General features: G+C 35.3%; 15 protein-coding genes and 2 long non-coding RNA genes across 30 annotated transcripts in view; 10 read left to right on the plus strand and 7 right to left on the minus strand.

Moving 5' to 3' along the window:
- The first annotated feature begins 3,443 nt into the window (after positions 1 to 3,443).
- On the plus strand, positions 3,444 to 158,572 carry LOC101887234 (titin homolog). The gene is made up of 7 exons (XM_059126708.1): positions 3,444 to 3,983; positions 71,515 to 71,628; positions 129,476 to 129,514; positions 144,081 to 144,278; positions 144,427 to 144,681; positions 144,776 to 155,381; positions 156,603 to 158,572. Exons 2-7 carry the CDS (start codon positions 71,538 to 71,540, stop codon positions 156,703 to 156,705), a joined length of 11,292 nt encoding a protein of 3,763 aa, XP_058982691.1. The 5' UTR covers positions 3,444 to 3,983; positions 71,515 to 71,537; the 3' UTR covers positions 156,706 to 158,572.
- Positions 158,573 to 179,878: 21,306 nt separating this feature from the next.
- LOC101901029 (beta-1,4-galactosyltransferase 7) lies at positions 179,879 to 181,203 on the plus strand. Its single transcript, XM_005185643.4, has 3 exons — positions 179,879 to 180,195; positions 180,256 to 180,835; positions 180,898 to 181,203. Exons 1-3 carry the CDS (start codon positions 180,099 to 180,101, stop codon positions 181,151 to 181,153), a joined length of 933 nt encoding a protein of 310 aa, XP_005185700.1. The 5' UTR covers positions 179,879 to 180,098; the 3' UTR covers positions 181,154 to 181,203.
- Positions 181,189 to 181,771, minus strand: LOC101901201 (ER membrane protein complex subunit 6). Its single transcript, XM_005185644.4, has 2 exons — positions 181,546 to 181,771; positions 181,189 to 181,482 (listed from the first exon to the last, which is right to left on the minus strand). Exons 1-2 carry the CDS (start codon positions 181,676 to 181,678, stop codon positions 181,274 to 181,276), a joined length of 342 nt encoding a protein of 113 aa, XP_005185701.1. The 5' UTR covers positions 181,679 to 181,771; the 3' UTR covers positions 181,189 to 181,273.
- Positions 181,772 to 183,917: 2,146 nt separating this feature from the next.
- HR96 (nuclear hormone receptor HR96-like) lies at positions 183,918 to 192,135 on the plus strand. Its single transcript, NM_001286877.1, is given in 5 exon segments — positions 183,918 to 184,634; positions 185,881 to 187,055; positions 191,345 to 191,554; positions 191,616 to 191,828; positions 191,888 to 192,135. Coding segments are annotated over 5 exon segments (2,511 nt in total). The 5' UTR covers positions 183,918 to 183,922; the 3' UTR covers positions 192,089 to 192,135.
- A 2,831-nt stretch (positions 192,136 to 194,966) lies between these two features.
- LOC101900856 (telomerase-binding protein EST1A) lies at positions 194,967 to 199,539 on the minus strand. Its single transcript, XM_005185642.4, has 12 exons — positions 198,682 to 199,539; positions 198,118 to 198,624; positions 197,744 to 198,061; positions 197,607 to 197,668; positions 197,399 to 197,544; positions 197,215 to 197,332; positions 197,063 to 197,158; positions 196,392 to 196,998; positions 196,185 to 196,335; positions 195,969 to 196,119; positions 195,726 to 195,862; positions 194,967 to 195,667 (listed from the first exon to the last, which is right to left on the minus strand). The coding sequence occupies exons 1-12, from the start codon at positions 199,399 to 199,401 to the stop codon at positions 195,534 to 195,536; spliced, it is 3,147 nt and encodes a 1,048-aa protein (XP_005185699.1). The 5' UTR covers positions 199,402 to 199,539; the 3' UTR covers positions 194,967 to 195,533.
- Positions 199,540 to 202,923: 3,384 nt separating this feature from the next.
- LOC101901700 (putative nuclease HARBI1) lies at positions 202,924 to 204,478 on the plus strand. Of its 2 annotated transcripts, none has more exons than XM_059126873.1 (5): positions 202,924 to 203,238; positions 203,300 to 203,619; positions 203,697 to 203,785; positions 203,850 to 203,997; positions 204,055 to 204,478. In XM_059126873.1, exons 2-5 carry the CDS (start codon positions 203,373 to 203,375, stop codon positions 204,438 to 204,440), a joined length of 870 nt encoding a protein of 289 aa, XP_058982856.1. In that variant the 5' UTR covers positions 202,924 to 203,238; positions 203,300 to 203,372; the 3' UTR covers positions 204,441 to 204,478. The 2 variants fall into 2 exon arrangements, with proteins under 2 accessions (XP_058982856.1, XP_058982855.1); XM_059126872.1 differs by having other exon boundaries at positions 202,928 to 203,238; positions 203,682 to 203,785.
- Positions 204,479 to 204,482: 4 nt separating this feature from the next.
- LOC105261950 (uncharacterized) lies at positions 204,483 to 205,654 on the minus strand. The gene is made up of 2 exons (XM_059126871.1): positions 205,488 to 205,654; positions 204,483 to 205,424 (listed from the first exon to the last, which is right to left on the minus strand). Exons 1-2 carry the CDS (start codon positions 205,565 to 205,567, stop codon positions 204,611 to 204,613), a joined length of 894 nt encoding a protein of 297 aa, XP_058982854.1. The 5' UTR covers positions 205,568 to 205,654; the 3' UTR covers positions 204,483 to 204,610.
- A 176-nt stretch (positions 205,655 to 205,830) lies between these two features.
- LOC101900678 (WD repeat-containing protein 91) lies at positions 205,831 to 208,782 on the plus strand. Its single transcript, XM_005185641.4, has 3 exons — positions 205,831 to 206,212; positions 206,276 to 206,416; positions 208,017 to 208,782. The coding sequence occupies exons 1-3, from the start codon at positions 205,969 to 205,971 to the stop codon at positions 208,598 to 208,600; spliced, it is 969 nt and encodes a 322-aa protein (XP_005185698.1). The 5' UTR covers positions 205,831 to 205,968; the 3' UTR covers positions 208,601 to 208,782.
- A 3,367-nt stretch (positions 208,783 to 212,149) lies between these two features.
- On the minus strand, positions 212,150 to 450,689 carry LOC101901532 (serine-rich adhesin for platelets). Its single transcript, XM_059126713.1, has 6 exons — positions 448,467 to 450,689; positions 277,362 to 277,756; positions 259,126 to 259,436; positions 248,796 to 249,023; positions 228,832 to 232,112; positions 212,150 to 213,507 (listed from the first exon to the last, which is right to left on the minus strand). Exons 1-6 carry the CDS (start codon positions 449,476 to 449,478, stop codon positions 212,222 to 212,224), a joined length of 6,513 nt encoding a protein of 2,170 aa, XP_058982696.1. The 5' UTR covers positions 449,479 to 450,689; the 3' UTR covers positions 212,150 to 212,221.
- Positions 450,690 to 454,515: 3,826 nt separating this feature from the next.
- LOC101896520 (U1 small nuclear ribonucleoprotein C) lies at positions 454,516 to 455,274 on the plus strand. The gene has a single exon (XM_005182472.4). The coding sequence runs from the start codon at positions 454,647 to 454,649 to the stop codon at positions 455,106 to 455,108; it is 462 nt and encodes a 153-aa protein (XP_005182529.1). The 5' UTR covers positions 454,516 to 454,646; the 3' UTR covers positions 455,109 to 455,274.
- A 4,912-nt stretch (positions 455,275 to 460,186) lies between these two features.
- On the minus strand, positions 460,187 to 479,335 carry LOC101896877 (deoxynucleoside kinase). Of its 2 annotated transcripts, none has more exons than XM_005182473.4 (6): positions 479,204 to 479,335; positions 464,539 to 464,759; positions 464,334 to 464,467; positions 462,884 to 463,002; positions 462,667 to 462,815; positions 460,187 to 462,599 (listed from the first exon to the last, which is right to left on the minus strand). In XM_005182473.4, the coding sequence occupies exons 1-6, from the start codon at positions 479,220 to 479,222 to the stop codon at positions 462,456 to 462,458; spliced, it is 786 nt and encodes a 261-aa protein (XP_005182530.2). In that variant the 5' UTR covers positions 479,223 to 479,335; the 3' UTR covers positions 460,187 to 462,455. The 2 variants fall into 2 exon arrangements, with proteins under 2 accessions (XP_005182530.2, XP_005182531.2); XM_005182474.4 differs by lacking the exon at positions 479,204 to 479,335 and adding an exon at positions 464,860 to 465,015.
- LOC101899947 (uncharacterized) lies at positions 465,093 to 469,211 on the plus strand. Of its 8 annotated transcripts, XR_009342959.1 has the most exons (7): positions 465,093 to 465,109; positions 465,201 to 465,286; positions 465,337 to 465,424; positions 465,474 to 465,548; positions 465,606 to 465,754; positions 468,815 to 468,940; positions 468,996 to 469,211. It is a non-coding gene; the product is annotated as an uncharacterized LOC101899947 (long non-coding RNA). The 8 variants fall into 8 exon arrangements; XR_009342953.1 differs by having other exon boundaries at positions 465,095 to 465,109; positions 465,201 to 465,424; XR_009342955.1 differs by having other exon boundaries at positions 465,104 to 465,118; positions 465,201 to 465,424.
- An 8,423-nt stretch (positions 479,336 to 487,758) lies between the features above and the next one.
- Positions 487,759 to 499,871, plus strand: LOC101897166 (CUE domain-containing protein 2-A). 4 transcript variants are annotated; one of them, XM_020036415.2, is made up of 5 exons: positions 487,759 to 488,226; positions 489,446 to 489,795; positions 489,884 to 490,076; positions 494,634 to 494,797; positions 494,872 to 499,871. In XM_020036415.2, exons 2-5 carry the CDS (start codon positions 489,482 to 489,484, stop codon positions 495,056 to 495,058), a joined length of 858 nt encoding a protein of 285 aa, XP_019891974.1. In that variant the 5' UTR covers positions 487,759 to 488,226; positions 489,446 to 489,481; the 3' UTR covers positions 495,059 to 499,871. The 4 variants fall into 4 exon arrangements, with proteins under 4 accessions (XP_019891974.1, XP_058982699.1, XP_005182533.1 ...); XM_059126716.1 differs by having other exon boundaries at positions 487,759 to 488,125; XM_005182476.4 differs by having other exon boundaries at positions 487,762 to 488,215.
- An 8,987-nt stretch (positions 499,872 to 508,858) lies between these two features.
- On the plus strand, positions 508,859 to 537,916 carry LOC101897461 (V-type proton ATPase 116 kDa subunit a 1). The gene is made up of 6 exons (XM_005182477.4): positions 508,859 to 509,017; positions 527,813 to 527,955; positions 531,116 to 532,996; positions 533,069 to 533,297; positions 533,368 to 533,539; positions 537,539 to 537,916. Exons 2-6 carry the CDS (start codon positions 527,839 to 527,841, stop codon positions 537,630 to 537,632), a joined length of 2,493 nt encoding a protein of 830 aa, XP_005182534.2. The 5' UTR covers positions 508,859 to 509,017; positions 527,813 to 527,838; the 3' UTR covers positions 537,633 to 537,916.
- LOC131804209 (uncharacterized) lies at positions 512,906 to 513,681 on the minus strand. The gene is made up of 2 exons (XR_009342960.1): positions 513,600 to 513,681; positions 512,906 to 513,533 (listed from the first exon to the last, which is right to left on the minus strand). It is a non-coding gene; the product is annotated as an uncharacterized LOC131804209 (long non-coding RNA).
- Positions 537,917 to 547,264: 9,348 nt separating the features above from the next.
- On the plus strand, positions 547,265 to 550,352 carry LOC101900321 (V-type proton ATPase 116 kDa subunit a1). The gene is made up of 6 exons (XM_005182494.4): positions 547,265 to 547,409; positions 547,485 to 547,621; positions 547,691 to 549,571; positions 549,654 to 549,894; positions 549,966 to 550,137; positions 550,211 to 550,352. The coding sequence occupies exons 2-6, from the start codon at positions 547,505 to 547,507 to the stop codon at positions 550,302 to 550,304; spliced, it is 2,505 nt and encodes an 834-aa protein (XP_005182551.1). The 5' UTR covers positions 547,265 to 547,409; positions 547,485 to 547,504; the 3' UTR covers positions 550,305 to 550,352.
- Positions 550,353 to 562,881: 12,529 nt separating this feature from the next.
- Positions 562,882 to 576,716, minus strand: part of LOC101897630 (activin receptor type-2B) — a 19,024-nt gene continuing 5,189 nt past the window's right edge. For both annotated transcript variants that reach the window (XM_059126714.1, XM_005182478.4), the window contains 7 exons: positions 575,118 to 575,312; positions 574,857 to 575,033; positions 572,956 to 573,287; positions 572,549 to 572,888; positions 572,282 to 572,484; positions 565,823 to 565,915; positions 562,882 to 565,751 (listed from right to left, as the gene is read on the minus strand). In XM_059126714.1, the coding sequence (XP_058982697.1) occupies positions 565,554 to 565,751; positions 565,823 to 565,915; positions 572,282 to 572,484; positions 572,549 to 572,888; positions 572,956 to 573,287; positions 574,857 to 575,033; positions 575,118 to 575,312 (1,538 nt within the window). In that variant the 3' untranslated portion in view covers positions 562,882 to 565,553. The remainder of the gene's footprint in view (positions 565,752 to 565,822; positions 565,916 to 572,281; positions 572,485 to 572,548; positions 572,889 to 572,955; positions 573,288 to 574,856; positions 575,034 to 575,117; positions 575,313 to 576,716) is intronic.

A 576,716-nucleotide genomic window follows, 5' to 3' on the forward strand; every position in this document is an offset into this window, starting at 1 on the left:
GGTTCAGTCTTGATGGGTAGGCGCGTGATAAGGCTGGGTTTTGGGAAATTCGTACTAAAATGAATACTTTGAATGTGCTAGAATTATAGTATGAGAATCTAGAATATATTATGAGAATCTAGGTAGGTGGAAAGTAAGTTTGATATATGAAGGTGGTTCTGAAAATGTGTAGATAGTGTGCGAACTGTACCAGATGGTACTGAATTTGGAACAGTTTGGTTTAGGCTGAACGGATGAAACTGAAATATTGAAAATTTTGAATTGGTGATATATTTGTGATAAAAATGTGGTTTTGGAAATGTGTACCACAAGTGCACAAAAGTACTAAATAGTACCTCATTTGATACAATTTATTTAATAGAGATAAAACTCTGTAATTGTATATACATGCCACTGTTGGTGTCTGTCGTTAAGATATGTAAATGGATAGTGTGTAAATTATACAAATTGTACCTAATAGTCCTATAGTTGATATTGAGTGAAGGAATGGAGCTGAAATCTTTAAATTTAATATGGATGTCACCATTGGTGTATGTGATTAAGATTTGGGGGTGGTTTTGGAAATCTGTACTATAATTGTACGTAAGGTATTAAATGGTACTAAATTTCGCATTGGGTAAAGGGATAGGGCTGAAATCCTGAAATTTGAAATTGGGATTACTGTTGGTGTCTGAGGTTGAAATTTGGCGGTGGTTTGAAAATGTGTCCTTTGAAAATGTGTCCTATATTTTATTGTGCAACGGTTTAACTCCTCGGTAAACTTCAAAATAGAGGATTTTATAGGTATTTTAGTGTAAAAGGTAAACATTTTCCTAATATTCTTTCCTAGAAAATTGAATTACGAGCGTTATGGTTATTCAAATTGTTGACCCTTTCTGAGGAGGTACCAGAAGGAGTAGAGCGATTTATTCCATATTCACAGCAAGTCATGTGTCTCTAGAAATATTGGAATGTGTGTGAGAAAGAATGAGATACTTATACTTATACTGTGAGGGAGGTACCAGAAAGGGTGGGTCGATGTATTCCATCTTTATACAATATCTAATATTAATAGAAACATTGCGATGTGCCGAATTTGAAAGCAATCCGATGCTTATTTCGCTTTTTATGAGCTTCGTGGTTATTCAAAATTTTGACCCATTTGTGGAGGAGATACCAGAAGGAGTGGTCCTATATATTCCATCTTCACACCTGATATTCCTTAAGTAAAAACAAGTAACAAAGCTCTAAGTTCAGCCTGGCCGATCTTTAAATACCCTCCACCATTTGGAACGATTTTGACAATTTTCAAAATAATTAAATAAAAATCGGTTAAAATTCTGTTAAAATCTTAAAAATACTGAATGTAGCCGTTATATTAGGGTCTATACGACGACGTGGACCTGTATAAGTAACTATTGTTGTAAGCCATTACAATACTCAAATGCGAAACTTGAATGAAAAAATTCGGTAAATAATGCCGCTAAAATCATTAAAATACCGAATATCGAGAGGTACCGTTATATGTTACGTTACGTTATATCAATACCAAAAGTTCTGCAGACATAACATATATTTGAGTAAAATTTTATCAATCTACTTCAATTCGTTCGGAAGCTAGAGTGATTTCCACAGTAACAACACATACGGACATCGCTAAACTGCTGATCAAGAATATATATACTTTGTGGGGTCTAAAATGTGTATTTCGAGGGGTTACAAACGGAATGACAAACTTAATATATGGAGGGTATATTAAGTTGAGGATTTTATAATGGGATGTGTAAAATTTCAAGAGAATTGAACTCTAAATTCGCATTTTATGATCATATAGTTATTCAAAATGTTGACCCCTTGTGGGGAGGTACCAAAAGCGGTGGTTCGATTATCACATATATCGATATCAATATTGTATTAGTAGAAATATTGGAGTGTGCCAACTTTTAAAGGAGTCGGTTGCTTAATTCGCGTTTTATGAACTTCATACTTATTTCAAATGCTTGCCCGTTGTGTGGGAAGGTTTTGCGGTGATATATCCCATCTTCACATTATATGTGAAATTTGAAGAGAATCGGAAGCTTATTTCGTAATCGTATGATCAATTGGCGTTTTATGAGCTTCATGTGTATCCAAAATTTTGGAGGTACCAGGTGGCCTGTTATATCCGTTCTTCATAACTGTTCCTGTAGTGGCCTGTTCTATCCGTTCTTCATACCAGTTCAAAGAGACCTAGGGTCTAAAACCGTTAATTCGATGAGGCACATTTTGGCCTTATCAAATGAGATATACCCTCTGTACGCTTATGACTGAGGGTATAATATATAGGTACTTCAATAGATATACAATTATTTCTGAATGCGATCATGTAAAGGAATAAAGTGTTTAGAACTCAAAATATAAGTAACACATCGCTCATGTTTATTGTTCTCCAAGATTTTCGAATGTTGTCTTGAACGATTTTAATAGGATTCAAATACGATCTCTTTACATTATACTTTACAAGGTCCCTCCAATTTCACTCCCTTTTATTTTTCACTTACTTTTAAATTAAATAATTTGTATTTTTACATTAAATTATTTCTTTTAATGTTAAAAACGATACCACAGTACCAAACCACACAAACAACATAATAATGATGTTGTATCCAATGAGTTTGAATCGAACATGTATCAAGTGTTTGAATAATGTTTGTGTGGCAATTGCGTTGGCTCCAAGCGAACATATCGACGACGAAACGTAGCAACCAACTGAGAGTAGCAATTGCAGCATTTCATCTGCAAGAGAGCCAACAAACATCATTTGTTAGAGGAATACAACTTAATAACGAACTTGCGAACGAACATACGGATGGGTGGATGATGCTATGCTTATAATGACGTTATGTGGTGGTGTAAATGATGATAATAATGATGGTCATTATTGGCAAAAAAAGATATTTTGTGTGACGATACACTCTCTGAAAAGGTTGTTGGTTGGTTGTGTGTTGCGGAGCAAGCCCGTGTAACATTTGTTTGGTTTGGTTTGTTTTGTTGTATGTTTGTCCCTCACAGCATTGATGTTGAAACAGCCAGCAGTGGTTGGCTGATTCCTTCTATGTATAGTTCTTGTACTGGCTGACTGGCTGTTTGAACAACAACCATAGCAGCCCATGCAAACGCTTGGCCATTGGCTCTCTGTTAACGCCTCAGCTACGTCTACGTTAACTTTATTTTTTGTTTGGGAATTTCTTCTTTTTCTTTGACGAGGCAAGTCGCAAGTGTCGTCGTCGCCGCTGCCGTCGTCGTGGTGGCTTAACTATCCATCCATCCGGCCGGCAGCATTCTGTTAACACCATTCATCCATACAACTGCTGGATAGCTGGCTGGCTGGCTTCTCGTTGGGAATTACTTTGATACGGCTGCTGTTGCTGCTGCTGCTGTTAAAAAGCACTGCTGCTGCGGCTACTGCCTTTTCTCTAAACGAGAAAAAAATCGCCGCTTAACGTAGGCTATATAAATAAGCGTTGAGAAGTTATGACTCCGAGTCTCTTTGAATTTAATGAAGCGGTTGTATCTCCTCTGGTGCCACACACCAAATCGAGATCTATAGTTTTTTTTTTATATAAAAAAAATATTTTTTACCAATAATCAAACAAAAAAAAAAATCAAGCAAAAAATATTGAGAAAAATTTTCAAATTTTTTGATTTGTGAACAACTAACAATATTTAATTAAAAAAACCCAAATACGAAAAATTTTAAAAAATAACTGAAAATTTGAATTTGAAAAAAAAAACGAAAAGAATAATTCTTACAAAATAAGTACTACTAACAAAACGACAACGAAAGGTTAAAAAGAATTAAGTGCGAAATTCTAATAAGAATTTGTTGACCAGCCAACAAAGAAACAACCGAAAGAGGATAACAAAAGGATTACTGTGCCAAAATATAAATTGTGCGAAATTTAATTAAATATTGTGTGCCGAACGAAATTGGATTTTTTCAAAAATTTGTTCCAGTGTAAAAGGTGAGTGCGTGTGCAAAATCAAAAAAGGATATAAAAAATATATGTTGCGGAACAATCATGAAAATATGAAAAAATATCCAAGAATCGAAAAAAAAAATATTCACAGTGAGCATCGAATTGTGCAAACTTCTTTTGAAAGCTTGGGAGAGATCACAAAAACAAATTCAAATGTGAACAATTTCAAATCTGGATTTTTAAAACCAAACATTATTGTAAACTTTCTGAAGTGTTAAAAAGTGAAAAATTATTAAGTTAAAATTACATTAAAAGGATATTTGAAATAAATTGAAATAAATGTGGATAAAAAAAATTATTGGGACAAAAATTAAAAAAAAAAAAATTATAAAAAAATGTCTTCAATTTGTTCTCGTTGAACAGTGGCCAACAAAAAATTAGAATTTTTATGAAATAAAAAGTAAAGAGAATGGACATTTTTTAACGGATTTTCTAAAAGATATAAACTTATAAAGAAAGTAAGAATTATATATGAATCTCAATTGATTTTTCGGAAATCTAAAAAATTGAAATACAAGGACCTAATTTTCGAACAAATTTCATATTTTTTTTTATAAAAAAATGAAAATTAGTGATTGGCTTTCTGATTTATAGTTACTGGAACTGTTGTATTTGCAGACCGAAGGGAAAAGTTATACCATTTCTGGATAAACCCAGTCTCATAACTTCATGTAATGAGGCAAGATTTTGGAGTAATATATTTTCCAAAATTTTGGTCGTAAATTTCGCCGTAGTTTTTTGTTTTGCAAAATTGTCAGGCTTAATCCCATTAGTGTTGTTTTTCTAAAATAACTTTTTTTTTTGAAATTGATATGTTCCTCACTATTTATCTCCGAGTTTAGTGCAAGAAATTCTGAAAAAAAATATGACAAAATTTCAAAATATTTGCTTTTTTTAATTTAAATAAAAAAAAATTTTGAAATGTTCGGTTTAAATCCTTAGAATTTCGCTTGAGAGTCTTTAAAAAACACAAAAGGAAATCATATTCCTGAGGATTTTTTTAAATATATTACATCCTTTAAAAACAATGGTACAAATATTCACCTGACAGCCCTTCAAGTAAGGCTTTCGAAAATTGTCTATGCTGCTAAGGACTATTAGTCCTTCAGAAAATTTTAAATAATATTCCGAATTAAAGATGAAAGTCCTGTGAGTCCCTTTGAATTCTGATAGTCAAAAAGTTTTTTTCATTTCCAAAAATCGAATTTAACTCGAAAAGTCCTTGAAAATAAGTGTTTCTAGAAGATTAGTCTTCACAAATTCAAGATCACACTGAGATTTTCCGAAAATCTTACGAGAAAGTCCACTCTAAAAATCCTTGAAGATCCTTCAAATTATTCCTCACATTATGTACGATTTTCGATTTAATAAAGCTATACAGAATTATTCCAAAACCCTGCTATAATATCTTGACAAATTTTAAATGTAAGATTGAAGATTTGAATGTCCTTGGAAGGAATTCGAAATTAAGAAAAAAATTTAAAAAATCCTTCGAAAACATTCAACTAAAAGTCTTAGATTTTCAAAAAGGTGGCGCTTCAAAAAATGATCCAATAATTTCTATAAAGAGGGAAAATTCTATAAAAATCGAAATTTTATATTATAGTCCTTAAAAAGGATCCTTCCAGAATATTCTTTAATATTCGATTTTCTAGAGCATTCCCTGAGAGTAATTGTATGAAAATCCAAAGTTATAAACCACCATAAAGAATTTTATAGTCCACTAAAAAGTTCACTCGAATTTCCCGCAAAAAAAATTAAAAAACAAACTGGAGGTCCTTTCAAAAATTAATTCCTAATTCCCAACAAATTTCTATTTAATAGAGCTTGAATAATTATTTAAAAAAATCTACTGTTATGCTTTTGGAAAAAAATACTATAAAAATTAGACTACTGGAATTATCCTAATTTTTTGTAGGAAAAATCCATATTCCCGCAAAAAAAATAATAAACAAACTAAAGATTCTTTCAAAAAATAATTCCTAATAAACCAACAAATTTCTATTTAATAGAGCTTAAAAATTATTTTAAAAAATCTACTGTTATGCTTCTGGAAAAAATACTATAAAAATTAGACTACTGGAATTATTCTTATTTTTTGTAGGAAAAATCCAGATTTTAGCTCCTTCAAAAACTTCCTAAAAATCCAAGATTATTTTATTTTTCATTCATATGAACATTTTTTAATTGGATTTTTAGGAAGTTTTTGAATGATTTAAAATTTTTTCCTTAAAAAAACGAGTGGCTTAGAAATGACATCAGTCTGAAGTTGGTTGCAGTTTTTTCATCTCACCCTCTAAATATAACCAATATAATTTTATAATTTTGTATATTGTTCTGAAAATCCCCAACTAAGTCCTCGATAATCCTTCGAAAATTCCCACAACAAATTTTCACCCATTAAACATTTACTCCAGAATCGAGTTGCGTTTAATGCAACAACTCACTTTGGCTAAAGTTTCGAACAGTTTAATTCTGTTGCTGTTGCCTACCCCCTCTCCCTGCACTCCGGCCAGCAGCTCACATTGAAAATAACTCGACAACAATTCATTCATAAATAAAACACAGCACTTCAGTATAAAATGCCGGTAAAGAGACGATGAAACAAAAAATGAATAACCACAGCAGTCAGTCAGTGCGCTTAAACGTTTCACATAAACTTTATACCTCCCGCACACACATACAAACACAGACACACATTTATGCATGGGAAATCATGGCATCAGGATTTTTGCCTGCAACGGAAAACAAAAACACCAACAACTCCGTCTGAAAGTTATAGGAAAGTCGGTTTAAATCGTTATGCGTGTATGTGTGTGTGTGGGTCCAAGCTAGACCATGACAATGGCGGCAGCCAGTGTTGGCTGATTGTTTTTTGTAAATCAAATGCTAGGCAAAATAGTTGGATGCTGATGGATGGTTGGCTGCTGCTTAAATAGGGGTGTTGGGTGGGTGTTTGCTTGGCCCTTCCTAGCCATTCATAAAAAAATAGTTAACGTAAATTTTATTCTGGCAAAGAAAAAATTAAAACTTTTTTGTTGTTTATTTTTTTTTTTATTTAAATGTGAAATTTTAAGTCAAATTCATATGAAAATTAGCTTAGTTTCTGACAGGTGAGACTGGTGTATTTTTTCGAAAGAAATATATGTTTGCATGCAAATTAGTTTGATTAAAGGAAACTAAAGTTGGGAACAATGGCCAAGAACGTGAAGTTCTCTTGATGGTTGTTTTCAGGGTATGTTTGTACTCTTTGCGAAATGTTGTTCTCAGAACCAATTTTTAGCCTAAGCTCAATTCGTTGTTTTTCTAATACCGAATTTTCTTCCGCTTAGAGATCAACATGTGTAGATATATGTGTAGTATACAGATGTAGACTTGAGAGTGGCAAACTAGTAGCATATCCTTTCTCTAGAACCAAAAACCACAAAATAGGGGCATATATGTACTTCCTCTAGGACCAAAGAAATTTGTATTGTAAAAAAATGGTAGAGTTTAGGCAAAAAACAAACTTGGGACTCAGGACAAAATTTCGGCAAAAAGTAGAGACATTGTAAACTTGTAAACACCTCTCAAGGGAAGGATACCTTCTGGTCAGTTTTCTTCAATTATATTTTCATTGAATTTTGAAAATTCGATTTTATTTGAAATTCGAATTACTTAATTTGTAATTCCGAAAAGGCCATTTGTAATTCGTATTACTCCATTTAAAATTGAAAAATAAAAAATCCGATTTTACATTTCAAAATCGTTCGATACCTACTCAGGATCTACTCAGGTTGTCTTCAAAAAAAAAAAGGTAAAAACCGGCGGTTAAATCTTGGGTCGTTCTTTTAAAAAAGTATCGAAAAAATCCCTCTATTATGGCTTGGATTGTTCTTCACATATTTTTAAGGAAACCCCGAAAATGGAACTCAAGAAAAAAATTCCGGCAAAGAGTAGAAACATTGAAAACTTGGAAACTTGTAAACACCACCAGGGAAGGATACCTTCTAGTCCGTATTCTTCAACTATATTTTCCTGAAATTATTAAAATTCGATTTTATTTGAAATTCCAATTACTTCATTTGTAATTCCGATAAGGCCATTTGTAATTCGTATTACTCCATTTAAAATTGCAAAATAAAAAATCAATGATCCGATTATTACATTCCAAAATCGTGTGATGGCTTTATTATATACTAGGGTTGTCTTAAAAAAAGTCGTTCTTTAAAAAAGTATCGGGAAAAAACCTTTTATGGGTTGGATTGATCTTCACATATGTTTAAAGAATCCATGAAAATGGCTCTTACAGTCCTACAACCAAAGACCACAAAATAGAGGCATATCCTCGCCCAAGGACCACCAACTATATTTTCAAAAATTTTTGAAATTCGATTTTATTTGAAATTCGAATTACTTAATTTGTAATAATAATAATCCGAATATGCCATTTGTAATTCGTATTACTCTATTTAAAATAAGAAAAAAAAGCTATGACCCGACTTTTTAACTTCAAAATCGTGTGGTGGCTTCATTATCTGCTCTGATTGTCTTCAACAAAAAGGTAAAAAACGGCGATTTAATCTTAGGTCGTTCTTGAAAAAAGTATCGAAAAACCCACTATTATGGCTTGGATTGTCCTTCTCATATTTTTAAAGAATCCCTGAAAATGGCTCTTACAGTCTTACAAAAAATCTTTAGAAGTTCACGATTATTGCCCTTTTTGTGCCCGAATTCAACCTCCCAATTTTCTTGATGAGGATTTTTTTAAGAAGGTATCGTAACATTATTTCCTAAATAAGATAAATAATTTTAATTGTTAACTATTAACTGCTTCCTTGGCCTATCACACCAATCTTCTTCTAAAAATGTTGCTATAAAAACCCAGCCACCACCCTTCGCTCTCAGCCTCAAATGATTCATGAAATTGTATCGGTTGTTTGATTGAATTATTTCTTAATTATCCCAATCAATAATTGTGTTACACATTATCATGCCATCCATCAGCCAGGCAGGCAGGCAGTCAGTCAGTCAGTTATTCAATGAGTCAGTCAGGTGTCAGGCAAGTCGGCCAATGGTATTTGATATTTTATTGATTTTTTTTTTTTTTTTGGCTCTTTGCAAACAAAACCAATGTCAAAAGAGAAAAAACAACAACTAAACTGTAACCACCGTTACCATGAAAATTTGGTCAAGGTTTTGAATTTGAGCCAAACTCAATAAACTAAACTGATATAAATTTGAGGTGGAAAACATATCAAAATATTACAGCTAAAATTATAAAACTTGAAAATCTGGTCACTCAGATTTTAGAAACTATTCTCTAGTATCCAAACATTTTAATAATCAGTTCTAGATTTGTTTTTTTTTTTTTGCATTTTGAGCTCCTATCAAAAATAGTTTCCAACAGAGAAAATGGTCTATCTCACATTACACCTAGCTGGTTCCGGAACCAGAAATCTAAACCAGCTACCGGCCGCAAATAAATTAGAATTAACATCATCACCAGTGGAGACGACAACGACAAGCAAGCCAAAATCTCTAATGGCTATTTTTCATCTTTTGACCATAATCAGCAGTGCCTCACCACAAACCAATCACAAACACTCACACACACACACACACACTCTCCTCTGATGTTCTCAATTACATTTCTAATGTGAACGAAATGATGAGGAGTTTTGTTGTTGCCACTGAAAGCTGGAAATAAAAGAGAAACTTCCTAGGAAAAAGATGATGCTGTTGTGGCCACTAGAAAACTGGTGATGTTTGGAGGTTCTTCTGCTTCAACATCTTCTCCATCTTCTGTAGCAGAAAAAAGTGGTTTAGAAAATTTCCTCATTTGTAATAAATACTTGTAATTCATATAGCATCGCGACCACCACCACTACCACCACTTGCATGAATTTCCCCCCTTTTTCACTAGTTGGCAGGAAGAACAAAAAAAGAAAACCTTTTTGGAAAATTTCTATATGTTTTGGGGGGATACATTTTTTTGGTTTTTTGTGGAAATCATTTTTTTTCCAGCTTGACCACCACCAGACATTCACAGCAACTTTTACGAATGTGTCTGACGGTCATAAAGTTCAACCAAATGGAAATTAATTTTTTGTGCTGTTCAAAAGTGGAATTTCAATGATAAATGTTTTCATATTAAAATGTATTTATTTTATTTGCCATTAATATTTAATAAACACAATTCAGTGGTTAAAAATTATTGAGGTGGAAAATGTTGGATTTTTATTCGGAGAATATTTCGAAAAAAAAATAATGAGACGGGGACGAGAAAAAGTATTCCTTTCGTTGTATGCGCCAACATATGATAAATGGAATTTAAGAAATTTAATACATAAAATATCCTTTGAAAATTAGTTATTTGGATAGGTCTTTGATTTGGGCAACTTGTGGGTAGGTACCAGAAGGTGAAGACCGATATATCCCATCTTCCCACCAGATCTTGTGTTGATAAAAATTTTGGGATTGAACACAATCGAATTCTTATTTCATATTTTATACGAGTAATAATTATTAAAAATTTTAACCCTTTATGAGGGGGTTACTAGAAGGAATGAACCGATATACCCCTTCTCCACACCAGATCTTATGTTGGTAGAAATATTGGGATGTGCTGAATTTTAAAGGAATCGATTGCGCATTTTGCGAGTTTCATGATAATTCAAAATGTTCCCGTTGTGGGGAAGGTAACAGAAGTAGTGGTCTGTTCTATCCATTCTTCATAGCAGATCTTTTTTGGTAAAAAATATTGGAATTTGTGAAATTTGAAGACAATCGCACTTTATGAAAATGTTGACCCATAGTGGGGTAGGTTATTGACGGAGTCGGCCGATATTGTCCATTTTAACGCCTCCTAACACCGTGAAAAATATTATGATTTGCAAAGTTTGAAGCTTTCTTTTTCTATGAGGTAAACTATTTTCTATGGAAATTCTGATATTTTGTGGGGGAGCTACCAGAAGGAGTGGATCGATATTGCCCATCTCCGATCTCCATATAAGTTTTACAATAATATTACGATGTACCATATTTAAATCAAATCAGATACTCCCTTCGAGAGTTATCACGAACGGACGGACGGACACACCTTGATCGTCTCCAATTGTCCTGAAACGGATTTGGTCCAAAGATAGCTGGGTCTAAAATCGTTATTTCGATGAGACACGTTTGGCCGTATCACTCGATACTCCATTCGAGTGTTATCGTGCTCACCAGGCAGCCGGACGGAAGAAAGGACACCCTTAGATTGACTCCAAATGTCCTGAAACGAATTTGAACCAAAGAAATCTAGGGTCAAAAAAGTTATTTCGTTGAGACACATTTGGCCCTATCACTCGATACTGCCTTCGAGTGTTATCGTGCTCACCAGCCAGCCGGACGGACCTTCAGAAAATCTGCAAAATGTAGAAAATTATGACTGTGATAGTTCTTCAAAAATTAAAAGAACGCGATTAAATCTTGGGGAGTTCTCAAAAATTTCTTAAAAAACCAACGATCATGGCTTGGATTGTTTCTCAAATAGTTTTAAGGAATCCATGAAAATGACTCAAAAACCCCTTAGAAGTCCTTCACGATTATCGAATTTTTGGTTCTCCAAAATAATGATTAAAGATCCACGATCATAACTCCTATAGACCCTATTGAAATGGAGGCCATTTGGCAACTCAGAAATGGAGGCCATTTGACAAAAGGTTTAAGGAATCCATGAAAATGGCTCTTACAGCCCTTCAAAAAAATCTTTAGAAGTCCTCCACGATTTGACAAAAGGTTTAAGGAATCCATGAAAATGGCTCTTATAGTCCTTAAAAAAATCTTTAAAAGTCCTCCACGATTATCGATTTTTTTGATTCTCCAAAATATTCTTTAAAAATCCACAATTATAACTCTTAGGGACCCTTATGAAATGGAGGCCTACTGAAACTACTGTTAAAAGACCATAATATTTTCCACCGGAGTTTTCTGTTCTGTTTTTTTTTTTTTTTTTTTTTTTTTTTTTTTTTTTTTTGATTCTCTTGACATTCACCTAAACCTAAAATCCATTAACCGCTTAATATACCCAATGATTAATGTTCAACAAAAGGTTCTTATTTAAATAAGTCAACGGAATTCTAGATTTGGCGACGACCACTTGGAAGGGATGACATCACTTGTGGTCATCATCAAAAAAAATGTCGTTGTTTACAAAAAAACAACCTGAATTCAATTAAGAAAATTACCAATAATATTGACTGACTAACTAATTCACCAACAAAACAACACAGAGAATGGAACTTGCTCCAAAGGCCAGCGACGAAGAAGAAATATTACAAAATTTACATAACCCAATGGGAGAGAAATCGGGGATTTTGGGGAAAGAAATATATATATTTTTTTATTTTCATATAAATTGGCTACCCGAAAATTCTAAGTTCTACTGTGCCATTTCTTTTAGTTTTTACGAGCGTTATTTTCTTTCTCCCTCTCTCTCTCCCTTTTTTATTCTTGATGAAATTACAATATTTTATGCTAATGGAGTTTTTTTTTTTTTTGAAAGGGACAGAAGAAATGTAGACGAAAAACATATCTCTAGAATTTTAAATGTTTTTTCTTCGTTTTATGATTTGACTAATTATGAAAACAATAAATCTATTATGAATTTTGACTCATAATTGTGTCTAAAGTTAAAGAAACAGAAATAAGTCACAAATATGCTCTGGGGGGGTCAATGGTCGTCCAGAAGAAGAACTAGCAAGAGAACAGATGAAATGAAGATACAGCCACAACATTTGGCAGTTCCCAAGAAAACTTAGTTCAAATTATGACTTTATAACAGTTTGTCTGATTTGAAGAAAATTTAGTTTCAGTTGTGACTTTAAACTGGCAAGATTAAAAATTCTGCCTTACAATTTCAAATTGAAATCTTTCCTTAGAAGTTTCCTTTTTTCCTTGCCAAAAAAAAAAAAACTGCTTGGCAGTTTCCCTTTTTAACTTTTGCTTTTCTCCATCATCTCGTATTGTCCTGTTTGAATTTCTGTCTTGACTTTAAAAATTATTTTCTCTGGCCATCCAACAACAAATCCATGTTGCCTGTCGTTTACACATTATTCCTTTGCCAGACATTGACTAGACAACAATCCAACAACTTTCACAAAAGACGAAGATGAAATTTAACAACAAATCGTAGAACTACACCCAGCGAGACGAGAACTGACAGCCTCCCCTCTTTTTCTTTTTTTGGGTGGGACGGGGAGTATACGTCAGGAATTATACGTCGACATAACAAAAACAACCGACAACAGCCACATCCTTCAAATACTATCTGGAGTCTGACCTTCTGTATTTTATGTGTTTGGTTGTTGTAGTTGTTATTGTTGTTATCTTCTAGTGTATTCATCCATTGTGTAGTCAAGTTTTCGAGGATATTCGACGTCGCAGAATTTTACGCACTTGAAACGTGTAATTTATTGGCAAAAAGGAGAGAAAAACACACACTGCAAACCACTGATGGTGTAACACCCTATGGCGGTTTTTTCAAAGGCGAGATTCTTAGAAATCTTTTATAAAAAATTATTTTTTTTTGGTAAAAATTTGAATTTTTCTTCAACAAAAAATGGATTCAACTTTAAAGTTGGGAAATATTTTATTACTTTTTTAAATTTTCCTCTTAAATCGAATTTCATTAAACAATATTGTTTAATATTATGGCCAAGACCCCTACAGTAAATAAAATCATGGGGTATCTTAATATATACAGGGTGATATATAAATACTGCAACAAGGTTAAACGCCATAATTTTTACATTTTTTTTTTTAATTTTATTGAATGAAAGCGAAAAATGTCGGAAATAGCATCAAATTTTAGAATATGTTTAGATTTGTTCGAATCGGTCAACTTTGGCACGAATTATGGCCTTCAAACGGCCAATGAAGCCGTCACACGCTACCCGAATGTTGCTCTGCGGTATTTTGGCTCATTCCCCCGGCGAAGCGCTAGCTTGCTTTCCAAAATACTCCGGACACAATAGTCCAACGTATTGGTATCCGGAATTTTTGTGCGGCCATTGTGCGCTGAAAATAAAGCGAGGAACCTAATTTTGTAACCATTCTTTGGTGGCGCGTGCTGAGTGCGATGATGCTGAGTCCTGTTGGAATGTCCAAGGTCTGCGGCCAAAATGTTTGCGTGCCCAAGGCTTTAATACACCCTCCAGAACATTTTCGCGATAATATTCGGCATTTATTCTGATGCCACGGTCGATGAATACGAGTGGAGAGCGATCATCGGCTGTTATGGCGGCCCACACCATCACCATGGTCGGCGCTTGAGTACTGGTGGCCAACCGAGGGTGCACATTTTCAGCTGACCTCTTTGGCAAGTAAACACGATCATTTTGTTTGTTTACGAACTGCTGGACAACGAATGTTTTCTCATCGGAGAAAACCAAATTCGGCCAGTTCACCACTTTCGGCCAAGCGAAACAATTCTTTAGCTCTTTTGAGTCTATTTTCTTTCCGCAGCGGTGTAAGTTTTTGCACTTTTTGGAATTTCAATGGCTTTAGCTTGAGCTCATTTTTCAATATTTGCCGAATGGAATTTTGCGATATGTTCAGCTCACGAGCCATTTTTCGGCCACTGCGATGCGGGTTTCGATCAAGTCGCTTATTTACTTTTCGAACCATTTTTGCTGATGTTGCTGTTTTCTTTCGTCCCGTCGTCAAGAGGGCTACGCTACCTGTATCACGGTAACGAGCGATGGTACGAGTCACATAAGTTTTCTTCACATTTAAATGCTGGAGTGCTCTAACGATAGCCACTTGTGGTTTTCCAGCCAAATATAAAGAAATCGCACTATCACCCTTGAATTCCATCACGAATATTTTTTTTTTCTGGAAAATTCTCACCAAAATGCTTTTGTACCCCTGTAAAGAATATAATGAGCTGTAACTGGAGTAATTCTAACAACTATCGGACGAGTGCATTAGGAATGACAGCAGTCTCACCCTGTATATACCTAAAATCCACGGACTCCGAGGAATCTTAATCTGAAAATGTCCAAAAGAGTAGAAGAGGGGGAATAGAGGGGATTAAGATTACTTTGCAATGTAAGTTTTCAGGATGCCAATACACGTGTTTTCTTTTTTGACTTTAGTTCCTGAATCAGCTAGATTTTCCCCGTAATTATTTTTTCTGTTCCACAGTATTATGATTCCGGTAATCACTTAAAAATGCCTACATAAAACCATGTTAAAGACTATAAAAATCCACCAAAGTGTATTTTAAAATTCCCCTCATTGCTACTTTTTAAGACGTCAAAATATTCCCTCCCCCCATGGAATTTGAACATAGAACCCCCAATTTTTAAGTCTGCACTGTCGAATATCATAAATATCTTATCTCTTCACTAGTTTTCTATTCCCTGCTCAAAAATTCAGCGAAAGTAAACAGTTGAACAGTTGCCAAAAAGAATCCCATCAAATACAGCGGAAACAGACAAATGAATAAAAAAAGCAGCCAGCATACAAAAATTTTTTAAATAGTCTGCAATTTTATTGTTGTTTTCCACTGCCCCGTCTAAAGTGTTTTTTGCCAAAAAAAATCCGAATCCTTTTCATCCCTTAGACAAAAATTTAAAGTCATTGCCTGTATCCCCAATTTGTTTTTTTTTTTTTTTTTTTTTTTTGGTTTTTTGTTGCTGCTCAATTCCAAACAATAATGGTCAGCCACATCTGTTTGAATGTTGCCGCATTATTTTTTTGGTTTTTATTTCTCCACTTGAAACTTATATTTCAATATAAATGGCAACATATTTCATGTTTACATAAGGTATCCTGTTACCTTTTATTATTTAGATATTTTATTGTCCAAAATATAAAAAATATAAATTAAAAAAAAAACACACACACACACACAACCGCACATATTTTTTAGGAAAACTAGAGAAAATACGAATAATAAAATGGAAGTAGAAAATATCAATATGTGTACGTATATATAAATTTTTTTGTTTGTGGTCTAGTGAAAAATATGAATATATGAGTTGGAAACTAGAACGATACAGGGTGGCCTGAAAATGTAATAATATTTTAGGATTGTTACATTGTTGTTAAAGTTACACCGCCCAATCAAATTTCTGAATTTCAGCTCTATTCCTTCATCCATTACCAAATTTAGTACTTTTTCGTACAATTATGGAACGCATTCCCAACAAATGGCAAATCTTAAACACAGATACCATCAGTAATCTAAAAATTAAATTCCAGACTTGTATCTTTATCCCTTCACCCAATACCAAATTTATTACCATTCAGTACTTTTCGTACATGAAAATAGTACAAATTTCCAAAACTACCTTCATATCTTAACCACAGACACCAACAGTGATATCTATATTAAATTTCAGGATTCCAGCTCTATTCCTTCACCCAATACCAAATTTGGTACCATTTAGTACTTTTCGTACAAATATAGGACATATTTCTAAGACACCACAAAATTGCAACCACAAATACCATCAGTAATCTTAATAGCAAAATTCAGAATTCTGTCTCTAACCCTGCACTCAATAGCAACATTACTACCATTCAGTACTTTTCGTACATGAAAATAGTACAAATTTCCAAAACCACCACATATCTTAACCACAGACACCATATGAAATTTCAGGATTCTAGCTATACTCCTTCACCCAATACCAAATTTGGTACCATTTAGTACTTTTCGCATTTTCAAATCAACGCCAAATCTCAAACACAGACACCATCAGTAATGTAAATATCACATTTGAGATTTTTATTTCTGTGCCTTCACCCAATACCAAATTTGGTACCATTTAGTACTTTTTGTATAATTTTAGAAGATATTTCCAAAAGCACATCCACATCTTAAAAATAGACACAGTGACATCCATATGAAATTTCAGGATTCCAGTTCTATTCCTTCACCAAATACCAAATTTAGTACCATTTTGTAATTTTCGTACAAATATGGGACATATTTCTAAGCCACCACAAAATCGCAAACAGAAATACCATCAGTAATCTTAATAGCAAATTTCAGAATTCTGTCTCTAATCCTTCACCCAATACCAAATATAGTACCATTTAGTACTTTTTGTACAATTGTAGTATATATTACCGAAACCATATGTCCCAGGTTACACATGAACCGGTCGCTGAAATATACCAAATTTCAGATTTCAATCACTGTCAACCGATACCAAATTGTACCGAATATAGTACTTTTTCGTACTATTTTGTACTTTTCGTACACATTTCCAAAACCCAAACTTTATCAAAAACCTACCACCAGCAGGGATTCCAATAAAAATTTAAAATATTTTTTAATGTTTAATTAATAAAATTAAAAATTAAATCACCCAAAACAAAACTGTTCCAAATTTTAGTACCATTCAGTACAGTTCGCATACTTAGTACACATTTACCCAAACCACCTTTATATATCAAACACATCATTCCAACGTTGTTTCTCATGACAAATTTCTCTATCCGTTCGTATAATACCAAACGGTACTATTTTGGAAGTTTAGTACCGTTTTAGGACTTTGCGTAACATTACAGTTGGAATCTCCAAATACCCTATGGTAATCTATCCTGCATTCCATCAGTGACTCTCATTCCAATTTCATTCTGTTTGTCCAATACAAATTATAAAAATTTTTACTACATTTTGGTACTTTTCGTAACGATTTAGTACGAATTTCCAAAAAAAAAAGCAGCCTTATCACATGCCTATGCACCAAAACTGACCCTCGTGCAGCCATGAAATTCTCAGCTTACAGATGAATTGCTACGAATTATACCTAAAAAATTTCAAATCACATCGAAAAAAATCTATATTTGCCACACCCTGTAAGCAATGATTTTGGACATACAAATTACTGCAACAATGTTTCAATCATATTTTATGGAATTTTATTGGTTTTATTTTTTACTTTTTATTTCGTTTTTTTTTTTTTGCTGGATTATTGATATATAATAACAACTTTGTTGTTGTTGCTTCTGTTGTTATTGTCTTGTTACATGATACCAACATCAATAAATCTCGATTTGTCATCTGCTGCAACAGCAGTCAATATTATGACACAAAAGAGAAATGCAAAACTTTCATAGAATGAAAATCAAAACTGCGGCAACAGGAAGGATTATAAAAAAAGCACAAGGTTTCATTGAAAATCAAAAAAAAAAAAGTAAAAATAACTGCTGTGTGCATATAAATCAAAATTCTCACAACAACAAAAAGCAATATCCTTCTAACACAGACGATTTAGATGGACACAAAACTAGTGGTTTTTATAGTTGGTATTTTTTTTTTCATTTTAAACTACATCTCCACCGGGGACCATTGGAAAAAAGGGAACACCACATGGTCTGGCAAAGAAAAGTAAAATGGCATCAACCGCTGATACCGCACATAAATGTAAATAAAAGGCATGGAGTTAAGGTTTGGAATTTTCATCCCGTTTTTCTTTTTCGGAGCGAAATCCAAAAGTTTTTCCCAAACTGTCTGGCCAGAGGTTATTGTTGTTGTGGCAATGGAAAATTGTTTAGACACTAAGCTTTATGACGCCCCTTTTTTCTATGTTTTTTTTTTTTTCATTGAAAGGTCGTTGCCTAACAAGCACCACCTGCTTCCCCATGAGAATGCAGCATCAATGTTTTTTTGGTCGCTCTTTTTTTTCCAAAGTATTGGCATACCATTCGGCACTGTGATGTCCTCATGGCCATTTGACTTCTTTAAACCATGCTGGTCTGTGGACTGGCTTATGTGCAATATAAAGTGTTATTGATGATGATATTTTAGTGATTTTTGTTGGTCATGGAGGAGAGTGATTGAATTTGGGGTTTCGGGTATTTTTGTTTTTTCTTCTTCTGAACGAAGTTTTTTTAGAACTTTTTGCCTAAGGATGGATAATAAAAAATGCCTCAAAAATTTTCATAGAAATGTTAAAGAGAGAAATACCCGCATTTTGGCTATAGCCGAATAGAGGACCCCAAAAAAAGCTAGGGGTTTTAAATTTTGCATGAGGATCATTAATTAGTGAGATAAGGCAGAACTTTTGGGAAGTTTTTACTTTAATGTTACGAAATGTACAAAAAAGTACAACATTGTTAATGAGCAACCGTATAAAGTTTAAACCTTGAAATTTTTATGACGGTTGGTACGAAATATGAGTCTTTGGTAATAATAAAATTTCGGGCACGAAAAAGTACTAAAATGTACAAAACAGTGCAACAAAGTTATTTAGCGATTGGGGAAAGCTAGAATGTTAAATATTGTACGAGGCTCACTACTGTGGCGCAGATTTAATATAAGTTAGAAATTTCGGAAATTATCTTACGAACTTATATGAGAGAAGGCAGGATTTTCCTAAATTTCTACTTTAAAAGCTCGAAAAGCACCAACAGCTAAAAATTTGTACAAATGGCACCGTTTAGAGCTAAAATTTTAGAATTTTTCATGAGAAAAATTAAAGGTACGAAAATTACCCAAAATGTACCAAACGGTACAATGTTGTTATCTTAATATTGGGTAGAGCTAAACTTTTACAAACTAACTTTATGGTAATTTGTTTTGAAATTCGCGCTTTAAGGATACACAAAGTGCCCCACGTTGGACGCCACTTCTTGTCAAAGTATTACAGAAGTTACAAACGGTCTGATAAACTAATTATAACTCCTTTAGAAGTTATAATGAAAAACACTTCTAGAAAAATTCACACTAATTTGGGCGCCACTTTGGGCTCATTGCCATGAGGTTCATATTTGCAAGGTGTTTTCTACCCTCTAGGATCTCAAAATGCAAATTGGCCAGAGCACTCTCAAACTCGCAATTAATGATAATTAGGACAGCGACACCACGTTGGGCGCCACTTTTTGCTTTTAAGCAATCTGCTCAGTCAAAAGTATTACAGGAGTTACAGACCGATGGGTAATCTTAATATGAGTCTGGAAAAAATCCCCTTCTAAAAAAATTGGGCGCTATTTTGCGTACATTGCGATGAGGGTAGTAGTTGCAAAATATTTTCTACCCTCTAGGATCACAAAATACAAATTGGCCAGAGCACTTCCAAAACTCGCAATTAGAAATATTTAGGAAACCGTCACCACTTTTTGCTTTTAAGCAATCTGCTCAGTCAAAAGAATTAAAGGAGATACAAACGGACTGATAAACCTAAATGGCTCCCTCATGAGGTTGAAAAAATCCCCACTTTACGCACATTGCAATAAGGCGATTAGTTTCGCAGAAAGAAAAACATTATAATTTGCTAACTAGTAAAGTAAAGGAACCGACTCAACGTTGGGCGCCACTTTTTCTTAGAAAAAAACTACTGAGTCGACAGCATCGTGGGAGTTCCAAGTGGACTGACAAACTTAATATGGTCCCTTTATGAGTATAGAACAAAATTTCCCTTCTTTAAAATGACGCAACTTGGTGACATTGGGCGCCACTTTGTGAACATTTAAATAAAGGAAGTTATTTTGAAAAAATAAAATATATTATGAACTGTGAACCATTAAATAGAAAAACCTCTAAACATTAAACGCAATTTCCTGATGAAAATAATAACTTCTAGTGAAAATAGTTCAAACCTATTTAAAAATAATTTTTCGGTCATAAATCTTCAAATTTCAGATAAGTTTATGCTGAATTTTTGAAAAACAGTAAATAAGGGTACTAAACAATTTAAGCCAATATCAGCAGATATATGCAAATTTTTTAAACGAAATCTATTGAACATTTCAATATTTCTCAATAGTCCATTGAACTTTACAGAAATCTTGAAATTCCCATCTCTTTTTTGCATATAATTTATATCCGCCAAAAAATCTCAATACCCCAAAGTCTATAATTAAAAATTCGAAATGGAAATTTGAAGTTAGACAAATTATATAGAAAAATTAGCAACATTCTTCGGTTTCACTTTAGAAATTTAACTTTAGTTATTCATGATTTTTTTTTTGTCTCACAAAACAAAGAAATAATAACGGTTGTCATTGATGGGGAATTCTTCGATTCAGATGCAAAATAAAGTGATCAAATCTTTTGAGGCTGACTTTGGATGATTGATTGATTTAGAAATAACGACAACAAAAAAAAACTATGAAGCATACAAAAAAAAAACACCACAGAAGGTATAAATTATACAAAACAAAAATAAAATAGTTTGTTTAGTTACCAAAATCTATAAATAAAAATAACGTCTTTGCTTTTTCATTGTGTGAAGAGAAAATATGAAGAAGAACCAAAATGAAAACTAACGGATTCTTTTGCAAATAAAAACTTTGAATAGAGAATCCCTCTAAGGGCCATAAAATTATCTATACTGAAATAAAAATTAAAAATATTTTTTTTTTGTCACCAGAATAGGAGAAAGTGTTTTTATGACCATCCAAAACAATCAATAAAACTTGTCACTATTATTTTTTGATTTCCATCAAAACAAAAAAACATATCTCTGGGCGGAGCTAGTATTTTTGGGGATTTTTCCAATTTGACCCTGGAACAATTATTAACTAATTTTTTAACACATGGAATTTTCGTTAAATTAGTTTGATCCTTTGGGCGAATCAGTCATAATGGGAGAAAGTGATGGCAGATATGAAAATTCATATTTACAAATGCTATATTAAAAAAAACGAGTATTGGGATTTCAGAATAAATTTTTTGGGTTGATTTTCGAATATCTTATAAAACCACTTTGTATCTTAAATATGGTTTTGAAAGCCACAATTATATAATACAGGGTGGGATAAAAAAAAACTGTAAAAAATGTCGGAAATAGCATCACATTTTGGAATAAGTTTAGATTTGTTCGAACTGGTCACCTTTGGCACGAATTATGGCCTTCAAACGGCCAATGAAAACGTCACGCGCTGCCCAAATGTTGCTCTGCGGTATTTTGGCCCATTACCGGCGAAGCGCTTGCTTGAGGTGATCGACACTTTGGTAGTTTTTAGTGCCAACCTTGCTTTCCAAAATACTCCAGACACAATAGTCCAACGGATTGGTATCCGGAGATTTTCCATTGTGCACTGGAAATGAAGCGAGGAACCTCATTTTGTAACCATTCTTGGGTGGCGCGTGCTTAGTGCGATGGTGCTGAGTCCTGTTGGAATGTCCAAGGTCTGCGGCCAAAATGTTTGGGTGCCCAAGGCTTTAATATACCCTCCAGAAACCTTCGCTATAATATTCGGCATTTATTCTGATGCCACGGTCGATTTATGCGAGCGGAGAGCGACCATCGGCTGTTATGGCGGCCCACACCATCACCATGACCGGCGCTTAAGTTATGGTGGCCAACCGAAGGTGCACACTTTCAGCTGACCTTTTTGGCAAGTAAACACGATCATTTTGTTTGTTTACAAACTGCTGGACAACGAACGTTTTCTCATCGGAGAAAACAAAATTCGGCAGTTCACCACTTTCGACCAAGCGAAGCAACTCTTTAGCTCTTTTGAGTCTATTTTCTTTCTTTTGGTGCGGTGTAAGCTCTTGAACTTTTTGGAATTTCAATGGCTTTACCCCGATTTTTTATTTTTCAATATTTGCCGAATGGAATATTGCGATATGTTCAGCTCACGAGCCATTTTTCGGCCACTGCGACGAAAGTTTCGATCAAGTCGCTTCTTTACTTTTCGAACCATTTCTGCTGATGTTGCTGTTTTTTTCCGTCAGGCTACGTATCACGGTAACGAGCGATGGTACGAGACACAAATTATTTATTCACATTTCAATGGTGGTTTGCTCTAACGATAGCCACTTGTGGTTTTCCCGCCAAATATAAAGAAATCACACTATCACGCTTGAATTCCATCACGAATAACTTTTTTTCTGGAAAATTCTCACCAAAATGCTTTTGTACTCTTGTAAAGAATATAATGAGCTGTCACTGGAATATTTTAACAACTGTCGGACGAGTGACTTAAAAATGACGGCAGTCTGAATTTGGTTGCAGTTTTTTCATCTCACCTTGTATTATTATTATTTATTTATAAATTTATTTATTTTTATCTTGTTTTGACTGCACAGATGTTAGTTTATGTCGCATCATTATTTTAGCACTCTTTTGCAAAATTTAACAAATTATCTTCCCTCATCAGCCACCATTCTTTTTGATTTCCTTAAAAAAAAAGTTATAAAATAATACGAAATTATTGCTTATTATTTCATTAAATCGCCAAATTCTTGAATAAAACTTCTTTAAATAAAACATTTCGTCAATAAATGCTAGTAATTAATCTAAAACAGAAATAAAATTAATTTGCATTTGTGTAGAATTTGTTATTTTGATTATCGTGTCTTCAATCTTCATTAATGATTCATGAATAGTTATTGAAAGTTTCAATCAAAATTTGTGTTTTTTATTTTTATTTATTTTTAATTTTGATGATGGTATTTGTCAAAATATATCTTTTTGTTGATGTTTTTGCTATTCTTCACATCTTTAAGTGATAATTCTTTTTATGGTAATGTGACGTATGTGTTGGAGAACATGACAAGGCATAAAAGTTTCACATACGTGAAAACATGAAAAAAACATCAGATTATATCAGTTATATGTATAGTTTTGAAATGAAATGAATCATCTTTAAACCAAAAAAAAAAACATATCTTGAATAATTAAAACGTAATTAGAAATTTGTTTTGAATATTTTAACAAAAGATTAAAAAAAGATTTCTTTCATATTTCAGGATTAATTTGATATATATTTGTGTAATCCTCACATAAGTTATGTCCGATAATTTTCAAAGTGACAATTGAAAATGTCAATTTCATCTCTAATCAATAAAAATTATGAATAATCGCCTGGAAATACCTTTAAGCGAGCTTTGCCGCTATTTCCAAAAGTGTTTTATACCCTCTGGAATCACAAAATGACAAATGGCCAGAGCACTTCCAAATTCTCAATTATTGATATTTAGGAAACCGACTCCATGTTGGGCGCCACTTTTACCTTTCAACAAATCTACTTAGTCAAAAGTATTACAGGAGTTACAAACGAACTGATAAAATAATATGACTCCTTTATGAGTCTAAAAAAATCCTCTTCTAATAAAATTGACACCAATTTGGGCGCCACTTTGCACACATTGCAATAAGGCGAGTAGTTTCGCAGAAAGAAAAACATTATAATTCGCTAATTAGTAAATTGAACGAACCAACCCTACGTTTGTAATGGACATTTTCGTATTTTGTCTACAAAAGTTGGCAAACTATTTCGCAAATTGAATATTTTTGGATGGCCATCCAAAACTGCTTGGCTTTTGCAATGTCCGGTAACCCCCATTCAAATGTGCGTGAGGATCGGGCGATAATTACGACCTGCAGACAATTTTGCAGTTTTTTGGTCCATTCCAACCCCTAAATATATGGCGATCATCTCCAAAAAGAGTAGGCTTCTATTCTGACCCTCATCTCATACCCATGCAAAATTTCGTAAGGATCGGGCCATAAATGCGATCTGTATATGATATCCTGATATCCTAACTACTTAGTTTTGTTAGCTGTAGAAATATTACCAAATGTTTAATTCAAAATAAAAATATGCCAAAAATATGACAAAATTGAAAATATATGAGAAAATGTTACAAAATCAATATTTTCATCTTTAGAGAGATATTTTTTTGCGATTTTTTAGAAGTTTTTTCTTTCCTGTCAAGAGGCCATTCTGAATTAATGAGAGCTGTCGAAATCAGTTCAGCCGTTCTCGACATATAAGAGATTTTTCAAGCATATCTTCTTTGATAGATATATATATCGCACATATTTTGCTATATATCCGTTTTGTTGGATGTTAACATCAATGTAAAGATCAGAAGTAAACTTGTCATGGCTTTGTGATTTCGCCGGGATTTAAAATATTCGCTGTTTAATGAAAAATTTTGAATTTTTTCAACACAAAAGATATGGTATATTTTACCCGCTAAATATTATCCGATGACCACCCAAATTGGTAGGCTTCTTCCCCGCCCTAAACTCTAGATGCATGCGAAAATCCGTGTCGATTGGTCTATAATTGCGACCTGTATAGCTACTGCAAAATCCGACATTTTTTCAGTATTTGGTCCATTTCAACCCCTAAACAATTGGCGATCATCTCCAAAAGAAATAGGGTTCTATTCTGACCTTAACCCCACCTACATTGTAAATTTCGTGAAGATCGGGCCATAATTGCGACCTGTAGAGTGATTACAAATTAACATGGACAGACGGACAGACGGACAGACGGACGGACGGACATACATAGCTAGATCGACTCAGCTCGGCGAGCTAGGAAGATCCATATATACTTTCCTATATGGGAAACCAATATTTCGAGGTGTTACATAATTTTTGGCCCAATCAAACTTATAATACCCCCAACACATAGTGTTGTTGGGTATAATCAATGGCGCCCAACGTGGGGTTAACATATATTTTTTCATCATCATCTATATAAGGATAAATGGAAAGGCCCCAAACATTCCATTATTCCTGACAAAGATCATGGTAAAAAAATGACTATCCCCGCGTTGGGCGCCATTATTGTCTTTCGGTGTCACTTTATTCCTCATTTTTTAATTTTTTAGTTAGTTTCACTAAAACTAATTAAAGTAAAATTTTGATACTCTAAAATAACAAAATATGGCGCCCAGCGCGGTTTTGAATATTTCCAAACATGTGTTTTTCCACATTTTTCAGAACGACTTGGATTGGGTTGGATATAATTTACTAAATTATATAGCCTATAATTCAGTCTAAGATTTCCGAATTGCAGATGGTTTTTCCCTTGACATAGCATTTCGTTTTTATTTATTTATTTTCTTCTTCTATGCTCCTCAATACCATTTTGAGAACTCAGCCAATGATTCATGTCATTGATAATTATGTGGGTCATTTTTATGTTTCAAAAGCAATTGTTTAAATTGTAAACAAAACAAATAAAGAAACCAAACTTTCTTTCACTCTTTCTTTATAAAAGAACAAAAAAATTAAACATTTCATTTTTCATTATTCACGCTTTTATTTGGTCATTTATTCACTCAAAAAGAACTTCAATGAAAGAATGGCAAACAAATAAAGCAAATGTCTGCTGCTTTTGGCAAATGTAAAAAAAAAATGGAAATATAAAAGAGATTTCAAAGAATTCACATAGACTGAAGCTCAATTTCAAAACGAAAGAAAAAAGAACACTCACACAAAACCTTGGTGGCTGGGGGTGAGATGTGGAGGGGGTGGGTTTAAAGTTCTACAAAATTTAAATGAAATCAGTTCAATTAACTTTGGAACGTGAGTCAATTGAAGTGTTTATTGGAGGCGTTCTTGTTTTTGGGGCTAAAAACTTTTGTATAGTTGATGATGATGATGTTGATGACTGACAAAAACCGAAACCCCCCCCCCACGTTTGGCACCAACAACCAAAGTCAAAACCCAAAAAATTTATGCTTAAACAAATCTGCGTAAGCGTGTAAACACGTTTCATTTAATTCGTGTCCAGTGTAATAAAAAAACACACACTTTTTTAGGTAAACCCCCTTCTCCAACTCCAACTATGCCTCCTCCGTATCGCTGTTCACCCACAAACTGTGAGGCACTTCAAATGACCTAAATTTTGTGGGTTGTCGTCGATGTTTCCAACTCAAATGCGAGTTTAGTGCTATGGTGTATCAAAGGGGTCATTGTTAACAATTGTTTTAACACATTGTGTTACCATTTAATCCCCCAGTCCAACAACAACAACAACAAAAAACACCAAATGTCTTTATTGACTTTTAATTAACCAAATAATTTTATGGCCAATCTCAAAACAAAATCAATTATCCGTTGACAATTATTTTTTTTATCTCCGGTCTGAACTTAACATTGAAATGCCTCAGTTAACAATAGGCCAAGAATTGGTCAATTTAGTTATTTATTGTTAATTAAATATCTCATATCAGTTAATTAGACAATAAGTAATTGTTCATTGTTGTTGTCATTATGAAATTTAAGATTTTTAATAAATTGTTTTTTTTTTTTTACTTTGCTTCCAGGTAAATATCTCATTGACCGGTCTATGAATGCTGAGAATGATCTTGATTTATGATCGTGAGTTGGTGACAATAATGATATGAATGAATTACTTTTCGGGGGGTAAATAGTTTTAAAATAGACAGAAAATAGAAAAAAAAAAATAAAAAATAACGGAATTGCTTTGCAATGCCAAACTACTACAGAAGAACGAATGTCCATGAAGAGAACAAAAAAAAAATAAAAATTGAAAAATTAAAAAAAAATCTAAGCCCAAAGCCGTGGTATTGAAAATCAACACAATTAGTTCTTAATTTGAGTTATTTCCACTGAAAGGGTATTGAAAACTTAAATATGAATAAGTTTTTTTATTTATAAAGTCTTCAGTCCATACTATCTTCCGATCAAATTCAAGCAACTTCCCTGGCGAAAAAAAGTACAAAATACTGTGAGGAGAAAATTCAGCAGATTATGAAAGTGGAGCTAACAAAGAAAATTTTCAATTTTCAAATTAAGATTTTAATTTTTTTTCAAGAAACTTTCAGCCAAATTGAGTGAAAAGTATGACCAAGACCCTCGCAATAATCAGGAATATCATTATATAACAGCGAAAAAAGCTAAGACATAATTTTTAATATTAATACACAAATTTCGAATGTAATTTTCATAAAAAATTATTGTACTTAGACGTGTGGTTAGTTCTGAGATTTATAGTGAAATTATGTGTAAAAAATGTCCGCTATATGCCAGTAAAATCAATTATTACTTTAAGAATAAATAATGGCGCCCAACGTGATATGTTGTTTGCAGCATATCGTTACACTATTTTTCTATGATTTATGATTGATATGATTTTCTACATAAAAAATAGGCTCCTTCCAAATGGATGGAGTGGAATAAAATTGTATGTTATTTCAGGTGTCAACGCGGAAAAGGTACGAGAAAATTTTAGCAAAAAAAATAGGTAATTTTTCGGGATATTTTTTTTTCTTTTTATTTATTTATTTTTTTTTTTTTTTTTGGAAAATCGATGCCAATATTTGTTTTTCTATACAGGGTGAGATAAAAACTGCAACAAAGTCAAACGCCATAATTTTTATATTTTTTTAAATTTTATTGAATGAAAGCAAAAAATTTCGAAAATAGCATCAAATTTTAAAATAAGTTTAGATTTGTTCGAACTGGTCACCTTTGGCACGAATTATGACCTTTAAACGCCCAATGAAACCGTCATACGCTGCCCGAATGTTGCTCTGCGGTATTATGTCCCATTCCCGTCGGAGCGCTTGCTTGAGGTGATCGACACTTTGGTATTTTTTAGTGGCAACCTCTGAGGTATTTTGGCCCATTCCCGGTGAAGCGCTTGCTTGAGGTTATCGACACTAAGGTATTTTTTAGTGGCAACCTTACTTTCTAAAAGTACTCCAGACACAATAGTCCAACGGATTGGTATCCGGAAATTTTGGTGACCATTTTGCGCTGGAAATGAAGCGAGGAACCTCATTTTGTAACCATTCTTGAGTGGCGCGTGCTGACTGCGATGGTGCTGAGTCCGGCCAATATATTTGCCTGCCCAAGGCTTCAATACACCCTCCAGAATATTTTCGCGATAATATTCGGCATTTATTCTGTCGATGTGCCACTGTCGATTAATACGAGAGGAGAGCGACCATCGCCTGTTATGGCGGTCACACCATAACCATGGCCGGCGCTTGAGTTCTGGTGGCCAACCAAAGGTGCACATTTTCACCTGACCTCTTTGGCAAGTAAACACGATCATTTTGTTTGTTTACAAACTGCTTAACAACGAAAATTGCTCATTGGAGAACGTCAAAGTTCGGCAGTTCACCACTTTCGGCCAAGCGAAGCAACTCTTTAGCTCTTTTGAGTCTACAATGTTCTTTCTGTTGCGGGGTAAATTCTTGCACTTTTTGAAATTTCAGTGGCTTTACCCCGAGCTTATTTTTCAATATTTGCCGAATGGAATATTGCGATATGTTCAGCTCACGAGCCACTTTTTCGGCCACTGCGACGCGGGTTTCGATCAAGTCGCTTCTTTACCTTTTGAACCATTTCTGCTGTTGTTGCTGTTTTCTTCCGACCACTTCCTTGGTGTCGGGCTACGCTACCAGTATCACGGTAACGAGCGATGGTACGAGACACAAAAGATTTATTCACATTTAAATGCTGGAGTGCTCTAACGATAGCCACTTGTGGTTTTCCAGCCAAATAGAAAGAAATCATACTATCACGCTTGAATTCCACCACGATTTTTTTTCTGGACAATTCTCACCAAAATGCTTTTGCGCGCTTGTAAACAATATAATGAGCTATCACTGGAATAATTTTGACAGCTATCGGACGAGTGGCTTAGAAATGACAGCAGTCTGAAGTTGGTTGCAGTTTTTTCATCTCACCCTGTATATAGAGTCAAAAATATAAAGGCCTCAACTATGTCTATCCGAAGAATCCGAAATAGAGATTTCTGTTCTTTGATGACTTATAGAAAGAAGAATATTTAATTAAACAAAATTAAAAACCATTAAAGCCAATTTTTACTGAAGAAACAATAATGGCGCCCAACGTGATATGTTGCTTTAGGCAAGATTTAAACTTTAAACTTAATATTTTTTGACAAATAACTTTGTTGAAAGATCCTAGGGATTCCGAGGAATCCTAATCCAAAAATTTCCAAAAGTGTGGAAGACTGGGAGAACTTGCCCCTCAATTTTTTTTACTTTTCGATGTAAACTTTCAAAACGCCGATACACGTGCCTTCTTTTTGAAGCTCTTTTTTCCTAATCTGCAGTTTTTTCCATGTATTTATGCAAAAATAAAAAATTAAAAACAAATTCAAAGGCCTCAGGGAGGTATTCCCACATGAAGTAGATAACTTTTTATAGTTGGATCCAACGTATAAGGTTAATTAGGTGCTAATAATATTGGTTATTAGCTATCTGGATTATATGTTTTCACCTTACTCATATAACTTAGAAAGCCTGCAAAAAATCGCAGACCTCTGGGAGGCCTTTTTAAAAAAAATGCATGCCTCTGGAATGCGCTTTTTCGGTTTTTATATAGAAAAAATAGCAGGCCTCTGGGATGTCATTTTTCCTATAGAAAGAGTCTGCCTCTGAGAGGCCATTTTTTGTTTTTATATCGAAAAAATTGCAGGCCTCTGGGAGGTCTTTTTTCCAATAGAAAAAGTCTGCCACGAGTTTTTTCCATAATGAATAAACTTTTTTTACTCGACTTTAAATGGGATAACTTTATCCATTATCCCATTTGAAGCCGCTTCTTTTATTACCACTGGCATAATGTATTCACATTAATGCCATCAAAGTGGCAATCTAGCCAAACACAAAAATTAATCAACACCTTTTGAGAGCTCTGAGGCGTGCATCCGACCGATTGCATGAAATGACTATGGTTTTGCGCTTTATTTCACTTCAAAACAAATGTTTGTCAAACAAATGCAAAACTATGACAATTTCAAGTGTGAAAATTATCTCAAAGAGACCCACGGCGACGATGGTGGTGGTGATCACAAGAACAAAGAAGAAGAATAAAAGAAATTTCCAACTACAATGACATCAAAGAGGAAAAGAAGAACAAAAACAAAAGCCAAAACAAGTGCAATAAACATGAAATTGCTGGTGTGCATTGCAACAATCGTTGTTTGTCTAGCATGGCGGGGAGCGGAAGAGAGGGGGGAGGACGATGCAATAAGTCACTACACAAGACTGGGGAAATCTAATGCTTCTGTGGTTTTCCCCTTTTCCTTTTTTTGGCGAGGCTAGAATATGGCTGGCAATTTAGTGGATGTGTATGTGATTTGAGATTCTCTTTTTTGCATCCATCATCCTTTAGCCCCTCCACCACCCGAACTTTATAAGCATTAAATTTTTTTGTTTTGGTTTATTTTACACGTTTCCGTTGTCTGCCTTGTTGGCTGAGCCAAAACATAAACAAGGACAGTGTTTTTTTTTTTTTTTGGTTCTAAGAGTGTAAGAGCACCCGTTGTTGTTGCTGCTGCTGTTGACGTTTTAAGGACTCGGAAATTTCTTTATTTGCCAACCACAAGTATCCTTGTGGCTCTGGCTCGGGACTTCTTTGCTTAGCATTGTGTGGTGCTGTCTGTGTGTTGGGTCTTTCTTTCCTGTCATTGCCATTGCCGTCGCTTGTCATTATTTCTAGCACTTACTGCAAAAAGGTAGTAGCCGTGTCATTACTGCCTACATAGGAGTCCTTGTGTACGCACTCTCTCACTCTCTCAGCACCATAGGGACACAGACAATTGCCTTGTTAAGTGAATTAACTCTTGAGTTTATGATACCATAACCCATTCACATTTTTTTATGGCTTGTTTATTTTTCATTTTCCGCATCTAAAGGAATTTCATGGAAGATATCCTTAACATCCTTTTGGGAGACACAAGAACAACAAATAACAAAAAAGAGATTTCATTTTTCCATCACAGAAATGACAACAGCTAGAAGTCAGAAGACAACCTATACAGTAGAATCATAAATCTTAAAATTCCAAGATTTATTATGGCCCGGAATCAAACTTCTTTCTTTTCCCACACCCCCAATTTTAAAAGAGGTTTCACCCCACTCCCACCTTTCACATTTTCGATATTGAGAAGTCATTCCCTGACATTGAAATGCATTTAATAAAAAAATTAACATTCGATTGTCAACGGTTTTTTTTTGACAACCGTAATGGTTATTAATCATTTGTGTTATAAGTCAATTTGTTGGTTGGCAACAAAAATGTCACAAAATAATATTTATTTTTTTTTTTTTGTATTTTGTTTGTTTATTTTGGTTTTTCATCCGCCATGAACTTTTAAATGCTGTCTTTCAAATGACAACATTGGGTAATTAATCAAATAAAAGCGACACTTTTTTTTAAATGAGTGATCTTCGGGCAAGGTCAGATGAGCCCTTGGGAAGTAGCAGACAAAGGACTTTCGAGGACCAGGATGTCGGATCTAAATATATATTTCTTCTTTTCCTATAAAAAAGAATTCCACAGGAAGACATGCGAGTTTTTGTGCGAATTGTTTTCTATAGAAAAAAAGCCTCCTAGATGTATGCATGTATGTATGTTTTCTAAATAACAGGCATCCAGAAGGCATTTTTTTCTACAGAAAAGGCCTCTCAGAAGCAAAAAATACCTCCTGGAGGCCTGTGATTTAGAAAAACATACCTCAGGGAGGCATACGATTTTTTTCTATAGAAAAAATTACTTCACTGAGCCATGCGATTTTTTTTTCTATGGAAAACCCTACCTCATTGAGGCACGCGAATTTTTTTCTATTGAAAAAAAAAATGCCTCCTGGAGGCATACGAATTTTTTTCTATAGGAAAAAATGCCACCTGGAGGTATATGAATGTTTTTCTATAGAAAAAGATGCCTCCTGAAGGCTTACGAATTTTTTTCTATAGCAAAAAAATTTCTCCTGGAGGCATACGAATTTTTTTCTATAGAAAAAAATTCCTCCTGGAAGCATACGAATATTTTTCTAAAGAAAAAAATGCCTCCTGGTGACATACGATTTTTTCTATAGAAAAATATGCCTCCTGGAGGCATAGGAATAGTTTTCTATAGAAAAAAAATGCCACCTAAGGCATTCGAATTTTTTTCTATAGAAAAAAAATGCCTCCTGGAGGCATACGAATTTTTTTCTATAGAAAAAAAAAATGCCTCCTGGAGGCATACGAATTTTTTTCTATAGAAAAAAAATGCCTCCTGGAGGCATACGAATTTTTTTCTATAGAAAAAAAAAATGCCTCCTGGAGGCATACTAATTTTTTTCTATAGAAAAAAATGTCTCCTGGAGGCATACTAATTTTTTTCTATAGAAAAAAATGTCTCCTGGAGGCATACGAATTTTTTTCTATAGGAAAAAATACCTCCTGGAGGCATGCGAATTTTTTTTTTTTGTATAGAAGAAAATGCCTCCTGGAGGCATACGAATTTTTTTCTATAGAAAAAAAATGCCTCCTGGAGGCATACGAATTTTTTTCTATAGAAAAAAAATGCCTCCTGGAGGCATACGAATTTTTTTCTATAGAAAAAAATGCCTCCTGGAGGCATACGAATTTTTTTCTATAGAAAAAAAATGCCTCCTGGAGGCATACGAATTTTTTTCTATAGAAAAAAATGCCTCCTGGAGGCCTGTGATTTTTTTGCAAAGAAGAAATGCCTCGTGGAAGTCTGTGATTGTTTTCGTAATCTATAGAAAAAATGCCTCCTAGAAGCCTGCAGAATTTTTTTCCATAGAAAAATACCTCACAGAGGCTGGCAGATTTTTCTATGCCTCTCAAAAGCCTTCAGATTTTTTTTCCATAGAAAAAATACCTACCAGAGGCCTGCAATTTTTTCTATGGGAAAAAATCCCTCCTGTAAGAAAACTCCACAGGTCTTTTATGTTGTTTTATCCATTCTTTATGTGTTTCCCTATCACAACATGAATATGTTCTGTTGTATGCCTTCAACCTGATCGGTATTAGTTTTTTTTTTTTTTTTTGGCTAACATTTTTGGCTATCTAAGTGTTGTTTGTTTTCTATAATATTTGAATTACATCAATCCGGAAATGTTATGCTTTTGGCTTCCATAAACAATTTTAATAATTTTATTTGTTAATGTCGTTGTTGCTGTTGTTGTTGTTTTCAAACATAAGATATCCATTAAAAAAAATGTTAATAATTTTCGTTTTGCCTATCAAAAGAAGCCCCACTATCATAAATCATTAACGTCTTTTAGACGCTCAACAAAAAAAAAGGAATATAGCCGGATTACAAGCTGTGCAGCAGCAGCAGCGACAATAGCTACAAGCTTGGGTGTTCATCACAACTTATTGCCGCTAAAGTTCATGAAATCAATTTTTCTTATTGTGCTTTTTGTCTTAGGCTGTTATGCTTTCCAAGAACCCTGTGGCGTAAAGTTCATTGTGACTTTGTTTTTTTGGCGGCGAGTTTGTTTTTTATGTTGGTAGTTCTCCTTCTGCCAACAAATTGTTGTGCGGAACATGGCGTGGAAAATAATTCAATTTCTGGTTTCTAGACAAGTTATAAAAATTTAAATTGTTTTTGGGTAGTTATTTTTTTTTTTCTTGGTGGTCATGTACCTAGACCGACTGGCTGGTTGACTATTCGGATGGCCCTTTTTGTTAAAAGTGAAATTTTTTTTGTTACTCTGCTTGCAGGCAGCTCTGTCTTTTACTTTCGACCACTTTCAATTTTATTTCAACATTTCAGAACACTTTCATTACTTTTTCTCTTTTCCATTACCAGTTGGCTTAATGATGTTGCCGGAATCAAAGTTAGTTGTTAACAGGGGCTAGTTTTACTTGAGGTTTTCTTCTTCCTCCTCTCCATTCGGAAGAAATAATTAATTTCAAGAAATTGGACTGGTCTAGGAATGGCCCAACTCAGTCAAAGTGTTAATGGCTGTCAGATTTCTCACAACTAATGTGAAAAAGCTTAAATATTTGTTGAATGCAATACTGCGGTTTTGGTTGAAAGTGAAATTTAACAAATTGCCAACAAAAACAAAACTATTTTTATTATCATAAAGCAAAAGTTTCTTTTTTTTTTTCGTTTTGTTCAGCCCCCATTAAAATTTTATAAAATTTTCAGACATCAAGAGTCTGTCACTCTGTCAAAGGATAATGTAAAATAAGCAAGACCATGAACTCTTCGGCGGGTATTTGTCTTTTTTTGTTTTGTTGGCTCAGAAGAGAATCCACAAAAAACCACCAACAAAACACATCCAACCCAACCTAGCCTAGAAAAGAAATTTTCCATTTTCCGCTTTCATACCGAACAGGATGTACATCATTAAAATCACACATTGGCTGGCAGCATTAATGAAAACGCGAGCCACAAAAGTACACACACATACAACGGCATGCACTTGCTTGCGGATTCATGGGCTTGTGTGATGGTATTACGTGGGTTATATAAAAATAGGGGCTTAAAAAGGCACTGAATAAAAAAGGGCCTCGCAACCGATAGAGTATACATAAAGGACCTGTCAAAATCACTTCCACGTACACCATTTTTTAAGGATTTCTATGAAGGAAGAAGTATTTCAAAATCCTCCGGCAATAAAATACTTCTAAGAATATATCTACAAAAGACTTAATTTATGATTTAGTCCAACGGATTGGTATCCGGAGACTTTGGTGGCCATTGTGCGCTGGAAATGAAGCGAGGAACCTCATTTTGTAACCATTCTTGGGTGGTGCGTGCTGAGTGCGATGGTGCTGAGTCCTGTTTGAATGTCTAAGATCTGCGGCCAAAATGTTTGCGTGCCCATGGCACCCTAATACACCCTCCAGAATATTTTCGGGATAATATTCGGCATTTATTTAACGATTAATATGAGCGGAGAGCGACCATCGGCTGTTATGGCGGCCCACACCATCACCATGGCCGGCGCTTGAGTTCTGGTGGCCAACCGAAGGTGCACATTTTCACCCGACCTCTTTGGCAAGTAAACACGATCATTTTGTTTGATTACAAACTGCTGGACAACGAATGTTTTCTCATCGGAGAAAACCAAATTCGGCAGCTCACCACTTTCGGCCAAGCGAAGCTACTCTTTAGCTCTTTTGAGTCAAATTTCTTTCTGTTGCGGTGTAAGTTCTTGCACTTTTTTGAATTTCAATGGCCTTACCCCGAGCTTATTTTTTAAATATTTGCCGAATGGATTATTGCGATATGTTCAGTTCACGAGCCATGTTACGGGCACTGCGACGCGGGTTTTGATCAAGTCGCTTCTTTACTTTTCGAACCATTTCTACTGATGTTGCTGTTTTCTTCCGTCCACTTCCTTGACGTTGGGCTACGCTACCAGTATCGCGATAACGAGCGGTGGTACGAGACACAAAAGATTTATTCACATTTAAATGCTGGAGTGCTCTAACGATAGCCACTTGTGGTTTTCCAGCCAAATATAAGGAAATCACACTATCACGCCTAAATTCCATCACGAATAACTTTTTTTCTGGAAAATTCTCACCAAACTACTTTTGTACGCTTCTAAACAATATAATAAGCTATCACCGGAATAATTTTAACACCTGTCGGACGAGTGAGTTGGAAATGACAGCAGTCTGAAATTGGTTGCAGTTTTTTATTTTACAAGAACTTTATTTTCCACTCTTCTACTTCATGTGAGAGCATTATATGGGGTCGTATAGCCCCCGTACACCAATATAGCCTAACTTCGAACTTGACCTGCCTGCATACAAAATACTGATCTGTTTCAAATTTTAGCTTACTATCTTTATTCGTTTTGACGCTAGCGTGATTACAACGGATGGACATGCGGACGGCTGATCAATCTATAATTATTATCTCGATGAGTTACAATCGGAATGCCGAACTTAATGTACCGTCCATACTATATATGGTTGAGGGTATAAAAATCGAAAAATAAAATACACCCGATTTCTTGTTTTTACTCGCAGAAGTACTCCCGCTCGATTTTGAGCAGAGAGCGAAACTCATTTGGCGCCACTGCTCTAAAGGCCTTCTCTTCGGCAAACCTTCCCGAACAAATCCCTTTGTTTCCTTTTTTATTTCTCTCTTACAGAATCTCTGCAAATGTCACTGGTCGGTATAGTCGCGTTTCTTTTTGTTCGTTTCTCTTGTTTGTTAATGTCAATTGGAAAAGTGTATTAAACTCTTTAAATATTTTATTAGCTTCATGAGTCACAGGCAACAGAAGTCCTTGCAGCGTCCGGCAACATGACAACTTTTCGGTTGTGTTCAAAGGATTTTTAAGTGGTTTTTATCGTCATGTGTCCTTTTAAATGTCAATTATAATTAAAGTATGACCGAACAAATAGTGTAATTGAGAATGAGGCAGTGGTTAATTTTTAGACTTGGGCAATGGTAGGTGAGCTAGAAATGAACTTAAACTGAAGACAAGGCTAATATAAATATTTAAGCTATTGGTTATTTTTAGATCTCTGAAATATTCCTCCAAGCTTCTTTTTTTACTTTAACTGAGCCTATTTAAACATTAAACCTGCAGAATTTACGTTGTGAACAATTCAAAAATCATTTCCTTAAAGAAAAATATTTTCAAATTTTTTTTCTCTTCACTTCACCCTTTTGAATTTTGTATCCTCAATTAGAACATCAGTCTTTACCAAATTGCATTTAAATTTGATTAGCGATATTTTGAGACGGCATTTGTATGCCAGTCCACCATCCATCCCCACATACCAAAAGCTATTAATAAAATAAAAAAAAAAACAACTTTCAATTAATTACGGTAACAAAATCTCATCAACAAATTAAGAGTTCATTGGGCAACGAAGGTAAAAAAAGGGCATGGCAAACATGGTCATGGATACTTAAATTAAGTGGGGTAAGAAGTCGGCCTATGCAAAAACCTGATGATGGCTAATGAAACCCTCAAGAGAAGCAAGCAACACATCAACTCAATGAAATTGATAATATGTTTATATGTAAGTAAATAATGAAAATCTTCTCTTCTCAGCAATTTACATACATACATACATGTATATGACTGATAGACTTTTGACATACAATCTCATATTTGGTTTCTTGGTAATTCTATCATAACTCAAAGGGAAGGAGAAAATTATGGCCAAAACCAAAAAAAAAAATGAAACTTGTAAAAATGTAATTTATTGTAACACTGGCAACAACAACATCGTCATGAACATCTAGACTAGTATGGTTTACATTGCCATAACAACAACAACAACATCTCACAACCAATCTCCCCCCATCACAAATGCGACAAGAAGAAGGCTTTAGGCCTATGGCTGGGGAACGTTGTTACGTTGACTACCAATGTAATTAACTGTAAGAACGTGCCTAAAAACAAATTTTTTCAGAAAGGTATTTGCCAGCGATTCATTTTCCTAGTATCAATTTTTTCGCGTGTTTGCTTAGGCGGAAAAAAAGGGTGGGTGAGAAGTACAGTGTTGAATGCGAGGAAAAAAGAAAAAGTGATTTAATTGTAAATTTTTCTAAGATTGCCAACTGAGAAAGTGATTTCAGATGCATGGTAGCATGGAAAGATATTTTCAATTTTGAATATTTAAAATTCAAAATATCAGATTTCAGCCACATCAGCTGCAAAATTTGGCGAGGACCATCAGACCTACTTAGATCGGCCTGTACCATCAGTATATAGGGGCACCATATGTCGAAACTGCACTTCCATTGAATATTTATACACGGGGGGGGGTTGAGGTTTTATCCTTTGAGAAGCCAACCCGAAGTCTCAACTCTTGTTCCATGAAAATGTGAAATTTAAACTTTTTAAGGGAAGAATCCAGATCCAGCTAATTATTGGTTGGAAAATTGCACTTAAAATCCCTATGGGGCCTATGGCTCTGGCATTAGGAATGGTGACGATTTGAAGGTCGGATCGGAAACTTGTAGTTGGTTGCGAGATCTTGATTAATGCGGAAGATCGGGAATCACAATGTTGCGTTCGGGATTTGGACGATTTGAAGTTGATTGTGAAGTTATGGTCACATGTTGTCGACGGGTTGAATGGTGTCAGTAAAATCGGGGTTTTTTGCTCTTAGTGACGTCGGCGGTCGGGACGTTGACGATTTACAGATAATCGTGGCTTACGATGTAGGTGATTGGGATGTTGGTGTTCTGGTCTTGTGAGGCGTGTTGGAGACTTTTAGCATAATCGTTAGCATTTCACTGTAGAGATACATGGAGGCAGATGTTCAGGTCTTCGTAAACGGATTGAGATACATTCGGGTTAGCCAATACTCTGTTTACATGCTAGGAAACAGATTTCTAGGCCATCGCAGATGGATCGGGACTCGTTCAGGTTCGGCAGCTCGCTGAAGGTATGTTTGGCAGCCAACGTCTAGACAGATGGACCCGAACTCGTTCGGGTTCGGCAGCTCCCTGTGCTCGGCGCCCGATGTCTAGGCTTTCGCAGATGGGTAGGGACTCATTTGGTTTCGGCAGCTGGCTGAAGGTATGCCTGGCACCCGACGTCTAGGCTCTTGCAGGTGGACCGAAACTCGTTCGGGTGCGGTAGCTTACTGTGCATATGTTCAGGTCTATCTATTCGGGTCGCCTACAATGGCTAGGAAACTATTCTAGCTAGTTCTACGGTTCATAACTACCTCTACTGCTCTGATAATGATTGAACTATAATACGGAACAGCAAGCCGAAACACTAGCGGAAAAACGAGCCAAAACTCCAGCAGAACAGCGAGCCAAAGCTTATGCGGAACAGAGCGCCGAAGCTCCTGCGGATCTGGCAAGAAAATCTGTTCGATTTCGAGCTCATTTTACTCCCTCTCGAAATCGAGCAAAGCATACTCGCTCTTATGCGAGTAGCATTGAAAAAAAAGATTAAACTCTGTTTATTTTTCTTTTATTCGCAAAAGAACTTCCTCTCGAATTCGAGTGATTTTCACTCTCTACTGGAATGAGCGTTTCGGAACTCTGCTTTTAGTTCCGTTTTTATAGAATATTTAAATTTGTTCTATGCCTTGAAAACCTCTTAACGGATCTTTTATAGATATACAGCCTTTAGAAGAATTTTTGACAAGTACATTTGCGAACTTCCTCTCGAATTCGAGCGAATTTTACTCTCTGCTCGAATGAGCGTTTCGGAACTATGTTTTTAGTGCGGTTTTAGTAGAATATTAAAAAATTTTCTAAGCCCTGAAAACCTTTTAAAGGATCATTTATAGATGGAAGGCCTTTAGAAGAATTTCTGACTGGTACATTCGTGAACTTCCTCTCGAATTCGAGTGATTTTCACTCTCTACTAGAATGAGCGTTTCGGAACTACATTTTTAGTGTCGTTTTAGTAAAATATTGAAATTACTCTTAGCCCTGAAATCCTCTCAACGTATCTCTTTTTAGATAGAAGACCTTTAGAATAATTTTCCTCTCGAATTCGAGCGATTTACACTCTCTACTCGAATAAGCATTTAAAAAATTTCCAAATTATGCTAAGCCTAGAAAACTTCTTGACGGATATTTTACAGATAGACCTGTTGATTGGATTTTTGAACACAGAGATCTTTTTGTTGATTTTTAATAGTTAGAGGATCTCTGAACTGATCTTCAGTAGATTTTCTGATTTGGTTTTTGTAAAGAGAATATATTTTACAATTGCAAGAAGTCGGGTATTTCATATTTAGATTTAATGCACTTCTATAAGTAGGCAATATTGCAAAGGGGCTTAGAATTCATTATAGACCGTTATATAACCATCCGACCGGAAGAATATATCCAGGACGACTTAGATTTTTTTGAACCTTGATTTATGGAAATCCAGTCAAGATGAAAGGTATTAAAGGTAGTCCTTATGTATAGAAACCACGATAACTTTTCCGAATATAAGAATCTCCAGTAGTTTCAAAAATTCTTCCATGGGAGAGATATTTTGAATAAGAAACCATTCAATGAAATGTTTTATGAAATTGCAAAGTTTTCAAGTAACATTCTAAAGAATCCCTGTAACTGGCCTTTCATGAACAAACGACTAATAACCCTTTAAAGAACACCTTCTATACACAAAGGCTCCCAAATACCTTTTTTGTAAGCCTTAAATATTCTACAAACCATAGTTTTCAGTATAGTTTTATTGTGTATTTTAAAGGACATCAACAACATCCTTTGCAACTATTTTATGTAAATATTTATCCAGTTAATTCCGATTTTTTTCTCCACATTTTTTTTTTCTGCAGTAATTAATTTTCCGTTTTTTTTTTTTTTTTCAATTTTTTCATTACAGGTAAACTTTCTGTTCTCAATTTGAGTAAGTTTAATTAACATCCTGTTTGATGACTGGCTGACATCTATTTGCATAAGGACATTTGCACAACATATCCAAAATGATGGCACAAGAACAGAACAGGAAAATGGTGGCATCACCATGGTCGTATTTCGGAGGGAGCTTAGAGCTTTTGACAAAAAAAAAAACACATTTGAAATTTCCCATGAAAAATAAGCTCTTAGAGGACAGGAATCCTTCGGATCCTACCTCCTCACACTGTTAAATAACTACTCCAACAAAAACAAAAATAATTTCCAATTTGTTTTTAGTTTTGTGCCATGTTTGTATGTCAAACACAATTTGTAAAGTGGAACTTTGCACCAGTGGGAAGTTACCATCTCCCCCTCCCCCAATTATCCTCTCGCACCTTCTGTTAGGTGTAAAAAACAAATAAAAAAATCAAATATGTTGTCAAACAACTGAAAGAACCATATAAATAAAATCAAAAACAGTTACTTTTTGCAATCACAGGCAAATATTTAACATCGACAGTAACAAGTTTTCAAATATAAATCAAAGAGCAACAAAAAATGAAGGGGAAAATTCAATATTAGCTTATTTATATAAGGTGTTGCTTGAAAATTGCATTTTACATTTTTTCAATATTGCATAGAAACAGTTTCGATATTTTTCTATTTCCCGACTAAGATTCAAGAAACCCTGGCTAAAAAATGTTTCTTTCTCTCTCCAGCCATCCGAAACAACCAAGCAATTGAAAATAACAAATGTCTTTGTTGTCGTCCTGGCATTTATTATCCTTGTGATTTTCCATCAAAGATCTTTTTTTCAATTCCAAACCTAAAGGGTGGCCAATGTGGAGGAATGGAATTTACATCCAAGCTTTCACAGGAAGATTTACGCCCATAAAGAAATATCGATAGATTTTCTTTATTCAATGTTCCAAAGGGGAGTGATAAAGTTCTCTACCAAAGATTTGTGTGTTTACCATTAAGAAATCCTTTGGAGACCCCTTTTCTTCTTGCCTGGTCCCCCCCAAGGACTAGAATCTCTATTACCATCACACTCATATGTTGCCAGCAAACTACTGCCATAACAATCGACACCTTAGCACAAAAATATGTTAACGACAATTTCAACTATTCTGCTTCTTCGCATGCTTCTTCGTACTCTCATCTCCCTCTTCTGGTCCCCAGAACTCCTTCAGGCTCTTTATCTCTTTTGGTTTAGTTGTTCATGAACTGTTTCACTTTATTGCTCCACAATGTCTACTTCATGCGGATAAAAGAGGGGAGGGGAGAAATTTCTTCCTCCTAGTGGCGGCAAGTTGTATGTGTTGCTTTTGGCATTATTCGAGTACCAACAGACACACGTGATAAATAATAAGGGATTCATGGTACTTCTTGGCCCAAAAGTAGTGCTACTCAACGGATAGACGGAGACAAAAACAGACTGAAGGCAAAGCCAGTCTCGTTAGTTATATCCTTTAAGGAGTTGGCTAAACATTAATATGCCAAGCAGCGTCTTTGGTTCAGGCGAGGGAAGTCTGTGTGCCAGATGAAAGGGAAACTATAAAATGATAGATAGAAAGAAGAATAATTTATGTGAGAAATAAGAAGTAGTTTCAGAATGGGGGAAACTTGGGTTTTTCTAGAAATACTAAAAAATACTCCAAGTGGCTCTCTGGAAACAAAAATATTTTTTTCGAAAATATCTTGGTAGAGAAGATCCTGTCAAAGTTCTTTCTTTTCGTATAAGATTTCGATCTATAGAAAACCTATATAAAGCCTTTAAAACATCCCTCATTCATGGAAGACCTGCTGGCGACCTTCATTTACAGAGGACTTGTTAAAGAAATTATATTTATAAAGTAATTGTTAAATGGAGATCCTTTTATAGAAGACTACTTAAATGTTTGCTTTATAAAGAAGTCCTAATGAAGGTCTATTTTTTTGGAAGACCTATTAGGATTTTTATAGAAGACCTTTTTTTATAAAAAATAAACTGTTCAAATATTTCTTCATATAGAAGACTTATCAAATACCTTTTTTATAGAAGTCCTTAAACGGGTCTTCTTTTCTTAAGAGAATCTTTTTTTTACGATACCAGACATGACTACTTCTATATGTTATATATCGATCAGGAGATCTTCTATATTTAAAGTTCCAGCCAGAAGGACTCTTTGCTAGAGAAGAGCGGTCAAAAGATCTCCTCTTTAAGAAGATCCGTCTCTGAAGAGAAAATCGGTTTCTATTGAAGTCCTAATACATTTCTTCTCACAGAAGAACCGTATAAGATCAACCTTTATAGAGATATTCTCTCTATAGAAGACTCAAGAGATATTATCTTTGCAGAACAGCCCTCAAGTGGTATTCCCTATAGAAGATCGGTTTATAAAAACTCTATCAAAAGGAGAGGACGAGAGATATTCCATATCTCTCAAGAGAAGAGCAGTCAAGATGCCTTCTCTGTAAATAAACAAATCCTCCGTATGATTTTTCAAAAAGTCTTCCCGATAAAGGCGATAGACTAGAGATCTTCATTCCATAGAATACCGGTCAAGAAGCCTCATATCTATAGAAGACTCTTATCTTTATAGAAGAGGTATTTTATGGGCGAGAAGTATTCTATGTATTTTAGACTGCTCGAGAGATCTTCAATCACGTCAGGAGGCATTCTCTCATGAGAAGAGGAATCGAGAGATATTCCCTCCTTAATAACTCTCAAGAATTTGTATCTATAGAGGCCACGTAAAGACTTCTTTACATTGGTAGATTTCTGGTGGTCTTCATTCCATAGAAGACCGGTCATGAAGTTTTATATCTATAGAAAGCTCATCTCTATATGGGAGACCGGACAAGATGTATGTTATGTCTTAAAGACTGCCCAATGGATCTTATATCAGGTAAAGAGGAGAAGGAGAAGAGCAGTCAAGAAATATTCTCTCCCGAAGATCTCTTAAGAAGTGTTCTCTATAGAGGTCACATAAAGATCTCTTTTTGCAACAGAAGACCGGTCAAGGAGTTTTATATCTAAAGAAGACTCTTCTCTCGATACGAAACCGGACATGAGGCATTTTATGTCTTAAATACCGCTCAATAGATCTTCTTCTATCTAGGTTAAGAGGCATTCTCTCAAGAGGAGAGTAGTCAAGAGGCCTTCTATCTCTAAGATCTCTCAAGAAGTCTTCTCTATAGAGGACCCGTAAAGATATCTTTTTGCATGATTGATGGTCTTAATTCCATAGAATGTCGGTCAAGAAGTCTCCTATCTATAGATGACTTTTCTCTCGATAGGAGACCGAACAAGGGGTTTTTTTAACAAGAGACATTCTCTCCATAGTATCTCTCAAGAATTCGCATCTATAGATTCCCCGCAAAGATCTCTTTATGGTAGTAAGGATCTGGTGGTCTTCATTCAATAGAAGACGGGTCAAGAAGTCTTATATCTATAGAAGACTGTTCTCCCGATAGGAGACCGAACAAAAAGTATTTTATATCTTAAAGACCGCTCAAGAGATCCTCTATCATGGTTAAGAGGCATTCTCTCAAGAAGACTTAGCTCCGTAAGATCTCTTAAGAAGGCTTCTCTATAGAGACCCCCAAGGATCTCTCTCTGCTGGTCTTCATCCCATGGAAGACCGATAGAGGAGTCTTCTCTCCGTGCTCAATATTCGGTCAGAAGCTATTCTCTCATGAGAAGAACAGTTAAAATGCCTTCACTGTAAAGAAGACCGGACAAGATGTATCCTCCCCATACTTAAACATAACATAACATACTTAAAATTCAGTCGCATATAGAGGTCTAGTCAAAGGTCTTCTATCCACAATATGAACCTCTTGAAGATCTATTCAAATGAGAACTTTTGGAGGCCTTCTGTTTAAGAATGTATTTGTGTTCGATCTAACAAAAAGCCCTCTAAATTTAGAAGAACCTTACACTATCTATCCATTAAAGAAATTCCATCAGAAAATGTTCTATGAACCCTCCATGGCTTATTGTTAAACATTTAGCAAATCCTTTGGCGTCAGCGATTTATTGCCAGTGACAGGTTGCAGGCGTCGGCTCACATAGTTCGCATATTTTCACAATGAGTCAACACAAATTATTAGTTTGCGGTGGGATTTCATTTGGTCAATTGCAAAACGGCAAAGATGAAATCACTGAAGAACCTAAAACAAGGAATCCGTCTGTTGAGTGTTGAACCAGGAAATGCCAATCATTGGCAATGGAGGAGGTATGAAAAACTATTTAAAAATCGGCCGACAACAGGCTACACACAAAATGATGATCATTATCATCATCACCATGGACATGGACAGAGTCCAAACAGAGGTTCAGTGGTCATTCTTCGTTGCCAACTTCTATTGGAGTAAAGACCGGAGAGGGGAGTAACTGCTCATATTTTCTATAAAAATAGAAACCTAAGGATCCAACAAAAAAAAAATCAGACATAACTGCTAACAAGAAAAATCAATACAAACAATGTTGACAGTACACACATTAAACAAGAAGAAGAAGAATACTAAGGAGAAAAGAAAAAAGCGAAGAAGAAGAGAAGAAAAATGTATGAAAAGGTGCTGATGAAAATACAACTAATATTTGCTATGCCTGGAGTCAGGCAGCGGAAAGAGAAGTGTGGCAAAACTTTTACCCCTTACCAAAGATAAGATGTGCATGTTCGTACATTTGTAGCCAATCTCGTCATGAGCGCCTAGGTGCAAACTTATATATGTGTCCATACATCCGCACATGCCTTCATGAGCCGAGCCATCACCACAGCATTGTCATCATGATTTTCAACACCGCCATTACTTTGTCATTACACCCGTTTGCAATCTACTGCCACTACAAACGTCTTCCGTATATGGTCATGTAAGGTGGCTGTCACCTTACCAGCTGCACGTTTTTCCCCCAAGGGAGAGTGAGAGGGTGAGAGACAGAGAGCGGGCGATGGTCCTCGGTGTACCACAGTTAAACCATTTCATAGCACTTTGACTGGTGTTGGTGGACCCCTACAGCAGTGCATTTTTGTCCAATGTAGGTGTGTGGAAGAGTGACTTGTAGGTACTTGTGATATTTCATTGCTTTGTATTTGTTGTTGTTGCTGCTGTTGCTGTGGCTGACTGTCACCTTTACAAATATGGTTAAAGGAAGTCGACAGCAAATGCATGTTCGACCAATCCGTTGAGCATAGAAATGAAAAACGTAAACAAAGCCCGAACGACGTAACAAACGTCTTGGCCAGTATCAAATCGTGTCGATTGTCATCAACAACAGGAGGAAAAGGTATAGGCATAGTCATTGTCTGCTGTTGCCATGACCATGAACCTGGAGTTGTTTAAATACATATTCCAACGATTTGTCGTTTTCGAGGGGAATTTTAAGAAAACAGTAGAAGGTCCTTCAAATGGGTGAATTTTTGAGAGAAAATCCTCCCAGCGGTCTTTTATAGATAGAAGACTTTCCGAAGGGTATCCTAGAGACCGATGACAATATTGAAGGATATGCTAGAAACCCTTGAAATGATTTGATCTTATAATGAATTATTTAAAAGAGGTATTTTATCGACCTAAGACTCTTCGAGATGTCTTTTGTAAAAAAGCCTCTCCAAAGGTTATTTTTAATCTGAATATGTTTCATAAGTTCTCCCATAGTTAGAATACCTCTCAAGAGGTATTGAATAAATATAAGACCCTTTTAAAGAGATCTTCATTATATAAAGACCATTCAAGACGTCCTCTTTATCTAGAAACCCGTTGAGGGGCCTTCCATAAGAACGAAGAGAGTTCAAGGATTGAATGAAGAACTCTCAAGGATCTTTTATAAATGGAAAACACTTCAGGAAATGACTGATCTTTTACAAGAGAAATTTTAGATGGACTCAAGATATATTCAGTTCAAGGGTTGAGTGAAGAAGCTTCAAGGAACTTCGATCGATGGAAAACACTTAATAAGGCGATTTTTCATTTACAAGAGAAATTTTAGATGGATGACCTCAAGGTGTTTTGTGATTAAAAAATCGTTTCTAAGAGGAACACAAAACTTCCCTCGGGAACCCTTCCATTGATAGAAGACCTATTAATATAAATTATTATATATTACCTTCAAGATGTCTTCAATGAAATAGGCTTTTCAAGTGGATGTTTTTTAGACAGAAAATTCCTTCATTGATAGAAGAATCGTCAGTGGGGTATTCTAGGGAGAAAAGGCATATCGAGGATCTTCAATAGATATAGGAGAAGAACCATTATGAGTTATTCTATGGAGAAAAGGCCCACCAAGGATCTTCTATAGATGTATGAGTATTCAAGATCCTCGAGGTCATTTGAGGTCCTCTATATCTAGGATATATTTTGAAGGATTCTCTTTGAAAAAGAAAACCGTTCAAAGGGTTCTTGTATAGATAAAAGATCCCTCAAGAGATATTTTATAGAGAGAGGACTCTTGGGGAGGCCTTCCATGGATTGATGACCCCTTAAGAGGAGCTTCTAAAAGGACTTCTGTATGGGGGATATGTTTTAAGGGGTCTTTCATTGTTAGGATACTCTTTCTAGACCGGAGACAATATAAATAGATTCTACTTATGTTGTCCCCTCGAAGGATTTTCTATACATAGAAGATCCTTTATGAGTCCTTTACATTTTGAAGGTCATTCTAGAGGTCCTCTATAGATGGAGGGTTCATCACGAGATATTCTATGTATAAAAGGCTGATCAAGCCGTTTTTAGTTAGAAGGTACTTTAAAGAGTATGCTACATATAGAGAGCCTTCAAAGGATTTTGATAAAGACAAGACCCTCCAAAAGTTTTATATAGCTATAATATCCTTTAAGTATGTCAATAACTAAAAGTTCCTTTCACGAGAACTTATATAGGTTAAGTATCATTCTCGAAGATCTGTGGATAAAAGGTCTATTACAGACAGATAGCCGTTTCAAAGTTATTCTATAGAGAAGACCTTCAAAGAAGAATTTAAAAGGTCTACTTCAGATAGAAGATCTGTCAAGAGGTCTCCTATAATAAGGAGAATGGAAGAGCCTTTATGGGCTCCTCTTTGCTTGGGATCTCCCACACACAGTTGGTTTTATATTGAAGACTCTTTCGATGGGTTTTTTTAAATACAGAGGGTCGACCAAGGATCTTCAAGAACTCTCTCTCTGTTGGGAAGCCATGTGAGAAATAATAAAAGACCCCTTAATGAGGCCCCCTCTGATTGGGAGATCCTTCCACAGTTGGTTTTATATTGAAGACTCTTTGTATGAGTCTTTTATAGACAGAAGGTCGGCCAAGGGTCTTCTATATACAGAAGGCTATTTTAAGAATCCTCTATGGGATACAGGCCAACTACAAGGTCTTCTATAGCATTCAGAATAGGTACCATGCTTATTTAAATGTTGTTTATTCTCTAAGAAGGGTCTTTCTTGCAGAGTTATTTTATATACCAAGGCATATTCATAAAAGTTCTTGTAGTTCTTTTAAAATTTGAAAACTTCTCAAAATCTGCTGTGCTTCTACCTGACTTCCAACATATTCCCAGAACTATTCCAAAAACATGGAATACCTCAAATCTTACCAAATGTCTTCATATCCCACAAAAAAACATACCTACATATGTGCTAAAAAATGAGTAAACATTCCAACTTTTATTTGCCTTTTGCCAAGTTTTCCCCCTCTCCCTTTCCACCAACCAAATAAGAAATTTCTTCAAGGAACCAACCAAAGAAAACAATCTGCATAAACCAACACCATTATACCCCGGTTACAACTTCAAGCAGTCCTCTGGTTTGTTGTTAACCAAAAAACGGCAGAAAAAAACTCCATACGGACATGTGTAAGAAAAATGTTTGCTTCAGACAATTGTGTATGACTTCGTCGTGCCTGTATGTGATGGAGGATAATGATGAAAGATGACAACGATGCGGATGCTGGTCTTTGCTGCAGTCAGTGGTAGGTCAGTCAGTCAGCCTGCCAGCGAGCCAGCCAGTCAGGCATTCAGGCGTTTTTTTTTTACTCCAGCATATTGTTTGTTGTCTTAACGCATTTGGCAAGTGGGTATTAAATCATACCATGTTTTTTTTTTTTTTGCTTTTTTTGATTTTGTTCTTTGTTTTATTTCTTCAAAAACACAAATGCTTGACGACGATGATGACGAACTTTGTCGTTATGTGCCAAGTGTAGGTATATTCCATGCCATTCCTTTTGCCAGGGTTTAGTGTCAATGATGGCCATGCTAACATACATATCTATGGATGTGTGAGTGTGAGCGTGAGTGTGTGTTGGTGTGTATGACCATATCAAAAATGATGCCAAAGTCATGATTCATATACCGTTAGTTCTCTAGTTCTTACCCCGAATCCGATATTAAGCAACAACAACGACAGCAACAAAAAATGCTAAACGAACAATCCACCATTTCAATTCCTTTCTTTTCGTTAACTGCAAAAGCAAAACGCTGTCATCATCATCGCCAACAACAACCAAGCGATCATGTACCTTCGTCTGGATTTTTTTGTTGGTTTTACACCAACATAATTTAAATAAACTTGCCACATATGTCATCAGCCTCATTATTGTGCCAGGCTCTGGGACAGATGAAGACATTACGTACGCATGATAACGAGATTTGACCAAAGGGGGTTATGGTTGCTAGCCTTCTATAGACGAATTCCATGGAGAGAGTCAAAACAATGACTCAAAACAGTCAAAGCCATCCTCTCTGTAAAAGCGCTCTCAATGTTCTCTTCGAAGGATTTCCTTAATGGCTGTGATGTTCTGGAAACTTACATTTCTAGATGACTCCTTTTTTGGGATCTATTAAAATAATCTTCCCTACGATCGAACATCTCTTCATCCAAAACAAAAAAAAAAAAAACTATTAAAATAAATTCCTTTTATAGGAACCTCATGACAGACCTTTTATGGATCTCATATCAATATAGGCCTTTTTAATAGTTCGTACACTCATAATAGACCTAACAGATTCAGATTTACTCGCGAGTGAAACTTGCCCGCAGAGAACGAGTTTTATACGAAGTTCACTCTACACTTTCCTCTTCTAAGTGGGAGCTCTCGTGAGCTACTTCTATTTACAAAATTAGAGTGGAATCGAAATGCTCGAAATAGAGTAAGAGTTTGGACTAAGAGAGAAATGGAATAAAAAAAAAATTGATTTTGGCCTGCATTTTGTGTATATGTATGCCCTGTTACCACAGATTTGCGACAATGCTATTTAAACGTGTACTCTTCTAGAGTAGAATCTGCTCGATTTCGAGTGAATTTTACTTCCACTTGAAAACAAGCAAAACATACCCGCTCTTATTTTTGTGACCACGAAAAATATGACATGCTCGATTTGTAGCCTACTTCCAAGAGTGTTCCCACTCATATGTAAACGAGTTTTACTCTCTTCTCGAATTCGAGTGAGTATCTCAACGATATTCTTCAAACAAATTTTCCGGAAAAAAATAGTATTTTTCATAGATTGGGTGTCTTTAAAAAGAATGTTCGCAGTAATGGATTTCGACAACATTTCCATGCAAAAAATATAAAAATTTAAGAATTTCGAAGGGGACCCGAGCTCGAAGACTTTCGAGATACAACCTTTTAACAACATGAATCATGAATTTGCTTCAATCCTATTGAATGAAATGTATGTCCATGCTCATTTTGCTTTCGTTCCCAGGCGAAGGAATGGATTCTGTATGTTCATTGAAATCTTTCACGTTCCAGTCGGCCAAAATAATGTTCAAGAGTAGAATCTGCTCGATTTTAAGAGAATTTTACTCCCACTCGAAAACGAGCGGGAGCGCTTATTTGAGTGACCATGATAAAGAGAGTGTACTCGATTTTTTGTCCTATTCTCAGAAGCGATTTTTACTCTCTACCGAATTCGAATGAGTTTTTTTGGAGGAATGCTTAAAGCACCACCAGAGACGTAGGCAGAAATGAATTTCGAAACTATTTCGGTAGTGGGAAATTGGAAAAAACAGTTTTTTCCATGAAAAAATACAAAATATCTGATTAGAGACAATTTCACAGGGGACCCCAGCCCCAGTTCAAGAAGGCATCCGAGTTACAGTCTTTTAAAAACTATAATTTTTTTTTGTTCCAATTCCTTTGGACGAGAGCCAATGCCTATTCTCAGCCAAAGGAATAGTCAAATAAAAACAATAATTTTTTACTCCAGTTCAAATAGACGATAGCCAATGCCCATTCTCAGCCAACGAAATAGGCTAATCAAATCTCTTTAGGTGTCTATTGAAATCTTCCACGTGTCGTTCAGAAAAATGTGTTCAAAGGACCCGGAGAGTGTATAAACCGACAAAGTTGTATAAGTAAATGTTCTCACAAACCAGGAAATATAAACCATGATTAAATTTTATCAATGAATGTATGGATCCTAAATTGACTGGCCAAATTTGCATTTTCTACAACATCTCGATGTCTAAGATGGCTGATTCAAAACTGACAAAAATAGTTACGTTTCCGCGTAAAATTTCCAACAAGTGTCAGAAATGTAGTCCGGGCCCCAGAAATATGCATGCCTCCATGAAGGGCTATAATATTCGTCCTTGCGACCTTCCTCGGAGAGCAAACACCAAATTTCTGCAACTCAGTTTCTCATTATTTACTATCATGTAAGGACTGTTATCCTAAAACAACACTCAACAGTTCCTAGATCTACAGGTCGTATTCATTATTCATTTCTGGATGAAAACAGTTCAAAAGTATGTTCTCTGTGAGCTATTTCTGAAAAGAGAGAGAGGGGGAGAGAGAGAGAGTAGAGTATAAATATTCCATAATAAGGTCATCTTTAAATAGAATGCAATAATTATAAAAAATATTATAGAATCTAAATTTAGAAAATTTTGAATGATTTGTAACATTTCCATCCGGACGTAGTTGAATTTTAATTCATTCTCAAATCGCTACAATTTTTATATCCGCAAATGATTCATTTCAAATGTACTACTTCTTGATATTAAAATTCCCATCATATTTTTGTACATTTTTTTGCATAGGTTGTTTCTGATGTTGTTTTTGGAATCACTTGAAAAAATATTTAATAAACAAAAAACAAAAACTGAAGACAATTAAATATTCATGTACCTATAGCCTTCAATATATTGGTAATGTTCTAATATTTAACAATGATGAGCTCATCATCATCATCATCATTACCCAACATCTTCATTGATGAATTATCCATATAACACAAACACACACATACATATACATCACAGCTTTATGGGTTATCCACACATTCTTTAAATAGATTAACAATGACGAGACCTGGGGAATTTCCGTGTAAATTTAGATTTAATATTTCATTGCTTCCCCTCGGCACGGTAGCCAGGTATGAAGTAATTGTTTGATCTGGAATTCGCTTTCTTCTTCTTCTTCCTCTTCAGCCCACTGAAATAAACTATTAAAATAAAAAACCAAATCATGAGTAATCATATTAATGAACCAGAAAAAAAAATAGTTAACCGGCAAAACCTCAAAAATGTAACACATACACGGTGTGTGTGTGTGTGCGTGCCTGTGTGGCCAGGGAGGGGAAACCCTTTTTGGAACCTGTTCATTTTACAATTTTGCCTAGTGTTGCTATGTACATGTGATATTTGGTTCTATCTGTGTTGAACCAATTCTAATAGCTGCTAATCAGAATTCATATCACGTCATAGACATCACGTTAACATCAAATGTGTAACGGTCTTTTTTTGTTGGGCTATGATTTGGGAAAAGGTGGACAAAGTGTGAAATGGTATGAAATGGCTTTGAAAACATTTTAAGGTTAAAGAATATTTCAAGAGATGTTGCAACTAGACAGGTAAGGAGAGGTAAAAAATCGGGCGGGACCCGATTCCTGTAACAAAAAAGTTTATATTGGAAATTTATGTAAAGTAGATCATACCAACTTTGAACCAACTAACATTGCTATATAGGCATTGATACGACTTCGATAAGGATTATAAAAAATATTTATTGGAATTATAGATATACCGAACCAAGTATCACGAAATGGTAAAATTCGGTTAAATATGAAAAAATTTGCTGATTTTAGGCTGATATTCCATAGCAATAACCTTAAAATCGGATGAAGATGTATATCGAAGCTACATAAAATTTAAACCGATCTCGATAAAAATTTGGCAGAGGTATTTTCCAGCAATGTCTGATGCCCGGTATAAAATATCATTGTTGTGGAGTGCATATTACACATTTGAGGGTCTTTAACGGCAAATCGGATGCAACATACTTGGAAGATATAGCTATATCTGAACCGATTTTCACCAAAATTTAAAGAACTTGCTTCTAGACTGATTTCGGTGGGATGTACCAAAATTCAGGTCATTTACACTGATATTAGCCTTTTGGTACACAATTAACAAGAAATCGGTTGAAGATATATATAGGAGCTATATCTACATCTGAAGCGATCTTAACAAAATTTTAAAAACTTATTTCTGAGCTGTATATGATATCTGGTGCCGAAGATTATTGTTGTGGAGTGCATATTATGCATGTGAGGGACATAAACCCCCAAATCGGATGAAACATATATATCGGAGCTATAGCTATATCTGAACCGATTTTCACCAAATTTGATGTACATGTTTCTAGACTGAACTAGAACATAAACCCCCGAAATCGGATGAAACATATATATGGCTATAGCTATATATATATATATATATATAGATATATATATATATATATATATATATATATATATATATATATATATATATATATATATATATATATATATATATATATATATATATATATATATATATATATATATATATATATATATATATATATATATATATATATATATATAGCTTTAGCTATATCTGAACCGATTTTCACAAAATTTGATATACATGCTTCTAGACTGAACTAGCCTAGATGTGCCAAAATTCAGGTCAATACATGGACCGACGGACGGACTGACATGCATAAATCGACTCAGAAGATCGTCCGACTATGAAGATCCTCAAAAGTAAATATGGGTCTATCATGCTTCCATCTTCATATTACTAACAAAGGCCCCAAGACATAATACCCTTCCCACTATGTGGTGTAGGGTATAAAAACGATATTTAATGATAAGGTAGAGTCATCGGTAGAAGAATTTTTCCCGGGTATTCTATTGAAGAACTTGATATAAATTTTAAAGAACTTCTATAGGCCAAATGTTTTAAAAATTAAAAATTTAAATATTTTTTAGGAGTTCTTCCATTACACTATTCTAGCCTCCATAGCCATGTGTTGCTATTGTCTGACTCCAAAAACATGCCTTAAATTCTCTTTGTATGCCTCTAACCTGAATTCAATAAAAATTAAACGCATGTTGGCCATTAACGTTCTTATGCCATGTTCCTGCTAACGGCTAGCAGCAAAAGAATACCCCAGCTAATAATTCAATGACCGTTTAGAGGAAACACAGACAAAAATAGAAAACGTGTTAAACATTAGAAAATAGCTATTAAAAGCAATGCAAATGCCTTGCAAAGATATGACCAAACAAAAACATGAGCAAAAACAACCTTTTGCCAATCAATGGGTATTACCACAATGGCCAATAAAATGTTTCTTAACTCATCAAGCAACAAAATCCAAAAAATAAATAACAACAACACACACTCTCTCTGGGCGTATTAAAAGCTTATAGGTAGCATAGGGTACATAGTACTATAACGCACCAATATTATCTATCAAATTCATGGCACGTTCTGTCGCCAAAAAAAATATCGAAATACAAACGGTATGAAACCTTCCCAACTTGTGTTTTTTTTTTGGCGGATTTTGTAACACATGAGCAAAATTTATTTCTGTGTAGTGGGGCTATAATTTTTTTGCACGGCTTTTTTTTGGCTTGTCCATAAGGTCCACAGCCGAGGATTTGTGACCAAGAGGTTATGTTTGGTTTTTATGTGCTTGCTATGCTATGCCCTGAATTTAGAGCAGTCATTTTTTGGAGACCATTAAATTTCGAATTGTTGCATTGTCTCAACGAAATGTCTTCATTGCAAAGCAATGGGTTCAAGTTTAATTTGATGATGTTTTTAATGGTTAACAAGAAATGTGTTTTTCTCTTGTGCAATGAAATGTGCCAGAAAATAATAGATTTTAATTTGGTTAAAATTTGGCCAACAAAGTCTAGAATATTTTGATTAAAACTAGATTTAAATTTGCATTATTTCTTTTATATTGCTTAGACAATATAATCTATATATCCAGAAAACAAATCTAAATATAAATCCATATACAGTATCTGCTATCTGCTCATAATGAACTGTTTGGAGGCCCCTATTTTATATAAATAAATGAATATAGTCGAACGCCATCTGTACTTAAGTTCAAATCTTCTTTAGTAGAAAAACACTTAAAACAAGGTGGGGCTATTGTATTTTGTGCCCAGATCTTCATCAGAAATGGTGAACAATCGACAAAGTTATTCTTTTATGGTACTATGGACAACCGGAATCAATAAACCTAACAATGTACTTATAATCAGCTTTTGGCCACTCTTAAAGTTGAAATAAACTGCGAAATATAATCAAAAATGTAATTTTAATTTTCTCTTTAAAAGAATCTCTTTACATTATTTTGCTCAGCTCTGATTTTGACTTTGACCATAGACAAATTAAGGTATAGACTAAAAAGTTTTAAAATTTACCCCTTCCGGCAGATGTCACTATTGTTGATCTTGGGCCAGTCAAGTCACTCAGGGCTAGTGAAGTCACTCGACTTCGAAAACAATTTATTCATTTTTCTGCTATTTAAGTTCTATATTTTTATATTTCACGTCATATTTGGATAATGTAAAAATAAACAAAGTCACTGCTTCGTTTTTAATTGATAAATAATAAAGCATCATAAAAATATTCAATATTTTGTATTTTGAGAGAATTGAGTGAATAGACTTTTGCTCTCTCACAGCATGAACGACATCTATTGAAGCACTTTTTTCGAAGATAACAGATGAGACAACTTTTTAGTCTATACTTTAATTTGTCTATGCTTTGACTTATATTTTGTATTAAGGTTCTCCCGAGAAGTAGAATATGTCGCCACTAACAAATTGCCATAAATTTGCCTCAGGGTGGGTCATCTCAACTCAGCTTGTGTTCTTAAATATAATGTCTCTCCCCCTCTCAACAAAATTATATCTCTTAAAATATGCAATCTCACCAAACTACAAAACTCTTTTCCCATGAATCTAGTCTCCCATTCTCATTAATTACATCAACACCTTTTAAAGAGGTTACCAACAAACAAATGCACTTACTCTCAATTCATTAAAATCCCATGAGTATGAGAAAAGAAAATTGGCTCATAAATAAGCAACATTAGAGTGGAGGCTTTTTAAATTAGATTTAAATCGAAACGTTTAAAGAATTTCAAATATGAAAATTCTTAAAAAACCAAAGAAGCTTAGCATTCTTGAGCAAATGCAATTAAAGCCAAAACATTACACTTTATGGCCACTTAAATCCACAGAATGGTAACAAAGAGAAAGAGGCGGGAGGGGAGAGTAAGTAAAACAAAAAAGAAAAACATTTCAAATATTCTTACATAATTATCTTCCAGCTATGTTTTAATTAAGTCACTACCAGACTGGGCATTGAAGTGGAGAATACAGATGAGTGAATGCCACCCTAGGCTTGCCACACAAAATGAAAACACCTGTGGCCAAATGCAACATATTACCAGCTAAATGATCATTATCATGATGATGATGATCATCATCATCATTATACTTGTCTTGTCAAGAAGTTCGCCCATTTCCTAAGGTGTTCAATTTGTTTAATATGTTCATTTAATTTCATTCCAATTCCCATGTACATTCACTCCCCATTCTTCTTTTTCTTCTCTCTCTCGCTCACCTGCTGTTCTAATTGCTGGCTCTGTACTTGCCGTTCGAAGGCCTCCACCGATATTTAAATAACGGTAGTTTAGTTAAATAAAATCATGACCATGTTATGGTCATTTGCTCAGCCAGAGAGCAAGCAAATCATTGAGTCAAGTAGACATGCGCAGACAGCTCAACTTTTATATATCGAACAAATCGATTTTCATTTCGAAGAAGAGAAATTCTGGCTTCTTTCTCCACTTGAAAGTGGTGCGCAATGTTGATGTTGTTGTTGTTGATTTTTGTTTTTGTTATTCGACATGGTCTGCATGATGATGATGATGATGATGCATTCTTCTTGCTGTTGTTATTATTGCTGTTTGCAATGATTAGATTGAAAAGATAAACATCAACTAATGCTTCTCTGCAACAATGTTGCAAGCACCAGGCATGGCATAGCATGGCATCCAATCCAAAGACAGAATTTACAGCATTCTGCAATAGAATGAATTAAGTACGCTTGTTCGATTTGTTTAACCTATGATTATCAAGAAGTTACTAAAGAAAGAAAAAAAAGATTAAATTTCAATGACTATGAAGACGAACTGCACACATTCATCGAACTGAGGTTAGCCAGCACTCACTCAATAATCTTTTGACGAATATGAGTTGGACATTCAATGGAATTTTGAAAATTCTTGGGAATTATTTTAGCCAAATAACTGGATCCAATGCAATGCCAATACATTTAATGAATAAACATTTTACCACACCACCAAAACTTAGTTGAAATTTTAGGGATTCGAAGGTCGCATAATTCAAAAAAAAAACTCTACCCTACACCACATAGTGCTTAGGGTATTATATCTTTGGGCATTTGTTTGTAACATGGAGAAGGAAGCGAGATAGACCAATAGTTACTTTTGAAGATCTTTTGAGAATCGTGTTCTGAGTCGATTTATGCTTGCCAGGCCGTCCATGTATTTTTGTGAACAGAATGCAAGTCGTATTTTTTATCGATGAGATAAAATTTTCTTAACAATATTGGTTTGGCCCAAGGACGAACCCTCCTGAAATTGGTGAGAGCCGGTTCAAATTTAGATATAGCTCCCATATATATCTTGAACCAAACTCGGGTTAATTGTGCGCCAAATGGCCAAAATAAGTCCTAATGATCCGAATTTTGATAAATCCCAACGAATTCAGTCTAGAAGTAAGTACATCAAATTTGGAGAAAATCGGTTCAAGGACGAAAATCGGTGGCCCAAGGACGAACCCCCTTGAAATTGGTAAGAATCGGTTCAAATTTAGATATAGCTCCCATATATATCATGAACCAAACTCGGGTTAATTGTGCGCCAAATGGCCAAAATAAGTCCTAATGATGCGAATTTTGATAAATCCCAGCGAATTCAGTCTAGAAGCAAGTACATCAAATTTGGATAAAATCGATTCAGATACAGCTATAGCTCCCATATACATGTTTCACCCGATTTGGGGGTTTAAGTCCCTGACATGCGTAATATGCACTCCACAAGAATGATATTTGGTACCGGACATGAGACACTCTTCGAAAATACATCTATCAAATTTTATCAAGATCGGTTCAGATTTTTTATAGCTCTGATATACATCATTATCCGACTTTAAATTTATATTCCCAATATAAACCTTTTTTGCTACGGGACCTATTCTAAATACGCATAGTGGTATGGGGTATCATAGGTATCGCCCGACTTTTGACGTTTCCTTACTGGTTTTTTACTGAAACCTTTTGAGATTTTTCAAAGGGTTCATATATTAATTTTTTGATATTCAGAAAGTTGAATTCTAAATAAATTTAAAAATATTTAAAAAATATGAACAAAAATTGGCCCTCTTGTAGTCAATAAATCTCCGGATTTGAATATTTTCAAAACTTGAAAGTTCTTCTCCGTCTCAGTTGGCAGCTTTTTAAAATTAGCATTCCAAAAAAAAAAAAAAAGAAATGTGATCCCAACAACGATTCCTCAATCGAAATTTCAACATTATCAATTCAACATATTATCATTCAACATATCAACGAAAAAAATCGACACCAGAACAAAATAAACCAATATATATGTACGAGATGATTACCACATCTGAGTTTAACAACAGCATCTTCTAGCTAGCTGACCATTTTGCCAGTGGCCCTCGCTGGCAGTTGGTCTTCTGTCCAATAGTGTTAGTACCATATAGACGCTTTGCTTGGCAGACAGAGAGAGAAAGAAGCCACGACATATCCCAGAAGCTTTATGGTGTACCACGATGGCGATCCATCTAGCTATACATCCATCCATCCGTCCATATTTGCAATAGCATCTCAGCGAACTTGTTGTGGGACAAACCAATTATGCGATTGCACGCACGCACACCCAATATGTTCGTGGAAAAAAAGCAAACACAAAAAAACTCTATTTGCCACCACTATGTAGATGCGATTGAGAATAGGAGCGCGCTGAAAGAGTCATTGCCTCGAAAGCAACAGCAACAAACACATAACTAAGTTGGCTCATATTATTAGCTTAGATTAGAACAAGTGCCATTTATGTAAGATTCTTTGTTTTTTCATCATCTCCATCTTCCTTTTCCACTTTGCCTCAGTTCGTTTACACACCAGCATACGGCCAAAAATGGTAATGGCCAGGATAACCGGTGGTCGGTGGTTAGTGCCAGTTGGCATAAAGAACTCTGAACAAACACCACACTACCTTGGTCACGGAATAATGAAGCTAATGAGAATGGAGAGATGTTGAAATTGCATTAAGGCCTATTAATATTTTCAACAATGTTGCATTGGCTGCCAAGTTCTGCATCGAACGACGAATGCTAGCTAGCATGGTGGTTGGGGGGCATTTTTGCTGGAACTGTACAAAAGGGGATTGGCAGAGAGGAAGGGAAATTAGCCAATATTTTCGAGAGATAACTCTTGCTTGAAATTGTCAATATAGGCGAAGCTTTTATGGGATTTACTCTCATCTCTTCATTTATGCTGAGATTAGTGGGAATCGAGGCTTGGTTGAGAATATGTTCAGACTCGACACCCGATTGTGTTTTATCTTTGAAACAGACTCCTGCCCCCAATTTGTCAGCCAATTTCAAGTTTTAAAGTTTCTCTTGAAAATTAAATGTTGAGGTGAGGTCCAGACCTTATGTATGTTAATATCCTTAATATCTGATAATATGATTTCAGAAAATCCAGACCCAATTGCAGAGGGATATCTTTACATGTCAGGTCCTGCCTGGCTGTAGATCCTGTCTTCCATTCTATCCTCTAATTTTCGCCTGTCAATTTCTCTAAGTGTATAGTATTAGTTATCCCACTTTTAGTCCAATTGTTGTTTCTGCTGGTTTTTTTATGACCATGCCGTGAAAACTCAAGACATCTTCTGTTCCTTAGATTTATTTATTTTTTTCGTTATTAGCTTATTTGAATTATGGTAAAAGCTAAAAGTCGTCATGCTTATTTTCCTTTTGGCTTCTTATACGTCTTCTCCTCCTTTTGTTCTTTGGCCTGACAAATCTCTTCAACCAGAAGTTTGACACGCTTTTTTCCCTGAAGATCCTTTCCAAACCAACAACTGATGCTCCTTGAAATTGAGACTGCCATTTACCAGAGGCCACTTCTGGCGGGTTATTATTATTATATTGTCGTCTTCATGTCATCACGTCATCATCAGCATTAAGCGTGGCTGGCTGAATGGATGGATGTATGGACTAACGCCGCCCCTCCCCCTCGACCACGGCCAGCAATCAGCATTACCTTTAGTAATGGTAATTGTGTTAAGTTGTTTCTTTCGTTTCTTTATTTCTTGAGCCTGGATTCCCAGCTACCTTTTACGAAACGTTGCTGTAAAATTTCTCCAAATACTGTCCTTATCCGGCAGATGTTACCAACCAAGACCGGTTGTTTGATTTATTATTGTTGTTGCTAATACACGCCCGTTGCCTGTCCATTTTATTAGCAATTTTCCAACACATACTAATCATCTCCATCATCATGGCAATCATTCTCATCACAAATTCCATGGAAATCCATACCAATGTTAAATGATGGAGAACAATTTCTAAAAGTCTACTTAAGAAGCTAATCGCTCGGTATTAGTGACTAAAATCTAAACACTGGTTTTTACAGGCATAATTTAAATTTAGCTGTACTCGAAGTGGTGTTTGGCTGAGGTGTGAAGGGGAGGTGCGTGATGAGTTGAAATTGGCTAGAACAGTTCTAATCTTAATTGACTCAATTATAATGTTGTTGTTTGGAACGTTAATAGCGTATTGAATTGAAAATAAAAAAAAATGGAAATTTTGAAAAAAAAAAATCGAAATATTCTTTTTCAGGGCTTCAATAGATTGAAGACCCTTTTGAAAACCTTTTGAGAAATTTAAAAGATACTCTCTGGAAAGAAGATCTTCTGGAAGAAGATCTCTTCTAAGAAAAACTTTAAAAATATTTTTTAAATAAAATGCTTTTAGACTTCTACTTATAGAAGACCTCTGAAGGTATTCTACACATTGAAGAGCTTTTGCAAGCTTATCTAAATAGAAAAGCTTCTGAGATACTTTATGAACGGAAGAGCTATGAAGGAAAGCTTTTAGAATCTTCTATAAGTAGAAAAACTTTAGGACATCTAGCGATAGAAGACCTTTAGAGGAATTCCACAAATTAAATAGCCCTTGCAATATACTCTAAATAGAAAAGCTTCTGAAATATCCTATGAATGGAAGAGGTTTTGAATTCTTCTATAGATAGACAATTTTTAAGGATTTTCTAAGAAAAGCTTTTAAAATCTTCTAGAAACAGAAAAGCTTCAAAACTTCTATGGTTAGAATAAGGTATTCCACATATTGAAGAGCTTTTGCAATCTTTCTTAAATAGAAAAGCTTCTGAGATACTCTATGAATAGAAGAGCTTTTGAATTTTTCTATCGATAGAAAATATTTTGGGATATTCTAAGAAAAGCTTTTAAAATATTCTATAAATAGAAAAGCTTTAAGACTTCTATGGATAGAAGACCTTTAACGGTAGTCTATATATTAAAGAACTTTTATAGTCTTCTCTAAATATAAAAGCTTCTGAGATACTCTTAATCTTCCATAGATAGAAAAACTTTAAGACTTCTTCGGATAGAAGATTTTTTGAGGTATTCTACATATTATATATTTTCTATCAATAGAAAAATTTTTAAGCTATTCTAAGAAAAGCCTTTAAAAACTTTTACAAATTCTAAAAGCTTTAAGGGTTTTCTACACAATAAGAGTTTTCAAGGCCTTTTATAGATCGGGGAGCTTCAAAGGTCTTATATAGATATGCATAACTTTTCAGATCTTTTGTAGGTTGCAGAGCTATTAAGGTCTTCTTTAGATGAAATGTATTTTGCATGTTCTATATCTTTTGAGGCCTTCATATATAGACGAACTCTTGAGATCTACTAGAGACTGGCAAGTTTTTTTGTTGTTTCATATGTAGAAAGCTTTTGAGGTATTCTATAGACAATAGAACTTCTGAGCTCTTTCATAGATGGCATTTTTAGAGAAGCTTAAGTCTTTTACCCATAGCAACCCTTTGAGGTGGCCCTTTAAGAACAAAGGTAACCCTTTGAAATCCTCCCACCGATTAAAGAGCCTTTAAAGTCTTATATAGGTATATGCGCTTTTAGGATTTTCTATATAAAGATAAGATTTTGAAGTCTGCTATTGCCAGGAATACGCTCTTTCAGGGTCTTCTATATAGAGATAAGATTTTAAAGCCTTGTATTGCCAGAAAAACTTTTAAGGACCTTTTGTAGTCTTCTATTTAATTTAGAGCTTTTGACGCTTTCCATATATCAAAGGCCATCTATTCATAAACCCCCTTTTTATGTCTTCTATATGTATATTTCTTAAAAAATTAGCTTTAGGGTCTTCTATATACAAATAAGATTTCGAAGTCTTCTACTGCCCGAAAAGCTTTTAAGATATTTAATAGATAGAGGACATGTTTTAGTCTTCCATTTGAATAAGAACTTTTCAAGTTTTCCATACATCAAAGGCCATTTATTCATAAAATCCCTGTTTAGGTCTTCTATATTTAGAAAAAATAGATTTCCAATTTAAGGACAACTCAATGGTCTTCCATAGATAGATATTTCTTCGAATTCTTCCATAAATAGGAGATTCTCTAAAAACGCGCTTTTAGGGTCTTCTATATAAAGATAAGATTTCGAAGTCTTCTTTAAAAAAAAAAATTAAGGTATTTTATGGATAGGGGACCTCTTGCAATCTTTCATTTAAATAAGATCTTAGGAAGTTGTCCATCTATACATAGAAATACTTTTCAGGTCTTCTGTGTGGAGAAATTTTTTCAGGTTTCAATAAAATGACTCTTTCAAGGTCCTCCAAAGACTGATATTTTCTAGAAATCTTCTGTAGATAAGAGGTCCTTTAAAGATTTCTTTAAAAAAGATATATAGATAGATGGGTGGATAGATGTCCCTTCGAGATCTTTTGTATATGGAATACCCTGAGAAATGTTCTACGGATAGAAGATCTTTTAACAAACCACCATTTGAGAAAAAAACGTTTCATTCTCCGTTTTCAATTCGAAAAGAAATAAATAACCTCCAAACAATTTTAAAACAAAATCCATATTATGAACTTTGAAAAGCAATTTAGGCTGGCGGATTAAGGTGGTCCTTCACACACACGCACACACACAGAGCGCCATCAAAAACAACAGAACAGACAGACCCCTCACATATTTGACATAGAATTTAACATAATGGCAGTAGGACTTTTTTTCCATTGAAGCTACAATGTAGACAGAAAAAGGTAAAAGATTGGTGGGCCAAACATACCCCACACACACACACACACACATACCTACATCTACATATGTATTTCTGTATAATCTATAGAAATGTTGAAAAGAAAATTGAAACCATCATTGATGAAAACGCTTGCAAACCAAAAAAAAAATATGGCATGTATTCAGAACACGAAGAAGCCAACGAGAAAAAAAAGTAAAAATAGCTGCTTGAAATGATTATTCTTTTGAGCATTGTTATTTGTTTGTTTGTTTTTGTTGTTGCCATCTTTATTTGCTTTTTATGAGAAAGGAGTCAACCAACAGCATACAGGCATAAGCATATTTTCACATATGAATGCCAAAACCATAGACCAGACAATGCGACCTGCCAACTTCTTGTGAATTTAGACGCTGGCACGTTTGGTGTTTGGTGGGTTTTCCTTTTGTGTTAGCGTCTGTGTGTATGTGTGTTTGTGATTTTCCTTAAGCTTTTGGACTACCTTAAAAAGGCACAACACCAATTCAATTCAAACACGAATCAAAGAAAACAACAAACATTTGTCTCCATTCCGCCATTGACTTTCGTCTTCTTCTTATTCTTCTCAATTTGGGGACGATAGAAAAAAATTGGTTTCTTGGCCTCTGCCTCTTTTTTTGGTGATATTTTTTTTTAGAAACTAGAAGCTGTTGCATATCAAACAGTTGTGGCCACATGAAGTTGCGATACACACATCAATATATTTACATGCACATGAATACATGGTGTATGTGTGTGTGTGTGTGTGTGTGGTTTTAATGCATTTTTAATTCCTTTGTTTTGGGCAATTTATGGGAACCCAGAAAAAAGGAAAACTTTTGTTGAATTTTTCATAAGTTTTTTTTTGTTTTTGTTTTTTTTTTTGCATCGCACATGATTTGAGATGAGCCGATAGACAAATCTATCATCATCATCATCATCGTTGGGAGAAACTTTTCTCAACATCATCTCCTTTTGCGTGTTCTGAATATGTGAAGAAAGAAGCAACAAAAAATTTAGAGATTTCATCCAAAAAAGAAAAAAAACCGATTCCCCATTGGCATCTGCTGCCAGTTTGGCATTCTTTGCCAAAATTTAAGCATTGTTGGGAGTTTGTGATTATCTTGCAATGTTTGACATTTTTGGCTTCGACTTCTGTTGCTGCTGCTGCTGTTGTTGTTGTTGTTTGTTATTCTTGGTCTTCTTCTAAGCTGATTACATGCTTTCGAGTTTATAATGATTTTGCGTTTTCTTACTAAGCCTTCTTTTTTTTTTTGTTTATATTTCTGGGATTTTTTTTTTTTTTTTTTTTTTGGCAGGTATGGGAATATTTTTCTTTTAATTGGCATTTTTTAAGCTCATCAAGTGCTCTTCTTGGACAAGGTAAAAAATTGTGGAGTGGAATCAAAAGAAATACAATAATTGTCATGCATGTTGGGGAACACGTGCAAACTTCTGTCACATCGTTGTCCGCCATTTTCACTTCAGGGGAGAGTTCTAAACTTTCACTGATTTTTTTCAAAGTCATGACAAGGCGCATTTTTTTTTGGGTGCACAAAAAAAGGGGAAACTTTCCCAACCAATGTTCGATTATTTAAATATATTTTGACTTCTTATATGATTATTCAAATTTTTGATGTTCGATTATTTAAATATATTTTGACTTCTGATATGATGATGATTATTCAAATTTTTGACCCTCTATGGCGTGGGTTCAGAAGGAATGGACCAATATTGTCCATTTTGTATTTGACCTAAATATGTATGATATAAATATTGCGACGTGCCAGGTTAGGACTTCACTTTATATGAGATATGTGGTAATGGTTAGAAAATGTTAAAATGTGCGTGAGGTACTAGACCCTTTGTAGTCGAGGTACCTGAAGGGGTTCGCAGAAATGTTATATGGCAAAGTTATTTTTATGATCTCCAGCGCTTTTCTTCTTGCCCCGTACCCCGTGCCTAATGTTCTTTGTTGGTTGTGGTTGTAAATGGAAGTTGCAGGGATAAAACTTCAAATAACTTCCAATTTCAAAAAGGAGATGAGGGGTGCGTGAGGTACTAGACCCTTTGTGGTCGAGGTACCAGAAGTGGTTCGCAGATGTACAAGGAAGGATAAAATAATTTTCATATTTTTCTAATTTTCTATTTTTTTTTTAATTTTATTGAATTAAAGCAAAAATATCGGAAATAGCATCCAAATTTAAAATAAGTTTAGATTTGCTCGAATTGGTCACCTTTGGCACGAATTATGGCCTTCAAAACGGCAATGAAACCGTCACACGCTGCCCGAATGTTGCTCTGCGATATTTTGGCCCATTCCCGGCAAAGCACTTGCTTAAGGTGATCGACACTTTGGTATTTTTTAGTGCAAACCTTGCTTTTCAAAATCCGGAGATTTTGGTGGCCATTGTGCGCTGGAAATGAAGCGAGGAATCTCATTTTGTAACCATTCTTGGGTGGCGTGTGCTGAGTCCTGTTTGAATGACCAAGGTCTGCGGCCAAAATGTTTGCGTGCCCAAGGCCTCAATACACTCTCCAGAATATTTTTGCGATAATATTCGACTTTTGTTGTGATACCGCGGTCGATTAATACGAGCGAAGAGCGACCATCGGCTGTTATGAGGGCCCACACCATCAGCATGGCCGGCGCTCGAGTTCTGTTGGCCAACCGAAGGTGCACATTTTCAGCTGACCTCTTTGGCAAGTAAATACGATCATTTTGTTTGTTTACAAACTGCTGGACAACGAATGTTTTCTCATCGGAGAAAACCAAATTTGGCAGTTCACAACTTTCGGCCAAGCGAAGCAACTCTTTAGCTATTTTCAGTCTATTTTCTTTCAGTTGCGGTGTAAGTTCTTGCCCTTTTTTGAATTTCAATGGCTTTACCCCGAGCTAATTTTTCAATATTTGCCGAATGGAATATTGTGATATTTTCAACTCACAAGCCATTTTTCGGCCACTGCGACACGGATTTCGATCAAGTTGCTTCTTTACTTTTCGAACTGAAGTTGGTTGCAGTTTTTTTATATTTCACCCTGAATATTCACTTTCTCATCGACCTTTAGTGGGCAAAAATTACAAATATTTTTTTCCGACATTTCTTTGGGTTGGTAACCCGATTATTGAGTGTGAGTGAGTGTTTTTGCGGGTATTGTCACATTGTCGATGAGAAAATTCGTTGAGAGAAAATGAGTCTAATTTCCTAACCTCTCTCATCAGCAAAACTGCTCATTGCAATTATACGTAAATCACATGCTATGAATTATCAAAATTACTAAAAACGGCAGGGAAATATGATACGTTTTTTTTATTTTGGTTTTCTGAAAAATGTTATGGTATTTTGCTCTTAATTGTATTTTGATATCAAATCTCCTCTATAATGGACAACTCCCATATAACACTTTTTTTTCTTGTCTTACAATTTTTTTCTGCATTTCCTCATTGCTCCCCACATTGTGATGTTCTTGACCAATCTTTGGCACTGGTAACGGCGGGGAAATACAATATTAGGTCCACGTTTTTTATTTTCGTTTTCTGAAAATTATTAGGTTTTTTTGCTCTCAATTTGTGTTTTGATATAAAATCTCCTCTATTGTCTTACAATATTTCCTGCATTTCCTTATTACTCCCCACATTGTGATATTCTTGACCAATCTTTGTTTTTGGTTTTTTTCCGATTTCCGAGAAATAAATCAAACTTCAATAGATCTATAAGCGTTTATTACACTCATCCAACTCCTTTGAAAACCACATTATATTACACATAAATCTTCCAGAATTTCATAATATTCTGCCGCTCTCTGTCTCGTGGAAAATTGCATTACCATTTTGTTGTGGTCCATTGGCATGGAGAGAAAGAGAGGACCTTTTAACCCAAACACTATTAAACCACAAACCTAATTTCATTTCAATTGTTTTTAATCTGAATTTCGTTGTTGTTGTTGTTGTTGTTTATGTATTTTATCCTGCTATCAGTTTATATACCACATATTCTGAAAGATAGATGGATCGTCGATGTATGTGCCAATTTAATTGTATTTTTCTTGTTTCTTTGTGCAATTTCTTTCGCTACAACAACACTTCAGACCAACCACAATCATTGAATATTTGTTTTTTTTTATGGAATTTACCATGCGGAAAATCCATTGCCGACTCTAATACCATTCTAATGTTTATTTTTCATTGCGATCTTTTCATCTTTCATCTTCTTCACCAGCGTCCATTGACTGCATTCTGTCGATACATTTGTTTTAGAAATTGGAAATGCGTTAATTTGATTTTGCGGCTAAGAGGAGTCCAATGCTATATTCTGACAATTGAGCGATCAATAGTGTATCTATGGCTAGATTGATCGATCAGCCACTATGCAGAACTGCCGGCACCAAATTGTGTTGTCTGTCCGTCTCTCTGTCAGTCACTCAGTCAAGAGGTCTGTATGGTAGTGTCGGCATTGGCAATTTCCTAATGTGTGTGGATGCCAAACAAATGAGATTTATTTTTATGGCACGATTAACGGCTCCAGTGCTGAATAGAAGCAATATTCAAAACAAATAGAAAAACATTATGTACGTTCCCGCACAAAAAAAAATGTAAACATTTTCGAAATTTTAAATCATGAAATTTATTTTTGCCCGTCTTTTAACAGAAATTCGGTATTTCTTAATGAGAAAAAATGACGATTATTATTTCCTTGTTTTCATGGCAAAACCAGCGTATCCCCTTGCAAGAAACCCCCGCCAGTCCTCCTCCTTTTTCTGCTGTTGACATTACTTAATATATTACCCGAGGAAGTACATCTACCCACCCACTTCGCCAAGTGACACAACCAGGATAATCATAAAATATTTGCAACATATTTGTCTAGTTAAGAGCCAGCAAAATCAAAACCAACCACCACGGCAAATGTCAACAGAAATCAAATGAAATGAAATAAATACCCCCTCCCCCCATTCTCTTTGGTTGTGGCAAAAAAAAAAAAAAAACATGCCATGAAAATGGACCAGCAAGTATCCCCTATGCGGCATGCAATAAAACTTCATTTGATATGCTCACGTGTTGCATCCCCAGAGACTTGATTAAAAGCAAATATGAGCATCTAATTGAGCTCAACTAGCTGAAATGCCAGCCAGCAAGCCAGTCAGACACATTACTGGCAGACACTAAAAGCATAAAAGGTTCTTTGGTTTTTGCCTTTCTCACTTGGCAGGAAGAGGACACCTTCCTTGGCCGCGATAAGAAATGCTATATGGCAAAGTTATTTTTATGATCTCTTGCACTTTTCTTTTTATCCCCTCCCCCCCCCCTCCGCACATGATGGAAAAATGAAATGTCATCCAATGCGGAATTGGAGTACATATTTTCTTATCTCAACAAAGTGGTTGATGATTTATTATTTACAAAATGACCAGTGACAGTTTTTTGGCTTCTTAAGTTGTTATCGAAGTTTTATCAACGCTAATGTTCTTTCTTGATTGTAGTTGTAAATGGAAGTTGCAGGGATAAAACTTCAAATAACTTCCCATTTCAAAAAGGAGCTGAGGGATGATTGGTGGCTGGGAGTGAGGTGGGTAGTTATGTGATATGTTACCAATTGACGGAAGAAAAAGTTTTTTTTTTATTTTTGATATGTTCTAACAAATTGCAGTAAAATAAAACTAGAAGGAACCGAGACAGATTACATGTTGTAGTAAAAAAATGAAATTATAAGAAACAGGATACTTATATTTGGAAGAATTCCATGAAAAATGTGTCTAAAATCAGCAAAATACTGAATATCGGGAGGTTCCGTTATATAGGCGCTAAAGGAAAACGTATACCCATATTTACAATGTTCTGTCACCAGATGTAGAATCCGTTACCAATTCCTAATACCAAATTTGGAAGAATTCCGTGAAAAATTTTGGCAAAAATCATCAAAATACCGAATAACGGGAGGTATTGTCATATGCGGCTCATTGGACCTATACAAGCAATGTTCTGCCACCAGGGGTATAACCCATTACAAAATCTTAATACTAAATTTGGAACATTATGTGAATGTGATCGGCAGGTACTGTTATGTGTGGGTCATTGTAAAACGTGGACCTATGCGAGTAATGTTCTGCCACCAGGAGTATAATCCATTACAAACTCTTAATTATAAATTTGGAATAATTCTGTGAAAAAATCATCAAAATACCGAATATTGGGAGGTTCCGTTTAATGGGGGCTATAAGAAAACGTGGACCGATATGTTCCATTCGTAACAGCAACATAGCATCCTAGACACACTACAAACTATTGGGCCAAGTTTCTCCTCCCTTCCATTATGGAGAGTATAAAAAGAGTGTGGAAAGAAATAACAGATCAAAATTCTCTTATTTTTAGGGAACATAACCAGCCCCTTTCTAACTATATATTCCATAGCCATATGGAGATCCCACTTTGAGGTCTCATTGTTTCGGAGTTCATAATTAAATACACTTATAGATATTTTACACCTTAATAATATATATACATATATAATAATATATGTAAATAAACAATGGTCACACGTTGGGCGCCACTTCATTGCTTTTCACAAAAAAATCGTTAAATAACCAAAAATGACTCAATTTCAGAAAATATCTCACAAGAGCTTGTTTCTAATATTTTTATCAGAAATTGAAAACCCTTTTTCTTTCTTGGATAAATTTCCAATATTCCATGGGAAATTACAAAATTCATACCAACAAAAACATTGTATCCCATCATATGTTTATGAATTTTTAATAATATTTGTCACATTATAAACATATGAATGTCAACCATGGCCTTACGTTGGGCGCCATTTTGTTTTATTTTCACAAAAAAATAAACACAAGACTTTAAATTTACTATAAGAACCATGGTACAATTGGAAGATAGATCAGCTTCCTAAACCTACATAAATACAGCCCTGACCGCTATGACCGCTTCCTGTCAGAATTATTCAAAATTATATGCAACCGATTGATTTCATTAACTTGATATTTTTTCTTTTTTAAATGACTAAATATGAATGAAATGCCTCGATTTTCTTTCAAAAATGTGATCTTAACAGTTTAATGTTTCAATTGCATAGCAAAACTTGAAAAAATGTGTATGCAAACAATGATCCCACGTTGGGCGCCACTATGTTTAAACTCACAAAATAAATAAATTTAAAAGAATGAACTTTCAACCCTCTTTAAAATTGTCTGTTAGTAAATGTAAGAACATTCAAGTTTCTTAAATTCATTTATTTTTACAACACTATCTTATATATATTATCATATGAGATTTTTATATATAAAAAATATAATATTTCTTTAAAAAATCTAAACATATTTTTTTCTTAAAATGTCCTGTCATTTCCAGAATATGCTTCGGATAATAAGCAATAATCCGTATGTAGGAAAAAAATTACTCCACGTTGGGCGCCACTTTGTTTTTTTTTTTCACAAAAAGATAATTAAATTATCAAACTAAGACGTACCACAAAAGTTAACCCTCTTTGAAAATATATATTGGCATATTTTGGGATATTTCATTAAATTATATACACAATCTTGCTTTATAAGATCTTGCTTTATAAGATCTAAAATAACCTCATTTTCGGTCAATTTCTCATAAGAGTTGGCTTTACAGCCATTTATCTTATAGCAAAGTTGCAATCAGAAACCTAAAATCCCTTTTCCCTCAAAAATTGCCCCGTCATTTCCAGAATATCCTTTGGCTAATTTGCCATAATCCATGGGAAATCACAAATTTCTTAGCCCAAATTTTTTTCTCAGCCAAAAAAAAATCACAATTTATTTTATATCAAAACAACTGTATTAACCTTTAATACATTTTATATTTGCCTGTGGGAGAACGCATAAAAAATACAACCTGGCACGTGTCTTTCATTTGTTCGCATAAAGGAAACACGTGTCATTATTATTTTTCTAATAAACGGCGGTGTTCGTTCTTGTTGTTGTTATTTGTTTTTAATGCAAAAAAAAACGATGTAATTTCAATTTTATTCATATTTATTTATTTTTTCTCTCTCTTTTTTTTCATTTCTTTTTAGGGTTTAAGAACAACAGAAACAGAATGACAAGAAAACGTTCGAGTCCCATGGGACTCGACATATATTTGTCAGCCATGCTGGCAATTGTTATGTTGCCATTATTAATACAAGCTGGTAAGTAGCATATTTTCTTTTTTTGATGTAAAATTCATTTTTTGGCTCACATGTATAATATTTTATATAACAAAAATGTATAAGGATGTGTATTAGGCATTATTTGCTTTGTGAAATCCCAAAGTAATAAATGAGGTTTTGTTGGGATAATAAAGGATCTCATTCGCCCTTTTTCACATTAATGGCATCATAATCTCTTAACAAGGCTAATAAGAATTTGTTAATAGGATCCCTTATTATGTGTGATATGTAGGGATATACAGAAAATAATAATAACCTAAATATAAAGCAAAAAAAAAACATTATTTGAAAATGAATCCCATTTCATATGTCTTTGAGTTTGGAACCGTATTTGTCGTAAAAATTTACATAATAAATATATATTAAAAAAGAAGACAAGAAAATAAGCAGTAAGTTTGGTCGAGACGAACTTTGAATACCCTCCACATTAAAAAAAAAAACAATTGAAAAATATTGCTAAAATCAGTCCTGACTCCTGTTCGAATGTCCAAGGTCTGCGGCCAAAATGTTTGCGTGCCCAAGGCACCCCAATACACCCTCCAGAATATTTTCGCGATAACATTCGGCATTTATTCTGATGCCACGGTCCATTAATACCAGCGGAGAGCGACCATCGGCTGTTATAGCGGCCCACCCCATAACCATGGTTGGCGCTTTAGTTCTGGTGGCCAACCGAAGGTGCACCTTTTCATCTGACCTCTTTGGCAAGTAAACACGTTCATTTTGTTTGTTTACAAACTGCTGGACAACGAATATTTTCTTTTCGGAGAAAACCAATTTCAGCAGTTCACCACTTCGGCCAAGCGAAACAATTCTTTAGCTCTTTCGAGTCTATTTTCTTTCTGTTGCGGTGTAAGTTCTTACACTTTTTGGAATCTCAATGGCTTTACTCCGAGCTTATTTTTCAATATTTTTCGAATGTTGAGCTCATGAGCCATTTTTTGGCCACTGCGACTCGGGTTTCGATCAAGTCCCTTCTTTACTTTTCGAACCATTTCTGTTGATGTTGCTGTTTTTTTTCCGTCCACTTCCTTGACATCGGGCTACTCTACCAGTATCACGGTAACGAGCGAAGATACGAGACACAAAAGATTTATGTAAATTTAATTGCTGGAGTGCTCTAACGCTAGCCACTTGTGGTTTTCCAGCCAAATATAAAGAAATCATACTATCACGCTTGAATTCCATCACGAATAACTTTTTTTGTGGAAAATTCTCACCAAAATGCTTTTGCAGCCTTGTAAACAATATAATGAGCTGTCACTGGAAGAATTTTAACAGCTGTCGAACGAGTGGCTTAGAAATGACGGCAGTCTGAAGTTGATTGCAGTTTTCTTATCTTACCCTGTATATAAACGTTGGGCGCCACTGTGTTTATTTTCACAAAAAATAAATTAAATTAAAAAAAATCAACTTTGTAATTGTAAGAACATATAATATAAGCACGTTTAAGTTTCTTAATATCATATGTTCTTACAATGCAATCCTATGTATATTCTTATAAGTAGTGGTTAAAATAGTGTTCTTGCTGTACCGAAAATCAACTGGTCGCTTCAATATTCTGCTTCTAATGTTTTCACCTTTCGACTTTTGAATACGATCTCCACTATTATTTTTCAAAAAGCAGTTACTAGCGAGCTCTCTCTAATACAACAAATGAGTGAAGAGTAAAACTCTTAATAAAATCTTCGATATTGATTCCCTGTCCCATTCTCCTTGCAAGCTCCATTTTTGGCTGATATATCCTACATAAAATTAATCTTAATTTGTAATAATATTTAATTTTTAAATATTTAACTTTCCTCCTTTCAAGAAAAATAACTTTTTCCCTCCCGTCTCTTTTCTTGGAAAATTTGAAAATATTTATTTTTAATTACATTCACTACCCACAAATTTCATTTTATAAAGCATTTTGACATTATTTCTTTTTTTTCTTAACTTGTAAAACATAGCTTCCAACAGATTCCTTTTATGGTTTTCAGAATTTACTAACTGACACTTGAAAATCTTGTTCAATTTAAATTAAAATATGTGAGAGTGTGACTCAATAAAAATGTCATTGTTTAAATGAAATGTGGACATATATAAATATTTTTTTCATTTGGATTTTACAAGTAAAGACAGAAGGACCACAAAATTGTGTGTATGTGTGTGTGTGTAGGACAAGGTCTGTTGGGGGAGATGTCTGGGTCTGTAAAATCAACTGAACTAAATTTCTGTGCACACATCAAGGGGGAGTGGTGTTAATTGAGGCAGAGCATCCAGCATTCGACAACCTTCCCCCCAAAAAAAAAAATAATGAATGGCCAAATAAGTAACATAAAATATACACATATGTATGTATTTATGCATCCATGGACTCATGAAAAATATAAAACAACAACAGCACAAAAAAAAAAAATCACACAGATGCTTGGGTGTGTGTGTCACATTGTCGTCTGTCCATATGTTTGTCACTTCATTCACATTTACACTGACATTGGGATTTAGATATGTTTTAAAAGATACCCACAAAATATTTTGCAACATTCAAACGACAAGTGAATGATGAATGCATTTTTTGTATACAAACAAACAAACAAACAAGCGGACCAAAAATTTCTGCAGTGTCACTGACATTTTCCCCCATCCCCAGCCATCCATGCATCCATGGACACATAAAAGCCAGCGACCCCTGTGAGTAACACAGTGATAAAATATCAGCGTAAATGATTAAGCAGAAATAATGCAACAGATTTTTTGTGCGTTTGATTGGCACATGTCTCTATGTTGTAGCTCTATTGAAGGTGGGTGGAAATTGGCAATGGTCAAATTTTTGGCAAGGGTGGGTAATTTGCCAGCCATTCTGGATGCTTCATTGGCGTTACTCCGTAATTGTTATTACCCAGGATTTTCCACACTCTTTCTCTCTCTATCGCTTGCACTAAACAGATAAGGGTAATTTGTCATTTTGGGTTTCATCAATAGATGACTAAATTGAAATGGCTTAAAAGTGCCGCTAATAAAAATCATCATCATCATCATCAAGGGTCATCTGTTGGTAATTTAAGGGTATTAGTGCCATATAAAAATCTATTAGAATGGATGTTTGCAAAAATCAATACAAGAAAAATGCATTCGAAGCATTCGACACTCAAATAAGGGTGGCAAGCCATGCAATTTGTTTTTCCACCTCCCCCCCCCCCCCCCCTCTACCCTAACAAATATCTAAATCTGCCTTTCGGACAAATGGCAGCAGCAAGGTTTTGCATATTTAAGGATTTCTGGTTGGTGTGTTTTTGTTTATCTCCATCTCCAACTGCCTGTGTTTGTGTCGTCTGTGTTTGTTTTGAAACACATGTTTCTTAATTTCAACCAGTAATGCTAATAAACCTCCTGATTTTTTTGTTCAAACATCACCCTTGTACAGGACACAATTTACACCTAAAAAGGAAGTAAATTTCCGTTCATTTCCTTTCAACCACCCAGCATCACATACATTCCGAATGACCCTCATGCCACAACCCATGTCCCGTAAAATATCCAATGTAGGTATTTTCTTTTTCTGCCCACCACAAAATGAAAAAAATGTTTACCCAAAATTTACTCTCGATATTCTACACCGCCACCCTCATATTGTTGGTATTTGTTTTCTGTAATCCCCAAGATTTTCTAAAGGCTTAATCAAAATTTTTTTTACTAATAGCAACAATGACAACAAAAAAAACCGAACATAAAACCTTAAAAAGAAATCCCACAACAAAAGAAACAATTTATGGGTTAAATGAAATTTGAAATAATAAAGGGGAAGATGAAGGTAATTCAAAAGGAAAATCATAAAAGTTTACCTCGAAAATTATGAAAAAAAATATAATTTCCTTTCTCCTGAAATATTTGGGAAATAATTTTTACACCATGAGCATTAACCGTGAAATCGGATGAAGATGTGTATCGAAGCTATATAAAAATCTGCACCGATCTCGATAAAATTTGGCAGAGGTATTTTCGAGCAGTATCTGATGGCCGGTATAAAATATCATTGTTGTGGAGGGAATATTACGCATATGAGGGACTTAAAACCCAAGATCGGAAAAAAATATATATGGGAGCTATTGCTATATCTGAACCGATTTGCTTCAAATTTGATGTATTTGGCTCTAGACTGAATTCGGTCGGATGTGCCACAATTGATGTCATTTGGAGTGATATTAGCCATTTGGTGCACAAAAAACCCGTAACCGGCTAAAGATATATATGGAAGCTATATCCAAATCTGAACCGGTCTTTACAATATGTTAAACACTACTTTCTGTGATGATATCTGGTACCAAATATCATTCTTGTGGAGTGCATATAACGCATGTGAGGGACTTAAAACCCCAAATCGGATAAAACATATACAGGGTGAGATAAAAAAAACTGCAAAAAAATCAAACGCCGTAATTTTTATTTTTTATTAATTTTCTTGAATAAAAGCAAAAAAATGTCGGAAATAGCATCAAATTTTAGAATAAGTTTAGATTTGTTCGAATTGGTCAGCTTTGGCACGAATTATGGCCTTCAAACGGCCAATGAAACCGTCACACACTACCCGAACGTTGCTCTGCGGTATTTTGGCCCATTCCCGGCGAAGCGCTTGCTTGAGGTGATCGTCACTTTGGTATTTTTTAGCGCCAACCTTGCTTTCCAAAATACGCCAGACACAATAGTCCAACGGATTGCTATTCGGAGATTTTGCTGGCCATTGTGCGCTGGAAATGAAGCGAAGAACCTCATTTTTTAAACATTCTTAGGTGGCGCGTGCTGAGTCCTGTTGGAATGTCCAGAGACTGCGTCCAGTATGTTTGCCTGCCTAAGGTTTTAATACACCCTGCAGAATATTTTCGCGATAATATTCGACATTTATTCTGATGCCACGGTCGATTAATACGAGCGGAGAGTGACCATCGGCTGTTATGGCGGCACACACCATTATCATGGCCGGTGGTTTTCTCATCGGAGAAAACCAAATTCGGCAGTTCACCACTTCCGACCAAGCGAAGTAACTCTTTAGCTCTTTCGAGTCTATGGAAGTATGTGCCAAAATACAGGTCATTTGAAATGATACTGGCCATTTGGAGCACAATTAAACCAAAATCGGTTGAACAGAAATATGACAGCTATATCTAACTGTGAACCGATTCTCACCAATTTCAATAGGGTTCGTCCTTGGGCCAAACAAATTTTGTTTCGAAAATTTCACCCAATCGGATAATAAATGTACAAAGACATAATACCCCAACCACTATGTGGTGCAGGATATAAAAAACAGACGATCCAAGCTTTTGACCCCAATGGGGAAAAAAGTCAAACAAATTACTCTAAACAAACCGTGACATTTCCCCACTCATGTTGGATGCCTACTTTTGGGCATCAGTCGACCATAAGACTAACCATGTCCTATCTATTAGGTTATCCGCTAAGACCACTTGATTTCATTCGAATTGTCATTATTTCATTCGACTTTCACTGTATATTTGCATGTGTGTCATTTGCTCAAACCAAAATTGTCTGTGCAACTTCAGGTAAATATTTAGACAAGTAAATAAACTTCAATTGTGGTAATAGATTTCTTTTGACTTGGGATGTGGTTTCGTTTACTTCTGCTTAGACATGCAACATACTATTCTGTATATGTGTGTCTGTCTATTCTTTGCAACTAATGACCCATTTTATCAAGTAAAATTCCAAAATTTTCTACTCCTGGCTGCATGGTTGGCAAATTTTTTCTCATCGCTTTTTTTTTGCATTTGTTGTGTAAATATTTCTAAGAATTGTCATTGAGTTGTCAAAACCAAACCAGGCGACCGGCTGGCTACATAGAATTATGGAAAACTTTCAAACCATTCATACATAGTTAGGCGTTCGGCCTGGGCCAATGTTATTTCCATTCTATTCCTTCAATACCACGACGGCCGGCAGGCAGGCATTCATTCATAGATTCCCATTCATTTGCAGTTGATGGTTCTTCTGCGAAAAGTGGCGGCGTTAGCGTTGACGTCAGCGTAAAGCCGGTCATCCATCTAACCAGCCAGCCAGTCATATGTCTGTCGGTGTGTCCCGGCATTATTTTCGGTTTTGTATGAAGAGAGCGCTGGAAAAGGGACAATTTATGCCAGACATGTTGCACACATACACCACACCACATTTATGGGTAGTATGTTGCAGCATTGCATTGTTTTGGGTTGTGTGTCATGTCGTGTGTTGCATGCATGCATGTTTGTCTGTGCCCACCATCAAAACCATATTTTTGTTATTGTTGTTTGGTATGATGTACGACAACAATGAGTTAAACTGCCTGCCAGCCTGCCTGCTGCCGCCTATTGAAAGAATTGTGTGTTTGACAGTTGGCTTTTGTTTGATTTCTTTGTTGGCTTTTTGTATGAATGATGTTATTATTGTTGTCGTTGTTGGTGTCGGTGTTTGTTATTGTTTGTGACCCTTTTGTTATTGTCCAAGAATTGATGTTGTGGACTTAAATGCACTGCTTAACCATAAACTGTCAAATGTCCATCCATCCATCCGTCCATCCATCGTTGATGGCCAAAGGCAAATAATTGTTCTAGCGCGAGGGGTTGGGGAGAGATATAAGCGAAGAGAACGAGTCTTCCAAACATGTAACCTCATTCCCAGAGTTAGGTTACACATATGAATTCAAGATGAAAACAAAAAGAAAAATTGATCTTGAAATCAATGACATATTTGAAAAAGGAAAATTCGAAGGAAATTTGTGAAATAAAGGGGGGATTTAAGAGGTATGGTGTTAAGAGAGAGAGAGAGAGGGAGTACTTTAGCTTCGAAACTCTTGCAGTTTCAACATGATTCATGTGTGATGCATGCTTTTAGGGATAAATAGTAATTCGCATTATATTCAAATTTTTTTTACAAAAATATTTGACAATGCAACCCGTTCCACTAAATTTTCAAAACCAAACGAAATATCAAAATTTGAAAATTATTTCTTTTGTAACACTTTATTATCAGGATTAATCCGGATAAAGATTTTTATGTAATAGCGCGTTTGCATATAAATTATTTATTCGAATTAATCGTGACAATTTATCAATCAAAAGATTTTACCGTATTTCTTTCCATTGTCAAATTTATTATGGTTTATTAGTCGTCTGGATTAATCCGAATAAAGGAATGTAAACGTACTTTCACTGCTCTATGATTTGAACAGATGAGACATATGAACCAGTGAACCTGATGGGGCAAAGGAACTAGTTCCTTTTTTTTAAAAAATATTTCAGATAAATTTCCCGGTCTGTTTGAGAAATAGCTATGAAAAGAAACTTTTTTATTACGAAACGAAAGATTGAATCATGCCACAATTTACTAGTTCTCCATTTATTACAGACAATAATCTAGATGAGTTCTCAAACCACTTATTGCAATTGAAGTCACAGCACGAAATATAAATAAACAGCCGACAATAAAACTTAGGCATACTTTGAAATTTTAACGATTTTGAACATCTGTTGTAAAACCCTATCATGGCGCGAAGTACTGAACTAATAAGATATATGAACAAGTGAACTGGATGGAGCAAAGGAACTAGTTCCTTTTGGAAAATAAATTTCCACTAACTGTTTTTGAAATGATTCCTTAATGCATTATTAGACGGAATGGATAAATTATATATATCTTCTAGTCCTTTTATTATCCATATGCATTTCCGTGTGTTTGCCAAAATTGTCATTTTACATATGACTCATAATTTTTGCTATCACACACTTGCATATGGAGTCACAGAAAGAAATATAAACTAACAGCTGGCAACAAAACGTACACAAATTTTGACATTTTGACGGGTTTTGAATATATGTTGTAACACCCTATAATTGCGCCAAGCATTGAACTAATAAGATATCTGAACAAGTGAACTGGATGGAGCAAATAAACTAGTTCCTTGTGGGAAAATTTTCAGATAAACTTCCACTGGGAAAAATTTCCACTGTGGGAAATTTCTCTGATAAACTTCCACTGTTTTGAAAAAGGCGCTTATGATCCCTTAAAGCATTATCAGAGGGAATGGATAAATAAACTAAATGTTCTAGTTCTTTTATTATCCATATCTATATATGTCAAAATTGTCATTTTACACATGACTCATAAATTTTGCTATCACACACTTACATATGTATTTTATTTTATTTTATTATTTTTTTTTTGATTTTTTTGATTTTCTAAAAAATTACAATACTTTATGATTGAATTTTTACCGCAAATTTTTTTCTATATATATTTTTAAACTGAATATATATTTTTAAACAGAATTTTTACCGCAATGATTAAATTATAAAAATAGGGCTCGCTATGATCGAAAAAGTACGTATGTACCATGGTAGAAGAATATAGGTAGATGCATCAACGCTTGGGAACATTGATATGTCAAAATTTCTAAAATGTTTTGTGAAAAATAAGTGGATTTTTTAATTTATTTTTATGCGACGCAAATCAGAGGTTGTTATAATATGAATTTTTAAACAATTTTTACAAATTTTAATAATTTTTCATTCAAAATGTTCAATTCAAAAATCGGTTTTACAGTTCATTGTCCCAGCAGCTGTGTTGATGCGACTACCTGTATTCTTCTACCATGGTCTGTACCATGCAGGTAGTCGCATCGCAACAGCTGCTGAGACAATGAACAGCCAAACCAATTTGGGAATTTACATTTTTGAATGAAATATTATTCAAATTTGTAAAAATTTTTAAAAAAATGCATATCTATCTCCGGTTGGAATCGTATAAGAAAACATATATAAATGTACTTATATTTTGAAAAAAAAAGAAATTAAAAATTTTCATTTATCTGTATTCTTCTAACGTGGTATGTACTTTACTCATATATTTCACAACTGAAATATCGTCCATGTATCACACAATGTGTGAAACTTCTACATATGTAAAGAAATATATCGTCCTATAGAGGTATAAGTAAGCGTCCCTGAAAATCGATTGATTGTCCATTGATCTCCAAATGGATGTGATCATGTTGCCACCATCAAAAGTTCATGTTTACTGTTCATCATCCTTCTCTACCTTCACTCTAAACACTTAAGTAGCGTGTGAAGATGCTATTGTTAATGATATGGCTTCTAACGCCCATATGGAGGCCGGAGGCAATTTCATGGATATCAAGATAAGTTATTTATGGTTGATTAAAAAAAAAAACAGAAACTATTGATTTTTGTCTTTAAGACGATAACCCCCAAAAAGTTTGATGATCTCTGATATAGGGAAATTTGGTTGGTTTTTTTTTATTAAAAAACACACACACACACCCAAAACAACAACAACATTTGCATATAACAATTGAATTGTTATTAAACTCATTTACAGATGACTTAACAAAAATTATTTTTATAAACTTCAAGGTCATTGTGGTATTGTGAATACACCATACAAATAGTGTCTGGACAACAAAGACGAAAAAAAGGCCATCTTCGCTATGTTGGCCTTGATTTTAAACTTGAAAATAAACAGATTCTTATTATATGGGAAATTTTGGCATTAATACGATTCTGGATTACAAAAGCCATGGCTAGTATTGAAAATCCGTTGAGGGGAAAATAATCCAGTAACAAAGGTGTTGCTCTACCGAATCTTTTTACAATAGTTTTTATTATTATATATTACTTCTTTTTTTGTATTCACTCAACAATGTACTCATTGTGACTTTAACTTATTTCTTCGCCTTCTGCTTCCATTATCCATGATCGTCATCATCAACAAGTTTATTGTTTGTTATGACTCAGTTATTTGATTATGATCAACACCCTGGTCTACTGAAATCACATAACACTTAAAACGTGACAATCATCTGGTCGTCTTTTTTTGCCACAATCCCAAAGAGAAAAATACGATGAAGCTTGAAAACGAACACATCTTGTTAAATGAGGCTTTTGTACTTTTGATACAGCCATCAATCATAACGAGGAATATGAATTTTATTAGAAAATTTAATAGGAGCCAAAAAAAAGAAAAAACTTTAAGACTCCCAGCCAAAAAAGCAAAGGTATTAAAGAAACAGGTGTTGCTAAAATCAATTTGTAAAATGTTTGTTTTCCAATTTATCTTCCAAATGCTTGGTAGTTTTGTTTTTTTTTTTTTTTTTTTTTTTCTTTCTTCTTCAGGAAACCTAAATCATTTTGTACTTTTTGCCAATAAAAAATGAACGAACAAACAACACCCCTTTTTCATTCTCTTCAATATTTTTTTGAGTTATTGTTTTTTTTGGGGGTCTTCAAATCGTATCTTTAAGGCTAATGAACTCTGGCCAATCATTAATTTATAGACAGGCCTTTTTTCGTAATATTTTTTTTTTTTTTTTTTTTTTAACAAAAGTCAAGGAACTTTAATGCTAATAAATGTATGTTTTCTTAGTTTAAAAAAAAAACATCAATAATAATAATTATTATTAGGGACTTATGAAAAAGAGAGAGGGAATGAAATGAAATGAAACATCTTTGAGAACTAATACGCATTTGTTGTTATTGCGTATTCAGAATAATCAGTTAAGTCGAAGGACCAAATAAATAAACCCATTTGATACTGACAGCTTCTTCTTCGCAGAACGCCATCTATTTTTGAAATGTTTAAAAAGCAAACTTATTTGTTCAACTGGTCCCTTCGTTCCATTTTCCCATGGTAGAAGAATATAGGTACAGGGTGAGATAAATTGCAACAAAGTCAAGCACCATATTTTTTACATTTTTTTAAATTTTATTGAATGAAAGCAAACAAACCTCTTTGTGTTTTATGAATGATATAGGACTTTGTCTTATTGGGCTTTTAGGTCTGGATTTTATTTAATGAAAATAAAAACTATTTTTTTCATTTTTCATCCGACGTTTCATATGGATTTTCCAACTTCTTCAGTGATATTTTTATTAAATAAATAATTTTTTCGTCAAGTTTTTACATTTAGATTTCAATAAGCGAAGGGTTTTTCACAAACACAACAATTAAACTAATAAATTAATGTAAAAATATTTAAAATTATTATAAATACTGCAGGTGTTGCTTATGTGCTAAGAATCACAGACAATGTCGGAAATAGCATCAAATTTTAGCATAAGTTGAGACTTATTCGAATTGGTCAACTTTGCACAATTTATGGTCTTCAAACGGCCAATGAAACCGTCACACACTGCCCGAATGTTGCTCTGCGGTATTTTGGCCCATTCCCGGCAAAGCGCTTGCTTGAGGTGATCGATACTTTGGTATTTTTCAGTGTCAACCTTGCTTTCCAATATACTCCAGACACAATAGTCCAACGAATTGGTATCCGAAGATTTTGGTGTCCATTGTGCGCTGGAAATGAAGCGAGGAACCTCATTTTGTAACCATTATTGTGTGGCGCGTGCTGAGTGCGATGGTGCTGAGTCCTGTTGGAATGTCCAAGGTCTGCGGCCAAAATGTCTGCGTGCTCAAGGCTTTGATACACCCTCCAGAATATTTTCGCGATAATATTCGGCATTTATTCTGATGCCACGGAGTGCGACCATCGGCTGTTATGGCGGTCCACGCCATTACCATGGCCGGCGCTTTAGTTCTGATGGCCAGCTGAAGCTGCGCATTTTCAGTTGACCTCTTTGGCAAGTAAACACGATCATTTTGTTTGTTTACAAACTGCTGGACAACGAATGTTTTCTCATCGGAGAAAACCAAATTCGGCAGTTCACCACTTTCGGCAAAGCGAATTAACTCTTGAGCTCTTTTGAGTCTATTTTCTTTCTGCTGAGGTGTAAGTTCTTGCACTTTTTGGATTTTCAATGGCTTTACCCTGAGCTCATTTTTCAATATTTCAATATTGCGATATGTTCAGCTCACGAGCCATTTTTCGGCCACTGCGATGCGAGTTTCGATCTAGTGGCTTCTTTATTTTTCGAACCATTTCTGCTGATGTTGTTGTTTTCTTGACGTTGGACTATGCTACCAGTATCACGGTAACGAGCGATGGTACAAGACACAAAAGATTTATTCACATATAAATGCTGGAGTGCTCTAACGATAGCCACTTGTGGTTTTCCAGCCAAATATAAAGAAATCACACTATCACGCTTGAATTCCATCACGAATAACTTTTTTCCTTGAAAATTCTCACCAAAATTCTTTTGTATGCTTGTAAACAATATAATGAGCTTTCAATGGAATAGTTTTAACAGCTGTCGGATAAGTGGCTTAGAAATGACAGCAGTCTGAAGTTGGTTGCAGTTTTTTCATCTCACCCTGTACTTGTAACTTCTACAATTTTAGAAGAATACAGGTAGTCACATCGACACAGCTGCTGGGACAATGAACTGTCAAACCGATTTTGAAATTGAAAAGGTTGAATGAAAAATTTTTGAAATTTGTAAAAATTGTTGAAAAATTCGTATTATAACAAGCACCGATTTGTGTCGGATAAGAACATATTTAAGAAAATAGTTATTTTTGTTAAAACATTTTAAAATTTTTGACATATCAATGCTCCCAAACGTTGATGCATCTACCTATATTCTTCTGCCACGCTTTTACATATGAAAAATTTTACATAACATATGCTAAAAACATTTCGGTTGAAAGAGCCTTAAATATTGTGCCATGGACAAAGGAACTAGTTCCAATGAATCCATTGGCGAAATATCTCTCCAATTACCACATTATGTTTTTGGAACCCTAGCTGAATAGTAGATATGTATATCATTCTTATGATATTCCATAATTCTTACCGACTTTCACCTACTATTGATAGGTTAAAAATCGGAAAAGTCAAATTGTACTTTAGTGTTCATTTGCTCATTCACCGAATGGAATCCAGATCGTTTGCAAATCTGAAAAGTCCAAACAAAACAAATAGTAGTTTGTAGTAATATTTCCTCTCAATCATTTCCGATACATCTCCGCTTACTGATATTCAAATCTGTATTATTGTAATTTTTATTCTTCTAAGGGCACACAGGTTTCCTCAACTTCAATATTCATCATTAACTCATTAATATTGTTATTTACTTATAAAAATCATAATATTTTAATGAATATATTTTTTTTGTTTCTTTGATTGTTTTTTAATTATTAATGGCCTTTTGCTTAAAAAAAAACTAACTGCGTACATTCAAACAAACAACTTCCAACTACACACAATGACGAAATATTATTCAAAACTCAAATAATTAAAGAAGAACAAATAATTTGTTTCTTCTTTATTTCGGTATTATTTGTTTATAGTCAATCGGAAGAAGTTTTGCTTCTCATCGTATTCATCTTTATCATGGGTCAATTTTCTCAAAAATGTTTTCATAATTATATCCACAAGCAATGGACACGCAAAATATTGAAGAAGAACACAATTAAATGGTAATGTTCGAGGCCCATGGACAAAATAGATGAATTGATTTATAATTGTTGCACAAAAAAGGCCATAGCATGTGAGTTCATAAGAAAGAATAGCTAAGTTTGTTTGTTTGTTTGAACTTTCAAAGTCAAGGTTAACAAGAGTCATGGTACGGAATATAGCCAATTAACAAGAAACATGACATGTAATTCCCATATTCTACAAAGGCTTATATGTATCTGTCTTTGAAGGTTTAATTTCCATTGATGTAAGGGTTTTGAGGTATTAATAATCTAATGCCATGTTTACGTTAGAACTTTTTGTAGGGTTAACCTACTTCAAGTAGAATTATTTGAGGTATAAGTAAAGGATATAACAATTTTAATCCAAATCCAGTGGGTTAACCCATTTATATGTAAACGTACTGTAACATGATTTATAAAAATGTAATAGAATTCCCTTTTCCCTAAAAATCTTCAATTCTGATTTGCTCTCTCTTTTTCTCCAATATTATATTCTTCTGGTTGTCAAAAATTAATAGAACTCTCCCGTCCAAAATGTAATTTGTTTATTCTTCAATGTTTACATATTTTTGTCTCTTAATACTCTAATTCATTTAAAGCCATTTGATGACCAACCTTGCCTCTTTGATGTTATTTGTTATGAGAAATTGCAACCCTGACCTTCAGTGGTATCTACATTCGTTTTCCTGTTTTGAAACACTTTTCCGTTATGGAAAGACGCATTAAAGTTAGATCACCCTTCTACATAAAAGTAAAAAATCCAAACAAATATTTCACACAACTCATAAAAGCCCATATCTGATCGGTGACTATTATCAATTCAACCAAATATGGCATTGGCATCACTGATTTGATAATATTTGGCATCACTGAATCAAAACTGATACTACAACACTTTATTAACTCAACACTTTTTGTAAACAAACAATGTGAGTCATCAATGGCAAATACTCTTTTTTGATTAAAATGACAATAAAAATTGTAAACAAAAATTAAGAAACAATGGCATTTAACCTGTTTTTTATTATTGCACGATGGACTACGCATAGTAGCAGAATACAGGTAGATGCATCAACGCTTGGGAACATTGACATGTCAACAATTTTTGAATTTCTTTTCAAATATAAGTAGGTTTATTCGAAGGTTATTATAATACGTGTTTTTTAATCATTTTTACAAATTTAAATAATTTTTCATTTAACATTTTCAATTCCAAAATTGGTTTGACAATTTAGGGTCCTACCGGCTGTATCGATGCGTCTACCTATATTCTTCTACCATGGGTCTACGTTTAATTGAAAAGATGACAATTTATCTACTTATAGGCCGTTTACATATACCTTGAAATTTGGCCAATCTCGACAAATTTAAGCCTGCTTTACACTGGCACCTAAATTCGTGATTAACGAAAATTAATAATTTTTTTTGAACAATAAACAGGGGGATTGCCTATCAAAATAACGTGTTTTATAGAAATATGTTCGGTGTAAAAGCGGTGTAAATCCCGTCTTTTTCACTACTTATAGGCCGTTTACATATACCTTGAAATTTGGCAAATTTCCATAAATTTAAGTCTGCTTAACACTGACAACTAAATTTGTGCTCTACGAACATTCGGCATTTATTTGACGTATAAGCAACAGAATTGAGAATTTGAAATAGGTTGTTGAATGGAAACATGTTCGGATAAAAAGATATGAGATAAAAAAATGCAACGAAGTCAAATGACATAATTTTTACATTTTTGTTTTAAATTTTATTGAATGAAAGCAAAAAATGTCGGAAATAGCATCAAATTTTAGAATAAGTTTAGATTTGTATGAATTGGTCACCTTTGGCATGAATTTTGGTCTTTAAACGGCCAATGAAACCGTCACACGCTGCCCGAATGTTGCTCTGCGGTATTTTGGCCCATTTGGTATCTTTTAGTGCCAACCTTGCTTTCCAAAATACTCCAGACACAATAGTCCAACGGATTGGTATCCGGAGATTTTGGTGGACATTGTGCGCTGGAAATGAAGCGAGGAACCTCATTTTGTAACCATTCTTGGATGGCGCGTGCTGAGTCCGGTTGGAATGTCCAAGGTCTGCGGCCAAAATGTTTGCGTGCCCTAGGCTTTAATGCACCCTCCAGAATATTTTCACGATAATATTCGGCATTTATTCTGATGCCACGGAGAGCGATCATCGGCTGTTATGGCGGCCATCACCATCACCATGGCCGGCGCTGTAGTTCTGGTGGCCAACCGATGGTGCACATTTTCAGCTAACCTCTTTGGCATGTAAACACGATCATTTTGTTTGTTTACAAACTGCTGGACAACGAATGTTTCCTCATCGGAAAAAAACCAAATTCGGCAGTTCACCACTTTTGGCCAAGCGAAGCAACTCTTTAGCTATTTTGAATCTATTTTCTTTCCGCAGCGGTGTAAGTTCTTGCACTTTTTTGAATTTAAATGTCTTTACCCCGATCTCATTTTTCAATATTTGCCGAATGGAATATTGCGATATTTTCAGCTCACGAGCCATTTTTCGGCCACTGCGACGCGGGTTTCGATCAAGTCGCTTCTTTACTTTTCGAACCATTTCTGCTGATGTTGCTATTTTTTCCCGTCGACTTCCTTGATGTCGGGTTACGCTACCAGTATCACGGTAACGAGCGATGGAACGAGACACAAAAGATTTATTCACATTTAAATGCTGAAGTGCTCTGACGATAGCCACTTGTGGTTTTCCAGCCAAATATAAAGAAATCACGCTTGAATTCCATCACGAATAACTTTTTTTCTGGCAAATTCTCACCAAAACGCTTTTGTACGCTTGTAAACAATATAATGAGCTGTCACTGGAATAATTTTAACAGCTGTCGGACGAGTGGCTTAGAAATGACAGCAGTCTGAAGTTGGTTGCAGTTTTTTCATTTCCCCTTGTATATTGTCCAAGTGGGTTAAGGTGAGGGCACATAAGCAGCTTGGCTTCATGGCTAGGCATATTAATGCCAAATTATAAAGGGAAACGACGGCAGAATTCGAGTTCGGCTCTGATATCCCTTTATGATATGTCACAAAATCTGTCATGCGAAAGCTTCAAGTTGTTTCTGTATTCTCACCAGAACAGACAACAACGCATGGTAGAAGAATAGAGGTAGTCGCATCGACACAGCTGCTGGGACAATGAACTGTCAACCCATTTTTGGGATTGAAAATTTTAAATGAAAAATTATTCAAATTTGTAAAAATTGTTTAGAAATGCATATCTTAAAAACCTTTGATAGGCGTCGTATAAGAAAACAAATGTATCTCTACTTAATTTTGAAAAATCATTTCAAAATTGGTTACATATCAAGCGTTTATGCATCTGTCTGTATTCTACTACCATATAACAACGCAAGGATTCGGGTACGACTCTGACATCACTATACAATGTGTCAGATAATACGTCAGGCGACGTATATCACATCCGATATTCTAAAAATTTCGATCGAAATGATTTTGAATATGTAAATTTTATCTCAAATAAATTAAAAATATCGTTAAACATATTAACCTATTTATAAAACATCATTTGATTCATTCAAAATATCTATGATCTCAGAATCATAATATTCAACCCAGAAAGCCGATCAAATGAAATGTATCTCCATTTTGTGAATAATAAAATTAATTTGTTTATGACACCGTTAACCTAATACCAAGGAATTTTTTGAAAAAAAAAAAAAAAACAACCGTTATATATGGGTCATGATCACACTTAACAGAAAATATATAAAACTATTTCGGCACGAGTCCATTGACACGGTAGCACCAGTTATGCTAATTGGACCTGAAATTATAACCAAAAAAAATTCAGTCAAAAATATTATATCGGATACCTTAATTAACAAATAGGTGTAAATTTATATCATTCACACGCACACACGAACGTAGTAGTGGCAATAAAATTGATATTAAATAACTTCAAAGAAGAAATACACACACACACACACAAGAGTACTCTTGATATGCTCCAAAGAAAATTTGTTAAAGAACCACAACAACAAGAGTAGAGGTCAAAAACCTTTTAGCTGTGCGGTTTTTGCTATTAAGTGGGCAGCAACGCCTACCCCCTGAAACAAACCGAAAAACAACAACAAAGGTAAACAAAACCCCTCACGACCGGTCGGTTGGTCGGTCGATCGGACAGACAGACAAGCAACACGATCAACGGTAAATTAGGTTTTTGCCAAGTAGCCAAATAAAGCACGTGAACTTCAGTGTTTGTTGTTGTTGTTGTCGTTGTTTTATATTCACCATCATCTTACCACATGATGATGACCTGGGCCTCAAGTTTTGTACGGCACGGAAATGTGAACTGCTGTTGCCGCTGCTGGTTGGTGGCTGTTAGGTTAAGGTCTGCTAATTGAGGCACGATTTTTGCTCGAGTTTCGGTTTACTTTGTATGGGTATAGTTCTCTATGTTACTGCTGTTGTTGTTGGTTTTGTGGAATTTAATCATTGACTTAATAATATTTAATTTTTTTCAGCAATTTTTTTGGTTATGAGAATAACGTAGTATAACCCCCACCGTATTCCCCTGTTTCTTGATCCTATTAATAAAACTGTGAATAAATAAACACAGCGACAACTAAATGAGATCAATGCACTTTATCGTTACACAAATTTTTGGGGTTATGTTTTTGTTTTGGCAGGGAGGGAAATCGGGTTTGTTTACAAAAACACACATAGATTAAAGTGATGCCAGATTGGATATGAAATTTACAGGAAGGATTAAAACATGGTAGAAGAATTCAGCAAATATTGAAAAATGAGCTCGGGTTAAAGCCATTGAAATTCCAAAAAGTGCAAGAACTTACTTGCCAAAGAGGTCAGATGAAAATGTGCACCTTTTGTTTGCCACCAGAACTCAAGCGCCGGCTATGGTGATGGTGTGGGCCGTCATAACAGCCGATGGTCGCTCTCCGCTCATATTATTCGGGGCATCATAATAAATGCCGAATATTATCGCGAAAATATTATGGAGGGTGTATTAAAGCCTTGGTCACGCAAACATTTTGCCCGCAGACCTTGGACATTCCAACAGGACTCAGCACCATCGCAATGAGGTTCCTCGCTTCATTTTCAGCGCTTCGCCGGGAATGGGCCAAAATACCGCAGAGCAACATTCGAGTAGCGTGTGACGGCTTCATTGGCCGTTTGAAGGCCATAATTCGTGCCAAGGGTGACCAATTCGAAACAAATCTAAACTTATTCTAAGATTTGATTTCATTTCCATTTTTTCATTTTTTGCTTTCATTCAATAAAATTTAAAAAAAAAGTAAAACTAATGGCGTTAGACTTTGTTGCAGTTTTTTATCTTAAGTTCTGATGACCAACCGAAGGTGCACATTTTCAGCTGACCTCTTTTTTCTCTCGGTGAAAGCCAAATCCGGCAGTTCACCACTTTCGGTCAAGCGAAGCAACTCTTTAGCTCTTTTGAGTCTATTTTCTTTCTGTTGCGGTGTAAGTTCTTGCACTTTTTGGAATTTCAATGACTTTACCCCGAACTCATTTTTCAATATGTAATATTGGGATATGTTCAGCTCACGAGCCATATTTCGGCCACTGCGTATCACACCCTGGTAGAAGAATACAGGAAGCCGCATTAACACATCCGTTGGTACATGTCAGTTGGTACATGAACTGTCAAAATCTTTGATGAACTCAAAATTATGAATGGAAAATTATCAAAACTGTTGACAAACACATATCAAAATCCCCTCTGATTGACATTGAATAAGAAAGCATTCTGAAATCAATTTGTTTCTCTAGAAACTTTTAAATATATTTGACAAATCAATGTTCACAAGTGCTGATGTATCTACCTGAATTCTTCTGCCATATATCAAACTGTGTGTGCAACTTCTACATATGTAAAAAAATGTCGTCTAATAGAGACTTGAATTATATTTTTCCGCTGAAAATAGGGCTCACTGCGATCGGAAAAGTACGTATGTACCGTGGTAGAAGAATATAGGTAGACGCATCGACACAGCTGCTGGGACAATGAACTGTCAAACCAATTTTGGAATTGAAATTTTTAAATTAAAAATTATATAAATTTGTAAAAATTGTTGAAAAATGCGAATTATAATAACCACCTGTATTCTTCTACGATGGTATGTAACTTACTCAGGTATTTCTCAACTTAAATTCCCTCCATGTATTACACTATGTGTGCAACTTCTACGTATGGAAAATTTAATACAACACATGTAAGAACCCTTTCATCTGAAAGAGCCTTTATTGGGAAATCAGTTTTCTTTAAATCACAATTACTCAATTTTTTCAACTAGAACTCATTCAACTTGGCCTGAAGTAATAAAATCCAAAACGGATAATCTGGCAACCCTTTCAATAAGATAATCACAAAATATTGAAAGCAAGTAATTGAAACAACAAGAAAAACGGCTCAGCTCTTGAAAATAGCATTGGCATCATTTGAGCTTAGCCAAAAAAACAACAATGCCACCAAAACTACTAACACCACCACAGACTTCCATTACCAACAAAAAAAAAGAACAACAACAATCATGACTTCAAGAGATTAACAACCAAAAAATTTTCATTGTCAAGGTAAAAGTAATTTGTAATCGCATTGCTTGATTCAAAAGACCAAGCAAACGGAAACAATGATCAAAACAAAGAAAAAGAAATAAAATGAAAAAAAAAAACTTTAAACCGTTATGAGCAATTTTCGGAAGGTTTTGGATTAGACAAAAATAAAAGACAACAAAGGAAAATAATTACATAATTTCTTGGTAAGGAAAAAAAAAACAAACGTAATTGAAATTTCCGAGATGAGATGGTGGAGAAAGGAAGAAGACACTTTAGACAATTAAACCCAAAATTATGAAAGATGGGCTTCCATTGTTTAATAAAAAAATCGATTATTTTTTTGGGGCCACTTAAAAAGCCATAATTTCTTGTTTGGATAAAAATCTCGAAAGAAAAAATTATGAAACACTCTTTTTTTCTTGATGCTCCTTTTGAGCACCTAAATACAAGCTGAGAACTTACCAGCCAATACTTCTTGTCGCCTGCTTGAAGTCATACATGTGGTATTGAATGTGTTAATAAGACCCAACCAACTCATGCCCGAAGTGGCCTTAATTGTTTGATTTATTGTTGTGCCTTGATTTTTTTTTCAGTTCCTTTTCTTCTTGTATTTTTTTCTGGAATTCATTTATATTTATTGAAGTTTAATGTGGCAAAATTTTGGGATCTTTTTTTTTTTGAAACTGTTACGCATGTTTGCTTTGATTCTGTTCTTTTTGAATTTGGGGTAAACAAACTTTGGTAGTCTTAATGTGCTCTAATTGCAGAAGTAAAGGGAAAGAATTAAATCAAGGGGTAAAATAAAAGTATGTTTTAGGCATGAGTTAAATTCAGAAAGGCTGTGCCAACTCGAATGATGTCTCCCGAATGATGTCTCCCAGAAACTGTTGACGCTTAAGAGATCAAGCCACCTGACTACCAAATTAAATATAAAAATGCATTTTTGTGATTGAAATCGTATGTTTACCTTCCGTACTGTGATCCCATTCACAATAAGTATTTTGATAAATTGTCTAGATGCAAGACCCCTTTATGGAAATGACAAGCAGCCATTCAATGTTCTCCATTCAATATTAGAATAGATAAGAATAATTTTGTGGCTGCGATTAGGTTATGTTCGATTAGTTTTTGTAGCACTTAACAAAAATATTTTTGCAAAAAAATTAGAATTGATTCTACAGCCAAAGCATTCGGTGGTCTTTCTTTCCTCATTTACATTTGGTCCTTCGAGCCGGATAGAGAAGTAAATCAACATACAAACCATTCGGTGTCTTTCTCTTCTCATTTACATTTGATCCTTCGAGCTGGGTAGAGAATTGAATCAAATGCCAAGCCATTCGGTTGTCTTTCTCTCCTCATTTACATTTGGTCCTTCGAGGCGGATAGAGAATTAAATTGACAATCGAAAAGGGAGGTTGGATTCCGTTCTCATTATTAAAAATATTGGTTTTTGTAGCACTTAAGAAAATTATTTTTACCATAAAATCAGAATTGATTCTATAGCCAAACTATTTGGTTGTCTTTCTCTTCTCATTTAGATTTGGCCCTTCGAGCCGGATAGAGAATTAAATCAACATCCAAACCATTCGGTTATCTTTCTCTTCTCATTTACATTTGGTCTTTCGAGCAGGATAGAGAAGTAAATCAACATCCAAACCATTCGGTTGTCTTTCTCTTCTCATTTACATTTGGTCTTTCGAGCCGGATAGAGAAGTAAATCAACATCCAAACCATTTGGTTGTCTTTCTCTTCTCATTTACATTTGGTATTTCGAGCCGGACAGAGAATTAAATCAACTGCCAAATCATTCGGTTGTCTTTCTCTTCTCATTTACATTTGGTCCTTCGAGCTGGATAGAGAATTGAATCAAATGTCAAACCTTTCGGTTGTCTTTCTCTTCTCATTTATATTTGGTACTTCGAGCCAGATAGAGAATTAAACCAACTGTCAAATCATTCGGTTGTCTTTCTCTCCTCATTTACATTTGGTCCTTCGAGTCGGATAGAGAATTAAATCAACTGCCAAATCATTCGGTTGTCTTTTGGTCCTTGGAGCCGGATAGAGAATTCAGTCAACTGCCAAACCATTCGGTTGTCTTTCTCTACTCATTTACATTTGGTCCTTCGAGCTGGATAGAGAATTGAATCAAAAGTCAAACCTTTCTGTTGTCTTTCTCTTCTGACTTATATTTGGTCCTTAGAGCAGGATATAGAATTAAATTGACAATCGAAGAGGGAGATTGGATTCCGTTCCCATTATTAAAAATATTGGTCCATCGGGCCGGGTATGAACCAGCGACCTATAAAGCTGATGGGTCAATGAACTGTGAAACCATTTTTGGAATTGACATTTTTGAATGAAAAAATTGTTCAAATTGTAATCATTCTCTTCTCATTTACATTTTGTCTTTCGAGCCGGGTAGAGAAGTAAATCAACATTCAAACCATTCGGTTGTCTTTCTCTTCTCACTTATATTTGGTCCTTCGAGCTGGATAGAGAATTGAATCAAATGTCAATCCTTTCGTTTGTCTTTCTCTCCTCATTTACATTTGGTCCTTCGAGTCGGATAGAGAATTAAATCAACTGCCAAATCATTCGGTTGTCTTTTGGTCCTTGGAGCCGGATAGAGAATTCAGTCAACTGCCAAACCATTCGGTTGTCTTTCTCTACTCATTTACATTTGGTTCTTCGAGCTGGATAGAGAATTGAATCAAAAGTCAAACCTTTCTGTTGTCTTTCTCTTCTGACTTATATTTGGTCCTTAGAGCAGGATATAGAATTAAATTGACAATCGAAAAGGGAGATTGGATTCCGTTCCCATTATTAAAAATATTGGTCCATCGGGCCGGGTATGAACCAGCGACCTATAAAGCTGATGGGTCAATGAACTGTGAAACCATTTTTGGAATTGACATTTTTGAGTGAAAAATTGTTCAAATTTGTAAAATTTTTTGACGCATATTATAATACCTCCGATTGACGTCGCAAAAGAAAACATATAAAAATCTCCTTATATTTGAAAAAACATGTTCAAATTTTTGACATAGCGTTGATGCATCTACCTGTATTCTTCTACCATGATACCGTTTTAATGAGCAAAAAAACCACCTGTAATCAAATTTTTATTAAATTCAAACTTCCAATTTTGAATCTGTACTTCAAAGCTTTTATACATGTGTTTAACACTATATTGTCTTTAAAACTCAATTAAAGTTTGACAAACCATCTTCTTTTGAAACCAGAAACACCAAAAATTCTGTGTAGGTTGTTGTTTTACCTATTAAGAATGCTTAATGAATTGTTTTCGAAAACGTTTACCTTCCACTATTTTCTTGTCTCTTTGTTTTCAAAACTCTTTATTCTTCCAAGTTCTTTTCAAGTCATATACTTCTTTTTTTTGTTTAAATTATTATTAATGATGAGATTTTTTTTCTCTTCGTCGATTGTTTATTTTGTCATTTGTTTGTCATACAGACACACTGCTTTTGTTTTAACCCCAACGAAATAAAAATACAAATTCTTTGAGAATTCAAAGAGCGGTATTTTGACAAGGCGGTAAATATATCATTTTCAATGCAAAGAATTTTTGGTTTTTGAAAGATATTTAGCTTCTTTAGAAAGATAAAAGTACCGTTACAAAAAAGTAAAAATAAACATAAATATGTATTTAAAAAGAGATTTTTTTTTGTGTTCGGAAATGTGTGGGCCTTAGAATACAAATTATGAAATTAGGGAGGCTTTTAGTTTGTAATATCATATAACTTATTGTTTTATTATTACTTTTTTGGCATAAACACCCCAAATAAGACGATAAACAGTAGCTTTAAGTTATTATATTTACATTTATTTCTTTTCAATGGAAATTAATTCACATTTTTTCTCTCTTCTTCTCATTTTAGGTGAGTAACTTATGCAAGAACTCGATTCCAGACATTTTTAAATAAAGACTGTCCGACGGGACAACAGGTATTTATGTATATACACAGAGTTCATTTAACAAATGGCAACAAAAAAACTGCCACTGTATGTCAAATATTCTCATACGTTTTCATGCATTTAATGCGCTACAGCATTCAATTTGACAATTTGAAGAAAATCAGCTGGTCTTGTCGGGAGACCTTTTATAGCTCGTTTGTGTAAACGTACTATAACTTTGAAATCCACTTTGCTCGTTTGCTCAAGAACCGTGAACAACGTTTACAGTTCTTTATTTGGCTGGTCACGTGTTGATTTTATTAGTTAACCAAAGTGAGTTGGCATCGTGAGCTTCTAATCAATGTCAGCTGTGACATAAAAGATTCATTAGCGGCATTTAGTAAAAACAAATAACACGTTCGACCAAGTGGTTTGCTTCATCAGCTGTTCAAAGACAGTTGTGTAAACAAAGGTGAAGTAGTGCCTCTTTTTGTATGGCAATATGAGCACGAATGAAAACACCTAAGTTTTGAGATTTCGTATTTTTTATTGAATTCCATTGACAACAAATAAAAATCTAATCGATCAGCTGTTTTTTTACCACCTGTATCATGGTAGAAGAATATAGGTAGACGCGTCGACACAGCTGCTGGGACAATGAACTGTCAAACCAATTTTGAAATTGAAAATGTTGATTGAAAAATTATTTAAATTTGTAAAAATTGTTGAAACCGCGAATTATAATAGCCACCGAATGACGTAGTATAAGAAAACATATACAAATCTACTTATATTTGAAAAACCATTTAAATTTTTTTGACATATCAATGCTCCCAAGCGTTGATATTTTTCTGCCATGACCTGTATTAACAATAGACATTTTATATGGCTCCGAATTAAAACTGAATTTTAATAAAAACAAATGAAAATCTGATCGATCAGCTGTTTCATTGAAAATGAATAAAAACCTGATCGATCAGCTGTTTCATTGAAAATGAATAAAATCCTGATCTATCAGCTGTATTAACAACTGTCATTTTATATGGCTCCGAATTAAAACTGAGTTTTGAGCAAGCGCTGGAAGAAATGTTAAAATATTCCGTTTTATGTTCATAATTAGCAAAAAGTTTTTTGAGTCTTTCAGAGCCTCAAGCAACATTTAAAGATTTTAGAGAATCATGACAAAGAATAATCACAGACTGGAAAATATTTTACAAAAAAAAAAAAAAAAGTTTGATAGTGACATTTAAACTCAATAGACGAGCTTTTTACTTTAAAAATATCCCTGAAGATGATTTCCGGAGGAAATCGAAATATTGGATTAATAAAAAAGAAAAATTCAAAAATAAAAACATAGTTTTTTAATGACCTTAAGCCAAGCAATTAACCAAATAAGTAAAATAAATATAACAGGTCAACAATATACAACAACAACAAAAAAATTAAAATACTTTTAGCTTTAGCTAAAATGTGAGTGAGTGCAAGCTCAGCCATACCGGGGTAATCTCAAATGAGTTGAGAGTTCCGAGAAGGCGAAATATAAAATAACCAAAACCGTTAAACATTCTTTGACTAATTTTCTTATTCACCCAGTTTGAAATAGCTAGTTTCGAGTTCAATGTATTTAGAGCGTGGTCTTTTATTTACAATATTCCCCTATTTTCCCTCAAACACGCCCATTGTTGAGGTTCCTGGTTATTATAACACCGATAAGCCAACAATCGATACCTCAACAAATAGCTTTTGTCATCAAGGAAGAAGATCGCTAAGCAAAAAGCCATCAAATTTAGACATAAAGGAATTGTTTTAATAAATAAAACATAAAGTCAGACCGCCCGAGTCTTCTCATTAAAACAAGTGGTTTATTCAAACCTAAATCACCAGTACCGTATCAGTAAGTCTTCTCGTTAAAACAAGTGGTTTATTCAAACCTAAATCACCAGTACCGTATCAGTAAGTATCGTCTGTATACTTGTTGTGTTGTCTAATATTCATATTTATTGTTGATCGACCTTGTGCAACAGATATTTTGGCTCTAAAGCTACTCTGTAGATTTAGAACCCCTACAAGTCAATACGCCTGTATCGGAACTTGTATACCCGGAAATACTTCATTATTGGGATTTTACCATCCGAAAATTAAAAAAAAAATTGACAGAACAGTTCAATAATAGATTTAAACCCCACTATTGTGATTGAAATATCTTCATGCGTAGCTACCATGGTGGAAGAATGCAGATAAATGCATCAATACTTGGGAACATTGATATGTGAAAATCTCTAAAATTTTTCTAGAAAATATGTGGATCTTTACATGTTTTCTTATACGAAGTCATTCGGAGGTTATTTTTAAATGATTTTACAAAATTCAATAATTTTTCATTGTCATTTTTCAATTCCAAAATTGGTTTGACAGTTCATTGTCCCAGCAGCTGGGTAGATGCGAATACCTGTATTCTTCTACCATGATGCATAGTTACCTAAAGGTGTTATCATTGACATACGACGAACTAGTTCATTTGCTTGTTTCAGTGAATTACACAATTGATCGTGTTAGTGAATAATGCGCCCAAGGCACATTCTCCAGTGATAATCGGTATACATATAATTTTACATATAATTTTATCTCAAATTAGTCAGGTTTTAGTTGTTCCCAATAAGAAAATATAGAGTATAAATCACAATTGAACACAGTTCTAGATACCCATTATTATTAGCTTTTCTCCTGCCCAATAAATATCAGTCAGCATCCAACTACGTCATATATTTATTTAAAGAAACACTGGAGAAAAATGTTCAAAGTTCCAATATTTATTCAAAACATTCCAATCACTTTTCTCATAATTCACTTGTTGGCATTTCTTGGAATTCCAGCAAATAGAACTCTTTACAATTCCTTTGAAAAAAAAATCCTAAAGAAAATTCTACACATGTTTGTACATGAAGATTTAATTATATATGCAATACAACAACAACAAAGCTTTCTTCTCCAACTACAACAGAAAAAAAACGGACACAGTTCAAACGCAATACCGTTGCCATCTAAACAAACGAAGTTCGATGTTGGAGCCCAGGAATAAATTTTTGGATGGATGTCTGGATTGTTTGGAGGGGGGTTATGGCCAGCATTAGAAGAATCACAACACCACAACACCTGTAAAGACAAAAATTACGTTTATTGTTGGTGGTGTTGTTGTCATTGTTGTTTATCTACCTCCTATTGACAATTTGTCAATATTGTTTTATGGCAATGGACAACACCTCTTTTCTCCCTCTCTCTCTCTCTCTCAGTGCTACCATTGTACATTGTTGTTTGATGTTACTTTCCCGTTTCTATTGGCTAATATGAAATTATAAAATTTTGTGTTTTTTTGTTGCTTGTCTTTTTGGCCATCAAATGTCTTTTACATCTTCCTCCTCTTTCGTAATGTCTTAGCCTGCCACCAGCACAATTTTCATCTCCAGCAAAAGCAATATGGTATTTGACAAAACGACAAAATGAATTTGAAAAAACGATTTTAAAGAATCTCCTGTTTGTTGTTGTTGTTGTTTTTTTTTCTTTTAGTATGACATCCATGTTATAGCATTTACCGTTACATACAATTCTATTTGGGAGGAGAAGAATATCTATTTGTTAAATTACCATTTGACATTATGTTAGTGCATGCATTCATATGAACACACATTCATATGTTTGTTTTGTTTATGTGCGTCACATGACACAAAGTCAATTTGGCGTGACTAATGTCTTGTTGTTGGTCTTTGATGATTAATTTACAAAAGTGATTGCAAAATACCAGTAAATTGTTGTACCAAACTCACTTCAAACATCGTCAAATGACTTCAAACTTCTATTATAAACTTCATACAGTATTAATAGTTCGGTGTTGATTATTTTAAAGCAATTTGGTAGTTAATTCAAAAATCCTAACAGATTTTATATCATCTTGAATTGATTAAAACCTTTTCGGTACACTTCAAACTTATTGAGAATTAGTTCGTTTGAAATTGCCATGCAGCTTGGATCAAATTAGTTCCAACTCCACTAAATTCACTTCAAACTACGTGGTGTTGCATCAAACTATTATTTTTAATGGCAATCGAACATTATTTCGAGGCCTTCGAGCATCTAACTCGATCTTCAAACTTTTCTTCATATTTCCAGCCAATTATGAGGTTTTATCGAAAATCCTAGAAGGTCTAAAAATTCTTTTAATTTTTTTAAATTAATTTTTAAAAATTTCTCAGGACATTCAATGTTTCCTTTCAATGTTTATTATTTTTAATTATTACATTACTTATTTTTTCCGAACTTCCTATTTGAAGTTTGAAAAGTTGTTGCATCAAATTATTGTTTTGAATGACGACGACGACCAAGCATCTTCTCTTTATATTTCCAGCCAATTAAGAGGTTTCCCCGAACATCCTAGAGGGTCTAAAAATTCTTTTAATTTTTTTTTTCAATAAATGTTTAAGATCTCTTCAGGGAACACTGCATTTATTTTTAATTAATAATCGGAATATTTTTTTCCGAACTTCCCATTTGAAATTTGAACTTCAAAAAGTTGTGGCATCAAATTATTGTTTTGAATGGCGGCCTTCAAGCATCTAAATTCATCTTTAAACTTCTCTTTATATTTCCAGCCAATTATAAGGTTCGTGCTAACATCCTAGGGCTCTACAAATTCTTATATTTTTTTCAATAATTTTTTAAAACCTTTTTACGGAAAAATAAATATATTTTAATTATTTTTTCGATATTCATATTTGATGTTTTATCTCCAAAAAAATCCAAAACGATCCAAACGATTATTTTTAATGGCGATCAGACATTAGTTTGCAGCCTTCAAGTATATAAATCGATCTTCAAACTTCTCTTCATATTTCCAGGCAATTATAAGGTTCAATCGAACATCTAAGGGGATCTACGAATTATCCTAATTTCTTCAATAAATGTATTTTTTTCAATTATGTATTTTTATTAATGGTATTACTTATTTTTTCCGAAAATACTATTTGACGTCTGAAGTTAAAAAAAAAAATTGTTTTAAATTAAAAAAAATTTCTTACAAATTTTTTACATATCTTGCTTTTTCTAAACTCGTCTATTCAGCTACCACCCCAAGAATTAGTTTTAGACAAATTAAATTTCTGCTAAAGTTCTCATCAAATTCCATAAAACTTCTTTTTTTTACTTCTCTAGTTCGAAACACAAGTTCAAATCGGGCTCAAGCTGGTGTTTTTTATTCGCTTTTCAATGTTGGCGCCCAACGTATTGATTTTGTTTCAAACTTCTTTTATTTCAAATTTTCCATATCGAACTCATTTTTAAAGTTTTAATTGCCCTAACCTATTTAAAATATATTTTTCCTGCTCTATAAATCAAACAAATTATTACAAAAAATGACAAAGGATGTAAATTTGAACATCCCATTAAGTAAATTATCTGAGTTTTAAACTACTAAGAAGTGTTTGTATCTCTCCCAAATGAATACGAAACATTTGCACTTTAACACATCAACTCGATCTACCTCCATTCATTCAAATACTTCATTCAATACTTACACTGTTTGTTAACCCCCTTAGTTTACATCAAACATCCCTGATACTAGCTTTGAACATCCAACTTCAAATTACTTTTCAAACCTATTTTAAGTTGGTTTCAAACTTTCTTCGAAGACTTTACATATCCAAAATTACAGGTGATCCTTAAGCTACACGGTTTTAACTGTGACGAGCTCAAACTTTTCTTGAAGTTTGATTCAAACTACTTTATGTTACCTCAAACTCCTCGAGAGAACATTGAACACAATGCAATTTTCTACTTCAAATGTATACGTTTATACTTGAAAGAGCTCAAAATCTTCATGTTGAAAAAAATATATATCTTACGAACATCAAAACATTGCATATCCGAAAAAAAACATTCACCGAGACAACAAGAATTTGATAGATTTCTAACACTCTCAAGCCTTGGAATCGGCACCTTTGATATAACATACAAAACTTTATTTCTTGAGCGGCACTTGTAACTCTAACAAATCGTGATGGGACTCAGACACTTAAAGTTGCAACGGTCTCACAAGTCTCATACTCATACCTGTAATCGGTCATAACTTTACTATTTCTTTCCTCCTCCTCCAATAGAAAAAGAGAAAGAGAGATATTTGGATCCCAAAGGAATTTTAGCAAAACATGAATAATGTAAACCATAAAAAGCCTTTGGGTGTACAAAAAGCGCATCACACTCACAAACGTATGTGTTTCGATGATTTCGATGATTATTTTTTCTTCATTAAAATTTTTTAAAAATAAAATAATGAAAAACAACAGAAAAATGTTCCATTATATCAAGCAATGGCTGGAGATGACCTTTTACGGTTGATCTCTATATGAGTATGGCTAGTAATTTTTTTCGTGAACATTTTGTTCCTTCAAACTTATCGTTTTTGCCACACAACAAAACGCATTTAAGTGGTCAAATGGTCAAACAACGAAACAGCATATTTTTCCATTCGTTAAAACCAACAACAACATGGCATTATTTGAATTTACTTAGAGAGAGAAAACATGTAAAAATGTCATTTATCTTAACATTGTGTTCCTGGATCGCACTTACACACTCAGACACACACACATACACACAGACAGAGGGATGCATGTAAGGAATAGCTGCTCTTCTGTGTGGAGCAAACACTTATCTTCTTCTTGTTTTATTTTTTGTTTTTTTTTTTAGTTTTACACAAAAATCCATACACCATCCATCCACCATCAACTCCTTCTTTCCAAGGCAGCTGTAAACTGCAGAGATTCATTGTAAGCCAAACAAAGTGTGTTTGTTTTCAAAACGTTTGGAATTGTACCTCCTGAGTACCTGAACATGCAAACTATTTGATCATGATCACATAGCACTTCATCGCTCCATCGATACACTGGCTGGCTGGTTGGTTGGTTGGTTGGCCACTATTTTTTCCTCTTCTTCGGCTATCACCACTCATGATCATCATCATCAATGGCATCGACATTGCCATCTTAACGCTAACGCTTATGTGATTCCATTTACTGGTAAATAAACAGGCGTTTTGCATTTCACACATGGTTTGGTTTCCAAAGATACCATCGCCTTGATGCTTGTCCTCATCATGACCATCAAAATACAAAAAAAAATGGAAAATGGAAAAAAGAAAAACCAAACACACTCTCAAGCTGAATGGCAGGCAAGCAGGCTGACTGCTTGGCTCCTTTTTCAACACTTAACGGCTAGAAGTTTAAGGCTGCTGCATGCCGCCACCGATCATTTTGCTGATCATCGATCGTTTGTGAATTTTTGCGCAATTTTTTTCCGCTTCTTCTTCTTCATTCTATCGTTGTTTACCGATTTTTTCCGTTATTTTCTTGTCACACGCCAAAAACTAAGAATTTCACAATTCCCCCGCCTCCTCTCCCCCTCTCATACCAGGGTAGATGAGGACGATAGTTCACATGCAATATGGATGGTATATCTTTGACGTTGTCTTCTCCGTCTTCCCCATCCTGTGGTCCTCCAGATTTGAGATTGTCCGTCCATGATTATGTTGATGTTGGCCACGATCAAAGTGTGTGTGTATAGTGTCTAATGTTTCCACCATGCTGTGGTGTCAATAGCCACCACCTTGAAGGAAACTTAATAAGCGATTCCGTTCCTATTAGCATTGTGGCAGCTTGGGAAAGAATTTCAAATATTTAATATGATGATATATTTTTATTTCGGAGACAGAATCGATTACATAAGAATTTGTTAGACAGTGAAAAGTAATCCCCCCAAAAAGGTTATTTTGTCATCAGCGAAATTTCATACTGGAATGTGGGTTAAAAAACAAGAAATGTGTTACCTTCATTGGCTTCAAACCATGTAAAAAATTTCAGTTAAAAAATTTTATGCTGTAGCTGCTTCAAACTATAAAAGGATATTAAACAAATTTAGGAAGCCTCAAACCCCATCAAACATTATGAGTTTGACAAACAAGTCTTCAAACCACACCGAACATTTCAGTAAAATTTTATATTACCGTTGCTGCTTCAAACTACATAAGGGTCTTCAACAAATTTAGGAAGCATTAGAGTAGCATGACTTTTATTGTCTCAAACCCCATCAAACATTATGAGTTTGACAAACAAGTCTTCAAACTACGTCAAACATTTCAGTAAAAAAAAAAAATTATTGCGGTAGCTGCTTCAAACTATATGAGGATATTAATCAAAATTAAGAAAGCATTAGAGTAGCATGACTTTAATTGCCTCAAACCACATCAAACATTATGAGATTGACAAACAAGTCTTCAAACCCAATCAAACATTTCAGTAACAAGTTGTATTGCAACCCTTGATAAGGGTTTTTAATAAATTTAGGAAGTATTAGAATACAACGACTTTAACTGCTTCAAACCACATCAAACATTATGAGTTTGACAAACAAGTCTTCAAACCCCATCAAACGTTTAATTAAAAAGTTGTATTGCCGCAGCTTCAAACTAAAAAAATTAGGAATTACTAGAATAACACGACTTTAACTGCCTCAAACCCCATCAAACATTATGAGTTTGACAAACAAGTCTCATATAAACTTTGCAGCTATATTAAAGACTTTCAACCCGTATCGAGGCAGTCGTCTAGAACTCGGAACTACATATTTCATTGGGTTCCAAGTCTTTTTAATTAACTTGAATCTATTTTTTTAAATCATTGTTGATTCACGTCACTCAGGTTCTTAAATTCAACATTTCTCAAATTGACTTCATACTTCTATTGGTTTGATAACATCTGTAAGCATTTTTATTTTACGCTTTGCATTGGTTTGCTTTAAAAATAAATTTCTTTAGGAGAATTCATCCCATTATGATATATTTACTTAAAATATCTTTATACTAGTTATATGTTCGCTTTAACCTGCTTATATTAGCTTCTCACTTCCTAAGTTGCAAGAAGTTTGAAGTTCATTAAGTAGTTTAAATGGACTTCAGACATCAACTTTAGTTCACCTTAAACAACATTACTGGGCTTCAAACTACTTTAGATAGCTTCAAACCTCTTTAAAAGGCTTCAAACTACTTCCATAACTTCATACTACTTGGTATGATATCTAACAATTATGGAGAGACCTCAATCCGCTTGTTAAACGCTTGGATCTACTTCATTTATCAAGATTTCAAACAGCTTTAATTTGCCCTAAAACGTAATATAAAAACTTCAAACTGTTTAGAGATTACCTCAAACTGCATTCAATTGCTTCAAACTAAATAAGATAGCTTCGAACTTATATTTGCTGGATTCGAACTTCTTTGGGAGGCTTTACACAAATTTATCAGCTTTTATTCTTCTACAGCATTAGTGTGAGAAGATTTCAAACTGTCTGCAAACTACTTAATTAACTTCAAACTAATACAACGAACTTAACACTGCTTAAAATATTTCAAATTGCTTTGAACATTTTAATGCAAATTCAAGTTAGAGGGAGTTTAACAAGCTTAAGGAACTCCATTTACTTAAAGTGTCCTATCATGGACTAGCTAATAAATACGTGGAAATTGGTTCAAACTAATTCTTGAGGCTTTTCACACTACAATTTTAAAACATACGATTGCATCGAGCTACTCAGATTGCTTTCATAAAAATAGTTTCATACAAATTTAGATAAATTTCGCCTTTGCAAAATAGCTTCAAGCTTCTTAATAACACTTCGCCATAAATCGAACTCAAACTATTTAATGAACTTCAAATCATTTCAAACTGTTTTATATGTTGGCTTGGAACTACTTCAAACTACTTTTGCTCGTTTCAAACTGAAACTTTCGAATGTCTTAAATAACTTTACTATTTTGCTTAAAATGTAAGATTATTTTAGTTAGGCAAGGTATGGAACTAGCTTTAAATCTCTAGGCGGTTTAAACTCCTTGTAACTACTCGCATAAACAGAACAGTGTGGCTTGTTTGTTCGGGATACCGTAGTATTTTGTTGTTGCAAAATGGTCAGGCTTATCCCTTTATTGTTGTTTTTATAAAAACAACGTTTGTTTATTAAAACTTTAAAAATGTTATGGCGTTTGAAAACCACGCATTCACTTCAAACTGCATAGGTTCTCAAAAACACGACTAGATTTGCTTCAGATTGCCTCCGAAAACTTTCAATCTTCATAATTAATATTAATAAATTCACTTCAAACTGCATTAGTTGGCTTCAAACTACTTTAAGTTCGATTCACACAACTTCAAATGCGTTCAAACTCCATGAATACTTTTGATACCATTATTCACCTTTTTTCTTTCTTTCCTAAAGCTCTAGAAACCCGATCGAAGCACAAATTTAATTAATTGAATTTGAAAAAAAAGAAAGCCATTAAATACTCATTAGGTGGCTGGCTGGTAGACTAGCTAGCTGGCAGGTGTATTCACAACAAATATCAATTGTCTCAGCGCTAGTCTATAAAAATAATTATGTTCGTTTTGTTTGTTTTTCTTTAGTTGATTATTCTTGTTCGGTTTATGATTATTCTCCCTGTGTAAAGACAGGAAATCATAATCCTTTTTAATGATTCGTTGATTTGTCCATAGCTATGGGGTACCACAAGTACATGGATGGCTCTTGTGGCAAATTCCATGGAAAAAGATCATTTCATTTGAGTTTATGATTGCATACCATTAAACAGCACTATACAATGATGGATGATGATACCGGCATTGCCATTAAAATCCATTAAAATAAGAAAAAATACCTAGGTAATGCCTCTCTCCACCACCCTATCACCATGTAACTTCAGCTAGATCGTCTTTGCCACATTGCGTGAGCCTTAAGAATCAAGTCAAGACAATCAGTAAAGGAAAGACATAACCAAAAGAATTTTGAAAGCTTCCGCAAGAGAAGAAAAGCGAAACAGCAACAACAGCAACAACCACTACTAAAAATTACGTTAACTCATCATCATGATCTACAACACTTTAGAGCCCAACAAACAGCCAGTCTTAGACTATCTTCATCTAGTATTACCAAACTCTCACTCCTAAGTATCATAAAAAAGCACCTCCATACTAACATGGCTGGAGGTTCGTTTGTTCGTCGGATTGTCTCAAATGTAACCAAAACATGAAATTAAAATCCCATGCAAAACAACGATCATCACAGGGAGATAATTATTTCTTGACCTAAGTTACAATATTACAAAATGCCAAGCATGGAAAAGGGGGAGTTGGAAAAGGAAAGGAGGGAGATGGAATAGCCAGACCATGTTTTTTTTTTTTTTTTTGCCATGTAGTGTGGATACTTTAAATTAGAACCTTTTGCTACGTGATGCGTAAAGGTGCCAAACAGCAGACACAGAAGACAGAGAAAAAAAAACACAAAAGACTTTCCAAGTTGAGTGAACTTTTCCCGGTTGTTTATACTCCAAACACGAAATTTTCCATTTCGAAAAAGAGAAGAAAACAAAAGAAATATTTTCTTTCGAGTCTGGCCAAAACCAAGATTTAATAAACGGTGAAAAGTCATTGCACTTTTGCTAACTAAGCCAAAAAGACCACGAGCCGATAAAAATCTACAAACACTGAGAATAGAATTTACAATTCTGCAAATGGCAAATAAAAGTGGCAGAGGCTTGACATGAAGTAATTGTCTTTATTTTTAATTTATTGCCACTTAACATGAGCACAGTTGGCCATGAAAATTTTCAAAGGGCTTAAACGAACTAACAATAGGTGAACGAGCAACCAAGCCTTGATTGCGAGGGGAAAGTCTGTTTTTAATTTTCTTATCTTTTTTTGGCAAACGAGAAATTAAAAGCAACTCCTTTAATCATTTGAAGATCGCTGCACACTGCTCGCGGTTTGTTTCAAACCTTTTTTTGAGAAGAAGGTTCGCTTCAAACTACTTGTTTGCAACAAACTACTTGAGGTTTTGTTGTAAGCCTTCTTGGAGTTTGAAGTTATAACTTCATGTTTTCTCCCTTTGTTATCAGAGGAGGTTACACAGTTATTTGCAGTTTGTGTACAACTAGTTCGAGTTTGAAGTCTTTTGAAGTTTGAGGTAATACATCTTCAGTTCTTGTTTTATTCTGAAAGGAGAAGTTAAATATATTCACACTTCAAATTATTGGAAGTGCTTATAACACTTTCGAACAGTCTGGGATTTATTTCGAACACTTCTTGATTTCTTCCAAATAATTAAAATTTTATTCAAACATCAAGCGCCTCATATTATGCACTTTTCGATTAAAACTGGCAGTGGTTTGATGTTAACCAAAGAAGTTTGAAGCTCACAACAAGTTGTTTATAGTGGCATTTGTTGTCATACATAAGTAGGTGGCATATAAAGATGAAGTTGACTCTACGAAGTTTTAAATGTCCTACAAAGAGTTTGAAGTCCTCTTCAAAAAGTTTGAAGTACTGGATTAAAATTGCAGGCAGTTTGAACTCGAAAATTGCAGTAGTTTGATGTCGACCCTAGAAGTTTGACGATCACCCCAAGCTGTTTAAAGTCAAAGATGAAGTTTACTACAAGAAGTTTGAGGTGTCCTCCAAAAAGTTTGAAGTTCTCTTCAAGTGGTTTGAACTAGTTTGATGTCGACCCAGGGAGTTTAACGATCACCTCAAGTTACTGTTGTTATGAATTTCATGCATGTATTATTAGTAAGAATATGATGATCAATTTTGTACGTTACAGTAACAGTTTGAAGGCAATTGGTAATTGTTTGTGGTAGATTGTACGTAGTTTGAAGTCTCAAAGGCGACTACAAAAATTTTGAAGTTTCTCCCACAAGTTGTTTGAAGATCATTAATAATATTTTTAAGTTCTGGATTAAAATTACTGGCAATTTGAAAGCAAAAAACAGTTCGATGTTCACCAAAGACGTTCGAAGCTTACCGCAAGTCATTCAAACTCATACTTTGAAGACCAATACAGTTATTAACAAAAAACATTTAGTTTGAAGTTGGCTACAATAAATCTCATTTATCCTACCAGTAGTTTGAAGTCCTCTCCAATTGGTTTGAGAACCAAAAATGATATTTTCAAGTTGTTGCTTAAAATTACAGACAATTTCATTTCCAAAATTTGAGTAGTTCGATGTTTAACCAAGAAGTTTGAAGCTTGCCGCAAGAGATTCAAACTTGTATTTAGAAGTGAAATACAGGTTTGAAGCTGGTTTGAAGTAAAGATGACAAGTTGTCAAACATTTAATACCAAAACATTTGGTTTGAAATTGACTACAAAAAGTTTGATGTGTCCTACCAGTAGTTTGAAGTCCTCTCCAATTGGTTTGAGGATCAAAAATGATATTTTCAAGTTGTGGATTAAAATTACAGACAATTTCATTTCGAAAATTTGAGTAGTTCGATGTTGACCCAAGAAGTTTGACGCTTGCCGCAAGAGATTCAAACTTGTATTTAGAAGTGAAATACAGGTGTGAAGTTGCAAGTAAAGATGGCGAGTAGTCAAAAATTTAATACGAAAACATTTGGTTTGAAAGTGGCTACAAGAAGTTTGATGTGTCCTACCAGTAGTTTGAAGTCCTCTCCAATTGGTTTGAAGATCACAAATTGTATTTTCAAGTTCTAAATTAAAATTGCTGGCAATTTGATATCGGAAATTTTAGTAGTTCGATGTTGACCCAAGAAGTTTGAAGCTTACCGCAAATTATTCAAACCTGCATTTTGAAGATGGCAAACATTTAATATCAAAACACTTGGTTTAAAATTGGCCACTAGAAGTTTGATGTGCCCTAGCAGTAGTTTGAAGTCGTCTCCAATTTGGTTGAGGATCACAAATGGTATTTTGAAGTTTTGTATTCGAAAAAAAAAGGTTGTTTGAAGTCAACTTAGCTTGGTTCGAAGTCCATTGCGAGGAGTTGAGGTCGATTAAAATCAGTTTTACGTAGAATATCGTATTGGACTGTAGATGAAAGTGATAAATCAAATCAAAATTACTTTAAAATGGATTGAAATTCCCATGAGTCATGTGAAATTAAATGAAAAAAAGCCTATGTTTGATGGTGTTTGAAAAGAACCACAACTAATTGCAATTAAAATACGGTTACTTTGAAGCGCCCCAACAACCGTTGTTTGAACGAAACTTTTCGACGTCCAGTGGGAAATACCAATACCTCAAATTAACCGCTCGTGTTGTGACGTATATTGGGCGAAGTTCAAAGACATTTACCATACCATACGATATCTTCTATACAAGCGGCCTTTTGTTGAAGACCGTTCTAACCAAAAATAAACCGTAAAACTTATTTTTAAATGACTGTCTAGATTTGTATGTTTTTTAAAAATTGTCTAAATGTTCTAAATTTTGTATGATACCGTTTGCTGTTCTAGGCTAGACAGCTGAAACACCACGAATCAACCAAAAAAAAAAGTTCCACAACTAAATGATTGAACTAAAGAAAAAACTTTTGCAATTTTGGAAATCATTAACATACTTTGAGCCGTAGCATATGTTACAGGTTATATTAACGACATGTCGTAATGACCCCAAAGAGAAAAAATCAACTCCCAACTTACATATGTATGCATTCTTGTGCGTGTGTGTACATACCACCCAGGATGGGGTAAAGAAGAGGTATTTAAAAGCTCTCCGTTCAACTTCTTCCATAACTTGTCTTTTGGGTTTTGTTGTAATTTTGTTTTTGTTTCTGACTAAAATCCCAAAAGCAACAACTACAACAAAATCAATCATTAGCCAAGTGCCGCTATATGTTATTGATAACATCGTACAAATTACACAAATTAGACGAGCATGACTGGTAAACAGCCCGACGGCGACAGATTTTTGCAAAACCAAAACTACAAAAAAAAAAAAAAAAAACGTTGACATAAAACGCAATGTGATCCATAAAACATGGACAGACATCGACGAACAATTCTCACACACGGTTGTTAGATATACATGGATCCATTGCCTATTCAAGAGCAATGTCATGATCAATGAATGAATGAATGAACGAACGAAAGATGCAGCAGCAGGCATGCATGAATGAATAATGGGTCTCGGATTTTTCTCAATAAACTGTATCATTATACGCACAGTTTTATCCAGCCAGACCACAAACGCATTGCAATGCGTTGTAAGGCATGCGTCCACGTTCACAAGTTGATGCCACATCATGCATAATTCGTATGTATGTATGTGTGTATGTATGTTTCATAGGTGTCTAATACATGTTTTGATTCTGGGCGTTATTGTTGTTGTTGATTTTGATGGAAATCGCTGTAAGTTGATATGTACATGGAAAACCTAACAACAGCAATGCCAATATGAAAACGGTTAGGTTTGACGCCTCAACAATAACAACATGATTGATCATGAATTGAGATAAATATGTAATGGAGAAGTTTCAATATGGGGTTTTGTGACATCTTCTAAAACAATTATATTTTAATTCATTTCGACCCACCTTATGGTCCAACCATAGAATTTATTTAGTCTGTAATACCAGAATGCACTTTGCATCTCTAAAACTAATGTCACCACAAACTATGTACGTATGGATACATCAAACATTGTAACAATGTACATCATACACTTGTTGTTGTCATCATCATCATCGTGGTCGTCGTCGTCGTCGTCGTCGTCATCGTCTGATGTTGCATATGAATGACGTGAACATTTACAAATGGTTATCTGGTTCAGACAACATACCCATCCATAGATTTGTGCATGCACAAACCTACATATATGGCATATGAATGCGGTGGAGTCTACTGCAGCTGATGAAAATGATGATGAAGTCTAGTGATAATGCCGGCTTCTTATGATGTGTCACAATATGTCTGTCGTCTATATGTAGTTTTTGACCACTAACTTGGACATATGCAATAAGTTGTTCTTTTCCTTTCCTGTCTTTCTAATCTAGCTAGCTGGTGTGCGTGGGGGAAATGGGTCAGAACAGAAGTAGTATTTTTTTGGTCTTTCTACAAAAGCTTTTAAAGCGACTAGGTATGGTCATGTCATTTTTAATGAACTATAGCAAAGTGTTGATTTTTTTCAACAACTCACACACACATATAGAGAGGTGGATGTTCGAAACAGTATTTTTTTTAGTTTGATTTAAATTCAAACGAAACTATTTCCCCACTCCTGGCTAAAGTAGACGACAAGTTGTAGCTGGCTAAATCTAGAAAATATTTACCTAATATTGGTGTTTGGTAATCAAAAGGAAATTGATACGACAACTCGAAAATGTTCTCTCAAAGGAATTTTCAAATTTTTTCATCAAAAGTGGAAAAAAATCCTATAAAGCATTCGTATTTTTCTTTACTTTATTTGGATGAAATTATTTCTAAATTATATTAAATTGAACTCTAGAATATTTAAAATGAAACAAAAGTTAAGTGTCTTCACCTTGAAAACACCAAATGGTTCCGACTTCCTAGTGCTTTCGTCTGAAAAAAGTTGCAAGGAGGTTGGATCAAACCAGGGGTACTTTGACTGCGAGTAGTTGGAAGTATTGGGAGCATGTCCATATTCGATTATAAATTGATTTACTATAAGTGATTTGATGTATGTTTGATGTAGTTTCAAACAAAGAAAAAGCAGTTGGATCGTAGTTGGAAGTCATCTTCAAGTTGTTTGAAGATCATCAATAATATTTTGAAGTTCTGGATGAAAATTACTGGCAAATTTGAGTAGTTCGGTGTTGACCCAAGAGGCAAGTTATTCAAACTGGTAATTTGAAGTGAAATACAGGTAGTTTGAAGCTACAAGTACAGATGACAAATAGTAAAAATTTAATAGTTTGAGGATCACAAAGTTAGCGTCTTCACCTTCAAACCTCGTAATGTCTATTATATTCTGGCGCTTTTCTCTGAAAGAAGTTGCAAGAAGTTGGAATCAAACTAGGAGTAGTTTTCAAGCATTTTTGAATTAGATTTGATTGGCTTTAGAATATCAGAAAGAGTTTGGGTAGATAAAGGTTAATTTAAACAAACTGTAAATATAAGTATTACGCGTATGATGTTGATGTTCGGAATGTTCCCAGTTTGATGGTAGTTTGAAACCAACATCAAGTAGTTGAAAGTATGTAACAAAGAGTTTGAAGTGATATTAACTTAGTCTGAAGTACCTTAAGATTAGTCTAAAGTAAAAGCAGGCAAGTTTGAAACGACCTACGACAGGTTGAAGCAAACAAAAATAAGTTTTGAGTATAATAAGGCTAGTTTGAAGCAAACTCTTTCCATATTTAGACTAGATTCTTTAAAGGAAGCCGTTGTAGGCTATTCAGGCATTCCATGTTCCTTCGACATTATTTATAAATATACTGAAAAAGTTTGAGGGTAGTTATACGTGTTTTGAGGAAGTTTGATGTAAACTATAGCTAGTTTGATGAAAATAATATCAAACTGATTTACGTACATTTTGCACATTTTTCTCAATCTGAATCCCTTCCAGTCAATAATTTTCTGTAACACAACAATTTGCTTCCGAAATTAGGTTAAAAGGAAATTTCAGCAGTCAATTAGCACTAGCAACTCTTTAGCGATAAATATTTATAAAATTTATTAACTTGATCATGATTTAATCATATGCAAACTCACTCAATTTATTTGCCATAAAAATAAACAACACCTCCCCCCCCCCCTCGCTCGATTTACCTTCATAAGGCTATAATTACATGCATATTAGCACCGTTAAAAGGCGTCAAATCAAATTTATGTTTGTTATATCATAAACGTCGGAAATCTAAACGTTTAGCGCCACACTGACTCGTATAACAAGTTCGGTTTTAACACCCGCCGCTACCGGCGGCATCTGTGTTTATCTAAAACACCTTAAGCTCAACCAGCGTCTAGAGCAATATATTGATATCAGTTTTTAAGCTGTATGCCTAACACAAGTCGTGTCATGCTCGACTGATGGTCATTCATCTTCACCGTTATTGTACGGTTTGTTTGAGTGTGGCCAACATGGAAACGATACTCAGTATCGAACTGAAATATCAAACTTACGCTTGAATATTATGTTTAAAACATAAAAATAACCACATAATTAAAAGGTTTTAAGTCTATTATAGCTGTCATTAACATAAGTTTTTATTTTGTGCTATTCCATTGAAGATCGAATGCCCCAGCCATGCATGACATATCATTTGATTCATTTGAAAATTGTTGCAAATCTATCTGTTTGAATATTTTCCAAATTCACAATTGTGTGTTTGGAAATGAAACCTGAGTCCAATGCGGAGACATGTGTACGAAGATGTTAAGACATGTTTAGAACTGGTGTTGACATCTTTACAAGATGAGTCGAGACAGCTTTCATTGGCATCTAAATCTTGTTCTCTGAATTTGCTGGTGTTGTTGAAGATGATGAGGATACATTTGTCAAATCTTGGCTAACAAGTTTAGCCACACTTCAGTTGTCACAGTTAGCTGGCCTTCTAGGCGGAAATTACTTGAAATGGTAATGTGTCTGTGAATGTGTGTGTATGTGTGAAAATTGCGGGATTATGCGGGATTTGTTTGGATGAATATCAATGCTTACATACAGATGTACACGAGTCAGACTTCAAGGAATTTAAGATTGGTTTGAAGCAAACAACTGCTAGTTACAACAAAATGGTGAATAGTTGGAAGCAATAAAGAGAATTCCAAAGGGAAATAAGTTTGAAGGTATTACACCATAGCTGAGGTGGTTTGAACTGAAACATAGGTAGTTCGATGTTTGCAATGTTCTCACGAACATATCTTATCACAACTCAAACAGGGTTTTTACATGACAAAGGGCTTAAAGCTTTGCACAAGTTTTTGCCCACATTCTGAAGCCAAGATTACATGTTGCATGTAGTTTGAAACTTATTTTGAATGCAAATAGAAATTAGTTTGAAGCAAATCCTGAACGTTTTTCTTTATGTATGAAGCAATTTGAAATAAATTAAGACTAGTTTGAAGTGAAATGCAACATATTTTTTATCAGACTAAAATGGTTTGATGTAACTGGAGGGAGATTGATTGTGAAGTGCAACATTATTAAGGTTATTTCGATTGGTTTGAAGACAATTACTATTTGTTTGATACCAGTTGCAATACTCTGCAGAAGCCAAGCAATTTACATGGAGTTTGAGTCTTAATTCGATTGGTTTAAGCCAAGTACTTACAGTTATGAAGTTTTATGTAAAGTTCGTATGAAGTTGCAAGCAACCGACGATTTTCATGAAACTATATGTGACGGTTTGAATCAAACAAACTAAGTTTTGGAGACCACCAGTGACAGTTCGAAGCAATTTACCGTTGTTTTAACTTAAATTCATGGGTTTGACGTTAAATTCAAGAGTTTTCAATAAAAAAATGCACCTAGTTTGAAGCTGCTTGTGACAGTTTGTTGTAAATTCAAGATGTGCGGTAGTAACTTTGAGGAGTTAAATGTAGTTTTTAGAAATATAGGCATCGTCTTAAAAGAATAATTATATCTTTTACATAAATAAAGAGCAGTTCTACGTAAAATTCCGCCTATAGTATTTCAAGGCATCAGCAATATTAAAAAGGTCATAGACAAACTGTGAGTAGTTTGTTTCGAACTTAAAGTAATAATAAAATCTCACTGAGAATAATTTTGAATTAAGCTGAGAGTAGTTCGAATCGATCTGAAAATAGTTGGAATTAAACTGAAAATGGTTCAAATCGAACAGAAAGTAGTTTGAATCAAACTGAAAGTAATATGAATCAATCTGAAAGTAGTTTGATCAATCTAAGCTTTGTTTGAATCCAAAAAAAGATTAATTTTAGACAAACTTTTCGAATTGATTGGTTTTAATCAAATCAAACTATGAGTGGTGTGTTTCGAACTTAGAGTAATTTAAATCTCACTGAGAGTAATTTTGAATTAAGCTGAGAGTAGTTCGAATCGAACTGAAAATTGTCGGAATTAAACTGAAAGTGGTTCAAGCCGAACTGAAAGAAGTTTGAATCAAACTGAAAGTAGTTTCAATCAATCTGTAAGTAGTTTGATCAAACTAAGATTAGTTTGAATCCAAAAAAGATAATTTTAAACAAACAGATCGAATTGATTGGTATAAAGCAAACCAAACTATGAGTGGTTTGGTTCGAACTTAGAGTAATTTAAATCTCACTGAGAGTAATATAAAATAAGCTGAGAGTAGTTCGAATCGAACTGAAAACATTTGGAATTAAACTGAATGTGGTTCAAATCGAACTGAAAGAAGTTTGAATCAAACTGAAAGTAATATGAATCAATCTGAAAGTAGTTTGATCAAGTGGTGAGTGGTTTGGTTCGAACTTAGAGTTATTTAAATCTCAATGAGAGTAATTTGAATTAAGCAGATAGTAGTTCTATTCGAACTTTACTAATTGGTATCGACCTGAAAGTGGTTGCAATTGAACTGAAAGTAGTTGAAGTCGAACTGAAAGTAGTTTGATCAATCCAAGAGTAGTTTGAATCCAAAAAAGGTTAAATTTAGTCAAATTAAAAGAGGTCTGATGTAACTGGGATCAGTTTGATCAAGACTAGCATTGTTTAAATTTAACGAAGAGTAGTTTTAAGCTATTGGCATAATTGCACAAGAACAAAAAGATGTATGAAGCCATATACACATACGGTTAATGCAAAATAGATTCAGTTAAACGTGAAATAGAGTTTTTTTTCAAAATAAAGTAAGTCTAGTTCGAGACAATCTGCAAATATTGCTATCACAATACAACAAGTTTGAACACAATTTTAGATATTTGAATCCAGACGAGCTGTCTATGCAGTAAATTAAAAAGAAATACTTATCCAAAAAAGATTTTGTGGCAATTTTATGATTGTTTGAAGAAAGCATCTAAAAGTTGTATAGCATAATGTCGGAAATTCCACTCATTCATAGCATTTTGTTGATCAGGTTGGGCATACCACATAAATATCCGTCCAAAATTGTCACTCTCTGAGAAAATCATGCAATCTTTCGTGTTAAATTTTCCCTGCAAATGTTCCTCTTCTTCCTTGGTCTATGAGCTCATTTCTCTAATTAGTTTAATAACAGGCGATCTTTTCCCAGTATTCTTTCAACTTTATGATATAATAGATTTAATGAGAATATTATCAGAATCAACTTTGAATCTATTTGGTTACAAAAATCCACAAAATACAATTATGCAATTTAGAGAGAAGAAGAAGAATATGAAGCAGAACAACAATTTCGCTTAACTACAAAAGTAAGGAACACAACAGATTTTTCTTGCAGTTGCATGTTTTTGGCTTTTGTTCAGCAACGGTGGGGGGTAAAACTGTGGCAATTTCCATGGCCTTGATCGCATATCTTGATTTAAGTGGCTTTGCTGTTGCTGTTGGTGTTCTTGTAGCTTGTGGTGAAAAATGATGTACAAGCTTTTCTTTTAGTTAAGTTCTTGTCTTCGTTAAATACACAGGCATAAACTTGAAGATCATGACAATGGGTCTGATAATGTTGCTGTGCCGACTTCCAAGTGCTGCCGTTGCTGCTGCATGGTTGGATCGTGAGCTTGAGGTCTACAATTGCTGGAATAACAAAAGGGTGTTATCATGTTAAGCGTTAACATAATGTCTCAAATATCACACAGTTTATCCAGACACAGAAAACCTACAAAGCACAATATTCTAGGGACAGACAACCAAATATCCAGACTTGAGTCTAGGCCACAAACCAAAATATTGAATCCTTGTTTTTCACCTCCTCCTCCTTCTCCCCATGGGATTTCTATGGGTAGCCAATATCAGTTACATTAACATGACCAACGCTAGCATCAGTCATCACCATCTATCTATCTGTCTTCCCTGGCTAAACCCAAGATAGCTACTTAGGTCTTTGGGCAAGGTTTGGATTGTTGAAAGAGAACTGTCGGACGAGATGCAGCAAATGAATTTACCAGTAATTTAACATGATTATGTCGTAGCTGCTCTTATATTTTCACGGTTCTTTGTGCAGAGAAAAAAAAAAGAAACACTGTTTGAATGCCATTATGCAAAATAGATGCTTGAATTATAAACAGCAAGTAGCTTCTTTTGGTGTTGAAAGCAGCAACTCAAGTTTTTTTTTTTTTTTTGGGTTTTGGAAATCAAACCATCTCCTGATGCGCCAACGACTTCCAAATTTTCCCTATCAAAGACTGTAGTAATACAATATACTGTGGCCATAACGTGATGTTTGTTAGCAGTTTTTAGCTTTTGAGTTGCCGTAATGGTGGGAGACCATTGCCAGAGACCACCTCTAAGAAGATGAGCCTACTACGAATACCGATCCTGAGCTCTTGAACAATAATACATAATTATGCAGCCACAAGTCATAAATTGTTATTCAAATGTCTTCAGAACTTGTATGGCATGTTGCATAATTCACGTTTTCCTTATTACAAAACAATTATCCCAAGAAGAAATTCTTTGGATTTGGCATTCTTCGGACAAAGACAATATGGAAAAAGGTTTTCTTTTTGGACTTCGTTTTTGGGTCCTATTTAGTCTTAGAGAATATTTTTCAGGGTTTGAAGGACAAAATAAAATAATTCATTTTTGGGCTATATTCATTCTTATTGAATATTTTTCAGAGTTCAAAGATGTTTGATGAGTTTTGATGACATTGCAACTCACAGAACACAACTATACCATCAGCCATATGGCTAGAGAGGGTATATATCATTTGATTTGGCCAAAACGTGTCTCATCGAAATAACGGTTTTAGATCCTAGGTCTCCTTGGACCAAACCCGTTTCAGGATATATTTATTCTTATAGAATATTTTTCAAGGTTTGAAGGTGTTTGATGGTATTCGAACTCATAAAACTTAATTATACCCTCAGCCGTACGGCCAGAGAGGGTATATATCATTTGATATAGAAAAAGGTTTTCTTTTCGGACTTCGTTTTTGGAACCTATTTATTCTTAGAGAATATTTTTCCGGGTTTGAAGGACAATGTTTTCTTTTGGGCTTCATTTTTGGGTAATATTTTTTTGGGTTTGAAGGTGTTTGATGGTATTCGAACTCATAGAACTTAATTATACCCTCAGCCTCAGAGAGGGTATATACCATTTGATACGGCCAAAACGTGCCTCATCGAAATAACGGATTTAGACCCTATGTCTCCTTGGACCAAATCCGTTGCAGGACATTTGGAGTCTATCTAGCGATGTCCGCCCGTCCGTCTGTCTATCTGACTGGTTGGTGTGCACGATAATTATCGAAGGAAGCATTCGATATTGTCCAAACTTGGTACATCGTAATATTACTATCAAAATTAGATTGAGTTCGGAGATGGGAAATATCAGTCCACTTCTTCTTATGCATCCCCCACAAGAGGTCGAAATTTAAAAAAAGACATTTTACTGAACATAAAGTGGATAATCCGATTTTACTTTAACTATGCAAATGCTATTTGTATCAGTGCTAGCTAATGCCAGAAAATGGACAATATCGGCCCACTCCATCATGTACCTCCCCCACAAACTGTCAAAATTTTGAATAATTTTCAATCTTATAAAATGTGAAGTAAGAATCCGATCATCTCCAAATTACACAAATCACAATATTATTATTAGACCAAGGTTTGGTGTGAAGATGGGATATATCGGCCCATTCCTTTTGGTACCTCCCCCACAGAGGGTCAACATTTTTAATATCCACGAAGCTCAAAAAACACGAAATTAACATCCGATTTCATTCAGACTTGGTACATCTCAATATTTCCATCAACACAAGATCTGTTATAATAATGGTAGAGATCGGATCATTTCTTCTGGTACCTCCCCCACAAAGGGTGAAAGTTTTAAATAACTAAAACGATTATAAAATCCGAAATAAGCATCCGGTTCTCTTCATATTTCACACATTCCATTGTTTCCACTAATACAAGATCTGCTATGAAGATGGGATATATCCAACCCTTTTCAAATTTCAGACATACAAACGTTTTTGCTAATACCAGATCTGTTGTGAAGATGATATATGTCTGCGAACCCCTTCTGGTACCTCACCCACAAACGGGGCACAATTTTTAATGCTCTTATCTGTCATAACTTGCGAAATAAGTCAGCGATTCTTTACAACTTGCTATATCTAAATATACCTACGTAATTAAAAAAATGCGTTTTCCAATTTGGCTTGACCCAACCTAACTGAGTTTGAAAGGATAAAATTATCAGAAACTTATTTCTATCTCAAAAGTGTGTAAGAAACTTTTGAGATAGAAATACCCTTTAAGGAGGTTGGTTGGTTGCGACCGGTATCATATTTTTTATCTATCTTGAAAAATTAATTCAATTTACAAAGCTTTTGTTATTAATCGTTTACCACTTTTTTCCTTCTTCCTTTGTACGCATTACAATAACATTGAACAAATTCTACGCATGAGCTTCAATGTCATAACAATCATTGAACAAACTAAGCACACTCCCAGATCACAATGGACAATGGCTTTTTAAGGAAAACAAAACAACAACAACAACAACAAAAAACAGAACAACAAATAATAGAATTCCCCCATCAACAACAAAAGAAGAGTTTTGCAGACAATTGCAACTGTCTTTAGCAAGGCTGGAGCTACCAAGATAATATAAGTTTGGCCAAAGAGACCAACATTTGAACATCAGACTTGACCAGACTTTTCAACAAATATACGCCTTATTTTCAACAGCAACAGTAACAACAATAACACATAATAGCACCAAAATAGATGGCAGCAGCCAGCCAAATGGGAGATGAAGCAAAAAAAAACAAAGTTAAATGCATTAGGCACCAGTGGGTACTGACCACCGGCCGCCGTCATCTATAAAGGGGGTGTGACCGTAGTCAGTTAACTTGGTATTCTTGGGGTTTTATTTTTTGTATCTTCTCAGTCAGCAACACCAAACCAGCAGAGACTAGGTATCCCACCTATTTAGTGAATCTAGAAGAACAAACAAACATGCATACGTACATACATACATACATACGTACACATATTTGTGGTTTTAATGGCAAAAGACATCTTAGGAGTAGCATCCATTTCAGCAAGTTTCAAATGTGTGCGTATATGTGTTTAGATGTCTGTCTTAAGAAAAACACAAGGCATATCTTTGGGGAGATTCTTTAAAATGGGTTACAGAAATATGTCTACGGAAAACCGAGCATATGAGTTGGAGTGCTGTTGTTGTTGTTGTTGCCACTTGGAATCCTGTACATGAAATTAATAGGGAAATCGAATGGGGAAAAATTAAAATTTATATCTTATGTTAATTGTAAGGAAAGGAAATATTTGATTAAAGCATAGGCTTTAATTGGCAATCAGCTGATTTGAACGAAACATTGAAGCGCTTTTTATTTCGACTCGGTCTCAACAAGTCAAAACTAGGTCGTCTGTCTTTTTAAACTTCCTGTAAGAATTGGCCAGCATCTTCTTTCTCAATCCATGAAACAATTTTTTTATTTAAAAAAAAGAAGAAAAAAAGTAATAAAGTAGCTATCAAAAAAATAATAAAAAATGTGACCCTTAGTGGTGGAGGTACTAGAAGCAGTGATCCGAAATTTGCATTCCCTACAACAGATGTTGTGTTCGCAGAAATATTGGGATATGTAAAATTTGAGGAGAATTGGATGCTCAATTCGCCTTTCATCGATCGTTATGGTTATTCAAAAAGTTGACCCTTTGTGGGGGAGGTACCAGAAGGAGTGGTCCGAAATTTGCATTCCTTACAAAAGATCTTGTGTTAGTAGAAATGAAATATGAGATATGTAAAATTTGAGGAGAATTTGGTGCTCAATTCACCTCTCATCGATCGTTATGGTTATTCAAAAATTTGACCCTTTGTGGGGGGAGGTATCAGAAGGAGTGGTCCGAAATATACAATATTTACAACAGATCTTGTGTTCGTAGAAATATTGGGATATATAAAATTTTAGGAGAATTGGATGCTCAATTCGTCTTTCATCGATCGTTATGGTTATTCAAAATATTGACCCTTTGTGGGGGAGGTACCAGAAGGAGTGGTCCGATATCCACCATCTTGACACCAGATCTTGTGTTGATAGAAATACGTGGATGCGTGAAATTTGAAGACAATTTGACTCTCATTTCGCATTGTATAAGACTGATAATTATTGCCAATTTTGGCCCTTTGTAGGGGAGGTACCACAAGAAGTGGGTCCATATCTAACATTTTCACAACAGATCTTGTGTTAATAGAAATATGTAAATATTTTAAATTTGATGAGAATTGGATGCTCAACTCGCCTTTCATCGATCGTTATGGTTATTCATCAAATTCGACCCTTTGTGGGGGAAGTACCATAAGAAGTTGGCCGATATCTACAATTTTGCCACCAGATCTTGTGTTGCTAGAAACATCTGGATATGTGAAATTTGAAGACAATTGGACCCTTATTTCACATTTTTAAGTGTTATAATTTTCCAAAATGTTGACTCTTTGTGAGGGAGGTACGTGATGAAGTGGACAGATATTGTATATTTTCACATCTAACCCAGCACTGACAAAAAATATTGGAATCTGCAAAGTTTGCACAAAATCGAATAATTCTTTCTCTTTCAATAAATTATTTTCTTTGACAAATTTGACATTTTTGTGGGGTAGGTACCGGAAGGAGTGGACCAATGCTATGCATCTCCAAAGTTGATCAAAATTTGGCAATAATATTGCTATATACCAAGTTTGGACCCAGTCTCAAATTCTCTTCGAGAGTTATCGTGCGCACCAGTCGTAGGGACGGATGGACGGACATCCCTAGATCAACACCAAATGTCGTGAAACGGATTTGTTCCAAAGAGACCTAGGATCAAAAACAGTTATTTCAATGAAGCACGTTTTGTCCGTATCAAATGATATATATCCTCTATAGCTATACGAATGAGCCGAAAAAAAAATAATAATTTCCCATTTTAGGATTTTTTTTCTCCAAAAAGAAAGCAATTGAAATTTCGATTACAATCGAACTAGGCTCTGTTCCAAAACCTGCAATAATCTACCATTTTTTCAATGTTTTCTCTATATCATAAATGGAATATCGGTTATTGTAGTAGCATCACATTCTTGCAGTTCTGAAACAGACCATGCATAGAAATAGGAAAATAGAATCGGAATTACCCATCCTGCGGAAGTTAATCTGTTCGTTCATTCGCTTCATTCGGAAGCATAGTTTGGTAAGTAAGGTGACGTCAGAAAACATCTAAAGGCAGTTTTTTTTTTTAAAATCTCAAATTCCCATAGTCCTTTGAACATCACATGTCTGATAATAACCCTTTTAAACGGCGTTCAGATTAAATTCTGACTTCGAACTGTCCAGGTTACCAACAACATCTTTAGGCCTTAACGAACCACATGCTGCATTTTTGCCAAGTCAGAAGGCAACTTTTAGCAATATATTCCGGCATTTATTGTTACATATGTGGCTTACAACAGCAACAACTAACCAACCAACCAACAAACAAGCATTTGCAAATGTTTGGCATTTTCTTTCTAACATGGTGTTGCCATAAACTTTCGGCATTTTTCAAGCTTTTCTGTACACACTGTCATATTATATAGCCCGGGTCCTTGGTTAGCATTTGGTAAATACCTAGAACTTACGCACCAAAAGAAAAATGATACCATGTATTAACAATATGAGGGAGTTGGCAAGGAGAGCTATTAGAAGAACGCAGAAAAGTTATTCTGGTTGCAAGTTCCGTTTATTGGTTTGCAACATGGCATGGCATGGCATTGCAGCAACAGCACCACCAACAACATCTTTAATCGTGTGGTTAAACAATGTCTCTCTGGTCATTATTTATGACTCTTTCAATTTGCAATGATACTTTTTGGCGTAGTAGCATCCAAGGGGGTTTGGGTAGTTTGTCGGTATCTCATGGGTTTGCTGGCTCCCTCTAAAGTCAAAATAAAAGTTTCTGTTTTTTTTTGTATAAGAAAAAATTTAACGTTATTTTAGATAAGAGCTTGTAATTTATGAGGGCATGACCACATATTGTCAAATGGCCAATGGAATTCTTCGTTTTGCATGTTTGTTACGTATTCGCGTGTAATACAATATCACATGTGTCCTTTTGAGTCATTAGATGATACAATAAATGTCATAAACTTTGTAATATCTTTATAGGAAGTGCAATTTAAGGCACTCCGAGAGAGAGAAAGATTCTTTCTTTGTAAGAAGAGGCAATAAATTGTTCACAATGGAACGAAATTGAAATAGATTCTCATTTGGGATTTTCATTAAGAGAACCCCCAATTTAAGGTACTCTTAGAGCAAATTTACAGAAGAGACATTGAAGTGTCAATGAAGGGGAATTTCTAAACTCTTTAGGAAGTGCGGCACTCCGAGAGTGATTTAGAAGCGCCAAAAAAGTGTCAATGAAGGGGAATTTCTAAACTCTGTAGGCAGTGCAATTTTAGGCACTCCGAGAGAGTTTTAGAAGAGCCAATAAATTTTTAATAAAAGAACAAGTAAAGGCAGAGTATTGAAATAGATTCTCATTTGAGAAAGGGGGATTTTTGATTAAAAGAAAACCACAATTTACTCTCTACTACTCTTAGGGAAATTTGCTACTCTTAGGGCAATTTGTAGAGGAGACCATTAAGCATCAATGAAATACAGTTTCTAAACTCTTTAAATATTTTTTTTATATTTTATAAAGTAAAAATAAATTTTATAAATTAATCGTAGAGGTAGAATTTTAAAATTAAAATGCCAATTTGTTGAAAGTTCATAGACGGTTCTTGTGGCTTTGGAATACGACTTTATCCAAGTTTGCCATAATGTCGTTTTGCCCTACCAGCAACCATCCATGCATTATACCTCTGCCAACATTTGAATTTTCCTCATTCCCATGTTTACTATTATAATTCCAATAAATCCAGCTCTTGTAATACATACATATATCAGCCATGTCAATCACTCAAACAGATCATCCACAAAACCGCAGCGCCAATAAATTTTTCTCTTAACAAACCAGATCAAGAGCATGGATATGGTTAGGATAGGATAGATGCCTGCTTGCATGCATATGGTTTTGGTTCTATACAACAAATAATAAGGATGATAATGCACAATTTCGATTTTCCATGGATCTTCTTCTTCTTCGGCCATGGCTCACGTCTACCGGCAGATTTTCTAAGCAGTTTAGTTTTCTTAGGTTTTTTTTCGTAGTTTGTGGTTTACATTCTTGGCTTTTTTACGATTTTTTACATATTTTTGTAGACTTTTTTCTCCATGCGCAAAAAAAATCTCTAGAATGTGTTTGTTTGGTTGTTAAGTTGTTAAAATGCATAAAAATTACAGTTAGTTTTTGCTTTACAATCCATCCCAAAACCAACAAAACACCATTATTCCACTGCATGTCCCGCTTTACATAAAGGGGGCCATGTACTTAGCCTTGCTGTGGCAGAAGTAGATGTCGACAGACTTGTAATGCACTTGAAATTGCATTTTGTCCGTTTGTTCTTTTGGTTTTTTTGCTACTTTTTACGAGGTCGTTTTCCCATTATTATTGTTGTTATTATTTGAGCTGAAGATAACTTTGGTCTCAGTCTCTCATAGTGGCTGTTGGTACTTGTTGTAGGTTGCACATTTGGCTACGCAGTTGTGTGTTACATATGTTTTATGTCATCTGCTTGAGGTTGGTGGTTGTAACCGCAGGAACATTTTTATATGCATTTTGCCGTTATTCGCGAAAAACAAGCAAGCAAGTGCCTGACTTGTCTTTTGCGGTAATTAAAGTATTTGTAACATATTGCATATTATTTGGAGAGAGAGAGAGAGAGAGAGAGGCACGAAAGGTGTAAAACATGTTCGTGGGGTTCGATTTTTTAGGATTCCAGGAAGCAAATAAAATTGTTGGCATATTGCCCCTCATATTACATTGTTTTAGAATTTGCTGCATCTTAAGGAAAACAACTATATATTCTGAAAACAAATCCAAAAAGTTTTAATTAAATAATAATAAATAAACAGGCACCCTCCACCACCTTGTTTATCAAAGTTAATTGGAAATTGTGGCAGAAACCTCAAAAAAATACCAAAAATCGAGAGGTACCATTATATGAGGGCTATACCAATTACTGGACCTTTAGTGAATATTTTATCCAAAGAGATAACAGACCTATCGAGAACCTCAAATGTTAAGTTTCATCTAATTTCGTTGGAAATTGTGGCAGAAATCTTCAAAATCTCCCGAAAATCGGAAAGGTACCGTTATGTGGTGGCTATACCAATTAGTGGATCTGTAGCGAATATTTTTTGCGGTGACAGAACAGACCTACCGAAAACACCAAATTTCAATTTTCACCTAATTTGATTGGAAATTGTGGCAGAAATCTTCAAAATCTCCCGAAATCGGGAGGTAACGTTATATGGAGGCTATACCCATTTGTGGATTTGTAGCGAATATTTTTGCGAAGAGATAACAGACCTACCGAGAAACTCAAATGTCAAGTTTCACCTAATTTGGTTGGAAATTGTGGCAGAAATCTTTAAAATCTCCCGAAAATCATGTAGCGAATATTTTTTGCAAGGAGATAACAGACCTACCGAAAACACCAAATTTCAATTTTCACCTAATTTGGTTGGAAATTGTGGCAGAAATCTTCAAAATACCGAAAATCTGGAGGTACCGTAATATGGAGGCTGTACCCATTAATGGACCTGTAGCGAATATTTTTTGTAAAGAGATAACATACCTACCGAAAACACCAAATTTAAATTTTCACCTAATTTGATTGGAAATTGTGGCAGAAATCTTCAAAATACCGAAAATCTGGAGGTACCCTTATATGGGGGCTATAGCTAAACGTGGATCAATATAGCCCATTTTCAGTACCGATTAGCTTGCATATGATATAAATCTTTGCACCAAAACTCTAAATTAAATAATTTGGACTCTATCGTGATTTCAACAGACGGGCGGACAGTCAGATGAACATAGCCAGAACGCCTTATAATTGTATTCTGATCAGCAATATATGTCGTTTTAGGGTCTCCAATGAATATTTCGAGATGTTGCAAACGGAATGACATATTTAATATACCCTCCATTTTATTGTGGAGGGTATAAAACGTGGTTAAAAGTACATAGGCAAAGTTCTACTCTATTCCTCCCTCACCTTCCGATTGCAATTTTCCGACGCATGTCTTTGAAAATTTTTCAAATGGCATATTCTCAGAATGTCTATACAAAATGCACGACACAAACGCTAGTAGTCTACCAATTTTTTTTTTAAAATTCACGGCTTTGATTATTTTTCAAAAAATAATCTCAAAACTCACAATAGCTGGTCTAATTATCCTTTAAAAATGTTTGTTTTTTTTTTCAAAAATTAACGTCAGAAGTCCTTTGAAAATTTCCAAAAGTGTGACTTTATTACAAAACAAAAGACTTAAGACACATACCTGATTTAGCTGACCTTCCTCAATTTCGCATTGAAAACGAAATATTCAAACGTTCTTAAAAAAAACCAAGTTGAATGACCGTACACATGCTTCTGCTTTTCTCTGCCGAACTATTACAACATTTGCTTTCCTAAAACAAAATGTAAGCTATACCAGAAATCATGTTACACACGCTCCAAACACTCGCAATCCGCAAACTGCAAGCAACAAAAGTATTATTTTTTTCGTTCGCCTGGATTCTCATAGCAAGTCTTCGGTGAATGGCCAATTTTAAATACCTACAACATACATGCATGGCAATACAACATATTGGACAAGATTCTTCTTACTAGGCCCATGCACATGGTTCTTGCTCTAGCCAAGTTGTGTTGCTCATAGTTTCAGCTCTGCAAACCTAGATATTTACCTAGAATCAGTTGTTGTTGTTGTATGTCTTCTACATTTGTAAAGAATCTCTTTAAAGTGTTTGTGTAAATATGTGTGAAATATTCCATCTTCAAATAACACCAACACCATTGCATAGCACTAATGTGTATTTAAAAGTTAATTAAGGAGATAGAGGTAAGAAAAAAGCTACGGCAAATCAAGAGCATTTCCTCTTAATTAACACTTTAAAAGGAATAATGAAATAGCCAACGTGCCACAGGTTGGAAAAATAGATCAAGAAATAGAATAAAGATGATTTCCTTAACATTTGCTGGTAATCAATAAAGAAATGGGGTTCAAGAAACAATATTTTTGGCTGGATAACATACATATCTTCAAGCTTTAAATTCTACACAACCAAATCAGGTCACTGCAATCATCACCATTTTTAGCTAAACTTATTTACCCCCCACATAGTGTCTTCTGGTAACAAATAGCATGTCAAATTTATAATGAGAAGTAACAAGGAATAGTTACCATACGAACGGAAGTCTATGTCTATTTAAAATTCTTTGCAACTACACACCTGCTTTTAAGCCGAAGAAAAACAAAAAGAAAATGCAAATCCTAAAAATTCTAATAAGAAAACACTTGAAGTTTTTGTTTTTTTTTCGCTACGTTCTGTCCGGTATTAGAAATTTCTTTCTTGGCAAATTGTAGTCGGTTTGTCGCCTGCTTTCATATTCCCCTTCTTCCTGGTTGAATTTCGCTGGAAAACACCAAGTGAGTGAGATAATAAATGACTTCCCTAAGTAATTTTTCACCAGCGATTTACATAAATGTCTAAGAGAACATAACCTCACACAACAACAACACCTGTTGTTCTTGTCTAGGCGAAAGAATGATTGCGATAGCTTAGGGCATTGAAAATGCAGCACAAAAAAAGGTGAAATAGAATTGAGCGAAAAGAAAAATCACAAAACACATAATTTGTCAAATAATTTAAAGACATATAACACAATGATCTAGTAAATCTCAAGAGTAATAAAAAAAGGAAATGTATCTAGTGAGAATATGCAACGGTTTCGTTGAATGCAAAACTTTGAGATTCAGAAGTCATGGCCTAAGTTAGATTGTATTTAGACAAGAATAGTTTTATTTGAAAGAAAACTGAAATCTTTTACGAAACTTTCTGGGTATGAAATTAAAACTTCCGACAATTTTCCTAACACTATACTTCATTTATAATCTTAATTAGTTCTTGCCGAACGCTTTTAGAATACAATAAATTGTAATCCCCACACAATACAAAATTATTAGATTTCTTACTACGGAATGTAATCAAGGTTCCGGATAATCCTGTTTTCTGTAAGCATATATTTATATTAATTGTTTTTATGACCAAAATAGGAAACTCAAAATTTTGAGTTTGTAGATAGCATAGCTATCTACGGAATGCAATCAAACGATAACCGCGGATAATCAAGTTCCGGATAATCCTATGTTTGTTGTTAGCATATATTTATTTCAATTGTTTTTATGACCAAAATAGGAAACTCAAAATTTTGATTTTTTACAGAGCATTGCCTCCAAGTAAATGTTCGGTTCCATTAAAAATCTAGAAAGAGAAAAACTAGAAAAAATGCCATTATCGAAATATGTAAAAAATAGATTTCACCTGTCTTAATTTCCTTTGCCAATCCAAAGATAAACCCTGCTACTGCTCCTCCTCCTCCTCCTTTCGGCAACTTGCCTATTAAGATATTCAAGTTTCTCTTGATACCCCACAATATCATGATCTGGACGCAAGCTAAATTTAGATTCCAACTTCTAACAAATTGTCCATTAGTCAGACACTTCTTTTTATCCGAGAACCAGAACATACGTACATGCAAACACAGATTGCTATCCGGAGATTGTGTCAAGGCAAAGGAAACAGAAGAGCCAGTCATTGAAACGTTGTTATGGCATTTGCAAACACCATCTACCCGGTTTTTTTGCCAAGAGGAGAAAATTATATTTGTGTTTAAAGCCGGCTGCTGCTGCCGCTGTTGTTGACATGAAAAGTGATAATTTACATTTGTCTTGAGACAGTGACTGGTGGTGTGCCATCACAGAACGGAGAGGACAATAAATTATAGTAATTCTAAAGAAATTAAAATTTTTTCTTGCCTATTACAATAAAATAAAAAAATTAATTAAATTATTTCTCTTATTATCATCTTTTCAGCTCCCCTGCAAGATTATACGGAAATCCAACAATATACAGGTAAGAATCTTTTGGCTTCTAAATACATAAATGAATAATTGCTATTAACATGTACGGGCAAACAAGTTGGTCTACCAGTTTTGTCTTAAAGACTTTTTGAGTATAATTACGCCAGGTTCAATGTTCTTATGCGAGTATAACAAAATTTCAATTAGCCATTTAGCCGTTGAACATTCTCCATGGTATGTATGTGATTACCGGAAATTTATGATGAACACCTCCTGCCTGATGATCATCATCATAATCGTAATGACGATGATGATGATGATGATGGCGAAGAGAATGGTGCACAGTTTTCATTTTATAGCTCAAAAATATAACATGTGTTGTTGGGTTATGTTTAGAGGAGATTGGCCGGACGGCAAACTAAATAAAATTGTTGTAGGATTATTTTTTATTACCTATTTCTTTCTTTCTTTTTTTTTTTTTTTTTTTTTTGAAAACATTACATCACGCTTGTGCTTATGCAAATTACATAGATTTTAAACTATTGCAGATGACCGTTAGTTTTCTTGGATAATTATAGAGCGAGGCAAGCAAAAAACACCGACCATGATGGATTTATTAGAAAGTTTGCATGCCGACTATAAATGCTTAGTTTTAGTTTGAAAAATTAGACAGTATAGTACGGGAGATGCAATATTAGATTCAAGAAACAATCCTTGATCAATGTATAGGAGATGCAATATTTGATTCAAGAAAAAATCCTAGATCAACAAATAAGCTATGAGAGGAAATTTTTAAGACATTACCAAAATTGGTCTAAAATTTCATTTTATAACTTCCCAGTGTATAAATTTGGCGGACATATTACAGTTTATTATAGTACAAATTCAATTGCATTAACAAAATTCCTTAGCTGTTTTATTGCATTTACCATGATCTGATTAGGATGTGGTATGGAGTCGTTTCCTAAGAATTGGGATCTGATATTTGCAAACGCTGAGCATTGACAGAGAAAATCCTCCAACATTTCACCATCCTCTCAGCATGTCCTGCATATACTGTTATCTGAACATACTATTGTCCAAGTTTACTTTTGCTAATTCCCTGCCTGTTATGGCGAGATAGTTCTATCTCGTTATATCTAATAATCTTACGACTTCGTTCCCATATAATGCGTAATGAGCCGTGCTGAGAATAACTGTTGATTGTTGACATTAAGCCAGTTTAGACACTCTGCACTCGCACGGACCTCCGATCGTTTTATGATCGAACACACGAAAAAAGAATACGATATAAAGTTCTTCAAAAAAAATTCTGTCCCGCTCTGCCTGGCACTGAGCCGTCTGTGTAACAACAGTTTCCAGTGGGTATTTGTGATGGGAATCCATCGATCCACGAGTCTCTGGTAGGAATTAATGTGGCAGCTACAATTGTTTCAGGTATCAGGTCCGATACAAATTTTTCCATTGGTATCCTTAAAATGTTTTGATAATATGCCACGTGGTCTTTATTTATCCACTCATCAGTCGCCTTGAGGGTCCATATAATATTGTCTGTAAGGCCCTAGTTGATATTGCATTGCACAGCAAATTCTTAAACAGCACATTCGTTGGACTTTCTGTAATATTTTAGTATTACATTTTTTATCCATAGCTGTCCTCCGGACTACTGATGCATATGTTAGAATGGAGCTACCCACACTTTTGAATTGGATGAAAGCCCATTGTTAGCCTAGCTTTTTTAGCTCTTTCTTGGATGTGGTCCCTTCAATTAAGTTTCCTATCTAGAATCACACTCAGATTTTTAACCTTATTGAAAATGTTGATTGTCTTGTGTACACTTTTTTTAATCGGAAGTGCTCTCGATGTGGCGTACAACCTCATATAGTGCGGCTTCCCAAAAAGGGCCTTTATCGTATGCATATTGTTAATATTTAAGCATATCGTTTGAGATCTTGCTCATGGTGCCGATTGTACGTTAAATGGTTTTGAGTTAGATTTATCAGTCGATAACACTTAGGTGTTGCGTAACTTGCCTTACCGGGGTTGGGGATAAAAACTGCCTTCACCTAATGTCAGGCTTTTGGGGTATATGCACATTTTAGGCAAGCCTTGGAAATTTCGGCTAAGTTCGGCGAAATTTAGTTTACTTTCTTTTGGAGCAGAGCCGGAAAGACGATATCTGGTCCTTTACAATTGATTAATCAATTTTTGGTGGTTCATCATCTTATATATGCCCTCTCTAGCGATTCTTCTATTGTTTTCTCTTATTACCCAACATCATCCACCATTATTACGTTAAATTTATTGAGATCTGTCAATTATCGAGGTAGAGATTTTATCGGCCGATAAAACTTAGGTATTGCTTAACTTGCCTTCCCGGGTTTGGGGATTAAAACTACCTTCGCCTAATGCCAGGAGTATAGGCACATTTTAGGCAAGCATTGAAAATTCCGGCTAAGTTCGACGAAATTTAGTTTACTTCCTTTTGGAGCAGAGCCGGAAAGACCATATCTGGTCCCACTGGCTTAAACGGTTTGAAACTTTCAATGACATCCTTTACCATCTACTTATCAATTTTTGGTGGTTCATCAGTCACATTTCTTCTATATGCCCTCTCTAGGCTCTCTTCTATTGTTTCCATTTTATTACCCACCATCATCCATCATTATTGCGTTAAATTTATTGATATTTGTCAATTATCGAGGCAGAGATTTTGTATTTAAACACGCCATCGGATTTGTTTTAAGCCTACATACCTACAGTATGCAACACTGGTTTTTTGATCGAAACACTCCAGAGTCGCATGTGTTTTCGTAAACGCGTTGTTTACACTTTGCTAGCATGTATTTATGTAAGTTCTACACTTGGTAGAAGAATATAGGTAGACGCATCGACTGTCAAACCTATTTTAGAATTGAAAATGTTAAATGAAAAATTATTTAAATTTGTAAAAATTGTTGAAATATGTGTGTTATAATATCCTCCGAATGATGTCGTATAAGAAAACATATAAAAATCTATTTATATTTGAAAAGACATTTAAAATTTTTAGACATATCAATGTTCCCAAGCATTGAGGCTTCTACCTGTATTCTGTCTTGTTTGTATCCCATAATGTGTAATTTTCTAAAAATCCGACTCCAAATTAAAGTTTAGAATATCCAACAATGGAAAGTTTTCAGTTTTTGTGGAAACCCCATTTCTCCCACTTTATTGTTTCCATTATTTGGCAGAATTTTTTTACCTTCATGGAAAAATATTGTTATTTGACTGAAATATTTCTCGCAATATTAAATGTGCATTAAGTCAAACAGTTAAGCTCATTAGAATCAAATTAGACATGATAGATATGAAAGGCCAATATCAAAGTGTGGGAATTTTTCAATTCTCATTTGAGTATCATTTACAAACCAATAAAAAAATAACTATAAATAAATGAATTTTAAGTGCATCATAAAGAAACAAAAAAATCTACAGTTTCCGCCACAGCAAAACCCCAATATTATTAACCAACTATGAAAACATCCGTACAATTACCTTGAACTTAAACTTCAATATTTGTGCAAAAATTATGTAATTGATGGAAATCGAAAAAACAAACTCCAGCTTCTGGCATACAAAAACCAAACTGACTTCTTCCATCGCCCAAAAACAGAAATAAGGCAGACAAGTCTATAATGTGGTTTTCAATTCATCTCTCTCTCCCTCTCTTTTTACTCCTCAATTCATATAATCGGCAAAAACCACTTGAATGAAATAAACACTTTGGTAACATAATAAAAACAAACCCCCGCACCCTCCATATTGACCACAGAGCAAATAATATTGTCTGGACTGATTTGCTTTAATGTTCATCTTCCTTTTTATCAGACAGCCAACATGTCTGACTAGCCACCAGCCGGGTCAGCCAGCCAGAAAAATATTTCACATCACAAATAATGGGTAGGTGCTAAGCGAACAATTAAATGTTAAATACATTAAATAAAACACGTTTCCGCAATGATATGCCGGCTCACAATGTATCACAAGCCATGCCAAACAGTAGCACTGCATGTTTCCACTCAACAATCACCCAAAAAAATCCATTTGATGTCATAATACAATAAAATTGTTTAAAAAAAATATAAATAAAACAATAGACCGGCAAATGGGAGATTTATGAGGCCAGGTCCAATATTTAAAACTGTGAACGAAATTCCAAAAGCTGTGAATGGAAAAAATAGCGAGCATGTTATTATGGAATAATAAAATGGTACTACATTTAGCACAGCTTAGGTTTGATAGGTTTACAAATCACATACCGGGTGAGATAAAAAAAACTGCAACAAAGTCAAACGCCATATATTTTTTTTAAATTTTATTTAATGCTTTCATATCAAAAATATCGGGAATAGCATCAAATTTTATAATAAGTTTAGATTTGTTCGAATTGGTCACCTTTGGCACGAATTATGGCCTTCAAACGGCCAATGAGACCGTCCCACGCTGCCCGAATGTTGCTCTGCGGTATTTTGGCCCATTTCCGGCGAAGCGCTTGCTTGAGGTGATCAACACTTGGATATTTTTTAATGCCAACCTTGCTTTCCAAAATACTCCAGACACAATAGTCCAACGGATTGGTATCCGGAGATTTTGATGGTAATTGTGCGCTGGAAATGAAGCGAGGAACCTCATTTTGTAACCATTCTTGGGTGGCGCATACTGAATCCGATGATGCTGAGTCCTGTTGGAATGTCCAGGGTCTGTGGCCAAAATGTTTGCGAACCCAAGGCGTTAATACACCCTCCAGAATATTTTAGAATATTTTATTTTGATGCCACGGTCGATTAATACGAGCGGAGAGCGACCATCGGCTGTTATGGCGGCCCACACCATCACCATAGCCGGCGCTTGAATTCTAGTGGCCAACCGAAGGTGCACATTTTCAGCTGACCTCTTTGGCAAGTAAACATGATCTTTTTGTGTGAAAACGAATGTTTTCTCATCGGAGAACACCAAATTTGGCAGTTCACCACTTCCGGCCAAGCGAAACAACTCTTTAGCTCTTTCGAGTCTATTTTTTTCTGTTGCGGTGTAAGTTCTGGCACTTTTTGGAATTTCAATGGCTTTACCCCGAGCTCATTTTTTCAATATTTGCGATATGTTCAGCTCACGAACCATTTGTCAGCCACTGCGACGCGGGTTTCGATCAAGTCGCTTCTTTAATTTCCGAACCATTTCTGCTGATTTTGCTGTTTTCTTCCGTCCACTTGCTTGACGTCGGGCTACGCTACCAATAACACGGTAACGAGCGATGGTACGAGACACAAAACATTTATACACATTTAAATGCTGGAGTGCTCAAACGATAGCCACTTGTGGTTTTCCAGCCAAATATAAATAAATCAAACTATCAAGCTTCAATTCCATCACGGATAACTTTTTTTCTGGAAAATTCTCACCAAAATACTGTTGTACGCTTGTAAACAGTATAATGAGCTGTCACTGGAATAATTTTAACAGCTGCCGGACGAGTGGCTTCGAAATGACAGAAGTCTAAGCTAGGTTGCAGTTTTATCATCTCACCCTGTATGGTAAATAAAATTAACAGCACAAATGAAATCCCATTCTTACTAATATTGCGCCATGGATTTAATCGTGGTAGAGGAATACAGTAGATGCATCAAAGCTTAGGAACATTGATATGTCAAAAAAAAAAATTTTCCAAAAAAATAATTATATGTTTTCCAATACGACGCCAATCGGAGGTTGTTATGACATCCCTTTTTTAACAATTTTTACAAATTTGAATAATTTTTCATTTAAAATCTTCAATTCCAAAATTGGTTTGACAGTTCTTATCTATTGTGACGATGCGACTACCTGTATTCTTCTACCATGAATCATGATTTTCAGACTAAAACTACGTTTACATACAAATTGGTACTCCATTTGTCACAGCTGACTAACAGTAGGTTTACATACATTTATCTGGGTTAGCCCAGATATATTAAAGAAAATATCTATAGATGGAACCCCTTCTACATGTTTTACGACCTTCCATGGTAGAAGAATACAGGTAGATGCAACAACGCTTGGGACCATTGTTATGTCAATTTTTTTTAAATATTTCTTCAAAAATAAGTATATTTATATATGTTTTCCTACACGACCCCCCTTGGGTGTTGTCATAATACAATTTTTTTTATTAATTTTGACAATTTTGAGTAATTTTTCATTTAAAAATTTCGATTCCAAAATTGGTTTGACAGTTCATTGTCCCAACAGCTGTGTATAGGCGTCTACCTATATTCTTCAACCATGCGACCTTCTGTTGATAGATCTTCTAGCATTTTAAAAGAATATTAGCCCTCTTCGAATTTTCCACTTTCCCTTAATACTTTAATCCCCATACATATTTTCAATGCTATTTTTTTATCAAAACTGTTTATCTCTAATAAATGAATGAATGAATGAATGAAACAACCTGTGAAACATATATACGTCGTATATTTTTTCCCCCAAAAGCAAACACACACACAACAAAATTAACACAAATACTCATAAATTATATAGTTCAGTTCAATGCTTCCATATGACGCGTCACACTGTCTGTTGATATCTTATTTTACTGATTCTTTCTAATGAGGACAAAAACGTGATCAGTCACAACGAGTTTGATTAATTGATCGATAGCATTCGCAGCGTATTCATTCATTTTTACACTTACGTACGTTTGACACAATTTCGCGGCATGAATCGAATGAGAGGAAACAACATAAACAGAAATATGGTCAGAAGTAGATATGTTCTGTTGTGTGTGTGGTGCGTAACTATCCTATATAGCCAGCCCAGAGGCCATTTCCAGCTTACATTTGTACTTGCTGTTATTGTTCATACACGTTTCAGACATTAACAATAATTTTTATAGTTTTACGTTAAGTATTACAAGTATGCGTACGTAACGCGAGTCTTATTTCTTTTTTCCTCCATTATTTCTACGCGTGCCATTCTGTATTTTTAAGCCTATCATTAAGACTTGTTATGTTGCCTCTTCGCCATCCATCCTTCTATTTCCTGGCCATATTTCGAAAATATTCTGCCTGCAAGGCTTAAATGGTCTTTTATCCGTTTTGCAATGTGTTGTGTTTAGGGCCTTACGCATCGCAGAAAACCCATAGCTCTCCTTGTTATTTAAAAAATAGCGATATTTTGTCACTTCCATCCTATAGCCGTTAAGTGGCTGATTATATTTCACGTTGCCTGATTAAATACTAGACAAATTAATGTGGCATTAAATCACTTAAAGTGTCGTTGTGTGCGCCATTATGTGCGGTTAGTTGGATATTTTGTGTCCGCATGGTTCTGGCTAATTTACCGTGTGAGCTTTAGAGACCTAAAGCAGGTGGCAAAGTGGTTTGTATGACATCCCAAAACAAAAAAATAAATAAATCTGGAAACTATTATGAATAAAAATGTTTTAATTGAATTGTTTTGTTAGTGTGACTTTTTATCAATCGTCTGGGAATTATATAGTAATATTCGGATCTTCACGGATTTTTTAGTTGATAATATGATTATTATGAAATTTCCCGAGGTACAGTCGTATACAATTTCTTAGTGGCATTCTGAGTCTCATTGTGTAATTGTGTTCGCTATTCTAGAACCAGCTGGAAACAATAAAACAATGAAAACTGCAACCAACTTCGGACTGCTGTCATTTCTAAGCCACTCGTCCGATAACTGTTAAAAATATTCCAGCGACAGCTCCTTATATTGTTTACAAGCGTACAAAAGCATTTTGATGAGAATTTTCCAGAAAAAAAGTTATTCGTGATGGAATTCAAGCGTAATAGTGTGATTTCTTTATATTTGGCTGGAAAACCACAATTGGCCATCGTTAGAGCACTCCAGCATTAAAATGTGTCTCGTAGTACCAGTGTCGAGTGATAGGATACTGGTAGCGTAGCCCGACGTCAAGGAAGTGGACGGAAGAAAACACCAACATCAGCAGAAATGGTTCGAAAAGTAAAGAAGCGACCTGATTGGAAACCGCGTCGCAGTGGTCGAAAAATGACTCGTGAGCTGAACTTATCGCAATATTCCATTCGGCAAATATTGAAAAAATAAGCTCGGGGTAAAACCATTGAAATTCCAAAAATTGCAAGAACTTACACCGCAACAGCAAGAAAATACACACAAAAGAGCTCTATAGTTGCTTGACCGAAAGTGGTGAACTGCCGAATTTGGTTTTCTCCGATGATGAAACATTTGTTGTTGTTGTCAAACAAAATTATCATGTTTACTTGCCAAAGAGGTCAGCTGAAAATGTGCACCTTCGGTTGGCCTCCAGAACTCAAGCGCCGGCCATGGTGATGGTGTGGGCCACCATAACAGATGATGATAGGTCTCCGCTCATATTAATCGAACGTGACATCAGAATAAATGTCGAATATTATAGCGAAAATATTCTGGAGGGTGTATTAAAGCCTTGGGCACGCAAACATTTTGGCCTTAGGTATGGGACAGGACTCAGCACCATTGCACTCAGCACTCGCCACCCAAGAATGGTTACAAAATGAGGTTCCTCGTTTCATTTCCAGCGCACAATAGCCACCTAAATTTCGGGATACCAATCAGTTTGACTATTGTGTCTGGAGTATTTTTGAAAGCAAGGTTGGCACCAACAAAATACCGAAGTGTCTATCACCTCAACGCACCCTGTATAATACTTTACGGACGATTTTTATGTATTTTTACGCAACAAAGAAACAACACTTTTTATTAAATTATGTTTTTACAATGAAAATAGGGCTCGCTGTCATCGGAAAAGTACGAAGGTACTTTACTCATGTATTTCACAACTGATATTCCGTTCATGTATAACATTGTGTGCAACATGCATGGGAAATTTGACACTACATATGTAAAAACATGACGTCTGATAGAGCCTTAAATATTATTTTCCGACGAAAATAGGGCTCGCTGTGATCGAAAAAGTACGTTTGTATTTTACACATGCTTTTCACAACTGAAGTCTTGTCTATGTATCATACGATATGTGCAGCTTCTACATATGGAAAATTTGGCATTACATATGTAAAAACAATTTCGTCTGATACAGTCTTCAATGTTGATTCTTGCCATGTTTCTCCCTAATAACTACTGTCCACAAACATAGCCTCCAGTAGCACAATGGCTGCTGTATCCCCTCAGATTGTAATACGTAGATTTTAGATTAACTCACATATGTATTCTCTAGTTGTTCATAATTTTTTATTATTATCGTTATTATGGCAAACAAAAAAAAACAAACGAACGAATGAATGAAACAAAAGTAAGCAGAACAAAAACTCTGGACGAAATAGTACAACGTTTACAAAACATAATGTCTTTATGTATGACCGACCGACCGCAGTGTGTAAACATTTCAAGCCACCGCTGGGGTCTCTTGTGACACACACCATTAATACTGAGATACCAGTACGCTGACAACCATAAATGCCGCTTTTGCTGCTGCTGTATGCGCGTAGAAACACGTTCAACTAAAATTACCCATTATCTATAATTATTGGACAATTTGTCACATTTACACGAAAAAAAACACAATTCTGATAAATTTTTTTGCAAATTTTTGTTCAACGTTTCTTTTATGTTCTTTGGGAATAGAACATTTATATGAGATAAAAAAAACTACTAGGAAATAATTACTAAAACATAAATTGATAAGTGATAAGATTAAGCAATTAAGCTGGGGTTTCAAAAATTAATTAGTCAATGTATTGCGGAAAATAAATATAAAATTTAAAATTACTCACATGAATATGGTGTATTTTATGTGTTTAAAAGATAGGCCCGAACTTTTCAGTTTTTTTTTTTTTTCAAAAGCTTTGAACCAAGGCGGAATAATGAGGTGTTCTTGAAAATTTTCTAAAACCAGATATAATATCAAAATTGGTTTACACTTTGTTGTCTAATTGTTTATGTAATTTCAATCACAATAATGTATTTTGACATTAGATTTGGTAATCAGCTGGCTTGAAAAAGTTATGTATCTTTAATACTGTGAATCCATTCACAATAAGTGTTTTGACAACTAATCTATATGATCAGTTGTGGTGTCAGCCCATGCGTTGAAAAAGAAAAAGTTAAAGTCATTCAATCATATGTTTACAATTTTTTTAAAAATTATACATTTTACAACATCCCTCTGTCAAAATTTCTATTTTTAAATCCATTGTATACACACAAATCAGATATGGATACCTGCTTTCTTTGTCGTGTAATTTGACAGGCTGAGAATGAATAGCTTTAATCTCACCATGAAACCACACAAGAGAGCTACAAAACCAAAAATAGGGATCTTTAAATCGTTTTTGTTAGAAGAAGAATACAGGTAGTCAGTCGCATCGACTGAGAGAACTGTCAAACCAATTTTGAAATTGAAAATATTGAATGAAAAATTATTCAAATTCTTTAAAATTTTTGACAAATGCATATCATAACCATTATGATAGAAGAAGAATACAGAATACAGGTAGTGGCATCGCTTAGCTGCTGGGACAATGAACTGCCAAACCGATGTTAAAATTGAAATTTTTAAATGAAAAATTATTCAAATTTCTGAAAATTTTTGAAAACTGCATATCATAACAACCTCCGATTGGTGTCGTATAAGAAAACTTATAAAAATGTACTTGTTTTGAAAAAAAAAATAAAAAATTTGAACATATCAATGTTTTCAAGCGTTGATGCATCTACCTGTATTCTTCTACAATGCAGTAGAGCTGCATTCGCCACAAAGTTCTTCTGTCAAAGCGAAAATATTTATTTGCGCCTCAAGCATGAATTTTGACATTTCATCTGATAAAATAACAACTGTTTTTAGATTAATTCGCTGGAAGGAAAACCTTATAATTGAGCCATGATTTTAAACTTACTATGAAACCACACAAGAGAGTTACAAAAAGAAATAGGGATCTTTAAATCGTTTTTGGTAGAAGAAGAATACAGGTAGTCGCATCGACTGAGAAACATTGAACTGTCAAACCAATTTTGAAGTTGAAAATTTTGAATGAAAAATTATTCAAATTCGTTAAAATTGCTGACAAATGCATATCATAACTACCATGAAACCACACAAGAGGCTTGCAAAACATAGGAATCTTTAAATCGTTTTTGGTAGAAGAAGAATACAGGTAGTAGCATCGACTGAGAAACGATGAACTGTCAAACTAATTTTTAATGCAAAATTATTCAAATTCGTTAAAATTGTTGAAAAATGCACCGATTGGCTTCGTATAAGAAAACCTATAAAAATCTACTTATTTTTGAAAACATTTTAATTTTTTTTTGAAAAATTTTTAAAGCGTTGATGCATCTCCCTATATTCTCGAACCATGCTTTTTATTGTAGCCACTATATCACGGTAGAGTCTTCTATCATTAGATATGCCTTTTTTCTCTTCCAGCGAAATTTACTCAGTAAATTTTTCGCTTTAGTACGAAAATAAATAAATAAAAAAATCCTAAAAGACAACATTTGGTAAACACTATTTATTCGTCAAATGTCCTAACAAGGAGACATGACTTTCTGTTTTTCACTACGCATATATCTCTCCCTAAAACTTAGATCCCTACCTTAATGCCATGTCAAACTTGCTTAATGCCAACGGAGATGGCAATGCTTTTAAGGCTACATTACGCATATTACCTTCATTAGCCTTCCATATTTTGTAAGATTCTTATACATTCTTTTATAATTAACACGCGCTCTTATTTCAAGGTAATCGCAATAAAATACATATTCATACCTATCTAGGTACATAATTCTATGATGTCTGTGGTGTGTGCTCTTTAATAACAAATTAAGGTTAAATGTGTGAGAGTCGAATACACACAGACATAATACGAACAAGAATGTATGCTGGAAAAGTGGATCATTTTTATTATACAAACATCTCCCAAAGATAGAAAAAAGTCTAATGCCATTACACAGATACATTTATACTACCTTTACATTATGTAAGTAGGTTTACACCACTCACGCTTACACACCCAGCAATAATGTGTCTAAACTCAAACAATGTAGTCTACCACACTTATCATTCAAACTTAACCTTTGCATGATGGAACCATGAAGATGAGATGAAGCTTTAAACCTACTATTGTTAACAATTTTTTTTTCCTCCTCCAAACGAATTGCAAAATTTTCTCTTGTTTAATAATAAATAATAAATGTATAAATTTTGCTAGAGAATTTTAACAAAAAAAAAATGAAATAAATAAATCAGGCGACGAATAAATTAGAGTGTACAAAATTGTAAGATAGTTTATTAGGTAGCTGAGTATACATATTAGTTATTTCGGGCAACTATGTTTAAGCGTATTAAAGAAATACAGGATGATATAAAAAAAACTGCAACAAAGTCAAACGCCATAATTTTTACATTTTTTCTTCATTTTATTGAATGTGAGCAAATAATGTCGGAAATACATTAAAATTTTAGAATAAGTTTTGATTTGTTCGAAATGGTCACCTTTGGCACGAATTATGGCCTTTAAATGGCCAATGAAACCATCACACGCTGCCCGAATGTTGCTCTGCGGTATTTTGGCCCATTCCCAGCGAAGTGCTACACTTTGGTATTTTCTACACTTTGGTATTTTCCAAAATACTCCAGACACAATAGTCCAACGGTTTGGTATCCGGAGATTTTGGGGGTCATTGTGTCCTGGAAATGAAGCTAGGAACCTCATTTTGAAAACATTCTTGGGTGGTGAGTGCTGAGTGCGATGGTGCTGAGTCCTGTTGGAATGTCCAAGGTCTGCTGCCAAAATGTTTGCGTGCCCAAGGCTTTAATACATTCTCCAGAATACTTTCGCAATAATATTCGGCATTTATTTTGATGCCACGGCCGATTAATCGGCTGTTATGGCGGCCCACACCATCACCATGACCGGTGCTTGAGTTCTGGTGTCCAACCGAAGGTGCAATTTTTCAGCCGACCTTTTTGGCAAGTGAACACGATCATTTTGTTTGTTTCCAAACTGCTGGACAACGAATGTTTTCTCATCGGAGAAAACCAAATTCAGCAGTTCACAACTTTCGGCCAAGCGAAGCAAGTCTTTAGCTCTTTTGAGTCTATTTTCTTTCTGTTGCGGTGTAAGTTTTGGCACTTTTTGGAATTTCAATGGTTTTATCCCGAGCTCATTTTTTCAATATTTGCCGAATGGAATATTGCGATATGTTCAGCTCACGAGCCATTTTTCGGCAACTGCAACGCGGGCTTCGATCAAATCGCTTCTTTATTTTTGGAATCACTTCTGCTGATGTTGCTGTTTTCTTCCGTCCACTTCCTTGACGTCGGGCTATATTACCAGTATCGCGGTAACGAGCGAGGTGGTACGAGACACAAAAGATTTATTCACATTTAAATGCTGGAGGGCTCAAACGATAGCCACTTGTGGTTTTCCAGCCAACTATAAAGAAATCACACTTGAATTCCATAACGAATTACTTTTTTTCTGGAAAATTCTCAGCAAAATGTTTTTGTACGCTTGTAAACAATATAATGAGCTATCACTGAAATAATTTTACCAGCTGTCGGACGAGGGGTTTTGAAATGACAGCAGTCTGAAGTTGGTTGCAGTTTTTTCATCTCAAGATGTATACTTTATGGGATCTACGACGAATATTTAGGGATGATACAAACGCAATGACAAAGTTAATATATCCTCCTTTTCAAGGTGAAGGATATAAAAACAGAACTTTAAATGGATTCCACAGAGATAAATCAATTTGGTCTTACTTATGTACAAGCTCTCATCACTTCATTACTCTCGTGATTTCAGAGACCTTCAATGAATTCGCTTCGCCATTCAATCACATTTCCCGGATAAAGATTATATCAAAAGTTATTCCATAATTAAATCAATCTTCTTACATTAATTCGCTATTCGCTGGATACAGCAATAAAACCACCAGCTCGATCCAATCCAAACCTGTAATAAAAAATTAAGTTTATTTTCTTTTTATAAAATATTAAAAAACCGAAAACCATTAGTCGTATAAGAAAAACAAATATTTCAAACAAATATTTGTTGAATGATGGTTGCTGTTGATGGTGGCAAGAAGTAAATCTTTCGTCTTCGAGTGGAGTGGAAATTTATATTAGCATTATTATGTTGTTATAGCTGTTATTGGCAAAGATCTGTTGGCTATTGCACAACAATTCTTGACCACAGACCTAACCAGTCAGTCCAATTTGGTTAGACGCGAGACCATCAGTCAGTCAGTCAGTCAGTCAAGTCAGTAAGGCCACTTAGTTTCAACTTGGGGCAACAAAACAATTTACATAACCACAATCATGGTCATGTACGGACGGATACACTCACATACATTTCTTTAACGAAAAAAAAAAATGCTAACGAAGCATCCGCAGATCTAATAAGGTTGTTCGACTCCTTAGACAGCCAATTGAGCCTGGCAGCCGTTAGAGTCTTACTTGTCTGTCTATCTATCTCCAATTCTTCTTGTCTGGGTTTGTGCTTTCTTTCTTTTCCTCCGTACATCCATATATTTTTAAGCAATTTGTTACTAAATTCTAATTTTGTTATTCTGGTTTTTTTTCTTTGCAGAAGGCTGCTACTACAACTATAATCATTACAATGAAGGCGATAGAATCATGACAAATGAGCCCTGTTTGAATTGTACGTGCCACAATAAGATGCTCATGTGCTATTTGCGCGTATGTCCGTTCACGAAACCCATTGGACATGATTGCATAGTGGAGAAACGTGAGGATCAATGCTGTCCAATCATTACATGTCCCGAAGGTAAGTTCATTTATCTATGCAAAAGATCGATCCGTCCATTCGGCCATCCGTCGAAATTGCTTTATTTTCTCGTTGTCGAGAATTGTCAATGATTATGGTTACGATAATGATGATAATTTTCCTCCTCACAATTCTATCTTTCGTACAGTTCCCGTAGGCATTTCTCATGCTGCTCCCGAACCAGGCACCGAATTGAGCATACCCGAGAAATTCGGTTGCAGTATTGATGGCAAATTCTATTTGGAAGGTGCTCAGGTTCCCTCGAATCCCAATAAACCTTGTGAACTTTGCTATTGTATTAAGAATCGTACCTCATGTCTGATGCAAGAATGTACCCTGCACATTGATGGCTGTACTCCAATTTACAACAAGGGCTCTTGTTGTCCAGTGCGTTATAATTGCGGTAAGTGAAAAAAATCTCATTATGGTATTCTATGATCGATGATTGATAATGTTTGGCCTCGTTTTTATTTTTTTTCTTTTTTGTCTCTGGACAGACCATGAAAATGATGTTCTTGGCCTGGAAGATCTTTCCACAACAACTGAAACCACTACTACCACCACCACCACAACGACAAGCACCACCACAACTGAACGTCCCACAACTGGCTTTATCCTTGCCAGTACCATGTCACCCAGTGTATCGACAGACTGTATCCACAATGGTGAACTGTATGCCGATGGTGCTCGCATCGAAGGCAAGAATCCATGTGAAAACTGCTATTGTATGCGTGGTGACATTATCTGTGCTGTCCAAGAATGTAAGATGCCCATGTTGGCCGGCAATGGCAAGCAATGTCATGCCATGCCACCAGCCGAAGGTGAATGTTGTCCCAGTCAGTATGCCTGCGAAGATGATACTGCCACCACTCAGATTTATGAAGCCACCACTCTGCCGTACGGCAGTGGTTCAGATGATGAAGTTAAGATTACAACATCTGCTCCCGTTGAGGATCTACATGGTGCCATACCCGAGGAAGACTTGCAATTACAGACCCATATTGATGATGAGAAACAAGAAGGTGTTACTGAAACTCCATTGGAAGAAATTAAACCAACTGAAGCTGTGTCTGTCGCTGAAAAAGAAGAGGAAGCCACGACCACTCCAAATGTCGAGGAAGAACATGCCACGGAAGTTACCTCATCTGAGGAAGTTACCTCTGCTGCTGGCGTTACAGAAAAACAAGATGAAGACAAGGAATCTAAACCAGTTGCTGCTGATGAATATGTTACCGAAACCGCTACAACGTCTGCAGAAGAATCCGAAGAAGAAAAAGAAGGTGAAGAAATTGAAACAGGTACTAAGGCACCGATTGCTGTGGGTGAACAAGAAATCTCAACAGAACATGCAATTGAGGCTACTTCCACTGCCGAGGAAGAACTCACCTCAGCTACCGAATCTAGCACTGATGCTATGGCTGCTGGTAAACCTGTTGAAGGCGAACAACCCGAAATATCTGATGAAGAAACTGCCACTAAGGCTCCTGCCGTTGAAGAAGGTGTTGCATCTACAGAATCTACTGGTACCGCTGATGAAATTTCCACTCTAGACTCAACAAGTGAAGAAGCCGAATTATCTACCGAAACCGCAGATGAATTTGCCACTAAAGCTCCAGCTGGTGAGGAAGAAGAAATTGGCTCCGATGGATTGGCTACCGAGGTTCCTACTGAAGAACTATCAACTAAGATTCCCGTTGTCGATGGAGAAGCTAGTGAATCTGCCGAAACTACTGACGAACTCAGTACAACAGCTCCTGTGGCAGAAGAAGAGGAAGCCGAAACTACTGCTGAAGACACAACCAAAGCTCCTGTTGCTGAAGAAGGAGTTTCCACTGAAATTGCCGATGAGTTGGCCACCAAAGCTCCTGTTACTGAAGAAGGTGTACCCACTGATGAATTGGCCACCAAAGCTCCAGTTGCTGAAGAAGGCGTTTCCACTGAAATTGCAGATGAATTGGCCACCAAAGCACCAGTCTCTGAAGAAGGTCTACCCACTGATGAATTGGCCACCAAAGCTCCAGTTGCTGAAGAAGGGGTTTCCACTGAAATTGCAGATGAATTGGCCACCAAAGCACCAGTCTCTGAAGAAGGTCTACCAACTGATGAATTGGCCACCAAAGCTCCTGTTACTGAGGAAGGCGTTTCCACTGAAATTGCTGATGAACTGGCCACCAAAGTACCAGTCTCTGAAGAAGCTCTACCCACTGATGAATTGGCCACCAAAGCTCCAGTTGCTGAAGAAGGCGTTTCCACTGAAATTTCTGATGAATTGGCCACCAAAGCACCAGTCTCTGAAGAAGAGCTACCCACTGATGAATTGGCCACCAAAGCTCCAGTTTCTGAAGAAGGCGTTTCCACTGAAATTTCTGATGAATTGGCCACCAAGGCACCAGTTTCTGAAGAAGAGCTACCCACTGATGAATTGGCCACTAAAGCTCCAGTTGCTGAAGATGGCGTTTCCACTGAATTTGCTGATGAATTGGCCACCAAAGCTCCTGTTGCTGAAGAAGGCGTTTCCACTGAAATTTCTGATGAATTGGCCACCAAAGCACCAGTCTCTGAAGAAGGTCTACCCACTGATGAATTGGCCACTAAAGCTCCAGTTGCTGAAGAAGGCGTTTCCACTGAAATTGCCGATGAATTGGCCACCAAAGCACCAGTCTCTGAAGAAGATCTACCCACTGATGAATTGGCCACTAAAGCTCCAGTTGCTGAAGAAGGCGTTTCCACTGAATTTGCTGATGAATTGGCCACTAAAGCTCCACTCGCTGAAGAAGGTGTGTCTACTGAAATCATCGATGAATTGGCTACCAAGGCTCCAGTTGCTGACGAAGGTATGTCCACTGATGAATTGGCCACTAAAGCTCCCGTTGCTGAAGAAGCTGAGACCGCTGAGGAATTGGCCACCAAAGCTCCAGTCGCTGAAGAAGCTGAGACCGGTGATGAATTGGCCACCAAAGCTCCTGTTGCTGAAGAATCTGATACCTCTGATGAATTGGCTACCAAGGCTCCAGTTGCTGACGAAGGTATGTCCACTGATGAATTGGCCACTAAAGCTCCCGTTGCTGAAGAAGCTGAGACCGCTGAGGAATTGGCCACCAAAGCTCCAGTCGCTGAAGAAGCTGAGACCGGTGATGAATTGGCCACCAAAGCTCCTGTTGCTGAAGAATCTGATACCTCTGATGAATTGGCTACCAAGGCTCCAGTTGCTGACGAAGGTGTGTCCACTGATGAATTGGCCACCAAAGCTCCTGTTGCTGAAGAAGCTGAGACCGCTGATGAATTGGCCACCAAAGCTCCAGTCGCTGAGGAAGCTGAGACCGGTGATGAATTGGCCACCAAAGCTCCAGTCACTGAAGAAGAAATGTCTACCGAAATTGCCGATGAATTGGCCACCAAATCTCCAATCGCTGCCGAAGAAACTGATGTATCTACAGAAGCTGTGGATGAACTCTCCACTAAAGCTCCTGCTGCTGATGAGCATGTTGATGTATCTTCAGAAACTGCTGAGGATATCTCAACCAAAGCTCCAATCGCCGAAGATGCAGAGCATGTCGATATGTCTTCTGAAGCTGTTGACGAACTCGCTACCAAAGCTCCTGTGGCTGGTGAAGAAGAAACTGGTGTTGATGATTTGTCAACTGAGACTCCTGCTGCCGAAGAACAACCCGTTGCACCATCTAAAACTACCGAAGAATTGGCAACCAAAGCTCCGATTACCGAAGGGGAAGTTACCCAAATGCCTTCCGGCACTACTGCTGAAGAAATGGTCACTAAAACTCCCGTCGTTGGTGAAGAACCCTCTGAAGTTTCAACTGAGTCTGTGGAAGAACCTACTGTCAGTGATGTTACTGGTTCTGTTGACACAACCACCAAGGTACCTACAGTTGGAGAACAACCTGAAGTACCAAGTGAAAGTGAAGAAGGTGTTACTCATATACCTACAGCCATGGATACCGAATCTCATATAACCGAAATTGATGAATCCTCTGAGATTGCCAAGGATGAAGAAGAAGTTAAAGAAACTGAAGTTTCCACTAAAGCTCCATTGCCAGAAGAAGAACAAGAAATGGTTACAATTGTCCCAGTATCTGGTGAGGAAGTTTCCGAAGAGCCTAAACCAGAAAGTCCAGAAGAATCAAGCGAAGATCACACCAAATCGCCTGTCGCCGAAGTTGAAGAACCCCAGGCTGGAGATGAACATGATGTTAAACCATCCGAAGAGAAAGAAGATACCACTACCATTGCTCCTGTTAAAATTGATGAGACCTCAACTAAAATACCCGAAAAAGAAGCTGAGTTGTCAACAGAAATGTCGGCTGAAGAAGATAAAGAACAAGCAAGCACAGAATCATCAGAATCTCCCGACAAATTGGCCACAGAACTACCTGCGGAACAAGAGCCTGAAAAGGTCACAGATACCGAAGCCATTACAGAATCTGTTAGCACTGAAAAAGATGTTGAAGAAGCTTCTGGAGACAGCAAACCAAGTGTTCCCAGCACAATGGCTCCAACATATATACCTCCCGTACATGCCGATGAAGAAACATCCGAAGAATCAACATCTGTTCCTTCCAGTGAGTTGGGCAGTGGTGATTTTGCTACTACCGAATCTGCTGAAGAAGAAGTGAAACCAGCCGTTACCGAACGTATTCATGAGGAAGAAGAAGAGGAAATCAGCACTGACAAACCAGAAGGATTCCTTGAATCGGTCACAACACACAAGATTGATACCGATGCCGTGCAACCAGAAGAAGGCGAACAAAAAGAACCATCTTCTGCCGAAGAAAGTTCCGAAGAGCAAACTGAATCTGCTGAGGAAGTCACAACTATTAGATCCGAAGTTCCCGTTGAAACCGCCACCCAATCAAGCCTTGATCAAAAGACAGAATCTGCACCTGAAGAACAAGTTGACCTTACCACTGTTGGTTCTATTGCCGACAAGGAAGGAGAAGAAGCTCAAGCTGAAGTCACCACTCAAGCACCAGCTGTTGAAATCACACCCACAACTGCTGCTGTCGAGGCTGATAAGGATTCATCTGAAGAGGCTTCGAGTGAGGAAGATAAGACCAAACCTGAAACTAGTGAAGCTGAAGAACCAACATCGACAACCACTGTATTGCCAGCTGTCGAATCCCTTGAAGGTGAACAACAAGAAGTCATTCCCGAAACAGACGAGCACAAAGTTGAAGAGCTTCCAGAACATGAACAGGCTAAACCTACTGACAGTCCCATGGTCATTATCGAGGACTTCACTGGCCTGCCATCCGATGAGGAAACCAAAACTGAAGCTCAACAAGGAGTCTCCGAAACAACAGTTGCCTCAATCTCAGATGTTACAGATGAAGAGAAGGAACTTACCTCTACTACCCTTAAACCCTCTACAGAAGATGTATCCATTGAAGACATGCACGATATGCAAATTCCATCCATCATTCCCGGCGAAGGTGATTGCTTGGTTGGTCATAAGACCTATGCCAATAACTCCATCATTCCCACAGCTGATGAATGTGAAATCTCCTGCAAATGCGTTAGCAGTATTGTTTCCTGTGAACGTGTTGTCTGCGAAGTTCCCGAAGACATTGAGAAATGTGTCCTGGATGAAAATAGCAGTAACAAATGTTGTCCTACCTACATTTGCGGCATTGATAGCATTCCTACTAAGGCTGATGAAAGCTCTGAAGAAGAATTCGCCACAACTACCTCTGCTCCGCATAAAACACCCGAAAAGACTGATGAAGAAACAGCTACCATTGTTAGTATTCCTGAAATCGAAATGCCCATTGCTAGCACTGAAGAACCTATGTCACACATTAAGGAGACCGAGGAAGAAGAACAAGAAGGTGCAGAACACACAACCAAAGCTCCTACTGAAACTGTTGCCGATGACAAATCTGATGTTTTGGTTGATATCCAAGAGCCATCTACCCAATCAGCCATTGTTGAAGATGCGGTCAAACCAGAATCCATGGTTCCAGTGGAAGCTGGTGCTGATGTGAAACCAGAAATGCCTGCCGAAATTCAACCAGAGGAAGTAATGCCCACAGTTACTGACATGGAAATGGCACCAATTGTACCCTCAAGTGATGAATATCAAACCGTTAAACCCATTGAGTCGGAAGAGGATGAAGATCATAGCGAAGAAGCTTTCGACCACACCGTGCAACCCATGGTTGGTGAGGAATTCCCAAGCTCTACAGTTTCGAAGGAAGAAGAAACCCCTGAAGAAATCGATGTTCATGTTCCATCATCTACAGCAGCTACTGAGCAGCAAGAAGAAGAGCACAAAGATGTTTCTGATACTGAAGTTGAATCTGCTACAGTTCAACCAACAACTGAGGATAAGGAGATGGAAGCCCAAACTCATGTTCCTGCTACAATGGTTGACACAGAAAGTGAAGAAGGCTCCGGAGAACCAGCAACAACCGAGGAAGAAGAAGTTCATACCGTTGCTCCCCAAGCTGCCGATAAGGAAACTGATATGTCTACTGAACTACCAGCTGTCACTGAGAAAATATCGGAAGAACCAGCTGCCGCTACTCCCTCTACAGAAGAAGCCGAACTCTCAACAGTTAGCACAATTTCCAAGGACGAACAAGGAGAAGAAGAAGATAAACAAACCTTTGAAGAATCTGGCGAAGTTGATGTTACACGCACTACCGCTGCACCATCCTCTCTTGATGAAGTATCTTCTACCATGGCTCCAGTTACAGTTGAAACTGAAGGCCAAACTGCTGCCACGGACATTGAAAGTGAAAAACCTTTGGATGAAACTGAAGTCCATGAACAAATACCTGCTACCTCTACAGTTGCCCCTGCTGTCGAAGTTGATCAGACTTCATCAAGTGAAGAGTCGGCCGAAGAGACTACTTCAGCTGCCATTGAAAAGGACGTTGTTGAATCTGATGAACATACTGTTGCTCCACATCACGATGAAACACCTTCTGAAGCCGCCGAAGGCACAACAGCAGCTCCAGTTATCGAAGAGACCGCTACCGGTATTGCACATGCCGAAGATGATGTGACAAAGGAAACATCCACTACCACAAGTCCAGTTAGTGCTGCAGAACCACAAGAGCCCGTTACAATTCAAAGCATTGAATCTCAAGACGAAGAAGAAGAAGAAGCCCATACTGTTGGACCTATGGTATCATCAGATGAATACAGTCCAGAAGAAATTACTTCGGTACCAACGGGTGAAGAAGAAAAAGAAACTCAAACTGCTGCAGTACCCACCATTGAAGAAGATGAGGAACATGTTACTGCTACACCAATTGGAATTGATGAGAGTGCTACCCAAGAACCAACTGAATTTGGAATTAAAATTGATACCACATCAGAACAAGCCACTCAAGTTCCTACAATGGGTGAAGTACAAACCAGCAAACCAGAAGAAGAACAAGAAGATGTCGTGCCCTCAACTACTGACAAATCTTCCGAAGAACAAGGAGAAGCTGTCTCAGCATCCGCAGAAGAAACCGAAGAGGAACAATCCAGTTCCGTGGCCCCAACAACCGCTTCATCAGTTGAAGAAACCGGAGATGAAGAATCCAGCACTGCTGCTCCTACAACCGCGTCCGCTGTTGAAGAAGCAGAAAAAGAAGAATCTAGTAGTGTGGCTCCCACAACCGCTTCATCAATTGAAGAACATGCAGAGGATACCACTGCCGTTGAAGATGGTATTCACAAGCTGTCAACTGATGAAAGCGATGAAACCACAATGGCTGCTGTATCTGGCGATGTTGAGTCTGTCACTCAAGCCTCGGACAAAGAACAAGAAATTAGTGAAGTTGCTTCCGTTACCATTCCTTCGATTGAAGAAGATAAGCAAGAACTTGAACCATCTATGGCTCATACTGTGGCTCCTTCTTTGGAAGAAGAATCCGCCACCGCAATGCCAGGCGTTGAAGAATCTGCTGATAAGGTTGAAGCCACATCTACTACCACCATGGCTCCAACTGAAGGCGAAGAACAAGAAGAAGAAGTTCAACATATTACATCTGCAGCACCAACCCAACAACAACATCCAACATTGGATCTGTCTGAAGAAGCTTCCGGTGAATCTGTGGAATCTGAAGAAGAAGTTATGCCCACTCTACCACAACATATTGGCGCCTTCGTTACAGAACGTGTTGAAGAAATCACAGGCAAACCAGTTGAACAATCCACCATCACAAGTACCGACGAAGAAGAAGGAGAAGGCGAAAAGGATACTTCCTCCGAAGAACAAGAAGGAGAAATTGAATCTGAAGTTACAAGCAAACCTGATGTACCCAAAGTTGAAGATGATGAACATGTTGGAATTACCGAAGCCACTCCCGTTGAAGATGTCGAGACAGCCACTGCTAAACTTCCTGAAGATATTGATGTTGCAGGTGTCACATCTGCTCCTAAACTTCCAGAAGAAACTGAAGAAACGACCTCCGATGAAGCAATGGATGTCGAACGTGTTGAAAGTTCTACTCAAATTCCAGCTGTTGAAGATGTTGCTGGCTCCACTTCATTGCCGATTGATCATGATATTGCTACTGCTACTCAAGCTCCGGAATCTGTTGAGAGCACATCTGATAAACAACACGAGCCAGAAGAAGAAGATCATGCTGCTGCTACTGAATTACCAGTTGCTGGTGCTGAAGAAACTACAGAACAATCGGCCGCCACAGAATCATCTGATGTCGAGATTTCGTCCGATGTAACCAAAGCTCCTGACAGTGTTGAGCATGATGACATTTCTGGCCCCGCTGCATCAACTGAAGATGATGTTTCCAGTGTTACAATTGCTCCCGAAAGCCAAAGTGTTGAGGAATCTCAAGAAGATGTTGCCGCTGCCACCGAATCTGCCGTCGAACAAGCACAGGAAGGTGAAGAAATCAGTGTTACTAAGGCTCCCACAACAGAACAATCTGAAGAAACCTCCGCCGAAGTCTCCGAAGTCAGCACAGCACTACCCTCAGAAGATATTGCTGGTCCTACAACTTCCACCGTTGTTGAGCAGCCTGCTGAAGATATGGACACCGTTACTAAGATTCCAGAACATGAACAAGAACCTGAATCTGTTGAAGCCAGCACAGCTAAGACTCCCGAACTTGAAGAAGCAGCTGAAATGTCTACCGAATCTGCTGTTACCAAAGCTCCCGAATCTGCTGCCACAGAAGGCGCTACTTCTGAGGAATCTGAAGAGTATACCACATCTCCTGCATCTGTTTCAGAATCTGAAGAAATTGCTACCAAAGAACCTGAAACCTCTGTTGATGCTGAATTGGCCCATGAAAAAGAAGAAGATATGGCTGGTGTTACCGAAGCTCCTGCAACTGAAGAAGGCTCTACTTCTCAAGGTGTTGCTGATGTCAGTGCTACCACAATGGTTCCACATATTACTGAAGATGCTGAAGTCGCTGCTACACCACAACCCACAGAAGAAGCTGAGGTCGCTACTGTTCAAACTTCTGAAGAAGAAACTGCAGCTGTTACCAAGACTCCTGAATTGGCTGAAGATGTTTCTCCAGTATCAGAAGATGTCACCACTCATGCTACAGCTGTTGATCATGTTACCGATTCTGCTGCCGAAATCTCACAATCTGGTGAAGAATCTGAAGAACAAGTTTCCACTGCTCCTGAATCTGTTGAAGCTGTAGAATCCATTACTGCTCATCCAGAAGAAGGAATTGAAGTTGCTACAATCATTCCCGAAACTGTTGCTGAAGGAGATGTTTCCGCCGGCACAAAGGCTCCTGAATTTATTGGTGAAGAGGTTACAATTGCTCCTGTTTCGGCTGCTACTGCACAACCAGAAGGCGAAGAAGAATCAGCTGTTACCACAACTCCTGAAACTGCTGACTCCGTTAGCGAAGAAATTTCAACTGCTACCAAGGCACCAGTCGTCCACCAGGAGAAACCTGAGGGAGTACCTACTGTTGAATCACATGCCGATGATACTACCGTTGCTCCTGAGTCTGAAGCAGAACTTGAAAGCATTACACACAAGACTGATGAAGATGTATCCGTTGTTACCAAAGCCCCCGAAACCATTGAAACCTCCAGTGCACAAGATGTTGATATTGCAGCTGGCGTTACCCAAGCTCCTCACGCTGTTGAATCTGAAGAGGAGGAAGAGGTTGAGGCATCGACTGTCAAGACACCACTGCAACAAGCTGATGAATATGAAGAATCTGCCGTTACAGAAGTTGAGCACGATAAGACTGAAGAAAACATTACCGAGGAATCTTCCACCATGGCAGTGCCAGTTAAACACGACGAACAAATTACAGAACTGCCAGCTGTGGCCCATGACGCTTCAACAGTGGGACAGGCCATCGAATCTGAACCTGCTGCTCATGAAATTGAAGGAGATTCTTCAGAAGAATCTACCTCAGCTGAATCGGCTGAAAGCGATGAAGTACCACGCACCACAACTGTTCACCCACTGTTCGCACACCATGGCATCACAACACTTCCACCACCAGTCATTGATAGTCGCTATGATGAGGCTCAGAATGCCACTAGCAGCGAAGAAGCCACAATGGTTCCTGTCAAGGAAGTCGATGTCGAAGAATCTGCATATACCACAACAGCGGCAACAACAACCACCAGCACAACAACACCGGTGCCCGTTACCGTACCTACACATCCCGCTGCTCATTATCCACCACCAATTTATGGACAAGCGCCACAATATCCACCTCAATACGAAGACGAATATACCGATGAAGAAGATACGGAAATCTTTGGTCCTGGCACTTGCCGTTACGGTGGCAAACTTTACGTTTCCGCCCAACAAATACCACGCGACGATCCTTGCGATTTCTGTTTCTGCTTCCGCAGCGATATTATTTGCTTGCAACAATCTTGCCCACCACCAATTGCCGGCTGTCACGAGGAGCCCATTTCTGGATTCTGTTGTCCACGTTACGAATGCCCCGTCTCAATGGCAACTGTACTCAATATCACCACCAGCACAACGACGACAAGTACCACACTACCACCACATTTCCTACATCATTCGTATGGTAATAATGTTCAGCGTAATGGTTGTCTCATCAATGGACGTTCATACAGTGTGGGTGAAAGGATTGAGTCGACAAGTGGTCCATGCATTAATTGCACGTAAGTAGACATTTTGTATCGAATTTGAAGATATGGTGACTGAATCATCAAAAAAAAAAAAGGAAACGCTTAACAAAGTTTGCCTGGCATATTTCTATAGCGCTTAAAGAATGCAATGATGAAAGTATAAAATATAACCCCAAAGAGGGACAACGTTTGGGAGTTGTTACAAATTAAACGTAGGTTACGTTTTGCGCTCAATTTGATCTTGTCCCATAGAAGTTATCGAAATGAATGCACGTTAATTACATTAAATGTTTTATCGCAAAAAAAATCTTTAAACAACAAGCACAACTAATTGTAATATGCCTAGAAGTATGCTTTACATTTTAATTACAACATTGAGATGAATTTAGCTACGATCAAGTTTTATAATGTGCTACTATCACTTTGAGGGGATAAGGAAAAGCATTAAAATTCATTATTTTGAGAACCTTCTATTATTAGACAAGATAGAGATGATTAGTGGGGTAACACTGACATCCTTATGGGTCACAAGCTCATCTGTAGATAGATAGGTTGTGCAGATAACAGCATATACTGGGCATGCGGGGAAGATTTTGAAACTTTGGAGCATTTTCTCTGCCAATGCCCAGCTTTTGCAAATATCAGCACCCAAATTTTAAGGGAAAGACTCCAGTCCAGACCTATATCAGGTCATGGTAAATGAAATAAAACAGTTAAGGAATTTTGTTAATGCAACTGAATTTCAAATATAATGGACTGTAACTGTCTGTCTGATTTCAGAAACCTCTTAGTCTGGATCGCACAACAGGCCTATACTGGCTTAAGTGCCTCTCTTTTCAACCTAACCTATTTATTTTTGATATAAATTTATATTTTCTCATTAAATAAATGGAGTGATGTAAAGCGCACACGTGGAATAAATTAGGGATGTGAAGATCGACTTTTGTCTTAACCATAAATCAAGATAATCCTTTATTGTTGTTTTTATAAAAAAACATCGTTTGATTATTAGTGGAGAACGATGGTAATGTTTACTACTAAACAAACGTTGTTTTTTTAAAAAACAACAATAAATTGATTAAGCCTGACCATTTTGCAAACAACGATAATCAGAATAATTGATTTGAAGATTTTTTCCAAATATTGAGAATTTATTCATTGAATTTTATCCTATAATTGAAGAGATTGATCTAACCTGCATTTTCCCCGCTTTCTCTCTTTCCCGCTTTCTCCATTCCTTTATTTTCATTACAGATGCGGCGGTGATGGTAAAATGAAATGTGATCCTCAGGCCTGTGTTCCTGAACCAACTATGCAACAAGTGATGGCTGTTGTAGCGGCTGGTCGCAAAAGATGAACCCCTAGCCATGATAATTTAAACTAATTATTAAAATTATTTTTTTATATAAAACATTAAATTTAAGTAACAGTTACAAAACGAAAAAAAACAAAAAATACGGAAACCAACAAAAAAAAATGAAACAAGCAACTATATACTTTTCATTGCTCTTACTGTATAACTTCAAACACCTTTTACACTGAGCCTACTGTCCTACGACTTCCACTCTAATTTCACTTACGTATATGTTAGTCTAGCCACAAACCGGTTAAAAAATACAGATATAATTATGAATTGGTGCCAATATTAAATGATGGAAGCAAAAAAAAAACTCTAAGGAGAAAGACAGAATATTTTTAAAATAAAAAAAATATTATTTTGATTTTCTTTCGAAAAACATTCTCCTTTGCCAAAAAAGAAAAAAAAAAATAATTAAAAAAATTAAAAATACTTGAATTAGCTTGTGAAAAGCAACCAGTGATATTGTACTTTATACTTAGTATAGGTACAATTAATTAAGTGAAAAGTAAACAAATACGCACATACATATAAAATGCAAATAAATTGTCATCATGTGTATGGAAACTCTGATTTCATTGGCATTATCAGGTAATCGATAAATAAAATTAACCCAATAATGCCCATGATTATTAGATTTGCCATACACGGTGATGGCATTGATTCTGCATCATTATTTAACCGCTTTAATCAATTTCTAATATACATTTATTTGTAATTTAAGTTTAGAATCCAACTTTTGAACACTTGTAACATGGTTTTTTATCCTGGGTAGAACGACCAAAAAATGTATTTTAGTTAAAACCCTTCAATAGAGACTCATATACCGCTTAACTAAAATCCACTTTTTTAACTCGCTCAACCTTTGGTGTAAAGAATAGTATTACGACTGTTTTGAGGATTCTAATAAATTAACTTTTTTATACTTATGTAAACTGTATTTCCGGTTTTTTATAATCTTTTTGTACTTCCAACGCGATCTTCTTTATTCTGTTTTTTTATACTTTAGAATTAAGTTCTTTCATTTTTTTATATAAAATTTATAATATTTAAACAATATTTTTATATATGATTTTTTAATGCAAAACAAAACTGTTGCTTCTAGTCTTCTCTTTTTTATAAATTATAATAATAAAAGAGCAACAACAAACATAATAATAATAATAAAAATAGCAAACAATATAAACCCCAAAAAGATGGAAAGACAGGGATCATAATTTTTTCCAGGTTCTGTGTAATTATGCAGATATGAATCAATTACATCGATTTACATATTGTCTTTTCCCTTTTATTCCAAAAAAACATCTTCCCTGAAACCTCATAATTGTATCCAAAATCCTGATAAAGAAAATCCAATTTTAACTAGGAATTTACACATATTCAATGTAAACTCTCAATCGAAAAAAGGAAACCCATAGAAATAATAGTAGTGTTTTTTTATTAAACGGAAACTGAAAAATTTTTATAATGAAACCATTTTAAACTAGACGTATCAGTAGTTGGATAAGAAAGAGATTTGTGTAAGTGTTAGGTGTAAACGTAGTAGTTTTGATAAGCTAGTTAACTAAACCGAACTCCTAACTTCAAATGCAATCTCCCCAATTGTCCTCACTGCAAACAAACTCCCCGTTTTTTTGTACACATTAAATAAATAAATAAACAAACAAGAAAATAAGGAAACTTAGAAAACAAAGAAAATTCAATTTTTATACAAAACGAAAAATCTGAAAACTAATGCTCGACTGATTGAAAAAGCAAGTACTTTACATAGACAAGAACAAAAAAAAAAAAAAACAACAGAATAGTATTAAATAATAATTAAAAAAAAAAACCTAATAAATATAAGAGAATTTTATAAATGTAGAAAGACAACAAAAACAACAACTCCTTTAAATCGATTATGAACTGCAACTGGCTTCATTGCAAGAAAAGTGTAGTCGTTGTACATAATCTGTTAGAGCTTATTTTTGAAAAAAAAAACAACTTTACTCAATTATTATTTATTTAAACTTTTGTTTTCAATCACTTGAGCTTAAGTTGGCATCACTTTTTTTCTTTCTTTTCATTGATTTCCTTCATATTTTTTGTGTAAAGTTTTCTTTACTTGCAAACTAGCCTTTTCAACATATATACCTAATTTTAGCTTATTAAGTAAGGTCTTTCCTCTAAATTTTATAGGTTATTAGTATTTTTATATATCAATTTTTTATATACATATAAATATATTTATTATTTCCAATACGCCCAACCTAGCCCATTTTAAACAGCTCTTGTTTATTTTATACTCCCCCCCCCCCTCCCCTCCGAAATTCTATTAGTATTCTATTTAATTAAAACACCAACAACTTATGTCAATGAAAAACTGCTTTTATAAACAAAAAAAAAAGTATATAAAATTATTATTAATTATATTTTATATTGCCTGCAATTGTAGATATTAATTAATTATGTGCGAATATTACAAAAAAAAAACTAACAAAAAATAATTTGAACGAAACAGAAACAGAACGCCACCATAAAAATGTAGCGTTTTTTAATTAGTTATAACAAAAAGAACCACTAAAAATAATTTTAATAATAACAAAAACAATAAATTGTATTTTAATTTTTTTATATATAAACATTCTGTTTAAAACGAAAAAGCGATAATAAAAAATTATGAAAAAAAAATAAAGCGCATTTTTTATTAAGGTAATGGGAATTTAAAGCGGGTGAAGCCATCATATGGGACCATACCAAAACGGACAATTTTGTACTCCAAGGATTGTCGTCTATTAACCAGTCTTTAATACAAAATTTGAAACAATTTTGTGGGTAAATGAGGATTATTAAAATACCAAATATCGCTGGATACCATTATATTTGCGCTATAGAAAAAACGGGGACCATCGGAACTAGATCCCATTATGAACTACAAATACACATTTTTAGACAGATGTGGCAAAAATCGTTAAAATACCGAATATCGGGAGGTACCGCTATATGGGGCTATACAAAAACGTGGACATGGGTGAGATAAAAACAAGTAAAAAAGCTGTAATTTCACCATTTGAATCGAATTTAGCAATTCTCAAAAACAATAAAATCCGTTAAATATTCTGTTAAAATCTTAAAAATACCAAATGTAGCTGTTATATTAGGTTCTATACGACGACGTGGACCTGCATAGGTACCATTTGTAACAAGCCATTAGGATGTTTAGATGCGAAACTTAAAAAAAATCGGTAATAATGTAGATAAAATCATCAAAATACCGAATATCGGGAAGTACCGTTATATGGGGGCTACGCGAAGACGTGGACGTGCACAGACAATTTTCTGTCTTAGGCTGTAGTCTCTGTTACGAACTTCAAATACCAAATTTGAAACAATTCCGGTGAATAATGTCGCTAGAATCATCAAAATACCGAATATCGGGAGGTACCGTTATATGCGGGACATACGAAGACGTGGACCTACACAGACAATATTCTGTCTTAGGCTGTAGTTTACACTACGAAGTTCAATTACCAAATTTGAAACAATTCCGGTGAATAATATCCCTAAAATCATCAAAGTACCGAATATCGGGAGGTACCGTTATATGGGGGCTATACAGGGTCAGATAAAAATTGCAGCAAAGTCAAACGCCATTATTTTTACATTTTTTTTTAATTTTTGTGAATGAAAGCAAAAATGTTAGAAATGGCATCAAATTTTAGAATAGTTTAGATTAGATTTGTTCGAATTGGTCACCTTTGGCTCGAATTATGGCCTTCAAACGACCAATGAAACTTAAAAAAAATCGGTAATAATGTAGATAAAATCATCAAAATACCGAATAACGGGAGGTACCGTTATACGGGGGCTACGCGAAGACGTGGACGTGCACAGACAATTTTCTGTCTTAGGCTGTAGTCTCCGGTACGAATTTAAAACAATTCCGGTGAATAATGTCGCTAAAAAAAATACCGAATGTTTTAAATATGGTATGGGACGTGGATATTGGATTTTTATATTTGTTTCTAGATATGTATCATCCAAGATGTATACCAGGGTGCGTAAATTCGATACATGGCAGAAAAAATATTACTTTGCATGCTGTATGCATTTTTTACTGCATGCAAGGTTGTCCATTTTTCAGGAACTTTATAGAATGGCCATAAACAATGGATCCAAAATTTACAAAAAACATTCTGAAGCAAACAGGTACTGCTATCGACAGTAGTACTTTGCATGCATGTGCCAACTCCACTTGCCTTGAACACCGTAAATGTGGAGACGACAGATATGACAATTGATAAATGCAAGTAGATGTTTGAAAATTATATTTTATATTATTTCAAATCGGGTCGGGCTATATTTAAAATATATTTGTGATATCAATGCCATTGAATCAAAGTAGTAAGTCATATCATATTTCGAAAAGACTGAAATATATAATAAATAAAGAGATTAAAAATTACACTACTCCCCCATTTCCAACCACTTCAAATTATTCATTAATACTGTTTTTAGGCTTTTTAGTCCATATTTTTCGATCTTTGCATTTAAAGTTATAAACACTGGATCACTGGATGGAATAATTTCCACTACGCTTAAGTTATACAAGTTTTAAATTCATCTTCGATCGTAATTACATTTAAAGTAATAAAGTGAGTGGGTGTCGATACGTAGGCTCTTTATAAGAATGTCTGACCCCACTGAACATCAAGACCCAGGCGAAGCGGATGAAGCTAAAATATCGACATTTTGCATGTTAAAAAATGTGCATCTAGGTTTTTGGTAAAACATCGTGGACGTGTAAAGCAGAAAAGGAAACCAATAAACATGTTGGCATACTAAACTAAACTTTAGTTTAATGAATGCTAAATTAATAGAAGCTAAAAAAATAACTATTTTTTTCAATGTGCATTAGATATTCACTTTTTTATACACTCCACCATACTATGGAGGGTATATTAATTTTGTCATTCCGTTTGTAACTCCTCGAAATACTCATGTCAGACCCAACAAAGCATATATATTCTTGATCAGCGTAAAATTCTAAGACGATTTAGCCATGTCCGTCTGTGTGTCTGTCTGTCCGTCTGTCTGTTGTAATCACGCTATCTTTCAAACAAATTGAGATAGAAGGCTAAAATATTGCACACATGTATATTTTGCCAGTAGGCAGGTTAAGTTCGTAAATGGGCCATGTAGGTCTAAGTTATCATATAACCCCCATATAACGGTACCTCCCGATATTCGGTATTTTGATGATTTTAGCGACATTATTCACCGGAATTGTTTCTAACTTGGCATTTGAAGTTCGTAATGAACACTACAGCCTAACACAGAAAATAATCTATGTAGATCCACGTCTTCGTATAGCCTCTATATAACGGTACCCCCCGATATTCGGTATTTTGATGATTAGCTACATTATAAATAGATTTTTCTTCAAGTTTCGCATTTAAATATTGTAATAACTTATGACAAAAGTTGCCTATGCAGGTCCATGTCGTCGTATAGGCATTCCGAAATTTTAAGATTTTGACAGAATTTTTAACGGTTTTTATTTTATTTAATTTTAATGGTCAAATTTGTACCAAATGGTGGAGGGTATTAAAAGTTCGGCCCGGCTGAACTTACAGCTTTTTTACTTGTTATAATAATAGGAAGAAACGTAATACTTCAACACCAAAGCTGACTCTGCGGAAAGTTTTTTTCGTGGTAAAAGAAAAACAAACCGCATTGTGTAATATAGTCTATTATGTTTTCGAAAATGACAAAATGAAGTATGCCTAAAGGTTTTCTCCCCTAAGAAATGAAAACGGCTTTCTTCAAGACAAAGATCGTTCCCTCGAGCAAGAAAACGAAAGTCTTAAAAGCAAAGTGATTGTTTCTGAAGGAAAAATCTTCAAAAAAATTATATATTTTTCTTGGTGTTGGCATTTTCTCCAAAACAGATGCCAGTAATTCAAGCAAAGCATTTTCACGTATTATTTGCAATTGCTCGACATCTCCAAATACCGCTGAGGAAAATGGGATTTTATAACATAAGTATCTTTTTTAAAGAGCGAATATAAATAAATAAATGATAAATGTATGAAAATTTACCGTACTCAGCCCTGATTATGTTTTTAGTCTCAACCTAACCAATATTTTCAGTAGTAATGAGTCATTGCGCATTGCTATTTGACCAGCTTAAAGATACAGACACTGACAGCAATTAGTAGGCTTGAATAGTGATTGAGGGTTGCTTGAAGGATTCGTTCTTACAAAGGAATATTGTACAAAAATGAGATAGAACAGCTTCGTAAAACTACAGAATTACAGCCGTGAGGCTATGTCCGCGTCCTGTAAGAATTTTTCAAAATTATACGCAACAAGTTGTTTTCATCAATTTGATATTTTTCCTCATTTTTAAAATGAATTAAAAACGCGCGAAAGATGAATGAAATGTCTAAATTTTCTTTCAAAAATATGATCCAAACTATTTAATCTTTAAATTCCATGGCAAAAATGGTTATTACATTTAACCCGCACCCTGCAATGTACGTTTCTTCCAATCATTGGCCCAATTCACACGAGAGTAATTTTTAGCCCAAACAATATTTTTCCTTTCAAAACATACGAGACTAATGAAACTGTCTTAAATTGAATATGTATACACATCTTTGTGTGTTAGTATTGTCATTTATTTTGTTTTCATGAGTATGCATGTATTAGATTTGTCCTGCAAATGCCGGGTTGAAGCTGGATGCAATTTTAGTCCAACCAAAAACTACTCTCCTCACCGAAAATGCCTAAAAGCTGCTTTGTAAGACCAGAACAAATAATCTCGTTTGAATTGGGCCATTGATATTGAAAATATTTTGTTTTTGGTTTTCAAAAAAATAAATACACACACAAAGTTTTAAGAAGTCGGGCACAATTAGAAAAAACAATCTTACCTTTTTATTGTACCATGCAAAGGAATATATCGCGTTCTCTCAATGGCATTCCAGAAACTACAGCCATTGCAATTGAATGTATCCTCTGCATTTGCGACAGACATCCCGTTTAGTCAAAAAATTTTGAACAATATCGTGACTCGAACGTGGCCTTATCCTATCATCTATATTTGTTTATGTATGTGTTTTCTTTTCAATAACAAAAAAATTGTTCAGAAAACATTCAAAATCGGGCGTTTTCAAAATGTTTATTTCAAAGTATGCGTCGACAAAATCTAGAGTTTTTGTAGCAAAATAATCCTTTAGAGATATATAGTACATGATTTTGAAAAGAAGTGTCGACCTTTCATTCAGTTATCGCGGTTTTCAATTATTTATTCAAAATAAATGCAACAAGTTGTTCGATTTTTTATTGTTTTGATAATAATTCTGACATTACAAGCCAAACAGGTAGACCTCTATACTTGCAATTTTTTCAAAGTTGACCTACCTTCTCTTCATTGTACCATGATTACAATGTTAAATTCAGTCCACAATTGCGAAAAAACAACCTTTTTTCAATTATTTTGGACCGATTGGTCTTTTAAATCATAACCTTCTATAAACAATCGAAATTAATAAATATTCATTCTAGCAATCTGTTACGTTTTGCTTATTTATTTTTTTAATTTTCATTTGCCGAAATAATGATGTCTACTATACAACGCGAAATTCCATCAAAATGCATTATTGTGATTGAAATCACAGAGCAAAAGATAAACAAATACCAGTAATTTTGACATTAGCACATCAAAGGAAATGTCGTCCGAAGAGGAAAATTAAGAACTTTAAAGCTGCAAGTACATAAGAAGCTTGAAGTCATGGCTAGGCATATTTTGTAACATATCATAAAGGGAGTTCAGAACCGCGCTAAAATCCTGCCGTCGTTATCCAATATAACTTGACATTAATATGCCTAGCCTTGACTTCAAGCCTTTTATGTACTTGCACCCTAAGAGCGTTGAAAATTATCGTAAAATCATACAATTCAAGTTTTGTATGAAAACCTGCCAATGGATCAAGCTATTTGAAACATATAAAACATGTTATTACCATGGTACAATAAGGAGGTAGAAGAGCTTCGTAAAACTACAGACTCATTCACAATTCAGACTGTCAGACTCATTCACAATTATAAACAACAAGTTGTTTTCATTTTTTCATATTTTAACTCATTTTTATTTTTACTCATGAGTTAAATAGCGCGAAAAATGAATGAATGAAATTCCTGGACTTCCTCTCAAAAATATGATCCAAACTGTTCAATTTTTGTTTTGTTTTGTTGATAATACAGTTTTTTTTGGAATTTTTAAAATTCCGCGACATTTATTTATAACTTTTCTATATATTTTGTTTTAAATATGGTATGGATCGTGGATATTTGCATGGCATAATTACATAAGGTAGAACAAAGCAAAATGAAAGCACATTTTCGACGTAAATGGTTGACAAATTGTAAAGTTTTATGATAAAACTGTATTGTCCTAATATTTTAGATTCAATACTGTGGAATTCCCAAGTATTCTTGTTTCGCGTATTCTTGTTTTCCCAATAGAAGAAACTTGTTAACAAAAAAAAAAAATAAATAAATAAATAAAAATAAACAAAGCCAACTGTTGCATATTTAAAAGTCTATTTGACACTATAAGACTCCAGCACAGAGTTGCAGTTTTCTAGTTTCTTTCAAGTTGAGCAACCTGCAATTTGAAACCAATAAAACATGTCATAACCATGGTACAATAAGGAGGTAGAACAGATTCATAAAATTACAGAAATACTGCCCTAAGGCTATGCCTGCTTCCTGTCAGACTCATTCACAATTATAAACAGCAAGTCGTTTTCATTTTTTCATATTTTAACTCACTTTTACTCATGAGTTAAATAGCGTGAAAAATGAATGAATGAAATTCCTGGACTTCCTCTCAAAAATATGATTCAAACTGTTCAATCTTTCAATTTCATTGCTAAACTGGTTAATAATTTTAATACGCGAACCGCAATCTACATGTTTTCCAATCATTGGTTTTGAAAATACATACTACATACATAAAATTGCCAGAAGTCGGACACACTTAGAAAAAATTGTAATCAGCTGGTAGCTCTACCTTACCCTTTTATTGTACCTTGGTCATAACAAACTTCTGAATTCATCAGTCCCATAATTGGAACTCAAGGTGAGAGCATCTATAAGTTTTTTGTCTGGCTTCTTTGTATAGGGACAAAGGAGTTCTAGGTTGACTTAGTTCGATTTTGGCCCTAAAAAGCGTTTTATACATTCTCACCTTAATTTATGCATAGACAAATAAGGATGCATGGCGAGTATAACAACCTGCAACTGGCTTCATTGCAAGAAAAGTGTAGTCGTTGTACATAATCTGTTAAAGCTTATTTTTGAACAAAAAAAACAACTTTACTTAATTATTATTTATTTTAACTTTTGTTTTCAATCACATGAGCTTAAGTAGGCATCACTTTTCATTGATTTCCTACATTTTTGTGTATAGTTTTCTTTAATTTAAACTAGCTGACCGCTTAGAATCAAGGAGGTAAAGTCATGCAATCATATGTTTACATTTTTTTCAAAATTTGAATTCATAAATCCATTGCATATGTAAAATGACTTTACCTTCTTAATTTTACAATGTACATTTCCTTATCATTTGCACAAAATGCAATTGTGTTAAAATCAAAACCAACTTACGATGCTAGTACGCAAATTACATTCACAATCATGACGATTAGCGTTTTTGCGTTTTGTTTATATTACAGTTTTTTGGAATTTTTAAAATCTCCGAGATTTATTTATAACTTTTCTATATATTGTTTTAAATATCGTATGGAACGTGGATATTTGCATGGCATAATTACAGAAGGTAGAACAAAGCAAAATTAAAGCAAGTTTTCGGCGTAAATGGATGACAAATTGTAAAGTTTTGTGATAAAACTGTATTGTCCTTCAATTTTTCAATACTGTGGAATTCCTAAGAATTCTTGTTTCGCGGGTTTTCCCAATCCAAAAAAATAAACAAAGCCAACTGTTGCATATTTAAAAGTATATTTGATACAATAAGACTCCAGCACAGAGTTGAATTTTCTAGTTTATTTCAAGTTGAGCAACCTTTCCTTTTTAACCTTGGATATGTTTATTTTTGTTTCTAGGGATGCCGCGTCGAAGACGCAGGAAAAATATTACATTGCGTGATTTACAAAATGCATGGCCATAAACAATGGGTCCAAAATTTTGCCAACAGCATTTTGAGACAAACATGTATGCAAATATGACAAGATCCAAGCGACTGCAATCGAAGGCAACTCCACTTGCCTTCAACACCGTAAATGTGGAGACGATGTGACAATTGATGAATTAAAGTAGTCGTTTGAAAATTATGTTTTATATTCTTTGAAATCGGGTCGCTATATATTTGAAATATATTTGTGATATCTATGCCATTGAATCAAAGTAGTAAGTCATATCATATTACGAAAGGACTGAAATATATAACAAAAAAAGAGATTAAAAATTATCTTTATTACATTTAAAGTAATAAAGAGAGCAGCTATCGATACGTAAGCTCTTTAAAAGAATGACTGACCCGACTGATCAGTCATTGGCGATAACAACACACCTGCATATGCCAGTTAGTAGGCTTGAATAGTGATTGGAGGTTGCTTGTAGGATTCATTCTTACAAAAAAATATAACAAAAAAAGATATGGGTTAAGGAATTAAGCATGTGGGGGCTTAATTCCTTAACCCACAAATTTTTTAACATTCTTTACATATAAAAAGCATGCTGATTTTAAGTTACACATTTTTAATTTAGATTCCGAAGAAGATTGCATTTGCGAAAAACAACCTATTGTCCAGCTATTAAAAGTCGTATAACTTCGAGCACGATTCTGCAGCACTTTTTAATCAAAATGTGCTCCTCAACATAGTTGATTTTCCTGAAGATAAGCAATCGAGTCTAGAGGCGACAAAGAAATTTTTATCTGGGATGATTCCAATTGTGAGAGTTTGTTTTGAAAATGTTGAACAGTTTGAAGTAAAAGCAATAGTTAATAAAACCCTTGATTTTTTACAACATGTGGAATGCGGTAACATTTCACCTATGCTCCAAATTAGTTTCCTAACATTATCTTCTCTGTTACTCCATTAACAATGTAAAGGAAAAAAATGTATGAATGAATCCCTCGAACGTGATTTCGTAGAGATAAGAAAGCTTTGTGGTAGAAGACCTACTTTTCTGGAACTACCCAATGTTAGGCAAAATCTGATTATATTATTACACTAAGTGGATTTCTTGGTCGTACATTACTTTGAGCCGAGAAGTGTTTTAAATAATAACCTTTTAATAACAATCGAAATTATATTCATTCTAGCAATGTTTTATGTTTTACTTGTTTAATTTTTTAAATTTCATTTGTCGATTTAATGATGTCTACAACGCGAAATTCCTGCAGCCCCGATAGTATGCTTATTTTTTATGCTAGACATTGTTTTTTTTTTTTTTTCATTTTCAATATCTTTCTCTGTTTTGTTTATTGTTGAATTTTAATTGTTAAATTGTAATTATTGTAGTTAATTTATTTGTTTGAATTGTTTTCGAATTGTATTGTAGTTATTTTTTATTAAGTGAAATTGTTTGCGATTGCAGTTTTTTTTTTTCTTTTTGTATAAACATTTTTTTTAATTTTTCTCTATAAACTTTAAATACTTAAGTGATGCGATTACATAGCCTCTGCTTTCCAAGTGTCAACCTCGCGCACCAATGACCCCTGTTATTGCAGAAGAAGCACTGGCGAAAACAATATTAACAAGTAAGAAAGCCGTAAGTTCGAACAGGCCGAACTTTGAATACCCTCTACCATTTGGAACGAACTTGGCAATTCTCAAAAACAATAAAATCCGTTAAAAATTCTGTTAAAATCTTAAAAATACCGAATGTAGGTGTTATTTAAGGATCTATACGACGACATGGACCTGCATAGGTAACTTTTGTTATAAGCCATCACCTCCCGATATTCGATATTTTGATGACTTTTGCCACATTTCCCCACGAATATGTCTAAAATTGGTATTTTTGGTTCATAATGGGTTCCAATGTTTCCTTTACCCTAAAGTGGAGGGTATTAAAAGTTCGAACTTACAGCTTCCTTACTTGTTTATATTGTTTTCGCTTCTTCTGCGATAACAGGGGTCACCATTTTCACGTGTTACTTACAATTGCAATACATCTCCAAACACAACTGAGGAAAATAGAATTTTGCAACAGTACGTTTATATATATGAGGGTTAACCCACTGGGTTTGAAATTAAATTGTCATATCCATTACTTTTATTTCAAATAAATCCTCTCAAAGTAGGTTAACCCTACAAAAAGTTCTAACGTAAACATGGCACAACATATGTATTTTTTTAATAATAATAATATAAATACATGATAAATATAGCCTATCCTACCCAGCCCTAATTATGTTTTAAGTCGTCAACCAAACCAATATTTTCAGTAGTACCACGGAGGAGCAACGTCATTGCGCATTGCAATTTGACCAGCTTAACGTTGCAGACACTGGCAATAATTACAGTATGCCTTAGGGCTGCAGTTAGTAGGCTTGAATATTGATTGAAAGTTACTTGTTGGATTCGTTCTTACAAAGGAATATAACACACTATTATTGGAATCAATTCTCTCAAAAACTACAGCCATTGCAATTGAATGTTATCCTCTGCATTTGCGGCAGACATCCCGTTCAGACAAATTTTGTTGAACAAAATCGTGACTCGAATGTTGCAACTCTTCCTTATTCTCCAAACGCCAAATTCGGTACGAGCTCTATATACGACATTCATTTTGAACATTCTTCACATTTAAAAAGCATTCTGAGGAAAAAACTGGATGTTATATCTCCTGATTTTTGTTACACATTTTTAATTTAGATTCCGAATTAGATTACAATGATAAATTCAGTTCACAATTGAAAAAAACCACTTTTCGTTCCAGTTATTACAAGTCATAAACTTCGGCACTTCTTGACCAAAATGTTCTTCATGCCCTCAACATTGTTTATTTTCCTGAAGTTAAGCAATCGTGACTAGAGGCAACAACGAAATTTATATCTGGGATGATTCTAATTGTAAGACTTTGCTCTGAAAATATTGAACAGTTTGAAGTAATAGCAATTGTTAAAAAAGACCTTGACTTTTTACCGCTTTCCACAAATGCTCTAAATTTCTTTATTAACATTAATGGAGTATCCAAGTGTAAAATTAAAAAAATGTATGAATTGATTCCCTCGAATATGTTTCGTACAGATTAGAAAGCTTTGTGGTAGACGACAGACTATTCTGGAACAACTCAATGGTAAGGCAAGATCCGATTATATTATAACATTAACCGGATCTCTTGACCGTACATTATTTTGGGCCGAGAAGTGTTTTAAATCATAACGTTTTAATAACAATCAAAATTTATAGATATTCATTCTAACAATATGTTATGTTTAACTTATTTAATTTTTTAAATTTCATTTGCCGATTTAATGATGTCTACAATGAGGATACAACGCGGAATTCTTGCAGCTCCGATAGTCTGCTTTTTTTGATGCTGGACATTGTTTATTTATTTTTTTAATTTTCAGTATCTTTTTCTGTTTCGTTTTTTGTTGAATTATTTTCCATTATTAGTAATTAACCGATGAGTCACTATATATTTATATATGTCATTTTCTTTACTCATTTGTACAAAATGCAATTGTGTTAAAGTCAGAACCAACTTACGATATTGGTACGCAAATTACATTCACAATCATTACGATTAGCGTTTTTGTGTTCCGCTGATATTACAGGTTTTTTGTAATTTTTAAAATCCCGAGAGATTTATTTATAACTTTTCTATATATTGTATTAAATATGGTATGGAACGTGGATATTGGCATGGCATAATTACATAAGGTAGAACAAAGCAAAATGAAAGCAAATTTTCGAAGTAAATTGGTGATAAATTGTACGATATTGTGATAAAACTAATAGCCCCGAAATTCCATTCATGTTTTTTCTAACATTAGAATTTTGTTAACAAATAAACAAATCCAACTGTTGCATATTCAAAAGTTTGTTTGACACTATAAGACTCCAGCACAGAGTTGCATTTTCTAGTTTCTTTCAAGTTGAGCAACCTTTCTTATTGAGCTATGGATATTGGACTATGTTTATTTTTGTTTCTAGGGATGCCGCATCAAAGACGTTTCTGCATACCATGGTGCGAAAGTTCTATACATAGCAGGAAAAATATTACATTGCGTGGAATGACCATCAACAATGCATTTTGAGGCAAACATGTATGCAAGTATGACAACATCGGCGACCTGACTTAACGCCCAACGGACATAAAGCCAAAAATTGAATTTGGGCGTTATGTCCGCCCAAATCCCGGACATAAACCCCAAAATGAAATTGGGCATTATGTCCCCCAATGCTGCGGACATAATGCCCACTGGGCGTTATGTCCGTTTTTATTTAAAGTAACATTTTTGCAGTTCAATTGTAGAAATTAGAAGTTTATTCAAATCAAATATAAATTTCTTGTGTTTGACCCACAATTTGTCTACAGAATGGACATAATATTAAAGTACCTTGATTATTATGTCTATCTTGTATTCCTTCAAAACAAGGTTTACAAAGTTTTGCATGCCTGCATGGAAGCAGAAGCATACATTTTTTGTTTTTAAAACATATTTCACATAACAACCCATCCTGAAGGATAGGTTGACTTTCATCCTCAGTTTCGCTTTCATCAATAGGTGTTCGGTCCAAAACTACTGGGGCGAGATTATTTATTTTATTGGTCATCATCTGGAGGAACATTTTGGGAGTAATCTGTTTATTTGCCAGTTGCTCTGTGAGAATTTTCACTTGCTCATTGCGGTCTCTATTTCGTTTTGTTGGTTGTGAAATTTCCGAAACGCCATCTAAAATCTGTTTCAGATCAACATATTTCTGAAACTCTTGCTGTCTAATTATTTGTAAAAAGTCCCAGAATGAGCCATGCATTGAAATTTGTGCACACAAAAAGCTGTTATATGATTCCACAGCGCTCGCAGTTCGTACGCATTCACCATGGACAGAAAATTTGAGTGGACTTTCCTATGGAAATATATATACATATTTAAAATTTTCTGAATATATATGTATGTACTCACTAAATCTATCCATTGTCTTTGAAAATAGTCGAAGAATTTCTCAAATACATTCTCTGATTTGTAATAACAGTTCATGGATGCGTACACTTCTTGTTTGCACAAATTGAATGCGGTTGGTATATCGTCTGGAGGAAGCAGTGGTAAAACAAGCATCTTTTTAAAAATTCGCCTTGCCGCATCAGTGGTTTTGACAAATTCAGCCAATTCTGAAATGTTGGTTAATTTTCTTCTTAATGCTTGGCAGTAATGGAACCAGCATCCCTTTAGTTGCACCCCAGGATATACCTTTAATATTCCACTTCGTAGAGCCTTCTCAAAGTCTGTGGTAAAAGAGGCGGGTTTAAGGCGAAACACATTTGCGTCTATGAACCGCAGAACGTGTTCGTAGGATATCTGGGTTTTCTTCGACATAAGTATATATGCAAAAGGGAATACCTGCAAAACTCGGTTATGAATGTACCCATACGGAAAATGTATGCCTTATTTTAAATTAGAAATTGAGTAATGAATCAAGCCGAAAGATGTTGAAAGCTATTGATCAATCGCGCGATTTTCTTATATAAATCCACCGTCTATGACTACTGATCAATAGCTTTCAACATCTTTCGGCTTGATTCATTACTCAATTTCTAATTTAAATAAGGAATACATTTTATACACATAATAACATCTAACTCAACAACTTACGTGGCGCTCATACCCGGTGTATATAAGAAGTAATTGTTTGTAACCGCTTGATGGCACAACTGCAAATGTCGCATCGACAAGATATTACGAGAGTCATCATCCATTGTAGAAATTAATTTCGTCATTGGTAAGGAGCAGAATAGGGTGTAGCTAAAGTCTGTTTTCAGGATAGTTGTTTGATAAAATGGTTCGTCCGGGGCGCTCTCACACATGCCGTATTGCTTCATGTGTTCGCTGTTTGCAAATAGGTTTATAAATTCCTGAGGAGTTTGTGGAGATTTCGGCATAGCTTGGCTCTTTATCCGCCTCAAGTGACTCTGCATTTTGTTAAAGACAATTTGATCAGCACTATCCTTAGCATTTCTGCATTCAGCGTTAAAAACAACTCGAACTTTGTTTGCTACCAAGCTCGGTTTGGAAACACCTTCTTTTATTGCAGCTTTTAATTTAAATTGTTTCATTAGGCTTTCCTGGTCGCCATGGTCAAAGTGTCCATTATTTTCTTTTGGTGAAATTGCTACTTCTCTGTTAATAACTTGAAGAAATGCTTTGCAATTATTTTGATAACAAATGTATCGCCTTATGCACTCTCCTTTTTTATTGGTGTATTGAGTTTTAAATTTGTACAATTGTTTTTTCGTCAGCGTATACACTAACTCACAAATGCGGCGAGCGCCTACAACAAACTCAAATTCAACAATTTCACCCATTCTTATCACTAGTTTGGAAACAAGTGAATGATTATTGCTATTTTACGCATCAACATCTGATCTTTTACAACTCATTCTTAATAGCTAATATACCGTTATTTTGAAACCAGTTGCATCGACAGCAGTATCTTACACTCATGTGCCAAATCCATTTGCCTTCAATACCGTAAATGTGGAGACGAAAGATAGGACAATTGATGAATTTAAGTAGTCGTTTGAAAATTATGTTTTATATTATTTGAAATCGGGTTGCTATATATTTAAAATATATTTGTGATATCTATGCCATTGGATCAAAGTAGTTAGACATATCATATTTCGAAAGAACTGAAAGATATAATAAATAATAAGATTAAAAATTACACTATTCGCCCATTTTCAACAACTTCAAAATATTTACTAGTACTGTTTTTAGGCTTTAGTCCATGCTCTTCGATAGTTGCATTTAAAGTTGTAAACACTGGATCACTAATAAGCTGGATGGAATAATTTCCACTCCGCTACTTTGATTCAGGTTCTAAAACCCATCTTCACACGTAGGCTCTAAGAATGGCTGACCCGACTCATTAAGACACAAGCGATGCGGATGAAGCTGAAATATCAGCATTTTGCTCGTTGAAAATGTGCAAGATACATCTCGGTTTTTGAAAAAACATCGTGGACGTGTGAAGCAGAAAAGGATTTCAATAGACACTTTGGCACACTTAACTATACTTCAATTTAATTAATGCTAAAATAGTATAAGCTAAAAAACACATTTAGCAATACTGTAATAAATATTTTTTTCTATGTGCATTGGATACTCAAGTTTTTTTATAAAGTTTCACGTCTGCTTGATGTGGAAATTTTATCCTGATAATAGGAAGCAACGTTATACTTCAACGCCAAAATCAAGCACGCCTAGTGAATATGTATATTATATTTTGATATAAATATGAAATTTCAACTGTATATAGATATATGTATCTATATGTATATTTCAATATAAATCAATCAAGGGCTGATTCTAAATTGATCTTTTTTTCTCGGTGTTCCCCCAGGATTTAGATATGGAGTGGAAACTGCAGGTTTTGTAAATGATAGCTTAGATGTACATAATTTAGAATGTAATGTAGAATGTAGTTTTAAATACAAATCAGAAGAAGGAAATCAAATAGAATCCAAGCTATAACTTCTAAGGGATGAGATTACAAAGCTCAGAGCGTATGTTTTATCCCATAAAAATTAAAACGGTTCTTTTCGAGACAAATTTCGTTCCCTCTGGCAAGAAAACGAAAGTCTTAAATGCAAATAGGTTGTTTCTGAAGAAATAAATTAGATAGTCTTCAAAATAAATTAGGTAGTCTTCTTGGTATTGGCTCTTTCCTTAATGCAGATGTCAGTAATTCAAGCAAAGCATTGTCACATGTTATTTGCAATTACTCTACATCTTCAAACACCACTGAGGCAAATGGAATTTTTCAACATATGTATCTCTTATTAAAACTTACCGTATCCTGATTATGTGTTAAGTGGTCAAGTGGTAGGATTCGTTCTTACAAAGAAATATAACAACCCCACATGCTTAATTCCTTAAGTCATAACTTTTTAACCTTCTTTACATATAAAAAGCATGTTAAAGAAAAAACTGGATGTTGTATCTCCTGATTTTTGTTTTTGCTGATTTCCCTTGATCATAGCGGAAGGTTTCTTACGGCCTCCTTTGGCAACATACATAACAGTGTTTTTCTATATTTACACCAAGGTTTAGTTTAAAAGTTGATTTTGAAAAGAAGTTATGTTTTTATTTATGTATACTGGGCTATGTCATATTCTGTCTTGGATAAAATCGGTGATTTACTTAAATTAATTGCTTTTACTGGATGTAACCCTTTATTTGGACCATCTTTAGAGCGATCAAAGTGTTTTTGCAAGATAGTATCACCTTATCGTAATGCTCTTTTAAGGAAAGACTGTTGTCAGTATGCCAACCTGATTTCCCTTGATCATAACAGAAGGTTTCTTACGGCCTCCTTTGGCAACATACATAACAGTGTTTTTTCTATATTTACACCAAGGTTTAGTTTCATATGTAAATTAATGAAATATTAGCTTTTTTGTAATATCCTCTTTGCCAGATCAAAGTCGAAGTTGTGAACTAATAGGATGGAGTCATCAGCGTATTGAAAATTATAAAATTATGTTTCCAGCTGATATATAATATTGTTGCAAATTATTCATAGGCCATTGATAGTCTTAAAACTTTATCATTTCTTTCATTGTGAAAGTTAATTGTGTGAAGAATGTCATTGATGCATGTTGACGTAGTTACGTTTTTCCTACAGGCATATGATCTATGCGGAAGAAAATTATTTTCTTCAATATAGAGATTTAGGCGTTGCTTTACCATTAGATCTATTATTTTTGCAAAAACTGAAATTAAGGCAATCGGCCTGAAATTAGTGGGAATGTCCAAACATTTGTCTTTTTTTGTCATCCAGGCCAGCTGCAAATGAAAAATCATCAGATTTTTTTACATATTCGTCATTCAAAATATCTTGATTTTTATTTGGAACTTGGCCCTTTAAATGTTGTAGATAGACGACATTATTGCCGGAACACCACATAGACTGTGTCTAATTTTCAAAAAAAGATGTAGCGGAAAAGAGACTGAGTTTCAGATGGTGTTTAACTCATAGTTGTATTGGCTTACGATGACTACCATCAATTGTCGTGTTAGTAAAATTAAGAACTTGAACGTAGCAGAACCACCAAAAAAGCATCGGAATATTAAACCATCAAACAAAGTTTTCAAGGTCGAAACACGAACAGTGTTAAAGATATCTCCCTAATCTCTGCACCTTGCATTAAAGTCTCCAAGTCTCTGTTTGTTTTGCCTTCAAGCAGTGTAAAAAGATTCGATTTTTCTGTCTTAAGGTGGAAATACATAAAGGGATTTCGAGCATACTTCATTAAGTCGCATGTTCAGTCCGCTTCAAGTCAAAAGTTGAAACATATGAAAATACGTGTATCAACGTCCATTCAGCCGACTAGACATGCGGCGGCGACAAAAATGACTCAACTTTCGAAATTTTTGTCGGCTTTGTTTTTGACATTTCTTTGTGATTTATTGTCAAATTTGATAAAGAATATTTTTGTCTTCGACATCGTCCTTCCAAAATAATACTTTTTGCAGTAATTCCCCATTTGGGTTAATTTGCGATGCATTATTAAAAAATAAAATACAAGAAAAAAAACAATATATGTGTCTACTATTGTTAGCTCTACTTTATTTGTTTCTCTTGTTCAGTGTTATCAATAATATATTAAATAATGCCATTCAATATGTATAAAGTCTAACATTATATATATACTTTTTAGGTTCTCCAAATAAAATTTTTCAACTCATCTCTAAAATAAAATGCCCTTTTCGTGGCATTGTTTGAACTAATGTTTTTCAATTTTTGTCAAGATTAATTGTTATAAGCTGCAAAGTCTAGGGCGAATTATTTTTCATCCTTATCCTTGATAAAGTTATGCAGGATAACTGTTGCTTTCACAATATTTTCAGCGGTTGGGGGATGCATATTTAATGGAGATAATAGTACCCGTCAAAATACCAATTGTATTTTCTATGGTCCTCCTGGCTCTAGATAGCCTCATATTGAATTTTTCCCTATCTGCAGGAAGAAATGATCCTGGATAAGGACGCATGAGGTTCTCACGAAGTGGAAAGGCAGCGTCGCCTACAAAGAAGTAGGGCATATTGACTCCACCGTGTTGGCGCGTCTAAAGGGAGATCCAAATTATTAATAAACAGCCGTTTTCCAAATTGGGAATTTCCCGTCACTTTGGGATCCATACGCTCCGATATCAACCATACTCAGTCTGTAGTTGGCATCACAAACGGCCATCAATACGATTGAGAATGTACCTTTATAGGAAATTTGTGGGTTATGTCTGCAAATTATAAAAAATATTGTACATGCCTTTGTAATTGAAATATAGTGATCCCGAGTTCGGGGGACATCTAATGTGGATGTGTTTTCCGTCAATAGTGCCGACGCAATGACGAAAGTTCCACTGTTTTTCAAACTCTTGTGCATTCCTTAGCCAGTCTGCTGTGGTTGGGACCGTCATATATAGAGGTCCAAGATTTTTCCACAATTTTCCAGTTGTTTCTCTTATATTACTTCGGACTGTTGACGCTCCCATTTTAAACGTTAAAGACAAATACTTAAAACTATCACCGTGTGCCAGATATCTGAAAATATATCAATGAAGGCTATCATCTTTCAAAATGTATCACAGTGAAATATTAGGTTTGGTGCCATGCCCAATTCCAAATATTAATTTCATGTGAATTAATATACTTACATCAAAGATAAAAACAATCTACATTTTGCAGATATAACAGGTCTATTTGAATTTTTATACAAGTCCGCTTCCATAATCCCATAAAGGTCATCAAAAACGGCAGTACTCATTCGTGCCATTGCCTGGAACTCTTCCCGGTCACTGCTATACAGCTTTTCAAAAGTAAGGGCGAATAAACCAGCAATGTCCCTGTCCGGTACAGTGGCCTTACCCAAAATCGCCGGTTTCTTTTTTGCGGTAGATCTTCCAGAATATCAATTAAATCTTTGAGAACGTTCACATAAAACAACAATTGTTCGTAATCCATATTTGATTTTTTTTTTTTTTCAAATAAAAACAAATGCAAATGTCAGTAATATGCCGACCTACTAAGCATTTTATGTACGTTACAAAAAATGAGCGATTTTGCGAAGTCAGCCACTCAGCGGAGCCATGAAGACACACAGTTTATGTACCCTCACCTTTAAAATGATTAGATTTAACGGAATGAGGAAAATATACTGACACGAAGGTAAAATTGTGGCATAATTTTGTAGTTTCACAGACTAAAATTTTCAAAGTCGTATTTAAAAAAATTTTTTCATAAAAATATTGTTCTTATGTAAAAAGGCTATACCACGAGAATTGTCGCTTCGCTTTTCTTTGCAAATCAATTATAATTCCTTAGGAGATAGTTGTAATTGTTTTCGTTGTCACTAAAAATTTCACTGAGTAAAATATTTATGTATAATTCGAGAAAGTTTTTGTTTATACAAAGTCTGAATGCCGTACTGCAAAATTCTTATTTTTGTTTGGGAATATTCAGAGTTTCCTTCTGAAGCTATTTTCAGTGCACTTGCAAAACATCGTGGACCTATATAGGCAATTCTCAATTCCATTGAAAAATGTGGCTAAAATCATCAAAATACCGAATATCGGGGAGGTACAGCTATATGGGGGCTATACGATATCGTGGGATAATTCTCTTCCAAGGGACTCCTTGTGTGGATTTTCAGACCATTCCAATGAAAAATGTGGCTAAAATCATCAAAATACCGAATATCGGGGGGTACCGTTGTATGGGAGCTATACGATATCGTGGGCCGATAAAGCCCATCTTGAAAGATCTGTGCGTGATTACAACAGAGGGACGGATAGGGCTAAATCGTCTTAGAATTTTACGCTTATCAAGAATATATATACTTTGTTGGGTCTAAAATGATTACTTCGATGACTTACAAAAGGAATGACGAACTTAATATACCCTCCATACTATGTATGGTGGAGGGTATAAAAAATAACAAGTTAAAAAGCAGTAAGTTCGGACGGGCCGAACTTTTAATACCCTCCACCATTTGCAACGAATTTGGAAATTTTCAAAAAATAAAATCCTTAAAAAATTCTGTTAAAATTTTAAAAATACCGAATATAGCCGTTATTTTGGGGTCTATACGACGTGGACATACATAGGCATTGTTTGTCATAAGCCATTACCATATTCAAATTCGAAACTTGAAATAAACGGTGAATAATGTAGCTAAAATCATCAAAATACCGAATATAGGGAGGTACCGTTATATGGGGGCTATATGAAGACGTGGACCTGCACAGACAATTTTCTGTCTCAGGGTGTAGTATTCATTTTGAACTTCAAATACCAAATTTGAAACAATTCTGGCAAAGAATGTCGCTAAATTCATCAAAATACCGAATATCGGGAGGTACCGTTATATGGGGGCTATACGAAGACGTGGACCTGCACGGATAATTTTCCGTCTTAGGGTGTAGTATCCATTTTGAACTTCAAATACCAAAATTGAAACAATTCCCGTGAATAATGTCGCTAAAATCATCAAAATACCGAATATAGGGAGGTACCGTTATATGGGGGCTATATGATAACTTGGACCTACATGGCCCATTTACGAACTTAACCTGCCTACTGGAAAAATAAACATGTGTGCAAAATTTTAGCCACCTATCTCAATTCATTCGAAAGATAGCGTGATTACAACAGACAGACAGACGGACATCGCTAAATCGACTTAGAATTTTACGCTGATCAAGAATATATATACTTTGTTGGGTCTGATATGAGTATTTCGAGGAGTTACAAACGGAATGACAAAGTTAATATACCCTCCATAGTATGGTGGAGGGTATAAAAAGTAATATTTGACTTCAAAGTCTTGAATTTATCAGCCCATTATTTCATTGTATAACATCGTATTGAAAGTGTTGCCATTTATGGAAAAATTTCGTTGTACAGCATTTTCGATTTATAAATCCCTACTTATGTCAATCAAAATCTAAAAATACTCTTCTCCAAGGGAATAAAATCATACAATTCCAATTTTTGTATGAAATCCTGCCAAAGGAGAAATCTGAACACAATAAAACATGTCATAACAAACTCCAGAATCCATCAGTCCCATAGAAGTTGTATATCTAATTGTAGTACCATTAGTTCATTAAAGAATTTATATATAGACAAATAAGGAGGCATGGCGAGTATAACAACCATAAATTGGCTTTTTATATGTGGCCTATTTTTCTGTTTGGGCGGTGTTGCGGTGCTAAGTTTTATGTCCTTACCTTCAGGTGAGTTTGACGAATCGGTTTACTGTGGATAACATGCTTAACATTGTCTTGTAATTTTAGATTGCATTTGTCCCATAAGCAGACCAAAGCCTAAAGAATCTTCCGACTTGTTGAACAAACCACCGGATCAGTTACAAGTTGTACATAAGTTAGCCATTTTAGTGCCATTTCGAGATCGTTTTGAGGAGCTATTACAATTTGTGCCACACATGACAAAGTTCCTAAAGAAACAAAATGTCAATCACCATATTTTTGTTTTAAATCAGGTGGATCGTTACCGCTTTAACCGTGCCTCTCTGATAAATGTTGGCTTTCGTTTTGTTAGCGGTGTCTATGATTATGTTGCCATGCATGATGTCGATTTGTTGCCTTTGAATGATGATCTACATTATGAGTATCCAAGTGATGCTGGCCCATTACATATTGCCGCACCAGATTTACACCCGAAATATCACTATGAAAACTTTGTGGGAGGCATACTGTTGGTGAGAAATGATCATTTTGAAAAAATGAATGGAATGTCAAATAAGTACTGGGGATGGGGTTTAGAAGATGATGAATTTTTTGTACGAATCAGAGACGCCGGTTTAAAGGTGACAAGGCCGCAGGGTATCAAGACTGGAGTAAACAATACATTTAAGTAAGTTATAATCAATTATTCATTCATATGATTATCAAATAAATTTCTTGCTATTTTTAAAGCCATATACACAATCGTTACCATCGTAAACGTGATACACAAAAGTGTTTTAATCAAAAAGAAGTAACCCGTAGACGAGATCGCGAAACGGGTCTGAATACTCTACAGTACAAAATAACCAAGGTTCATGACATGTTTATCGACGGCACACAGATAACAGTGCTCAACATTGAACTGGAATGTGATTTGGATAAAACACCGTGGTGTGACTGCAGTGGTAATGCCCAGGCTGCCGCGGAAGAACAAATGAAACAGTGATAATAACAAATAAAATGTCATAAGTAATACAAAACTTTTTGTCCTATAAATTTGTTGTTTTTTTATTTATTTAAATTAAACCTAAGCCACACAAAAAGTCCACAAAGTACATGTATTTTTTTAGTATACATGAACCATACCGTACAGGAATGTCCAAAAGAGTACATAGGTACACAGAGCTCCCATGAAACTATTTGTCAACAAACTTTGACGATTGATAAAGAATTTCCGCCAGTGGGTACCAGATTTCATGAGGACCAAGAGCCACAGAACAAACACTGAAAGGAAGTAAAACAAGAATCCCAGGAGGCCATTCAAACCCAATATACCTAAAAAAGTTTAAAATATGGCAATTAAGTGTTTACTAGCAATATATATATATGTGTATATACCCGCAGCACAGCCGGAAATGGCTGCCATAGATGTGCGACAATACTCTACAGCAGATATATTATTTCGTATGGCTGCTTCACTGTAGGCGATAAGTTCCCCAGTTTTCGATGATGTTGGTTTTACACGCTGCATTTTGAAATGTTAATCAATAAATTAAAAGTTAAAAATCTGAAAAAAACACGACACAGTGAACTCCGAACTCATTCAATAGTGAAAATAATTAAATGCTGTCAAAAACATATGGTTATTGGATGTGTTTAGTTATCATAAAATAGGTATGCCTAGATCGATTTTTGTAAAGACTCCAGACAAATTTTCAATTGTGCCTACACAAAAAGATTTGCATGGTTAATGTCTTAGGGTGGAAATACATAAAGCGCATGTTTGGCTGGTTTAAGTCATCGGCTGGCTTCTTCATAGATGAACAAAGGAGTTTTAGGTTGACTTAGTTTGATTTTGGCCCTAGGCTCCTTTGTTCATTTCCGAAGAAGCAAGCCAAATATGCGCTTTATGTATTTCCACCCTTGATATCAAGGTAATGCCATGTTTACGTTAGAACTTTTTGTAGAGTTAACCTACTTTGAGAGGATTTATTTGAAGTAAAAATAATGGATATGACAATTTAAATCCAAACCCAGTGGGTTAACCCTCATATATATAAACGTACTATAAGGCTATGATACGATAGGATTTTAATTTTTTTATTTTCTTGGCTTAGTATGTCATATTTATTTGTTTATGTATGTGTTTTCTTTTCAATAACAAAAAAAATTGTTCAGAAAAGATTCAAATTCGGGTGTTTTCAAAATGTTTATTTCAACGTATGCAACGACAAAATCTAAAGTTTTTGTAGCGAAATAATCCTTTAGACATTACAAGCCAAACAGGTAGACCTCTATACTTGCAATTTTTTCAAAGTTGGGCTACCTTCTCCTCATTGTTACATGTTTCCACCCTTATGCATGGTTAAATTAAGAAGAATATTAATTTCAATTACAATTTCATTTTGCGTTTATTTTCGAAGGTACAAAACCATTGCTGTGCACATCAAAACAACACGAAATTCGATCAAATTCGAGATTTTAATAAATATTATAATATTATAAAATAGAATTGCAAAAATTTATAAAAAAAAAAATATAATAACTTTGAGCCAATTATAGACATGAAATTATTTCCGGTGTCATCTTTACTCTACGAAAAGTGAAATTGTTCAAAGAGGTTTTATATAAAGTTGTATTGGCCGAAGCATACAACTTGGCTGCCCTCCAAGTTGGACCAACAGGTATATAGTGTGGGGCTTACATTACATTTAAAATGCAGAGGTATAGTTTTTATTTCATAAATAAAATTTTTGTGAGAAAACTATCAAATAAACGAAACAAAAATACATAAAAGGCTTTTTGACTGGCTTAAGTCATTCATCGCAGAGGAACAAAAGTATTTTAGGTTAACTTAGTTTGATTTTGGTCCTACGTCCATTTGTTCTTTTCCGAAGAAGCCAGCCGAAGACTTAAAGGTGAGAATACATAAAATTCTTTTTTTGCCTGGCTTAAGTGATTAGCTGGACATGTATTTTTATAAATTTAATAAATAAAACAAATTTCAAAATTGAACAATTTTAACACTGAAAAATATACAATTTCTTTTTTTCTTAAGTTGAAAATAGAAATTAATGTGACTATTTGTAATTGGAAAATTTGATAATTTTTCAAAATTATCAATTTTTACAACATTATAAATTGGTACATTCTAGGATTTGTACCTGGCGTATTTGGGTAGTACGGACATGTGTACGCGACGTCGAATTTTAGGTAACGCTGTACTCTAAATTTAGGTAAATCTCATAAGGTGAACTTACGTGGTTGTGCCATAGTAGCATGCGGTTATATACACTAAGGTGCCAACCGCTGGTCGTAACTCACGATTCTTATATCGTAGAATCCCTCGTATTCGATCACCTTCGTTTTTTAATTCATACCTTTTAAGGAATAAATAACTAGTTCGATAGCCCTCTCAGTGAAACGTTCAACTAAATTTTAGCGATCGCGAACTAAAAAGCCCTGTTAACAGTTGTTTTTGACATTTTATCAAATAAATATAAATTCCAATTGGCTGTATTGTCCGTCGGAGAAGGAAAATTAAAAACTAATTAAGCGCGATGAGAATAATCGTAAAATCGTAATGATTTGCTATGCAATTGAAACTAGAGACAGAATGATATTCGTAATTAGAGTAAACTGAAAAAATTTGGAAAATTTAACTGGCCATTGAAAACGACAACAACAACAAAGACACACACATATATAATTAATAGAGTTCAAATAAAACTTAAAAGTAGGCAGAGGAATAGTGATTGTTGATGACCTATCAAAGATGTCACCAATTAATAAAGTCTGTGCCGTATGTGGAGATAAAGCGTTGGGTTACAATTTCAACGCAGTTACATGCGAAAGCTGCAAAGCATTCTTTCGCCGTAATGCCTTAGCTAAAAAACAATTCACCTGTCCATTCAGCCAGAACTGCGAAATTACGGTGGTTACTCGTAGATTTTGTCAAAAATGCCGTCTTAAGAAATGCTTAGACATCGGCATGAAGAGCGAGAATATAATGTCAGAAGAAGACAAAATGATAAAGCGTCGCAAAATAGAGACAAATCGCGCCAAACGTAAATTAACAGAACGTAGCCAAGCAGGTGGTGATGGTGATGAGGAAGGCAATGTAGAGGGTCCAGGTAACATTGCAGCGGCAGCAGCCGATAGCAGTGGATATGATGCAGGATTAGCAGCAGCAAATTATGACTCGCGTAGCTGTGGTTCATATGACAGTAGTACAGGTTCGGCTAAGGTATCTGCAAATGACCCATCAAGCTCCAATTTGACATTCGGAGATAATATGGCCAATATTAATCCAGAGCTCATGACTGGCGAGGAAATGGTGGAATTTATCGTAAGTGATCCGGACCGTGCCTCACAAGCTATCAGCAAACTAATGCGTACACCTGCTGAAGCAATGTCATCGTTAGAGAAAATAATCAACTCCCAAAAAGATGCTTTGCGCTTGATATCACATCTTATCAACTATCCAGGTAAATAAGGGTTATCAAGAATTGTAAGAATTGTAGTCTAAAAATAGCCTTAAACCAATTATACGCACGTATGTGCCAATACAAAAACTTATTTTAAATGTTTACGACAAGTTTCTAGTTATACCCTCCACCTTGGAAAGGAGGGTATATTAACCTCCCGATATTCGGTATTTTGATGATTTATGCCACATTTTTTTACGGATTTGTCTTAAAATTGGTATTTGTAGGTCATAGCGGGTCCTTGAGCGTGTGGCAAAACATTGCATGTATAGGTCCACGTTGTGGTATAGCCCCATATAAAGGTACCTCCCGATATTTAGTATTTTAGTTTTTTTTTACCACATTTTTTCACGGATTTGTCTAAAAATTGGTATTTGTGGGTCAAAATGGTTTCCAGCTCCGGTGGCAGAACATTGCATGTATGGGTCCATAATTTGGTATAGCCTCCATATAACGGTACCTCCAGATATTCGGTAATTTGATGATTTTTGCAAAATTTTTTCACGGATTTATCTGAAAATCGGTATTTGTTGGTCATAATGGGTTCCAGCTCCGGTGGCGAAACATTGTAATTATAGGTCCACGTTTTGGTATAGCCCCCATATAACGGTACCTCCCGATATTCGGTAATTTGATGATTTTTGCCTAATTTTTTCAGGGATTTGTTCGAAAATTGGTATTTGTTGGTCATAATTGGTTCCAGCTTCGGTGGCGAAACATTGCATGCATGGGTCCATGATTTGATATAGCCCCCATATAACGGTATCTCCCGATATTCGGTATTTTGATGGTTTTTGCCACATTTTTTCACTGATTTGTCTAAAAATTGATATGTGTGGGTCATAATGGGTTTCAGCTCCGGTGGCGAAACATTGTAATTATAGGTCCACGTTTTGGTATAGCCCCCATATAACGGTACCTCCCCATAATCGGCATTTTAATGATTTTTGCCACATTTTTTCTAATGTTTCTTTTACCCTAAGGTGGAGGGTATTAAAAGTTTGGCCCGGCCGAACTTAATGTTTTTTTAATTGTTTTTCTAAAACCTTTCGAATATACAACCGATCGATTATTTCAATTTTCATTTTTTACATCTTCTGACCGTTCCTTTCGCAACATATCATGTTCAGGGCTCCAACCATTTAAACTGTTTTCTCATTTTGGCTTATACGACAATTTATAAAATTAAACACATATCTAAATAAGTATTTATCCGTGTATTTTATTTTTCCAACTGTACTTTTAGGCGATGCTTTGAAGATAATTAGCAAATTTATGAATTCCCCATTTAATGCCTTAACAGTATTCACCAAATTCATGAGTTCACCCACCGATGCATTAGAGATTATATCGAAAGTCGTTAGTTCGCCCCAAGATGTTTTACAATTTATCAAAAACCTTATGGACTCGCCTGAAAATGCCATGGATATAATGAATAAATTTATTAACACTCCGGCAGAGGCGTTAAGGATGTTGAATCGAATTTTAAATAATGTGGGCGACGAATCACAACAGACTTTATCCAGTGGCGATTCAACAATAGAGCCAACCACACCGAATACTGCAGGAGAATGTAAGACCGATGAACAAATTACCATGACAAATACTTTAACAGCAACTGTAACAAGTTTAACAACTGCTGCATCACAAACCGCGACACCAGATAATACTTTAATACATTCTATGCTTAATTATCCAAGTCCAAATGATTTAAATTCAAATATTTTGCCACCGATTACATCGCCATCGCCCAGTACACCATATTCGTTGGATTGTAACAGTTATGTTACCCCACCACCTTCGGCGCCAGAACCTTTGTGTATGGTGGCATCACCTCTAGACTATCAAAATTCGTCACCCGCTATTACCAACAGTGGTCCTTCGTCGATTGTATCGTCTCATGCTGACGAACAACCTAGCACTTCAAATGTGGGTCTTCTATCTCCATCAGAAGTCGATGCTGCAGCTGCTGCCGAATTTGCCAGTGAACATTTTGATATCAAAACATTCATACAAAACTCATTTCCAGAAAATGCAACGGGCCACTATACGCCTGGTGATAGTTTAAATTCCTTAGAAACAGTGTTAACCGAAGTAATACGAATAGAATTTCAAGCATTCAATAACTTACCACCCGATCCACGAGTAAAGCAAGAACATTTCAATAATAATAATAACATGATGGGGCTTAATAGTGCATCATCATATGGCACTGGCTGTGCAAAAAATGTAACTTGCATGCCACAACAACAGCCTCTACAATGTCAACAACAAGTGTGCTCTCCTTCTAGCGTCAGTATGTCAAGAGATTTAAACGAAACTGAAATGATGAAGCTGCGTGAGTTAAAATTAGCCAGTGAAGCTCTTTATTTGCCCGTTGATGATGACTTGAGTGTTTTAATGAGCGACGATAGAATAAAGGTAAGTGGTTTTGTAGTTGAAGTTTTTACCATTCGTATTATAAAAATGTTTTTCCAAATACTTTAATCTCCATATCAATTGAATTGTACAAAAAGTATTTTAAATCTGTTATTGATCGAATATAAATGAAATGTTAATTAAAATCGTTTTTAAAAATCAAAAACTATGTGTCAACATATTAACGGGTTTCTTTTCATACCCTCCACCATACATAGTATGGAGGATATAAAGAGTTTGTCAATCCGTTTGTAACTCAACGAAGCAATAATTTTAGACCCAACTAAGTATATATACAGGGTGAGATGAAAAAACTGCAACCAACTTCAGACTGCTGTCAGTTCTAAGCCACTGGCTCGACTGCTGTTATAGCATGTTTCCATTAGAAACCGAACAACGTTGTTCGCTCTCAGAATTAGGTACACGAATTAACCCGTTCATACGGCACGATTCGTAATTCATAGTAAAATAATTCCTTTTTTCAAAAATTTTGTTTGTTGATTTTAATGGGAATTTATACGAAAATACATGAAATTCTCACTAATATGAATAGAAGAAATTATTGTTTTCCTCCCAAAAATTTATTATATCATTAATTTTACAATTTTCATTCACGATTTCAACTTTTTGTGTAAATGTTGACATTTTGAACACATTTTTGTGTTTTTCCATTTTTAAATTCTGCTGGAGAGACACTTGTCAAACATTTTTTCTGCCGATAGAAACATTTTGAAAATGTTGCCTCTTTTGTTTGCGTTTTCTGTGGAAATTTTAACTCGTGGACAAAATGCGTACCTCGAATGAGAGAGAAAACATAATTTACTTTCGTTTGAATGTACATACGCCATTCAACATTGTAGTTTTCATTCATAATTTTCAGTCTTCCCGAAAATTTTTAAAATTTCATCAAATTTTTCTATTTTTAATTTTTAAATGTCATAATTTATTTTTTCGATAAATGCTCTCATTTGTTAGGGATGGGACATATTTTATCGTTGTTCTGAGAGTGATTTGATTTGAACAACGTACAAATATGAGTGTTCGCTCAGGAAATTTTGTGTGAAGAATTAGGTAGTTTTTTCATAGTTAAGGGTCAAACAACGAATAGAGAGCGAATCAAGTGCAGTGGAAACGCCACATTAAAATTATTCCAGTGACAGCTCATTATATTAGGTGTGTCTGGTTACCCTAAATTTTTTAACAATTGTTACAAATTGTTACTGGAAGTCGTCTGTTAACCCGAATGTTCTGCAAAAGACAGCGGTTGGAGAGAGAAATTCTGACAGTTCTTTCAGTAAGAGTCTTCAAATTTTTGCTGGACAAATTTGTTCTTGTAATCACTTGCAACCCTTCTTCTCATTCAATCAGATGTTTTCTATAGTTTGTTTATATATATATATATATTTTTTTTTTTTTTTTTGGAATAAGCAAGACTAATTGTTTTTGTACAACAACTTTACAAAATGTGAAAAAAGTAAAAATTAATATGTAATAATTAAATAAAAGGCTGTTTCTAAAATTTTTAAACAAACGCCATTAGCAATATGTTTAAAGGGTTCCGGGGAACACATCAAATCTATTTTTCTTTTATTGCTAATTTCCTTTTTATTTATAAAACTTGTAAAATTAGTGTTGCTTCCTTTGTTTTTTATTTTTTTTTTTTTTAATGAGGGACAAATTGGTTTTTTTTTTGACAAACTTTTCGCATTTCCTTGCAAAAGAGAAAAAAAATAACTTACTCTCTCAGAAAGAAGTTGCTGGACAATTCCTGCTGGAAAAGTAACCAGACACACCTATTCTTGGGTGGCGTGTGCTGAGTGCGATGCTGTTGAGTCCTGTTGGAATGTCCAAAGTCTGCGGCCAAAATGTTTGCGTGCCCAAGGCTTTCATACTCCCTCCAGAATATTTTCGAGATGTTATGCTGTTATGGCGGCCCACACCATCACCATGGCCGGCACTTGAGTTCTGGTGGCCAACTGAAGGTGCACATTTTCAGCTGACCTCTCTGGCAAACACAATCATTTTGTTTGTTTACAAACTGCAGGACAACGAATGTTTTCGCATCGGAGAAAACCAAATTCGGCGGTTCACCACTTTCCGCCAAGCGAAGCAACTCTTAAGCTCTTTTGAGTTTTTTTCTTTCTGTTGCCGTGTAAATTCTTGCACTTTTTTGAATTTCAATGGCTTACCCGGAGCTCATTTTTCAATACTTGCGAATGGAATATTGCTATATGCTTAGCTCACGAGCTATTTTTCAGCCACTGCGACTCGGGTTGCGATTAAGTCGCTTCTTAAGTTTTCGACGTCGGGCTACACTACCAGCATCACGGTAACGAGCCAAATATAAAGAAATCACACCATCATGCTTGAATTCCATCACGAATAACTGTTTTTCTGGAAAATTCTCACCAAAATGCTTTTGTACGCTTGTAAACAATAAAATGAGCTGTCGCTGGAATAATTTTAACAGCCTTTGAAATGACAGCAGTCTGAAGTTGGTTGCAGTTTTTTTCATCTCACCCTGTATATTCATTATCAGCGTAAAATTATAATCCGATTTTATGCTTTCTAAGAAATTGAGATTGAGTGCTGAAATTTGGTACACGCCTGTGTATGGGTCTGAACTAAGATCAAGTTCGAAGATAGGCTATATTGGCCAACTGTTTCATATAGACCCGCTCATTTTAAGAATTTCGATTATTTTCTGCACATTTTTCAACGGAGTTGTCCTATATTTGGTATTCAAAGGTTTTTACGTGTCCCGGTTTCTAAATATGGTAATGAAGACGGAAAAAAAAACTCTTGAGCCCTTTTCCTTTGTGTGTTCATTACTTTTGGAATTTGTTTAACAAATTCGATATTTTGTCATTGTATTGAATTAAAGCTAGATTTCCTACAAATATTAAGAGTATCTGAGTATTTTGACAGTAAATTATTGTCAGTAAGTTCTTTCGATCTTACTAATCGGTTTCTAATGTGGATTGAATTAAAGTGGAATTTTTGGAATATTATTAGGGTTTTCTGAGTATTTTGTCAAGTATATATTTAAATTAAGTTCTTTGGAGAGAGAGAGAGACTAAAACAATTCATATTCATTGTGCATATTAAAAATATAACATCCAGTAAAAATCAATATTGATTTCACTTGTGTAGAGCTGCCTTTTTGAACTTACAAAAGTGTACTCAATTATTTTTTATTACTCACAATATAAAAACTACAGAAAACATGCGGACCCTCGCTTTATTTATCACTTCTTTTCTATTTTATTTTTCATCAAATACTTAACCTTTCCATTTATTAATCTAAATTTTAATTTATACAATTTTTGTAGAAATTTATTTGATTTCCCTGACATAGTTTTGGCACTCCTTGAAGTTATTTTCCCCAGTATATGTATAGTTGGCCTTAAATAATGTACTTTGCATTGGGTAAATAAAAATGTTTAAACTGAAATAAACATTAATATTCTTGGCATAACAAAAAACGGTAATGTGCCACTTGAAGAACAAAATATATTCAATTTCTATTAAACGAAAACAGTATTGATGATATTATCTTATCATTTTTCATTGATTTAGAAATTGAACACCTGTTGGTGGTACTAAAGCTTAAACCTATACCTTTATATGAGTCAGTTGAAATTTCTTTGAACAGATTCCCTCGTTTTTTCCATACAAGTAAATAATTCATATCAGTTAGTGTTAATATACAAAACGCCTATGAAAAACGGTTATCAAACTTCTCACAAAACATTTTCTATATAAACAACAATTCTTCTCTAGTTGATACAATTTTTTTTTTTTTTTCAATCGTTAAAACACCTGTGAACTGAAGAAATGCTTACTTTTATCAATGGGCCGTTATCAATGAAAATATCAGGCCAACAGAAATATCTGTTGGCGAGGTTTGATATGATACGAATGTTTGGTTTATTATATTGCATACGATATCATTTTAAACGTTTATCATTTCACAAATGTGTGTTCGCTTAATTAACACATCAAGGGATAACACTTGCCCATCATTCACAAATTGCATTAACAATGAAGTTAATTTGAATAGTTTGATAGTAATGATTCCATGTTGAACCAAATTGTAAATTATAGATTCAATGCACATAGTTGTTTACAATATATGTGCACGCATATACCCCAGGGGGATGTGGTGCGTTTGTTGTTAAGTTTTATTCAAATTGCGAAAACAAAAAATTAATTTTTCCCATCCAAAAAAAAAAGATTTTTTTAAATAATATATTTTTTTCAATAACTTGTTTTCGTTCATTCCATTGCAGCCAGGAGATAGTCATCAAGATCCAAAATTGCTACAAGTAATTAACTTAACAGCAGTTGCAATAAAACGTCTAATAAAAATGGCAAAGAAGATAGCTGCCTTTCGTGATATGTGCCAAGAGGATCAGGTTGCCTTACTAAAAGGCGGATGTACGGAAATGATGATTATGCGCTCCGTAATGACATATGACTATGACCGCAATACCTGGAAGGTAAATTGAACAATTCAAATGCATCTGTTACAAATAAAACTAATCTTTTTATTTACTTCAGATACCCCATACCAAAGAAGATATGTCAAATATCAGAGCAGAAGTTTTAAAATTGGCCAAGGGCAATGTCTATGAAGAACATATAAAGTTTATAAGTACATTCGATGAAAAATGGCGCATGGATGAAAATATTATTTTAATAATGTGTGCGATTGTGCTATTCTCTCCAACACGGCCACGTATTATTCATTCCGATGTTATACGTTTAGAGCAGGTGGGTAAATGCTTTTAGCTTTTCTAATTTTCTTTTAATGTAAACTTATCATTCTTTAGAATTCCTATTATTACCTTCTGCGAAGGTATTTGGAATCTGTCTATCCCGGCTGCGAGGCCAAATCGGCTTTTATAAAACTAATACAAAAAATATCAGACGTTGAACGTTTGAATCAATTTATAATTGGTGTCTATTTAAATGTAAATCCATCACAGGTTGAACCTTTACTAAGAGAAATATTTGATTTGAAAAATCATTAAAATTTTAATATTGTTGTTACCTCAAATGTCCTTAATTCCTACATCATTTAAAAATTACCTTTAGTTTAAATCTTGTTTTAAACCAATATGTTTCCTTTTTATCTTGTTAAATGTTTTTGTAAGCATAAAATGCTTTGTAACGTCTATATTTTAATTGTAACATACAACAACAACTATACAACAAAATAGTATTAAACATTAAGTGTTCTATTTTGTACTTGTGATAAATGTACAAAAAAGTAAATAAAATAAACCAAGTAACCTAAATCTACATTAAAAATAAGCATAAAAATGTCTATATTTACAACATTATATGTATGTCTACAAAATCTAAATATTATTTATCAACTTTATTGTGCAATAGAAAATATTTTACCAATATTTCAAAAGCTACGCTGATATACGATTTTGCTTCAACAAATAAATAAATTTAGTATTGAAACACAATGTGGCTGTCCCAGCAGAACCTACAAGAATCTACTAGTTTTTGATTTTTTTTCGATATCATGTAGGGATAATATTCAGTAAAAACTTTTACATTCTTGCAGTTCTGGAACAGACCAAATGTCTTTTTATTAAAAATATCTAGCCATCAAAGGTAAAACGTTATCCATTAATTTGCTTTAATGGATTTAAGGATAAGAACTTTGGCCTATGGTATTAGTTATCAGCAAAATAAATGGAATTTTTCCACCAACACGCTTGTGTCAATACGTCCCGGTCGTTTGTTTTTTTTTTTTTTTGGTTACTATATCTATGTGTTGACAATGACTAAGCAAAAATCATGGCACAAATAAAGCTTAATGTACAATAGTATAGCAGCTACCGGTTTAGTTAGTTATTATTTTTTTGATTGTGTCCGACCTTTGCAAACTTGTCTTTTTTTAAAGCATATCACAATTTCATACAGGGAGAGATAAAAATAACTTCAACAAAGTCAAACGCCATAATTTTTACATTTTTTTTTTTTAAATTTTATTGAATGAAAGCAAAAAATTATGGAAATAGCATCAAATTTTAGAATAAGTTTGTCCGAATTGTTTATCTTTGGCACGAATTATGGCCTTCAAACGGCCAATAAAACCCTCACACGCTGCCCGAATGTTGTTCTGCGGTATTTTGGCCCATTCCCGGCGAAACTTTGTTATTTTTTAGTGCCAACCTTGCTTTCCAAAATACTCCAGACACAATAGTCCAACGGATTGGTATCCGGAGATTTTGGTGGCCATTGTGCGCTGAAGATGAAGCGAGGAACCTCACTTTGCAACCATTTCTGGGTGGCGCGTGTTGAGTGCGATGGTGCTGAGTCCTGTTGGAATTTCCAAGGTCTGCGGCCAAAATGTTTGCGTGCCCAATACTTTAATACGCCCTCCACAATATTTTCGCCATAATATTCGGCATTTATTCTGATGCCACGGCCGATTAATACGAGCGGAGAGCGACCATCGGCACCATCACCATGGCGGCGCTTGAGTTCGGGTGCCAACCGAAGGTGCACATTTTCAGCTAACCTCTTTGGCAAGTAAACACAACATCTGTTTGTTTACAAATTGCTGGACAACGAATGTTTTCTCATCGAAGAAAACCAAATACGGCAGTTCACAACTTTCGGCCAAGCAAAGCAACTCTTTAGCCCTTTTTTGAGTCAATTTTCTTTCTGTTGCGGCGTAAGTTCTTGCACTTTTTTGAATTTCAATATCTTTACCCCAAGCTCATTTTTCAATACATGCCGAATGGAATATTGCGATATGTTCAGCTTACAGGCCATTTTTCGGCCACTGCGACGCGATCAAGTCGCTTCTTTACTTTTCGAACCATTTCTTCTGAAGTTGCTGTTTTCTTCCGTCCACTCCCTTGATGTCGGGCTAAGCTACCAGTATCACGGTAACGAAACACAAAAGATTTATTCACATTTAAATGCTGGAGTTGAAATTCTCTGGGAAATTCTCACCAAAATACTTTTGTACGCTTGTAAACAGTATAATGAACTGTCACTGGAATAATTTTAACAGCTGTCGGACGTGTGGCTTGGAAATGACAGCAGTCTGAAGTTGGTTGTAGTTTTTTCATCTCACCCTGTAGTTATTATTTTTTTGATTGTGTCCCACTTTTTGTATCGATTTATTACTTTTGCATATGGAATAATCATAATTCAGATATATTTTTTTAAGTTAATCTAAATATTATTTTAAAATGGCGATATATTCGACAGCGTAGGACAACTACAACAGGAGATTCTGATCTCAACCCTGCCAAACTATGACTAAGAAATTATCTTAACGGTTGCGAACTCCTGAAAAGTTTAGGGATCGTAGGTCTCGTTATTGCGAGATAAAAAAGTACCACAAGGAGAAGTCTTACCCTTTTTATTTTGTTCTTGCACGATTTCCTCAACCAACACCGGTTGGTTGGTTATCAGCATTCAACACAGATGATATAAGTCTCCACATAAAACACAATCTAAATAAGAGACAGTGTTGTCGCAAAAAAAAAATCCACATTAGAAAATCTATTTGCAAGGACCACTCACGATTCAAGTTATCATTGCACCATGGACCTACTCAAAAGCTTTAGAAAAATTACACAAAAATATATAATCCTTGGTTTTGAATGATAGAAGCGGAATTAACTGATCCAATATAATAGAGCTGAACATCGCAACTTAAACACACATTCCCCAAATATAAAGCACACACCACGAAAGACTTTTCAGCTGTACTTATAAAACGTAGCTGGGAATTCCTTGACGATCTACACAAATTGAAGTAGCAGAACAGCTACATACTTTTCAAGAAAATCCATGCAATAAAACTTACTAATATATTATCGGACATATACTTTTAGAAGGAACAACTGGACATTTGAATCAAACAACATATTTTTCTTTATAGTTATGCATTTTATTGTAAAAAAAACTGATAATTTTTCCAACACCATTATATTACGATTGCGTTAACAAACACTTCTGAACGAAGGGTACTCAAAGAGTTATGTAATTCTAAAGAGATAAAAGAAAAAGATTAACAAATGACACAAAACTAATATTCCAATAGTTTTTTTCTGAACACTTGGTGTAAAACACTTCATACAAAATTCGATTTCTCCTGCTTGGTTAATATTTACCAAAAATAATAATAATAATAATTCTTAAATAACGTGTACGACTTCTCTAAAATGGGTATGTAAAAATCTTCATGTATATGTAGAAGTTATTATTAGTATTCTTCCTTGGTATACAGCTATGGCTGTATAAATATAAAATACATATATCTACATTGAGGAGAAGGGTCTATTTTAAGTATAAAAAATTTGTGAAGAAAAAATATTTAGATGGGGTTGGATTGCATTAAAAAAGAAATGTTATCATCAATTTTGTTGAAGAAAAATCCATTTTGCAAGAAATCACATAGATTAGAGACACCTGTTGTAGCACACGCAGTATCCTTTAGTTACAGTCTTTCGCCCATTGTATAAATTCCGGCAATTCGCTTACAGTCAAATTACGTGATAATGCTTTTACACGTAAATTACGATCAGTTGTTATGAGAACCAATTCAGTTTGTATGAAACACTTGCCATCTGTAACAAAAACAGGGGACATTTTAGTAATATTCGACTATTTGTCGCTTGCATTTACCTTTGACAGTCTCAGTGCTCATAGTTTTTGATAAAGCAACAGCGGTAGCCAAAATTTTATCATCATTCGATACATGTTCTTCCTCTACTAAAGCAAACAGTGATGCATTTATTATAGAACCTTTAGTAGTGGCACATCTAAATAAAAAAAAATTAAGCCAAACTTGCATTAATATTCTGACCAAAATGTAATATCATTTGATAATTCAAATATGAAATTTATGAAGTGAAGAAAACAACGTACTTTACATGACTTTTGGCAGATTTTATAAAATCCAACGACTTTTTGGCTCTTGTTGATACATCGTCATAATGATGTATACGATGCTTTTGCATGGTTTCTAAGCTTGATTCCACTTTTACACCCTTCGAAAGACCATCGAGTTCCTTAACGACTGTTTAAATTAAAACTTAAAATATTTTCTGCTATCATGAATTTATTATGCAATCAAATACTCACCCGTTAGCGGAACTATTAGAGTATATCGTTTGAACTCATTTACAATACGCTCAAAATCCTCTAAACAGTCTATGAAGCAATTCGTATCAGGCAGCAAATATTTAGGTCTGACTTCAATATACAACTTTGTGTCCACAAATTTTAAAATTTCCTAAATAATAAAAAACATTAAGAATAGCTATATTTTATGACAAAACTGCAACGTACCTCCAATTTGTTCGAATACATTTTCTTTACATTTGATTTCGCTTCTAATTCACGTTTCAATTTAGACAATTGTGATAATTGGTCATTTTCCATTTTAGCATTGCTAAAACTTGCTTTTAATAATTTGTTTGATGTTCTCACATGCAATGCATCACCATTGACAACAATATTTTCCGCATTGTTCTCAACGTCTTCCGCAACTTTATCATCTATATCATTTGAATCGCAATTTTCATTGCTATCCCCAACTGTGACATTTGCATTAAAGGACTGGGAGCTTTGCAAATCATCCAATGCCTGCTTTATATCTGAATTCAAAACTTCGTTTATAAAATGTGATGTTTCAACATTTTCCAAACGTTGACAATGCTCTCTATAGAAGTTTTCGAAATCTCCAATTATTTTCAACCTTGCCTTGAGCTGTAAACCTTCATCGGATAGTTGGTCATCCTTTGGTTTGGGAATTATCGCGGCTGTGGGTGTAAAGCCGGCCAAAAATATATCTTCTTCGAATCTAACCTCATTTTCGGATGGAAGAACTAAATTTTCTTGTTTAATGAGTTCGAAATATTTTTCAATTTCATGCCACGAGTTAAAGTATATGTGCCTAGATTAATTCAAATTGTTAATTGTTATTAAAATATAAATTGTTGTTAATAAATATAACTTACTCCTCATTTTTAATGGGTTCCCAAATGTTTACATGATGTTGAAGCCACAAAACATAGATTCTAATATACTGTAGCATGGTAGTCAAATCCACAAACCTATATAGGCAGAATAACTCATTAAAAATTTCAAGAAAATTGCTTAAAGTAGTTACTTTTCATCGTCGAATTCCTCCGGATTGTCATTTAGATCGACCAATAATGAATTTGTTTTACGTAACAGTAATCCAAAGAATTGATTGCAAAAGTTAAACGCATGATAACGTCGAGTGTCTTAAATAGAATGAAATAAATATTGGTTAGCATCGGCATGGCAGTTTGGGATGCATAATATATAACCTTTATTTAAGTTATGCTCCATCACAAATATATTTAAGGCCAATATTTTCAAAAGTCTTGTTCTTGTAATTCCTAATTTGTTATGTTGCAATAATACGTCGAATTGCATTAGCAATTTTCTTTGATTATCTACTATGGTTTCCATGCTGACAATTACAATTATAAGATCGTTATATATCGTTCAAAAATAATTATATATAGAACTTACCCGACACCATTAAATAACTTGCCAATGATATACAGATACAGTGATACTATGCGACGCAGAAGCTTTAACAAAAGTTTAAAAAAAAAACGGTAAAAAACAGCATTTGTAAATTATGTTTGGAGATTAAGGAAAATTACCTCTTCTACAGGCATTTCTTTAAAACGTTTTTCTTCACTAACCGCCAATTTATAGTTACTATTGCCGTTTAAGTCAGTACGATGCAAACGACGCATACCATCTGGATAAATCCATACTTCTTTTCGCATTGATTTAGACTGTGAGTTATTGTTGCTGTGATGAATGTTAGCATGTATAGGAGACGATTTCAATTCAGTCTCCTCGTATTTCTTGCGTATTTCATCGAATAAAACTAACAGGGATTCTTTTGATGAGTATATGGCATTGGAAGACATAAGGCTACGCATATGGAAGTAAATGGCGTCGAATTTTTTACGCTATAAAAAATATTTAGTATTATTGTATTGTCATTGCAATGTTTCCGATTACATACATTAAGTATTGCTATGATGGCCAATTGATTATAGGGTACCCCATTTGACGGAACTAAAGCTTGAGCACTTTGATAATATTTTTCTGCTGCACTGTAATCTTGACCTTGAGAATCTTTGATTTTATAACGCCACAAATCTCCCAGACATATTAATATTTTTTGGGCCATAACTTTGGCTATAAACTCTAGTTTTTGTTGCGAACGTTGGGACGAAGATGATGAAGTGCCATGTGTCAAAACTTTCTTCTTGGAAAGATATTGTTGTTCCAATTCATGATAGAGATTCTCATAGAACTTAATACCATCATCAATTATTGCTCGTATGTATTTAATGACTTCAGCTTCACCTTGTTGCTGTTCTTTCAAATGTTCCCTCATGTTGTAAAAAAGAACTTTCCAAAAAAAAGAGTCAACCTTTTGCTCACAACAAAATTTAAGGTTTTTTAGTAGCAGTTGTTGGAATATATCTTGAAGTTCTTTGCGCAGTGTACACAAGTAATTCCACTTCTGTAAGAAAAATAAGCTATCGAAGCAAATGTTGAAATTAATTATAAAAAAATCTACCTCAATGACTTGATTTTGTTGCATTATCTGCTGAAGTTTTTCAAACAAAGGAGGCAATCGATTTGCCCAAGTTTCTTCCAAAAGCTCAAACCAATTTGGGTGATTTATTCTTTGGACATGTCTCGCCGGAGACATTGGCATAATATGTTTCGATGTTGATAAGACTTCCTGTCTTGTCTGATGTCTGTTGCGTCGCTCATGGTTGCGCAAACCATTCGAGGAGGACGATGCCGCCGACAATGGTGTTTCATTCATTTTCTTTGCATTTTCGGCATTGAGGCGTATCAAACCTGGTATAGATACTTCTTCATGGCGGTCAGCATTCTCAACCGCGGGTTTCTGTAGCAATTTCACCTGCACGACATTTGTTGTAGGTCCGCTGGATTCCAAAACGGACCGAACAACGTTCCCTCTGTGTTCCACGTCTGTTCCAGCTGGCAATCGCAAAAAGTAATCAATGGTTGTCACTTCATCGTCCATTGGTGTTGGCCTTTTATCGGCCGCCACAGCCACACCTGCATTTTGCTTTTCCAATATTCCATCGCTGCTAGTCCTTGTATTCTCATTGCTTTTGCTCCCGCCTTTTTTATTTGTGTCTACCACATTGCCACCACTGCTGCTATTCCCTTCACGTATAATGATTTTATCCTGTAGTCGTTTTGGTAAGTTCCCGATAATTATGGAAATATCATTTTGTTCTCGTGTTCCCTTTCGATTCATATTTTAAACACAACGCCATCAACCGCATTTATGGTTCTTTCTTTTTGGATGTTTTGTAATGTTAAAATTACACTCGCGTTTTTAGGAAACAAAATAAATGTATAGTCAAGGTAGATGTATCAGGTACTCGCATCGGCGAATTGCTACAACAAGCTACTTTAAATGTCAAAATAGGCACCCAATGCGAAAAATAAATTCGCCTTAAGGTCCAAAGATTGGGGCAAATTTGCTTCAACAAATCAAAACAAGATATTTGTTTACATGTTGATGCATGTTCATTTAATAAAATATTTCTATATTTTAATATATTTGTAATATTACCTAAAGAGAATTTGGAGTATGGAGACAAAAACATTAGTTGTGTTCCAGTTCTTTTTTAGTAGTAAAACTAGCAGAAGAGAGAACAGTACGAAATGCCACTCTCATTTAGGTGTGCTCAAAAAATAAGGGAACGGGAAATTAGCAGAAATGCGCTAAAATGTCAACATTCAAAATTCCAAAAGAAAACAGTCTAAATCGGACTGGTGAAACCTTATTTAAATGGACGCCAAAATTTAATAAATGAGTATTGAAAATAAGTTAAAATTAATAATTATTTTTGAATGTTTATTTAGAAAGTTTTGTTTTCAGAATGCGTTGAAGAGTATTTAGAGGTGGAGTTTTCTCAAATCCATTTGTTGTTACGCGCGAACATTGGAATTTATAAGTACATTTTTCAACCTTGTTAGCCCTGCCAATTAAATGTCAAATTTACAATTTGCACATTTCTGCTCGGCGAAATTCATGTAGCTAAAACAAGCAGAAATGTGCACCACTCAACGCCATTTTTTTTCGAGAGAGCTGCAAGTTTTGCTAGTTTTTGGAGTACGGGAACGCGTTGTAGTAGAATTAGCACTAATTAGTACTAACTTGTAGGTTCTGGAACACAACTATTTTTTGTTGCATTCGTTATAGCAAAGTAATACAGGTAGCCGCATCAACGGATCTCTTTTGGAACGATATTTTTTTATGAGAAGTAAAGAAAATATTATAATATTTGTAATATACATATCGTAACAACCTCTAAATGTCATTGTCCAAGAAAAAATTTAATAAGTAACGTATTTTTGCAGAAGTTTTTAATTATTTTTGATAATATAATATAAGTTAGTGCTGATACATCTACCTTTCTTCTTCTACCGTTTCATTCACTTGGGCGAATTCAACATCAGAACATATTTCAAGGTAGATTAGATCTACCTTGACATATTGTTTTGACATTTGATGGTGTCGTCAGCTGAGCAGGTCCGGGATCTGCCTTGGTAATAGTAGTTTTGATCAGACAATGAAGTGCAACGATTTTTCGGTGACGGCGCACTATTGAGAAGCACGTCGGCGCCAAACGCGCCATCCTTTTTGCCAACTCGCAGCATAACTTCCGTTGTTTTGTTCCAAACCCTACAATAATCTACAGTTGTTTTCGATACCTTAAAAGTTTTATTACATTTGCCATTTTGCACATTTTGGCAAAAAAAAAAAAATAATATAAATAAATAAACGTTTCTTCACTCCAAAAATTTGCAAAAAAAAAAGTTCATGGCGTTCTCTTCTTCTGTACCTATGTTCTGTTTAGAAACTATTCATCATTTACCATCTTGTTTAATTCAAATCCTCGTGGTACCCGTGATAGCATTTAACAACTATTTTTGACAATGTACGCCCCTATTACCCAAATACTCCTGGTCCGTATCTTAAAACTACCGACTAATAACGTTGTTAAAATTTATCATTTTTAATGTTCATCCATGGTACAATAAAAAGGTAATATAGAGCTACCAGCTGATTACATTTTTTTTCAAAGTGTGCCCGATTTCTGCCAATTTTATGTATGCAGTTTTTTGTTTTGAAAAATAAAAACAAAATAATTTCAAAATCATTTTTTGGAAGACGAGTGCATTGCGAGACACGCATTGAAGCTATGCAACAGTTTTGCTATGTAATTAAAAGATCGAACTATTTAGATCATATTTAAAAAAAAAAAATCAGGGTTTTCTTTCATTTTTCGAGCTGTTTGATTTTAAAAATGAGGAAAAATATTGAATAAATGAAAATAACTTGTTTGCATGCAAATTTGAGAGGAAGCGGACTTAGCCTCAGGGCTGTAATTCTGTAATTTTACGAAGCTGTTCTATTGCCTTATTGTACCATGCGTTTATCCAAATATTAAAAGCCAGCCGATGACTTAAACCAGCCAAATAAGCGCTTTATGTATTCCCAGCTTAAATTGGAAATAATTTCAAATTATTTTCTTTTTTATTCAAAACTATACACACAAATACAAACTGTTTATATGTAGACAGAATAGGGGGCAAGAATAAGATTGTATTTAAGAGATAGCTTTTTTATACCCTCCTCCATGTATATTAAATTCGTCATTCCGTTTGTAACTCATCGAAATAATCATTTTAGACCCAACAAAGTATATATATTCTTGATCAGCGTAAAATTCCAAGACGATTTAGCCCTGTCCGCCCATCTGTCCGTCTGTTGTAATCACGCTACAGTCTAAACGAGTTAAGATAGGAAGCTAAAATTTTGTACAGATCTCTCTTTTGTCTGCAGGCAGGTCAAGTTCGAAGATGGGCTATATCGGTCCACGATATCGTATATCTCCCATATAACGGTACCTCCCGATATTCGGTATTTTATGATTTGACCCACATTTTTCATCGGAATTGTCTGAAAATCCACACAAGAAATTCCTTGTGGGTACTTTATACCTCAGCAGAGAATTATCTATATAGATCCACGATATCGTAAAGACCTCATATAACGGTACCCCCGATATTCGGTATTTTGATGTTTTTAGCCATATTTTTCAACGGAATGGGTTTCTTTGTACACAAGGGGTCTTTGTGAGCACTTTAGCCCCCGACAGAGAATTCTCTATATAGGTTAACGATAACGTATAGCTCCCATATAACGGTACCCCGCGATATTCGGTATTTTGATGATTTTAGCCACATTTTCCAATCGTATTGTCTGAAAATCCACACACGGTGTTCTTTGTGAGCACTGTACCCCTGAAACGGAATTGTCTATATAGGTCCACAATATCGTATATCCCCCGTATAACGGTACTCCCCTATATTCGGTATTTTGATGATTTTAGCCACTTTTCCAATGGAATTATCTGAAAATTCATACAAGGAGTTCCTTGTGAGTACTTTACACGCAGACATAGATTAGTCTTTATAGGTCCACAATATCGTATATCCCCCCATATATCGGCACCTTCCTATATTAGATATTTTAAAGATTTTAAAAGAATTTTTATTGGATTTTATTTTTTTGAAATTTTTCTAATTCGTTCCAAATGGTGGAGGGTATTCAAAGTTTACTGCTTTTTTACTTGTTATCTTCTGTAATTGTGACATGTTACACCCCACATTTATTGCTGATTGCCGATTTTATTTGTACATTATCGATAAACAAAAAACCTGACTGTCTAACCACATAGCCTGGGGCCTAATGCTCGTACTCGATATAGAGTGAGATTTTGTTCGAAGTTAAATTACGATCCGTAGTTACTAATTGAATGATACGACTCGAATGGAATTATTCAAAAATTTATCGATTATTGTCAAAAAATAATCGAAATACCGACAATTGAAACATATGTTTTCATCCAAAAAGTAAACAAAACAATTGTTTGCCGCTTCATTAAAAGTTGAAAAAAATTATGGATACGTGTTTTTTTGTATTATCCTCTTCGGAAGATGAGGACGGTAATAATATAAATATAATAAGAAGACAAATTCGAGAACGTAGTGACCCCTTATCATTGTCAGAAAATGCGTAAGTATAATATGAAAATGCATGCAAGTGTGGTGTTTATAATATTTGCAATTCATTGCAGATTCCGTCAACGATTTAGACTGACAAAAGACGCTTTTCGATAAGTATTATCTAGACTAGATTTCTCCGGACATATGTCATCGTCCATTCCGGCAGTTCTACAATTGGCATCAACTTTGTCACTCTTGGCCAGTGGAAGTTTTCAGCACACTGTGGGTAATGATTTTCTTATAGGAATGAGCCAAAGCGCAACCTGCAGGGTTGTCCAGCGAGTCGCAAAAGAAATGGAACTAAAACTTTGTCCAGAACACATCAACTTTTCACCAGACCAGTCGGTTTTGTGTATGGAACATTTCTGTACAAAGTTTCGGATTCCTGGAGGTAAGAATATATTGACTTTTTCGATTCTAAAATAAAAAATGTATGCATTTTTACATTTTTAGTAATTGGATGTGTAGATGGAACACATTTCGGATTGCAGAAACCCACCGAAAACAAACACATGTTCTTCAACCGAAAGGGATACCATAGTCTAAATTCCATGATAGTAAGTTTTTATTAAATTTATTTTCATTACATATTAATATAGAAATCTTATTTAATTCACGCAGATCTGTGATCACCAACACATAATTACGGCGATACTTTCAAAATATGGAAGGGCAGCACACGATTCCTTCGTTTGGAAGCATTCCGACGAAAGGCGATTGTTGGAACAAATGTACACAAACAACAGCTTCAGAAACGGGTGGCTTTTAGGTATGTTTTCTGATTCATGCTTTAGTTAATGAAATACACGTACTTTTTGCTTTGCAGGAGACTCAGGGTATTCTCTGGAGCCGTGGTGTATTACACCGTATAGGAATCCTGCCGATGGGTCACCTGAATCAAAATTTAATGAGGTCCACTCATCAGCCAGATGTATAGTAGAGAGAACCATTGGTACACTGAAGGCCAGATGGAAAATTGTTTGCCATGACAAAAGAAGTAGATATTCCCCTGTAAAAATGGCATTATTCGGAAATGTATGTGCTGCCCTCCACAACATTTGTATCAAATTTAAAGTCCCTATGTATACCGAAAAGGATTTTAATATCGAATCTGTAACAATGGAAGTGGAAACATCTAACCATACACAACCCAATAAGATTGGTGAAAAAATACGAAACCAAATCAAAACATCATTGTACCAATCTATGTAAAAATAAATATTTTATTAAAAAAATCAACAAAAACAAAACTAATTCAATTAATACATTCTAGTGTAATTATAAATAAACAAAGCTATTCATTTCATTCTTTTATGATAAGGTACATGGGTTACTAGAAAAGTCCATAGTAATATATAGGTACAAATATACACATTTTTTTCTTACAAATCGGCCTTTTGTTTCAGCAAATTCAATTCCAACGTTTTAATCTCAAGCTCGACCTTATTTATAGCCATATTTGACTTATGCTCTTCTTCCTTTATTTTTAAAGATCTTTCTTTCAACTTATATGTTTCCTCCTTAATTTTGAGGGACTTTCTTTTACAATCTATTAGAGTATCCCAAAACAACTTCCTTTCGCGCATCCCTTCATCGTGTTTTTCTATATTCTCTTTCAAAAGATCCATCTTTGAGGCTGATTTGGTACGACGTTGAGTAGATGAAGGCACAGTGGAACCAATGCTGCAGTCCATATCATTTTCTACATCCATCAGTTCTTCCTCGTCGTTTTCCTTCCTATTCACTTCCATTCCTTTTTTTGCACCAAAACTTTGGACTGAAGAAAGCCCCTCTACAGCCGCTGATAATCCTGCTGCTTCCAGTATCAGCTCTTCTGATTGGGTGATGAGTTTTTCTTCATATGGACCTCCACCTGTCTGATTCTTTGATGCCTTGTTAAAAGATAATTTCTTCTTAACATGTTGTTTTTGGTCTGCATAAACATTGGAAAGGAAAACTGTGAAACATAATTTTTCATACCACTTTTCAATATATACCTTTCGCCACAAGGTGACATTCTTTACGGGTGGTCCTGCTCCATTTAATTTGGTTGTCAACTGCTCCCACAAACGATTGGATGACGCTCTACCTTCTGGACAATTCGAAATTTTTCCTTTGTCAAGTCCCGGGTGGTCAGACATAAAATCTGCCATAATTGCCTTTTGCTTAAAATTTATTTTGTTGCAATTCGTGCTCCTGTGAAATAAAAGGCTCAATTATATTCATTTTATTTATATAATTACATTTTTTAATACTTACATTTCGTTTTTCTTCTGTTTTGTTTTGGTCTCGACAGGTAGAATGTGGCGGGCAAAAACTCGAATAGTTTTATTCGACATATCGACAAATTTTATTCGATCACGGATACGGTAATCCAAAAATTCAAATTATCTATCGAAACAACTCGATATCGAGTACGAGCATTAGGCCCCTGATGAATGAGTGGATTGAGACACGACAAAACAATAATATTTGTAAGATACTAAAATCATGAAATATGTCACACTTAACTGACTGTGTGTACACTACTTTACATTTCATGCATGAATGAATGGAAGAGAACTAGTTTACGTAGTTCCTTGTGACAATGCATTACACTCATTCGTAAACAATAGAGGTATTCGGGGATTTTGCTTTCTCTATATTTTTATCAGGCATTCTTTTTTGTCTTTCTCATTTGATACGTTGGGGACGTCTAAACAAAAAATAAATAAATTTACCATACAATACATATAATACAATGGCTCAAGTACAATTCCTGGACAAGCTGCTCCATGAGTATTTGGTTTTTCGAGGATTTTCTAATACCATTAAAGCTCTGGATAATGAGTTACGTACTGAAAAAGACCAATCATTTCGTGCAGAAAAAGTTATGGAACAATTTAATCATTGCATTAATCATAACGACTTACAAGGATTATTATCGTTATGGAAGCATTTAGATGCAAATCTTTTTAGCAAATTGGAACACAGCTATTCCATGGGTAAGTTTTAGAAATTTGTATAGATATCTGAAAATGCTGTGACTTTCCTCTATATTTCTATAGCTGTAAAGAAATTGGAGAATAGCTTGTTAAAACTATATTTGGTCACTGCCTACAACCACAACAAGACTGAAAAGATAACAGAGTTTTTTAACAAGCTAGCTGCGGAACTTCAACAACAAAGTGAATGGAAAGATTGGTTTTGTAAGTAAAAAAGGGGGAAGATAGTGTAAAATATATTATATTTTCTACAAAAAAATTAGCAACAGCTTTTAAAAAATCTTTAAAACATTTGGAACATCTCTAGTTTAGTAAAAACTCTTCGATTTTTTCGAAAAATTTTCCAGAGGTAGGTATTTTTACCCTGATCCCGGGAAACTATTTTTTTTTCTTGAGGACGGATCCGGGACCCCAGATTTTGACCCGAAAGTCCGCGATTAAGACCCCGCCTGGACCCGGATCCACTTACCCGATATAGACAATATGGGTATCGATTGAAAGTTTATGGAAGTTTATACTGTACAAGTGGTCACATGAAGGGGCCTGGACCCGGATCCACTTACCCGATATAGACAATATAGGTATCGATTGAAAGTTTATGGAAGTTTATACTGTACAAGTGGTCATATGAAGGGGTATGTTGTCATGGTTCGGAAGTTATAGTCAAATTATCGATTTTTTGGACCCGGATTTTTTATGAAACCTCCAAAAAGTCAAAAAAGGGCCCATTATGGGGGTCAACAAAATTGTTTACAAATTATAGCTGACACTTTTACTTTTCCAAAATGCTACAATTTGCGCTAATACCTTTTTCGGGTCCAGAGATATGGGTCTTTCCATCTGCATAACTTGATTCTAACCAGTTCATTAAAATGATTTTTTTAATGAAAAGAGGGTTTATTTCGCGTAGCTGTCGTCGGAATAACAAAAGTTTTCTAAATTTGGCACTTTTTGTAAATAGCCGGCCCTCGCCGGGGCTTGAGGTTTTCTCCTCTGGGTATGTCCCACACCGGCTAACGCAAACCAAAGTTTTCTAAATTGGATACCTTTTGTAAGTAGCCGGCCTTCTGCCGGGGCTTGAGATTTTCTCCTATGGGTATGTCCCACACCGGCTAACGCGAACCAAAGATTTCTGAATTTGATGCTCACGCGAAATATACCTTTTTTTTATTGAAAACATAGTTTTAATGAACTGGTTAGAATCGGGTTATGCGGATGGAAAGACCCATACCTCTGGACTCAGTAAAGGTATTAGCACAAATTGTAGCATTTTGGAAAGGTAAGAGTGTCAGCTATAATTTGGCATCAATTTTGTTGTCCCCCATAATGGACCCTTTTTTGACTTTTTGGGGGTTTTATAAAAATCCGGGTCCAAAAAATCGATAATTTGACTATAACTTCCGAACCGTAACATCTTTCGGGTCAAAAATCTGGGATCGCGGATCCGTCCACCAAGAAAAAAATAGTTTCCCGGGATCAGGGTAAAATACGTACCACTGGAAAAAATTTGGAAAAAATTGAAGAGTTTTTACCAAAATAGAGTTAAGCCAAATATTTTTATAGAGTTTTAAGAAATAAGGGTTTTTAAAAACTAGTCTTCATTTATAACAGTTATTTTTAACGATTAAGAATTTAGGTAAAAGGGTATAAGTAGATATTATTACAAAAAGATAGCAGGACCTTTTAAGTTATTGTCTTCTTTTTTTACATAAATTAAAACGTTGAGAATTAACCGTTTTAATACAAAAAAAAGCATTGAACATAATTTATTAATACTGATATTATTTCTCATTTGCTATTTAAGATTTCCCATTTTGTCGTAATCCCGAAGAATCGCAACCTTTTTCATTGTACTTTAAAAAGGAATGGCAAGATACCTTTCAACTTTCACTGCGAAACTTTTTAGCAACCATATATCAATGTCTGCCACAACCAACGTTTGTTCGTGTAGAACAAGAGGCTGCCCTCATAAGACGTCTTCAAGAGGAGAATGCTCTTTTAAAGTCGCGACTACAACATCAGCAGCAACAATTAACTGCTTCACAAAGTTCTCAAAATCTTGCAACAGCAACAAGCTCATCTTCGGCCGGTGGAAATGTAGGAGCCGATGCACGTCGTCGTGCGTCTTGCCGTCCACAACAAAGTCTTAGTGATATTTTACCATTCGATATAAGCCCCCCGGGACATATTGTCGATGATTTTTGTATAATTGCCACTGAAGTCAATAGTGTATCTCAGGCGAGTGATGCCCAAGCTCGTGGTTTAAAAATGCTTATACGTAACATTGGTTCCGGAGGTTCTCCGGTAATGGGTCGCAAAGATAATGCCGGCCACGGAGAGAAATCTGCAAAACGTCGTTCGGGCAGTGTTGGTCGCAATTGGATATAAATCTATATGTATATAAGTAAAATATTATTGTAAATATAGTTTTATTATTTATATATATTTCATTCCAAAAATATGTAGTTGCAATATGTATGTATTCATTTTATATAAATATAGAGCTTGATCTCCAATATATTCCATAGTTAACGTTTCATATAAGAAATAAACATACTTACTATCATTATTATCATAAGAAAAATGTTATAATCTTTTTTAGCAGAAAAAAGACACCGAATTACATTGGGTTTTCATCAATGTATACAAGAGTCGAGAGGTGATCGACAGACTACAAGATCTTCATGTAAGAATGTTAGGAAATGGGAATTATTGCAGAGAGGCTAAACTGATAAGAAGTTATTAAATTAGACGGGTGTTTTAAAAACTCATTCTTTGGTAATTTTAGGGGAGGTCTGCTGATTTTGGGAATACCTCCTGTGGAATGAACTGCTTAGTGTATGAACTAAATATTTAGAACAAATTTGGCCCGGGAATGCAAAACTATGAAAGTTTTCAAAGTAACAACACATTAATGTGCATAGCAACATACAGGGTGATATGAAAAACCTACAACCATCTTCAGACTGCTGTTATTTCTAAGCCACTCGTCCGACAGCTTTTAAAATTATTCCAGTGACAGCATAATATATTTACATGTGAACAAAAGAATTTTGGTGAAAATTTTTCAGAAAAAAAGTTATTCGTGATGGAATTTACAGGGTTGCCCATATTCGACGGACCCATCTGGCAACGCCATAACTTTTGACAGAGATGTCACATCGCTTAATAACAAACCGCGTTTGAAGCGTCAGTCCAAGCAGATTCTTACCATGAGCCAATACACGCCACGCGAGCGCTCTGAAATAGTTGAAATTTACATTCAACAGAAAAAATCAATTGTGAAAACTCAACGTGCTTTTAAAACATTAAAAAATGTGAGAAGTGCGCCTTCTAAGAACACCATTAAGCGTTTATACGAAAAATTTTCGACTGGTAAGGCTCTTTCTAATCCGAAGAGGCCATATAAAAGTCGACCAAGGCGATCGGCCGAGAATATCGCTGCCGTACGAGCGATATGTTCTTGGGGACCTCTCAACAGGTCCCCAAGAACATCCCAAAAACGCCGTTCTCAGCAGTTGGGCATGGCTCGGTCCACTTTACAACGGATTATTCGCATTGATTTGCATTTGTTCCCGTACAAAATTCAATTGACGCAAAGAATGTTGCCTGCGGACAAGATTCGTCGATTGGAATGGGCCCAAAGAGTCATCGAAATGGCCGAAGATGACGAGCAATTTTGGAACAAAATTATCATGTCCGATGAAGCCTATTTCACATTGAACGGGACCGTAAATAAGCAAAATTGCCGTTTTTACGCCACTGAAAATCCTCAGAAGATTCAAGAAGTGCCTCTTCATGACGAAAAAGTCACAGTTTGGTGCGGCGTTAGTACGAAAACGGTCATTGGGCCGTTTTCGTACTATTCTAGTTTGGCGTTTGACTTTTTTGTAGTTTTTTTATCTCACCCTGTAGAATCAAAATCTTATAAAAGCGGATGGTTCAGATGTATGATCAAAAGAAGAACATTGCAATAGTTTTATGTAAAATAGGTTTCTATCTGTTAAGCCTATTGTTAAGCCTATCAAATATCTCAAATTGAATGATCAAATATCTCAACCCAAAACGTAAACCCAAGTAGAAAACCCAAAAAATGTTTGAAAATGTATGTAGCTTAAAAATACCAAAATTTTGTCTTTTTATGGGGCAATGCCAAAACATGAACCTATCTGAAAATTCGCTGAACCTACTACAAACCTCTGTAAGTCAAATAATTAGCCATTCTCATCCATAACTCGGCGATTGCAGTAGCTCGCTGATGTCAAACATCAGCTATGCCTCCACTAATTAACCTACCTTTTATTTATTCCACAAAAAATGAAAACAATTGCCATTTATTCTTTTATTTGTAACTTGTTTTAATTCGTTTATTTGCTTCTCGATTTGTTTGTTTGCTTGCTTGTTTTTAAGTTAATTATTATCAACTAAATTGCTTAATAAAACATTGATTTTTGCTTATGGAAATTTAACTGAAGGAAACTAAATCTTACACAAATACAGGCTGGTTTGTTTGCTTGCGTTGTAGCTTTAAAATAAATAAGATTATTAATAATTATTTGTTTATAATGTAAAATTAGAATTATTGCAAATTAGAGAAAGAGAAATATTAACTGAATAATAATTATAAATGAACTCTTAAATATAGTATGTATATATATTTTTTGTTTTATACGTAATAGCCAATGAAAAATAATTTAATTTATTCTTTTTAAAATTTATTTTAAATAATAATATTATGATAATACACAAGTATAAAATACCTACGATTTGTACAAAGGCATATATGTAAATGAAAGGCTTAGTTAAATTGTTTATAATATTGAAGACTTATTGCTAACAATATTTCAATAAATAGCTGCTTTCTTTCTATTTGAAAATTAATTCACAATTATAAATAAATCAAAAGTAGTGGTAGGTTTTAATACAAAACTATTTTCAAATAGGAAATTTACATAATTGTTATGAAAAAAAAAACAATAATGATAAGTAAAAGTGCAAGAACGCCAATGAAATCGATATCTGATATGAGCATGATCGATGATGGCAATACCATAAATAGGTAATCTGTCAAAATTAAAACAATTGTTATAAAAAATAATTATTTTTAAAAAATTATGTCGAACCGAGTTAGAAGTGGACGGGAGGGAATTTTTGAAGATTTTTTTTGCCACTCTCTGCAAAGGTACTCAAATTTTCTGAGACAAATCGACATCATTGGGTTGGCAGTTTAGAAAAAAAGGAGCATGCTAACATTTTTTTTTGAAAAGAACACGAAGGTGCCTTGCTAAACATTGCTAAGTTACTTTTTTTTTTGTTTGATTTGTTGTATAATTTAAATTTTTATTTCTTTTTTTTATATTGTATATATAACTTAGGAAAAAGCTCACTATCTAGTATATGAATAACTAAATTCCATATGATTTGATTGTTTTGCTTGATAATATGGTATGATATATTAAATTTTTTTCCAATATAATTAAATGCATAGGTTCTGGTATTCTTTCTATAATTGGCAGATGTATCTTTGTAATATTAAGGCAAAAGGAATAAAGTTCGTCTAGAATATACAGAATTTATAAAGAAGGTTAAAGATTGATGCCAATGAATAAAAATATGCAATACAATCCGAAATTTATTTAAAACGCTCAAAAATGTTTCCTTGTGTGACATTTACAATCAGCGTTTCCTTTCCAAGCATAAAGTATGGAGCATTGACATTTTGGGGATAATAAAAAAGAGAATGTGAAAATTGAACATTTTTTGTGAAAATTGAACATTTTTTGCTGTTGTTGAACATTTTCTAGTGTAGAACAAATATTTTACAAAGACCTTATGCGCTAGACCAAATTTGTCTAGGTTTTTTGTGGCAGTAAGAAAAAGGAAATTCGAACTCAATCCATTTTGCCCTCCTACATAATATTATTAATTGCTTTTAAAGTTTGTTTTTGCTTTTTTTCATATTATAGCTCTCATTTTCATTTCACTTTGTCTCCAAAACAGAAAATCCTCTTATAAAGCAGTCTCTAATGCTGGCATATTGGCTAAGGAAGCAGCTGTTGTTGACATTGCATTGGCAGTGTTGGTACTGGGCAACCGTACATTTTCCATCGATGGATTTGAAACATTTACATTGGCCATCATTGATGTTAGCGTAGATATGTTACCGCCACCGGCAGCCACATTACTGCTATCCGTCAATGGTTTCATAATGGGTTCCACCTTACTAACAATCGGTTGCTTTGCTGCATCAGATTTTGGGCGACCAAAACTTGATCTCAATTCACTGCGCATAAAATTATTCTCTTCGGCTTGTAAGAAAATATTACGTTTTATATTGAAACTTTCATCATCGATAATATTTTCTTCCTCGGAGTTCTTCGAATTATTTAGTGAACTATTTGCCGAATGATTATGGTGATCTTCTTCACTGTTGGCTTCAGGTATGGTCGTGGACATAATATCGGTGCGTTGTAGGGAATTGGAACGTGTAGTTTTCAATTTGGGGGCAAATGATTTGGAAGGTGAACCAAATTGACCCTGACGCAACATACGGCGATTGGCAAATGTTTTGGGAGAACCGCTTAAGTCTAAAAGTTTCATAGAAGAGTTCAGTTGAGAAAGAGTTGGGCCACCAGTAATACTAATGGGATTTGAGGCGGTAGTGGAGGATGACTTGAGGGGAGAAGACAATTGAGAATTTTGTTGATTGGTAAGGTTGTTTTTCTTCAGTAGTTCCACGGCGGACATTTTCTTGGGTAGAGTACTGCTTTTGGCCGATTTGGCCAAGAGTAGACGCTTAAAATCCATAAGACTGGTTTTACTTTGGCCAATGCGATCGGCACAGGTATTCAAACGTTCTGGCGAATTATCGTCCCAATTCCGGAGGCGTTGTTTGGCTGGTATATTATCAGCGGGCAGAGAGGAATCCGAATTACGTATGGGTGTTGAAGTGAGGAAATTGTTGTTGCGTTGACGCCCAGCACTTGGTGAGGCTGGAAGAGTTGCTGGATTTGTGGCCTCTGCAACTGCTGCTTGCTGGCGCAGCTGCTGCTGCTGTTGGGCCAGGGCCAATCTTTCGGAACGCTTTAGAGGCGTGGCATATAAATCATCACGACTCAGAGCATTGGCTGGAGCCTGCGGTTTTACCGGCCGGCGATTTTGCAAAGTCCAATAAAGCGGTGAATTGCGTTGGAATGTCGAGCCCGCTGCTGGATTTTGGCTTTGATTTAAAGTCTCATAATAGGGCTGTATCATGGCATCCACTTCATCGGGACGTTTATATAAATGTTGATAACCTAAGACAAAGAGAAAAATGACAAAAATTATTATTAATGAAATATGTAAAAGGCTACTGTTTTTAGTTTGAATAGGTACAAAAGCTGAGATTTATAAACCCTTGAAACCGCACACAAATATATAAATTCAACAAATATTGGGTTAAGAAAATTAGTAGTTTATTTAATATTAAGTTTGCCAAAACTAATCAAAGTGCCAGGTAGGGTAAATAAGAAACAATATTCAATAATATCAATATTAAACAAATTACTACAACAAACATTAGTACAGTACATATAATAACAATTTGATATGAGTTTGTTTTGCAAATCAGCTACCTATACAGATAATTTACATACATATTTTTCTATATTACATAAATTACAATTACAAAAGAGGGAAAAGAAAACCGAGGAGTTTTTTTTTCAACATCCTGCTACGAGTTTCAACATTTCCCCATTAATAATAGACCCCATAGATAAAGAAATTACCTACCAACTGTCTCATATGGGATGCATAGACATGGAAGTTATTACATACATACAGACACAAATGATTTGTAGTACACCACCTACACATATATAGTTCCGACTATATACACAAAGAGAACATCACACAATATAAATGTACTATTGAGGTCATTTGACGATGATACATACCTGTTGACATCCTTGTTACAAATTCATTTAACTTTTATCATCATTTATTCGGTGTACCTACAGGCTCTATTTTGCAATACGTTGTGTGGTGGCAGATTGTGATTCCACACAATGACATACCGAAGTACCCGATGATTTTGCAAGTACAAATTTTGTGCCCTATATTTTACATACATGTGCACGGGATATGGGGGGATGTGGGGAGGGATTTGCGCAACAAAACCCACAGTTGTAGGATGTTTATTGTCTAACTTATTCATAAAGAGATGTCACATATGAGAATTGTTATAATTTTAGCTATTATTTCGTGTACGTACGCTAGGCTGAATTGGTTTTCTATTTTCAAAGAAGAGTTTGAGTTTATTGCTGATCTATTTGAAAATAAGGGCCTAACTCTAGTTTGGTAAAAACCCTTCGATTTTTTCAAAATTTTCCCAGAGGTATGTATTTTTACCTTGATTCCGGGAAACAATTTTTTTCTTGGGGGATGGACCCGGTATCCCAGATTTTTGACCCAAAAGTCTTGGTTCAAGACCCCGTCTAGACCCGGATCCAGTTAACCGATATAGACAATATACAACAATATCGTTGGAAATCTTATGAAAATACCTATCACATGATTTTTTGAAACTGGATTTTTTATAAAACCTCGATACAAATATTGTCTATATCGGGTCCATTCCGGGTCTTGAAGCCGGACTTTCGGGTCAAAAATCTGGTGTTCCGGTTCCGTCCCCCAAGAAAAAAATAGTTTACCGGAATCAGGATAAAAATAACTACCTCTGGATTTTTTTTGGGAAAAATCGAAGAGTTTTTACTAAGCTAGAGTTGTTCCAAACTAAAACCCCCTTGACGTACACAATTTTTATCCGATTGACTATTCACAATAATATATGTTTTTTACAGCTTCATTTCTTGTGATTGGTCAATTATTAGGGTTAGCTTTGTAAGTTTAATTACGTTTACATACAGGGTAAGATGAAAAAAACCTGTAACAACATCAGACTGCTGTCATTTCTAATCCACTCGTCCGACAGCTGTTTAAATTATTCCAGTGACAGCACATTATATTGTTTACAAGCGTACAAAAGCATTTTGGTGAGAATTTTTTCAGAAAAAAAGTTATTCGTGATGGAATTCAAGCGTGACAGTGTGATTTCTTTATATTTGGCTGGAAAACCACAAGTGGTTATCGTTAGAGCACTCCAGAAAAAATGTGAATAAATCTTTTGTGTCTCATACCATCGCTCGTTACCGTGATACTGGTAGCGTAGCCACACGTCAAGGAAGTGGGTGGAAGAAAACAGCAACATCAGCAGAAATGGGTCGAAAAGTAAAGAAGCAACTTGATCGAAACCCAAGTCGCGGGGGCCGAAAAATGGATCGTGAGCTGAACATATCGCAATATTCCATTCGGCAAATATTGAAATATGAGCTCGGGGTAAAGCCATTGAAATTCCAAAAAGTGCAAGAACTTATACCGCAACAGAAAGAAAATAGACTCAAAAGAGCTAAAGAGTAGCTTCACTTGGCTTTAAGTGGTGAACTGCTGATTTTGGTTTTCTCCGATGAGAAAACATTCGTTGTCCAGCAGTTTGTAAATAAACAAAATGATCGTGTTTACTTGCCAAAGAGGTCAGCTGAAAATGTTTACCTTCGGTTGTCCCCCGAGATCTCAAGCGCCGGCCGATGGTCGCTGTCCGCTCGTATTAATCGACCGTGGCATAAGAATAAATGCCGAATATTAACGCGAAAATATTCTGGAGGGTGTATTAAAGCTTTGGACATTCCAACAGGAATCAGCACCATCGAACTCAGCACGCGCCACCCAAGAATAGTTACAAAATGAGGTTCCTCGCTTAATTTCCAGCGCATAATGGCCACCAAAATTTCCGGATACTAATCAGTTGGACTATTGTGTCTGGAATATTTTGCAAAGCAAGGTTGGCACTAAAAAATACCAAAGTGTCGATCACCTCAAGCAAGCGCTTCGCCGGGAATGGGCCAAACTACCGCACAGCAACATTCGGGCAGCGTTTGATGGTTTCATTGGCCGTTTGAAGGCTATAATTCGTGGCAAAGTTGATCAATTCGAACAAATTCTAAATTCGAACAATCATATTCTAAAATTGTATGCTATTTCCGACATTTTCTGCTTTCATTCAATAATATTTAAAAAAAAAAAAATAAATTATGGCATTTGACTTTGTTGCAGTTGTTTTTATCTCACCCGGTAAATAAGCTGTCGCATCATTAGAGATGACAGATTCATATTTTCGATAAACAATAGACGCCGTTACGAATTATCAAATTAAGGGTGGGAATACATAAATCGCATATTTGGCTGGCTTCTTCGTAGGGGGAACAAAGGAGTTTTGGCTTGACTTAGGGTGGAAATACATAACGCGCTTATCTGGCTGGCTTAAGTCATCGGCTGGCTTCTTCGGAAATGAACGAAGGAGCCTAGGGCCAAAATCGAACTATGTCAGCCGATGACTTAAGCCAGCCAAATATGCTCTTTATGTATTTCCAGCCTTAGTTCGGGTTTGGTCCTAGGCTCCTTTGTTCATTTACGGAGAAGCCGGCCGATGACTTAAGCCAGACAAATAAGCGCTTTATGTGTTTCCACCTTAACGTCGATGTCGACGTAATAAGTGATGCCATCCCGAAACGGCGGTGTCGGCGCCGCCAAATAGAATAAGGGTGATTGTGTGCTATAAATGAATTTAAATATCCATTCAATTTGTTGCTGAAATTACGTTAACATTGAGCTAGCGATTTTTTTTAAATTTAAATTAGGGTAACACATAGAAAAATTACGCTAGGTTTAAAAATCATATATCCGATTATTTTTTTCCAGTAAAAAAATGTGTAGCAAAACTCAAAGTTTTTGTTAACGAAATGACTTGTAGAACTGTGCTAAATACATTTAGAAGTCGTTCAAATGTCCTCTCATGTTGTATTTAATTGTTTAACCTCAAGTTCCCCTTTAAAAAGCCACAATAATTGCAGAAGGTTACCATTATAATTGTACCGCGCATAAACTTTTATATTGATACATCCTAATGTATGATTTTTTTTTTTTTTGGTTGAAAAAGAAATTAAAATACCCAATTCCATGTTTCAAATATGGTAAAATAATACAGGTAGAGGTGTCAACGCTTGGGAACATTGATATGTCAAAATTTTTAAAAGGTTTTGACAAAAATAAGTAAATTTTTATAAGTTTTCTTACAAGATACAAATCGGGGATTGTTATGATACGTATTTTGAAAATTTTTTACAAATTTCAATAATTTCTCATTCAATATTTTCAATTCCAAAATTGGTTTGACAGTTCATTGTCCCAGCAGCTGTGTCGATGCTACTATCAGTATTGGTCTACCATGATTTTAAAACAACGCATTTGTATATACATATGTACAGTAATACTATTAAGGTGTGCCGTGTTCTAATGATAACATGATGTGCATCACCCATTTACACTGACGTGATTTTCACTCAACCCAAAATATCCAACAAATACATGTATGAATGCCCAGTGGAGGAATGAATGCATAATGGTGTTGATATGATTAAAAATGCCCATTAATTTTAGTTTTTATTTAACAAATATCCATGTTTTTTGTTTTCTTTTAATGATGCAAAAGTTTCTTAATAAAACTCCACGACTTGTTTAATGATTAATAATAATGCAATAATTAATAACACGTAAGGATAAGTGTATACATAATTTGTGGCCTATGCAAATAAATTATAACAAATGACAAAATGGAATGTTATTGGACTTGAGACTGACAGATGAAAGGGTGGTGTGGTGTTGTGTTGCTGGAATGTTTATTTTTTATAAATACAACAAAGATGTAAACATTACATTTAAACAAGATGTCTTAAAACTATAGAGAATTGATTAAGATGTCATTTTCATGACAGCAGTAATAATAATTAAAAAATGCAAGATTTTATAAATAAACATATATTAAAACAAAAATGATTTGCCGGGTTAACAGGAACACACATAGTAAATAAACATTAAGATAAATGGCGATAGTGTGAACATAACAATAGTTTCATAACACAAAGAAAAATCAGGGGACGGATGTTATTTATTGTGCAGGGGAAAGAGTAACTGAGAGGGAAAGTCTGAGGAAAACAAAGTAGCAGGCACTCTTAAGCAACAAGCAACCATATAAAATTTCATAATTAGTTTTACAAAACAAAAGCATACAATTAGGCGCCCAAACAGCACCATAACCACAACTGAGAATGGTTACCAAAAAAAAACATTAGCTACTTCTACTACTACGTTCACACCATGAAATGAAGTAATAATAGGAGAAGCCTTTTGCACTTAAAATTTTTTTAAATTAATAAACACAAAATTACATTTATTTGTTAAATGAAATAACTCAAAAATATTGGTTAATATGTCTTGTTGTTAAAGTGCTTGCTTCTTTTTCTTAGATTTGCAAGAAGAAAATTAAAAAAAAAACTTAAAAATAAAAGCATTTAACTTATCAAATAAGAAATAAAAATTAAAAATAATTGGGTTTTGTGCAAAAAACTTTACAATCTTTTTTGTAATTTCCTATTCATCATTCATTTTATGTGTGTGTGTGTTTATTTTTGTTATAAAAATAATAAAAGGTAGTGTGGTTAATGATTTTTTGTTTTCATTTTTTTTTAACGTATACGTGTTATATTAATTTAAACTTAACATTAAATAGTAACACAAAAAATTATTTTTTGTTTGTTAATAACAAAATATAATGCAAAAAAAAAATATGTGATTAGTTACATAACAAAATTATTATGTACTTAAAATATAATTAAATCAGAAACACATAATATTTATATAATTGAGTGGCAAGATGGTAAACTTTCATTAGAAAAGAAGTCTTCTTCACAGGGTGGGAACATTTAAATGTTTTTAATTTTTGTTTTTCTTATATTTTTCAAAAAGGAAACATTTTCCTATTTAAATGGCAAAAACAATACTTTTTACTCAACGCGTAAACAAAGAAGAAAGATGTCAAGAATGTATTAAGACATGTGTCATTTTTGTGTGCTAGAAAAACAAGTTCCATTGTCATAGCATGGACTTTCTTTATTCCTTGTAAACGACAATTGCAGACTAATGTTGTGCTAATTTCTTGGTTTCTTTGTAGTCAAAGCTATTTAAAAGAAAAACACAAAGAATTGTGATGTGATATACAATAGTTTTCAGGGAATATAAACAAAAAAAAAATCCATTGCTAAAGTAATAATTTATATTAGACTTTTTAAGATGGTCTGCGGAACTGTAACGAAAGGCAGCATAATTGTGAGTATTCTGCTCAAAAAGTTGACACATAGGCCAAAAAAATCATGTTATGTTACATTTTTAATTTTAGTTGAGAATGCATACAGGGTGAGATGAAAAAACTGCAACCAACTTCAGACTGCTGTCATTTCTACGCCACTCGTCCGACAGCTGTTAAAACAATTTCAGTGACAGCTCATTATATTATTTACAAACGTAAAAAAGAAATTTTGGTGAGAATTTTCCAGAAACGAAGTTATTCGTATTGGAATTCAAGCGTGATAGTGTGATTTCTTTATATTTGGTTGGAAAACCACAAGTGGCTATCGTTAGAGCACTCCAGCATTTAAATGTGAATTAATCTTTTGTGTCTTGTACAATCGCTCGTTACCGTGATAGCCCGACGCCAAGGAAGTGGACGGAAGAAAGCAGCAACATCAGCAGAAATGGTTCGAAAAGTAAAGAAGCGACTTGATCGAAGCCCGAGTCGCAGTGGCCGAAACATGGCTCGTGAGCTGAACATATCGCAATATTCCATTCGGCAAATATTGAAAAATGAGCTCGGGGTAAAGCCATTGAAATTCCAAAAAGTGCAAGAACTTACACCGCAACTGAAAGAAAATAGACTCAAAAGAGCTAAAGAGTTCCTTCGTTTGCCCGAAAGTGGTAAACTGCCGAATTTTGGTTTCTTCGATGAGAAAACATTTGTTGTCCAGCAGTTTGTAAACAAACAAAATGATCGTGTTTACTTGCCAAAGAGGTCAGCTGAAAATGTGCACCTTCGGTTGGCCACTAGAACTCAAGCACCAGCCGCCATAACTGCCGATGGTCGCTTTCCGCTCGTATTATTCGACTGAGGCATCGCAATTAATGCCGAATATTATCGCGAAAATATTCTGGAAATATAGGGTGTATTAAAGCCTTGGGCACGCAAACATTTTGGCCGCAAAAATTGGAGATTCCAACAGGACTAAGCACCATCACACTCAGCACGCGCCACCTAAGAATGGTTACAAAATGGGGTTCCTCGCTTCATTTCCAGCGCACAATGGCCATCAAAATCTCCGGATACCAATCAATAGGACTATTGTGTCCGGAGTATTTTGGAAAGCAATGTTGGCACTAAAAAATACCAAAGAGTCGATCAACTCAAGCAAGCTTTCGCCGGCAATGTGCCAAAATACCGCAGAGCAAAATTCGGACAGTGTGTGACGGTTTCATCTAAACTTATTCTATTGATGATATTTCCGACATTTTTTGCTTTCATTCAATAAAATTTAAAAAAAAAATGTAAAAATTATGGCATTTGATTTTGTTGCAGTTTTTTTTATCTCACTCTGTATTCTCACTATAATTCCATTTCAATTGAAGACAAGTTTTGAATGCTGTGGGAGATGAAAATGGCTTAAAGTACGTTTACATACAAATCTTTATGCTGGTTAACACTTATAAATGACTAATCACAATAAATTTTACTATGTTGGACACATGGTACAATATGGAGGTAGGACAGCTTCGTAAAAGTACAGAAATACAGCCCTGAGGCGATGTCCGCTTCCTGTCAAATTTGCATGCAACAAGTTGTTATCATATATTCAATAATTTTCCTGATTTTTAAAATCAGTTAAACAGCGGGAAAATTAATGATATGCCTATATGGATTATCATTCAAAAATATGATCTAAACTGGTAAATAGCTTTAAAGCGCGTCTCGCAATGTACGCGTTTTCTAAACATTGATTTTGAAAAAATTCTATTTTTATTTTTTAAAACCATAAATACATACACAAAATTGTCAGAAGTCGGCACACCTAGAAAAAATCGTAATAAGCTGGTAGCTCCACCGTACCTTTTTATTGTACCATGGTAGAAAATCTGTTAAATTTATTGTGATTAGTCAAATATCAGGGTTAACACGGCAAAGAATTTGTATATAAACCATGGTAGAAGAATACAGGTAGATGCATTAACGCTTGGGAACATTGATATGTCAAAACTTTTAACATGTTTTTTTTTCAAATATAAGTAGATTTTTATATGTTTTCTTATACGGCGTCAATCGGAAGTTATTATAATCTGCCTTTTTATTTTTTTTACAAATTTAAATAATTTTTCATTCAAAAATTGGTTTGACAGTTCATTGTCCAAGTAGCTGCTTCGATGCGACTGCCTGTATTCTTCTACCATGATATAAACGCACTATCAACGAAATAATAATATTCACACTTTGTAATATTTTTTATAAATACAAGTACATCCCAAAAAATTCAAGGTATTTTCAATAGCCATATTTTCTTCTTCCCATTGAAAAGATTTCGTCAACTCTAATTTAATATATGAGAAGTTGAAAAAAAAAATGGCAAAAATTCTGAAATTTTCCAAGTGGGAATGAAGAGAAAACATAATGGCAGAATGACTCAACATAAAACCGATCTTAATTTTTTTTTAGAATTTTATACAATAAAAAATTTGTATTTTTCGTTATCATGTATTTAATGCATTAAGTAGCCATTGTTTTAGGTTAAAAAATGCCTTTCAGGAAATGTCCAAAACACTTGTTAAAACTACGGATGCCGGCCCATGTCAATAACCAGTCTATGGCAAACAAAAGTGTATACAAAAACAGACGGATGGATGCCAACATAATGTTGCTGATGAATTTTGTGGTTTTATAAACTTGACAGTTTGAAGGGTTATACAATTCAGAACAAATACACACTCATTTTACCATGAACATTTAGTGTATTTTGTTCCAACACAATGATGATCATCATCGTGACGATGTTGATAGTGATGAGTACTTTTTAAGTGGAGTACAATTCGGCCGCCAGCAAAATTGTCTATTGTCATTGTCATAGAAAAAAACAAGAAGAAGATTCATAATATCCTGATAGTTGTCATTGTCAGTAGCAGCATATGCTGGTCGATACAGTGATTTGCCTCTTCGTTATACACTTAAACCCAAATAACCATAGACTGTTGAAGTGACGTTGACATTCGATAACATTGTTGGAATATGTCTGTGGTTAGGGACATTAAAAGAGGGGCCTATACTCCCCCTACGCCAGCACATATATATATATGCACAAGAGACAACAAAGAAACAATAACCACATAATGGCTATGGAACAATGAAACTACCACTTTGAAAACTTTTATATAAAAGGAAGAAACCAAAATCAATTGTTAATGTACTTCAAACGGTATGGCAGTTTCGATGAACGAGGGTTTCATCAAATGTTATGGCAATAAATTAATAGAATTTATTCCAAGTATTAAATCGAAATAATAAAATGTTCCGTAATCCCAATTTGGTTTTATAAAAAAATACTTGTTGAAGGAAAGTTACTAAATAAATGATTTTACGCCTTAATTAATTTCTATCTTGTGAGCCCTTACTGTAATCTTCAACTACGTTTGCATACAAAATCTCAATACGGTTTAATCCAGATAAATGAGGTATGTTTTAATTAATTGTGATTGACCAATTATTATCTGGGTTAATCCGGGTAGAGATTTTGTATGTAAACGTACTTTTAGATTACAGTAAGGGTTCTCAAGATACGAGTTAACGAAAACGTAACATAATTTAATTATTAAGGTGATAATACATAAAACGTTTTTTTGACTGGCTTAAGTCATAGGCTGGCTTCATCGGAAAAGAACAAAGGAGCGTAATCTTTTTAATTTTTTCTTCAAAAAATATTTTTAATGTTTTCTTCAAAAAATATGAATTTTTATATGTTTTCTTATAAGATGCCAATCGGAGGTTGTTATAAAATGCATTTTTAAACAATTTTAACGAATTTGAATAATTTTGCATTCAAAAATTTGAATTTCATAATTGGTTTGACAGTTCATTGTCCCAGCAGCTGTGTCGGTGCGACTGCCTGTATTTTTCTAGCATGGGAGCGTGGGACCAAATTCGAACTAAGTCAACCTAAAACTCCTTTGTTCAAAGACTTAAAATGGTAAAAACTAGACAAAATACATTTTGAGCAAATGGTTTGTGTCTGCAATGCATAGAGTAACAGCTCATGACAGAGACATGTTAATATAAAAACCACAATTACAGAAACGAATGAGAGATAAAAGTTTGAAAAATGCAAAAATTTCGTTTCAAACTTCTATTCCATAGACCTTTTCAAAAATTTGAATATCGTCATAGCGGTTAAAATCTGTTAAAATTTGTAAATATGTTGCATGGCAGAAGAATACAGGAGAATACAGATTGCATCAACGCTTGGGAGCATTGATATGTTTTCTTATACTAGTCATTCGAAGGCTATTATAATTCGCGTTTTTTCAACAATTTTTACAAATTTAAATAATTTTTCATTCAACATTTTCTATTCCAAAATTGGTTTGACAGTTCATTGTCCCAGCAGCTGTGTCGGCGCGTCTACCTATATTCTTCTACCATGCTATGTTGTTATGATATCATAACAGAGGTATTTTTACAGGGTTGCCATATTTTGATTCTGTCTTGTCCTATCTTTATACTTCTATGTCTGTGCTTTGTCCCTTTACGAAGAAGCCTGCCAATGACTTAAGCCAGTCAGAAAAGCGTTTTATGTATTCTCATCTTTATTTTTTAGACTTCCTGTACATTAAGATACGTTTACACATGGCGCAATGATTTTCGTTTCTTTCCTTCTATTTTTCTCAAAAATCTTTAGAGATATATAAAACACAAAAAAAGAAAGAAAATTTGTCCTTCCATTAATTTTACGCGTTTGTTTTTTATTTATTGAATATCTATGCAACAAGTTGTTTTGTTTACCTTACCCTACCTTCTCTTAATTGTACCATGCGTTCACACACAATTTATACTATTAACCCAGATAAATATGTTGTATGTAAACGAGCTATTATAGCCTTTTGTTATTATATGTAATCTTGACTATATATTCAACTTTTATTAGAAATTGAGAATAGATTTGGATTATTTTAGGGATTGTTAAGTCTTGCAAAAGGCATTTCGCTATCCGGATGAAAAAACATAATTGAGGTTTATTTCGACACATTGTCAGGTCCTGTTTACATTTACATCGTAATCATGGTGAAGTGCTTTATCTTAACAAATTTAACGACAAATATATGGAAACATGTGAAATTGATGAAAATAACTTTCCTAATGATTCGTTTACACCAAACCAGTTTAAATACAAAATTGTAATGAACTTGCTAAACTTATGACCGCAAAAATACGAGGTTTATTAAAACGAAATTTAATTCAGATAATTATATCAAGTACTAAGATTTGAAAATTCTGCCAAACCAATCTCAATATAAAGTTTAAGCATTTAACCAAAATTTTCATATCAATCCCCATACATGTCGTTCTATGAATTTTCGATTTTGGATAAAAGGTCAAGTTTAAAATATCAAAAATTAAAATATGTGTGTTTAAGTGTATGCATAAAAAAAATTTACATACTCAACAATTAATGACAAAATCATAACGGCTTTAGGGGATGACATATTGCCACTTAGGAAATGTACTTCAAACACTTTTTTTGTTAATGATAGAGAAAAAAAATGTGTTGAAGTGTCAATTATGCAAAGTGATTGTACTTCCAGTGATTTTTTTCAATTAAGAAAAAAAGTGGATTTTTTGTTGTCGTTGAAATGTTCGGTTTTTGCTGTGGGTTGCTATAAAAGGGGAAAGTTTGGAGTATTGTTTTAATGGGGAGTAATGTTATCATATTCAATGTGGGGGGTGTTTCAATATCTTTGATAAATTATATTTTACATGGAATGTATATAAGTTTGCTGACGAAATTTTTACTCATAGGATATTGAAGGAGGAACATGAGATACCAGAGATTGTTGAGAGTATTCGTATTAAGGTGAGAATACATAAAACGTTTATTTGACTGGCTTAAGTCATCAGCTGGCTTCTTCGTAGAGGAACAAAAGAGTTTTAGGTTGACTTAGTTCGATTTTGACCCTACACTCCTTTGTTCTTTTCCAAAGAAGCCAGCCGATGACTAAAGCCAGTCAAATAAGTGTTTTATGTTTTCTCACTTTTAACTATAGGCTTGATGTAAACATTGATTGGCTCCAATATTGGGCTTGTGTAAATAGAGTTAACAAAAGCTAATTCAATAAATATCAATAGTGTTTCCGACTACCTAGATTTATCCAAAAATGTACATAAATTAATTTAAAGTATTGTAAAAATTTGAAAGCGTAACATTATATCTAAAGTCTAATTGAAATACAGTAACATTTTAAGCGAAATATTGACATAAAAGTAAGTTTACATACAGAATCTCTAACCCTGATAATAGTTCAATCACAATATATTTGACAATGTAAAACATACATTGAATTTATTGTGAATAATCATTTATTGTGATTTATTAACCCGGTTAGCCCGCGTAGAGATTTAGTATGTAAATGTACTTTGAAATGAATTAAATTATTAAAATCTTTGTGAAAAATATTTGAGAGTACAAAATAGTGTGAAAAATAAAATAGAATAGTTATCGATAGCTCTAGATATAAATTCCAAGCTCACATGGTACATGATTTCCTCTCTATTCGTTGTTCGACCTTAAATTAAGAAATACCTGTTTTTATTCCCGATACAAAGTTTCCTAGGAGCACGTTTAGACGCCTATATCCATTCGATTTCAAATGTCAATTCCTTAGAGTAAACGACACGTAAATCGTATTCATAAATCTAGTGGATATTATTTTACCTATGCGCTATGGAGTTGCAATTCTGAGACGAAATTAAACACGTGATATAATGTGTGGAATTAATAACGTCATATCTTTTGAAGCATTTCCCTTTAAATTTGAATGAACGTGTGTACATAGTTTTAATAATAAACAATGTAGTTCAAATGCCAATGCGAACATGGTATAAGACTCAGAAATTTTCTTGTTATTGTTTCAAATATCCGCGTAACCCAGAAAGAGAGTCGTAATAACGGGATTTTCTCACAAAGCTAATCGATTTTTTTTTAATAAATTGTACTATGAAATGTGAATTTTATATTTATTGGGCAATTTAGGCATAGGGTCTAAATTTCAGAATAATTTTTGGTAAGAATAAATGTGGGATTTACCTATCGATAACTGTATTTAACTGTTAGAATATAACTGTTATGTATTTAAAGAAGAATAATAGAGAGTAAAGAAGAGAGTACAAAAAAGGGCTTTTTGACTGACTTAAGTCATCGGCTGGCTTCTTTGTAGAGGAACAAAGGATTTTTAGATCGACTTAGTTCGATTTTGGTCCTACGCTTCTTTGTTCTTTTCCGAACAAGCCAGCCGATGACTTAAAGTTGAGATTACATAAAGCGCATATGTCGCTGGCTTAAGTCACCGCCAGGTTTCTTCGGAAATGAACAAAAGAGCATAGGGCCAAATTCGAACTAAGTCAACCTTAAACTCCTTTGTTCATATGCGAAGAAGACAGCCGATGACTTAAGCCAACCAAATACGTACTTTATGTATTTCCACCTTTAATGTTGAGAATACATAAAGCGCATATGTCGCCGGCTTAAGTCACCGGCTAGCTTCTTCGGAAATGAACAAACGAGCATAGGGCCAAATTCGAACTAAGTCAACCTTAAACTCCTTCGATCATCTACGATGAAGCCAGCCGATGACTTAAGCCAGCCAAATATGCCCTTTACGTATTTCCACCCTAAAACGCTTTTTCAACTGGCTTCTTCGTAGCGGAACGAAGGAGTTTTAGGTTGACTTAGTTCCATTTCGGTCCTACGCTCTTTTGTTCCGAAGAAGCCAGCCAGAAAAGGGGTTTATGTATTCTCACTTTTAAGTCAGTCAAAAAAGCCATTAATGTATTCTCACCTTAAGTAAAACGAATATAAACTCTCAGTCCTACCAAATTTCCGTCACTTCGAATTTCTGTAAAATTCTCTGACGACGATTATCATCATGAGGTAATATAATCTTTAAAGGCTTCATAAGTACCGCATCGATAAACGATTTATGATATTTTACCTGCGGTACAGCCGGTGAAATTAAGCTATCCAAATCAGAGTCCGAATCATCATCATCGTTGTCATTGCAAGGTAAGTTGTTATTTTTTTCGCTAGTCGTTTTCAGACTACAATCCGATAATATCGATGGTGAATCATCGAAATTTTCCAGAGATTTATTACGCAAATACGAAGAATCCACAGAAATTGTGGATAAAGAAAACTCATCGATGAGACGTTCAAAAGATTTGGCAATTTTCCGGGGATTTGAACCATTCTCGGGAGTCGACGATGAATTTGGTGGATATGGAGATTTGTGACTGTCGTCTAAAACATTTTGTAGAATATTTTTAATATTCTTTGTGTTGCGTGGTAGCGATTTGAAATGATGTGGACTGGGGGTTCTCAGGGAGGAAGTATTTAGCAAGGCAGAAGACATTGTTGGTGTCGCCATTTGCGATGGCTGCTGCTGCTGCAGCTCTTGATTTTCTTTGTTCATTTCCAATTTCATGTTATCGTTTGCCAATCTATAGCTGTTATTACGTTTTAACGGCATATGTTTGCCGGGGGGTTGTTGGGGCTCTTCATCACTGGGGGATGATGAAGATGACGGATCTAACTGCGTACTTGCATTCGTCATTTGTTGCGAGTTTGCAATACTCGTAGTCGTCATCGACATCGTCATTGTTGCTGTCGCTGTCGTCGTCGTCTTTGTAGTCTCTGTCGTGTCTTGAATTTTCGTTTTTGGGTCATCGTTATGTGAAATCGATTTTTCTTTGTTATGGTTGTCGTCAGCGTCATTATTATTATTGTAGTTGTTGTTGTTGGTAAAAAGGTATGGAGAATTACGTTTGGCAAGTTCCTCCTTTGTTTGGCAAGAAGGAAATGCATTTTGTGTAGCATTCATTTGGGGTTTATTTGAATTTGAACGTATGGGCAGAGCTGGTGGTGGCGGTGGGGCTTGGGATGCTAACATTGGGGTTGATTTTATTATGGGCAAGTTATTGTTTTCCCCATTCCCCATCGCCACCTGGGGCGATGCAAGTGAATCACCACCATCACCACCTTCTCTGCCACGACAACTTTCAATTTCTTTGTGTTTTGACTTTTGCTTAGCTTTAAATGTTCCCATAAGGGGCATATGGGGAGCAGCAGCATGACAAGGTTCTTGAAAGTTACCCAGACTAGTTGGAGCCGGAGGAATCTCCGGCCCATTGGATATTATGTGTTTCCGTTTAATTATTATTTGTGTGTTATTTACATGGTTTGTGGGGTTTGGTTTGCTAATACTTATTTGTTGTTGTTGTTGTGAAAGTGTTGATGGTGTTGGAGGATGAGAAATAGGAAGTGGTGTTGTTGGTGTTGTTGTTGTTTTTAATTCATTTGTTATAGCTGTAGTTGTAGAAGAACAAAGCTTACCTTCGTCATCTTTGGATGATAGAGTGCCACTACCACCACCTCCACTGTTCGTGGTAGCGGTGGTGGCGACAGATGCTGCGGATATGGAGGAGCCTGTCGATGATGATATGGTGGAGCCAGTACTTGAGGCTGTTGATTTTGTGGATGGTGAATGCATCATGGACGACTGTGGATGATGGAAATAGGGATTTGTTTGATTGGCAGTCAACTGTTTGCTGCTGTTGTTGGTGGCATCGCTATAAATGGCCGCATATGCCGAGGACGAAGCGTACATTTCCGTGGCAGTGTTGTTTGCTTGCTGTTCGTACGGTGTTAGGGGCAATGGACGCATCGAGGGCGAACCCAATGCCAATTTTGACGAATTCTGATGAACTATGGGCCGGACATTGGCAATTTTTCGCGGATTTGCATTGCTCTTGTTGAGCAGCAATAGCTTGGCCACCGGATTAAGAACACTTTCACTTTTCACTGGCGTCGATGTGGAACTATGCAAACTGGACGTACTCGTATTGCGTATTGTGGTATCGACACTTTCGTTTTCTTCTTCGCCGCCGCGTTTAATATCACTATACTCGTTGGAATCGTCGTAGTCTGGTTGCCGTTTGACATACGGACCCGGTGCGAATGTTGTGTGCGCGCCTTTGCGTCGTTTCAAACTATCGGAATCGTAAATTGGTTTGCCTTGTGCATTCAAACGTACTCTGGCTCCCTTATGGGGTGAGACATGCGGCGATGAGGAAGCAGATGATGGTGGTGTGTTTTGCAAATAACTGAGAGTTGTAGCATTTGCAGATGTCGATGTAGCAGTGGCTGCGGCTGTGGCAGCAGCAGCAGATGCTGCAATTTCTGAACGTAATTCATTTATTTCGGCATACATGGCCATTGCGCCGCCAGGCGAAGACATTGAATTGTTTGGTTGTTGTGTAGCTTTGTCCGAGTCGGCGCACAAGGCACTTCTTTGTTTGTTTTCACTCTCTGCCATCGAACTACCCTCCGCCCTTGTTTTCGAAGAGCTGCTGGCAGCAAGGACAGAAGGGGATTCCTTAGCATAGGCTTTTTGTATTGTCTTGGGCAATTCATTCAAGGAAACGTATTCAGTGGCTGGCTGTGGCATTCTCAAGACATTGTTGGAATAATAAATACCCAGTGAACTGGCAGCCGAAGCTTTTGGCATCATTGGTTGGCCAGGAGCTTTTTTGTTATTGTTATTGCTAACATCGGCTGAAATGTAAACGTATTCACCGGCCATATCGTAAAGCTCATCGTCATTGATGACCGAAAGTTCGGGTGTGGGGAAAGCTTTCTTGGGTGATTTCTTAACCGAGGGTGGCAATATAACTTTGAGCTTTTCAAACAGGGATAGATTTTCATTGACGTGATTTAAATTGTTGTCTACCTCCTGTAGTTTCACCTTTTCCTTGTCATCATCCAGCAAATCCTTAAAGCTTTCCTCCGTTAGGGTTTTATTCAAGACATCATCCTCATCTTCGTTTGTCTCATCTTCCACATCTTGGTGGCGTTCACTTTGGAACTCATCCAGATGATGATTCTCATCATCACTGGTAGATGGCGTAATGATACACATGGATGGTATGCGCCTGGCAGTCATGGCAGTTTTCTGTTTTATCCTTTCAATACGTTCCACACCCTCCAGATCGGAGCATTCCGATACCTCAACCTCACTGCTGTGTGGCAGTGACAGGGCTCCTCTTTTCTTGATTTGTTCATTGAAATTAAATTCATCATCTTGGGATTCTGGAGTTGCAGTATTGGATTCCAATGAGGGAACTTCACTGCAGGACAATTTCAATGAGGCATTAACATTACGTTTTATGGTACCAGTACGCTCCAAGGTACTTCCTATGGTACTACTGGAAATACTTCTTTCCAGGGTACTGGTGGAGGCACTGCTCAAGCGTAAAGAGCTAACACGTTCGGGCACTTCGGGACCACAGCTGGCCAGGCTATTATTCAAGCTAGACTGTTCGGCACCGGAGTTATGGGCCATCAATGTGGTGCACACGGTACCCGCTGAACTGGTTGTGGTCGATGTTGAACCTCTACCAAACAGTTCATATTCATTTTCAGCCATTAATGTCTGCGGTGAGCTGTTGAAACTAGATGGTCCAGATTGTCCAAAAATGGAGCCATTCAAGGGATGACCACCAATTTGGAAATTACTCATGTTTATCTCCTCCTCCTTCAATGTTCTCAGACCACTATCCATGTGGAAGGAGGTGTAGTAACCTTCGGTATCACATGAATATGCCGAACTGGTTTCATCATCCAAATGATTGGGATATGTACCCTCATTGGCCATTTGCAAATCGGGCGTGGCTGTTCCCTCACTTGTCACACTGCTCGATGCTGATGTATTAAAGAAACGTCTACGACTCAGCATTGAAGACGGTGGATTACTGCTGCCATTCTGGAAACTCGATACATTCAACGAAGTATTGGAAGCACTTGACTTGGGTTGCAATGTTATTTCACTGCCAATCGAGGCACGACCCGATTCGGAACTGGCACTCCAATTGCCACTACTCGAATGCGGCTGGTCATCCTTGTTGTTGCCACCACCCAGGCCGTTGATACGTCGCTGGCGATTCAATGAAGAAGTATCTCTCAGCTTCACATTCGCACATGCCGAATTTAAGTGAAGTTTACCTCTCAAATGACCCGAACTACTGACACTCATCGATTTCTCTGACGACGAATACGAGGGTTTTCGTTCATGCGAAAACCGACTTTCGTGTGCACGCTGTGTAACATATTCATGGACCCGGCAATCTTCATCCACATCGGTAACCGATGATTTCTCACCCATCTTGGTGGTTGAAGATGTCTTGTGCGATGAAACGCTAGCACTACCCGAAGCCGAACATATTTCGGCCTTTTCGCTTGATGTGTTGTGGCTATCTGCCGATGTGGAACCGGATGTATTTAAATCATTACTGCCACTGCAGCCACTGCTGTTAATGGTCGATAACATGGATGCATTATGCTGATCGCCGGAGGCGGAACGTTGCATAAACTTGAAACGATTGCGACCCCATTGTTTGAGGGAATTTAAACGGGTCAAGGTGCTCTTTCCCTTATCGTAGGGTAAGGCAACAGATTCTTTTTTTAATAGATCACTCGACTTGCTGCGACCGAATTTCGATTTGGATGCCTTTAGATCGGCAGCACGATTGCGTTGTTGCTGTTCCATCACATCCCCATTTCCATCTTCAGTCGAAGCTAAAGCATTTTTAAGTTCGCCGCTAGTAGCCGTCGTATCGCTAAAGTTAGTTGAATGTTTTTTTTTTTTTTGAGGGGTATGATGAAAGATTATGATTCGATTTTTGGTGAGTTTTCGATTTTTTTTTTGTACAAATGTAGATTTTTGGTTTTAGAATTTCGCATATTCAAAACATAAAATAGGAGGCGGGATTTTGGGTAACATAAAAAGAGAATAAACGAGAAGAAAAAAACATGTATTTAAGGTTAGTTTATGTTGTTGTTGTTTTTGTAGGCTGGTTAAATTAAAATAAAATGATTATGTTTTTTTTTTAATTAAAAAATATTAATAAATAAATAAAATACTTATTTACAAAATATTTATAAAAATAATGTGTGATGATATTGCTTTTTTGTAAGCAAAAACAAGCCAGAGAGGGTGAGAGAGAAAGAGAAATGATAATGAAAGAGAAAGCAGAATTTAGGAGATATTTATAGAGAAGAGGCTTAATGTGTGAATTTATTTGGAAATGATAAATATAGAGCGTGTGAATGTCAAAAATTATCATAAAGCTCTGAAATGTAATTCAAATGAATGCAAGAGTGCAGTGGTGAATTAAATTCAGGTTCTTTTTAAAGTTATCAGTCTAATGCATTTGACAGGTGCCAATATAAAAGTCTTTAGCCTTTAGTATGTAAAAACGTTTGGATTGACGAAATCCAATGCCAATTTCAAATGTCAATTCCAAAGCGTAAACGCAACGTAAATCGTATATGCCACGGAATGAAGTGGCATTTGAAATCGAGTAAACTTCGTAAAATAAGAAAAACTGTCGTATGTAAGTTGTGTTATAGTTGGCAACACTACGATTTTAAATGCATTAGCTTTACAATTTAAGCACTCTGGTCACACATCAATTTGTCTGGTTAAACTTTAATGTAAATAATTTTGAAAAATTAAAACTATAGACTAAATTTGAATGCGATAGATAAAAAAAGTATATGAGGAAATAGTGAAAATTTGATATGACAATCTTATGAAAAATCATTTTTTTAATAATATGATGAGTATGTTTTTGAAATTATTGTGTGAATTTGAAGGCATTTGTTGTTGATAGCGAGAGCGGCTGAATATTAATAAATCGATATGTTTCATAATCAGCTCAAATATCCAGATAAAATTTTATTCCCACGGATAGTATTTTCCTGGAGAGACAATTCCTGCAATCATGAATAATTGAGGAAAAACGAGTAAAAAGCGTTAGGTTCGGCTAGGCCGAAATTTTATTACCCTCCACAATTTTGAAGAAAATTGAAAATTGAAAAAAAAAAAAATCCGTAGAAAAATATTTCTCAATTGATAACCTTTATATGGGGGCTATACGGAGATGTGGAGGCTGTAGTACTCATTACGAACTTCGCATACAAAATTTGAAACAATTCCGGTAAAAATGTCGCTAAAATCATCAAAATACCGAATATTGGGAGATACAGTTATATAGGGGGGCTATATGAAGACCTGTGAACCTGTACATACACTTTTTTGTCACATGTTGTAGTACCCATTATGAACTTCAACTACGAAATTTGAAACAATTCGGGTCAATAATGTGACTGAAATCATCAAAATACCGAATATCGGGAGGTATCGTTATTTAGGGGCTATACGAAGATGTGGACCTGCTTACGCGAATTTTTGTCATCGGCACTAGTATCTATTACGAACTTCAAATACGAAATTTGAAATAATTCCGGTAAAAAATATGGCTATAATCATCAAAATACCCAATATTGGGAGGTACAGTTATATGGTGGCTATATGAAAACTTGGACCCACATGGCCCATTTACCACCCATAACCTGCCTACTAACAAAATAAATATGTGTGCAAACTTTTAGTCTTCTATCACAATTCGTTCGAAAGATAAGAGTAATTACAACAGACAGAAAGATGGACATCGCCACAAAGACATAAAATTTTACGTTGATCAAGAATATACAGGGTGAGATAAAAAACTGCAACAAAGTCAAGCGCCAAAAAATTTTACATTTTGTTGAATGAAAGCAAAAAATTTCGGTAATAGCATCAAATTTAAGAATAATGTTCGAATGGGTCACTTTTGGCTCGAATTATGGCCTTCAAACGGCCAATGAAACCGTGACACGCTGCCCGAATGTTGCTCTGCGGCATTTTGACCCATTCCCGGCGAAGCGCTTGCTTGAGGTGATCGATACTTTGCTATTTTTAGTGCCAATTTTGCTTTCCAAAATACTCCAGACACAATAGTCCAACGAATTGGTATCCGGAGATTTTGTGGACATTCCCGCTCATTTGGTAACCGTTCTTGGGTGGCGCGTGCTGAATCCTGTTGGAATGTCCAAGGTCTGTGGCCAAATGTTTGCGTGCCCAAGGCTTTAATACGCCCTCCAGAATATTTTCGCTACAATATTTGACATTTATTCTGATGCCACGGTCGATTAATACGAGCGGAGAGCGACCATCGGCTGTTATGGCGGCCCACACCATCACCATGGCCGGCGCTTGAGTTCTGGTGGCCAACCGAAGGTACACAGTTTAAGCTGACCTCTTTGGCAAGTAAACACGATCATTTTGTTTGTTTACAAACTGCTGGACAACGAATGTTTTCTCATCGGAGAAAACCAAATTCGGCAGTTCACCACTTTCGGCCAAGCGAAGCAACTCTTTAGCTCTTTTGATTCTATTTTCTTTCTGTTGCGGTGTAAGTTCTTTCAATTTTTGGGAATTTCAATGGCTTTACCCCGAGCTCATTTTTCCATATTTGCCGAATGGAATATTGCGATATATTCATCTCAGATGGAAAATTCTCACCAAAAGGCTAATGTACGCTTGTAAACAATATAATGAGCTGCCACTGGAATGATTTTAACAGCTGTCGGACGAGTGGCTTAGAAATGACAGCAGTCTGAAGATGGTTGCAGATTTTTTATCTCACCCTGTATACACTTTGGCTTGGTCTGACATGAGTATTTCGAGTAGATACATAGTATGGTGGAGGGTATAACAATTTAGTGAAAATGGCAACGCGAATGGGTGTTTTTCGTGCCTTGTGTACCCTACTTGTATAAATATTGAGAGCTTTCGTGATACCTACTTTTTCTACCTCGGAACTATTTTCTGACAAATACTTTTGTTTATGATAGCAATAATCCACCATAGTATGGTGGAAGGTATAAAAATTTAGTGAAAACGTAAACGCGAATGGGTCTTTTTAGTACCTTGTGTACCCTACCTGTATACATTTTGAGAGCTTTCGTGATACCTACTTTTTCTCCCTCGCAAATATTTTCTGACAAATACTTTAGTTTATGATAGCAATAAAAGGAAGGAGAAAAAAACTGCACCGCAATGTTTGGTGTGTTAGTTTTTTGCTCCATTGAATGAGAAAAAGTTGAGACAGTGGTTTGATTGTTGTTAAGACGAGATAGAACTTAAAATTTTTTTTAAAGATCCCTGTGAGTAAAACATATATTGTTTCTTTATAACATTAAACAAGGACTATCAGAGGTTAACTTGTGGATATTTGGTTATGTATTTCTTGGACTTGTTGTCAAGATATCCTTTTCGATGTTCGTTAGTGGGAATATAAACTGTGGCGTTGTAGGCGTTTGTAAATTGTTGCCTCATAAAGGCTGTTGAACAAAATCAATCCTGTTAAACCCGACAGATTTGCTGAAATTAGTGGTAACTAGTTACTAGCTATGGTTTTATATTTTTTTTTTAATTATGAATTGCCAAATAAATATGTTCTTTGGCAAAATCGATGAAATGTTTTCATTGAACTTGTTTTCCAATTCTTCCAAATTTTTCTATTTGTCTGTGTGATAGATTCGTTTATTTAGCTGATACTCTTCTGCTTTTTGCAGATGTACACACTTACATATGTCAGACATTTTTGAGTTTCGCTGCCTCCGTTGACGTTTTCAAATCATTATTTTATTTCGTTTTTTTTCAAGGGCCAAGAGATTTAATTAAACAACTGTTGTTGGATTTTTTTTGTTGAGATTTGTTAAAATCAACACCCCACAATAGAGTATCACGATGCCATGGAAGCTGTCAGGCATAATTCAATATTAAGATTTCAACTTTTGATTTGGGTGAAAAAAAAATCAAGTCATGCATTTTGGAGTATTCTAGATAGCAACTGCATTGGAAGAGCCATCATTCATGCCACACAAAAAATAGTGGGGATCATAGAAGATTGTCTGTTATGCTTTGTTGTGATTCATCAGACAATGTTTTTGTTTTATTTTTGGGATGATAGATACAGTTGTTTATTTTGGTTGCTGTTGCCCAGTGTTATTATGACAGTGAAGTGGTAATTTAGAAAATTTCAAATGTGTCTTCTCGCTCCGCCCTTTTTTTTTCATTTTTGAATGCAAGTGTTTGCTTCCGCGTTTTGATAGTATTTTGTTTAGGAATCTCTGTTGTTAATTACCCTTCCCAATTTTGATTTCATTGTTTTTTTGGGAGGTTTTAATTGTGGGGGATATACAGCGGATGTTTGAATTGTTTTGAAAATAAACAATTTTTTTTTTGAATGGGGTTTTGGGTGGTTTCTGAAATAGTTTTGATTACAATATGTTAACATACTTATGACCAGACACAAAAAAGTCTAAACAATTCAACACGTAAATGACATTTGGGTCAAATAAAATTGTGGGAATATTGGCATGAATACAGACAAAAGTTATGAGTATTTTGGATTTTTTTGAGTATTACAAGATGATGTAAAATGCGGGAGCAATATGTCGTTATGGTACTTCATTTAACAATTTATTGGCTCATTGCTTATTAACTTATACTGAGAGAATTTTTTCTCTCACGTACAATGAGAGAACAATAGATATACCGGAGCGGGTTTTACCAATTGGTAAAATTCGTTGGAATATAAAAGAAATCTATTCAATTTGGGCTGATACTACATAGAAAATGGTGAGTGATAACCGTAAAATCAGATCGAAGCTATATGAAATCTGAACCGATCTCAATAAAATTTGGCAGAGTTTTTTTCCGAGCAGTATCTGATGTCCGGTATCAAATATCATTGTTGTGGAGTGCATATTACGCATGTGGAGGACTTAAACACCAAATCGGATGAATCATATACGTATGGGGTGTAGCTATATCAATTTCCACCAAAGTTTGAAGCACTTGCTTTTTGTCAAAAACCTGAAAACAGATAAAAATATACAGGGTGGGATGAAAAAACAGCAAGCAACTTCAGACTGTTGTCATTTCTAAGCCACTCATCCGACGGCTGTTAAAATTATTCCAGTGACAGCTCATTATATTGTTTACAAGCGTACAAAAGCAAAATAATTTTCTAAACTCGCATTACAGTGGCCGAAAATGGCTCGAAACATATCGCAATATTCCATTCGGCAAATATTGAAAAATGAGCTCGGGGTAAATTCATTGCAATTCCAAAAAGTGCAAGAACTTACACTGCAACAGAAAGCAAATAAACTCAAAAGTGCTAAAGAGTTGCTTCGCTTTGCGAAAGTGGTGAACTGCCGAATTTGGTTTTCTCCGATCTCCGATGAGAAAACATTCGTTGTCCAGCAGTTTGTAAACAAACAAAATGATCGTGTTTACTTGCCAAAGAGGTCAGCTGAAAATGTGCAACTTCGGCTGGCCACCATAACTCAAGCGCCGGCCATGGTGATGGTGTGGCCCGCCATAACAGCCGATGGTCGCTCTCCGCTCGTGTTAATCGACCGTGGCCTTAGAATAAATGCCGAATATTATCGAAACAATATTATTACGAGGGTGTACGCAAAACACTTTGGCCATAGATCTTGGGCATTCCAACAGGACTCAACACCATCGCACTCAGCACGCGCCTCCGAAGAATGGTTACAAAATGAGATTTCTCGCTTCATTTCCAGCGCACAATATCCACCAAAGTCTCCGAATACCAATCCGTTGACAGACACGTTGTGTCTGGAGTATTTTGGAAAGCACTGGAACTAAGAAATACCAAAGTGTCGATCACCTCAAGCAAGAGCTTTGCCGGGAATGGGCCAAAATACCTCAAAGCATCATTTGGACAGCGTGTGACGGTTTCATTGGCCGTTTGAAGGTCATAATTCGTGCCAAAGGTGACCAATTCGAACAAATCTAAACTTATTCTAAAATTTGATGATATTTCCGACATTTTTGCTTTCATTCAATAAAATTAAAAAAAAAGTAAAAAAAGCTGTAAGTCCGGCCGGGCCGATCTTTGAATACCCTCCACCCTTCGGAACGAATTTGGCAATTCTCAAGAACAATAAAATCAGTTAAAAATATCTATTAAAATCTTAAAAATAGATTATATGGAGGCTATACGAAGACGTGAACCTGCACAGACAATTTTCTGTCATAGGCTGTAGTATCCATTACGAACTTCAAATACAAAATGTGAAATAATTCTGGTAAATAATGTCGCTAAAATCATCAAAATACCGAATATAGGGGGGTTCTTTTATATGTGGACTATACGAAGACGTGGACCCGCACAGACAATTTTCTCTCATAGGCCGTAGTAATTATTTTAAACTTCGAATACCAAATTTGAAACAATTCCGATGAATATTATCGCAAAAATCATCAAAATACCGAATATCGGGGGGTACCGTTATGTGAGGGCTATACCAAAACGTGGACCTACATGGCCCATTTTCAATTTCAAAAGTCCTGCAGACATAATATACATTTGAGTAAAATTTTATCAATCTACTACAATTCGTTCCGAAGTGGTTGTCACAGATGGACAGACGGACAGGCGGACAAACTTTTATATATACTTTGTGGGGTCTAAAATGTATATTTCGAGGTGTTACAAACGGAATGACAAACTTAATATACCTTGCATACTATGGTGGAGGGTATAAAAATGTAAAAATTATGGAGTTTGACTTTGTTGCAGTTTTTTTTTATCTCACCCTGTATATGGGGGCTATAGTTATATTTAATATACTTGCATCTAGAATAAATTTGGTCTAGAATTCAGGTCATTTGGACTAATACTAGCCATTTGGTGCAGAAAAACAAATATTGTTTGGAAAAGTTCATCTTAATCGAGTAATAAATTCATCCTGCATTTTTTTTCACAAAAATACATTGACGGACGGAGTGATTCTATGAGGGTTCTTAAAAGTAACAATAGATCTATCTCGCTTCCATATGTGGTATAGGGAATAAATAAACAAAAAGTAATCAAAGTACATCCCATTCATGAGCAAGGATGGTATCATCCTTACTTGAAACTTAAATTCTTTTAACCTTGAAGACCTTCTATTTATGTCATAAAGCCATACCGCCTTACATTTAAATATCTGTGTTTTAATCTAAATTAGTTTTGCTAAAACACTTGCCAGCTAAACATTTCTTTTAGATTAACTGCTCCTTGGAGAATTTTAAAACATAGTAGCAATTTTAGTACTCAACTTGCATGTTTCCGTATTTTACAACCGAAATGCTTTGAAGGACAACGTGAAGTGGACATTGTAACTCTATTACAAAACGAAATGTCCTTCATATGTTGTCGAATAATAGACATTTAACATTGTTGCCATTGAAAACCGCAGCAACAACAACTCGTCCACCACGTATATTGTCGCCTTGCCGGTGAACAAATTTTTAAAGAGCGACTGGCATGAAGTGCCTAGTATGGCAAGAAGTTTGCCGCCATCTAACGTGAATGTAATCATAAATCATGTTAAGCGTTTCTGGGTAAAAATTCGGAACAAACTTTTTGTATGGTAGGTACATGGACACGTTAGCATACATGGAAGTTAATTTTTGCAGCGCCGGTAATCAACGCAGCAGATTCGGTTATATGTAGCTCTTTGGCTGCACTCTATTGCCTTTAACATAAATTATTCTGTCATAACTTTAGGGTAATGGGTGTGTCATACAAGGAACTCTCTGTCTCCGACTCTCTCTCTCTCTCTCTCACCTCTCAATAGAACTCCTCGTTGATTTTTTTGCTTGTCTAGCTTGTAAATTGTTGCCGCTATGTCGTCTAAAAGTTACTGCAGTAATTTCATTTATGATCATTGAATTTATGTTCACCCTTCCTTCTCCCTCTCCCAATTGTATCATTTTTTTTGGTAAAATTGCCATTGCAGTTAGAAAGTTCTATGCAACAAGCTCCTCATCATCATCTTCATCATCGAGATTGCATATGACTTTGTATGTATTATATAAAGTGATTGAGTATTGTTGTCGCCAATGGCACTTTTGGAACAGTTTGTTTTTGCAACGGCAACATGTTGCAAAAGTTTTCGTCTTGAAATGTCTGGAATCACTGAGGCACAAATTCCTTTCAATCAAATTAGGAAGAAATGGAGACGTGTTTTCCACATTTCGAAACAAAACATAGATAAGTCTGCATAATTATGAGCAAATTTGGATAATTATGCAAATGAATTTGCCCGAAAATTGTGCATATTCATGCATGTAAAGAAACTTGGAAAACAAGTCGCCTAGAAGTATGCAATGTAGATGTATACCATACTTCCGAAGAGAGCAGGATTATGTATTATTTAGTTGTGGTTTAGTTTTTATACCCTACACCACAAGGTGGTCAGGGTATTATGTCTTTGCGCATTTGTTTGTAACAGGCAAAAGGAAACGAGATAGACCCATAGTTCCTTTTGATGATCTGCATAGAATCACATTCTGAGTCGATTTATGCATGTCCGTCCGTCTGTCCATGTATTTTTGTAAACAAAGTACAGTTCGCATTTATTGCCCTATCCAGATGAAATTTTGCACAAATAATTTGTTTGGCCCAGGGACGAACCCTATTGAAATTGGGGATAATCGGTCAAAATTTAGATATAGCTCCCATATATATCTTCGTCCGATTTTCGTTTTATTGTGCACCAAACGTGTAATATTAGTCCGAATAGTATGGAATTTTGCACGTACGATCAGATTGGACCTGAAAATAAGTATGCCGAATTTGATCGAAATCGGTTCAGATATAGCTATAGCTCCCATATATATTGTTCATCCCATTTGTTATATTTGTCCTTCGCAGCCGTAATATGCACTCTGTAACAACAATATTTAAGGAAATATATCAAATACAGCTCAGAAATACATTTGCTAAATTTTATCAAAATCGGTTCAGATTTGGATATAGCTCCCATATATAACATCGTCCGATTTACCTTTTATTGTGCACCAAACGTCTAATATTTGTCCAAATGGGATGGAATTTGGCACTTACGACCGAATTGAGTCTAGAAGCTAGTATGTCAAATTTGGTGAAGATCGGTTTAGATATAGCTATAGCTTCCATATATATTGTTCATCCGATTTGTTATATTTGTTACCCACAACTGTAATATGCACTCCGTAACAACGATATTCAGGGAAATATATCAAATACAGCTCAGAAATATCTTTGCCAAATTTTATCGAGATCGGTTCAGATTTGGATATATCTCCCATATATATTTTTATCCGATTTCAAATTAATTGTGCACCAAATGGGCAATACAAGTCCGAATTTAAGAGATACAAATGCTTCGGCATATTTAGTCCTTTGAACTTTAAATTATAATTATAATCATAGCGTGCATGATTGAATTCTCCCATAAAAACTTTTAATTGTTATGCCTAGCTCTACTAAGTTAGCAAAGTGGTGTAGGGTATCATAAAGTCGGCCCCGCCCGACTTTAAGACTTTCTTTACTGGCTTTGAGCTTCCTTTGATGGCATCTACTTCTGGGGGATTCATAATGTTATTTTTAACATGACTTTGCATAGAGCTTTTTTAGGGCATACAGGGTGATATGAAAAAACTGCAACCAACTTCAGACTGCTGTCATTTCCAAGCCACTCGTCCGACAGCTGTTAAAATTTTTCCAGTGACAGCTCATTATATTGTTTCCAGCGCACAATGGCCACCAAAATCTCCGGATAACAATCCGTTGGACTATTGTGTCAAAGTCACCTCAAGCAAGTGCTTCGCCGGGAATGGTCCAAAATACTGCAGAGCAACAGCGTGTGACTGCTTCATTGGCCGTTTGAAGGCCATAATTCGTGCCAAAGGTGACCAATTTGAACAAATCTAAACTTATTCTAAAATTTGATGCTATTTTCGACATTTTTTGATTTCATTCAATAAAATTTAAAAAAAAAATTAAAAATGATGGCGTTTGACTTTGTTGCAGTTTGTTATCTCACCCGTAGATCAAAGCTTAAATTGTAACTTCGGCGTGAAAATACAACACTGCTGTTACCTTTAGTTGACACCAGTGTTGTATTTTCAGCCAACATAGAACAATGTTGAATATTCACGCCGAAGCATAGTAGAAGAACACAGGTAGTCGTATCGTAAAATGTCACAAAATGTTCCTAGCCATGACATCAAGCTTCTTATGTACTTAGCCCTTTAGTCTTAAAAGTGAAGGCTCGTCAAGGTAAGGCTGGAAATACATAAAGAGCATATTTGGATGGCTTAAGTCATCGGCTGGCTTCTTCGTAGATGAACAAAGGAGGTTTAGGTTGACTTAGTTTGATTTTGGCCCTAGGCTCCTTTGTTCATTACCGAAGAAGCCAGCCGATGACTTAAGCCAGCCAGATAAGCGCTTTATGTATTTCCAGCTTAAGACTGTGTTTAGCCCTGTCCGTCCGTCTATTCGTCTGTGGAAATCACTCTAGCTTCCGAACGAAATGAAATAGGTTGATAAAATTTTACTCAAATATGTACTATGTATGCAGGACTTTTGGTAGTGAAAATGGATGATGTAGGTCCTCGTTTTGGTGTAGCCCCATATAACGGTATCTCCCGATATTCGGTATTTTGAGGATTTTTGCGACATTATTGACCGGAATTGTTTCAAATTTGGCATTTGAAGTTCGTAATGGATACTACAGCCTCTGACAAAAAGTGGTTTGTGCAAGTCCCCGTTTTGGTATAGCCCCCATATAACGGTACCCCCAAATATTCGGTATTTTGATGATTTTAACGACATTATTCACCGGAATTGTTGAAAATTTGGTTTTTGAAGTTCCAAATGGATACCTCACCTTAAGATAGAAAATTGTCTGTGCAAGTCCATGTCTTCGTATAGCCCCCATATAACGGTACCTCCCGATATTCGGTATTTTGATGATTTTAGCGACTTTGTTCCCGGCAATAATTTAAAATTTAGTATTTAAAGTTCAAAATGGATACTACACCCTAAGACAGAAAATTGTCTGTGCAGGTCCACGTCTTCGTATAGCCCCCATATAACAGTACCTCCCGATATTCGGTATTTTGATGATTTTAAGGACACTATTCACGGGAATTGTTTCAAATTTAGTACTTGAAGTTCAAAATGGATACTACACCCTAAGGCAGAAAATTGTCTGTGCAGGTCCACATCTTCGTATAGCCCCCGTATAACGGTACCTCCCTATATTCAGTATTTTGATGATTCTAGCGACATTATCCACCGGAATTGTTTCAAAATTGGTATTTGAAGTTCGTTATGGGAACTATAGTCTGTGACAGAAAACTGTCTGTGCGGGTCCAGGTCTTCGTATAAGAGCCAAATATCAGTACCTCCCTATATTCGGTATTTTGACGATTTTAGGTACAATACCCACCGAAATTGTTTTAGATGTGGTATTTGAAGTTTGTAATGGATGCTACAGCCTGTGACAGGAAATTGTCTATGCTGGTCCAGGTCTTCGCACAGCTCCAATTTAACGGCACCTCCTTATATACGATATTTTGATGATTTTAGCTACATTATACACCGTTTATTTCAAGTTTCGAATTTGAATGACAAACAATGCCTATGTATGTCCACGTCGTATAGACCCTAAAATAACGGCTATATTCGGTATTTTTAAAATTTTAACAGAATTTTTTAAGGATTTTATTTTTTGAAAATTTTCAAATTCGTTGCATATGGTGGAGGGTATTAAAAGTTCGGCCCGGCCGAACTTACTGCTTTTTAACTTGTTTATATTTAAATATTTATAAAAAATACACTTTATTAAAAATAATAACAACCTTTTTTTATAAGTTTGAAAGACGAATTGAACTTTCTAATGGTATTTGGATTTTATCATCATCTTTTTAATTTTTTATGAAAATCTCTCAGAATTTGTATTGTGCGTTTTTTTAAATTTATGAGATTGAAAAATATTTTATAATGATCCAAATGAAGGCATGACTGCTAAAAAATTAATTTTGTATGTATGTACAAGAAAACAATAACAAATATGAAATGAAAAAAGTGTCTATGAAATGAATGAATGTGTGACATGATGAATGACATGACAAGAAAATTGTTGTGGGAATTAGAATATTGGATTAGTTATGTGGCGCAATGTATATCTTTTTTTTTTGGCGCAGCAGCAGAAAGGCGGCAAATATTGTTAAGCTGCTGATTTTTTTTGCTAAAATTGAATTTGCTAAATAAAATTCCACATTGATTTTAAATTGCAAAAATCAGGATATTTTTATGAAAACATCATATATACATACATAACACAAAGAGCGACAGCGAACACACAAAGGATAACAGATAACATAACAAAGGTATTTACAAAGAAAACTATGATTTTCTTTTAGCTAAACATGCTGTTTAATAACTGAGGTCTCAATTGGTGCCGGTTATTTATTTTTTGGAGCATTCTTGGAGCTAACATATCTCATTCTTTGGTTGCTATTTTTATTTTTCAAGTGCAACATAAAACAACAACACTCAGGCCGAGCAAATAAAATGCATAACGTATTTGTTTTCGTTTTCAATTGTGAGTTGAAAACAAAATATTAAAGGAAAAAGAAATCAATTACTTTTTTGCATACCAAATAAAAATTTGGGTATTCCAAAGACAGCATAACAAATGCTTTAACATAACATGTTGAGGGGGATTTTAAAAAAGAAAGAAAATAAGTTTGAAATTAAAACAAATGGTATGGCAAAAAAAAAACGAGAAAAAAAGAAACAACAAATAAACACTTTCAAAATCACAATAATTTCAAATTACTTGGGTTTTGGTTATAAATAAATAAATAAGTTATTTAATAAAAATATAATACAAAAATTGATTTTATTTATTTTTTAATGCAAATGTGGATGTGTGTAGTAGTAAGAAGTTCTATTTTAAAGAAACATTCCAGTTCTAAATTACTCTGGGGATAGCTTCTTTTTCTATGAAAAGTTCGTTTTTGTTATTTGAAATCTATTTCTTTGATAAAAATAAATTTTTATTTACAATTTTTTGACTGGCTACATACAAAGGAGTTTTAGGTTGACTTAGTTCGATTTTGACCCTACGCTCCTTTGATCTTTTCCGAAGAAACCAGCTGATGACTTAAGCCATTCAAAAAAGCATTTTATGTAATCTTACCTTAAAACAACAAGTTAATCAAAAGTCACATAGATTCCATGGATGGATGTGGGATTTTGGAAAGAGAAAATGTTTCGGAAATATTTCAAAAAATACAAAATATAAGATAGTTCATCGAAAAGAATCTACAATGAATTCAAGGAATAGTTCGTCTGTTTAACTTTAATAGAGAATAAAAAGCCTTAAAACGTTTTTTTGACAGGCTTCTTTGTAAAAGAACACAGAAGCGTAAAGCAAGCATAAATTATGGTCCGCAATTGAACTAGAGTTGTTCCCAAGGCTTTAGTTGGAACCAAATTAACGCCAATAAGTTTGTCTGATTATCCTGAAATTTATAACAATTGCTGCGGATTGTTATTAATGTTAACACAGAAGTTCTGCAAGAGACAGGATTTCAGAGAGAAATTTTACCACCTTTTTTACTGAGAATTTGCAAATTCTTTCTTTTTTCTTGCAACCCTTCTTCTTCCTGTTAGAGTATCCGATGATTGATTTTAGTGTAAAAAATTGAAATCAAATTTATAAAAGCCCATTTTTATATCCTCAGCAATATGGCAAGAAATATCATTTGATACGGTCAAAACGTGCCTTATCGAAATAACAGTTTTGTCCCTCTCTTCTCTCTTTGGACCAAATCCGTTTTAGAACATTTGGAGTCGATCTCGCGATCCGTTCGTATGGCTGGCTGGTGCGCACGATAGCTCTCGAAGATAGTATCCGATTTGGTCCAAACTTGGTACATCGTAATATTATTATCAAACTTAGATCGAGTTCGGAGATGGGCAATATCGGTCCACTACTTCTGTTTACTCCACCACAAAAGGTCGACATTTTCAAAAAAATTATTTTATTACACAGAAGGAGAAAGGATAATCCGATTTTGCTCCAACTTTGCGAATCCTAATATTTGCATTAGTGCTAGATCAGGTGAGAAAATGGAAAATGGTATCGGTCCACTCCATCCTATACCCCCACCAAAAAAGGGTCGAAATTTTAAGTAATTCTAAAATGTGATGTAAGATTCAGATTGTATTCAAATTACATACAGCACAATATTTTTATTAACCCATGATCTGGTATGAAGATGGAATATATCGGCCCACTCCTTCTGGTACCTCCTCCAATAAGGGTCAACATTTTGAATATCCATGGAGCTCATAAAAGGCGAAATTAACATCCGACTCCATTCACACTTGGTACATCTCAATATTTCCATCAACACAAGATCTGTTAAAACGATGGTAAAGATCAGACCATTCCTTCTGATACCTCCGCCACAAAGGATCAAGGTTTTGAATAAACAAAACGATTATAAAATCCGAAATAAGCATCCGGTTATCTTAATAATTCACACATCCCATTATTTTTACTAACAAAAATCTGCTGTAAACATGGGATATAGCGGTCCACTCCTTCTGGTACCTCCCCCACAAAGAGTCAAAATTTTGGATATCTATAAAGCTCATAAAACGCAAAATTAATATCCGATACCATTCAGACTTGGTACATCTCAATGTTTCCATCAACAAAAGATCTGTTATAACGATGGTAAGGATGGAACCATTTCTTCTGATACCTCCCCCATATAGGGTTCACGATTTTGAAAAACACTCAAACATAGCGAAATAAGTAAGATAATATATATTTGCGAACCTCTTCTGGTACCTCACCCAAAAAGGGTAACAATGTCTGTCATAACTTGCGAAACAAGTCAGCGATTCTATACAACCAGAAACCTGAGACGAATATGAATTTTATGATTTCGCATAAGATTGGATATAATATTCGATTTTCTTGCAATTTGGCTCATATCAATATTTTTGTCTGTATTAGATGAAGTATGAAAATGGAACACTTCGATCGACTATATCTGGTAACTCACGTACAGTTTATCATTTTCTAAATTTTTTTATATATCTCATATAAAGTAAAGGAAGTAACCAATGTAGTCCAAACCTGGTACGTCGCAATATTTATATCATATTTATTTAGGTTCAATACGTAATGGACAATGTTGGACCATTCCTTCGGAACCTGCTCCTTAGAGGCTCAACCATTTTTATTAAAATATTTCTTTTTATGCCGGACTAATTGTTTTGTTTTGACAAATCAGCTGTTTGCTGGCAGTTTTTTTGCAAAAGAGAATGAAAACGCCTTCCTCTTTTAAAATTTACCAGAGAGACTTAATGTTATAACTCTCTCCGTTAAATTTGAGTAGTTTGATTGTTAACTACACAAAACTGCTATTTCAAACATTTGTTGGCAAATTTGCAAAAATTGCGTGAATATGGCTCTCCTTTCAATTGTGATATTTTTTGTGTAAGGGAACACGTTTTCGAGCAATGAGTTGAAGATTCTTGCAAGTAAAGGAGCAGAGCTTAAAATGTTCCATCAATGAGACTAATAGTAAAAATTGTTTTACTATTTGTTAACATTTTGTGTAGCAAATTTCAATCAAAATTAGGTATTAAAACATTTAGTCTGATTATCTGCTGTGATTGCGATTACTCTGGTGGTTGTCAAAGCATGGTAGAAGAATATAGGTAGATGCATCAACGCTTGGGAACATTGATATGTCAAAAATTTTAAAATGTTTTATGAAAAAATATGTCGATTTTTAAATGTTTTTTATACGACGAAAATCCGAGGTTATTATACAATACATTTTTCATCAATTTTTAATAATTTTTCAATCACGATTTTCAATATCAAAATCGGTTTGACAGTTCATTGTCCCAGCAGCTGTGTCGATGCGACTACCTGTATTCTTTTACCATGTTGTCAAACTAAAACTCATATCACATTTTCTCCCCAAATTACTTCGTAAAGTATGTTTACATGCAAATCTTCAATTTTAATAAACTTGACAGTGGATAAATTAGACTATGGAAAACATACGTTAAATCTATTAAGATTATCAAGTTAATCCGAGTAGAGATTTTGCATGTAAACGCTCCATTTCAACGACTACATCACATTTGCATTAAAAAATAAAATAAGGTACATAAAGAGATAAAAAACTAAGATATAAATAAATATCAATAAATATAACTTAGTCAAGGTATAAATGTCAATAATGAATATGTTAAGAATATTTACAATAAATTTTGAAAAAAAAAAAAAAGAAAACAACAACATAACTGCGCTTCACTTCCAATCTGAACATATTCATTATTTAACATAAAATAAATAGCCTATTTAAAGTAAACTTAAAAAAGAAACATAACTCCTCTGATGGTATATGGAGCACATGAATAGCACTAATAATATGTTTTATATTATACTTTAAATTATTAATAAGAATAATAATAATAATAGTGGTAGTAGTTGTAGTTGTTGGAAAAACATACCCATTGGCTGCGCTTTGTATTTCTTTTTGATCAATGCCGGCTATTGTGTTGCGCCGTTTGCCGCGTGCCTTACGTGATCTCGAACGTCTGGCTACAGTTTGTACATCATCGTTCAGATTGTTCGTATCGGGCATTGTGGTGAAAACACCCGTTGTCGATTTACGTGCCATACACATGCGTTGAAAACGTTTACCAGATGTATCAACAGATATAACTTCGGCAGGATATCTGAAAAAAAGAAATAAATATATAAAAAATAATAATATTTAATTTAAGAGTAAAACATTTGCAATTTTGAAACTAGTTCTGGGATAACATCAACCTGTTAGGAAAATGTAAAAAGAAAAGAAAATTTTAGTTACGAGTAAAATTTTGTTTCAACTTCTTTTATCATAATCTCAACCTGCTAGAAAAAATCCAAGTTTAACCAATACAGGGGGAGATGAAAAACTTCAGAATTCTGTCATTTCTAAGCCACTCGTCCGACAGCGTTTAAAATTAGTGACAGCTAATTACATTGTTTACAAGCGAACAAAAGCATTTTGGTGAGAATTTTCCACAAAAAAAGTTATTCGTGATGGAATTCAAGCGCGATAGTGTGATTTCTTTATATTTGGCTGGAAAACCATAAGTGGCTATCTTTAGAGCACTCCAGCATTTAAATGTGAGTTCATCTTTTGTGTCTCGTACCATCGCTCGTTACCGTGATACTGGTAGCGTAGCCCGACGTCAAGGAAGTGAACGAAAGAAAACAGCAGAATCAGCAGAAATGGTTCGAAAAGTAAAGAAGCGACTTGATCGAAGCCCTCGTCGCAGTGGCAGAAAATAGCTCGTGAGCTGAACATATCGCAATATTCCATTCGGCAAATATTGAAAAATGAGCTCGGGGTAAAGCCATTGAAATTCCAAAAAGTGCAAGTACTTACATCGCAGCACAAAGAAAATAATCTCAAAAGAGCTAGAGTTGCCTTGCTCGGCCGAAAGTGGTGAACTGCCGAATTTGAGTTTCTCCTATGAGAAAACATTCGTCCAGCACAGTCCAGCAGTTTGTAAAAGAACAAAATGAGCGTGTTTACTTGCCAAAGAGTTCAGCTGAAAATGTGCACCTTCGGTTGGCCACCACAACTCAAGCGCCGGACATGGTAATGGTGTGGGCCTCTATAACAGCCGATGATCGTTCTCCGCTCGTAATAATCGACAGTGGCATCAGAATAAATGCTAAATATTATCGCGAAAATATTCTGGGTGGTGTACTAAAGCCTTGGGCACGCAAACATTTTGACCGCACACCTTGGACATTCCAACAGAACTCAGCATGCGCCACCCAAGAATGGTTACAAAATGAGGTTCCTCGCTTCATTTCCAGCGAACAATGGCCACCAAAAGTCCCCGGATACCAATCCGTTGGCGCAAGGTTGACGCTAAAAAATACCAAAGTGTCGATCACCTCAAGCAAGCGCTTCGCCGGGAATGGGCCAAAAAACCGCAGAGCAACATTCGGGCAGCGTGTGACGTATTCATTGGCCGTTTGAAGGCCATAATTCGTGCTAAAGGTGACCAGTTCGAACAAATCTAAACTTATTCTAAAATTTGATGCTATCTCCGACATTTTTTGCCTTCATTCAATATAATTTAAAAAAATGGACAAATTATGGCGTTTGACTTTGTTGCAGTTTTTTTCATCTCACCCTGTATATAAGGATTTATTAATTATTTTATTTATTTCCATGTTTTATTTAATATTTTGAATCTGAGAATCCTTCTCCACGTAGCAGCGACAATCAAGTTTCATCAAAGAAAAATGACAGTGACATTGGCTGGCAGCAAGGAGTGGGGTCTTAATACCAATTACAGTAGTTCATTTAACTAACATTTTCCCAGTAATGACTTGACACGACAACTTCGTGACTGAGCAACGAAAAAAAAAATATATATACAAACAAAAAAGGATGGATGGATGAAATCATTGGCAGCCTAGCCTGGCTATGCGCTTAGATGGGAGGCAAATGAAACGCCTAAGAATGCAATTAACCTTAAAGGTTAACAAAAAACTAACAACAGCAAGACATTTAACAAAAACAACAACAAACAACACAAAGTTATCAAAATAAGACAAGAAGAGTGAAATAGTCAAACGAGACAAGAACGTGAAAACCCAACATCAAATTCCTCCAAGGCATTTTGAAATTGCTTAGAAGAATGAAAAACAAGTAATGGCAATGATGATGGTGTAACACCTATTGGGAAAGACCACATCCTAGGCTGGGGGACTGAAAGAAGCACTGAATGTCGTAATCCTTTTTTTTTGTGATAGTGGTCAATTTTGATTTTATTATCGAACAACAATAAACATAACGAAGGAATGCACTGGCACTGAATCTAATAGCATGTCTCCATTGAAAACCGAACAACGTTGTTCGCTCTCAGAATTAGGTACACGAATTAACCCGTTCATACGGCACGATTCGTAATTCATAGTAAAATGATTCATTTTTTCAAAAATTTTGTTTGTTGATTTGAATGGGAATTTATACAAAAATACATGAAATTCTCACTAATATGAATAGAAGGAAATATTGTTTTTCTTCCAAAGAATAATTATTAAAATTTAAAATTTTTAAAATTTCATTAAAGTTTTTTAGTTTAATTTTTAAATGTCATAATTTATTTTTTCGATAAATGCTCTCATTTTTTAGGGATGGGACATACTTTTTCGTTGTTCTGAGAGTGATTTGATTTGAACTATGTACAAATATGAGTGTTCGCTCAGGAAATTTTGTGTGAAGAATTAAGTAGTTTTTTCATAGTTAAGGGTCAAACAACGAATAGAGAGCGAATCAAGTGCAGTGGAAACGCCACATAAGCCGCATTCTCTGCTGTTTTTTTCTTCAAACAACCACAAAAACAATCAAAACAACACTATAAGTTGCAGGTTGCTATATTGGAAGAAATCGCATAGAAAAATACCATCAAAACAAAAGAAGAAACAAAGAAGCCAATAATGTAATGACCAAATTGCTTTTATTGCTATCGCCCGGTTAAAATGGCTTTCTTCGTGTACTGTCTTAAGGCAAGGTAAGCAGTTGCCTTTAATCTCCAACTCAAATTGGCCGCCACATTTTCTTTGATTCTCAATGCCAGGCAGCGCTACCACAGCTATTTTTACGACTTTTGGTCATTCTCATGAGAAAGGAAATAAAATAAAAATTTTACGATTACCTAAAACCACATAAACTTGGTGCATATTGGAAAAGAAACGCATTTTCATGGGGAAAATTATTTCAGAATAATTTGTACTGAGATTAAAATAATGAAAATCGGTATAACTAGTAAATTGAAAGTCAAAGTAATTAGAGTATTTTTATTTCAATAATGTCTATGGAATTTTAAATTGAAAAGAAATCGGATATTTCACATCATATACATGATCCAAGTAGAAGGTCCCCCTTCCAGTTTAGCTGGTAATCAGCTGTAATCAGCTGGTAATCTGTCAATTAAATCATCAAACGAGAAAATACGATTTTTACTGTTATCGAAAATATTTCTTTGGCCATTTCATGGTAGAAGAATATAGGTAGACGCGTCGACACAGCTGCTGGGACAATGAACTGTCAAACCAATTTTGGAATTGAAAATGTTGAATGAAAAATTATTCAAATTTGTAAAAATTGTTGAAAAATGCGAATTATAATAGCCTCTGAATGACTTAGCATAAGAAAACATATACAAATCTACTTAAATTTGAAAAAAACATTTAAATTTTTTTGACATATCAATGCTCCCAAGCGTTGATGCATCTACCTGTATTCTTCTGCCATGGGCCATTTCAAATTTGTTGTAAAGAGAACGGGAAAAACATACATATAAAAATTGCGATCAAAACTATAAAAACAAAAAACTTGTTTCTACTTTAAGGAATCTACACTGAGAAAGACTTGCAAAAAGAAACTAAGGTGCCAGGGAGGAGTTCATTTTTGTCGTTCCCAAGGATAAAAAAATGAGGGAAAATGGAGTACACATCACAGGTGAAGTTAACACCCACATCGCAGGTGTGTTCGAACCACTTCAACATGGAGCCTGTAGTAAAACGCGGAAAAAATTAGATAATTGCCTATAGCTGTCCCAGAATACCGACCACCACTGAAGGACATAAGTAATACTTCGAATTTGAGATGAGGAATTATATCACTATGTTATGCCATTTCATAAACGCAGTATTGGGTTATTTTTATTTATATTGTGAAAATAGAGTACAGATTTTAACAATTATGGAAACGATTTTCGATATGAAAACGTCGTCACCACAGGACTGCACCCAGAGTGTATGAGCAATGTTAGTGGCACATGAACCACAAATACCCTCACCACATCAGCGAGGTCGGCAGAAAATCAATGTGGGATTCAGTTTATTCTTGATTTTGATCAAGGCATCCATCAACATGGGATATATTTTCATTTAGGGTATCTCGCCAGGCTTATCAGGATTTCAGCGGTAGCTTCAGCTTGGTGACCTTGTACTTGGGCCATGGTCATATGTTTCAAACATTTGTATTTGTTTACTCAATATTTAGTAAAATGTGAATATGGTATTTTATCTCTCTCTCTCTCTCTCTCTCTCGTATCTCTCCAACTATAGAACCCTGAATTCAGTGTTGCCACCAAGAAAACTGCGTATTACATATGGAGTCACACATTTGGGGGAAAATTACACATGTATCAATTTTTTTTGATTTTTTTAAGAAAAAATCCAAATATTAGAAATGAGCTCGGAGTAAAGCCATTGAAATTCCAAAAAGTGCAAGAACTTACACCGACTCAAAAGAGCTAAAGAATTGCTTCGCTTGGCCGAATTTGGTTTTCTCCGATGAGAAAACATTCGTTGTCCAGCAGTTGTAAACAAACGTGTTTACTTGCCAAAGAGGTCAGGTGATATGCACCTTCGGTTGGCTATGGTGATTGTGTGGGTCGCTATAACAACCGATGGTCGCTCTTCGCATGTATTTATCGACCGTGGCCTCAGAATAAATGACGAATATTATCGCGAAAATATTCTGGAGGCTGTGTTAAAGACTCAGGACCATCGCACGCGCCACCCAAGTATGGTTACAAAATGAGATTCCTCGCTTCATTTCCAGCGCACAATGGCCACCAAAATCTCCGGATACCAATCCGTTGGACTATTGTGTCTGTAGTATTTTGGAAAGCAAGGTTGGCACTAAAAAAATACTAAAGTATCTATCACCTCAAGCAAGCGCTTCGCTGGAAATGGGCCAAAATACCGCAGAGCAACATTCGGGCAGCGTGTGACGGTTTCATTGGCCGTTTGAAGGCCAAAATTCATGCCAAATGTGACCAATTCGAACAAATCTAAACATATTCAAAAGTTTGAAGCTATGTCCGAAATTTTTTGCTTTCATGCAATAAAATTAAAAAAAATGTAAAAATTATGGCGTTTGACTTTGTTGCAGTTTAAACTCTTAAAGTGTCAAACACACTCACTTCTTGCCTTTCCCAAAAATCATCAGTTAAATATTCTTTCCCCAGAATTATTCGAGATGGGAAGGATTAAAAAAAAGAATGATCAATAGTTAAATAACAAATTACACATGAATTACACATTCCACTAATTGCACATGGGCCACACATTAATTAACACACGAAACATTAAAACTCGTGTGACGCGTTCATTCTGCCTTGACAATTAGGCGCTTTTCATTGGAGTCCTTTACCATGATAATTATCTACCTATTAAGTGGTTTTAATGAGATCGGTGTCAATTCCATTGTTTACGAACGATATAGTTCAATTGAACGTTTCACTGAGAAGAGTAGCAGAACTAGTTTCGTCAATACTCATACTGTAATTCCATGGTAGAAAAATATATGTAGCCGCATCGACACGGCTGCTGGGAAAAATGAAATGTCAAAACTATTTTGCAATTGAAATTTTTTAATGAAAAATTATTCAAATTTGTAAAATCTATTATAATAACCTCCGCTTAACATCGTATGTATAAAAATTCACTTATATTTCAAAAAAAAAAACATTTTAAAATTTTTGACAAATTTTTCTACCAAGTGTGATTCCAATGACAAAAGAGTCGATCATGTCATAATCGTTCCTTCCTACCACGGCTCAATAAATGGGCACTCCATTTGCCGCAGCTGACTATGGTATTAGTTCTATTATGTTGAAAACTTAGTCATCGTTATAAAAGTAGATGCATCAACTCTTGGGAGCATTGAAATGTCAAAAAAATGTAAATGTTTTTTTCAAATATAAGTAGATTTTTATATGTTTTCTTATACTACGTCATTCGGAGGCTACTATATTTCGCGTTTTTCAAAAATTTTTACAAATTTAAATAATTTTTCATTCAACATTTTCAATTCCAAAATTGGTTTGACAGTTCATTGCCCCAGCAGCTGTGTCGACGCGTCTACCTATATTCTTCTACCATGAACCTAAGTTTGTTTTTTTTATAGATTTTGTAGTCAACCGAATTTTAACCGATTTTAATGGCTTCGAAAAAAAAAACCTAATTCAAATCAATAATGGACGCGGACAGATAAAACTATATTTAACTACCTTTAACCCATATTCAATAAAATATTCCTTCAATTTCCTATAATTTAACTGACCCTCACAATAATGTCATGCCATTTAAACTCCCATCCCTAAATAAATCATATGATGCTTGAAATGATCATCGTTAACAAGAGAAAAAACGGCAATAACATAACATTTTATAAATTGACATATTTCAATTTCGACTATTCCCCATCCATTTTCATCACATCTCTATGTCGCCTTGCCATCACAGCTGGCACAGGTATGACAATGACATTTTTAGTTTGTTGTTATGATATGATGGCAGCAATCACTACCAAACTAATTTGCATACAAGCCCTTCAATTTATTTATTTTATAAACTGGAAAAAAAATCCAGAAACAATTGCCCAGAGTCTGTTGGGGAGAAACAACAAAACAACAAAAAAATGCTAGGAAAGCAATACGGATGAGTGGCTGGCCAAGCAACAACAACAACAACAACACTATGCTTGACTTTTATGCTAATTTAATTTGAATTTAAAATTGTTATTTATTTACCAGGTACTCGACCATGTTAATTTGTGTGCTACGGTTCTGCAGTTATGGCATGCATGCATGTTGAGGTAGCACCTTAACCTTAAACGGCATGGGAGTTGCGGTGGTCGGTTTTTGTGTGTGTAAACGCTGTGTGTGCTGACAGAGATGGTTGATGATTTATATGTTGAAATTTTGAAAAACGTTTAACTTGACAATGAATGAATGCCTCACTTCAACAATAAACCCACCAGTCAATGACAACATAAATTGCACAATGACAAAATGGTTTCCATGAAAACGGTAGAGTTTTATAATTGCTGCTGTTTTGTTAATGAAAGTGGAGTAGTGAATGATTTTAGTTTATTAAAAAACTTTTGTTTGGTGATAATATGAAGTAAAGCAAGGAGAAAATCACATTATGTCAGATGTTTTCTAAAGTTTGAGAGTCTTTTAGCGCCTTAAGGTATGCACCAACATTTTTCCAGATGAGGTATTCAAATGTTAATTTTTCTTAAATAAATTTTTGCCACGTTTAAAAATGGGGACATGGTAGGTACATATTAAGATTAATATTAACTGACCCTGAAAGTATGCTATATTAACATGATATTAAGTAAATCTCTAGATTTTGAAATATGAAAAAGTATTGACTCCGTTAATTTGGAATTCTAGATTCTTAAAAGAGTTAATTCAATAATTCTAGGACCGCTTTGCTTTCCAAGAACGTACTTGACTTCAAAAGTCCAAATGATAATATTAGGACATATCGAATCGAAACTTTTCTGTGACCAAAACGTATAAAAAACGAGGAACATGTGAACAATAAATATTCGGATCAGATTCTTTCTGAGAAAATTATTACAAAATTAGTCTCATGAATATGATTTTTAAAATATTTAATAAAATTACACAACAATCCTTAAAGTAAACTTGTAAAAAAGACCTAAATGTATGCTCCATGCATAAAAAACATGCAGAGCTGTGATTATGGATTTTTAAAAAGAAGCAGGGTTTTCAAGGAATAACTTTGGAAGCACTAGGAGAGCTTCGGCCATGGGTTCTAACTTTTGTAGGTGTACCAGATCTTTTTTATTGGTAACATTTTGTTAGATCTCAGATCTACAGGGTGAGATGAAAACACTGCAACCAACTTCAGATTGCTGTCATTTTTAAGCCACTTGTCCGACAGATATTAAAATTATTCCAGTGACAGCCCATCATATTGTTTACAAGCGTACAAAAACATTTTGGTGAGAATTTTCCAGAAAAAAAGTTATTCGCGATGGAATTCAAGCGTGATAGTGTGATTTCTTTATATTTGCCTGGAAAACCACAAGTGGTTATCGTTGGAGCACTGCAGCATTTAAAAGTTAATAAATCTTTTGTGTTTTGTACCATCGCCCGTTATCGTGATACTGATGGTGTAGCCCGACGTCAAGGAAGTGGACGGAAGAAAACAGCAACATCAGCAGAAATGGTTCGAAAAGTAAAGAAGCGACTTGATCGAAACCTGTGGTGCAGTGACCGAAAAATGGCTCGTGAGCTGAACATATCGCAATATTCCATTCGGCAAATATTGAAAAATGAGCTCGGGGTAAAGCCATTGAAATTCCAAACAGTGCAAGAACTTACTCCGCAACAAAAAGAAAATAGACTCAAAAGAGCTATAGAGTTGCTTCGCTTGGCCGAAAGTGTTGAACTGTCGAATTTGTTTTTCTCCGATGAGAAAACATTCGTTGTCCAGCAGTTTGTAAACAAAAAAAGATCGTGTTTACTTGCCAAAGAGGTCAGCTGAAAATGTCACCTTCGGTTGGCTACCAGAACTCAAGCGCCGGCCATGGTGTGGGCCGCCATAACAGCCGATGGTCGCTCTCCGTGGCATCAGAATAAATGCCGAATATTATCGCGAAAATATTCTAGAGGGTGTATTATAGCATTGGGCACGCAAACATTTTGGCCGCAGACATTGGACATTCCAACAGGACACAGCACCATCGCGCTCAGCACGCTGCACCCAAGAATGGTTACAAAATGAGGTTCCTCGCTTCATTTCCAGCGCACAATGGCCACCAAAATCTCCGGATACCAATATCAAAGTGTCGGTCACCTCAAGCAAGCGCTTCGCCGGGAATGGGCCAAAATACCGCAGAGCAATATTCTGGCAGTTTGAAGGCCATAATTCATGCCAAAGGTGAACCAATTCGAACAAATCAAAACTTATTCTAAAATTTGATGCTATTTCCGAAATTTTTTGTTTTCATTCAATACAATTTGAAAAAAAAAATGCTAAAATTATAGCGTTTGACCTTGTTGCAGTCTTTACCTGTACACACTTGCACGCTAAAAAAATTATATTAAAAAATTTCAATTTTTTAGGAAAATGTTATAGATTTTCGTAAAAAATGTTGTTAGAAGATCCCTTAATTTTTTTAATAAATTTTAAAATAGAATTTTTTGGGATTTTCGGGCATATTTTCTGAAGAACTTTTAGGATTTTTTAATATGTTGCGATACATATTAAATTATAATAATATAATAAAATTACAATAATAACTGAAATTCTTTTTGTTGTAACAGACGAAACTAACTTAAATGGTTATGCTACTTCGTTCATGTAAAACGAAAGCATAACAAGTGGAGAAAGATGAAAATGTTTGTAAGTGCGGTTGTAAGATTTAGAAGATTTTTCAAAAGAATTTTAGTTTTATGCAATTCTTTGGTTCGTCTTCTATTGAGCTTACGATCTCGTCGCTTGGCTAAAACAAGTTTTTTGTCACATAAGTTATTTTTAAAATAACTTCTAGAGAGAATATCCCAGACAAAAAACAAGGGAACTGATGAAAATTGGGGGCTCTTTCCGAAACCTAGGTATTCACTGCCTTAGCCCCTGGTAAACATTACCATCGTTCCGCACTAATAAACAAACTTTGTTTTTATAAAAACAACAATAAAGGGATTAAGCCTGACAATTTTGCAACAACAAAATACTACGGTATCCCGAACAAACAAGCCAACACTGTTCTATAATTTAAAATTTTATTTTAAGTTTAAAAAAGGTTTTCTTTCGATTTTTTGAAAATTTCTTTTGAAATATATTTGGAGATTTCCAAAAAAATCATTTAACGGATCTTTCAATAATATCAGATTTATAATCACGTAAATTTAAAAAAACTCCAGTTTTCGTTATTTATATCCTAAAAGTATACTACATAAATTTGTGTTTATTTCGAAATTCACTCACCTTAATGCTATAATTTTACATTGTTCCTCGGGCGAGGGCAGTCGATGATTTAAAGGCACATCGTTATTGATATCATTAGGAATATGACTGTTATCGATTAATGTATTATTGTGATCAATGGAATATAATGCGTCTACAGCATCAGCTGATAGCACGGACGGAGATAGGGCCGGTGTTAGGACACCATTGTCACCAATGACAACAGATGTTGAAATCGATGTATCCACATGGTGCATACAATCCGGTGTAACGGTAACATCACCCAATGCCTCGCTGGAGGTCCATTTGCGTAGATCTTCAATGGCGGCAGGCTGTAACAAAAAGAAGAAAAATATTACAAACAAATCAAAAAAAAAAAAAAAAACGTTATGTCATAGTGTTTTCAAAATAAATGTCCTAGCACGAGTTACAACACAATGTTGGTATTTTTAGGCATGCTATTTTTAATTTCAATTTTCTTTTTTCTTCAAAGGCCAAAGACATAAAACTTCAAAATGGCTTTACTCACGCAAAATTGTTCGCTTTGGAAAAGCAAAGTATTAAAACGTGTGATTTGTTAGTTTGTTGGTGCAAGGTAAAGAGAGAGAGAGATAGAGAGAGAGAAATGTAAGAAAAATCGATTTTATATAAAATCATGGTCATTTATTGTAGCTGTTGGCCACGGGCCAAAATGTCGCCCAGACTTGTGCCAGAAAGTAGCCGAGACGCATTGGTAGCTTTGTGTGCAAAGAGCATTGACATTAAAATAATATTGGAAGCATACTTTTAGGGAATTTGAAAAAAAATTTTGCATATTTATTATTATGCTATAAGAGTTGAAAGCTTATTGCATATATTCAGGCGAAAATACATATACACATTAAAACGATTTGGATTTTAATTAACGTTTCTTAGTTATCCTGCCAGTACAGATGTAATAACTAATAAATTGTGAGTTTTGGCGCAAAGGAGTCATCTTTAATATCAAAAAAAAGATTTCGAGGGATATTTTTTATTAAAATATAAATATTACTTTTTATCCTGTGAGATGGAATGACGATGAAATTCTTCAGATATCAGGATTTAATTTTGGGCACACCTTTTTTACTCATTTTTTTTTGAAAGCAACATTGTAATAACTCTGACAATTATTATTGTTTGTCTAGTTTAATATGATTGCAGATGGAAATTCATAGCATACCTTTAGGCAAAACAAGTTTTATAAAATATGATAAAAGTTAGACGACAACACAAAAATATTTTCAAATTGATAAGGAGCTTTTGTGTGTGATTTAAGCCTTAACATATGTGGCCATGATGTATGGAAATACATACACATATATGTGTGTGTGTAGATGTTTCTAAATTTAGTTTGTCATACGAACATTGTCACACCCAACTAATTTGGCAAATATGTTTGTTGTTATCAATCAATAAAATTAAATGTCTACATTTGGGATGCAAATTAAAATTTATAAAATCTTAAAGCATACATTTTGGATTACGGTAAATGAAAATTCAATATTTATTTTGAATAATAAAACGAAGAGAAATAAAAAAAAATAAGGGGCTATAAAAGCCGTTATTGTAACTTCTGTGAAAATGAATTTATGTGACTGAGAATACATTTAAGTGATGGATTTCAAGAAATAAAATTAAATGTATAAATTTATAAAACATTAAAGCATACATTTAGGATTAAATTTAATTTAAATTAAATATTTATTTTGAAGGATAAGAAATAAAGAAGAATATTTTTTTTTTAAATCTATTAAATACATAACCTTGGGCTTAGAAGAATATTATTTGAAGAATTTTAATAACTTTAATTGTGGGTTTTTAAGAATATTGTTAAAGAACTATAAGATAAATAGCCGTTGATACGAATAGTTCTTAAGGACTATCAAGGCCATTATTTTGGATTTTCGAGAATATTTTTTTAAGGACTATAAGACATATGATTGTGGATTTTTAAGGGTATTTTATGAAGAACATTAAGATCCATTATCCTGAATTTTTTAAAAATAAAAAAAAAAAAATTGAAGAACCATAATCGTCGATATTTCAAAAATTATGATTTTTAAAAAAATATTTTTAAAGGTCTATAAGACCCATATTCGCGGTTTTTTAAGAATATTTTGTGAAGAACTTTAGGATCCATAATCCCGGATTAAAAAAAGATTGAGGACCTATAATTGTGGAATTTTTAAGAATAATTTTTGGAAAATTGTGAAGCCAATAATTATAGATTTTTTAAGAATATTTTTTTAAAGGACTATGAGACCCATATTCGTAGATTTTTAAGAATATGTACTTTATTAAGAACTTTAGGATCCATAATCCCGGATTAAAAAAATTAAAGGTTCATAATCGTGGATTGCTTAAGAATATTGTTTGTAGAGCTATAGGACCAATAATTTTGTATTTTTTTTTTTAAATGCCTTTAAAGGACAATAGGACCCATGCTCGCGAATTTTTCAGAATATTTTTTGAAAAGATTAAGATTTTTAGATTGTGGAGTTTTTTATGAATATGAGTTGATGAACTATCAAGGTCATAGATACAGATTTTTCAAGGAATATAGTATGAAGGACAATTAAGACCTCAAACATGGATTTTAAGAACATTTTTTAAAGTTTATAAAGATTTGTGTGAGAATATTTTTATAGGACTTTCAATGCTATAAAAGTGGATTTTTGATGAGTTATAATTTGAGATTTTTTAGAAGGACTATTAGATCCATGAAAGTGTATTTAAGAATATTTTCTGCGGAACTTTCAGACCGACAGTCGCAGATCTTTTAACAATATTTTTTGAAGGACTATAAGACCCATAATCGTGGATTTTTCCGAATATTTTTTGAAAATGCTGATTTTATTTAAAAAATTGAACGATTGAGAATTTAAGAAAATACTTTTTAAAAGATTATGAAAGCGGATTCGAAAAATCGGCAACCAACTTCAGACTGCTGTCATTTCTAAGCCACTCGTCCGATAGCTGTTAAAATTATTCCAGTGACAGCTCATTATTTTGTTTACAAGCGCCCAAAAGCATTTTGGTGAGAATTTTCCAGAAAATAAGATATTCGTGATGGAATTCAAGCGTGATAGTTTGATTTCTTTATATTTAGCTGAAAAACCACAAGTGGCTATTGTTAGAGCACTCCAGCACGTCAAGGAAGTGGACGGAAGAAAACAGCAACATCAGCAGAAATGGTTCGAAAAGAAAAGAAGCGACTTGATCGAAACCTGCGTCGCAGTGGCCGAAAAAAGGCTCGTGAGCTGAACATATCGCAGTATTCCATTTGGCAAATATTGAAAAATTAACAAAGAAAAGAAATATTTATTTCAATTATATATCAAAAAAATATTTGCAGCAATATTCCAAAAAAATCCTTATTTTTTTATAAATTTTTCCTTGGAATTTTATCGAGTTAACGCCAGAAAGTAACATAAAAATTCGTGTTAGGCGAAAGATGTTAAAAGAAGAAATATTTTACACAAAATTTCACTATAAATCTCGGAATAAACCAAACATCATTTTAGAATTGTTTTTATGAAAATTACATTCAAAATTTATGAACTAAAAGAAAAATTATACCTTCGCTTTTTGTACTTTTAATTTAACACGTATCCAATCCGAGTATCCAATACTTAATTTTCGTCATCTACTGATCTTTCCCCGTAATTATTCAAAAAATTGAATTTTGTTGCACAGTGTTACTTACGAATATTTTTAAAGGCTATAACGTGGAATTTTGAGAATATTGTTTGCAGGATACAAAAGTGTATTTTTTAGATTATTTTTGAAGGCTATAAATGAGAGATTTTGGAGAATGTTGCAAATGTAGATTTTTAATATTGTTACCTTTTCATCGTCCACATATCACACATATCTTTCAATAACTTTATTAATACCCCTCGATAAAAATTAGTATGGAAAATATTTCAATTAATAGAACGCCATTAAACCTCATTAGTTTTATCTTCCGCTTTTTCCCCCTTTATAATTTTTATTTACGTGGAAGTAAGCGAATGATGTTTATTGTCATTGCGTTCATATTCAATAATTTTAAGTGTCTTATATAACACATCTGGAGACAGGCTCGCTTGGAAATAAGCATAATGATCAGAAAACTTCCCTTGCCATGCAAGCCAACTGGCATCCATGCCATGTAACCATGTGTTTGGTCTGTCTGCTCATTTAAAGTTTATCAAACCCAATAAAGTTTGGGTTTTAATGAGAAGTTTTGTGTCGGTGACTGGGTTGTGGAAGCACAATGCTTCTGCTCCCCACTTGTATGGCATTAACGTATTGCACGTTTACATTTGGGAAATAAAACTCCTGTTTTTTCTGACACAATAGTCCGGCTGATAAATATACAGATAAATTCTTTATAAAAAAACAAAACAGGTATGAATATACCTGTGTGGGTGAGATTGTGTGTATATAAAAGTAAAATCTCAACTGAATACAATCACTATTTATCTTTATAGCCACTCTTTTAGGCTGCATTATGCACAGAGCATACTTTGGGGCTGTTAAATGCAATGTTTTTTTTTTTGGTTTGTTATAAAATGTAAATTATATAATTTGTTCAATGTGAAATACGATGCAATAACAAGGATACAACATTACATGTGCATATGTAGCAAACAAATTTAAGTGTTTTTCCTCTTGGGCAAGAATACTATTGACAATAGAGGCGGGATATATGGGCATTTATGGTGAGTACAAATTCATTTTTAATGTACAAATATTATGCCAGCGAATGAATTTTGGCTCAGAAAAAACATGAAAAGAGATTATGCAGGGAAATGGTAAACATATTTTTTTATTGGCAATGTCATATGCAATGGCTCCAAAGGATGTTTGGAAAATAAAATCAAGTTTGGGCGCCATAAATTGAAATGAAGTGGAAAAAATAAATGTCTGATGCATACTTTTAGGCCATTTATAAAATAAAATACCCTTCATTAATTTTATGAAAATTTCATTAGAAAATAGATTTTTATTTTTTGTTCCGGGTGTTATATTTGTTATCAAAATATTATTGGACGGATTAGGCCATAGATCTGACATATTTTTTTTTAATTTTTGTGGAAATGTCGAAGATATTTTGAAAAAAATTTAAAATGATTTATTTAAAATGTTCATTATAAATTAAATGTCCAAGTTAAGTCCAGATCACACATGACGTTAGAATCATATGTAAATTGATTTTTTTCTTATTTATTTTTAGCATTTTTAAAGCATACTTTTAGACGCTCTCCAAAATTTGTTCAAATAAAACCAGTAAAGAAAGCCTAAAAGTCGGAGGGAGCCGACTTTATTATACTCTACACCCTATTGCATGTGAAGTAGAGCTTTATATAACAAATTAAAAAATAATAAATTTAACAAATCGGATGAATATATATATATATGGGAGCTATAGCTATATATGAACCGATTTTCACAAAATTTAACATATTGTTGTTAGGCTCAATTTGGTCGTAAGTGCCAAATTCCATCCCAAAAATCTGAAACAATCTCGATAAAATTTGGGAAAGGTATTTCTGGGCTTTATTTGATATATTACCCCAAATCTCGTTGTTACGGCTGCAGAATGCAAATTACAACTGCGGACTAAAAGGCAAATTGGACGAAGATATACAGGTTGAGATGAAAACACTGCAAACAATTTCAGACTGCTGTCATTTCTAAGCCACTCGTCCGACAGCTGTTAAAATTATTCCAGTGACAGCTCATTATATTGTTTAAGCATTTTGGTGAGAATTTTCCAAAAAAAAAGTTATTCGTGATGGAATTCAAGCGTGATAGTGTGATTTCTTTATATTTGGCTGGAAAACCACAAGTGGCTATCGTTAGAGCACTCCAATTAAATGTGAATAAATCTTTTGTGTCTCGTACCATAGCTCGTTACCCTGATACTGGTAGCGTATCCCGACGTCAAGGAAGTGGACGAAAAAAAAACAGCAACATCAGCAGAAATGGTTCGAAACGTAAACAAGCGACTTGATCGAAACCCGCGTTGCAGTGGCCGAAAAATGGCTAGTGAAATGAATATATCGCAATATACTCAAGCGCCAGCCATGGTGATGATATGGGCCGCCATAACAGCCGATGGTCGCTCTCCGCTCGTATTCATCGATCGAGGCATCAGAATAAGTGCCGAATATTATCGGGAAAATATTCTGGAGGCCTTGAGCACGAAAACATTTTGGCCGCAGACCCTGGACATTCCAACAGGATTTAGCACGCGCCACCCAAGTATGGTTACAAAATGAGGTTCCTCATTAATTTCCAGCCCACAATGACCCACAATTTTCCGGATACCTATCCGTTAGACTATTGTGTCTGGAGTATTTTGGAAAGCAAGGTTGACACTAAAAAATACCAAAGTTTTGATCACCTCAAGCGCATCGCCGGGAATGGGCCAAAATACCGCAGAGCAACATTCGGGCAGCGTGTGACGGTTTCATAGGCCATTTGAAGGCCATAATTCATGCCAAATGTGGCCAATTCGAACAAATCTAAACTTATTCTAAAATTTGATATTTCCGACACTTGTTTTCCTTTCATTTAATAAAATTAAAAAAAAAATGTAAAATTTATGGCGTTTGACTTTGTTGCAGTTTTTTTATCTCACCCTGTATACTTTATATGACATAACGTTACTTTTAAATTTAAAGAAAATCTTGTGAGTGCCTAGGAGAACATTCATGCTACGACGTTCTAATTCTGCGAAAAAAATTACTTATTGAGACCAACGATCTAGCCCGTTCGCTAAAAATTCCTAGAGGAGGTTACCAGGGATGTTTTTTAGAAATGCAAACAGAGAGGTTTTATCCCTGCCGAGGGGCGAACAAAAATTAGAAAAACTGGAATTAGGAAAATATTTTCTCATTTCAAATTTTAAAAATGTATAGCCTACTTTTAGGTACTTCCATCTTCTGAAATATAAAAGCCTGCTGTTGGGGTCCTTTAAACTCGAAACTTCACAAAATAGTGCTTCAAAATTTTCTTTCCCGTATTCTCCATTTCAATTCAAATCCACTCTCTACACTGAAAACACTTCAAAGCCAACACCGTTTATATCTCAGTTTGTTGTTCGTATTCTCAAGAATGGCAAAGAAAATATTGCACCAGTCACACATAAGATATGTTATGGTTCTCCAAATATAGCAAACACCAGCTACGAAGCAGTTTCTAAAAAAAAACTCTTTAAAAGGAGCCAAGCCAAAAAAAAATGGACAACAAGCAAACAACATTCCTAAACTGCAAGGAAAAAAAATCGATTTACGGATATCACTATTAAAGCAAATGGGAAAATATGTAGCATCTTGCCATTCGTTGTTGGGCCATACAAAACAGGATCCGTACAACTGGTGTGTTAAAAAGATGTTGCAAGGTTTTTTTTCTCATTTTTTACTATTTCACATAGCTCCACACACACAATTTGCTTTTTTGTGGAGCAAAGGGGGGGGGGGGGGGGGGGAGAGAAGAGATGACAATGAAGATACCCACCACCCGACAATGGCGACAATAGACGACAATTTCTTGTTAAAGTCAATAACTGTTAACTGTATGGCAAGAATTTTATTGAATGTCAATGCTGTGTTGTTGGTTGGTTTCTGGGTAAACCGGCGAAAGACTCTGGCAAAGCAGCTTTTATTTTTGTGGCAGACAAACTTGTCTGGCACACATCAGCTCCATTTGGAGGCGCTGTTAAGAAGCTTTACTTCATTATTGACATTATAGTGTATAAATTCTATGTTTTAATTATGGCATTTAGTTTTAATGACGACTATCCTTTGTTATCGAAAAATGTATGTGTATAAATAAAATAAAATTAAATGATGTTTACTTTATTTTAACAAAAGCAAATGGAGCAAATGAAGCAATTTAAAGGCAGGAGACTGGGTGTGGAAAGGAGTTGAGATTGAAAATTGAGATGTTTATTTTAAATTTTACTTGGATGGGATGTGGCTCTATTGAGAATTAACATAAATATAAGATAGGAAAACAAATATTTTGATTTTTATTATTGGACTCCTGAAAGTATGCAGCATGTCTTATAAAAAAATGCATTATTTGTTTAGAGGGAGAAATCTATTTTTTTTTTAAATTTAAGAAATTAAGTTTTGCAATATTATTTAAATTTTTAAATTTCTCTTGTAATATAAAAAATATGCCTCCTAAGAGTATGTATTATTCTTTGTATAACACAAGCAACGCTTGAGTTATGTTTAGTCTGCATGGAAAAAATATAAAAGTATTTCATTTCTTTTCTTCAATTTGACATATATTTATCAAAGTGGTCCATCGTTTTCTTTGTTATCCTTTACATAGATTTCTATGGAAGACATTTTAAAAGTGCAAGAAAGTGTTGCATACTTATAGGCTGGCACTTGATGAGAAAGTGTGTAACGCACTCTAAACTCCATTATTTCAAAATCGTATAAATGTTGCATAAACATTTCCTTTGAAATGAAACCCAGACAGAAATCAAAAGTTCCGCAAAAGGGAAGAAAATGTAGGTAAAGTATCATAAATCAAACATTGGCTCCCTTGGCCAGCTAAAAGTAAAACGTTGGCGATTTATAGATTTATATAGTACCGACATCTCAAATTCCAAAATAATAATAATTTTAGTATTAATTTTGGAAAAAAAAGTTTTGAAATAAAAAATATAAATTATAACATGAATCAAATAACAATTTAACTAACTTAATTCTTAGTAAATTATGAGAAGTGCTGTGGTCGGGCATTTTTTATTTAATATATACGCCTCATCGAAATAGCATGTTTAGATCCTAGGTCTTTTTGGATCAAATTCGTTTCAGGACATCCGTCTGTCTGGCAGGCTGATGCGCACGATAACTCTCCAAGGGAGTATCCGAGTCCAAACTCCAAACTTTAGACCGAGTTCGGAGATGAGTAATATCGGTCCACTACTGCTGTTACCTCCACCACAAAAGGTCGACATTGTCAAAAAAATATTTTATTGTTCAGAAGGAGAAACGATAATCCGATTTTGCTTATACTTGCATCAGTGCTAGGTCAGGTGCGGTCCACTCCATGAAGTACCTCCCCACAAAGGGTCAAAATTTTAAATAATTATAAAATGTGATATAAGATAGTTTATATGAGAAAATGGGCAATATCGGCACACTCCATGAAGTACCTGCCCCACAAAGGTTCAAAATGTTGAATAATTTTAACTCTTATAAGGTCGGAAATGATGGGCCGTTTGTTTTCATGTTTCCCACATCCTAATCTATTTACCAACATTATATCTGGTATGGAGGTAAAATATATAGGTTCACTTCCTAAGGTACCTCCCATGCAACGGGACAAAATTTTTATTAATTCTATATCTCATGAAATGGGAAATAATTAGCTAATGCTCCTCCAATTTCACATCTCCAAATATTTTTATTAACACAAGATCTGGTGTAAAGATGAAATATATCGGACCACACCTTCTAGTACCTAACACACAACGGGTCAAAATTTTGAATTATTATATCTCCCATAAGATGCAAAGTACAGGTTGAGATAAAAAAAACTACAACGAAGTCCAACGCCATAATTTTGACATTTTTTTAAGTTTTATTGAATGAAAGCAACAAATGTCGGAAATACCATCAAATTTTAGAATAAGTTTAGATTTGTTCGAATTGGTCACCTTTGGCACGAATTATGGCCTTCAAACGGCCAATGAAACTGTCATACGCTGCCCAAATGTTATTCTGCGGTATCTCGGCCCATTCCCGGCGAAGTGTTTGCTTGAGGTGATCGACACTTTGGTATTTTTTAGTGCCAACCTTGCTTTCCAAAATTATCCAGACACAATAGTCCAATGGATTGATATCCCTTAGATTTTGCTGGACATTGTGCGCTGGAAATGAAGCGAGGAACCTCAGTTTGTAACCATTCTTGGGTGGCGTGTGCTGAGTGCGATGGTGTTGAGTCCTGTTGGAATGCCAAGAATATTATCGCGAAAATATTCGGCATTTATTCTGATGCCGCGGTCGATTAATACTACCAGAGAGCGACCATCGGCTGTTATGGCGGCCCATACCATCACCATGGCCGGCAGTTGGGTTCTGGTGGCCAACCGAAGGTGCACATTTTCAGCTGACCTCTTTGGCAAGTAAACACGATCATTTTGTTTGTTTACAAACTGCTGGACAACGAATGTTTTCTCATGGGAGAAAACGAAATTCGGCAGTTCGCCGCTTTCGGCCAAGCGATGCAACTCTTTAGCTCTTCCGGGTCTATTTTCTTTCTGTTGCTGTATAAGATCTTGCACTTTTTGGAGTTTCAATGGCTTTACTCGGAGCTCATATTTGCCGAATGGAATATTGCGAAATGTTCAGCTCACGAGCCATTTTTTCGGCCACTGCGACGCGGATTTCGATCAAGTCGCTTCTTTATTTTTCGAATCATATGTGATGATGTTGCTGTTTTCTTCCGTCCACTTCCTTGACGTCGGGCTACGCTACCAGTATCACGGTAACGAGCGATGGTACGAGACACAAAAGATTTATTCACATTTAAATGCTGGAGTGCTCTAACGATAGCCACTTGTGGTTTTTGCAGCCAATTATAAAGAAATCACACTATCACGCTTGAATTCCGAATAACTTTTTTTCTGGAATATTCTCACCAAAATGTTTTTTTTTCGCTTGTAAACAATATAATGAGCTGTCACTGGAATAATTTTAACAGCTGTCGGACGGGTGGCTTAGAAATGACAACAGTCTGAAATTGGTTGCAGTTTTTTTTATCTCACCCTGCACATTATTTAATATCATATGAATTACTACTACCCCCCCTAAAAGTATACCTTATTTGATCACATTATTCTATTTCAACTTATGATTTGTAATAATATAAACGATTTTTTTGTTATTTAATTATTTAATTACCCATTATTACGCAGAAATTAAATGAGACATTTAATCTCAAAAATATTATTTTTTAGTAAATCCGGGTCAGAACAGTCAAGATTCATAGTTCCTTAGCATAAATCGGATGTTAAATTTTAATTTAACCTGAATTCCTGCTTCCCTAACCCCCTAAAACTATACCCTACTTTATAAAATTATATCACCCTTCAACATATGCTTTATGTTGCAATAGTTTCCCCAACTTAACGTCTCTTAAATGTTTAATAATTAACATTTTAATATGCATAACTACTTGAATTTAAATTTTCAAGATGAGAAATTATGTTGTTACAAACGCAGAGGCATCTTGAGTTACGCTTAATTGGAGCGGCACACAAGACCTTCTTGCCTAACAACAATGTCAGCAAAGCAATACAAAATAATAAATAAATACGGAATACTTGTTCAGGCCGATTTTAATTTATGCCATTAGTTTGTCCCACCCAAAGGTAGTGTAGGCAAACGGTCAAGTATCCACACAGAGATGTGTACGTGGCGCGTAGTTGCTCCCTGGCCATTGCTGTGGCGATATGATAGTCGGGAATAGAGCAAACAGCATAGTAGTTCTTACAAAGTAAAGAAAATACGGAAAAAATGAGAAGGCAGTTGTGAACAAATTATGGATATGGAGTATGTGTATATGTGTTTGGGATGATGTTACTCTTGATGATGATGCTGCTGCTGCTGCAGCTATTTTTGCTTTTGGCTATCTACGATGATGCCACGATGGCATAACATAAACGAGCCACATTTGCTTTACTAATCTTGAGAATCATAAATATGAAAACTTACAACAAGTACATGTGTATACAGGAATACATTTTTAGGAATCCTATTGGGTTCCGCGGCAAAGGTTTCCGAGTAAACCAAACATTCAATGGAATGTAGTAAATTTGGTACATATTTCATAACCCTATGTTTTTTTCTGTTTACTCACAATTACATGGAGTTTTTAGACCTGCCTTAACTTTCATAGAATTACTGTGTGGTCCTCAATGTATGCTTGGCATATGCAGCAACTACGCCATGCCGAACTCCATCCAATGCAGCATTGCCAGACAACGCATTGTATAGCCTCAATGAACTAAACCTAGGCCAAAACGCAAATGTATCTAGTCATAATTTGTTGTCGTTGTTGGCATTTTGGCTGCAAGCATAGTTTCGCATACAACCAAGTTGTTGCAACTTAACCTGCATATGGATGGTTTGCCTGAATTCTGCCATGATCAGGCGACATCTAGTTTTTGCTACCATTGCGTTTTTTGCTTTGTTTTACACCAACGCCCATCTATCATATATTTCATTAGAAACTGGAATGGCGCACAACCTTGGCTAGGTTGCAGTTGGACAATGCTTTGGGAAAAAGTTTTTTTGGTTATGAATTAAATTGCTTCAAATATTTAGCTGCCAAAAGCAGCTGTTTTTTTGTAAAATAATGACAGCCTAAAACTATGCAGTGGTTTTTTGGTAGTTGAAAGAGTAACTTTAAACTATTTTGTAGTAGGCAGAAGATCTCGGTGCTCGACCACATGGTCTTAGTCTGAGACAAAAGGGCTATCGGTCCACTCCTTCTGGTACCTCCCTCATACCTCAACGGCTCAACATTTCGAATTATAATATCTCTCAAAAATGCGAAATAAGATCTGATTCAATCAAAACTTCAAATATTCCATTATTCCTAATAACACAAGATCTGCTCTAAAGGTGGTACATATCGGCCCACTTCCCCCACAAAGGCCAAAAGCGCAATAAGAATCCGATTCTCTTTAAATTTCACTCATCCTGTTCTAAAAAAAGAAGCACTGGTTAGAGGATTTGGAGTTTTGTGTAGTGAGTTTTTTTGTAACTGTAGAAGCTTTATTTTTTTAAATAAATGTCCTTCAAGGCGTGAACAAGACTTCTTCTATAAGTCTTCTATACGCTGAATATATTATAGAGGTCATCCTAGAGTTTTTCTTCAGAATGAAACCTACCTTGATGATGTTAAAGCCTTCTAGGAGTCTTCTAGAAAATATATCATAAAGGTCTTCCATAGAACGAAGACGCTGGCAAGGTTTTCTGTAGAACGTGCCCTGGTGGTTCTCTATAGTCAAAAGGATGGTTGTCTTCTACAGACTGAAGGCCGTCTATAGTTCTTTGATAGGCAAAGATCTTAGTAGGTATTTCCTATAATGGAAAGCCTCATAGCGGTTTTCTGTAGAAGGAAGAGTTTTTAAAAATCTTCTTTAATCGGAATTTTTTACAAACCTCCAGAGTTAGAGTTTCTGTACACAAAAGCATTCCAATAGGTCTACCATTGACAGAAGATTTCTTAAATGTTTTTTTTATAGAAAGAAGACCTCTATTAAGAAGAACCTCTTGAAAATGTTTCTTCTCCAAGCCACTTCTGTAAACGCTTTTTAAAGACACAAGACCTGCCAAACGTCTTACAGAAACAAACTATCACTTAGAATTTTTCTGTAGAGGACCACTTTGACGACTTCCATAGATAAGGAGCCCTATTTTGTAAAAGGAAATCCTTCAATAGGTCATCAACTCCTCCAAAATGTCTTACAAAAACTGAAGACTGATATTTTATAAAGAAGGCCCGTTGGACCCTCTAGAGATCCTTTGTAGATGTTTTATGGATAAAAAAATCTCTGACCGATGTCAAAAACAGAAGACCTACTCGAAGTCTTCCCTACTCAAAAGTCTTCATAAAAGCTTTCTAGGAGCAGAGGACCGCCAGAATGTCATATATTTGCGGAATATCTGTAGGTGTCTTCTAATAATGGTTTTCTATAAGTCCTCTTAAAGTTGTTTTTTTTTTTTTTAAGAAAAACTAAAACAAATATTCTAAAGAGAGAGGATCTAAAATCAGTCTCTATAGAAGAGGTATTAATATTTTGAAAACATGCAGATTTTATTTATATAAAAGTCATTCACGGAATACGGAAAAGGCCTACCATGGATAGAACACAGAATGCGAGCGGGAGTACTCCTGCGAGTAACAAAAATAGAAATGGAGTAAACTCTTTTTTCCTACGCTGCTCGAATAAGTGCGAGTATGTTTTGCTCGTATTTGAGTGGGAGTATAATTCGCTGGAAATCGAACTGATTCTACACCTGCCGAGTTTTCTTGTGGGTTTCTTCGTACTCATTTTGCCAGTCCGTACATATAAAACAATGAATGGAGAGTTAATTTCTTTTAAAACTCGTTCGAGCATTCCTGCTCGGGAGACTAGCGAGTAAATTCGAATAAATTTGGGTATCTTGTATATAGAATTCACCCTTTAGGAAGTCCTTTACGAAACTCTATAACCTCTATATAGAAACGAACTCTTCCAAGTCTTCTATTGATAAGTTATCTCCCCTGGGTCCATATATGTAAAAAATCTCTTTTTATTTCTTCTGATTCTCTACTCATTTGGATCTTCCATAAATGCCAAATTACACCATTACAGCAAATATTTGCCTCAAAATGAAAATTTATTTTCATTTACAAACATATAATTACCACACAATTTTTTGTGGAACAGCTTGGAAATGAAATGATAAGAAACTTATAAAACACTTTCAAAAACTTAAAGCATACTTTTGGGGGATGTAACATTTAAAGTATACGCTTAAGTGGAAGTTATTACTCTGTTGTAATCTTAGGTAAGAGTATTACTTTTTTACACACACACACACACACACACACACCTACATTGTGTCCCCTCCTCTCCGCCTTTCTTGCCACCTTTCAGTTTCTCTGATGGTATTTGTGAGTGTTTTTGTAAAAGTGTGTATCATTGGGTTCCATTAAAAACAAAAACTGTTGCATACCTAATGGCTGACACTTGAGGTGGTAAATGGGATTTTTAGTTCGTTCTCTAACGTTCTTCCTGGCTAGAAAGTTGTTGTTTTTTTTTGTTTTTTTGTTCTTAGAAAACAAAAAAAGACCAAGTGATGGAGCTAAAAGACTATGGAAAGTGTATACAATCATCATCGGAGTACTTATGGTGGAGAAAGAGAGTGAAACAGTTGAAATGCACTTTGTTGGATAGAGTGAGAGTTCATTTTTTGTGTAGACTATGTATGTAATTGTGTTTCGATTTAAAGGACTTGCCTCGGGTTAATAGGTGAGGTAAATATTTAAGAAACTATGACTGTTTGAAACTGTTTTCAGAATTCTGTTTTTATGGTTACAACGTTACAGAGTCGAAAAAATAAAATAAACCAACATTTAATTGGACAGAAAAATTAATTTCATTCTTAATTGGCAATAATATTTCTCATTAAATTTTTTGTAGGTACAAATTTGCTGCGGAGCTTATGTGGAGTCCTTATTCACACCATGTCCTTTTTAATCTGTTTTGCAGCCAGCGGAACTCCGCCATGCGAGAATCACTTGATGTGGATAAGTTTTGGTGTATTTGCCGGTCAAATCAAATAAATACCCCCTGCCTGGCCACTGGCATGACGTTTGAAGTTCCGCCAACAGACAAACAAAATCAACCAAAATAACGAAAAATAATTTCCTTTGGCAATTAAAGTCCAGCCCCCCCTCAAAAAAGTAATTTTGCTTGCTTATGGTCGAGATACCTGTTTTTCAATCGAGACGGTTAAAAAAGCGTGCATTTACACTGACACACTTGTGTATAAATGACCGCAGAGAGATAGAGACACTGAAGTGCCACAAAGTTTGCATGATTACAACACCCAGCCGAGGAGACAGGCAAAACATGCCGAATTGGCACCCTCTTAGATATATGTATGAATACAGAGAGACATTGGCCAAAAGAGGTGTAGAGGTCTTTTTGGTGGGACCAATACACTGAGAGAAAATATGTAATACTTCTTTTAAATTGAGTCATAAGTAAGAGAGAATGCTAAATATGTTGCGAAAACGAATTGACAAGGAGACATACTTTCAGAATGTTGTTTAAATTTCGGGCCATTACACTGAGAAATAATATTTTGATCAGAGAAACATAATTTGTGAGAGACTTGGCCTTCGACTTGGCATTAAAAGAAATGAAAACCAGTAACGGTTCTAAAGGTCGAAAGTCGGGTGGCGCCGATCTCGATAAAATCTGGTAGGGCATTTTCGAGCAGTATATGATGTCCGGTATCAAATATCATGGTTGTGGAGTACATATTACGCATTTGAGGTACTTTAACACCAAATCGGATGAAACATATATATGGGAGCTATAGCTATATCTGAAGCGATTTTCACCAAATTTGAAGTACTTGTTTTTAGGATGAATTCAGTCGGAATTGCCAAAATTCAGTCCATTTGGGCTGATATTAGCCATTTAGGGCACAACAAGTTAAAAAGTATAAATATGGGCCAATATTGTCCAATCATGGATATTCAAAATATTGATGTACCAGAAGGAGTGGACCGATATATCCCATCTTCATAGTAGATCTTGTGTTGGTAGAAATAATGAGAAGTGTGTAATATTAAGAGAACCGGATGCTTATTTCGGATTTTATAATCGTTTTGTTTATTCAAAACTTTGAACCTTTGTGGGGGAGGTACCAGAAGATATAGTCCGATCTCTACCATCTTTATAACAGATCTTGTACTGATAGGAATATTGAGAAGTCCCAAGCCTGAAAGGAATTGGATGTGAATTTCGCGTTTTATGAGCTTCATGGCTATTCAAAATGTTGACCCTTTGTGGGGGCGGCACCAGAAGGAGTGGACCGATATATCCCATGTTCACAACAGATCTTGTGTTAGTATAAATAATGGGATGTGTGAAATGTGAAGAGAAGCGGATGCTTATTTCGGATTTTATAATTGTTTGGTTTATTCAAAACTTTGACCCTTTCTGGGGGAAGTACCAGAAGGAATTTGTTCGATCTCTACCATCTTTATAACAGATTTTATACTGATAAAAATATTGTGATGTGCCAAACCTAAATGGAATCGGATGTTAATTACGCGTTTTATGAACTTCATGGCTATTCAAAATTTTGACCCTTTGTGGGGGAGGTACGAGAAGGAATGAACCGATATATCCCATTTTCATAGCAGATCTTTTGTCAGTAGAAATAATAAGATGTGTGAAATGTGAAGAGAACCGGATGCTTATTTCGAATTTTATAATTGTTTTGTTTATTCAAAACTTTGACCCTTTGTGGGGGAGGTACCAGAAGGAATGGTTCGATCTCTTCCATATTTACAACAAATCTTGTGCTGATTGAAATATTGAGATGTGCCGAAACTGAATGAAATCGGATGTTAATTTCGCGTTTTGTGAGCTTCATGGTTATTTAAAACCTTGACCCTTTGTGGGGAAGGTACCGGAAGGAGTGGACCGATATATTCCATCTTCACACCAGACCTTGGTTTAATAAAAATATTGTGATGTGTGTAATTTGAAGACAATAGGTCTCTTACTTCACATTTTATAAGAGCTATAATTATCCCAAATTTTGACCTATAGTGTGGGCGGTACTTGATGGAGTGTCCCGATATTGTTCATTTTCCCACCTAATCCAGCACTGATGCAAATCATAGGATTTGCAAAGTTTGCACAAATTCTTATTATCCTTTCTCTTTCTACGAGGTAAATTAATTTCTTTGAAAATTTCCAACTTTTGTGGGGGAGGTACAAGAAGGAGTGGATCTATATTTCCCATCTCCGAACACGATCTTAGTTTGATAATAATATTACGATGTATAAAGTTAGGACCAAATCGGATACAATATTTCGACCTTTTGTGGGGGAGGTACAAGAAGGAGTGGACCGCTATTGCCCATCTCCGAACACGATCTTAGTTTGATGATAATAATATTACGATCTACTAACTTCGGACAAAATTGGATAATATCGTGCGCTCCAGCCAGACAGACGGACGGACGGGCATCGCGAGATCGACTTCAAATGTTCTGAACGGATTTGTTCCAAAGAGACCTATATTTTAAAATCTTTATTTCGATGAGGCACGTTTTGGCCTCTCTAGCCATATAACCGAGGGTATAAACATATTTTAAAGTAATTAAATTATTATTCTTTCTCAGTGATATTTTTATAGGTGTAGTTGTTAACCAAAGTCGAAAAAAGACTTGTTAACATAAAAATCATTTTCCGTCTGGTGGCAAACAGGCCATTGAAACCATTCATGCATAGACCGTTAACCACCAGTTTTTCTTTTTCCTGGCACCAAAAAGGAGTCTATATCATTGTACACATCGCACACATAAACTCGAAAAAATTCCGTTATCCTAACGCCACCAACACGTTTTATGCTTTGGACATTATTTCAAAAATGTTTCCCATAAATGTTTTTAATTTTTATTTTTTTCCAACTTACCAATCTTATTTCAATTTCAGCATCAATACGTTTACGCATCTTACGATTGGAATTACCAAACGGACACAACAAATCATCATCACTGCCAGCAGTCATGAGATTTGCACCACCAACACCATTCGTCGCCAATGCTCCTCCGTCGGCCAGCAGTAGTGTCGCCTCATTGCCATCGGCAGTTAAAATATCAAATGCCGCCGTTGTGGGTGAACCAACGGCCGTCGATGCTGCCGACAGGCCGGTGGCCGGTGTGGGAGGTGGTGTGATTTTGCCGGCCTCATCATACAGGACACGTACACTGTGCGGTCGAGTGTCGCTGGTAAAGAGTTCCTTGCGATATGACTTGTCACTTTCGTAGTGTTGTTTACGTTGTGCGAATGTTAAAAGGTCGCTTTCCGCTGTTCATACCATGCCATTCCATTGATAAAAACACACACCAAGCCATGGTTGGGAAATTGGAGGAAGAAAAAAAGAGAGAAGAGAAAAAATACAAAAAAATTAAATTTTATGTTCATACTAAGTAAAAAAAGCAGATAAATAAATAAATGAATGAATCAATGTTTTTAATGAAGGTAAAGCCAAGAGAGAGAGAGGCCTCAGCCAGAGAGGGTTATCTTGGGTGGGGGTTATACATTTTTGCTCCACAGTCAATTAAGTATATTTTTTTTTGTTTTTAATAAATTGAAACAAGTTGTCGTTTATATCTGTTTTTGCTTACGACGAGCTTTGCAGCCATAAGTGAGTCACGTTTTTTTTGCATGGAAATTACAAAATTGATAGTCTGTCTTGCCGGTATTAATTATGACTGTTTGATTTACTAGTAATGCCAGTACTTTGGCAGTGAGGTTTACAAAGGAGAATTGAAAATAAAAAATGAGAGTTGTTCTAGAAATTATATTTTTTTATTGAATTGAAAAGATTGAAAAGTTTTATCTATAATAAATTAGGAAATATTTTTTTGTGTGTTTTTATCGATAAATTTGATAAAGATATTTTGCTTTTATATAATATCAATATAGATTTTGTATCTTTTTCGACTTATGCTAGGAACACAATTGGAGCGAACGACGAATTTTTTCGCGGCGTATGTTCGTCGTCAAAAATAAAAACCATATGTGTATATGGAAGTGCACACAATCACGGCGCCGGCGAAAATTTCGTCGGTCGCCGCGAACTCAATTAGCTTTATTTCTATTTCATACGCCGGCGAACGGCGACAAAACAGTACAAGGTGGCCATACTTGTACGAATTTTATGTGTTTTAGTAAATAAAGTTACTTTATACTTAAAAATTTGTTATGGTCACTCTACTATCTGTTATTCGTATAAAAAAACATAAATAATTTGTTTATTTATTTGTGCACTTGCGCCTGAGTGAAGATGGATATCAGTGAATTTATAATAGAGAAGATGGACATAACTGAAATTATAAAGAATTATGAGTTCTTGTATAATTTTCATTGTAGTCAACAAATGAGCAAAAAGTAAACAACTTCATCAGCTGTTTTATAATTTCGTCAGTATTGTGTTCCATACGACGAATTTTCGCGGCTCATTTTGTCGCCGCGTAGGGCGAAATTCATCGTTCGCTCCAATTGTGTTCCTAGCATTATATTGTAATTTTATGTAGAATATTTTTGTCTTTGGTGTCACTCCCCTAAAATGATGTTTTATGGAAGGATTTTTCATAAACTCAGATGGAGTGCGATTCTAACCCTAAAACATGTATTTTTTTTTTGTTTTTAACGATCTGAAAAACTCGCTCGAATTCATAGAATGAGTGAGGCCAACTCGAATTCGAGAGAGGTCTTTCCTGGGAGCAGATAAATAATTTTTGAGTGGGAGCAAAAATCGTTTAAATTCGATCAGTTTATACTTCTGCAGATCAATCTTTTAGTTTTTGCCATAAAGTTCTTTTATTTCTATTTCTATATATGTATGTGTATTTTTTTCTGTACACAATCAATCCCCCTCTCTCCCCCACGCTCTCCAACAGCATATATTTTATATTACACACAGAAATCAGAAAACAAATTATTTTTCACTCATTTACACTCTTAGGACAAACTCTTGCTCTATTTTGGGCGCTTCTGCTCCCACTCTAATTTTTCAAACTGAAGAGACTCGGGAGTTCTCCCGCACATAACAAAAGAGAGAAGAGTAGACTCCGTAAAATACGCCCACTCTTTGAGCAATTCTACTCGCGCGCAAGTGTTGCTCCCCAGTGAAAGTGAACAAATCTGTGATATGGTGTTAAGTAAGTTTTGAAACCTGAGTGTTTATTTGATTTAAAGAAATCACCGGATTTTTACTAGGAATGTAGCCGAAGACACTATATATTTATAATCGATGGAGTCCAAGGAATATTAACATAAATATTTTTAAACACAGAAAAAGGGGGAAAATTGCTAGTCCTGTTTCAGCCACCTTCCAATTTAAACTTTTAAGAAGCCGGTACTCCATATTCTGATATTTTTAGGTCTACTTTTCTAATTTACTGGAGTTTTCCTATAATTATTGTTTGTGTCGCACGATATAATTAATAGACTCATCCATAGAAGAAATTCAAGACCATTCGTCCTTAAAAGTTCTCTTGAGTGTCTTGCATATAAAACACCTAAAAATCTTCTACCCAGAAAAAAACCCTGTCATATATACATATTATCCACAAAAGACCTCTTAAAGATATTCTATCATAAAAAAACAGAAAGTCTGAGCCTATAGATGAGCTTTTGAAGGTCTTCTGTACACATTACAGCTATTGAAGGCCTTCTAATAATGGACAGCCACCGGGGGATCTTTTATCCACAGATCACTTCTTGAAAGGTATTCTAGACATTAAATATATCGTGGGAAGGTCATTTAACATTCGAAGACTTATTGGAGGTATTTTATTCATAGAATAGTTCCAAAAGGATTTTTTTGCCGAATTCTTTTTTAGAAACCCCTTTGAAGATTTTCTCTCCATAGACGAATTTTTGAAGGAGACTTCTTAAAGATCTTCTACGCATATTACACACATTAAGAGCTTCTTGAGGGTTTTCTACCCATAGAAGGTTCTCATATCATAGAAGATCTCCACAAAAAAAAAACTATTTTAATTTTCAAAAAGGTCTCTTGGCACTAAAAAATACCAAAGTGTCGATGACCTCAAGCAAGCGCTTCGCCGGAAATGGGCCAAAATACCGCAGAGCAACATTCGGGCAGCATGTGACGGTTTCATTGGTCGTTTGAAGGCCATAATTCGTGCCAAAGGTGACCAATAAACATATTCTAAATTCTAAATTCTAAACATATTCTAAAATTTGATGCTATTTTCGACATTTGTTTTGCTTTCATTCAAAAAAATTAAAAAAAAAATGTAAAAATTATGGCGTTTGACTTTGTTGCAGTTTCTTTATCTCACCCTGTATTAAAGGCCTCTGAGGGGTTTTTACCCATAGAAGGTCTTGTATCCATAGAAAACCTTTAAAGGTCTTCTTATTATAGAAGATCTTCCAAAAACCAATTTAAATTTTTAAGGGGCTCTGGCTGTACACAAAACATTCAAGGAAGTCTTTTGGAAGCCTATTAAAGGGGTTTTTGCCATAGAAGAAGTATTTTAACGAGAAAAGACCTCTTAAAAATCTAGAAAATCAATTAAAGAACTATTGAAAGTCTAGAAAATTACTTAATGGCGTTGTAGCAGAGTTTCTATCTATTGAAGGCCTCTTGGTGTCTTTCTGCTACGGAAGACCTATTAAAGATCATCCTTCTACAGAAAACAGCTCCAAGGGCTTCTGTTCATGTTCTCTTGATTGACTTCAATCCATAGATAGCTTCATGAAGTTCCTCTATTCATGAATAGCCTTTGAGTCGTCGAATAATACTAGACCTCTTGAGGGTCTTTCATGGAGGAGACCCCACTTCAATCTATAAAAGACGAAAGCCTTCGATTTAAAGGTCTCTTAAAAACTTCCGTAAGAAAAATATTTCTTTACCTTCAAAGTTATTTTAAACATAGAATTGAATATACTCTTTCCACAAATTTTCAGAACATCCCTCGCTTTGAAAAAAATTGCTATTATTTATTTATTGAGACTTCATTCATTTCATTAAAGACAAGGTATTAACAATAAATATCAGGGACACTTAAAACTATCATGTATTATTCTAATATCATTATATAAAATGGGTATGCTACATGCTTAAACATTCTTTAGATATGTAATTGTATTTAACAAATAATCAATAAATAAGATAAATAGTGTTTGCTCCCGACACTTGCTGTAGCGAATAGAGTTTTATCTATATTTGGATGTGTACTTACAACTAGGACTTACAACTACAGAAAAAAAAAAAAAAAAAAAAACGAAACAAAGCAATTAAACTAAAATTATGAATACTTAAACTATATAAAAAAAAAAAAAAAAAAAAACTACCCCCTATGTGTTCCAGGTGTAGAGTAAGAATAAAAGTTTTGGCCAGATGAATTTGACCCTCCTTGAATTATTCCTAAGGCGGAAAGATAATTCGTATTCGTCCAATTAAATTCACGTTCGCTGTTTAAAATTTCCTGAAAAATAGACCCATTGAAATCTACAAGTCTTTCTACGAATCGCTTCATCAAATCAAGTGCATATGTTGAAAGTCGTGTAATTTTGCTCTCATAATAAATGAATTCATTTGAATATCGCTTAGTATGTGACTGAAAATTTCGACCTAAGCATTTCCGAATAATGTTCCGCTCAAAAACTTCTAATTTTTTCATCGTGGTTGGAGAAATGTTGAACCAAATAGTAAAGGCATACAGAAGGACAGGACGTATGCTAACTTTGTAGAGGAATAATTTAGTTTTAACTGATAAAAATTTGTTGTTAAATAAATTTGAAAATGCACCTTTAATGCGATTCGCTCTTTCTAAATTGTAATCAGCATGTCTGTTGAATTTTAGAAGGTGGTTGAAATTAACTCCTAAGTATTTAAGGTTATCAGTGAACTCAATTTCATCACCATCCAAATGCAGCTCTAACTGTTTACTTTCCGGCACTACAGTATATTTGCATTTTCCGGAAGCATTTCTAATGCAAATTGCTTTACTCTTTGTGGCATTAATTTTAATGCCCCATTGCGAATAAAAAAATTTCACTCGGTTAAGATGCGACGAGACATGTTGAAGAGCAACTGACGGGGACTCATCGTGAGCGTAGAGAAGAGAGTCATCGGCATAAAGTAAACCCTTGGATCCATCAAATACATGGGGAAAGTCGTATATGGATATATTATATAAATGAGGTGCTAATATGGATCCTTGCGGCACGCCGCAGGTTACATCACAAAAGGATGACAGGACGTTATCAATTTGAGCAAAGAATTTTCTTTCGTCGAAAAAGCTTTTAAAAAGTTTCACTGTTGTTGGTTGAAAACCAATCTCAATCATTTTGAATAAAATACCATTGTGATAGACTTTGTCAAAGGCTTTTTCGACGTCAAGTGACACCACCACAGTGCATCGTTTTTCCCTAAGATTCTGGATAATGTCGTTGTGGAATTTCAGAAGAGCATGAACTGTTGAATTTCCCTTCTTAAAACCAAATTGATATTGAGAAATATAAGGACCACTCAACTCAGCATCCATTTTTTCCTTAATAATTTTTTCGAACAATTTTCCAAGATTTGAAAGAAGTGAAATCGGTCTTAAGTTATTAATATCACTGTCTCCAGTTTTTTTTCTTATAGGAACAAGTTTTGCTATCTTCCAAGCTTTTGGAAAATAACCGTTGTTTATACAGTTATTAAATAATATTGTCATATACTCCAAGGCCTTCGTCGGAAATTTTTTGATGATGTAATTTGACACGTTATCCACGCCGAACGATTGAAAAAAATTGCTTTTCTATTCAAATATATATTTTGTAATGGAATTTATGAGCATGCCGATTACTTTACATATTTTATTTGTTTTCAATTTGAAAATTGCTTTAGATTACAACTTGTAGATTATAGAATACAAATTACTGTTGGTAATTTGTACAATTGCATGTAGATTGTTTTCTTATTTCCGAACATGATTCATGTATTTTTCGAAAATGAGACTAATAACCTGAGGGCATAACATGAACGAGATACATTTTAAAATCCATAAATAATTTTCGAACAAAAAAAAATCGATTCTCATGATAAAAAGAACCCCTCCCTCACTCCCACAAAGACAAAAATTAATTTTTCCCCTGTTTAAAAAAAAAATTAGTCAAAATACAATTCATAGAGGCCCGCATTATTACAATTTGTTTAAAACAAATATCGTAATTAGAAACATTATTGTCATTATTTTAATTAAAAGCTACGTTTTTTGTTGACTTTATGTTGGGAAGCAAACCAACCACGTATTCCCGAGCCAAAATCGGAAAAATTCTTAATTTGTTTAAAAAACAAATGCTAGGTCAAATTTACACTTCCACCTCCTTTGTGGAACCCATAATTTCCACCATAATTACATGTGTAAACATTACGGAACAAAAAATAAAAAGAGGAAAACTCGCAAGAAAACAAACCAACCAATTATAATTCATGATCTATAAGGGAAAACCCAGCATTGCAATTTAACAGAGATGGCTTTGTTTATAAGAAGAAGAAGAACAACAACAAAATGAATGTGAAAATGTTTGTAATTAAAATGTAATGTTCTTCCCTCTTTCACGAAGCAAACAAGCAAAAAAGAAAAGTAAGCAAAACCGAGAATAATTGAATTAATGGCAATCAAAGACATTACTTCACCAGCGACAGCAATGGCCAGCAATCATCCTCTCCAATGATAAATGTGTGACATGAGAAAGTCCAGTCTAAATCTATAAAAAGCAGCCAACGAAGCAGCACAAAATCTCAGCAGTAATGCCTTGGTCTTTGGCCAAATAAACGGCAGACACACTTAAAGATCGCAAAAGTAAAGCGGACAGCCAGTCATCTAGCCTTAAGGCTAGGGGGACAAATGAATATGAAGTGAATGATACGAAAAAAAGAACTAGAATAGTTTAAGTGAATAATGAATCAAATAGCGAAAGGGTGAACTCAAGTGGTATGATGGAAAATAAGCATATTGATTGCAATAGTGCAAGGTAGATGTACTAGGTAATCGCATCAGCGCAGCTGACGGCACCATTAAATGTCAAAACAAATTGTTGTAATGAAGAATTCGCCCTAAATGAATTCAACAACAAATTTGTTTATGTTGTTTTCCCTAAAAGTACCTTTTTATAATATTTCAAATAATTTAAGAGCAAGTTAAGAGTGAAACCAGTAAAGAAAATGAAGGAAGGAGGTTAAAATGGAGTGCAACTCTAAGAATTAAGTTAACCTCAACATCTAAGATTCCCAAAGCACATCACGGGAAGTAGTGCAAGAATTCCACTCTTGTCATTTGCAGTTCCGGAAAACTTTCGGCTTAAACCAGTAAAATATAGTCATTATAAGTTTCTTGGTTTAAAAAATATCGCAATACTACAATTAATACCTATTTTACTCTTATTTGTTTTACAATAAAAACGACGTTCGTTTACGACGAGAGGCACACAAAATAAAATGTAAACAAACACCTCGTTTCTGATTGGTTGAAACAAATTTGCCGCAACCTTTAAATGTCATGGCGAATCTATGTTTTTCGCCTTAGATGCCAATTTTGACATTTGAGGGGACCACAAAAGTTGCTTTGTTGTAGCAATTCGCCGATGCGGTTACCTGTTAGATCTACCTTGCAATAGTGTTTACAATAAGTGTGTACGATAACCCAATAATTTGTAATTAATAAAAATTATTGCAAAATGTTGTTCGGTCCCGTTCAGAGAGCGAATTGGCAATGCAAGTTACTGAGAGTTTACAAATTCCCACAGAGAAAATGTACAGTTGCATGTTGAGAGTTTACCTAATTTTACTGGAGAAAAAATGTGCGATAAATTTTGCACGTTTAATTTGTTGTTGTTGTTGTTGTTGTTTCGATTAGCTATTTTATGAATTGGGCGCTTATTCACGTTGTTGTTTTTTTTTGCAAAGTTTATTTATTGTTATCTTTTTTCTCTAGATTCGTACAAAGGAGAGAAACCGTTCTTGCACTCTCTCAAAAGAATTAGCTAAATATAAATCATGGTAGAAGAATACAGGTAGTCGCATCGACACAGCTTCTGAGACAATTTTGGAATTGAAAATTTTGACTGAAAACTTATTGAAATTTGTAAAAATTGTTGAAAAATGAATATTATGACGACCTCCGATTGGTTTCGTAAACGAACATTTTTTAAAAATTCACTTATTTTTGTAAAAAATTTTTAAAATTTTTATCAATATTCCCAAGCGTTGATGTATCTACCATGCTGGAAGAGTTAGACTACACACCACCTACAGCTACGGGCTTGCAAGGGATGCGTTTAACTGATTCATTCATTAATATGAACTACTGAACTAGATCGGTAAAGATCGTTCATTTTAGTTGATTAAACGTTGAAATGTATGACCGAATGAGTTGAAAGGAATGAAAACAATTAAAAAAGAACGAATAATAATTCAAATAGCATACCACCATCCTTCATTAAAATAGTATAGATAACGATGACACCCTTCAAAATTTTGGTTCCTAACTCTGGTATTCTATTCATTTTTCTATAGCCTTCACCATACATAATATGGAGGGTATATTAAGTTCGTCATTCCGTTTGTAACTCATCGAAATAATAATTTTAGACCCAACAAAGTATATGGCTAATTTTTACATTTTTTCTAAATTTTATTGAATGAAAGCAAAAAATGTCGGAAATAGCATCAAATTTTATAAAAAGTTTAGATTTGTTCCAATTGGTCAGCTTTGTCACGATTTATGAACTTCAAACGGCCAATGAAAGCGTCACACGCTGCCCGAATGTTGCTCTGCGTTAATTTGGCAAATTCCCGGGGAAGCGCTTGCTTGAGGTGATCGACACTTGTGTACTTTTTAGTGCCAACCTTGCTTTCCAAAATACTCCAGACACAATAGTCCAACGGATTGGTATCCGGAGATTTCCGGATGAACCTCATTCTGTAACAATTCTTGGGTGGCGCGTGCTGAGTGCGATGGTGCTGAGTCCTGTTGGAATGTCCAAGGTCTGCGGCCAAAATGTTTGTGTGTCCAAGGCTTTAATATACCTTCCAGAATATTTTCGCGATAATATTCGACATTAATTCTGATGCAACGGTCGATTAATACGAGCAAAAAGAGACCATCGGCTGTTATGGCGGCCCACACCATCACCATGGCCAGCGCTTGAGTTCTGGTGGTCAACCGAAGGTGCACATTTTCGGCTGACCTCTTTGGCAACTAAACACGATCATTTTGTTTTTTTACAAACTGCTGGACAACTAATGTTTTCTCATCGGAGAAAACCAATTCGGCAATTCAACACTGTCGGCCAAGCGCAGCAACTCTTTAGCTCTTTTGAGTCTATTTTTTTCTGTTGCGGTGTAAGTTCTTGCACTTCAATGGCTTTACCCCGAGCTCATTTTTCAATATTTGCCGAATGGAATATTGCGATATGTTCAGCTCACGAGCCATTTTTCGGCCACTGCGATGCGGGTTTCGATCAAGTCATTTCTTTACTTTTCGAATCATTTCTGCTGATGTTGCTGTTTTCTTCCGTCCACTTCCTTGACTTCGGGATACGCAACCAGTATCTCGGTAGACACGAAAGATTTATTCACTTTTAAATGCTGGAGTGCTCTAACGATAGCCACTTGTGGTCTTCCAGCCAAATAAAATAAATCACACTATCACGCTTGAACTCCATCACGAATGATTTTTTTTTTTTTGGGAAATGCTCACCAGAATGCTTTTGTACGCTTGTAAACAATATAATGAGTTGTCACTGGAATAAGAGCTGTCGGACGAGTGGCTTAGAAATGACAGCAGCCTGAAATTGGTTGCAGTTCTTCATCTAACCCTGTATATAGTATGGAGGGTATATTAAGCTCGTCATTCCGTTTGTAACTCATCGAAATAATAATTTTAGAGCTAACAAATTCTGATATTCCGCCCTAGCAAAGTATATATATATATATTCCTCCCTTACAAAGTATATATATTAGCTTAAAATTCTAAGACTAAGATGTAGCCCTGTCCGCCCATCCGTAATTACGCTAGAGTCAAAGCGAACTATGATAGGAAGCTAAAATTTTGCACAGATCAGTCTTTTTTCTGCAGACAGGTCAAGTTCGAAGATGGGCTACAAAATACCGAATATCGAATTTTTATGAATTTAGCCACATTTTTCAATGGAATTGTCTAAAATTCTACTCGAGGAGTTGTTTATGCGTACTTTATTCCTTAGAAGATAATTGTCTATATGGTACCCCTCGATATTCGCTATTTCAGCGACATTTTTTATCTGAATTGTTTCAAATTTCGTATTTAAAATTCGTAATGGGTAGTACAGACTATGACAAAAAATGTATATGCAGGTCCATGTCTTCGTATAGCCCCCATATAACGGTACCTCCATATGTTCGGTATTTTTATGATTTTAGTGCAATCATTTACCGGATCTTTTTAAAATTTTGTATTTGAAGTTCCCAACAGGTACTACAATCTATGAGAGAAAATTGTCTATACAGTTCTAGGTCTTCGTATATCCTCTACATAACGGCTCCTCCCTATATTCGGCATTTCTACTATTTTAGATACATTATATACCGGATATTTTTCAAATTTCGTATTTGAAGTTCGTAATGGGTACTACAGGTTAAGGCAAAAAAAAATCTTATGAAGAAACACGTCTTCTTATAGCCCCCATATAAAGGGTTTCATTTAAGGGGTATTTTTCTATGTTTTTTTTTTTTTTTTTTTTTTGAAATTTTTCAAGTTCCTTCAAAATCCTTTCCTACCTGTTATTTTTGAATAAATCACAATGAAAGAAAACAGCAATTGCGTTGGAGTACTCTCAAGTCAGTCATTGTTTTTTTTTTTCGTGAAAATAATACCTCGCAATACTTTCGAAATCAAATTGTTTACGCTTATTACGTTTTGTTTTATTGTTTATTAATTTTTCGCACTGTGATTCCAATCACAATAAGTGTTTTGACAACTCATCTAGATCGGGAGTACCTATTGATTGTGTCACTATAAGAAGGTACTCAATTTGTCAGAGCGACTCATTTGTTTACTTGTCAAAATTCTTTTGCATAGAACAGTACGAAAGATAAGCTAAGTGAAAATAATAATTATTTAAAAATGTTGAAATAAATTATGTACTATTTCCATTAGTTCTGCGTGCTATCCTATAAACTGACATGCATTTGGAAAATGCATTCTTCCAAAATATAACATCCTTTTCCCTTCAGAATAAATTTGTATTGCATAGATTAACAATGTCTCTTCATATGCTCTCTCTCCCTCTCTCTCTCACACACACACTCTTTACTGAGACACATTGTATTTTACGTTTTAAAGTAAGAATATTGCATTTTTATTTGTATGACCTCTTGGAGAATAGCTAAAGAAAAGGATTGCAGTTACTACAATTGCAAAAACAGACAGCTATACAACAGCTACAGAAGCTAGTTTAGTTGTCAGCTACGATAATGGGAGCAATGTTTTTCGGCCAGCATGAAAGTAATGAAAATTCGTCTCCCTCAGGCATGTTACCAAATAGTAGATTAACGTTCAAGCAGAACAAAAAAAGAGTAAAAATTTAAAGACAGCGCTAACAACACCATAAACGAAATCTAGGAAAAAGCATACAACAAATGCCACACAAAAAAGTTGCATGCAACACACCGAGACATCTGTCTAGCTAAAAATGTATTATAAGTTGGACACTGGACGACACATCATGAAATGTTCGTTTGGTTAGTTGGTTGGTTTTTGTTCCATACAAATTAGTCCAACTAGAAAAAAAAAACGACCAACGAGGAATCCTTTTTCTTAGTTTTAATGACAATTCTGTTTTTGTGGATGGATTTTTTGGTGTGTGTGTGTAGAGCAATGTGTTGTCTCTGGTCTGGAAAGGATTTCTGACTCCATATCATTTCAACATTTCAACGTACACATAGAGAGATAAAGAGGATTAGTAATACTTTTGACTATTGCAATTAAACTTTAATAATATTTTTTTGATTGTTAATTGAAGTAAATATGAAGTTCAGTTTTTTTTTAATTGCAAAAGTTTAATGGTAAATAAATATAATAAAATTGTATATAAATACAGGCTTTCTCTTGAAGGAAAGAGTTTTAAATGTCATTCCTTCAGCTTCCTATTTTTGAATATTGTGAAATTCAATATGTCTTTGCCAAAGTCTTCAGGAATCTTTAAAAACTGTAAAATTTTCTCAATTTACTTATTTATAGGGATTTAAATATATATATATACTTTTAAGCTGGCTATACAAAGACCAAGACTTGCATAGGCATAGACTGTAGTCTCAATCAGGAAATTCAAATTCGTAATTTAAAACAATTCCGGTGAATAAAATCATCAACATACCACAAATCGGAAGGTACCGTTATATGGGGGCTATACGAAGACGTGAACCTGCACATAGAATTTTCTGTCCCAAACTGTAGTACCCCTTAGGAACTTCAAGTACGAAATTTGAAACAATTCCGGTGAATAGTGTCGCTTAAATCATCAAAATACCGAATAAAGGGAGGTACCGTTAAATGGGGGCTATACGAAGACCTCGGCCTGCGAAGACAATTTTCTGTCACAGGCTGTGGTACCTATTAGAAACTTCAAATACGAAATTTGAAACAATGTCGGTGAAGATTATACAAAAAATCGTCAAAATACCGAAAATAGGGAGATATCGATATATGGGGGCTATACGAAGACCTAGACCTGCACACACAATTTTCTGTCCCAGACTGTATTACCCCTTAGGAACTTCAAGTACGAAATTTAAAACAATTTCGGTGAATAAAGTCGCTGAAATCATCAAAATACCGAATAATGGGAGGTAGCGTTATATGGGGGCTATACGAAGACCTAGGCCTGCATAAACAATTTTTTTGTCACAGGCTGTGGTACCTATTAGAAACGAAATTTGAAATACGACATTTGAAACAATTTCGATGAATATTATACAAAAAATACCAAATATAGGGAGGTATCGATATATGGGGGCTATACGAAGATCTGGACAGTGAGAGCTCAATGTTACTGTTTACAAACATACAAAAGCATTTTGGAGAGAATTTCTTCCGAAAAAAAGTTATTCGAGATGGAATTCAAGCGTCATAGTGTGATTTCGTTATATATGGCTGGAAAACCACAAGTGGTTATCGTTAGAGCACTCCAGCACTTTAATGTGAATAAATCTTTTGTGTCTCGTACCATCGCTCGTTACAGTGATACTGATAGCGTAGCCCGACTTCAAGGAAGTGGACGAAAAAAAAACAGCAACATCAGCAGAAATGGTTCGAAAAGTAGAGAAGCGACTTGATCGAAACCCAAGACGCAGTGACCGAAAAATGGTTCGTGAACTGAACATATCGCAATATTTCATTCGGCAAATATTGAAAACAGAGCTCGAGGTAAAGCCAAAAAGTGCAAGAACTTACACCGCAACAGAAAGAAAATAGACTCAAAAGAGCTAAAGAGTTGCTTCGCTTGGCCGAAAGTGGTGATCTGCCGAATTTGGTTTTCTCCGATGAGAGAACATTCGTTGTCCAGCAGTTCGTAATCAAACAAAATAGTCATGTTTACTTGCCAAAGAGCTCATCTGAAAATGTGTACCTTCGGTTGGCCACCAGAACTCAAGCGCCGGCCACGGTGATGGTGTGGGCCGCCATAACAGCCGATGATCGCTCTCCGCTCGTATTAATCGACCGTGACATCAGAATAAGTGTCGAATATTATCGCGAAAATATTCTGGAGGGTGTATTAAAGCCTTGGGCATGCAAACATTTTGGCCGCTGATCTTGGACATTCTAACAGGACTCAGCACCATCGCACTCAGCACGCGCCACCAATGCATGGTTACAAAATGAGATTCCTCGCTTCATTTCCAGCGCACAATGGCCACAAAAATCTCCGGATACCAATCCGTTGGACTATTGTGTCTGGAATATTTTGGAAAGCAAGGTTGGCACTAAAAAATACCAAAGTGTCGATCAACTCAAGCAACATTCGAGTAGCGTGTGACGGTTTAATTGGCCGTTTGAAGACCATAATTCGTGCCAAAGGTGATCAATTCGAACAAATCTAAACTTATTCTAAAATTTGATGCTATTTCCGACATTTTTTGCCTTTATTCAATAAAATTTAAAAAAAAATGTAAAAATCATGGCGTTATCATCATCAAGCTAGAGTGATTTCCATAGACGGGCAGATGGACAGACGGACGGACGGACATCGGTAAATCGACATAGGATTTTATGCTGATCAAGAATATATTTCATGGGGTCTAAAATGTATATTTCGAAGTGTTTCAAACGGAATGACAAACTTAATATACCCTCCATACTATGTATGGTGAAGGGTGTAAAAATGGACTTTCTAATTTTTTTTACGTGCGCACTTGGATTTCGACTTTAAGACTTTTCAATGCCAAAAGTCGATAATTCGAAAGTCGGCTTACGTCTCCTTAATACAGATAATTCCAAAGACATAGAAGTAAAAAGATGGGGCAAGATAGAGTCAAGATATGGCAACCTGTGAAAATACCCCTGTTGTTTAAACCGCTTAGGCAATATGCAAGTAATTGGGAAAGTCTATGGAATAGAATTTTGAAACCCAATTTTTGGATTTTTCAAACTTTTGTTTGTCATATTTTTCTATAAATGTGATTTTTTATATTAACAGGGTTCTGTCATAAGCTGTTATCTAGATAGGAAGACACAAACCAGTTGCTCAGAATGTGCTAGTCTTTACCATTTTAGGTCTTTGATAATTCGACCTGAAAACATTCCGAGACCCCTTTTATGAAGCATAATTTTTGCCCCGCTCAATATTCATATTGGTCAATCAAGTAACCCCTGAAAGTATGCAACATACTTTAAAACTTCAATAATTCTTTGAAAAAAAAAAATAAAAATCTCCTTTGTGTACTTAAAATAAAATATTAGCTTGACCATTTTCATAGTAAAATCCGACGAACCGACAAAAAAAAAAATCCCAGCCACTCCCTAGTTAACAGCAACAACAACAAAATCTCATTGCTTTAGAAAATTCCACATTGTTATACAAATTGCCGGGGCTATCACATCTTATTGGTGTGTTGACACATACCATACTCGTGGAGTGGTATCCGCGCTCTCGGCTGTCTGGCATTGTCTGACTAACTGACTGACTGTCTGACTGGTTGGTACGTATTCAATTTAAATGATAATTTATGTGCAAAAATTTCAACACATACCGAACAATAAGCGTCGAAAGAATGGACAGGAAAAAAAAAGAGCGTGAGACCAAGGATAAAAATAACTATGCAGTAGAATATGAAGTAAAAACAGAACGGAAAGGAAAGGAACCGAACCGAACCGAACGGAACGAAGGCAACATATGTACGAGTATAAGGTAGTCTAACTAAATAAAAAAAAGCGACCGCTTGAAACAGTTGGGACTGGCTGGGATAACCGAAAAAAAAAACAACGACGACGACAAAACACGTCAACCAGACGTGATGGCGCTGAAAAAGGAATATCACCAGTCGCAATGATAGTTTGCAAAGTTAAAATATTAAAAAAAATACGTATGTATTTTTTATTATTAAGTTTCCGTTTTGTTTGGTTAATTTTGTTGTGCTTCTTTTATTTTCTTTGCTTCTTTATTAAAACTTTGAAAACTTTACTCTTTTCTGAGGTTTGTTTTTAGAGATTAGCAAAAGTATGGATGGTAGCAAGAAGCCACAGTAATGGGACTATTGAATATTATTATTGGCTTAATGGTTTCCAAAGGAAGTTAATAACCATATTTGCCGGTTATGGTCAAACTTTGGTACATAATGGTAATCAAATGGGGTTTTTAAAGAAAGAAATATTTTTTTTTTGTTTGGAACCTAAAAAGTTTCGCTCTTTCGGAGTAAGAATTTTTCTTTTTTTCCAATTACATTATTTTTTTGAAATTCTGTTTTTTTTTTTCATTTTAAGAAGTCCATGTGAATGGCAAAATTGTAAAAAAAGTGTTGTTATTGCTTCACATAATTTTAAAAATAAACACCAGCTAGCTAAAAGAGCCAAGTTATGTATTACATGATAAACTTAAAAATACATTTATAAGGAAGAGAAAACACGCACATCCACACACACGCACACATTATGCAGTCGGAATATAAATCTTATTTCTTTTGGTTGCTGCACTTCTTACAGAATCATCATTTATTTAGAGTTTATTATTAGACCCGAACAAATTATGTCTGTTGAAAAGCATAAGGAAATTAATAACTTAGCTCAGGCTAATTAAAATTCCAATGCCAAGGTATATTAACTTTTGCATTACCGGTCGGCAAAAAAAAATAAAAATTTTACTCAGTACCAAGTTATGGGTAGCCATGACGAAATCATTGGGAGCCACATTAGCCGATTAACTCATTACACGGGAATGCAAACCTTTTGGAGTACCAGAATTCCCAAATATAACTTAAACAAATAAAAAAGCTGTAAGTTCGGCCGGGCCGAACTTTGAATACCCTGGACCTGCACAGACAATCTCCTGTCATAGGCTGTAGCATCCAATTCGAACTTCAAATGCCAAATTTGAAACAATTCCCGTGAATAATGTCGCTAAAATCATCAAAATACAGAATATCGGGAGGTACCATTATATGGGAGCTATACGAAGACGTGGACCTGCACAGACAATTTTTTGTCTTAGGCTGTAGTACACATTTCGAACTTCAAGTACCAAATTTGAAACAATTCCGGTGAATAATGTCGCTAAAATCATCAAAATAAAGAATATCGGGAGGTACCGTTATATGGGGAGGTACCAAAACGTGAACCTACGTGGCCCATTTTCAATACAAAAAGTCCTGGAGACATAACATACATTTGAGTACAATTTTATCAATCTACTTCAATCCGTTCGGAAGCTAGAGTGATTTCCACAGACGAATAGACGAACGGCACTATCCAGCCAGCCAGCCAGTCAGCAGTCAAAAATCCTATAACGGATTTGGTCCAAAAAGACCTGGGGTATAGAACCATTTTTTCGGTGAAACAAGTTTTGACCATATAAAAAGATATTTAGCTTCTGCAGCCATATGATTCAGGGTATAAAAATCAGGAATTGCATTTAGTAAAAATGTCAGATCAACAATAACTGCACAAATCATTACATAATAATACAAGTACTCTACCTAAGCTAGAATAATTTAATTTTACTCCTTACCATGTAATAAGATGCAGTGGAAAAGTGTATGCCGAGTTCAGGGCTACTCACTACTCGAAGTAAAGAAGGAGTATTCGTGATAGTAACAAAATCGAAAATACTCAAGTTTTCTTTGCCACAAGAGAGAGTATAAGAGAGTAAAATTCGCTCGAAATCGTGAAAATTCTACTCTTGCCGAGTAGTCTTTTAGGTTTTGTCATATCGTTCTTTGGGTTGGGAATCACGAGCACGTTTTACCTTTTGCTTATAAGAAGAGAATTTAAAAGTACGAAAGGGTAATAAATATTCCGTCATGATAGCGAACGGACAAAAATAAAATTTGAAAACTTGAAACGTATTTATGGCGTTTGAGGTTGGTACAAGGATTCCTTTTTCGGAAATTTCAAAATATGGCGCCCAATGTGTATGAGGAAATTTTTGGTAGGTTCGAGTTAATTATAATCACAATTCTCTTTTTAAAACTCGCAATTGAGCAGTAAACTTACCACCGAATGTGTTAAGTTAGGTTAGGCTGAAAAGAGGAGCGAAGCAATTCGCTGCATGCCCTGTTGGGCATACACTTAAGCCAGTATAGGCCTATTGTGCGCTCTAGACTAAGGGTTTTTTTTTTTTTTGAAAAAGGCGGGCAGTTTGAAATTCAGTTGCCTTTATGACATTTCTTAACTGTTTTATATCATTTACCATGGTCGGATTAAGGTCTGGTATAGAGTCGTTCCCTCAGAATTGGGATCTGATATTTCCAAACGCTGGGCACTGGCAGAAAATGTCTCATCAGTTACAAATACGCAATCAATCGTTTCTAAGCTGTTAATTAAAATATTTGATTTTTACAGTGCATTCTCAAGAGTTCGGTCCTCCCGATTTTTTTTTCCTGAACATACGCCAATCGACTTACTCGTATATTCAGAAAGAAAAAACGGGAGGATTGGCTTCTTCATAATGCACTGAAAAAATTGTTATCGAAAGCTTGGAAGAGACAGACTGCATATTTGTAATTGATAAACCATTCGGTGGTGAGTTTAATGATCAATGGTGAGTTTTACCCAGATAACGGCGGTTCTCATGAACTCTCATAAAGTGCCCATGGGTGCCATATTTGGGAATGCTTATTTACATTAGTATATAATAATAATCAACCAATATTTTTCCTTGACTGTATTCCGCATGATCCCCAGACCAAATGGGTTTCTGAATATTCCATGATATGTCACATTTAGACTTCCTTGTTTAATGCGCAACGAAAACAAACTATATTTTGCACTCAAAAAATTGTCATCTCGACTTTTTTTTTTAGCTTTCTTTCTTCTTCTGCGTGTATGTGTGTGTCTGTGAACTTTCTTTCTTGTCCGAGTTGTTATGAAGTGTTACAACGTTTTTTTTTCTGTTTGTTTGGGTATTTTTTTATTATTTTTTTCAAGCTAGACATTTAGTTGTTTTTCTTTGACAAATGTTCCCAATGACGACAAAGATGGCCTAAAGATCAAGAACGTGGTGGTGATGGTAATGGTATTAGTGCAGCAGTGGCAACAGTCGCCGAATTTTTGTTTCCCTTTAATGGTGGCACTGTCATTTACGTTTGGGGCTTTTCTTTTTGGGAAAAATTTCGTGCAGCATAGACCATTTCGCACAGACAGGAAGAACAAATGTTCGACTGCAGCAGTAGACGACAACATGGACCCGGTAACTCACTCGCACAGCGAAAGAAAAACGAAATATTCGACTGCAGCATGAATAGATAAAGAAATATGGAAGAGCAGGAGCATCAATCATTTGAGGTATGGCAAAGTTGCACGCATCCAAAAATACGACACACACTCACACACATTTTCGTTGACACTTATTGCCAGTTGCTGTTGTTGTCCGTTATGCAGGTTTTGTTGGTTTTCAATGTGTTGAAAAACAAAACAAAAAAAAAAAAAAATTGTAAATTGTTTGCCATCATTTTCGAGTTGGCAATGATTGTCATGACTTGCCAAGAAACAAAAAAAATATCCATTGAATATTACCAGCAATGAGATGTGGTGAACTGAGAAGATCGGTGGACGCCACCAAATGTCGGTGTGACATTGCCCAGCCACTTTTTTTCGAAGCGTTTAAAAAATATTCAAAAACCAAAATGTCACAGTGCCACAAAAATTAACATCAAATGTTGCAAAATATGAAATATGTCCATGCAAATTTCATGCCTCAGACATTGAAGGGTAGGCTTCAGATTTGTTTTTTTTTTTGAGAGAGTTTTAGTTTTTTTGTGGACCATGGTAAACATGTTTTGGAAAAAGAAAGGTAAAATGAGGCAGTTGGAAATTGTAAAAGCAAAAACAATATTTTATGACCCACCAAAAATACAGGGTGAGAGGTACCGTTGTATCGGGGCTATATGAAGACCTGGACCTGTATAGAAAATTTTCTGTCGCAGTAGTACCCAGTAGCAACTTCAAATACGAAATATCAAACAATATAAATAGTGAATATTGTACCTAAAATCGTCAAAATACCGGAAATAGGGAGGTACCGGTGAGATAAAAAAATCTGCAACAAAGGTAACCGCCATAGTTTTTATATTTCTTTTTTTTAATTTTTTTTTGAATAAAAGCAAAAATTGTCGGAAATAGCATCAAATTTTAGAATACATTTAGATTTGTTCGAATTGGTCACCTTTGGCACGAATTATGGCCTTCGAAAGGCCAATGAAACCATCACACGCTGCCCGAATGTTGCTCTGCGATATTTTGACTCATACCCGGCGAAGCGCTTGCCTGAGGTGATTGACACTTTGGTATTTTTTAGTGTCAACCTTGCTTTCCAAAATACTCCAGACACAATAGTGCAACGGATTGGTATCCGGAGATTTTAGTGGCCATTGTGCACTGGAAATGAAGCGAAGAACCTCATTTTGTAACCATTCTTGGGTGGCGCATGTTGAGTGCGATGCTGCTGAGTCCTGTTGGAATTTCCAAGGTCTGCGGCCAAAATGTTTGCTTGTCCAAGGCCTTAATACACCCTCCAGAATATTTTGGCGATAATATTCGGCATTTATTCTGATGCCACGGTCGATTAATACGAGCGGAGAGCGACCATCGGCTGTTAATGCGGCCATCACCATGGCCGGCGCTTGAGTTCTGGTATCCAACCGAAGGTGGAACCTAATTTAGTAACCATTCTTGGTTGGCGCGTGTTGAGTGCGATGCTGCTGAGTCCTGTTGGAATTTCCAAGGTCTGCGGCCAAAATGTTTGCTTGTCCAAGGCCTTAATACACCCTCTGGTATATTTTCGCGATAATATTCGGCATTTATTCTGATGTCACGGTCGATTAATACGAGCGGAGAGCTACTATCGTCTGTTATGGCGGCCCACACCAACACCATGGCCGGAGCTTAAGTTCTGGTGGCCAACCGAAGCTACACATTTTCAGCTGACCTCTTTGGCAAGTAAACACGATCATTTTGTTCGAATGTTTACAAACTGCTGGACAACGAATGTTGTGTCATCGGAGGAAACCAAATTCGGCAGTTCACCACTTTCGGCCAAGCGAAGCAACTCTTTGGCTCTTTTGAGTCTATTTTCTTTCTGCTGCGGTGTAAGTTCTTGCACTTTTTGGAATTTTAATGGCTTTATTCCGAGCTCTTTTTTCAATATTTGCCGATATGTTCAGCTCACGAGCCATTTTTTCGGCCACTGCGACGCGGGTTTCGATCAAGTCGCTTCTTTACTTTTCGAACCATTTCTACTGATGTTGCGGTTTTTTTTCGTCCATTTCCTTGACGTCGATAACGAGCGTCAAGGAAATTGACGTCGATAAAGATTTATTCACGTTTAAATGCTGGAGTGACCTAACGATGGCCACTTTTGGTTTTCCAGCCAAATATAAAGAAATTACACTATCGCGCTTGAATTCCATCACGAATAACTTTTTTTCTGGAAAATTCTCACCAAAATGCTTTTGTACGCTTGTAAACAATATAATGAGCTGTCACTGGAATAATTTTAACAGCTGTCGGACGAGTGGCTTACAAATGACAGCAGTCTGAAATTGGTTGCAGTCTTTTCATCTCACCCTAACCTATTCGAAAATATGCAAGAACCTGAATATTCACTGTAGAATTTTGCTTTCCTGCAGTCATTTTTTTAAATGCGCTAAATTTTAAGAACATCGGGATTTTTTTGGAAGTATTTTTTCTCCATCACTTCTTATTGCGATAAAGTGAAGGCATTTCATGACTAATTTTCAGATAATCTCCACTAAACTATTCACCTTTTGGCCTTTTATTTCACGTACTAATTACTGTCTCCCCATCGCTGTAAGGCATCACGTGGTCTGCCTAAGACCATCTTTCCATTGTAAACAAATGTTCTATGTCATCTATCTATCTACTTCCCACAAAGTTTCACGATGACCTCACCTCAGATTTTTTTTTATATACTCACAAAAGAATGGATGAATGAATGAAAGAAGATTCAAATTGCCAGATGACCCTAATTGTTAATAATTCATATGCACTGCTCGTAGATTTCATAATAACCATTTCACAAGATAGCCACAACTCGTTACATTATGCAAGACCTTGAATCCATCCATTCAAGTCTTTTTTAAAGAAAAAAGGCCAGAAAATTGAGGGAGGGGAGGACATGAAAAAAAAGCCGAACGATAGCAAAAATTTCATAAATGATTCATTTGAAATACGAAACTTAAAAAAAAATTATGACTTATGGCTAAATGGAGAAAATTTCATTCGCTAGAAATATGCGAAATTAAATACACTTGAAGAAGGCAAAGAATTCTTAATATCATTTAATGAAAAATAGAAAAAGCAGAAGCATATTCACATATATACACACACACATTCAAGTGGAGCAAAACGCGAATATTGCAAATATGTATGTTGTAATAAAGAACCAGGAAATTAAATGGGTATATTTTTATTAAAGTTGAAGATGTAATATATATTAACAAGAGGTTTTACGAGGTTGGTATGATCGAAATATTGAAAAAAAATCCAAGAACAATTTATTTTTTATGATTATTCCAATATTTTTTTCAATGAATGACACAAATGAACATATTGTGGCATATCTTTGACATTTTATTGCCGATTTTGCCAAAATATTGATCAATTTAAGGCGTGGACTATCTTACTATGTTAGTTCAATGGATTTATTCCGTAAAAGGAACCATCCGAACTAGATTCAGTTGTCATATTTTGTGGCATATCTTTGATATTTTATTGCCGACTTTGCCAACATATTCATCAATTTTGGGTGTGGACTACCTTACTATGTTAGTTCAATGTATTTATTCCGTAAAAGGAATCATTGGAACTAGATTCAGTTGTCATATTTTGTGACATATCTTTGACATTTTATTGTCGATTTTATCAAAAAGTTCATCAATTTAAGATGTGGATAGCCTTTCCATGTTCAATGAATTTATTCCGTGAGAGGAACCATTGGAACTAGTTTCAGTTGTCATATGTTTTTCTAACATACCTAGTCACAGGATAAATGGGAAAAGGTCAAAGAAAAAAATTTAAAAGAAATTCCCATTCCTCTGGCAGTTATTATGCCCAGAATCTCAATACACACAGATTGAAATTTTAAATTAAAAACAGTTTTTTGCACTTTTTTTTAAATATTTTTCATATCTAATTAAGTCTTTATTTCCTTGTAAATTCGATTTATATGACGTTTTACTTTCAAAATTACGTTTTGTAATAAAATATAATATCGCTCAAATTAAAAGTTCAATGTTCGTTGAGAAACAAACTGGTTCAATTTAACTATTCCGTGAAAGTAACAATCGGAACTAGATTCGGAGCGTCAATAGTTCAGTTTCGTTATTGCATCTATTAATTTATGTAATCCCATGTATTGTCCTAATTCTGGTGGTGCAATATTAGGTTTTAGGAACAATGGCAAAAAGGAACTAGTTCCTCTTGCGGAACTAGTTTCTCAAACTGGTGTATTTATATAAAGCTATTATGAAATTTAAAATGTATGATAATCAGAAACTGAATCTGATGCACACTTGCAACAATTTGGCAAATTTTGGAGCTAATGATTTAATTTTCAATAACTCTACAATCGCCACAGTTCAATGGATTTATTCAGTGACAGGGATAATTGGAACTAGATTAAGGTTTATACTTATCCAGTTCCTCAAGTTTACCAACAATTTTTTTCTTGGGTATATTTTGTCCGATCTTGTTTATTGTTCTACAATTAAGACTGCTTTTTTATTATTCTTTTAAAGTTGTATTTTATTTTCAAAAATAAAGAGAATAAATTAGATGACAGAAGTGGGTCCTCTTGTGGAGAGAATTATGTATTATTTATTTTGTATTTTTAAATGTATAGATCTCCAAAAACTCACTGCGAACATTTGACAAATTATTTAACCCGTGTAATTTTGTCAATATCTCCTAAAAGTTCAATGGGTATATTCAGTGAAAGGGACCATGGGAACTGGATTCAGTTACTTTATTCGCCCAGTTCCTTAAGTTCATCAAACTTTTGCCAAATAGTTTAACCCATGTATTTTTATCAATAACTCTAAAATGTTGGCAGTTTAAGGAATATATATTCAGTAAAAAAGATCTTCAGATCTATTATTCCTGAAGCTAGTTCATAAATAAATTTCATTGACGTTTTTGTCATATCTTGTAAACTGCCCGTTTTCTTTCAAAAAACCCTTTAGTCTAGAGCGTACAACAGGCCTATACTGGTTTAAGTGTATGGCCCCCAGGGCATTCGGCGAATTTTTTCGCTCCTCTTTTCAATCTAACCTAATCCACACACTACTAGGAACTATAAAATAAAAGAAGCAAGAAAAGGAACTAGTTCTTCTTGAGAAAAGGAGGAATTTTTGTTACATATCTTTGACATTTGATAGTAGTTCAATTCCGTTATCAAATTAAGGTGTGGACTTTCTTTTTCCCAAGTTGGTAAGTTTACATAGCTATTTTGTATTTTTTAATGTATTCAGAAATTGAACCCATGTATTTTTGTCAATGCCACACAGTTCAATGGATTTATTCATGGAAAGCAACCATCGAAACTAGTTTCAATTCTTATACTCGTCCAGTTTCTCGGATTCGCGCTAGTATTTGGAATAACGTCACAATTTTTTATCAATTTAAAATGTGGTCATTTTTCCAATAAAAAGAAGGAACTAGTTGCATTTGAGGAACAAAAATATTACTCCACTAAATGAATGACACAAATGAACATTTTGACAACTTATTGCAGATTTTGCCAAAATATTCATCAATTTGAGGTGTGGACTGCCTTACTATGTTAGTTCAATGGATTTATTCCGTAAAAGGAACCATCGGAACTAGATTCAGTTGTCATATTTTGTGGCATGTCTTTGACATTTTATTGCCGATTTTGTCAAAATATTCATCAATTTAAGGTTTGGACTACCTTACTATGTTAGTTCAATGGATTTATTCCGCAAAAGACACCATCCCAAGATTCAGTTGTCATATTTTGTGGCATATCTTTGACATTTTTTTGCCGATTCTATTCTATTCCTTCCTATGTTCAATGGATTCCTTCCGTGAAAGGAACCGTTGGAACTAGTTTCAGTTGTAATATTTTGTGGCATATCTTTGACATTTTATTGCCGGTTTTTTTAAAGAGTTCATCAATTTAAGATGTGGACAACATTCCTATGTTCAATTAATTCCGTGAAAGGAACCATTGGAACTAGTTGTCATATGTTTTTCTGACACGTTCTTTCGACTAAATTTTAACTGAATTAAATATTTTCTCCATTTGTGAAAAAATGCAAAACTAAAAAAAAACCAAAAATGAAGCCAAATATGCGTAGTCGAGTATAGCGGCGGTAAGCGAGCAGCAGCAGGCAAAGTGTTCAACATGAAAGCTATGTCAGGCATGATTGATGAACTTTTTATATTGTGAGTGTCGGAGCAGAAATCCTACGAGCAAACAAAACGTGATTTTTCGTTTTTCCGTTTCATTTTTGTTGTCATTTTTCGCCGTCTCGTTCTGCAAATTGGCGTTTTTATTGCAAATTTGGCTTGTCCAAAAAGCTGAGGCAACAGCAACTGTAATTTGTTTCCTTCTTGGCGACAATCAACCATTGAAGCGGATAACCAACCAGTCAACCATCGAACCTAACTAACCAACGAACCAACCAACAAACATCCATCCATCCATCTATGTATCCACAAAGGAAGCCTTTTTTACATCATTAGTTCAATGCGTAATGCGACACATCGCCACATGAAGCCCCACAATATCAACCGCACGACGCTGTAGCGATCGTGTGATGACGTTATGTATGGCGAACGATGGCGGTGACCAGCTAATTAAGTTAAACGTCCATTATGACACTTAAGAGCCAAATGGTATGACATCAAGGCACAGCAGGATGGCAATGACGACGACGACGATAACTTGAAAACAATTAAATCAAAATTCAGTTTGTTTGTCGGAAATGTTATGTTGGTGGGGAGGAGGGAAGTAGGAAGCGTAGGAACACCATGTTACATTTATAATTCCCTTTTGGTCATACGGCAGAGACATATTGGCAACAGGCCAATTAACTAAAGAGCCACAAGATTTTTATGAAGGAAATAAAAAAAGAAGAAGAAGCATTTAGATAGGAAGCGAGCGAACAGATGACAGTGGGTAAGCGCAAGCGCACATTTACAAATTGACAACATAAAACTTAGTATGATGAGGATGAGGATGACGACGATGATGATGATGATAATATCGTTGATTTGGCTGCCGTTGCAACAGCAGCAGCACAACCTCCAAAAACATCAGCAATTGAAATAAATGGCACATTAATTTTACCGTTATGCACTTATACACATATCCGTTTTCCGTGGCATAAGGTTTCTTGTGGCACTTCGTCGTGGAAGGGAAGTTTCCCATCACAATTTCATATTTATCGCTGTTGTTTTTGTTTTTCTTACCCGTGGATACCTAGAATTGAAGAATGGAGCCAGTCTTTGAATGGCGAATGGTACTGTTGCATTTGACTAACACAAGACCATTGAACCATAGACAATTGCATTTTTCCTAAGAATTTAATCATCATAAAACGTAATCTGCACTTCGTCGTGTGTTTTGATTTTCTCCTCTTTTTGTTATGTACCATGACATATATGCACTTCGCTTGCTTGTGTGTGTGCTGTGTGCAACAGTTGCAGGTATGTGCAGTAAATGGGGCAAGTGTTATATGAGTTTTATTAATGGCATGTTTACATAAGAGTTTTGTGCTAGATTTATTTACTTTGTAAGGGTTTATATGACGTATATGCAATGTACAGGGTGCGATGAAAAAACTGCAACCAACTTCAGACTGCTGTTAATATTTTATGTTACGTTGGGCGCCACTGGTGACGCATGTATCTAGGCATTTTAAAATAACAAATAATCCTGTCATTTAAGAATATTATTTCAAGCCATATGTTGGGCGCCATTTAAGTTAAATAAAATATGTGCTAGAAATCATTGCTTCCATTTGCGTTTTGATGTCATTTCTAAGCCACTCGTCCGACAGCTGTTAAAATTATTCCAGTGACAGCTCATTCTTTTGTTTACAAGTGTACAAAAGCATTTTGTTGAGAATTTTCCAGAAAAAAGGTTATTCGTGATGGAATTCAAGTGTGATACCGTGATTTCTTTAAATATGCATAGAAAGCACTTAGAGCACTCCAGCATTTAAGTGTGAATAAATCTTTTGTGTCTCGTACCGTGATACTAGTAGCGTAGCACGACGTCGTCAAGGAAGTGGACGGAAGAAAACAGCAATATCAGCAGAAATGGTTCGTAAAGTAAAAAAGCAACTTGATCGAAAACCGCGTCGGAGTGGCCGAAAAATGGCTCGTGAGCTGAACATATCGCAATATTCCATTCGGCAAATATGAGCTCCGAGTAAAGCCATTAAAATTCCAAAAAGTGCAAGAACTTACACCGCAACAGAAAGAAAATAGACTCAAAAGAGCTAAAGAGTTGCTTCGTTTGGCCGAAAGTGGTGAACTGCCGAATTTGGTTTTCTCCGATGAGAAAACATTCGTTGTCCAGCAGTTTGTAAACATCATGTTTACTTGCCAAAGAGGTCAGCTGAAAATGTGCACTTTCGGATGGCCATCTTAACTCAAGCGCCGGCCATGGTGATGGTGCGGGCTGCCATAACAGGCGATGGTCGCTCTCCGCTCGTATTAATTGACCGTGGCATCAGAATAAATGCCGAATATTATGGCGAAAATATTCTGGAGGATGTATTAAAGTCTTGGGCACGCAAACATTTTGGCCGCAGACCTTGGACATTACAACAAGACTCAGCACCATCGTACTCAGCACGCACCACTCAAGAAAGAATGAGGTTCCTCGCTTCATTTCCACCAAAATCTCCGGATACCAATCCGTTGGCCTCTTGTGTCTGGAGTATTTTGGAAAGCAAGGTTGGCACTAAAAAATACCAAAGTGTCGATCACCTTAAGCAAGCGCTTTGCCGGGAATGGGCCAAAATGCCGCAGAGCAATTTTCGGGTAGCGTGTGACGGTTTCATTGGCCGTTTGAAGGCCATAATTCATGCCAAAGGTGACCAATTCGAATAAATCTAAACTTATTCTAAAATTTGGAGCTATTTCCGACATTTTTGCTTTCATTCAATAAAATTAAAAAAAAATGTAAAAATTATGGCGTATGACTTTGTTGCAGCAGTTTTATCTCACCCTGTATATAGCTCACTGCCCTAGAGACAACGCCCGGCATGTGATAAGGCTGGATTTTGGAAAATTCGACATGTGATAAGGCAGAGTTTTTGAAAATTCGTACTAAAAGGGTACGAGAAATACTAAAAACTTAAATACTATTAGACAAACGGAAAGAGCTGTACGAACTAAATGCTACTAAATTTGGCATTGGAAGAGGGGAAGGAGTTGGAATCCTCAATTGAGATCTCTGTTGGTATCTGGCATTGAGATAGAGAGATTTTGGTTATATAAATTGGTTATATAAACGTACGAAAAGTGCAAAATGGCACAAAGTGTGCCATTAGGTATTGGGATAGAGATGGTATCCTGAAATTTGTTATCGAGGTCAATGGTGGGCTCTAGGGTGGAGAGAAAGAAGGGGTTTTGAACATGCGTAGTATAATTGGGCCAAATTTTTAGAACAGTGTGGCTTGTTTGTTCGGGATACCGTAGTATTTTGTTGTTGCAAAATGGTCAGGCTTTATCCCTTTATTGTTGTTTTTATAAAAACAACGTTTGTTTATTAGTGGAGAACGATGGTAATGTTTACCAGGGGGTAAGGCAGGTAAAACCTAGGTTTTTAAATTTCAAACCCTTCTTGCATAACCATCTTCTTTCAGGTATAACTTCTTAATATCTGATATTTTTTTATCAAAATGATGCCCAGCCGTATATTTAATGGACATATCTCATAAAATGCGAGAAATATTATTCAAAGGGAAAAAAGATTTTGGTAAGCTTTTTCCGAGTTGTACTTCTCTGCTAATAGAAGAACCCATCCAACATTAGAGAGAGAGCAATATGAAACTGTAAATAATTGTTGTTGTATTTGGTTTTATCTTCGATTTGCAACACACATTTCCATTAGACGACAACAAATCTTTCAACAGAGTTTTCTTTGAGGTTTTCTTTAAGAGACATTGATCGTCAACCTCATCATCGTCGTCGACGACATCAATGTTTGCCTTCTTGTCTTTCGATTGATTTTCTTTATGCCATAGTTTAATATGCTATGGCGGCCTCTTTTACCATTTATAGACAATTCAACATATATTGTATCGAGATTTTGTCGTTTACGACATTTATGGCATTTACCATTATTTGCAACATTCTCTGCAACATGAAACCCCCCTTGCCCCCCTGGCCACGGCTCCAAGACCCCCCTTAAATGATGAAGACAATTTCAAGTGGTTAGTTATAAGAAGAACATAATGGCACTGGAGTAGTAGTAGTAGTAAACCACAATCACAAACCATTTTGAGGAAAGATAGACTGGAGTTGCTTGCCATTAAAAACGCAAACCAACAAGTAATAGCCAGCAGCAGAGGGGTTTCTTTTTTTTTTTTGGGGGGGGGGGGGGGGCAGAGATGATTTAATAGTGTTGAAAACACTGGAGCAATTATTGAGTGATGTTGAAAAGGTTTCTCAGTACAAATTTTAATGTGTTCAAATTTAAATAAGTCCATAAGGAGTATCTGAAATATTTTTTGAAGCTTTAAATTTGGGGGACATTTTTGGCTTCCTCTAAAATATTGGGTCTTACTTACGCTTCCACATTTCAATGTTGACGATATAGTTGTACTTACCTAAAAAGAAAGAAAAATAAAAATTAATAAGAGCAAAAAATAAACAGGTAAAGAAGCAGTAAGTTCGGCCGGAATACCCTCCACCATTTGGAACAAATTTGGAAATTTTCAAAAAAAAAAAAAAAAAAAAAAAAATTAAATTAATTAAAATCCGTTAAAAATTCTGTTATAATTTTAAAAATACCGAATAATACAATGGGGTAAATACGAAGACCCTGCATGGGTCATAAGCCATTACAATATTCAAATACGAAAGTTGAAACAAAGACCAAGGAATAATGTAGCTAAAATTATATAAAAACGAATATAGCGAGGTACCGTTTTATTGGGGCTATATGCCGACCAGGACCTGCAGAGACAATTTTCTGCGGCAGGCTGGAACTTTAAATACGAAATTTGAAACAATTTCGATGAATAATGTCGCTGAAATATACCGAATATAGGGAGGTACCGTTATATGGGGGCTATTCGAAGACGTGGACCTGCACACACACATTTTTCTGTCCTAGGCTGTAGTATCCATTACGAATTTCAAAGACCAAATTTTAAACAATGCCTGTGAATCAAAATACCGAAATTAGGGAGGTATCAATAAGTGTGGGGCCTATAAAAAGACCTGAATTTTCTGACAGAAAATTGTTTACAAAAATTGTTTACGAACTCTAAATACGAAATTTGAAACAACTCCGGTAAATAATGTCGAAAAAATTATCAAAATACCGAATATTGGGATTGGGTTCCGTTATATGTGGGCTATACGATATCGTGGACCTATATACATATTTCTCTTCCAGGAGGTACAGGGTGAGAGAAAAAAATTTAGAATAGGTTTAGATTTGTTCGAATTGTTTACCTTTGGCACGAATTATGGTCTTCAAAGGGTTAATGAAACTTTCACACGCTGCCCGAAAGTTGCTCTGCGGTTTTTGGCCCGATCCCGGCGAAGCGCTTGCTTGAGGTGATCGACACTTTGGTATTTTTTAGTGCCAACCTTGCCTTCAAAAATGCTCCATACACAATAGTCCAACGGATTGGTATCCGGCGATTTTGGTGGCTCTTGTGCGCTGGAAATGAAGCGAGGAACCTCATTTAGTAACCATTCATGGGTGGCGTGTGCTGAGTGCGATGGTGCGATGGAGTCCTATTTGAATGTCCAAGGTCTGCGGCCAAAATGTTTGCGTGCCCAAGGCTTTAATACACCCTCCAGAATATTTTCGCGATAATATTCGGCATTTATTCTGATGCCACGGTCGAGCAGAGAGCGATCATCGGCTCTTATGTACATTTTCAGCTGACCTCTTTGGCAAGTAAACACGATACGACTTTGTTTGTTTACAAATTGCTGGACAACGAATGTTTTCTCATCGGAGAAAACCAAATTCGGCAGTTCACCACTTTCGGCCTAGCGAAGCAAAGCTTTAGCTCTTTTGAGTCTATTTTCTTTCTGTTGCGGTGTAGGTTATTGCACTTTTTGGAATTACAATGACTTGACCCCGAGCTCATTTTTGAATATTTGCCGAATGGAATATTGCGATATGTTCAGCTCACGAGCTATTTTTCAGCCACTGCGACCCGGCCCATTTCTGCTGATGTTGCTGTTTTCTTCAGTCCACTTCCTTGACGTCGGGCTACGCTACCAGTTTCACGGTAACGAGCGATGGTACGAGACACAAAAGATTTATTCACATTTAAATGCTGGAGTGCTCTAACGATAGCCACTTCAAGTTTTCCAGCCAAATATAAAGAAATAACGCTATCACGCTTGAATTCCATCACGAATAACGTTTTTCCTGGCAAATTCTCACCAAAATGCTTTTGTACACTTGTGAACAATATAATGAGGTGTCACTGGAATAATTTTAACAGCTGTCGGACAAGTGGCATAGAAATGACAGCAGTCTGGAGATGATTGCAGTTTTTTCATCTCGCCCTGTACGAAGATGTATAGGACCTGCATACGCAATTTTTTGTCATATGCTGCAGTACCAAATACGAATACTAAATACGAAATTTGAAACAACTCCGGTGAACAATGTCCCTAAATTTGTTAAAATATCGAATATCGGGAGGTACCGTTATATGTGGGCTATACGACATTTTTCTCGGCTATATAGACAGAGCTTGGGAAGAACTTCTAGACAATTCCATGAAGCTAAAATCATGAAAATACCGAATATATACAATATTGTGGACCTATATAGACAATACTCTTCCAGGGGGGTAAAGTACTAAGAAGGAACTCCTTTTGTGGATTTTCAGACAATTTCATTGAATTTTTTGGCTATAATCATCCTGCCTGCAGAGAAAAGACTGATCTGTGCACAATTTTAGCTACCTATCTTTATTCGTTTTTTTTTTCTCTATCGTGATTACAACAGGCGGACAGACGGATGGACGTCTTGGAATTTTACGCTGATCAAAAATATATATATTTTGTTATGTCTAAAATGATTATTTCGATGAGTTACAAACGGAATGACGAACTCAATATACCCTCCATACCATGTATGGTGGAGGCTATAAAAAAGACAGTTTTAAAATAATTCCTTTAACATTCCTGAACACACTTTTGCCCACCACTGTCAGCAATTTATCTGCATACTTGAACGTATGGATTCTGCATTGATTGCATTTAATATATTGAGTTATTTTGTTGTTGTTGTTGCTGTTGCTGTTGATGTTGTGAGAAGCCTAGGCACGATTTAGGTTGTTGACTGCTCATGATTGTGTTGTTCTTGTCGTTGTTGTTTTTCTTGTTGTATCACTGGCTTGTATCATGTTATTGTTGCTGTTATATGCCAAAGTGTCATATATTGACTTTTAACAACAGTATAATTTTGCACTCGTTGCAAAAAAATCCACTCACACACACACACTCACACTCTAACACTTCAAGAATCATGTGTAAGTGGTGTTTAGAATATTAATTTGCTGACACAATTTTTCAATCATTAAAATTGAAGGATTTTTGTTTTTGTTTATTTTACGGGTAGTATTATATTCTCGCATAAGTTAAACGATAAAAAATCGGTTTTAAAACCCGATGGAAAAATAGTGGCATGGAGATAAATTAAAGTGTTTTTCTTTGTCTTGAGGCAAATGTTTGCCAAGGAACAGTTTTTTGGGGCTCAAAAGCAAAGTAGGTCAAATATTATTTTATTACAAAACAGGTCTATGCAGAGAAATTCAAAATTATTTTGTGATTGTATGTGTTTTGAAATAAAAAATATTGAAAGTGTCTCTTTACCTTTCTATACACAGTAAGAAATACTTTGTGGCAATTTCATATCTGTTTTCATATTTTTTAAAGACCTTTCGAAGCCTGTATTTTTTAAGAGCCTACATGACGTGAAATTTTTAAGAACATTTTTTGAAGAGCCTTCAATGCGTGGATTTTATAAAGAATATTTTCTGACGTGAATTTTTAAAGAATATTTTTTGAAGAGCTTTCGAGACGTGAATTTTTTAAAGAATATTCTTTGAAGAGTCGTCGGGACGTGGATTTTTAAAGAATATTTTTGAAGAGCCTACAAGACGTGGATTTTTAAAGAATATATTTTTGAAGAGCCTACAAGACGTGGATTTTTAAAGAATATATTTTTGAAGAGCCTACAAGACGTGGATTTTTAAAGAATATATTTTTGAAGAGCCTACAAGACGTGGATTTTTAAAGAATATATTTTTGAAGAGCCTACAAGACGTGGATTTTTAAAGAATATATTTTTGAAGAGCCTACAAGACGTGGATTTTTAAAGAATATATTTTGAAGAGCCTACAAGACGTGGATTTTTAAAGAATATATTTTTGAAGAGCCTACAAGACGTGGATTTTTAAAGAATATATTTTTGAAGAGCCTACAAGACGTGGATTTTTAAAGAATATATTTTTGAAGAGCCTACAAGACGTGGATTTTTAAAGAATATATTTTGAAGAGCCTACAAGACGTGGATTTTTAAAGAATATATTTTTGAAGAGCCTACAAGACGTGGATTTTTAAAGAATATATTTTTGAAGAGCCTACAAGACGTGGATTTTTAAAGAATATATTTTTGAAGAGCCTACAAGACGTGGATTTTTAAAGAATATATTTTTGAAGAGCCTACAAGACGTGGATTTTTAAAGAATATATTTTTGAAGAGCCTACAAGACGTGGATTTTTAAAGAATATATTTTTGAAGAGCCTACAAGACGTGGATTTTTAAAGAATATATTTTTGAAGAGCCTACAAGACGTGGATTTTTAAAGAATATATTTTTGAAGAGCCTACAAGACGTGGATTTTTAAAGAATATATTTTTGAAGAGCCTACAAGACGTGGATTTTTAAAGAATATATTTTTGAAGAGCCTACAAGACGTGGATTTTTAAAGAATATATTTTTGAAGAGCCTACAAGACGTGGATTTTTAAAGAATATATTTTTGAAGAGCCTACAAGACGTGGATTTTTAAAGAATATATTTTTGAAGAGCCTACAAGACGTGGATTTTTAAAGAATATATTTTTGAAGAGCCTACAAGACGTGGATTTTTAAAGAATATATTTTTGAAGAGCCTACAAGACGTGGATTTTTAAAGAATATATTTTTGAAGAGCCTACAAGACGTGGATTTTTAAAGAATATATTTTTGAAGAGCCTACAAGACGTGGATTTTTAAAGAATATATTTTTGAAGAGCCTACAAGACGTGGATTTTTAAAGAATATATTTTTGAAGAGCCTACAAGACGTGGATTTTTAAAGAATATATTTTTGAAGAGCCTACAAGACGTGGATTTTTAAAGAATATATTTTTGAAGAGCCTACAAGACGTGGATTTTTAAAGAATATATTTTTGAAGAGCCTACAAGACGTGGATTTTTAAAGAATATATTTTTGAAGAGCCTACAAGACGTGGATTTTTAAAGAATATATTTTTGAAGAGCCTACAAGACGTGGATTTTTAAAGAATATATTTTTGAAGAGCCTACAAGACGTGGATTTTTAAAGAATATATTTTTGAAGAGCCTACAAGACGTGGATTTTTAAAGAATATATTTTTGAAGAGCCTACAAGACGTGGATTTTTAAAGAATATATTTTTGAAGAGCCTACAAGACGTGGATTTTTAAAGAATATATTTTTGAAGAGCCTACAAGACGTGGATTTTTAAAGAATATATTTTTGAAGAGCCTACAAGACGTGGATTTTTAAAGAATATATATATATATATATATATATATATATATATACATTTTTTTTGAAGAGCCTACAAGACGTGGATTTTTAAAGAATATATTTTTGAAGAGCCTACAAGACGTGGATTTTTAAAGAATATATTTTTGAAGAGCCTACAAGACGTGGATTTTTAAAGAATATTTTTTGAAGAGTCTTCGGGACGTGGATTTTTTAAGAATATATTTTTGAAGAGCCTACTAGACGTGGATTTTTATAGAATATTTTTTGAAGAGCCTACAAGACGTGGATTTTTAAAGAATATATTTTTGAAGAGCCTACAAGACGTGGATTTTTAAAGAATATATTTTTGAAGAGCCTACAAGACGTGGATTTTTAAAGAATATATTTTTGAAGAGCCTACAAGACGTGGATTTTTAAAGAATATATTTTTGAAGAGCCTACAAGACGTGGATTTTTAAAGAATATATTTTTGAAGAGCCTACAAGACGTGGATTTTTAAAGAATATATTTTTGAAGAGCCTACAAGACGTGGATTTTTAAAGAATATATTTTTGAAGAGCCTACAAGACGTGGATTTTTAAAGAATATATTTTTGAAGAGCCTACAAGACGTGGATTTTTAAAGAATATATTTTTGAAGAGCCTACAAGACGTGGATTTTTAAAGAATATATTTTTGAAGAGCCTACAAGACGTGGATTTTTAAAGAATATATTTTTGAAGAGCCTACAAGACGTGGATTTTTAAAGAATATATATATATATATATATATATATATATATATATACATTTTTTTTTGAAGAGCCTACAAGACGTGGATTTTTAAAGAATATATTTTTGAAGAGCCTACAAGACGTGGATTTTTAAAGAATATATTTTTGAAGAGCCTACAAGACGTGGATTTTTAAAGAATATTTTTTGAAGAGTCTTCGGGACGTGGATTTTTTAAGAATATATTTTTGAAGAGCCTACTAGACGTGGATTTTTATAGAATATTTTTTGAAGAGCCTACAAGACGTGGATTTTTAAAGAATATATTTTGAAGAGCCTACAAGACGTGGATTTTTAAAGAATATATTTTTGAAGAGCCTACAAGACGTGGATTTTTAAAGAATATATTTTTGAAGAGCCTACAAGACGTGGATTTTTAAAGAATATATTTTTGAAGAGCCTACAAGACGTGGATTTTTAAAGAATATATTTTTGAAGAGCCTACAAGACGTGGATTTTTAAAGAATATATTTTTGAAGAGCCTACAAGACGTGGATTTTTAAAGAATATATTTTTGAAGAGCCTACAAGACGTGGATTTTTAAAGAATATATTTTTGAAGAGCCTACAAGACGTGGATTTTTAAAGAATATATTTTTGAAGAGCCTACAAGACGTGGATTTTTAAAGAATATATTTTTGAAGAGCCTACAAGACGTGGATTTTTAAAGAATATATTTTTGAAGAGCCTACAAGACGTGGATTTTTAAAGAATATATTTTTGAAGAGCCTACAAGACGTGGATTTTTAAAGAATATATTTTTGAAGAGCCTACAAGACGTGGATTTTTAAAGAATATATTTTTGAAGAGCCTACAAGACGTGGATTTTTAAAGAATATATTTTTGAAGAGCCTACAAGACGTGGATTTTTAAAGAATATATTTTTGAAGAGCCTACAAGACGTGGATTTTTAAAGAATATATTTTGAAGAGCCTACAAGACGTGGATTTTTAAAGAATATATTTTTGAAGAGCCTACAAGACGTGGATTTTTAAAGAATATATTTTTGAAGAGCCTACAAGACGTGGATTTTTAAAGAATATATTTTTGAAGAGCCTACAAGACGTGGATTTTTAAAGAATATATTTTTGAAGAGCCTACAAGACGTGGATTTTTAAAGAATATATTTTTGAAGAGCCTACAAGACGTGGATTTTTAAAGAATATATTTTTGAAGAGCCTACAAGACGTGGATTTTTAAAGAATATATTTTTGAAGAGCCTACAAGACGTGGATTTTTAAAGAATATATTTTTGAAGAGCCTACAAGACGTGGATTTTTAAAGAATATATTTTTGAAGAGCCTACAAGACGTGGATTTTTAAAGAATATATTTTTGAAGAGCCTACAAGACGTGGATTTTTAAAGAATATATATATATATATATATATATATATATACATTTTTTTTTGAAGAGCCTACAAGACGTGGATTTTTAAAGAATATATTTTTGAAGAGCCTACAAGACGTGGATTTTTAAAGAATATATTTTTGAAGAGCCTACAAGACGTGGATTTTCAAAGAATATATTTTTGAAGAGCCTACAAGACGTGGATTTTTAAAGAATATATTTTTGAAGAGCCTACAAGACGTGGATTTTTAAAGAATATATTTTTGAAGAGCCTACAAGACGTGGATTTTTAAAGAATATATTTTTGAAGAGCCCACAAGACATGGATTTTTAAGAATATTTTTTGAAAAGCCTACAAGACGTGGATTTTTAAAGAATATATTTTTGAAGAGCCTACAAGACGTGGATTTTTAAAGAATATTTTTTGAAGAGTCTTCGGGACGTGGATTTTTTAAGAATATATTTTTGAAGAGCCTACTAGACGTGGATTTTTATAGAATATTTTTTGAAGAGCCTACAAGACGTGGATTTTTAAAGAATATATTTTTGAAGAGCCTACAAGACGTGGATTTTTAAAGAATATATTTTTGAAGAGCCTACAAGACGTGGATTTTTAAAGAATATATTTTTGAAGAGCCTACAAGACGTGGATTTTTAAAGAATATATTTTTGAAGAGCCTACAAGACGTGGATTTTTAAAGAATATATATATATATATATATATATATATATATATATATATATATATATATATATATATATATATATATATATATATATATATATATATATATATATATATATATATATATATACATTTTTTTTTTGAAGAGCCTACAAGACGTGGATTTTTAAAGAATATATATATATATATATATATATATATATATATATATATATATATACATTTTTTTTTTTGAAGAGCCTACAAGACGTGGATTTTTAAAGAATATATTTTTGAAGAGCCTACAAGACGTGGATTTTTAAAGAATATATTTTTGAAGAGCCTACAAGACGTGGATTTTCAAAGAATATATTTTTGAAGAGCCTACAAGACGTGGATTTTTAAAGAATATATTTTTGAAGAGCCTACAAGACGTGGATTTTCAAAGAATATATTTTTGAAGAGCCTACAAGACGTGGATTTTTAAAGAATATATTTTTGAAGAGCCAAAAGACGTGGATTTTTAAAGAATATATTTTTGAAGAGCCTACAAGACGTGGATTTTTAAAGAATATATTTTTGAAGAGCCTACAAGACGTGGATTTTTAAAGAATATATTTTTGAAGAGCCTACAAGACGTGGATTTTTAAAGAATATTTTTGAAGAGCCTACAAGACGTGGATTTTTAAAGAATATTTTTGAAGAGCCTACAAGACGTGGATTTTTAAAGAATATTTTTGAAGAGCATACAAGACGTGGATTTTCAAAGAATATATTTTTGAAGAGCCTACAAGACGTGGATTTTTAAAGAATATATTTTTGAAGAGCCAAAAGACGTGGATTTTTAAAGAATATATTTTTGAAGAGCCTACAAGACGTGGATTTTTAAAGAATATATTTTTGAAGAGCCTACAAGACGTGGATTTTTAAAGAATATATTGTTGAAGAGCCTACAAGACGTGGATTTTTAAAGAATATTTTTGAAGAGCCTACAAGACGTGGATTTTTAAAGAATATTTTTGAAGAGCATACAAGACGTGGATTTTTAAAGAATATTTTTGAAGAGCCTACAAGACGTGGATTTTTAAAGAATATTTTTGAAGAGCCTACAAGACGTGGATTTTAAAAGAATATTTTTGAAGAGCCAAAAGACATGGATTTTTAAAGAATATATTTTTGAAGAGCCAAAAGACGTGGATTTTTAAAGAATATATTTTTGAAGAGCCTACAAGACGTGGATTTTTAAAGAATATATTTTTGAAGAGCCTACAAGACGTGGATTTTTAAAGAATATATTTTTGAAGAGCCTACAAGACGTGGATTTTTAAAGAATATATTTTTGAAGAGCCTACAAGACGTGGATTTTTAAAGAATATATTTTTGAAGAGCCTACAAGACGTGGATTTTTAAAGAATATATTTTTGAAGAGCCTACAAGACGTGGATTTTTAAAGAATATATTTTTGAAGAGCCTACAAGACGTGGATTTTTAAAGAATATATTTTTGAAGAGCCTACAAGACGTGGATTTTTAAAGAATATATTTTTGAAGAGCCTACAAGACGTGGATTTTTAAAGAATATATTTTTGAAGAGCCTACAAGACGTGGATTTTTAAAGAATATATTTTTGAAGAGCCTACAAGACGTGGATTTTTAAAGAATATATTTTTGAAGAGCCTACAAGACGTGGATTTTTAAAGAATATATTTTTGAAGAGCCTACAAGACGTGGATTTTTAAAGAATATATTTTTGAAGAGCCTACAAGACGTGGATTTTTAAAGAATATATTTTTGAAGAGCCTACAAGACGTGGATTTTTAAAGAATATATATATATATATATACATTTTTTTTTGAAGAGCCTACAAGACGTGGATTTTTAAAGAATATATTTTTGAAGAGCCTACAAGACGTGGATTTTTAAAGAATATATTTTTGAAGAGCCTACAAGACGTGGATTTTCAAAGAATATATTTTTGAAGAGCCTACAAGACGTGGATTTTTAAAGAATATATTTTTGAAGAGCCTACAAGACGTGGATTTTCAAAGAATATATTTTTGAAGAGCCTACAAGACGTGGATTTTTAAAGAATATATTTTTGAAGAGCCTACAAGACGTGGATTTTTAAAGAATATATTTTTGAAGAGCCTACAAGACGTGGATTTTTAAAGAATATATTTTTGAAGAGCCTACAAGACGTGGATTTTCAAAGAATATATTTTTGAAGAGCCTACAAGACGTGGATTTTTAAAGAATATATTTTTGAAGAGCCTACAAGACGTGGATTTTCAAAGAATATATTTTTGAAGAGCCTACAAGACGTGGATTTTTAAAGAATATATTTTTGAAGAGCCAAAAGACGTGGATTTTTAAAGAATATATTTTTGAAGAGCCAAAAGACGTGGATTTTTAAAGAATATATTTTTGAAGAGCCTACAAGACGTGGATTTTTAAAGAATATTTTTGAAGAGCCTACAAGACGTGGATTTTTAAAGAATATATTTTTGAAGAGCCTACAAGACGTGGATTTTTAAAGAATATATTTTTGAAGAGCCTACAAGACGTGGATTTTTAAAGAATATATTTTTGAAGAGCCAAAAGACGTGGATTTTTAAAGAATATATTTTTGAAGAGCCTACAAGACGTGGATTTTTAAAGAATATATTTTTGAAGAGCCTACAAGACGTGGATTTTTAAAGAATATATTTTTGAAGAGCCAAAAGACGTGGATTTTTAAAGAATATATTTTTGAAGAGCCAAAAGACGTGGATTTTTAAAGAATATATTTTTGAAGAGCCTACAAGACGTGGATTTTTAAAGAATATTTTTGAAGAGCCTACAAGACGTGGATTTTTAAAGAATATATTTTTGAAGAGCCTACAAGACGTGGATTTTTAAAGAATATATTTTTGAAGAGCCTACAAGACGTGGATTTTTAAAGAATATATTTTTGAAGAGCCAAAAGACGTGGATTTTTAAAGAATATATTTTTGAAGAGCCTACAAGACGTGGATTTTTAAAGAATATATTTTTGAAGAGCCTACAAGACGTGGATTTTTAAAGAATATATTTTTGAAGAGCCTACAAGACGTGGATTTTTAAAGAATATTTTTGAAGAGCCTACAAGACGTGGGTTTTTAAAGAATATTTTTGAAGAGCCTACAAGACGTGGGTTTTTAAAGAATATTTTTGAAGAGCCTACAAGACGTGGGTTTTTAAAGAATATTTTTTGAAGAAATTTCGGAAATGTTTATTGGCACAAATTCATATTTTGATAAAAAAAATCGCTATTATATTTACACAATTTAATAAACTATTAATTATTTTGGAAGAGAAAAGGTAACAAGAATTATGTAAAAAATATTTAAGATATTTAATGGTTTCAAGAAAAATTATAAATAACAATTTATTTTTTACAATTGCGTTGGTGAACAAACAGACATCCCATGGGATACTATTTGCCTACCACCTTTGTAGATGCCTTTGCCTTTGTAGATGACATCAAAATATTATCCAGGTTTGGAAATCTAATTAATACAGGGAAGAAGTATTCGTTTTCGCCTTATTCCCATCGCGGCCTTCCCTAACACCAACAAGAAATTTTTAGCAACATTTTCGTTCCCACCATTTAGGTTGTTTTATTTTTTTTTTTTTTCTTAAAATTACACACACTACTTAATTTCATATTAAATGTTAATTGACCTTTTTTTAACATTTGTCATCACGTTGGCCCTCTGCCTTGGCAAACATTTAAAGTTTCATTATTCAAAATGCCTTAATTAACAGCATCAGCCTCTTTTGTAGGAAGAAGGCGACAACAAAACCAAGAAACGAGAAAAATAAGAAAAGAAAACTGCTACAAGAAAACCGCCCTGTGGATGTTTTTTGGTCGATCGACCTAACATGACAAAGCATAATGTGCTAATTTAATTAAAAATTTCCGTTTGACATAATTAATTGTATCAGATTGTGTTGAGAAACAAAAAAATAGTCCAAAGAAAATGAGAATGACAAATGTCAAAGAAATGTGGTGATAATTGTCAAAGGAAAAGTGAAAATTGCGGCATAGTTTTCTCAGAGAGCTTAAGTTGGATAAATATAGGGACGCCTAAAAGTATGCAGTGTGCATCTGGAGTTGATATGCCAATTTTAACGAATTTCGACCAAAGTGATTGACGGACTCAATGATTTGGAAACTCGGAAATTCGGCACGAAAAGTACTAAAAGGTAATAAATATGGTACCCTTTATATTTGAGGACCAATAGCTAAAAGTCTTAAATTACCAAAGGGTTTCTGGAAATCCGCACAACAAGTATACGAAAAATCCAAAATTGTACTACATTTGGAACCATTTCGTATCATGTTGTCGAGGTTGAGGAGATGAAAAAACTGCAACCAACTTCGGACTGCTGCCATTTCCAAGGCACTCGTCCGACAGCTGTTAAAATTTTTCCAGTGACACCTCATTATATTGCTTACAAGCGTATGAAAGCATTTTGGTGAGAATTTTCCAGAAAAAAGTTATTCGTGACGGAATTCAAGCGTGATAGTGTGACTTCTTTATATTTGGCTGGAAACCCACAAGTGGTTATCGATAGACCACTCCAGCATTTAAATGTGAATAAATCTTTAGTGTCTCGTACTATTGCCGTGATACTGGTAGCGTAGCCCGTCAAGGAAGTAGGCGGAAGAAAACAGCAATATCAGCAGAAATAGTTCGTAAAGTAAAAAAGCAACTTGATCGAAAACCGCATCGCAGTGGCCGAAAAATGGCTCGTGAGCTGAACATATCGCAATATTTCATTCGGCAAATATTGAAAAATGAGCTCGGGGTAAAGCCATTGAAATTCCAAAATGTGCAAGAACTTACACAGCAATGGAAAGAAAATAGACTAAAACGAGCTAAGGAGTTGCTTCGCTTGGCCGAAAGTGGTGAACTGCCGAATTTGGGTTTCTCCGATGAGGAAACATTCGTTGTCCAGCAGTTTGTAAACAAACAAATTGATCCTGTTTACTTGCCAAAGAGGTCAGCTGAAAATGTGCACTTTCGGTTGGCCATCAGAACTCAAGCGCCGGACATGGTGATGGTGTGGGCCGCCATAACAGCCGATGGTCGCTCTTCGCTCGTATTAATCGATCGTGGCATCAGTATAAATGCCGAATATTATCGCCAAAATATTCTGGAGGGTGTATTAAAACCTTGGGCACGCAAACATTTTAGCCGCCGCACCATCAGCACCATCGCACTCACCACACGCCACCCATGCATGGTTACAAAATGAGATTCCTCGCTTCATTTCCAGCGCACAATGGCCACCAAAATCTTCGGATGCCAATCCGAATCTTCGGATGCAAGGTTGGCACTAAAAAATACCAAAGTGTCGATCACCTCGAGCAAGCGCTTCGTCGGGAATGGGTCAAAATACAGCAGAGCAACATTCTGGTAGCGTGTGACGGTTTCATTGGCAGTTTATAGGCCATAATTCGTGCCAAAGGCGACCAATTCGAAGAAATCTAAACTTATTCTAAAATTTGATGCTATTTCCGATTTTTTTTTTGGTTTCATTCAATAAAATTGAAAAAAAAAATGTAAAAATTATGGCGTTTGACTTTGTTGCAGTTTTTTTTATCTCACTGTATATTCTCTCATGTACTTCTTATCCCTTTTGCTTCCTGTTTACTTACAGCACCCTCTTGTCTCCTCTTCCCCCCCTTTCCCACCGTCCTGTTATCCTACCCTTGGTAAGGCCTAATCATGTCATGCATTCGAAATGAAATTAAAAGCAAAAAAATTCTGCTACCGATAAATGACTAATCACCCATAGTGAATGGTCATCGGTTTACCGATAACACCTACTCTTCGAATACACAATGAATGAATGACGGTAGTAGAGGTTTTTTATGCGAAAATCAGCAAATAAAACGTGATCATACATATTAAATTGTACAAGAGGAAGAAGAAGAAGAAGAAGAGAGAAAAAAATCCCAAAACGAACCATGGAAAATAAACAATTTGAAAAAAAAACTATAAAACAAAGTAATGAAAAATCTCTAGCTTGTGGGGGATTTAACTGCCATGCACACACACACACACCCATATACATACGTCTTAGATTAATACCAGGAACATGAAGGCAACAGCACCAAAGAATAACCATTCGCCCCCCCCCCCCCCCCCCTTGATATCCCTTAGGTATTATGACAGCAGGGAAAAAATCGTAAATTTATTGGTTTTAAAACTCCAACTTCAACAATACAGCGTGAACAACATGATTGCAAGGAAATCAAACCCACAAAAGCCAACAACTGCAATGTCCATGCCACACCATCATACCTACCTACCTACCTCCATGTAATCACTACATACACACTACATATCATACTAAGCGTAGTAGTAGTGGTAGGTACGAGTAAATGCTAAATGATGACTTTTCTCTCTGCACGCCTTATCAACAACTTTGAAATCAAAATCCTCTGCGACCGGCAAAGGGTGAAGGCTCGACGTAAAAATAAAAACAAAAACGAATAATGTCTGTGAACAGGAGATTTTATTTTTGTTACTTTTGCCCAGCCATGCATGCCCCTCCATCCAAATGAATGTAACCCATCCAGACCGATTGCCCAATCTTTCTTCCTTGAGGTTTTGTTTTGAGTTATTTGAAGTGAATCAACCTCCAACCGAATGAGCACCCTCCCTTCCACGTTCCCTACCATCGATTGTTGCTGCTGATTTCTTGATGAAATATCTGTGGTTTTGGGCACAAATAAATGCCTAGCTTTTGTTTCCTATGCTGCCACCACAAACATTCATACATTGTAATATATTTTATAGCTAGCTAACCCGCATACGCTGCTGCTGCTGCTAGCCAGCCAGCCAGCCACATTTATAGTTGCCAGCAAACAAATTACTTGCTTGCAGCCAGATGATTTTGCCACATTATCAGCTATGCATTTTTGGAGTTTATTTCTTATTTTTCCTTCAGCATGGCGTAGCAGATGGCGCCTTATGTCGAAAAAAACGGAGTTACATGGCATGGGGTTAAGAAGAAACGACAACAGCAAACAATGCAAATTTTGTTTTATTGAATAATAAAACTGCACCCTAATTTTCGTAAGGCATAATTTGTCTCTCGAAGAGAACATGAATGGGCAAGATGACATAATGCAGGCACTAAAGAAGTTCCGGTAGATATTTTTTTTTATTCAGGAATAACAGGAGAGACTCACCTTATTTTGTACATCACACAGTGGTAATGAGTTCGACTTTTCTGGCTCAAAATTGCAGTTTTTCTGCATAAGCGAGACATATTAAAACTATGGAATTCGCTATTTTTCTGTCAAGCCGAATTTTTAATTATTATTGGGACACCCTGTAGGACCGACCCTATCGACACTATCCCCACATATTAAAACTTAGGAAGTTAAACAATTTAGTCGAAATATTTGAAGGTGTGGTGTGAATTGCTGTTAGAATCAAATAAGTTTTGTTATTTAAATTTTAGCAGAAAAAAATTGTGTCCTGTTGACCACAGCCATATCTAAATCCAAAAAATCATAAATGAGCTCAAAATCAAATTTTAAGATTCATGCTTTACCCGTTCACTGAACGGCAAATTTTATACAATTTACTACTTTTCGAACACTACCTCTAAACTATATACCAACTTTGGCCACCTTATCAACTTTCAGAATTCCGGCATATCTTAAAACCCAATCCAAAATTACCATACCTCTTCGTTGAATTATACGCATGCCCAAAATCACCTCTCTTCTCTCCACCCAAGACACCAACGGTGACCTCGTTACCAAATTTCAGAATTCCATCTTAATCTAAACGCCACACACTCTGTCGCCTTTTGCACTTTTCGTACGATCATAGCACTCATTTCCAAAATCACCCCTTTCAACATTAGACACCAAAAGAGACCTCAATATCAAATTTCGGGATTCCAGCTCTTTCCCTTCAGCCGATAACTAATGAAGTTTCAATTAGTACTTTATGAACAAATATAGGACGCATTTTCACAACAAACGCCATTTCAATCTCAGATACCAAGGATAATATCAAATGTCTTGATTTCAGCTCTTCAATTTCCCCCATTACCAAATTTAGTATCATTTAGTACAAATATAGAACGCATATCCAAAATCAGCTCCTTCTCTCAACCACAGGCACCATCAGTGACATCCACATCAAATTTCAGGACTTGAGCTCTATTCCTTCACCCAATACCACATTTAGTACTTTTCGTACAATTATTGTACATATTTTCAAAACTACAGACATATCTCAAGTAAAGATACCAACAGAGACCTCAATATCAAATTTCAGGATTTCAGCTCTATTTCTCCACACAATACCCAATTTTGTACCACTTTGTACTTTTCGAACAATTATGGTACGCATTTTCAAAACAATACCCATATTTCAACCTCAGATACCAACAGACCCCTCAAATTTCGGGATGCAAGCTCTTCACCTTCACCCGAAACCCAATTTAGTATCACTTAGCACTTTTTGAACAATTATGGTACATATTTCCAAAATTGTCTCCACATCTCAAGTCCTGATACCAACAGAGATCGCAATATCACATTTAAGAATGCCAGACCTATCACTTCATCCAATAACAAATTTAGTACCATTTAGTACATTTCATACAAAATATAGGAGGCATTTCCAAACCACCTTCATATCTCAAACACAGATACCATAAGTAATCTAAATATCAAATTTTATTTTTATTATCTCTATCTCTTCATCCAATACCAAATATCGTACCATTAAGTACTTTTCGTACAATTATAGCACACATTTCCGAAACTACCTCCATATGTGCAGGCAACACATGCAAATACCAAATATCAGATTTCCATCAATATCTGTGCACCAATACCAAATTGTACCTAGCATAGTACTATTTAGTACTTTTCGTACACTTGTTGAATACAATCCCAAAACCCCCGTCTTTATCACAAATCTACCACCAAAAGGGACCCCAATACAAAATTTCAAAATTCCAGCTTCATCCGTTCACCCTAAACTAAACTGTTCCAAATTTGGTACCATTTAGTACAGTTCGCACACTTAGTACACAATTCCAAAACCACCTCGGTCATATATATCAAATTTCGGGATTTCAGTATATTCCCTCACCAATTTTTCATACAATTATAGTAGACACTTCCAAAACCACCTCGATATCTCTTATACCAAATTTTAGACCCAACACCAAATTGTATCAAATATAGTACCATTTAGTACATCTCCAAACCCAAACGTTTATCTTAACCTTACCTATCGGTAGAAGCCCCAATACCAACATTTTAAATTTCCCGATCGATTTGTCCATCCTAAACCAAACTGTTACAAATTTGGTACCATTTAGTACAGTTCTAACGCTTAGTTCACATTTCCAAAACCACATTTAACCTTCGAACCTTGATTCTCATACCAGATTTTAAGTTGTTAGGTCTATCCATTCACATCATACCAAATGGTACCATTTTGGAAGTTTAGTACCAGTTTAGAACTTTTCGTAACCTTAAAGTTCGAATTTCCAAAAACCATTTGGCACATCTGTCCTGCACTCAATCAGTGACTCTAATTCCAATTTCTGAATTCTAACTCATACCGTTTGCCCAATACAAAGTATTCAATTTGTGGTACATTTTAGTACCCCTTTAGTACGGATTTCCAAAAACCCAACTTCGCACCAAGACTGGTCCTAGGGTAAAATTGAAAGATTTTAGCTTCACCCGTTTCGTCTGGGCATTGATTCTAGATCGGTTAAATGCACTGGTCTTAGTTCAGTGACCCAGAATGAACTGGATTGACTGACTATAGGTTATACGATCCTTCAAGCGAACTAGTTCAAGACTAAATTTTGAGAAAAACACATTTGATGGAATCTAGGTTTTTATTTTAAAATACCCTCGGCATGGCTTAAAACTTCCTTTTGAAATTTTAAAATTTAAAAATTCTATTCGTTAGTTTAAGTTGTACGATCTTATTCATATATGGTCAATTCTAGAATTGCAAGAATGTAATAGTTTGTCCCTTTATGATATTGAAAAACTAGTAAATTTCTGCAGGTACTGGAACAGAGCAATATATTTTTTTTTTTTAACAAAGAAAGAGTTTTTTCCAAAAAAAAAAAAACACAATTAATTTTGAACATAAAACTATTTTTTTCAGTGCATTTGGAAATTAAAAACTAGTAAACAAACATAAATCCTCTATTAATTCTCGGAAATCTCTTCTTCTGAAACGCTAATCAATGGACTTCCGTTCGCAGCCCATAAAAAATCAAAAAACTTTTTGTATATTAAATATTATAGAAATAAAAAATACCAACAACAACAACAAATTCAAATACCAATTATTATTTTATGGCATGAAAGAGGTTACCCCCTTTTTATTAGCATTTGGGGGCAATTATCTTTGTTTTCAATATTTATTTATTAGATTTCTGACAATGTTTGGGAGCTTCCTCTTTAACCCTGAATCGGGGGAAAAACAACAAAAACAATATTAGTCGTTAATAAAATACACATAAAATTTTTGTATAATTTTGCTGAAGGCGGGTTAGGGGGGGAATCAATAAAATCCAACTGTTTTCAATGATGCTTTTTCATTATTCACAAATCACAACAACACTGGCAACAATTTGTCGAAGAAGAAGCAAAATATGTATAATACACATAAATAAATATTGGATTCGGGTTTTTATTCTATTATTATTTTTTTATTGTTTATCTAATAAATTCTAGTGCCATTTGCCATTGTGTAGACCCACCATGGATGGGATGGGGAGGTGGAGGAGTCATGAAAATTAAATTGTTTTCGGCCGATATTCAAAGAGAAATAGAAACATGCAATACTTTTCGATGATATTGTCTAATGTTTTTCTGATTGTCTAATTTATATGTTTGACATGAAACAGATGATCTTTGCTTACGATAGGAGTTTGAGTTTTTCTATTGAGGGAAATTTTGCGTGTGGGAATATTTATTTATTGCATTTCAATTTGTTGGGGTCACAAAATGTTTCATTAATACTGGTAATAAAAAAAAGGGGAATATTACAATTGTAAATTGCAATAAAAAAGAAAAAATTGAAGTAATAATTATTATTGGGAACAAATACAAAGTTGAGAACTTTATGAGTACAGGGTGAGATGAAAAAAACGGCCACCAACTTCAGACTGCTGTCATTTCTAAGCCACTCGTCCGACAGAGGTTAAAATTATTCCAGAGACAGCTCATTATATTGTTTACAAGCGTACAAAAGCATTTTGGTGAGAATTTTCCAGAAAAAAAGTTATTCGTGATGGAATGCAAGCGTGATAGTATGATTTCTTTATATAATTGGCTGGAAAGCCAAAAGCGGTTATCGTCAGAGTACTCCAGCGTTTAAATGTGAATAAATATATTTTGTGTCTCGTACCATTGCTCATTACCGTGATACTGGTAGCGTAGCCCTACGCCAAGGAAAGGACGAAAGAAAACAGCAACATCTGCAGAAATGGTTCGAAAATTAAAGAAACGACTTGATCGGAACCCGCATCGCAGTGGCGGAAAAATGGTTCGTGAGCTGAACATAACGCAATATTCCATTCGGCAAATATTGAAAAATGAGTTTGGGATAAAGCCATTGAAATTCCAAAAAGTGCAAGAACTTACACCGCAACACAAAGAAAATAGACTCAAAAGAGCTAAAGAGTTGCTTCGTCGCTTGGCCGAAAGTGGTGAACTGCCGAATTTGGTTTTCTCCAATGGGAAAACATTCGTTGTCCAGCAGTTTGTAAACAAACTAAATGATCGTGTTTACTTGCCAAAGAGGTCGGTTGACCACCAGAACTCAAGTGCCGACCATGCTGTGGCCCGCCATAAAAGCCGATGATCGCTCTCCGCTTGTATTAATCGACCATGGCATCAAAATAAATGCCGAATATTATCGCGAAAATATTCTGAAGGGTGAATCAAAGCCTTGGGCACGCAAACATTTTGATCGCAGGACTTGGACATTCCAACAAGACTCAGCAGCATCGCACTCAGCACGCGCCACCCAAGAATGGTTACAAAATTAGGTTCCTTGCTTCATTTCCAACGGACAATGGCCACCAAAATCTCCGAATACAAATCCGTTGGACTATTGTGTTTGGAGTATTTTGAAAAGCAAGGTTGGCACTAAAAAATATCAAAGTGTCGATCAATTCAAGCAAGCGCTTCTCCGGGAATGGGCCAAAATACTGCAGAACAACATTCGAGCAGCGTGTGACGGTTTCATTGGTCGTCTGAAGGCCATAATTCGTGCCAAAGGTGACCAATTCGAACAGATCTAAACTTATTTTAAAATTTGATGCTATTTCCGACATTTTTTGCTTTTATTCAAAAAAAATTAAAAAGGTGTACAAATTATGGCGTTTAACTTTGTTGCAGTTTTTTATCTCACCCTGTATTGGTAGTTAAAAGGGGAATATTACAATAAAATCATAATTATTGGGAATAAATACAAAGTAGAACCCTTCATGAAATTCTAGTTTTTCTCACATTAATATCCGAAAATTAGATTTGAACATATTCCAATAAAAGTTCTCTATTTTATATAAAATCAAAAAAAAAAAAAAAAAAAAAAAAAAAAAAGAATCTCAAGTTTTTGGTGAAGGCTAAGGTCTATGTCTAAATTCCAACACCCATGCATTTTAATCAAGCCATTATCCAAGGCAATTAATGACGCCCAGCTAATGGTAAACAATTCCAAGAAACATTTTTGTTCAGTCTAGGCACATATATATTTAAGAGGGGGGTAGGTGCTGTCTAATTAAGTGCGAAGAATCATTAAAAATCATTGTTTTAATAGATTTACCGCTCGCATATCTAACTATAGGAGAGGGTGTGGTTAGGTATGCGCGGCCACACGTTGAACATAAATATTTATTTTGGAAAAGAGAAACAAAAACGGAGAAATCAAAAACAAAACCACCCCGAGCACCGACTGTGAAGGAGGAGAACCAACAATCTTAATAATCAAAGTACTATTTCTAGATATCCGAAGACAGCTATAAATTTTAAGTTACAATGTGTGATAGATAATAGACACCAATTCCCCCAGGGGACAGGAGGAAGGAAGGAGAGCTAAATGTTTTTAATCAGTAACAGCTTTTAATTGAGAGAAAATATTAGAATTTTGTCTAAAAATGGTTTAGGGACAGTCAAAAATCAAAGGGGGTCTGTTCGAGCTTTCGATTTGGACAAAATCCGTTTAAGGACATTTGGGGTCGATCTAACGACGTCCGTCCGTCCATCTTATTATTATTATCAAACTTAGATCGAGTACGGAGATGGACAATATAGGTCTACTCCTTCTGGTACACCCCTCCCCCCAAAAGGTCGAAATTTAAACAAAAACTATTTTACTGCAGAGAAAGAGAAAGGATAATATGATCTCGCTCCAAATTTGCAAATCCCAATATTAGCATCAATACTAGGTCAGGTGCGAAAATGGACAATATCGGTTAAGTCCAACATGTACCCCCACACAAAGGTTCAAAATTTTGAATAATTATACCTCTTATAAAATGTTATGTAGGAGTCCAATTTTCTTCAATTTACACACACTCGCAATATCTTTATTAACGCATGGTCTGGTGTGAAGATAGAATGTATCGAACCAATCCTCTGGTACATCCTCCACAAAGGGTCAAAGTTTTGAATAACCAAAACGATCATAAAATCCGAAATAAGCATCGTGTTCTCTTCATATTTCAGACATCCTACTATTTCTACTAATACAAGATCTGCTGTGAAGATGGAGTGTATCGATCCACTCCTTCTGGAACACAAAGGATCAAAGAAAGAGAAAGGATAATCCGATTTTGCGCCAGCTTTGCATATCCAAACATTTGCATAAGTGCTAAATTAGGTGCGAAAATGGACGATAGCGGTCCATTCCGTTAAGTATCTCCCCCACTAAGGGTCAATACTTTGAATACTTATAACTCTTATCAAATCGTAAGAGTTCGATTGTCTCCAAATTACACACATCACAATATTTTTATTAACCCAAGGTCTGGTGTGAAGATGGGATATAGCGGTCCACTTCTTCTTATACCTCCCCCACAAACGTTAAAAATTTTGAATATCCCTGAAGTTCATAAAATGCGAAATTAATATCGGATTCCATCCAGAATTGGCACATATCTATATTTCTATCAACACAAAATATGCTAGAGATCGGACCATTTCTTCTGGTGCCTCCCCCACAAAGGGTCAAAGTTTTGAATAACCAAAACAATTATAAAATGCGAAATAAGCCTCTGGTTCTTTTAATATTTCACACATCCCATTATTTCTACTATCGCAAGATCTGCTGTGAAGATGGGATATATCGGTCTACACCTTCAGGTACCTCTCCCAAAAAAGGGATCAAAATGTTGAATATCTATGAAGCTTATAAAACGCGAAATTAACATCTGGATTCCATTCAGACTTGGTACATCTCAATATTTCCATCAACACAAGATCTGTTACTAAGATGGTAGAGATCGAACGATTTCTTCTGGTACCTCCCCCACATAGGGTTCAGGGTTTCTAATTAAATACTCTAGATATGGAAACATTTAGAACTTTTTGCAACAATTCCTATGATTCTGTTTTTATAAATTGCATTTAAGAGCATATTCTATGCATACCTGCATCGAGAGGTTGAGATGTCTCATTTAATTTGGTCTCAGCTACAAATTTCAAGTGTATTAAAAAATCTGCATAAATTATATCTGCGTGTAACGTTTAGTTAATAATATGGAACCTCTTTGCTATGACGGGTAGATAAGCGAGGTTAAAGCTTCCTGCAATTAGGCATAACTGCCCAACACTTCATGCACTTTTTTTAACTGTGTAAGAAAATAATTTTTAATCCCCAAAGTTATTTAGTTATTATACCCTCCACCATACTATGGAGGGTATATTAATTTTGTCATTCCGTTTGTAACTCCTCGAAATACTCATGTCAGACCCAACAAAGTATATATATTCTTGATCAGCGTAAAATTCTAAGACGATTTAGCCATGTCCGTCTGTCTGTCTGTGTGTGTGTGTGTGTGTCTGTCTGTCTGTCTGTCTGTCTGTCCGTCTGTCTGTCTGTCTGTCTGTTGTAATCACGCTATCTTTCGAACAAATTGAGATAGAAGGCTAAAATTTTGCACACATGTATATTTTGCCAGTAGGCAGGTTAAGTTCGTAAATGGGCCATGTAGGTCCAAGTTCTCATATAGCCCCCATATAACGGTATCTCCCGATATTCGGTATTTTGATGATTTTACCGACATTATTCACCGGAATTGTTTCAAATTTGGCATTTGAAGTTCGTAATAGATACTAAAACCTAAGACAGAAAATTATCTGTGCAGGTCCACGCCTTCGTGTAGCCCCCATATAACGGTACCCCCCGATATTCGGTATTTTGATGATTTTAGCGACATTATTCACGGGAATTGTTTCAAATTTGGTATTTGAAGTTCGTAATAGATACTGCAGCATAAAACAGAAAATGGGCCATGTAGGTCCACGTCTTCGTATAGCCCCCATATAACGGTACCCCCCCGATATTCGGTATTTTGATGATTTTAGCGACATTATTCACGGGAATTGTTTCAAATTTGGTATTTGAAGTTCGTAATAGATACTGCAGCATAAAACAGAAAATGGGCCATGTAGGTCCACGTCTTCGTATAGCCCCCATATAGCAATACCCCCCCGATATTCGGTATTTTGATGATTTTAGCGACATTATTTACCGGGATTGTTTCAAATTTCGCATGTGAAGTTCGTATTGGATACTTCAGCCCATGCCAGAAAATTGTCTGTGCAGGTCCACGTCTTCGTATAGCCCCCATATAACGGTACCCCACATATTCGGTATTTTGATGATTATAAACAGATTTTTCTTCAAGTTTCGCATTTAAATATTGTAATAACTTATGACAAAAGTTGCCTATGCAGGTCCACGCAGAATTTTTAACGGATTTTATTTCATTTTTTTTTTTTTTTTTTTTTTTGGAAATTGCCAAATTTGTACCAAATGGTGGAGGGTATTAAAAGTTCGGCCCGGCCGAACTTACTGCTTTTTTACTTGTTTTTTACTTATTTTTGGCGAAGAGTACCACTCAGTTGGCCCCTTTAATTTCAATTTTCAATTACTTCATCATTCATTGATTTGATAGCATTTGAAATTGATTACAAAAACATATTCATCAACATTAAATGCAAGAGTGCTACAATTTACCTTCCTCCCCACCCTTACACCTGTAATTAAATCGAAAATTTATTTCCCTTCCATCATCAATTAATTAACATTAACAGTGCAATCAAAAAGTTTACACCATATTCTTGATAGCAAAACGGAATGAAGAAAAAAAAACAAATACAAAACATTGAGCGTGCTACTGGTAGAATCAGGCAATGTTGCGTGATGGGAAATGATAAAAAAAGAAACTCGTCTAATAAAAAAAAAGGAAGGGAAATGGAAAGGAAGGGGGATACTGAGACAAATTGAAAAAAAAGAGTAACAAAAGACAGAGTGTAAAATTCGGACGAAGAAAGGGGCAGATATCTGAGAATGAAAGAAATTGAAACAAAAACGTGACATTGAATTGTTTGTTGCTTGCCAAACTAAATCTTAAAATATGACAAACAATAAATTTGCCATAAATAAAGAAAAAAGGGGGAAGGAATTGTTTGTCATTATGCAACAAAGGTATTGTAAAATTGTATTTCAAAAAAGAAAATATAGGACACTCTCGATTGATCCACAAATGCACACACAACGAAAGGGAGGAAGTAATTTTTTGTCTTCTCTAGACACAAAAAAAAAAAAAAACAATCTGACATAAAAACAGACCAAGTACTGGGATTTAGTTTCAAAGTTAGCCAAAGAAAATAGAAGAACAAAAAAAAAACAATATCTAAGAATAATAGAGCTGCGGATGCTACAATTTAATGAAGGCATCCGTTTTTCCCACTTCCCGGCGAAGCGACACTGTCTAACAAAGTATTATTTTTATTTTGTTTTCTTTTCCAGTTCCTTACTTCCCTTCCCCCTTTTTCGGGGGAAAAACATTTTTTTGAACAATTTTAGTTTACTTCTGGAATTTGAAACAACAAAATAGAAGAAAGACCCTTGTGGAATAATAAAACAAAAACCAAGCAACAGCATCTAGAAAATGTCAAATTTTTTTGGAGGGTTCGGGGAGAAAGAGGAGCCAGAGGAGAAAAGAAAGAAAGGAAGATGCACTCAAAAGTGTCAACAAATATTGTTGTTGTGAGCAAAGATGCAATGCAATCACATTTTTGATGAAGGGAAGAGTTACGAGGGTGGTTAAAAGAGTTTGGGAAGATCTATGTATTTTTGTATTATTCCTGGAAATTTGACAAATATTTAATGATTTTGAAAAGACTCCATCTAAAGAGGATTTTTTATTTGAGTTTATGATCTCATCACTTAGTTAAAAAAGGTTTTTTGTCATAGAAGTTATTTTTAAAATAATTTCTGGGGAGAATATCCCAGACAAAAAAAAAAACATGGGAACTGATAAGGATTGATGGCTCTTTCCGAAACCTAGGTGTTCCCTGCCTTAGCCCCTGGTACACCAAATACTATGGTATCCCGAACAAACAGGCCATCGCTGTTCTAAATTCATTCTAAAAAAATGCATTTGGATTGCCATGTGGAGTGCCAGGGCCCAAGGCAGACCATTAATGGCAGTCTTTCTTTGTCAGTTGACAAGTTATAGAAAAACAATTAAAAAATAAAGCATTCGAGAATTTCAAAATCGACTTTGGCCTAAACTAAATTAAAACTAATTAACAAGTATCAGTCGGTTTTGCCTACAGATATATACCCTTAACCAATGTCCGATTATTTAAATATATTTTGACTTCTGTTATGATTAATTAAATTATTGACCCTTTATGGAGTAGGCTCCGAAGGAATGGGCCAATATTGTTCATTTCGTATCTGACTTCAATAAATATGATATTAATATAGCGACGTGTCAGGTTTGGACTATACAGGGTAAGATCAAAAAAGCAACTTCAGACTGTTGTCATTTCTAAGCCACTCGTCCGACAGCTGTTAAAATTATTCCAGTGATAGCTCATTATATTGTTTACAAGTTTACAAAAGCATTTTGGTGAGAATTTTGCAGAAAAAAGTTATTCGCGATGGAATTCAAGAGTGATAGTTTGATTTCTTTACGTTTGGCTGGAAAACCACAAGTGTCTATCGTTAGAGCACTCCAGCATTTAAACCTGAACAAATCTTTTGTGTCTCGTACCATCGCTCGTTACCGTGACACTGGTAGAGTTACCCGACGTCAAGGAAGTGGACGGAAGAAAACAGCAACATCAGCAAGAATGGTTCAAAGAGTAAAGAAGCGACTTGATCGAAACCCGCGTCGCAGTGGCCGAAAAATGGCTCGTGTGCTAAACATATCGCAATATTCCATTCGGCAAATATTGAAAAATGAGCTCGGGGTAAAGCCATTGAAATTTCAAAAAGTGCAAGAACTTATACCGCAACAGAAAAAAATAGACTCAAAAGATCTAAAGACTTGCTTCGCTTGGCCGAAAGTGGTGAACTGCCGAATTCGGTTTTTTCCGATGAGAAAAGCTGACCTCTTTGGTTGGCCACCAGAACTCAGGCGTCGGTCATGGTGATGGTGTGGGCCGCCATAACAGCCGATGGTCGCCCTCCGCTCGTATTAATTGACCGTGGCATCAGAATAAATGCCGAATATTATCCCGAAAATTTTCTGGAGGGTGTATTAAAGCCTTGGGCACCCAAACATTTTTGCCGCAGACCTTGGACATTCCAACAGGACTTAGCATGCGCCACCTAAGAATGGTTACAAAATGAGGTTCCTCGCTTCATTTCCATCGCACAATGGCCACCAAAATCTTCGGATACCAATCCGTTGGACTATTGTGTCTGGAGTATTTTGGAAAGCAAGGTTGGTACTCAAAAATTCCAAAGTGTCGATCACCTCAGGCAAGCGCTTCGCCGGGAATGGGCCAAAATACCGCAGAGCAAGATTCGGGCAGCGTGTGACGGTTTCATTGGCCGTTTGAAGGCCATAATTCGTGCCAAAGGTGACCAATTCGAACAAATCTAAACTTATTCTAAAATTTGATGCTATTTCCGACCTTTTTTTACTTTTCAATCAAATTTAAAAAAATTTAAAATTATGGCGTTTGACTTTGTTGCCGTTTTTTTATCTCACCCTGTATATACTTTGTGGGGTCTATCATGAATTTTTCGAGGAGCTACAAACGGAATGACAAAGCTAATATACCCTCCATAGAATGGTGGAGGGTATAAAAGAGTTCAGCGATAAGTAACCCAAGGCCCATAAAAAGAAGCTAGCAAATGGAAGTTGTGCAGCTAGAAATAGACAACACAATTTCCAGTAACATGAAACTGCCAGGCAAGGATGACATGAGATATGAAATGAAAAAGACAACTTCTAAAGAGGATAGAGTCTGGAAATTGAAGCCGGCAGACAAAGGAGGTGGGACCTGTAGGAGAGATCGGCTGGAAAGATGGAGGAGATTTCTGAGTGCATTAAATATAAAGATGAATTTTCTTTATAGATCCCAGTTCTTTATAGATCCCAGTATATATTATTATTATTAAAAAGTTATCTTATTGTAAGAAAAATAAGTCGATTTGAAGTAATATCCCCTTACACCTCATATCTTAAACGATCCTCGTTAAAGTTATCCACAAATCTGTCACATAACCCGAACATCTGTCTCTCTATACCGCGCTCTTTCACTCTTTCTCCGCACATCACATCACAACAACAAATGATCATCCCGCACACTTGAGCCGCCAATTGGCGACGGCTGCCGTCTGCTCCGGTAGTAATAAAACTAAATCAATTTTTTTTGTTTTTCTTCATAAATTTGTGTCTAAATTTAAAAATTTTCAAATTCAAAAGGTGAGGGTGGTGGTGGTGGATGGTGATGTTAGGGTCGTTGAAACTCCCAAAAATGAAAAAAAAAAACAACAACATTAGAAACTAGGCGACACTGGTACTTTTCAAACATAAATGAGGAGAAAATTTATTTCCACAAAGGCAGGCGGAAGATATTGTTTCTGCCCGTAGAATGAAAGAAAAATATTTGTCGTCATACAATAATCATTACGATTACATACATCCATACATACATACGTACCTACACAGAATAGATATGCTTAGTTACAAAAGTAAACTGCTGACTTAAATACCGTTCCTTTTGTTGTTTTTGTTATGCTCCATGAAGTGCCCAGAGTTTATGGAATGCATGTCGAGTAGTTTTGAATTGCAGTTGCTATTTTAGTTGCAGTTGTTGCAGTTTGGTTTCTTTTCAAACGCCGAAGCGTGTCGATGTTTTAATGACGTCATTAAAGACAATCACTTTCGCCGACAACAACAATTGTTGCACTATGTTCATTTACGAGGGTGGACTTGACCACCATGTAGCGTTGGCAGCAGATGGATAAATGGGTGCACAGATGCAGTTGAGGTGCAATAGATGATGATGATGATGCATCATCACCAAAAGGGCAATTGATAAGTAATTATGGGCAATATTATGGTTCAATAACAAGGGATGTTTCTGGCGAAGAAAAAAAAAATACCGATTTTCCGAATTTTGATGATTTCAGGCACATTTTTTAATGGAATCGTCTGAAATTCTACACAAGGAGTACCTTGCGAGTACTTTACTCCCTGGAAGAGAATCGTCTATAAAGGTCCACTTTTAGTATAAGCACCCATGTAACGGTACCCCCAGATATTCCATATTTCCATGATTTTAGCGACATTTTTCTCCAGAATTTTTTTACATTTCGTATTTGAAGTTCGTAATGGGTACCACAAGCTATGACGGAAAATTGTCTATACAGACCCACGTCTTTGTATAGTTCCTCCGTACAACGGGAGGTAAGGCAACGGTATTTTAATGATATTAGCAATATTATTCTCTGGAATTGTTTCGAATTTCGTACCTGAAGTTCTGAATTATGGTTTAATAACAAGGGATGTTTCTGGCGAGGAAAAAATATCGATATTCCGAATTTTGATGATTTCAGCCACATTTTTTAATGGAATCGTCTGAAATTCTACATAAGAAGTTCCTTGCGAGTACTTTACTCCCTGGAAGAGAATCTTCTATAAATGTCCACTTTTAGTATAACACCCATGTAACGGTACCCCCAGATATTCGGTATTTCCATGATTTAGTGACATTTTTTCACCAGAATTGTTTCAGATTTCGTATTTGAAGTTCGTAATGGCTAGTACCCATTACGAACTTCAAATACGAAATGCTATGACGAACTTCAAATACGAAATGCTATGACGGAAAATTGTCTATACAGGTCCAAGTCTTTGTACATAAAGTCCCTCCATACAACGGGAGGTAAGGCAACGGTATTTTAATGATATTAGCGACATTTTTCATCGGAATTGTTTCAAATTTCGTACTTGAAGTTCGGAATCTTTACTAGGGCCTATGACACAAAATTATGCGGTACCACGTCTTCATATAGACCCCATATAGAGGTATTCATTTGAGCGGTATTTTTTCCCTTTCCTTTATTGAGGATCAGAAATTATTTTTTCTATTATTTATCAAATGGGCTTCTCCCAGGAGGACTGAAGATTTATTTTCTATAGTACACTACACAGATTTTATCTAAAGAAAAAAACATATGTTCAGATATTATAATTGGACCAAAAATGTAGAGGATGTCTTTAAAGGATTTACGATCCTTTTCTCTACTAAAGATCACCAGAAGATTTTATGTGAAGACAAGTAAAAAAGACGACCGGCCGATCTTAATTTTCTCTACAATTTTAAAGGATCTCGAAAATTTTCAAAACAAAAAAAAACTCTCGAAAAATACCGCTTAAATCAAAATCGTTATATGGGGTCTAAACGATATCGCGGATCAATATAGACAATTCTCTTCCAGGGGGTAAAGTACTCAGAAGGAACTCCTGGTGTGGATTTTTAGAAAACATTTTTAAAAAACATGACTGCAATCATCAAAATACCGAATATCGGGAGGCACCGTTATGTTGGGGATATACGACATTGTGGACCTATACAGACAATTCTCTTTCAGGGGGTGTAGTACTCATAAGGAACTCCTGGTGTGGATTTTCAGACAATTCCATTGAAAAATATGGATACAATCATCAAAATAGAGAATATCGGTAGGTATAGTTATATGGGGGATATACAACATTGTGGACCCATATAGGCAATTCTCTTCCAGGGGGTGAAGTACTCAAAAGGAGTTCCTGATGTGGATTTTCAGACAATTCCACTGCAAAAATTTGGCTACAGTCATCAAAATGACGAATATCGGCAGGTACCGTTATATGGGGCCTATACTATACAACATTGTAGACCTATATCGACAATTCTTTTCCAGCGGATGAAGTACTCAGAAGGAACTCCTGGTGTGGATTTTCAGACAATTCCATTGAAACATTTGGCTACAATCATCAAAATGCCGAATATCGGGAGGTAAGGTTATATGGGGCCTATACTATACAACATTGTAGACCTATATCGACAATTCTCTTCCAGCGGGTGAAATCAAAATGCCGAATATCGGGGGTACCGTTATATGGGGGCTATACGATATCGTGGGCCATAACCCATCTTCGAATTTGACCTGCCAGCAGACAAAAAACGAATCTGTGCATGATTTTAGTTTCCTATCTAAATTCTTTTTGACTCTATCGTGATAACGATGAGTTACAAACGGAATGACAAACTTAATATACCCTTCATACTATGTATGGTGCAGGATAAAAATGCGTGTCTTTGTATCGAAGATCGAAAAGTCTCCAATTTAGCACAAATGGCTTACTTTATAAAAGACCAGAAGATATTTTTGATTTTTTGTTATTATTTTACGAAGTGGGCTTATCTCAGGAGAACTGGAAATTCATTCTCTAATGTAAACCACATATAATTTCCATTAAAAAGGCAGCAAATTCTTCTCCGGAAGACTAGAATTTTTTCTATAAAGGAAGAGCAGAAGAACTTCCTAAAATAATATAAATATTTCTTCTATCGGAGACCGTGGTCTTTTTTCAGTGAATAACAGGAAAGATTACTCCATAAAAGACCAGGGTTCTTCTTTTATTGAGGGGAATTTCCAAAAAAGAAAATCAAGAAAAACTTTTTCATGAAGACATCTTTATTTAAGACTACAAGTCATATCAAAAAACATGCAGTTTCTATATTGAATATAGAACGTATTCAAATCAGAACACCAGGAATGGCCTAAATAAATCCTTTCGATTTTCTCTTTTACAGAAGATCGTCAAGATTTAATTAACATAGAACACTTTTAAAATTTTACCTCACTAGATATTCTCTCTCAAAGAGAGAGAGAGGCAAAGAGAGAGATATAAAAGCCGTCTACTTCTGAGACCGATGTGCCCAAGAACCTGCTATTTTTTACGCACATATGTAAATGACCTGTAATCACTAATTATTCCTTTTTTTCAGTTTTCGTAAGGTTTCTTTAACGATTTTACTCGAAGTTGAAGTATTCTAAAAGTCTTATCCTTAGAAAAGGACAAAACAACAGGACATTTCTTCTACCAAGAAACATTATTTCTTATTAAGAAGGCAAAGGAAATGGGGGGAGGGTGAGACGAAAAATCCCCTAGTTTATGGGACACACACAGGCTTGCATAAAACATTGAAAAAAACCTTCCACCAATTCCAGGACACATTATCACACATGCACGCCCATCGTCAAAGGAAACCATAAAAAATCGAAGAACAACTAAAACCAACAAAAATTATAATTCCTAAGATTTCGTTCATGTGAACGTTTGACCCACCATCCAGCCATCCTGCCAGCCATCCCCATGACACTGACATAAGTATTCAATCTCACACAGGCACACACACCCACAGATTCACAACGTGCACACATGTCCCTAAATACTTGGACAGGATAATGTCTTTAAATGCTGATATATGTTAAGTATTTGAATTTCAATTCTCTTCTCTGGCTCTTTGTCAGGCGCTCACTTCCTCGGGGTTCCTGTTACACGGAGGAGAGGTATGGAGAAATGACAACATTGCTCTGCTGCACTGCTGTAATGAAATGAATTCTTTCGTATGCACTCAAAGTGTCAGAGTTCGTGTGTGTGTGTGTGTGAGACTTCCTTGTTGATGTCCTGCCAGCCTTGTTACCTGCTTACAAAAATTCCAAACATATATATATGCAAGGGCGAAGGAGCAAAGAGCAAGGAAAGCAAGGAATTGTGGGAATATTTTTTGGGGTTTGTTTAAATTCCAAAAATACCTGATGTCCAAATGCTTCCTCATTCTTCACTTGCCAAAATATTGTGTTTTATAAACAAAAATTCCTTGGAGAGAGTGAGAACGAGCGAGAGTGCGGTGTGAAAGAAAAGGGCAGTTTGTGTTTATTTTAATGCCTGGCCGGCAAGGTAAACAAACAAACATGTGTATGTTTTTGTTTAAATGTCCACCACAGCTATCAAGGGAAATTTCGAAGCTACTGTTGTCGCCACGCAGCTAGCCAGGCAGTACGTCAGCCACACAGTGTCAAAATTCTTGTTTATTCATTTGATGTCCTTTTTGTTGCTTGACTTTATGGTAAATAACATTTTCTCATTCTTTTCTCGTTTGCAGTTCTCTTTTTTTGCTCCTCGTTCGTTTACTTATGAAAAATGAGCATTTAGAGCATATGGTGTCTGTTTGACAAACGAGAACCCACAAAATTGTTTTGTCTCGTTTGGATGTTTTTACAAATGTTGACCTGAACATGACTTTTGGGACACGCGGGGAATGGCTGGTGAATTAGCTTTGGAAACCTTGGGGGAAGGAAAGTTCCATTTACTATGGAAAAATTTCCATAGACTTTTCTTTTTATAATTTTTATTTAGGAAAAAACAATATTTCCTTCTTCTATATATTATTGAATGCCCGAGAGATAGAGAAGGCTCAATAGATCCTTCCTATAAAGGACATAAAAAAGATCCAAAAGGCTTTATATAAAATAAACGAGGCATAGCATAAGACTCCAAGGAAATTTTTTATATTTATAAACATATAGGAGTATAAGTCGGTTCTAAGGTAGAAAAATTCTTTTAGAGATTTTTTATATACCGGACCCTTACATATAAAATCTTCCGTATGTCCCTTAGAGTATTCTTACACCAAAACGGCATCTATGTAGAGACGACCTTCAGGGTATTTTCCATACATATGATCCTTTAAAATTTTCTTGGCATAGAAAAAACTTCAAGGCCTCCCCCCCAAAAAAATCTACAAGTCTTTTCCATATAGAAGACCAATCATAACTTTCTCCGTATAGAAGAACTTTCAAGTTCTCCTAATTTCAACCAGAACTTAAAATGTCTTAGCTGCTGCGTTTTTCAGATCCTTAAGGGTCTTCTTTGTTGAGAAGACCTCTCAAGATTTTTTTTCATGGAAAAGGTCCCTCATACAAAAACACCTTTAAAGTATTTTTCAAAAACAAATCCCTAATAGCCTTCGTATTTACGAACCTCAAGAGGTTTATTTGGATAGATAAGACCCTTTAAGGTATTTTCCATGCAGATGACCCTTAAAGATTTTATTTTTGTATAGAATACCTTTAAAGTTCTTCTTCTTAAACAGGATGTATAAAGATCTGCTTCGTATAGAAGAACCTTAAAAGTTTTCTCCGTTGAAAAAAATTTCTCAAGTTTTTTTTTTTTTTCATATAAATACAAAAAAATTCTTCTAGACCTTTCACAGACAAGTTCTTGAAAATTTTCTTCTTACAAATGTCCTTAAAGATTTTCTTCCTAAATACGATCCTCAAATGACTTCTTTGTATAGAGAAACCCCTTCAAGGTCTTTTCCATACAAATTTCCTTAAAATTGTATTTTTCCTATAGAGGACCTTTAAGGACTGATTCGAATTCAAGACTTTTAAAAGTCCTCCTGATATAGAAGACCATTAAAGATCCTCTGCCTATACAATACCCCTCAAGTTCTTCTTCTTCTCAAAAACCTTCAACTGTTTGCTTCATATAAAATAACCTTAAAGGTTTTCTTCGACCCTCGACTGAAGATCGCCGAAGATAAATTTCACATAAAAGGCCATTAAGATCTTTTCCATAGAAGTAGACCTTAAAGGGCCTTCATTAATGAAAATTATTAAAAAATCTTCTTCACAGAAAAATCATTAAAATTCTTCCTTTTTGACAAGTCCTTAAATGATTTCTTAACATATAAAACCTTAAAGGTCTTCAAAAAAAAAATAAGATCCTCTTCCTTGTATCTAAGGCCATTAGAGTAATATTCCTAGAGAAGACCTTTTAAGGAACTTATCGTATTGATACTTCAAAATCTTAGTCGTATAGAAGGCTTTTTAAGGGGTGACTCGTATGGAAGACCCGCCACATTCAAGTCAAACCAAGCCTCTTAATGTTTTCTTGATAGGGAAGACAGTAAAGGTCTTCATAAATAATAGCCTCAAAGGCATTCTTTGTAGCTAAGACCATAAGGATTCTTAGAGAAGATCCCTCAAGGAATTCAAAAACTTTGTCGTATAGAAGCCCTTTCAAGGGGTGATTCGTATAGAAGAATTCTAAAGGTCTTTATCATATAGAAGACCCGAATTCTCCGTACACAGACCCCTTAAAGTCACCTTCGTATAATGTCTACAATGATCTGCTTTATATAGAGGCTAATAAAGCTGTTCTTCGTAGAGAAGACCCCTCAATGTATTTTTTTTGTATTTAAGACTCTTCAAGGTCTTCCTGATAGAAAAAAATATATTAACGATCTTCTTCATAGACAAGTTCCCAAAGGACTTCTTCATAGAGACGACCTCAAAAGTTTTTTGTACAAATAAGGGCGAAAAAGGACTTCTTTATATACAGAGGTTCCTTCAAGGTATTTTCCATATAGATGCCCCTTTTAAGGTCTCTTCGTAAAAAAGACCCTTAAAAAAGTTTTCTCAAAGAAAACTATCCAAATTTCTGTTTATAGAAATATAGAAACCCCTTCAAGGTATTTTTCATAGAAAAGGCCATTTAAGGGCTCTTAATAGACCATTTAAGTAAATTTTGGCCTAAAAGGCTCTTTAATGTTTTCATCGCGCCAAATAAGTCTTTATCTTTGCATCGACGACCCTACAAGATTGTATAAAAAATACCGTATTATCTATATGGAAGGTCCTTAAAGGTCTTGTTAGTATTGAAGGTCCTTCAAGGTTTTTTCATATGGAAGATATAGACCTTGAGAAGGAGTAGAGGCCCTTTAAAATAATTTTTTTTGAACCGGCCTTTTTTTATTGAAACTAATACCTGGTTTTCTTGAAATGAAAATTGGTGGCATTTAAATCCTGAGAAAATAAATGTTTGATGAAAGAAAATAAGGAATTGAGAAGTCAGAAATGAAAAGGAATATTTCTTTCTTAAATAGAATAATAAATTGTGTTCTTCCATGGGAGAACATTTCTTCCTGTTCCAGGTGAAAAAGAAATGTAGAACAAGGTCTGCTAGGTCTGCTTAGAAGAATATTTCTTTCTCGAATTGAATAATAAATTATGTTCTTCTATAGGAGAACATTTTATCCTGTTCAAAGTGAAAATATTCTCGATTTTTTGATCAATTGGCCAAAAAGTCTTTGTTTTAGAACCTGAAGAACTTCTAGTCTTCTGCGCAATAAAACCACTTTGGCCTTTCGAGGAGAACACCTTAAGGATATTTTTGGAAGAATGAAGGTTGCTTGATCTTCCAAAAAACACAAGGTCTTTTGGATCTTCTTGAGAAAGCGATTTTTCACGAAATATACCAGAAGATGATCAACTGCATCAAAGAGATGTCCTTTTTGACTCCAAAAGAAGATTTTATATTTCCCCATTGAATGTTACCTTGAAATCTTCCGGAAGTAACTTATTAGGTTCTTCTTATTATCCAAGACCAAATCTCTTAAAGTAAAAAAGAATTAATGGAAATAAAACCAATTTTAGTATATGTCCGTTACGATAAATTCCGAATTTAACTAGAGCCACGAATTTAACAAAGAAAATAACATAGCTATGTTAGCGTTAACAGAGCTACATAAAAATTGTTTTTCCTTAATATTTTTGATTTTTAATTACTTATCTATAAAAACGCTAACAAAATGCATTATGTAATCATAATTAAATTATATTCCAAAGATTGTAAGGCTACATACACCCATTAACTCGTAGGACAATACTATGTGCCAGGACAAGTTTACACCAAACTGTGCCTTCCAGGAAAATTCTGCCAGCACAATATGGGTACCCACGGAAAGCTGATGAAGTCTACTATCCTTTGGCATTAAGAAAATTATAGGAAGTTCCGGCCAATTCCGAGGTATATGGTCATTTCTGGAAGTATCCTTGGAACAGGATAACTCCATTGGCCAATATGCCTTCCAGGACAATTCTGCCGGCACCATATGGGTACCTACGGAAAGCTTATGAAGTATACTATCCATTGGCGTTAACAAAATTATAGGAAATCTGTGGGTTTATCTAGAAGAATACTACAGGGATTTAAAAAAATATTGATATTCTCGTCCTTTGTCCTTTTAGAAGAAAATTTCCTTTTCTATTTCCCTGCCATTCTCCCTTCCCATCTTTTGTAAAACAATTGCAACATAATTTCCAGAACACAAAAAATGTCTCATGAAATTTGAATTTTTTTCTCAGAACTTTTATGAGAACAGGATACAAAACCACTTGACACTGAGACGATAATGAACACATGTTCACTCTCCCAGCATTCTATGAACATGACTCGCCATTTGTTATCCTTCCTCTTCGAGTCGAGATTTTGTTGCATTTCCTTTCGATTTTCTGCATAGATTTTTGTTGTGTTTATCTTTGGTATCAAATTTCAGAACAAAATTGCATTTGTGTTTGAAAATTCAGCTGACTAAGGCGGCATGTAATAGTTTCCTCAGCAAATGCACTTGACGGACGAGACAGACAGAAAGATTCGAGACATAAACAACAAAAAAGCAAAGGTTACATTTAATGTTCATGAGCTAGGATATTCATAAATAATTGTTTGTGTAGTTGGTCAGTGGGTGATTTGAGAAGAAGGAAGGCATTTATTTGTGTATGTGTGTGGCATGTCTAGACAGTTGATTTGAAAATTGGGTAGATTACTGGGTCAGTCAGGAAAACTATAATGAGAGAGAGAAGGGTGTTGAAAGAAATGTCTGTAATCATGATGATGATGATGATTAGGGGAAATCGCCTTATATTGTGGCTAAGGAGGATTAACTGGTATGGGCATGGGAGCCAGATTTTCTCTTTTGACTTATTTCAGTTACAAAATGATATTGAAATATTTTCATAAAGACTTTCAAAGCTTTACCTCAATTAGGGAACTTAAAAAAAGTCACCCATCTATACAAAAATGTTTCCCACTCTTCCTTCCTCTTTCTAATTTTCCCACATTTTAACAAAATACTTCAATTACTTATATTACAAGCCATAAATCTATTCTAATTACCGCTTCAGAAAAAAAAACTTTATTACACTTTTTTAAAGAAAAATCCAACAGTAAATTACCCTGAAACATGGTAATTTACTGCTGTTAGATTTATTTTCTCAAAAAATAAAAGGCATCATAAACGCCTGCTGTTTACCCACTTTCAGGAAAGTCTATAAAATCCCCAATAAATCACACAACATCAACATCATTTAACTGTTGAAATTTTCTAGGCCAAACAATGCTCCCCAACATCTCCGAACGCTCCAAAATTTAAGTGTTGGAACACATTTAAAGAGCCTTTTGGTGTTGTTGTTAGTTCCGACTGCAATTTAAATATTGAATACTTTTCTTTCTGCTGATGGTGTTGGTGGTGTTTAACTCTTAAACTTCACAATTTGTTGTTGAGATTTTCTCCCCAAAGTTGTAGTTGTTGTTAGCTTTTTTTTTATTGACCGCAATATTAATGCAGTACTACCCAGGAGGAAATGCAGACCACAGACAAGCGGAGCAATGGCAAACAGCTGGAGAGTAAAAAACACCGTGTCTGTGGTTAACCAGACCACCAGAGTTTTTATTTTTTACGCTTTTTTACAATTCTATTCGCATTTCTCTTTTAGCCTTTTTTAAGTTTATTATAGCTGTTCATTTGATGTCTTAAATGAGGGGGAAAAGCGACGCGAGTTAGTTAACACTTCATTCAAGTTTTTTTTTTTGTAGTCCAAACACCACCCGCCCACCGGATACCAATAAGACCACAAAAATTGTGATGAGGGGCTTACAGTGGTAACAGGGAACAGCGATTTGACACCACGGAAAATATACTATGTTTTAAAAAACGTTTGAAGAAAAAATCAAAAAATAAAGCAAAAGTAGTTATTTATTTCTCTTCTTCAGTTATTGACCTTGGGTACTCATATCTTTAAAAATAATCGGTTTATTTTAATGATATAGGACGATTTGGAAATTAGAATAGCCGAGGTTTAATTGATTTAACTTATGTGTTCATATCTGATCAAATGTCAAAGTTATAACAAAAAGAAAATAAGTCATTCAACTTTCCAAAGCATAACATCACCCAAGTAACCATTTCAGATACGCCATAACTTTTAAAGTAATCGTTCTATTTTAATAAAATAATACAATTTTGGAAGATTGGAATATTAGTCGTTAACAAGTGTAAATTTTATTGCCATATCTCATAAAACACAAAAGATATTTATTAAAGAGAATGGGTTTTTAAATTTTACAATTCAACTTATCTCTTGAGTAACCATTTACAATAGGACATAAGTCCGAAAGTAATCGGATTATTTGATTAAAGTAAACAGAATACGAAAGACAGGTCATTCAATATCAATAAGTGAAAATTGTGTAGTCATATCTGATGAAATACCAAAGATACGCTATACAGAACACGCGTGCTTAAAATGCACAGACACTAAGCTAAAATGGGTAATCATATATAACATATCATAACTTCCAAAGTAATCGGTATATTTTCATGAAATAAAATGCTCTCGAAAGATGAAAGTGTATATTTAATTTCGTGTAATTTATTTAGCTATATCTAATAAAATAACAGAGATATGGCAAAAAGGACACACTTGCTTAATTTATTTAATCCACAGCTGATTTTGAGTAGTCACAAATAACAGGGCATAACTTTAAAAGTAATCGTTTAATTTTAATGAAACTACTTGATTTTGAAAGAGTAAAAACTGGTTTTTAATTGAGATCAGTTGTAACGTTATAGCTGATTGAATATCAGTTGTATGGTAAGAAAAACAGGCGGTCTTATTTTTCCCATTATATGCCAAAATTTAGGTAACCCTAATCTAAAGGCCGTAAAACCAAAAGAAATCGGTTTGCGCTGATAAGATACATTTTTTTTAAACAGAGTAATGGTTCGGTGGTTGATGTAAGTGGCATATCTGATCATAATTTGGAGATACGGGGAAAGAACGTACTTTGATTTTTGAATTTACAGCAAGTCTAGAGTTTTATATTTTTGAGTAATTGTTTCCAGCGGACATAACTTCGCAAGTAACTGGTATATTTTTATAAAAATAACTTTGAATTAAAGGTAGAAGAACTAGCAGTAATTTGTACTGATTAGTGTTGCCATATCTTAACAAATAACGGAGATACCTTAATATGTAAACAAATAACATAGTTTTACCGTTTCTAAATAAATTTGAGTAAAAATTATCATAACATCTTTAATTAACGGTTTATTTCAATGAAACAAATTGGATTTGGAAGAAAAGATATTCCATTTCAACCAATGAAAAGTTTCTTTGCATACCTCATTACATTTTGGAGATATTTTAAAAATACCCAAGTCACTCGAGTTTGATAATTGATTTCAGTTTATTGGGTAACCTATTCCAGAGCTCATAACGTTTAAAGTAATTGGTGTATTTTGTTGAAATAGCTTGAAATCGAAAGTAGAAGAACTCATTCGAATTTTTTTGTTGAATAGTGTTGCCATATCTGTACAAACTCCAAAGATACTGCACAAAATAATCAAGTAAAAAAATTTATCCATTGGAAATAATTATAAGTAATCAATTTCAAATTATCACGACATCCAAAGTAATCGGTTTATTTCAATGAAACAAATTGGATTTGGACGAAACGATATACGATTAAAACCTGTTAAGATTATATTGGCATATCTTACTATAGTTTAGAGATAACTCAAAAATACCCAATACAGTTATTGTTTTTAAATTTTTTGGGTAACCGTTACCGGTTGTTATCTGTAAATTTTGATGGAATAACATGAAATTGAAAGAAGAACTCATCTTACAATTTTTTGAAAATACTGTTGCCACATCTGTACAAACTCCAAAGATACTGTACAAAATTATCAAAAGAAAAAATTGATCCATTGGAAATAATTATAAGTAATCAATTTCAAATTATTGCAACATCCAAAGTAATCGGTTTATTTCAGTGAAACAAATTGGATTTGGAAGAAAATACATTTCCTTTAATCCCTTGAAAGTAAGGTCTTTATATCTTACTATGTTCCAGAGATATCTTAAAAATTACCTAAGATACCCGAATTTTTAAATTTTGAATGTTTTTTTGGGTAACCTTTTCCAGAGGCTATAATTTCTTAAGTAATTGATATATATTGATGAAAACACTTGGGATTGGATGTAGAAGAACTCACCTTAAAGGTCTGGTGTGTAGTGTTGCCACATCTGAATAAAATAACAGTCATATTGCAAAAACAAAACAAATAACACATGTTTCTTTCGTGTATTAAATCCTAAGTAGTCATTTGAAAATTATCATAACACCTAAAGTAATCGGTTTATTTCAATGACATAAAATGGATTTGGAAGTAAATATATGCTACTTTAACATATGTGAAATATGTTAATACAACTTACTTTGTTACAAAAATATCGTAAAAATATTACAGTCACCCAATTTTAAACAATTTTTTTCATTTATTGAGTAACCGCTTCTGGGGGTCCTAACTTCTAAAGTTATTGATATATTTTGATGAAATAACTTGAAATTGAATATAATAGAACTCATTTAAAATATTTATGAATTGCATTGCCATACGTGAATAAATATTAGAGATATTGTAAAAAATATATAGAAGATATTGTTTTTTCCCCGTGGATAAAATATTAAGTAATCATTTTAAAATTAACGTAGTAACTTAAGTAATCGGTTTATTCCAATGAAATAAAATGGATTTGGAAGGAAATATATGCTTCTTTAACATATATGCAATGTGTTAATACAACTTACTTTGTTATAAAAATATCTTAAAAATATTACAGTCACCCAAATTTAAACATTTGTTTTCGGTCTATTGAGTAACCACTTTTAAGGGTCCTAATTTCTAAAGTTATTGTTATATTTTGATCAAGTAACTTGGAATTTAATGTAATAGAACTTATTTAAAATATTTATAAATACTTTGGATAAATATTGAATAAATATTAGAAAAACTGTAAAAAAGTCAAAGGACATAGTTAGTTTTTTCATTGGAAAGAAGTTCCAAGTAACCATTTGAGAAATATCATGACATTTTCAGAAATCATAAAAAATTGTTTTTTTTTTTTTAATGAAATAACTTGAATGAAGAACTATTATTCCATAAAGTCTTGTGTAACCCAATTCTGGAGATGTTGGACACATGTTGCAGAGCTTTTTTCTGTTTTTCTTATTTTTTTTTTTAATTATTCATATCCATTTCCATGGTCTCTGGGAACCACACTTTTAGGCTCTAAAAGACTTCTTGTTTTTTCTTTTCATAAAAGTTTTGCTTTTCCATAATTGATTCTAGTCTCCACAAGACTCATAATTAATCATGGCTTAAAACCCATTAAGATCTGAAATTCAAAACAAAAGTAAGTCATTAAAATTGTAAATCCAATAAATCATTGAAGCAAAAGGGAGAAATCAATTAATTTCTTGCTGCAAGAAGTGATGTTAATGACGTTGTAAGAATAAACTTCGTTCACACTGGAAGTCATTAGTAGACAGGCGGTGGGTATTAGCATTACAAAGAAGTTTCGCTTAGGCGAAGCCCCAGAAGTGTTGAGAAATTATACAGTTATTTACATTTATGAGTGTTAAAGGATAAAACAGTCACTTCGAAAGGACATCAAGAAATTTAATTAAATACTTTGCGAAAAAAAATGCAAACTGAAATTCTAGATGAGACTAAGTATTCGTGTCTCTCTCTCTCTCTCCCACTCACTTTTTGAACATTCTTTTGCCCGACATTTCCTCGTCATGAAGCAGATAATGAAGTCCTTAAAAGAAACTACCGCCAAACAAAGGATTAAAACAAAGTCTTGAGACAAAAACCAGCCAAGGTGTTTTCTCATAAGGATATACAACTTAAACAAAAATGTAAAAAAAAAACTTCGAGAAGAAGAAGTAGAAAGGCAAGTGAAAGAAGACAACAAACTTCCATGAAGTATGAAGTGTTAGTCATTAAAATGCATGAATTACCTAAAAGCTGACGGCTACGTTGTACGGCAGCAGTGGCAAGACATACGAAGTTTGTAAAACAAAAAAAAAAGGAGTAAACCAGTAAAGAAAGTCTTAAAGTCGGGCGGGGCCGACTTTATGATACCCTACACCACTTTGCTAATTTAATAGAGCTTCACATAACAATCAAAAGTTTTTATGGGAGAATTCAATCATACTCGCTATGGTTATAATTATAATTTAAAGTTCGAAGGACTGAATATGCCGAAGCATGTGTATCTTTTAAATTCGGACTTGTGTTACCCATTTGGTGCACAAGTAATTTAAAATCCGATAAAAATATATATGGGAGCTAAATCCAAATCGGAACCAATCTCGATAAAATTTGGCAAAGATATTTCTGAGCTGTATTTGATATATTTCCCTGAATATCGTTGTTACGGAGTGCATATTACGGCTGTGGGTAACAAATATAACAAATCGGATGAACAATATATATGGAAGCTATAGCTACATCTGAACCGATCTTCACCAAATTTGACATACTAGCTTCTAGACTCAATTCCGTCGTAAGTGCCAAATTCCATCCCATTTAGACAAATATTAGACGTTTGGTGCACAATAAAAGGTAAATCGGCCGAAGTTATATATGGGAGCTATATCCAAATCTGAACCGATCTCGATAAAATTTAGCAAATGTATTTCTGAGCTGCATTTGATATATTTCCCCAAATATTGTTGTTGCAGAGTGCATATTACGGCTGCGGAGGACAAAAATAACAAATCGGATGAATAATATATATGGAAGCTATAGCTATATCTGAACCGATTTCGATCAAATTTGGCATACTAGCTTCTAGACTCAATTCGGTCGTAAGTGCCAAATTCCATCCCATTTGGACAAATATTAGACGTTTGGTGCACAATAAAAGTTAAATCGGACGAAGTTATATATGGGAGCTATATCCAAATCTGAACCGATCTCGATAAAATTTGGCAAATGTATTTCTGAGCTGCATTTGATATATTTCCCCAAATATTGTTGTTGCAGAGTGCATATTACGGCTGCGGAGGACAAAAATAACAAATCGGATGATTAATATATATGGAAGCTATAGCTATATCTGAACCGATTTCGATCAAATTTGGCATACTTATTTTCAGGCCTAATTTGGGTGTATATGCAAAATTCCATACAATTCAGGCTGATATTACACGTTTGGTACACAACAAAAGGCAAATCGGACGAAGTTATATATGGGAGCTATATCTAAGTTTTGACCGATTATCTCCAATTTCAATAGGGTTCGTCCTTGGGCCAAACAAATGATTTGTGCAAAATTTCATCTGGATCGGGCAATAAATGCGACCAGTACTTTGTTTACAAAAATACATGGACAGACGGACGGACGGACGGACGAACATGCATAAATCGACTCAGAATGTGATTCTAAGCAGATCAACAAAAGGAACTATGAGTCTATCTCGTTTCCTTTTGCCTGTTACAAACAAATGCACAAAGACATAATACCCTGACCAACTTGTGGTGTAGGGTATAAAAAGGTTGCAACGATATCTTTTCAAGTTAAAGTTCACAGTTCAACGTTTTGTTGTTGTTGTTGTTGTTGCTCTTGGTTTTTGCATGCTAATACTCTGGCAAACTGGCAGCAGTTAATGAAACAATGACAAGTATTACCTTTTGTGACATTATTCCAGTGTTACATTACAATGAGTGTGTGGGGTGTAAGGAAAGGGGTAGGAGGACGAGGACGAGGGAAATATCACAGGATGATACTTCACATAACTATTTTTGTTTTGTCGCATTCCCTCAACAATTTCAAGAATTCAAAATAAGAAGCCGACACTTTTTTGTAATCCATGGCAAGGGAGAAAGTCAAGCCCATATTGAGCGCTAATGATTCCGATCATTGCTTTTTTGTGGGCCCTGTCAATAAAACGCTGAACATACTTCCCCTGAAAACAAAAACTTGCCACCCAATAGTTGCCCCCCTCCCCCTTGACATGGTAACAACATTGTCGCTGCTTTACAACTGTCCTGCTATCACTTCATCATTAATCCACAGAAAAACAATTTTGTTTTAGAAAGTCTAGACTTTCTTAAAGGATTAATAACATGAGCGAACGAACGAACGAGCATCAGGCAGGCAACCAGGAATACCCCTTACTTGCCAACATTCCGATAACCCAAGCAACAGCAACAACATTCGATGACAACAAATTGGCACAAGCACAGCTATGCACCCACAATGTCACAGCATGACATGACTTTTTGTTTTTTGCTTAGCTTGTTGTCACATTGATCTTTGACTCAAGCGTTTCATTCAATTACATGAAGAAGAAGAAGAGGAAGGCAAAAACGGCATCCTTTGGCCGTTGCTTTGCAAAAAAAAAAAAAAAAACAAAAAAAAAACAAGAAAAAAATCCAACCGAACAAAAAAAAAACGGAATACAATAAAAAGACAAGATGTCCAGCTCGTATATTAGACCATGGTGTAGGTGCTGGAAGTGAGTTTGAAAAAAAAAGGCAGAGAAGAATGAGAGAAAATAGTTTTTTAACAAAAAAAAAAAAAAACAACTTCATAAAGCTGTCAGTTTTCAGGGACCAAGTGGTGCCCATTTGGTAACCGATAACCATACGGAAATGAAATACTTTAATTGCATGCTATGTAGAATAAATGGTCAAAGAATACAGATAGTGGCGTCGACACAGCTGCTGGGACGATGAACTGTCAATACAATTTTGCATTATTTGATGGGATATGGGAAGACCTCTGAATGTCTATCGAGGCATGGACAACGTCAAAAGGCTTCTAGATACGTATAAGACCTCTAAACTCTAAAGGTTCAGACCATTAAATTTTTCTGCTGTTTCTGCCCCTAAAGAGAAAGGAACTCCTTCAGGTTTTCAGCAGTTTTAAGCTGAACAGACAACTTTAAAGATCCATTGTCGTCTAGAACACCTGATGAATAATAGGTCTTAAAATGGTTGGGACTGTATGGAAAGGCACATAAATTCCATTGGTCAGATAGAATACTTCACATGTCTTCTGCCTTTAGAGATCTGTTATATAGAAGACCTTTAAGACCCTACTGTGCAAAAGATATCTAACATTTTTGCCGTTTAAAGTCTCCTCCAGAATTTTTTGGTGTGTGCATTACCTTCATTAGCCTCCTGTTGTGCGGAAGTCCTCTAAGGGTCTTCTGCTGTTAAAAGAGCTTTAACTATCTCCACAGGTTCCTCCGTCCTCTAGAACCAGGGCTAGGCAAACACTACCAATACAATAGTTTGATTGTATTTTGCTTGAGAGACAAGAACCTCGAGAGAGAGGGAGAGTTTCCCTCTCTCGGGAGAGAGAAATTGAAAATCATGAAATCAATCGATCTACTGGAAGCTACTGCCTGTCCGCAATACAAATTTACGTTGCTAAACTGGCGAGCAGTTTTAGAGGTGGGTTTAATACACAAAACTATGATTGTGTGTGAGGTGTGGTGAATTGGCCATGGACGGTATGTTGGCGAGCGCTGCTCTAGAATAACAAAACCATACCAAAACAGGCCTGGAGAGTAGTTTCCTCTGTAGATCTCTAGGAGATCTTCAATGGCCTCCAACCTGCGAAGGTGCCTATATATCCTTCATCTGTAGATGACCTTGTTAAGAAAACTATGGAGTACCTAGGCTTTTTTATTTAAAGAAGTTCTAGAAAGCCTCTCTGTCTGAATGAAGGGCTTGTGTTGGTATTATATTAAGGGACGACCTTATGCAGCTCTTCTGTATATGGGAGGGTCAGGGCTCAATTTCCATAGATTTTTTTAGACAACCACTACCAATACAATAGCTTTGATTGTGTTTTGTTTCAGAGACATGAACTTCAGAAGAGTAACTCTCCCTCTCTCGGTAAACATTGTGTGTGCTAATACTTTCGGAAATTGAAAATCATGAAATCAAGCGACCTACTGAAAGCTACTGCCTGTCCGCTATACACATTTATGTTGCTAGACTGGCGAGCAGTTCCGGAGGTGAGTTTAATACACAAAACTATGATTGTGTGTGACGTGTGGTGAATTCCACATGGGCGGTGTGTTGGCGAGCGCTGCTCTTGAATATCTATACCAAACCCTCTAGTAGATCTACAATGACCTCCACCCTGCGAAGGTGTCTATATATCCTTCCTCTCTGAGTTGTGGTGAATTGGTCATGGGCGGTGTGTTGGCGAGCGCTGCTCTAGAATATCTGTACCAAACTAGGTCTAGAAAGTCATTTTCCATGTAGACCTCTAGGAGATCTTCAATGACCTTGTTAAGAAATTCACTATGGAGTACCTAGACCTTTTTACCTAAAGCAGTTCTAGAAAGCCTTTCTGTCTACGATGGATATTGTGAAGCTATTCCAACTAATGAAGGGCTTCTGATGGTATTATATTCAGGGTAGACCTTAAGGAGCTCTTCCGTATATATTGGAGTGCCATGGAAGTTAGGGCTCAATTTTCATAGGTTTTTTTGCATATTTTATATAAAAAAACTTTAAATTCTAATCGCTGGAAGGGCCTTTACTTTTTGTCTAAAATTAGGCACATCATTAGCTGTAGCAATTACCAATTACCCATTTTTTTCTTCCAACATCTAAGCAATGATAATCGGCCTCCTCCGCTGGACAATCAACCAGCCAGCCAACCATCCAACCATAAGTATTTAATTTTGTAAAACACAAACCATGATCTCAATAATAAAATTTGCTTGGTCTGGTGTAAGAATGTGGGGGAGTTGGGGAGAGCAATGCCTCAAGCTGATATGGAACAAACAATGGACCTTTCACTTACAAACAATGACAAAATATTTCACAACAACAAAAAACAGAGGTAACAAAGTGTTACACAAAAAAAAAAAAACGAAACAGTAACCAGACAAAATGTTTTAATTTAGACAGAAATAAAGTAGTAGAAAAAAAAGAAGGAAAGAAATAAAAAAAAATAAATTTCGGAAAAAAAAAAAAAAAACAAAAATAAATTTCGAAAAAAAAAAAAACAAAAATAAATTTCGAAAAAAAAAAAACAAAGATCAGTAGGCAATGTTTAAGGCAACAGTGGGGAAATAACAATAAATTTAAACAAAGTAGACAATGGTCGATTAAAGAAAGTCCAGTTTTATTGCAAGCAATCAGTATATTTTGAGATTGGAAGCAGAACATTTTGAATTTTATATTAAAAATTGAAAGGATTTTTTTTTTTTTTTTTTTTTTTTGAAAGTTCATAGTTATTTCGAAGGTATTGCCTTTGTAGGGTTTAAAGGGTTGAATAATTATTTTGATTGTAAATAAAGATGGACCTCCCCTTGCTCTACCACCCCCCCCCCCCCTTTAAATTAATCTAAAAATCCCCTTCATTTCCATTTAATAACCCATATTGCATGTTAGAGGTTATTTTAGAATGTGGAAGTTCTGAAATTAACTGTTGCCGCAATGGAAAAAGCGGCAAATGTTTAATATTTTCAGAAAACCACACCAAAAGGAACAAGTAAAGAGCAGTAAGTTCGGTCGGGTCGACCTTTGAATGCCCTCCACCATGTGGAATGGATTGGACATTTTTCAAAAAAAATATAAAATCCGTTAAAAATTCTGTTAAAATCTTAAAAATATCGAATAAAGCCGTTATATTGGGGTCTATACGAAGACGTGGATCTGCATAGGTAACTTTTGTCATAAGCCATTACAATATTCAAATACGAAACTTGAAAAATCCGTTGCGAAATGTAGCTAAAATTATCAAAATACTGAATATAGGGAGGTAGCGTTATATCGGGGCTATATGAAGACCTGAACCTGCATGGACAATTTTCTGTCACAGGCTGGACCTGCATAGACAATTTTCTGTAATAGGCTGGAGTATCCATTACAAACTTCAATAACCAAATTTGAAACAATTCCGTTGAATAATATCCCTAAAATCATAAAAATACCGAATATAGGGAGGTATCGTTATATGGGGTCAATACGAAGACCTGGACCTGCATAGGCAATTTTTTGTCATAGGCTGTAGTACTTATTAGGAACTTCAAATAAAAATACAATTTCAAACAAAATACCGAATATATGGAGGTATTGACATATGAGCCTATACGATAGCCTGGATCTGCATAAACAATTTTCTCTCATAGACTGTAGTTCCCATTACGAAATTCAAATAACAAATTAGAAACACTTCCGGTGAATAATGCCAAAAAACCAAAATCTGTAGATACCTTTATATGGGGACTATATGAAGACCTGGACCTGCATAGGCAATAGGTTGTGGTACCTATTAGCAACTTCAAATACGAAATTTGAAACAAATCCGGTAAATAATGTCGCTAAAATAATTAAAATACCGAATATCGGGGGTACCGTTATATGGGGTTAATACGAAGACGTGGACCTGCACAGACAATTTTCTGTCATAGGTTGTGGTACCTATTAGCAACTTCAAATACCAAATTTGAAACAATTACGGCGATTAATGTCGCTAAAATCATCAAAATACCGAATATCGGGAGCTACCCTTAATGTGGGGCTGTACGAAGACGCGGGCCTGCATACACAATTTTCTGTCATAGGTTGTGGTACCTATTAGCAACTTCAAAATACCGAATATCGGGAGGTACCCTTAATGTGGGGGCTGTACGAAGACGTGGACGTGCACAGACAATTCTCTGTCATAGACTGTAGTTTTCATTACGAACTCTAAATACGAAATTTGAAACAACTCGGTGAATAATGTCGCTAAAATCATCAAAATGCCGAATATTGGGGGGTACCGTTATATGGGGTCAATACGAAGCCTGGACCTGCATAGACAATTTTCTGTTCTATTACGAATTCTAAATACGAAAATTGAAACAACTTCGGTACCGTTGAATGTTGGCTATACGATATCGCGAACTTTCTCTTCCAGAGAGTAAAGAGCTTACAAAGAACTTCTAGTATGGATTTTTAGATATCGTGGACCTATTTAGACAATACTCTTCCAGGGGTAAAGTACACAAAAGGAACTTCTTGTATGGATTTTCAGACAATTCCATTGAAAAATTTGGCTACAATCATAAAAATACCGAATATCGAGGGGTGCGGTTATATGGAGGCTATACGATATCGTGGACCGATATAGCCCATCTTCGAACTTGGCCTATCTGCAGACAAAACATTGATGTGTGCAAAATTTTAGCTTCCTATCTTCATTCGATTTGACTCTAGCGTGATTACAACAGGCGGACAGACGGATGGACGAACAGAATTTTACGCTGATCAAGAATATATATACTTTATTATGTCTAAAATTGTTATTTCGATGAGTTACAAACGGAATGGCGAACTTAATATACCTTCCATACCATGTATGGTGGAGGTTATAAAAATAAAGGAAAACGGCAAAAAAAACACAAAATAATATGTCGAAACATAGAACGCATTTACAATGCGCACCTGTCATGACCACTGGCACTTCTTTTCGGTTTGTTGTAACACAAACGCACACACACACATACACTCAACATAAAATCATTTGCCACACCAAACGACGATGAGGATGATGATGATGATGCTTTCACGTCAGCATTTCAGTATTGCATGACCAAACAATCTAAAATAGTTGAAGTATTTGCTAATGCATTACTGCACTCCGTGTACCGCAGTGGCAGGCAGCTGGACACTTAGCAACTGCCGTTAGCTGCTAAACATTTGGCTGACACACAATCAAACGAGGCAGTGACAGCAGCAGCAGCAACGGCAACTCCGGCGACAGCAGTCAGTAGCATATCAATCAAAATTTATCGCCAACAATATTCCATAAAAATAGCAGCAACAACAACAACTCTCATAAAGCATACATTTTTAGTACGATGATGATGATGATGACAAGGTAGCGGTAGGAAGGAAAAACATCTGCAGCTGCGACATAGATTTTGTGAACAAACTACCTACGACCCAACCTACCTGCCTTCACAGAGGCTATGCCATGTTCACAAATTTCCAGCTAATGAGGCAATGCATCATTTGCCTTGCCAAACATTTTTGCAACAACAACAAAAACGGAGGATTTAACAAGAATTTGGAAAACAAATATTGAAAATTTTATCAATATTCAAAATTTGAAATTTAATCCAAATTTCTGGTATCCTTTATTACAAAATAGAATACCCATTATAAATGGCTAGATCAAAGGAAGACACTCATATACTTGTGAAAGTTTAGGTCGGAATGTAGACTTAATGGGGGGACATTATATCTTTCAAGGCTTTTGGAAATATTCCATTCCTTAAAGGAATGTATTTTCTTGCATAGACAATTTTCTGTCACAGGCTGTAGTACCCATTAGGAACATCAAATACGAAATTTCAAACAGTTTCGGTGAATATTGTACCTAAAATCGTCAAAATACCGAATATAAGGAGGCATCGTTATATGGGGTCAATACGAAGACCTGGACCTGCATAGACAATTTTCTGTCATTGGCTGTAGTATCCATTATGACCTTCAAATAAAATCAAAATCATCAAAATACCGAATATCGGGAGCTACTCTTAATGTGGGGCTGTACGAAGACGCGGGCCTGCATAGACAATTTTCTGTCATAGGTTGTAGTTTTCATTACGAACTCTAAATACGAAATTTCAAACAACTCCGGTAATGTTGGGACATTATATCTTTCAAGGCTTTTGGAAATATTCCATTCCTTAAAGGAATGTATTTTCTTTAGAAAAAAAAATGAAGATCACAGCGGGTAAGTTACTTTAACCCCTGACAGTAAATCATTAGAGGGAATTTGTAAGGTCCTTTTATCCAGGTTAAAGGTTAAACCTCCCTTGAATCGTGGTTATGGAAGCTTAAAATATTCGGCAAATATATTTGCAAGTCGATTCTAAGATGTCAGGTGCTGAGAATGTATTTTATCGGCCCAGTTAAAGTATAGCGCAGAATTTGATCATTAAAGTCAAGATAGAGTCCAGATTTTTTGAGAATTTGTATTAAAAACATACCTCCGACTTATGCGACTGACATCGAAAAGTAGAGTATGTTCGCGTTTTCTCTACTCCCAAAAGTGCTCCCGCTTGAATTCGAAAATAAAAGGAGCATATTTAGCTTGTTTTAGAGTGGGAATAAAATTCGCTCAAAATTGAGCTAATTCTACTCTTGTCGAGTACTCTGTAAGTTTTTGTCACACCGTGATACATAGTATGGAGGTTATATTAAGTTCGTCATTCTGTTTGTAACTTGTAATAATTATTTTAGACCTAAATAATTATTATATGTCTAACAACGTATATATATATTATTGATCAACGTAAAATTCTAAGGCGATTTAGCCCTGACCGTCCGCCCGTCTGTCGTCTTTGCAGTCTTTTGTCTTCAGGCCGGTCAAGTTCGAAGATGGACTATATCGGTCCACCATATCGGTATTTTTATGAGTTAAGGCACACTTTTGAATGTAATTGTGGGAAATTCTACACAAGGAGTTCCGTATCAGTACTTTACCCCCTGGAAGGGAATTGTCTATATAGTTCCACGATATCGTATAGCCCCCATATAACGGTATCTCCCTATACTCGGTATTTTGATGATTTTAGAGACATTATTCACCGGACTTGTTTCAATTTTCGTATTTAAAGTTTGAAGCTCGTAATGAGTACTAGTACTAGCCAAAAATTGTGTATAAAGGCCACGTCTTCGTATAGCCCAATATCTAGAGTTTAAGTAATACGTGATATAATAATAATTATTCGGTTAGGGTAAAACAATTCCATAACCAACAAAATTAGATCAAAATCTTGAACATACGGAATATCTCGAGTTACCGTTACATGGTGGCTATATACAATAGCAGACCGATATCAGTATCTGTAAATAGATCTCATATAACGATAACTCGATATATTCCGCATGTTCAAAATTTTGCTTAAATTTTTTTGTTATGAAATTGTTTTTTCCCTATCCAAAAATTGTCTATATAGCCGGACGTATTACCTAATCCCTATATAATGGGCTATACGATTCAGATTCTTATATCGGATTCCAGAAAGATCCATTGAAAAATGTGGTTAAAATCATTAAAATACCGAATATCGGGAGGGACCCTTATATGGGGCTATACGATATCGTGGACCTATGAAAACCATATTCTTCCAGGGGCTAAAATACTCGAAATAAACATCATGTGCAGAATTTCAGTTAATTGCATTAAAAAATATGCCTACAATTGCATATGGGGATCTACGACATCGTGAACCGATTTAGCCCATCTTTAAACTTGACCTGTGCAGAATTTCAGTTAATTCTATTAAAAAATATGGCTACAATCACTAAAATACCGAATATCTGGGTGTACCGCTATATGGGGGCTATAAACAAGTGTAAATCTACCAAAATTCCGAATATCCGGAGGTAACGTTTTATAGAGATCTACGACATCGTGAACCGATATAGCCAATCTTTAAACTTGTCCTGTGCAGAATTTCAGTTAATTCCATTAAAAATATGGCTACAATCACTAAAATACCGCAAATCTGGGGGTACCGCTATATGGGGGCTGGTAGACCTATTTATACAATTTTTAGTCAGATCTATTAGACTATTCCAAAATAAATTTCATCCGACAATTCCGACAATTCCATTGAAAAATGTGGCTGCAATCAAAATGCCGAATATCGGGAGGTAACGTTACTTGGGAACTACGACCGATATAACCCATCTTTGAACTTGACCTGCCTGCAGACAAAAGACTGATCTTTGCAAAATTTTAGCTTCCTTTCTTAATGCGTTTTGCGATTCAAATGTGATTTCAACAAGCGAACGGGTGTAATTTTTGAATTTTAGGCTGAATTTTAGGATTTTAAACCATTATTGCGAACTTTATATACCCTCCATACTATGCATGGTGGAGGGTATATAAAAGGAAAACATACGAATCTTAACATTTTCAAAAATAATTTATAAAATTAAAAATTTTGACCCTTGACTCGAATATTTTTTTACACACGTGAGATCGATGGGTACATTGAAAATATTCTCCTAAACGTAAAGCCAAAATCTCTGCCACAATTTTGCATTGAGACAATCTTGACCGGACTTAGACGGATTTCATCCATACATATATATTGGCGTCCAATGTCACAAAAATTTTATATAAGGTTATATTCGTATGTTCTTCTCTTTAGCCATTATATATTGGCGCCCAATGTCACAATAATTTTATATAAGGTTATATTCTTATATTTTTCTCGCTGGCCAGAAATGTGTTTTCTCAAAAGAGAGAGATATACTCACACCATTACCGGAAGTTGTAGACTAGCTAAAAGTTTTGGGTACTTACCTAAAAAGAGAAAAAAGAGAAAATAAATTAGAATTAGAATAAATTATGATTGCAATAGAAAAAATACGAACAGTTTCAATTTCTTTCGAGCATCCTCCTATTTTGAAAAAGTAATATTTTTTTCCAAAACTTTTCTTTCTCAGAAAATATGACCCCATTCCTTAGTGTGACCTAAATGTTATTTTAAAATTTTCTTTCCAAAAATCCAAATTTCAAACTGATAATAGTTTAAAATGATTGAGAATTCGAATGAATCATCAGCAGATACAATGTATGCACATAGATTTCAAAACCAAAAAAAAAAACTTATTTGAGAAAGGGAGTAGGTTGCCGGCAAATGCACAACAAACATCGGACCGCTCAACAAATGTGTCAACACTTAAACGTTTGACAGTTTTGACAATTATGCTATTATATGCCTCTAAAGTTAATATTTGAGTAGTTCGTAAAGTGTTTATTTAGATGACACTGTTACCAAATAAACAAATATCAATATTTATTTGAAAATATTGAAAATTATTAAAACCCAAAGATGACCTCGTAGATAGTTGAGGGTTAGTTGATGGCGATAATCGCTTCAAACGAAGTAATGAATGAGTCAAGTCAGTGAATTATTCGATAAAATCCAACGAACCGCCGTACAAAAGTGACAGAACTTGACAGCCATTATGTGACAGTTGATAGTCGCCGCCATAGAATAACAATACAAATACTTGAACCGGGTATCGTACGACTCCCTTGTTGTAAATATGTCAACAAAAAATCGTCAATTGCCGTATTTTCTGGGTAAATTTATTGAGTGCCAACATTAAAGGGAAATTGTTAAATTTTATAGAATTTTCATTGATTTAAATTTTACATTTAAGGAAATCTAAAATAAAACCCGCATAGATTTTCTTGCATTTTATTTTTTTTTTTTCTTTATTGGTCGTTAAAGCTAGACAGCCGACCGACCTTAGCATTTGCAGACAGACGCCATTCATAAATAATTGATTTATGATTTTTTTTTTTTTTTTTTTGGTTTTTTATTATTTGCTTCCACTGGCTGTCTTCGTGTCTCCATGACTGTCACTCTGGCCAATGTGAACCCATTTGGTGCCGTTTGACACAACATGAAACGGATATGAAAACTTTAAATCAAATTCAAATCAATTTCAAATTATCATTTTGTTTGGTTTGCTTTTTTTATGGCCTCTTCTACAATTGTCTTTGAAAAAAAAAATAAATAAAAAAAATTGAATTCAAAATCCATAATCTTGTTGAAATTGTAAAGAGAGAGAGAGAAAAAAACACAATCACAACGGATCATACAAATTATTTACTTTTGGAGGGATTTGGGAAGTGTCTGGAAGTGGTGTGTTGGGAGTGTGTGTGGGCTAATGCACCACCACCCTTTGTTTTTTCTTCCCACACGAAGAGGCAATAAAATCTTTTCCAAAGCCATAAACCGAGGAAATTAAATACAAATCCATTACATTGGCAACGAAAGAGAGATTGACGACGACAACGAAAGTCATGGGAATTAAAAAAAAATATATAAATATAAATTTAAGTCGAAAATATGACCCAAATTAAAAAAAAAAACAAATAATTAAAAAAATGAAAGTTTCAAAAGCTAAAAAGTTAAGTTTTTGCATTTTTACACATAAAAGTAGTGACATAATTAAAGAAATATTTAACATTTATTTTTTAAAAATAAAAAAATATGACTCAAAGCTAAAAATATTAAATATTTAATTTGATTTTCTAGGTACAGTTCGCATTTATTACCCGATCCAGATGAAATTTTGCACAAATCATTTTTTTTGGCCCAAGGACGAACCCTATTGAAATTGGAGATAATCGGTTAAAATTTAGATATAGCTCCCATATATATCTTCGTCCGATTTGCCTTTTATTGTGCACCAAACGTGTAATATCAGCCCGAATTGTATGGAATTTTGCATATACACGCAAATCAGGCCTGAAAATAAGTATGCCCAATTTGATAGAAATCGGTTCAGATATAGCTATAGCTCCAATATATATTGTTCATCCGATTTGTTATTTTAGTCCACCGCAGCCGTAATATGCACAACAATATTTGGGGAAATATATCAAATATAGCTCAGAAATACCTTTGCTAAATTTTATCGAGATCGGTTCGGATTTGGATATGTCTCCCATATATAACTTCGTCCGATTTACCTTTTATTGTGCACCAAACGTCTAGTTTGGCACTTACGACCGAATTGAGTCTAGAAGCTAGTTTGTCAAATTTGGTGAAGATCGGTTCATATATTTTGTTCATCCGATTTGTTATATTTGTTACCCACAGCAATAATATGCACTCCGTAACAACGATATTCAGGGAAATATATCAAATACAGCTCAGAAATATCTTTGCCAAATTTTATCAAGATCGGTTCAGATCATAATCAAAATCATAGCGTGTATGATTGAATTCTCCCATAAAAAACTTTTAATTGTAATGTGGAGCTCTACTAAATTAGAAAAGTGGTGTGGGGATTATATAATCGGCCCCGCCCGACTTAAAGACTTTCTTTACTGGTTTTTTAGTCAAAACTACATAAGTCGTAGTAAATTTTCAGACTTTCAATGTCTTATATATTTTTCAAGTTTTCCATTTTTCGGAAAGAATAATAGGAAATTATTTACCTTTTACACCAAAATATTTTCAAAAATTATTCATTTTGAAGTTTAACAAGGGGGATATTAATAAAACCATTGTAGAATGGACCCACATCCCATTTTTCTGTCTACAAATATTTCAGCGTTTCCATATGTAAAGCCTAGAAACCAACAGTGACCTCAATATGAAAATTCAGTTCTATCATTCATCATCCAATACCAAATTCAGTAACATTTAGTACGCATATCCGAAACAATTTACATCTCTCCATCCTAGACACCAACAGTGATCGAAAACTTGTACCATTTAGTACTTTTCGAACAAATATAGTACGCAATTGCAAAACCATCTCCTCTAAACACCAGATACCAACACAGACCTCAATATCGAAATTCTAGATTCCACACCTATGTCTAGACCCATTACAAAATTTAGTACAATTTAGTACTTTTCGTACAATTATAATACAGATTTCCAAAACCCCCACCAGATCTCAACGCAAGATATCAACAGAGACCTCAATATCAAATTTATGAACTACATCTCTATACCTTCACCCAATACCAAATGTAGTACTATTTAGTACTTTTCGAAAAATTATAGTACAAATATCCATAAAACCTCAATATTTCAATTCGAGATACCAACAGAGACCTCAATATCAAATTTGAGGATTCCAGTCCTATCCCTTCATCCAATACCAAATTTGGTACAATTTAGTACTTTTAGTACACATTTCCAAAAACAACTCCATATCTCAATTCCGGATACCAACAAAGAACTCAATAACAAATTTAAGGACTAAATCTCTATTCCTTCACACAATACCAAATGTAGTACTGTCTAGTACTTTTCATACAAATATAAGGCGCATTTCCGAACCACCGTCAAATCTCAAGCGTAGACACCATCAGTAATCTAAATATTAAATTTCAGAATTTTATATATATATATCCCTTCACCAATACCAACTATAGTATCAATCAGTAATTTTCGTACAATTATAGTAGACATTTCTGAAACCGCCTCCGTATGTGCAGGCTCAAATGACCAATACCAAAATTACAGATTTCAAACACTATCTGTTCATCCAATACCAATTTGTACCAAATATAGTACTATTTGGTACTAGTCGTTCAAATATAGGATGCATTTCCAAAACCACCCCCAGAACCCTAACACATATACTATCAGTTATCTAAATATCAAAGTTCAGAATTTTATCTCTATCCCTTCACCCAATACCAAATATAGTATCAATCGGTACTTTTGGTACAATTATAGTAATCATTTCCGAAACCACTTCCAGGCTACACATGAACAGTGACCCCAATGCCAAAATTACAGATTTTAAGCACTATTTGTTCGCCCAATACCGTATTGTACCAAATATAATACATTTCGTACAAATATAGGATGCATTTCCGAAACCACCCCCATATCTCTAACACATATACTATCAGTTATCTAAATATCAAAGTTCAGAATTTTATCTCTATTCCTTCACCCAATACCAAATATAGTATCAATCGGTACTTTTGGTACAATTATAGTAATCATTTCCGAAACCACTTTCATATCTCCAGGCTACACATGAACAGTGACCCCAATGCCAAAATTACAGATTTTAAACACTATTTGTTCGCCCAATACCGTATTGTACCAAATATAGTACATTTCGTACAAATATAGGATGCATTTCCGAAACCACCGCCAGTTCTCTAACAAAGATACCTTCAGCTATATAAATATCAAATTTCAGAATTTCTGCTCTATTCCTTCACCCAATACCAAATGTAGTACCATTCAGTACTTTTCGTACAATTATAGTACAGATTTCCGAAATCACCTCCATATGTCCAGGCTACACATAAACAGCGACCCTTATATGAAATTTCAGATATTAATCACTATCTGTTCACCCAATACCAAATTGCACCAAATATAGTACTATTTAGAACATTTCGTACAAATATAGGATGGATTTCCGAAACCACCGCCAGTTCTCTAACACAGATACCATCAGCTATCTAAATATCAAATTTCAGAATTTCAGCTCTATTCCTTCACCCAATACCAAATGTAGTACCATTCAGTACTTTTCGTACAATTATAGTACAGATTTCCGAAATCACCTCCATATGTCCGGGCTACACATGAACAGCGACCCTTAAATGAAATTTCAGATTTTAAGCACTATCTGTTCACCCAATACCAAATTGTACCAAATATAGTACTATTTAGTACTTTTCGTGCAATTGTAGTAGACATTTCCACAACTACCTCTTTATCACAAACCCTAACACAAACGGGGACCCCAATTCAAAATTTCCAAATACCAGCTTCATAAGTTTACCCTGAGCCAAAATGTTACACGTTTTGTACAATTTAGTACAGTATGCCCACTTAGTACACATATCCAAAAGCACCTTCATGTATAAAATTTACTTTCCGAACCTGGTTTTTTATACCAAATTTTCAGTTTTCATTCAAGTAATACTAAATGGTACCATTTTAGAAGTTTAGTACCATTTTAAATCTTTTCGTAGCCTTTAAAGTTTGAATTCCCAAAAACTCTTTGGCACATCTATTTTGCCCTCCATTTGTGACTCTCATTCGTAATCTCTAGCTATTTCTGTTTGTACAATATTAAGGAACTTGTGAAATATAAAAAATGCTTTGGAAAATGCTGCTAAAATTTAAAAAAATTCCGAATATCAGCTCTTTCGGATTTAGAGGTCTATAAAAAATTCATTGCCAATTGTCTATGAAGGTGGTGCCTATTACGAACTCTAAATACCAAGTTCGATATAATTCTTTTGAAAAATTTAGCTAAAATCAGCAAAATACCGAACAATGAGATGTTTCCTTTGAACAATATTAAGTATTCAATTTTTAGTATATTTTAGTACTTTTCGTACCCTTTCAGTACGAATTTCCCACAAAACCAGACTTATCACACGCCTACGCCCCAAGACTGGCTCTCGTTTCTCAAAATTTTAAGATTAATTGATTCTCGGTTAGTCAGTTATTTTACTGCTCCTTTATTTATATATAGATTGAAAAAGAGGATAGAAAACCTTCTATTCTACTTCTTCTCTTCTTTCCTATTCCCAAAATTTCTTTATTTTTGCCCACATCACTCCACGAATGAAACAATAAATTTCCCCTTAATAAATATGGAAATTCCTCATCTCAATTTACCCAAAATGACACTCACCGCCCGATACTGACATAACAACAAAAAAAACATGAAAACACTTGGACATTAATAAAGCCTGTTGCATTATTACACAGCGTGTGCAATAAATAAATTACAATAATGACGACATGTTGTTTAATTGGATCATAAATAATATTTATTTACCGCCGAGCGGAGCAATAGCAACAAAAGACGCCAGCAAGACAAGATACCGACAAAAAATGTATCACAACCAAAAAAAAAAAAAAAAAACGACGACAACAACCCGGAATACAAAACATTCATCATTTGTGGCCCTGTAATGGAATGAAGAATCAAATTTTATGAGAAATGATCATCCCCCTCCCCCCTCTAACTTAAAAGCAAAAGAACATAAAAATGTCATAAGTTTTGATTAAAAATGCTGGAAATTGATGTAATTAATCATTGTCTAAATTATATATATATATACATACATATGATATAAGAAATGGGAGAACGATCTTGGTAGCCTAAGAAAAACATGTATCTGTTCAAAAACTCTATACGAAAATGCCTAGAATTAGGGATAAAATGGACCAAAAACATTATTTGTTGTAGATTTTGGAGTTGCTTCAAAAGTCAAAATTATGGAAAAAAATTAAAAAGGAAAATTAGTTCGGCCGGGCCGAACCTTTAACACCCTCCAACTTTGAGAAGGAACTTGAAAAACATGAAATGTTGGAAAATGCTGTTAAAATTTTAAATATCAGGTCTTTCGGATTTAAGGGTCCATAAAAAAACTTCAGCGCCAATTATCTGCGAGGGCGTTGCCTATTACGAACTCCAAATACCAAGTTCGATATTATTCTTTTGAAAAATTTAGCTAAAATCAGCAAAATACCTAATAATGGGAGGTTCCGTTAAATTGGGACCATGCGAAGACGTGGAACTGCACAGGCAATGTTCTGTCATAGGAAGTACTACCCATAGCAAACTCCAAATTTAAACTAAAATTCCGGTGAAAAGTGTGGCTAAAATCATCACAAAATCGAATATTGGGAGGTACCGTTATATGGGGGCTATACGAAGACTTGGACCTGCATACACAACTTATTGTCTTAGACTGTAGTACCCATTGCGGGCTTCAAATACGAGATTTGAAACCATTCCGGTGAATAATGTGGCTGAAATCATTACAAAATCGAATATTGGGAGGTATCGTAACATAGAGGTTATACGCAGACGTGGACCTGCATACACAAATTTTTTTCATAGGCTGTAGTAGAATTGCGACCTTTAAATACGAAATTTGAAATGAATCCGGTAAAAATGTCGTTAAAATCATCAAAATACCGAATATCGGGGGTACCGTTGATTGGGGGCTATACGATATCGAGGATCTTTATAGAGAATTCTCTTTCAGGGGGTAAAGTACTCAAAAGGAATTCCTTGTGTGTTTTTTTAGACAATTCCATTGCAAATGTTGGCTACAATCATGAAAGCACCGAATATCGGGGGAAATAGTAAAGTGGGGACTATAACCAAACTTGGATCTACAGGGTGAGATGAAAAAACTGCAACCACAACTTCATCGCTCGTTACCGTGATACTGGTAGCGTATCCCGACGTCAAGGAAGTGGACGGAAGAAAACTGCAACATTAGCAGAAATGGTTCGAAAAGTAAAGAAGAGACTTGATCGAAACCCGCGTCACAGTGGCCGAAAAATGGCCGGTGAGCTGAACATATCGCAATATTCCATTCGGCAAATATTGAAAAATGAGCTCGGGGTTAAGCCATTGAAATTCGAAAAAGTGCAAGAACTTACACCGCAACAGAAAGAAAATAGACTCAACAGAGAGCTAAAGAGTTGCTTCGCTTGGCCGAAAGTGGTGAATTTGGATTTCTGTCGAATTTGGTTTTCTCCGATGAGAAAATATTCTTTGTCCAGCAGTTGTAAACAAACAAAATAATCGCCTTTACTTGCCAAAGAGGTCAGCTGAAAATGTGCACCTTCGGTTGGCCACCAGAACTCAAGTGCCGGCCATGGTGATGATGTGGGCCGCCATAACAGCCGATGGTCGCTCTCCGCTCGTATTAATCGACCGTAGCATGAGAATAAATGACAAATATTGTCGCGGAAATATTCTGGAGGGTGTGTTAAAGGCTTGGGCACATAAACATTTTAGCCGCAGACCTTGGACATTCCAACAGGACTCAGCACCATCGCACTCAGCACGCCAAGAATGGTTACAAAATGAGGTTCCTCGCTTCATTTCCAGCCCACACTGGCCACCAAAATCTACGGATACCAAACCGTTGGACTATTGTGTCTATGGTATTTTGGAAAGCAAGGTTGGCACTAAAAAATACCAAAGTGTCGATTACCTCAAGCAAGCGCTTCGCCGGGAATGAGCCAAAATACCGCAGAGCTACATCTGGGCAGCGTGTGACGGTTTCATTGGCCGTTTGAAGGCCATAATTCTGGCCAAAGGTGACAATTCGAACAAATCTAAACTTATTCTAAAATTTGATGATATTTCCGACATTTTTTTGCTTTCATTCAATAAAATTAGAAAAAAAAAAAATTATGGCGTTTGACATTGTTGCAGATTTTTTTATCTCACCCTGTATATGATGGAAGAAATATGAGCACGATCTTGTCAGTCTTAGAAAAAATATGTTTGTTCAGAAACATAACAGAAAGAACTTGCAACATATAACAAGTAAAAGAGCAGTAAGTTCAGCCGGGCCGAACTTCGAAAACCCTCCAGCATTTGAAAATTAAAAAAAAAAAATTAAAAAAAAAAAATTATTTTAAAAATCATAAAAATACCGAATATAGAGAGTTACCGTTAGACAGGGGTCTATACACGGATCAAAAGATCTGCAGAACAAAACCAGTATGATACCCTACACCACTTTGCTAATTTAGTTGAGCTCCACATAACAAGTAAAAGTTTTTATGGGAGAATTCAATCATACACCCTATGATTATAATTATAAGTTAAAATTTAAAGGACTAAATACGCCGAAGCATTTGTATCTTTTAAATTCGGACTTGCCCATTTGGTGCAAAATTAATTCTAACTCAGATAAAGATATATATGGGAGCTATATCCAAATCTGAACCGATCTCGATAAAATTTGGCAAAGATATTTTTGAGCTGTATTTGATATATTTCCTGAATATCGTTGTTACGGAGTGCGTATTACGGCTGTAGGTAACAAATACAACAAATCGGATGAATAATATATATGGGAGCTATAGCTATATCTGAACCGATCTTCACCAAATTTGGCATACTACCTTCTAGACTAAATTCGGTCGTATGTGCCAAATTCCATCCCATTTGGGCAAATATTAAACGTTTGGTGCACAATAAAAGGTAAATCGGACGAAGTTATATATGGGAGCTATATCCAAATCTGAACCGATCTCGATAAAATTTAGCAAATGTATTTATGAGCTGCATTTGATATATTTCCCCAAATATTGTTGTTGCAGAGTGCATATTATGGCGGCGGTGGACAAAATAACTAATCGGATGAACAATATATATGAGAGCTATAGCTATATCTGAACCGATTTCCATCAAATTTGGCATGCTTATTTTTAGGCCTAATTTGGTTGCACGTGCAAAATTCCATACTATTCCGGCTGATATTACACGTTTGGTGCACAATAAAAGGCAAATCGGACGAAGATATATTTGGGAGCTATATCTAAATTTTTACCGATTATCTCCAATTTCAATAGGGTTCGTCCTTGGGCCAAACAAATGTTGTTTGCAAAATTTCATCTCAATCGGATAATAAATGCGACCTGCATTTTGTTCACAAGAATACATGGACAGACGGACGGACGAACGGACGGACTGACATGCATAAATCAACTCAAAAAGTGATTCTATGCAGATCATCAAAAGGAACTATGGGTCTATCTCGTTTCCTTTTGCCTGTTACAAACAAATGCACAAAGACATAATTCCCTGACCACCTTGTTGTGTAGGGTATAAAAACGTAATATAAATTATCCAAATACAGTTATATGGGGACTATACCTAAACTTGGTTCTATACCTAAGCAGTTCTTTGCAAAGATGTTTTCGTATTTCATATCTGTAACACTAATTGCCAATTTACAAAATATAACTAAAACAGCCAAAGCACCTTAAATCTGGTTATATGGGGGCTATATCAAAATGTGGACCTATGCGTACCTAAAATGCATATCCACATAAACCCCGTTGCATTATTATCACATTTTAATTGAAAATAACATCAATCATGGATTCCCTTAAAACATTATGCCGCCGAAAGCACGTCTTCTCCCTCTCCCGCTCTCTTGCAACATTTCAATACCCTATTACAGTTTTTCTGTTTATTTATATAATTTTCTATTTAATGAATCTTTTTTCATCAATTGAATTGAATCCATTGTTCTTTGTTTCTTTCTTCTATTGTTGGTGTTTTTGTTATTGTTGCTTTTCCAACAAAATAATAGATTTTTATTAAATTTGAGACAATATGCAGTCTTCCTCCACAGACAAAGCCCAGCAATAAAATGGTCAAATGAATGAATGAATGAATGGATCACCAACAGAGACTACTACAATTGAATGGGTGGAGGAGGAGAGAAGGGGGCAATAGTTATGTGGAGGGTTGAAGGAATTTGTTCAACCATAGAATGATACTTAGGAACAGATGTTGCAAGCCGCAAAACAAAATTGTCAATAAAAATATGCTGATGTATTGACAGTTTTTTCTTTTTTTTTTTTGGTTACATGAATTTCATTTTTAGAGAGCCAACAAAACATGACTAATTTTGCTGGGTGTTTACAAAAAATCGTAAAATAAACTAATTATTTTCAATCAAAATTTTTATATTAATTCAATTGAAAAACGAAGCCCATTTCTCATGAACTTCCACTACCTTCCCCACTCGCCACACTCCAATATGTCAATAAACCAAATTTAACTATTTTCAATATTTAAACAATGCCTAAATAAACATTGCAGCAGGTTGTCATTGTTGTTGTATTTGGGTAAATAAGACACTTGTTGCATACCAAAAAAAAGTTTACTCATATACAATTATTTACACCAACTGATAACTGAAAACAAAGAAACAAAGTCATATGTGACCAACTTTTGTTGTGAGAGAACACCCTGTCCCATCTCTCTCTCTCCCTCTCTTGGCAAACAATAACAACACAATCAAGCTTCAATCAAAATCGCATTAATGTATGTCAAACATGTCGTTTATGTTACACTTTAACCTTTATTTGGTTATCTGAAATGTGGTATCGGTGAGATAGATAGATAGCCAGCCAGCCCATTGGGAGAATGGGCATGTATGACATGCATGAATGACAGCCAAAGCTTGACCGACATCTTTTGTCCAACACAGCGTTTTTTCTTCATCAAGAAATGGCCCCAAAAGTTTAACTCAACTAATAAAAATAATAACCAAATACTTGTCAGTAGTGTGTCAGCAAGTCAGTAACATAACTATAATGAAGACAGTTCCTCTCTTCCCCCCCTTCTCCTCCCCCAAAAACAAAGCACCAAAGAGTCTTTCATGTAAATGGAAATTAATTTGAACTCTTTGAACTCATTTCGTATGAAGTGAGTGAGTGTGTGTGTGCGTCGATCTGCTTGACCGTTTTATGGCCATGGCATGCGAGCGTAGTTGGATAGAATGTCAACTATTATGTTGAAATGTGGACAATTGACAGGGGTCTTTAAATAGATGGAAGGGGGATTGTAGGGGAGAGGGTGGCCAAAATAAGTCTAAGACATTTTACAAGAAACAACTTGAAATGTAAAACCGAGAAAAAAAATGGAACAATTTTCAGAACGACAGGATAAGGAAATTTTCGTCTAGAGAAACTTTATCCACCAAAAACTTTTGGAGCTGTATTATTCGAATACCAGAAAAATGCCCATAAACATTCGAGTGTTCTTTGTGAGTCAATAACAGGAATATAGTCTAAGACATTTTACAAGAAAGAACTTGAAATGTAGAAACCGAAAAGAGATGGAGAAATTTTAAGAACGACGAAATCATGAAATTTTCTTCTAGAGAAACTTTTCTATTGAAAAACAGAAGGAAGTTCCTTTAGATGATAGAGGTCAATATAATAGGCCAAAAATCAACCAAAAGCTTTGTGGGGTGTATTATCCGAATGCCAGGAAAATTTCCATAATAATTCGAGGTTTCTTTGTAAGACAATACCTGGATGAATATTTTTACAATTTAGGCCGTAGAGGTCGGATAGAAACCTGTATACTGGTACTGAGTTCTTTTATATAAGGAATACCTTGAGATTTTCTATAGGCAAAAATATACTTTATTAGAAGACCTTTGTATCTACTGTATAAGAAGACTTTGGCGTTTTCTGTATAAGATGGCCTTGAGGTTTTCCGTATAAGAAGACGTTGAGGTCTTCAGTATAAGAAGACCTTGAGGTCTTCTAGGGTCTTCTGTATAAGAAAAAGATAGCCTTGGGGTATCTGCATAAGAAGACTTTGAGGTCTTCTGTAGAAGAAGACTTAAAGGTCTTCCTTATTAAAAGACTTTGGAGCCTCCTGTATAAGAATACCTTGAGGTCGTCTGTATAAGAAAACATTCAGGTCGTCTGTATAAGAATATCTTGCGGTCGTCTGTATAAGAAGACCTTGCGGTCTTCTCTATAAGAATAAGATGGCCTGGGGTCTTCTGCATAAGAAGACTTTGAGGTCTTTTGTATAAGAAGACATTGAGGTCTTCTGTATAAGAAGACATTGAGGTCTTCTGTATAAGAAGACATTGAGGTCTTCTGTATAAGAAGACATTGAGGTGTTCCGCATAAGAAGACATTGAGGTCTTCTGTATAAGAAGACGTTGAGGTCGTCTGTATAAGAAGACCTTGCGGTCTTCTCTATAAGAATAAGTTGGCCTGGGGTCTTCTGCATAAGAAGACCTTGAGGTCTTCTGTATAAGAAGACATTGAGGTCTTCTGTATAAGAAGACTTTGAGGTCTTCTGTATGAGATAACCTTGAGGTCTTCTTTCTAGAATACCGTGAGAGTGTCCTTGTTGTCTTCTGTATAAGAATATCTTTGGGTCTTCTGTATAAGAATACCTTGCAGTCTTCTGTATATGAAGACCTTGGGGTCTCCTGCATAAGAAGACTTTGAGGTCTCCTGTACAAGAAGACCTTATGGTCTTCTGTATAAGAAGACTTTGAGATCGGTAATAGAGAATAACTTGAGGTCTTCAATAAGGAAGTCCTTGACATTTTCTATAAAAGAGAACTTTAGGGTTTCTATAAGGAAGATTTGAGGTCTTCAATAAAAAAATACCTTGAGGACTTCAATATAGAAGACCTTGAGGTCATCAATAAAAAAGACCTGGAGGTCTTCACTAAAGACGACTTTGAAGATCTTGAGGTCTTCAATAAAGAAGTCCTTGAAATTTTCTATAAAAGAGAACTTTAGGTCTTCAATAACGAAGATTTTCAGGTCTTTAATAAAGAAGACCTTAAAGTTTTCTAAAAAGAAGACCTTGAGGTCTTTCTTAAAGAGGTCCTTGAGGCCTTCTTTAAAGAATTCCTTGGGGTCTTTAATAAAGAAGACCTTGAGGTCTTCAAAAAAGGAGTCCTTCAAGTCCTTGAATAAAGTATACCTTTAGGTAGTCAATAAAGAAGTTCTAGAAATTTTCTACAAAAGATACCTTGAAGTTTTCTACAAAGAATATTTGAGCTATTCAATAAAGAAGACCTTGAGATATTCAATGGAGAAGTCCTTGAAGTTTTCTATTATGACTTATGAAGTAAAATAAATAAGCCTGGGGTATGCCACCCCTCCCCCCTCACTTTCCTTAGGGCGCCTTCTCCGCAATTTTTTGTTGTTGAGCTTTTGATAAAGGCCTTGAAATCCTCTATCTCCTGGATCCTCCATAAATTATAAAACTTTAAGGTTTTCTGTGTATGCTAAATTCCGATTTGAAATCCCTAACCCTAATTCCAACAACATCCTTCACATGACAAGCATAACATTAAAACAAAACACATCCTTACAAAAATAAAACCCATAAAATGTACTTGAAAATAACAAAAGCAACAACAATAACAACATCATCATAACTGTCAACTGGAAACTGATTGAGTGGAATAATGAATGAGCCAGCGAGCGAGTGAGCGGGAAACAAATGAAGGCATTCAAAATTTTTGATGAAGGAGAAGTGACAACAACAAACACAACAGGAGAAGGACTCATTTCCATGAGCCAGAGTCGGAGAAGGAAAATTGCGTTTGATAAGGGAACCGTTAACTTTGGCTGTTTTGATTTATTGAAAAATTTTAATATTTTTTTTACCGTTTCAAAGACATTTTGTCAATTATGAGGCCATTGTAAATTTATGAGAAATTTTTGAAAAAAAATAAAACGAAAAGCAAATTCAAGTGGCCATGTGTTCTCTTTGAAGGGCCTATGAAATAATAGGGAGCATGATTTTGAAATCCTCTACAGCCGGAAGGACAAACGGAAGTTTTAGGGGAAACAAGGTCTTACAAATTGTTAAGCCGACATTCAACGTTCATGTTGTTTCTTTCCTGTGCACCCTTGAATGGGGGAGAAAATACGGTGATTTGGTGTTCAGCGTAGAGAGGAAATAGGTGAAAGCAAGGGGGTGCCGGGGGAGGAGAAAACAATGAATAAAAATCACTGCCATACTTATTGCGCTTGACGATGGCTGGTTGGTGCAAAGGAGCGATGTGACATTGATACAAAACCCAAGTGCTGATGACGATGATGATGATGGGAGATAATAATAACGACAACAATGTTGTATTCATGAATGTCAGACATTGTTGGCGGGGGATCCATGTCCCTGATATGTGAAGTGTCGTAATGTCTCAAGAGAGTAGGGATTTTATTCATTTAGATTTTCATTCAATGGCAGATTATGATGATATGGCTGGGCTATGGAAAGAAAGTAAACGGAAGGCAAGCAAGCAAGGTTAAACATGAATTGCTTAACTCATTTTAATTTGACATTTCAATTTCCGTTATAAATCGTGTCAGAAAAGTTAAATAAAAACTAAATTCCTACCCCTCCCTCCCCCTTTTTAAACTATTAAACAAATATCACTTCAAATCATTAGCTTTGGGTGAATTAACAAAATCAACAATTAAAGAACGTGCAAACGTTCCGAATTTACAAATTGTTAAGGAAAGTGTGATAATTTGTTTAGCCCAAAATGGAATTTGCTTGACAAACAGAAACATGACAGAAAATAGGCTAATAATATGCCACGGAACAAAGCCCATAAGCACCACCCCTTCTTCCATTCCGCTAAGGCATTGCGATGGAAAAGAATTAACTCTTTAGTAATAACGAATAATGTTATCATTAGCAAATCACTTTTGTGTTTGTTGAGGCATTTTTAAGAACCGGGGCAGGGGAGGGGAGAGGTAAAGAGGTTTATCGACACCGATATGTCTGACCACAAGACAAATTGACAGCGCAAACATTAAATGTTGTTATTTAAATACCTCAATACTTAATTGACCATTTGAACAGTATTTTAGCCGTAGTTGTTGTTTCTGGTGGCTTTGTTTCAAACAACAACAAAAATAAAGAGAAAAATATATAGATGTTGCCCCCCCACCCCATCCTGTCATTTTCTGTCATGGCCATTGCGGTCATCGATCAATTAGCGTTGCCCTCGTGTGTAGTTTATTACTGAGGTGTGTAAAAAACGGCCTAATTCGAATTATGGAGTGCTAATGTATCTCAACTATTGAGAAATGTTTAAAATAGAAAAACAATAAAACTAAAAATCATATATATTCCATATAAGATGGTTTTGCTGCCACTCGAAAACGAGCAAAGCATACTCGCTTTATTCGAGTGAGAAACCCAATTTCTTTTCTCTTCCTCCGCTCAAATTCAAACAAGCCTCTCTCTCTCTCCATACCCGCTCTCTTTTGTTTTGAAAGAAATACAGTTGCTCCATTTTGGCTCCATGTGGGAGCGGTCGCGAGTACTCCTGTTTGAAAAATAAAAGTCCAAATGTTCTAAGTTCTAAGTCCTAAGTTTGGCCGGGCCGAATTTTTAATACCCTCCACCAAATTGGAAGGAACTTGAAAAATTTACAAAGATTTAGTTTAAAATCTGAAACAATTTGGGTGAATGGTGTCGCTAAAATCATAAAATCAGAATTCTGCAATATTGCCTGTTGATTTGGTGCACAAAAACAACAGAAGCAACCAGACTATTATCGGATTTTTTTATTGAGATCGGCGATAGTGCCTTTCTTTTTTTGTTTTGTTTCCAGCTGCGGATTGGAAAAATACTCAAACTTACAAATTAAACAACGATATGACAAAACCTAAAAGATTAACCGTCTAGAGTAGAATCTTCTTAATCGATCGATCGAATTTTACTCCCCTTCGAAAACGAGCAAGACATACTCACTCTTATTCGAGTGGCATGGAAATAATGAGCAACTGTCTCTTTTTTGTCGCAGAAGTTCTCCCTCTTAAATTCAAACAAAAATTTCTCTCTCTCTCTCTCTCGAACTCGGAGAATTTAATCTATAATCGAATTCCAGGGAGCATTTCCAAGCTCTGGTTTATTATATAAATTTTGGAACCACTTATGTCTTTATATAAAAGAGTAGTGAAATAACTGACTCACTGGCTGACAGTGAGTCAAGAAACAGCTGGAGCTAGAATACTAAAATTTAGCGTAAGGGTCAGTCTTGATACGGAAGAGTAAGATAAGGCTGGATTTTTAAAAATTCGTACAAAAAGGGTACGAAAAGTACTAGAATATACTAAAAAAGTAATAATTTGTATTGGACAAACGGAACAAGCTAGAAATTAAGAATGAGATTCACTAATGGAGTGCAAGATGTTCCAAAGGGTTTTTCGATATTCGATATATTCGAACCTAATGCTTTAAAATGGTACCCCTTCTTGTATGAAAATCAAGGTTGGAAAGTAAGTTCGATATGTGAAGGTGGTTTTGGAAATGTGTACTAAGTGTGCGAACTGTACTAAATAGTACTACATTTCGAAAGGGTGAAACTGGAATTTGGAAAATTTGTATTGCCGGTTAATGGGTGATAGTTTTAGAAATTGATACTACTAGTCCACGAAAAGCACTAAATAGTACTATATTTTGGTACTATTTTGTTTTGGGTCAACAGATAGTGCTAGAAATTTGATATTAGGGCCGTTATTCGCCGTGAAGCCTGAACAAATGGAGGTGGTTTGGGAAATGTGTACTGTAATTGTACTAAGAGTACTGAATGGTACTATATTTGGTATTGGGTGAAGGGATAGACCTAAAATTTGATATGAATATCACTATGGGTCCCTAGTTAAGATATGGGGTGGTTTTGGAAATGTGTACTATAATTGGTATGACTGAAATTCTGCAATTTTGGTAAGGTCTCTGTTGATATCTGGTGGTGGTTTTAGAAATATGTACTATAATTACGTACGAAAAGTACTAAATGGTATTAAATTTGGTATTTGATGAAGGAATTGGGCTGAAATCTTGTAATTTGATATGGATCTCATTGCTGGTGTATGTGTTTAAAATTTGACTATGGTTTGGGAATGTGTCCTATATTTGCACAAATAGCACTAAATGGTTCTAAATCTGGTATTGGGTGAAGCGATCGGATGGAATCTCAAAATTTGATATTGAGGACTCTGTTGATATCGGAAATTGGGATTTGGAGGTGGTTGTGGAAATATGTACTATAATTATGTACGAAAAGTACTAAATGGTATTAAATTTGGTATTTGATGAAGGAATTGAGCTGAAATCTTGTAAGTTGATATGGATATCACTTCGGGTGTCTGTGATTAAAATTTGGCTATGGTTTGGAAATGTGTCCTATATTTGTACAAATAGTACTAAATGGTACTAAATCTGGTAGTGGGTGAAAGGATACAGCTGGAATTGGAAATTTTGTATTGAGGTCTCTGTTGATATCGGAAATTGGGATTTGGAGGTGTTTTGGAAATTTGTACTATAATTACGTACGAAAAGTACTAAATGGTACTAATTTTGGTACTGGGTCTAAAATGGTACTAAATTTTTATTGGGTGAAGGGATAGCGCTGGAATCCCGAAATTTTATATTGATGTCTCTGTTGATATCGGAAATTGTGATTTGGATGTGGTTTTGGATATATGTACTATAATTACGTACGAAAAGTACTAAATGCATCCGGTTCTCTTCATATTTCACACATCACAATATTTTTATTAACCCAAAAATTGGGGTGAAGATGGAATATATCGGTCCACTCCTTCTGGTACCTCCTCCACAAAGGGTCAACATTTTGAATATGCATGAAGCTCATAAAACGCGAAATTGGCATATCTAAAGAGAGATTGGAACATTTCTTCTGGTACCTCCCCCACACAAAGGGTCAACGTTTTGAATAACCAAAATGATCATACAAATCCGAAATCAGCATCCGCTTCTCTTCATATGTCACACATCACAATATTTTTAATACCCCAAGAACTGGTGTAAAGATGGGATATATCGGTCCACTTCTTCTGGTACCTCCCCCATCAACACAAGATCTGTTATAGATATGGTAGAGTTCGCCCCCATAGGGTTCAAGACTTTGAAAAACAGAACACTCAAAGAAAGCAAAATAAGCATCCAACTCTCTTCAGATTTCACACATACAAACATATTTGGCAACACATGATCTATTGTGAAGATGATATATATCTGCGAATCTCTTCTGGTACCTTATCCACAAAGAGTCATATTTTTCAATAACTTTATATGTCATAACTTGTGATACAAGTGAGAGATTTTACTCAACTTAACCAGGAATCTAATATCAATAATCCTTATGTTATGATTCTACCACTACCCATGACCCAAATACCAACACCGTTTTCGGCATTTTCAAGTCAAAGCGATGTCTAAGGTTATGCCCGTGAAGATAAATTTTAAAATATAAATGCAAAGACACAAGTCACTTGTATTTTGTGTTGGTGCGCAAGGGGTTAATTGAAAAATAGTTTTTTTTAATATTAATGATTTTTACCATTTTTTTTTTGGATAAATCAACGTATTTTTAAATTAATTTAAATTAAATTAATTAATTAAATTAATTTAACAGGAAAATGACACAATTTCCCGACGAGGACGAATAACCAGAGTGGTGTTGGTGGTAGGGAAACTGCATGGAAAATGCTGAATTGCACAAAAACTATGCTAGCTGCGTCATTGAGGCGGGTCTTAAATGAAAGGTCTCGAGGAGTACTTTCTGACTATATATGTCTTATATTCCCAACTGATTTCAGATAATCGAATTTTTTTCGATTTTCTAACCAAGACCCGCCTCAATGACGCAGCTAGCATAGTTTTTGTGCAATTCAGCATTTTCCATGCAGTTTCCCTACCACCAACACCACTCTGGTTATTCGTCCTCGTCGGGAAATTGTGTCATTTTCCTGTTAAATTAATTTAATTAATTAATTTAATTTAAATTAATTTAAAAATACGTTGATTTATCCAAAAAAAAAATGGTAAAAATCATTAATATTAAAAAAAAACTATTTTTCAATTAACCCCTTGCGCACCAACACAAAATACAAGTGACTTGTGTCTTTGCATTTATATTTTAAAATTTATCTTCACGGGCATTCTAAGGTTTCCCTTTTATGCTGTGGTACCACATTCGGTAATATCTAGTAATTTTGCGAATATTTTTGTACGAACCTTTAAAACAACAAGGGCGTCCCGCACAACAAATTTCAAAACTCTAGCATTAATTCTAATATCAATCCCAACCCATTTAGTACAGCTTCGTACTTTTCGTACCAAAAAGGTTTTTGAAAAATATCTCTAATGTTTCAAAATGTTTTAATTACATCGATTTCAAAAATATGCGAAACATTGATTTTAATTGGAAATTTTGGTTGCGTAAAATAGGCAACATACCACACCCTCCACCCCACCCCATTTCAAATACGAGAACTAATAATAGACATCAGTGGTGTTTACAGATTGTTAAATTCCATTGTCTATGGTTTTCCATTATTAACCCACAAATATTGTTTTCGATGCGGATGCATTGGTTATTGGGTTCTACGCCCTGCCCCCTTCTCGAATACAGTTCTCTTTGCATTGAAATTTGAAAAAAACACAAAAGGGGAAAAATAGGAGTAGGCTTTCTGGCAATCACCATCATCATAGTTCGAATAGGTAGTTGGCGGCTTTTGCTTCATTTAACTTCATTTCCGCAACGATCTCATTAGTACATCATGCGTTTAATGGTCTTCACATAAGTACGTCGATATGTATGTGTATTGTGGTGCCGACCACATTTTAATAACTATGTGGTGCCAGCCAGCTATTGGGGCTGATTAGAGAAGTTTTTTTGTTTTTGGTTTTTGCTCTCGGTTTGGTTAGATTTAATGAATATGAGAATCATTAAAAATTTTCGACAAAGAATAACGGGGGAAAACAACAACAATAAAATGTTAATGACCTGAAAGTTAAGTCGGGGAAATAAAACGGTGAAAAGCAAAAGTAATTGAAATTAAATCACAGACAAACACACACACACACACACACACATTGTTATGGAGGAGGTGTGCATTGAATGAAATACCTTTAATAGGTTAGGGAAGTCAGGTCATAAAGGCCACTATCATTAAAATCTGAAATCTGAAAGCGAAAGCATATTAATGACCCATTTCCAGCCATGCATGCTGCAGCTTCTACTCAGGTAAGATGAGATAGAGAGAGAGATAGAGAGAGAGAGATAGAGAGAGAGAGATAGAGAGAGAGAGATAGAGAGAGAGAGAGAAAATGAAAAAATAACTTCAAAATAATTGTTTTAACTTTTATCAAAGTTGAAGGCCAGATTTCCTGCAGATCTTAGGTTTATAGAAAAATTTAGATGTGCCAAGCCTGACTGGAATCAGATGTTAATTTTGCGTTTTATGAGCTTCATGGATATTCAAAATTTTGAATCTTTGTGATGGAGGTACCAGAAGAAGTTGACCGATATATTCCATCTTCGCACCAGATCTTGGGTTAACACAAATATTGTGATGTGTGTAATTTGAAGAAGAGAATCGGACTCTTAAATCACATTTTATGGGAGTTATAATTATTCAAAATGTTGACCCTTTGTGGGGGAGGTACTTGATGGTCCATTTTCACGCCTGACCTAGCACTTATATATCACATCACATTTTATAGAAGTTCTAATTATTCAAAATGTTGAACCTTTGTGGGAAAGGTACTTGATGGTCAATTTTCACGCCTGACCTAGCACTTATGCAAATATTAGGATTTCCAAAGTTGAAGCAAAATTGGATTATCGTTTCTCTTTCTGTGGAGTAAATTATTTTCTTTGAAAATTTCGATCTTTTGTGGGGGAGGTACAAGAAGGAGCGGACCCATATTGCCCATATCCGAACTCGATTTAAGTTTAATAATGATATTACGATGTACCAAGTTTGGACCAAATACGACACCCCATGCGAGCCAGCCAGAAAGACGGACGGACAGACATTGCTAGATCGACCCCAAATGTCCTGAAAAGGATTTGTTCCAAAGAGACCCAGGGTCTAAAATCGTTATTTCGATGAGGCACTTTTGGCCATATCACATGACATATACCCTCTTCTCTAGCCATATGGCTAAGGGTATAAATATAGTTTCAAGCGGTTCAACACAAGTCCAAACGCCCCAAACTCTCTCCAAAAGAGACGAAAATATGACTCTTTTCAAAAAAAAAAACATCCCTCCCCCAAAAAATTGTATTTTGAGATGTCACTATTTTTTATTATTTTTACCCCGAATTTCTCGACATTTGCGCTATTTTCTCCGATACGAATACAGCTTCCATTGGTATTTTGTAGAAAGATTGCCTGCAACAATGCTTGACGCATGCCACTACGCTTGAACGCACTTCAAGCGAGATGCTGTACACTGACAATAGCCGTGCGAGTGTGTGTTCCTTCATATGCAGTTAAGCCGCCTATCTGCTGTTGCTGCTGCTTACTTTAGCTGTCAAATGGTCTATGGATTTCCATCCGGCTATGTGATGTCGAATGTCGACTAGATATGTGCGTAAATGACAACTGGGCGGACATTTGAATAATAGACACTCATGATGCTTCTCTCTAAGTGTGTGTATGTGTCTGTCGGAATGCAAAATTTGCATTACAAACTGTCAGAAGATAACATAGGCGTTTCGGGTTAGGCTAAGACCTAAGCTAATATTTTTAATGGTAATTTTTGCAAGAAGATTTACTAAAATCTGAAGCAGATTTTGATGACTTCCCAGGAAAAAAAATGTCATTACCAAATAATGATAGACCATTTTACCAAATAATGACAGACTAGATTTTGGCACCAGTAAGTACTTACAAAACAGCATCCTAACCCCACACTAAGTAAGTTCTTGCAAAAATGACACCAAGAGCTAAAGCCACTCTTAAAAGTGTGAAATTATGAAATAAAATCAGAAAAAAAAACTGTTTATATTTATTACTGATCCACATTGGGCGCCAATTTCAGACTAACTGTTGCAATGAGCATTAGGACACTTTACTTTGATTTATAAACAAAATCGCAATTGTGTAGAGCATAACTTCGAATGAGACATTCGATTATTATCTCATTTTTTCATAAAATTGCTCCACATTGGGCGCCAAATTTTCGTCAAATGCTATTTTCTCGACATAGCCCTATTGCACATCAGTCTTTTCACTAAGTCTTTTCTATTAAAGAGAGGAAGAGAAATAAGTAAAACAGAAAAAAGAACTTTTACCGGATTGAACATTAGAACTCTCCAGAAGTATTTTTTAGAAAAATAACAATTGGTGAACCGTTCGATTATAATTTCTTTTTATTTGTTTTAGTTTGAAATTACCCCTCGTTGGGCGCCGAATTTTCGTTAAGAACTTTGCACTCGCCATATTTTTATTGCAATTCCAAATTCTTTTTCAACATAAGGAAGGATAAACGTATGTTTGCAAAATATGCATATTTGTAGGGTATCGTATATTCGACCCGCTTGACCTTTTCTTATATCCTTACAGATTTAATATTTAGCTTTCCTTTGCGACAACACATTTTGAGGTCAGTAACATCGTCAAAAAGGAGAAATAATCAAATACAATCCGTTAAACCCGTTTCAATTTAATATTGACCCACGTTGGGCGCCATTTCCTGGCTAATTATCGAAATAATCTTTAGAACCTTTTATAATAGTTTACCTAATCGGGCAGTTAATAATATTGGGTACGCCTTTCGATTATAATTTATTTTTATTTTTTTTGCTTAAAAATGCCCCACGTTGGGCGCCAATTCCAGCTTATATTCACTATGTGCATATTATCTATAAACATAACTGAAATTCTGTGAAGAATAACAGTGGGTGAATCGTTTGTTCGTTTTTTAGATTTTATTTAAAGTTCCTCCTCGTTGGGTGCCAAAAATTCGTCAAACACTTATTTCTCGAAATACAAGGTGAGATTAAAAAACTGCAACGAACTTCAGACTGCTGTCATTTCTAAGCCACTCGTCCGACAGCTGCTAAAATTATTCCAGTGACAGCTGATTATATTATTTACAAACGTACAAGAGCATTTTGGTGAGAATTTTCCACAAAAAAAGTTAAAGTTAAAGTTAAGTTCAAGCGGGATAGTGTGATTTCTTTATATTTGACTGGAAGACCACAAGTGGCTATCGTTAGAGCACTCCAGCATTTAAATTTGAATACATTTGAATACATTTGAATACATCGCTCGTTACAGTGATATTGGTAGCATAGCCCGACATCAAGGAAGTGGACGGAAGAAAACATCAACATCAGGAGAAATGTTTCGAAAATTAAAGAAGCTACTTGATCGAAACCCGCTTCGCAGTGGTTGAAAAATGGCTCGTTGGCTGAACATGTCGCAATATGCCATTCGGCAAATATTGAAAAATGAGCTCGGGGTAAAGCCATTGAAATTCCAAAAAGTGCAAGAACTTACACCGCAACAGAAAGAAAATAGACTCGGAAGAGCTAAAAAGTTGCTTCGCTTGGTCGAAAGTGGTGAACTGCCGAATTTGGTTTTCTCCGCTGAGAAAACATTCTTTGTCGTTCTCCAGCAGTTTGTAAACCATCGAAATGATCGTGTTTACTTGCCAAAGAGGTCAGCTGAAAATGTGGACCTTCGGTGGGCCACCAGAACTCAAGCGCCGGCCATGGTGATGGTGTGGTCGCTCTTCGCTCTTATTAATAAACAATGGCATCAGAATAAATGACGAATATTATCGCGAAAATATTCTCGATGGTGTATTAAAGCCTTGGGCACGCAAACATTTTCACCGCAGACCTTTGACATTTCAACAGGACTCAGCAACATTGCACTCAGCACGCGCCACCCAAGAATGGTTACAAAATGAGGTTCCTCGCTTTATTTCCAGCGAAAAATTACCACCAAAATCTCCGGATACCAATCCGTTGGGCTATTGTGTCTGGATTATTTTGGAAAGCAAGGTTGGCACTATAAAATACCAAAGTATCGATCACCTCAAGCAAGCGCTTCGCCGGGAATGGGCCAAAATGAACCGCAGAGCAACATTCGGGCAGCGTATGACGGTTTCTTTGGCAGTTTGAAGGTCATAATTCGTGCCAAAGGTGACCAATTCGAGCAAATCTAAACTTATTCTAAAATTTGATGCCTTTTTCCAACATTTTTTGCTTTTGTTGAATTAAAATTCAAAAAAAAAAATGTAAAAATTATGGCGTTTGACTTTATTGCAGATTTTTATGTCACCCTGTAGTTTGGCCAGAATAATTGGATGTGGTACCATTGTACAAGGTAAACCCTATTTTATGCTCTTCGGTAGACTTCAAAACCAAACGTTTTGTAGACCTTTTGTTGCGAAATTTAAAACAACACATTCGAATTTTGCTTAAGTCTGGATATTTCTTTGATCTGAAAGAACACACAACACTGAAACATAAATATTCAACGTGTCACCCCAAAGAATATGCCCAGCTAATTTACCGCATTGTCGTGAAGCACCTAATTAAAATTTTAAAAACAAGCCATAAAACCAGTTACACCCAAAAATTAGCCACCGCATAGCTATTTCTCGGCGCTGTAAAACTACTTCCCATTTAGGCCAGACCTTTGGCTCTGACAGCTAATTTTTCACTCATTACGAAAACATAACAGGGTCTGACCTTAAATAAAATCAAGGCTTTAATTAATAACAAAAAAACAAAGAAGAAAACCCGGAGCGGCACACGAAGACGGCAGCTAGCCAACCATCACTCCAGCCAGCCAGCCAGTCAACCAAACAAACAAATTTATAACTTTAACAGCAGACACAGCGGTCATTTCAAAACGTTCCATGAGAAAATCCCATGACTTTTTTTTCGTTTGTCTTGAAAATTTTTTTTTCTTATTTTTCTACTTCTTACGAATTATAACAACTTTGGTTGTGTGTGTGCGTCGAATTTTTGTTCGTCTTAGCCAATACAAACATAAATTGCATGGACAAAAAAAAACGAGAAACAAAATAATCATAGTTTCCACCACGAACCCAAGATGAAACAGCAACAAAAAAAAAAAAAAAAACAATATCAGATTCCAGCATAGATTAAGAAAAAATCGATGAAAAGCAATAAAGACAAATACCGAGACATTGAATTGAAATTACAAAACAAAACGAGAAAACAGTCAAACCAAAAAAAAAAAACAAAAACGATAACGTAACGAATCCAAATCGCTGAGAAATAACAATTCACGATTTGTAATGCTACATAAAAATTTATTCGACGCGACGTTGGAATCGAAAATGGAATTTGATTTAATTTTTTGGTTCTCCTCTCCTAACAATTTCAGTCCATGACTTTGGAAATTTCTTGTTCGTCTTTTTTCGATTTTGTTTTATTGTCCAATTTTTATCCCTTCATTATCTGGCTTGGCAAAGGCGTTTGTTGACTATTTTGATCAGGGTTTTAGATATGTATTAATTTTGTTTTTTTTTCGATGTATGCAGGGAAGATATTTGGGTGATGGAGGAGAATAATGAGGGTCTGTATGCCGATTTTCAAAGAAACACATTATTCCACATGGGTTTTTGCAAATTTTTTGGAATTGCAATTTTAAACAAGCCCTTAAATGTTTGGGCTTGGGAAAGGAAAACTTCGAATAAATTGTAAAATAAATGTTAGCTTATGATATGAAAGAATTTAGAAGTGCAATAAACATATTTCGAGATATAAGTGTTTGACGAAATTTTGGCGCCCAACGAGGAGGAGATTTAAATGAAATCTAATAAAACCGATTCGCCCAATGTTTTTCTTCACACAATTTCAGTTATGTTTATAGATCATATGCGCATTGTGAATATAAGCTGGAATTGGCGCCCAACGTGGAACAATTTTAAGAAAACCCCAATAAAAATAACATAAATGAAAGGCGCACCCAATGTTATTATCCGCCCAATTACGTAAATCATAGTAAAAAGTTTCAAAAGATTTGCTAAAATCTGAAGCAGATCTTGATGACTTCCCAGGAAAAAAATCCCAATAGCAAATAACAAATCAGCATCTCAACCCCATGTCATAGGAAGTCAGTGCTTGCAAAAATGACACCAAGAGCTAAAGCCACTCTTAAAAATGTGAAATTATCAAATAAAATCAGAAAAAAACTGTATAAATTTATTACCGACCCACGTTGGGCGCCAATTTCAATTTCTGTTGCAATGAGCATTAGGACACTTTACTTCGATTTATAAACAAAATCGCAATTGTGTAGAGAATGACTTCGAACGAGACGTTCGATTATTATCTCATTTTTTCATAAAATTGCTCCACACTGGGCGCCAAATTTTCGTCAAATGCTTTTTTCTCGACATATAACATCAAAAGTCTTTTCTATCAAAGAGAGGAAGAGAAATAATTAAAACAGAAAAAAGAACTTTTACTGGATTGAACATTAGAACTCTCCAAAAGGATTAGGAGAGTAAACAGCATTTTTGAGAAAAATATCAATTGGTGAACCGTTTGATTATAATTTTTATATTTGTTTTAAATTGAAATTACACCTCGTTGGGCGCCATATTTTTATTGCAAATCCAAATTCTTTTTCAAAAAGTTCCAATAGTTTATTTCGATAATTAGCCTGAAAATGGCGCCCAACGTGTGTCAATATGAAATTGAAACGGGTTTAACTGATCGCAATTTGATTATTGCAATTTCAAACTAAAATAAATGCAAAGAAATTATAATTGAACGGTTCACCAATTGTTATTTTCCTCACAAATACGGTTTACTTTCCTAATCCTTTAAGAGGGTTCTAATGTTCAATCCGATAATATTTTTCTTCTTTTTTAATTACTTCTCTTCCAAAACGATTCTACTGATCAATTTGCTGTTATAAAGGAAAGCTAATGACAACATCAGTTGGAATAGAACAAAAAGGCTGACAGTGCCGACTGTACAGGGTGAGATAGAAAAAACTGCAACAAAGTCAAACGCCATAATTTTTTCATATCTTTTTTTTAAATTTTATTGAACGAAAGCAAAAAATGTCGGAAATAGCATCAAATTTTAGAATAAGTTTAGATTTGTTCGAATTGGTCACCTTTGGCACGAATTATGGCCCTCAAACGGCCAATGAAACCGTCACACGCTGACCGAATGTTGCTCTGCGGTATTTTGGCCCATTCCCGGCGAAGCGCGTGCTTGAGGTGATCGACACTTTGGTATTTTTTAGTACCAACCTTGCTTTCCGAAATACTCCAGACACAATAGTCCAACGGATCGGTATCCGGAGATTTTGGTGGCCATTGAACGCTGGGAATAAAGCGAGTAACCCCATTTTGTAACCATTCTTGGGTGGCGCGTGCTGAGTGCGATGGTACTGAGTCCTGTTGGAATGTCCAAGGTCTGCGGCCAAAATTTTTGCGTGTCCAAGGCTTTAATACACCCTCCAGAATATTTTTGCGATAATATTCGGCATTTATTTGGCAGAACTCAAGAGCCGGCCATGGTGATGGTGTGGGCTGCCATAACAGCCGATGGTCGCTCTCCGCTCGTATTAATCGACCGTGGGATTAATACGAGCAGAGAGCTACCATCGGCTGTTATGACGGCCCACACCATCACCATGGCCGACGCTTGAGTTCTATTGGCCAACCGAGGGTGCACATTTTAAACTGACCTCTTTGGCAAGTAAACACGATCATTTTGTTTGTTTACAAACTGCTGGACAACGAATGTTTTCTCATCGGAGAAAACCAAATTTGGCAGTTCACCACTTTCGGCCTTGCGAAGCAACTCTTTAGCTCTTTTGAGTCTACTTTCTTTCTGTTGCGGTGTAAGTTCTTGCACTGCTTCTAATTTCAATGGCTTTACCCCGAGCTCATTTTTCAATATTTGCCGAATGGAATACTGCAACGCGGTTTTCGATCAAGTCGCTTCTTTACTTTTCGAACAATTTCTGCTGATGTTGCTGTTTTCTTCCGGGCTTTACCCCGAGCTCATTTTTCGATATTTGCCGAATGGAATATTGCAATGTGTTCAGCTCACGAGCCATTTTTCGACCACTGCAACGCGGGTTTCGATCAAGATGCTTCTTTACTTTTCGAACCATTTCCACATCCTTGATGTCGGGCTACGCTACCAGTATCACGGTAACGAGCTGGTACGAGTCACCAAATATTTATTCACATTTAAATGCTGGAATTCTCTAGCCACTTGTGGTTTCTGCAGCCAAATATAAAGAAATCACACTCTCACGCTTGCATTCCATCACTATTAAATTTTTTTTTCTGGAAAATTCTGACCAAGATATTTTTGTACGATTGTAAATAATAGAATGAGATGTTACTGAAATAATTTTAACAGCTGTCGTACGAGTGATTTAGAAATGACAGGAAAAAACTGAAATTGGTTGCAATTTTTTCATCTCACCCTGTAGATGAATACATGGAAAGCAAGGGATGATTCATAAAGAAAGAATATATATCCGAAAAAGTCCATATATTATACACCTCTCCTCACAACGAAAAACTGACATCCAACTTAAATAAAAATATCAATAACACTATCCAAAGTAGGTGAAAAATATTATCCACAAATCCAGAATAAATTATTCACGTTCTCGGAACGCCTAATAATTTTATGTGATTGCCTTGGCATTTAATGAATAAACATCTCCCAGTCCCAGCTGGTGTCAAATGTCACTTTCTGGTGTCACCAAAGTGATTTAGAAACCCAATAAACATGGATTTTCTTATCTCCCGGAATAATTAATAGAAACAAATTTCAGAATTCTGAGAAAATTTCGAAAACACAAAACCCTATTCAAAATTACTTTGGTTTTCGTTTCTACCTGTTAACATGGCACACTGGCAAACAACCTGGTTTAGACAATACCCAGAAATGAAGAATATGTTTGAAAATCCACACAACTCTAGACAAAAACTATTTAAAATGGAAATCCCTCTATAAATAAACCTTACTTTGGAAAAATGTCACATAATTTCAGGTTAATAAAGTTTAACATGGAATATAATGACCATAAACATGGCTGGGATCATGCTGGTGGCATTGGTTGGTACAATTGGTATGAATGAAGATGTATCCAATCAGAATATTTATGTGACAATTCTTGGCATCATTTACATAATAACCTTAATAAAATTGCCTTAACTCAACTGCAATGGAGAGATATTTATCTATTCCCTCTCTTCTGCTCTTCCATTCTTACCTTGCTCACATGCGATTTGAAGCTTACACAATTTTTGGTCTAAAGGAATCCTGTCGATATCACCACAAAACAACACTTAACTTACTAAACTACCCTGCAAGACTTTTTTCAACTAGTTGAGAAAATCGTTAGTTATAAATGCATTATTCTACAACTAACTACAATTTAGTTGAAAAGTCATCTGGAGATCAAAAAGCAAAGTAACCACTACTGGTTGATATTCAGATGACTTTTCAACTAATTTGAAGTTAGTTGTAGAATAATGCATTTACTAACTAACTTACCAGCGGGGCATTTTTCAACCAGTTGAGAAAATCGTTAGTTATAAATGCATTATTCTACAACTAACTTCAAATTGGTTGAAAAGTCATCTGGATATCAACCACTTCAAACACCAAAACGAAAATAAATTGCAAAAACAAAACACATATAAGTTCTCTAGAGAAAAAAGCAGCCCTAAAAAGCAAAGATGATTGGTTATATCAAACTACTTTGCAATAATTCGCATAATACATTTCCAAAAATACTTCGATATAAATGCAACGTACAATAATACAAGCTAGTGCTGCTAACCTTAATACACAAGTACATATGCTTAGAAAAACAGTGCAGCCAAATAGAAAATTAAGAATTTGATTAACAAAACAAAAAAAAAAAAATAAATAAATAAAAAAAATAAATAAAAAAATAAAAAAAAAATCTTTTTGAACTATTTTAACATATTTTTCAACTGACTAAAAATTGGCTTAAAAGTAATTGGTTTATAGTTAGTTTAAAAGTAACTAGTTTATATTTAGTTTCAAAGTAATGCAGGAATGGACAATTGTCCACTGCCTAGCTCATCTCCATGTTAAAATAGTTAGTTGGCGTAAAGGAAATAAATCAAAAAACAAACTAGTTGTGGTTTTTTTTTAAACTAATTTTAAATTAGTTTTAAACCAATTTATTTCCCTGCAGGGTAGTTTGAACGTGATCCACACAAATAGACGTCTCTTACTACACGAACACTCGCTCGCACACACACGCACACACACACAGATGCAATTATTTTTAATGGAATTTAAATTAAATTTTCAATAATAAAAAATACGATTTTCTTTCGTGTAAAAAAGAAGAAGAAGAACAGGAAAATAAATTGAAGAAAAAGTCCAGATAAATACCACGGCTGAAAGGATTCAGGAATGCTTGCAATTCACATCATTCCCCCGGACTCCCTCCCAATTCTTGGCAGTAGATCACACCACACTCTGCGGCAACAAAGGCGACGATGGTGTTGGCACACACACACACTCATCGTATTCTGCAACAGACAGAAAGCAATAAAATTGCAAGCCAGTTGGATAGACTGGGAGATTACAGAAAGGGGGTGGGGTATGAGAATTAGGGAAGACCAGAAATTTAAAAAATTTCCTATTTAAAAAAAACCAAAAATTCTAAATTATTATGTATCTTGGCGCAATTCTTAATTAAAATATTTGTTGCCATTACTGTGTAACCGAACCTCGTATAATTAATTGCGCAAATCTAGCCAACTACCATATGACATGTGTGTGTGTGTGTTGCGTTGCATTGCATTTCCCCAGCAAACATTTTTTTTCAGATTTTCTTCCGAATTGGGAAAAAGATCTGCAAAAGTTTCCGACTCTGATGTCGAATCAGGAATGAATTCGGAAAAAATTGTGTGAGGTTGCCCAAGATTCTGAAACTTTTTTCGGAAACAATTCTGAAAGAACATAAGAGTTTCGGGGCCAATTCGTATAGAATTCGCCAAAGAAAACCAGTAAGGAAAGCTCAAAAGTCGGGCGGGGCCGACTATATGATACTCTACACCACTATGCATATTTAGTAGAGCTCTCGTAAAAAAGGTTTATACGGGGCATTTCAGAGCTCTATGAGATATTTGGTACAAAATCAAAATCTATCTAATTCTATCGTGCATTTTACGAACTATAGCTATCTCTGAATCGGGTTTCTCCAAATTTTACATATTAACTTCTAGAACGAATTCGGTCTTATGTACGAAAATTCATGCTATTTGGGCTGATATTGGCCATTTGATGCACATATAACACGAAATCGGATGAAGATATATATGGGAGCTATAGCTATATCTGAATCGATTTTTACTAAAATTGGTGTACTTGCTTCTAAGCTGGTTTCGGTCGGATTTGCCAAAATTGATGCTATTACGGCCATTTGATTTGGTCAATCACCCGAAATCGGATGAAGATATATATGGGAGCTATATCCAAATCTGGATCGATTTCGGTAAAATTTAAAACAGCTATTCCTGTGCTCCATCTAATACCTGGTACCAAATATCACGGTTGTGGAGTGCATAGTAGGAATGTGAGGGACTTAAAGATCAAATCGGATGAAAGATATATATGGGAGCAATAGCTATATCTGAACCGATTTTCACTAAATTTGATATACTTGCTTCTAGGCTGAATTTGGCCATTTGGTGGCCAATTAACCCGAAATCGGATGAAGATATATATGGAAGCTATATCCAAATCTGAACCGATTTCGAAAAAATTTAAAACAGCTATTTCTGTGCTCCATCTAATACCTGGTACCAAATATCACGGTTGTGGAGTGCATAGTAGGAATGTGAGGGACTTAAAGATCAAATCGGATGAAAGATATATATGGGAGCTATAGCTATATCTGAACCGATTTTCTCCAAATTTGATATACTTGCTTCTAGGCCGAACTCGGTTGGGTGTGCCAAAATTCAGGTAATTTGGACTGATAGTGAATATTTGGTGCACATTTAACCCGAAATCGGATGAAGATATATATGGGAGCTATATCTAAATTTGATCCGATTCTCACCAATTTCAATAGGGTTCTTGTCCTTGGGCCAAAAAAATATTGTTTGGAAAATTTCATCTCAATCGGATAATAAATGCGACCTGCATTTTGTTCACAAGAATACATGGACAGACGGACGGACGGACGGACGGACAGACGGACTGACATGCATAAATCGACTCAGAAAGTGATTCTATGAAGGTTCTCAAAAGTAACTATGGGTCTATCTCGTTTCCTTCTCCATGTTACAAACAAATGCACAAAGACATAATACCCTTACCACTATGTGGTGTAGGGTATAAAAGGAGAATTCGGAGTGATATAGGATGTTTGATACGAAATTCGGAAAGTTTTCGGATGTTTGATACGAAATTCGGAAAAAAAATCTAAATTTGTTCTAAATTTAAATCTCTGCTGATGTCAGAACTTTTGTATATTTTTTCAAACAAAACAAAAGAAACGAGTATGTGCAGATTACTTGGAAACTTTTCTGAAGAAAAGACAGAAAATCTCGGCAAAAAATCGGACATTAGAACCCTCGGAAAAAATTGTTAGCTGGGTCGTCCCAAACTGCTGCCAACTGACTACGATTGGAATTCTTTTGCAAACGAAAAAAAAACGTTACACCATTGACCCCTTCCCCGTAGATGCCTTGCCGCTTGGGAATCCGGTGGACATGGAGGCATCCAGGGAGTCAAAAAAAAAAATAAATGAAACAAGGTGAAGAGGAAAAATGCAAGAGGATTTTCTATAGAAAAGCCATGCATTAAAATAAATCACAAACACATCACAAAAGGAGAAGGCATGGAGAGAAGAGAAGAGACATTTTTGCCACAAAAGAGAGGTACAAGGAGCACACACACTCATACGTGCATGTATTCATATGCTACGCTCAAGACCAGAAATCGGCTGTTAAAGATTTTCCATTGCGTTGGTTGGAACACTTTAACACCTACATTGTGAGCCAACCAAAAAAAAACGGCAACAACATCGAAATCAACCAACAACGACTCCTTAACTGCTGCCACGAATGGGTGTTGAATTAACACCAACAACAACGGCAACAATCACAGAAGGAGTTACAGAGTTACAACCTTCAGCGGAAAAATAAGTACGATCGAAGAGAAGGAGGACCAATTGGAAGGTTAAATTCCATGGAAAACACACTATTCAGCCTGGGGCTAAATAAGAGAGGTCTCCTATGGAAAACACACAATATTCAGCCCGGGACTGAATAAGACAGTTCTTCTATGGGAAAAGCGGTATTTATCCCGGTGATGTATAAGAGAGATTTCTTATGGAAAACACAATATTCAACACGTGGCTGAATAAGAAAGTTTTCCTATGGAAAACAAACACAATAACAGTTTTCCTATAGAAAACACACTATTCTACCCGGGGCTGAATAAGAGAATTTTCCTGGGGAAAACATACTATTCAGCCCGGGGCTGCATGAGAGAGTTTTCCTAGGGAAAACACGCTATTCAGCCCGGGGTTGAATGAGAAAGTTTCCCCAGGGAAATCACTCTATTCAGCCCTGTTGTGAACTAGAGAGTTTTCCTCTTTGGAAGACATACTATTTAGCACGCGCTGAAGAAGAAAGTTTTCCTGAGTCTGAGGCTGAATAATGTTCTTCCAATAAAAAAACAGGTTGCTTTGCTTTCCACGGAGTCTATATGTCTACGAGTCTCTAATTCGTAGTCTTCGTAGTATGGCAAACATGTACAGGATGAGCTAAAAAAACTACAACCAACTTCAAACTGCTTTCATTTCTAAGCCACTCGTCCGACAGCTGTTAAAATTATTCCAGCGACAGCTCATTATATTGTTTACAAGCGAACAAAAGAATTTTGGTGAGAATTTTCCAGAGAAAAAAAGTTATTCGCGATGGAATTCAAGCGTGATAGTTTGATTTCTTTGCGTTCGGCTGGAAAACCACAAGTGGCTATCGTTAGAGTACTCCAGCATTTAAATGTGAATAAATCTTTTGTGTCTCGCACCATCGCTGGTTACCGTGATACTGGTAGCGTAGCCTGACATCAAGAAAGTGGACGGAAGCGAACAACAACATCAGCGGAAATGCTTCGAAAAGTAAAGAAGCGATTTGATCAAAACCCGCGTCGGAGTGGCCGAAAAATGGCTTGTGAGCTAAAACATATCGCAATATTCCAGAAATAGTTCGAAAAGTAAAGAAGCGACTTGATCGAAACCCGCGTCGCAGTGGCCGAAAAATGGCTTGTGAGCTGAACATATCACAATATTCCATTCGGCAAATATTGAAAAGTGAGCTCGGGGTAAAGCCATTGAAATTCCAAAAAGTGCAGGAACTTACACCCCAACAGAAAGAAAATAGACTCAAAAGAGCTAAAGAGTTGCATCGCTTGGCCGAAAGTGGTGATATGCCGAATTTGGTTTTCTCTGATGAGAAAACCTTCCGTTGGCCACCAGAACTCAAGCGCCGGCCATGGTAATGGTGTGGACTGCCATTACAACCGATGGTCGCTGTCCGCTCGTATTAATTGACCGTGGCATCAGAATAAATGCCAAATATTAAAGCGAAAATAGTCTGGAGGGTGTATTAAAGCCTTGGGCACGCAAATATTTTGGCCGCAGACCTTGGACATTCCAACAGGACGACTCAGCATCATCGCACTCAGCACGCGCCACCCAAGAAGAATGATTTCTAGCGCACATTGGCCACCAAAATCTCCGAATACCAATCAGTTGGACTATTGTGGCTGGAGTATTTTGGAAAGCAAGGTTGGCACTAAAAAATACCAAAGTGGCGATCACCTCAAGTAATCGCTTCGCCGGGAATGGGCCAAAATACTGCAGAGCAATATTCGGGCAGCGTGTGACGGTTTCATTGGCCGTTTGAAGGTGACCAATTCGAACCAATTCGTGCCAAAGGTGACCAATTCGAACAAATCTAAACTTGTTCTAAAATTTGATGCTATTTCCGACATTTTTTGCTTTCGTTCAATAAAATTAAAAAAAAAAAATGTAAAAATTGCGGAATGGGCCAAAATACCGCAGAGCAACATTCTGGCAGCTTGTGACGGTTTTATTGACCGTTTAAGGCCATAATTCGTGCCAAAGGTAACCAATTTGAACAAATCTAAACTTATTCTAAAATTTGATGCTATTTCCGACATTGCTTGCTTTCGTTCAATAAAATTTAAAGAAAAATGTAAAAATTATGGAATGGGCCAAAATACCGCAGATCAAAATTCTGGCAGCTTGTGACGGTTTTATAGGCCATAATTCGTGCCAAAGGTAACCAATTTGAACAAATCTAAACTTATTATAAAATTGAATGCTTTTTCCGACATTTTTTGCTTTCGTTCAATAAAATTTAAAAAAATTATATATATATAAAAATTATGGCGTTTGACCTGCAGTTTTTTTTATCTCATCTATGGAAAACACACTATGGAATACACACTATTCAGACCGAGCTAATTGGAATTTTTTCCCTATGGAAAACACACTATTCAAGCCGAGCTTAATAGAAAATGTTCAGCCTGGGCTGAATAGGATGTTTTCCCCAAGCCGAGCTGAATAGAACATTTTCAGCCTGGGGTGATAGAGTGTTTTCCCCAAGCCGAGCTGAATAGAACATTTTCAGCCTGGGCTGAATAGGGTGTTTTCCTCAGGAATTCCATAATATTTTTTCCAATCGAAAACAGGTGGCACTCAAGACCTTTATTTTCCAGGGAGTCAATATGTCTACGAATCTCTAACCCGTAGTCTTTAAAAATTCTGTATGACAAACATGTATGTATGTCTTATCACCGCTTACGACAACAATGTTGCCCCAGCTGTTACATGCCACCGCTACACAGGAAATGAAGTATGTGTGGAAGCAGGCTTGTGGGTGGCCCAGTGAACAAATAAATAAATGAATGAATGAATGGGGCACATGCTTTACTATCAATCACTTTAATCACTTCTTCCTGAATCTTACCAAACCTGTATCGGTGGTTCGGAGCTCATAGCCATACGGACGAACGGCATACGTAAGTAGCGGAAATAAGAGATTTGAATGTTTAATAACACAGGTTGTTGCGATAACCGGAGTTCGTTGGCAGAACGGACAGTATTGAAGCAATGTCAGCACATAACGAAATGTAATTGAGATTTTAAAATTAAAGGAAACAAACAAAAAAAAAAAACAGAATAATAAATGAAATAATTAAATTGGATACAAAGAGATATGGAAAAAACTGGGTGAAGAGGACTTTGCCCAGGAAAAGCTATAATTCGGCTTCAGACCAATAAATTTGTCCATAAATATGTTAGACTTACCACGTACTTTTCAGAGCTTATCCAATATCATTAGAAATAGCAAAACAGAGTACTTACCTAAAAAAGAGAGAAGAAAAGAAAAAAATTATGAAAATTAGTACTCCATGAACTTTGCAGAACTTAAATAATCTTAGGCTAATCTATGTTCTTTAGGTGCTTTCTAAACCTAGTCCCTATCCCATTATTGTGGAGTGTAACAGCCTACTGTCTTTTGTTATTGTTGTTGCCGTTGTTGCGTAGCAGATAATTTTAATGAATTGCTTTCAAGTGCTTTTGATTCTTGCCATTTCATAGGACTGGCTTCATGTTCAGGATATTTGTAGGCGTTAGACAACAAGAACACACGATTGAAATTAAATGAAAATCTACTTCAAATTATATATTTACTTTGTTTGTTGCTGCTTCCAACCAAACATTCTCCTATTTACTGCAAGGCTTTAGATGGCAGACAGTAATGTGATAAAAAGGGGAAAATGCCTTTAAAATAGAACCAGAACAAATTGAGATGTAACGATTTGTTGTTTTTGCCGACAAAAAATCAGTGATTTAATGGACTTTGGAAATGAAACTGAGAATGAGGATAAATCCCTCCACACAAGCAATCAACCCATTTGCTTAGTCTTCCGCCATTAAACCTTGAAAATTGGGTTTAATAATTTCCGAAGATCTAATAAATGTTGAAATTCGACTAGAAAGACACCGGATCCATTTAGTAAAAAATGTCATTACATAGCGCTTCCTTTTCAGCATTTTTTCAGCATTGTTTTGCATTTTAGGCTCGCTATTCATGGCAGAAAGGCCCGTGATCAAGATGTCCATTTACACAGATAATAAAGCCATTTACTCGCCTCCCCTATTAAGTTTAGCAAAACTTAAAAAAATAATTAAAGGTTGAATTATAACAAGTAAAGGAGTAGTAAGTTCGGCCGGGCCGAACTTTGGATACTCTCCACCATTTGTAACGAATTTGGAAATTAAAAAAAAAATAAAATCAGTTAAAAAGTTTGTTATATTCTTAAAAATACCGAATATAGCCGTTATATTGGGGTCTATACAGGGTAAGATGAAAATACTGCAACAAAGTCAATTGCCATAATTTTTACATTTTACATGGGCCGAACTTTGGATTCTCTCCACCATTTGGAACGAATTAGGAAATTTTCAAAAAAATATAAATCCGTTAAAAATACTGTTATAGTCTTAAAAATACCGAATATAGCCGTTATTTCGGGGTCTATACAGGGTGTGACGAAAATACTGAACTTTGGATTCTCTCCACCATTTGTAACGAATTTGGAAGTTAAAAAAAAAAACATAAAATCAGTTAAAAATGCTGTTATAATCTTAAAAATACCGAATATAGCCGTTATATTGGGGTTTATACTGGGTGAGACGAAAATACTGCAACAAAAACAAACGCCACAACTTTTTACATTTTTTTTAAATTTTATTAAATGAAAGCAAAAATATCGGAAATAGCATAAAATTTTAGACTAAGTTTGGATTTGTTCGAATTGGTCACCGTTGGCACGAATTATGGTCTTCAAACGGCCAATGAAACCGTCACACGCTGCCTGAATATTGCTCTGCGGCATTTTGCCCCATTCCCGGCGAAGCGCTTGCTTGAGGTGATCGACACTTATTTTTCAGAAACAACCTTGCTTTCCAAAATACTCCAGACACAATAGTCCAACGGATTGGTATCCGGAGTTTTTGGTAGCCATTGTGCGCTGTAAATGAAGCGAGGAACCTCATTTTGTAACCATTCTTGGTTGGCGCGTGCTGAATCCTATTGGTATGTCCAAGGTCTGCGGCCAAAATGTTTGCGTGCCCAAGGCTTTAATACACCCTCCTGAATATTTTCGCGATATTTTTCGATATTTATTCTGATGCCACGTCCGATTAATACGAGCGGTGAGAAACCATCGGCTATTATGGCAGCCCACACCATCACCATGGTGTTCTGGTGGCCGAAGGTGCTTGAGTTCTGGTGGCCAACCGAAGGTGCACATTTTCAGCTGACCTCTTTGGCAAGTAAGCACGATCATTTTGTTCGTTAACAAACTGCTGGACAACGAAAGTCTTCTAAACGGAGAAAACCAAATTCGGCCAAGCGAAGCAACTCTTTTGCTCTTTTGAGTCTATTTTCTTTCTGTTGCGGTGTAAGTTCTTGCACTTTTTGGAATTTCAATGGCTGTACCCCCGAGCTCACTTTTCAATATTAGCCGAATGAAATATTACGATATGTTCAGCTCACGTCCATTTTTCGGCCTCTGCGACTCGGGTTTCCATTAAGTCGCTTCTTAGAATATCCTCCACCATTTGGAACGAATTTGGAAATTCTCAAAAAAATAAAATCTGTTTTTAAAAAATCTGCTAAAATCTTAAAAATTCCGAATATAGCCGTTATATTGGGGTTCCAAATGAAGACGTGCACCTGCATAGGCAACTTCTGGCAAAATACATTACTATATTCAAATACGAAACTTGAAAAAAATCCGGTGAATAATTTCGCTAAAATCATCAAAATACCGAATATAGGCAGATATCGTTATATCGGGGCTATACGAAGACTTGGACATGCATAGACACACAATCTGTTGTAGCTATTAGGAACTTCAAATATGAAATTTCAAACAATGTTCACCGAAATTGTTTGAAATTTCATATTTGAATATGGAGGCTATACGAAGACCTGGACCTGCATAGACAAATGTTTTTCATAGGCTATAGTACCTATTAGGAACTTCAAATACGAAAATTGAAAAAACTCCTGCGAATAATGTCGCTAAAACCATAAAAATACCGAATATTGGGTGGTACAGTTATATGAAGGCTATTCGAAGACATGGGTCTGCATACGCAATTTTTTGTCATAGACTGTAGTACCTTTTAGGAACTTCAAATGCGAAATTTCAAACAATTTCGCTAAATCGTGAAAATACCGAATATAGGGAGGTACTGATATATGGGGCCTATACGAAGAACGGGACAATTTTCTGTCACAGACTGTAGTTCCCATTTCGAATTCTAAATACGAAATTTCACACAACTTCTGTAAATATTGTACCGTCAAATTACCGAATATATAGGGAAGTACTGATATTTGGGGTATATACGAAGACCTGGACCTGCATAGATAATTTCTGGCATAAACTGTACTTCCCATTACGAACTCTAAATACGAAATTTGACAAAGCTCCGATGAATAATGTCCATAAAAACGTTAAAATATCGAATAAAGGGGTGGGGGGGCTATACGATATTGCGGCATTTCTCTTCCAGGGGGTAAAGTGCTTATAAAGAACTTCTTGTATGGATTTTTAGACAATTTCAATTGAAAAATGTAGCTAAAATCATCAAAATACTGAATACTGAAAGGGAGGTACCATTATATGGGAGATATTCGATATCGTGACCCATATAGACAATACTCTTCCCGAGAGTAAAGTACTCAGAAGGAACTCCTTTTGCGGATTTTCAGACAACTTAATTGAACAAATTTGGTTTAAATCATTCAAATACCGAATATCGGGAGGTACCGTTGCATGGGGGCTATACGATATCGTGGATCTATGTAGACAATACCCTACCAGAGGATAAAGTACTCAGAAGAAACTCCTTTTGTGGATTTTCAGAGAATTTCATTTAAAAATTTGGCTTAAATCATTAAAATACCGAATATCAGGAGGTTACCATACATGGGGCTATACGATATCGTGAACCGATATAGCCCATCTTCCAACTTGATCTGCCTGCAGACAAAAGACTGATGTGCAAAATTTAAGCTTCCTATCTTCATTCGTTTTGACTCTTGCCTGATTGCAACAGACGGACAGGATACCCCCCATACTACGTATGGTGGAGGGTATACAAATTTGCAACCCATTACATTTTGAGCCATGGTAAGCATTCTAGATTCTTTCGATAAGTCTTCCAAAATAAATTCCCCTTTTTAACACAAAAATGATTTTTTTTCACCCCGAAAAATTCGGTAATAATTTTGATGCCACCACAAATTTCACTTTTTATTAAAGAACTTTTTTAGGCTACCAAAATGTTGTCCATGTTCTTTTATGATTTGCAAAACTTAACGAAATGGAAAACATGATGAACGAATACACGGACTCTCGACACCACAGAAGATGTCAGAGATAACATTTTCGTTATTGGTTGCGTGTAAACGAAATGCGGTATGAAACAACTTTACAACATCTATTCGCTTGCCCAAAGGCCAAAAACAAAAAAAAAAGGGAATACTCAAAGCAAAATGAGATATGAAAAAGGGTCAAAATTACACACCAAACCAAAAGCAAAAAACGAAATAAAAGAGAAAAAAAATATATCATGTTCATGTTCTTTGGGGGCAAATGTAGTGGTACTTGTTCTTTTTTTCCATCGAGTCTCTTGAAATATCGGAAATGATGTCATTTCAAATTATCTTTAGTCTGGAAGTTGTTCGTGTTGAAACCTTTTTTTATCTCGACATTTATTTTTTTTGGGTAATTGAAGAGTCGTTGTTGCTGTAAACGGTAGGAATCATCGGTGTACCGGTGTACTGAAGTTAACAACACTGTAACATGTTTCCTGCTGTTGGCCTTCAACGAAATTATTTTTCATTTTTACTGGAAAATTTTTGAATTTTGAAATTAAAAAGTGGGTAGACTAGGCTCTCAACTTGCCTTTAGTACCAAAAAAGTGGATTAAACAAGGAACAAAAAGCATAATTTATCAAGAGATGACTTTAGAATGAATTTGGCGCCCATTATGAAAGTATTTATTAAATTTTTTTTGGACAATTTTTTCTATAAATTTTCCATTCAAAACTCTATACCTCTGTTTCAATCCCGAAAATACATTTTAACAATTATTGCAACATTATGTTGGGCGCCACAAGTATATTTCGTGGACATAATACTTGAGTCAAGTAAAAAATTTATGTGTACAGGGTGAGATAAAAAAACTGCAACAAAGTCAAACTCCATAATTGTTACATTTTTTTAATTTTATTGAATAAAAGCAAAAAATGTCGGAAATAGCACCAAATTTTAGATTTGTTCAAATTGGTCATCCTTGGCACGAATTATGGCCTTCAAACGGTCAATGAAACCGTCCCACGCTGCCGGAATGTTGCTCTGCGGCATTTTGGCCCATTCCCGGCGAAGCACTTGCTTGAGGTGATCGACACTTTGGTATTTTTTAGTACCAACCTTGCTTTCCAAAATACTCCAGACACAATAGTCCAACGGATTGGTATCCGGAGATTTTGGTAGCCATTGTGCGCTGGAAATGAAGCGAGGAACCTCTTCTTGTAATCATTCTTGGGTGGCACGTGTTGAGTCCTGTTGGAATGTCCAAGGTCTGCTGCCAAAATGTTTGCGTGCCTTTAATATACTCTCCAGAATATTTTCGCGATAATATTCGGCATTTATTCTGATGCCACGGCCGATTAATACTAGCGGGTGGCGACCATCGACTGTTACGGTGGCCAACACAATGGTCGACCTTTTTGACAAGTAAACACGATCATTTTGTTTGTTCACAAACTGCTGGACAACGAATGTTTTCTCATCGGATAAAACAAAATTCGGCAGTCCACCACTTTCGGTCAAGCGAACAACTTTTTAGCTCTTTTGAGTCTATTTTCTTTCTGTTGCGGTGTAAGTTCTTGCACTTTTTGGAATTTCAATGGCTTTACCCCCAGCTCGTTTTTCAATATTTGCCGAATGGAATGTTGCGATATGTTCAGCTCACGAGCCATTTTTCGGCCACTGCGACGCGGGTTTCGATCAAGTCGCATTACTTTACTTTTCGAACCATTTCTGCTGATGTTGCTGTTTTCTTCCGTCCACTTCGGGATACGCTACCAGTATCAGGGTAACGAGCGATGGTACGAGACACAAAAGATTTATTCACATTTAAATGCTGGAGTGCTCTAACGATAGTCACTTGTGGTTTTCCAACCAAATATCGCGCTTGAATTCCATCGCGAATGTCTTTTTTTCTGGAAAATTCTTACCAGTGGAATAATTTTAACAGCTGTCGGACGAGTGGCTTAGAAATGACAGCAGTCTGAAGTTGGTTGCCGTTTTTTCATATCACCCTGTAATGTGGGAGCGCTCGCGATCACTTCGGTTTGAAAAACCAAAGTAGAAGTCCAAATCAGAGCACACATCTGATCATTTTCACTTGGAAGCGAAACATGCTCGCGAGCAAGGTTGCTTGAAGAGTGAGAGTTTTTTTCTGAGTCTACTCCTTACTCATATGTTTTGTGTGGCAGAACTTCAGAGTCACTTTTGTTTGAAAAATTAAAGTGGGAGCAGAATGGCTAGCAAAATAGTGCAAGAATTTGCTCTTAAAGTTCAAATGGGAGGTTTCTGAATTATGTGCGCTTTGTGAATAATAGCAAATAGGTTTTGATGTTGCTGCGTTTTGTAGAAGAGTGGGGGAAGAGGAAGATGTGATCTTGTGAAAAAATACAAAAATACGAAGATTGCTCCCACTTAAAAAGGAGGAAAATATACTTACTCATATTCGAGCGACATCGGAAAATTGAGTTTACTCAATTTTTTTTGTTCTCAGGAGTCCGCTCGAATTCGAGTGGGTTTTACGCTTTATACAAATTCAAGCGAGTTTTTCTGAGGTCTGATCCGAATGTTCGAAATAGGGTAGGGTAGGTTAATAACTACTCCGGGAGAAATCGTTTGAAAACAAGATGAAGGAAATGGCGCCCAACGCTTATAAACTGCAATAACTCAAATAATTCAAATCCTGGATTATGTAACAGAACTTAACCAACTTTTCCATTCCTTGGATGGATATACCGATAATTTTTGATTGTTGGACACCAGCTTAAAAGCCTTTTAAATTGTGTGAGCATAAAACTCAAAAGGAAAGGAATATGAAGAGAATGGCGCCCAACACATAAATTTGCCGACATCGTACATCGTTAAAAATCAAAATAAAGTTATGCGAGATAGTAGATTTTTATGAGTCTTTAGAGTCATTTTGGAAGTTGTACGGGTCCAGAAATTAACTCTCCTTCAAAAAGTCTAAATTGAAGGAAATAAAATTCGGATCAAATATATGATAGTGGCTTATATGGTTTAAAACCTAAAGTATGTCATGACGAATGACATTTTTTCCCCACTTTATAACAATAAATTGCTGATATGTACTGTTGGGCGCCAGTTTATGACTACTTTCCTTTCAATCGCTAATTTTCCTTCATTCAATCCAACTTCTTCTTCTCCTAACAACTTCCCAAATTTCCTTCCATTTGCCATTACTAATTTTACATCTAAGTTTTCAAATTCCCAAATTCAAGTTCTTCTTTTTTTTCCGAGATGGTAATTGTATTTCAACGATGCATTAATTAAAATGCATAAAATACCAGTTTCCGTTTTAGTGGCGACAGCTTTCACTTGCGTTACACAAAACGCAACAGAGTAACTAGATGGACCAAAGTGACATGTAGGTGGTGTTACTTAGGTTTTGATTCCAAAGAACAACAAGGAATTGGTTGTTTTGATTGAATTCCCTACGGGATATCAGCAAACTTGTTTATCAACGAAATCGCTGCGGAGATTAATTAAAACCTCCAAAAAACATTTTTTTTTTGAAATTAGGCAACAAAAATGGTTTCTTACCCTTCTTCAGTAAATTGTTACCAATTTCATTTTAAATGTTTGGCGATTAGCTTATCTTTGAATCACATTTTTTTTTTGTGCCACAGAGAAATTTGAATTGAACAATTGCTGTGTGGCTGTTTTAAAGATTTCAATTTTACTTTGACCAGTTATTTCCAAAGCAGTAACAGCAGCAGCAGCAGCAGTGCCATAAAAATCCAACTCCATCAACCCAGTAATACTTGAAATCCAGACTTGACTGATTTCACATGTGCGTGGGTTGTGCCTCTTCAACTCGTTTTCTAGCTCCATTGGCGCTTTAGCCCACGATGACGATGGCAAAAGTGTGGAAAACTCATAATGGGTGTTAGACGAAACGAAACACAAACAAACAACCGAGCAACAACTTAAATGGAAATCAAGGAAAACTAAAATTGTAGTAGACACTTAACAAATTTGGCAAAGTGAAGCTTCATCTGTTAACGAGGGAAGTTTTGAGTCGATTGGCTCAACTTTAAGTAAAGGAATTGTAGAATTGCAAGTTGGCGCCCAACGTAGAAAATGGACTCAGCTGGAAATGGGCATACGTTGAATGAACAAATTAATGAAATTAAAATTAAAAGATCCAAATTTAAGAAGAGTCGAATTCGAACTTTGCTTATGGTCAGATCGATACAAGATCCGACGTTCAGCAAAGTAGTTTTTAAAAACTTTTAAATAAAAAAAGTACTTTCCAAATTATCTCCATTTGAGCAGCATTTTTAAAAGTTTTCAAAAACTTTTAAATAAAAAAAGTACTTTCCTAATAATCTCCAGTTCAGCAGCATTTTTAATACCAAAAAAGGGTAATTTTCAAACTATTCTCAGTTGGGCGCCATTTTTTTACCTTACACCACATTGTGGTAAGGGTATTATCCCTTTGTGCATTTGTTTGTAACATGGAGAAGGAAACGAGATAGACCCATAGTTACTTTTGAGCATCTTCATTGAATCACTTTCTGAGTCGATTTATGCATGTCAGTTCGTCCATCCGTCCATTTAATCCTGTGAACAATATGCAGGTCGCAGTTATTATCCGCTTGAGATGAAATTTTCCAAACAATATTTGTTTGGCTCAAGGAGGAACTCTATTGAAATTGGTGAGAATCCGTTAAAATTTAGATATAGCTCCCATATACAGGGTGAGATTAAAAAACTGCAACCAACTTCAGACTGCTGTCATTTCAAAGCCACTTGTCCGACAGCTGTTAACATTTTTCCAGTGACAGCTCATTATATTGTTTACAAGCGTACAAAAGCATTTTGGTGAGAATTTCCCAGAAAAAAAGTTATTCGTTATTGTTAGAGCACTCCAGCATTTAAATGAGAATAAATCTTTTGTGTCTCGTACCATCGCTCGTTACCGTGATACTGGTAGCGTAGCCCGACGTCAAGGAAGTGGACGGAAGAAGACAGCAACATCAGCAGAAACGGTTTGAAAAGTAAGGAAGCGACTTGATCGAAACCCGCGTCGCAGTGGCCGAAAAATGGCTCGTGAGCTGAGCATATCCCAATATTCCATTCGGCAAATATTGAAAAAATGAGCTCGAGGTAAAGCCATTGAAATTCCAAAAAGTGCAAGAACTTACACCGCGACAGAAAGAAAATAGACTCAAAAGAGCTAAAAAGTTGCTTCGCTTGGCCGAAAGTGGTGAACTGCCGAATTTGGTTTTCTCCGATGAGAAAATATTCGTTGTCCAGTAGTTTTTAAAGAAACAAAATGATCCGCTCGTGTATATTTGTCAAAGAGGACAGCTGAAAATATGCACCTTCAGTTGACCACCAGAACTCAAGCTCCGGCCATGGTGATTGTGTGGGCTGCCATAACAGCCGATGGTCGCTCTCCGCTCGTATTAATCGACCATGGCATCAGAATAAATGCCGAATATTATTGCGAAAATATTCTGGAGGGAGTATTTAAGCCTTCGGCACGCAAACATTTTGGCCGCAGACCTTGGACATTCCAACAGGACTCAACACCATCCCACTCAGCACGTACCATCCAAGAATGGTTAAAAAATGAGGTTGCTCGCTTCATTTCCAGCGCCCAAATGGCCACCAAAATCTCCGGATACCAATCCGTTGGACTATTGTGTCTAGAGTATTTGGGAAAGCAAGGTTGGCACTAAAAAATACCAAAGTGTCGATCACTTCAAGCAAGCGCTTCGCCGGTAATGGGCCAAAATACCGCAGAGCAACATTCGGGCAGTGTGTGGCGGTTTCATTGGCCATTTGAAGGCCATAATTCGTGCCAAAGGTGACCAATTTGCGCAAATCTAAACTTAATCTAAAATTTAATGCTATTTCCGACATTTTTTGCTTTCATTCAATAAATTTTAAAAAAATGTAAATATTATGGCGTTTGACTTTCTTTTGCAGTTTTTTTTATCTCACCCTGTACATGTCTTTATCCGATATCCGTTTTTTTGTGGACCAATTGGCTAATATCAGCCCAAATGGACTGAATTATGGCAATATCGACTGAAGTCATCCTAAAAACAAGTACTTCAAATTTGTTGAAAATCCATCCGAGCACCATTTTTATTTTAACTGGAACAATAGTCACAGATTTATGTCTACGAGTATATAGCCTCCAAAACAAATCTAAGATTTTCGATATATTGCCCTTCAATTTATAGAGAAATTAACATCGAATGACATAAATTTAAGAAGTTCCCCTGTTTGGGCGCCATTTTCAAATGAAAACAACCATACACTGCTCATTCCTTTATTGAGATATAAAAAAATGTGGCGGTCAAACTAAAGTAAAATACATTCCGAATTCCAGAAAATTTACAAAAAAAAGAGGGATATTTGCATAGAATCCCCATTTGGGCGCCATTTTTATCACTGTGGCAATAATAACAAGATTTATGTCTGTAACTGTAAAATGAAACTACAGAATTTTGGTACATTGGCTTTTAGTATAAAGAAGCTGACATTGAATACGTTTAAGAAGTGCCCCTGCTTGGGCGCCATTTTTAATGTAGGTAATCATTGACTCCTTTACTGAATGAAATATAGTGGCGCTCCAATAAAGTTTACAAAACACCCAGTTTTTCCGGGCCTATAGTATGTCCCGAAAAAATGGTTTCTAATACTCACAATCTAGCCTTTTACGACTCCCTTTGATCCAACTCCTCTTCTCGCAATCTAGGCCTTTCGTTCAACCACGAAACGATGTATTTTTCTCCTCGTATTTTTTCCCCTAAGTATATCCCCACACATGTATTCAAATAACCCTAAACAAACAGGGAACACCACTTAAAGCATTTTGTCCCAAGGCTTTTCGGGCCAATAGAAAACGAAAAAAAAAAAAACAAATATCGAAAAATAAAACAATTTTCAAGTTGCCTCTTCACAACTTGGCCAAATAAATATTTGTTTTTTAAATTTCCATATTTTTAGATTTCACGACGTTGCGAGTATTTTCCTGCCCTAAGCCGAAATATAAACATACGATTGTTGATATAAACGCTTACAAAAACCATCAGCAGCAACAACAAAACAAACTTGGAGATGGCCCTCGAAAGGGGTCAATACGGTTATGGTGGAAGTTCATGGCAATGATGCTGACTGAAGTGAGAATCAACAACGAAAAACAAGAAAACTAAACATCAGCTATCCATGACTTACTGTTGTTTGTTCATTCTTCCAGATCCAGATGCATGGCAGCATGAAAATGCCCATGGACTTACAGGTGTATATGCCACAAAGCCTAAAATGTTCTGGTAGTGAAATAATCCATCGTATCGTTTGGGGTATTTTTTGTTTTTGGGATTTCAAGCCTAATTTTCTAGTCTTGTATTTTTTTGGGTTCGCCTGAATGGGTATTATCACCCCAGCACTACAACAACAGCAACAGTGCCAATTAAAATACGCCTTTGTCACTCAACCGTCCATGGAGGGCCTCCTCAGTATCATCGGTTGCCATGCTTTAAACCGGTCTAACTTGCACTTGCTGCACTTTTTGTTTCCTCCAAAAAAAAAAAAGAAAACAATGCTCATTATCAGCTCACAAAAATTCAGAGGGCATTTCATAACAAAACGGGGAGTTGGAGGGCTGGAGAAGCTTTAAAGAAACATGTTTTTGTGCTGCATTTGTTTGTCGTCGCCGTCGTCGTCGTTGTCTGTTCAAAACCCATTGATAACACAGTTGGCCAGACGGTTCAAACAACAAGAACAATCAAAATAGTCATTCAACCAAATTGTGGCACATGAACTCGGCTACAACCAGCAACAATAACAACAACAAAAACCTGACACATACACATTAAAGATCCAATGATGAATGCATGACCGGCCGACAAAAACGGAAATCTGGGCTGAAAATTATAGCATCCGGGACAAGATTTTCAAATGATCGACCTGTGTTAGAGTGCTCCAGAATAGGGAGCCTCTATTTGGGCGCCAGATTTTATTAAAATAACCATTATTTTATAGCGAAAATATTCTGGAGGGTGTAATAAAGCCTTGGGCACGCAAACATTTTGACCGCCGACCTTGGACATTCCAACAGGACTCAGCACCATCGCACTCAGCATGCCACTCAATAATGGTTACAAAATGAGGTTCCTCGCATTATTTCCAGCGCACAATGGCCACCAAAATCTCCGGATACCAACCCCTTGGACTATTGCATCAGGAATATTTTGGAAAGCAAGGTTGGCACTAAAAAATACCAAAGTGTCGATCACCTCCAGCAAGCGCTTCGCCGGGAATGGGCCAAAATGGACCGCAGAGCAACTTTCGGGCAGCGTGTGACGGTTGCATTGGCCGTTTAATGTCATAATTCGAGCCAAAAGTGAACAATTCGAACAAATCTAAAGTTATTCTTAAATTTAATGCTATTTCCGACATTTCCCACTGCTCTTTATCTCCACACAACTGTGTTTTTTTTTTAGCCAGAAATTTGAATTCTAGCTCCGAAAAAAAAATTGAAGCCGGTAAATTTTGTTAGCCATTGTCAGCCAGCCAGCCAACCAAACAACTGGTGAATGGTGGTGGCAGTCATGTGGACATGCATGCATGCCATACCATGAAACTCAAAATTTATGCTAACCAAAATACGACTACTGCATCGGTTGGGAGGAAAGCAAACAACAACAACAACAACAAAACACCAGTCTGCTACAACAATTTTAAAGAGCACAAACTTTCACGGTCTCCTAAACCCGCCCGCATTTGAAAATGGACAGAATGGAAAAATTTAGATGTTCGAAAAAAAGAAAAGACTACCACAAAAACCTGGAAGAATTTGAAAATGAATTCGAAACCAGAGGAAAAAAATGTACATTTACATATTTTAGTTATTTATTTTCCAACTTGTTAAATATGTTAACTTGGTCAGCAGCGGGGCCAACCAGCCAGCCAACCAACACCATCAAAGCCGTTATTTTTTAAATATGCATGGAATTCATAGGAAACCAAGATGCATTGACATTCAGATCTTGGCCTAAAAAACTATTTTCTTAGGCCAACAAGGTAGAACAACTGTACGATCCCGAGGAAATAAACAAAAACGAGATTATGTAGAAGTGTTGCTTTTTTCTATTTAAATAAACCCCCAAGACGAATATTTCTTCCGTCAAAGCCATTAAACCGGAACACTCCCACTTAAGGTTTTCATTAATTACAGATTTGGTGCCTTAGTCCTAAAGTGTTTTCAATAATTGCATTAGGGAGTTGCAGCCCTGCCTGCGGCTTGTAACAAAAATTTTCACACACGCCCTTTCCTCTTGCCTTGAATTTTCACACACACACACACACACATCCTCTTAATGTTCGTGCATAAAGAAAACATATGATTTCTATTTGGTTTCAGCCATAAAACCTCAAAGCACATGTCAAATCATAATGAGCAACATTAAATCTGCAGCCACTTATATGAAGAGCTAACAACTACATGGGAAACTATTTATTTGATACTCTCCCCTCTCCTCATTTTTCCATTTTCCCAATAATGCATAACGAAGGCATGTGTGCTTCGTATAATCCATTAATTTTAGGGATTACCAATAACAAAAAAAGGGAGACAAAAACAAAATAACAAGCCTTAAACAAGTCACCCGAACAATGAGTTCTAAAAAGAGAGGGATTTTGCAATGTGAGAGCCTGAGAGAGAAAACAAAACAATAACCCTCCACAATTCAGAAGATGCCAAAACAATGGAAGCCTAAAAAGGCGCGCAACCCTCCCGGTTCAGGGTTGGCAAAACTGGTCGCATGCAAACAGCTGACTGCCAAAATGAGGCGGCACAAGTAAATAACCGCACAAACACACACACACACACTCAGGGAGAAATACTACACACATTTCAACAATAGGAAGATAATCATCATCACTTGAAATGTATTAATTTTTTTGCTTTCGTTAAATGCGAAATATGGGCGATATATGAAATTGTCATGAATGAAATTGCATGGCAAATAGATTTTTCGAAACAGGGGATAAATCAAAGCCTCACAACAAAGGTGTTGAGGTTAGGTAGGATACAAGGCGAATAGTTCATGGTTTGTTTGCAAGAGTGTAGGGAAACGGATGTAGGGCATGATGATATCATTCATTTCAATTAAATTGGGCGCCATTTCCTATAATCGAAATAAAATCTCTTATCATGATGTGTGAGAATTTTGTTCCCTTAAGAAAAATTAGGCATTCCTGAAGTGCCTTCCTATAAATATATCGAAAAGAATGAATTTCCTCACCCAGTGTAAATTGTGTAAATGTGCTCAAAATTTGGCATTTCTGAAATTCATCCTTTAAACATATCGAAAGGTAAAAATTTCCACTCCCAGTATAAATTGGACACTATTACACAAAACTGAAAAAGGTGCTCAAAATTTGGAACTCTTGGAATTTTTCCTCTAACTACACCAGAAGAATTTTGTATTTCCTGAAGTCAAGTCCAAGTACCGATTGGGCGCCATTTCACAATATTTAAAATTTACTAAACCTTTGCATCTTGTAATGTATATTCCTTGAAGTTCTTCTTTATAATAAAAAAGCAATTCATAGCAATTTTCCCAATATTTTCTGTCCTTAACCTTCACCCGTTAAATACAAGGAGAATAAGAAATTTCTCCACATTGAACGCCATTGCGGAATTGAAACTTTCTTAATCGTTAGAGTTTTTCCTTCTACAAATTGGGAATATACCTCTAGAAATAATCAATAACTCAAGAATTGTGAAACGTTGGGTGCCACACTCAAATACTCACCCTGTATATGAAAAAACTGCAACCAATTTCAGACTGCTGTCATTTCTAAGCCACTCGTCCGACAGCTGTTAAAATTATTCCAGTGATAGCTCATTATATTGTTTACAAGCGTATCAAAGCATTTTGGTGAGAATTTTTCAGAAAAAAATTTATTCCTGATGGTATTCAAGCGTTATAGTGTGATTTCTTTATATTTTGCCAGGAAAACCACAAGTGGCTATCGATAGAGCACTCCAGCATTTAAATGCGAATAAATCTTTTGTGTCTCGTACCATTGCTCGTCTCCGTCAGGAAGTGGGCGGAAGAAAACATCAACATCAGCAGAAACGGTTCGAAAAGTACAGAAGCGACTTGATCGAAACCCGCGTCACAGTGGCCGAAAAATGGCTCGTGAGCTGAACATATTGCAATATTCCATTCGGCAAATAATGAAAAATGAGCTCGGGGCAAAGTCGTTGAAATTCCAAAAAGTGCAAAAACTTACACCGCAACAGAAAGAAAATAGACTCAAAGGAGCTAAAGAGTTGCTTCGCTTGGCCGAAAGTGTTGAACTGCCGAATTTGGTTTTCTCCGATGAGAAAACATTCGTTGTCCAGCGGTTTGAAAAAAGAAAAAACAAAATTATCGTGTTTATTTGCCAAAGAGATCAGTTGAAAATGTGCACCTTCGGTTGGCCACCAGAACTCAAGTGCCGGTCATGGTGATTGTGTGGGCAGACATAACCGCCGATGGTCGCTCTCCGCTCGTGTTAATCGACCGTGGCATCAGAATAAATGCCGAATATTATCGCGAAAATATTCTGGAGGGTGGATTAAAGCCTTGGGTACGCAAACATTTTGGCCACAGACCTTGGATATTCCAACAGGACTCAGCACCATGTCATTCATCACGCGCCACCCAAGAATGGTTAGAAAATGAGGTTCTTCGCTTCATTTCCAGCGCACAATGGCCATCAAAATCTCCGGATCCCAATCCGTTGGACTATTGTGTCTGGAATATTTTGGAAAGCAAGGTTAGCACTAAAAAATACCAAAGTGTCGATCACCTCAAGCTATCGTTTCGCCGGGAATTAGCCAAAAAGGACCGCAGAGCACCATTCGGGCAGGATGTGATGGTTTCATTGGCCGTTTGAAGGCCATAATTCGTGCCAAAGGTGACCAATTCGAACAAATCTAAACTTATTCTAAAATTTGATGCTATTTCCGACATTAAAATGTAAAAATTATGGCGTTTGACAAGGCTGCAGTTTTTTTCTCGCCCTGTATACGAATTTTTAATTGATTTTTACTCCGAAACAAAAAGAGAATATTAATTAGCTTACAAATTTAATTCATGCTGTAAAAAGTAGCCGCCTGCCAGCGAAACATATTGGAGTAATTATTTTGACAATTTTCAATGGTTTCAATGGCAAGTACCAATTTTATGCAATTTTTAAAACAAAAAGTTTAACGATATCGACCATAAAAATATGTTAAGATAGGAAGCTATAATGGAATTTCGGAAAATTCGGAATAAAAGCAGGACATACTGTTTTGGCATCCAAATTTGTTATTTGCTTTTTAAATAATTTATCTCAAAATATGTTTGCGTAAGCAAAACTAAATTGAATCCGAAATTAATGAGCAGACGTTTTTAAGTAGCACTTCACTTTAATATGGCGCCCAAACTAATATTTGCTTTATTTGTATGGCTAACATTTATAGATTTTGATTTTTCAGTAGCCACAGTTCAATATGGCGCCCAACGTAATATTTGTTTTTTTATTTTATTTTATTTTTTTTTTTTTTTGTATGGCTAAAATTTGTGGCACTCTTGAGGATCCTCATATTTCAACGTACAATTCTGATTAATTTTTTTATTGATAAAATTTTTAAAATTAGCTATTTCAAATATGGCGCCCAACGTAATATTTGTTTTCTTTTTTATTTTTTTTTGTATGGCTAAAATTTATGGAACTCTTGAGGGTCCTCATATTTCAACATGGCGCCCAACGTCCAATTTTGATTAATTTTTATGAATAAAATTTTTAAAATTTGCTATTTTAAATATGGCGCCCAACGTGAAATTAGTATTTCTTTTTATGAATGAAATTTATAGATTTTGATTAAATATTGAATGGAAATTCAAAATTAACCTCTTAAAGATGATGAGTAGTTCTATAGAAACTTGGATCACTGTAGCAAAATAGTTTGTAGCGTTTTTATTTTAATGGCGCCCAACGAGAGGAGAACATAAATTAGTTCATAAAAATTTTGTCTAAAATATGGATGATGATGATAGTACGACGGGTAACATGTTAGCTACAGATTTGAATATGGCGCCCAACGTTGAAGTTTGCTTCATTTTAATGGTCATAATGTATCATTTTGGATTTTTTTAATACTGATCATTAGACAATGTTTCCAAGGGCTACACCTGGAATGTGGAACTTATATATTTTTTCTATGTATATTTCCAATTGGCGCCCAGCGTATTCGGGCTAACTGAGCAAAACTTGATTCAATTAAAAATTTCGAAGCACAATTTTTTCATATTTGAATATGGCGCCCGACTTTTGTTTATGCCCTTAATTTACAGATTCCATTTTCACAGAAGAGGCTATCAAACATTACCATTGCCACCAACGTGGAATTTAACTAGTTTGTTTTTTTTATTTGCCTCCCTACTGGCTTATTGAAGCATAAACTTTTGAAGGACACGAGCATAACAAAAGCTGTGACCAACAAAATATTTGACATCTCTCGGTAAAGTTGAGCCCACCATGCTAGGCACTTACTTAAGCAAAATATCCGCAGCCAACCAGGCAGCCGACATAACAAGCCAAAAGGCATCCACACATTATGCCAACTCTACATACACACATACATATACAATAACAAACACGTATTGTCTACCTACCTACCTATTGTCCATGGACCGAACGACCGTCCGACTGATATAAATTTGATCAGACTCAATTGATCCGATCTCAAATGTAGTATATTGGTATTATATTTAAGTATATGTAGTACGATACTTGTTAATACGATTGTGTGTATGGAGCATAGCTTTTCAAACACACAGGTATTTATGTTTCCCTGTGCAAAAAAAATCGAAATTGAAAAAAAAAAACATTCAGAATTCAATGGGACAGACATATTTTTCAAGGTAAACTTAGACTTCGAATATGAATGGATAACTGGGTGGATGGACGGATGGATGGATGATTGTTTGCTCGCTTCGTCGTTTCAGTTTTGTCCAACAATCAACTGGAGTTGTTGTCGCTTAGTTTGGCTGATTATTCAATTTTTGTTGTTGTTGCTGCTGCTGCAGTTATTTTAAAGGCAACCCAAAAATACAGAACCCAAGAATGACCAAAGCAATATTATGTTACGCCTGGCCGCAAAAAAAATGATCACAAAACCAGTCAATACTTTAAGACGCCGTGGAGTTTCATTCTTTTCAAGTACCTACATGCCACAGACAATGCACACACACACACATGCGAACAAGTATGTACGTTTGTATAAATATGTGTTGGAATGTAAACACCCAATGATCGATCTTGTGGAAAGGAAAAAATCACGTAAATCAACAAAATTAAAAATAAAAACTAATATCGGAGGGTGGTATGAAGACTAAAGGAAAAGTGACATCGAGGTAAAATATGCCATATGGGCAATGGATCCTGGCGATCCTGTAGATCAGGAAATCTAAACGATAAAACCAAATAAATACAATTTTCAGGTCATCACTACAAAATGGCCGAATAAGCATTCCTAGGACCTTTGAAAAAAATTAGAATCATGATTCGGCTTTACAGGAAAAGATGATCGAGGTATAATATGCCATATGGGCAATGGATCCTGGTGATCCTGCAAATCAGGAAATCTAAACGATAAAACCAAATAAATACAATTTTCAGGTCATCACTACAAAATGGCCGAATAAGCATTCCAAGGACCTTTGAAAAAAAATTAGAATCGTGATTTGGATTTACAGGAAAAGATCATCGAGATTAAATATGACATATGGACAATGGATTCTGGCGATCCCGTAATCAGGAAATCTAAGCGATAAAACCAAAAAAATATAATTTTCATGCCATAACTACAAAATGGCCGAATAACCTTTGAAAAAAAAATTAGAATCATGATTAGGCTTTACAGATAGTTCTTTGCGAGAATAGTCTTTACTGTCTGAAAATTCAAAATGTCTATATTTATCCCCATAAGAAGAGCTCAGAGCTAAATAAGAAATTTTTAGTATGCACTCTTTCCAATATGGCGCCCAAGGTTTAATTTCAGTTTAATTTAATTCATTTAATTTCGGACTGGAACTTCCAATATTTCACTGAAAATTCTAAATGCCAAAGCAAGTCTTCTTAAGCAGAACTTGCAGAAATTGCATCTGTAATTGCTGTACAGATTAAACCCTTTCCTAAAACCATCGAAAAGAATTAAAGTCAGGCTTCGCCCGTACAGATAATTCTTTGCATGGATAGCCTTTAATAGGATTGCTGTACATGTTTGATTTCCGTTTGAAACTCTTAAACAAATGCTCTGTTCCAGAACCTTCAAGAGTCTAATAGTTTTACAATTTTTTTCTATATAAAAGGGAAAATATTTCGGATATCGTAGTAAAAAGTTTTACATTCTTGCGGTTCTGGAACAGACCAAAAATATTTTAAGTAGTTTCCTAATGAAAAATGGCGCCCAACGTAAGGCTGTGCTGGCTAACTAAGCAGAACTAAATAGGAATAGGAATTTCAAACCTCGAAAATATTGAAAGCGTGCATTAAACATTTTCACTTACTAAAAAATTGCATTGAATCGGAAAATGCTGTACAAAACATTTTTAGTTTTTACTGATTAGAAATGGCGCCCAAGGTTTGTTGATTTGTATGTAGAATCACAATTGGCAATTGTGTGATATCTGTATGAGCAGTTCTAACTGAATCAGGAACTTTTGAGGAAACCCTTCTTATGAAGCTGTCTAGTTTGAAATGGCGCCCAACGTAATGTTCCAAAACCTAATCGAATTTCAGACCACAAATTTCAAATATTTGAAATTTAAGTCAGTCATTTGAAAATTGCAGCTTTAGTCTTAAAAATATTTGAAGTCGGACCTTAAAAACGCGAAGCAATAAAAATTATTTTTAATACCAAATATTCTAAAACCGATCTACCAAATTTCTTAGTTTAAGCTTTTATGTTGCGAATTTTAAAGGAAAAATATCGGGGCGCTTTGGATTTTTCAAGGCTGTGCTTATGTACAGCAAGTTTGATAGCAACCCTTTTTGGAGTTTTGCTCTACTGACCAAACCCATTCCCCCTATCTTCAATTGACCCAACCTCCTTGCATTAACTGTTTTACAAAATTTTGTGGTACTTGCACTTATTATACCATCCTCATTTGTATGCTCTTCTCAGTAGAGGTAACAAGAAGCTCTAGCTAAAACTAAAACCGTATGTCGTTTGTAGGTAGGTATACCACCGATCTGAATGACTCATGCAAACATCTACAACTACACAAAAAATAATGTTGAGCCATTCGCATGTCTGGATATGAACGCCTGAATGAAAACGAAGATCGTAGGTTCAGTGGGTTCTTCGTTTAAGTACAAGGTACTTGTTAGGATTTCGAAGAAAAAATGTCGTTAACATTTCAAAAAATAAAGAAAAAATACTATTACTTGGCCCTCAATAAACTTTTAGAGCGGTTATATAGCCCGACGAGACTGTGCAATCCCACATTCGATGAGTAGCTCTACACGGCATGGTAATGGCCACAAACAGTTCTCCTGCTCAGAGTGAACATAATTTAACTGACTTGGGAATTTCAAAGCAACAATTTTTCACATTTGTATGTGGCGCCCAATGTCTGATTTTTTGGCGTGCCATAAATTAAATGCAGCCACAGCGAAGTATGAAGTCGAATTTGTTCTTTCCTTCAAATTATCTTGTGTAGCTCTCTGGCTAAAGATGGAGCCCAACATATAATTCTCTTGGGTAAACTGGACATAGCTGAATTAAAATAGAAATTTCAAAGCAAACATTTTTAACATTAGAATGTGGCGCCCAACGTTTGATTTCTGTTTTCTTTTTTATCCCATAAACTGCCCCCAGAATCAAATATGAAGTCCCATTTTCTCTAATTTCTTTAGCTATCCTGCAAAATATCTTGTGAAGTTTTCTAGTTATAAATGTCGCCCAACATAAAGTTATCCTGCCTAAGTTAACATACCAGAATTGAATCAGAAATTATGAAGAAAAAAAGTGGCGCCCAACCTTTGAAATATATATTTTTTAAGTTGTGAAAATATTACCACTGACACCACACCGAAGTTGGAGATCCAAATTATGTTATGTCTAGAGGCGGTCAAGAATAAAAATTTTAGGTTATGGGCGTATCCTATCCAAAACGACCGGTTGAGTGAGAGTTCAACATCACATTTGAGCCAAAGCTCTATCCTCTACTTGGTTTCAAACCAAAGCCATCGCAACGTTCAATTGCAAACTTATCACGCTACACCGACCGGACTACGGGTTCTTGAAGATTCGTCCAACACACTTTATGAATTTGTCTTGCTCAAAATGGCGCCCAACGTAAGGTTCTCCCACCTTATTAAACTGAAGTACATTTAATGAAAAATTTACAAGCACCAGTTTTTCATATTTGAATGTGGCGCCCAACGTGATCTTTTTAATCTACCAAAGCCCGTCTTTACAATGTGGGTTAGAATCCACTTCATTTCAATATTTCTTCTCTTCTCGCATTGAATTTAGGCTCACGTAAGTGATCTGCTGCCCATTCTCCATTTTTCCTTATTTGTTTTTTCATATTTGATATATTTTATTTAAGTTGTAAATTACTAAAAATGACCCCACACCAAAGTTGGAGGTCCAACTTTTCTATATCTGGAGGCCTGAAAATTGTTGGTTATGGGCATATCCTATCCAAAACGACCAGATTGCAACATCATATTCGAACCATAGCTCTAACCGCTATGGAGATTCGTCCAATACATTTTATGAAGTTGTCTTGCTCAAAATGGCGCCCAACGTAAGGTTCTCCTAACCAATTAAACTGAAGGGAATAAAGTCAAAAATATGCAAGCACTAGTTTTTCATATTTGAATGTGGCGCCCAACGTGATCTCCTTAATCTCCCAAAGCCCGTCTTCACAACGTGGGTTAGAATCCACTTCATTTCAATATTTCTTCTTCTCTCTCTCCTCACTAGTTTTTCATATTTGAATATGGCGCCCAACGTGATCTCCTTAATCCCGTCTTCAAAACGTGGGTTATAATCCACTTCATTTCAATATTTCTTCTCCTTTCGCATTTAGTTCAGACTCACGTTAAGTGATCAGCTGCCCATCCTCCAGTTTTTTCTTCCTTGTTTTTATTATTTAAAGATCTCTCCCTCTTTAGTTTTTCCTTTCCTTTCTGATAGGACCCAACGCCTTTTCGTCTTCATATCACAAGCGTAGACAATTAGGCGTTTACAACTTCAATAAAAAGCGGTTTGGGCGGCCGAAAAGATAGGAGTTTTATTTTTCATTCTTCGTGTTGCCTCTCTTATTTCGAAAGGTGATTAAAATCTTTTCTGTTCTTTTTTTTTTTGGTGTTGTGCGGCCCTTTGTTTGGGTGTAAATTAAAAATTAATGGATATTTGCTTTCAAAGAACAAATGAGAAATTGTTTTATGAGTTCATATTGGAAGCATGTCGACATAGAAAAATTTTAGGGGTCAAGGTTTTTATGGAAGACAAAAAACAATAGCAACAAAAAACCAACAACAATTATTGCGATAAGAAATTGATCTTGGCGCACACTAACGTTTGGGCTATTAAATACTCAATATGTTTTATGTTATTCAAAAAATGTTATCTATTCAACATTATGTTTAATTGAAATTGAGTCCACAATTTGTTTAAGTAGTTCCTGAGAATTTTTTTGTTTTGTTATAGGAGAACTAGAGTTTCGATAGAAGTATAAAATACCTCAAGGCGGTTTTTTAGAATTAACAAATATCTCAATGACTTCTAAAGAAAAATGAAGGCCCCAAGGACGTCTATAGAAAATATATCATTAGAATATCGAAGGCCTGAAGGCCTTCTTTATAAAAACCTTCAAAGCCTTCTATATGAAGTTCACATGGTCTTCCATATGACGATTACAAGGTCTTCTATACGGAATCTTAAAGAGCTTAAGGTCTTGGTCTATAGAAGATCTCAATTTATTCTATACGAAAGATAAAGGACTTCATTATGGTCTTCAATAGAAAATAGAAACATCGAAGAGCAATGGAAACATAGAATATCTCAAATTCTACCATGGAAATAAGGTCTTCCATATGAAGATTACAAGGACTTCTATATGAAAGTCTATAGAAGACCTCAATTTATTCTATACGTAACATAAAAGACTTCAAGTTATTTTGTGGAAACATAGAAGACTGCATGATCGCTAATGGAAACATAAAAGACCTCAAAGTATTCTATGGAAAAGTAGAAAACAATAAGGTCTTCCATATAAAACACAGAAGATCACGAGGTCTTCATGGAAACATAAAAAACATCAAGTTATTCAATGGAAGCATGGAACTCTTTAAGGTCCTCTGTAGAAACATAGAAGTCCTCAATATTGGAATATCGAAGGCCTCAAGGTCTTTTTTATATAACACAGAAGACCTCATGACCATCTATATGAAGATCACAAAGTCTTCTATAAGAAGATCACCAGATCCTCAAAACAGAATCTTGAAGACTTCAAGGTCTTGGTCTGTAGAAGACCTCAAGGTCCCTATAGAGGAACTCAAGTTATGCTATACGAAATATAAGACCTATACAGACCTATACAACTTCAAACTGCTGTAATTTCTAAACTACTCGTCCGATAGCTGTGTTTCGTACCAACACTTGTTGCCGCGAAACTGGACAGAAGAAATCAGCAACATCAGAAGAAATGGTTCAAAAAGTAAAGAAGGGACTTGATCGAAATCCGCGTAGCAGTGGCCGAAAAATGGCTCGTGAGCTGAACATATCGCAATATTCCATTCGGCAAATATTGAAAAATGAACTCGGGGTAAAGCCATTGAACTTCCAAAAAGTGCAAGAACTTACACCGCAACAGAAAGAAAATAGACTCAAAAGAGCTAAAAAGTTGCTTCGCTTGGCCGAAAGCGGTGAACTGCCGAATTTGGTTTTCTCCGATGAGAAAACATTCGTTGTCCAGCAGTTTGTAAACAAACAAAATGATCGTGTTTACATGCCAAAGAGGTCAGCTGAAAATGTGCAGCTTCTGTTGGCCACCAGAACTCAGGCGCCGGCCATGGTGATGGTTTGGGCCGTCATAACAGCAGATGGTCGCTCTCCGCTCGTATTAATCGACCGTGGCATCGGAATAAATGCCGAATATTATCGAATATTATATAAATCTTCTGGAGGGTGTATAAAAGCCTTGGGCCGGCAAACATCGCAAATCGCACTCAGCACGCGCCACCCAAGAATGGTTGCAAAATGAGGTTCCTCGCTTCATTTCCAGCGCACAATAGCCTCCAAAATCTCCTGATACCAATCCGTTGGACTATTGTGTTTGGAGTATTTTGGAAAGCAAGGTTGGCACTAAAAAATACCAAAGTGTCGATCAGCTCAAGCAAACGCTTCGCAGGGAATGTGTCAAAATACCGCAGAGCAACATTCGGGCAGCGTGTAACGGTTGAAGGCCATAATTCGTGCCAAAGGTGACCAATTCGAACAAATCTAAACTTATTCTAAAATTTGATGCTATATCCGACATTTTTTGCTTTCATTCAATAAAATTTGAAAAAATGTAAAAATTATGGCGTTTGACTTTGTTGCAGTTTTTTTATCTCACCCTTTACATGAAACGCAGAATGCTTCAAGTGTTCCAATGAAAATATAGGTCAATATCTTCTATAAAAACGTAAAAGAAACGAAAGGGTTCAATGCAAACATAGAAGACCTATAGGTACTTCTATGGAATCATAGAGGACCTCAAGATTTTCTATGGGATCATAAAGGCTGCATGATTTTCAATGTTAACCTTGAGGTCTTCTATACGAAACATAGAAAACATAGTTTCATGGTTTCTATATAAACATAAAATATCTTGAGGCAATCATTGGAAATATAGAAGATCCCCAAGTTCTTCTATACGCGATTTAATAGACCTCAAAGTCTACTCGTAGAAATACAGAATTTCCCATGGTCTTCTAGGGAAACACAGAATAACTTTAGGTCTTCAATAGAAACCTAGAAGGCCTTATGGTCTTCTAGAGAAACCTAGAAGACCTTATGGTTTCCTATCGATACTTAGAGGACCTCAAGGTCTTCTATATGAAATTTAGAAGACCTAAAGCAATATATAGAACGTTTTGTTATTCTTATCTCTTACACTTAAAATATTGAAACCCTCCATCCTGCAAACCATTTGTATGTCCACAATAAAAACTGCAACAGGAAAGGTGTTCAAACACCAGGAAAAAAGTAGTTACTCAACCCCCCTTTAGGCGGCAGCACATTACTGCAATTTCCGATAAAAGTTAGAAGCAGAAGATGAAGAAAAAAAACGGCAGCAGGAACAGCAATTACATGAATATAAATTCCCATACAAATAGTTTTTGCTACCGCAAAAGGAAATATAACACATACATTTAATGTCCTGGCATTCATTCATGCTGGCAGGCAGGCAGGCAGACAAGCGAGCATGCTGATAGACGACACTTAGCTAGGCAACATATGGATGGACGGCTGAGGACGGACGGAGTAACTTCCTTCCATCGAACGAAAAAGGGTTGGTGAATGAATTTCCTGTACTAGTCAAACAAGTTTGCAACAAGGGTGAGTACAGGCCGAGGAAGGGGGGAGAATTTCACAAAGCAGATCATTGCCGGCAGAATAATAATAAAATATGTAAATTAATCAAACCCAAACAAAACAAAATTGAAAGTGAATAAGTGAGTGAACAAACCGAAAACAAACCGAATGATCCTAAAAATAGAAATTTCTAGGGCCTGAGAAATTTTTCAAAATACCCCTAGATTTGTATGGAACAGCTGGACAGGAATTGTTACACAAGAGAAGTGACAAGTTTGAAGGATGTCTCTTAGAAAAATGACTTTTCAATTCCACTTCTCTTGGAGAAAAAATTTTTCCCCCAAAATAAAAAAATGAAACTTATTTTCTTTTGAAAATTGCCTTTCCATCCTTGTGTTTGTCAATATTTTGTTCTTGCTCCATTCCAATTAGATTCCACTTTTAGCTTTTTGGATTGCTACTCAGGAACAACATTTTTACACCGTCATTTATTCGAAGTTCTTTGCCATGCCATGCAATCAACCATGGCAATTTTTCCCACAGTTTAGAAAATTGATTTTCTTTGGTGGTATTTGGTTGGCGGCAAATGTGAACCAAAATTGTTTTTTTTTTTTTTTTGGTTTGGTTATTTGTTTGAAGGGGTGATGCCGTAGAAATAAATGCATGGATATGATGACAACAGATGTGTGGAGAAAAATAGCATGGATTTAGAAGAGAAATGTGGAGCTGAAGATTAAAGGGAAATAAGGAAAGGAGAGGAGAGAAAAAATGCAAAAAAATATACGTTTTCAGAAAATCGAAGAATTTTCAAATAAAATGTTTCGGACTGCATTTTCAAGAAATATATTTTAGGTCGGATCATCAGGGTCAATACTTTGCACTTATAAAAAATTACATTGAAGATTCCAAAGCCATGATTTACTTAAAGCCCCCACATATTCCAAATATGGATTTTTAAGGGCATTACAGGATGAGATAAAAAAAATTAATAATTTTTATTTTTTTTTAAATTGTATTGAATGAAAGCAAAACATGTCGAAAACAGCATCAAATTTTAAAAAAAGTTTAGATTGATCACCTTTGACACGAATTATGGCCTTCAAACGGCCAATGAAACCGTCACACGCTGCCCCAAGGTTGCTCTGCGGTATTTTGACCCATTCCCGGCGAAGCAATTGCTTGAGGTGATCGACACTTTGGTATTTTTTAGTGCCAACCATGCATTCCAAAATGCTCCACACACAATAGTCCAACGGATCGGTATCCGGAGATTTTGGTGGCCATTGTGCGCTGGATGGTGCTACGTGATGGTGCTACGTCCTGTTGAAATGTCCAAGGTCTGCGGCCGAAATTTTTGCGTGCCAAAGGCTTTAATACAACCTCCATAATATTTTCGCGAAAATATTCGACATTTTTTCTGATGCCAAGGTCGATTAATACGAGCGGAAAGCGACCATCGACTGTTATGGCGGCCCACACCATCACCATGGACGGCCCTTGAGTTCTGTTGGCCAACCGAAGGTGCACATTTTCAGCTCACCTCTTTGGCAAGTAAACACGATCATTTTGTTCAAATGTTTACAAACTGCTGGACAACGAATGTTTTCTCATCGGAGAACACCAAATTCGGCAGTTTACCACATTCGGCCAAGCAAAGCAATTCTTTGGCTCTTTTGAGTATATTTTCTTTCTGTTGCGGTGTAAGTTCATGTGGTTTTTGGAATTTCCATGGCTTTACCCCGAACTCATTTTTCAATATTTGCCGAATGGAATATTTCGATATGTTCAGCTCACGAACCATGTTTCGCGGGCTTCGATCAAGCCGCTTCTTTACTTTTCGAACTATTTCTGCTGATGTTGCTGTTTTCTTCCGTCCACTTTCTACCAGTATCACGGTAACTAGCGATGGTACGAGACACAAAACATTTATTCACATTTAAATACTGGAGTGCTCTAGCGATAGCCACTTGTGGTTTTCCAGCCAAATATAAAGAAATCACACTATCACCCTTGAATTCCATCACAAATAACTTTTTTTTCTGGAAAATTCTCACCAAAATGCTTTTGTACGCTTGTAAAAAAAATAATGACCTGTCACTGGAATAATTTTAACAGCTGTCGGACGAGTGGCTTAGAAATGACAGCAGTCTGAAGTTGGTTGCAGTTTTTTTCATTTCGCCCTGTATATATTTTCACAAGTATTTTTTAAAAGGGCGAAAAGCCCCAGATTTCGTAGTTGAAGGACCGATTGGAATGTTTCACTCCAAAAAATTAAGAATTTCTTCGAGGATTTTCCAACATTTTTATATAATCAAAACAAGCAATATTGTGCTATATTAAAATTCCCCATTGTTTTCCCACCTATTTATCATTTTTTTCTTAACTCTCTCTCTCTGTCTCTCTTGAAATTACCCTCTGAAGTATTACTTAATATTTTTTCTTTTTATAAAAAAAAGTTCAATGACTCTCTCCTTACAAAAGAAAAAAAGTTTCACACCGACTGTCTGTCATCTAGACAGACAATCATTTGTTTGCCGCATCATTCAATTTCGTTCAAAACACATCTTTAGGTTCTTCGCCACAAAAAAGGGAGGGTCCCTCAAAAAAAAATCTTAAGCAATTTATGTTTTCTCTTGTTGTTGTTATTGTTGGCGTTTTTACTACAGCTCTTCATTCTCACTTAACAGAGAATTGCTAAACAAAAAAAGAAAAAGAAACAAAACGAAAACTCAAGAACTTAAGCAAAAAAACAATAACAACAATTTTCATTAACAAGGAGCAAACAAGAGCTACGAAAACAACAATACAGGGAACAGACGCACCAATACATGAGAGCGTAGTGGTAGAGACGGCCCTTGCACTTTACTTAAGTTGTTTTGTAAAAACAACAACAAAAACGATCAATTCTCATCGATCTTAACATTGATTTGTTTTGTTCTGTCATCCTCTGCAACTCTCTCACTCTCCACCTCTCATCATATCTTGCAATGTGAACATTGTTGCATTGAGCAAACAGCAAATGCATGCCATGCCTGATAATGATCATTATTATTTTCCCCTCTCTGCCAACCACTCTCTCTCTCTCCCTTCTCTCTGTCTCTCCCATCCCTGATGATTGCATTCCTATCTAGTCAAAGGTACATCAAGGTATGTTAATTTGTTTAGTTAAACAATTGCTGGCAATTGCATTGTGTTTCATTCTTCATTGTTATTGTTTCCACTTCTTCGTCGTCCTCCCCTTCTTCTTATCATTTTTCTCGAAGAACTTTACCAAGATGCCATATAGGTAGGCAGGCAAAGGTAGAGATGAAATGCACTTCATTCTTAGACATTAACATCAAAAGAGGATGATTATTGTCTAGAAAATAGGATTCGTATGGGCCCTTTTAACCGACAGCAAGCAAACAATGTGGTATGCTTGTCATCATTATGGCTATGTTGTTTATCTGGCAGATACAAAATTGCTATGCATAAAACATTCCTAAGAAATCGACAAGGCTTATAGAAAAGAGGAAAACCTTGAAGCCAGAAATGAAGTCAGAATTATGAAACTTTAACCCCACATTGGGCGCCATAAATTGTATCATTCAAAAATATGTTAAAAAAGTGTTATATTCTTTATTGGACGCCAAATAATAAAGTATTTATACCTTAGGAATAAAGCTAATAAAATCAATATGACCCACGTTGGGCGCCAGCAAATACTGAATGAAACAGAAAAGTAGGAAATGGTGTGTTTGGGGAGAATTTTTCAGAAAAAACAAGTTATTCGTGATGGAATTCCAGCGTGATAGTGTGATTTCTTTATATTTGGCTGGAAAACCACAAGTGGCACTCCAGCATTTTAATGTGAACAAATCTTTTGTCTCGCACCATCGTTCGTTACCGTGATACTGGTAGCGTAGCCCGACGTCAAGGAAGTGGACGGAAGAAAACAGCAACATCAGCAGAAATGGTTCGATAAGTAAAGAAGCGACTAGATCGAATTTTTCGCAGTGGCCGAAAAATGGCTCGTGAGCTGAACATATCGCAATATTCCATTCGACAAATATTGAAAAATGAGTTCGGGTTAAAGCCTTTGAAATTCCAAAAAGTGCAAGAACTTACACCGCAACCGAAAGAAAATAGACTCAAAAGAACTAAAGAGTTGCTTCGTTTATCAGAAAGTGGTGAACTGCCGAATTTAGGTTTCTCCGATGAGAAAATATTCATTGTCCAGCAGTTTGTAAACAAACAAAATGATCGTGTTTACTTGCCAAAGATGTCAGCTGAAAATGTGCACCTTCGTTTGGCCACCAGAACTGAAACGCCGGTGTGGGCCGCCATAAAAGCCAATGGTCGCTTTCCGCTCGTATTTATCGACAGTGGCATCAGAATAAATGCCGAATATTATTGCGAAAATATTCTGGAGGATGTATTAAAGCCTTGGCCAAGCAAACATTTTTGCCGCAGACCTTGGACATTCCAACAGGACTCAGCACCATCGTACTCAGCACGCGAATTTTTACAAAATGAGGTTCCTCACTTCATTTCCAGCGCACATTGGCCACCAAAATCTCCGGATACCAATCCGTTGGACTATTGTGTCCGGAGTATTTTGGAAAGCAAGGTTGGCACTAAAAAATACCAAAGTGTCGATCACCTGAAGCCTGTCGATCAATTTCCCCGGGAATGATCCAAAATACCGCAGATCATCATTCGGGCAGCGTGAGACGGTTTCATTGGTCGTTTGAAGGTCATAATTCGTGCCAAAGGTGACCAATTCGGAAAAATCTAAACTTATTCTAAAATTTAATGCTATTTCCGATATTTTTTGCTTTCATTCAATAAAATTTAAAAAAAAAAATTATTTCACCCTGCATATGACACTTTCTAATCAAGAAGAGCTTCTTCCATAACTCCACAACAAAAATATGAAATAAAGTAGTTTCTGACTGCCAAAAAAAGCCGCCACATCCAGCTTCTCGTAAGAAAAAAAATATACAAATTATGGCATTTAACAAGTTTTAATCATGTGTCAATAGGTATTGGAAACATTTTTAGGCGTTCTTTCAAGAATGAAAAACAGGGTTGATAAATTGATCTCTCCAGGCAATGGTAATGGTTGCCATTTGTTGGTTAGAGAGAAATTGTTCATAGACGAGGCAGCTCACCTCTCTCGCAGACAAAAAGAAAATTTCAAGCATGATGTAAATTAACAGAAACTGTTAGTGAATCATTTTTTGCGTTGGGCGCCATTATTACCAGAAGACATAAAATAAAGAAAATATTCGTTAAAAAATTCTAGGAACATAATAAGAAAAATATAATATGAAATAATATTCGACAACCTAGATTGGGCACACATTTGGGAAACATAATTTTTCTAACTAATTTTAAGGTTTCTTTTGTTTTGATATTGGGTGCCACTAAATTCATAGCGACAAAAAGAAAATTTCAAGCATGATGTAAATTAACAGTAACTTTTAGTGAATAATTTTTCACGTTGGGCGCCATTATTTCCATAACAAAAAGGCAACATAAAGCAAAGAAAATTTTCTTTGAAAAAATTAAGAGTAAAATAAGAAGATGTTATATAAATGTTCTATAGTCAAAAATGTAGACCACACATTTGGGAAACATAATTTTTCTAACTAATTTTAAGGTTTCTTTTGTTTCGATGTTGGACGCCACTAAATTCATAGCAAAATTATATTAGCATAAAAAACATTTAGGAAATATTTGAATGCCTTGATAAAGGTAGCTCTATATTGGGCGCCATTTTTACGAAAATTAAACAGTTTTTAAAATAACAAGAGTAATCGCCATAAGGATAATAATAACTGATATTATGTCATATGTATTACTAATTAATATTTTATTATTATTTTTATTAAAAATTCTTTATATTGTCTTCTTCAGGAAATTTAAGCCACCGCCAAAGCTACAACAACTGCGAAAACGTGTCCCACATTGGTTCCCCTTTTTTTTTATTTTGCAAATTTGGTATTTTTTTTTTTTATTTGACAGCAATTTTCAGTGAACCGCAGCAGTAACTTTTTTTGACATTTGTGCTTGGTAAGTGACATTTGTGCTTTGCTATAGTGGTTCGTTTGCATTTTTTTTTGGAATTTTGTGCAGAACACAACAACAGCAGCAAAAATATGACAGCAGCTGTTAAATGAATGGCTCTGGCAACAAAATGCCACTTCTGCTGTTTTCATTGTTGTTTGCTGTTTTTAATTTGTGGGTCCTCTTAACGATAAAAGAAAAACAACAAAAAATACAAGTAAATAATTTTCAATTCATGTGTCAAGTCAATGACATTTGGAAGTTTTGAAATTGTTTGCTTGCGGTTTTTTTTTTTCAATAAAAAAAAGCTTATTATTGAAAAAATAACAGAATGTCCAAGAATTTAATTAACAAAAGAACACAACAAAAAATATTCCCATATTTCCCAATCGAAATAAAAGAAATTCAAAGTTTTTTCTCTTTTCCCCAGAGAAAACATAATTAATTACCACAAAAAAATTCTGGAAACATGTGTTTAAGATTTCAACACACTTGTTTGAATTTTTCAGCGTTTTTTTTTTTTTTTTTGTTTTCGTTTACATTTTTCCCAAGTTACAAAGAACAGATACTTGAAAACATTTTTCGGATACGTAAAACCCCTCCAAGAATTTCATTTCTGTTGATTTCATTAGGCCTTTGACGTCAACAAACGTTTTCCGTTTTTTTTTTTTTTCATTTTGGAATAAAGACAGTCGCTATGGAATTGTATAATTTCCCGGAGATAGAGAGCAAGAAATAGATCTTCGTCATTTGTTTGACTGGAGTGCATTTGGAAATCTTTATTTAAATATTGGCTTAGGCGTGTTATGTGCCGTGTGCCATAAAATATTTCAACACATTTGGGTTATCAGACACAAGAAATTCCCTTTTCAAATAGATTTGTTGTTGCCATCGTTGCTTTCAAGCAGGCAGACAGCCTTATAGAACCAAACACACAAGATCTTTTTATCGGGCTGTTTTGTTGGTTATTCAAGCCAATAAAAAAGTGGCCAAAAAGCAACCAAACCAAAAAAAAAAAAAAACACCAAAAACGATTTGAAATTGTTTGTGTTGAGGTAACAACCTTTTTACACTCCATTCGTTGCGATTAGACTTGACAACGAACGACGTTGTAGATATGACCTGGGTACACACACACATCCACAAGCTATTTCATTCGAACAATTGTCGTAGACGAGAAAAATTTTGCGTTGAAATGTTGAGTGATGGCTGGATATTTTGTGGACCATTTGTATTCGACATATTGTTGACTTTGGCTAAATACACAAGCCAAATGTTTATTTGGCCATAGAAAACACGGCATGCCACATTTTGGAGAGATATATTAAAAAAAAAAAAAAAACTTGGAAAAAACGAACGATTGAATTTTGGCACCCAACTTGAGACTTAAGATGGATTCCTAAAAATTCTAAATATATCCTAATATTTAAGTCAATTAAAGAGAAAATTCTTTTTATACCCTCCACCTCCTAATTGGTTCTAGCTCCGTTGCCGAAATATTCAATATTTTGATGATTTTGCGACATTTTCCCACGAATATGTCTAAAAATTGGTATTTGTGGGATACAATGGGTTCTAATGTTTCCTTTACCCTAAGGTGGAGGGTATTTAAAGTTTGGCCCGGTCGAACTTAATGTTTTGTTACCTGTTTTTTGGCGCCCAACGTGGGTCTAGTCATTATATATAACTATAATATCAAAATTAGTTTAAATGACGAGACTTTGGTCCTTCCCTGAAAATGGCGCCCAATGTGAAAAGCACATAAAATGTTCTGTATTTATGCTAAAATTATACAGGATGAGATGAAAAAAACTGCAAATAACTTCAGACTCCTGTCATTTCTAAGTCACTCGTCCGACAGCTTTTAAAATCATTCCAGTGACAGTTCAATATATTGTTAACAAGTGTACAAAAGCATTTTGGTGAGAATTTTCCAGAAAAAAAGTTATTTGTGATGGAATTGAAGCATGATAGTGTGATTTCTTTATATTTGGCTGGAGAACCACAAGTGGCTATCGTTAGAGCACTCCATCATTAAAATGTGAATAATTCTTTTGTGTCTCGCTCGTTACCGTGATACCCGACGTCAAGGAAGTGGACGTAAGAAAACAGCAACATCAGCAGAAATGGTTCGCAAAATAAAGAAGCTACTTGATCGAAACCCGCGTCGCAGTTGCCGAAAAATGGCTCGTGAGCTGAACATATCGCAATATTCCATTCGGCAAATATTGAAATATTAGCTCGGGATAAAGACATTGAAATTCTAAAAAGTGCAAGAACTTACACCACAACAGAAAGAAAATAGAGTCAAAATCGCAAATCTTGAAAAATGAGCTCGGCGTAAAGCCATTGAAATTCCGAAAAGTACAAGAATTTACGCCGCAACAGAAAGAAAATAGACTCAAAAGAGCTAAAGGGTTGCTTCGCTTGGCCGAAAGTGGTGAACGGCCGAATTTATTTTTTCTCCGATGAGAAAACATTCGTTGTCCAGCAGTTTGTAAACAAACAAAATGATCGTGTTTACTTGCCAAAGAGGTCACCTGAAAATGTGCAACTTCGGTTGGCCAACAGAACTCAAGCGCCGGCCATGGTGGTGGCGTGGGCCGCCATAACAGCCGATGGTCGCTCTCCGCATCAGAATAAATGCCGAATATTATCTGGAAGGTGTATTAAAGCCTTGTGCACGCTAACATTTCGACCGCAGACCTTGGACATTCCAACAGGACTCGGCACCATCGCAATCAGCATACACCACCCAAGAATGTTTACAAAATGAGATTCCTCGCTTCATTTCCAGCGCACAACGGCCACAAAAATGTTCGGATACCAATCCGTTGGACTATTGTGTGTGGAGTATTTTTTTTTTTTTTTTTTTGGGAAGCAAGGTTGGCACTAAAAAATACCAAAGTGTCGATCACCTCAAGCCAGCGCTTCTCTGGGAATGAGCCAAAATACCGCTGAGCAACATTCGGGCAGCGTGTGACGGTTTCATTGGCCGTTTAAGGGCCATAATTCGTGTCAAAAGTGGCCAATTCGAACAAATCTAAACTTATTCTAAAATTTGATGCTATTTCCGACATTTTTTGCTTTCATCCAATTAAATTAAAAAAAAATGTAAAAATTATGGCGCTTGACTTTGCTGCAGTTTTTTTATCTCACCCTCTATTTGGCCACGTCACACTGTATGAAGTCACGTCATGCCACATTTTGGGAAGATATATTTATAAAAAAAAAGCTTGGAAAAAACGAACGACTGAGTTTTGGCGCCCAACTTAAAACTCTAGATGAATTCTTCAAAATTGTAAATATGAAGTGAAAATTCGTTTTTGTCTTGTTGCTATCGTTTTTTTGGCGCCCAATGTGGGTCTAATCATTATTTATAACTATAATATTCAAATTAGTTTACCATTATATTTCAAATGATGAGACTTTGGTCCTTCCCTGCAAATGGCGCCCAACGTGAAAAATGGTAAATTTTTACATATAATAGAAAATATGAGATCAACCTGAACATTTTAAAAATACTCTTGTACTTACGATTCCAAAAAAATAGAATTTTTTTTTGTTAGGTACTTACCTGAAAAGAAAAGAAAAAAGGAAATTAATAAATTTGCAATGAAATTTGAGGCGATAAGAAGCACGATCGTGTGATGAACGAAATCTGTCAATTTAACATCTTTTCAATGATAAAAATTTTGGATTTTTGTCCCAGGTTTTCTCAGCTGCCAAAATATATCCGACTTATCTTAGAGACCTTGTGATTAAATCGACGATTGTTGAATTTTTATTTAAAGGCAAATTAAATGTCATATTTCTTATCGGCTTCCTTGGTAGAATTAAAAAGGAAAACTCGCGTAATAATGGGTTTGCAGTTTGCTTTTCAAAATTATACATTTTACATTGACTCATTGTCAAAATGTATACTCACAAATCCTCTATATATACACAACTGAAAAAAGGGAACCTGTTTTATAAGCAGTAAAATTTGACGCTGAATGCAGAGCTGGAAATGCTCAACTCTACCATATCGATAGGCATTCTCTAACAATCGGATTTTTCAATTATCCTGCAAAAAAATGTAACATATGGAACTAGACTCTGAATTCCCCTAGTAACTATCAATATTCATATATTTCAAACAAGTGGCCACGTGTTTCAGTGTTTACTTTGCAAGTCATTTGGAAAATTACCCTACTCTCCTAACCAGTAATTTTCTCATTTGCTACATCAAGTCTAACCCTCCTCGCCTGAGGATGTGCAAAAACAAAAATTAAAAACTAAAGAAGAGCAGCTGTTTCTTCAACACCACACAGGAAAAGAAGAAGCTACTCACACATACCCACACACACACACACATATAAAAGAAAACCGACCACACATAACTGCTGCTAATTACAAATAATTTTCTTGCGTTGTTTTTTTTTTTTTTTTTTGGGAAAGTCCAGAAGTCTTGTGTCCCTTTTGTTTGCAAAATGTGCTAACACCAGCAGTTCTCCCAGCATGGCTCACCTGTCTGGCAGGCACTTTACAAAAAGGCTAACACGAAACAAATTTGTATGCAATCCATATATGGATTAAGAGATGCAGTAAGACTACAGTACCGTCCTCGTGTTCCTCGAAGAAAATCTTGTAAAAAATATTGACTTGGAAATAATGAAAACTTCGGAAAACCACATTGGGCGCCATTTATTCTTTTCGGCTAGTCTTTATTATAATAAAAGTAATCCATCATTTCAAAGTCGAAAAAATGTTAAATTTGTTCAAATGCCTTTCCTCTGACTCATAGGAGATGATGACATTTGTGAACATAACCTTCAATTACTCGAGTGGAAGTGAAAATTTTGTAAAGAAACTGGCCTGTAAGGAAACTGGGAAAAAATCTCCCCCAAAAAAAAATAAAATGTAAATTTCAAAGGAAATTTTTGGGTGGCGCCAACATGGGTTCAGGGACAAGGACATACAAAATACAAGGACGTGTGAAGTTGTGAAGCAATTGTTAATTTTTGTAATTTTCCCTCATAAATCATTCGTTTCTCAGCTTACAACTTATATTGTTTTAATTTTTTTTTTTGCGAAATCCCCAAGCCCAGGTTGAACGCCACCAATTGCCCAGAAAAGAAATTATAATCCATTAATGTAAAAATAAAAAATAAAACTTATAAAGAACTTTGACTTTTATTAAAATAATTGTTAAATTTATAGAACCCACGTTGGGCGCCACCAATTGTTTAGTACAGAAATAGTAAATCTTGTAATCGGAAATTGGCACAATAAAAATGTAAAATTCTCCAATACTCCTCATCCTCCTCCTCCTACCTCTTCGCCCACCAAAAACTGATCCTCAAAGTCATCACCAGAACCCAAAATTACTCGAATAAAACACAAAATGTCATACCCTTATGGTTAACAAAAATAAAACAACATTTGTTTCGCAACTAACATTTTCGTGTTTTGTTTTCCAAAATGGCCCAAAAGTCTGGGGAAAATTCAATTCAAAAAAATATAAAATAACAACACTGCTGAGCAAAATACATGCTACGCTCGAGTGAAAATGTTATATTAAATGCTGGCGTGTAATAAAATAAGCATTTCATTTGAAAATTTCAAACGAAAAGGGTAATGATGAAAATCAACCCAGCATAATAGGTATTTGTGGCGAGGGGGGATGGGGTGGAGCACAATTCCATGAAATAGAAAAACATTAACATTTTACGCTGCATAGATAATGTAAAGAGATCGCGGTGATAATAAATGGAAAAAACTGTAACCCTTTTGGACTATTTTGTTTTTCAAAAGGCAGCCTGAAACCAAAGTCTCCATGGAAGTAATTAAAAATTTGAAAGTATGAACCTCTACAAACATTGCTACATTTGAAATAACATCCGAGAACGGTATCTCATCGTAGACAGCTGACTGCAAAAATCAATTTAATCCAGCAATTATTACAGGTGATATCTCTTATCAGGGCTCCAAATATAAGAAGGAAAGTAAAACACTTCAAGATCAAAATCGCTTTGCTTGAAAACTACTTCTCTTGAAACTCAAAACTTCCAGTTCACGGTTTTCGGAAGAGAACATAAAAATTAAAAGTTCGAATTAAAAATCGCTAGATAAGGGAGATAATACTAGGATTCCCATTGCCAAGAATAAGCACTGGTTCAACCGAAGATAGAGGTGTAATAATTCTTCAATCTTCTCCTTAGTAACAAGATGAGAGCTATACACATTTGGATCCATTGCTCTCTTATCAACCGTTTTGGTGAGAATTTCCAGAAAAAGGTTATTCGTGATGGATTTCAAGCGTGATAGTGAGATTTCTTTATATTTGGCTGGAAACCCACAAGTGGCTATCGTTAGAGCACTCCAGAATTTAATGTGAATGTATCTTTTGTGTATATCCATCCATGTACCATCGCTCGTTACTGTGATACTGGTAGCGTAAGAAGTGGACGGAAGAAAACAGCAACATCAGCAGAAATGTTTCGAAAAGTAAAGAAGCGACTTGATCGAAACCCGCGTCGCAGTGGCCGAAAAATGGCTCGTGAACTCGTGAACATATCGCAATATTCCATTTGGGCAAATATTGAAAAATGAGCTCGGGGTAAAGCCATTGATATTCCAAAAAGTGCAAGAACTTACACCGCAACAGAAAGAAAATAGACCCGGAAGAGCTAAAGAGTTGCTTCGCTTGGCCGAAAGTGGTAAACTGCCGAATTTGGTTTTCTCCGATGAGAAAACATTCGTGGTCCAGCAGTTTGTAACAAAACAAAATGAACGTGTTTACTTGCCAAAAAGGTCAGCTGAAAATGTGCACCTTCGGTTGGCCACCAGAATTCAAGCGCCAGCCATGGTGATGGTGTGGGCCACCATAACAGACGATGGTCGCTCTCCGTTTGCATTAATCGATCGTCGCTTTAGAAATAAATGCCGAATATTATCGCGAAAATATTCTGGAGGGTGTATTAAAGCCTTGGGCACGCAAACATTTTGGCCGCAGACCTTGGACATTCCAACAGGACTCAGCACAATTGCACACAGCAAAATGAGGTTCCTCGCTTCATTTCCAGCACACAATGGCTACCAGAATCTCCGGACTATTGTGTCTAGAGTATTTTGGAAAGCAAGGTTGGCACAGAAAAATACCAAAGTGTCGATCACCTCAAGCAAGCGCTTCGCCGGGAATGTTCCAAAATACCGCAGAGCAACATTCGGGCAGCGTGTGACGGTTTCATTGTCCGTTTGAAGGCATTATTCGTGCCAAAGGTGACCAATTCAAACAAATCTAAACATATTCTAAAATGTGATGCTATTTCCGACATTTTTTGCTTCATTCAATTAAATTAAAAAAATGTAAAAATTATGGCGTTTGACTTTGTTGCAGTTCTATTTTATCTAATAATAACTAATAATAAATCTAACAATTATGTAAGAACTATAGATGGAGGTATTGGTCCTTCAATGTAAATGGCGCCCAATAGGAAGCAAGAGCTATGTAAGTCGAAATTACATAAATGAAATATTCTGTACAGATATAGAAGACCCATAGACATTACAATGGAGCATTTCCAATTGCGGAAGAACTTCCATAAAAAACTGGCCTACTTTGGAGTTTGATCTGCAACATCGTCTTTAGGAAAAATTATTCTTCTGAGAGCTCAAAGACAAAGGTACATTAGCTCTAGGTTTTCCTCAAAAATAAAAAAAGAATCAAATTTTGTTCTCAATAAATTTTCCACCCATCGATACTGATACTCAAAACTCTAAACTTAAACTCCATGTCACCGGAAATTTTATAAAAATTTCGTGGAATTTTAAATCGTTAATAACTTTTTTTTTGTAAAAATAAACCTATCAAACTACAAAAAAAAACTGTCTTTTGCGGAAATCAATAAATTTTTTAACTTTAAAATTGTCATTTAAATGGTAAACAAGAAAAAAGACAAACCACATAAATTTGACATGTGTCTGAAGGCAGACAAAAATAAACAAAACAAACAAACATTTCAGGAGAGAGTGAGAGAGGCCACCAAAATCCACTGTCAATACCTATCAGCAGCAATCGAAATGTCAAAATAATGCCACAGAAAAACACTTGTGCAAGATGTCTTGCAGTATACCGAAAATAACAACAACAACAACCAAAAACCACAATCGTATGCAAATCCCCCCATAAATCTGACAGAAAAAATTTTGTTCTCAATTTAATGGCGGCATACGATCGTTCCGTAAAGAAATCCACAAACTGTTAAACACCAATGTTTTGAGATCTATAGGGGAGGGCAGGAATTTCCATATGATTTCAAGTTTTGGAAAATAATTTGCAAAATATTTTCTCGTACTATGGGCATACAAAGGTTCTGCTTAATAAATGGAGCATCGAACCCAATTGAAACGGGAATCCATTTCACAACATCTTACAAAAAGTGTTTTGAAATCTCCAAAAAAAAGAGAAACGTGTATGAAATGTGAAATATTCCACGATACAAATAAACAATTTGAAAATTATTTTCAAAATTTATTCATAATAAATTAACACACAAGCCAACTTCTTGCCTCTCCCCCTCGCAAATGGAGGGAGAGAGAACGAACCACACAACTTGCAGCCAGTTGCAAAACGCAAGTTTTTTTTTTTTTTTGCATTCTGTTTACACAATCATTGATTCCCAATGAATGATTGACCGACCGACCAACCAACCGAGCAGACAAGGCAATGCAAGCCATTTTGCCCTGCAACAATTCAGAATTGACATTGCCTTTGCCTTTGGCTTGCGGCTTTCTGTTTTCTGTCTTGTTGGAATTTTAATTGCCATCAATTTGAGCTGATATTGAGGCGGACGTTATTCCCGGCTGTCAATTCTTTGGAGGGGGGCATCTGAAGTCTGTGTGTGTGTTTCGTTTTCTTTTTTGCTGATAATTTAAGTATTTGTGTCAAGCCTATAATTTGCGATTGTAAATTAGCTCATCGAATTTTTGATATTTTAAAATGTGGTCGATTCAATTGTGTGTGCGCCAACACTTAAGACGCCTTCAAAATTTAACTGACAGCCCAATGGAAAGCGAATCGATCAATGGAGCGGAATTATTAAATGACTGATAATTTGCAATAAGCTGTTGGAAAAAGCGAGAATTGAAATCGGGGTGAAAAGGAAAATTAAATGGGGGATAATTTGCAGAAGACCTCAAAAAAGTAGCTCTCAAGTATCTCTGCTAGCTTTAAAAGACTTTGATATGTAGAGAAGACCTAAAAAAAGTCTTATCGTTCAAGAAAACCTCAAAAAGCTATTCTAAAAGCTAAAGGATACCCCAGGTTGGCAGACACCTTAAAAATATTCAACATGAGTTTCCAGCAATAAAAAAAAAACTTCAAAAAAAGTTTTCTGTCTATAAAATTTTTCAAGATATTTGGGAACGGCATCAAAGAAAACGCCATCTATGTATAGAAACGCTTCAAGAAGCTCTTCTCTCAACCCAATCAGTTTATGATCAACATAAGCTATTCTAACTATATATTGTCTGCAGAGCAAACCGGAACTTAAAAAAGATACAACAATATTTATCTTAAATATTACCCTGTCCCACGTTGGGCGCCACTTATATTAAAAATAAATTAACTATTATTTTCGAACATTATGAAATAATTGATTGGAAATGTGCACCTTCGGTTGCCCACCAGAACTTAAGCGCCGGCCATGGTGATTGTGTGGGCCGCCATAACAGCCTATGGTCGCTCTCCGCTCGTGGCATCAGAAAAAATGCCAAATATTACCTCCAAAATATCCTGGAGGGTGTATTAAAGCTTTGGGCACGCAAACATTTTGGCCGCAGACCTTAGACATTGCAACAGGACTCATCGCATTCAGCACGCGCCACCCTAGAATCGCTACGAAGTGAGGTTCCTGAGTGTTGATCACCTGAAGCAAGCGCTTCGCCGGGAATGGGCCAAATACCGCACAGCATTCTGTCATTGGCCGTTTGAAGGCCATAATTCGTGACCAATTCGAACAAATCTAAACTCATTCTAAAATGTTATGCTATTTCCGACATTTTTTGGTTTCATTCAATAAATTTAAAAAAAAATGTAGCAATTATGGAGTTTGACTTTGTAGCAGTCTTTTTACCTCACCCTGTATTTTTGCTAATGGTGAAAAAATCGGAAAATTACCGTTTAAATGATATCGGGGTCCATACGAAGACGTGAACATGCATAGACATAAGCCGTAGTACCCATTAAGACCTTCAATTACGAAATTTAAAACAATTCCCGTGAATTATGTCGCTAAAATCATAAAATTATCGAATTTCGGGAGGTACCGTTATATGGGGCCTATATGAAGACGTGGACGTTCATACGAAATTTTTAGACATAGGCTGTAGTATCCATTACAAACTTCGAATACGAAATTTGAAACAATTCGTGTGAATAAAATCATCAAAATACCGAAGGAGGTTCCGTTATATTTGGGGCTATACAAAAACGTAGTCCGACATGGCCCATTTACGAACATAACCTGCCGACTGACAAAATACACATGTGTACAAAATTTTACCCTTCTATCTGAATTCGTCCGAAAGATTCGAGGAGTCACAAACGGTGACAAAGCTAATATACCCTCCCTAGAAAGGTGGAGGGTTTAAAAAATATACTAAAAGTAAAGTGGCGCCCAACTTGGGGTGTTAGGGAAACTTGAATGTTAAGTGCTTCGAGATTTACTACTCTTAAAAATGAACATATTATCACTAAAGGTCAAATGTTTCCCCACATTGGGCGCCAGGAAACTATACCTGTACTAAGTTGGACTCCTCTAACTAGTTTTGTGTACGATCCTGTTGGGAGCCATTCATATTTACCATACTCTGGGTAACTACAAGTCCAGAAATGATCATAAATTTTCGTTGTCTGGAAACTCAATTTAAAAAATCTATATGGCGCCCAACATAGAGGGCGTTGAGTAGAAAAAAACTTAGATCTCAAGCAAAAAACATAAGAAGGTAAATATAAATATCCTGTCATCTGCAAAAAAGTACTGCCTTTTTCAAATGATTTACAAATGTAATTTCCCTACAAAATCTTCTCCCAGCATTAAACGCTTGTGCTAATCTCCGATTCTCGGTATTTCTTCTTTCTTTCCAACTTACTGCCTGCCTTTGCGAAATACCACCATCAGGTGTTCTCTCCGGGGCAAAAAAATATGTTCCATTTTAATAATTAAAATGAAATTGTTATGCCATTATCTTCAACGCGATTGTTGCTGTACTTCACACCTTATAAAGCATGTCAACTCTATCTGCTTCGCTGCCAACCTGTTAGCCTACCTGCCAGCCGGCCCTCTTTTATATTCCTGGCGTTCTATCTAAAGGTAAATAATAAATGAATTTCATGGGTACAGGTAGGTGCGTAGCCGTTTCGAATCTTAACTTAAAAGGCGGCGCACGTTTTGCAAGCATGGAACACAAAATGAAAATATGAGCCAAGAAATCATAACGCAAAAAAAAACAGAACATTTGAACAAATACTCCAAGTCACATCTTATCAGCACGTAATCATTTCGGCAAGCTCTTATCAGTGGCGGGGAAGAGTCAAGGGGGGGGGGGGGGATCTGCTCAACATGTTCAAGTGTGCTGTTTGTTAAACTTGTTAGCTATTTGGTTTGGAGGTGGCAATTCAACGCCGATGCATCTAAAAGAGAAAGACCCATGCATTTCGCCGTTTGCAAATACATGTTGCCTTCTCCCCAGTTGTTTGCTTAGAATAAATAAAAAAACGCTTAGAATAAAATGGCAAATGAAAAAAGAAACACACCGACGAACAACATCAACACCAAATGCCAAACTCTGTGAGGGTGTTGAGGCGTTTAACCGCAAATGTAAAAAACGTGTTTGAAATTCAATTATTTGCCTGCCTGCCTGCCTGACTGCCTGCCGCCAGGCATTTTAGCTTCAATGAAGTTGCAACTTCATTTCTAGACTTACAGCCGCAATAACAACAACAACAACAATTTAATTACAACATCAACAATCAGGCGTCGAGCTTGCAAGCCAACCACCAAACGACCGACCGTCCACCACTGCTCTCAACCAAACCATATTCTATTTCGCAAAAGCCCAAATGAGGGTGTTGGGTGTTGCAACACCTTTTTTTTCATGCCACAGCACATGAGTAGTCAGTCAGACCATAGCTTAAACATTTAACATAACGAAAATCACGTTAACCAACGAAAATTTCTGAAGTCGCTATAAGTCACTTTGGAGGTTGTTAAAAATGTTTAAATGTAAAGAAAAAAAAAAACAAAAACAAAAAATTAACACTTTCATGCTCGGCAAATGGTGTTGCAGAAAATGTGTGTTATTACTACGCTATTTGGCAACATTTATACGCTGATTAAAGCTTTCGCATCAAAAAACAGTGGTTTTCCGAAGAATTTTGGTTGAGTCGGAGGCAAAATATAATATAAAATTGGAAAAAATAGGAATATTTTATGTAACCTTGGGCGCCACTGGTGTAGCATCTCCCTAGCCATTTAGAAATAACAAATAATCCTGCCATTTAAGAATATTATTTTAAGCCACATGTTGGGCGCCATTTAGATTAAATAAAAAATGTGCTAGAAATCATTGCTTCCATTTGCGTTTTGGTGTCATTTCTAAGCCACTCGTCCGACAGCTGTTAAAATTATTCCAGTGACAGCTCATTTTATTGTTTACAAGCGTACAAAAGCATTTTGGTGAGAATTTTCCAGAAAAAAAAAGTTATTCGTGATCGAATTCAAGCGTGATAGTGTGATTTCTTTATACTTGGCTGGAAAACCACAAGTGGCTATCGTTAGAGTACTCCAGCATTTAAATGTGAAATAAAAAAGTAAATCTTTTGTGTCTCGTGCCACCTCGCTCGTTATCGTGATACTGGTAGCGTAAGCTGACGTCAAGGAAGTGGACGAATCAGCAGAAATAGTTCAAAAACTAAAGAAACGACTTGATCGAAACCCGCGTCGCAGCGGCCGAAAACTGGCTCGTAAGCTCGTGAACATATCGCAATATTCCATTCGGGCAAATATTGAAAAATGAGCTCGGGGTAAAGCCATTGAAATTACAAAAAGTAAATAGACTCAAAAGAGCTAAATTGTTGCTTCGCTTGGCCGAAAGTGGTGAACTGCCGAATTTGGCTTTCTTCGATGAGAAAACATTCGTTGTCCAGCAGCAAAATGATCGTGTTTACTTGCCAAAGAGGTCAGCTGAAGTTTGCACTTTCGATTGGTCACCGGAACTCAAGCGCCGGCCATGGTGATGGTGTTGGCCGCTATAACAGCCGATGGTCGCTCTTCGCTCGTATTAATCGACCGTGGCATCAGAATAAATGCCGTAAATTATCGCGAAAATATGCTGGAGGGAGTATTAAAGCCAAGGGGCCAGTAAACATTTTGGCCCCAGACCTTGGACACTCCAACAGGACTCAGCACCATTGCACTCAGCACGCGCCACCCAAGAATGGTTACAAAATGAGGTTTCTCGCTTCATTTCCAGCCCACAGTGGCCACCAAAATCTCCGGATACCAATCCGTTGGACTATTGGGTCTGGAGTATTTTGGAAAGCAAAGTTGGCACTAAAAAATACCAAAGTGACGATCACCTCAAACAAGCTCTTCGCCGGGAATGGGCCAACATACCGCAGAGCAACATTCGGGCAGGGTGTGACGGTTTCATTGGCCGTTTGAAGGCTCTAATTCGTGTCAAAGGTGTCAAATCTGAACATTTTTAAATTTATCTTAAAATTGATGCTATTTCCGATTTTCATTTTCATTTAATAAAATTTAAAAATTATGACGTTTGACTTTTTTGACAGTTTTTTTTTATCTCACCCTGTATTTGCAACAACATTTCTTCCTTTAACTTATTTTAATTTTAGAACAAAGAATTTCCTTGACTAGGATAATTTTGCTTTTGCGGACTTGTAAAAATATAATTGAACTTCGTATGTTGGGCGCCACCCACGATTTTCAACAAATCAACCGCCAACAAATCATTGCCTGCAATGTCAATCAATACCCAGAAGTGATTAAATTTCCTTGACTACGTACAATTGCCCAGGATAATTTTGCTTTTGGGAACTTATAAAAGTATAATTTAGCTTCCGTTCTTATGGAGTCCTATGTTGGGCGCCACGCCCGGTTTTTAACAAATCTATTGCCATACAATAAAACTTTTCCTGCAATGTCAATCAATACCCAGAAGTGTTTAAATTTACAATACAATTACAGTACAATTGCATAGGATAATGTTGCTTTTGCGGACTTGTAAAGGTATACTTTAGCTCCCATTCTTATGAAGTTCATATGTTGGGTGCCACACACGATTTTCAATTGCCATATTTTTAATATCTATCCCATAAGTAATTGGGCGCCATTCAAAAGTTTCCTCCCATTAATTCGCCCATTCTTAAATCTCAAGTTGAGGTCGAAATCCTCTCCCATTCTTACGGAGTCCTATGTTGGGCGCCACACACGCGATTTTCAATTGCCATACTTTTAATATCTATCAATACCCAAAGGTATTTGGGTGCCATTTAGGTTTATTCAAAAGTTTCCTCCCATTAATTCGGCCATTCTAAAATCTCAAGTTGGAGTCGAAATTCACTGTTCCTGTTACCTTCTGTTATGCTGTCAATTTCAACAAATCAATTGCCATACTTTAACCTTTTCCTGGAATGTCCCTAAATACCCAGAAATGGCAAAAGTACATTGACTAAAGACAATTGACCAGGATAATTTTGCTTTTGCGGACTTGTAAAAGTTTAATTTAACTCCCATTATTATGGAGTCCCTATGTTGGGCGCCACACACGATTTTCAACAAATCTATTGCCATACTTTAAACCTTTTCCTGCAATGTCTATCAATACCCAGAAGTGGTTGAATCTCCTTGACTAAGTACAATTGCCCAGGATAATTTTGCTTTTGCGGACTTGACTTGTTCTTATGGAGTCCCTATGTTGGACGCCACACACACGTTTTTCAATTGCCATACTTTTAATATCTATCAATACCCAAAGGTAATTGGGCGCCATTTGGGAAACTTTGGAATAAAGTTTCCTCCCATTAATTCGGCCATTCTTAAAACTCAAGTTGGAGTCGAAATCCACTGTTCCCTTAAACCTTCTGTTATGCTGTTAATTTGTTGCAATTCCTTATTTTTCTCAGACTACCATTTCGCAGTGGATTATTATCAACCAATCATAAATACTCTAATTGTTCATGTCTGTGCAATTAACGAGAATAAAGTCAGCAAACAAAAATAAGAAAATAAATAAAGTATGCCTTTAACACAATTACTTATTTTCCAAGCAGATAATGTTAATTACACCAGGCAACAAAAGTCTAAGAAAATAAAATCTATAAAAATCAAAAAAAAATTAAGGGTGACAATAAAGGCTTTAATAACTATTATCCCATGCTTAACTATGTATGGCGTTCGCAGCAGGATGTACGTAAGTGAAGTTTGGACGTCATGCTTAAGAAGTTACTTTTGATCGGAATTTTTGCACCTTCATTTGGAAAACATAACACAATAGTACCTTAAAATTTTTTTCAGGCCACCTTGGATACTTGGTTTCACAATTTCCCAAAAACCTTGGCATTTTTCTTGTCGATTTGTGTAATTGAGTGTTTATTTTAATGGCAAGTTCTATATATTTAGCATTGTACACATATTTGACGTAATTATATGAAGATAAGGTTTATCTATTTGCCATACTACGCACACACATTACATTTTTCTAGGTTCATTATAAATTGTTTTTACGTTTTTTTTTATTTTCGCTTAAAGTGTGAACAGGTCTGGCTAATTGAGCAGATAAGACTGTAAGGCGAAAAATAAAATACAAAACTTATTGATTCATTGAAATTTTAGCTAAAAACAAAACCATAATACGGAATATATTTTTTTTTTGTTTCTTATTCCACCACATAAATTGCAAACTGATAAGAAAAGCAATTGGCTGGCTGGTGTACTAATTGAAAATGCTGAAGAATAATGGGTTAATGTTTTGACGAAACGATGCGGCAACATAATCGCTGCGGAGAACGTGACAAATGCTACATTTTCTTGAATGCATTTGAATTTCGTAATTATAATGTAGAAGATAATCGACTGGTTATGCGATTGGAGGTGATTGGAAAACGATGTGGAATTTTGGAGACTTGGTATATTTTGACGTTTTTTTTATACCATACACACTGTGGAAGCTATATTAAGTTCATCATTCGCTCATCGAAATAATAATTTTTGACATAACACAGTACATATAAAGGGTGAGATGAAAAAACAGCAACCAACTTCAGACTGCTGTGATTTCTAAACCACTCATCCGAAAGCCGTTTAAATTAAAGTTTTCGCATCAAAAAACAGTGGTTTCCCGAAGAATTTTGGTTGAGCCAGAAGCAAAATATAATAAAATTGGAAAAATAGGAATATTTTATGTAACGTTGGGCGCCACTGGTGTAGCATCTCCCTAGACATTTTGAAATAACAAATTATCCTGCCATTTAAGAATATTATTTCCAGCCACATGTTGGGCGCCATTTATGTTAAATTAAATATGTGCTAGAAATCATTGCTCCCATTTTACGTTGGGTGTCATTTCTAGGCCACTCATCCGACAGCTGTTGAAATTATTCCAGTAACAGCTCATTATATTGTTTAAAAACGTACAAAAGCATTTTGGTGAGAATTTTCCCGAAAAAAAGTTATTCGTGATGGGATTCAAGCGTGATAGTGTGATTTCTTTATATTTGGCTGCAGAAACCACAAGTGGCTATCGTTAGAGCACTCCAGCATTTAAATGTGAATAAATCTTTTTGTGTCTCGTACCATTGCTCGTTACCGTGATACTGGTAGTGTAGCCCGACGTCAAGGAAGTGAACGGAAGAAAACAGCAACATCAGCAGAAATGGTACGAAAAGTAAAGAAGCGACTTGATCGTAACCTGCGTCGCAGTGGCCGAAAAATGGCTCGTGAGATCAAGAACATATCGCAATATTCCATTTAGAAAATTTGTAAGAATGAGCTCGGGGTAAAGCCATTGAAATTCCAAAAAGTGCAAGAACTTACACCGCATCGGAAAGTAAATAGACTCAAAAGAGCTAAAGAGTTGCTTCGCTTGGCCAAAAGTGGTGAACAGCCTAATTTGGATTTCTCCGATGAGAAAACATGCGTTGTCCAGCAGTTTGTAAACAAAAATGATCGTGTTTACTTGCCAAAGAGGTCAGCTGAAAATGTGCACCATCGGTTGGCCACCATAACTCAAGCGCCGGCCAGAACAGCCGATGGCATCAGAATAAATGCCGAATATTATCGCGAAAATATTATTAAAACCTTGGGCACGCAAAAATTTTGGCCGCAGACCTTGGACATTCCAACAGGACTCAGGGCCATCGCTCTCAGTCCGCGCCACCCAAGAATGATTACAGAATGAGGTTCCTCGCTTCATTTCCAGCGCACAATGGCCACCAAAATCTTTGTTGGGCTATTGTATCTGGAGTATTTTGGAAAGCAAGGTTGGCACTAAAAATTACCAAAGTGTCGATCACCTCAAGCAAGCGCTTCGCCGGGAATGGGCCAAAATAACGCAGAGCAAAATTTGGTCAGCGATAGAAGGTTTCATTGGCCGTTTGAAGGCCTTAATTCGTGCCAAAGGTGGCCAATTCGAACAAATCTAAACTTATTCTAAAATTTAATGCTATTTCCGACCTGTTTTGCTTTCATTCAATAAAACTTAAAAAAAAATTAAAAATTATGGCGTTTGACTTTGTTGCAGTTTTTTTTTATCTCACCCTGTACATATAAAATTGTCTCTAAAGCCCTGGTTGGTATTGTCCTCATTGAACCGCGAAAGCTTAAGCATCACATTCGTTTGTAATATTTTAGTATTACATTTTTCTTATCAATAGCTGTCCAACAGACTTCTGATGTGTATGGTTAGAATAGGTCTAATTACGCTTTTGAATAGCCAGTGTATCATCTATGGATTGAAACCCAATTTTAAACCTTTAGACCTTTTACACGTTGCCCAGCATCTATGAACCTTGTTAGTCCATTCTTGGTTTTGGTCTCTCCAATTAAGTTTCCTATCTAGAATTTACGTGTGTTAGTTTTCCGGCCAATTCGGTTAGCCTTCCGAGAAACTTTTGCGATCTGTGGGTGTATATCCCAGATATCTAGAATTAATTAATAAATTGTTGGCAATCAGTGATGAGAAGGTTTCAAAAATATTTAATGGAATGATGTGATTGAAGAGTTTCTTATATTCTTCTATTTTCTTGGTCAAAATTTCTTCGATTAATGTGAAAATCTAAACAAAATTATTTAATTTTCACTCTATTCCTGAGGTTCCGTAGTCTTCCGAGAAAATTAAATAATTGGATCTGATCGGCAAAATTATAATTGTTTTAATCCTCTCGAATTTTTATTGTCTATATCCCTCTTCTCGATATATTGTCGTATTCTAGGACTCTCAATCATTAGTCTCTTCTTTTCCACTTTCTCTTTGTCTAATATTGTTATGCCATTAAAGTCTGGTGTGTGGCCAGTGATAACCATATAAATAATAAGCTTAAAGAAGTTGTTATAACAGGTTGTTTCACTTTATTCCAACTCCATAGCATGAATTTTTATTTTTGATATCCTCCTTAAGATCATCGTCTTGTCAATATTTCGTTGCATTCTAAGGCTCTCCATCATTAGGCTCTCCTTTTTGCACTTTCTCTTTGCTTGTAATAATAAGATTACTCTCCAGTTGTACTAGTTTCTCTTGATGTCTCTCTTTAGGAAATGTTCTCTTGGAAGAAGACAACACTGCGCATTGTCTTTGTGGTTGCTATTGAAAATGTTTGACAGTGAAACAAAACCCGAAACGTGTGTGAACTATTGCCAAAAAGATAATAGCTCATTTACTTGCTAACAAGGTTCGGAAGTTCCAAAGCTTTAATTACTCCATAATAGGTGAACTCTAAGTGTATTTTATGTCAATGCTGACATTCGAAAGTATTTTTCTAGCCCCATATAAGTCTTAAAAATTGTCATAACTAGAGGTTTTTCCTTTTTCCTGTCCGGAAATATCGCCCTCTTTCCGAATCCAAAAAAAAAGAACCAAAAAAAAATACTTACGGACTGTGACCATTTTCGGATCGTATGCACTGACACGCCTCTCCACCGCTATGATTTTCTTTTGCACCACACGTGCTCTATCGCCCACCGACTGCAGTTCCTTTTGCAAATCATCGAAAATATCGCTGGCAATCAGGACCAATGAGGCCAATTGCCGCAGGGCATTACTTAGGGTTATGTTGCTGATCGAATCAAATTCATAGCCGGCAACAATTTTTGTCGCCGTTGGTGATTGGGGCGTACGTAAACGTTGTTGTTGTTGCAACTGCTGTTGCTGAGATGTTGAGGCACGTATTATCGCACCCGAAGAACCAGCCATCGATGTACCACCAACCATGGACGCACCGCTTCTCGCCGACTGTTGCCGGGTCGGAGAGGTGGGTATGTTCGAAAGAAACTCAACATGTTGTTTCAACTTTTTCATTGGCATTGTTGGGGCCGGTGACACGGGTGGCAATACACTCGAACAGACGTCATCTTCGTGATCTGTGTTGTAGGAAAAACTGTTGGTGTAGCCAACATGATCTGTGGTATCCTTGCCGGCCAAATCATTGATGGTTGAAACGCCACCATTGTTGTGTATTATGGCCGTGGTAACAGTGGTCGTTGAGGAGGCTGTTGTCGACGATGTTAGGGAGGGTGAAATCAGGCCGTCCTTGGCATTGCTGTTGAGCAACGATGTTGTCCTTGAGAGTAACACATCGCTGGGGTTTAAAGACAATGAAGGCGGTGGCGGCGACGACGATGATGACGAGGACAAAAACTCGCTTTCTGCTGCTATTTTACTCTGTGCTGGCTCTCTGCCATTGAGAGAGATTTCGCCTCTTTGCTGCTGCTGCTGCTGCAGCTGTTGTTGTTGGTGTTGGGGAGATAATTTGTTGTTGATACAATTGTTGTTTTGGCATTTGCCGGGTATGCAAAGGAATTTATTGGTTTTTTGGTTACCGGAACCGGATGTGGAACAAACTTGGGCAAGATTAACCGGCTGTACAACACGCTGTACAAACGGCATTTTGTTGTTGCACGAAAACAATAACAAAAACAAATGATGAGAAAAATCCAGCTTCACAAACGAATTTCTTAGCACATTATAATTAATTTTTCTTTAAAATTGGAAAAATTTCTTAAAATTTCAAAATATTTAGAAAATTTTTAAAACACTTCAAAATAACTGATAACTTTTTCAGAACTTTGCTCTTTTTCTCAAATAATTCAAAAATTTCAAACTTAACACAATTTTTAATATTTTTCTTTTTTTTTTTTTGTTGGGCCTAATGGCATCACATCACATCATCCTCAGCAGCACTGTATCCATCCGTCTGTTGAACGTCGAACGTATCATAAAACCGGTAAAACCACTTTATCCATTTGAACTATCGAACGCATAAATCCTCCTGTTTGTCTCATCTCATCGGTGGATTCTTTTTGTCTTCGTTTGCTTGCTTTTTGGTGTGTTACTTCAATACTGCTGCCGCGGTTGTTGTTGTTGTTGTTGTTGTTTTTGGTCTTTATGTGAAGAGATTCTTCAGCACACCTTCCTTCACTGGTAATGTTTGCTGTTCAGTTTTATGCTGTGGTTGATTATTCCCTATACCAGGCGGCGTGATTTAGACCTTTCTTCTTTAAGGTAAGAGGTACAACAACATAAAATAATTTTAGACAACAAAAAGAATAAATTACTTTACACAGATCTTTAAAAGATCTTTTTTTGAAACCGTTTGTTATTTGTGTTAAACTTTATTTTTTTTTTTAAACAAAACAAAAATAACTTGCAATCTCACTTATAACACCGTGTTTACAATTCTTTGTTGTCATTTTCTGGTACACTCAAGATCAAAAATATTTTAAATTTTTACTAAATTTCATTATTCATTCAATATGTATTTATTTCTTTTTTTCAAAATCAGGCAAACAAACATTATTTTTAATTATTATTACTTTTTTATGCAGCTCAGCGCTCAATAAAATTATAAAGAAACACACACGTTAAACCGTTGTAATTTATTTATTTTTTTTTCAATTTTTCTTTCCTTTCTCGCCGCCTTTCCGACAACACTTCTTATTCATGGATTTAAAATCCATCCGCTACGCGCGTCCAACACAAAAAATTTCCGCCGCTGCTATCATCGACATGCAGACAGTTTCGCGTCTATTTTGGTTTTACTTGTTTCCATTTGCTTCTGTGGGTCTTCTTGCTCTCTTCTACACTCTCATCATCACAGTGCGAGCGACAGACGCTCATACTCTCCCTCTCTCTCTTTGGCCTCATCTCTGTTTACGTGTTAATTGGCTCTCATTACCTTTGCGTTACTACGTGCACTAACCGAGTAGTCAGTGTACAGTGTTGCCATTGCAAAGGACACGGTATTATCGACAACTGTATGAAACACCATTTGTTGTCCAACAAATTGCGAGTAAATTGGAATCAAAAGAAAATTCAAATAAGATTTAAGCGCCGAGCAAATACATCAATTTGAAAAACTGCAAAATATTGTCTAAGGCACAAGTACCAAATAAAAAATGTAAATCGAATGATTGCATCATGTGTCTACAATTTTTTTTTTTCACTTATGTTTACAATTTTTTCAAATTTATAAATTTGACAACATCTCATTGTCAAAATCTATATTCATAAATCCATTATATGCACAGAAAATGAGAGATGGAAACTGTTTTTTTTTTTTTGCATTGAAATTTGACAAGGTAAATTACAGAATTTTTAATTTTACCATGGATTGCATATCAAATGCAATTTTTTTATTTGATGTCCATAAATTCTTAAATTTAAATTTTGCTGGTCTTCCCATGCATGCTAGGCTAACTTTGAAAAAAACTAATAGGTGTATCTGGTTACTTTTCCTGCAGGAATTGTGCAGCAACATCTTTCTAAGAGAAAGTAAGGTAGTTTTGTACTCTTTTGCAAGGAAAATGCGGAAAGTAAACAGACGGTATTCCTGCAGAAGCTTGCAACTAACCAGCTGATTTGTCAAAACAAACCAATTTGCCCCCATTAAATGAATTAAAAGAAAGGAAGCACCATCAATTTAACATTTTTTTAAATAAAAAGGATATTAGAAATAAAATAAAAATATGAGCAATAAAAGAAAGATAGGTTTGATGTGTTCCCCGGAATCCTTTAAACGAGTTGCCACTGGAGTTTGTCTAAAAATGTTGGAAATCGTCTTTTATTTTCTTATTACATATTAATATTTACATTTTTCACGTTTTGTAAAGTTGTTCTCCAAAAGCAATTAGGGTGAAAATACATAAAAAGCTTGAAGTCATGGCTAGGCATATTATTGTCAAATTATAATGGAAAACGACGGCATGATATTAGCTCGGCTCTGTAATCCCTTTATGAAATGTCACAAAATATGCCTAGCCATGACTTCAAGTTTCTTATGTAATTACACCTTTAGTCTTGCTAATTCCAAATAAATATTTTCAAGTTGAAAGTACAAAAAGAAATAAACAAGCAATAGAAAACCAGGCACACCTAATGTTAGAAATACTATCACAACGCTTTGTTTCAATGATTTTGAATAAATAATTGAAAACTGAACTGATGTGAGATAAAAAAAAACTGCAACAAAGTCAAACGCAATAAGTTTTACATTTTTTGAAATTTGATTGTACGAAAGCAAAAAATGTTGGAAATAGCATCAAATTTAAAAATAAGTTTAGATTTGTTCGATTTTGTCACCTTTGGCACGTATTGTGGCCTTCAAACGGCCAATGAAACCGTCACACGCTGCCCGAATGTTGCTCTGCGGTATTTTGGCCCATTCCCGACGAAGAGTTTGCTTGAGGTGATCGACACTTTGGTATTTTTTAGTGCCAACCTTGCTTTCCAAAATACCCCAAACACAATAGTCCAACGGATTGGTCTCCGGAGGTTTAAGTGGCCGTTATGCGCTGAAAATGAAGCGAGGAACCTCATTTTGTAACCATTCTTTGGTGGCACGTGCTGAGTGAGATGTAGCTGAGTCCTGTTGGCATGTCCAAGGTCTGCGGCCAAATGTTTGCATGTCCAAGGCTTAAATACACCCCCCAGAATATTTTCGCGATAATATTCTGCATTTATTCTGATGCCACAGTCGATTAATACAAGCGGATAGCTAACATCGGTAAAGCGAAGCAACTCTTTCGCTCTTTTGGGTCTATATTCTTTCTGTTGCGGTGTAAGTTCTTGCACTTTTTGGAATTTCAATGGCTTTACCCCGAGCTCATTTTTCATTATTTGCCGAATGGAATATTGCGATATGTTCAGCTCACGAGCCATTTTCGGCCACTGCGACGCGGATTTCGACCAATTCGCTTCTTTACTTTTCGAACAATTTTTTCTCATGTTGCTGTTTTCTTCCGTCCACTTTTTTGACGTCGGGCTACGCTACCTGTATCAAGGTAACGAGCGATAGTACGAGGCACAAAAGATTTATTCACATATAAATGCTGGAGTGCTCTAACGATAGCCACTTGTGGTTTTCCAGACAAATATAAAGTAATCACACTATTACGCTTGAATTTCATCACGAATAACTTTTTTTCTGGAAAATTTTCACCAAATTGCTTTTGTACGCTTGTAAACAATATAATAAGCTGTCACTGGAATAATTTTAACATCTGTCGGACGAGTGGCTTAGAAATGACACAGTCTGAAATTGGTTGCAGTTTTTTCATCTCACCCTGTATGTATACAAACTATTGCTTTTTTCCAGTACCTGCAAGATTGACATTTTTGCAATTTTTTATCGATATCTTAAGGGGGAAATTGGTTATCGTAGTAAAAACTTTTACATTCTTGCAGCTCTGGATCACACTATTGTTCACTTCCACTCTGAATAAATGCCATGGTAGAAAATTATAGGTAGATGCATCAACGCTTGTGTCAGAAATAAGTTGTTTTTTATATGTTTTCTTACAGTACGTTTATATATATGAGGGTTAACCCACTGGATTTTGATTTAAATTGTCATTTCCATTACTTTTACTTCAAATAAATCCTCTCAAAGTAGGTTAACCCTACAAAAAGTTCTAACGTAAACATGGCATTATACGACGCAAATCGGAGGTCTTAGTGATATGTATTTTTCAACAATTTTTACAAATTTCAATTATTTTTCATTAACGATTTTAAATTTCAAAATCGGGTTGACAGTTCATTGTCCCAGCAGCTGGGTCGATGCGACTACCTGTATTCTTCTACCATGGTCCCAGAACTGCATGAATGTACAGCTTTTTAAAACGATTTTTTCCTTTATTTTATCAACAAAAAATTAAAAACATAGATTCTTGTAGGTTCTGGAACAGGGCATTACGAATACTCATTTCATTGCCATACCTCTGAAAAATGCATTTATGTTAAAGAAAATATGAAATAATCAACAACTTTGCTATTTACTTTTCCTAAAGTAAGCGATAACAAAACTAAACTATAAATATATATATATACATGGTACAATGAAGAGAAGGTAGGTCAACTTTGAAAAAATTGCAAGTATAGAGGTCTACCTGTTTGGCTTGTAATGTCAGAATTAGTATCAAAACAATAAAAAATCAAACAACTTGTTGCATTTATTTTGAATAAATCATTGAAAACCGCGATAATTGTATGAAAGGTCAACACTTCTTTTCAAATTCATGTACTATATATGTATCTCTAAAGGATTATTTCGCTACAAAAACTCTAGATTTTGTCGATGCATACGTTGAAATAAACATTTTGAAAACAACCGAATTTTAATGTTTTCTGAACAATTTTTTTGTTATTGAAAAGAAAACACATACATAAACAAATAAAGATGACATATTAAGCCAAGAAAATAAAAAAAATTAAAATCATATGGTACTTCTGCCCTACCTTGATATCATTGTACCATGTATATATATAAAAACGAAATGCTAACCGAACACCTGTTTTAAAATTGTAATGCGAACATGGTATATTTTTCTCTAATTTTGCAAATGGCGGAACTTTGTCGATAATATCGATAGATTAAATAAAAATCGATAATAAAGCCCTAAAATTAATATCGAATGTGATATCAACATTTTGCCAACCCTAGCGTAGGTCTTTATTTTTTATTCGCATTTGTTTCGTTTATTTCGTAGTGTAAAGGCAATTTCTAGAAGTTTAAACAAAAAAAGCATTGAAAACCCGTAACAAAAATATTGGCAAATATGCCGAAATACTATTGTGATTATTGTGACACATATTTGACACACGACTCGCCGTCGGTGCGTAAAACACATTGTACGGGCCGCAAACATCGTGACAATGTTAAATTCTACTATCAAAAATGGATGGAAGAGGAGGCACAACACTTAATCGACGCCACAACTGCTGCCTTCAAAGCTGGCAAAATAACACAGAATCCCTTCGCAGGCGGTCCACCAAAGCCCGGTGCGGCTGGTGTGGCCTTACCACCACCACCAAATCTAGGTGGTCCACCAAGACCAGGTATGATGCCACCTGGAATGCCTCCACCAATGATGATGGGTCCACATGGTGCTATTCCTCCGGCAATGTTGGGTATGCGTCCGCCACCCATGATGGGTCCAATGATGGGACCTCCACCACCACTCGGAGCCATGCCTGGTGTACGTCCGCCCATGATGATGAGTGTGCCACCGCCAAAGTAATATAATGACGACAAAGAAGGGACACGATCTGGATGCAAAATACATTGCCTAGTTTAGAGAGATTGAGAACATCAAATTTGTAATGTATGTGTTTTAGTACATAATTCTTTTCTCATAATTTGTATTAACCGAAACAATTCAAATATATTATTTGGAATAAGTAAAATATCCATTATCCATTTCCTCTTGATAGATACGAAGGCAAAAATTCGGAAAAATTAAAAGTTGAGGTAATTCCACCTGGTCTTATTTAGATGTTGAATTTAATTACTGAACGTGAAACTAAAGACTTTTCAAATTACTTTTCAAAATTAAAATTAAGTTTGTCATTCCGTTTGTAACACCTCGAAACATACATTATAGACCCCACCCTGAAGATGTTACATGGCTACTCTCACTAGGAGTCAAACATTGCCTACCGATCAGCATAAAATTCTTTGTCAATTTAGCGATGTCTATCCGTATGTGGAAATCAGCTTCCGAACGAAATGAAGTAAATTGATAAAATTTTACTCAAATGCATATTTTGTCTGCAGGACTTTTTGTATTGAAAATGGGCTACGTAGGCTCACGTTTTGGTATAGCCCCATATAATAGTCTGGTTAGACTAGTCATTGTAATGGACTAATTGTTAAAACAGCATAAACGGGACTGGTGCCTTGCGCAATTCCTAGACCAACAACATAGATGGATGATTAGTGCTTGCAAATTGTGGTCCGTGAATCCATGTAACGATACTATTTTTGCTCATGGTACTCAAATATGGCAGAATACTGATTGATAAAGTCATAAGGGTACAACTTTAGAATTCAGGAACCTGCATAAATTTTTCAAATTCAAACCAGCATCAAGTGGAGAGTGTAACGATTACTCGGTTGAGCTTCTTCCCTCAGGTGATCGATGGCACTTTGGTTTATTCTATCCCATAATCGAACAGGTTATTTACTTTTCCCAACTGCATAATACCGAACATAACATACAGGATGAGATAAAAAAAAACTGCAACAAAATCAAACGCAATCATTTTTACATTTTTTAATTTTATTGAATGATAGCAAAAAATGTGGGAAATAGTATCAAGTTTTAGAGCAAGTTTAGATTTAGTTTGGCCCATTTCCGGCGAAGCGCTTGCTTGAGGTATTTTATAGTGTCAACCTTTCCAAAATAATCCAGACACAATAGTCCAACTGAGATTTTGGTAGTCATTGTGCGCTGGAAATGAAGCGAGGAATCTCATTTTGTAACCATTCTTGCTGAGTTCTGTTGGAATGTCCAAGGTCTGCGACCAAAATGTTTGCGTATGCCGAATGGAATATTGCGATATGTTCAAACCACGAGCCATTTTTCGGCCACTGCGACACGGGTTTCGATCAAGTCGCTTCTTTACTTTTCGAACCATTTCTTCTGATGTTGCTGTTTTATTCCGTCCACTTCCTTGACGTCAGGCTAAGCTACAAGTATCACGGTAACGAGCGATGGTACGAGACACAAAAGATTTATTCACATTTTAAATAAAAACAAAACAAAAAATATTCACTATTGTAAAAATATATTGAAGGGGATGAGACTCCTTTATATATTATTTTATTAATATTTAGGGTCAAAGCCAGACTTAAGTCCAAGCTGTCCACTAAATATAATATTATTTTTATATTTGCACGAGGCAAGAATAGTGTCAAAGCACAAATTCGCCTGCGCACAGGGTTCAATATATTTTATATTGTTTTAATTTATTATTTGCCACTCTGGGCATCCAAAGGAAACAACTTTGAATATTTTTAAATTAGCTTTATTCCTCCATAGACAGACGTAGAATGAATAAATGACAAGATGAGTTACTGCTTATATTAGAAATTTATGAGTTCAAATTGGGTGTAAAAGACTAACTGAGAATAATTCTTGTAGTGAGTGAAAATAAATATTCCAATTATTCCGTTAGAGTTACATTTGAGCAAAGTTGGATAAAAATCTTCAGTTACAGTAATGCACATAACTTTATGTCAAACATGCAAACAATTGGAATACAATACAAAATAATAAGTCAAAATATAAGTGTAAAATAATTAAAGAAATACAACATTCACTAGTTATCTTAATTTATAATAGATCTATGAGGTGCCTCGTTACAGCCTCCCCCTCTGCCTCTGAAATCGTCCCGATGATGTGGCAGGATCTATTTCTTAGATTGCCTTGGCCGAAGAACCATTTTCCTTTCTTCTTTCATGGTTATATTGTTGTTTTCAGGCGGTATATGTGTGTTAGTTGCTTGGAAAATTTGTGTGTGTTGCTCCAATCTTGGTGTTGTGTTTGTATCATTTGTATTATTTAAGACTTCTGTTTCCTTTATGTTTGCACATGCATCGTTGTTTCCGGTTTTAGGTCGTCCACGCTTTCTCAAAGGATATATAGGTGTAGCTGGGGATCCTTGATATGGAGTGATATCTGACGCATGATAGGTTCCCAAAGGAATATTAGGATTCTCCTCTAATGCAATTGTGAAACAGGTTCCTTTCTTTTCTATAATTATATAAGGACCGTCACGACGAGCTACAAATTTTGAAGTTAAATGGTCTTTTTTACTGCTCAGAACATGTGTTGCTACCAAAACTTTATCTCCAATATTATATTTTAAATTGGGTTTACGTTTTCTGTCGGTGTACATTCTATTTCGATCTTGTATTTTCTCTTCGGTTTCTTTTACGTTTTTCAAAACATCGGCCAATTTTTTTAGATGTGGCGTTATTTGTGGAATAAAGTTTTCCGAAACAATTATCGAATTCAAATCGTGGTGAGCTTCCATTGGACTTCTAAGTTCTCGTCCGAATGTAATGTATGCAGCTGTATATCCTGTACTCTCACACTTCACAGTATTCATAGCAAATCTTAGCATGGGTAGTTTTGAATCCCATGTGGTATGATCTTTCACAACATATATAGAGAGTTGAGTTTTTAAATCTCTGTTTTTTCTCTCCACCGGATTGGCTTCAGGATGATATACCGGGGTAAATGTCTGATCGATACCCAAACAATATGTAAGTTGTTGCATTACTGCAGATATAAATAGACTTCCGTTATCTGTATGAATACGTCTTGGAACGCCATATCGCAAAATCAGTTCATTTAAAATTACCAAAGCACATTTTTCGGCCCTAGCTTCTCTCAGTGCAAATAGCTCTACCCAACGACTACAAATGTCTTCGATTATCAAGATCCATTGAGGTCCTTGTGAAGTTCTAGGGAGTGGTCCAACCAGGTCTATAGCCACAACTTCAAAACGTTGATTACTCGACACAGTGCGATATAGTCCTTGTGGTCTTGAATTAGTCGACTTGTAACGTTGACATTGATCACAACTTTTTACATACTTAGCTATTTCTGCCCTCATGCCTTTCCAATAATAATATGGAGCAATTCGGTTGATTGTTCTTTCAATGCCGTAATGTCCCGCTAAGGGATCATCATGGAAACGCCATAGTATTTTGCTGCGCATTGACTTTGGTACTACTAGCTGTCCTTTTTCCGTATCTTGGTCGGAACAATATCGATATAAAACTCCATCTATCATGATGTATCCTCTGCTAGTGTATCTAGATATATCTTCGTTGTCATTTTCGAAGCAGTGTATAATTCTTTTTTACTTCTTCATCCTCAAGCTGATATTTTCTTATTTCTGCAGCACCTTGTTGGGGAAAATCTATATAAATTGTAAAACATTCACAGCACTCCTGTATATGAGCTTCTTTGGAACAGGGAGGTCTGGAAAGAGCATCTGCAACGACGTTTTGTCTTCCTGGAGTATATCCAAACTTTATATTGAAACACTGCAGCTCTAGTGCCCATCTGGCTAAACGACCTGTAGGCGATTTTAAGCTAAAAAGCCACTTTAGTGGTTGGTGGTCTGTCAGAACAAATATTTCCGATCCCTCAATATATCCACGAAACTTTTTTTTAAGCCAATGCCTCCCTTTCTGTCGTTGAATAGTTCCGTTCTGCTGGTAACAAAAGTCGACTGGCATATTCAATAGGGTGTTCCTTATCTTTCTCCCCCTGGAGTATAACAGCTCCGAGCGCATAATTACTAGCGTCTGTTTTCAAAATAAATGGCTCAGATTCATTTATCTGTTGTAGGATCGGAGGTCTTGCAAGTAGCGTTTTCAATTTCAAAAAAGCACCATTTTCAATTTCGGTCCATTTCCATTGCGCGGTTTTCTTTGTTAAACTGGATAATGGCTTTGATATATCGGCGAAATTCGGTATAAAACGACGATACCATGAACACGTTTGTAAAAATGAAATAAGCTGCTTTAAATTCTTGGGGTGTTCTCTTTGTAAAATAGCTGTTTTTTTTTTTCAGGATCTGGTTTCAACCCGTTTTCCTTTAAAATATGACCTAAGTATTTAACTTTAGGTTTACAAAAATTGCATTTTGCTCTATTTAGCTGCAAATTAAATTTTTTAACTCTTTCGAATATTTTTCGCAAGTCTTTAATATGTGAATTAAAATCTGGTGAGCATATTATAATGTCATCCAAATATGCTAAAGTAATTATTTGAGGAAGACCATTTCGAAATTTATCCACAAGTCTTTGAAATGTTGCGGGTGCGTTTTTTAATCCAAATGGCATTCTGTTGAAAACATATATACCAAAGGGTGTTGTAAATGCTGTCTTTAATTTATCTTTGTCAGCCATTTTAATTTGCCAATATCCAGACTTCAAGTCGATTGTTGACATAAATGATGATGTTTTCGCAGCATGCAACAAATCATCCATTCTTGGGAGAGGGTATTTGTCTGTCGTAGTGATCGCATTTAATCGGCGATAATCTACACAAACTCGAACTTCTCCTGACTTTTTGGGAATGGACTACGGGAGATTCTTCTTCCTGAATAATATTTTTCTTCAACATATCTGTTATTTCTGCCTTTAATTTTTCCTTCATTTTTGGAGAAATATGATATGGAGGACATGAAATTGGTCTATGGTCTCCTGTATCAATAAAATGTTCCACCTGTGGGATTGGATCTGGTTTCTCCTCAAAAACATGCTTCATACAATACAAAATAATAAGTCAAAATATAAGTGTAAAATAATTAAAGAAATGCAACATTTACTAGTTATCTTAATATATAATAGATCTATGAGGTGCCTCGTTACAATATATTTAAGTATTAGTTTATTTAAATGGCAGTTACAATTTTGATGATGTTGTTTTTCATATGATAAGTACAATATAAACAAGTTGATGCAATTGCTTGACTTCAAAGACAGACATTTAATATTTACTTGGAAAAGAAATCCATGAGAAAAGAAATAATTTAAATTTTACCAACTATTTTCTTTGTGTCTGCTATTAAAGTAAAAAGTCATGCTTTACATATAAAATTGCTTAAACGTTTTCTAAAGAAAAAAAGATACTAATAACACAAGCACAACATTCATACATGTATTGCACAAATAAACAAAATTGAACTAAATTTGCTAATGGTCGTCAAAATCAAGATCATCATTTTCCAGAAGAAATACTTAAAAATTAAACATATATTGATATTGCAATACTATACTAGATAAGGATTAAAATTAAAACTTACAAATTAATTAAACACAAGTAAGCAAAGGCTACAGTCGAGCGGGGCCGACCGTTGAATACCCTACAACACTATAATAAACGATACAGTTTATATTGGCGAGATACTCGAAAGAACTCCACAGGATATTGTGACAAATAATAAAAGAAAATCATCAGGTTTCGTTCTCTAATTTTCGGATAATAGCAACTTAAACTAATTTGCTCATTTCCAATTTATTGGTAGATGTTGCACGTAAATGGTCTTCCTAGATCTGGAACCAATATTTCCCAAAGACCTATAATCTCTCAGAAGTGGCAAAAGATTAATATTTATTACTGGTTTTTGACTGAAACGCATCTATATGAGATACAGACATTTGACTATATTCTTCAACGAAATCAGCGTTAACGAAATAGTCAGAAGTGCGTCTTTCCTGTATTTGTGAATTCTCCAAAAAGTCACTGGAATGGACATTACATTTTCGTATTTTGTCTATAAAAGTTGGCAAACTCCTTCACACATTGAATATTTTTGGATGGCCATCCAAAACTGCTTGGCTTTTGCAATGTCCGGTAACCTCATAATTACGACCTGCTGACAATTTTGCAGTTTTTTGGTCCATTTCAACCCCGAATATCTCCAAAAAGAATAGGCTTTTATTCTGACCCTCATCTTATCTCCATGCAAAATTTCGTAAGGATCGGGCCATAAATGCGATCTGTATATGATATCCTGATATCCTAACTACTTAGTTTTGTTAGCTGTAGAAATATTACCAAATGTTTAATTCAAAATGAAAATATGCCAAAAATATGACAAAATTGAAAAAATATGAGAAAATATTACAAAATCAATATTTTCATCTTTAGAGAGATATTTTTATGCAATTTTTTTAGACGTTTTATGTTTCCTGCCAAGAGGCCATTCTGAATTAATGAGAACTGTCGAAATCAGTTCAGCCGTTCTCGACATATACGAGATTTTTCAAGCATATCTTCTTTGATAAACATATATATCGTACATATTTTGCTATATATCCGTTTTGTTAGATGTTAACATCAATGTAAAGATCAGAAGTAACCTTGTCATGGCTTTGTGATTTCGCTGGAATTTAAAATATTCGCGGTTTAATGAAAATTTTTAAATTTTTTCAACAAAAAAGATATGGTCTATTTTACCCGCTAAATATTATCCGATGACCAAATGGGTAGGCTTCTTGCCAGCCCTAAACTCTAGCTACATGCGAAATTCCGCGTCGATTGGTCTATAATTGCGACCTGTAGGGCAAGTGCAAAATCCGACATTTTTTCAGTATTTGGTCCATTTCAACCCCTAAACATTTGGCGATCATGTCCAAAAGAAATAGGGTTCTATTCTGACCCTAACCCCACCTTCGTGCAAAATTTCGTGAAGATCGGACGATAATTGCGACCTGTAGAGTGATTACAAATTAACATGGACAGACGGACAGACGGACGGACGGACATACATAGCTAGATCGACTCAGCTCGGCGAGATAGGAAGATCCATATATACTTTCCTATATGGGAAATCAATACTTCGTGGTGTTACATAATTTTTGGCCCAATCAAACTTATAATACCCCCAACACATAGTGTTGTAGGGTATAAAGAGTCACTAAACTACAATATATTCCAAACGTAGATTGCAAGCTTTTCCGAAAATAAACGAAGTCAGCCCATGTGGCGACATTTACTGGGTGATGGTTTTGAAGATGTGATGTTCGTAACGTCTACAATCGGAGCTTATGTGTTCCATCATTCCATACGGCGACGTTTACTGGGTGATACTAGAACGGCTTGTTGTTGACGTATAAATGTGGGGTTGATGATGTGATTTTCATAACGTTTATATTCAGAGCCTATGTGTTCCAAATCTAAATCGGCATCTAGTACAACGACCTGATAAAAGATTTAGAATTCAAATTATGAATCATGTCTAACATTACATGTCAATTGTGTAACTTACTTTATTATTAAACTCTGGATTTTCAATTAACCATTCTTCGTGTAATTTATGTAATTCTTCTAGATACTTTATGGGTACACAACTTTCTTCCGAACGTGCTCTTTTACGCATGCGTTCATATACCACCTTTGGTGTTGTACGTAAATATACTAAAATGTAAAAAAGATATAAATTAATTTCGATTGTTGGGCATCCATGCTAAAAACAACAAACATACCAATGAGATCCGCTTGAACATGTATTGAATTGTCAATAAAATTATACCATTCTTGAAGAACATGATACATGCCATCGTCAATAATTTTATTTCTATACATATTTTCCACAAAGCAATACCTGTAAGAAAAAAATGAAAAGAGTTGTGTGAGACAAATTAAACACTATAATTTTGTACAATAGTTCTATTTAACAAATGTCCGCTTCTCCTTGTGTAGAGTATCTAGGGTAGCTCATTTATCCACTTTTTCACACTTCAGCTTATTAGAATTCAAATCAAAATTGTAAAAAGGGATTATTTTCTATTTTTATACCCTCCACCTCGAAACATACATTTTAGACCCCGACGACTTAACGACTTTATTTACCGGAATTGTTTCAAATTTGGTATTTGAAGTCCGTATGAAATACTACAGCCTATGACAGAAAATTGTCTGTGCAGGTCCACGTCTTCGTATAGCCCCCCCATATAAAGGTACCTCCCGATATTCGGTATTTTGATGATTTTAGCGACACTACTCATCGGAATTGTTTAAAATTTGGTATTTGAAGTTCGTAATGAATACTATAGCCTATGACAGAAAATTGTCTGTGTAGGTCCACGTCTTCGTATAGCCCCCATATAACGACACCTCCCGATATTCGATATTTTGATTATTATAGCCACATTATTTACCGGAATTGTTTCAAATTTGGCATTTGAAGTTCGTAATGGATACTACAGCATATGTGTAGGTCCATGTTTTGGTATAACTACCATGGTACCTCCCTATATTCGGTATTTTGATGATTTTAGCTACATTATGAACATAATTTTTTTCAGGTTTCGCATTTGAATATTGTAATGGCTTATGACCAAAGTTGCCTATGCAGGTCCACGCCGGCGTATAGACGCTAATATAACGCTCACATTCGGTATTTTTAAGATTTTAACAAAATTAGGGATTTTATTTATTATTATTATTATTTTTTTGAAAATTGGGAAATTCGTTCCATATGGTGGAGGGTATTCAAAGCTCGGCCAGGCCGAACTTACAGCTTTTTTACTTGTCTTTTTTAACGATTTACTTTAGCTTTTTTTCAAGACGAATATTGTGCGAAATTATTAAGATGTTCGCAAACAAACGCGTAAAGTTTACCGAAAAGATAAATGAGATTTATGGAAAAGAAGGGGAAAAAATATGTAAATACTGAGTTTGCTTCAAGCATTCATCCCACAAACTCACTTTTCCTTCTGACAAAGCAAATTATTAAAATAAATATAAAATAAATATATTAGTTGATGAACAATGTGTTCTGGCGCACTAGTACAACTCATTGTTATACACAGCTATTATTAACACATTGTTTACAGCGTTGTAGCCAAAAAGAAATAAAAATAAATAAATTGTAACACATCAAAATATCTCCTGCGGGTATCAAATCACATTTTTAACCCCCCACATTCTTACCTTGAACTGAAAATGGAACGTTCCATAAGCTTTACTGGCTTCTGTGTTTGCTGTGTATGGCTTTGTAGCATGGTTAGCGTGACATACGATTGGAAAGGCATGGCCCAACGTTCGGGTTCTTTGTACATAAGTTTCTAAAAATAGGAAAATATTGCAACACAATTATATATACAATATTTAAGGGGATTATTTGCATCATACTCACCAATAAATTAACACCTCTAACATTGCGCCATTTCTCCACAGGCTCTGTGATGAGACAAATCTTCTCTTGAAATTGTTGAAAATGATTTAGGAAAGTAGTTTTGCCGCTGCCAATGTTTCCCTCAATTAAAACTGTGAACGGTTGAGTTCCGGCAGCATATTTGGGTATTTTACCAGTAACAGCAGCACTATTTCCAGCCATTACGAAAGAAATTATTCGACCTAAATAGACGATAAAATGGGAACATTAGTTTTGTAAAGATAATAATGCGATCATCCATTCCAAAAAAAAAAAAATGGTGTAAATAAAATTCGTAATTACAGTAGGGCCCAAAATTTGTTTTGTTTTTCTAAACCAAAGTGCGTCAAGAATTATTTTTTTTTTTTTGTGATTTTGTACGCCAATGCCTTTTCACTGCATTAATTGTCACTGCTGTTTTGGTCAAATTTTTGATGATGCGATCAATCTCTTAATGAAAATAGTTTTCTTGTTAATGAAAACGCGGGAAAAGTTGCCGCTTTTTTTTTTTTTTTTTTTGATTCTCTTTCTCCTTCTTCGTCATGGTTGGCAGGTACCCGAAGTACACATATGCCAAATTGCTAGGTTATTGATTACTTAATAATCGTATTCTTTGTTTTGTTTATGTTTCTGTTATCTCACAGAGAAAATCAGAGTTGAAGATTGCATTTGTGAATGAAGTTTGATAGTTCGACGAAGTTTTCTGGCGAGAAGGTTTTTAAAATTGATGGTAAGTCCTTGTACCTTTCGAAGATTTTAAATTGTTTCCTTTCGTTACAGAATTTTGGGCACACAAAAATTTGGTGATCCTCACTTTCAGTGATTCCACAAAGTGTGCAGATGTCCGAGGCCTCGACTTTAATGCGATGTAAGTATGTTTTGCCGTAAGTGTGTCCAGTGAGTAAACGATTTATTAGCTTTATATTACCAGGTGACATCTTTGAGCCAGTGAACCAGTAAGATTTTGGTGGTGTGTTGAAGAATTGTGAAAAGTAAGTACCCTTAGTTTCGGATGCATCCTTGTACTTATCTACCCATTCTTTCCATAGATGATCATAAATGGCAGAGTATGCGTCTGTAATTGAAGCATTGGTGGTAATTATACAGCCAGCTGTGGCTGCGTGTTTGGCGAAATAATCTGCGAGTTCGTTTGCTGGTATACCAATATGCGAGGGAGTCCATATGAAAGTAAGAGATTGTAAGTTAGAATTGTTTATTTTGTGAATTATGTCGTTTGCTAGATAATTATGGTGTGTGTTTGTCTTGAGTGTAAGACAGGCATTTTTACTGTCCGTAAGAATGACTGCTTTGAGCGTGTTTTCCTCGATCATTATATCAATTGCTTTATTTATGGCATGTAGTTCTCCCATTAGAGAAGAGGTTTTTGATGTTATTCTGAAAGCATAATTTTGTTTCATTGATATGTTGCATACCGCACAACCTGTACTACTGTCTGTGACTGATGCATCAGTTGACCATATGGAATGATCCTGGTTTTTTAGACAGACTAGTTTTTCTTGAAGAATTGCTCTAAAAAATTCATTGGACTTGGAGTATTTTACTGCCTTAAAGAGATCATCTAAAAAGCTTATTTTCTTTGAATGTATCCTTTTTTGATTTACCATAGTTCGGTCAAGGATGTGTTTAAATTTGTTGTAGATAAAACCCAGACTTGTTTTTACAGAGGAATCTGTGGTGATGCAGTTGTACAGCGTATTGTTATACATTTTGAATTTTATTAGTTCTTTAGCTGCAAGATACTGAGAACGTTGTTCAGGAGGAAGCATAACAGCCAGTGCATAGATGTTGTGTATTGGTGTGGAAGGGGTAAGTCCAAGGCTTCTTCTAAGCATTTGATTTTGAAAGCTAGTTAGCTTTTTGTTGAGATATTGTGGCATGTGGGCCATAGATGATATTGCGTATTCTGTCTTAGAGAACACTAGGGATTTTGTTAAATTTATTAATATGTTTGGGAGTAATCCGTTTTTGGCGTTGTTTATCATTTTTAATGCGTTTAGTGAGTTGGTACAGGAATTCATTACTTCATCATAGTGTTCCTTTAGCGATAGACTGTTTTTAATATATCTTCCCAGAAATTTTATTTTTTCAACAGAGTTTATGTTTGTATTTTGTAACTTTATATTTGGGATTTTACGGGGGCCTTTTGCTACATACATGACGAAGGTTTTATCAGGGTTGTGTTTAAGATTCAAGCGGGATAAAATATGGTAAAAATGATTCGCTTTATGTTGTAGATTTTCATTTGCCATTTCAAATTCCTTGTCAGTGGATAGTAAAATAAAATCATCCGCAAATTGAAATAAATATGTGTTTTGATCTGCAATTCCATGCAGACCAAGCGTATATATATTAAAAAGTATTGGACTTAAGCAGCTGCCTTGCGGTAATCCATTATATATATCTATCATTTCATTGCCCATAACAATTGTGCGTTTTTTAAGAAAGTTTATTGTCCAATCTTTGATATCCTCCGGGCAGTTTATCTCGGACAAAATTTTATAAAGAATTAATAGATTTACGCAATCATAGGCCTTTTCAATATCTATAGACAGTAGAATTACTTTTTCTCCTTTTTCCTTATGATAATTTATTGTGTATAGTAAATGATTGATACACATGGATGAAGAGAAGTTTTTCCTGTATGCGTATGTGTTGGTCGGAAGAATATCTTGTTCCTGAAGAAATGACTGTAATCTTTCTTTGATCATAAGGTTTATAATTTTGAGAAAAACTGATATTAATGATATTGGTCGAAAATTTGTGAATATTTCCAGATCTTTTCCTTTCTTTGGGATTGGAACAATTTTGATTTTTCGCCAGTTTTCTCTTAGTTCACATTTTTTCCAAGCTGTATTCATTGCTTGAAAAAGATTATATTTAGATGATTCTGATAAGTTATTTATCTTCTCATATGTTATGCCATCTAATCCTGCTGCTGAAGGTTTTTTCTTTCTGTTTAAGACAGATGAGAATTCTTCCATTGTGAGTTCGACGGGTGTTCTTTGCGTGTTTGGAGGGAAGGTAATATGGCTGTTGTTCAAGACTTGATCCCTTAGGTGTATTAAAAATTTTTTGTTGTTATTTTCGGACCATTTCCCACCGTTATTGCATGACAAACTGTTCTTACATCCTTTTACCAGACGAAATAGTGATTTTGAGTTAGGCTCCATATTTAAAGTTGTAATTTTTGATTTAAAAGATTGTCGTTTTGCATATTTTGTGGCGTTTTTAAAATTTTTAATGGCTTGGAAAAGATTAAGAGCATTAGTGTCGTTGCTATGCAAATCATATTTCTTTTGCGCGGCAACTTGCAATCTGAATTGTTTTTCGACAAAAGGGTCCCACCAAGGTTTTGGATTTCTTTTGTTATCAATAACATACGTAGCTTTTTTGATTTCAGCTTGCATGGCGAAGTTGATTTCCTCGAAGTCCGGATTTAATTTTAATATTGCAAGATTTCTTATAAGCCTTTTTTTCGCTAAGAACTTTTTGCCGTTGCAAATAGTATCGCTCAATTTCAGAATTATTGGGAGATGGTGACTTCCTCCAATTATTGTTTTTTGAACTTTCCAAGATAGTGACAGAGTTGAGTTGGTAAATGATAGATCTAAAACAGATCCCGTATTGTCATTGATTCGTTTTTTAAAAGTGTAACTTCCATCATTTAAACATCGAAAGTTTGAATAGTCAAAAAATTCTTTAAGCATTTTTCCACGTTGCGAATCAAAAAAATCACCAAAGGCCGAATGTCTAGCATTAAAATCGCCACAGATAAATGTATTTGGATTAGAGTTGAGGAAGGATGTTATTTTTTCAAGTTCATTTTTAATGGTTATGCTTTTTACGGAATGTGGAAAATAGACAGCAACTAAAGTGAGATTATTGTTTAAATTAGTGGTTTGACAAATTAGTATGTCAAGTGTTGATTGAAAAGAGATTCTTTTAAACTGAATATTTTTCTTTAAAATTATCGCGACGCCACCATAATTATCTTTTCTCTTTTTTGAAACTATATTATAATTTTGAAAAGTTGTTGAATTTTGTTTTTCATCTATATTGAAAATTTCACTCAGGAAGCATATATCGATGTTAAGTTTTCTTAAATGGAAGTCCAGAGAGTTTTTGTTTTTTTTAAGACTTTGTATATTGTATTGTAAGATGTTCATGGATAATTGAAAAAAAAATTTTATTATTTATTTGCAGTTATTTCAGATTGATCACACTTCATCTTTTTCAGGATGATACTAATTGGCTTTCTTCATTGGCTTCTGATGTATATGGGCTTTGGTTGTTCGCTGATGCTGGAATGACTATTTGTTGAAATTTCTTTAAAACATCAAGACCTTCTGTGCAGTTAAGAGACGTAAGTATTGTGGACATTTGCCTTGAAAATGATGCTAATGCTCTTTCTATTTCAGTAACTTTAGAAAAATTTTGATGATCAAATACTGCTTTGGTTGGATTTACATGAATTGGGCTTGCAATGGCATGTTGATTTTTCGTTATTGGAGCCGCAACTTTGCTATATTTAATACTTGTAATTTTTTTGTTAATTGCATCATGTATATTAATTTTTGGAGTCCTGTTTGTTAAGAGAGGCGGGAACTCATTATTAAAATCACGTTCAGAAAGAATTTGGAAACGATTTCTTGTTTCTGGGTAATTTTGGAGAATCTCCCTTCTAGATAGGTTTGTTAGGGCCATAATGCTGCTAATATTTCTTTCAGACTTCCACTTCAAACAATTTTTGGAATCTGTTGCAAGATGATCTATTTTGTTGCAAAGTATGCATCTTGGAGACATGCATAGTTCTTTACAGGTTGTTGTAGAACGACAATCTAAACATCTATTTTCCTTACTGCAATTTGTTGCACATAGAATTTCTTTTCCACAGCTTAGACACTTCTTCGTCGACCTGCAACGAAGAGCAATGTGGCCTAAACGGCCGCAGTTTAAACACAGCCGAACAGGTGGTACATATAAGTCCGGTGTTATTTTTGTTCCACACATATATATTTCGTAGGAATTCCATCAAAAATAATACCAATCTTTATAGTTTCTGTGGGTACGATTAAACCAGGATCATTTTTCCTAGTAAAGCGATAAATTGAGACTACTTCCATACATTCATTGTTTTGCATAATTTCTTCCTTTATAATATTTGCGGAAAGGCACGTAGGTACATTTTTGATAATATAAAAACGTTGAACAAATCTCTCTGGGATGTATGCCTTTAATCCAACAGTTTTTAAATTGGGATTTGTGGCAAATAAGTTGGCAGATTCAAAATTGTTGAACGTCATTCTAAAAGTGTTATATCCCACACACTTGCAAGCATAGTTAGTGAGATTGATTTGCTTTAGACGTATATACAAATGGAGTTCGCAGTTTTTTCTCCTTGAGCTGATTGGCGTTTCTGACGACACTATGACATAAAATGGCCCTGGATGGTTTGGTGTATACAGTACATTTCCATCATTTAGCGAATTGTAATTGTATTCGGTGTCCATTTTGTCCGAGGTTTGGGATGAAATTATTTTATTGGTGTTGGTGTTTTTTATTGGTTGGCCATTATTGTTTTTAAAACTTTTATTATCGTTTTCAATGTTTTTGGCTCTTCTTTTATTGGTATCCCCAATAGGTGGCGGGGGAACAGGTGGAGGAGGGGGGTCTCCGACTCCCTCCATAATTGTTTAAATAAAAAACTTGGCAAAAATTTCGCAAAAATTGTTTTTAACCAAGATAAAAGAAAAAAATGGAGGTTTGTTTGTGTTTTGATTTTGTGTTGATTTGTTGTTGTTGTGTTTGTTTGTAAAAAAAAAGCGACCAGCGCGAAAAAGTCTAGTGTCAACAAAGGTTGATACGCGACTGAAAAGTTGCCGCTTGAAAATTTTTCTAATGTCATATGGTATGCACATCAAAGTGATAACATGACAGCTTACAGTGCATGACCATGTGAACCTAATATTTGGCGTGGCGTAAAAAAAGCAACCTTCACTTCCCCCCGATTAGGCACGTTCCAAACACGTGTAATTTCATGAAATAAATATTGTACAATAAAGAGGTAAGGTAGAGCTACCAGCTGATTACATTTTTTTCTAATCGAGCTTACCTTCTGCCAATTTTGTTAAGCATTTATTTTTTTGAAAAACAAAAACAAATATGTTCAACATCAATGATTGGAAGAAACGTACATTAAAAGTAATAACCATTTCTGCCATGGAATTGGAAGGTTGATCAATTCGGATCATATTCTTAAAGAAAATCCAGGCATTTCTTTCATCTTTCGCGTTTTTTAACCTATATTCTAGATAATGAAAAATATTAAATAAATTAGTCTGTTACATCTACTTTTCAATAATTCTGACAGAAAGCGTTCATAGCCCCAGGGATGTATTTCTATACTTTTACGAAGCTGTTCTACCTCCTTATTGTACCATGGATATACCTTAAAATCATAAATGTTATTTATTTCATTAAATTACTCGTTTGTGTGTGGACAGGGGCCATGGTAAATTGATATTAACGACCGTATATCTTTACAGTGTTACCTAAAATTCTACGTACTCGGTCGACGTTTTTTTCCACACAAGTAAAGTATGAAAGTTAAGGTGGGAATACATAAAGCGCTTATTTGGCTGGCTTAAGTCATCGACTGGCTCCCTCGGAAATGAAACAAAGGGGCCTAGGGCCAAAATGGAACTAAGTAAACCTAAAATTCCTTTCTTCTACGAAGAAGCCAGCTGATGCCTAAAGCCAGCCAAATAAGCGCTTTATGTATTCCATGGTAGAAGAATATAGGCGAATTATAATAACCTCCGAATGACGTCGTATAAGAAAACATATATAAATCTACTTATATTTGAAAAAACATTTAATTTTTTTTGACATATCAATGTTCCCAAGCTTAGATGCATCTACCCATGGTACAATGAATTCAAGGTAGGGCAGAACTACCATATGATTTCAATTTTTTTATTTTTCTGGCTTAACATGTCAACTTCATTTGCTTATGTGTGTGTTTTCTTTTCAATAATAAAAAATTGTTCAGAAAATATTCAAATTTGGGTGTTTTCAAAATGCTTATTGCAACGAATGCATCGACAAAATCTACAGTTTTTGTCGCGAAATAAACCATAAGAGATATATAGAACATGATATTGAAAAGAAAATTTGACTATTCATTCAGTTTTCGCGGTTTTAAATTATTTATTCAAAATCAATCCAACAAGTTGTTTGCTTTTTTATTGTTTTGATAGTAATTCTGACATTACAAGCCAAACAGGTAGACCTCTATACTTGCAATTTTTTCAAAGTTGACCTACCTTCTCTTCATTGTACCATGCATCTACCTGTATTCTTCTACCATCATGAATTCATATGATAATATGATCGTAACAACAAAGGCAAATCCCCCGGGTGACAATGTTTTGACTCTGACTTTTCCTATTTTAAATCTACTATGTGCAGATGCTCTTTGCATGTGCCGAAGACATAGAAGTATAAATTTGGGACAAGAAAAGTATAAATTACCGATATTGAACTAAAGCCGAGAATACATAAATTACTTTTTGGATGGCTTCTTTGCTAAAGAACAAAAGAGTGTAGGATGAACAAGTATACATTACGGGCCGAAATTGAACTAAGTCAACCTAAAACTCATTTGTTCTTTTACAGAGAAGCAAGCCGGTGACTTAAGCCAACCAAAAAAACATTTTTTATTAATTCTCAGCTTATGTCAACCTAAAACTCCTTTGTTCTATTACGAATACTTAAGCCAGTAAAAAAGTTTTCCTATGTATCTCCCCATTAGTCCCAATTTACTTTGGGTTAAAAATTAATTTGCGGAAAGTCTATATTTGTAAGCAATTCATTTGTTGCTTTTATCACATTATAAAAATATAAGATAACATCATGCGTTGTTCTACAACAATTTAAAACAAACAACCACATACAATTTTTTTAGTAGAAAGCTATATGAGGTCAGCTGAAAAATAAAATGTGAATGTAAACAAATACAAACAAAGCCTAAAAAGTGTTGAGAATTGAATCAAATATTGTACTTTAGCATAAAACACTTTGTCCAATATTATTAACATAATCTTAATAGGCTTTGATATCAATATGTTTGTTGTCAAATATGTATTCTCAATTTTTTTCAGTTCAATAAACGAATTCAATTATAACAGGTTATGGGCCTTAGTCACGTTTGAAAAAAATATTCGGCAAAACAAAATAGATACATTTTTTAATATTGAAAACTAGTGACGTTTGTGAAAAAAAATTAAAATGGCTGGTAATAACATAGCTTTTCCGCTAGAAAGATTGCGTGGACGCGAAAACTTTGATGTTTGGAAGAGGCAAGCGCAATCATATCTGGTCATTAAAGGGTGCTGGAAGGCATGTGTTGATAATACCGCTGATGCTGAATTGAATGCGAGAGCTTTAGCCGAGATAACATTGATGATTGAACCAGACAATTACGGCCACATTGCAACTTCAACTACCGCGAAAAATGCCTGGAGTGCATTGATGAATGCGTACGAAGATACGGGCCTTACCAGAAAAGTTGAATTGCTGAAGCAATTTGTGAACATCAAGCTACAGAACTATGGATCCATTCAGGAATACGTCAATGACATCGTTATAGTGGCTATTAAAGTGAAAAATGCTGGCTTAAACATTGACGATGAGTTGACTGCATCTCTAATGTTAGCTGGATTAACGGATGACTTTAAACCGCTTGTGATGGCCGTGGAAAATACCAAGGAGAAATTGACGGTGGATAAGGTGAAGAATGTTCTACTTCAAGATGCGAAATTCGATCGAGCTCCAGAAAAAGAATCGGCGTTACAATCTAAAGGTATCAAGAAAGGTAAGAAGCAAATCAAATGCTACAATTGCAGTGGACTTGGACACATCTCAAGAAATTGTCCCAGCAAATTGAAGCCAAATGACAATGGAGCTACAAGGAAGCATGAAAAGAAGTCGGATGTTTTATTTGCTACAACTACCGATGTGAGCGCGTGTGCAAAAGCTACGGAATCCACTTCAAGTTCAGATTGTTTAAATGCCTGGTACGTTGATAGTGGAGCAAGCAACCACATGACGAATGAGAAGAACCACATGTACAACATCCGTGATGTTTTTAATAAAAAGGTGATTATTGCGAATAAGCATGAACTCGTAGTGGACTCCATTGGATATGTTGATATTGAAGTTGGCTCTGGAAAAAATAAGAGATGTGTTACAATCAAAGACGTGGAGTATGTTCCAGATTTGTGTACCAACTTACTCTCCGTTCGACAAATGGCTAAGAATGGAAAAAGGGTGACTTTTGAAGGTGAAAAATGCCGCATTTCTGATAAAAATGGACGTGTTATAGCAACGGCAACTGCGCAGAATCAATTGTACCGGTTAGAATGCAATTCGAAAGAGGAAAAGGGTAAAGCTTTTACCATGGCCAATGATTTCAATTTGTGGCACCGAAGGATGGGGCATATCTGTAATGCGAAACTGGGTGATGTCAAGAGCGCAAATGTTGGCATAAATTTTGGCAAAGAATGTTCTGAACCATGTGTTGTCTGCGTGAAGGGAAAGCAAACCCGAAAAGTGAGTAGAGAAGTCGGTACTCAAGCCAAAGAGCTATTGGAAATTATTCATTCGGATGTTGTTGGTCCACTAAAAGAAAGTTCGTTCTCGGGAGCTCGTTTTTTGTTGACATTTGTGGATGACTACTCAAGAAAACTGTTTGTCTATCCAATCAAGAAAAAGTCTGAGGTATTTCCGAAATTTTTAGAATTCAAGGCTTTAGTGGAAAACCAGTGTTCTAAAAAAATCAAGATTCTACGATCGGATAATGGGGGTGAGTACACCGGCAAACATTTTTCTGAATTCTTGGAAAAAAGTGGAATAATACATCAAAAAACATGTCCATATACACCCGAGCAAAATGGTGTAGCCGAGCGAATAAATAGGACGATTATAGAAAGGGTAAGATGTATGCTTATCGACAGTGGATTAGATCAACGTTTTTGGGCAGAAGCTGCTTCTACCGCATCGTACTTGATAAATAGAGTGCCATGCCGAGGAAATGAAGGATGTCCCGAAGAACTATGGTCGGGTCGAAAACCAAATTTGAAGCATCTTAGAGTCTTCGGATGTCCAGCTTTGGTCCATGTACCAAAACAACGAAGATCTAAAATTGATCCAAAGTCATTAGAATGTATCATGGTTGGATACAGCACGGAAAGTAAAGCGTATCGATTATTTGATCCAAGTGATCAAAAAATAATTGTTAGCCGTGACGTGGTATTTCTTGAAAATGTTCACTCAAACATTGAAACGCCATCTTCTAATCTGTACAATCCTTTGCTAATTCAATCTCCAGATGAAGAAATGGATAATGTTTTGAACCAAACAGTGAATAATGTATCAACGAATATGGAGTCAACCGAATTGGATGGCAATAATGTAATTCAAAATGAGCCTCGTAGTGATTCTGAAACTGATAGTGAGTTTTTGGATTCAGAATGTTTTGATAACAATGGCTATGTGGACCCAAATGATGAAGAATGGGAACCAAATCAATGTAATTCACGACCAATACCAACGTCTGAAAATATTAGAAGATCAGAAAGGATAGCAAACCGTAATCAACGATCAACGGCATTTTCTGCAATAGAATATGTTTCTTCAGACCCCCAGACTATAAAACAGGCAATGTCGTCTGAAGATTCTGAACATTGGAAAAAAGCCATGCAAGATGAAATGAATTCTTTGAAAGTCAATAATACTTGGACTTTGGTTCAACTTCCTGAAGGATGCAAAGCTCTGAAGTCAAAATGGGTGTTCAAGACCAAGCAAGATTCCAATGGAAACACGTTGCGATGGAAAGCAAGACTAGTCGCAAAGGGATTTACACAGACTGAAGGTATCGATTATATGGAAACATTCTCTCCAGTTGTTCGGTATGAATCAATAAGGTATTTAGCAGCATTGGCAGCAAAATATGACATGAAGATTCATCAGATGGATGCCGTTAGCGCTTATTTAAACGGGATTTTAAAAGAAACCATATATATGGAACAACCCGAAGGTTTCCGTGATGCTTCTAATAAAGTCTGTAAGCTTAACAGATCCATATACGGCTTGAAACAATCTGGGAGAGTATGGAATGAAACCATAAACAAGGAACTTATCGATATGGGTTTTGTACAAGGAGAAGTGGATCAATGCGTATATTCAAAGGTGACAGATGAAAAGAAGATTTATATTGCAATATACGTAGATGATGTAATTATATTCTCCAATGACGAAAACGAAATAAATTCTGTCAAGAATACACTTTCAAGAACATTTAAAATGAAAGATATGGGGGAAGTGTCTAATGTTCTTGGTATGACAATATCCCGAACTGAAGATGGAATCAAAATTGATCAGTCTAAGTACATATCAGATGTATTGACACGTTTCGGAATGAATGACTGTAACCCTTCCTCAACTCCAATGGACTATAATAAGAAGTTATACGAAAGTATGTCTCCTAAAACCGAAGTTGAAAAGGAAAAAATGTCGAAAACACCATATATGGAAGCTATTGGGTGCTTGTTGTACGCTGCTCAGGTTTCGCGCCCTGATATATACTATGCTGTGAATATCCTGAGCCGATTCGGAATAAATCCTGGTAGAGCGCATTGGGAAGCTGTAAAAAGAATAATGCGTTATCTCAAAGGAACTATAGAACAAGGGCTCATCTATAAGAAAAATTTAGAAGAAGATATTACCGGCTATTGCGATGCAGATTGGGCTGGAAGTTTGGACGACCGCCATTCGACAACTGGTTATGTCTTTATTTTTCAATCAGCAGCAATATCCTGGTCCACAAAAAGACAAAAAACGGTGGCACTATCTTCAACGGAAGCTGAGTTCATGGCAATAACTGCAGCTATACAGGAGTCTGTTTGGTTGAAACGACTAGAAAAAGAACTCAATCCCAACAACAATGTCAACATGGTTTTGTATTGTGATAACAAAGGAGCTATACAAGTGGCTACAAATAACAAGTATTCGTCAAGGACAAAGCATGTGGATATTAAAGCCAAATTTATCAAACAGAAAATTGACAACAATGAAATATCTTTGAAGTATCTTTCAACAAAAGAAATGGTTGCTGACGTTTTTACCAAGGCAGTAACTCCACAGAAGTTGGAATATTTTAAAGGAGTTTTTGGCATTGCTTAGTTTCCAACTTGTATTGTTTTGTAATTATAATGTAAGAAATATTTAATTCAGGTAGAGTGTTGAGAATTGAATCAAATATTGTACTTTAGCATAAAACACTTTGTCCAATATTATTAACATAATCTTAATAGGCTTTGATATCAATATGTTTGTTGTCAAATATGTATTCTCAATTTTTTTCAGTTCAATAAACGAATTCAATTATAACAAAAAGCGCACTTCTCCCTTTAACTCAATAGCCATGGCAGATGCAATTGCACAAGATAACGTAATTGCAAACATTTTTTTTTTAATTATTTCAAAATTATACATTTGGAAATGTCTCATTGTCAACAAAATGCTTATTTACATTTGATTCTTGATTCATATTTTTATGCATTCGTTCTTTCATTGCTATTAAAATGCATTAATTTCACAATAGAGGTCGAAATATATTAAAAAAAACTGATAAGTGCGGCAATTTTGTTTTTTTTTTTTTTTGCTCAATGTAAAGGTGAGAATACATAAAACGACTGACAAAGGAACGTAGGGCCACAATCGAACTAAGTCAACCTAAAACTCATTTGTTCCTTTTGAGAATACATAAAACGCTTTATTGAATGACTGGCTTAAATCATCGGCTGGCTTTTTCATGCCTTGGCCACCGTAAAATACAGAGAAATGAGCTGGAGATTATTTGAAGTGGGGTTACCTTGATATAACTGTACCATATTCCTAGCCTTGCTTACAAAATCAATATTTGGAAGAAATGTGCATTGCGGGGCGTGCATTAAAGATATTAACCAGTTTGGCATGTAACTGAAAGAATAGTTTGGATCATATTTTTGAAAGAAAGCCTGGGCAATTTATTCAAATTTCATTTTAAAAATTTGCAAAAGTAATAAATAAATGAAAACAACTTGATGAGTCTAATTATAAATACCCACAGGGCTCTATCTTTATACGAATCTGCTCTTCCTCCTTATTGTACCATGAATTTTTGCAATTACGCAAAACAAAAATTCAGTTTTCACCCCTCTAACATGTGCTTATCACAAACAATATATAAATTAATAATACAATGTGATGTAGTAATGTATTTGAAGTTTGCTGAAAACAATTACAATTTAAAACGTATTTGGTTTTTTCTGCTATCAGTTGATTGTAATTTTTGTTGATTTAAAATACATACACACATATATAGATTGTATAAATTTACAACTGAAATAAAAATATCTATAAATAAAACTAGGGAACAACCACTTTGATTTCTAAAAATCTCATAAAACTTGTTTTACTGATTCTACATTTTGGTTTTGAGAAAAATTTTCAAAGGAAATTTAATAACGAATTAATTAATTTTCGGCTTTTTAAATCGGTTGGCTTCTGTACCAGTACCTACAAGAATGTACTACTTTTGCAATTTTCTTTGATGCCATAAAGGGAAAATCGGTTATCTTAGTAAAATCGTTTACATTTTTACAGTTTTGGGGCTGGATTCTTGTTCTATGAAGATATTAAATGAAAAATATTTCCTTTATAATATTTTTCATTTGACATTTATTTCCTTTATAAAAGTTTTCATTTCACATTTTCATACAACAAGGTTTAAGGTAAAAAACACATGATTTGTTTTTGATTATTCCTTTTGATAATGTAACCAAAACTGTAAATTCTATTCGACATTATTCAAGGCAGCTCTTTTTACTTAAAATACAATTTGTTGTAATGTTGAATTCGCTCTAAAAGAATTCCGTGGTAGAAGAATACAGGTAGATGCTTCAGCACATGCTAATACTGAAATATCAAGATTAATTCAAAATTTTCTTACGCAATACCATGCAGAGGTTGTCACGATATACGTTTTCAATTATTTAAGGAATTTTAATAACCTCCCATTCAAAAATGTGCGCACCAAACTAGACTAGTTGATGCGGCTACCTGTATTATTTAGCCATGATAAATGCATCACAAAATGTGTTTATGTCACCATCTCGAAAATTTTTATTTTCGTTTATTTTATTTTTCACTTTCTCGCTGCTCCTTTAAAATACAATTTGTTTATTTTTCTGCTAAAGAATGAGTGCCTTCGAATAAGACAGGGTTAACAATAAAATGTAAAACATACATGTTGTTCCTAATTTCTTGAAGCAAATTTGCCGCGTATCAATTTTTTTCCTTGGGTGCGAATTTTATCGGTTACTTGAAATATCCGATGCGAGTACCTAATATTCTACCTTGGCATGATTGGTACAAATTTTCAATTACGTGGGAACACTATGTTAGCGCAAAAAACTATCAGCATATGCTTATCGACATCTACCGATAAAGTTTATTGATCAAATTAACCAGCATATCAATAATATTTCATAAAATTATGAATTAAACATTTGTAATCACTCACCCAGTAGTCTTGTTGTCATTATATTACACTGTGTATGCTTTTGTTTTCCAAATTAATTTCATCACACAACTCACTACACTTGCAACCACACTCCACAACTAAAACATCTGGTGGCTTTCATAAGGGCAACCTTATTAAATGACGTACAAATGACAACTGTTACATTTTCCGTTATATGAATGTGTATAAAGTTTAAGTCATGGTACAATGATATCAAGGTACCATATGATTTCAATTTTTTTATTGTCTTGGCTTAATATGTCATCTTTATTTGTTTATGTATGTGTTTTCTTTTCAATAACAAAAAAAATGTTCAGAAAACGTTCAAATTCGGATGTTTTCAAAATGTTTATTTCATCGTATGCATCGACAAAATCTAGAGTTTTTGTAGCGAAATAATCCTTTAGAGATATATAGAACCTGGTTTTGAAAAGAAGTGTTGACTTTTCATTCAGTTTTCGCGGTTTTCAATTATTTATTCAAAGTAAATGCAACAAGTTGTTTGATTTTTTTTTATTGTTTTGATACTAATTCTGACATTACAAGCCAAAAAGGTAGACCTCTATACTTGCAATTTTTTCAAAGTTGACCTACCTTCTCTTCATTGTACCATGGTTTAAGTTTAAAACGAGAGAAAATATTTTGTTTAAAATTTCTAATCCTATGTTTTCATTGCACTTTCAATCATGGGAATTTATACGAAAATACATGAAATTCTCACTAATATGAGTAGAAGAAATTATTGTTTTTCTCCCAAAGATTTATTATATAATTAATTTTACAGTTTCATTTATTTCATTTATTTCATACAATTCAATATAAATAAGCCAACATGGCCAAAATCTTATATTAATATGCAACAGTATAAACACAGCCTATAACTATATTAACATAAAAAAAAACCTTAATACATAACAACAAATTTACAAGAATTATACAAATTATATTTATAAACAAAATACTTTAAATAACAATAATCAGACCCTCAGACACAACTTCTCCACCAAGCTGAACAACAGTTAAGCAAGGCAGAGAGGAAAAATGCAAGAGGCATCCATACCTTAAGGTGCTAACCATCACTCGCTTCAAATCGAGCAAATGTAGCAACTACAAGCATAAGAACGAAATTCTTACAAAAGAGAAAAGAAAAATAAAATAATAACGTTACTCAACAGAAATTAAACAACCATAAAAATGGCCCCCCAGCCAATAACTAAAAAGAAATAACAAAAATAACCCGCAACCAGAAACTCAATGAACAGACAAATATTCAAAACACCTCTTCCTGTATGTATTAAAATAGTAGGTAAAATTACGTAGGGTCAGAGGCAACTGATTCCACAATCTCGCAACTCTCACAATAAACGCCTTTTCACCAACTAAAGACGAAAACCTCGGAAGTAGCAATTGCGGATTCCGAGATGATCTACAAAACACAAACTTATTATATAAAGGAGAATTAACATTAATCATAATCCTGTACTGACACAAAAGTAGGCGATACTCAACATATCTGTCAAAAGACAGACCAAGAAACTTAATAACATACTGTGTTACATGATCACTACGGCGCAACCCAAACACATACCTAACAATAGAGTTAACAAGTTTGCGCACGCGCAAAATTTGGCAAGCATTGGTTCCAGAAATTACCTCCAAACAATAGTTGACATGAGACATTAATAAGGATCTGGCTACCATCATCCTAACACCAAGAGGCAAGTGAGCCTGAAGACTATAGAGCCTCCTAAGCTGAAAACGCACACGAGACAGCAATGAATCAACATGCGCAGAAAAATTAAGCTTGGTGTCAAGGACTACACCTAAACATCTCATCTCATCCAAAACATTAACCACAAAAGAGCCAACACAGATGCACGGCATAGGAACATTACGAGGACTATTAAACAGAAGAGCTTCGGTTTTATTCCAATTGACAGACAAACCATTAGAGGAGATCCATGCAGAAAGCAATCCCAACGTAGTGTTTGCCACATTCTGCAACTCAAAGAGATCTGCACTTCTAAAGAAGACATGAATGTCATCCGCATACATGAAGACCTCACACGCAGAATTAGGTACGGAACCCATAATATCATTAATGAACATTATAAAAAGCAGAGGGCCAAGTACAGACCCTTGCGGGACACCACACCGAACAGCACAAACATCAGACTCAACACCCCTGTGCACAACAAACTGAGATCTCCCACTCAAATACGACGATATCAATCTACATGATGAAGAAGAAAAACCAAATTTGTCTCTCAGCTTATAAAGCAGAAGCGCATGATCCACGGAATCAAAGGCCTTAGACAAGTCAAGGCCAACGAGCAAACCAACATCAGAACCATTGAACACATCACGAATGAGATCAGTGAGGGCTAAAAGATGAATAGTGGTGCTAGAACCACGCCGAAATCCAAACTGAGAACTACTCAAATATCTATGGTCATCCAGAAACTCCACAATAGCATCCTTAATTATATGCTCAACTATCTTCGACATAGCCGGCAGGATGCTTATAGGTCGAAGATTCGTCTGCTGATAAGAACTCCCCTTCTTCGGCACAGGCACTACACGAGCAACCTTCCACGCAAGCGGAAAGGTTGACGTCATAAAAATACAATTTACAAAATGCAGAAAGTGAGAACAAATGTAAGGGAATACACATTTGAAGAACTTGATAGGTATACCATCAACACCTACAGCATTTGACTTAACATTCCGCAAAGCACGCAACAAATCCTCCATGAACACACAGTCAAATCTAAAAGAATCAAAACCATTTGCCCCACTAACCACAAAATCCCGAGATGAAGTTAAATTACCAACACTACAAAAGTAATTATTAGCAGCATTGACATCAATAAATGGGACATCACAACCATCATCAAGACAACCAAACGACTTTAACGACTTCCATATCTGCACACTACTCATACGACCAAACATTTCCTCATAAAATTTCCTTCTTTCATTACGCATGACAGCCTTACAGCGGTTTCTGTACATACAAAATATTTGCCTGTTGCGAACCGTAGGACACCTACGCCACTCCAGATAAGCCTGATCCCTAACGTAACAAGCCGATTTCACCACATCCAACTCCAACCAAGCATCATTTTTTGGGCAAAAAGAACTGGTAGCAGTGGGTACGAAGGACAACAAATTTTGAAACAAGAAATCAAACAACGCCAACTGTTGGTCAACATCACTCGTAAGATACAGAGGACTAAAATCAAAATTGCAGACATAATCTTCCACACCCCGCCAGTCGGTCCTACGAAAATCCAGGAATTCAATAACTTTTTCTTCGGCAATAACCGGGAGTTCAACACCTCCAAAAATCAACGCATGGTGAGAAATACCAGGACACTGCCCCTGCAAGGAAAAATTCAAAGCCAAGGTCTCAGAGACCAGGCAAAAATCAATCAATGAGGTGGTGCCACGAGCAACATCCAGGTGCGTCGGACAGGAATTGTGCACAACATAAAGCCCAAGAGATCTACAAAGTGTTCGCATTGATAAAGAATTTAATGGTTTAAACAAATTGCAGTTAAAATCACCACAGACAACAATGTTCGTATATGAGTCAAAAATGCCCTCATGAATAAAACGAAATGAGTCAACATCCCCACGAGGTAAGTAGACGACAGTAAAGAGCACTGTAGTGCTCCCCAGTAAAAGCTCCACAGACAAAGACTCACACACACCATAACTCTCCGAACGATAAACCACCTTATACGACAAATTATCACGCACATATAGCATAACACCTCCACCAATACGGCCAACACGGTCATTACGCAGAACCTTGTACCCCGGAATCCGCAACGACCTCGAAGACACCGCAGGGTTAAGCCAAGATTCAGTCACTGCAAAAACATCAATACCACTACCAACAAGCATACATCTCATCTCATCAACCTTATGATTATATCTAGACGGTCGCAAGCTCTGACAATTTAAGTGCCCATACGCAAATTTACCATGGAAGCCAGAAGAGACACGCCTGAAAAATTGAGCATCCCTGATCACAGGTCCAAGATTCCCATCAAGGGACATAGAAATAAAAAAAAAGGCTGGGGAGCATAGTTATAGAAGTTAGAAAAGTCATGTAAAACAATAAAATAATAATAAATACTATATAATAAAAATATAACAATATAAATATATATTAAAGGGAAAACAAAGGCAAATCTTTTTTATATCAAAATGTCACTTGCCCCAAGAAAAATAAAAAAAAAAAAAAATTCAAAAATACTGAGATCAACAGAAACTAGCATACCTTAAAAGTCTAAAGAATCACCATCACCAACCAGCAAATCCAACTATACGCCACCTACTGCACACCGAGATCGATTGGCCAATTCAAACAGCTCACATTGTTCAAACATAGTTTTCACTCCATCAGGGAGAATTACTTCAACCAAAGGCTGGTCCCCATTGACCAACCTAAAACTCTTAATATGCTTCTTCCTCAGCAAACCACGACAAGCAAACACAAGCTTCGAAGTGGACTTAATCAGGTGATCATTTATATACACCCGGGATTCAAGAAGACAATCCTCAATTACCTCCTTCAAAAGTAAACGCCCCTTCTTGGAAAAGTTCCGCATCAAAACATCTCTGTCCTGAATAGAGTTAAACTTTACAAGAACCGCTCTACGATCAGAGATGTAACAGCAATGATGCAAATCACGGGGTCCCAGTTGCAAACCACAAACCTTAGCAATTTTGACAACCTGCGCTCTAAGGTCCTTAACATTATTAGGCAGGCCTCTGATAATTACGTCAGAACGGTTCAGTCTGCGCTGGAGGGTAGAATTAAACAATTCCAGCTCACGAATTCTACCCAACAATCTCTCCTCCATACTTGCAGCAGTGCTTCTCACCTCACTAACAGCTGACTTCAATTCATCCACTGATCTGCTGAGCACATTCAAATTGCTTTTCACCTCAGAAATTTGAACACTATACAACTCAAAAAGTGCATCAGCTTTGGCTTTAAATTCACGCACACACTGGTCCATATAGATGTCCATCTGTTTCTTCATGGTCAAAAGCAAGTCATCTTGCCAACGGCGCACAGCATCAGAACTGCCAGCAGCAACATCATCAACCACAGAGGCACAAGCAGCAGGGGACAAATTAGGCACCGAATTAATAAGAATGCCACGATCAACAACACCCGACGCACCGTCACCACCAGCAGAACGCACACAGGCACTACAAGTGTATCTAAGAGCCTTATTAGCTCTCGCCTCAGCTTCAGACACACCCGCACAATCCAAATGAAAAAAATTCACACAACCAGTGCATCCAATTTTGTATTTCGATTTTGCAATGTGCTCATTGCAAACATTGCAGATTAATTGAGACGGCATTTTGTAATATGTGTAACTATGCGCAATAGCCGGCAAAACAAAGCAGCAAAAATATTAGGTTGTGACACTCCAGAAAAGCAGCAATTAATACGTAACTCCAACAACGGCGAATGGCAAGGAACTCCAAAAATAGTTTCCAAAATACTAATAGCCAATTACTACAGCACAAACATCAAATTTTGAATTTTAATTATTTTCCTTGGCACAGCAAATAAATTATAGACTGTCCATGTAGGGATCACTCGATCGACCAACAGTTTTCATTCATGTTTTCAACTTTTTGTGTAAATGTTAACTTTGAACATATTTTTGTATTGTCAAACATTTTTTCTTCCGATACAAACATTTTGAAAATATTGCCTCTTTTGTTTCCAGTTTTCTGTGGAAATTTCATCTCATGGACAAAATGCGTACCTCGGATGAGAGAGAAAACAAAATTTACTTTCGTTTGAATGTACATACGCCATTCAAAATTGTAGTTTTCATTCATAAATGTCATTACATTTTTCCATTTTGAATTTTTAAATGTCATAATTTATTTTTTCGATAAATGCTCTTATTTGTTAGGGATGGGGCATATTTTTTCGTTGTTCTGAGAGTGATTTGATTTGATCAATGTTCAAATATGAGTGTTCGCTCAGGAAATTTTGTGTGAAGAATTAAGTAGTTTTTTCATAGTTAAGGGTCGAATAGAGAGCGAATCAAGTGCAGTGGAAACGCAACATACATTTTATCCATGGTAACTTTAAGAAGGTAAAGTCATTAAAAAAAGACTATCCATCTCTGCATTTTCTGTTATTTACCTTGTCAAATTTCACTGAATAAAAAAAGCAGGTTCCCATCTTTGATTTCTGTGTATACAATGGATTTATAAATGTAAATTTTGACAATGAGATGTTGTCAAATGAATAATTTAGAAAAAAAAAATGTAAGCATATGATTGTATGACATTAGCATCTTAATTCTACCATGATTTCAATGAAGCAATGACTTCGGCTAGTTTGACTCTATTAGGAGTGTTCGTTTACTCGATAATTTGTACAAATTTTTACTGGAACTTGTAACTTTGGCATATTTAAACAGAATAACGAGATTTTCATAGTTCACCAAATCAATCGGAATCTGAAGAATCTAAAAAAGGTCGATTTCGAATTACGGAATTCAACCATTCCCATTCGATTTTGTGACATGTCTGATAATTTCTAAAATAATCATATAATCATGCCAAAATGAGCAAGGTAATCTCATTTGCCAAATCGGTAAATCTTTTTTATATAGGAACCATTTATCATTTTCAAATGATTTTAAAATTAATTCCATAAATATTTACGCAGCGTAGAAAAAAAAGGTAGTCAAGCAAATATATGTTTTTTCCCAAAATTGTTCCATGGTACAATAAGAAGGTAGAACAGCTTCGTAAAATTACAGAAAAACAGACCAAATTGGCAGAAGTCGGGCACACTTAAGAAAAAATAGTAATCAGCTGGTAGCTCTACCTTACCTTTTTATTGTACCATGAATTATTCATTTGACAACATCTCAAAATTACATATTAATAAATCTATTGTATACGCAGAATGTATTAATAAATCTATTGTATACGCAGAATTTCAGAGATGGGAACTTGTTTTTTATTCAGTGAAATTTAACAAGGTAAATTACAGAAAATGCTGAGATGAATTTACCTTCTTAATTACAGAAGACAGGTAACATATTTTTTGTAAAATTAGAAAATTAAGCCGTTGGTAACAAATGACTAAAAACAAAACCAATTGTTACATATTTAAGAATCTTTTTGACATTATAAGACATCGGTACAGAGTTGCATTTTTACTAGTTTGTTGAAGTTGAGCAACATTTTATTCATGGTACAATAAGGAGGTAGAACAGCTTCGTAAAACTACGGAAATACAGCCCTCAGGCTATGTCCGCTTTCTGTCAAATTTGAATGCAACAATTTGTTTCCATTCATTTAATATTTTTCCTCATTTTTAAATTCAAAATTTTCAAACTTAGCATACCATCTTTTCATTGTATCATGGTTTCTGCAATGTTTTGTCTTTATTTTTCAAACCAATAAATATTTTTTTTTATTGAGCCCGACTTCTGCCTATTTTGTGTATGTATTTATTGTTTTGAAAAATGGAAACAAAATACTTTCAAAGTCAATGATTAGAAGACACGTAAATTGCGGCTCGCGCTTTAAAGCTATTAACCAGTTTAGCCATGAAATTGAAAGATTGAAGAGTTTTGACCACATTTTTGGGAGAAATATCCAGGCATTTCATTCATTTTTCGCGCTATTTAACCCTTTTATAATGAGGAAAAATATGAGAAAAATGAAAACAACTTGTTGTCTATGATTTTGAATGAGTCTGACATGAAGCGGGCATATCCTCAGGGCTGTATTTCTGTAGTTTTACGAAGCTGTTCTACCTCCTTATTGTACCGTGGTAGAACTAAGAAGGTAAAGACATGTAATCATATGCTAAAAGTTTTTTTTTTCAAATTTATACATTTGACAACATCTCACTGTCAAAATCTATATTCATGAATACATTGTGTACACACAAAATCAGAGACGGGAACTGTTTTTTAAGCCTTGAAATTTGATAAGGTAAATTACAGAAAATGCAGAGCTGGGAGCGTTAATTTGAAATGAGGTTAACTTTACTTCATTGCACCATGCATGGTTCAACAAGAAAGGTTGCTCAACTTTAAAGAAACTGGAAAAATTCAACTTTGCGCTGGAATCTTTTAGTATCAAATATACTTTTAAATATGTAACAGTTGGCTTTGCTTATTTTCAATTATTTTTTAACAAAGTTCTTTTATTGGGAAAGACTAGCGAAACAAGAATGGAATTTCGGAGTTATTCCACGAGATGGAATCTAAAATAGTAGGACAATACAGTTTGTACAATTTGCTACCCATTTCGTCTAAAATTTGCATTTATTTTGCAACCAAATTTAAAATAATTTCAAATTATTGTATTTTTTATTCAAAACATTAATCAAAATGTGTATATGTTTTGACAGAATAAGGGCACAAAAAGAAAAATATTGTATTTAGAGGGTAGCTTTGTTCTACCTTCTGATAATTTATTTCTGTTCACCCTACGCTTCTTTGTCTCTTTATGGAGAAAAGATAAGCCGATGACTTATGCAAGTAAATTGCTTCGCTTGGCATCTCTTATCAACATTCCGCTTTGAACTTTTTTCCAAGTATTATCCCAATATCGACTAAGGTATCCCTACTCGGTTCTCTATAACAGAATTTTACGGTTGCAAAAAAGAAAACACGAACCTAAACTGGAGCAGAATTAATAAACACTGTGAAATTAATTATAATTCAATGTATTCAAAGTGATTTGAAATAACAAGAAACTATTTCGCATTGGAAAAAAGAAAGGAGGGCATGCTGAATGACATTGTTCTCGTTAATTCTTTACCATTGATGCACATATATAAACACAGAGAGAGGCTTCAAACAAATTACAAGTTGCAACAAAAACAACTATAATTTTTCAAAAGTAAAATAAATAAGAATAATTTCTCTTGAAGAAGTAATTAGTCAAAACAATTAAGCCAATAAACAAAGCGCGAGGATTCGACGGAGACGGGTAATTGAATGGTGCATTTGCAAGAATTATTAGAATATAAAATCCATACAAGAAATATATGTGTACATAAATATGTGAAAACCCAGCGAACCGAACTATCAGAAATCGAATATGTGTCAAAATTTGTCGACTTGACAATTATTTTGGGAAGACTAGTTTATTAACTAGGGTCTAGTTCAGTAAAATCTGCTGATATGAGACCGGTTTCCGATAGGTGTGTCAACTATAATTTCACATACATTTTGCAATCACTCCGAAATCCTTTAAATGAGACACATCACATGAGCATGGCATTTTCACCTACTGGTGAAATACTTTGAAGATAAATTACTTTGCCTTAACCAGTGTAAAATTATCTACCTCTGGAACAAATTTCTGAAAAATCTAAGTTTTTTTTAATAAACTGGAGATTTGCCAAAATGCAAATATGTAAAGATTTCGTTGGTAACTCCACACTAAATTTATAAAAAAGTGCTACATGAAAATCAGAATTTTCTTTTGACTCTTGTCAGAGTTTTAAAGTAATTTTAAGAACTTTAATTAAATTCACAACTGTCCTAAATAAAATGAACGAAAATATTCACATACCTTTTTTAATTTCTCCGAACAACAAAGTTGTCAAGATTTATCCGACATTCGATATTTGGTTTGCTGGGTATTAAGTTAGTGCAAATTAGTGTTGTTGTCTTTTTTTGCGGTGTGTGTGATGTATGATTTGTTTTTGTTTATATGCCTGCCTGGCTGACTGCTGCCTGTTTGTCCGTGTCTTGTCTGTGCAGCTACTATATAATTGTTTTGGGTTTGGTTGGTCGCTGGCTTGTGGGTTATGTAGTGATGGTGGTGCTGGTGCTGGGGAGCAACACGAAAGCCCTACAACAACAGCAAAACGTAATTGTGAATAAAAATCGTGTGAATGGTGGAGGGCAACCAGAACCAGCTGTGAAAGGAATCAAAAGGGAGCAAGGGAAGAAAATACCGAAAATCCTTTTTTCATTCTGTTCGGTTTGTTCTGCCCGCTGTCTGCTCTGCTCCGGTTCATTCGCTCGCCGTATTTCGTATTCACTGGTATAGAGAGAAAAAATTTTCAAATACTTTTCGTCAAAACGTATCTGCACAGCCAAGGGAGAAGACCATAAAAATTGTACAGAAAAGTCAAGAAATTTCTGAAAAATTACAAAAGTGCTTGTTTTAAACCGTTTTTGTTCTTTTCCTCCTTTATTTAAAACGCAGTACGCTATTTAGTTGATTATTTAAAAGGCAAACAAAATGACCAATTTGGAGAAACAACACGAATTGGTTAAGAACAGTTTGGTGCAATTTGTCAGTGCTCATATACCGGGTGCTGACTTCAGTGTGGTCGATGAAATTGTGCTGTCGTATATAATCTCCATCTTGGAGGAGGCCTCCCAGGATCCGTGCTTCGATGTGGAGGGATTTGTGGAAATGATGAGTGCCTATTTTATGGAATTCTCATCAATTGACCAGGGCATCATATGTGATTGGATATATAAGTTGGCCAATGAACTATTGGAGTTGCAAAAGAATCCAGATAAACATTCGGCTGCAAATCTATCATTGAAGTAGGTTTACATTTGGGAAGCTAGTTTCCATAGAGAAACCAAACAGTTAATAATGTATGCGTATTTTATGCACTTCTTCTCTACACAGTTCACTTTCCCTTTCGGACATTATACCCGAATCCAAGCTGAGAGCACGCAATTCATCATCCTCATCGGAAAAAGACGAATATCCTGAAAGTGATGAATATGTATCCGGCAATAATGGTTATGACATTAATGCCATCTACAGTCAGGAGATCAAAATTTTGGAAGAAATGTTTCCGGATACACCATTGATTGAGGTAAGTTAATTTTGAAGTTATGCAGAAGAAGCCATAGAAGTTGAAGGGTGTATGCAGTTCTTATTGCAAAAGCGAGTTGAGCGTAAAAACAGACAAATCAACTTAACTAAAAACTTAACACTGCTAACAACACAAAGAAATACTCTGACAAACAAAACGATAAAAAGCAAACACTTAACAGAGTTATAACATTCAAGTGCCTGGTGATTAAAAAGAATTACAATTTCGATTAAAAAAAATTGAAATATGCATTATTGAAAACAATATGGAAAAGAAATGCATTTGACCCCACCCATAAAATCTCAGGTGTAAAGGCTTAATAAATGAAGCAAATTTTCCACTATACAGGGTGAGATAAAAAAAGCTGTAACAAAGTCAAACGCCATAATTTTATTTATTTTTTTTAAATTTTATTGAATGAAAGCAAAAAAAGAAACAAATTTTAGAATAAGTTTATATTTGTTCGAATTGGACACCTTTGGCATGAATTATGGGCCAAAGGGCCAATGAAACCGTCACACGCTGCCCGAATGTTGCTCTGCGGTATTTTGGCCCATTTCCGGCGAAGCTCTTGCTTGAGGTGATCGACACTTTGGTATTTTTTAATGCCAATCTTGCTTTTCAAATACTCTAGACACAAAAGTCCAACGGATTGGTATCCTGAGATTTTGGTGGCCATTGTGTGCTAGAAATGAAGCGAGGAACCTCATTTTGTAACCATTCTAGAGTGGCGCGTGCTGAGTGCGATGGTCCTGTTGGAATGGCCCACACCATCACCAAGGCCTGAGCTTGAGTTCTGGTGGCCAAACGAAGGTGCACATTTTCAGCTGACCTCTTTGGCAAGAAAACACGATCAAACAAACTGCTGGACAACGAATGTTTTCTTATCGGAGAAAACAAAATCCGCTAGGGCAGTTCACCACTTTCGCCCTAGCGAAGCAGCTCTTTTTAGTCTATTTTCTTTTTGCTGCTGTGTAAGTTTTTGGAATTTCAATGGCTTTACCCGAATGAAATATTCAATATTTGGATGGAATATTGCGATATGTTCAGCTCACGAGCCATTCTTCGGCCACTGCGACTTTGGTTTCGATCAAATCGCTTCATTACTTTTCGAACCATTTCTGCTGATGTTGCTGTTTTCTTCCGTCCACTTCCTTGAGGTCGGGCTACGCTACAAGTATCAGGGTGACAAGCGATGGTACGAGACACACAGAGACGAGATCTATTCACATTTAAATGCTGGAATGCTCTAACGGGAAATTCTCACCAAATTGCTTTTGTACGCTTGTAAATAATATATAGAGCTGTCGCTGGAATAATTTTAACAGCTGTCGGACGAGTGGCCTGGAAATGACAGTAGTCTGAAGTTGGTTTCAGTTTTTTCATCTCAGCATGTATATCTATAGCAATGTACGGGCGGTACAAATGCCTCCTTCAAAGTTGGTGGAAATCGGCTCATAGTTGAATTTGCCTCCCATGTATTAGTTCCTTCTGATTCCAAATTATAAATGTATAAAACCCTTAACACGCATAAACAAACTTTGTAGTTGATATGATATAATCCCAATACAAACATTTATTTGTTACGGGTAGCTTAACTAATAGAGCATAGGGCATCGCACGGTCGGTCCCGCCCGACTATTGACCTTTTCGATTTCTCGAAAATATGTAACAGCACATGCGGATTAAAAGAGGATACAAGTCCTATGTCCATTTGTTTTATATACCCGTTTCTATAGGGGTACCACCTGACATTTCAAAGGTTTCAGTCTTCAGTTTTTGCGTTTTTCATCACATTTAGACATAGGCCCGTAAGCGGTAACGACTGATTTGAGTTACTTTGGATTCTTTAAGGTTGCAACAAATCCTCGCAAACATTGTCCCACATACATCCAATGGTGATATGGGTTCGTACTCGCTGGACGACTGTCTGGCAACTATGTCTTTGGTGTTTGCTGTAGCAGTATCCCAGAATTTAATTGAAGCAACGTCTCCCCTTCTTGATTTCTCAATGTGCATTAAAAAAGTTTTTTTTTAATTTATCGTTTTTATGTTGAGACACTAATTGTAAATTCGTTCATGCCTCAGCCATAGCCAATACCGTATGAAAATATTTTTTTCTTAAGTAACAAGTAAAAAAGTCGCAAGTTCGGCCGGGCCGAACTTTAAATAAATACCCCCCACCATTTGGAACGAATTTGGCAATTTTCAAAAAATAAAAACCCGTTAAAAATTCTATTAAAATCTTAAAACTACCTTATGATTAATTGGAATGAAACTAATGCTATGCTGTTCAATGATTATGGTAATGGTGGTTCTCTTAATATTTCTGTGGGTTCTGTGTTAGTGGAATTCGTTGATGAAATGAAATATCTTGGTATTATAATTGATCGGAAATTGGACGTTAAGAGACACATTGATACCTTGCTTTGTCACATAAGGTTTCAGTTGCGAAGGCTGTATTGTCTTAACGCGTATTTGTCTTTTCATATTAGGAAGAGAGCGGTTGTATCCTTGCTGTTGTCGCAGGTGAATTATTGTCTGGAGGTAGTCTCCGGCACTACTTCTTCTTAAATGCAACGTATTCGTAGGGCAGTAAATCCGATTGTTCGTTACGTGTATGGTTTGCGTCGCGGTGATCATGTTTCTTGATTTGTTAATGATCTCCTGGGATTGCCATTTAGCAGCTACGTTGATCTTCGTATTCTTCAATTTCATTACAGTGTTATGTGCAAATTTGACTCGCCGAGGGTCTCCTTCTCATGGAAGAGCCGAGGGTCTCCTTCTCATAGAAGAGCAGAAGGTCTTCTTCTCATAGAAGAGCAGAAGGTCTTCTTCTCATAGAAGAGCAGAAGGTCTTCTTTTCATAGAAGAGCAGAAGGTCTTCTTCTCATAGAAGAGCAGAAGGTCTTCTTCTCATAGAAGAGCAAAATGTAGAAGACTAAAAGAAGTCTCAAGGACTTGTAGAAGTCTCAAGGACTTCTTGTAGTAGTCTTAAGGACTTCTTATAGAAGTCTGAAGGTCTTCTTATAGAAGTCTGAAGGACTTCTTATAGAAGTCTGAAGGACTTCTTATAGAAGTCTGAAGGGCTTCTTATAGAAATCTGAAGGACTTCTGGTAGAAGTCTGAAGGACTTCTTGTAGAAGTCTCAAGAACTTCTTGTAGAAGTCTCAAGAACTTCTTATAAAAGTGTCAGGGTCTTCTCGTAGGGGAGCAAAAAGTTAAACTTATTGTGGCTCTGAAAAAAAATTATGTAAAAATCTAATCTAAATTATTTTAAAATCCAAAAAAAAAATTGTGTTTTGTAGATCATCTCGAAATCCTCAATTGTTGGGTCCAAGGTTTTCGTCCTCCATTGGTGAGAGATCCTTTGTGGTTAGGACGGTGAGATTGTGGAATCAGCTTCCTTTGGCCTTACGTACTTTTGCCTATACCAATTAAAGTAATTGAGTACCTTCGACTAAATATGTAGGCTATGTTTTTGTAGTGGTTGCGTCGGTTTATTATGGGTTTTTTTTTTTTTTTTTTTTTTTGTTTTTTTTATTTGTAGGGTGTTATAATGTAAGTTACTATTTATACACTGTTTAGTGAGTAATAAAATAGTTCACTCTTATTTTTAGCTCGTTTCTGCTACACTTTTTCACTGCTCTACTAGATTATTGTTTAGTTGGTGATGGTGAATCGAGGTGTAGGGTTCGAGCTTCTCGTGAATTATTAAGATAAATTATTAGGTTTAATTTGTTATTTGTTAAGTTTGAATTAATCATTGAATTTGTATTATGTTAGGGTATTGTAGATAGATAATATTAGTTATGGGCCCTGTGGGCTTATTTATATTTCTTTGTAAGGTAAATAAATGAAAAGACATGAAATGAATGTAGCCATTATATTAAGGTCTATACGAAGACGTGGTCCTGCATAGGCAATCTTTGTCATAAGCCATTACAATATTCAAATGCGAGAATCGATGAATAATGTAGCCAAAATCATCAAAATGCCGAATATAGGGATGTACCGTTATTTGGGGGCCATACGAAGACGTGGACCTGCACAGACAATTTTCTGTCATAGGCTGTAGTATCAATTACGAACTTCAAATACCACATTTGAAACAATTCCGGTGAATAATGACTCCTAAATAATCAAAATACCGAATTTAGGGAGGTACCGTTATATGGGGGCTATACCAAAACGTGGACCTACCTAGCCCATTTTCAATACCAAAAGTCCTGCAGAAATAATATACATTTGATACAATTTTATCAACCTCCTTCATTTCGTTCGGAAGTTAGAGTGATTTCCACAGACATCGCTAACTCGACATAGAATTTTATGCTGATCAAGAATATATACACTTTGTGGGATCTAAAATGTATATTTTGAGGTGTCACAAACGGAATGACGAACTTAATATACCCTCCATACTATGTTGGGGGGTATAAAAATATAAAAAAAATCGTGTGACCATCTGTACATTTCTACTCCAACAGATCGGATATGAAAGACATGACATGGAAATATGTAAAGTGACCATTAAAATGATGTATTTGCTTTCAGATTAAATATTGCATTACCATTGCTAATGGTGATATTGATGGAGCTACACAAACTATATTACATCGTCAGGATACGGGTCAAAGTTTAACCGATAAAAGTCATACAGTGGCACGTAAAAATGTTGTGGCCGACGACACCGAATTAAAGAATCGTATTATTGCCAGGTAACTAGTATTAACAACAACATTCTGCATCTAATAGTGGCAAATTTACACTTCTGTGTGCATTTTTCTTTCAGATATTCCTATGTGGACAAAGATTCGGCCAAACGTGAGTATAAACCAATGGCACCAAAAACGGAACCGAAAAAACTGGTGCGTTATAGAGATAATAAAATCGTATCACTAAAGGGCGAACGTTATACTGAGGTAAAACGCGACGAAGAAGCTGAGTTAAAAAAACCCAAAAAGCCAATTCAGCCGTAACTAAAGTTGAAGAAAATCTATTACAAATATTTTATAAGAAAGCTGAAAATCTACTACAGCTACAGTTTAGTATTGTTGTATCAGCAGCAGCAGCAGTATGCATATGTTGGCAACAAGCACAACAACAACGTGTTGCATATTTTTATATCTACAAAAGATATGAAGAATGAGAAGGAGGAGGTTGAGGTTGAGGGAGAACATGAAAAACAAAAAGAACAGGAAGACATTAAAACAAAAAACCATAAATATTTAAATTTAAGTCACTTTCAAAGTATTATAGAACAATTAGTGTTTTGTGTAAACTCCAAATTCTTCCCCACTTATAATGCTCCTATTATTATAATAATTATTAATATTAACCACCACAATGACACTGGCAACAACAACAACAACAACACCACCAAAAACAACAACATCATTATTAACTCAACTTTAACTAGAAAAGTTGATTACTTTAATACACATCCTCTAAACATTACTAAAGCACATAAAATATTACTAGTAGTAGCACCACTACTATTACATCATCCAATATTTATAACACACTTAGCCATTATGAAAATGTTGTCTACTAAGCCTACTAACGAAACAACCAAGAACAAGAAGACATTTTTTAAACCATTTTATGCACCACAAGGCAATGCAATTGGCAATGATATGCAAGCAGAGCGAGAACCACAACAACATGAGAAAATAATTGAATCTCTTAAAAATAGAATTAGGCTTCCTCCATCACCATATCGCGGACAAAGGCAACAACGGACGACAGCATTTTTAGCAACAGAGCCATCACCATTATTAGATTTGTATCATTACCAACAACCAAAGTTACCAAAGTTATTAAAGCGGCAATTATTGTTAGTGGCATCATCCATAGGCGGCGGCGGCGAAGTCTATGCAAATGGTCTTTTCAAGCAGTTTGTTGTGATAATTGTTAGTATAATTGATTTTATATTCAAATTTCATTGTTTTCATTTGACACCGACACTAACACTAACAACAACAACATCAACATTTATATGCAGATTACTATTATTAACAGCATTATTGTCTGCTTTATTTCTTATCGTATGTTCCTTATTTCAAATATTTTGTTGTTGTTTATTATTGTATTCTATAAGAAATTCTGTAACAAAGACTTTTAGATTATTACTATCATTGTTGCTGCAAAGCTCCTTAAATTATAATTATTATCATTATTGTCAGGAACACAAATGCAATTCGAATAGAAATTCCTATTACAAGAATTCTCATGAAAATGAATATTCTTCCTTTGATAATGGCTGCAATAGCCGCCAACAAATTCATCATCGTCATCATCATCATTATTGTTATCATAATTTGTCACATTTATGAGTTTTTCTAATAATCATATTAATACTTAGTTGATTTTACAACTATCTTTCCGTTTTATTTAATAGAAACTTATGACAAATTGTATGTGTGTTATATTCGTTTCAGTGTCCAGTTGGAGGTTATTACTGCGATTCAGAAAAAATTAAAAATTACAATAGAAACCGGTAGCAATGTTCGGATTGGGTAACAAATGTACGCGAAGTCATTGAATATATATATATTTTTTTTGTTGTCTTTGAATAGTGCACCAAAGATTTTGGTTATGTGAACATTTTCTACAAATACATGTAAAAATAAGTAAGCAAAGGCTACAGACCTTACAACACTAAAATATGTGCGAAGTCCCCTTATGTTCAAATCCATTGGAAAAGATTTCGTTTTTGAAATAATGTCAAACGTAATGTCCCTGTCTTTAATTCTCTTCTGATGCGAAATTCCGTTTCAATTCGTTTTTAATTGTGGCTAATAGAGCGACTACAAAATTAGAAAAATTTAATTTTTTTTATTCCATTTGAACCCCTAAATGCACATCTTAAGAACAATAGGCTTTAATTCTGACCCAAACCCTACCCCCATGCAAAATTTCGTGAGGATCGGACGATAATTGCAATACCCTCAAAACGTAGTGTTGCGTTGTGTAAAAATTTAGAAAATATACAATTCAAAATTGTAAGTCAAATTGAATAAATCGCATGCAATAAAAAATATGATAAAAATTGAAAAAATGTAACAAAAGATATTAACTTTTTTATTGGTATATTTTCCGCGATTTTTTTAGATTTGACCTTTTCTGGCAATAGAAAATCCGAATTGATGGGAATTGTGAAAATCGGCCCAGCGGTTCTTGACTTATAAGCAGAATAAATAAGATATATTCTTTTACATATATATTGTACCTATTTTGCTATATATCCGATTTCTTGACTATCAGCATCACTGTAATAGTCAGAAGTGACCTTTTAATGTATTTCTGATTTGGCTGGAATTAGAAATTTTTGCGGTCTAGTGGAAATTTTCCTATTTTACCCGCAAAATATTGTCCGATGGCCCAAATTGGTAGACTTCTGCCCAGTCCTAAACTCTAACTCCGTGTAAATTTCCGCGTCGATTGGTTTATAATTGTGGCCTATAGAGCAACTGCAAAATCAGGAAAATTTTCCATTTCAAACCCTAAATATTTTGCAATTATCTCTAAAAACAATAGGTTTCTTTTCTGACTCTAACCCACCTCCATTTTCAATTTCGTGAGGATTGGGCCATAAATGCGACCTGTAGCGTTATTACAAATTAACATGGACAGACGGACATACATAGCTAGATCGCTAGGCTGGATTAGAATGAGAATCTTGTGAACTTACGAGACAAGTGACAAATATTTAAATGCCTTAAATGGCAGATGCTTGCGGGTTCTGGAACAGAACATAGTTATGTCTGAGTGCTCGATATGTTGTAATAAACTGTGCAAAATTTTACTGTTATCTGTAGATGCTTACAAATTGTTTTGCTTAACAAATGCATTTATAATAATAACAATGCATAAATACAATATTCAATGTATCCAAGTACTATTTGTCCAAATTTTGAAGAGTTCCAGCTTTAAAAGAAAGAATCAATCAACCTTTTTTTCAGCCTTGTATGAGGTGAAATTTATTTTAGTAAGGTATTCGGTATCGACCATAACAAATTGTAGTCAAAAGAGATAGGTTAGGTTTTTTGGGATGCCCAATCACTATAATTCAGGAGCTATATAAAGAAATGTACAATTTTGAAATAATTATAAAATTATGAATGCTATATTTGATTTCCAAACCACCGATAAGAAGCTTAGAGTTTATCATATATGTGGAATTTTGCATGCAACCGTCTCTAGTTTTTGCCATCGGCAGATCCACTGTGAGCTTTAGGGGAATTTATTTTGTTATGAGATAGGCTCCATTAATGGTCTCTTCCAAAACCTACAAGAATCTACTAGTTTTGCAATTTTCTTCGATATCATAAAGGAAAAATCGGTTATCGCAGTAAAAAGTTTTACATTCTTGCAGTTGTGGAATAGAGCATATATTGACAAAGATGTCGTACATGTAGTAGGTTGCATCTCACAAAATATCGAATCTGATCGATATATTTTCCTGGGTTTTCAGAGTGAGGAAGAGAGGGATGCGGTTTTGCGAGAAATGTCTTGGCAATTTTGTAAAAGTAAAAATATTGTAAAATAAAGTATTGGTAAACATTTTTAAAAGTAGGCAGTAAAATAAATTCAATTCGACAATTTTAACTTGCAATGTGATTTTTAAAACAAACAACAATATCTTTAAAAACAACTAAAGCTAACCCCCCCAAAAAAAAAAAACGAATATCACACACATATTGTATTTCTTTTTTCTTCTTGGAAAGAAGATGATGATAACAAAAAATGAGCTCAAATAGACTTATGGATCTGTAATATCAAAATGAAATAAAAGTAACTCTATATATATATTTTTTTAATTTTTTTCTAGGTTATGTTTTCTAAATATAACAACTAAATTTAAGTAATTATATAAAAAAAACATCTTTTTTAAACTAACAATGTAAACAAGAATTTATGTAAATTTATATTTATTTCGACAACAAGCAAAAAAAAAACATACGATTCAAAATCGTGCTAAAAACAAAACACACAAATCATTCATTCATTCATTCAAAATGCCATTGAACAACAACAAAACAACTACAATTTTTTTTAGAATAATCTCCTAAAATCAGTTATACTTGGAATGTTTGCTGTCAGACAAAGTCCCAAAAATAAAGTAGGACGTATTGACTGCAAAAAGAAAAATCCCTTAATCGGTCATGCATACCACACACACAAACTCTAGTCCTAGTCTTGAAAGACATATTACATACGTACCCACATGTGTATGTATTTTTATAAAATCAGACCAAAATAAGTCATTAATATATGTTTTTTGTAATTTTAAATTTTTCCAAAAATTAACAAAAATCATTCAAAATTATCAACAACAAAAAGAAACTTTGGTGATGGTACTTCAAAATGAATATGAGGAGAAAAAAACAGGCGTTTCTAAACGAAACATTAACTAACAACTAATAATGGTGCTTCTCTAGTTAAAAATAAAAAAATAAATGAATAAAAACCAAAATCCAATAACAATATTCAAACACAAATAATTCCTATTACAATAAAACAACATACATATAATCTCAAGCATTAAAAATTGAATAAACAAAAAAAAAATGCATTCAAGCATAATTGCCCTTGCCACATTGCCACTCAAACGAAACAAGAAGACACTGATTTGATCTTTTATTTATTACTTTCAATAACTGTTTTTATTATTTTTTATTTACTTTATTTTGTGTTGTTGTTTATTGCAACTTTTTTTTTAACACCATTATATTTTAAGTTGTATGCTTTAATTTAGATATTATTTTTCTTTAAAAATTAACACCCCCCCCCCCCAGAAAAAAAGAAATATGTGCACAAAAGTAATGTCATAATTTCTAGTACTTGCTAAGGGGTAAATGAAATGTTTTAAAAAACAAAAGCCAAGTTAGAAACAGAATTTTGGATTATATTCAATATTTATTTAACCCCGTCATGATATAAGATCTACTATTAGATTTCATGTATTCTGATAAAAAAAACATGCATTTTTATAACGAAATTAATAGAAACATTGTTAAAACTATTGTCCATTACTTGCCCCGTCCTCCTGACAGCAAGTATAATCTGAGCAAAGGCGAATGATTCTCTACTATTTGAAGTATGTTTCAATCTATCGAAACATTTTTATACCCTCCACCACAAAATATACATTTTAGACCCCTCAAAGTATATATATTCTTGATCAGGATAAAATTCTATGTCGATTTAGCGATGTCCGTCTGTGGAAATCACTCTAGCTTCCGAACGAAATGAAGTAGATTGATAAAATTTTACTCAAATGTATACTATGTCTGCAGGACTTTTAGTATTGAAAATGAGCCATGTAGGTTCACGTTTTGGTATGGCCCCCATATAACGGTACCTCCCGACATTCGGTATTTTGATGATCTTTGCCACATTTCTTCGCTCATTTGTCTAAAAATTAGTGTTTGTGGGTTCTAATGGGCCCTATATACCGGTACCTCCCAATATACGGTATTTTAATGATTTTTGCCGCATTTTCTCAAGAATATGTCTAAAAATTGGTATTTGTGTGTCAAAGGTATCCTTTACCCTAAGGTGGAGACCGAACTTAATGTTTTTTTACTTGTTCTTTTATAAACTGTGTCAATTTTCTTTTAAATGAAGACTTTTCCGATCTGGATTTCTTGTTAAAAAATATTTGGATTCTTAATATTGGCTAAGGCACCGTGTGCACTTCAATACTCCTTAGTGTTTTGCTAAAATTGTTGACGTTACGGTTGTAATTTTTTTTATTGTAACATCATTTCTATCCATCACCTTAGTTGTACACAAAGAGATATACCTTTAAGATAAAAAGTGACCATTACAGAATGAAAGAGAGAGAGAGAGAAAGAGAGAGAGAAAGAGAGAGAGAAAGAGAGAGAGAGAGAAGAGATATGAATAAAAGGTATACACATATTGAGACTTTATTTTTGATACATATATTTTATTTTTTATATTTTGAGGCAGCCATACATTTTTAATAATATAATATTAATAGTTTGCCTTTGTTTACAACAAAATAAAAAAAATGATATTATAATTTATAATTATAACAATGTATTGGTTATACCAATTAAAATTATGTTTGTAATAATTAAATAATGCAAACTACAGGTATTTTGTTTTTTATTTTAAAATATTTTTCTAAATTATTTTACCAAAAAGTTGCCTCAATAAAACTTGTTTTATAAGTAACAAATATAGACATTTATTTAATTTTATTATCTCCACTCATTTCATTAATGTTTTTTCTTTTTTAATTAAGATTTCGACCAACATAATCATGCACCAAACAGAAAAGAATTTTTTTTATCAATTATTCATTTCACTCATCAAAACGATGCATTCGTTCAGATTGTTTTTAATTTTTTTTTCTATAAACTAAATTTTATTTGTGATATTAGCTTTTTAAATTTATTAAAAATTAAATTTCATTTTTCAAAATTTTTGCTAATTGAAATGAAATAAAGAAAAAACAAGACACACATACAAAACCCACGCAGCATAAATACATTTTAACCAGAAATTATGAAAAATTTCAACATCAAAAGTAATTATCGATATATCAATATATATTAAATGGATATTATAATATTAATAAAAAAATAAAACGAAAAAAAAAAAACACTTGTGTTTCAATTCTATGAAGAAGATTTTATGTTGCAAGCCTTTCTTTTTATACCCTCCACCATTGTATGGAGGGTATATTAAGTTTGTCATCCCGTTTGTAACACCTCGAAATATACATTTTAGACTCCACCACATTCTTGATCAGTATAAAATTCTATGTCGATTTAGCGATGTCCGTCCGTCTGTGGAAATCACTCTAGCTTCCGAACGAAATGAAGTAGGTTGATAAAAATTTTACTCAAATGTGTATTATGTCTGCAGGATTTTTGATATTGAATATTGGTGATGTAGGTCCACGTTTTGGTATAGCCTCCATATAATGGTACCTTCTTTTTCGGTATTTTGGTGATTTAAGCGACATTATTCATCGGAAATGTTTCAAATTTGGTATTTGAAGTTTGTAATAGGTACTACAGCATATGACAGAAAGTTGACTGCGCAGGTCCACATCTACGCATACAGCTTCCATGTAACGGTACACATCTACGCATACAGCTCCCATATAACGGTACCTCCCTATATTCGGTTTTTGACGATTTTAGCGACATTATTCACCGAAATTGTTTCAAATCTGGTATTTGAAGTTCATAATGGATACTACAGTCTATACCAGAAAATTGTCTGTGCAGGTCCACGTCTACGTATAGCCCTCATATAACGGTACCTTCCGATATTCGGTTTTTGATGATTTTAGCGCATTATTCACCGGAATTGCTTATACAGTCTATACCAGAAAATTGTCTGTGCAGGTCCACGTCTACGTATAGCCCTCATATAACGGTACCTTCCGATATTCGGTTTTTGATGATTTTAGCGCATTATTCACCGGAATTGCTTCAAATTTGGTATTTGAAGTTCGTAATGGATACTACAGCCTATGACAGAAAATTGTCTGTGAAGGTCCACGTCTACGTATACCCCTCATGTAACGGTACCTTCCGATATTCGGTTTTTGATGATTTTAGCGACATTATTTGCCGGAATTGCTTCAAATTTGGTATTTGAAGTTCGTAATGGATACTACAGTCTATGACAGACAATTGTCTGTGCAGGTCTACGTCTGCGTATAGCCCCATATACGTGAACCTCCCTATATTCGGCTTTTAATGATTTTAACGACATTATTCACCGGAATTGTTTAAAATTTTGTATTGGATGTTCGTAATGGATGCTGCAGCCTATGACAGGAGCAATATTGCAAGTTTTAACGAAATCAAATATCTTATTCAGTTTTATTTCTTTTATTTTTGTCAATTTTTATCGTTTCTAGGGGTTCCAGAAGGAGAAGAATTGGACCGATTTTACCCATTTTCGAACTTGATCTGAGTTTGACAAAAATATTAGGATGTGACAAGTTTGGCCCGAACCGCATACTAATTGCGAGAGTTATCGTGCACAACAGCCAGGCATATATTTTCGGTATGCAGCCCTCTTTAGCCATACGGCTACTTTTTGGTTTAGCCCCCACCTAACTGCCAGATTCTTCACGTCTTCGTATATCTCCTATATAACGGTACCTCCCTATATTCGGTTTTTGATGATTTTAGCTACATTATTCACCGAATTTTTTCAAGTTTCGCATTTGAATATTGTAATGGCTTATGACAAAAATTGCCTATGCAGGTCCACATCGTCGTATAGACCCTAATATAACGGCTACATTGGGTATTTTTAAGGTTTTAACAGATTTTTTAAATCTCGTCCCTAATTGTGGAGGGTATTTAAAGTTCAGCCCAGCCGAACTTACAGCTTTTTTACTTGATATTGTTGACATAAAGTCAAGTATTAACTTCCTGTCATAATTTTAAAGTTGGAATAAGGTAGGTGCAGACAAGAAGACCTTGCTGATCTCTCTAATATAGCGATTGGTCGGCCAGTGTTTAGCTATGTCTTGAAAGTGTGGTCTGGGAATTGTAGTGCTACGCAGTGGAGTAGTATTCAGAACTTTCAGAATGTCAGGTCGCCTCCTGACATTTCAACTTTTTTTATTTGAGGAAAGATAAATTGTCTAGAACATACATCCGCTCGTGAACACATGAAGTTGGAAGAACCATTATTCATACGTCATCTGAAAGGTCTTTCATCATACATTCATCAGCTAGAGGCCTGAAGAAGATCTCTTGGACAATAAGACTTCTTTTCTTTCATTTTCTATATGGTCCGCTAAATATTTATATATATACAAGGTGAGATAAAAAAACTGCAACAAAGTCAAATGTCATTTTTTTAATTTTTTTTTCTAATTTTATTGAATGAAAGAAAAAAAATTCGAAAATGGCATCAAATTTTAGAATAAGTTTAGATTTTTCGAATTGGTCACCTTTGGCACGAATTATGGCCTTCAAACGGCCAATGAAACTGTCACACACTGCCCAAATGTTGCTCTGCGGTATTTTGGCCCATTCCCGGCGAAGCGCTTGCTTGAGGTGGTCGACACTTTGGTATTTCTTAATGCCAACCTTGCTTTCCAATATACTCCGGACACAATAGTCCAACCGATTGGTATCCGGAGATTGTGGTGGCCATTGGCGCTGGAAATGAAGCGAGGATCCTCATTTTGTAACCAATCTCGGGTGGCGCGTGCTGAGTGTAATGTTGCTGGGTTCTGTTGGAATGTCCAAGGTGTGCGGTCAAAATGTTTGCGTGCCCAAGGCTTTAATACACCCTCCGGAATATTTTCGCGATAATATTCGGCATTTATTCAGATGCCTCGATCGATTAATACGAGCGGAGAGCGACCATCGGCTGTTATGGCGGCCCACATCACCATGGCCGGCGCTTGAGTTCTGGTGGCCAACAGAAGGTGCACATTTTCAGCTGACCTCTTTTTCAAGTAATCACAATCAGTTTTTTCGTTTACAAACTGCTGGACAACGAATGTTTTCTCATCGGAGAAAACCAAATTCGGCAGTTCACCACTTTCGGCCAAGCGAAGTAACTCTTTAGCTCTTTTGAGTCTATTTTCTTTCTGTTGCGGTGTAAGTTCTTGCACTTTTTGGAATTTCAGTGGCTTTATCCCGAGCTCATTTTTCAATATTTGCCGAATGGAATATTGCCATATATTCAGCTCACGAGCTATTTATCGTCCACTGCGACGCGGGTTTCGATCAAGTCGTTTCTTTACTTTTCGAACCATTTCTGCTGATTTTGCTGTTTTCTTCCGTCCACTTCCTTGACGTCGGGCTACGCTACACGGCAACGAGCAATGGTACGAGACACTAAATATTTATTCAGGTTTAAATGCTGGAGTGCTCTGAGCTGTCACTGGAATAATTTTAACAGCTGTCGGACGAGTAGCTGAGAAATGACAGCAGTCTGAAGTTGGTTGCAGTTTTTTCATCTCACCCTGTATATTACTAACCTCAATGTTTTTTTTGTATTTCATGCTCCACAAAGGCAAACTCTTCCCCAGTAGTCATGAGTTTTATCTAATACCAAGTATGTTAGTGGTGGGGTATGACTTTTATTTATTTTAGTATTCGACAAATATTGACATTTCTTCTTATCTTTCTCCCTCCGCCTCGAAACGTAAGTAATATTTCTTCATTTTTGAAATTTTAATTCGGGGTACTAAATTTTTGTTGTCCATGCGTATATTTTAGCATTAAATTATTACTTGGCCATTATCTTTGGCGGCACGAAGTTTACTTACCGCTTCCCCACCCTTTTGTATGTAAAATATAGTGCATGGAAATTAGCAGTATTAGTACGTTTGCAGGTGTGTGTTGTGTTAATATATTTTTTTACTTGAAGTGCTAAAATATGGCTTATTGTTAAACTTAGATACATATGTATGTAGTAATGTGTTTGCGAAAAGTTAAGATCAGATGATTGCTGTATAAAAAGAGATACATATTCACTGTATAAATGTTTAGATCACTTCTTCGGAATATTTTTAAGGCATAAATACATTATAGTTTACTTCTGGCTTAAAATGAAAAAAAAAAAATGGATTTAAAATTCATTTAACAATGTCCTTTAGAATAAAAGAGATTCAAGTGATAATAAAACCACAAAATATCGGAAGAACATATTTAAAAAAAGCTCTAAAAATATTTAAAAATTTTCAAATGCCGAATGAAGCCATTTAGAAGGTATTCCTTATAAGGAAGAGTTTTAGAAGGTTCCCTTTTACAAAGAATATCTTACCAGATGCCCCAGAAGGGTTTTAATAGAAATAATACTAAAATCAATAATATCTTAGAATAAAATATACCATAAAGACTTTTTTATTGATTCAAAAAATGTTAGAGGATGCGCAGTTGGCCAATCGCTCCACATCAAATCTATCTTTCTTTTATTGCTCATAATTTTTATGTTATTACTAATTTCCTTTTTATACCCTACACCACATAGTGGTAAGGGTATAATGTCTTTGTGCATTTGTTTGTAACATGGAGGAGGAAGCGAGATAGACCCATAGTTACTTTTGAAGATCTCCATAGAATCACTTTCTGAATCTGTCTGTCCGTCCGTCTGTCCATGTATTCTTGTGAACAAAATGCAGGTCGCATTTATTATCCGATTGAGATGAAATTTTGCACAAGCCATTTGTTTGGCCCAAGGACGAACCCTATTGAAATTGGAGATAATCGGTAAAAATTTAGATATAGCTCCCATATATATCTTCGTCCGATTTGCCTTTTATTGTGCACCAAACGTATAATATCAGCCCGAATAGTATGGAATTTTGCACATACAACCAAATTAGGCCTGAAAATAAGTATGCCAAATTTGATCGAAATCGGTTCAGATATAGCTATAGCTCCTATATATATTGTTCATGCGATTTGTTATTTTTGTGCTCCGAAGCCGTAATATGCAGTCTGTCACAACAATATTTGGGGAAATATATCAAATGCAGCTCAGAAATATATTTGCTAAATTTTATCGAGATCGGTTCAGATTTGGATGTAGCTCCCATATATAACTTCGTCCGATTTACTTTTAATTATGCACCAAACGTCTAATATTTGTCCAAATGGGATGGAATTTGGCTCTTACGACCGAATTGAGTCTAGAATCTTGTATGTCAAATTTGGTGAAGATCGGTTCAGATATGGCTATAGCTCCCATATATATTGTTCATCCGATTTGTTGTATTTGTTACCCACAGCCGTAATATGCACTCCGTAACAACGATATTCAAGGAAATATATCAAATACAGCTAAGAAATATCTTTGCCAAATTTTATCGAGATCGGTTCAGATTTGGATATAGCTCCCATATATATATCTTTATCTGATTTCAAATTAATTTTGCACCAAATGGGCAATACAAGTCCGAATTTAAAAGATACAAATGCTTCGGCATATTTAGTACTTTGAACTTTAAATTATAATTATAATCATAGCGTGTATGATTGAATTCTCCCATAAAAACTTTTAATTGTTATTTGGAGCTCTACCAAATTAGCAAAGTGGTGTAGGGTATCATAAAGTCGACCCCGTCCGACTTTAAGACTTTCTTTACTGGTTATTTATAAAACTTGAAAAACTACCTTACTCTCTCGAAAGATTTTGCTGGACAATTCCTGAAGGAAAAGTAACCAAACACACCTATTGTTTACAAGCTCGTTACCGTGATACTGGTAGCCTAGGCCGAGGTCGAGGAATTGGACGGAAGAAAACAACATCAAAACAAAAAAAAAACAACAACATCAGCAGAAATGGTTCGAAAGGTAAAGAAACGACTTGATCGAAACCCGCGTCGCAGTGGCCGAAAAATGGCTCGTGAGCTGAACATATCGCAAAATTCCATTCGCAAATATTGGAAAATGAGCTCGGGGTAAAGCCATTGAAATTCCAAAAAGTTCAAGAACTTACACTGCAACAGAAAGAAAATAGACTCAAAAGAGCTAAAGAGTTGCTTCGCTTGGCCGAAAGTGCTGAACTGCCGAATTTGGTTTTCTCCGATGAGAAAACATTCGTTGTCCAGCAGTTTGTAAACAAACAAATTGATCGTGTTTACTTGCCAAAGAGGTCAGCTGAAAATGTGTGCCTTTGGTTGGCCACCAGAACTCAAGCGCCGACCATGGTGATGGTGTGGGCCGCCATAATAGCCGATGGTCGCCCTTCGCTCGTATTAATCGACCGTGGCATCAGAATAAATGCCGAATATTATCGCGAAAATATTCTGGAGGGTGCATAAAAGCCTTGGGCACGCAAACATTTTGGCCGCAGACCTTGGACATTCCAAAGGACTTAGCACGCGCCACCCCAGAATGGTTATAAAATGAGGTTCCTTGCTTCGTTTCCAGCGCACAATGGCCACCACAATCTCCGGATACCAATCCGTTGGACTATTGTGTCTAGAGTGTTTTGGAAAGCAAGGTTGGCACAAAAAAAAAATATCAAAGTGTCGATCACCTCAAGCAAGCGTTTCGCCGGGAATGGGCCAAAATACCGCAGAGTATGGATTTATTTGAAGTATGCATTATGGATATGACAATTTTAATCTAAATCCATTGGAATAACCCATTTATATGTAAACGTACTGTGATTTAAGACAATTTGTCTTGTGTAAACGTCGGGTTTGGATTCTATTTTATAGACATTTCGGAACTACAAGAATGTAATATTTTTTACTACGATAACAGATTTTTCCTTTATGACATCCAAAAAATTTCAAAACTATTCTTGCAGGTTCTTGAACATAGCAATTGCTTAAAATAATTTTGAATTTGAGATCAAATGGCGCCTAGATGTCTGACACATCTGATGGACATTCACCTGCAATTATAAACATATCACCTTTTTTTTTAACTCTAATCAATCATTATTTTCGTTATGGGGCCAATAAACAATGATTAACTTTTTTATAAACCTCAAAATGAATAAAACGAATAAATTTTTGATTGATGGATCGATTCAGATTCTATTTAGTCACTTGGAATAAGAAAAAAGCAACACAATTCTATTCCAATTGGGTCATTTACACATCATGTATTTGGTGTTAGTAAGAGAATTGTTTGTAATGATGATAAAGAGAGAGAGACACACATAAGAGAGTACTATGACGAACAAAGAAGAGTAAGCTCCCCTTTTTATAATTTTCAATGAAAATAAGAGTGTGTTGGTGCCAACTGACAGACGCTGCTGCTTTGGTGGGGCTAGCCGCTTGCTAGTATGGTTGGTGATAAGACTTGCTAAATACTAAAAATGTTCAATAAAAACAGACGAGTGCTTTCTACCGACGAGGCAGGTTCTGAACGCTCTTCACATTTTTTTTTTTAATTATCGTCGGTTAAACGTGTGTTGGGAATATCATTAACGGAATAAATTTGTTAAAGGCAAACGTAAGTAATCAGTAAATTAAAGGTTCAATAAATAAAAACACACATACAAATTTGTAGAAAAAAAAAAGAAGTAAAAAAGGAACTTCAAATTAAAAAGCGGTGGATGACAAGTGATATTATTGATAATGTTTAGATTTCTTGCTTTAAAAAATGGCTAACAACAAAATGCTCTGCATCAACTGGGAGAGGAGGGATATGTAATGACGATGAATTGAAACAAGTGTTTCATCGTGTTTCGGTTTGAATAATATTCCTGTTTCAATGAATATCAGTCGTGTTTTTTTTTGCATAAATCACTGAAAGCAAACAAAGTGTGTGAAATGGTTTTCTTATATTCGAAAAAAATCGCAGAAGAAAAACAGCAACAACTGCCAACAAGTTATTCAAGGTGATTGCCAAAAAATGAAAAAAAAAAAAAAACAAAATCAAAGAGAAAAATAAAAATACTACCAGACAGTGGTGGATCGTGGTCGTTACCGTTGTCATAGTTGTTGTTGGTTTTGCTGTGCAAAATTAAAACATTTTCCGACACAAAAACAAATATCAATTTAAAAATACATATAAAAACAAAAATCTCAGACAACAAGAACACCAACCAACAGCAAATAAGTACAAATCATCTAAAGTAAAACAATAAGAAAAAAAAAAACAAAACAACAATAGGTGTGTCTGGTTACCCTAAAATTTGTAACAATTGTTACAAATTGTTACTGGAAGTCGTCTGTTAACCCGAAAGTTCTGCAAAAGAGAGGGGTTGGAGAGAGAAATTTTGACAGTTCTTTCAGTGAGAGTTTGCAAATTCTTGCTGGACAAATTTCTTCTTGCAATCTCTTGCAACTCTTCTTCTTCTCATTCATCGACATTCAATCAGATGTTTTCTATTGTTTATTTATTTCCTTTTGTGTTTTTAATTTGAAAATATTATTTTGGAATTAACAAGACTAATTGCTTTTGGAGAACAACTTTACAAAATGTGAAAAACATAAATATTAATATGTAATAAGAAAATAAAAGACTATTTCCAACATTTTTATTTAAAAAACTTGTAAAATTAGTATTGGATCCTTTGTTTTAATTCTCCTTATGAGGGACAAATTGGTTTGTTTTGACAAATCAGCTGATTAGTTTCAAGCTTCTGCAGGAATACCGTCTGTTTACTTTTCGCATTTTCCTTGCAAAAGAGAATAAAACTATCTTTTCTCTCAGAAAGAAGTTGCTGGACAATTCCTGCTGGAAAAGTAACCAGACACACCTAATGAAGTGCCAAAATGTTTTTGAGGGGAAGGCATGTGTTTTAGATGCAAACGAAACGAAAAATGCCAAGTGAAAATGTCTTAAAGTGAAAAAAATGTCCACCAAGTCCTTAAATATACCTAAATATGTGACAATCAAGGTGTTCTCATATCGAAAATGGGTTAATCGCAACAAAATGTGGTTGATCTCTAAAAAAATCGTAAAAGTTTTCTTAGCCTTAATTTTAAAGGTGGGAATACATAAAGCGCTTATCTGGCTGGTTTCTTCGGAAATGAACAAAAGAGCCTAAAGCCAAAATCGAACTAAGTCAACCTAAAACTACTTTGTTCATGTACGAAGAAGCCAGCCGATGACTTAGGCCAGCTAAATATACGTTTTATGTATTTCCACCCTAAGGCTTTAAAAAGTTTGACTCGTTCTAAATTTTTTGTAGGGATATCCTTTGAAGATATGTAAAATAAAAAAAAAAATGTTTGGAAATTTGTTGTGTACACTAAAACTGAAACTTTTAATGTTTTAGAGGCAAGATGGAGTTTATTAAAAATGTATTTTTATAGATTATAGTTTAGATGTTTTGTAATGATTTTCAATTATTTATTAATTAATTTCAAAAAAAATCTGTTAAAAATTCTATTAAAATCTCAAAAAATACCGAATGTAGCCTTTATATTAGGGTCTATACGACGACCTGACCAACGACTAGAACGGGGACCTGCACAGACAATTTTCTGTCATAGGCTGTAATATCCATTACGAACCTCAAATACCAAATTTTAAACGGTGAATAATGTCGCTTAAATCACCAAAATGCCGAATATCGGGAGGTACCATTATATGGAGCTTCGTGGACCTACATGGCCCATTTTACATATCAAATGTCCTGCAGACATAATATACATTTGAGCAATGCATATTTCGAGGTGTTACAAACGGAATGACAAACTTATATCCTCCATACTATGGTGGGGGGGTATAACAAACTCTGCTAATTTTTTTATTTTCGCTTTAGACACGTGATATTGAAGCAACGCTTATGAGCTAACACTTCCAAGCAAGTCATATGATCTTTGTCGTTTTCTGTCTACGTTGTCTAGACAAGTATCATTTGGCTTAAACCCGAGGAAGCTGACTTTCGGTTTTGTTTTTTTTTTTTTTATTATTAAATACGAAGTTTTCATTTGTGTATTTTTTTCCTTTGAATATCTCGCATTGCGTTTCGAATTTCACGACACCGCATTCACTGCATCATCACTTTGATGTTTTTGTTGTGTGTGTGCATTTCCAATCGAACGAAAATTAACTGCAAATATAAAATGAAAAAAACAGAAGAAAACAAATCAAAGCCAGACAACAAAAATAAACAACATGTTTTTGTTGTTGAAATCAAAATTCCAGCTATTTCAGCATTACGGCATAAGATGTTCGGGGGTTTTTGTGTTTTTTTTTTCATTGGTTTTGTGTTGCGTTAAAAGCAAACAACACTCCCTTCAACAACACAACGTCCATCCAGCACAGTGGTAGTTGTATTAGTATCGGGACCCAACTGTAGTGCACCCCATTCCTCCCTGTCAGTTAGTAGATTGCTGTTTCCACTCCACACCCAGAGTCAAGTTTAAAAGCTCACTCGTTGGTTCGGTTCTCTCGACATAACACGGCGTGTGTTGAGTAATTACGACCAAGCCTTTCTAAGTGTTGCTAATACAGCTGTTTTACACAAATGGTTCCAATTTAAATACAAGAAAGAAATTGGTTTTTGTGACTTTCTGAATGAGAATGAGAATCTTGTTGCTTCCAATTCCATAAATAGTCTACATTTTAGAATATATAGTAGGTATACAGGGTGAGATAAAAAAAACTGCAACAAAGTCAAACGCCATAATTTTACATTTTTTTTTAAATTTATTGAATGCAAGCAAAAAATGTCGGAAATAGCATCAAATTTTAGAATAAGTTTAGATTTGTTCGAATTGGTCGCCTTTGGCACGAATTATGGCCTTCAAACGGTCAATGAAACCGTCAAACGCTGCCCGAATGTTGCTCTACGGTATTGTGGCGCATTTCCGGCGAAGCGCTTGCTTGAGGTGATCTACACTTTGGCATTTTTTTGTGTCAACTTTGCTTTCCGAAATACTCCAGAAACAATAGACCAACGGATTGGTATCCGCAGAGATTGAAGCGAGAAACTCTTTTTGTAACCATTCTTGGGTGGCACGTGCTGAGTCCTGTTGGAATGTCTACGGTCTGCGGCCAAAATGTTTGCGTGTCCAAGGCTTTAATACACCCTCCACCTGGCGGTCCACACCATCACCATGGCTGGCGTTTGAGTTCACATTTGCACATTCACAGGTGCACCTTTTCAACTGACCTCTTTGGCAAGTAAACACGTTTGTTTGTTTACAAACTGCTGGACGACGAATATTTTTCTCATCGGAGAAAACTAAATTCGGCAGTTCACCACTTTCGGCCAAGCGAAGCAACTCTTTAGCTCTTTTGAGTCTATTAATTTCCTGTTGTGGTGTAAGTTCTTGCACTTTTTGGAATTTCAATGGTTTTACCCCGAGCTCATTTTTTAATATTTGTCGAATGGAACATTGGGATATGTTCAGCTTACGAGCCATTATTCGGCCACTGCGACGCGGGTTTCGATTAAGTCGCTTCTTTACTTTTCGAACCATTTCTGCTGATGTTGCTGTTTTCTTCCGTCCACTTCCTTGACGTCGGGCTACGCTACCAGCATCACGGTAACGAGCGATGGTACGAGACACAAAAGATTTATTAACGTTGAAAGTGCTCTAACTTTAGCCACTTGTTGTTTTCTAGCCAAATATAAAGAAAACACAATATCACGCTTGAATTCCATCACGAATAACTTTTTTTCTGAAAAATGTTCACCAAAATGCTTTTGTACGCTTGTAAACAAATATAATTAGATGTCACTGAAATAATTTTAACCGCTGTCGGACGAGTGGCTTGGAAACAACAGCAGTCTGAAGTGGGTTGCAGTTTTTTCATCTCACCCTGTATATGTTTAAATTTTATTACCAACAAATATCCATTGTCAATTAAATTTAACAAAATTTAAAAATCAAGATAAAATCAATTTTCTGAATGAAGCTTGCCCTCAAAGGCCGCGAATATTTAATTTGTGGAATTAGTTATTGGATTCAAACATCTAAACGTGAGGAAAAATCGCCATTGTAATTCTTGTGACTTGTATAAACGTCATATTTATGCCTTGGCAAATCCCTTAAGTTGACATCACCTTAAATCACAACAAAATAGCCGTTATCTCCCACAATCATCATTGAGTATGACCGTTGTTTTTTACTCTTGTTGTTTTAATTCATTAACTTGAGGTTTCTCGTCATTCCAGGGTTTTGTCTTTTTTTTGTTGGTTGTTTACTCAACACGCACACCAATCAACCATAAAATATGAATGTTTTTTTTTGGGGGGGCTTTAACTTCTCACTGTTGCTGTTTTCTCCCCACCACATTCGTTGTTTGTTTTAAGCACGAGTTTAGTTAAATATTGACTTTTGGCAATAACGATTTGGCGATCATGTGATTTGCAAAACAAAAAACAACTAAAATGCAAAGCTTAAATCAAACATCAACAAATCAACGTTCATAACAGAAGTTCTATGGTTCTCAGTCGTTGATCTCTCTCTCTCTCTCTCTCTCTCTCCCTCGCAGAGGTGAATCTCTTTGAGAAAGATGACTCGTTATAATAACGTAATAAATTTTTACTATTATTTACTGAAACTCGTTTTTAATTTGTTTGATGAGAACTGAATGTGTGTGTGAGAGACAGACAAGACAGTCAGTCAGTCAGTTGTGAATAAAGCCCCAAAGGGGTCATGTGATTTTGTTTGCTTCCAAATAGCCGTATCAAAAAAAGTTAAAATAATTCTAAACAAATTCTCGTGGAAATAAAGGTAAAAATACCTATCAGCTACTAATAAATTTAAAGTTAAAATGGAGGCTTAACATGTCAACGTAGTAATAAAAATCCACCAGTCAGTTGGTGTTAACGTAAATTTTTATCAGTTAAAATAATATTAGTGAACGACGAGTTTTTCCCATTAGAACTATTGTGGCTGGAAGAAGTGACTAAACAAAACAAAAGTTATGGGAATATTTCTGAATGAAACCCCGAAAGTGATTTCTAAAGAGATCTCCATTCCATGTTTATTTTCAAAATTAATGAAAATCAAGAATTTGAAAAGCATACAAGGCGTGGATCGTCATGCAGAAGTTGGCTCTCAGTTTTTTGTTTTGAATTTCGAAATTTATTTTACTAATTAAATGCCTACCCAAATAAATGTATGCGGGTCCAATGTCTTAATATGTATTGATTTTTCAGATAATTTCTCCACACATATTTACACTGTAATTAACTTTGCTGGTAAAGTCAACAGCGAGCAAAGGAAAACCCATCTATCTATCCATTGCGTGCCAGACACTATGATTGATATGTTATGTGACTTGCCGCAGTAGCTGTCATTTGTCATCATAAATGACAATTATTTGGAAATTTTTCCCCACTTAAGGGGAGATTATTACCGTGTCCAAGTACTTTTTTTTAATGGGAAAAAAAACAAGAATCTGTCAAAATCGCTCTGAGAGACCCATATAGTTTACCCAGAAATTCTGAATCAGAATGTAAATAAACGAAAAACTAGTAGATATTACTAAACTGAAACAATCAATTTATAAGTCAATCGAAGGTAGATCAAAAATGGAAGATGTAGATTTTTATGCCCTCAGTCATATGGCTACAGAGGGTATATATCATTTGATCTGTCTGTTTGTCTTTCTGGCTGGCTGGTGCGCACGTTAACTCTCGAAGGGAGTATCCGATTTGGTCCAAACTTGGTAAATCGTAATATTTTTGTCAAACTTAGATCGAGTTAGGAAATGGGCAATATCGGTCCACTGCTTCTGGCACTTCCCCCACAAAAGGCCGAAATTTTCTAAAAATATATTTTGTACCAAATCCGTTTCAACACATTTGGAGTTGATCTAGCGATGTCCGTCCATCCGACTGATTGTCTTTCTGGCTGGCTGGTGCGCACGATAACTCTCGAAGGGAGTATCCGATTTGGTCCAAACTTGTTACATCGTAATATTTTTCTCAAACTTGGATCGAGTTCGGAGATGCGCAATATCGGAGCACTGCTTCTGGTACCTCCCCCACAAAAGGCTGAAATTTTCAAAAAATATATTTTCTGCATAGAAAGAGAAACGGTAGTCCGATTTTGTTCCAACTTTGCAAATCCTAATATTTACGCTAGAGCTACGTTGGGTGGACAATATAAGTCTACTCCATCAAGTACCTCCCCCACACAGAGTTAACATTTTGAATAATTACATCTCTTATAAAATGTGATGTATGTGTCCGATTTTCTTCAAATTTCACACATCCCAATGCTTTATATTAACAAAAGCTCTGCTGTTAAAATGGAAGATATCGGCTCACTCCTTCTGGTAGCTTCCCCACAAAGAGTCGAAATTTTCAAAAAAAAAAAATCTGCAGAGAAAGAGAAGCAATAGTCCAATTTTGCTCCAACTTTGCAAATCCAAATATTTGCGCCAGTTCTAGGTCAGGTGCAAAAATGATATCGGTCTACTCCATCAAGTATCTCCCCCACAAAGGGTCAAATTTTTGAATATTCATAAAACTCATAAAAGACAAAATTAACATTCGATTCCGTTCAGAATTAGCACATCGCAATATTTCCATGAACGTAAGATTATTTATAAAGATGGTAGAGATCGGACCATTCATTCTGGTAACTCCCCCACAAAGGGTTAACATTTGAATAACCAAAACTATTATAAAATCCGTAATAAGCTTCCGGCTCTATTTATATATCACGCGTCCCATTATTTCCACTAACACAAGGTCCGCTGTGAACATGGGATATTTCGGTCCACTACACTTCCCCACAAAGGGTTAACGTTTTGAATATCCATGAATGCGAAATTAACATCTGATTTCATTCAGACTTGGCACATCTCATTATTTTTATCGACACGAGATCTAATATAAAGATGGTAGAGCTCGGACCATTCCTTCTGGTACCTCACCATCAAAGGGTCAAGGTTTTGAATAACCAAAACGATTTTGAAATACGAAATAAGCATCCGATTCTCTTAAATTTGCACACATCCCATTATTTCTACATTTTCTATAGATTATCACATATCTCATATAAAGTGAAGGAAGTAGACGATATAGTCCAAACCTGGCAAGTCGCAATATTTATATCATATTTATTTAGATCCGATACGAAATGGACATTATTGGCCTATTCCTTCTGCACCTACTCCATAGAGGATCAACAATTTGAATAATCATAATAGAAGTCAAAATATATTGTAATAATCGAACATTGGCTGAGGCTACAGATCTGTCGGCAAAACTTACTGATATTTTTTAACTTGTTACTTGAATGAACACTTATATTTTAAAATCAATTTTCTCTATATTAGGGGTTTGATACATATTTTTTCTATTTGTTCTCATGCGGATTTATCTTCATACGCAAGGTAGTCCACCATATCTATTAAACCTAGTGGATTAACTTTCAATATTGTAAAACCACTGTTACGTAATACTGTTACGTTATACTAAACACCAGGGAAAAATCGAGTACCGTGCGACTTAATTACTGACAACACTGACACATTTCCCTAATTAGAGACGAGAGCAATTTTGACAGTTATGTTAGTGAGAGTTTGCAAATGCTTACTGGAATTTATTTCTTTTATATTTGTAAAATATTATTTATATTTTCCTTTGAAAATATGGCGTTTTTCATTTGTTAACTAATTTCTCATATAAGGAATGTCTTCTTTCATAACTTCGTTTTTTATTTTGTATTCATTAACATTTCTTATCACAACTCGCCCACACTCCAATAAGGGACTTTTTTTTGTGGGGGAAGTGTCAAATCTAATACACCCAAAAAAAATAAATGAAAATTGAAAACCAACTTTAAATCCTGATAATATATGATTCTTTTACTGGTGAAAAGAAAGATTTCCGACAATATACAACCCATAACCCATAATGGCTTATCTGGTTTAAAATTCTCTCTGATTAAAAAGTGGGTATCATTTCTTTTTTTTTCCGCATACCCTTTTCCAATTTTGATTTTGACGTGAACCACAATTCTACATTTTTTTCTTGTTTAGATTTTTATTCAAGATATGACTGGATTGAATTATATATTGAAGTGGTGGTAATGCGAATGGACTTTCCGGCCATAGTTTATCATCGAAGTGGGCCTTTCTAATGAATTTGTTGTTACTTTTTTCTTTTTAATAAAAAGTGATTTATAACCACTTATTGATTGATTTCATAGTAAACAAACTTGAGTTATTGTTTTTCTTGTAATTTCGAAAGGTTTTTGTTTTTGGGGTACGGGGAAAAAGTTCATTTTGATCATATTACGAAATTTTAAAAAAAATATTTCATTGAAAATTTCTGAAAACTCTCAACTTGAATTTCTTTCCAATTAAAACACTTCTATGCCAGTTCATTTTTTCAAACAAAATTTTAATTAATATAAATTTACCGCATATGCGATCGTTCTATCAAGGGTTACACATTTTATCATTTATTCCTCAACAACACACTTCCCCCCTCCCCAACCCACAGAAATAATAACAATCAACTTCATTGAAAAAAAAAAAAAAAATAGAACTAGAATCCAAAACATTGAACGAAAACGAATAGTACAAGTGATACGTTTGCTTGCTCGCCTGTCTCAATTGAAATGGAATTTTTATTGAAGTTTTATGTGCGTATGAGCGTTGTAGTCGTTGGCGTCGAACATACACAAACAAACAAACAAAACGAGTACACAGAATGACAAATTAATTTTATTATTTTAAAATACTGTTTCGTGCGCTTTTGTTATTGAGGTTCATAGACAATGTTATAGGATAGTAATTGGTGATGGCAAATGAAATGAAACCCGAGACGAACACTCGAGGAAAATTGTTAGTTCAAAACGACACCTAGAGGAAGTTACCTAAAACATACGGGGCTTTTATTGGACGGTGGGTAAGATCTTCTACAGGTGAGATAAAAAAAAACTGCAACAAAGTCGAACGCCATAATTTTTAAATTTAATTGAATGATAGCAAAAAATGTCGGAAATAGCATCAACATTTAGAATACGTTTAGATTTGTTCTAATTGGTCACCTTTGGCACGAATTATGGCCTTCAAACGGCCAATGAAACCGTCACACGCTGCCTGAATGTTTTGGAGCATTCACGGCGAAACGCTTGCTTGATGTGATCGACACTTTGACATTTCTTAGCGCCAACTTTGCTTTTCAAAATTTTCCAGAAGCAATAGTCCAGCGGATTGGTATACGGAGATTTAGGTGGCCATTGTGCGCTGAAAATGAAGCGAGGAATATCATTATGTAAGCATTCTTGGATGGCGCGTGCTGAACGTTTTCATTGGCCGTTTCATGCCAAAGATGACCAATTCGAACAAATCTAAACTTATTCTAAGTTTTAATGCCATTTCCGACATTTTTTATTTCATTCAATAAAATTTAAAAAAAAAAAAATGTAAAAATTCTAACTTTTGACTTTGTTGCATTTTTCTATCTCACTCTGTATTGTACATACATATATTTCTAGCTATCGATAAATGTATGTATGTTCGCATACAATTTTTGCGTATTTTTAAGTTCACCTTTTAAAACAAAACCTCACACTAAATACACCTTTACGCAACAACCTTGAAGGTTGTAAAACATTTCCTGTTTCGATGCCATCGATCGCAACAATACTAATAACTACAACAACAAAATTCACGAATTAATGTATATTAATAAATATAATTATTATTCCATGCATGTTTGTGTTCGTGTGTATCACATTTTGTGTGAAATAAAACAAATTATAATCATTGTCAACCAACATACCCCGCCAGCACCCAACGCGACGAAACAAAAAATGCTACTATCAACTAAAATTAAAAATAAAACTTCACACAAACATTGTGACATCAATGAATGTACTTTACAATTGTATGTAGATGTGTATTAATGTTTAACAAATTATTATTATTTATAACAATCTTGAATGGTTCTTTGCGCCACAGCCAGAAGAAAATGTAATCTTTAACGGGAATTATTTTGCCATCATTCTGTCATTGGAAAATAGATTTGCCGTGTTCCAATACGCTGGTAATATGATAAAATAGGTAAAAAGGATAAAAAATGACAGCAGTCTGAAGTTGGTTGCAGTTTTTTCATCTCACCTCACTCACTTTCTCACTTTTTGGCAACAAAAAATTACTGCTTCTTCAAAATTATTCTAAAAAAAAATCTTTCTCAAAATAAAATAAAAAAACAGATAATTGACAACTTGCAATAAATCTGACTATGGAAAAAAAATTACCTATATAATGTCGTCCAGTAGGCACATCTGGTAGCTAAAGGTGAGAATACATAAAAGGCGTTTGTGACTGACTTAAGTCATAGGCAGGCTTCTTCGGAAAAGAATCAAAGAGCGTAGGTCCAAAAACGAACTAAGTCAACCTAAAGCCCTTTTGTTCAAAGACCTAAAATGGTAAAGACTAGACAAAATGCATTTTGAGCAAATGGTTTGTGAATGGTAGAAGAATATAGGTAGACGCGTCGACACAGCTGCTTGGACAATGAACTGTCAAACCAATTTTGGAATTAAAAATGTTGAATTAAAATATATTTAAATTTGTAAAAATGGTTGAAAAACGCGAATTATAATAGCCTCCGAATGACGTAGTATAAGAAAGCATATAAAAATCTACTTATATTTGAAAAACATTTACATTTTTTTTGACATATCAATGCTCCCAAGCGTTGATGCATCTACCTGTATTCTTCTGCCATGGGTTTGTGTCTATACTATCTAGATAACAGCTCATGACAGGACTATGTTAATATAAAAAACACATTTATAAAAAAAATGACAAACAAAAGTTTGAAAAATCAAAAAATTGGGTTTCAAAATTATATTCCATAGACTTTTCCAATAAATTGTATATTGCCTAAGCGGTTTAAATCGCATAACATTGCTAACTATGTTGTTACGATATCATAACAACAGAGGCATTTTCACAGGGTTGCCATATCTTGACTCTGTCTTGTCCCATCTTTATACTTCTATGTCTTTGTTTTGTTCCTCTTCCAAGAAACCAGGCGATGACTTAAGCCAGTCATCACAATGAACTGTCAAACCAATTGTGAAATTGAAAATATTGAAATTAAAAATAGTTAAAAAACGCGAGTTATAATAACCTCCGAGTGGCGTCGTATAAGAAAACACATAAAAATCTACTTATATTTGAAAGAACATAAAACATTTTTTGACATATCACCGTTCCCAAGCGCTAATGCATCTACCTGTATTCTTCTACCATGCCAGTCATAAAAGCCTTTAATGTAAACAGAAAACAGTTGTTTCGAATAATAAATGTATTACACTTTTTGTTGTAACGAAAATTGAATCAAATTTGCAATGAAAAATAATTATTTCGTAAAAAATAATTAAATTACTACTTGAAATTTGTAAACATTTTTGAACAGCTGTTTTTCAATCAGTTGATGATAATGTATACTTTTTACTGAGCAAATTTTTCCAATAGGAATTTGCAAACTCTCAGTAACTCAACTGCTTACTTTCCTCGCTCTCAGCAAGTGCAGTAAACTTGCTACCAAGGTAGATGTAAGAGGTAATCGCATCAGCCCAGCTGACGGCACCATTAAATGTCAAAACAAATTGTTGTAATGAAGAATTCGCCCTAAATGAATGCAAAAACAAATTTGTTTATGTTGTCTTCCCTAAAAGTACCTTTTTATAATATTTCAAATAATTTAAGAGCAAGTTTAGAGTGAAACTAATAAAAAAGTAAAAGAAAATGAAGGAAGGAGGTTAGAATGGAGTGCAGCTTTAAGAATTAAGTTAGCTTCAACATCTAAGATTCCCAAAGCACATCACGGGAAGTAGTGCAAGAATTCGACTCTTGCCATTCGCAGTTCCGGAAAACTTTCGGTTTAAACCAGTAAAATATAGTCATTATACGTTTCTTGGTTTAAAAAATATCGCAATACTACAATTAATACTTATTTTACTATTATTTGTTTTACAATAAAAACTTTTATTGTGACGTTCGTTTACGACGAGAGGCACACAAAATAAAATGTAAACAAACACCTCGTTTCTGATTGGTTGAAACAAATTTGCCGCAACCTTTAAATGTCAAGGCGAATCTATGTTTTTCGCCTTAGATGCCAATTTTGACATTTGAGGGGACCACAAAAGTTGCTTTGTTGTAGCAATTCGCCGATGCGGTTACCTGTTGCTTGCTACATTATCACGCGCTAAAGATTGCAATACCTCCAATATTGCGTAAATGATAAAAAAACCCTGACATGGCGTTTCTTAATTACTGACTGTCATAAGCCCCCCCTCTTTTATTTGCCTTGTGATGGGGGTTTTATGGTCTGTTTACATTTCATCATCACATGCCTGGTCCCCTTATCTTAAGTCAACATCAAAAGAAGATCAAGAGACAAATAAAAAATGGATCATATGCCTGTCTACCTGACAGTTTGCATACTTCTCCCTTATCTTCGTATCTTCAGAAAGTAATTTAAATTCACATGACTGCCCGAGCTCTATAGAATAGGTTATATAAAGAAAACGGAAACATTTAGGGCCTTGGTGTTAAGTAAAACGACCATGAGGAGATTTATCATAAGTTGTTGTTTTTGCAAACTAAAATCAATAGATATTCACAATATTCACAAGTTTGTATGTGGCAACGAATTTGTTTGTTATTCCATAGTCAGGTGCCTTTTTATATTAACATTCACTTTTTGTGTTTAGATTTTGCCAAAAGCTCTAATTATCATATCTACATGGGTAATTGTTGGGAGATTTTTGCCAGATTTCAATTACATACCACTCACTGGCTGACTGACTGGTTGGTTGGTTGAATTTGTTTACACAACAAATTTGTGCATGCTTTATTTTTTTTTATTCGAAATCCAAACAAGTTTTTAACAACAAAATGTCATTCTGTCATACGAAAAGTCAACAAGTTTTTTTTTTGCGTATTGAAAAAACAAACGTGCTATTATTCAACTTTCAAATAACCAAAAATATTTTGAAATCGCCATGTTCGGGGGGAAAATGTGTACCAATACTTAAGATGTCTCAATTCAGAAATATTTTATATTGGCAGAATAAGAATATCCCAAGAATAGCCATTTCAAAAACGGTTGAGCTTTAACAGTATCATGGAAGGTCTTAAGGTGAAAATATATAAAACATATTTTTTTGAGTAGCTTGAGTCATCGAAAATTACAATGGAGCGTAGGGCCAAAATCGAACTAAGTCAACCTAAAAATTCTTTGTTCTCTATGAAGAAGCCAGCCGATGACTTAAGGGTCGAAATACATAAAACGCATATATGGCTGGCTTAAAGCTGGGAATACATAAAGCGCTTATTTGGTTGGCTTAAGTCATCGGCTGGCTTCTTCGGAAATGAACAAAGGAGACTAGGGCCAAAATCGAACTAGGTCAACCTAAAACTCCTTTGTTCATCTACGAAGAAGCCAGCCGATGACTTAAGCCAGCCAAATATGCGCTTTATGTATTTCCAGCCTAAGTCATCGGCTGGCTTCTTCGTAGATGAACAAAGGAGTTTTAGGTTGACTTAGTTCGATTTTGGGCCCAGGCTCCTGTGTTCATTTGCGAAAAAGCCACCCCATGGCAGAAGAATACAGGTAGATGCATCAACGCTTGGGAGCATTGATATGTCAAAAAAATTTAAATGTTTTTTCAAATATAAGTAGATTTTTATATGTTTTCTTATACTACGTCATTCGGAGGCTATTATAATTCGCGTTTTCAACAATTTTTAAAAATTTAAATAATTTTTTATTCAACATTTTCAATTTCAAAATTGGTTTGACAGTTCATTGTCCCAGCAGCTGTGTCGACGCGTCTACCTATATTCTTCTATCATGAGCCACCCATTTTTCGGCCACTGAGACGCGGGTTTATAGAACGTTTACAGTTCACCAGTGCATTTAAGTTGCATATTTCCATGGTAGAAGGTAGACGCGTCGACACAGCTGCTGGGACAATGAACTGTCAAACCAATTTTGGAATTGAAAATGTTGAATGAAAAATTATTTAAATTGTAAAAACTTTTGAAAAACGCGAATTATAGTAGCCTCCGAATGACGTAGTATAAGAAAACATATAAAAATCTACTTATATTTGAAAAAACATTTAAATTTTTTTTGACATATCAATGCTCCCAAGCGTTGATGCATCTACCTGTATTCTTCTGCCATGCATATTTCATTGCATATCTGTCAACTAAATCCTAAGCGAAGATAAACTCGGCAAAAACATTTCTAATGTGTAACGTACCACAAAGTCACATTTGTTTGTGATATCCTAAATTTGCCTTCAAATTTTTTCCTGTCGTTTTTAGTCAACAGTTATGTTCTTCAATGTGATCAATAAAAATATCGAAAAAAACTACTAAGCACGAACATGTTTAAACAAATTCTTTCTTGTACATACAATTTTCAAAAACAGCTGCGGCGCACATATTTGATAACTTAATTAAGTAATTAAAACAAACAAAAAACCATTTGCAGTTGTTGTTTTCTTCTTTTTTTTTCTGTTCTATTTTCTTGTTCGCTTTTTGTTGCCAATTGAATTGAAAATGGTCAGAGTACAACAGCAGCAGATAATTAGTCAAGAATTCCATTCCAATTGATTATCTTGCAAAACAGTAGGTGTCTATAGATCGAGAAAATGGGAGATGCGATCTATGAGGATTTTTCTGACTTAAAGTACGTTCACACAAGATAGGCTTGTAAATTCTTTACAGAGTGAGATAAAAAAAAATTACAACAAAGTCAAACGCCATAATTTTTACACTCTTTTTGAAAGCAAAAAATGTCGGAAATAGCATCAAATTTTAGAATAATTTTAGATTTGTTCAAATTGGCGTTTGCTTGGGGTGATCAACACTTCGGTATTTTTTAGTTCCAACCTTGCTTTCCAAAATACTCCAGACACAATATGTTGGTTTTTGGTGGCCATTATGCGCTGGAAATGTTACCATTCTTGGATGGCGCGTGCTGAGTCCTGTTGGAATATCCAAGGTCTGTGGTCAAAATGTTTGCGTGCACAAGGCTTTGATACTCCCTTCAGAAAATTTTCGGGATAATATTAGGCATTTATTCTGATGCCAAGGCCGATTAATACGATCGGATCACCATGGCCGGCGCTTGAGTTCTAGTAGCCAACCGAAGGTGCACATTTTCAGCTGTACGCTTGTAAACAATATAATGAGTTGCCACTGGAATAATTTTAACAGTTGTCGGACGAGTGGCTTAGAAATGACAGCAGTCTGAAGTTGGTTGCAGTTTGTTCATCTTACCCTGTATTGCCATATTATCAATATTAAATATGGCAACATGAATTCAGTAAACTTTACGTCAAAATCATGGTAGAAGAATATAGGAAGATGCATCAATGCTTGGGAACATTGATATGTCAAAATATTTTAAGTGCTTTGTCAAAAATAAAATAAACGGTTTGACAGTTCATTGTCCCAGCAGCTGTGTCCATGCGACTACCTGTATTCTTCTACCATGGTCAAAATATAAAGCGAAGATGGCCTGGCCTTTTAGTTATCGGACAGTTCATACTTAAATGAAACTTGTAAAAACGAAAAACGATGTATGTGTCCGACAACAACACTTTTTTTATCTTTCAGAAAGATGTAATAACCGGCCTATGTGTTTCCACCTTTAATTCACATTCGTGCCATTATTAGTTTGATCTTTTACATTAGAATCTGTTTCTGTTGGTGTTCCAGCTTTCAACAAATATGCTGTGTATATTTCCGACTTGTTTACATTTGCGGTGGAGGCCTGGTCGTGATTTTTGTTTTTTTTTTGTTTGGTATTTTCTACGGTTGGCCAATGGGTGTGTGTTTTCCACCCATGTTTTGAGTTTTTCCTAATTTTCCATTCTTTTTTTTTTCATTTATACTAATTTATTGATAAGATATGAGACGAAATTTGCTTTTGGCCAAACAAAGACATGTATTTACCGTGGTTATCTTTTTTCGCATAATTTATATCATTGAAAGTGGGGATATCGCCGACAGTATTGGATGATATAAAAAAAAAAATAACTAATTATAAAACCATGCACCCAAAAATACTTCCATTTTGTGATGGTGGTTGGGGTAGCAGATAAACTACCAAAAATATACGCATTCCTATAAAGATAGCTCTCCGTGAAATGCGTCATAATAAATCCTCAGATAATTAAAAAAAACTTTATGCACAGACAAACATATGAACCATAAACTCATGCGCCGTTAAATGACAATTTAATTGTCGATAAATTCAATGGATAATTCCGAACGAAACAAAAATCGTAAAGATGTAACTACAAATAATTATCATTTGTAAATATTTGCACTGAAATGTGCCAACAAATTGTGTGTCATAACAGTGAGAACAATTCAATGGAAGGATGAATCACCAAAGATCGTATAGTCATGGGCCTTTATTTACAACTAACTTGTGGTTTGTTTGAAATAAGGCGAGAAAATTGTTTGACAGTGAAGTTTTTAATATATCGAACTAGAAGGAGTTCATCTAGTCAATAGCATGTCATACAGGGTGAGATGCAAAAACTGCAACCAACTTCAGACTGCTGTCAGTTCTAAGCCACTCGTCCGACAGCTGTTAAAATTATTCCAGTGACAGCTCATTATGTTGTTTACAAGCATACAAAAGTATTTTGGTGCGAATTTTCCACACAAAAAAGTTATTCGTGGTGGAATTCAAGCGTGATAGTTAGATTTATTTATATTTGGCTGGAAAATCGCAAGTGGCTATCGTTAGAGCACTCCAGCATTTAAATGTGAATAAATATTTTGTGTCTTGTACCTTCGCTAGTTACAGCAACATCAGCAGGAACGGTTCGAAAAGTAAAGAAGCGACTTAATCGCTAACCCGCGTCGCAGTGGCCGAAAAATGGCTAGTGAGCTGAACATATCGCAATATTCTATTCGGCAAATATTAAAAATGAGCTCGGGGAAAAACCATTAAAATTCCAAAAAGTGCAAGAACTTACACCGCAGCAGAAAGAAAATACATTCAAAAGAGCTAAACAGTTGCTTCGCTTGGCCGAAAGTGGTGAACTGCTGAATTTGGTTTTCTCCGATGAGAAAACAGTTTGTAAACAAACAAAATGAACGTGTTTACTTGCCAAAGAGGTCAGCTGAAAATGTGCACTTTCGGTTGGCCACCAGAACACAAGCGCCGGCCATGGTGATGATGTGGGCCGCCATAACAGCCGATGGTCGCTCTCCGCTCGTATTAAACGACCGTGGCATCAGTAAAAATACCAAATATTATCGCGAAAATATTCTGGTGGGCACGCAAACATTTTGGCCGCAAACCTTGGACTTTCCAACAGGACTCAGTACCATCGCACGCAGCACGCGCCGCCCAAGAATTGTTACAGAATTAGGTTTCTCGCTTCATTTACAGCGCACAATGGCCATCAAAATCTCCGAATGCCAATCCGTTGGACTATGGTGTCTGAAGTATTTTGGAAAGCAAGGTTGGCACTCAAAAATATGAAAGTTTCGATCACCTCAAGCAAGCTATTCGCCGGGAATGGACCAAAACACCACAGAGCAACATTCGGGTAGCGTGTGACGGTTTCATTGGCTGTTTGATAATTCGTGTCAAAGGTGATCAATTCCAACAAATCTAAAATTATTCTAAAATATGATGCTATTTCCGACATTTTTTGCTTTCATTCAATAAAATTTTAAAAAAATGTAAAAATTATGGCTTTTGACTTTGTTGAAGTTTTGTTTTTATCTCACCCTGTAGACGTGTATGCGCCATAGATTTAATGTCAAAATTTGTTTACATTTTATTGGCTATTTGTTTATCTTTTATTTTAGGATTTCAATCACAATAATGCGTTTTGACATTAAATTTGGTAATCAGCTGGCTTGGGAGGGTGTCGTTATAATCGGGCAATGGTCCATAGCACATAACATATTTGCTAGTTTTAATATAGCTGATCTTCAGACTAGCTTTCTGAAATGTAAAAACAAGAACGATTCGTCTCAGTGTATTCTATTTCCAGCTCCGTGTCTATGTCCGTCATCGTGACAATGGACAATAAAGCATTCACTTATTATCACTGTCACACGCTGTATACAAAACTAACAACAATCACAAATAATTTCAAATATATTACACGCACCCATGAAAAAGTAGACGATGATAGACGTTTATTAGACAAATGCTTTTGCTAATTGTCATTTGGCCATAATATAAGTGAAAAATACAAAACACACACACACACAAATAATTTTTTTATTATATCTTTTCTATATTTTTATATATGGATAATGAATATTAATTTCGTTATGATTTTTTTTCTATCATTGCAGGGTATTTTAGTTAAAACGCCTTCATCATGGGGGACATGTTTCGCAGTGAGGAAATGGCCTTGTGCCAGATGTTTATACAGCCAGAAGCAGCCTATACTTCAGTTTCTGAATTAGGTGAAACCGGTTGTGTACAATTTCGTGATGTAAGTTTTGGAATTATTAATTGACAATTATTAGTATTTATATAAGATAAACGAATATCATTTTGAAATAACATGTGCTGTGTGTTAAAACGTTAAACTAATAAAAGAGAGAACCTGTCAAATTCGCTCTAAAATAACTGCTTTGCCCAGAAGGTACAATAACGAATGACTAGTAAAATTGTCCAATTGGCAGAAATTGTCAAATTGGTAAACAAGACTCCAAAGGCGATATCGAGCGATTCAATCATGGTACAATAAGGATGTAGAACAGCTTCGTAAAACTACAAAAATACAGCTCTGAGGCTATGCCCGCTACCTGTCAGAATTATTCAAAATTATATCCAACAAGTTGCTTTCATTTATTTGATATTTTTTGTTAATTTCTAAAATGAGTCAAATAGCGCGAAATATGAATGAAATGTCTGGATGTTCTCTCAAAAATATGATCCTAAGTGTTCAATCTTTCAATTCCATGGCAAATCTGGTTAATATTATTAATGCGCGCCGTGCAATTTAAGTTTCTTCCAATTTTTGATTTTGAAAATATTTTGTTTTAATTTTTCTAAACAACAAATACATACACAACATTGGCAGAAGTCGGGCACACTTAAGCTGGGAATACATAAAGCGCCTATCTGGCTGGCTTAAGTCATCGGCTGGCTTCTTCGGAAATGAACAAAGGAGCCTAGGACCAAAATCGATCTTAGTCAACCTAAAACTCCTTTGTTCATCTACGAAGAAGCCAGCCGATGTATTTCCGCCCTTAGAAAAAAATTGTAATCAGCTGGGAGCTCTACCTTACATTTTTATTGTACCATGAATTCAATATTGAAAAGATGGACGTAGTGAATGCTTTCCTTCAAAGTCATGGTAGAATTAAGAAGATAATATCATGCAATCATATATTAACAAAATTATTCATTTGACAACATCTCATCGTCAAAGTTTATATTTTGAAAATCCAAATCCAAGCTTAATTACAGAAAATGCGAAGATGGGAATGCTTTTTTGAAATGAACCTTCCTTTTTAATTTTACCATGTTCAAAGTGATTTGAATGAGGAAATTTTTATTGAAGATTACTAAAACTTTTTGCTACGATAACAGATTTTTCCTTTATGATATCGAAAAAAATGACAAAACTAGTAGATTCTTGTAGTTTCTGGAATAGAGCAAAGGTTTGCAAACTAAACAAAGCGCTATACGACCTGAAACAAGCTAGTAGATTTTGGAACAAGAAACTTGATTTTACATTGAAAAGAATTGATCTCAAACAATAGAAAACATCATCATAAGCCAGGAAAAAAGTTGTTTAAGTGTTATCACCTTTTTTTCCTTGAAAACTTACAATACGATAACAAATTCACCTAATAAAAAGTAGCCGAAGAAAAATCCATATTTTGACATGCTCTGTTTTAAAACCTGCAAGAATCTACTAGTTTTGCAATTTTATTCGATCTTAGAATGGGAAAATCGGTTACCGGAACAGATAATTTTAATAGATTTTAATAGATTTTCGTGTACGGAAACGGAGCTCAAATAATTTGCTATGATATAAATAATTTAAATTCCCCTTTTTTGAATCTAGTGCAATATAAACGTACTATAAGTTCTCTACAAAACCACGTTTATAGAAAATATTTTGTAAAAGTACATTTAGATTTAGCCACATTATCCACAGGATTTATCATGGTAGAAGAATATAGGTAGATGCATCAACACTCGCGAACATTGACATGTCAACGCTTTTTAAAAATATCTCCAAAAATAAATGGATTTTGAAAACTTTTCTTATACGACGACAATCGGAGGTGGTTATGACAAGCATTTTTCAACAATTTTGACAAATTTCGATATTTTAATAAGGGTTTCTGATATAGAAGACCCTTTGACAGATATCCCGCCCATAGAAGAAATTTTTAGACATATTAAAAAGAAACTCTTTCAAAGTTTTTGTTATTATATAAAAACATACCCAGCAAAAATTCGCAGGTTGCCATATTTTATATTGATAATATGACAATAACAGTAAAATGTATTCAAATAAAAATTGGATAGCGAAAATCTTTTATTTTATATTATAGACTTGTTTCATGAAATTAATTATAAATTCCGTTATTTTTTTATTATTTTTAAACTAAATGATGCCACTGTAAAAAAATGCAGCAACAACCAGTTACTTTTACAAAAAGCTTGCCATATCCCTGAAAAAATGGTTATTAAAAAAATTTAATAATGAAAACCCGATAATGTGAATTTTTTCTTAAGTAAGGGATAACAAATCCCGACTAAAAATTTAAAGATACAAAAACGGCCAAAAAAGATTTTTTTCTGACTTAAATCATCATCATAGACAAATGAAAATATAGACAACGAAATGCTCTCACCGTTCATCTTCGAAAAAAATCGGATCAGCAGATGTCGTCAATGTCGTTTCAGGGGTTTGAGTGGGAATTTTGAAGTCACTCAATTCAAAAATGTTAAAAATAACAAAAACTGTAGGATATTTGTCAGTTGAAAATTATTTCATAATAAAAGAAATGTAAAAAGTACGTGATGACATCGAAAAATATGGGAATATTCCAGTGAAATTCTTGAAAAGCGATAAAATGTGTTTTCGAAGTCGAGTGGCTTGAACGCGTAAATCAGCATGTTGACTATGCAAAACATGAAGAGAGCCACCTGGGTAAAAAGACAAAACTAACTTTTCGTTGTCTATATCTTTATTTGTCTATGTCATCATTGACTTCTCAGTTCAAACTATGATCGAATTTGAACTATGTCACCTTAAACTCCTTTATTCTTTTACTTTTAAACCCTGCCCTCAAAACCTATGCCAGAACAAAATCCTGCTACGTATTTATGCCTTTACAAATTCACTCTTTTATTAATAGTTTTGCCATTTTAAACAAACTATGAGAACTCAGCAAAACATATATGTAAACATGCTATTATTTTATTGAAACGCCTGAAAGTATGCAATACTTATTTCGTGTACTTAACATTACAGTCATTTATATTTATGCATAGCGGCTATTTTCCATTTCGTTTACATTAATTGCAAGTAATTTCCTACAATAAACTTTATACTTTTTATTTTGTTCGATGTTTCCATAAAAAATCCAAATTTTAATCTATTTCCCATTTTCTTTTGTTTACAGTTAAACAGTGGCGTCAATGCATTCCAGCGTAAATTCGTCACCGAGGTACGTCGTTGCGATGAATTGGAACGTAAAATCCGTTACATCGAAGCGGAAATCAAGAAAGATGGTATTGTTATGCCCGATATCATCGATGACATACCCAAGGCACCAAATCCAAGGGAGATCATTGATTTGGAAGCCCATTTGGAGAAGACCGAAAATGAAATTCTCGAATTGGCACAAAACGAAGTCAATCTCAAGTCCAACTATTTGGAATTGACCGAATTGCGTAAGGTGTTGGAGAATACACAGGGATTCTTTTCCGATCAGGAGGTATTGAATTTGGATAGCAGCAATCGTGGCGGTGCTGACGATGTTGCTGCCCAGAGTCGTGGTCGTCTGGGTTTTGTTGCCGGTGTTATCAATCGCGAACGTGTCTTTGCCTTTGAGCGTATGTTGTGGCGTATTTCACGCGGTAACGTGTTCTTGAAACGCTCCGATTTGGATGAACCCTTGAATGACCCGGCCACCGGTCACCCAATTTACAAGACCGTCTTTGTGGCCTTCTTCCAGGGTGAACAGCTGAAGAACCGCATCAAGAAGGTGTGCACTGGTTTCCATGCCTCCATGTATCCATGCCCCAGCTCCCACACCGAGCGTGAAGAAATGGTCAAGGGTGTACGTACGCGTTTGGAAGACTTGAAATTGGTTTTGAGTCAGACTGAAGATCACCGTAGCCGTGTTTTAGCTACCGTCTCAAAGAATCTGCCTTCCTGGTCGATTATGGTCAAGAAAATGAAGGCCATCTATCACACCTTGAATCTGTTCAACATGGACGTGACCAAGAAATGTTTGATTGGTGAATGCTGGGTACCCACCAAGGATTTGCCAATCGTACAAAAGGCCTTGTCCGATGGTTCTGCAGCTGTGGGAAGTACCATACCATCGTTCTTGAATGTCATCGACACCAATGAACAACCACCCACATTCAATCGTACCAACAGATTCACTCGTGGTTTCCAGAACCTAATCGATGCCTACGGTGTTGCTTCATACCGTGAGGTCAATCCCGCTCTATACACTTGCATTACATTCCCCTTCTTGTTCGCTGTGATGTTCGGCGATTTGGGTCACGGCTTCATTTTAACCCTGTTCGGTGCCTGGATGTGTATGTTTGAGAAATCGTTGGCCCGCAAGAAGGGTGGTGAAATCTGGAACATTTTCTTCGGTGGTCGTTACATCATTTTGCTCATGGGTATCTTCTCTTGCTATACCGGCTTCATTTACAACGATGTCTTCTCCAAGTCCATGAACATCTTTGGCTCCACATGGACACCGAGGTATAACACCTCTACAGTCATCACAAATCCTTCACTGCAGCTGAATCCCCAATACCATGTTGAGGGTGTGTACCCCATTGGTTTGGATCCCATCTGGCAAATGGCTGACAATAAGATCATCTTCTTGAACACCTATAAGATGAAGTTGTCCATCATCACCGGTGTGGCACACATGATCTTTGGCGTTTGCATGTCTGTCGTCAACTTCATGCACTTCAAACGTATGTCCAGCATTGTATTGGAATTCTTGCCACAAATTTTGTTCTTGGTCCTGTTGTTCGGTTACATGGTCTTCATGATGTTCTTCAAATGGGTAACATACTCTGCCCAAAGTGATTTGCAGCCCACCACACCTGGTTGCGCCCCATCCGTATTGATTATGTTCATCAACATGATGTTGTTCAAACACACCGAACCCTTGGATGGCTGCAAGGAATACATGTTCGATGCCCAACCCTCGGTGGAGAGGGTGTTTGTGTTCATTGCCTTGATTTGCATTCCCTGGATGTTGTTGGGCAAACCATTGTACATTAAATTCACCCGCAAAAATCAAACTCATGTAAGTGTAGTGATGGAAATTAAAATGAAGAGGTTTTAGATTTTAATGAGAGAAATTGTATATATTTTTCAGGCCAAGCATAACGGCGAACTGACTGGCAACATGGAATTGAATGAGGGTGAAACTCAATTGCCCACTGCCTCGGACAGCCACGAAGGTGCTGGCGGTCATAGCCATGATGATGAGCCAATGAGTGAAATTTTCATCCATCAAGCCATTCACACCATTGAATATGTGCTCAGTACCATTTCTCACACTGCCTCCTATTTGCGTTTGTGGGCCTTGTCATTGGCTCATGCTCGTAAGTTATTGCTGGAAGATCTTACATGAGCAAAAAAAAAAATAATAATTTGTTATTTTTTGAATTCTAGAATTATCTGAAGTCTTGTGGAACATGGTCTTGTCCATGGGTCTCAAACAAACCTCTTATACCGGTGCCATTGTTTTGTACTTCATTTTCGGTGCCTGGTGTTTGTTCACCTTGGCCATCTTGGTTATGATGGAAGGTTTGTCTGCCTTCTTGCACACCTTGCGTTTGCATTGGTAAGTTTTGAAATGATTTGCTTTGGGTTACGGGCCACATACGGGGTAACTTTTTAAAATGTAACATTTGTTAGCAAGAATTCTGAGAGTTTTGGGAAAATAAGATGCCTTTTTTATTATACATTTTGACCTTCCTATCTAAATAATGTAGAAACCCGTAGATCAATGAATCATATGATGGTTTGAACTGCTTCTAACGTAATACCCAAGCTGGTACCGGAACAACAGCTGGATAATCATCGTGAACATTGGGAATACTTTGGCCTTCTCATTAGCCCAAGATTTGGGTCTCTTTTATAATTATACGGGATTCAAGATTTTATTTTTTCCGTTGCGTAGCTCCAGTTTTCGCACTGTAAGTCCCAGGCTAGAGCTGCATAGATAACCTCGGACCAAGTAAACAGTTAGGTTTTCATTCAGAATCGAAATCCTTGTCCGTGAGATATGTGAGGAATTGTTTCTTCTTTTCTGAGTATTGCAAATTTGATATTGGATCGGCAGAGGTATATTTATCTTCACTCGGTTGCCATATCTCTTATAAGATGTGATGTAACAGTCTGATTTTCTGCAAATAACACAAATCACAATATTTTTATTAACCCAAGGTCTGTTGTGAAGATGGAATATATCGTTCCCCTACTTTTGGTACCTCACTCACAAAAGGTCAAAATTTTGAATAACCGATTCTCTTCATATTTCACACATCCCATCAATTCTTCTAACACAAGAGCTGCTGTGAAGGTCCACAGATCTCCCCCACATGAAGCTCATTAAACGCTAAATTAACATCCGATTCCATTCTGACTAGGCACATCTCAATATTTCTATTTCTTCTGATTTCTTCGAATTGGTCACCTTTGGCACGAATTATGGCCTTCAAACGGCCAATGAAACCGTCACACGCTGCCCGAATGTTGCTCCCGGCGAAGCGCTTGCTTGAGAGAGATTTTTGGTGACCATTGTGCGTGGGAAATGAAGCGAGGAATTTCATTTTGTAACCATTCTTGGGTGGCGCGTGCTGAGTCCCGTTGATATGTCCAAGGTCTGCGGCCAAAATGTTTGCGTGCCCAAGGCTTTGATACACTCACCAGAATATTTTCGCGATAATATTCAGCATTTATTCTGATGCCACGGCGGCCCACACCATCACCCTGGTCGGCGCTTGAGTTCTGGTGGCCAACCGAAGGTGCACATTTTCAGCTGACCTCTTTGGCAAGTAAACACGATCATTTTGTTTGTTTACAAACTGCTGGACAACGAATGTTTTCTCATCGGAGACAATCAAATTCGGCAGTTCACCACTTTCGGTCAAGCAAAGCAACTCTTTAGCTCTTTCGAGTCTATTTTCTTTCTATTGCGGTGTAAGTTCTTGCACTTTTTGGAATTTCAATGGTGTTACCCCGAGCCCATTTTTCAATATTTGCCGAATGGCCACTTCCGTCCACTTTCTTGACGCCGGGCAACGCTACCAGTATCACGGTAACGAGCGATGGTACGAGACACAAAAAATTTATTCACATTTAAATGCTGGAGTGCTCTAACGATAGCCACTTGTGGTTTTTGCAGCCAAATATAAAGAAATAACACTATCACGCTTGAATTCCACCAGGAATAACTTTTTTTCTCACCAAAATACTTTTGTACGCTTATAAACAATATAATGACAGCAGTCTGAAATTGGTTGCAGTTTTTTCATCTCACTCTATATATCTGCGAATCTCTTCTGGTATCTCTCCCACATGGTCACAATTTTCAATACTGTCATAATTTGCGAAACAAGTCAGCGATTCTTTACAACTTGCTATATCTAAATATTTCTCTCAACCAGAAACCTCAGATGAATATGGGATTTGTGATTTCGCATAAGATTGGATATAAATTTTCGATTTTCTTGTAATTTTGGCCATACCACTATTTTTATTTATATTAGATGAAGTATGAAAATGGAATACTTCGGTCGACTCACGCACATTTTAACATTTTCTAAACATTACTACATATCTGACATATAAAGTAAAGAAAATAACCAATTTAGTCCAAACCTGGCACGTCGCCATATTTATATCATATTTATTTAGGTCCGATACGAAAATATTGGCCCATTCCTTCGGAACCTACTTCATAGAGGGTCAACAATTTTAATAATCATAACAGAAGTCAAAATATATTTAAATAATCGAACATTGGCTGAGGGCATGGTAGAAATACCAGGTAGCAACATAGGCGAAAATTACAACAAAGCAACTTTTTTTGAAACTTGATATGTCAAAGTTGTAGTCAGGGCAAATTATTTTTCCAATCAAAATATTGAATTAAAAATTTTCAAAATTGCTGGTTTTTCTATTACAAAAGCAAATATTTAAAACTTCCAACATCGATTGAAAGTAATGCTGAAGCCGCTGCATCTTGGTTTGATTATAGCACGTTCAATACAACATTTTTAAAAATCACATAGACTGGAAATGGAGTGATCGTAGTCTCCAGCGCATCAACGAAGGACATTTGCGATAATAGATGTCCAATCGTTGTTATCTCTTCATCATCCTTACACAGCATGCAGTCTTGGTAACATTGGCACGTTGATTTCATATTCAACAGCGATAATGTTCTTTACAAGAAAATATCCGAAAAATTAGTTTTGATGCTTTAAAATTAGGTTTTGTGGTGGTTCTGGGGTGTACCCTTTTTTCTTTTGCTACATCGTCAGCTTTCTTGCTGTAGTGACATGCTACCTAAAAGGTACTTTAGGGTATATTTACTCCTCAAGCTTACTTCAGATTTGGATCAAAGATTGCAGAAGATACAGGGGGCTGAGTCTACTGTGAGTCCACGCATATTATTTGCTCAGCTAACTTCAATACATTCGAACAATTTGAAATAAAAAAATTATCTTTACAAATTCAAATTTAATAAAAAATGAGCTCGAGGTCTTTGTTGTTGTTTAATTATTTATTATTTTCGATATTTCGTCCTCCAACGGAAGACATCATCAGGAACAATACTGTTTAAACATATAACAAAATTTTACAAAATATCGCTGAGCTTCGACGCCGACCTTGTGTTGCTGCCATCTGTTTTGTCACTGCAGCATTCCCTTCTTATTGTATTATATACAATAAGAAGGGAATGCTGCAGTGACAAAACAGATGGCAGCAACACAAGGTCGGCGTCGAAGCTCAGCGATATTTTGTAAAATTTTGTTATATGTTTAAACAGTATTGTTCCTGATGATGTCTTCCGTTGGAGGACGAAATATCGAAAATAATAAATAATTAAACAACAACAAAGACCTCGAGCTCATTTTTTATTAAATTTGAATTTGTAAAAATATATAATAAAGGTCGAATTAAATATCTAAAAATCAAATAAAAAAATTATCTCAATATTTAATCACACCCCAAAAATTGCCAATGTTTTGTTCCCCAAACCAATCCAATATGCTTTGGAATCATTCACCTTTCACTGTTGAAGCCCTATAGTGTATAACATAGTTGAAAATCCGTACAAATAAGATGATGAAATTCCGTGTATCGGTTTATCTCCTATATGAAATTGATTCCCTGCTTCACTTATTTCAAATATCCACGAATTTTAGATCTCCATATTACCTATGCCTACCATATGTTGAATATACACTTTTTCCCTCACACTCTATAAAAACGTAAAATCTCGATTTTCTATCAATAGCATTGTTAAAGTTTGAAATCATGCAACAATTTTCTTATGTGTAAATGAAGGCGAATTCAAATTACAACAATTTTTTGACATATCAAATTGATACCAGCTGGCCTGAAAGGGTTACCTTGTAATTCTACCATGGCTGAGGGTATACATCTGTCGACTGATACTTTTTAACTTTTTGAAATATTTTTTACTCAAAAAACAAAGTCTCAAAATGTTTTCTTAATTTCTTAGTGTTCATTTTATACATATTTTCTTTCATCATCCTATATCTTTTTCACTTATTTTAATGTTTAAATCTTATTTCTCTATTTCCAGGGTCGAATTCATGAGCAAATTCTACGAAGGTTTGGGTTATGCCTTCCAACCTTTCAGCTTCAAGGCCATCATGGATGACGAAGAAGAGGAATAAATCCAACAAATTTCAATTATTCCACATCCCAATTAAATTCCAGTATTGTGGTACTCTTCCCACTATTTATTGTTATGTAATTGCATATTGATTTCAATGAAAAAAGAAATGTTTTTTTTGTTTTGTTTTCCCCTTATGTTCTATTTTGTTTTTTGTTCAAGTTTGATAATAATAATAATAATAATTATGATGATATTAATGTTATAAAAGCAATATATTAAAAAAATAATTAATACGAGACAACAAAAGTTAATTGATAATAAACAAAGAAGAGAAAACAGCAATGATATTGTGGATATTTTATTTAAGATGTGGATTTATTGAAAATTTAGCTGCATAATATTAATATTTATATTACGATTGGATTCGACAAACCATTGTTGTTTTGTATTTTAGCCCAGAGAACCCATTGTAAAATGGGAAACTTTCTAATTTTGCTCCAAATCCATTCATTTGAAAGAAGGCTGAGTTTATGAAAAATATATAACGTTTAAATGTACATACGCTTCCAACCAAGAAACCTTTCAAAAGAAAGGGAAATCTAATGTTACACAGATGCTCTGTTCCAGTACCTACACGAACCCACTGTGCTTGCAATTTTCTTCCATATCAAAAAGGGGAAATCTAATATCGTAGTAAACATTTTTAATATCAGGGTGAGATGAAAAACCTGCAACCAACTTCAGACTGCTGTTATTTCTAAGTCACTCGTTCGACAGCTGTTAAAATTATTCCAGTGACAGCTCATTATATTGTTTACAATCGTACAAAAGTATTTTGGTGAGAATTTTCCAGAAAAAAAGTTATTCGTGATGGAATTCAAGCGTGATACTGTGATTTCTTTATATTTGGCTGGAAAACCACAAGTGGCTATCGTTAGAGCACTCCATCATTTAAATGTGAATAAATCTTTTCGTTTCTCGTTATCGTGATACTGGTAGCGTAGCACGGCGTAAAAGGAAGTGGTCGGAAGAAAACAGCAACATCATCAGTAATGGTTCGAAAGTGGTGACTCGTGGCCGAAAAATGGCTCGTGAGCTGAACATATCGCAATATTCAATCTGGCAAATATTGAAGAATGCGCTCGGAGTAAAGCCATTGAAAGTCCAAAAAGTGCAAGAACTTACACCGCAACAAAAAGAAAATAGCCTCAAAAGAGCTAAAGAGTTGCTTCGCTTGACCGAAAGTGGTGAGCTGCCTAATTTGATTGTCTCCGATGAGAACACATTCGTTGTCCAGCAGTTTGTAAACAAACAAAATTATCGTGTTTATTTGCCAAAGAGGTTAGCTAAAAATGTGTACCATCGGTTGGCCACCGGAACTCAAACGCCGGCCATGGTGATGTTGTGGGCCGCCATCGCTCTCGCTCGCAAAAATATTCTGGTGGGTATATTAAAGCCTTGGGTACGCAAACATTTTGGCCGCAGACCTTGGACATTCCAATAGGACTCAGCACCATCGTACTCAGCACGCGCCCCGCAAGAATGGTTACAAAATGGGACTTCTCGCTTTATTTCCAGCGCACAATGGCCACCAAAATCTCCGGATACCAATCCATTGGACTATTGTGTCTGGAGTATTTTGGAAAGCAAGTTTGACACTAAAAAATACCAAAGGGTCGATCACCTCAAGCAAGCGCTTCGCCGGAAATGGACTATAATACCGCAGAGCAGCATTCGGGCAGTGTGTGACGGTTTCATTGGCCGTTTGAAGGCCATAATTCGTGCCAAAGGTGACCAATTCGAACAAATCGAAACTTATTCTAAAATTTGATGCTATTTCTGAAATTTTTTGCTTTTATTCAAAAACAATTAAAAAAAAAATTAAAAAATTATGGTTTTTGACTTTGTTGCAGTTTTTTTATCTCACCCTGTATATTTTTTCCGAAGAGTAAATCACTCCTTTTTAATTGACATTTATTTGTTTCAAATATTAAAAAACACATTTCCTCACATGGTACAATGATATCAAGGTAGGGTTATGATACCATATGATTTTAATTTTATTTTCTTCGCTTAATATGTCATCTTTATTTGTTTATGTATGTGTTTTCTTTTCAATAACAAAAAATTGTTCAAAAATATTGTTTTCAAAATATTTATTTCAACGTATGCTTCGCAAAATCTAGAGTTTTAGTAGCGAAATAATCCTTTAGAGATATATAGTACATGATTTTGAAAAGAAGTGTTGACCTTTCATTCAGTTATCGCGTTTTTCAATTATTTATTCAAAATAAATGCAACAAGTTATTTGATTTTTTATTGTTTTGATATTAATTCTGACATTACAAGCCAAACAGGTAGACCTCTATACTTGCAATTTTTTTAAAGTTGGCCTACCTTCTCTTCATTGTACCATGTTTCCTCACTTGTTTCTAAATTGAAACAAAATGCCACTATTGGTGTCATGTGCTAGACTGAGTTCCAAATAAAGAAATTCCAGCAGTAACTTGTGATACCATATCGGCACACTCACCATAAGTGCCGTAACATTTATCATCAATGACCTGACTCTTGTTCTGTTCTTTTTTTCCCTCTGGATTGTATCACACAACACTGATTGATTTATTTTTGATTAATTACGAATTAATTTCCAATTAGTAATTAATTTTAAATCAACTCTTCAGATTGTGTCGGGTAACATGGGGTTTCTGAATAAAAATAAACCCTGGTATTGTTATCACCCTGAAATGAATTTGAGATAATTTTCTAACGCCCTATAGGTAGGGGACTTTTGAGTGTGGGTTTATTTCAAGCGTTTGTAACGGTGAGACAATTATAGCAGTTGCATTGTGAAATTGGGTTGGGAGTTCTTATTCAAAAATATATTATTTTGGCCTTAAAAGTTGTTGCCGTTGTTACATGGACACCGAAAATTCAAATTATTTGGAAGTCGAGGTTGACATTATTGGCGACTCATTTAAAAAATTACAGTACTCACACTCTGCCAGAAATGTCCTACATTTAGCAAAACGTTGGTATTAAACAGTCTGTTTCAGAACTGCAAGAATATAAAAGTGTTTACCTCGATAACCGATTTTCCCTTTATGATATCGAATAAAATTGCAAAAATAGTAGATTCTAGCATGTTCTGGAAGATAGCAACAATTTCCATCATGGCCAGGGAGGGTCACGGTGAAGGCAAATAATTTCTCCAATTTTACAATCAAGTAAGGCCCGTCCCCATAAAATAGTCAAACACTGGCTCGACATTAACTAATTAACAAAGGTCTGTTTAACCATGGTACAATAAGGAGGTAGAACAGCTTCGTAAAACTACATAAATACAGCCCTGAGGCAATGCCCGTTTCATGTCAGAATAATTCAAAATTATATCTAACAAGTTGTTTTCATTTATTTGATATTTTTTGTTCATTTTTAAAATGAGTCAAATAGCTCGAAAGATGAATGAAATGCCTGGATATTCTCTCAAAAATATGATCCTAAGTTTTCAATCTTTCAATTCCGTGGCAAATCTGGTTAATATCATTAGTGAGCGCCCCGCAATTTAAGCTTCTTCCATTCATTGATTTTGAAAATATTTTGTTTTTATTTTTCAAAACAATAAATACAGACACAAAATTGGCATAAGTCGGGCACACTTAGAAAAAAATTTTAATCAGCTGGTAGCTCTACCATACCTTTTTATTGTACCATGTTTAACCAAGCTTTAAGTTACTGAGCGACATTATTAAAAACTTTTAATAAAACATTGGGCGCCAATCATGTTTAGAGTCCAGCGAAAAAAATCAGAAATATTTATGTTTAAAACCATAGTTTTTTCTTTACCACCACAGAAATACAACCACTGAGATCTGTTTAATCGTTGCTAGAATCACAGATGACAAGAAATTGCTTAAAGATACATTTGCAAATGTTGACTTTTTGGAAGAGCGGATTTTAAAGAGCTCTTTCTCTCTATCCTTATGCATTAACTCAATTTTTTTTCATTAAATATTTTTTAAAAAGGAGAAAACGTATCTCAACCTGGAAATCGATATTTTGATTCTATTATATCCTGACGTCAAAAAACACGATGTGTCTGGGTTTTTCACATCTGTTTCATCCCTACACAAATCACTGGCTTTTACTAGACTTTTGGGTAGAAATACAGTGGTGGCCATATCATATGCAACTGAAATCTAACCTTTACCAAAAACCGTGAAAAATTTTTCTGAAAACAAAATTATGCAATTATTTTTTTAAATATTATTTTTTATTGCTTGTAGTTTAAGAAAAAAAAACATATACTCCATAGATATTCAATTCATTTATAAAAAAAATTAGAAAAAGATATTCAGTCTTATTATTAAGTGGCCAAAACATATGCAACTAATTAAATCGAGCTCAGTAAAGTGCAAATAAAATTAATATTTTGTTGCAAATCCGTTGTTGTCGATTACAGCCTGACATCTTCGAGGCATTGACGCTATAAGATTGTCAATGACGCTTTTTGGGATTCATTTCCAGGCATCTTCCAGCCGGCAAAATAAAAAATCTAAACTTGTACAATTTTCTCGATCAATTTTTTTGTTTACGATTTCCCACAGATTCTCTATTGGGTTTAAATCTGGGGATTGGGGTGGCCATTCCATCACCGCAACTCTATTATCGGCAAACCACGATTTGACCACCTTCGAAGCGTGTTTGGGGTCGTTGTCCTGTTGAAAGACCCACCGCAATGGCATATTATATTCTGCGTATGGGAGCATTACCCTTTGCAATATGTCTTTATACATAAATCTATCCATAATACCAACAATTCTGTGCAGTGGGCCAACTCCGGCACCAGAAAAACAACCCCACACCATTATATTGCCCCCCCCCCATGCTTGACCGTTTTTTTACAGTAACGTGCTTCGAGTCGTTTTCCTTCTGGTCGCCTTACATAGCACATGCCATCGCTACCAATTATGTTAAATTTGGACTCATCACTAAATAATATAGTTCTCCATTTACTCTCTGTCCAATTTATATGAGCTTTAGCTAATTCCAAATGCTTCTTCTGGTTTCGCTTCGATATCAGTGGTTTTTTTGCAGGACGTCTTGCGCAGAGGGAGGCTTGTAAAAGTCTTCTACGGATGGTGCGAGCAGAAACTGGCAACTGAAATCTTTCCACTATCTTAGAGGAAGATATAAATGGGTCTTTTTTCACGTGTCTGATTATTAATTTGTCCGTCCGATCGCTTGTTTTTCGATTTCGACCACCACGGTGTATAACAGAGACTTGTGAATTTTTTTAATGATGCGCGATATGGAGCTTTTATGAACGGTATATTTCTCGGCAATACATTTCTGTGATAATCCAGAAGAATACGCAGTCACAATTCGTTGTCTGAGCTCAAATCCAAATTTATCGCGTGCCATTTTTGAACAAACTCTATTTTAGCTTTGTGAAAAAACAACGCAATAAAAATGTGAAGGTAGCTTTAAATCTCTTTACGCAGTGTCTCTAGATAATAATAAGAAGAACAATAGAACAAACGAAATTGTAAAAATGCCGTTATTTAAACCAAATATATAAAGTTGCATATGTTTTGACCACACCAAATTTCATATTTGTCAACAAAATACCTGTGAACATAGAGATATAAACAAAAGCTGCACATTTTGATAATAATTTGAAATCGTATGAAAGTATTGACTATAATTAAACCATCTTTATATACTTCGTTGTGAAATTTACAAATTTATATAGCCTTTTAACGTAGATGAATCTTAGTTGCATATGATATGGCCACCACTGTAGGTAAAAAGTAAAATCTGAAATATGAGAGATTATGGGACAGTTGTGTTCTGAGAGTTCGCTGGATATTGTGCAGCGAAAATGTCCAGCAAAATTTTGCACGTCTAATTTGTGGATATTTCGAGAAGTAGTTGTATGTTTTCCTCCCTGTACTTATGACTACTATGCAGGAGTTTACTAAATGTTGCAGTGTTAAGGTGCAGATAGGATGAAATTGTATAAATTATGGGCCGAAGCTAAGCTCTGTCGAACTAAAACTTCTTTGTTCTTTTACGTAGAAGGTGGGAAAACATAAAAAAAAATGTATACCCTTCACCATACATAGTATGGAGGGTATATTAAGTTCGTCCATCCGTTTGTAACTCATCGAAATAATAATTTTAGACATAAAAGATTTAGCCCTGCTCGTCCGTCCCTCTGTTGTAATCACTTTGTAGTCAAAACGAATAAAGATAGGAAGCTAAAAATTGGCACAGATAAGTCTTTTGTCTGCTGGCATGTCGTATAGCCCCCATATAACAGTACCCCCGTAATTCGATATTTTGATGATTTTAGTCAAATTTTTCAATGAAATTGTCTGAAAATCCACAAAAGGAGTTCCTTCAGAGTATTTTATCCCCTGGAAAAGAATTGTCTACGTAGGTCCACGAAATCGTATACCCCCAATTTAACGGTACCTCCCTATGTTCGGTATCTTGATGATTTTAGCTACAGTTTTCAATGGGAATTGTCTAAAAATCCATACTAGAAGTTATTTTCACTTTACCACCTGGAAGAGAAATATCTATGTTCACGATATCGTATAACCCACATACAACGACACCCCCCGATATTCAATATGTTGGCGATTTCAGGGACATTATTCACCAGAGTGGTTTCAAATTTCGTATTAAGAGTTCGTAATGAAAACTACAGTCTATGACAGAAAATTGTCTATGCAGGTCCAGGTCTTCGTATAGGCCCCATATATCAGTACCTACCTATATTCGGTATTTTGACGATTTTAGGTACAATATTCACCGGAGTTGTTTCAAATTTCGTATTTGAAGTTACTACAGCCTGTGACAGAGAAGTGCGTATGCAGGCCCACGTCTTCGTATAGCCTCCATACATAAGTACCTGCCTATATTAGGTATTTTGACGATTTTAGGTAAAATATTCAGCGAAATTGTTTGAAATTTCGTAATTGAAGATTTAATTATTGTAATGGCGTATGACAAAAGTTGCCTATGCAGGCCCACATCTTCGTATAGACCCCAATACAACGGCTATATTCGGTAAGATTTAAAAACAATTTAAACGGATTTTTTTTTTTGAAAATTTCCAAATTCTGTCCAAATGGTGGATTGTATAGAATGTTCGGCCCGGCCGAACTTACTGCTTTTTTACCATTTTTAAATAGCTTAAGTCATCGGTTGGCTTCTTCGTAATAAAAATCGAAAAAGCCAGTAAAAAAAGCGTTTAGCCAGTGAGAACACCCTTCTAAGTATGTATTTGCACCTTTAAGTCATTGGCTGGTTTCTTCGTTAAGGAACAAATTAGTTTTATGTGGACTTAGTGTCCTTTAACGAAAAATCCAGCCAATGACTTATGCCAGACAAAGATTCTACTCAATAACTCTGCAACATTGTTTTTATTCATTTATATGGCTTATGAACTGAATTGGAACAAAGCTGGCGACTTCAGATAGTGTTCTTTGGCATGAGACATGGACTGGGGTTTTCCTAAAAAAGCCAGCCGATAGATTAGGCCAGAATAAAATTCTTGTACATACAGGTCGAAATGAAAAAAACTGCAACCAACTTTAGACTGCTGTCACTTCTAAGCCACTAGTCCGACAGCTGTTAAAATTATTCCAGTGACAGCTCATTGTATTATTTACAAGCGTACAAAAAACATTTTGGTGAGAATTTTCCAGAAAAAATGTTATTCATGATGGAATTCAAGCGTGATAGTGTGATTTCTTTATATTTGGCTGGAAAACCACAAGTGGCTATCGTTAGAGCAGTCCTGCATTTAAATGTTAATAAATCTTTTGTGTCTCGTACCATCGCTCGGTACCGTGATACTGGTAGCGTAGCCCGACGTCAAGGAAGTGGACGGAAGAAAACAGCAACACCAGTAGAAATGGTTCGAAAAGTAAAGAAGCGACTTGATCGAAACCCGCGTCGCAGTGGTCGTAAAAATGGCTCGTGAGCTGAACATATCGTAGTAATATTCCATTCGGCAAATATTGAAAAATAAAAAAAAGTAAAGCCATTGAAAGTCCAAAAAGTGCAAGAACTTGCACCGCAACAGAAAGAAAATGGACTCAAGAGAGCTAAAGAGTTGCTTCGCTTGGCCGAAAGTGGTGAACTGCTGAATTCGGTTTTCTCCGATGATAAAACATTTGTTGTCCAGCAGTTTGTAAACAAACAAAATGATCGTGTTTACTTGCCAAAGAGGTCAGCTGAAAATGTGCACCTTCGGTTGGCCACCAGAACTCAAGCGCCGGCCATGGTGATTGTGTGGGCCGACATAACAGCCGATGGTCGCTCTCTGATCGTATTAATCGACCGCGGCATCAGAATAAATGCCGAAAATTATCGTGAAAATATTCTGGAGGGTGTATTAAATCCGTGGGAACGCAAACATTTCGGCTGCAGACCTTGGACATTCCAACAGGACTCAACACCATCGCACTCAGCACGCGTCACCCAAAAATGCTTACAAAATGAGATTCCTCGCTTCATTTCCGGCACACAATGGCCACCAAAATCTCCGGATACCAATAAGTTGGAGTATTGTGTCTGGAGTATTTTGGAAAGCAAGGTTGGCACTAAAAAATACCAAAGTGTCGATCACCTCAAGCAAGCGCTTCGACGGGAATGGGCCAAAATACCGCAGAGCAACATTCGGGCAACATGTTAGGGTTTCATTCACCGTTTGAAGGCCATAATTCGCCACAGGCCAAATGTGGCCAATTCGAACAAATCTAAACTTATTCTAAAATTTTTTGGTATTTTCGAAATTTTTAAATAAAATTTAAAAAATAAATAAAATTAAAAAAAAATAAAAAAATTTAAATAAATTATTAAATAAAACTTAAAAAAATGTAAAAAATATGGCGTTTGACTTTGTTGCAGTTTTTTAATCACACCCTGTATTTTCATCATTAATATCAGAAACACTGTAGGTTTTGGACCGCATTGTCTCAATTGTCAAGAAAGTGGTCTGGATTTTTTTTAAAAAAATAAAAAATCTAATTTTAATAATAAATCTAATAAATAAATAAGATTTCGGAATATTTTGGTTCTATTTCCGATGTTTGAAATGCTATTTGGCTCAGAGAATTGGAGAGATTCACCAAACCGGAGCGGAGGGCCACCAAGATCGCATAACACTGAGTATTATTTGTTATGCGAAGATGAGGAGGATTACAACTCTCACAGTTGCACTTTTGAGTTACAATCTAACTCCGAACTACCCTCAACGGTACTCTAAACTGCCTGTAGTTTCAAGTTTTCTAAAAAAGTAGTGGAAAAAACTAGAGTGAATTAAAGATTTTTAGAATCGTTTGGATTTTAAATTTTAGGATTTTATGCCTAACTACATCATTTTATTGATCGGAAACTTTACAATGCATTTGTCAGGGGTAGGGTGCATTGAATATCTAAAGATAAGGACAAGAAAGATATGTATGTACTCGCTCACTTACAAACATATGTTCAAGTTCAATCAATTTTGTATTCTTTGAAATGCGTTTTGTGCTAGGCTATGGATTTCCTTCGCTATCTGACTTATATGTCTCCACCGGTATGTACATCATTAGTAATTTGGCCAGGCTAGAAAAAAAACACACGCACACACATAATTTTTGATAAAATTTCATATTATCTTTGTGGCGACCACTTGACAAGCGGACCATTATTTGATGGATAATTATTTTCATTACCAGAAATCAGTTGGCTTTCAGCAGCTCAACAGAAAGGGTGATATTTGGTTTTATTCAAAAAAAAAGAGAAGGCTAATAATTTTTTTTCAAAACGGGGTGTAAGTATTACTGAGAAAGAGGATCCTGAAAATTATTGAACTTTTAATGTTTTTTTTTTTTATTTTTTTAATTAGACAAATAAAACGGCCGCAATATGGGGGACATGTTTCGCAGTGAGAAAATGTCCTTGTGCCAGATTTTCCTACAACCGGAAGCGGCATATGAGACAATTGCACAATTCGGCGAGGAAGGATGTGTACAGTTTCGCGATGTAAGTGGAAAAGGATTTTTGAGTGGAAATTTAGAGCTTTTATAATTTGAGCCTCTCTTATGTTTCCAGATGAACGAAGGCCTTACCTCCTATCAACGAAAATTCGTGGCCGAAGTTAGGCGTTGCGATGAAATGGAGAGAAAACTCCGTTTCATTGAAAATGAAATTAGAAAAGACGACATTAACATACCTGACTTGGAGCCTGAGACCATACCACCGGCTCCCAAGCCCCGAGAAATGATCGATCTGGAGGCCCAGTTGGAGAAGACCGAAAAGGAAATTATCGAATTGGCCCAAAACGATGTCAACTTGAAATCCAACTACTTGGAACTCACCGAAATGTTAAGGGTGCTCGAGAAGACCCAAGGTTTCTTTGAGGAACAGCAAGTTGTAAACATGGAGCTGAGTAAAAACGCCGAAGATCATCATCACGGTGGTGGTGGTCATTTGGGTTTTGTGGCCGGTGTCGTTGGCCGAGACCGAGAATTTGCCTTTGAACGCATGTTGTGGCGTGTGGCCCGCGGCAATGTCTTTGTCAAGCGATCCCAATTGGAAGAGAGCCTGCGAGATCCCAAAACCGGTAATATCATGTACAAAACCGTGTTCGTCGTCTTCTTCCAAGGTGAACAGCTGAGGACGAGAGTGAAGAAAATCTGTACTGGTTTCCATGCCTCCATGTATCCCTGTCCCGAGGAACATTCCGAAAGAAATGACATGATCAAGGGATTGAGAACACGTCTGGATGATTTGAAGGTGGTTTTGCAGCAGACGGAAGATCAACGTAAATGTGTCCTGACGGCTGTCTGCAATCAAATATCCAAATGGGCGGCAATGGTCAAGAAAATGAAGGCCGTCTATCATGTCATGAATCTACTGAATCAGGATGTGACCAGCAAGTGTCTGATTGGTGAATGTTGGGTGCCCAACCGCGATTTGCCAGCCGTGCAATTTGCCCTGGCCGAAGGTTCCAAGGCTGCCGGCAGCCATGTACCCTCATTTTTGAATGTTGTGGAGACAAATGATACCCCACCCACCTATTATCGTACGAATAAATTTACTCGCGGTTTCCAGAATCTGATTGATGCCTACGGTGTTGCCACCTATCGAGAAGCCAATCCCGGTCTCTATACCTGTATTACCTTTCCCTTTTTGTTCGCTGTGATGTTTGGTGATATGGGTCACGGTTTTATTCTCTTCCTGTTCGGTTTTTGGATGGTTGTGGATGAAAAGAGATTGGGTCGCAAACGGGGTGGTGAAATTTGGAACATTTTCTTTGCCGGTCGCTATATTATCATGCTCATGGGTCTGTTTGCCGTCTATACCGGGTTCCATTACAACGATATGTTCTCCAAGTCCATTAATGTCTTCGGAACGACATGGAAGATCCGTTATAATCGTACCACCGTTTTAACCAACGCCGCTGGCCTTACTCTGGATCCCACCTATGCCACCGATGGTGTCTATGTCATGGGCATGGATCCCATTTGGCAATTTGCCGACAACAAGATTATCTTCCTGAATACCTACAAAATGAAGTTGTCCATTATATTCGGTGTCCTGCACATGGTGTTCGGTGTCTGCATGTCTGTGGTGAATTTTGTGTATTTCAAACGTTATGCCAGCATCCTTTTGGAATTCTTGCCTCAGATGATCTTCTTGCTACTGCTGTTCGGCTATATGGTCTTCATGATGTTCTACAAATGGATTAAATATTCTCCAAAATCGGATATATTAGCTGATACGCCCGGCTGTGCTCCCTCGGTGTTGATTATGTTCATCAACATGGTGCTGTTCAAATCATCGGCGGTTTCTCCGGGCTGTGATGAGAACATGTTCGATGGGCAAACTAAACTGGAAATGATATTTGTAATTGTCGCAGTCATCTGTATTCCATGGATGTTGATTGGCAAGCCGTTGTATATTAAGTTTAATCGCAAGCATAAACCTCAGGTAAGTTGGGAGCATACATAAGAAATATAAATTCAGTCCGACGCGAAATACCATTTTCCTTTTCCGCTTCCAATGTTTTTAGCATCCCGATGATTACAAATCTACCGATACTTTGGAAATGATCGAAGGAGATACCGCTGTCGTAGTTGAGGTTACAGAAGTCAGCAATCGTGATCCCAATGCCGGTCATGGTGGACACGATGAAGAACCAATGAGTGAAATTTGGATTCATCAAGCCATTCATACGATTGAATATGTTTTAAGTACCATTTCCCATACAGCATCCTATTTGCGTTTGTGGGCCTTGTCACTGGCTCATGCTCGTAAGTTGTAGAACAAATCAAACAAATTCCGTTAAATTATTTCCTATTCTCTGTTCATTCCCATTCCATAGAATTGTCTGAAGTACTTTGGACTATGGTGCTGTCATTGGCCCTGCAAATGAAGGGCTATGCCGCCTCCGTTGCGGTGTTTTTAATTTTTGCCGTTTGGGTATTCTTTACCATAGCCATTATGGTTATGATGGAAGGTTTATCTGCTTTCTTGCACACCCTGCGTCTACATTGGTAAGTCGATAATAAACATTTAAATTACGAAGTATATTTATCTCTATTTTATTTTTTTATTTTCCTATTACAGGGTCGAATTCATGAGCAAATTCTATGAAGGCGCTGGTGTCATTTTCCAACCCTTCAGTTTTAAGGTCATCTTGCAAGATGATGAAGAAGCTTAATCTGTAAAATATTAATTCAATGTTGTGAACAGATGAATAAAATATTTAGAAAATGAAAATTAAAAAAGAAACAATTTTACGGTAATCAAAGAGAATTTCGGTTAGAAACTCTTGCAGTTCTGGAACAGACCAAAAAGTGAAGTTGCCATAGCAGCATGCATGTTTTAGAACCATGAGAAGGTAAACTCATTTCAAACAAGCATATCCATATCTGCATTTTCTATAACTTACCGTGTCAAATTTCAATGCATAGGCAACAGGTTCCAATTTCTGAATTGTGTCAAAGACATACAGGGTGAGATAAAAAAAAAACTGCAACAAAGGCAAACGCCATAATTTTTATTTTTTTTTTTAATTTTATTGAATGAAAGCAAGAAATAGCATAAATTTTTAGAATAAATTTAGATTTCTTCGAATTGGTCACCTTTGGCACGAATTATGGCCTTCAAACGGCCAATGAAACCGTCACACGCTGCCCGAATGTTGCTCTGCGTTATTTTGGCCCATTTCCGGCGAAGCGCTTGCCTGAGGTGATCGAAACTTTCATATTTTTGAGTGCCAACCTTGCTTTCCAAAATACTCCAGACACAATAGTCCAACGGATTCGTATCCGGAGATTTTGGTGGCCATTGCGCGCTGGAAATGAAGCGAGGAACCTCATTTTGTAACCATTCGTGGGTGACGCCTGCTGAGTGCAATGGTGCTGAGTCCTGTTGGAATGTCCAAGGTCTGCGACCAAAATGTTTGCGTGCCCAAGATTTTAATTATAGAATACTAGCTGAACCCGGTGCGCTTCGCTACCCCTTTTGATTTTATATGCATTCAAAATTTTATTTACGAATATATGTTGGTTAAAAAAAAACAAATTTAAAAATTAAAAAAAAAAAATTATTGCACTACATTAATGCGTAAATAACCAAAACCATTAGAAAAGCAGTAACATGACATACATACACGAAGGGTTTGTCCTTCGGATTTATTTATTTCATAGCAAATACCAAGCGTGCAGTAAACTGCAATCTTTTGAAGTTGAGTGGCATTTCTATCAAATCTGAACGTATTTGAATATAATTTGTCAAATGTATTTTTGTACCAAATTTAGCCACTCATGCCGAATTTCATTGGATTCGGAAATACGTATCGTGTTTTGTGCATCAAATATGTGAAATCGGCGGAAAATATATATGGGAGCTATATCCAAATCTGAACCGATTTTAATATAATTTGACTAATTTATTTTCTAATCAAAATCCCGTTACATATTCCAAATTTCTTTGGAATCGAACATACATATCGTGTTTGAGGCATCAAATAAACGAAATCGATCGAAAATATATATGGGAGCTATATCCAAATCTGAACCGATTTCAATTTAATTTGACAAATTTATTTTGGCTCCCAATTCCGTTACTTATTTCAAATTTCATTTCAATTGGACATACATATCGTGTTTGGTCCACCAAACACATGAAATCGGCCGAAAATGTATATGGGAGCTATATCCAAATCTGAACCGATTTTAATATAATTTGGGAAATCAATTTTTTAGATAAAATCTATCACACGTTTCAAATTTCATTGAAATTGGGGAAACATAGCGTGTTTATTGCATCAAATGCTTGAAATCGGCCGAAAATATATATGGGAGCTATATCCAAATCTGAACCGATTTCAATATAATTTGACAAATTTATTTTCGGATTAAATTCCGTCACACATTCCAAATTGCATTGGAATCGAACATTCATATTGTGTTTGAGGCATCAAATAAACGAAATCGATCGAAAATATATATGGGAACTATATCCAAATCTGAACCGATTACAATATAATTTGGCAAACTTATATGTGTGCATATAAAATCTAAATTTTTGGGAGGTACCTCCGATTCTGATGCTATATCTCCAGTTCCAAGTGGAAATTCAAAAATGTATATAGCCTATGTTACTTTCAGGCGATGTTGCAGTATATATGGAAATTTTCAGGAAAATCTATTCAGCGGTTTTCGAGTCCATAAATTACAAACAAACAAACAAACATACAAACATTTTCCTCTTTTATAGATATAGATTTTAGCGATAATATTCGGCATTTATTCTGAGACCGGAGAGCGACCTTCGGCTGTTATGGCGGCCCACACCATCACCATGGCCGGCGCTTGAGTTGTGGTGGCCAACCAAAGGTGCACATTTTCACCTGACCTCTTTGGCAAGTAAATGCGGTCATTTTGTTTGTTTACGAACTGCTGGACAACGAATGTTTTCTCATCGGCAAAAACCAAATTCGGCAGTTCACCACTTTCGGCCAAGCGAAGCAACTCTTTAGCTCTTTTCAGTCTATTTTCTTTCTGTTACGGTGTGAGTTATTGCACTTTTTGGAATTGCAATGACTTTACCCCGAGCTAATTTTTCAATATTTGCCGAACGGAATATTGCGATATGTTCAGCTCACGAGCCATTTTTCGGCCACTGCGACCAGGGTTTTGATCAAATCGCATCTTTACTTTTCGAACCATTTCTGTTGATGTTGCTGTTTTCTTCCGTCCACATCCTGGACGTCGGGCTACGCTACCAGTATCACGGTAACGAGCGATGGAACGAGACACAAAAGATTTATTCACATTTAAATGCTGGAGTGCTCTAACGATAGTTTTCCAGCCAAATATAAAGAAATCACACTGTCACGTTTGAATTCCATCACGAATAACTTTTTTTCTGGAAAATTCTCACCAAAATGCTTTTGTACGCTTGTAAATAATATAATGAGCTGTCGCTGGAATAATTTTAACAGTTGTCGGACGAGTGGTTTAGAAATTACAGCAGTCTGAAGTTGGTTGCAGTTTTTTAATCTCACCCTGTATATTTTTATTATTAATATGTTGAAATTTTTTGGAGGCTATCAATTAAATTAATGAATTTCGACAAGCAGATTGTATGCGAAACAGTATATGTAAGTATTTACACATAACGCTGAACCGAACCGAATCAAAGCCACGATTCAACCCGCTTGAAAGCCCATTTCATAAACCGAACCATGGTTCAAAATGAAGCGTGAACCACTGAACCGAGCCAACCCAAATCGACAAGTGGTTTACAGCCCTGGTATGTATACGTAAAACAGCAGCAACTGAGCGGCATTTTTATCCCCCTCCTAAAGGTGTATCTAGGTTGACCCATGGTAAGATAAAATGGTATTGTAGAGCCATCAGCTGTTTAAAAATTTTTCTAAGTGTGCCCGACTTCTGCCAATTTTGTGTATATTTTTGTTGTTTTGAAAAATAAAAACAAAACATTTTCAAAATCAATGATTGGGCGCGTATTAATAATATTAACCAGATTTGCCATGGTATTGAAAGATTGAACACTTAGGATCATATTTTTGAGAGAACATCCTGGCATTTCATTCATCTTTCGCGTTATTTGACTCATTTTAGAAATGAACAAAAATATCAAATAAATGAAAACAACTTGCTGCCTATAATTTTGAATAATTCTGACAGGAAGCGGGCATAGCCTCAGGGCTGCATTTCTGTAGTTTAACGAAGCTGTTCTACCTCCTTATTTTACCATGGGTTGACCAACTAGTCTCTCACCAATCTAACTCAATCGTATTTATAAATATTATTCAGATCGTTGTTTCGGTGCACTCGTTTGTTTGCGTATGAGCTTTGACGAATGGACGTGGTTGTCATTCCGTTGGAATATTGTCGAATATCATGTGCCTCAATTCTACTGGCATGAAAATGTCAAATGAAAACTTTTATCGAAGAAAGAAATGTCAAATGAAAATTTTTGTAAAAGAAATATTTTTTATTCATATTTTCATCCCCAGGATTATCATTCCCGAAACCTCAGGCCAGCGAATCAGTTCAGTATTGAATCGTGACTAGTTGATTAGTAAAGTTCTACAGTAAAGCTGAGTGCAAAGTAAGGATGTAAGTACACAAGAAGCTTGAAGTCATGGATAGGCATATTTTGTGACATTTCATAAAGGGATTACAGAGCCGCACTAAAATACTGCCGTCGTTTTTCATTATAATTTGACATTAATATGCCTAGTCATGACTTCAAGCTTTTTATGTACTTGCACCTTAACATGGAGAGCATGGCACAGTTACATAAGGTAGAACAAAGCTACGCCTTAAATACAATTGTTTTCTTTTGGTAACCTTATTCTGTCAAAACATATACCCTTTTTTGTATTGTTTTGATTAAAAAATACAATAAATTTAATTATTAATAAAATTTCAAATTCGGTTGCAAATGAATTGCATATTTTCGACGTTAATGGACAACACCTTGTAAAATTTGGTATAAAACTATATTGTCCTACGATTTTGGAGTCAATCTTGTGGAATTAACCCAAAATTATATACTTGTTTCCCGGGTTTTTCCAATATAATATATCTGTCAAAAAAACAAAATGGAAAATCAACAAAACCAACTGTTGCATATTTAAAAGTCTATTTGACACTATAAGACTCCAGCACAGAGTTGCATTTTTCTAGTTTCTTTGAGTTTAAGTAAACTTTCGTTTTGAGATATTTGTAGAAGTTGCACAAATCGTGTGTTACATGGTCGACATTGCAGTTTTGAAATACATGAGTAAAGTACATACCATGGAATAAAAATACAACGATTTTGAAAATCTATTGAAACACCTATTATTGCGCCATTATCACACCAAATTATTAGCTCAGCTGTCAAAATGTATTTCAATCGCAATGAAATCCTCTAAATTATTGTGCCATGCCACAACTTATACACAGAGTTAAAAGTTAAAATTATTTACATGTATTTATTTTACATTAATATTTTTACAGTTTTGAATTTTTTTTATAAAAATTTACTTTTTAAATATGCAAAAAAGTGTATTTATATTCAAATGTATTTTATGTCTAAATGTAAACGAAAGAACTCTTTAATATATTTTGTTTTGTAAACTAAATAAATATTTCTTAAATATTATTATAAATTATTGATTTTTGTATTCATAAATAAATCAGGTAATTAAGCTGCTTGTAAGGAATAATTAAGTTTTAATGTTTGTTTATGTTTTCTATAATGCACATTAACATTAATTCAGGTAAAAGTATTGAATCAAATAAGTTTGTAATATTATAATAATGTATTATTTTATGAATATGCAAAAAATTTTTGGGTTCCCGTGACTGGTAAGAAAAGAGAATTGTTAAATTTCTTTCTGAAAGGAATGCTTTTTCAAGAAAGTTGGGGAAAAAATTTAAAAATTTGACGATGAAAGTAATGGGAGAGAATATCATATTCATGTGTGTGGGTTTTTCATTTTGATTGTAAGTTTTATTAATTTTTTTCGGTATAGGAATGACCTTCAAGTAAAACATTTTAACATGACATGGCAGAAGAATACAGGTAGATGCATTAACGATTAGGAGCATTGATATATCAACAATTTTTAAATGTTCTTTTAATAATATGAGTAGATTTTTAAATGTTTCTTAATTTAATTTAAATAATTTTTCATTCAACATTTTCAATTCCAAAATTGGTTCATTGTCCCAGCAGCTGTGTCGATGCGTCTACCTATATTCTTCTACCATGTAACATAGTGTCTACAAACGTTTTACAATTCGTTTACACACGACACAAGAGTTCACATTAATAAATAATTGAAATTGTCCTTGCCAGCAATTCCATATAGGCCTTGAATTATGAGAAAACGAAAAAAACATGGCAAATCAGCTGATCAACATTTGAATGTTTTTTTTTTTTTTTTTTCAAATTTTCATCTTTCCTTGTGTGAACTCAAAAGGTAGGTTAATTTGACATTTCAATATGTTCATTTGACATTTCATTTCATAAGACATTTGCTCAGTAAGAAGTTACTGCGAAAAAATACTATTCTCTCTCTCTCGATAGAAAAAATTGCAAAAAGTCATGGTAGAAGAATACAGGCAGATGCATCAACACTTGGAAACATTGATATGTCAAAAATTCTAAAATTGTTTTGTCAATTTTTTATATTTTATCTTGTCCAATTTTACTTAATAAAGAACAGGGTCCCATATCTGATTTCTATGCATACAATAGATTAATAAATATAAAATTTGACAATGAGATTATATGATTGCATGACTTTACCTTCTTAATTCTACCATGACAAAAATTTGTATATGTTTTGTTATACGACAAAAATCGGGTGTGGTTATGATATGTAATAATTTTTCATTTCATTCATACAAATTGCAATAATTTTTCATTCAAAATTTTAAATTTCAAAATTTGTTTGAAAGTTCAGTGTCCCAGCAGCTGTGTTGATGCGACCATGGTACAATAAGGAGGTAGAACAGCTTTGCAAAACTACAGAAATGTGCAAATTTTCGCCTTGATTTGATATCTAAATAAACAAAATAGCTCATCATCTGCTATTAAATTATTTAATTTTCATCTTTTTTCCCTTTACGTTTTCCATTTTAATAAAGTTTTTCCGCAAAAATATAGATTGAATACATTTGTTTACAATACAACTAATTATTGAACAGCTGACGTTACTGGGTAATTCTTACTGGGGAAAATGTTCCCAGTCAGAATTTGCAAAGTCTCGGAAACTCAAATGTCTTAATGTATCTCTCATTTCGCTCTCACTAACTGGACTTTTGGGTAAACGAACAGCTTCCAGTAAAATTTATACAAATTATCGAGTAAACGAACACTCCTAATGTAGCTAAATTGTTCTGTGTAACACTCATGTTAGAATATTGGTAGTAGCATCGACACAGCTGCTGGGACAATAAACTGTCAAACAAATTTTAAATTTAAAAGTTTTGATTGAAAAAGTATTCAAATTTAAAAAAAAAGTGTTGAAAAATGTATGTCATAACAAACTCCGATTAGTGCAGTATAAGAAAAAAAATCAAATTATCATAAAAAAAAAACATTTCATAAATTTTGACACATCAATGTTCCAAAGCGTTGATGCATCTACCTGTATTCTTGTACGATGGTAACGCTGCTACCATGTTTCTCTGTTGATGTTAATAGATGAAATAATACTATTTTATACACTATTTACATACGGCATTTTTCCTGTGATATCTATCTTATTTCTTGTGAAATACTTAAATATTAAACATAAAATGAATAAATCTAATATAGAAATTATGTTGCTTATTTGATTTAATATTTATATCTTAATTCTATATATAAATCTTGTATGTCTGCATATAAAATTAGAAACTTTTTTTTGGCTATTATTTATTTATTTATTTTTTTTTTTTTCATTTAACTGAACACAGTTCTTAATTGTACTTTACGAAATGGTGTATAGTTAGTATTTGTTTTTTGTTTGATTAATAAAAAAAGGAATTGAAAAAAACGTTAACAATAACATTTATTTAAAAGAAATGTATGTAATGCCATGAAACTGTCTATTAAAATCTAAAGCGGATAAACAGGAATTCAATTCGGAGCAAAGTATAGGTATATCCGGTTGAAATTTTGATATGAGAACTTAAAAATAACTAAAAACAGACAACAAAAATTAAAATATAAATTCCTGCCATTTAGAAACGATTTGAAGATGTATCAAAATGTGGACCTATATTTATAATTGTTTGTAAATGTCGTTTCCGCACAATAAGAACTAAAAGGGCAAAATTTAGCGAACATACTGGAAATCGTAGTTATCCATACGAGGGGACTACTCCTAAAAGTGGCCCATTTTCTGTACCACAGATTCTGGATATAATTCAAAGATGTCTATCAAATTTTAGATATATATCCTAAATGTCGAGAAATATATCTCAAACTATAACTATATTTTAGCTTTTGCACCGACGTTAACCTTATTAAATGTCCCAAACTATAACAAAAAAAAACTGAAGTATATATTTAGGCGACGATAATAAATAACTGCAACGTACAACTATTAGTAAAAACACAGTCGTATTCACTTTCGGGACTGGATTTTCGTTCTATGGAAAAATGAAATGAAAAATATTTCCTTCGTAAATGTTTTCATTTGTCATTAGATTAGACCCATGGCAGAAGAATACAGGTAGATGCATCAACGCTTGGGAGCATTGATTTGTGAAAAAAAATTTAAATGTTTTTTCAAATATAAGTAGATTTTTATATGTTTCGGAGGCTATTAAAATTCGCGTTTTTTCAAACAATTTTTACAAATTTAAACAATTTTTTATTCAACATTTTCAATTCCAAAATTGGTTTGACAGTCCATTGTCCCAGCAGCTGTGTCGACGCGTCTACCTATATTCTTCTACCATGATTAGACCTAAATTTTAAATTCCCGTTAGAGATCCCAATATTTTTGTTAGGTCCTTTTTTTAATTTGTATTCACATAGATATTTGACTGGTGCGTTTGAAACGGTACATGATACAGGCTTAGGCTCCGGACACGCCTGGGTGGGGGTTGTATCCACCATATGATGGTTGGGAGAGTCTCGCGGTAACACCCAAGCAGGTACTGCAACGAAAGCATACGATTATGCTGACGTAAGGGAAGGACTCTCTCCTCCTCATGTAAATGGTCCACACACTCAGGGCAGCATTCTGGCAGGTCTGTATGTACTTCCACTGCGTAGCACAAGTTTTCGCAGACCACACTTGAACCGCATAGCTGACCACAGACCGATCTATTGCGTTATTAGAGGTCAACAAGGTTTCCTTGTCCGCAACCCAAGTGTTGCCGGCTAGCGCCTTGAGGTCCTTGTTCCTACTTTTCATCTTGTCGCAAATAGCTGTGGCTTGCGCGGACGACTTGAACATGCTGTCGAATGTGACCTCTAGAATATTGGGGTAGTTCGTGGTCGGTATTAAATTCCCCTCGACCTGCACATTAAGCTGTATTCTCATCTCCGCAGACCATGTGGTAAAGAGTGTGGCCGTTGATTTCGTTTCGGATATTTTCATATTCCTCGCGTGGAAGTATGCGGCAAGTTCCGCGAGATAGGGGTTCAGTCTATCACATATGTCATCGACCTACGCCATGATCTTACAATCATCGGCATATTTATGATCTCTATACCCTCTGGAGGGCGAGGAATTCCGGAAAGGTGGAGGTTAACAGTTTCGGAGATATCACCCCACCTACCTGTTTTATTCGGGCTTTGGACTTCTTGTGCCGGAATTCCACGTACGTATATTTGATTTTCCAACGTTTCAAACTTGGCCGGAGGGTGATTCTCTGCACGTCCTCAACCAGTATTCATTTGATACGGTCAAGGGCTACCAACACAGTTCTATCACACAGCTTGTTCTGGTTCAATCCTCTACTAATATGTGTGGAAATGGCGTTTAATGCTGTTATGGGCGGGATCCGTGCTGATGGTTGGCGACTGGATAGCTTCCTCTATTGCTGGGGAGGAGTAAAGCCTCACGAGTCTTAGCTACTGGCGACAGAAGCGAAATCGGCCTGTACGCTTAGCCTTTACTGGCACCCTTAGCCTTTACTGGCACCCTTGCTTCAGTAGCGGGACCATCCGGTCCGTTTTCAAGGCTTCAGGCACTATCTGCGTGGCTAGCGACAGGTTGAGAACTTTCGTTAAATACTCGACTCCCTGTGTATCCTGTTTCAGCATTACCATTGAGATTCCGTCCGGACCCAAAGCTTTGGATAACTTAGCGTTCCGGATGACATTTGCAACATCACCCATAGTAAACTATGGTGGTTCCTCCTCGGCGGGAAGAGATCTGATATGACGTAGTACTTCTTCGTTTCGCCCTGTCGCTTTCGGGGTGCTCGACAAATTGTCGGTTAAAATACTCAGCGCATCTTTTCGGGTCAGTCACCGTTACGTCGTTAAAAGTGACTGAGGTCCTATCATCCTTATTTCCAGGGTTCGAGAGCGACTTAACCGTTACCCACAGCTTACTCATATCGGTTCCAATGCTGCAACGCTTCAGATGGTCTAGCCATTTTTTCCTCTTATGCTCCTGTACTAACCTGTTGACTTCCACTGTCAAATCACTGATTCTAGGATCAGTAGGGTTGGTACGACGGAGATCATCACGCTCATTTGCTAATCCCGCTGCCTCTGCTGGGAAGTTTGGTCTTATTTCGGGTATTCGACCAGCAGGTATATAGCGAGCGGCGGCAGCTTTGTTGATGTTTCGGAAAATCTTTTCTGCAACCTGAACATCAGAAGGGTTGGGGAGTTTTCTGAAGATGCAGTTGGTAAATTCTCTGAACTCTGGCCAGTGAGCTTGCCCATGGTTAAGGAAAGTGCGGCGTTCAGAGGTTATGAAATCGAGCGACCTGCTTATGGAGACGATTATCAGGAGATGGTCTGAGCCAAGAGAAATGACGTCATTTATCAGACTGGCTGACACTATGGTTAAGTCTGGCGATCTGTGACACTCTCCTCTTATTCGGGTAGTGGCATCCACGTTACCCATGCAGAATGTGAAACAGTCAATCTTCTCTGTCAGCGCTGATCCGCTCTGGTCATTGCCTAGGACGGAATGTCACAACTCATGGTGGGCATTAAAATCCCCTAGTACCAGGCGGTTATTGCCTACCAAAAATGGGCTAATATCTGGCAAATAACGCGGTTCACAGCTATTAATCGGCGGGATATACACATTAAGCACCCTACCTCGGCAGTTCCACACTTGACTGCTGCCCCCATACATTCCATGTATGGGTCAATAGAGACTAGCCTAAGCGAGATAGGTCTGTACTGAACAGAATGGTGTAAAAGCAACGCTAATCCCCCACCTCCACTTCTGGTCGGATCTTTCCTTAGTACGTTGTAATTATAATACCGTTATAGGCTGCAATTTTTATTCAGCTTGGTTTCCTGCACCGCTGAGATCTTAATATTCCTCCGATTCATAAATTTCGCTATCTCATCAATTTTTCCTCGGAGTCCGTTGCAATTGGATTGCAAGAACGATGCACAATCCGAAGTTGGAACAGCAACATGTGGTGTTAGATGCTGCGGTGTTGGTTGCTGTTCTGGAGTGGGGTTCCACACTCCGACGACGCCTCTGATGAGGACGACGAAGTAGTGGAATCGCTGGGGACTACGCTACAGCAGCACGTCGCAACATAATCCCATTCACTGTAGTCTCGCAAAGGCCTTAGTCCAGAACAGTTATTGAAGTGCACCTCTTCTCTACATACATTACATCGCACAGAAACACATCCGAGATATGCTGCTCCCAATGCAAAAAAATAAACAAACATTTACACACTGGTTTGGTAGCCCCTAGCCGAAACTGGGATGTTTTTGTTTCGGGTCAATCCGGTATGGTAGAACCCACTGCCGTGGGATAGTAAAGCATGGGTATGTCCGTTCGTCGTCTTTGATGGAATTATATCGTATTTTGCATAAATACTAGGGTATTAAGGCTTATATAGATGTGGAAATAAAAGCGGTGGATCACCAACAACATCGGGTCTTTGCTAATTGGATCTTGAACATGGTTGGGAATTCCATTTAAAAATCATTCTGACTAATAAGTCTTATTCTGACTTGTGTGGCTATGTCAACGAGAAAATTCTATTACGTGGGGCTCGAAATATGGCACTTCTAGTCAAACCTTAAGGATCTGCTAGATGGTGCCCTTTGCAAATTCGCGCATAGGTCATCAATGCTGTCATTGCAAGGATAAATGTTGCGTTCGACCGCAAAAAATATCATTAAAATTTTATAAATTAAACCGGTTGAAGGGAGAAAAAATTTTTCTACGAACCATAGGAGAAATTATGAGATGATCTCAAATCGATATTTATAATTACTTTCAAAACAAAAAACATCAAACAATGGATGGAATAAAAACATAAGTAAACGGTGACTTTAATTTAGCAATTAATTTTTATTTAAATACATAATTACTTTCAACATATACTTAGGAATAATTTACTAAATTAAATTGTAATTTAAAATAACGAAGGCACTGCACGATAAAACTTAAGAAGAATTGAATTTGTAAAACAAAGCGAAAAGACCAAAATAGATTTAAAAACCAAATTAAAATCAAAGAGATTTTATGAAAGCAATAGCAGAATAAATCGAATACAAATGTAAAATTTTGTGGATCTAATTTCGTTGAAAATAATTAGACAAGACATGGCAATGATTATTTTTGTTTGATATGCATGTTAAGTTTCTTTTAAATTGCATTTTTCTGAACCAAAAAAAAAAACTTGAATTGACTGGGTAAACTCATTTCATCTATGCCACCTGGCTTAAAAATGCGGCACTCCAATAGCCTGTAATCATATAGGTTTATCTTCTAACTCAAAAATATTGCTTCTCCTGATGCATTCAGATGATGCCGTAATTCCATAAATATAGATGTTAAATATTTCAAATTTTTAACCTGCATTTCAGTTGCTTTTTCTTTTGAGTGCTCGACAGGAAATTTTCAGTTTGTAAACCTACTGGTCGAAAAATGCCTAATTGTAGAATGGCGCTGAAATTTTCCGACGACTTAAAAAATGAGAGCAGTATACCAAAAATGTAGGAATCCAAGAGTTCATCTTTCTTCCGTCACTATCTTGGATATCATCATGGCTGCCGGGGTTTTGAAGAGTAAAAGTGAACCGAATACCATCTTCTTTTTGAACCCGAAACGCAGCAGTTTCTTGAGCCAGAAAAAAACTTTTCCAAATTACGAAAATCTCCACCTTGACATTGTGAGTTGAGTTTTATTCAATATTTCTCACAAACTTATGGACATGTTGTTTAACGCCTTCAAAAGGGTGCTCACATAAACCGTTCCTGAAGTATCGCTATTTGTGTTGCCCAAACATAATATGGCTGATGGACCAAAGTTTTATTCACCTCCCCTGTACTAAACCGTTCTTAAGACATCACTATTAAATAGCTTCTTGCTAGAATTGCACTACTAACACATGATTGAGGGTTTTAATTTATTTTCCAGATATCAAAAGCAATGCAGCCTTGATTGAATGAACCGCTCTTCGATTAAGAAATTAATAGTCGATCTAGCCCTCTTAGCGATATTATACGGTTTTTACTGCTTAAAGTCATTTTCTTGCCAAAACTCAATTCAATGAGTTAGATGAGTTGGGGTTTTAAGTATAAGGCATACGGGGTGAGATGAAAAACTGCAACCAACATCTGAATGCTTTTATTTCTAAGCTGTTAAAATTATTCCAGTAATAGTTCATTACATTGTTTATAAGCGTACAAAAGCATTTTGATGAGAATTTTCTAGAAAAAAAAAGTTTTCGTGATGGAATTCAAGTGTGTGATTTCTTTATATTTGGCTGGAAAACCACAAGTGGCTATCGTTAGAACAATCCAGCATTTAAATGTGAATAAATCTTTTGTGTCTCGTACCATCGCTCGTTACTGTGATACTGGAAGCGTAGCCCGACGTCAAGGAAGTGGACGGAAAATAACAGCAACATCAGCCGAAATAGTTGTAAAAGTAAAGAAGCGACCCTCGTCGCTATGGCCGAAAAATGGCTTGTGAGCTGAACATATCGCAATATTCAATCCGGCAAATATTGAAGAATGCACTCGGGGTAAAACCATTGAAATTCCAAAAAGTGCAAGAACTTACACCTCAACAGAAAGAAAATAGACTCAAAAGAGCTTGGCCGAAAGTGGTGAACTGCCGAATATGGTTTTCTCCGATGAGAAAACATTCGTCGTCTAGCAGTTTGAAAACAAACAAAAATATCGTGTTTACTTGCCAGCTAAAAATGTGCACCTTCGGTTGGCCACCAAAACTCAAGCGCCGGCCATGGTGATGGTGTGGGCCGCCATAACAGCCGATGGTCGCTCTCCGCTCGTATTAATCGACCGTGGTATCAGAATAAATGCCGAATATTATAGCGAAATTATTCTGGAGCCTTGGACACGCAAACATTTTGGTCGCAGACCTTGGACATTCCAACAGGACTCAGCACGCGCACCCAATAATGGTTACAAAATGAGGTTCCTCGCTTCATTTCCAGCGCACAATGGCCACCAAAATCTCCGGATACCAATCCGTTGGACTATTGTGTCCGGAGTATTTTGAAAAGCAAGGTTGGCACTAAAAATTACCAAAGTGTCGATCACCTCAAGCAAGCGCTTCGCCGGGAATGACCCAAAATTCCACAGAGCAACATTCAGGCAGCATGTGACGGTTTCATTGGCCGTTTAAGGGGATAATTCGTGCCAAAGTTGATGCTATTTCCGACATTTTGTGCTTTCATTCAATAAAATTTAAAAATATGTAAAAATTGTGTGGTTTTGACTTTGCTGCAGTTTTTTTATCTCACCCTGTATATTGTGACACATCATAAAGGGAAGTCAGAGCAGCATTCGAAGCCATGGTGTCAAGCTGCTTATGTAGCCTTAAGACAACTCTTCGTTTCTTATAACTTTTGAAGACGCATTTTGGTTAGAACGTAAACATAAAATGGGTAAAAATAAACTACAACAATTTTCAGAGAAATGCATAGGGATAGATAAAAAAAAAGATAAGTGATAAACAAATGTGTTATGGTTTTGTTTTAGTTGTATAGGACAATTGTTTGTATGTTTGATTTGTTCTTTAACTTTTGATTCTGTTGCTATAAAACTTGTGTTTTTTCTTTGTATATAACCGGTTGTGAATGTGATATTTTTCTAATTCTTAAATGATATTGTTTTTTTCAGTCAATTTTTTTTTTTTTTGTTTTAATAAAACTTAATTTACAATCTTATAGGATAGTTGATTATTTAGACTAAAATTGAAAATCTGTGCTTACATACTTAAGACTTAAATTGTTATAAAAATCACTTACAAATACTTTCATTCTGTACAGTCCTGTCTTGCCCAGCGCTAAAGGAAATCACATGTAAAATATATAATTAATATAACATTGCACAAATATTCAACGATTTTATACAATATTCTTGTTAAGGAATAATATTTTTTGAGACATGTGTAATAGAGACTCCAATCTTCAACAAATTCAAAAAAAAAAAAAAAGACTAGGCAAGACGACTGGTTTAGTAATAGCTATGAAAAGAAAAGTTGTACAACATTAAACTTAAAATAAGATTAGGCTCAAGTTTTTGGAACACAAAACTTTTGTTAAAAGGAAAAAGTTTAAATATTTCTCCCTTCGTCAAGAATATACAGAACAGAGTCTGGACCCATACTCAACTCAAACTCCGGTTGTTCATAAAGATAAACTTTAATCAGAGAAAAGAAAACAAGATCCTAATTAAGGATAAGTTAAATAACTCTGCACATAAATAACTGTTTCAATCTTCAACAGTGATTTCAATGCCAATCCTATGAATTTGCCTCAATTATATTCGATTCTTTGATATCCACCGTACTACAATTGTTGGTATTATTTTTAATTAAGAACGGCGTAATGGGATATTTTAGTAATTGTGAAAAACGTTCCATTACACACGACGAAGATAAACGGGCTTCGGCATCGTGATCCCAGCATTCTTCCATTGTATCACAAATAATGCTAATTCCCTGTAAAAAAACAAAAAAAACCGCAATTCAGAAATGTTTTCACCAACGTTCAAGTTTGCGCCAATACTTACAGGATGTGAACGCCAAGAATTTAAGATTTGTGGACGTAATTTTTTCATGACCACATTCTCTTGCACCTCGTCCAGAGTAGGTCGTTGGCCCAACTGGAAAAAAAAAACAAAAACATTCTTATAACCATGAAAATCTAAATTCCCAAAAAAAATTATGTTTTTAAACGTAAAAACTGAAATGGCCTAGATTCGATACGAGGTCACACATAATAACCAACCGAATAGATAAATTTTTATACCCTCCACCATACATAGTACGGAGGCTATATTAAGTTCGTACTTCCATTTGTAACTCATCAAAATAATAATTTTAGACCCAACAAATTATTTATATTCTTAATCAGCGTAAAATTCTAGCACTGTCCGTCCGTCTGTTGTAATCGCGCTAGAGTCAAAACGAAAAAAGATAGAAAGCTTAAAATTTGCACCGATCTGTCTTTTGTCTACAGATATGAGCACAGTATCGCTATTATTCAAGTTGCATAAGAAGAGAGTATACTAATAATCAATTAATTATTTTCATTTTTAAATGCTTATAAATTCAAAGTTCTTCAAGGTCATTTTGTCCACTAACCCCAGGACACTTAAAACTCAGCAATTATCAAGACAGAAACGAACAAAACAATTTTAAAAAAACGAAATTTAAAATAAAAAATTTTACTTTTCTTTTACAATCCTAAAATTATTGAATAAAATTAATATCGTCGATAAATGCAAATACAGGGTGAGATGAAACAACTGCAACCAACTTCAAACTGCTGTCATTTCTAAGCTACTCGTCCGACAGCTGTTAAAATTATTTCAGAGACAGCTCATTATATTGTTTACAAGCGTACAAAAGAATTCTGGTGAGAATTTTCTAGAAAAAAAGTTATTGGTGAAGGAATTCAAGCGTGATAGTGTGATTTCTTTATATTTGGCTGAAAAACCACAAAGGGGCTCTCGTTGGAGCACTCCAGCATTTAAATGTGAGTAAATCTTTCGTGTCTCGTGCCATCGCTCTTTACCGTGATACTGGTAGCGTAGCCCGACGTCGAGGAAGTGGACGGAAGAAAACAGCCACATCAGTAGAAATGGTTCGAAAAGTAAAGAAGCGACTTAATCGAAACCCGCGTCACAGTGGCCGAAAAATGGCTTCGGCAAATATTGAAAAATAAGCTCGGGGTAAACCCATTAAAGTTCCAAAAAGTGCAAGAACTTACACCGCAACAGAAAGAAAATAGACTCAAAAGAGCTAAAGAGTTGCTTCGCTTGGCCGAAAGTGGTGAACTGCCGAATTTATTTTTTCTCCGATGAGAAAACATTCGTTGTCCAGCAGTTTGTAAATAAACAAAATGATCGTGTTTACTTGCCAAAGAGGTCAGCTGAAAATGCTCCACAGAACTCAAGCGCCGGACATGGTGATGGTGTGGGCCGTCATAACAGCCGATGGTCGCTCTCCGCTCGTAATAATCGACAGTGGCATCAAAATAAACACTGAATATTATTGCGAAAATATTCTGGAGGATGTATTGAAGCCTTGGGCACGCAAACATTTTGGTCCCAGACCTTGGACATTTCCAACACACTCAGCACGCGCCACCAAAGAATGCTTACAAAATGAGGTTCCTCGCTTCCTTTTCGGCGCACAATGGACACCAAAATCTCCGGATACCAATCCGTTGGACTGGTGTGTCGAATATTTTGGAAAGTTGGCACTAAAAAATACCAAAGTAACGATCACTTAAAGCAAGCGCTTCGCCGGGAATGGGTCAAAATACCGCAAAGCAACATTCGGGCAGCGTGTGAGGGTTTCATTGGCCGAAGGCCATAATTCGTGCGAACAAATCTAAACTTTTTTTAACATTTGATGATATTTCTGACATTTTTTGATTTCAATTACAATTACAGTTTAAAAAAATGTAAATATTATGCCGCTTGACTTTGTTGCATCAACCTGTATGGTAGAGGGAAATAGTAGTATTATTATCGGTTAAACTCTCCTTTACATAGACGGTTGACGATTATTATCCGAAAGTCCTCCATCGAAACACTTTGACTTGCCTTTAATTTTCTTATACTGAATTTTCCATTTTCATTGTAATTCAGTCCCAAAATTTATTTAACTTTCTTAACAATTGATTAACCTATTCTGAATCATTGATTTTATCTTCATTAAGTCTCCTTTGACGTCATTGGAAGACACTTTACCATTTTTTATTTATTTTTTTTTTGTCATTTATTGGGTTGTTCCAGAATTTTTTTCCCGCTGGAGATTTATTTATTTATTTATTTCATACCATAATACTAAAGCCTCCAAGGCCAATGAATAGTATTAATAACGTAATTATGCTCCAAGTAGAAAATAATAACTTAAAACTAATTTTAACTAAGTCAATATATTTGGCTCCCCAGCCATAACTACACAAAAATTAAAAAAGAGATTAATATTAATAATAAATAAAGGACGTGATAGCAACAAAGCAACAAGCCTTAAATAAGTGTACATACATATCTCAAAAATAAAAGTACTAAAAACATGTACTGTTTTTAACAAACTAATAATATACATTAGATAATATGAAGATCAGAATTACGAAGGTGGCCTATAAGTTTTAAGCGGAAAGCATTATTAGACGGTGAAAATATTCTCAGTTCAGTAGGCAAATAATTCCATAAACGGGCAACTCGTATTACAAAAGATCTCTCAAAAGTAGAATTGTATATTCTAGGTATAAATATCTGAGTATTTCTCGAGGACATAGCAAATCTAAACATATTCTTTAATAAAGCAGGTACATCTGTTTTCACAATTTTATAAAAAGAGCATAACACCCTACAATTAACAAACCGTTCAAAGTTAATTCCCAAGAAAATATCCACATAGTCAGATATATGCTGCCCAAGTCTAACTCCAAAGACAAAGCGGGTAATGGAATTAACCACACGTTTTAACTTCAAGGACACACGTTCTATTGTGCCAGACATAACCTCCAAGCCATAATAAATATGAGGCATCAGTAGAGCATAAGCAATTTTCCTTTTGACCCAGATCGGAAGAGAAAGATTCGTAGAATATAACCTGCGGATAATACTATACACTTTCCTTTGAACAAAGTCAACATGTGTGTCAAATACAAGTTTATCATCAACAAATAAACCTAAAATTTTATGACAATTTACAATAGCAACTCTATCTCTATTAAGAAAAATATTAAGCTGAGATGAGAAATTGCCAAAGCATATGGCTCTAGTTTTCACAGGATTTGTTACCAGCATGTTATCAAAACACCACTGTTCAAAACGAGCTAGGCAATCATTAATTTCCGTCTCGAATAATATCTGCGAGTCATAAACATTACTAAAGACAAGGAAGACATCATCAGCAAACAAGAGCAATTTGCAGTTCAAGTCCGAAAAGCATTCCTTGAGACTATTCACATATAGCACAAACAGCAAAGGACCTAAGACAGAACCCTGTGGTACACCACATGTAAGAGACAGCACATTTGACGATTTTCCATTAAGAACAACAAATTGGCTTCTATCATGCAAATAAGACTCAACAAGCCTACAAGCGGTTGCAGAAAAATTAAACTCAGAATTAAGTTTATGTACCAAATATACATGAGAAATAGAGTTAAATGCTTTCGTAAGATCCAATGACACAACTACACTGTTAATGTTTACATTTGCATTATTCCTAATAATATCCGTCATGTATAGCATCAAACTTGTTGTATTGTAATTCTTTCTGAACGCAAACTGTCCATTATAAATGAGAGGGCTAACATGTGCTAGTATTTGGTCCTTCATAACATGCTCACAAATTTTCGACAACACAGGGAGAATAGATATCGGCCTCAGGTCTTCAGGACCATTTACAAAATTACGCTTAGGCAATGGAACTATCCGCGCTCTCTTCCACTGCGATGGAAACACGGAAGAAGTGAGCACAGAATTAATCAAATCCAGAAGAAAGTCTGAGATATATGGAAAAATAAGTTTAAGAAAATCAATTGTTATTCCATCAACACCAATAGACTTCGATTTAATTCGATTTAGGATCATAAAAATATCATTGACAAAGACACAGTTAAAAGAAAAACTATTTTCAGGTTCATCTATAGCATTGAAATCAAAATAATTAGAAAGCGAATTAGTACAAGCAAACGACATATTCACAACATCAACATCAAGGTCAAAAGCAATGTCATCATCACCCATAAGGCCAGATCCTCTCAGAAACCTCCAAAGAGCAGTTGAGCCCATAGTATTGAATTTTTTGGAATAATATCTTATTCTCTCACGTCGAATAACAGATTTCACCTTGTTCCGATATTTGCAAAAAGTTTTCCATAGAACAATCACTGACTAACATAAAATCTATCAAAGAAGACGAACCATGAGAAACATCGTAGTGGGTCGGTTTAGAATTGTGCAAAACCGACAAATTCAATCTGAAACACACTGAACGAACTGCCGACGACTTCTGCAAATCAAATAAATTACAATTAAAATCACCAACAACAACTATTTTAAAGTACCTAGAAAACAACTCAGAGTGAAGTTCCTCAAATGCAGCAAAATCACCAGGAGGGGGTAGATACACTACACCGAATAATATTTTCATATCTCCAGAAAGCAATTCAACAAATAGCGACTCACATACACCTGCCTCCATGCATTTAAACACAATTCGATGTGATATTCCATTCGAAATATATATTCCAACTCCACCTCCCCTTGCATTGCTACGATCATGCCTCAGAAATTCATACCCAGGTATTTTAACAACTCGACTTGAAACTTCCGTTTTGAGCCACGTCTCAGAAACACCAAGAATATTTACACGAGATCCACACAAAATAGACTTAAGTTCAAACAACTTTGTGGAATTAGTAGAAGGGCGTAAGTGAGCAACATTAAGCTTTCCACTGCATGATTCTAAAACTGAGTTTATATATCTATTGTTGCTAATCACTGGCCCCTATTTATATTAGAAGACATCATAAATCAAGAAGGCAGTTATAGTGGGGAACCATATATATGTAAATAATTCATTAATATGCTTTAACAATTCAAGATTCATTAAAATCACAACTTTTTTAATACAGCTGATCAAAAAAATACAAAATGAGACCATTACACTGAGATCTATTGAAAAAATAATATTCAAAACAAACAAAACATACAAAATAAAATACGTGAACATGCAAAAATTCAATTATGTTCTCTGCTTTCATCAGCAAGCAAGGCCTCACATTGAACAGCATCATAGGTAACACACTTGCCATCAGTGAACATAAGCCAAGCCCTAAGTTTGTCAGTATTGAGAACTTTAAACTTCGTTATAACCTTTCGCTGACGAAGTTTCTTACAAATGGCATTCAAATGAGCAGCCGCTGGAGTAAAATGATCATTGAGATACACACGATTGCTTAAGTCACTGCAACTAGTACTTGCTTTTTTCTGTTAATATAGCAGACTTGGTTGATGTCGAGGCTAGTAATTTCCACCTTAAAGAAAGAGCCAATTGCAATAACTGGTGCTTCCAAGTCTTCCAACCCCTCAGGTAAACCTCCAATTAAAATATCAGATCGGTTCAGGCGCTTGTGTAAAATATTGTCCTCATTCTCAAGTGCTACGAATTTGGTTGCAGCAGACCTTTCAACTCGTTGAACATTTTCAGCACACTTTTGGATATCAGATCGCATCTCGGAAACACAGGAGCTTACTTCATTCTTTATATCCTCCAGAACCGTTTTAAGAGCACTCTGCTGGCTTTCATAACTGAGTACAAAACGATCCAACTTCTCATTCAAACTATTTATCTTGTCAATAACACCAGAAGTACTGCAATTTTCACTAAGATTGGGTTCACAAGAAGCACAGATGTAGGCAAAGGCCTTAACCGATCTAAGAACTCCAAGATATTGCTCATCAATACCAGCACATGACATATGAAACCAACATTTACAGGCTTTACATAAAATGCTGGATCGTGTCTTTGTAATGGATTCCTCACAAGATTTACATTTAACAATTTTGTTAACAGGCATATTGAAATGCAAAACCAGCAACAACTTCAGCGAGTAAATAGAATAAATATGTAAGAAAGGCAACGGCAATTACAGCAGCAAGCAACAACAGCAACACAGCAATATTACACAATCTTAATCCAAAATCAATTAGGCATAAAACTTCAAATTCGAAGAAATCGCAATATATCCACGTTAATTTTATTAAGTCCAACGTATAGACCACAGTTTATTTGTTTATAAACAAACGTAAACAGCAATATAAACAAAATTATCAGCTGCGATAAAAATGACCGTCTACTCAGGCATAGGGTTGCCAACAAGAAGCAGAAAGTGACCACATGTAAAACATGTTAATGTAATTATTGTTTTTCTTTCGTGTGTTCTTTCCTATCGATTGTTCTACTAACTAGTTTCTAATATGTATCATTATACATACCTCTGCCTCGAATGGTAGCAAATATTCTCCAACTGGTCCTGTGGCATCACAACGCGATACCATTTCCCATAACACCAAACCACAGGCATAAACATCAATGCGAAGGAAAGCATCACGATTGAAATTAATGGCACCCTCTAAAACTTCTGGAGCCATATAACGTCTAGTGCCCACCTGGCCATGGGTGTCTCCACACGGTTTGCCTGCAAATAATGGAATGGTTGTTATTTCAATTGAAATCTAGTCCATTCAGAAATTCGCTCATACCCGGTTCAAATATCATGGCCAAACCAAAATCGGCTATACATGCTGTCAAATTGTTTTTCAACAAAACATTTTTCGATTTAAAATCACGATGAGCAATGGACGGTTTTAGGCCTTCTGTTTTGCTGGCTGGAATTTCTTCGTGCAGATGTGCCAAACCGCATGCCATTGATTCGGCTATGCGACAAAGCTGTTGATAGGTTATCGTATGTGATTTGAGATAGTCACACAGTGAACCGTTGTGCTGATAGGCTGAAATGAGCCAAAATTCATGTTGGATATTTTCGGTGTGTTTTTCATGGCCCAGAAATTCCAAAATATTTGGATGTCTCATGCGAGGTAACTGCAAAGAGAATAAAATTATAAATAAATAATTGCTTTAGTTTTTAAGGCATAAATAATGGATATACCTTATAAATTTCAAGTTCTGTATTCCATGATTCTTTTTCTTGCATTCGAAAGATTTTCACGGCCACATCATGATTATGTAGTTTGGCCTGCCAAACATCACCGAAACGACCACTGGCCTTCAATTCCAACAGCTGTATGGGTCTATTACTTAAGAGTGGTGAGGTATTGGTTATTTCAGCTTCATTGGCTGGTACTTCATTGAAATTTTCTTGTTTATGTCGGCGATACAAAAAAACTAGAATACCAGTTGTTGTAATTAAGAGGGCCAAAGCACAGGAACAAATGATGATGGGTATTAGATTTGGATCTTCCGATTTCTTCTCTTTGGGTACTGAGTGGAAGAAAAAATAAAACAAAATATATATGTATTGACGGTTCCATATGACTTCCCAACATATTACATATATTTCTCTTCCCCAGGTTAATAACATTGTAATGTATGGCATGCGGTAAACATTGAATAGGGGGAGATAGCTAAAAAAAAACGAAAGGATACGCAAATAAAGGAAAACTTTACCCGCTTATACCCGTACAAAAAATAAAAAATAATACAAATAGAAGAAAACTCCTGTAGTGACTCTGCAAGCTGAGGGGAAAAATAGCAAAAAAAAAACGAAAGTTCCCCCATTTTGTAATGTAAGGAAGAAAAATGAAAACCGTCAACAAGGAAAACATAGCTATGTAGTGAAGTATGTCCCATAGGTACTAGTAATACATAGTTTTGAATGGGACGAAATGTTACAGTGGGTAAAATTAAAACTCTAATATAAATCCAACAAATATAGTGCGCCTGAATTGAACGTTTCACAAATGTTTTCTTTTTTTCGGGAAAGGCGGAAAAGCGATGTTCAAAAAAAGTATCCAGATAAGCTCAAATCTATTAAAACAGGTTTTTTTTTCAATTGACAAAGATTTTCATTTCAGATTTTCGGAGAACAAGAATTGAGACCGTGTTTTTTGTTTTTGCAAAATAGCCAGGATCGTTGTTAGTGCAAATGTTGAGGTGTGTGAAATTGTCATAGAATCGAATGCTTACTGCGCATTTTATTTACTATACATTATTTTTTATGAACTACAAATACCGAATTTTATACAAACCTATTAAATAAGATGGATTTAAATCGTCAAAATACCGAATATTCGAACCTTTATGTGGGGGCTATAGGAAAACGTGGACAGATATTGGTCATTTTCAATACCAGATTCTATTATGTCAAATTTCAATTTATCTACGTCAAATATCTTAATCGCAACAGACAGCCAAACGGATGGGCTTCGGATGGTCTCCATTGAATTTTTGAAGGTCTTACAAACGAAATAACAAATTTAATGTGCCGTCCTTTCAAAGGGGCAAGGTATACAAATGTATTTGGGGAATAGCTTTATTTCACCTCCTCTTACCGCGATCCTAATTAATATTTTTCCTAAGTACCACATTCCAACTCAATATGGAACAAAAGCCTCTTAGTGAAGTTGCTACCGTTTCAATTATCGTATATCATCACGCCTTTTTTAAAGCCTTAGAATGAGGACTAAATTAAACCCCCATTTATTTTCGCAACATTTTTAATGTTTACGTATCCACAGACCTTTGCTCCACTGTCTCCACAATTCATTCATAAATGATGAAGAACATGTATAAAAAGCAGAGTCGAAGCATTAACATTAAAAATAAAATGGGTAAGAGCATGCATCCGTCAATGCAGCAATGGCAGTGCACTAAAGCACGTGCCTTTGTTGCAAGACAAGGACTTTCTACCATTCCATGGTATTAGCAGAACAAATAAATATAATAACCCTACAATAATTATGTCTATACCGATGTACATATTCAAAGCTTTAATAGGAATTGTGTTTTATCCGTTTTTTTTCTTTTGCTGTATTCTCTCATTGCATTTACCTTGTGTTGTGGCCTCCGTCGTTGTTGGTTCCCATTTGTAATCCCTGTTGCACAAGGATTCCTTGCAACAACAATAATAAATGTTATCTTTGCGGGGTTCACTGCTTGTCACACATTTCGTTTGATTGCATTCGGATGTGTGGCTAAAACAACCCTTCATTTTAATGCGCTCTTCACCTGTAAGGAAATGCAAAAAGGTGGACAATTAGGAACATTTTTATTTTGATTTTAGACTAAAAGGTGAAATTTAGAAGCACTCACCTGTTCGATTGTTCTTTGACCATAAAACATAACAACTTGGCGGTTTTTCTGAATCAATTTTACACTGTTCCGTTCGGACGGCACAGTCACCATTTGTCGTACAATTGTTCTCATCATAATGTTCGCAAAGTACTTTGTATTCTGGTGGTAATATGGACGACGAAGCCGATGGAACACAAATACCAAGGAGAAATGCTGTAAATAAATTAAATAAAAAAAGGAACATTAGAACATGCAGTAAAGCCAAAATTCACAAAAGTTTTACAGAAAAGTGTCGGTTGAAAAGTAATTTTTAACAATTCAATTTTCATCGCTTCAAATTGTGGTCTAGAGGAAATATATAAATCATTTTAAAAAGTTTTGCGAAAGGAGAAATGGACCTTGACCATATGACGGTGGCATGTTGCCATACTTTGACAGTCTTCCCCTATATAAAAGAAGCCTTCAACTATGTTGGAAATTACCTAAATTCGAATCGAACCAAAAACAAGTAAAAAAGCTGTAAGTTCCGGGCCGAACTTTTAATACCCTCCACCAATTGGAACGAATTTGACAATTCTCAAAAACAATAAAATCCGTTAAAAATTCTGTTAAAATCTTAAAAATACCAAATGTAGCTGTTATATTAGGGTCTATACATCGACATGCATAGTTAACTTTCATCATAAGCCATTACAATATTCAAATGAGAAACTTGAAAAAAAAGTAAAAAAAGCTGTAAGTTCGGCCGGGCCGGACTTTGAATACTCCTCACCATTTGGAACTGGCAATTTTCAAAAAAAAAATAATAAATAAATAAAATCTTCTAAAAATTCTGCTAAAATCTTAAAAATATTAGAGTCTAAACGACGACGTGGACCTGCATAGGCATATTTTGTCATAAGCCATTAGAATATTTAAATGCGAACTTGAAAAAATTCGCAAATAATGTCGCTAAAATCATCAATATACGTAGGTATTATATGGAGGCTATACGAAGACGTGGACTTGCACAGACAATTTACTGTCTTAGGCTGTAGTATCCATATCGAACTTTAAATAACAAATTTGAAACAATTCCTATGAATAATGTCGCTAAAATCATCAAAATACCGAATATCGGAAGGTATCGTTATAAGGGGGCTTTACTAAAACGTAGACCTACACGGCACATTTTCAATACCAAAAGTCCTGCAGACATAATATGCATTTGAGTAAAATTTTATTAATCTACTTCATTTCGTTCGGAAGCTAAAGCGATTTCCACAAACGGACCGACATCGCTAATTCGACATTTTGTTATAAGAATATTGGAAATATTGATCAATTGGATACATGTAAGCCTCGAATAGTTGAGAAAAAATACTGGAATACACTGATGACATGGTATATTTGCATCATATTTCGAGCTTAAAATACCTTGGAGAATCCTGAACGACCGATCGATCAATTGGAAAAGTTACATTGAGAAGCGGACTAAGATTGGTCTTACTGTTCTATATTCCGGCTGTAAGTTCGGCCGGGCCGAACTTTGAATACTCTTCCCCATTTGGAACTGGCAAATTTTCAAAAAAAAAATAAATAAAATCTATTAAAAATTCCGTTAAAATCTTAAAAATA

This window comes from Musca domestica, unplaced genomic scaffold (assembly GCF_030504385.1).
Source record: "Musca domestica strain aabys unplaced genomic scaffold, Musca_domestica.polishedcontigs.V.1.1 4, whole genome shotgun sequence".
Classification (NCBI taxonomy): Eukaryota; Metazoa; Arthropoda; class Insecta; order Diptera; family Muscidae; genus Musca; species Musca domestica.

Excerpts from the sequence above, each read along its gene's own strand:
- LOC101900321 (XM_005182494.4), top strand. The coding sequence starts at position 547,505 with ATGGGGGACATGTTTCGCAGTGAGAAAATGTCCTTGTGCCAGATTTTC. Across the intron at positions 547,622-547,690 it reads GATGTGTACAGTTTCGCGAT|ATGAACGAAGGCCTTACCTC; the intron begins GTAAGTGGAAAA and ends TTATGTTTCCAG. Across the intron at positions 549,895-549,965 it reads CTTGTCACTGGCTCATGCTC|AATTGTCTGAAGTACTTTGG; the intron begins GTAAGTTGTAGA and ends CCCATTCCATAG.
- LOC101900856 (XM_005185642.4), bottom strand. The coding sequence starts at position 199,401 with ATGAATCGAAAGGGAACACGAGAACAAAATGATATTTCCATAATTATC. Across the intron at positions 197,669-197,743 it reads AAGAAATGCCTGTAGAAGAG|CTTCTGCGTCGCATAGTATC; the intron begins GTAATTTTCCTT and ends CTTTTGTTAAAG. Across the intron at positions 195,668-195,725 it reads GAGCACTGAGACTGTCAAAG|ATGGCAAGTGTTTCATACAA; the intron begins GTAAATGCAAGC and ends TTTTTGTTACAG.
- LOC101896520 (XM_005182472.4), top strand. The coding sequence starts at position 454,647 with ATGCCGAAATACTATTGTGATTATTGTGACACATATTTGACACACGAC.
- LOC101900678 (XM_005185641.4), top strand. The coding sequence starts at position 205,969 with ATGGCTCAAGTACAATTCCTGGACAAGCTGCTCCATGAGTATTTGGTT. Across the intron at positions 206,213-206,275 it reads GGAACACAGCTATTCCATGG|CTGTAAAGAAATTGGAGAAT; the intron begins GTAAGTTTTAGA and ends ATATTTCTATAG. Across the intron at positions 206,417-208,016 it reads TGAATGGAAAGATTGGTTTT|ATTTCCCATTTTGTCGTAAT; the intron begins GTAAGTAAAAAA and ends TTGCTATTTAAG.
- LOC101897166 (XM_020036415.2), top strand. The coding sequence starts at position 489,482 with ATGACCAATTTGGAGAAACAACACGAATTGGTTAAGAACAGTTTGGTG. Across the intron at positions 489,796-489,883 it reads GCTGCAAATCTATCATTGAA|TTCACTTTCCCTTTCGGACA; the intron begins GTAGGTTTACAT and ends TTCTCTACACAG. Across the intron at positions 494,798-494,871 it reads AAGAATCGTATTATTGCCAG|ATATTCCTATGTGGACAAAG; the intron begins GTAACTAGTATT and ends TTTTTCTTTCAG.
- LOC101896877 (XM_005182473.4), bottom strand. Across the intron at positions 464,468-464,538 it reads TTAGAGGTGTTAATTTATTG|AAACTTATGTACAAAGAACC; the intron begins GTGAGTATGATG and ends TCCTATTTTTAG. Across the intron at positions 462,600-462,666 it reads ATCCAGAGTTTAATAATAAA|GTCGTTGTACTAGATGCCGA; the intron begins GTAAGTTACACA and ends ATCTTTTATCAG.
- LOC101901029 (XM_005185643.4), top strand. The coding sequence starts at position 180,099 with ATGGCGAGTATAACAACCATAAATTGGCTTTTTATATGTGGCCTATTT. Across the intron at positions 180,196-180,255 it reads TTTTATGTCCTTACCTTCAG|ATTGCATTTGTCCCATAAGC; the intron begins GTGAGTTTGACG and ends TTGTAATTTTAG. Across the intron at positions 180,836-180,897 it reads GGAGTAAACAATACATTTAA|CCATATACACAATCGTTACC; the intron begins GTAAGTTATAAT and ends CTATTTTTAAAG.
- LOC101897461 (XM_005182477.4), top strand. The coding sequence starts at position 527,839 with ATGGGGGACATGTTTCGCAGTGAGGAAATGGCCTTGTGCCAGATGTTT. Across the intron at positions 527,956-531,115 it reads GTTGTGTACAATTTCGTGAT|TTAAACAGTGGCGTCAATGC; the intron begins GTAAGTTTTGGA and ends TTTTGTTTACAG. Across the intron at positions 533,540-537,538 it reads CACACCTTGCGTTTGCATTG|GGTCGAATTCATGAGCAAAT; the intron begins GTAAGTTTTGAA and ends CTCTATTTCCAG.
- LOC101901201 (XM_005185644.4), bottom strand. The coding sequence starts at position 181,678 with ATGCAGCGTGTAAAACCAACATCATCGAAAACTGGGGAACTTATCGCC. Across the intron at positions 181,483-181,545 it reads CATTTCCGGCTGTGCTGCGG|GTATATTGGGTTTGAATGGC; the intron begins GTATATACACAT and ends AAACTTTTTTAG.
- LOC105261950 (XM_059126871.1), bottom strand. The coding sequence starts at position 205,567 with ATGTCGAATAAAACTATTCGAGTTTTTGCCCGCCACATTCTACCTGTC. Across the intron at positions 205,425-205,487 it reads AAACAGAAGAAAAACGAAAT|GAGCACGAATTGCAACAAAA; the intron begins GTAAGTATTAAA and ends TTTATTTCACAG.
- LOC101901700 (XM_059126872.1), top strand. The coding sequence starts at position 203,373 with ATGTCATCGTCCATTCCGGCAGTTCTACAATTGGCATCAACTTTGTCA. Across the intron at positions 203,620-203,681 it reads AAAGTTTCGGATTCCTGGAG|TAATTGGATGTGTAGATGGA; the intron begins GTAAGAATATAT and ends TTACATTTTTAG. Across the intron at positions 203,998-204,054 it reads CAGAAACGGGTGGCTTTTAG|GAGACTCAGGGTATTCTCTG; the intron begins GTATGTTTTCTG and ends TTTGCTTTGCAG.
- LOC101901532 (XM_059126713.1), bottom strand. The coding sequence starts at position 449,478 with ATGCCGTTTGTACAGCGTGTTGTACAGCCGGTTAATCTTGCCCAAGTT. Across the intron at positions 277,757-448,466 it reads TCCGAAAATGGTCACAGTCC|CGGAAAGCGACCTTTTAACA; the intron begins GTAAGTATTTTT and ends TGGTATGAACAG. Across the intron at positions 249,024-259,125 it reads TGTAAAATTATAGCATTAAG|ATATCCTGCCGAAGTTATAT; the intron begins GTGAGTGAATTT and ends TCTTTTTTTCAG.
- LOC101887234 (XM_059126708.1), top strand. The coding sequence starts at position 71,538 with ATGACAAGAAAACGTTCGAGTCCCATGGGACTCGACATATATTTGTCA. Across the intron at positions 129,515-144,080 it reads GGAAATCCAACAATATACAG|AAGGCTGCTACTACAACTAT; the intron begins GTAAGAATCTTT and ends TTTTCTTTGCAG. Across the intron at positions 155,382-156,602 it reads GGTCCATGCATTAATTGCAC|ATGCGGCGGTGATGGTAAAA; the intron begins GTAAGTAGACAT and ends TTTTCATTACAG.